The 576,716-nt window shown below is 42.0% G+C and overlaps 4 protein-coding genes and 2 long non-coding RNA genes across 18 annotated transcripts; 5 read left to right on the forward strand and 1 right to left on the reverse strand.

The window, feature by feature from the left end:
• Positions 1–27,351: 27,351 nt before the first annotated feature.
• UPP2 (uridine phosphorylase 2) lies at positions 27,352–49,794 on the forward strand. The gene is given in 9 exon segments (XM_073306887.1): positions 27,352–27,377; positions 29,223–29,340; positions 39,186–39,344; positions 44,054–44,171; positions 45,512–45,691; positions 45,694–45,711; positions 48,754–48,879; positions 49,300–49,309; positions 49,608–49,794. Coding segments are annotated over 9 exon segments (942 nt in total).
• A 14,962-nt stretch (positions 49,795–64,756) lies between these two features.
• LOC140895559 (uncharacterized) lies at positions 64,757–94,956 on the forward strand. Its single transcript, XR_012154261.1, has 3 exons — positions 64,757–64,836; positions 85,780–85,841; positions 94,862–94,956. It is a non-coding gene; the product is annotated as an uncharacterized LOC140895559 (long non-coding RNA).
• CCDC148 (coiled-coil domain containing 148) lies at positions 68,035–239,550 on the reverse strand. 7 transcript variants are annotated; one of them, XM_078847931.1, is made up of 15 exons: positions 239,500–239,550; positions 191,238–191,303; positions 187,148–187,269; positions 168,979–169,082; positions 167,160–167,242; positions 166,851–167,014; positions 166,395–166,490; positions 166,122–166,303; positions 141,063–141,201; positions 138,241–138,447; positions 94,776–94,916; positions 88,124–88,242; positions 80,279–80,384; positions 73,154–73,294; positions 68,035–69,013 (listed from the first exon to the last, which is right to left on the reverse strand). In XM_078847931.1, exons 2-15 carry the CDS (start codon positions 191,290–191,292, stop codon positions 68,867–68,869), a joined length of 1,806 nt encoding a protein of 601 aa, XP_078704057.1. In that variant the 5' UTR covers positions 191,293–191,303; positions 239,500–239,550; the 3' UTR covers positions 68,035–68,866. The 7 variants fall into 7 exon arrangements, with proteins under 7 accessions (XP_078704057.1, XP_073161634.1, XP_078704055.1 ...); XM_073305533.1 differs by having other exon boundaries at positions 80,279–80,396; XM_078847929.1 differs by lacking the exon at positions 239,500–239,550 and adding an exon at positions 239,235–239,340 and having other exon boundaries at positions 80,279–80,396.
• Positions 239,551–239,709: 159 nt separating this feature from the next.
• PKP4 (plakophilin 4) lies at positions 239,710–482,407 on the forward strand. Its single transcript, XM_073305536.1, has 22 exons — positions 239,710–239,857; positions 301,735–301,868; positions 347,784–347,896; positions 372,602–372,636; positions 390,448–390,573; positions 390,679–390,869; positions 391,809–392,367; positions 399,304–399,495; positions 402,875–403,095; positions 407,940–408,068; positions 424,095–424,308; positions 454,141–454,324; positions 456,376–456,493; positions 457,070–457,261; positions 457,454–457,627; positions 459,516–459,666; positions 463,405–463,600; positions 471,327–471,411; positions 471,536–471,653; positions 475,782–475,913; positions 478,513–478,586; positions 480,328–482,407. Exons 2-22 carry the CDS (start codon positions 301,740–301,742, stop codon positions 480,574–480,576), a joined length of 3,582 nt encoding a protein of 1,193 aa, XP_073161637.1. The 5' UTR covers positions 239,710–239,857; positions 301,735–301,739; the 3' UTR covers positions 480,577–482,407.
• On the forward strand, positions 253,545–260,159 carry LOC144930949 (uncharacterized). Its single transcript, XR_013636464.1, has 3 exons — positions 253,545–253,929; positions 255,434–255,476; positions 258,815–260,159. It is a non-coding gene; the product is annotated as an uncharacterized LOC144930949 (long non-coding RNA).
• Positions 482,408–561,267: 78,860 nt separating the features above from the next.
• DAPL1 (death associated protein like 1) lies at positions 561,268–571,459 on the forward strand. 7 transcript variants are annotated; one of them, XM_078847935.1, is made up of 5 exons: positions 561,268–561,445; positions 565,526–565,613; positions 565,857–565,935; positions 569,280–569,343; positions 570,678–571,165. In XM_078847935.1, the coding sequence occupies exons 2-5, from the start codon at positions 565,532–565,534 to the stop codon at positions 570,747–570,749; spliced, it is 297 nt and encodes a 98-aa protein (XP_078704061.1). In that variant the 5' UTR covers positions 561,268–561,445; positions 565,526–565,531; the 3' UTR covers positions 570,750–571,165. The 7 variants fall into 7 exon arrangements, with proteins under 7 accessions (XP_078704061.1, XP_078704062.1, XP_073161639.1 ...); XM_073305537.1 differs by lacking the exon at positions 570,678–571,165 and adding an exon at positions 571,172–571,459 and having other exon boundaries at positions 561,336–561,445; XM_078847934.1 differs by lacking the exons at positions 561,268–561,445; positions 570,678–571,165 and adding exons at positions 561,553–561,716; positions 571,172–571,459.
• Positions 571,460–576,716: the final 5,257 nt, after the last annotated feature.

A 576,716-nucleotide genomic window follows, 5' to 3' on the forward strand; every position in this document is an offset into this window, starting at 1 on the left:
ACTCAGTCCCTTCACCAGATGCTTCCAACCAATCTTCCATTTGTCACTGAACACATCCCCTGTCCCAGATGCCTCAATCTGATTCCCTACTACTAGATTTCTTGCTGAATTAAATTATGCATCAATATCACAAACCCATGAAAACATGCCTGCCCAGGAGGGGACATACAGTTTTCTGGCCCGAGCCGAATTAATCTCGAAGAATAATGAAAACCTTAACAAATAATTTTTAGACCACCACAGAAATCCTCTTCCATTTGGGATCAGACTAACTATAATGTTACCCTTTTTGATTCAAGCGGTTAGCCAATGTTCAGGGGTTTGCAGGCTGTTTCTGTTGGGAGAAAAATTGATGAGGGAGCCATGTATCTTTGATGCAATCCTTTGTTATTTACAAAAAAAGAATGTACAAAGTACCATTTCCCTAAACACAGAAGGATTCAAACAGCAGGAGACAGTTTCCTTGCTCAAAATTCTAAGCCATTTTTCCCAGGCAGCACTCTACCCAAGAGCGAGCAAGCGAGCTAGCTAACTAGCTGTCTCTCATATATATGCTACAAGTGCTTCTCTTGGCTTTCTGCTGACTTCCCTGTCTGTTTCTGTGGGATTTCTGACTGAACCTGTTCACATAGCTCCACCAAAACAATACCCAGCTCCCTGATTTTCCAATCAGCCCCCAGTGAACCACCTCCTCCAACATAGCTAGCTCCTGACTGGCTTTGCACATGGCCTGTGTTTTGGGTGGTGGCTCCAATTGTTTCAACTAACTTACTCCAAAAAAGAGTTTAACTGCTCCTTACATTTATCCTGAATGAAGGGTGGCTATTACCTTCTTTAACAAGGGTTCACCCAAATCTCAGCATAACTACAATCTCTGCGGGAAGTTTGTACAAGGACTTTTTTAGACAGGAAACAAAAAGCCAACTGGAGCTTACATCACTACATGGTAACTCATGTATGTTCTCTGAAACCATTTCTTCCTACCGTTTTCCTTACAGTCCAGCCTTTTATCATCTACAAACTCTGATGTTTCTGTAAAGAAAGGAAATCATATGCCTGACCTCCACAGTGAACTCTCTGCTTGCTTGGATTAAGGAAGGCAGAGTCTGGGCCTATTTTTCTACTGTATAAAAGAATCAGTTATGTCTTTTACTATTTTTTCCTCTCTGTCTTTTAAAACATTATTGAGCCAATTTGTAATTTCTAGTAGTAATGTACTTGGATCCAAGGTCACTTACTTTCTTGTATTCTTAGGTTTTTAAGAGTATGCACAATATCTACAGAAGGAAATGAAGTGACACAATTAGATCTCTGTTTGTTCAAATGCAATTTAAAGTAGGCCCTTTTGTTTGATGAAGGCTGTGCAAGTCTTTTCCATGGGTTCCTGACATACTCAGCGGTAAGGCCAGACAGCCTGCAAGAGCCTAGTCTGTTTTCACTCCAATTTCTGGGCTGCAGTAATACCAAGGAGGAGAGAACATCTGTTAATGAGGCCTCATGTCTCTTCCCTGTAGAGTTTTCTCTAATTTCTTAGGCTTGTGGAGTTATAAATCTATGATAATGTTAGATGCCCACATCCCACGTGCCTGCATGGATGTGGAGAAAAGAAAAGTCCAGTTGCAGCAGCTGCCCAAGTGTTTTTTGTTGTTTTTAAACACCCACCTATTCCCCCACCCCACCCCCAGCTCCACTCCGTCCCCCTGGTGCAAACTATCGGGTTTGAAATCCATTGCATTTTTGGAGAGTGCACCGTAGATCCTAAAATATCAAAATATTTTGAACTTCCTGGGATGAAAGAATCTATATACATGTTCTACAAATGGCTTCACAACTATAGTTTTATTTTGAATGAATTATATTAAACAAAGCTTATTTGCTGTATTAATAAAAAGAGTAGAATTTGTAATAAAGATGTCTGGATGTACAAGCCTGAACTTTATTCAGCCATCCAACATGGGTCAGGGTCACAAAGGTTGCTATCTCTGTTATGTGACACAGGTTCTCGTGGCTACTGTTATAGTATTAGAACAAAAGAACATTATTTATAAAGCACTTAAGAAAATTGCCTTTTTCTAACAATAGCACTTAACTGGTTAAAACAACCTTATTTTTTGAGCTACTGGCTGGAATGAAGAGAGGTTGATAAATGACGCTCAGGGTGATGGCAGAGTGTTGGCATGCACAGGAAGCTCTCATTGGTAGCAAAACAGAGGCTCCTCCATTCTGAAGTGCTGGCTAAGCTGAAGAATGTCATTATAAATAGCCCAAGCCCATGTATGGCAATTGGGCCACTTGCTGGTTCCATGGCTGATGCTGAAGACAATTCAATTGTGGTAACTATGGGTGTTGTGTGGCAAGAGAAAGGTGAGAGGAACAATGACACTATATCTTAATTGCCTAATTCTGTCCACTAGATCAAGAAGTTGTCAAAACAGTTTGAGACCCATATGCAGCACTCATCACAGCACTGCAGTGGAAATCTATGTGGCTACTAACCCCAGGAATTACATATAGTCCTTGACTCACAATGATACATAAACTCAATACAGTAAGAATGGAGCAATGCCTAAACACCTTTAAAAATCTGGCCCTTTGAACTCTGTTTTCAAATATGGAAGTGTGTAACCATAACCATACTTATTTAGGCCACTAATCGTGGTGTCTTTTCTCTTGCTGCCACTATCTGTGAAACATTTGCATTATTTTATATGTTTTGGCTAACTGGGCACTTCTCAATTCCTACCAAGTGTTTAATAAAATACTTTTTTAAAATCCATGTCTGATTCTCTAATGATGGCAGTTAATCTATCAGAAGCAAAGAAGAGAGGAATTATCTTGCAAGTCTCATGTAGTCTTTTCATCTAAATCCTTTTTGTATTCAATAAGAGGCGAAGCTCAAAATCTTCTATTTGGTGTGGTGGACAACATCAGAGCATTACAAGTTAATAAGGTTTCAGGGTAGCAGCCGCGTTAGTCTGTATCCATAAAAAGAAAAAGAGTACTTGTGGCACCTTAGAGACTAACGAATTAGGATTAATCTCAGACACTGATACAGGGTGATAACTGGTGCTGGTTAGATGACTGATAGACTGGTGCTGCCTTGTAATAAACATTTTCTTTTTGCAGCACTGTGTTGTGATTGGTTGAATGAGCAGTGACTGGGATGTGGTAAACCTTAAGAATATTAAAGGTTTTCCATTAGCAGATCCTCATGCTATAGATTTTCCTTTTGGAAGGAGGAATGTTTATGCCACTGGATCCACAAACTGTTTGCTTTAAAAAAAAAAAGGACTTTTAAGTGGTGTCCACTGACAGTTTTCTAATGCAAGTAAAGAATACTCCAACTAAATAAGAGAGCCTGGTCTCACTGTTAAAAAATAATTATTCTATAAGCATAATACTTATACTACTGGTCCCTCTTTCTAGCTACTCTTACATGAACTATTTTACCATTATGAGGTGACAGGAAATGCAATAGTTATTACAGAAACAGAGCACCGAATGGGGTGGAGGTGCAGAGGGTTTAGTTTTTATTTTAAATATTTTGACTAGGAAAACCTAACCATGTTTAGGAGTCCAAGTGGTGAGAAAGATCCTGCAGTTAGCAAGTATTACTGTAATTGGTATAAGATTAGCATTGCTTCATTCAAAGAATTTGAGGAGAAAACGGATCATTTCCTCCCACTTGGATGTGAACATCAGACATGAACTAAAAGCTGAACTAAGTGGCTGAACAATTTAGCTCATTTCCAGAAAGAACCTGCGGGGAACTTCAGCCTGGATGGATTAAGGGGGAAGATATATGGAAGGTAAGTGTAACTAAATAATTCTGTGATTAAGATGAATAGGCATCTCTCAATGAGGAACGCAGTAGCAGATCAATTTCCAGGCCTGTAAGGAATTCCTCGCTGATGAAGGATCTAAGAGGCTACAGAAAAAAGTGGCTCCATCTGTTAACATTTGGAAAGTGGAAATCCAGGTGTGCAAAGAAGACGGAATGGACACTCAAATTTCATTGCCTGGAGTAAGGCAGACACAGGAGTGGAACAATGTGTGGGCAGGATGCAGATTATGTTCCATTGAGGCCAAGAAGGTGCCATCCTAATCCAGAGGAACAGCTGCAGAGCTGGTAGATACACTGGAATGAAAAGAGAATTCTCAAGAGAGATTGTGGGGCAGATGGGAGGAAGAATAAGTTCTGCAGCACTGAGCAGCACTGAAGAGTCTCCATGAGGGAGCTGTCTTGCTTTAAACGTGTTAATCCAGAGCACTGGGCTCTGGATTCCATCCCGAGTAATGCTAGGTAGGAATAAGGACTGTTCACTTGTGTGCCAGCCAAGTGCAATGGTACAGCCAAGCCTTTAGCCACTCATGACTCTAATCCATAGCAGATTTTTCATGCCCACTCAAGACATATTTCCCTTCCACTCCTGCCCCTTCCCTCTTTTCTGCTCAAGCTCAATTTCGTTAAAGCAAAATTGTCAGGGTTCAGCAGGAGCTCTCCACCAACTTCTCCTTCCTTCCCCCATCCTGCCCCTTGATTTGTCCTTTATTCATATATCTGCCACTGAGCTCTTTGATCTTTGTCTGCTTCAGACCCCTTACTTTGACAACTTTACCCCATCTCATCCACCCCCTACCATCCCTTGCTCCCTCCTTGCCTCATCACATATTTTTCTGACCATCCAATATGTCCTCAAGAATGTCCTGCCCCTTCCTTGAACTAAGGGTAGCAAAATGGAACTTCTCATCTTTCCTTGTTCTGCCTCAGAGAAATGTAGGGCTGAAATGGACCTTGGTCATCTAGTCCATCCCCCCTGTGCTGAGACAAGACCAAGTAAACCGAGACCATCCCTGGCAGGTGTGTGTCTAACCTTTCTTAAAAACCTCCAATGATGGGGATTCCACAACCTCCCTTGGAAGCCTATTCCTGTGCTTACCTGTTCTTATAGTTAGAAAGGTATTTCTAATAGATGAGCTAAATCCCCAGCAAGGGAGATATAGATTATTACTTCTTGTCCTCCCTTCAATGGACATGGAGAACAATTGATCACTGTCCTCTTTATAACATTCCTTAACATATTTGAAGGTCCCCCCTCTGTCTCCTTTTCTCAAGGCTAAACCTGCTCTGTTTTCTTAACCTTTCCTCACAGGCTTCATAAACATTTTATCATGTATCATATCCTCCCAGTCATACAATCTCACAAGTTAGGATTATTCTGGACAACTCCCTTTCTTTCTCTCTTCACCTCCAAGCCCTTAATAATACATTTTATTACTACTTCTTCTATAAATCATCTAAAATTCACACCTTCCTCCCCATCTCCACAGCAAAAACCTGACACAGGCCAGGGAACACTCCCTCTGGACTACTGTGTCCTTTTATCAGTTCTTCCCAGCAAAAGCAATCATTCTGTCTCACTTCTTACCAGAGCACCCTTCCCTCTCCCCGTCTCTCTACAACCTCTCCCCAGACTCCATCTCTTTCCATATACAAATCAGATTGCCCTAATTTAAGGCTCTGTACAATTCTGCCCAGCCTACAGCTTCTTTTCCTCTCCTGTCACTCTCTACCTCACACCCTGTGCTCTTCCCACTCTCTTCACCTTGTTCCTTTAATCTCTTCCTTCTAGTCTTGTCAACTGCCCTCTATGGGTCTGGTCTAACTTCTATCGAAGTTCCATGGCAGACTTTGCCCTGATTTCACTCTTTCAGTGGGCCAAGTGTCTTTCCATCATTCTATAAATCCTGCCTCAAAACAGAGTTCTGTAGCATTGCTTGCCACTGCAAGGCACCACTCCTGTGCTGACTCCTCCACTTTGCTCATATGTAGCTCTCATTTGAAAAGGTCAGAATATAAATGCACTCAATACACAGTACATTTATTCTTAAGTCTCACCCTGGCCTTTCTCTGTTTCTGCTCTTTAATTTTCCTTATTCATTCTCCTCTTCTACATTTGGCTGATACAATTTGACCCTAGCTTAAAGTTTACAGACTTTACATGTAGAGTCCCATACAAAATCGTTATCAATATTTAATAATGGGAACTGACCACACTGGAGGGTAAAATGTTATTGCCTGTTTGATACAGGGTTCTAGGTTGCATTACATGGTTACATTATGGCATTTCCCAGCAGACTTTAGCCAGAGGTGATGGAACACCTTTCCAGTAGAATCTGCTTAAAGCTGATGCTTGAAAATAGCCTTGCTATCCCGCATCCTAAGGCCTTGTTGTGCTAGGCATTGTACAGACAAATAAACATACTAAAAGGCCCTGTGCCAGCAGGCTTACAGCCTCAGGGGTTGATCTGTAAGGTCACTTTGCACTGCCAGAACAAGCCTTAAAGGTATTTAAAGCGGGGGGCACTAAAGATTCCCCCAGCTCTCAACCAGCCACTTCTTGATGCAGGTGTGTTGAGGCTTCTTGAGTTGTGACAGGGGCTGGAGCGGGTAGAGCTGCCATGCAATGTGTTCTCCTGATCCCCAGCCAGCAGAACTATTCTTTTGGGCCCCTTCCTACTGATGTCCCTTCGAACTTGGTCTGGGGGCCAATTTGGCATCTGTTTGGCTCAGGAATGAGGGATTGGTATCAAGAAGTTGCTTAGAGTTGCTTTTACTCCTCCCTCTAGCACAAGCTGCAATGACTGCAGCACATGTGGGCATTCCCAGACTAGCTTTCACAAAACCAGCTTGTGATGGGGCACCTGCCCCATACTGGGATCTAAGGGGCAGCCAATCACAGAAGGGCTGAAGAGTTGAAGAGAGCTGCCAATCAGGACCGAGCAGGCCCATATAAAAAGGGAGCTGCAGGGCTAAGAGAACTGCCAGCACCCAGGACAGAGCAGGGACTGGGGGAGCCAGAGAGCTCCTGGCTAGACCCTGAAGCAAGGGCAAAGAGGATGCTGGGGCTACGAGGAAGTGGCCAGACAATTTGCTGGAGATGCCATTAAGGGAAGTGGCTGAACAGTGGACTGCAGGTCCCCCAGAATGGGGGAGCACAGCAGGGGCATAGCCAGGGGTGGGCATGGTTGGGCTGTGGCCCACCCATTTAGCACCCAGGCCCCCAGCCCGGACTCTGTTCTGACCCCAGCTTGCCCTGCTCTACCTGGCGCTCCAGCCATGAGCTGGATCAGGGTGTGGAGGCTTGCCCAGCTTCATCCACCCGCCCAGTGCTCCAGCCGGGGAGTGTGGTCAGGGGCTTGCCCAGCTCTGTCCACCAGCCTGGTGCTCCAGCCAGGGAGTGCGGTCAGGGGCTTGCCCAGCTCCATCAGCCAGCCCGGCGCTCCAGCCAGGGAGTGGGGTCAGGGTGCCCATTTTGCCAGGGTCCCCCAATTGGCTGGAGCCCCTGGGCACACCTTTGGCTCAGTGGCTAATCTGCTACTGGGAGGAGGGCAAGCTTCAGGTGACCCAGTGGCGGCAGAGGAATCTTCAAAAAAGGTAGGCCTGCCACTTGGGGAGCCAGGCCCAGCGTGGGGCAGTGGAATTGGAGCTGTTGCTGCTGGAGAGCAGTGTCTCCTCCTGGAGCTGGGTGCACACTTGGGGCCCTGGGGGGCCCCGACCCCTCCTCCCCTCTCCCCTCTCCCCATCGTTGCCTGCCCATCCAAAGTCGGGGCCCACCCAAATGTCCCATCCTGGCTACGCCACTGGAGCACAGTGTGCGGCGCGGCCGGAGGGCTGTGTCACTGAAAAGGACTGTGCCACGGTCCTCAGAGAGATGTGGATCCTAGAGCAGAAGTGACAATGTCGAAGCATGACCCAAAGAGGGCGCACTAACATGCAGAGCTAATTCCCAATGCAGCCGGCAGGAGGCCCCAGAGGGATGAGTGAACCCCATTACGTACCTCACAAAAAATAGCAGTGAAGTCACAGCAGCATGGCCTAGCCCCTTGAGTACAAGTTTGCCCAATATCCTGGATATGTACTCCACGGGGCTAGCCCATGCCACTTCCAATGCTGCCACAGCTTCGCTACTATTGTTATTCAATCTAGCTTGATCAAAGTTAGCTCGGATATGTCTATATGTGCTGCAATCAGACCTCCTGGTTGCTGTGTCGACATATGCACAGAGGCAACATCCCTGGCGTGAACAGGTACAACTCATTCATTTCAATGGAGTTATGCCCACTGTTCCGACCCCAGCTTGCCCTGCTCTGCCCGGCGCTCCAGCCATGAGCTGGATCAGGGCGTGGAGGCTTGCCCAGCTTCATCCACCCGCCCAGTGCTCCAGCCGGGGAGTGTGGTCAGGGAGTGTGGTCAGAAATGAACTGGACCACAGGGACTGTTCCAGTTATGAAGTGATAAGTGATAACTGACAATCCAGAAACCACTACAACTGGTGTTCTTTCATTTCAAGTTTGGGGTTTTTCCATGCATTCTCACTGCTACCGGAAACTAGAGGTTATAAGATCATACTAGAAGAATGTTTCCCAAAGTATAAGGGTGGGGTGATGGTGAGAGGGAACTGAAGGGTATAGCGGGTATGAAGGACTAGCTGGAGGAGGGCAGACCGGCCTTTAAATTCTTCTCCTGAGTCTCAGCTTTTGAAAAAAAAAAAAAAGATGATAGCTTTAATGGTTGGGAAGATAAATTTCCAAAAATGAAGTGAGTGTGACCTGTGCAGAGAGCCCTACCTGGGTCTGCATGGAGCCTAAAATAATAGCTCTTTGAGGTATGAACTGCCTCTTTCATAAAAAGAAAAGGAGTACTTGTGGCACCTTAGAGACTAACCAATTTATTTGAGCATAAGCTTTCGTGAGCTACAGCTGACTTCATCAGATGCATACTGTGGAAACTGCAGAAGACATTATATACACAGAGACCATGAAACAATACCTCCTCCCATCCTACTCTCCTGCTGGTAATAGCTTATCTAAAGAGATCACTCTCCTTACTATGTGTATGATAATCAAGGTGGGCCATTTCCAGCACAAATCCAGGTTTTCTCACCCCCCACCCCCCCTCCAATAACCACACACACAAACTCACTCTCCTGCTGGTAATAGCTTATCCAAAGTGACCACTCTCCTTACAATGTGTATGAAAATCAAGGTGGGCCATTTCCAGCACAAATCCAGGTTTTCTCACCCTCCGCCCGCTCCACACAAACTCACTCTCCTGCTGGTAATAGCTCATCCAAAGTGACCATTCTCCCTTCAATGTGCATGATAATCAAGGTGGGCCATTTCCAGCACAAATCCAGGTTTTCTCACCCCCCCCCCGCACAAACTCACTCTCCTGCGGGTGATAGCTCATCCAAACTGACCACTCTCCTTACAATGTGCGTGATTATCAAGGTGGGCCATTTCCAGCACAAATCCAGGGTTTAACAAGAACGTCTGGGGGTGGGGGTAGGAAAAAACAAGGGGAAATAGGCTACCTTGCATATTGTTTTTTTCCTTGTTTTTTCCTACCCCCCCCCCCCCCCCCCGACGTTCTTGTTAAACCCTGGATTTGTGCTGGAAATGGCCCACCTTGATAATCATGCACATTGTATGGAGAGTGGTCAGTTTGGATGAGCTATTACCAGCAGGAGAGTGAGTTTGTGGGGGGGGGGGGGGAGAAAACCTGGATTTGTGCTGGAAATGGCCCACCTTGATTATCATGCACATTGTAGGGAGAGTGGTCACTTTAGATGAGCTATTACCAGCAGGAGAGTGAGTTTGTGTGTGTGTGTTTTGGGTGGGGGGGTGAGAAAACCTGGATTTGTGCTGGAAATGGCCCACCTTGATTTTCATACACATTGTAAGGAGAGTGGTCACTTTGGATGAGCTATTACCAGCAGGAGAGTGAGTTTGTGTGTGTGGTTTTTGGAGGGGAGGGGTGGGGGGTGAGAAAACCTGGATTTGTGCTGGAAATGGCCCACCTTGATTATCATACACATTGTAAAGAGTGGTCACTTTGGATGGGCTATTACCAGCAGGAGAGTGAGTTGGGGGGGGGGCGGAGGGTGAGAAAACCTGGATTTGTGCTGGAAATGGCCCACCTTGATTATCAAACACATTGTAAGGATAGGTTAGTGATCACTTTAGATAAGCTATTACCAGCAGGAGAGTGGGATGGGAGGAGGTATTGTTTCATGGTCTCTGTGTATATAATGTCTTCTGCAGTTTCCACAGTATGCATCCGATGAAGTCAGCTGTAGCTCACGAAAGCTTATGCTGAAATAAATTGGTTAGTCTCTAAGGTGCCACAAGTACTCCTTTTCTTTTTGCGAATACAGACTAACACGGCTGTTACTCTGAAACCTGCCTCTTTCATGTAAATGCCATCAATGATAGTTAATGATGTTGATGTGTAACATATTTTAAAGCATATAAGAAAGGAGAAGTATATTACTAAGATCTACCGCTACCCCAACATTTCCCAAAGGGTTGTGGGCTAAGGAGGAAGCACCACAGGCTAGCTGAGGGGTGCAGAAAATGAAGCAATCAAGATGTTTAGGCCTTTAACAATACATAGTGGGGAAGGGGCTGGGGAGGGAAGGGCTTTAATAATACATAGTGAGGATGCCAGGGGCAGGGTAGATAGCAGGGATGTGGAGGGGGATTAGTCCTTCAACAGTACAAGTTGGGGATGGGGGGATGCAGAAGGGTAAAGCGGTAGGGGATGAGGGGGTTGATTCTATTTTTGAAGATTTGAAACATTATTGAGTAGGTTTAAGTGACAGTTTCACCTCAGGGAAAGACATGTCTTGACAAGCTCCTAATTCTTTGCATGTCTCTAAAGATTAGTGGCAGTTCATTCCTTCCTACAGCATTTTACTTTCTTCTCACACAGCCTGGATCAAATTTATGCCAACAATAAAACAAGGCAATACAGACACAAATGAAACAGTTGATAAAAATCTACATTCTCCCCATCCTGTTTGCTATTCTGTGTCTGTATTTTAAACATAAATATTTTTTAAAAGCAGCCAACCATTAGCAAACAGCCTTATTTCCACGATGTCAAAAGTTTTCCAAGTGCTTTTACTCTGGTTTTGTGACTAATGCTAGAAATCATTACTAGAAGAATATAGCAGGTATCACCTACAAGGTGTATTAACATCAGCCTTGCACTAATGAAGCACAACTGTTAATTTAAAATCTGACAATAACTCACTCATGTGAGCATGGGCTTGGATATGCCATTGTAAATACAATGAAACAGTGTGCTCCTCCTATGAATACAAGCTCTCTGTTTCTTCACAGCAACAGGGACCTTCAGTCTCAAAGGATTCACAGTAGGCTGTCTGTCCTCATTCACTGTACCGGGACCAGGGCCGGCTCTAGGCACCAGCAAAGCAAGCACGTGCGTGGGGCGGCACAATTCCAGAGGTGGCACAATCCGGCCACCCTTTTTTTTTTTTTGGCTCGGGCAGTTGAGCTCTCGGAACTTGGGGCGGCAAATTTTTTGCTTGGGGTGGCAAAAACCCTAGAGCCGGCCCTGACCGGGACCTGCTCTGCAAGTGTAATATCTTGCTTAGCGGTTTCAAACAGTGCAGCAGTTTCATAATATTGCAGCAGAAGTATCAGAAGATAAAAATCAGTAATGGTCCGGAGTTCAGACTTGTCCAAAACAGATCGCTGCTGACTGGACAGACTACAGTGGGTGGAATCTCTTTCTTCTGGACAAAGGTTGAGCTGCAGCTAACAGCATTTTAAAATGGCATTTAATATGAATTAAGGTGTTAGATGAACCCAAGGATACTAGCACTCCAGAGCCCTATATTGCTGAGCTTTTCTCGATTACACCTATACTAGAAATAGAATTACATGTGCATTTCTGCTTTATATTTCATCTTTCAACACAGATGGTTAAAACTCTACTAACTGGAACGCAGCAGATCTGAGCTTTATTCCAGGCTCTGCTACAAACCCCATGTTTGGGCAAGGATTCTCTGTACCTCATTTTCCTATTCCCTCCACCCCTCACCCCCATGTGTAAAACAAGGATAAAATACTGCCCTATTAGAGTCTACAAAGCACCACAGCAAAGTCTATCTATAGCTGATTTGGACAGCTGTACAATAAGCTAATTCAGAAAATAGTGACTGGGTTTAACTTGAGGCTGCCGTTAAAGGAGGTCTAAAGAAGAATGGCCCTGACTAAGAGAATCATGATTTGTCTGTCTCTGGAACAGAACAGACACAAAGAGTCCTTATCACAGCTCAGAGTCAGTCCCAGATAGTGAAAGCAGATTCCATTATTTTCCATCTAGATGCTAAAAAAAATGTGTGTGACTCTCTCTGTGGGTATTGTTGCTCCTTGGCTTGAACAGCTGGCCAATATTCAGGGCCCTGCTGGACTGTTTCAGTTAGAAGGCGAAATCGATAACAGTCAGGGGGTTTTTTTAAGTGCAATCCTGTTTATTTACAAAGAATGTACTCAAAGTCTTGTTTCCCTGAATGCAATAGGAACAAACAACAGCAGCGAGCTTCCTTGCTTACAGTTTCCAAACTGCCTTTCCAGCCACTCCTGTGCCCTAGCGCTCCCTCTCAGGGCCATACGCACAGCTGCTTCTCGGGCTTTCTGCTTAATCTGTTCCAGGGGTTCTCATACTGTGGGCTGGGACACCAAAGTGGGTTGCTGCCTCATTTTAGTGGGGTCACCAGGGCTGGTGTCTAGACTAGCTGGTGTCCAGGGCCGAAGCTCGAGCCCTACCACCTGGAACCGAAGCCAAAGTCTGAGAGCTTCAGCCCTGGGTGGTGGGGCTCAGGCTTCAGCTTCAGCCCTGGGTGGTGCGGCTCAGGGTACAGGCCCCCTGCCTGTGGTTGAAGCACTTGGGCTTCAGCTTTGCCCCATACACACCTAGGGTGGTGGGGCTCGAGTTTTGGCTTTGCCCCCGCCCCCATTCAGAGTGGCAGGGCTCAGGCAGGCTCACGCTTTGGTCCCCCATCCTGGGGTCATGTAGTAATTTTTGTTGTGAGAAGGGGTCACAGTGCAATGAAGTTTGAGAACCACTGATCTATTCTATTCTATTCTATTCAAGTTCTTATACTGCACTCATCACTGTTGTATCAGACACACACACTATTCCTGGGGGAATTCTGTGCCATTGCGCAATGCAGAAATTTGTAGAAATTAATGTTTTGCGTGCAGAATTCTCCCCCCACCCTCAAAATGGGCTGCAGTGCTGCTGGCCACCATGATCCAGCAGAGCCCCGCTCGCACATAGAAGACACTGCTGGGGGGAGTGGGAGGGAGTTAGAGGGTTTCCAGCAGCTGCAGTTCCCCAAGCACCCTGAGGGAAGGAGACAGCAGACATGCAGGAAACTCCATGCAAGCCTGGGACCAAGCATCAGGCTATTTCTCCCTCTGGATCCCTGGGCTCTGAGGGGTACAGGGGTGGATGTCTGGGCTAGGGCGGGCGATGTCTGGGCTCTGGTAGGGGAGGGGGCATGTGTTTGGGCAAGGGGGAACCCTGCGGCTGGGCTCTGAGGGGGGGAGAGGGCAGAGAAACAGGAAATGGGTTGTCATAGGGGTTTCTTTAACTTTCTACTCCGGGGGAAATTTTGTGTGTGTCTGTATTGTTACACACATACTTGCTGACAGGTATTTTGAAATAAATTACCAAAATAATTGAAACTGGTGTGATTATGTAGTGTTATTTTGACAAAAAAAATTTGCAGAATTTTAAAATATTGTACGCAGGATTTTTTTTTTAGCAGAATTTTTAATTTTTTGGCACAGAATTTCCCCAGGAGTAACACAGCTCCAACCCATCAGTGACCCATCCACTGCGCTTGCTACTAGTCCCCAGGGAAACACCTCCTATTCTCCAGAGTTAGTTCTTGCTCAGGCTATCCTGTGACCCAGCACCTTTTGTAGCGGTTTCTATTGTTTCAGCTATCTTACTCCATAAAGGAGTTTAATAGAGTCTTCCATTTACCCTGAATTAAGGGTGGCTAGGATGTTCATCAGCTTTAACGATGTCTGTGATTCCCCACAGGTCAAACACATGGTGCTGGCAGCCATTAACAACTTCCAGCATGACAATATCTGTAAACTAACCTGCCCTTCCTAACTCATGAAGTAAAAGATGCCTCAATTAACGTACATCTGATCTGCTCATGCAGCTCTCCATAGGATCTGAGTTGCAGATCTTCTGAGATAAGCATTTGGGGTGGCTTCTTTAACCCCAGTCCCAGAGAAACTTTAGGAACTACTCTCTGACCAAATGCAGAAGCAGTCAAAACCCTGTTCCTCAGCATGACCTGCTTAAAGGCAGATACCTTCGAAAGGTTGCTTTGAATTTTTGGTACACGCAAGCATATATGTTATGTAACTGCAATAATGGTCACATTAACTCTTTGTCTGTCTGAGCTAGGAAAGCATCCCCCTTTATAGAAGGGTTTAATTGATTTCCATTATTGCTACACAGAGTCAATGACAGAGCTAGGAACAGAACTCAGGTTCCTGATCCCAGTTTTGAGTATTAAACCATGCTTATCCTGCTAAAGCAAATATATCTTGCTTACCCCAACCACAGAGCTACCATGCACTGTAAGAGCTGCTTCTGCTGGATCTGTCTTTTTGGTAGCCCACTGCAGAGGGTATAGCAGTCAGCCTTAACTCTAATAAAAAAATGATCAGCAAAAAGTTTCAATACTTGCAAGTGGGCTTAAAAAAAAAGTGTGAGACTGTAATCATTGCAACTGCTTACAAAGGAGTATTGACGTAGCATCAATGAAAACAACATTTACTGTGAAGAAGGAAAGTGCCATTGTGACAGCCTGAGGCTCAAGAAGCACAAACAGTTTATCAGCATACAAACCATGAAATTGTCCAATAATCCATGTTTTATAGACAGTTCAACTGTTTCAATTTTTAGATAAGGCAACAATGGTTTGAAGAAAAGAGCTCCTCCCGCCCCAACTTCCCCTCTTCCTTTCCTAAGCCCCGGTCTACACTAGGACTTTAGGTCGAATTTAGCAGCGTTAAATCGAAGTAAACCTGCACCCGTCCACACAATGAAGCCCTTTATTTCGACTTAAAGGGCTCTTAAAATCGATTTCCTTACTCCACCCCTGACAAGTGGATTAGCGCTTAAATCAACCTTGCCGGCTCGAATTTGGGGTACTGTGGACACAATTCGATGGTATTGGCCTCCGGGAGCTATCCCAGAGTGCTCCATTGTGACCGCTCTGGACAGCACTCTCAACTCAGATGCACTGGCCAGGTAGACAGGAAAAGAACCACGAACTTTTGAATCTCATTTCCTGTTTGGCCAGTGTGGCAAGCTGCAGGTGACCATGCAGAGCTCATCAGCACAGGTGACCATGATGGAGTCCCAGAATCGCAAAAGAGCTCCAGCATGGACCAAATGGGAGGTATGGGATCTGATCGCTGTTTGGGGAGAGGAATCCGTGCTATCAGAACTCCGTTCCAGTTTTCGAAATGCCAAAACCTTTGTCAAAATCTCCCAGGGCATGAAGGACAGAGGCCATAACAGGGACCCGAAGCAGTGCCGCGTGAAACTGAAGGAGCTGAAGCAAGCCTACCAGAAAACCAGAGAGGCGAACGGCCGCTCTGGGTCAGAGCCCCAAACACGCCGCTTCTATGATGAGCTGCATGCCATTTTAGGGGGTTCAGCCACCACTACCCCAGCCGTGTTGTTTGACTCCTTCAATGGAGATGGAGGCAATACGGAAGCAGGTTTTGGGGACGAAGAAGATGATGATGATGATGAGGTTGTAGATAGCTCACAGCAAGCAAGCGGAGAAACCGGTTTTCCAGACAGCCAGGAACTGTTTCTCACCCTGGACCTGGAGCCAGTACCCCCCGAACCCACCCAAGGCTGCCTCCTGGACCCAGCATGCGGAGAAGGGACCTCTGGTGAGTGTACCTTTTAAAATACTATACATGGTTTAAAAGCAAGCATGTGAAAGGATTACTTTGCCCTGGCATTCGCGGTTCTCCTAGATGTAGTCCTAAAGCCTTTGCAAAAGGTTTCTGGGGAGGGCAGCCTTATTGTGTCCTTCATGGTAGGACACTTTACCACTCCAGGCCAGTAACATGTACTCGGGAATCATTGTAGAACAAAGCATTGCAGTGTATGTTTGCTGGCATTCAAACAACATCCGTTCTTTATCTCTCTGTGTTATCCTCAGGAGAGTGAGATATAATTCATGGTCACCTGGTTGAAATAGAGTGCTTTTCTTCAGGGGACACTCAGAGGAACCCATTCCTGCTGGGCTGTTTGCCTGTGGCTAAAAAGAAATGTTCCCCGCTGTTAGTCACAGGGAGGGGGGAAGGTTGAGGGGGTAGTCACGCGGTGGGGGGAGGAAAATGCGACCTTGTAACGAAAGCACATGTGCTATATATGTAATGTTAACAGCAAGGTTTACCCTGAAAGAGTGTAGCCACTGTTTTATAAAATGTGTCTTTTTAAATACCACTGTCCCTTTTTTTTTCTCCACCAACTGCATGTGTTTCAATGATCACAGGATCTTCTCCTTCCCAGAGGCTAGTGAAGCTTAGAAAGAAAAAAAAACGCACTCACGATTAAATGTTCTCCGAGCTCATACTGTCCTCCCACACTGACAGAGTACAGACGAATGCGTGGAGGCAAATAATGTCAGAGTGCAGGAAAGCACAAAATGACCGGGAGGAGAGGTGGCGGGCTGAAGAGAGTAAGTGGCGGGCTGAAGACAGGGCTGAAGCTCAAATGTGGTGGCAGCGTGATGAGAGAAGGCAGGATTCAATGCTGAGGCTGCTGGGGACCAAACCAGTGTGCTCCAGTGTATGGTTGAGCTGCAGCAAAGGCAGCTGGAGCACAGACTGCCACTGCAGCCCCTCTGTAACCAACCGCCCTCCTCCCCAAGTTCCATAGCCTCCACACCCAGACGCCCAAGAACGCGGTGGGGGGGCCTCTGGCCAACCAGCCACTCCACCATAGAGAATTGCCCAAAAAAAAGAAGGCTGTCATTGAATAAATTTTAAAGTTGTAAACTTTTAAAGTGCTGTGCTTAAAGTGCTGTGTGGCATTTTCCTTCCCTCCTCCACCACCCCTCCTGGGCTACTTTGGTAGTCATCCCCCTATTTCTGTGATGAATGAATAAAGAATGCATGAATGTGAAGCAACAATGACTTTATTGCCTCTGCAAGCGGTGATTGAAGGGAGGAGGAGAGGGTGGTTAGCTTACAGGGAAGTAGAGTGAACCAAGGGGCGGGGGGTTTCATCAAGGAGAAACAAACAGAACTTTCACACCGTAGCCTGGCCAGTCATGAAACTGGTTTTCAAAGCTTCTCTGATGCGTACCGCACCCTCCTGTGCTCTTCTAACTGCCCTGGTGTCTGGCTGCTCGTAACCAGCAGCCAGGCGATTTGTCTCAACCTCCCACCCCGCCATAAACGTCTCCCCCTTACTCTCACAGATATTGTGGAGCACATAGCAAGCAGTAATAACAGTGGGAATATTAGTTTCGCTGAGGTCTAAGCGAGTCAGTAAACTGCGCCAGTGCGCCTTTAAACGTCCAAATGCACATTCTACCACCATTCTGCACTTGCTCAGCCTGTAGTTGAACAGCTCCTGACTACTGTCCAGGCTGCCTGTGTACGGCTTCATGAGCCATGGCATTAAGGGGTAGGCTGGGTCCCCAAGGATACATATAGGCATTTCAACATCCCCAACAGTTATTTTCTGGTCTGGGAATAAAGTCCCTTCCTGCAGCTTTTGAAACAGACCAGAGTTCCTGAAGATGTGAGTGTCATGCACCTTTCCCGGCCATCCCACGTTGATGTTGGTGAAACGTCCCTTGTGATCCACCAGAGCTTGCAGCACTATCGAAAAGTACCCCTTGCGGTTTATGTACTCGGCGGCTTGGTGCTCCGGTGCCAAGATAGGGATATGGGTTCCGTCTATGGCCCCACCACAGTTAGGGAATCCCATTGCAGCAAAGCCATCCACTATGACCTGCACATTTCCCAGGGTCACTACCCTTGATATCAGCAGATCTTTGATTGCGTGGGCTACTTGCATCACAGCAGCCCCCACAGTAGATTTGCCCACTCCAAATTGATTCCCAACTGACCGGTAGCTGTCTGGCGTTGTAAGCTTCCACAGGGCTATCGTCACTCGCTTGTGAACTGCGAGGGCTGCTCTCATCTTGGTATTCATGCGCCTCAGGGCAGGGGAAAGCAAGTCACAAAGTTCCATGAAAGTGCCCTTACGCATGCGAAAGTTTCGCAGCCACTGGGAATCGTCCCAGACCTGCAACACTATGCGGTCCCACCAGTCTGTGCTTGTTTCCCGAGCCCAGAATCGGCGTTCCACAGCATGAACCTGCCCCATTAGCACCATGATACATGCATTGGCAGGGCCCATGCTTTCAGAGAAATCTGTGTCCATGTCCTGATCACTCACGTGACCGCGCTGACGTCGCCTCCTCGCCCGGTATCGCTTTGCCAGGTTCCGGTGCTGCATATACTGCTGGATAATGCGTGTGGTGTTTAATGTGCTCCTAATTGCCAAAGTGAGCTGAGCGGCCTCCATGCTTGCCTTGGTATGGCGTCCGCACAGAAAAAAGGCGCGGAACGATTGTCTGCCGTTGCTCTGACGGAGGGAGGGGCGACTGACAACACGGCTTACAGGGTTGGCTTCAGGGAGCTAAAATCAACAAAGGGGGTGTCTTTACATCAAGGTGTATTTCAGACAGGACTTCACGGAGGGTTCCAATAAGAAATGGTGCACCTAAGTTATCGTTCTTATTGGAACAAGGAGGTTAGCCTGGCCTCTGATTGATACATGGCTAGATTTACCTCGCTGCACCTTCTCTGTGAGTGACTGCAGTGTGACCTGGAGGAATGAGTCCCCTAGACAGGGGAGGAGGCAAATGAGTACAAAACAAATCTGGTCTATTTCTTGTTTTGATCCACTCCATCTATCTTTTACATCTTTGGCTGGCAGCAGACGGTGCAGAAGGACTGCATGCCATCCACATCTCATGGCTGCTCGGCAGAAGATGGTACAGTACAACTGCTAGCAATCCGTATCGCCTGCCTGCTCATCATAAGACGGTTCAATAGGACTGACTGCAGGACTAAAGAGAATGACCTGGTCAAGTCACTCCAAATTTAGTCCCTGCGCCCATGTCTGTCCAGGCGCTCCCAGCCGACGTGGCCAGGAGCACCTCGGACATGACGATGACGGCTACCAGTCGTACTGTACCGTCTGCTGCCAGAAGGCAAGGGGTTGCTGCTACTGTGTAGCAATGCCATACTGCGTCCTGCCAGCACCCAGGAGTCATAGGGTGACGGTTACCTGAGCGGGCTCCATGCTTGCCATGGTATGGCGTCTGCACAGGTAACTCAGGAAAAAAGGCGCGAAACGATTGTCTGCCCTTGCTTTCACGGAGGGAGGGAGGGAACGGGGGCCTGACGATATGTACCCAGAACCATCCGCGACAATGTTTTAGCCCCATCAGGCATTGGGATCTCAACCCAGAATTCCAATGGGCAGCGGAGACTGCGGGAACTGTGGGATAGCTACCCATAGTGCAATGCTCCGGAAGTCGATTCTAGCCTCGGTACTGTGGAAGCGCTCCGCCGAGTTAATGCACTTAATGCACTTAGAGCATTTTCTGTGGGGACACACACACTCGAATATATAAAACCGATTTCTAAAAAACTGACTTCTATAAATTCGACCTTATTCCGTAGTGTAGACATACCCTAAGAGGTGCTATAGTGCAGTGGCTCTCAACCTTTTTAGACTCCTGTACCTCTTTCAGGAGTCTGATTTGTCTTGCATACCCCCAAGTTTCACCTCACTTAAAAACTACTTGCTTACAAAATCAGACATAAAAATACAAAAGTGTCACAGAACACTCTTACTGAAAAAATTGCTGACTTTCTCATTTTTACCATATAATTATAAAATAAATCAGTTGGAATATAAATACTGTACTTACTTTTCCGAGTAGGGTATATGGAGCAGCGTAAACAATTCAGCGTAAACAATTTCATTGTCTGTATGAAATATGACTTTGTACTGACTTCACTAATGCTTTTTATGTAGCCTGTTGTAAAACTAGGCAACTATCTAGATGAGTTGATGTACCCCCTGGAAGACCTCTGAGTACCCCCAGGGGTATGTGTCCCCCTGGTTGAGAACCACTGCTATAGAACTGCCCTTAGACTGGGTTTGCTGTTGAAAACAGTCAGTAAAATGACAATGCTCACTAGCAGCCACAGCAAGTTCATGCTAAGTATTTTAAAACTGTTGTGAAAATGGAAATGCAATGCCTCCCTCAAAGAGATCCCATCCACTTGCCTTTGGCACAAGGGGACCCTCTTCAGGATAGTAGTCTCCAGGCTTTAAGCAGAACGATGGGGCTGCTGGAGCCATGTGGGGGCTCTCCAAGAGGATAAGTCTGGATACAGAGGATAAAGAATGCACAGTGCTTCCCCCCCGGGGAAATAGTGAGTGCAGGCCACTGTCCCCCCGGAAGCTGTACAGAGAAAAGCCAGGGTAACTCACTTACATTAGTGGCGGCTGTTTGTACAGTGGGAGGCCAACAAAACACAACAACAACAATCTGACACAGCTGTTATACAGATGGCACTTTTCATCCCTAGATCCCAAAATGCTTTACAAAGGAGATCAGTATCATTATCCCAGTTTTACAGATGGGGAAACCAAGGTTCAGAGAGGGAAAGTGACTTGTCCAAGGTCACCCAGCAAACCAGTGGCAGAGCTAGGAATTGAACCTCACTCTTATGAGTCCCAGGCCAGTGCACTAACTAGAACACACTGCCTCCTGTCAAGCAGATTATAAGGCTGTGCAGCCCAAGGGAGTTAGGCACCCAACATCCACTAAATGTCAATGGGAGCTGGGCATCTAATTTTCTTAGTCTCCCAGGAAAATCCAAGCATAAAACCACAGGCGGCAAGTGATCCACCCTAACTAGCTTTATCTAAGCTAACTCTTAAAACAAACAACAACACGAGAAAGCAGAATAATCTAAAAACCCACCCACATCCCACCTCTTCCCTTCAAATCCCCACTGACTGGATCACCCTGCTATGAAGGCAAGATCCCATCACATTGTCTTCACTGAAACGGCGGTGGTCACCTACAAATAGCTCAGGTTTAAGTGCATAGGTGTTGGCTGACTTTGCAACTTGGCAGCGCATTGGCAGCTTCCCTGATGGGGTAGGGGAGAGGGTGCACAAAGCAGCAAAAGTGGACATCTCTCAGGAACCACTGTATCTTCAGGTAAAAGGGAGACCATACATACAGCCGTCTCTAAACTGTCAGGCACCACAAAGGAAGACTGCAAACTTTTTCACTGGTACCAGGTTGCAATCTTTTGAATTGTCGTACTAGTTGGAAGAGGTTAAAAAAAAAAAAAAAGTGACGGTGGGGTTTCCTCTCTTCTGTCTCCCAATGATTTCTGTACCGCATATGTTCCATCTGCAAGCAGAGATTGCTTTTTCTACTTGTTAGTCCTGCTAGCTCACCTGGGTTCTGGCACCCAAGCTGCATTCTTTCCAATCGATCCATCATCACTAGTAATAAGGTTTCTGCCGACCAAATTATTCCCCTAGCAATAGCTGTGTAATCCCACTGACTTCACTTGCACACATGTAACCAACTGGAACACAATAAGCAATTCTGTTTGACACACAAGAAGGCGTAGAATCCAGCTCACTCCCCCACAGCTATGTTTCCTCGGCAGGGCTAAAAAGCTGGGGAGGGGGGAAACATTAGTCACTGAACAGAAGACTCTGAATAACACACCAGGAACAGGTCTGTGGAGTAAGATGAACCCCACTTCAGTCTGACAAACAAAAACACTCCAAAGGAATAGCGCAAACCCATTTGGCAAGCTTAGACTGTGATCTCATCTCAATTAAAATCTGTACAACTGCTATTTGCAAGTAACATTACTATTGAATTCCCTCTATCAAGTAATGTTAATTAGGCAAAACTGTAAAAATTTTAATGGCAATCACTGTGTTAAGTGGAAAGTGCCTGAAACATTTATAGCTTTGTTCTGAGAAGTGTACTGATTATGTTGATTGACTTCTGCAATTTAAGATTGGGGAGAAGAAAGATGCACATAGACTCCTCAGGGAATGTTTTTTAAATACCTGGCAGTGAAAACTGCTGCATTCCAAAGGCAAAAATCTTGCTCTTTATGAGTATTTTAGAGGCTCAGAAGTAAATCATCTGAGGCAGGAATATTTTAGTAGTATCCAGAGAGGGAAGAGCTCCATCGCATGAGAAATCTCCCCAATCCCACCATGCTATAACTATCTTGATCATTTGGGGACTGGAATTTTAACAAGGAGTTAGGACAAGCTCCCTCCAGTGCATCACTGGTCCCATTCCCCGTGCTTCTAGCTTACCAAGGGTAAGTCACATAACCTATGTGTTTCTGTAATATTGGCTCATAATGCTTACTCACCTTTGCAAAATGCTTTGAGATCATTGGATGAAAAGTGCTGAAAAGAACAAGGTATCCTTATAATATGAAGATGATGTATCCAAAATGTATCCAAGATCTTGGTGGGGTAAAACAATGCGTATTTCAGCTTAGTTCTAACTGAGCTCCAAACCTGCAACATATGGCAGTCGGGAACAGCTCTGTATCCTATTATCTCTACTCCAAGCTGTCCTGTCCCCTAGCACACGTTTCCAGTAAAGTAAAGGACTGAATAATGATGGTGACATTAGCTGCTAAAACTAAGGTGATCTTTTAGGGACCATTCCTATAAAATAAGATTCCATGTGTGATGGGGTAGATGAGGCCCACATGGATGAGGAAGGGATGTGAGAGGCCCTGGCAGCAGGGCTCAACCCATCCAGCCCTGTCAATCATGCATGATCAGGAGGAGATCTGTAAATGGGAGGAAAGAGTGGTCAGTGAGGGAGAGGGAAAGGGAAAGGACTAGGACTGGGATTGGGATTGTGGGATTGACCTAAAAAGCAGACTGCAAGAGCAGCTCCTCAAACTGGGCAGGGAGCTCCTAGACAGGGAACCTTCACCTCACCCTGAGGAGAGTACAGCGGACTCCCAGAGTGAGACAGACAGGCTGAGCCTGCCTCAGGAACCCAGCCAGAGTGATTTCCCCAAACCCATTGAGCTGGGGCTGGATTGTTGGCAGCACTAAGACTCACCACCACCACCCTTTGCTGGGACTGCAGGGAGGGAGTATCCCTGAACATGTGGGGGTTTGTGACTTTCATTTTGATCCCCCAGCCAGAGAGACTTAAGGAGGCCCACAGAGGGTAGAACCCCACTGCAAATAGTGAGGAAATGGGGCGCCACTGTGACCACCCAATGTAGCTAACTGGGCATGGTCAGGTTCCCCCACCCCTAACAGATGAACCACCAAGGACTCTGTTACACCAGGATTTAAAAAACCAAAGATCTGAACCCAAACTCTTTCTGTTTTAGCTGCCGCACTACAGATGTGCTTTGCTTATCATCTGGAAAAGGGACAGTCAAGTCAAAGGTCACCAAACACACATCCAAGAGCAGAATTCTGCTCTAGGATTTTTTCCCCTTGTCTTTTCAATCTTCTTTCTTACAGCCCAATTCAGTCCAAACTATGCCTTGTCTCAACATCCTGGAAGTGCACCTCAGGCTAGAGCAGCCTCAGTAGCATACGTTCTCCACTCCAAGGCAAGACTTTATATGAAGCATATACCCTGGAGATCAATATTCTCAAGCTTCCATTGGATTCTTAATAGATGACCTGAACTCAGCCTACAAGGTTAATATGTTATTAGGTTACTTCTCTTCATACACATTGCTCCATAATTACTCCAGCTCTTTAGTGTTTTTTTTACTTCTTATAAGCTAGGAAAATAAAACATGTGAGTCATGTATGAGAACTAGCCTTAGAGGAATGAGTGAGTGATATATGAGATTGTAGCTTAGATTTTATTACTTACAAAAATGATGCCATCTGTAATGTGTTTTTAACAGGGGATGATGGTTCATCTGAATGGCCAGATACTCACATAATACTTTGATTATTTTTTTTAAAGTACAAGTTAACTGACCGCTATACAAGAATAAAACCACCACATACGTGAAAAAGCCTTTAAACCCATTTTAAAAGAGACCAGTATCTTGGTTAATTATAGGTCAAAAGAAAGGCAGGGGCATTTCACAGCACGGGGAGGAGAGGGAGGTAGGCATATAGTAGCCCTGCTGTCTGTACCCATCCCAGGGTCAAAAGGTCTAGTCTTTGTGGCCACAGCCAGAGTGATAACACAGAATGAAGCAGAAGATCAGAAAGAATGGTGCGTCCCAGCCCAGCTAAATGAGCGCCTTAATAGTTAGGCAAAATATTCAACTCATACTGAAGTTGTGGCCATGCAGTCAAAGCGCAGAAGTAAACCCAGTGGCAGGAAGACAAAATCACCACTGCCTACAACAGCAGTACAGCTACTATGTGCTGTAAGAGTGGCTGGCGATGGATCTGCTTTTTCGGTGATCCACCCTAGAGTATATTGCAGTTAGTCTTGCCATAGTGTAACAGAGGAATTATCATGATTGCCAGATCTGCCTGTGAAAGAGATGGCTGCTGCTTGCACGTATTTTTATAGTAGTTAAAAAGCAGCCCTGACAACACCTACTGCTTTACCAGTCATCTCTGATCAACAGCTATGATCAGTCTCTGGGAAAAGCTGCTATGCTCTGATTTTCTACCCAGCCTTGTGGGGATCTCTCAATAAGATAACCAGCACTTGCCATAATAACCAGGAGAGCTGCTACTTAGGGCACATAAATCTCACACCCAGTTGTCTGTGACTGCTGCAGATCAAAAGTGTTGGCTAACAAAATCTGCACCAGAAGCAGACATGTTAATTAGCTATTCCAGTTTAATTCACTGGAGTAATTACCTAATACTTACCTAATTAGCCAATACTTTCATCTGCCACAGCTAGATGTAAATGCCAAATGGGAGCTTTGGGCCCCTCCAATCAATACTTTAAGCCACTTTAAAAATTATTGCATGTAACAACAGACTCAGAGGAGCTCATTCTAGGCAGCAGCCCTAGCACCCTCCGTTTATTTTTTTCATGTACCTAAAAGACAGTACACACGTCGGAAAAGTCAGTGCACATGCAGAGCCATCTCAAATAGATTCAAGTGCAGCCAACATTCCTTGCTTTGATAGATGTTTCTCCTATAAATATCTATAGTGTCAGTGTCAGAGTGGTTTTCAATTTAACCTGTTACAAGCAATTTTTGAATAGATAGCAAGACAGTCATTCCTGATTATGCTTTTATTTTTTTTATTTTTGTCAGAAAAATCTTTTAAACCATCAATAGCTAAAATCATCCGTAGATTGGTACGGAAAGTGTTTCTGTGGTAACCTCAATGCACCAATGGATTAATCTCTGCTAAACCAGCGTAGTTTGGGAATAATTTCTCCTTTCTGAATGATTTGAGATGTTCAGTTCACTTCCTCCTCTCTTGGGAGAATTATATCCTTATGGAAACAGGGGGTAGTAGACACTTTGTAACAGAGCTTGGTTTTGTGAGACTCACTCAGGTGTCTGTAATGTAGATGAGATGAGGATCTGCAATTTTAGACATTTATTGGAATGAAGCCTCAAACTGCCTTTGGGACTCTGTCTTTGCAATACTCACTCCCATGAGACATCTCACTGAAGGAACAGAGCTTGAGTACGGGTGGCAGACTCAGGCCTATACTGTAAGCTCTTTGAAGCAGGGAGTACCTTTTTGTTGTGTTTGTGCCGCACCGAGCACAGTGGGGACGTGGTCCATGACTGGGGCTGTTAAGTGCTAGCACAATACAAATAAATAATAATAAAGATGGTTTCTAGTCACTAAATTCAACCAGGTGAGTCTGGCCAGTTCCACAGCCAGAGGGCCTAATAACAGAAAATTCGTGTTCCTATTGCCCCAGAAATGTTCATTTCATACCAGACTTCTATTTTACATCTGCATGAACAAAATTCAGAACACAGCCCAGATATTAAAATATTCACTTGAACACTGTTGCGTCCCAAGCAACAAAGCTCCTTAAATCAAAGCAGTGAGACCCATAACTAGGCTTTATCAAACTCGTCCGCACTGCAGGAGTATTCACACACCACTCCCACTGTCCTTCCCCAGCATGCATTGGCTCAGAGTAAAACCTAGGGTAGATTCTCTGTGAGCAAGCTCTTCTTTCGTTGTGCCAGAGCCCTGGTCAAGAATCCAAAGGGGAAGTGACCAGATAATACAAAATAGGTTTCTAGCTCTACGAATGATTTGGATGACCAAAAAAATAAGGGGGGGGGACGAGTTTCGGAGGAGTATAAAAAGAGTTGTGTCATGGGAGCTGTTCGAAATGTTCAGAGTCCAGTCTGAAATCTCTGTTGTGCTTCAGGCTTCTGTTATAAATTTGAAACCCTAGAGCAGATTTGTCAAAAGGTTGGGTTGCTCAAAACCTTTTGTTCTGTTTCCAACTTTTATTTTGTGTTATATTATAGAAAATTAGCAATTGAAACAAAAAGTAATTTTGAAACAGAAAATCAAAATGTCCCATTACAGAAGAATTGAAACATTCCATTTCAACTTTACCAAAATGCTGTTTTTCAATATTTTTTCCACACAATCTTTCTTCAGATAGATGCATTCCTTATAAATGTTTTGCCACACAAACATTTCTGACCAGCTCCAGTTTACACAAATCCTTGTGATCCAAAAACATCAAGGTTCTTCTGGCTCTGGCTGTCACATGTACCTTACATGCATTTTCAACAGAACCCGATGGAATTATGAAGCTAGGCAGACAATTTGCATTCTCCACCCCTTTTGTTTGCAGAATGTACATGTGCTACATGAGCCTCACGCTTGGATGACTGCCAGGTGTGAGAACCAGGGACCCTGATCAAAGAGTAAGTGTATCAACAGCAGGAGGTTAGCTAGCCCTGGCCCTTATGTTACCTCAGCATAACGATGGGAGGTAAGTTAAAGTTCGAAATGACACTTCCAAAATAGTCAGTCTGAAGCTTTACCGTAAGAATGGGAGGTGAGTTAAGGTGAGAAGTGACACTCCTTCAGAAATAGCCAATCTGAATCCTGTAATACTGATCTGATGATGATCTACTGAAACAAATAGCAATGCATCTACAGGAAGAGGAATATTTTGCATCTGACTGGTTGAATAGAAAACATAAGAGAAAAAGTTCCATTGTTCTTTGAAATAACACTAAGTGAAAAGAGGGTATTTAACTCACTGCCAAGCTTCTTCAAATATTCATATTAGATCCTATAAATTAGCAGCTGTTGCAACAGAAGAGTGTTGTCCTTACCTGGTGTCAACCAAGGAGTGTTTTTCAGAAAGGGGGGAAGTCATAATATCCCTTTTAGCGGACTCCACTAAACCCGTTATGACTGAAAGGAAGGGTTATGCTGGGTAAGCAATTGAGTTTTGAATTTGTTTTGATAAGATAGCTGTTTTCTTTGTTTTAGCTTTTATTTTGAACATTGAACTACACTGCTGTTTAATCCTCTGGCATTTATTATACAATCGGAAAAGGAATGCAAACTGAAACCCCATTGTCTTATGAATCTCACTGTACTTTAAATGCAGATTATTGCTCAGTGATTTATCAAGATGTTGGGACAATATGGAAATCACAACTTTTGTTAAAATTTCAGTGAACTCCTGTATGTAAGATAATATAGAGTCAGTGTTTAAGTGCATTATTTATCCATCATTTCTGGGATAACTGTATTAAAGAAAGAATTACGGTTCTTCCCATTGCTAAGGTTAGTGGAAAATACTGACTTTTTTGCTAAACTTTATGGAGATAACAGTTACAAAGTATTTAAGGTTTCTAACGATTGTGTAATAGCTGCAAAAAATGGTTAATATTACATTAAACATGTCCAGAGACATGCCTTTGGCAAGACATAGAACGGTAAGACTTTCCCTAAACAGTAACAGCCAGTGACTGCAGTGGTAATACTGGAAGTGTGGGAATGCTGGGTCCACCTGCTGAAATAGTTTTTAACAGGAGCCTGAGCTGGCCAGCTGCTTAGAACCCATGAAGGGATCCAGCCACAAAGCCTTGGCAGAAAACTATAGGCAGATGCTGGCACTGCAGCCAATTCAGAATTAAATAAAAGGGCTAGTGGAGTTAGTGGGGAAGAAGTTGGATATGAATCCCAAATCCAGCTGGCTGTCTGGAAGGACCAACTCAGGAAACAAATTATTTGGAACAGATGCAGTATGCAAGCACTTTAATGCTGAATGCAACGGGGCAGCCTTGCCTCCCATCCTCCCTTTGTTTTCCTACCTAAATTGAGCCATTAGCTCTTTCCTTGTTGCTCTCTGTATTTCCTGATGTTTGCACTGGTTCTTCCTGAGGAGCTTTTCTCAGTTCTGACAGAATGGATTTTTCCAGCTCTTCTAGCTCTGCCTCTCTCCTCTTGTTTCTCTCCCTCCCTCTGTCCCTCCCTCTTGTGTCCTCACAGGTTTTCTTTCTTGTTCTTTCTCCTCTGTAGTCTGCCTGTCCTACACTCACACCTCTCCACTCACTGTATGATCTGTCCCCTTTTCCTTTAATTCCACCACCAGTGATACCTTCTTTCCTTATTTACTTCTTCACTCCAATCCCCCACAAAACTTCCCCACACTCTCTCCTCCTATCCCATCTGTCCTTTCCCCTACACTTTTACACTTTTTCTTCTCCTGCCGATCCTATCCTCTTCCTTCTCCTCTCGCTTTGCATTATTTTGGGAAGGAGCCTACACAGCTCACTCCCTTCCTACGGGGGTAGTGGTTTGCTCGTGAGACATAAGAATCTCTGTGATGGATTCCTCTTCAGTCACCCCAGTCTATACCTCACAGGTGGTGGTACCAGATCCCACTCTCCATGTTTTATATCAGTGGCAGAAATCAGAGGCTCTCTAGTACAACCCTCCTTCTCACTTGCCAGTTTCAGTCACATGACCAATAACAGAGATCCAATTACATAAAAAATGTTGAGGAAAGTAGTGAGTGTGAAGGTGCTTGAGTCCCACAGCTGCATCAGAGGGGCATCTACAGAACAGTAAAAACTGAATGGGAAGAGGACAAGCTGTTGCCATCCCCAGTGGTTGGGTCTATGACACATAGCCCTGATGTCATGAGCATAACATTCTAATAATGAATCTAAGTTACCAACCGAGCACTCAGATACTGTCTCTTGTGTCATGAATTCCCTTCTTTGTTTGATCTGACTTGTCCATAAAACCTCTCAAAACTTTTTTTCAGAAATGGGCTTGTTCATGTTAAAAACCCTCACTTGGATTCAATGGACGAAGATGTTCTTTATCACTTAAATTTAGGAACTAAAACACACAACCTAACAGTGATGTTTGGTGACATAAAGGTAAACAAAAAATGCAAAGGTTACAATAGCTCTAAATACAAATAATTTCCTTCATACTCGCCTTTCTTCAAACATCTCTTATTGTTACCTTTATCTAGCTCTGACTAGGAAGATGAGTTAAACGTCCCATAGGCCAATGCCATTCTCTGAAGCAACTTACAAAACCTGTACTGCAGATAGAGCAGTGGAGATTACCCTTCTTTTCTCAATAAAATATGTAGACTCAAAACCTAAACCTTTCACATACATAATTAGGTAAAATCCTCCCTGGTGGAGTTCCACTGACTTCAGAACTGAGAGAATATATTGACTTCTAAGGATGAATTTGGCTCATCGTGACGGTGATAGCTGTCGGTTCCAAGTCTACGTATTTTATTATTGAGGAAAGAAGGATGTGCTTATTGCTGCACGAGCAGCATGGATTCTAAATTACTTCAGAGAACGGCTTTCACCTCAATTTCTCAAGGAATTTCTACTCATCCTCTAGCCAAAGGTAAGATGATGTATATATGCAAAGATTCTTTCTGCCCCAAATCTACAAAGATCTGTAGTTCATCATATGGCCAGAAACCCAAACAAAAAGTTTTCTTTAATAAAACCCACCTTGGTAAAATCTAGTTTCCAATCTGCCATGACATCAGTGTAGTTACACAGGGGAGGAATATTTGGCCTGAAGTATCTGGCCATCATCTACTTGAGGCAAGTGACATAAGACTTCATCTTTCTGATTGAGATCTGAGGTCAAAATGCATCTTATCATGATTACAAATCTTTTCTGTTTACTGACTAAGGGATTGTCTACATGTGGGGGAAGGAGGTTAATGCACAACCTTTTGCTGAGCATCAGGTAACACACCATACACATGCCACATAATAGCGTACATATGGGATGATGTATCCTCTGTTGATGCACATCAGTATGTACACACGGCAACAGTTTGCTGTAAACTGAGGGTGTGGCATTCCCATGCTTCACTGCTGAGTGGTGTTTATTCTAGGACTTTTCTTGCTGTCTTGTGGGATGCAGAGCAGAAGCCAAGCTAGTTCAACAATTTTAAAAAGTCATGATTCATCTGCCTTTGCCCCATGCTTCTTTTCTGGGCAGGCTTGTGCCACTTTTGAACTGCTGCCAGTCAACCTGGACCCAACAATGCCCTGCTCTGCTATGCTGGCAACCTCAAATGTTAAGGTTGCCAGAGGCTGCTTGGGCAGTATTTCAGGATTCAAAGCTGGATGAATTCGACTTGGGACTTTGCCTCCCACGCCTCTGAGCAGATGACATGGCGGCGGTGGCTCCTCCAGCAACAGGAGCGTCCTCAGCGGTGGTGGAACTGGGACGTAGATGAGGATGAAGAGGAAGATACTGACCAACTGGCGGTGGAGGACTTGTTCCTTGAGCAGCTTCACAGCATGCAGTGTGGCTTCTGGGCTCAGGGAACCAGCATAGATTGGAGGGAATGGCTTGATCTGCAAACCTGGGACAGCCAGCAGTGATGAGAGAATTTCAGGATTGGGAAGGCAACCTTTGGTGAGAGACATGCTGAACTAATTCCAGCGCTGCAGAGGTAGCATGCCAATCTGCTGTGCCTCATACCTGTGAACAGGCAGATTGCAGGCTGCCATTGCTATCTGGAAGCTGGCCACCCCTGTATGCTACTGCTCTGTTGTGAATCAATTCAGCATGGGGAGATCGGTTGTTGGGGCCATTGTGTGTGATGCCATGGAAGAGGTACTGTTGCACCAGGTTATAAAGCTTGGTAATGCTTAGGAGGTTATTGATGGTTTTACATGTAAGGGATTCCTTAATTGTATTGGGCAACTTATGGGACTCATGTACCTGTCATTTTCCCCCGATCAGGGCTCAGGGGTATTTCTCCATGGTGCTCTCCAGGGCTTGTCAACCATTTTGGCAAGGTTACACACATAAATGCAGGGTGGTTTAGAAGGGTCCACAATTCAAGGATCTTTTGCCCCTGAGAACACTACGGACATTAATGGTGTGGATATTGCTCCTGGGAGACCTGTTTACCCTCTGCTCCCCGGGATAATGAAGCCATTCCCAGGCCACTTGGACAGAAGGAAGGAAGGAACTGTTTACTCAATACCTTAGAAGCATCAGAATGACAGCGGAGTGTGCATTTGTTTGTTTGAAAGGGAAATGGTGCTGTTTGCAGAATAGGTTGGAAGCAGCAGAAAGAAAACATTGCTTGCTGCCCTAAGAGTAATATGCGCTGCAACAGGACATTTTGGCTTTATATTGCCTCCAGGAGTTGCCTCTACATCTCCCTGTCTCTTTCTATACTGTCTTTGACTAATGCACTGCTTTCCCTGTCAATTGCCATACTGTCCTTTGCTACTGCAACCATCTCCCAGAAAGCTCCTTGTCAGTTTCATTTTCAATTCTCAGATACTGCCTCCCCCCTCTGCATTTTTTGAGGGTTTTGGAGGACTCTGTATTGATGTCCATGAACATTTCCACAGGACTTTTCCCTTTTCTCCCTCTCAGGTTTATTCTGCTGTTGATAAAGGCCCTGTCCTTGAGGGTCTGACCAGTGCAGGCACACAGCAGTTGCGGGTATTAAAAAATGACAGTTATTGTTCACATTCTAGGAAAGCTGTGATAGCTATTTTTTTAACATGTGTTTCTGCCTTTACCTCTCTGCAATTCTTCCCAGTCTTGGGGACCTTGAAGATGGTATGTGGTGTTTGTGTTGGGATTTTTGTCTGTGCGGTATATCCGTGTGGCTTTACCATTGTTCCTTGGAGGGTGGGGTTGAGTGAGGCGGACTTGGGAATTAAAGTCCCCTGCCTAGTTTTGCTGTGCCTTTTAAGTGCTTATATGGTATCAAAGGAGTTAGCAGGGTGAATCTGGGGGTGAGCCGTATAGTAATCCCTTCTCCATCTCTTTTAGGCTGTCCTGACTCTGGCTGAGGTTATGCTGAGGTGGGTGACTAGGAGGCAGAGAATGCCTCTCCTTATTCAAAAAGGCAAAAGGCAGACCAGTGAGATATGCTGTGAAGTTAATCACCAAGACAGTCCCTCCAAAAGTGCTGCAGGAGTGGAGGGGAGTCACTAGCTATACCAGTGAGGATGGCCGTGCAGCTGTTCCTCATAATCTTAGAACAAAAATTGAGCCATTTCTCTTAGATTGTGATTAGATATCTCCCCTGCAGGCATGTAGAAAGTGAAAAGAAAAAACAGACAGGGTTCTGCAATGATTGCCTGAAGCATTCACTGTTACCAACTGAGGGAAGGAAAGGGAGATCGGAGCACGGGCATGTGTCTTCCATGGCATAGGCCTGAAATTGGTCAGTAGTTGGGGCTTTAGCATGAGACAAAGGCCTGGCCAGGGTAGGCACCATTTTGGAAAGGTTTACAGGGCTAGGAGGTTCAATGGACAATGTTTGTCTAGGGAGGATGGCAGGCAGGGACGATCGGGTTATCAATGGCCGTGGCCATGGGATGCCCAAAACAGAAGTCAGTGTTACAGTACAGCATCATCATCAATTAAAAGTTAAATAGTAAATCATTAAAATAATTAAAAAAAAACTTACATGCTGAGTTTCCCTCCGTAGGATCAGTCTCAGTCCTGGTCTTGGTGGCTGCCTGATGATTGAGGTTGGTTGCTACAGCGCAGGAATTGGGCTCATGTTCTACCTGGCCAGCATCAGGGTCCTGGATCCTGAATCGATCCTGGCTTTATGGGGAGATCTCTTTACCGGCCTCTTCATGTTATACCCCAATGTATCTTACATGTCATCCCTATGGGGGGCAGGCTAGAAGGGAAGAGAGAAGGTGGCCAGCAGACTCCACAAGCTGCCTGGGTTGGGTGGTCACGCAGCTATGCAAAATCCTGTCCGGTTCCACAAAAAAATTGACAGGTTACATGTCCGAAGGATTTTTCCTATTGTCTCTCCATGTAATGTAGGTGCCCCTGAGCTGTTTGCTCTTTATCTGGCACTGTTCAGTATGCTGGCTTCTTGGAGAAATCTGCTGAACAATGTCCACAAAAAGGTCTTTATTCTGATGGCTTGCCACAAGAGCTTCCTGCCTTGATGTTTCTCTCCAGATAGTGGTTAGATTGGGGGTCTCAATGCAGCCAAGTGGCTGTCTGAGACATGTAATGGGGCTTCTGGAGTATTATCACAGGTATTGTGATAAACTGGAATCTAGGAGCAAATGGACAAAATCTGGCACTGTGCCAGCTTACAAATGGGGTAGGGGACACCTGGTCAATTTGACCCCAGAGCAGGGGAGGGCACACAGGTAAACAGACAGGTCAGTAATGGTCACAAAGCAGAGTGAGACAGCTGTTGAAGGACAGCCAAAGTAATTTGCAGCATTATTGCTTATACACGAACGCTTTCCCCACAGCTCTGCCAAACACCTCATTTCTGACCTGCAACTGTCCCAGACCCCTCTTTTTCCTGAGCACGGTGTGCGAAACTGGGCGATAGTTTTACAATGTAAACAAGTATCCACTAGAGACTGTGTTGGTGGTCTGAAACCTCATGTTACTTCTGACCTCAGCAGCCAGATTTGAAATCAGGTTGGCAGAGGGGAACATTTAGTTGCATTTTAAATGTAGAGTTAGATTTTTGAAAATGTCATTTGTGAAACATTGTCTCCCCCCCCTCATTGTTTTTATGTCTCCAGCAGTGGTCAGTAATTCTTGTTGACACTACTGATAGAAGAAATTAGACCATTAGCTACTCTAACATCTGTTTCTGCTTTGCTGTCTGTAGGAATAGTAACAACTTAAATTCAGTGCATATATTACACTGATGTTATTTTGCATTTACTTGGCCAGGAATTAATATCCAAGTATTTGCAGCTGTACAGTAGTGAAATCCTATAGTAACACCATATGTAATTTTTAATGTTATTTCCTATGTTTTTAGAACCTAGAACTAATCTGATCCTCTATAGTCCTGGCTAAAAGAAAGAGAGAGCCTAGTTTGTTCATTCCCATGAGCAACAGTTAGAAACCTAACAAATAACAATAATATTTTCTATTTATGTACTCTCACTGCACCTTCCATCTGAGGATTTCAATGCACTTTTACAAACATAAGCTTCACAATCATTCTGCAAGGGAAGTAAGAGTTCTTATTCCCATTTTAGAGGGATAATGTGAGGCACAAAAAGATTAAGTAACTTGCCTAGGAAGTTAGGAAGGAAGCCTGTGGCAACACCAGGACATTTGGACAATATATCTTAGAAAAGCCTGAAATAAATAGGAATCGAATCTGAGTTCCATCCGCTAATCATAAAGCCATCCAAATAAACACTTGATATCAGGCCTGGTCTGCACTACAAGTTTATGTCGGATTTAGCAGCGTTAAATCGAATTAATCCTGCACCTGTCCACACAACGAAGCCATTTTTTTGGAGATAAAGGGCTCTTAAAACTGATTTCTGTACTCCTCCCCAATGAAGGGATTAGCGCTGAAATCGACATCGCTGTTTCGAATTAGGGTTAGTGTGGACGCAATTCAAAGGTATTCGCCTCCGGGAGCTAACCCACAGTGCACCGTTGTGACCGCTCTGGACAGCACTCTGAACTCAGATGCACTGGCCAGGTGTACAGGAAAAACCCTGGGAACTTTTGAATCTCATTTCCTGTTTGGCCAGGCGAGCTCAACACCACAGATGACCATGTAGAGCTCATCAGCACAGGTGACCATGCACTCCCAGAATCGCAAAAGAGCTCCAGCATGGACCGAACGGGAGGTATTGGATCTGCTCGTTTAATGGGGAGAGGAATCTGTGCTATCAGAACTACGTTCCAAAAGATAAAATGCCAAAACATTTCAAAAAATCTCCGAGGCCATGAGGGACAGAGGCTACAGCAGGGACACAACACAGTGCCGCCTGAAACTTAAGGAGCTCAGACAAGTGTACCAGAAAACCAAAGAATCAAACGGATGCTCCGGGACAGACCCCCAGACATGCAGTTTCTAAGCTGAGCTGCATGCAATTCTAGGGGGGGGCCGTCACCACTAGCCCACCCCTGTCCGTGGACTCCGATGATGGGGTACTCTCCGCCATGCCTAAGGATTTTGTGGATGGGGAAGATGAGGAGGAGGAGGACAAGCTTGAGGAGAGCACACAGCACACCATTCTTCCTGATAGCTAGGATCTTTTTATCACCCTGACTGAAATACCCTCCCAACCCAACCAAGCCAGAGAGGGGACCTCTAGTGAGTGTACCTTTTTAAATATAATACATGTTATAAAAGCAAGCGTTTTTTAATGATTATGTAACCCTGAGGACTTGGGATGCGTTCATGGCCAGTACAGCTACTGGAAAAGTCTGTTAACGTGTCTGGGGATGGAGCAGAAATCCTCCAGGGACATCTCTATGAAGCTCTCCTGGAGGTACACTAAAAGCCTTTGCAGAAGGTTTCTAGGGAGAGCAGCCTTATTCCATCCTCCATGGTGGGACACTTTACCACACCATGCTAGTAGCAAGTAATCTGGTATCATTGCATGACAAGCCTGGCAGCGTATGGTCCTAGAGTTTGCAAGCAACATCCATTCTATATCTCTCTGTGTTATCCTCAGGAGAGTGATATTGTTCATGGTAACCTGGTTGAAATAGGGGAATTTAATTAAGGGGACATTCAGAGGTGGCTGCTCCTACTGGGCCGTTTGCCTGTGGCTGAAAAGAAATCCTCCCCACAGTTAGCCATGCGGGGGGGGGAGGTGGTATTGGTGCTGAGCTGCTTAAGTTTGGCTAGCAGGGATCTTCCCTGATACCCCCCAGCCAAGCGGTGGGGTGAGGGGTAAAGCAATCATCCCCGAGAATTGGATGGGGGGTTAGTTTGGTTTCTGCTGCTGCACGTTAACAGCACTAAATGGCCAACTCAACGGGCTTTGCTTGGTATGGGAGAGGAGGGCACTGCTGTTATGAAGGTTGTAGAAGCTGAAAGACTATGGCTTACCATGGCCACCTGCAAGCTGAATTCTGTTGCCCAGCACTACATGTGTGATCTTTAATACCAAAGCCGCAGGCACTCAATATAAGATGCAAAATGCGACCTTGTACCAAAATCACATGTGCTATGTAATGGGAATAGTGTTGTTCACCATGAAAGAGTACAGTCATTGTTCTGTAAAATGTATCTTTTAAAATACTTCACTCCCTTTTTTTCCTCCAGCAGCTGCAAATGTTTCAAGCCTCCCCCCTCCGTCCCAAAGGCTATCTCAGATAAGGCGGTGAAAAAAACGCACGTGTGATGAAATATTCTCTGAGCTCATGCAGTCATCTGGCACTGGCAGAGCTCAGCAGAATGTGTGGAAGGACACAATAGCAAAGTACAGGAAAGTGGCAAATGAACGTGAGGAGAGGTGGTGGCAGGAAGATCAGAGGAGGCATGAGGCAACGCTGATGCTACTGTGGGATCAAACAGACATGCTCCGGCGTCTGGTGGAGGTTCATGAATGGCAGCAGGATCACAGACAGCTGCTGTAGCTCCTGTTTAACCACCCTCCCTCCTCCCCAAGTTCCATAGCCTCCTCACCCAGACACCCAAGAAGGCAGCGGGGGGGGAGGCTCCGGGCACCCAACCACTCCACCCCAGTGGACAGCCCAAGCAACAGAAGGCTGTCATTCAACAAGTTTTGAAGTGGCCTTTTCCTTCCCTCCTCCCCTCCTCCCACACCCCACCCGGGCTAACTTGTGAGTTATCTCCCTATTTTTATAATCAATTAATAAAGAAGACATGTTTTTTAAACGATAGTGACTTTATTTCCTTTGCAAGCAAACTGTGATCAAAGGGGAGAGGGCGGGTGGCTTACAGGGAATTTATAGGCAACGAACGGGGAGGGTTTTCATCAAGGAGAAACAAACAGAAGTGTCACACAGTACCCTGGCCATTCATGAAACTGGTTTTCAAAGCTTCTCTGATGCGCACGCTTCCTGCTGTGCTCTTCTAACCACCCTGGTGTCCGGCTGTGTGTATTCAGCAGCCAGATGATTTGCCTCAGCCTCCCACCCCACCATAAACATCTCGCCCTTACTCTCACAGAGATTGTGGAGCACACAGCAAGCAGCAATAACAATGGGAATATTGGTTTCGCTGAGGTCTGAGCAACTCAGTAAACTGCGCCAGCGACCCTTTAAACGTCTAAATGCCACACTCTACCACCATTCGGCACTTGCTCAGCCTATAGTTGAACTACTCCTTACTACTGTCCAGGGTGCCTGTGTACGGCTTCATGAGCCAGGGCATTGAGGGGTAGGCTGGGTCCCCAAGGATAACTATAGGCATTTCAACATCCCCAACAGTTATTTTGTGGTCTGGGAAATAAATCCCTTCCTGCAGCCATTTAAACAGACCAGAGTTCCTGAAGACGCGAGCGTCATGAACCTTTCCCGGCCATCCCAAGTTGAAGTTGGTGAAATGTCCCTTGTGGTCCACCAGTGCTTGCAGCACCATTGAAAAGGACCCCTTGCAGTTTATGTACTGGCTGCCCTGGTGGTCCGGTCCCAAGATAGGGATATGCGTTCCGTCTATAGTCCCACCGCAGTTAGGGAATCCCATTGCAGCAAAGCCATCTAGTATGACCTGCACATTTCCCAGAGTCACTACCTTTGATAGCAGCTCAGTGATTGCGTCAGCTACTTGCATCACAGCAGCCTGCACAGTAGATTTGCCCACTCCAAATTAATTACTGACTGACCAGTAGCTGTCTGGCGTTGCAAGCTTCCACAGGGCTGCTATCATCTTGGTATTCTTGCACTTCAGGGCAGGGGAAAGCAAGTCACAAAATTTCATGTAAGTGCCCTTACACAAGCAAAAGTTTCGGAGCCACTGGGAATCATCCCAAACCTGCAACACTATGTGGTCACAACACTCTGTGCTTGTTTTCTGGGCCCAGAATCAGCGTTCCACGGCATGAGCCTGCCCCAGTAACACCATGATCTCCAAATTGCTGGTGACCGCAGTTTTAGAGAAATCTGTGTTCATGTCCCCAACACCGTGCTGCTGTCGCCTCCTCGCCTGGTTTTTCAGGTGGTGGTTCTGCATAAACTGCACGATAATGCGCGAGGTGTTTACAATGGTCATAACTGCTGGGGTGAGCTGAACGGGCTCCATGCTTGCCATGCTATGATGTCTGCTCAGGCAATCAAGGAAAAAGGGTGCAAAATGATTTTCTGCTGTTGTTTTCAAGGAGGGAGGAAGGGTTGACTGACGACATTTACCCATAACCATCCGCGACAAATTTTTGGCCCCATCAGGCATTGGGAGCTCAGCCCAGAATTCCAATGGGCAGTGGGGACTGTGGAAACTGTGGGATAGCTACCCACAGTGCACCGCTAAGAATGTCGACGTTTGCCATGCTACTGTGGATGCACACCGCCGAATTAATGTGCTTAGTGTGGACTCATGCACTCGACTTTATACAATCTGTTCCCAAAAATCGACTTCTGTAAAATCGGAGTACTTTCGTAGTGTAGACATGGCCTCAGTATCAGCACAAGTCCAGATCCTTTAACAAGGTTACAACATGAACAATGGTTATTCTAGCTAGAATATGGGTTTTATAAATCAGACTTAGTCCTCCTAAAACACGGTGTTGGCATATTTTTTTAAAAAATATACAGTAGATTTGTGATGGGGTTGGAATTATAAAATGCCACGTGTTTCTAAAAAGAATTTCCATATAAGAATTGCAAGACTAGATAATTGTGTTTTGTGGTTGCTTTACTTTCACATCTGCTCCCTTTGGGTATAAGATTCCACTAGAGGAACTGAGTGTAATATTAGAAGTGCAGACTGAGTATTGATCCCTGCTTTAGCTAGAATGGTACAGATAATCTTACATTCTATTTCTAGTTTGTCTGTGTTGGTGGCAGCCCTAACAGAATGAAAGCTTTTGCTCAGCTCATGCACAAAGAACTTGGACTTGAAGGAGATGGGAAAGACTTGAAAGATATTTGTGCTGGGACAGATCGGTACTCTATGTACAAGGTTGGACCAGTGCTCTCCATCAGTGTACATACTTTACCGTGTACTTAAAATACTTCCATTTTCAGCCCAACAATAGCTGAAGAATTTAGCACATTGTTTGTATTTCTTTTTTTAATGGTTCATATGGACTTAGCGCTTCTGAAAGCTGCTGGATTGAGAGCCCTGGACACTGAATAGGGAACATACTATGAAGAACAGCATTGCAAGAACAGCCTCAGTATCCTGACCTAGAGGAACTGCCTCGTGGAGTGAGAGGCTAGTTAAGTCTTTTTGCCCTTCAGTTCTTGGTCTCTGTGTTGAGACTGCCAAGATGGGTGTCAGTTATGGTGGTAATTTTTTGTTTGGACACCTATCCACTAATTATTGGATAATCTATCACGTTAATTTTATGTTGGCTGTCAATAAGCCATCAGATCACAACTTCCATGCACTACTGACCTGAGCTGGATTCAAATCTGTGACCTAGAGATAAAAGGCTCCTATCTCCCAAGCCATAAAGACCCCGCTTTTAACTGATGGGAAAAGTATTGGATTCTTCCAAAAATTCTACAGCCAGCACTGTTACATTGTTCACTATTTGCTATTTCCTAGAGGTAGTGCATATAGAAATAACCGCATAGTTCAACAAGCCAGCAGGTTGGCCAATGGTTTAAACATTGTGATTACCACAGCAGGTAATTTTCTTCCATCACATCTCTTAGGCCTGATCTATGCTTAAAACTTAGGTTGGCATAGACTTAGGTTGAAAAATCCATGCCTGAGCACTGTGGCTACGCCGATCTAAACCCTGGTGTAGACACAGCTTCTATTGACTAAGCTATCTTCGCTTGGGGAGGTGGAGTTCCTACGGCAATGGGAAAACCCCTTCTGTCATGAGAGTGTGTTTATGGGGTTATAGAGGCATAGCTACAGCACTGTAGCTATGCTGCTGTAGTGGATGTAGACATGGCCTCATTGCCTCAGGGGTTGGCAAGCTGGAAATATCAACAATTCCACTCCCAGTCGCTTTGCATTTCTGTTGTGTCTGCCATCAGAGCATCCAAAAGTGCTAATTGATTAAACTTCTCAATATTCTATGAGGTAGGAAAAGGTAATTATCCTCATTTTACGGCGAGACCAAGGCACAGAGGTTAAGTGACTTACACAAGATCACATCTCCTACTCTCTAGAGATGCCCTGATTCCCATGCATGTGCTTTTAATTCATAATGGACTAATCCAGTGGCAAATTTTCCCTTTACCCTAAAAAAATTTTCAGCGGTTATCACCAGTAAAATCTTTGTCACTCATAAAGCTACATTTAAAATTTTAATAAGCCTAGTGAAAATCTGCTGTTGCTTGATCGTTTGGTTTCTATAAATTATTTCCCCTTACTTTCAATACTTGGACTAGAGCACATGCTCATGCCTGCTCATGAATTTCCCTTTTCCACACTTCTAGTACACATGTGGACAAAAGATTAATAGGCACGGAACCCTCTCCTGTTCCCAAGGATGCCAATGGGAGTTTTGCCATGGATTTCAATAGGAGCCAGATCAGGACTGAGAATTATGATTTATAAAAAAAAAGATTCTTATGTTTGAGTCATGTCATATTTCTTGGCATCCTGTGTATTCAATTTGCAAGGTCCCTGTGTTACAACAGAAAGCGGGAATATTTTGCTCAGCTCAGCAACCTGAAAGTTCAAGAGGTAAGATCACTTCATACCATGCCCAAACTATGAAATATAGTTGAAAATATTACAACCATTCCCTAAAAGCCTTACGGTGGCAATCTTATTTTGTTATTATTCTTTAAATATCAACAACACTTTTGGCATGGTATAAAATCTTAATCCTGCAATAACCTACATATGTCATTTTACTCATCTGAGTAGTCCTAACTTTACTCACATGAGAAGTTAAGGAGACCACTCACCTGAGTGAAGTTACACACTTGTGTTTGCAGGACTGGAGCCTAAAAAGCAGACACAGAAAAGACAGGTCTCTGGGAAAAACAAGAGGAAATAATGACATTTTTATTTTTGCTCGATCAGTCTAAAATTCAGTGACAACTGTGACACTATCAGGATACAATCCTAATATAAAGCCTTGTCTACACACAAACTTATACTATTTTAGCTAAATTAGTTTTAAAACACACTGTTCGTTAAACCAATGGAAGTCTGTGTGTGGACAAGGCCTAAGACAAGATGTATCATGTGACTGAGCCAAACAATAGGAAATAAAGAGAAGAGAAGATAAAAGAACAGTAATAACTTCACAGTTTCATAGGCTACCTGTGTGTACAACTTGTCAATTCTAAATTATTTGTTCTTGTTTTAAATCTCCTGACCTAGACATCATTAGTTGACTGATATCTTTCAGGCATCAAGAAACCAGCCAATTAATGATGGCTAGGTCAGGAGCAACTTTCCAATGTGCATTGAACACGGCATGATTCTGATGGTAAGTAGGATAAAATTTCTGGCCAATGCCCCATTAGATGATTTGTTATGAGTTGCTGCTGATGTCATGTTTTAGCAAGATGCAAACAGGCTCAGAAATACTAGGTGTATTTATAAAAAAATGAGGAGTCCTTGTGGCATTTTAGAGACTAACAAAATGGGTTTTAGCCCACAAAAGCTTATGCCCAAATAAATTTGTTAGTCTCTAAAGTGCCACAAGGACTCCTCGTTGTTTTTGCTGATACAGACTAACACGGCTACCACTCTGAAACCTGTCACCATGCTAGGGGTATTTATGAGATTTCTGCCTTGGCTATTTTTAATAAGAATAAAATGTTTAAAGCACTGACAAGGAACTCAGGCAGCTGTACAAGAATAATAAGAACACAAAAATATGTTAACACATAAAATGCAATAAAACATAATAAGACCATCTTCCTACAACAAAAAGAGAGAAGGATGGGACAAACTGCAAATGGAAAAAAGAAATGATGGAACTAATGATGTTCCCATTGGACCAGAATAAATCCTACCCCTTTGGAAACACCTGCCTCTGGGTTTTTGAAAGCAGAACTGATTTACTGACAAGACAGATTTAGGGAAAGGACATTCTCTCTGTACTGACTTTAGGCAAAGGGGATGAAAGTAGTAGGAAACTGCAAAAAAGACCTATGGCAGCACATCTCAGAGCCCAGGTCAATTGGGCTTGCACTACAGGACTAAAAATAGCAATGTAGACATTCAGGCTCAGGCTGAAGCCCAGGCTCTGAAATCCAGGTATGGGGGAGGTTTTTGGAGCTGCTATTTTTAGCCCTCCCAACTCAGAGAACCCAGGCTCTGACAGTTGCTGCTGCAGGGTTTGGAGTTGTGGGGGTTTTGTTTTTGTTATTGTTGTTTGGAACTGTGTGATGGGTAGTGCAAACATCACACTGGACCCGAAGGGTTTAAAAGGCAATACTGGACCCAGCTAGCCCCACCCCTCCAGACCTGCTGAGCATGCACTGACTGAAGGAATGGGTTAAAAAGAGCTCAGAAACCGAGGCAGAGGGTGGTGGACAGGCTGCAGGAGAAATAAACCCTTTTCCAGGAAGTCAGACAGAAGAGTGAGCCAGAGAAGAGACTACAGAGCAGGTAAGCCCCTCAGGCAGTGCCTTCTCCAGCCACCATCCCATTTGAGAACTTGCAGGACCTTGCTCCTTTGGACTCTTGTGTTGTAAAGTGATTGACTGTTTGGATGTGGCATAGGGCCTGCAACACTGCGCCTACACATAAGGTGATCTGCAGCCATTGTCATGTCGGCTGCAGGGATACTTTGTATTGCAGCTACAGGGTATGGAAGAAACTGGACCTGTGATGTATTTAGGGCTCCATGGGGTGAGAGCAATTCTGGGTTGGTTGTAGCCTCTCCATTATTACAATAATCATTCTTATTATTTGCATTACAATAGCACCTAGGGACCCCAACTGATATTGGGGCCCTGTTGTGCCTGGCACTTCACAAACATATTATTATATTTACTATTGATTTTTTTCTCTTGCTATAGCACCTAGGAGCTCTAGCCATGGACCAGGACTCCACTGTGCTAGATACAAACACAGAACAGGAAGACAGTCCCTGCCCAAACCAGTTTTCAGTCTCAGAATAAGACAAGAGACAACAGATGGACACAGACCGAGGAGTGAAAGGAAACAATGAGTCAATGTTGGTCACCATACTAAGCAGTGGTCTCAGCACACCGGCAGCCTAACCATTGTTATGTTTTTGTAGGAGAGTTTTGAGGAGAGATGCAAAGGTGGATAATGAGGTAGATTTGCAGATGTTTATCGGGAGCTCCTCCCAAGCGTGACAGAACAAGAGACAGTCCCTGCTCCAAAGAGCTTTCTATATGGCATCATTCCCTAATTTACCTGGAGAAAAACACCTGTGGGAACTAATGCTTAACCTGACACCATTCATTCCTGTGGGCTCCAACTCTGTGCTGCCAACTCCATAAGAGGATAGGGAGCACAGTAGGTGCACATAGAGTACCACCAGCGTACAACTTCACCTGGCGCCATGCTGTCAGGTGGGATCAGAGGGAGCAGTTCAGAGAAGCTGGCCCCGCACATGGCCATACCATGAAGGTATGATTCAGAGTCTGATGCTTCTCCCACAGAAATATCCCATTGACATCAATGGGAACAGGATACCTCTGGCTATATACTAATATTCTGAAGTAATTTTATAAATATGTATCAGCTTGAACAAAAATGATGATTAATGATGCCTTCATTTTCTTTCCTCTCAGCAACACGGGATGGGTATTCCTTGCATTTCTATTATGCTTCATGAACTAATCAAATTACTACACCATGCAAAATGCCGTGATGTTACTATTATACGCATCAGTACTTCTGGGGGCTTAGGTGAGCTACCAGCTTTACTACTGCCAGATGGAACAGATGTTTAATAAAACACAGCTAAGCAATAGGTCAAGTTATTAGGAGCTTTTCATATTTTTTATTTTTTTCAGGTCTGCAAACATCTAACAAAACATGAGATTTTATTTCAGGTCAACAAATATCAAACTTCTAATGGCTGGTTTAGCAGAAACATACATTTTCATAATACATGATATCTTGAAATCTAATACATCTGAATAATACTCTTTTCAGACACAAACCAGCTGACAGAAATTTACTCTTATTTCCTAAAATACACACCCATAAACTGATGCCATGCATGGAAAGTTTCAGCCCTAATAGAACATCTTTCACTCAGTTAATAATAATAAGTATAATCAATTGTTTCTGTACGGCAAGCCCATAGGTCCTAATCAGGATTGGGGCTCCATTGTGCGGGGTGCTATACAAATATGAATGGAGAGACAGTTCCTATCCCAGAGAACTTACAGTCTAAGGATGAATGGAAAAGATAGGCAAGGAATGGGGACTAAGAAATCTCTCTCTTATAATGGAAGAGTTCAGTCAATATGAATGACCCCATTAACTTGAAGTTCGGAAAATATAAATTCAGATTAACTCTCAGAGAGGAATTGGAATAACTATGTAATGGAAATAAAGCAGGCCTGATCATTCAGTCTGGATGCAGGCAAAACTCCCATTTCCTCCAATGCGAGCTCTGACTGCATAAACCCTTCAGGATTAAACCCAAATTGAGGAGCACAAAAAGGTATTTTAACCAATCCATGGACACCTTAGGACTTCACATTTGTTACTCTGCTGCACCTCCATAGAAGGTCATTTGGAATGTCATGACAGTAATGGGACAGAAAGCTAATCTTCTGCTCAAAACACACACAGCCCCTAGTGAATTAGCTAACCAAGAATCTCCTTTACCTTTTAGGAGTACAGGGCCTAAGATGCATCGTTTTTTGCGGGGGAGGGTTAGGGAGGGTTAGAAATCAAAATAGATATGCCTGTCTTTTCACCCTAAGCAAATATTCATTAAAACATAGACAAAATCATACATACAAACCAATAGCTACATGTGAACTTTCCTTGCACCACCTATGTGTCAGAAGAAATAAATACCCTTTAGCCAGCATATTCCCTTTGCAACCCTTCATATCCACACATGTGCACTTACTGAGTTTTACTTTGTATGTATTTGAATGGTTCTCTCATATATATATTTTGCTGATAAATATTCATATTAATTAAGATTTTACTGTAATAAATTAGGTTATAATTTAAATTATAAAAATTACGTAGCACTAACCTATCCCCAATCCCCACTTCTGCAGGCATTGACCCTGGAACTGTTGTAATAACAGACATTGCAGTGGATTCATTTCTTAAGGCTCGGTTTGAGCAGGTGATACTGGATAATATAGTTGTACGAAGCCCTGAACTTGATAAGGACCTTGTTGAGGAGCTACTGAACTGCAGCAAAGAGATTCATGACTTTCCAACACTTACTAGGCATACTATGATTTTTATGAGGGTGAGGAATATCTCTAATTTTCTATTCATTTTTTTTTCAAACATAAGACCAGATCCTGAAACCCTTGCTCAGGCAGAATGACCAGTGTAGTCAGCAGCAGAGTTGCCTGAGTAAGTACTGAGTAAAAAGCAAGGAAGGACTTTAGGTTTTGACCCACCATATATTTTAGAGACTTGTTTACAGGTCAGAAACAGAACTACTTTCATAATATGTCATGCCAATTTGCAGAACCATTAACTATAGTGTAATTGGCCTCTATTGCATCTGTCACTTAGTCAAATTTTGTAACAACATCACATCTGCAAAGAAAATATTATAACAATAGCAGTGAATCAAGCATGACAATTCATTCTGGAAAACATTCACTCCCTTAGGAAAGTATAGAATTCCCTGGATAGCACTTCCTGCTGTCCCTCAGCCCTACGGAGTCACAGAAATCAGCATATACTCAGTGAATCTCTGAAAGCAATAGGCACATAACATTAAGCAGTTAAAGTAAATATCCCCTAGTCTATAATCTTAACATAATTTTAACAGATAGGTTACACTAAATTACTTGCTATGACAGGATTATAGCTTCAGAATTACCAAACAGAAGAAAAATGTCTGTAAGTGTATGGCATTTGTGTAAATAAACCTTAGATCCTTGGCAATATCCTGGAACTGTTTCCTTTACAAAATTAAATGCTGATTGCAAAGTGGATTAAACGGAATAAATGAAGAATTAATAATTGGAGGAATATTTATAAACCTTTGGATCTGCTTGCAAATGCAGCCATCTGTGTTTCTCAAGGCCATGTTTTACTTAAATAAAAAGCCATTTGAGAGGATTAACAGTAGGAACGACAATGATATTAAAAGGTTTGTCCGGGGTAGTAAAGTTACAGGTGTACATTTGCCTGTGCCGAGGACATAACATCTAAGTGAGAAACATAAGCACAAGTGAGAAGGGGTTCATTGAAGATCAAAATTCAATTCCAAAATACTAGTAAAAACAAATCAGTGATGTTAGCAAGACAGGTCACTTACCAGGAACTGTAATTCTATGAGTCAATTGCCTGAATACATCCCTACTTGTAGAAATGTGCATATGCCCTCAGTATACAGCCAGAACCCTCTAGAGGAATTGTGTCCACCGTTGTACACATGCTTCTGCACAGATCCAGACTTTCAGACCCAAAGGCATATAAAGTGCTTCAACCCTCTGTATCCCAACTCAATTATTTTCCTACTTAGTCAAAAAATCATCTAAAGACTCAGAAGCAGGGAAGGTGGCTGGGCAATATGGATCCAGTAGCTACTAAGCAGCCTTTTTTTGTCCTTTGAGAATTGCCCCATTTGAAGATTAGCTAACGATAACAAACCCAACCCCGTTCCACAAAAGGAGTATTAACTGACTTAATGATTGCAAGACTACTCTTCCTCATTGGACATCAGCCCTACAAGCTAACTCAAGAGAAAGATGCCGCAAAGATGTGTGAATTGAGCTCCATATAGCAACCTTACACATCTCTGTTGCAGAGACTTTTCTAAGCAATTGTGTAGAGGCTGTTTCGGGTCTACTAGAAAGTTTCCGAGACCTGGTCTGCAATAGAAAATTAGCTCGTCATAACTATGTTGCTCAGGGATGTGAAAAATCTACAACCCTGAACGGTGGAGTTAGGCCAACCTAAGTCCCCATGTAGAAAGTGCTAGGTTGATGGAAGAATTCTTCATCGACCTAGCTACTGCCTCTTGGGGAGGTGGATTACCAACACTGACAGGAGAATCCATCTCATCGGTGCAGGGGGTGTCTACACTAAAGCACTAGAGCTGCAGCAGCACAGCTGTACAGGTTTAAGTATGGATAAGCCAAAGACCTCAATTAAAGACATGTAAAGTCACAGCAGGCTTGAACGTAATGAATGATTCACTTATTTTCGAAGCAAAGTTTATCAACCCTCTTGACTGGTCTCCATCTGCTACAAATAATCTCTGGGATTTGCAAAAAAGCTTTGTCCTTTCTCAACAGCAACTAAAAACATTTTGACGATAACTATCTAGCCTCACCTGCTAAATTAGGAAGATTAGGGACCAACAGTGATAGAGTGATAGATTGAGTCAAGTAAACTGAATCATCCCATAGGTCACCTAACCTTACAGCACACTGTTGAAGGAAGGCCTGGTTTTTCAGCATGGATCTCACCCGCTTTCTTTGCAAATGTTACAGCCACCAGGAATGCAGCCTTTATAGATCATTTTGAAGGCCATTTCCTAACCTAAGTGCTGCATTATGTGGGAGGACGCGACTGCCCTCAGCTGCCCTAGGGACAGAGCAGTGCAAGAGTATCTTTGCCCACTTGCCCTCAGGTTCTGCATCCTGTGAAGTGGGCAGCTTGGCCAGATCCAAGAATCGGGCCCTTAGAATATTTGAGAGTATGAGTGAGAGTTAATTGTTTTTCTAAATTGATCCTGAGTCTAAGAGGTTTGGAGAAGTGAGACCAAAGGTGTGACCCCTGGTAGAAAACAAAGTTGCCAAGGAAAAATTCTCGTAAACCATTTTGATTTCCTATAATTAACCATCTCCCTTTAAAAAAATAAGTTAAAACTAAGATTAAAAGGTCTTTTCCATCTCCATTTTCTCCACATAATGGAAGGGGCATATGTACCTAATTTGTTAATCCTTTTCTAAAGCAACTTAGTATGTTGTAGATTTCATCTGCCAGAGCCTCACAGAGCTATGCCAATTTACACAGCTGAGAATCTGCCACCATATCTCTATGTACTTGTGTTATTTTGGTCTTGGTTTTGTTAAAACTTCTATAGTGAACTCAGCTGTATTTTGTCATAGTAGATTGGCTTTAAAAATACATGACAAATGGAATATGAAATAAATAATTTAATGAGCCCTATTAAAATAACAATTTAATGCGGTTTTAAGTAGAATTTAGACAAATTCTGCCCTTTGAGAGAAACTGCCTGAGACTGCAGCCAGTTTTACTATGACTGTAAACTCCATATTGTATAGAAGGATGAGCAGTCACAGGTTTTTTTTCTTTCCAGGTCAAGGACAATTAGATGGAGCATTGTGTTCTTTTTCCAATGAAAAGAAGTTGGCGTACTTAAAGAGAGCTTACAATGCTGGTGTTAGAAATATTGAAATGGAGTCAACTGTATTTGCTGCTATATGTGGACTTTTTGTGGTCTAAAAGTTAAGATTTCTTGTCACAATCCATTTCCTTTTCATGTTTGTTTTCGTACACCTTTGCACTTCCTAATTTAATCTACATATGGATTTGGTAAGCTCTGGGATTTATACAATGTGAAAACTAAAAATGTATTCCAAGCTTCTTTCACTAAAAAGTATATTAACACAAATCCAGTGGCTTCATAAAATGTTTACTTGAAACTGCTTGTTTAGAAGTGCAGTGTATCGAAAAAACAATTAACTGTCTTGGCAAAACCAAAATTTCACTCAGCCCAGCTCTGAAAAGTTTCCTGGCTATGTCCCTGTCTCTGGTTTTCTTTTACTGGCTGCAAAGATCACTTGTCTCTTGCTAACATATTATGGGGCATACTTTCAGTGCATGTGGTGCATGAATTTTCCAGGCAACCTCTGGCAATTGAGCTCCTAAGGAGCTCTCGATAAAGCTTAAAGATTGCAGCTGCAGAACTGCACAGGGCGGGCAGTTATGATGACACTGTCTCTGCTTCTCCAGTATAGCTGCCCCTGTAAGTTCCAGGAAGTGCAGGTTACACCTTCCCAGGGAGGTATATTAAGCCCTTCATTTAACCCCTCCCACAATAAACCTGCATTATCTATGTGTGCTAGGAATATAGTCCTTTACTGCGGCAAATACCGTGCATATTTGGTGTATCATAAGTTACTTAAAAGGGTGTTTTTGTTTTTCTTATAGCTGCTGTTGTCTGTGTGTTGTCTGTGTCCTTAACCGATTTGAAGGTGACCAGATGAAGGCACCCCATGAAGTTCTAGTAGAATATCAGCGACGGCCTCAGCATCTGATCTCACTTTTTATCAAAAAGCGTCTTGGGTTATATAACCAAATGGAATTACTAGACAATGCATTTTTCCTTAATAACTAAGGAAAAATATACCCTGCTAATACACAAAATGAATGTTTTATGTATTTATCTCTGTATATTGATGCAGAGGTAGACATAAATACAATGTGTAGTGAATTCATATATAAATGAAACCATTTATAAGGAAAACAGAATGAAAGTTCCAAATTGTTTCAATGCATAGTTAGTGAAAACATTAAAGCCAGTTATAATGTAGTTATTTTGTCCTATAAGGGGATTTTACGGCATACACATTCATATAAAATTAACGCCTTATCTATAAAACATATACTTTCCACATCAGATCCCTCGACAGGCATAAAGATGCGTGGAGTGTAATCACACGTAGCTTTAGTGGGACTCAGTGAACCTGATTTATAAGGTGCTGAGCATCCAAAATTCCAGCAGGGCCTGTGGGTGTTCAGCATCTCTGAACATCTGGCCCTGTAGTGTTCCAGGATCCAGACCTAGCTAGGACTTGGTTTTGTTTAAATTTTACATATTTATATATCTGAGAAAAGGTCTGAAATGGAAAGTATGTAAGTATTGTTATAACACAAAAGGGTAGGCCACAGAAATCCTTCTTATAGCAAAAATAAAATTATCATCATGGTGGAACTGTTCACCAAGTGGGTGCAGGTTTGGGCCCCAAGGTGATTATTTAGAAAGCCAAAATTAGGCAAACTCAAACCAATCAGCATTTGTGGCATTATTGTTCTTCATTAAGTTTCAGCAAACATAGGTGATAGGCAGCTTATAAAGAGAGAATAAATATTATTGATACAAATTTCATTTTACTGTAAATTACTAACAAGTCCTGTATCCTTCCTATGTGTTTGCTAATCAGCACATAGAAATACAAATCATGATCTCTAACTTTGTAAATGGCTAAAAGGTTCTTTGTCGTTTGGATTTTTTACTTAACTTATGGCCTGATCCAGAGTCCACTTTTTTCACTTTCCCAGGACTTCAATGGGCTCTGACTCAGGCCCTATTTTTACGATCCATTCAAAGTCTTGTTTGCAATGAGAATCTTACAGTTTTGTAACAGTAATTTATAGAAGTTTAACTGTTATTTTAAATATTATAAACTTAATATATCACATTAAATAGAGAACAGGTCAGCAAAATGAACATGTTCTTATAATTTTAAACAGAAAATAGAATCAGAAGAAACTGTTACAAAAAGGTTTTTTTCATGGGCTATCCTAGACCCACAATTGTATGACCAATATTCATGAAATCTTCATCAAATATAGGAGAATCTCCATTTTATCAGCTATTTGGGGATCAAGGAGTTCATTAAATAAACAAATTCATAAAATTGAACATCTCAAAATTACAGCAGGTATAGTGCATAAATTGCAGCATGGTGCACTGCATTTTTTTCTTCTTGCCCTTCAAACCCCTGCAAAGCAATTCCCAATGCACTGAAGAGATCAGAATGTGAAAAGATGTCGACCTATTCTTCACTGACATCACGTTAGTTATATGACTTCCTCTGCACTCCCATCAAGAAAAGTGTCCTAACATTGATGTTCATAAATTGAAGTCATACTGTATCTTTTTTTTTTTTTTTTACTACAACAACTTTAAGTCCAGAAAATAATACTTTTAAAAATCTGTTTAATGAATTTAAGGTCTGATGCTCCTCTCACCTATGCTATTTTACATTGGGTTCACTGTAATTATTCCTGTTTCTCACTAGTGTGAGAGGGGAATCAGGCCTGTAGTGCTCACTACTCAGGCATTTGAACTGAAGTCTTTTATTTAATTATAGAACAGGTCCGGGACAGGCTTCCCCGCCATTGTCCCATTAGTATGCCTCAGCCTGAGCTGGAGGTCTCACCTCTAGGAGTTATGGGTAGTTCACGTTTCATGTCAAATCCATCCCTAAATCTTTAAACCCCTAAACAACAGTGTCCCTAAGGGATCTGTTTTGGGTGCAGTGCTGTTCAACATTCATAAATGATCTGGAAAAAGGGATAAACAGTGACGTGGGAAAATTTGCAGATGATACAAAATTACTCAAGATAGTAAAGTCCAAAGTAGACTGCGACGAGTTACAAACGGATCTCACAAAACTGGGCAACTCAGCAACAAAATAGCAGATGCAATTCAATGTTGATAAATGCAAGGTAATGCACATTGGAAAACAGAATCCCAACTATGCATACAAAATGATGCGGTCTAAATTTGCCATTATCACTCACAAAAGAGATCTTGGAAACATTGGGGATAGTTCTCTGAAAACATCCACTCAATGTGAAGCAGCAGTCAAAAAGGCTAACAATGTAGGAACCATTAGGAAAGAGATAAATAATAAGACAGAAAATGTAATGCCAATATATAAATCCATAGTACGCCTACACCTTGAATACTTTGTGCGGCTCTAGTCGCCCCCATCTCAGAAAAGATGTATTAGAATGGGAAAAGGTGCAGAGAAGGGCAACAAAAGTGATTAGGCATATAGAACAACTTCCATATGAGGAAAGATTAAAAAGACAGACTATTCAGCTTGCAGAAGAGATGACTAAGCGGGGATATGATAGAAGTCTATAAAATAATGAATGGTGTGGAGAAAGTGAATAAGGCAGTGTTATTTATCCCTTCACATAACACAAGAACAAGGAGTCACCCAATGAAATTAATAGGCAGCAGCTTTAAAAAAACAAAAGGAAGTACTACTTCACACCACACACAGTCAACCTGTGGAACTCATTGCCAGGGGATGTTATAAAGGCCAGAACTACAACTGGATTCAAAAAAGAATTAGATAAGTTCATGGAGGATAGGTCCATCAATGGATATTAGTCAAGATGGTCAGAGGTGCAACCCCAAGCTGTGGGTGTCTTAAGCCTTAGTCAAGAACCCTAACCCTAACTGCCAGAAGGTGGGAGTAAACAACAGAAGCTAGGATTATCACTCAATAATTGCTGTTCTGTTCTGTTAATTCCCTCTGAAGCATCTATCATTGGCCACTGTTGGAAGACAGGATACTGGACTGGATGGACCATTGGTCTGATCCAGTATGTCTGTTCTTATGTTCTCTGCTGAGATTGTCACCATAAATCCTATAGATGACATCATAGTTAACAGACAGCAAGTCTGAATTTCTTAACTTTTAATTAAAACTGTATTGAATTATGTAACTTGTGGGGATGTCTTTGTGGACAGTGACTACCAACTGATTCTATGTAGGCAACAGAAAAAAACATTATTGGCTTCAAATGGTAGCAACAGACTGAAATGGGCCAAATCGTTTAATATTCCATTACCAATCCTCTAAACGCACCAGTCCCCACACAAATAACAGTACCAGTATAGCACCATTGGAGCTTTTAGCGAATAATTCATTACAGGTCTTTTTTACAATGTTTTTAAACATTAGTTTGAATTTGCTGTTAATGCAAGTGAATTTAATAGCACTTGCTAGAGCAAGGCTTAGCATGGACCAGTGCTGTTCAGGCTTCCGTGCATCACTCTTCCAATTAATTAACTTCTTGATCCATGATACCTTTTGGCTTGATCCTGCTGCCAGAAAGTAATATGGAAAAACACAATTTTCAGTAAGTTCATGGAATGTACTGGGGACAATTTTTGTTCCAGAAAGTGGAGGAAATAACTAGGGTGACAGACATTTTACCCTTGATTCTGACCAACAGGGAGTAATTGGTAGCAAATCTGATGATGGAAAGCAATTTGGGGGAAGTGATCATGAAATGATAGATTTTATGATTCTAATGAGTGAGTAACAGAATAAGGACAATGGACTTCAAAAAAGCAGACCTTAAACTTTAAGAACTGGTAGGCAAGGTCCTTTTGGAAGAAACTCTACGGGAAAAAGATGTTCAGGAGAGCTGGCAGCTTCTCTGGGAGACAATGTTAAAGGCACAACTGCAAACCATCCTGCTGTGACAGAAAGACGGGAAGAATTGTAAGAGGCCAATATGGCTCCCTTAGGAGCTCTTTAAAGGAATCCTACAAAAAATGGAAACATGGACAAATTGCTAAGGAGAAGTACACAAGAATAGCACAAGCATGTAGGAGCAAAATCAGAAAGATTATGGCACAAAATGAGTTAGAGCTAGCAAGGGACATAAAAGGCAACAAGAAAAGGTTCTGAACACACATTAGGAGCAAGAGAAAGATGAAAGAGAGTGTAGGTCCCCTACTTAGTGGGGAAGGAGAGGTAATGACAAATGACATCAAGAAAGCTGAAGTGTTTAATGCCTATTTTGCTTCAGTCTTCACTAAAAAAGTTAATGGTAACCAGATACTTGACAGAATTAATATTAACAACACAGGAGAAGGAACGCAAGCCAAAATAGGGAAAGAACAGGTTAAAGAATATTTAGATAAATTAGATTGGGTTGATAAAATTCATCCTAGGGTAACTTAAGGAACCAGCTGAAGCAATCTTAGCAATTATTATGACCATTAGCAATTAACTTTGAGAACTCCTGGAGGACAGGATGAGATGTTATATGATTAAAACATGACCAGGTAGATCATTGTTGCTACCACTGTTATATAATTACAACAGATCTTGTACAAAGTATGTCAAGTAAGGTGTCTATAAAAAAGTTATGATTTGCTCAATATGATTATCCTGTTTGTATGCATGTATCATTTTTGTGTCTGAAGTTATGAATAGTAACTATGTACCTGTATTTCAAATGTTTGCTCCTGTGGTAAACCAACAAGGTATTTAATCAGCACAATGTGAAGGAACTATTCAAGTTGAATGGCCCATTAAAGAACACTTAACTTACAATGGACCCTAGAAGACACCTATTGACATTTAATGGACTTTCCTGGGGACATTCTAACTACAGTATGGTTAATGGCCTCTGCTATAACTAAGCGAAGCATGCATGGACATGTGACTTGCCCATGTGACTCCAAACTCCATCTTGTTATCTGTACTTTTTCACAAACTAGAACAATGGGTTTCCCTTCACTTGGCAGAAGCTATAAAAGACCCTGGAAACATCTCAATTTTGCCTCTCTCCTGCTTATACCTCTGTACTATGGACTTATACTAATGGGAGCATTCTGACCAAGGGACTGAGGTCTTCCAATGATTTGGAAGCAACCAGAGACTTAACAAGCCAGCAGTTTATTCCATCACGGCTACAAGTCTGATCTAAGAACTTTGCAATTATTGTATGTATTTGATTCCTTTAACCAATTTTAACTCTCACCTTTCTTTCCTTTTATAAATAAATCTTTAGATATTAAAGGCTTGGCAACAGCGTGATTATTGGGTAAGAACTAAGTTATATATTGACCTGGGTATGTGTCTGGTCCTTGGGGATCAGAAGAACCCTTTGATTGATGAAATTGGTTTTAAATAACCACTCATCATTAAGTCTAGTGTTTTTGGTGGTGATACAAGGACTGGAATACCTAAGGAGACTGCTTTTCTGACTTCTTGTTAGCCAGTGTGGTAAAACAGAAGTTTACTCTGGTCTGGTTGCTGGTCTGGTATATCTTACGGGAGAATAACCACCACTTTTGGGGTGTGTCTGCCCTATTGCTCAGCAGTTTGTCCTGAATTTGGTATTCTCAGTTGTGACTCACTATGGCATGGTGACACAGGGATGGTCCAAGAAGACTGGAGAAGGGCAAACATAATATATGTCTTTAAAAAGGGGAACAAAGAGGACCCAGGGAATTACAGACCAGTCAGCCGAACTTTGGTACCTAGAAAGATACTGGAACAAATTATTAAATAGTCAATTTGTAAGCACTTGGAGGAGAATAGGGTGATAAAGAATAGCGAGCATGGATTTGTGAAGAACAAATCATGCCAAACCAAACTAATTTTGTTCTTTGATAGGGTTACTGGCTGAGTGGATGGGGGAGAGGGGAAGATGATGATGTGATATATCTTGATTTTAGTAAAGCATTTGACACACTCCCACATGACATTCTCATAAGCAAATTCGGGAAATGTGATCTAGATGAAATTACTATAAGGTGGGAGCACAACTGGCTGAAAGACAGTAATCAAAGAGCAATTATCAATGGTTCACTGTCAAACTAGGAGGGCATATCTAGTGGGCTCCCAAAGGGTCAATCCTGGGCCAATACTATTCCATATTTTAGTTAAGGACTTGGATAAGGGAGTGGAAAGCTAAGTTCTCTATAAGCTGCGTGGCTGTATGGCCGCACAGCTGCCTATTAAGCCCTGTGCAGGGGCTCAGGGCTGCGGCGGAGAGAGTGCCCCTCCCCCAGCATGGACTTGCCATGGCGCAAAAAGGTGTTCCTCCCAGCCAGTGCCAGTGTGGACCTGCCGTGGCAGGGAGAGGCGCCTTTCCCTGCCGGCCCTACCATAGACCTGCCGCAGTGGGGAGAGGTGCCCCTCCCCAGGCCCCAGCACAGACCTGCCCCTGACTTGCCGGGCCTGGGGGAGAGGAGCCCCTTCCCCGGTTCCGTCCAGCCCCGCCAGAGCTGCCGCAGCCAGGGAGAAGCGCCTCTCCCCCAGTGCCAAGCTGCTGCACCCAACCCTCTGCCCCAGCCCTGAGCCCCCTGCCACACTCCAGGCCCCTCGGCCCCACCCCCACCACATGAATTTTGTTATGTGCACCAATATGAAGGTGATGTGCCACACATCACATCCGTATTGTTGCACATAACAAAATTCGTTCCGTACATGGACGTAAAAAATTAGAGGGAACACTGGTGGAAAGTATATTTATAAAATCTGCAGATGACACTAAGTTTCAAAAATTTAGGAGGTTAGGATTAGAATTCAAAATGACCTTGACAAATTGGAGAATTGGTCTGAAAACAACAAGATGAAATTCAATAAAGACAAGTGGAATGTACTTCACTTAGGAAGGAAAAAATCAAATGCACACCTACAAAATGGGGAGTAACTGGCGAGGTGGTAGGATTGCTGAAAAGGATCTGCAGGTTATAGTGGATGAAAAATTGAACATGAGCCAACAATGTGATAAAGTTGAAAAATAAAGCTAATATCATTCTGAGGTATATTAATAAGAGACTTCTATATAAGGTATGGTTTCAGAGTAGCAGCCGTCTTAGTCTGTATCTGCAAAAAGAACAGGAGTACTTGTGGCACCTTAGAAACTAACAAATTTATTTGAGCATAAGTTTTCATGAGCTACAGCCCACTTCATCAGATGCATAGAATGGAACATATAGTAAGAAGATATATATATACACACATACAGAGAACATGAAAAGGTGGAGTAAGAGGCTAATTAATTAAGATGAGCTATTATCAGCAGGAGAAAAAAAACTTTTGTAGTGACAATCAAGATGGCCCATTTAGACAGTTGACAAGAAGGTGTGAGGATACTTAACATGGGGAAATAGATTCAATATGTGTAATGACCCAGCCACTCCAAGTCTCTATTCCAAGGCAAGTTAATGGTATCTAGTTTGCATATTAATTCAAGATCCGCGGTTTCTCATTGGAGTCTGTTTTTAAGCTTTTCTATTGCAAAATTGCCATCTTAAAGTCTGTTACTGAGTGGCCAGAGAGGTTTAAGTGTTCTCCTACTGGTTTTTGAATGTTATGATTCCTGATGTCAGATTTGTGTCCATTTATTCTTTTGCGTAGAGACTATCTGGTTTGGCCAATGTACATGGCAGAGGGGCATTGCTGGCACATGATGGCATATATCACATTGGTAGATGTGCAGGTGAACGAGCCCCTGATAGCGTGGTTATGTGCTAATGTGATTATGTGCTATGATGGTGTCACTTGAATAAATATGTGGACAGAGTTGGCATCGGGCTTTGTTGCAAGGCTAGGTTCCTGGGTTAGTGTTTTTGTTGTGCAGTGTGTGGTTGCTGGTGAGTATTTGCTTCAGGTTGGGGGGCTGTCTGTAAGCGAGGACTGGTCTATCTCCCAAGATCTGTGAGAATGAGGGATCATTTTTCAGGATAGGCTATAGATCTTTGATGATGCGCTGGAGAGGTTTTAGTTGGGGGCTGAAGGTGTTCTGTTATCCTCTTTGTTGAGCCTGTAGTAGGTAACTTCTGGGTATTCTTCTGGCTCTGTCAATCTGTTTGTTCACTTCAGCAGGTGGGTACTGTAGTTGTAAGAACGCTTGATAGAGATCTTGTTGGTGTTTGTCTTCTGTCTGAGGGGTTGGAGCAAATGCGGTTGTATCGTAGAGCTTGGCTGTAGACAATGGATGTGGTGTGGTCTGGATGAAAGCTGGAGGCATGTAGGTAGTATAGCAGTCAGTAGGTTTCCGGTATAGGGTGGTGTTTATGTGACCATCGCTTATTAGCACAGTGGTGTCCAGGAAATGGACTGCTTGTGTGGATTGGTCTAGGCTGAGGTTGATGGTGGGATGGAAATTGTTGAAATCATGGTGGAATTCCTCAAGGGCTTCTTTTCCATGGGTCCAGATGATGAAGATGTCATCGATGTAGTGCAAGTAGAATAGGGGCATTAGGGGTCTAGAGCTAAGGAAGTGTTGTTCTAAGTCTGTCATAAAAATGTTGGCATACTGTGGGGCCATGAGGGTACCCCATAGCAGTGCTGCTGACTTGAAGGTATATATTGTCCCCAAATGTGAAATAGTTGTGGGTGAGGACAAAGTCACAAAGCTCAGCCACCAGGTTTGCCGTGACATTATCAGGGATACTGTTCCTGATAGCTGGTTATCCTGATAGCTGGTTATCAGGGATACTGTTCCTGATGTTGGTATAGAGGGCTTCTACATCCATAGTGGCCTGGATGGTGTTTTCTGGAAGATCACAGATGGATTATATTTTCCTCAAAAAGTCAGTGGTGTCTCAAAGATAGCTGGGAGTGCTGGTAGCATAGGGCCTGAGGAGAGAGTCCAAATAGCCAGACAATCCTGCTGTTAGGGTGCCAACGCCTGAGATGATGGGCATCCAGGATTTCCAGGTGTATGGATCTTGGGTAGCAAATAGAATACCCCTGGTCGGGGTTCTAAGCATGTGTCTGAACAGATCTGTTCCTGTGCTTTTTTAGGGAGTTTCCTGAGCAGATGGTGTCGTTTCTTTTGGGTCATTACACATATTGAATCTATTTCCCCATGTTAAGTATCCTCACACCTTCTTGTCAACTGTCTAAATGGGCCATCTTGATTATCACTACAAAAGTTTTTTTCTCCTGCTGATCATAGCTCATCTTAATTAATTAGCCTCTTAGTCCATCTTTTCATGTTCTCTGTATGTATATATATATATATATATATATATATATATATATATATATCTTCTTACTATATGTTCCATTCTATGCACCCAATGAAGTGGGCTGTAGCCCACGAAACCTTATGCTCAAATAAATTTGTTAGTCTCTAAGGTGCCACAAGTACTCCTGTTCTTTTTGCAGATACAGACTAACACGGCTGCTACTCTGAAACCATACCTTATATAGGAAACCTATGAGGAAAGGTTAAAAAAACTTGGCATGTTTAGTCTTGAGAAAAGAAGACTGAGAGAGACCTGATAACAGTCTTCAGATATGTTAAGGGCTGCTATAAAGAGGATGGGGATCAATTGTTCTCCATGCCCACTGAAGGTAGGACAAGAAGTAGTGGGCTTAATCTGCAGCAAGGGAGATTTAGACTAAATATTAGGAAAAACATTCTAACTATAAGGGTAGTTAAGCACTATAAGGTTTCCAAAGGAGGTTGTGGAATCCCTAGCATTGGAGGTTTTTAAAAACAGGCTGGACAAATAACTGTCAGTGATGGTCTTGGTTTACTTGGTCCTGCCACAGCATAGAAGGCTAGACTTGATGACTCTGAGTTCCCTTCCAGCCCTACATTTCTATGGTTCCCCAAATCCCATCAACTTCAGTGGGGGCAGACTGGTCCTTAGTTTTCAGTCTTTGTCATCATACCTTGGATTTAAGCAAATGGATAATGGGACGTGGACCAATGTCCTCTAGGAATAGAAATTAGACCATTAGTAACAGTTTCCCACGAGAATTTGAATTCAGTTCTGAAAAGGTTAAAGACTATTGCAGTGACCCCTGTACCACCTAGCAACCACTACTGTAATTTCCTTACAGGATTCATCTAAAACCACACTACCAAAATGCATGCAATAATTTAATTTATCCCCAAAATTGTTAAGGGGAGTATGTTATAGCTTAGAAAACCATATACTTAATTATTAAGCTAAACAATTATAGTGAATTCTTCATTTTTCCAGAGTGCTTTGTAGTTAGCAAGAACATTGTTTTGTCTATTTTGCTTTCAGCTTAATGATTAGAGTAAAATGATTTTTCTGTTGCAAATGCAAAGTTTGATGCTCTATAATGCTTTCAGTTAACAGTTTACAGAGTTCAGAAAGGAAGTTCATTTTCAAAATGTCAACAATTACTGTAAAGGCCTTTCTGTTTTTGGAAGGGATAATTACAACTGGCATCACAATCACTCACACTTTCCTTTTTGCCTGCAAATGGTAATAGACTGACAAAGTGTACATGGGCATATGTAGAATTCTCTGCCAAAAGATTCTGTGCCAGTTGGATACTTGACCTTTAATCACTGATTAACATTTAAGCTATTTACTGACTGGCTAATTTTTTTATTCATAGAAATATAGTATATTACAAAAAGAAAAGGAGTACTTGTGGCATCTTAGAGACTAACCAATTTATTTGAGCATGAGCTTTCGTGAGCTACAGCTCACTTCATCGGATGCATACTGTGGAAACTGCAGAAGACATTATATACACAGAGACCATGAAACAATACCTCCTCCCACCCCACTTTCCTGCTGGTAATAGCTTATCTAAAGTGATCATCAAGTTGGGCCATTTCCAGCACAAATCCAGGTTTTCTCACTCTCCGCGCCCCCTCACCCCCCCACACACACACAAACTCACTCTCCTGCTGGTAATAGCCCATCCAAAGTGACCACTCTCCTCACAGTGTGTATGAAAATCAAGGTGGGCCATTTCCAGCACAAATCCAGGTTTTCTCACCCCCCCCACCCCCATACACACACAAACTCACTCTCCTGCTGGTAATAGCTCATCCAAAGTGACCACTCTCCTTACAATGTGCATGATAATCAAGGTGGGCCATTTCCAGCATAAATCCAAGTTTAACCAGAAAGTTGGGGGGAGGGGTAGAAAAAAACAAGGGGAAATAGGCTACCTTGCATAACGACTTAGCCACTCCCAGTCTCTATTTAAGCCTAAATTAAAGTGAGCTGTAGCTCAGGAAAGCTCATGCTCAAATAAATTGGTTAGTCTCTAAGGTGCCACAAGTACTCCTTTTCTTTTTGCGAATACAGACTAACACGGCTGTTACTCTGAAACCAGTATATTACAAGACTTCACTGTAACAAATAAGTTGTTCTCAGGCTGAGAAAACAAATTCTGTCAGCCAAATTTCAGCAAGTCAATAATGGTACAACAAACTATCACAAACTCAAATCTACCATTAACAAACTAAGGGCCTATCTGGGCAGTATTTACTCAGACACCTTATGCTCATAAACAGGGATCAGCTAGAATCCCACACCTTGTTCTACTCAAGTGTAAGAGGAGAGAAAGTTAGCACTGTTGGCGGGAACTTCAGCACTAGAGCTGGTTGGGAAATATTTTATTTCCTGTGAAAATTTGTGAAAGATGTTTTTCTTCATCAAAATTTCACAGAATTAAAAAAATTTCGAAAAACTGAAAACTGGAAATTCTTTCATTTTGGGGGTGTGGTTTGTTTCTACAAAAGTGAAAACAATTGATGATATTTATGTGAAAATTTCCATTTCATCAAAACAATTCAATTTTCTCTATTTGTACCTCTTGGGAGCTTGCCTGAATGAGGTGATACTGTCCTGCTCCCTCCCCCACAGGCAGTGTTGGGGTGAAGAGCAAGTTGCACAATGTTATAGGGTGTAGCAGTTATTGCTCCTGTGTATACACCCCACAGCATGCCTGCAAACATTTTCTGTCCGTCTGTGTTCACTGCAGGCAAAATGTCTGCAGTCATTGTCCCTGATGTGGATCACCTTCAGGCTTCACCCTCACACAGAAATAGTTTTAAACGATTACATAAAACATCAACCAGTGGGCCCAATACTCTGCTGGTGTAACCTGTTACAGCCCTGTTGATTTCAAGGGTGTTGCATTCATTTATTCCAGAAAAAAACAAATTCTCTGTGGTATAACAGAAACAGAAACCATAACAGACTGTTGTCACAGGATCAATCTCCTGTGCCTCAAAAGTCAATCTCTGCTTCACTTAACATTTATTTTCCTCAGCATTTATGCAGGAGTAAGAGATGATAATGCTGTGACAACATTTTACTCCACTGAAATTACCTTTTGGGCCTACCTTGAGCACAAAGAAAACAAATGACTGCTTGAGGTCCTAGGCTTTTTGAAACCCCACGTGGACTCAGCAACTCACAGACACACCAACCCAATCTCTCTGGGACTACAGTGATGAAACACAAGGCCAGATTCCTCCTTGAGGAGCTTTAGGGCCTACCAATGTGTGAGGGTTGGCCCTTTACAGTTTAAACAGAAAAAACAAGAACAATAATGGGCAAATATAGTACCAATCTATAAAAAGGGGAATAAGGACAACCCAGGGAATTATAGACCAGTCAACTTAACATCAGGACCCAGAAAGATAATGGAGCAAATAAGAAAGCAATACATTTGTAAGCACCTAGAAGAAAATAAGGTGGTAAGTAACAGTCAACATGGATTTGTCACAAACCAACCTAATTTTCTTTGGCTGGGTAACAAGTCTTGTGGATGGGGGGAAGCAATAGATGTGATACAGATCAACTTTAGTAAGACTTTTAATTAGGGCTGTCAAGCGACTAAAAAAATTAATCACAATTAATCTCAGTTTTAAATTGCACTGTTAAAAAATAATAGAATATCATTATTTAAATATTTTTGGAAGTGTTCTATATTTTCAAATATATTGATTTCAATTACAACAAAGAATACAACGTGTACAGTGCTCACCTTATATTATTTTTGATTACAGACATTTGCATTGTAAAAAAGATAAACAAAAGAAATAGTATTTCAAATCACCGCATACAAGTACTTAGTGCAATCTCTTTATTATGAAAGTTGAACTTACAAATGTAGAATTATTATTATTTTTACATAACTCCTTTCAGCTGAGTGAGCCCTTGTTTGCAAGGGAGGATGGGCTTTACCTCAGGGACTCGGCCTGTAGCAGGGGAGGAGAGGCTGGTGCAGGGAGGCTGAGCTTGCCAGGCCCCTGTTCCCTATGGCAGTGTTTCTCAAACTTTTTCTGCTGGGGACCCCATTTAGACTTAAAAAAAAGTTGTGATCCCCTACCTTCAGCCCTGCTTGGGGTGGGAGGCTTGGGGCACGGGGCTCCGGGTTTCAGCCCCTCTCAGGGTGTGGGGCTTAGGGTTTCAGTCCCCTTGGGGCTCCTCAGGCCACTGCTCCCCGCAGAGCTGTGGGCTGGGGCTTCAGCCCTGTTGCTGTTGCTGTCCGCAGAGCTCCAGGCTGGGGCTTCAGCCCTGCTGCCACCGCTGCCAGCAGAGCTCTGAGCTGGGGTTTCAGCCTCTCCCTCGCCACCTCTGGAGCTGTGGGCTGCGCCTTTAGCCCTCCCCCACTCCCCACAGAGAGGTATCTGATTAACATGTTTATTTTGTTTTCAATTAATCACAGGTGTTAACTGATCAATTGACCGCCCTACTTTTGGTACTATCTTGCATGACCTTCTCATAAACAAACTAGAGAAATATAACCTAGATGAACCTACTATAAGGTGAGTGCACAACTGATTGGAAAAGCATACTCAGAGAGTAGTTATCAGTGATTCACAATCAAGCTGAAAGGGCATGTCTACTGGGGTCTCACTGGGATCTGTTATAGGTCCACTTCTATTCAATATCTTCATAAATGATTAGAATAATGGCATAGAGTGTACACTTTTAAAGTTTGCAGATGATACCAAGCTGGGAGAGGTTGCAAGTGCTTTGGAGGATGGGATTAGAATTCAAAGTGATCTTGACAAGCTGGAGAAATGGTCTGAAATAAATGGGATGAAATTCAATAAGGACAAATGCAAACTACTACAGTTAGGAAGGAATAATCAGTTGCACAAAAACAAAATGGGAAATGATTGCCTAGGAAGGAGTACTGCAGAAAAGGATCTGGGGGTTACAATGGATCACAAACTAAATACAAGACGACAATATAAAACTGTTGCAAAAAACACAAACATTATGCTGTGATGTATTAGTAGGAGTGCTATAAGCAAGACAAGAGAAGTAATTCTATCATTGTACTTGCACTGATAAGGCCTCAGCTGAAGTATTATGTCCAGTTCTGGGCACCACATTTTGGGAAAAATATGGACAAGTTGGAGAAAGCCCAGATGAGAGCAACAAAAATGATTACAGGTCTAGAAAACATGGCTTTCAACAAAAGACTGAAAAAATTGGGTTTGTTTAGTCTGGAGAAGAGAAATCTTAAGGGGGACATGATAACAGTCTTCAACTACATAAAAAATTGTTATAAAGAGGAGGGTGATAAATTGTTTTCATTAATCACTGAGGACAGGACGAGAAGTAATGGGTTATATTGCAGAAAGGAAGATTTAGGTAACCTCCTAACTGTAAGCACGGCTGGTGCAAGGATATTTTGTGCCCTAAGCGAAACTTCTACCTTGCGCCCCCTCCCCCGCCCCCACCAACCGCCAAAAACTAGTAAATTTAGCATTATAAACAGCCTGTCAGAAAGGGTAACGGCTGTTGTAATGTTTCTTTTTTACCTTTAAGGCTTTTCAATTGTTTGCCATTGCCTCTGATGGTGTCCCATTCAAAGTCTTACTATTGTGCAAAGCTAAACAATTGAGCCTGGCATTGCATCACCAGCCAAATTAGGCAGTGTGACAAATCCCCCTTGCCCCAAAGGGACTTTATCCCCTGATGACTAATTTCTACTCCAAGTCTATAAAGCAGACTTTTAAGGTAAATACATTATTCCTTCAATATTACCCATGCACACATCTCACAAAGATTCTCACCCTTGACAAGCTACCAGCCTTGTGTAGATCCCTTCCACGTTCCTCTTTGTGGGTAAGTGCCCTGTAAGACTTGTGTGGGTGCAGTGAGTTTGTCAGGCCTGCGGTAACAGCTGTTTGTGAAGATCAGGGGGCCCTGGTGTCACAGTGAGCTTGGGGTGGACAGCATGGGGCAGGGCACTGAGGCTGGTGGGGCAGGTAACACTTACGAGGCTGGGGGGCAGGCGGTGCTGGGATGGGGCAGGTACCTGTCAGTCTCCAGGGCTCGGGCCGCACCAGGGCCAGCAGCCTCTTCACCTCGGAATCTCCCCCGCTCGCCCGGGGGCCACTTCTCCTCTCAGGCTCCCCGGCTGCTGCCACCCCGGCCGCCCAGGAGGATGCGGGGGTGGGGGGGTGTTGCTGCGGAGGAGACGCAAGGGGCCGGGCTCAGCTGGGGCCCCGCATCTACTGGCCGAGAGCAGCAAGAACCGGGAGTCGCCTGGGGGAGCCAGGCGGCCCGAGACCAGGGCAGTGGCAGCCTCCGCAGCAGCAGGGGCAGGCAGGGAGTGTAGCCCGCCATGGGGCAGGACAGGCCGTGCTGCTGTTGCTGTTTCAAAGGCTCCTGTGCCACGTGGCAGGGCCAAGGAGCCTGAGAGGAGGAGTGGCTCCTGGGCAAGCGGGGGAGACTCCGAGGTGAAGAGGCTGCTAGCCCTGGTGCGGCCCGAGCGCTGGAGACTGACAGGTACCTGTCCCTAAGCAATAGTATAAAAAAAAATTGGGGGGCAACGCTTTTTGGCGCCCCCAAATCTTGGCGCCCTAGGCAGCCACCTAGTTCACCTAGTGGTTACACCAGCCCTGACTGTAAGGGTAGTTAAGCTCTGGAACAAATTACATAGGGAAGTTGTGGAATCACCGTCATTGACGGTGTTTAAGAACACTTGTCAGGGATGGCCTAGATCAGCCTTTTCTCAACCTTTTTGTGGAGGCAACACCCTTTGGACTTAAAAAAATAATATTGTGAGTCCCTATATTAAGACTTGAAAAAATTGAAGCCCACTACCTTAAATATCTTTAAGTAAAATATTAATAATACTGGCCCACCAGCATTGATAAATGAATCTTTTAAATCTACGCAAATATATTGAGTAATTTCAGTTCCTATGTTAGCAGAGAAATTTCTTACCCAAAAAATATGCTATATGATGACTGTAACACTTGTAATTCATAAAAAGTGAATTTATAGTTTGTTTCTATGTAAAAATAAACTTTGATCTGGCACACAAATGTTTTTTCTTACCTTTACTTGCAACCTCTCTATACATATTCCCAACCCCAGGTTGAGAAGAACTGGTCTAGATAATACTTAGTCCTGCCTGAGGGCAGGGGACTGGACTAGATGACCTATCAAGGTCCTTCCAGTCCTACATTTCTATGATTCTAGGAGTCATCCGTTGCACAAATAAACACAGAATTGTAATTTGGGCACAAACACTCAGCAGTCAAATCCAAATATTACATGTACAACATGCTAACAATAGGAGAGCATAGATACTGGAGTAGGAAGAAATGACTAAGGCACTGGACTGGGTCCCAAAGGACCCAGGTACAGCTCCTGGCTCAGAGGCAGACTTCCAGTATGCATTTGTGCAAGTCACTTAATCTGCACTGTGCCTTAGTTCCTCATCTGTATAATGGGGAAGTACTTCCCACCTCATTGGGGCATTGTGAGTGTACAATCCATTAATGACTGAGGCATTCAGAGACTATGGTGATTAGGGACATACGTAACCAGATCAATAGGAAATTGCATACATCCTAATTTTATTCTAATATTTATTGCCCTTTAAAACAGCATGATCCATACAGTATGTGTATTTTATGTAAGGCTGAATAAGAAATTTCAATGTGTATATATTATTTGACAAGTAATGTAAAATGAAATAAAAAGACCATATTCTCAGTCATATGCAAACGGTTTCTTGAATGGTGATTAAGTTGCTAGCTGCATATTTGATACTTCTTGATTTCATACATTACATGCTGTGACAAAGTTCCTCCTCTACCTTGGTGGGTCTTGCGCTTATTGGCAGATTTGCTCGCCTTGGAGCTTCACGGCAGCCCTCAGTTTGGCCATTTTCATGAACTGGCAGTCCAGGTCAACTCCTCCTGTGTCTGACGAGGAGTTGGGAGGTTTGGGGGGAACCCGGGCCCGCCCTCTACTCTGGGTTCCAGCCCAGGACCCTGTGGAATGCAGCTGTCTAGAGTGCCTCCTGGAACAGCTGTGCGACAGCTACAACTCCCTGGGCTACTTCCCCATGGCCTCCTCCCAACACCTTCTTTATCCTCACCATAGGACCTTCCTCCTGGTGTCTGATAATGCTTGTACTTCTCAGTCCTCCAACAGTATGCATTCTCACTCTCAGTTCCTAGTGCCTCTTGCTCCCAGCTCCTTACATGCGCACCACAAACTGAAGTGAGCTCCTTTTTAAACCCAGGTCCCCCAATTAGCCTGCCTTAATTGATTCTAGCAGCTTCTTGATTGATTGATTGATTGATCTAGCAGGTGTTCTAATAGCCTGTCATCTTAATTGTCTCCAGAATATTCCTGATTGTTCTGGAACCTTCCCTGTTACCTTAACCAGGGAAAAGGGTCCTACTTAACTTGGGGCTAATATATCTGACTTCTATTACTCTCCTGTAGCCATCTGGCCTAACCCTGTCACAGTGCATGTTATATACGGTTAGAAAAAGTGAAGAGTTATAAAAAATTACCTTTCAATTTCCCTGTCACGTAAATGAAACATATTCAGTTTTTTTAATACCAAAATACAGATCCTAGAGCTAAAATGACAGGTTTCAGAGTAACAGCCATGTTAGTCTGTATTCGCAAAAAGAAAAGGAGTACTTGTGGCACCTTAGAGACGAACCAATTTATGCATCCGATGAAGTGAGCTGTAGCTCACGAAAGCTTATGCTCAAATAAATTGGTTCATCTCTAAGGTGCCACAAGTACTCCTTTTCTTAGAGCTAAAATGTTATTTCTAATTTTATAATGTATTCTGAAGGACTAAGTTGCAAAATGAAATTGTTTAGATGATTAGTTTGCAGTAAACATGATGCACCCAATTGGTTTCTAATTTTAGAGAAAGGTTAAGTTTCCTCTTATAATAATGAAGAAATAACAGAAGCATTTATGATAATGAGGTTTTTATAATTAAAAAAATCAAATTCTCAGGTAATATAACCTGATATGAAAGTTATGTGGGATGCATCTATGTACTATATTACCATCTAAAATGACTGTTTTGTAAAGTTACTTTAGGTTTGTGCTGCCAATTAACACAAAAAATATTTCTTCAAAATATTGTTTACCAAGTGCCAAATTGTATTCTGTGTGATCTGTGTGTGGAGAGCCCTCCACATACAGATCACACATCTTCTGCAGGGAAGAGACTCAACACTATCACACACCCAGTGGAGCCCTCTCTAGGGGACTGAAAAAAGAGTAAATCTGGGGGCAGGATCCCATATTATATAACCTTTCCCACAGAGTTTCATGGGGAATGCTCAGACGCTACTGTGGGCCAGGGGGAGAGTGCCTACAACTGGAGCCCCAAAGGAACCACACTGCCATGGTGGGAATGGGGAGCAGGCTTCCAAGGATCAGAACCAGAGAGGGGATATGCCTCCCATGGATCCCCAGAGATCCACCAGGTTTGGGGTTGGGCCCCACAGTGTTTATCATGTGGGAAAACTGCATCCCAGACATGATGCTGTGTGGGAATCTTAACAGAGGGTTCCATGCACAGAAACTCTTCCTTAAGCTTTTACATAGGAGGTTGATTTGGCTCCAGATAATTAGATTACAATCTCTTAAAGAACATGATGTTCCAAAACTTTATTCAAGATTGTGGGGGAGTATTAAATGGCCTACTGCGCATTACATAGGAAATACATTTATTTTTAAATGACCATACTGACTGAGAACTAAATAATTCTATGTAGTATCCTAAATTCACAAAGTTATCTAAATTAAAGAAGTTTATTAAAAATTTTCCTATTATAGTCCAGAGGATAGTAAAGAGTTCTGAAATCCATGCTGGATCCTACATTTTAAAGACTGTAGATTCCATGTCCCTTCTTGGAAGTTTCAGTGGAGGAATTTTTGGTAAAATCTCTTTAGCATAAAGACTTTTATGAAGTCCAGCTTCTCGAAGAGCTAGCTCAACACGAACTCTAGGGTCAGAAATGATCTGTTAAAATAAAATATCATAATGATGAACAGAAACAAAATATTAGTATTAATACTTTCTCAAAAATGTAACATATATATTTGTGTGTCTCTATAAATTACATAAAAACCTGTGCTAAAAGAACATTAAAGTTGGAAAATCAAGGACTCAAAAGATAGAAAATGTCAAAATTAACATTGCCTATGCAATCTTATTTCAGTCTCCTTGTACATATGCATAACCTTTAACTTCATGATCATATATTTTTCCCACAGGATCCCTGCTTCATGAGTTACTTAATATTGCTTTTTATTTTCTACATTTGATGTGTGGCTGCAAGACTTATTTAATGCATGCCATCCTAGCCCTGCACTGAAGATAGATTTACTAATTTCTTTCTGGGATTTCTATGGTGTTCACACCATAGTTATCTGAGTGTTTGACAAATATTAATTAATCTTCACAACCCCTTTGTGAGAAAAGGTGGTCGTGTTATCCCCAACTTCTATGACAAATGAGGCAGGGGTCCAACAGAAGACAGCCTCATTCACTTCACAATCCTGATTTATTCCCAGAGTACCAGTGATTCTGAGCACTGAATGAGACAGGGGTCCTGTGGAAAAATTGTATGTGATCATGTAGTTAAAAATTATCATAATGCGTATGCAAAAGGAAATTTTAATTCTGGTATTTCCTAACTTGTCAGTGCTTGACTTTGTAACCTTAATTTTTTTAAAAACATATTTTAATGTAATTTCCTAATTAAAAAAACAAAACAGAAATTCCATCATATGGAACCATTTTGACTCCCAGCTTGGTCCATCAGCAAGGTTCAGATCTTAAAATTCACAGCACAGACCTCTTCCACTTGAATTAATGAAGTAAAAGGTAGCAGTAGGAGCCTGTTAACCTATATACGGACAGGTCACTGGGGTGGGGGTGGGGGGAAGATGAGATACACACTTTGCCAGTGGGTTTCACAGCTGTTTGCTGACAGCAGAGGAATGTGGAGACTGAGAGTACCCGGGCTCAATTCCAGGTGCTGTATTGGAGATTATATGCCCTCTGTTCCAATCCACACTCTTCAGCTCCTACTCCCTCTCTGCTCCTTATCCATGCTCATCCCCTGCCTCCTGCAACCCTCCCTTCACTCCTCAGACAATTACATTCCAGTGTGCCTTCTTCCTCTCCATTGCCTGGGGACTAGCAGTGGAGTATTGAGGGCACAGGAGAGAGAGCCACACTGTTCTCAGTTCTGAGCCCAGTACCACAGTGGTCTACAGTGTCAGAGAGGAGCAATTGCAGGAAAAATCCTGCTCTGCCCCTGCAGCCTGGGATAGAAAATGCTCAGTCACTCTGTGGGGACAAGCATAGTCTGGCTGGCATGTAGGAGCGGTGACAAGATGGAGCACACTCACTGCAGACACAATATTTGGATAATTTAGCTGCCACACTCTAACAAGTCTCTAGTGGCCATGTACAAACTGAGATATTACAGAAGCTTCTAACTTGGCCAAATTTGGGTGAATTTCCACATGGACAGCAAAGAGAACATCCCTGACATCAAGGTTACTGCCTGACAAATTTTGAGCCCTTTTTTCAAAATACGGAGGTACTAGAGCTTTTCAATGAGACAGTTCCAATTTTTTTTAAAAAGGGCCAAAACAATTTATTTTTCTTTTGTTTTCTTCTTGGAAGGAGCTGAACCATTGCTGCTTAAAAAAAAAACTTAAAAAAAAAAAAAAAGGGCACAGCTTATGGCACACTCAACATTGAAAAGTCCAGTCTGAATGCTTAAAGTTTGGCAAAGTTGTAAGAAACTGAAAACAAGGTCTCATAATGGAAAGTATCTAGCAGCCTTAACTAACAACATCATTTAATTTTCAGCAGATGCAGGGCTAAAAGTTATACTTCACAATTATATCAATAGTGTAACTTATGTTTTTAAACAGACTTTCCACATCATTATTCTAAAGCATGGATAGTGTTTTTAAACATATGGTTATTGCTTTTGGGGAAAAATAAATCAACCGATAATACTGTTGTACTACTGTTTAATTTCTATTTCAAGCAGAACTGGGAATGTCCTCAGCAATCTGATTCAAACTGAGAGAGTATCATTATTTTAATTTGGTGTTTTCCCTTTACACCTGACTAGGCTTGTAGAGGACCCATCCCAGACAATGGAATAATTTGCCGTTTCATTGAAAGATATCTACTACTTAGGGTTTTATAGCTACCCACCCAACAGGGACTCTTACTTGATGTAGTTTTCTATAAGGGCAGGAGTTTAGCCTAAAGATTTATCATAATACTAAACAGAGAAGGGGGAAGCAGAACAACAATCCTTCAGAGAAATGCAACATACATGTCAGAGAGTTTACTTTTTAATTTTAAAAATATTAACTAGATATTAGGGCTGTCAAGCAATTAAAAAAATTGAATAATAGAATACCATTAATATAAATATTTTTGGATGTTTAACACATTTTCAAATATATTGATTTCAATTACAACACAGAATACAAAGTGTACAGTCATCACTTTATATTTATTTTTGTATTATAAATTTGCACTGTAAAAATAAAAGAAATAGTATTTTTCAATTCACTTAATACAAGTACTGTATTGCAATCTCTTTATCATGCAAGTTGAACTTACAAATGTAGAATTATGTACAAAAAATAACTGCATTCAAAAACAAAACAATTTTTATTTAAAACTTTAGAGCCTACAAGTCCACTCAGTCCTCCTTCTTGTTCAGCCAATCACTCAGACAAACAGGTCTGTTTACATTTGCAGGAGATAATGCTGCCCGCTTATTGTTTACAATGTCACCTGAAAGTAATGGCACTGTTGTAGCTGGCGTTGCAAGATATTTACGTCCCAGATGCGCTAAAGATTCATATGTCTCTTCATGCTTCAATCATCATTCCAGAGAACATGCATCCATGCTGATGACGTGTTCTACTTGATAACGACCCAAAGCAGTGCAGACCGATGCATGTTCATTTTCATTATCTGAGTCAGATGCCACCAGCAGAAGGTTGATTTTCTTTTTTTGGTGGTTCGGGTTCTGTAGTTTCCGCATCGGAGTGTTGCTCTTTTAAAACTTCTGAAAACATGCTCCACACCCCATCCCTCTCAGATTTTGGAAGGCTTTTCAGATTCTTAAACCTTGGGTCGAGTGCTGTAGCTGTCTTTAGAAATCTCACATTGGTACCTTCTTTGCATTTTGTCAAATCTGCAGTGAAAATGTTCTTAAAATGAACAACATGCTGGGTCATCATCCGAGACTGCTATAGTATGAAATACATGGTAGAATGTATGTAAAACACAGAGCAGGAGACATACAATTCTCCCCCAAGGAGTTCAGTCACAAGTTAATTAACACATTATTTTTTTAACAAATGTCACTAGCACGTCCTCTGGAATGGTGGCCAAAGCATGAAGGGGTATACAAATGTTTAGCATATCTGGCATGTACATATCTAGCAATGCTGGCTACAAAAGTGCCATGTGAATATCTGTTCTCACTTTCAGGTGACATTGTAAATAAGAAGCGGGTAGCATTAACTCCCATAAATGTAAACAAACTTGTTTCTCTTAACAATTGGCTGAACAAGAAGTAGGACTGAGTGGACTTGTAGGTTCTAAAGTTTTACATGGTTTTGTTTTTCAGTGCAGTTATGTAACAAAAATAATTTACATTCAAAAATTGCGCTTTCCACAATAAAGAGACTTGCACTATGGTACTTATATGAGGTGAACTGAAAAATATATTTATTTTGTTTATCATTTTTACAATGCAAATACTTGTAATAAAAATAATATAAAGTGAGCACTGTATACTTTGTATTCTGTGTTGTAATTTAAATCAAAATATTTGAAAATGTAGGAAAAGCATCCAAAATATTTAATAAATTTCAATTGGTATTCTATTTTTTAACAGTGTAATTAAACTGCGATTAATCATTATTAATTTTTTTAATCGCGATTAATTTTTTAGAGTTAATCGCATGAGTTAACTGCAATTAATCAACAGCCCTAGTGTTTCTCTCCAGTATTTCTGGTTTCATATGTGACAATAACTTTCTATTATTAATCTTTCTGTTAATGGAATATTCATTTGTACACAGACTATACAAGATAGGCAATTACCTGTTCTTCACTGTATGTACGTAATGTAAACAGTGGTCTTTGAAGAACACATTCTTCTTCAGTTCCAATGCCCATTTTAGCTTTAGATGCCACTGTATCAGCCATCATTCTTGCTGGATCAATTTCAGCAACAATAGCAACCTAAATAACATTACATGAAAATACTTATTAGTCAAATAGTTGATACTATCTAACTGGAATGAAGTTGGAATGAAGTGGACTGGTGTGGAGAAAAGTTCCTTACCAACAACAGGTTTCAGAGTAACAGCCGTGTTAGTCTGTCTTCGCAAAAAGAAAAGGAGTACTTGTGGCACCTTAGAGACTAACCAATTTATTTGAGCATGAGCTTTCGTGAGCTACAGCTCACTTCATCGGATGCATCCGATGAAGTGAGCTGTAGCTCACGAAAGCTTATGCTCAAATAAATTGGTTAGTCTCTAAGGTGCCACAAGTACTCCTTTTCTTTTTACCAATAACAGTTGTCCTTTAAACATAGTCCTTGTGCAGCTCCACATTTGTGAGATGTAAGTGTGCCCATGACAAACTTTGAACCACTCTGAAAAGCAATGCAACCTCTGTGGGTCTAAATGATTGGTCTCCAGGCTATAAAGAGGATGTGTGACCTCAGCTGCCCTCAGTTCCTTCCACTGAATCCAACAATCTCAGAAAACTCTCAAGAAGCAGAGAAATGGGGCGGCCACAGGAAGTGAGAAATGTGGAAATGCAGAAGCAAAACAAGAGTTATTGACAAATAACTCCTCTTTCTCCAATAATTTCCTTTCATTATGACTAGTAAACTAGCTATTTAAGAGAGCGAAACTAGCAGTTCAATCCCCCAGGAGGGGGACTGAGAAGGGTTAATTAAACAATGATTGCAGAGCTGATCTCCTAGAACAGGCAGCAGGGTGAGATTCCAAATCAAAAGAGTGGTCCTGCTGAAAGATATGTCTAGATACCCACAAATGATAGCTTTGCTTAATCTCCGCAATGGGAACAGTACTGGCTGGAGCTTTTGGTAGAGGGTAAGAGGATTCATGAAAATTTCGCAGAAAGTCAAATGTGATATATAAGGCAGGCAGCAGTCTGACAGGAGTCCTGAACACGGTGGCAGTCAATCTTGTTCAAGTTCTAGTCAAAAGATGGAACAGCTTATTGGACTGACAGAAATACATACATATGTCCCTTCAAGATCCATCATAAGATGACATCAGGCAGAACACAATAGAAGAATCTTATTGAGCAGAAATAGTTGCTAAGGGATAATAGCATAGATCCCCTGACTCCTCTGAACTGAATTGACTAGTCCAAAATTTCAACATAGGCATTCACAAAAGAAATAACCTATTGATTACAGCTTATGCAGAGATCATTGTCCACTTCAACGAACAGCAGGCTCCCATAGACTCCTTCCTGCACTGTAGTAGTTTGTTCTGCAGTCCTTCACAGCACTGAGCACCTGTTCTCAGCAATCTATCACTATCTAGGCCACTAAGTGATGTAACTACAGATCTGGGCAGCAAATCAATCTCGTTTTTAGGACAGTCTCCTCAGATCAAATCTACTCAACCAGAGAGGCCTCTCCTTGGATCCATGATGCTTCTTATAGCATTTGGATGACAGCACCACCACCTGGTGCTGAGACAACTCATCTAAGCCAGATCTTGTTCTTGGGCAGCCAAGAGAAGACCTATCACCTCAGTATTTTATTATTTATTTTACTTTTATTTTATGTATTTCATATATACAATTCCCTCAACTGAGTGAGTGCATTGTATATATGAGGGGAAATGATGGTGTCCTTGAAGCTCTAAGGAAGATGTAGGGACTCTTTCCAATCAAAACCAACAACCAAAAAGTGATGAAGGAGATGAAAGAAGTGGACTAATAATTTAGTAGTTATATTAAGTAACAGTCCCTACTTACCTACATGTCTCCAGCTTTAATCCAGACAACATCACATGATCCACTGTCTACAGCCAAGCTCTAAGATACAACCACATTTGCTCTGATCCCTCAGACAGAGACAAACACCTACAGAATCTCTATCAAGCATTCTTAAAACTGCAATACCCACCTGGGGAAGTGAAGAAACAGATTGACAGAGCCAGAAGGGTACTCAGAAGTCACCTGGTAGGATAAAGATATTCAGGCCTGTCTGCAAAGGCCTGTACTTTAAGAATTTAGGTGTATTCTTATCACTTGGCTAGTTCTAGAGGTATAAAAGAAAGAATCAAAATCACTGTCTGCTGGTGTAAGGGCCTTCTCTTACTGTGACAGTCTCAGGCCCTGTTCTTAGGCTAAGGCCTTTGGCTAAGCAGCAGAGGCAGCCATAAGCTAGGAAGCGAACAGTCACATCCTCACATTCCAAACTAGTCACATTGAAATAAGGTGCTATTGGGCTGTTAGGCACTATCAGGACAGGATTGTATTCCTATCACCTCCAGAGAAAGGGAAGTGCCTAGAAAATGTAAAAGGAAACTTAGTTTGATAGCATCCTGTCTGGCAAGAACTCACTTATCAATAGCTGGGATGTGAAATCCTCACTTCTGTATTGTTTTGTCATTATAGTTCCCACTTTGCTATTGTTTGTCTGTATAATCTCTCTGGTTCTGTGATTGTTCCTGTCTGCTGTATAATTAATTTTGCTGGGTGTAAACTAATTAAGGTGGTGGGATATAATTGGTTACATAATCATGTTACAATATGTTAGGATTGGTTAGTTAAATTTCAGGAAAAATGATTGGTTAAGGTATAGCTAAGCAGAACTCAAGTTTTACTATATAATCTGTAGTCAATGAGGAAGTGAGTGGGTGTGGGTGAGAGGGTGGGTGGGGGAGGGAAATGGGAACAGGGAATGGGGGTAAGAAAATTGAAATCATGTTTTGCTAAAGGGGGAAATGGGAACAGGGAATGGGAGTAAGGAAGTTGGAATCATGTTTGGCTAAGGGTAGGAATGGGAACAGGGACACAGGTGTAAGGCTTTGTGGTGTCAGAGCTGGGAAGGAGAATACTAAGGAAGGAAACTGGAATCATGCTTGCTGGAAGTTCACCCGAACAAACATCGAATTGTTTGCACCTTTGGACTTCGGGTATTGTTGCTCTCTGTTCATGCGAGAAGGACCAGGGAAGTAAGTGGGTGAAGGAATAAGGCCCCTAACATCACATACTACAAGACAAGCCCAATAAAGAAAGTAACAGAACGTCACTGGCCGTCACCTACAGCCCCCAACTAAAACCTCTCCAGTGCATCATCAAGGATCTACAACCTATCCTGAAAGACGATCCCTTACTCTCACAGACCTTGGGAGACAGGCCAGTCCTCGCTTACAGACAGCCCCCCAACCTGAAGCAAATACTCACCAGCAACTACACACCACACAACAAAAACACCAATCCAGGAACCAAACCCTGCTACAAACCCCAGTGCCAACTCTGTCCACATATCTATTCCAGGGACACCATCATAGGACCTAACCACATCAGCCACACCATCAAGGACTCGTTCACCTGCACATCTACCAATGTGATATATGCCATCATGTGCCAGCAATGCCCCTCTGCCATGTACACTGGCCAAACCGGACAGTCTCTATGCAAAAGAATAAATGGACACAAAACTGACATCAGAAATCATAACATGCAAAAACCAGCAGGAGAACACTTCAATCTCTCTGGTCACTCAATAACAGACCTAAAAGTGGCAATTCTTCAACAAAAAAACTTCAAAAACAGACTCCAACGTGAAGCTACAGAACTGGAATTAATTTGCAAACTGGATCCCATCAGATTAGGCCTGAATAAAGACTGGGAGTGGTTGGTCATTACAAAACCTAAACTTAATTTCCCCAATACTAATTTCTCCATACTGTTACTCACACCTTTTTGTCAACTGTCTGTAATAGGCCATTCTCTTACCACTTCAAAAGTTATTTTTCCTCCCTTGGTATCCTGCTGTTAATTGATTTATCTCGTTAGACTGACCTCAGACTTGGTAAAGCAACCCCCATCCTTTCATGTATTTATACCTGCTCCTGTATTTTCACTCCATACATCTGATGAAGTGGGTTCTAACCCATGAAAGCTTATGCCCAAATAAATTTGTTAGTCTCTAAAGTGCCACAAGGACTCCTCGTTATGTTAGTCCCTACTTTATTAAAGAGTCAAATCTAATTCTTCTTGCAAGGCAGTATAAATCACAGTTTCTAGACAATTTTTATGTAGTTTCTTTGTGCTGTAGTACATACAAGTGGCCTAATACTGTTTTGTAAAAATACAGCAAACTGCATGAAGAAAAGTCAATCTGAAGTATCATATAATTGCTGACACCTAATCAGATAACTAATGCAAGCAAAAATATTAAAACTGTACATCTCTCTTTAACCAAAAGGTGATATCCAGTTTCACCATGTCAAAAAGATAAACTACTGAATGGACTTTCTAAATATATTTATCTGCTCCAGATAAAAACTAAGGGATCTATTTCATGGAGTAAGACCCTACCAATATTGGGTGAAGATGGAGAAAAATGATTGATTAGAGGAATAGTTAAGGTGGAACTGTGTCATCGTCATCAAAAGCCTTTTTGGAGACATTTTAACCTTGATGTACCAGTCACAAGCATGGTGGTAGCTCAGAGAGTTACTGCCACCAAGAAAATATACTTTCTTGTATGTAACCAATGCCAATATGATTCAACTGATTTAACCAAGTATGTTTGGAACATACAGTAGAACGCCAGAGTAATGATCCCCTCGGGAACAGAGGTTGTTCCTAACTCTGAAATGTTCGTAACTCTAAACAAAATGTTATGGTGGTTCTTTCAAAAGTTTACAACTGAACATTGACTTAATACAGTTTTGAAACTTTACTATGCAGAAGAAAAATGCTGCTTTTAACCATCTTAATTTAAATGAAACAAGCACAGAAATAGTTTCCTTACCTTGTCAAATCTTTTTTTTAAAAAAAACTTTCCCTTTATTTTTTTAGTAGTATATGTTTAACACAATAGTGTACTGAATTTGCGCTTTTTTTGCGGCTCTCTGCTGCTGCATGATTGTGTACTTCCGATTCCAAAGGAGGTGTGTGGTTGACCAGTCAGTTCAGAACTCTGGTGTTCGTAACTCTGAGGTTCTACTGTATTGATATCCCAAAATAATGTGGTTATTCTAGCAGAATATTTTAACTCAATCTTAAAAAAACTTCAACAGGTTTAAAAAAAAAAAGACTGAAATAGCAGCCAATTGAACTTTGAGGCTCATTTATCTGTAAACCAGCTCTGAAAAATGTAAAAGGAATGTAATGAGGACATTTTGGCCAGAAGAGAACAATCTAGCCTAGGCCTGCCCTTTTAAACTCAAGAAAGTAAATTCAATCTGTATCTCTGTAACTAGCTGGCAGGTTCCAGAAACCTGTACAGAAAGGCAGTGCTCGTCTGAGTTACCCTAAACTCTAGTGCTAGAACCATGCATAAAGTGTACTCATGCTGGCAAAAGGATCTTGCTAACTTAGATCAAGACATAAGAGGATTTTGGGCTGTTGCTCTGAGTAGAGACAACTAAGGACTAGGACAGAGGAGGTCCGACAGTCTAAGTTGATAATATCCCTATATTACTAAAGTTCTGCAGGAGGTCCAAAAGGAGCGGAAAACATTCCATTTGAAATCAGTTAAACCACTAATGTCAGTCAAGTTACTTTTGTACATAACTGTTTGCAAGATTAGTATCACAGCTTGTATCTGTGCAGACAGACAGATTTAATTTTTCAGTAAATAACCTTACCTGAGGCAGAGAAATGCATAGGAATGTCTACACTGCAACTAAAAACCCTTGGCTGGCCTGTGCCAGCTGACTCGGGCTTGCAGGGCTTGGGCTAAGGGGCTGTTTTATTGTAGTGTAGAATTCGGGGCTCAGGCTGGAGCCCAGGCTTTAAGACCTGCGAGGTGGGAGGGTCCCAGAGCTTGGGCTGCAGCCCGATCCCAGAAGTCTACACTGCTATGAAACAGCCCCTTATCCAGAGCCCTGCGAGCTTGCGTCAGCTCGCACAGGCCAGCTGTGGGTTTTTAGTTGCAGTGTAGACATACCCTCAGAGCCTCATTTACAGACCTTCAGCTCTGCAGGATCTTCCTTCCTTGTAGACTTTGTAAAACCTGCAATTCCAAAGTCTTAATTCAAAAAATTTATACGGCCATAAACAGGCCACTCAGGCCTGGCTCACACACTGCATTGGGCTGCCTATGCCCCAGTGCAGAGCATGTGCTGGGGGTGGGGTCATAGGAAATTCTGCTATGATCATTCTGGTTTGCATTGCAAATCGCAGGCTACCCTGGGGAGGCTGCTCTAACACTATGGCTATCTGAGTTACACTGGGTGCTGTTTTGGCCCCCAGAGTAGCCCACAACTGGAAAGACACAAAAAGTGGTTTAAATAAACTTTTTCCTGCTCCCCGCCCACACTCTGGGTTGCACATTCTAAGCTGCACTTCCAGGAGTACAGCATAGAATCTCAAATACTGGATTTCCCTTTTATTCCTTGAAGACAAAAAACAACGGAAGGAAATTAAATTAAAAATAAAATTAAATGTAACATAAATGTTTCAAAGACATATGTTCAAAGGTTAGGAAAAGAAAAAAATAAAGTTATCGCAGTAAATTTTACTTGGTAACCTTGGATAAGTGCTGTCTGGAATAGAGTTTTTTCATGAACTGCACCAACTTCATAGAGAGTTAAACTCAATCCTGTGCAGAGAGCCAACCCAGGGCCTATGAACCACTTACGCTCATTTTGGGGGCTTAAGTGGTTCATAAGCCTCGTGCTGGTCCTCTACACAGGATTGAAACTAAAAGGAACAGCAACAGAAGGAAAAAAGGGTCCCAACTCAGAGAAATTAATGACTATCCACTTCCAAATGTCAACAGATTCTACTGTGTCATTTAATATGTTAATGATCATATTGTCAGAAGTACAAAACACAAAGGGTGTGTAATGTGGCAGAGATCATGTTACTGTGAAAACCTTAACTTTTTCATTCCTTGATTGCGGAAGGATTGCTTTTGTAATGTGTTATATTAATGTAATTTTATGTAGCTTAATTGTATATCTAAATACTATGCACAGGAAACAAAATCACCTGTTGCCTGAGGGCTTCAAGACGTCTCTCTCTTTCTTCTTTCTCATGGGCTTCTTGAAGGGACAGTTCTTTTCTCTCCATCAGGCGTTTTTCCAACAGTTCTTGTCTAAACTTAACCCTGTACAACAGAGCATATATATATATATATATATATATATATATATATATATGATGAAAACATTGGGCAAGTTGTATCAAACTGTGGTTTCAACGTTTCTGCTTGAAAACCAGGGTGAAATTCTTTATCTCTGTTTCATGAATAATATGAGGTTTCCTCAAAACATCTGAAACTAACTCATTTAACTATTTTACCAGAGTTTAAAGAATGGATAATTATCCATGAATATTCTCACAATTATCAGAACACATTTATGGATGCTAATTTTTGTCCAATATTCTCTATAATGTATTATTTTTCTTCCATTTTCTTCACTAACAACCTTAAAAGAAATGCACTCTGACATCCAGACATGACAGCAAAAACATGACTCTCCCTATCCTTCCTCTTTCCATTCAATAAATAGGCAAGACCTCTAATCTTGCTTCTTGTAGAAGTAAGTAAAGCTACTGATTGTATTGCCCTAAAACAGCAGAAACCTGCTTTGTCTTTTTGCATGAGGTAGCCTTTTCCCTCCCCTTTATTCATTGGACAGACAGACACCCCCCCCTCTTCCTCAAAACTTTTAACTTCCTTTTGGGATATGCAGTAGGAAGCACTGCAAAAAAAAGTGGGGATTTTTAATACTTTTACTCTTAGAAAAAGAAAGAGTTTATTAAACTCAAAGGAGAGCGTAACTTGTAGTGTAAATTGCAAGGATTTGGAACAAGCAGCCAGTTAACCAGGCAGTTACAAAAGACCATGGCTGCAATGATCCCAGAGCAATTAACAGGACAAACTGGTATGACCCAAGAAGATGGTACAATATTACTCAAGGATGCACAAGACACTCTCTAAATTTGTTTCAGAGTGGTAGCCGTGTTAGTCTGTATCAGCAAAAATAACGAGGAGTCCTTGTGGCACCTTAGAGTCTAACACATTTATTTGGGCATTATTTGTTTATTTGGACAAATTTGTTCTTGTTGTTCCTGTATTTTAAATAGGTTCAGACTCACAACACAGGCCTTGGCAATATTTTTGTTTCAAGGTGAAAGCCTAATCTACTTAGTGAGATGACATGAAAATCTCTTAATAAAAATTCAGAATTTTCATTTTTTTATGAAAAATGGCAAATGATAAAATTAGCATTTTATTGAAAGCCTTTCATGCAGCTTTAAATGCTTGCACTACCATACGGTTTCTAAAATTATCCAGTGCTATTAAAAATGAGGCTCAATGACCTGGAAGTTGCCAGGAACTACCAAATTAAAAACTTAAGAGACATGTATCAAGGCCTGATTTTTAAGTGACTTGTCCCTACTGTAGTCATTTACACATGTATAAAGTGAGTGTGAAACACTATCACAGCAGAATGCAAAATTCATGTAAGACTCTACCATTCACTTTGCACAGGTGTAAATTATTACATAATGTGCAAAGCAGTGGAGAATCAGGCCCAAAGTTTCTGTTTCTTGTTTTCTGACCAAGCAAGGGCTGAAAGTGTTGAAGAAGTGGCACTCCTAGCTCATGAGAAGAAGAAAGAAGAAATATTTTCATGATCATATTATCTTGAGAAGATCATCATGTTGTTCATGCTGTCCAGTCAGGAGCAGCATTAACAAAGATCTTTAGCTTCCTGGTCAGAGGATAACAGTAGAGATATGAAAGCTACATACACAACAGGGAGGAGTTTTAATATGTAAATATATTCTCAGTTGCAAATAGTATACCAAGTTTAGAACAGCTTAATAAATATTTTATAGTTGGCTTTAAGTGTTTCACTTCTGCTGTAACTTCACAGTATCCACATGATACTGTAGTATTTTTGTTATACTTAACATTTTAACTACTGTTATTTCAAAGTAAACTTTAATTTTACAGCAAAACATTTTAATGTTTTAATACTCAATTTTGACTTCAATAAAATAGTAAATAACAATTTAGTAAATAACAATTTTAATAAGCAACAAGCTGACAAATGAGATTAGCTAATTAGTTTCAGCGGAGCTACCTCTTGAAGTATTGTGGGTACACACTTATGTAATTTCTGATAAGCATAATTTCATTAAAATTCTGTTTTCAGACACTGTCATAACTATTCAAGAGGAAAAAACTAACATGCTTATTATAAAAGTTTTAACAGCACTTTTGAAAATGTTTGTAACACATGTTTTAACACAGACTATAATCAGTTATTGTTTGTTACTGTGATTAGTATAAATATGTCATGTATACTGTGGGTACATGTAGTGTTTATACAAAAGGATGTAGCTCAGAAGATGTTTCCATATCTGACACTCACTTTTATGACCTTGCCAAGTCCTTGGATATCTGGCCCTAAAATACATCACATGTCGGGCCAGGTATTCCATAAGTAGCCCCTTGCTAGCATCCATAAAATTTATGGGCCAAATCTTCAACTGGTGTAAATTGTCAACTGAAGTCAATGGAGGTATGACAATTTACATGAGCTGAGGATTCGGCCCGATGTGTGTACAGGGAAATCGGTACAGTATTTGCACATACAAGTACCCATTTGCACTTTCAATGGACCAAATGCTGATACCCTTGTTGATACTGAGTAACCCATTGCTCCACAAGTGGTTCCTATTGGTTTCAATGGGACTACTTGTGGAGAACGATACTATTCAATGTCTACAAGCATAACCTACCCCATTTATCTCACATGTATATGCAAATGCAGGTTTTGTCTGGGCAAATGTGGGTATGCAACTCAGTCTCCACTTGAACATTTTTCTTATTAGGTTTCTGTATTTATGGTGGGAGTCTCTCTCATTGTGGGATAGTTACCCTTCAACAGACTATTATTTACAAAAAGAAGCTACAATCTTCCTTAAAAAATTAAATAAGACTATTAAAGTTTAGTAGTCAGTAGCTGTGCACTATTGTTCTATAATCTCTTTCACATTCCTTTACTTTCCGGTCTTTTTAGAGCATTTGTGTAGAATGAACATCAAAAGTTTAAAGAAAAGGAGTACTTGTGGCACCTTAGAGACTAACCAATTTATTTGAGCATGAGCTTTCGTGAGCTACAGCTCACTTCATCGGATGCATACTGTGGAAACTGCAGCAGACTTTATATACACACAGAGAATATGAAACAATACTTCCTCCCACCCCACTGTCCTGCTGGTAATAGCTTATCTAAAGTGATCATCAAGTTGGGCCATTTCCAGCACAAATCCAGGTTTTCTCACCCTCCACCCCCCCACACAAATTCACTCTCCTGCTGGTGATAGCCCATCCAAAGTGACAACTCTCTACACAATGTGCATGATAATCAAGTTGGGCCATTTCCTGCACAAATCCAGGTTCTCTCACCCCCTCACAAAAACCACACACACAAACTCACTATCCTGCTGGTAATAGCTCATCCAAAGTGACCACTCTCCCTACAATGTGCATGATAATCAAGGTGGGCCATTTCCAGCACAAATCCAGGTTTTCTCACCCCCCCGCCCCACAAACTCACTCTCCTGCTGGTAATAGCTCATCCAAACTGACCACTCTCCAAGTTTAAATCCAAGTTAAACCAGAACATCTGGCGGGGGGGGGGGGGGTAGGAAAAAACAAGGGGAAATAGGCTACCTTGCAAAATGACTTAGCCACTCCCAGTCTCTATTTAAGCCTAAATTAATAGTATCCAATTTGCAAATGAATTCCAATTCAGCAGTTTCTCGCTGGAGTCTGGATTTGAAGTTTTTTTGTTTTAAGATAGCGACCTTCATGTCTGTGATTGCGTGACCAGAGAGATTGAAGTGTTCTCCGACTGGTTTATGAATGTTATAATTCTTGACATCTGATTTGTGTCCATTTATTCTTTTACGTAGAGACTGTCCAGTTAGACCAATGTAAATGGCAATGGGGCATTGCTGGCACATGATGGCATATATCACATTGGTGGATGTGCAGGTGAACGAGCCTCTGATAGTGTGGCTGATGTTATTAGGCCCTGTGATGGTGTCCCCTGAATAGATATGTGGGCACAGTTGGCAACGGGCTTTGTTGCAAGGATAAGTTCCTGGGTTAGTGGTTTTGTTGTGTGGTATGTGGTTGTTGGTGAGTATTTGCTTCAGGTTGCGGGGCTGTCTGTAGGCAAGGACTGGCCTGTCTCCGAAGATTTGTGAGAGTGTTGGGTCATCCTTTGGGATAGGTTGTAGATCCTTAATAATGCGTTGGAGGGGTTATTATAACATTCATTCATCAAGCCCAACTTGATGATCACTTTAGATAAGCTATTACCAGCAGGACAGTGGGGTGGGAGGAGGTATTGTTTCATATTCTCTGTGTGTATATAAAGTCTGCTGCAGTTTCCACGGTATGCATCCGATGAAGTGAGCTGCAGCTCACGAAAGCTCATGCTCAAATAAATTGGTTAGTCTCTAAGGTGCCACAAGTACTCCTTTTCTTTTTGCGAATACAGACTAACACGGCTGTTACTCTGAAACCTATCAAAAGTTTAGAGCTTCAAACAATGAATGATTCAGCAGTCTGCTGCAGTGAATTACACTTTGATTTTCTATCAGAACAGAAAACTATCAAACGAGGTACGAATAATTGACACTACCCCACAACATGGATTTTTTAAAAGTTTTAAATAGTACAGCAATAATTTTACATTTCTTCATAAAGTCAGAAATTGTAACCTCAATAAGCGTCAAAAGTGAAGTACTTAGTCTTTAAGAGGAAAAATATCTTATTTACAGTCAGATTCACTGGCACTCTCTGGTAATGCAAAGCAGCTATAAATCTGGTTTACCTCATGCTTTGCAATACAAGCAGCTACAGCACACAAGTAAACCCCTGGAATATAGTCGTAACATGGTACAGGATCATCCACGTTTGAGATGAAAAAGACTGATCTAGCCCTTCTCCCTCTCAATGATAATTTCATAGGCCCTGTTATCCAATTTTAACTTTAATTCAGAAAACTTTAGTTTTAAATACTTTTCCCATCCCATTTGCCTGCTCCTATTTTCATGTCTTCTTCTTTGCCACCTCTTGTATTTAGAATAGCCAGACAATTCGTGTATGCCAAACACCTTTCCTGTCCTCCTTAAAAATCTACTGAAAATCCATTAGATCAGCAAAACATGTCACCTATAATGACCACTATGTCTGTCTAGTACTGTATTGCTCTGTATTGTCCCCATTCTTAGTTTTTTAAAGCCCAATCCTACAAAGACTCTAGGACTACTCCTGCTTATAATTAAGCACATACCTAAGTCTTCACAGCATTGTGACCCTTAACTGTAAACTCACTGGGACATGTATTTCATTTTAGCTTGGCGTACTTACACTGTAGAGTGCCAGGCAGCACACATGCGGCACTACAGGACCTAACAACAGTAACACCTCTCTTTCCTTCTTTGATTAATGTTAGTGAAGAAGTCTGAAGAGGAAAAGAACTACACAATTCCAAAGAATGAGTATCCTCAACAAAGAGTAAGTAATTTTTCCTTTCCTTACACTGTTTTATCATGTATAGTATGACAAGTCTGGTAAACATAAAGTTGAGCATTTACTTACTTTTGATTCATAATCTCACCTCTATTATTTCTTTACTGAATTGTGCCATTTGTTTATTTGGTATGTTATTAGCATAATCCTTTCCTACTGTATGATGCTATATAACCTAATAGCTATAGCTTTTAAAAACACATTAGAAAATAACTCATGCACTGCTTATGTATCTTTTGTAATGGATAGTAAATTGCTCATAAATACAAGGATTAGATTCTGGTATGTTGTGTGGCTGTTTTATACTGCACTATCACTGGAATCAGGCTGCATCACTGACATAGTTGGCCTTAGCAGGATCACCTCATTGTACAGCAGTCCTCGTATAGCACAGAGTCAACACAACAGCTTCTACACATCCACCTTCTTGCTGTTTTGTTTTTTAACTACTGCTGGAAAACAGAATACAGCCTCTCTGCCCTTGACCCTTAAATAGCCTCAGGCAATAATTTCAACTGGATCTCAATCTCAAACATTCATGGCCTTAGGTAAAGCACAAGATTAATGGCTTCAGTGCAGTCAATTAAATGAAAAGCCATTGCAGGTGTGTTAAAGAGGCGGCAAATAAATATACATAAGTAAAGAACACTGAGGATGTGGAACAGAGGACAGAATGGTTCTCATACTGTGACAGACTGACAATATCCTGCATGAAATTTATTGAAATAAAACTAATTCAGTACGGTTTAACTTAACATCTTTGGAGTTCATTGTATTGAAAATGCAATTGAATGTTATTGTGGAATTGTATGAATTTCCATGGAAAGGGTAAATAGGAGAACAGCAGGGGGGTAATTTGGCAAATTCACTCAGGTTTTAGCATCTCCAGAGAAGCCACCGCTGTGGAAGGTGAACATATACTAATTCAAATTGGATTCCCCAGGAACCAACAGACAAAGAAAGGGGGTTTTAGATAAATAGCCTTGTTTTAAACTGGCTCCTGGCTTTCTTCCTGTTCCAGAAAACGGACAGGACCCTGGTCCACAGAGGGCCCCAATCCTCAGGGCAAAGTTGTCTATACTATCAAACTAATAAATTGCAATGCATGTCAGACATATTTTCTTTTCTCATTTTGAACTATACTGGTTCCAAATTGTGGAGAAACTATAAACAAGATGCTCTTTTTTCTATATGTTGAAAATGCTAAAATAATTCTTTTTGGATGGGGAAATCCACCCAGATCTACTGAAAACCTCTCTTTGGAGTGGTATAGTATCATATATGAACACAATAAATATCAAGATTCATATTGTTAATAGTCTTTACATACGTAACATTGTAAGTCTAGCATAATGACAGGTTTCAGAGTAACAGCCGTGTTAGTCTGTATTCGCAAAAAGAAAAGGAGTACTTGTGGCACCTTAGAGACTAACCAATTTATTTGAGCATAAGCTTTTGTGAGCTCCAGCTCATGCATCTGATGAAGTGAGTTGTAGCTCACGAAAGCTTATGGTCAAATAAATTGGTTAGTCTCTAAGGTGCCACAAGTAGTCCTTTTCTTATTGTAAGTCTAAATTTTCAAAAGTAGCTGGTAATTTTGAGTGTCTTAATTCTTGGGCATCCAACTTGAAACACCTTAAAAGGCTATCACCTTGACTTTCAGAGTGTTGGGGCTCAACATTTTCTGAAAATCAGACACTTCCCCCTTTTTGAGTGCCTAAAAAAAAATGCCCCAAAAATCAAAGTATACAAAATCACTAGTCATTACATTTTGAAAATGTAAGCCACAAGTATGTATACGTTAAATAATGTATCTTTAAGGCAGGAAATCAATTCTATATAAATGTCTCCCATTACCTGTCTCTCAAATAGATTAGAAATAGTTCTATGAGATGGAGGAATGAAAGGTGTCATCTACATGAAACTACAATGGAGTCAAAGGACTCAGTTATAAATTGTTGAATCCTGTTCTAGTTGCAACAATTTGCAGTTCGCACCAGTATAAAGCCTTGTATAATATGGTTTAGTTCATATGTAGACACAAATTGGGCCAGGGAACTGTGTTGCTATTGTGTTCCATAATCCGGTTGTAACTATATGGCAGGACAGGGTTCCATTGCATAATGGGAAAGAAAAAAAAGAACAATCAATTTATCCCAAATTTGAGGCAATTGAGCAAATCGGATCAGGAATAGTTACTCATTCTTGCCTGTTGATCATCTATTCACTTTTCAAGGTTTTTTGTTTTGTTTTGTTTGTTTTAATACCTTTCTTTATCTTTAGTTGCTTGTTCAATCATTAATTTCTTCAGTTCTGCCAGACGATGTAGATCTTTCTCTTCCATTTCTTGCCACTTGCGTTGTTTTTCAGCCCAGTATATTCTCACCTGGAGTTTGTATGAATGAAATATACAGATTAAAACAACAGAACACTTATAAACCAAGATACAGGCCAGCAAAGCAAGAGTAATGCCAGGGAAAACCTGACATCTTGGGTTTTGTAATAATATGTATATTTTAGAAAAGCATATTTGCCTACTTAGGAAATATTAACAAACTACACTCTAAACATGAAGCTGCAAAAACTGCTTTTGCGATGTAGTAGGAGCAGAAGAGAGTTTGTGGGAACCCCCCATTCATGAAGAGAAAAATTTCCAACTGGTATGTTTCCTTTCTTTTTCCATCCTATCCAACAACAGCAACTACAGACAGCATTATTGCTCCCCCTACCAGGGAGCAAGGAAATAAAATACATGGCAATCAGAGCACCTCATTCCAGTTTGTATCAAGTATAGCTCCAAGTGGCAGTCCTCCAGGGAAGGAGCAAGGAACATAGGATGAGAACTACGACAAACAGAATTACCAGTGAGTAATTTTTTCTTGTTACTATGGCCCTCTTCATCTGTTCTACCCAGCAATAGCAATTACAGAAAACAGACATCCCATGAAATAACTAAAGAAGATGGATGGGCTTTCTTCAGATGCTTGGAGCGTCAGACATGTCCTCACTGACATTGATTTTGGTCTGACTGGTAATGCCAGATAAAGATGAAAGGAATAGACAACAGTCTTTCAAATTTAGGTACAGAACTGGAATTTCAATGATGCAGAAAATTCGCATGCTACTTACTGAATGAAAATCAGCTCTGTGTAAGCTTGAAAGCTGATCTCTTTCACCAACAGAAGTTGGTACAATAAAAGATATTACCTCATCCACCTTGCCTCGCTGAACAGCATTTAGTAACTTCGGATATATTATTTTGTCCTAGTCAAAGGCTAATAGGATAATGTCTGATCCACAGAGGTTTTTGTGTTCTACAGTCCATTGTTGCATTAACCATCAAGACCAGTGGTTTTCAAACTTTTTTCATTTGCGGACTCCTATAAAATTTCAAATGGAGATGCGGACCCCTTTGGAAATCTTAGACATAGTCTGCGGATCCCTGAAACCACTGTTCTATGGTAACACCAATCTTGAAAACCACTGTTCAATAGTAATAACAACCTTTCACAGACCCCTTAGACATTAAACTGAAATTAAAATTGTAAATATGTATCAATAATTTAATGAAGGAAAATTAATAAATCATAGAATCTTTATATAAACACACAACTGTCTGAAAACAAGGAAATTCAAAGTTAAGGGTACATTTTAAATAAAATTATTTTAAAATTATGGAAATACAGAGCTAAGGTATCCCAAATAACTTTAGCTTTGCTCTCTTGTGCACTTCACTGTGAGAACTCTCCATGTAAAGTTCATATGTATCTTATACTCTGAGGCTCCATGGGAGTGAACCTCAAAAGGGCTCCGATCTGCAGATATTCTGTGCATCAGCTGTGTACCAGAGTCCTGCTTCTGCACCACCTCAAGTGAATGGGAGTTTTGCTATGGACTTCAGTGCAAGCAAGAGCCAAGTTCTGTGTAGCTTGGGAACTCCACAAAACAGATTACACAAAAGAGCTCCAGTCATGGATCTTAGGAGCTCCACAGAATATCCATACAGCTTGGGACACAGACTTTTAGTTATTATATACATTTTTAAAGTCCTCATAACTAAAACATCTAAAATAAATGTTATTCATTTCAAAGTACATCAAGTCCCTGGATAAAGAGGAAGAAAATCTCTAAATTCACCCCTTCCCCTGCCCAATCCCCAGTGTGGAAGGCGCTAACTTAAAAAGGAAATAGTTTAGATGACCATTCCTTGCAACAGAACCTCTATGAAATGGCAATAAAAGTAATACATTATATGTCAAAGAAATACTCTAGTTTTAAGCTTTTGTAGAAGGCTCCAGTTTGCAATGGTTTTCAGGGCATCAGCCCCTTTAAAATGAGCAAAAAGAAAAGGAATACTTGTGGCACCTTAGAGACTAACCAATTTATTTGAGCATGAGCTTTCGTGAGCTACAGCTCACTTCATCGGATGCTGAAGTGAGCTGTAGCTCACGAAAGCTCATGCTCAAATAAATTGGTTAGTCTCTAAGGTGCCACAAGTACTCCTTTTCTTTTTGCGAATACAGACTAACACGGCTGTTACTCTGAAACCTTTAAAATGAGCTGTTCCATTTTTGCAAACAATCATTTAGGTGCTGTGGTTCAGGAAAAAGTAGATTTTCAGAAAATGTTGCTATTTCTGCTAGTTTCCTGCTCCGCAGGGTTAAAATTTAATAGCAAATCATAACTTTATTTAGGCCATTTTTATATGCACAATCTGAAACCAAGGACAACTGTACAACTCTGGTTATTAGAATATTTTTATTAATTATTAGCAAAAGATGTGATCCAATCTACCCAGTAACCCAACCACTCCTCCTGTGATATAGGAGAAAATAAAACTAGATGGCCAAAGCCACCAATAGAGACAACTTGTCAGACAATTCTGAAACGTCAATCAAAATTTCTTCATGTTGCATCCTGAACTAGCGGTAAACCACTGATACTAAAGACAGGTTTCAGAGTAGCAGCCGTGTTAGTCTGTATTCGCAAAAAGAAAAGGAGTACTTGTGACACCTTAGAGACTAATCAATTTATTTGAGCATAAGCTTTTGTGAGCTACAGCTCACTTCATCACTTCATCATGCAAAATGAGCATCCGATGAAGTGAGCTGTAGCTCACGAAAGCTTATGCTCAAATAAATTGGTTAGTCTCTAAGGTGTCACAAGTACTCCTGTTCTTTTTTTGATACTAAAGAGGCATTCAGGTGGCAGGGGATCAGAAAGCAAATACAATTTTTGTAATGGCTGGAAATTATACACATTTACCCCCTGAAAGGCTGTCTCGAAACTAGGAGCACTTTTCCTGACAAAGTTCTCCTAGTTTAAACACAACTGTATCATATTGGTATAGTAAAATCACTCCCCATGAATGAAACAAATTGGTATAAACACAGCTTTGTGTCTATACTAGGAGCTTCAGTTGGCACGTTATATGTCAGTCAGGGATCACACCTCTTCATACCTGTGACCAACAGTTATGCCAGCAGAAGTCTGTAGTTTAAAAAGACTAAACCAATACCTAAAAGCAATAATAACCTAGCCTCTGGGAAGAAATATCAGAAAACATCTGCCAGAGCCAATGTGAAAGAATGCAGGAATCGCACAGTATAGAGAATCTTGAAAAGTTCATCTTGTACATTTTTGAAATATGCTTAAAATATCTACAGATAATGACTAGAACATGCCTACACAGTGTATATATAATCCTGTCTCATCGAAGTCAAAGGCAAAACTTGTCTGGACTTAAACAGCACCAGGCTTTGGCTCAAAGTGCATATTTTACATGCTTATAAATATGACCTCATAACCATAATTGAAAATGACAAGTTCCCAGAATAAAAGAAAAAAGTTAAAGGATATGAGACAAGAGGGAAAACATTTTTTCAAGTGCTTTTGTCCCACTGTTACACTAACTGCATGCCAGTCTCTGTAGTCATTTCATTCATTCTATTTTTTTAGTGGCAGTGTGACTGAGGGAACAGGGTCTGGCAATAATTTAAATTTAATAGCAATGGAAAATCGATGAGAGAATTAAAGAGACAAATCCATGCTACCTCTATAACCAGCGAAGAAGGAAACTAGATACAGACTGTACATGGGCACAGCCTAACATCCACAGCAAAGAATGATGGCCATGCAAATCAAGTCCATCACCTCAACTAGTGAGGCGTGTCTAAGGAAGGGGAGATCAAAGTGGGCTTGGAGATAGGAAAGTGTGGAAACATCCCAGAGGTAAAGTCCTCATATGGGATACAAAGACTGGCACTTTCTCTAGGCAGCACTCTTGTTCAAATACTCCTGTGTGGAATGGTTGATATAGCCACACAGATATGATAATGAACTGTAGGTAAGAGATAAGGGGAAATTTCTTTGGACACAATAGGGAAAGGCTACGTCAGGCCTAAAGAGGAGTTGATAAGAGGACTTTCTAAAGATCTAGGATTTTCTTTTCTTTTCTTTTCTTTTCTTTGTAACTAAGCTAAAGGACCCCTACATCACTCAATTTTGTAAACCATTTCTTTTGCTTTACTACCATATTCTGTTTAGTTTTAATAAATCTTGTTTTCAAGAACATTACTGCAATATGGATAATGTCATGCAGATGGTCGGAAAGAGACAAGACTTCAAACATCTAAGTAGAGGTAGAGAAGGATAAGGCATTTCTGGAGCCGAACTCCCCCATTCATGCTCTCAGTCAGATGGGGCATGAACAGAGTTTATGTACATTCCCATTAAGGTATGTTACAAAGGACTATGACAGGTATTTACCTGGGGAGAAGCCTAAGGACAGAGGAGACATCAGTTGGCAAGGTACTATTTTTTCATTTTCCAGCCTTCACCACTGGCTGATCAACTGTTAACTTAAATCCTCCTTGGGGGCTGGGGTCCCTGGACTTCACTAAACCCTTCAAATACGCATCATGAAAATATTCTATTTTGAAACAATTCTGCCTATCTGATTTTGTGCCCCCCCACACTCATTGCTTTCAACAGATGTATACATAAAAACCTACTAGTCAGTGGCCCAATCCTGCAAGCATGTGAGCACCAACAGTCTCATAGAAGTTAATGGGACAGCTTATGTGAGTAAAGTTACTCATGTGCTGAAGGATCTGCAGGACCACCCTATAAACATTCATTTGCTCTTGCTGCTTATTGCTGACTTGAAATAATAATTATACATTTTTAATATAAAAATTCCACATAAATGTGATGTTAATCCTCTGAGTGTAAGATTTCAGAATGAGAAATAAGTAAAAAAATAGGTAAATTCTCAAAATCAAAAGGTTCCTGTTTTTGTATAAATTACATTAATAATAAAAACTAGTGTAGAAAAATATAGCTAGTATGTGACACATAAGCAGATTTTTCTATAAGCAGTAAAAAAAACTTATTCTCCAAAGTTTTTCCACAAAGTACTGTTTAGACTTTAGTTAGAACAATGTTATTTCCCCACAGAGAGACAAGGTAGGTGAGATAATATCTTTTATTGGACTAATTTCTGTTGGAGAGAGAGAGAAAAGCTTTCCAGCTTACACAAAGCTCTTCTTTACATCTGGGAAATTTATTCAGAGGATATGTTTACACTGCAGTTAGACACCGGTGGCTGGCCCGTGCCAGCTGACTCTGGCTCTGGGGTCTTTTAAGAGGCTGTTTCATTGCAATGTAGATGTTGAGGCTCAGGCTGCAGCCCGGGCTCTACGACCTTGAAAGTAGGAGGGTCCCAGAGCTTGGGCTGCAGCCCCAGCAGGAACATCTACACTGCAATGAAACAGCCCCTTAGCCAAAGTCCTGTGAGTTTGAGTCAGCTGGCATGAGCCAGCCACCAGTGTCTAATTGCAGTGTAAACATACCCAGAGTGTCACAGATAAATACAAGGTGGAACAGATTATTTAGCACTAGTAGTTAACACATATTTCAAGGGACTATTCAAGGTGAAGTGGCACGTTAACACCTCTCCAGTTAATGGGAAGGGGGAAAGCCGGGGAGTGATGGGGTGTTAACGGGGTTACAGATTGTAATAAACCATAATTCCAGTGTGCTATTCAGTCTATGATTTTTAGTGTCTAGTGACGTTATGAATTTAAGCTCCTAGGCTCATCTCTTGAAGGGGCTGTGCAGGTTTCCTTTGAGAAAATCCTTGACTGAGAGGTGTTAATGGGCCACTTCACGTTGAAATATGTGTTAACAACATATGCTAAACAATTATCTGTTCCATCTTGTATTTAGCTGTGACACTCCGAGTACATTTCCCAGATCTAAAGAAGAGCTCTGTGTAATCTCAAAAGCTTCTCTCTCTGTTGCCAACAGAAGCTGGTCCAAGCTCACCCACCTTGTCTCTCTAATATCCTGGGACCAATAAGGCTACAACACTGCATACATTTCCCAGTCAGTCAAACGATGTAGCACAATGTAAACATAGAGGTCTGCTGTCTTGAAAGAGGTAATGTGCACCTGTTCTTGGAAGCCTATTTGAAAGTTCCCTGTGTTGGTCTAAGTGCAGTGTGCTTAAACACTGTAGCCAATATATTGTGAGGCTCATTTGCTGCAATGCAGCATATCTTGCTGCAGCTTTGGTAGCTTCAGTGGTCTTTGCCATATTACTTGATAGCATAAATCTGTAAGACAGCTAGAAATGCAGTAGTTTCTCTGCACTGATTTTCCTTGCGTCTGTGTGTCAGCCACAGCGTATATGCCTATATTGTTGTCTTTTTAGAAAAATAAGAAAGTAGAATAATTGCTGCACAAGTACATGCAGCTTTAAAGCTGAAATGGGTATTAGCAACATTCCACTAACCACTTGCTAATCTCTGAACTAATAACAAAAAGACTATTTACAATAATATAAAGTATTGAGATTACTTAAAGCTTTTAAAAGCAATTAGACAATAAATCATTCAAATAGCACATTTTCCATACTTTTTCTTTTTCCTCTGCTTTCTGAATCATTTCCTTTTCTTTCTGTATCTTTTCTCTTTCATCTTCCTTTTCTTTACTTCTGACAGCTACAGCAGCTTCCAGTCTGGCTGTCTCCTCCTGGTGTGCTCTCCACTGTAGAACCTGAAATAAAAGATTGAGAAAGTCTTCCTGTTTAGTCAATCCCCTAACACGGTAAGTGTAACATTGTGGGCCTGAAAAACTGAATATAGTGAAGAAACACAAGTAGTCTGTTTATCAATCAGCAATGTACTGTTGTCATAAATATAAAGGGAAGGGTAACCACCTTTCTGTATACAGAACTATAAAATCCCTCCTGGCCAGAGGCAACATCCTGTTACCTGTAAAGGGTTAAGAAGCTCAGCTAACCTGGCTGGCACCTAACCCAAAGGACCAATAAGGGAACAAGATACTTTCAAATCTTGAGGGGGGAAGGCTTTTGTTTGTGCTCTTTGTTTACGTGGTTGTTCTTGGGACTGAGATAGGCCAGACAGAAATCCATCTTCTCCAACCCATCCTAATCCAAGTCTCCAATATCGCAACCAGTATAGGCAAACTAGGCAAGGCGGATTAGTTTATCTTTTGTTTTATGTGAATTTTCTCTGTGTTATTCCTGTTTTCTGTAACTTTAAGGTTTTGCCCAGACAGGGATCCTCTGTGTTTTGAAACTGAATACCCTGTAAAGTATTTCCCATCCTGATTTTACAGAGATGATTTTTATCTTTTTTTTAAAATAAAATCCTTCTTTTAAGAACCTGACTGATTTTTCCATTGTTCCAAGATCCAGGGGTTTGGGTCTTTGATGATTTTGTAACACATTGGTTAGGATATTATTCTCAAGCCTCCCCAGGAAACGGTGTGTGTAGGGCTTGGGGGGAATATTTTGGGGGAAAACGTCTCCAAGTGGCCTCTTTCCCTGTTCTTTGTTTAAAACGCTTGGTGGTAGCAGCATACTGTTCAAGGACAAGGCAAAGTTTGTACCTTGGGGAAGTTTTTAACCTAAGCTGGTAAGAATAAGCTTAGGGGGTCTTTCATGAGGGTCCCCACATCTGTACCCTAAAGTTCAGAATGGGGAAGAAACCCTGACAACTATTGTTTAATAAACATTACTTTCACTTATTACTAAGTCAGTCATTCTCTATTAATTGGTGTATAATTTAACAACAAAGTCCCACATGAAAAGTTAAAGACTTTCAATAATACTTGAGCTCCTAAATGCCTAAGCCCTGATCTACACTAGGACTTTAGGTTGAATTTAGCAGCGTTAAATCGATGTAAACCTGCACCTGTCCACACGATGAAGCCTTTATTTCGACTTAAAGGGCTCTTAAAATCGATTTCCTTACTCCACCCCTGACAAGTGGATTAGCGCTTAAATTGGCCTTGCCGGCTCGAATTTGGGGTACTGTGGACACAATTTGACGGTATTGGCCTCCGGGAGCTATCCCAGAGTGCTCCATTGTGACCGCTCTGGACAGCACTCTCAACTCAGATGCACTGGCCAGGTAGACAGGAAAAGAACCACGAACTTTTGAATCTCATTTCCTGTTTGGCCAGTGTGGCAAGCTGCAGGTGACCATGCAGAGCTCATCAGCAGAGGTGACCATGATGGAGTCCCAGAATCGCAAAAGAGCTCCAGCATGGACCGAACGGGAGGTATGGGATCTGATCGCTGTTTGGGGAGAGGAATCCGTGCTCTCAGAACTCCGTTCCAGTTTTCGAAATGCCAAAACCTTTGTCAAAATCTCCCAGGGCATGAAGGACAGAGGCCATAACAGGGACCCGAAGCAGTGCCGCGTGAAACTTAAGGAGCTGAGGCAAGCCTACCAGAAAACCAGAGAGGCGAACGGCCGCTCTGGGTCAGAGCCCCAAACATGCCGCTTCTATGATGAGCTGCATGCCATTTTAGGGGGTTCAGCCACCACTACCCCAGCCATGTTGTTTGACTCCTTCAATGGAGATGGAGGCAACACGGAAGCAGGTTTTGGGGACGAAGAAGATGATGATGATGATGATGAGGTTGTAGATAGCTCACAGCAAGCAAGCAGAGAAACCGGTTTTCCTGACAGCCAGGAACTGTTTCTCACCCTGGACCTAGAGCCAGTACCCCCTGAACCCCCACAAGGCTGCTTCCTGGACCCGGCAGGCGGAGAAGGGACCTCCGGTGAGTGTACCTTTTAAAATACTATACATGGTTTAAAAGCAAGCATGTGAAAGGATTAATTTGCCCTGGCATTCGCGGCTCTCCTGGATGTACTCCCAAAGCCTTTGCAAAAGGTTTCTGGGGAGGGCAGCCTTATTGCGTCCTTCATGGTAGGACACTTTACCACTCCAGGCCAGTAACACGTACTCGGGAATCATTGTACAACAAAGCATTGCAGCGTATGTTTGCTGGCTTCAAACAACATCCGTTCTTTATCTCTCTGTGTTATCCTCAGGAGAGTGAGATATCATTCATGGTCTCCTGGTTGAAATAGAGTGCTTTTCTTCAGGGGACACTCAGAGGAGCCCGTTCCTGCTGGGCTGTTTGCCTGTGGCTAAACAGAAATGTTTCCCGCTGTTAGCCACAGGGAGGGGGGAAGGTTGAGGGGGTAGCCACGCGGTGGGGGGAGGCAAAATGCAACCTTGTAACGAAAGCACATGTGCTATGTATGTAATGTTAACAGCAAGGTTTACCCTGAAAGAGTGTAGCCACTGTTTTATAAAATATGTCTTTTTAAATACCGCTGTCCCTTTTTTTTCTCCACCTGCTGCATGTGTTTCAATGATCACAGGATCTTCTCCTTCCCAGAGGCTAGTGAAGATTAGGAAGAAAAAAAAACGCACTCAAGATGAAATGTTCTCCGAGCTCATGCTGTCCTCCCGCACTGACTGAGCACAGACGAATGTGTGGAGGCAAATAATGTCAGAGTGCAGGAAAGCACAAAATGACCAGGAGAGGTGGCGGGCTGAAGAGAGTAAGTGGCGGGCTGAAGACAGGGCTGAAGCTCAAATGTGGCGGCAGCGTGATGAGAGGAGGCAGGATTCAATGGTGAGGCTGCTGGAGGACCAAACCAGTATGCTCCAGTGTATGGCTGAGCTGCAGCAAAGGCAGCTGGAGCACAGACTGCCACTACAGCCCCTGTGTAACCAACCGCCCTCCTCCCCAAGTTCCATAGCCTCCACACCCAGATGCCCAAGAACACGGTGGGGGGGCCACCGGCCAACCAGTCACTCCGCCACAGAGGATTGCCCAAAAAAAAGAAGGCTGGCATTCAATAAATTTTAAAGTTGTAAACTTTTAAAGTGCTGTGTGGCATTTTCCTTCCCTCCTCCACCACCCCTCCTGGGCTACCTTGGTAGTCATCCCCCTATTTGTGTGATGAATGAATAAAGAATGCATGAATGTGAAGCAACAATGACATTATTGCCTCTGCAAGCGGTGATCGAAGGGAGGAGGAGAGGGTGGTTAGCTTACAGGGAAGTAGAGTGAACCAGAGTGAACCAAGGGGCAGGGGGTTTCATCAAGGAGAAACAAACAGAACTTTCACACCGTAGCCTGGCCAGTTATGAAACTGGTTTTCAAAGCTTCTCTGATGCGTACCGCGCCCTCCTGTGCTCTTCTAACCGCCCTGGTGTCTGGCTGCGCGTAACCAGCAGCCAGGTGATTTGCCTCAACCTCCCACCCCGCCATAAACGTCTCCCCCTTACTCTCACAGATATTGTGGAGCACACAGCAAGCAGTAATAACAGTGGGAATACTGGTTTCGCGGAGGTCTAAGCAAGTCAGTAAACTGCGCCAGCGCGCCTTTAAACGTCCAAATATACATTCTACCACCATTCTGCACTTGCTCAGCCTGTAGTTGAACAGCTCCTGACTACTGTCCAGGCTGCCTGTGTATGGCTTCATGAGCCATGGCATTAAGGGGTAGGCTGGGTCCCAAAGGATACATATAGGCATTTCAAATCCCCAACAGTTATTTTCTGGTCTGGGAATAAAGTCCCTTCCTGCAGCTTTTGAAACAGACCAGAGTTCCTGAAGATGCGAGCGTCATGTACCTTTCGCAGCCATCCCACATTGATGTTGGTGAAACGTCCCTTGTGATCCACCAGAGCTTGCTGCACTATTGAAAAGTACCCCTTGCGGTTTATGTACTCGGCGGCTTGGTGCTCTGGTGCCAAACTAGGGATATGGGTTCTGTCTATGGCCCCACCACAGTTAGGGAATCCCATTGCAGCAAAGCCATCCACTATGACCTGCACATTTTCCAGGGTCACACCCTTGATATCAGCAGATCTTTGATTGCATGGGCTACTTGCATCACAGCAGCCCCCACAGTAGATTTGCCCACTCCAAATTGATTCCCAACTGACCGGTAGCTGTCTGGCGTTGCAAGCTTCCACAGGGCTATCGCCACTCACTTCTCAACTGTGAGGGCTGCTCTCATCTTGGTATTCATGCGCTTCAAGGCAGGGGAAAGCAAGTCACAAAGTTCCATGAAAGTGCCCTTACACATGCGAAAGTTTCGCAGCCACTGGGAATCGTCCCAGACCTGCAACACTATGCGGTCCCACCAGTCTGTGCTTGTTTCCCGAGCCCAGAATCGGCGTTCCACAGCATGAACCTGCCCCATTAGCACCATGATGCATGCATTGGCAGGGCCCATGCTTTCAGAGAAATCTGTGTCCATGTCCTGATCACTCACGTGATCGCGCGGACGTCGCCTCCTCGCCCGGTATCGCTTTGCCAGGTTCTGCATATACTGCTGGATAATGCGTCTTTAATGTGCTCCTAATTGCCAAAGTGAGCTGAGCGGCCTCCATGCTTGCCTTGGTATGGCGTCCGCACAGAAAAAAGGCGCGGAACAATTGTCTGCCGTTGCTCTGACGGAGGGAGGGGCGACTGACGACATGGCTTACAGGGTTGGCTTCAGGGAGCTAAAATCAATGAAGGGGGTGGCTTTACATCAAGGAGTATTTCAGACAGGACTTCACAGAGGGTTCCAATAAGAAATGGTGCACCTAAGTTATTGTTCTTATTGGAACAAGGAGGTTAGTTTGGCCTCTGATTGATACATGGCTAGATTTACCTCGCTGCACCTTCCCTGTGAGTGACTGCAGTGTGACCTAGAGGAATGAGTCCCCTAGATGGGGGAGGAGGCAAATGAGTACAAAACAAATCTGGTCTATTTCTTGTTTTGATCCACTCCATCTATCTTTTACATCTTTGGCTGGCAGCAGATGGTGCAGAAGGACTGCATGCCATCCACATCTCATGGCTGCTCGGCAGAAGATGGTACAGTGCGACTGCTAGCCATCCTCATCTCTTGCCTGCCTGGCAGAAGATGGTACAATACAACTGCTAGCCAGCCTCATCTCTTGCCTGCCCGGCAGAAGATGGTACAGTACGACTGCTAGCAATCCGTATCGCCTGCCTGCTCACCATAAGACGGTTCAATAGGACTGACTGCAGGACTAAAGAGAATGACCTGGTCAAGTCACTCCAAATTTAGTCCTTGCGCCCATGTCTGCCCAGGCGCTCCCAGCCGACGTGGCCAGGAGCACCTCGGACACGACGATGACAGCTAACAGTCGTATTGCACCGTCTGCTGCCAGAAGGCAAGGGGTTGCTGCTACTGTGTAGCAATGCCGTACCGCGTCTGCCAGCACCCAGGAGTCATAGGGTGACGGTTACCTGAGCGGGCTCCATGCTTGCCGTGGTATGGCGTCTGCACAGGTAACTCAGGAAAAAAGGCGCGAAACGATTTTCTGCCCTTGCTTTCACGGAGGGAGGGAGGGAACGGGGGCCTGACGATATGTACCCAGAACCATCCGCGACAATGTTTTAGCCCCATCAGGCATTGGGATCTCAACCCAGAATTCCAATGGGCAGCAGAGACTGCGGGAACTGTAGGATAGCTACCCACAGTGCAATGCTCCAGAAGTCGACTCTAGCCTCGGTACTGTGGAAGCACTCCGCCGAGTTAATGCACTTAGAGCATTTTCTGTGGGGACACACACACTCGAATATATAAAACCGATTTCTAAAAAACCGACTTCTACAAATTCGACCTTATTCCGTAGTGTAGACATACCCTTAGTCACTTCTGAAAATGGGCTTGAGGCTCTTATTTCACTAAGGTGCTTTAAAAAATGTTACTCTTTATCTTACATGGTATGCATATTTTTATTTCATTATTTACCATATATTGCTTTAAATCATTATATTATATTATTAGTAATAATAATAATTATTATTATTGGCCAAGCAAAGTGGGGCCCTACATTCAACTTGATGGCATTTCTGTTTGTATGTCTGTAATGTGATAACTTTGAAACAGCACATCACATGAATTCCAAATTTTCAGGGAAAGTTCTAGACATCAATGACATCCTATTGATTCTGTGGAAAAGTCAGAAACCCGGAAGGGGAAATTGGGGACAACACACAGAGCCCCGACACATTTGCTTAGCAGGTTTAACCAGCTTTGTAATTATCTATAGATCAAAGAACTTGTCCACAAAGCTAATCTCAGCTCTGTCCATCTCTCAATCGAGTTTTAAATGCTGACACACTGAATGGGCTATCTCCCAGAGAGAACATCAGGAGGAGCCAGAGGGAGAGAAAAGTGAATGAGGCCTAATTCCTTCTTCCCTCCTCGTGCGCTGCCTCCCCAAAACTTGGTCCAAGGTGGGGGAGATATAGAGAGGGGGCACCAGCCCCTGCAAATATTGACTCTGGAAGGAAAAGGAGCACACAAAGCAAGTGTGCGCACGTATGCAGTTCCCAGCCAGGGCTTGGGTAAAGGAGGGTTCTGGTGTGGAAGGTATGTGAATTTCTGAGCTCAGGTAGAAGGGATTGGTGGAGCAGGTTAACACATATCTAGAAGGTAAAGGACAAAGCAGCTCTGAGTGTGGGGTTGGGAGTATCTAATGCCCTCATCATCTCATTCTTTGACCCCCCCCTTGCTGATCCCTCTTATTCCTCCCTATATACCCCCTTTCCCCCCACTATATTGCTACAGGCAGATAAATCTCTCTGATGCCTCATGCTGCTTCCTGCACATATCACAAGCAGCAGCTTTATATGCTACTCTCTCATTGTTTGTGCAGCATGTGTATGACCCTCCAGTTATAACAACAAAGCATATGACCCTCCATTTTAAAATAATATTACTAAAAAGCACATACAAGCCATAATTGAAACCATTTATCCAAACCCACGTCCCCCTTAAAGTCAGGGATCTAAAACACCCCAGTTTTTGGTTTGTAAAGCAAAAACCCAACCAATGAGATTTTGCAAATGCCTAAACCATTCCTATTTTTTCCATCTCTCAGAAAGTAAGATTAAGTGTTAAATGACTCCAGAGAAATTATACTAGGCATAACAACGTGGAACATAAAAAGCCACAATATGGGACATTATGAAATGTAATAGTCAAAGTCATTTTGGTAGATAGAGATTTATTTTGCTGCAGAAGTGTGGCCTGTGTATTTGTTTCATGTGCCATGTGCTGAGTAATAACATGAAAGGACTCCAGGCTTGTAAAACTCAACTGAGCTCTTTTTACTATGAGCTATTTAGAGATGCTGCAACTGCAGCTAGCATTCTAGCCATGTGCACAATGTCTGATTTTCTGATGACTCCTTCAAATTCTTTCCTGCTGCAATCTGTGCTCCTCCTTTCAAGTTCCAAGCAGGTTGTTACAGCTTTCCTTTTAACAGCTTTTGTTGTTGTGTCTTTTGTGCAAGTGTTTGCTGTCCTGCTGGGGCTAGAGGTTACTAGTATACAGCCCACCATAGAGACATAGCCTTTAGCACCAGCCCATTGTAGCCTGTTAGCCTTCAAGGGTGTTAGCCTTTAAACCAGTCTCTGACTTCTTGTTTGTGTTACCACTCTTGGTGCAGGGCTTGCTTTCACCCTGTTGCTGCCTTCATTCTATTGGGTGGTGTCCTGTTGGTCCTCTGTTAGTCTCATATACCTCCTTTCTACATCAGGCCAGCTGATGGCTGAGTCTCTATGTCCTCCTGGTCCTGGCCTTGGACAGCTATCTGCCACTACTGTGTGGTTGTCTTTGGTTTCGTCTCCACTGCACGGCGAAAGTGAAGCCACGTAGCTTATGTTTGATGCAACAGAGTAGTGAAGGGATGCAAAAGGAACAATGACATGATCAAAGTGATGGGCAATGAAAAGGATTTTTGCAGCATCATTATGAACAGATATAATTGGGGAATGATGGCATTTGTCAAGGCTTGTGAAGGATGTTGCACTGAGATGCAACATGATGAGAACCTCAACAAGAGTATTAGCTGGATGGATAGATAGGAAAGGCTATATCTTAGAGATCTGATACAGAAAGATTTGGCAAGACTTAGAAATAGCCTGGATGGTGTACTGTCTTCCTGGAGCAAAGCTGCAAGGTTGAATAAGACAAGAAAAAGGAGTTTTGTTAAATACTTTAGGAACAAAAAGAATCCTAACAGTGTGTGATGGAGTCAGACCAGAAGGATGTGAGAGAGTGGTCCTTTTGAGCACCAGCACATGTGCGAGCGTTAGCTCGCCCACTGCTACAGGCCCCTCCCTCAGCCTAGGGAGGGGCTACTAAACCTAGAACTCAATCGAATTCAAGGGACAACAACTGCAATAACGGGAACAGGTGTGGGGGTCAAAGGGCCAAAACTAGGGAACCAGAAGGGGACACCAAGCAGAGAACCCCAGACAGCGCCCACTGCTCCTTGAAGGCGTCGAGAGAGCTGGCGGACGCTGCCCAGAGGAACTCTGCCCGGATGCATGAATGAATAAAGGAACGAAAAACAGCCCCACAGTCGCAGGGCCCCCCTCTCTGCCAACCTCCTCTCCCTGGTGTTACGAATGGCCCCCTTGGCCATGGCTAGGAAGAGGTTGACGAGGTGGTCCCACGACTTTGTGGGGCTTCGAATTGGGTGTGCATAAATAAACAAGTGCGGGAAAAAGTGCAGCCAGAACCGCAATAAGAGGTTCTGGAGGAGCTGGAAAAGGGGCTGCAGTCTGGTGCACTGAAGGTGTATGTGTGCCAGGGTCTCTCTCATGCCACAAAAGGGACAGGCTTCAGGGACAGAGGTGAACTGCACCAAGTACATGCCCGTGCTCACGGCTCCATGAAGGAGCCGCCAGCTCATATCCCCGGAGGGCCGCAGGACTAAGATGGAATACAAACCGGCCCACTGGTTCCCCACCCTCCACTGCTGGTAAAAGGTCCCGCCACTTGGTATCAGTGCACGACACGAGGATGTGGTAGTGAAGCGTGTGCAACACAAGCATGTATAGGTGGTCCCTTGGTGTGGTTTGGAAACGAATTGGCTGCATTGTACGCAGCCAACTCGAGGTACGAGGAGGGGGGAGGCCGGGAAGCCTCACGGGGCAGGGGGCCGATGGAAAGATCTGGAGGGCCTGGAGGGGTGGGCGAGGCGCACCCTCTCGCAGGACCTGCTCAAGTAAAAAACGAGCCGCGGGAGGCAGGGCTGCCTCCACCTACTGGACTACGCACTGGGGGGTTGTAAGGGTGGAGAGCCCCATGCACCAACCGAGTGCCTGGGGATCCACCCAAGCCCCCAGGTCGTAGTCCAGGAGGTCTCCAATCTTCATGACTCCTGCCAGGACCAACCTCTGGCACACCAAGGGGGACTGTGCCACCTGCACATGAAGATGGGGATTGTGTAGCAGGGGCTCCACGAGGAGATCTACCCTCTCTGTGGCTACAAAGGACCTGGTTGCTGAAACCAGTCTCCAGGACTGGAGGAGGTCCTGGTAGAAGACCGGCAGCTCGGAGAGGTCTCGCGGAAGACCTCTCGGATGGAGAAAAGAGAGCTGCCAGTCATATCGGAGCCCTCGCGGGCGGCGGAGGAGGAAGGCGTGTGCCAATATGCTCCACGCCGAGCCACCCGCACTATGAAGGAGCCTCTGCAGGCCCTGGAGGTGGAAGACATGGACCTGCATGCGCATACACGTCAGGCCCTGTCCTCCCTCCTCCAGGGGGAGATGGAGAACCCCTGCAGAGACCCAGTGCAGTCCCGGCCAAAAAAAACTCCAGGACCAGTCTCTGGAGATTGGCCAGGAACACCGGGGGTGGGCACAGGGTATTGAGTCGGTGTCAGAGCATGGACAGGACCAGTTGGTTAAGCATCAGCACTCTCCCCCAGAGGGAGAGGTACCAGGGCAGTCCCGTCCGGCCCTGAAACCGCCCAGTCACCCTGCCCTTTAAACCGTGCCAGTTCTCTGGCGGAGACAGATGTGTGGCAGAAAGGTAAACGCCAAGATAAAGCAGCAGACCCGTGCTCCACAGGATGGCCTGAAGAGCGGGTGGGAGGGAGCTCGCCCGCCATCCGGCCCCGACCACCAGGCAAGAGCTCTTGACCCAGTTGACCCGGGCAGAGGAGGCCGCTGAATAAACAGCTTTACAGGCCTCCACCTGCACCAGATCATACGGGTCCTGGACCACAAGAAGCACGTCATCAGCGTACGCTGCCAGGACCAGCCGCACCTCCGGCTCATGCAGCACCAACCCCGTCAACTTGCGAAGGAGCCTAAGGAATGGCTCAATGGCCACATTGTACAGCTGACCTAACAGCGGGCAGCCTTCATGCACCCCTCGCCCAAAGCTGACAGGTGTGGTCAGTTGAGCCTGACCAGACACTCTGCAGAAGCGTACAGCACTTGGAGAAACCCCACAAACTGGGGCCTGAAGCCGAATGCCCGCACAGTGCCCAGGAGATACCCATGGTCCATTTGGTCAAACATCTTCTCCTGATCCAAGGACAAGAGGGCGAACAACAGACCATCCCTACACCCAAGCTCCAAGAGATCCCAGACCAAATAAAGATGGTCGAAGATGGTACGGCCTGGGACAGTGTAGGTCTGGTCTGGATGGACCACATCTGCCAGCATGGACCGCAGCGAGATGGCCTTCACCATGACCTTATAGTCCATGCTGAGGAGCGAGACAGGACGCCAATTCCAGAGATCGCGGAGGTTCCCCTTCTTCGGGAGCAAGGCGGGCAGCGCTCGCCTGCACGACAGAGGGAGGACCTCCCTCTCCAGAGACTCGGCCCAGACGATGGCAAGGTCCAGCCTGAGGACGTCCCAGAACACGCGGTAGAACTCCACAGTCAGCCTGTCCATGCCCGGAGATTTATTGGTGGGCATGTGGCAGAGGGCTTCCAAGAACTCGGCCAGAGTGAGAGGCAGCTCCAGACGGTCCCGGTCGCCTGTGCTGACTGTCGGGAGTCTGTCCCAAAGTACTCCTCAGGCATCAGCATCGGTTGGATCTGGGGAGAAAAGGCCAGCGTAGAAGGCCCTGGCCCTCTCATGCATCTCCACTGGATCCATGAGGGGGTGCCATCCTCGGCCAGGAGGCAGAGGACTTGTTTTTTCACCCCCCCTCTTCTTCCCCAGGGAGTAGAGGAAGTGGGAGCCGCGATCCATCTCCTGCAGGAGGTGGATGCAGGATCGATCGAAGACGCCCCGGGCCCGAAGATCATCAAGGGCCTGGAGCTCCTCTACTTCACTCCACAGAGGGGTGGATCACCGGGGCTGGTGGCCAGATGCCTCTCTAGGTCCAATACCTCCCGCTTCAGCTGCTCTATCATCACATCCCTCCACCGGCTGGCACCCTGGGTGTGGCTATGGCAGAAGAGCCACATCCCACCATCACCGCACCGAGGGAAGGGCACACCTCTGGTCCTGCCAGGCCAGCCAAAACTCCCAGAAGGATGCCACAAATCCCACATCCTCCAGCAGGCTGTTATTGAAGTGCCAATAGGCCGAAGAAAGAGAGGCCATCATGGCCACCAAATGGTGGTCCAAGAACAGGGCCGGCTGGACGCTGGAGGAGTGGGCCTGTGAAAGATAACATTGAGAAAAATAGATGTGATCTAACCAGGAGTGGTTTGACCATTGTTCCTCCTCCCGGACAAAAGTGAACATGGAGTCATCATTCAGGTGGTGGTCACGCCAGACATCCACCAGGGAGTGATGTGCTATGATCTCCCTGAGGATGTCTGCGGCGACCGGGCTCGGCTCAGTCCCTGTTCGGTCCCACTCCTCAAGAGTGCAGTTGAAATCTCCGCCCAGGACCAGGCACTTGCGAGGATCCAGAGAACCAAGGAAGGCAGACGCCTGCCAAAAGAAACACGCTTGCTCCGGGCCGGAAGCCGGGACACAGATGTTGACAAGATGCAACGTCAGCCCCTCAACCCGAGCCCGGAGATGCAGTAGGTGACCCGACACGACCTCAGTAATCCCCAGCACCTCGGGCTGTAGGTGCAGGGAGAACAGGGTCGCCATCCCGGCCTGATGGGCCAAAAGGTGGCTAAAGTAGACCCTGTCCCCCCACTCCAGCCACCAGCTAGCTTTGGCAGCTAGGTATGTGTGGATCTCCTGCAGGAAAATAACCAAGTACCCCCTTCCCAAAGGAAGGAGAGCACCTGGTACCTGCGGAGACCCAACCTACAGCCCCGGGTGTTTAAAGTGGCAAAGATGGACGGCGACATGTAGAGGGCTGGGGATGATCCTCATGGTCAGGGGTGCTAGCGGTTCCCACTGGAACCCCAACCCCAAAAGCCATCAGGGCGTCACTGGTAACCCGCAGCGTCCCGCTTCCTGGTCCATTTGCCCTCCCCCATAATGGCCCTCTCGCTCTGGAGAACAAGATGGAAATTGCCCCAGTGCTGAAGAGTGAGAGGCACTCTGTTCATGGAGCCACGAGTGTCTTCCAAGAAACAGTACATCTCGTTCCTCTGCGTGGCAGGTCACGGACCCCAGGGCGTCCCCCAATTGGATCCCCCTGCCAGCCCTGTTGCCTATCAAGATGGGCAAGCAGGGATCAGATTCCGGCCGCGGTGCCCGTCCCTCTGGCCACCCGACTCAGCACTTGGCCCTAGGGACATTGGCAGAGGGAGAACTGCAGCCCCGGATGGGCCAGGAGAGGGAAAAACAAAAATCGCCTCCCGGGGGAACCTCTTAAAAAGAAGAAGAGGCAACCCCAGGGATGGCAGCAACAGGAGGAGGAAAGGAATAGAAGTTAAGGACAGGAACAGGGGCTGGAACAGGGTAAGGGACAGGGACGGGGGCAGGACACAAATCTAGGACGGGAACAGGGACAAAATCAGGGGCCCAAGTGGCAGAGCCACCGGGGCACAATGTCCCTCCACCCGGCATGGTGGGCAAAGGGGCAGCAAGGGATTGGGGCACCCCCACAACAGCAGGCTCAGGTGCCCCACTTAACGAGGCACCCACGATTACAGCACTGGGGGGGAGGGGGAAAGCTGCGGCCCCGCTTCATAGGGCAGGGCACCCATAGGCTCAGAGCCCGGCCACTTGGCGTCAGCCGTCACCTCACTGGGCACAGCGGCACCAGCCCAATTACTGTTTGCTGCCGGGCAGATGGTCAGGTCCCGGGGCGGTGTAATGGCCAAAACAGGGAGAACCGCCTGAGGCGGGGGAAAAAAGGGAGGGGAGGGCAACAGATCACAGGCGCCCTGACTGAGGCCCCCTAGCGGAGGCGCATCCATCCGCTCGGTGGTTGGGGTCAAGCCTAGGGCCTCGATCTCACCAAAAATAGAGGTAAACTCCCCACCCGCCTCTACGGGGCCCCCCTCGACAGCAGCCGGGGCAGTCGCCATTGCGGCGCCTACAGGGGGCACAGATGGCAAAGCAGCAGGGGGGATACTTCCGCAACGCCCTCAGGGAGGAACTCTATAGCAGAGACGGTGCTACCTGCAGCTGCAGCAGCCTCGGCCAACTCCAAACGATGAACGGCAGCAGGGGAGTCAACGGAAAGCCCAGTGCCAGCAACCCCCGTCATAGTTTTATGTGGGGGATCCCTCCCCCTTGCCAACGAGGGGGGGGTGCTGGGCCCGCACTCCCCGCTTTCGGTGCCTCCCTCGCACAAGCTCCCAGCTCTCTGAAGGGCGGGGCTGGCCAGCCGGGTCAGATCCAGGGAGTGAGGGCATTGACGGGAGGGTAAGGGAAGAGGAGGGCAGGACAATGGGGAAACGGACAGACTCCCCCCAAAGGCAAGCCCTGCTCAAGTCCTGCCAAGTCCAGCCCTGTCACCCTCTCCTCCGTGGGCCCTGGTCTAACACCCACCACAGCAATGGGGCCCATACGCTCATCTGGGCACGTTGGGGGGGCCACCCCTGAGATCAGAGCGGAGTTGACATCGGTCACAGATGGAGGAGGGGTGACCCCAGGGTCCAGGTGATCAGGGCCCTCAGCAATGGTAAAGCCGACGCCCTTCCAGGTATTGGGGGTCCCAGATGCCCCTCCGAGCCGGGCCAGGGGGCAGTCCCTCTGGACATGCCCTGCCATCCGGCGGAGAAAGCACCGGGCCTCCCCCGAAGAATAGTAAACCCAATACTGTGCCCCTCGATGGGGCACCAGAAAAGACCCCTCCACAGTCCCCCCATCACGTGCCGCCGGCAGCACTTGAATCTGCACCTGCCGGCGGAACGATAAAACGTGGCAGAGGGATGGGTCCTTACAGCCCAACGGAAGGGGGTTGAGGACAGACAGGGGTTTCCCCAAGGTGAAGAGGAATGGCAAAAGGGCGGCCTTGGGGAGGAAGGGAGGAACAGAGGAAAACACCACCCGTACACCCAGGTCCTCCAAAGGCTTGAGGGGGACGTGAACACCCCCCACCACCAAGCCCTTCTCCACCGCCTCCTAGGCGGCGGCCTCCGATGCCAGGAAGAACACCACCTTTCCAAACATCTTAGAGGCCGCCACCATGGCAGTGGGCCCCACCACCCATGCCAATGCCCGCATGTAGGTTTCTACGTGGGGTGAGGCGGGCAACGGACGCCATGCTTCCTGGTCACGGTGGGGAAGGGGCCCTGGCCACTATAGATGGTAGCAGAGGCGGTGGGCGGGACAGATGATGTAGCAGCAGGCGAGGGGGCTGCCACCACCAGTGCGTACGCCCTGGGGGCTTGGGGAGGGGCACCCGCAGAGCTGGTGGAGGGAACAGGGAGGACGGATGCCGCGGCTGGTGGCGGGGATGCGACAGTGGGGGCAGCCCCCGCCATGGAGAGCTTGGTCTTTTTTGCAGGGCCCTTCCCCTTCTTTTTACCCTGACCCTTCCCACCAGCTGGGGGGACTTCCCTAGAGTCGGAGGGGGCGAGGAATGTGGCAGCAGCGGAGGTCACCCCGGTGTCCGCTGCTGCCGGTGCCCCAGCAGGGGGATTAGCAGGTGGTTCGGCAGCAGCGGTTGAGGTAGAGGCTTGGGGGGATGACGGAGGGGCAGGTGCGGGAGGGGCAGCTGGGTCTGCTGGAGGGGCCCCACCTGCCTTGTCCCCCGCCATAATGAGCAGGGATGGAGAGAGGAGGGAAAGCGGAAGCAGGTCAACCACTCCTCCCCACTAGGCTGCAGGCAGGAGAGGAGGGTGACAAAAGAGGTGGGCTGGACGGGACGGGCAATCAAGGGCTGGGGGGTCAGTCACCAACACAGGGGTGGGATTCCAGCTACTCTAGCTGCACTAGGGGAGGGGGGAATACAACAGCATTGGGGGTGCAGTGAAAGGGGTTCAAACTAAAATGGGGAGAGGTACAAGCGCATGGGAGGGGGCATGGGTGCACGGAGCTAGGGGCTAAGCAGGCTGGAGGTAGGACAGGGAAACCGAGGGTCTAGCTTCAGAGGCTGGGGAGGGGCAAAAAAACAGCTGTAGAAGGAAAAGGGCGGGGCAGGCAAACAAACTGAAGCTAGTAAGGGGGGGCTGGGGCAAAAGGGAGGGGCAAAAGGCTGCAAGGGGCAAATGGGGCAGGTAGCAAGGGGCAAAGCTGTGGGGGGTCAGTCCAAGGTGGGGGGCACATGCACCCACGTGCGCTTGCACAAAAAGTCAGTGTGGGCTGGCTGCTGCTTCAGGCCCAGACAGTGGAAACAGGGCATGGCAAGCCAAGCAAGCAGCTGAGTCCAGAGGCAGGAGCAGAAGCAGATGATAAACAGCCAGTGGGGGTGGTGGAGGGGGCAGCGGTGGTGGTGGTGGTTGGGGGACACACAGATGGATCGGGGGGCAGGCTCCATGCCTTGTCCCTTGTGTCCCCACAAACACAGTCAAAAATCCCCACCACAAGAGCACAGTTCGGAAGTTACTCAGTCTTTCAGAGCCCCCTCCACAGTGGTCTACAGAGTCTCTAGGTGCTCCCCCACTGGTAGATGGTCCTCTTCTTCTCCTCCTCCTCCTCAGGGCTCCAGCAGCTCCAAGCAGCAAACTACACGGGAGCAGCTCCAGGAACTCCAGGTGGTGGTTCAGGCAGGCAGAAAGGACCCTTCTCAGGTGGTGATGGTGGCCACAGCAGCAACGGCTGAGGCTGGGGTCCCTCACTCCCCGCCTCTGGGGAGCAGGCCAGCAGGCCCCCCCCCCCCAAGGAAATGTAGTTGGAGCAGTAGCAGTACCCAAGGGGGGGGGGGGGTCAGCAGCTGGCCAGCAACCAGGTAGCAGAGAAGGGGGAGGGGTGTCTGGCCCTGCTAGGGAAGCACCTGGAGCAGCAGCAGGGAGAACCCAGGGCCTAGCAGTAGGAGCAGCAACCCTTTCCCTCCAGGCCAGAGGACTACAGGTGAAGGCAGGTCTATCAGCCTCACGATGAGCAAGTCCCTGTTCCCTGGATAGCCAAACAAAAGCTACTCCAGGCCAATCAAGACATCTAATGCCAATTAACCAATTAAGGTTATTAGGCTAATGGAGACAGGTGGAACCAATCAAGGTCTCACTCAGACTGCTTAAAAGCTCTCCTTTCCAGTTCCCTGGAGAGAGCCCAAGCGAAAGGAGGAAGAAGGGGTATTAATATTGCTGTATCCTGAGATAAGAGTAAAGCTAGGAAGAGGGGACCATGGAGGAAATGGCCCAGGGAATTAAAGCAGCATTTAGAGGTGGAGGGAAAGCTACCAACAGCTGCTGCTCTTAGGGTCCCTGGGCTGGAACCTGGAGTAGAGGGTGGGCCTGGGTTCTGCCCCCCCCCCCCCATCACACACTCTCCACAGAGATCCCCTTCAGATGGGAAGCAAGACTTGGTCCATTTAGGAGGGTGAACTGTGCCTACTAAGCTCTATGGAGCAACAAAGATTGTGGGGTATTTCCCCTTTCCATCTCCCATACTGGCCTGTGATGAAAGTAACTCAATAGGCTGTGACTCTGGCCACTACACTGTGAAAGAAAGGTCACAGTGGGGCCCCTGGATCCGCCAGAAATCACGGGACCCACAATTACAAGCTCGGAACTTTGTCACAAATGATACTGGTCCATTACAAGATGGAAATGGTAGAATTATCAATAATAATGCAGAAAAAGAAGAAGTGTTAAATAAATATTTCTGTTCTGCATTTGAGGGAAAAACAGATGTAGTCATACCATATGATAACACTCTTTCCACCTGAAGAGGATGTTAGACAGCTACTAAAGTTAGATATGTTTAAATATTAGGTCCATATAACTTGCATCCAAGAATTTTAAAAGAGTTGGCTGAGGAGCTTGCTGGACCATTAATGTTGATTTTTCAATAAATCTTGGAACACTGGGGAAGTTCCAGAAGACTGGAAAAAAGATAATGTTGAGCCAATTTTTAAAAAGGGTAAAATGGATGACCCAGGTAGTTAAAGGCCAGTCAGTCTGGGAAGATAATGGAGCGGCTGATATGGGACTCAATTAGTAAAGAACTAAAAGGAGGATAACATAATTAATGCCAATCAACGTGGATTTATGGAAAACAGATCCTGTCAAACTTACTTTATTCTTATTTATTTATTTATTTTTCTGAGATTACAACTTTGGTTGATAAAGGTAATTGATGTAATAGATTTCTGGTACTGCATGATATTTTGATTAAAAATACTAGAACAATATAAAATTAACATGACACACATTAAATGGCTTAAAAGCTGGCTGATATGTCTCCAAATGTAATTGTAAACAGCAATCACCATTGAGTGATTCCTAATGGGTTCCTATAAGGATCAGTTCTTGGTCCTACGCTATTTAACATTTTTTATCAATGACTTGGAAAAAAACATAAAATAATCACTGATAAAGTTTACAGATGACAGAAAAATTGGGGTAATGGTAAATAATGAAGAGGATAAGTCACTAATACAGAGTGATCTAGATCATTTGGTAAGTTAGGTGCAAGCAAACAATGTGTGTTTTAATACATGTAAATGTATACATCTAGGAACAAAGAATATAGACGACAAGTACATGATGGGCGATTCTAGTGTGGAAACCAGTTACTCTGAACAAGATCTGAGGGTTGTGGTAGAAAATCAGCTGAACATGAGCTCCCACTGTGATGCTGTGGCTAAAGGGCTAATGAGATTCTTGGATGCATAAAGAGGGCAATCCTCTGAATCTGGAACTAGTGCAGTTGCTGCTGGAATACTTGTCCACAATTCCAGGAGGAAGTTGACCAACTAGGGACTTTTCAGAGAAGAGCCACGAGAATGATTAAAGGATTAGAAAACGTGTATATTAGTGACTCTAGGAGCTCAATCTATTTAGTTTAACAAGAGAAAATTAAGGGGTGATTTGATTATCATCTGTAAGTACCTACATGGGGAACAAATATTTGATAATGGGCTCATCAGTCTAGCAGAGAGAATCCAATGGCTGGAAGTTGAAGCTACACAAATTTAGACTGAAAATAAAGTGTTAATTATTCTCACCATTACAAATTTACAACTGGAACAATTTACCAAGGGTCATGGTAGATTCTCCATCATTGACAATTTGTAAATCAAGATTGGATGTTTTTCTAAAAGACATGCTCTAGAAATTATTTTGGGGAAGTTCTATGGCCTGTGTTATAGAGGTCAGACTAGATAATCACAGTGGTTCCTTCTAGCCTTGAAATCTGCAAATGTATGTGAAGACCTAGGGAGAATTTACAGGCCTGAGTGGCAGGCAGGATGGTGGTTTTGACCACAGTGATCAAGAAACAAGGCAGCGGGAAGGCTTGGAGGTCAGAGATTAAGAGCTCTTTTTTTAGCCATGTTGAGCTTGAGCTGGCAGTTATACAACCATAAGGAGACATCAGAGAGACAGACTGAGATTTTAGTTTGGACAGAAGGAGATAGGTCTGGAGTACAGAAGTAGCTCTGTGAATTATCTACATAAAGATAGAGTTCAATTTGTGTTTACTGATACTACCCAGAGATAAGGTTTGGAGGAAGAAGAGAAGGGGACCAAGTTCAGAACCCCGTGGAACCTCCCCAAAAAGCTGAAGAGCAAAAGAAGAGGATCCTCTGAAGGACACATTGAAGGAGCAATTAGAGAGGCAGGATAAAAACCAGGAGATGACAGAGTCATGGAAAACAAGAGAGGACAAGATTTCAAAAAGAGGACTATGGTTGATTGTGTCAAAGGTGGTTAACAGGTTGTGGTGGATGAGGACGGAGTACTAGTTCTGAGATCTGGCTAAGAAGAGGTCATTAGAGACTTGAGGAAGAGGGGTTTCAGTGAGTGCAAGAGCTGAAAGCCAGATTGGAGAAGGTCTAGGATGAGCTGGTGGAGAGGAACTCCAGACAGCAATTGTAGACAGTGTGTTCAATGAGCTTAGAGATGAGAAAGGAGATTGGGCAAACGTTGGAGAAGCAGGGCAATAGGTAGAGAGGCAAGTGGGGTCAAGGATGGGTATTTTTAAGATGGGAAATTACAACAAGTTTTTATTGTGAAGGGAAAACCAGAGAAGACTGAGAGGTTAGGGAAAAGTATAAGGCAGATGATGTGGACAGGCTTGAAGAAAAATCAGGAGATAGGATGAGTTGGGGTCACTGGGACAAGTGGAGGGTAAGAGGAAGAGATCAAATAAGAAACTTCAACATCTGTGACCAGGGAGAAGGAGAAGAGAGTTGGGGGGAGGAGGGGAGAAAGTGATCTGAGGGGAATGGGAAAGTCATATAGAATTTTTTCAATAATAAGACGAAAGGGAGCGGGAACTAGTGAGGCTTGAGCCACTAGTTCTTTTTGTGGAGAGAGAGGAGGAAGTGGACAGCAATAGGGAAGCTAGGTCCAAGGAACAGGGAGCTGTTGAGGAGATGGGGCTCTTCTCTTCCTCCTTCCCCCTCCTGTGAAACAGTTAGCTCTTCCCTGCTGGGCAAGAACTACCAGCTGTTTTACCAGGAAGCAGGATGGGAGCAAAGAATGAACATATATGTGCCTCTGAGTAAGAGTGTGGTTAACTGTGAATGAGAATGTGGAAAGTGGGTTGTTTGTGAGGAGAGAGCATGGACAGATATGTATGTGTGGGGTCTGATGGGTGTGTGTATTTGTGGAAGAGGGGAGTTGTAAATGAGGGCATGTGATCAGACACGCAGGTAGCAAATAGGGTGTAGGAGGATGACTGCACTGCAGCAGCAAGCAGGTAAGAAGCTATTTTCTTTGAAATTATTCTTACACTGAGACATTAGCCTGGAATTCACAACTGTAACCTTTGAGAAGAAAAATATTACTGCAATATTCTCAGTGTATACTTGTTACTTTTCATGGTCTTTCTTCCCAAAACTTTGAGAATGTTCTCTTAACAGACTCTCAATTGCCATACCATCTGTTTCGTGGCTGCATAATTCAAGAAGTAACCTCAATTGAAAAAGTAAACTAAATACAGTCAGTCATTCTCAAGAAAAGAAACCCAAAGCAAACCCCTAAACTGTCTGATCTGTAAGTGTGCTAAGCACCTACAGTATCAGAGGGCCAGTCTTAGTACTTATGCAACTCATTAGACACGTGTTTTTGTGATTTACTGTTAATGAGAATGACACATTAACATAACTCTTATGTTAAGTACTGTACTATAAAAAACTGTAAGCATCAGTGATGAATCATTTTATTTTTTTTTTATAAAAGAGAACTAAATATGATTTATTCCACTAGAATATATATTGCATAAAAATCATTCACCTGAAGTTCCTAAGAAAAGGTTATAGGAGTAGCTTACACCAATCTTCCTAACAATTGCTTGTAAACAATCTGAACTAAAAGTAGAACAAAGATGTTTAACACTGAAGTACAGGATTGCCTTGGTAGGGTTGATTCCCCCTCCCCACAACCCCTTTATAATATGTGCTGTATGCATGCTGAGGGGACAATGTGAATGACAGCGAGAAGCTGTGAAATTGGTGCTGAATGATCTAGGATGTTTACTGACAAAATTATCCTTTTCTCTGGTACAATGAGAAATAATAGGTGTAATCACAGACAAACTTCATGATAGGCCAGTGAATTACCAGTGACTTGTTTTTGTTCCCCACATCCATCCTTCTATCTCTCCTTTAAATTAAACACACTGCTTTCCCCTCCATGCACCCTTCCTCCATATTTCAGCCCACACATCTTTCCCCCACACCAATTCGCAGCTTCAATTCCAATATCCTTGTCCTTTTCCTTCCCATTTGACTTCATCCCTCCATATAAAGCAGGTTATTCACAAGATAAATAAATGAAGTAGATGACTTATGATCTGACCCTGTTTCTATTGAAGTCAGTGGCAAAACTCCCATTGCCACCAATGTCAGAAGGAGCAGGCCCCTAAGCCATCTAGTTTTCTTGTAGGCATCTCAGAAATGCATATTCAGGAGGGCTATAGAAGGCAGTGACTTTGTGAACCAGCCCAGGAAGGCTGTTCAACATTCAGGGGCATTGTCAAAGCAAGATAACCAAACAAGATCCATTACAGAAAGTGTCAAAAGTGAATATTGTCTTAGAATTGTGGAGGTTCTGGAAAGAGCCATGGAAGGGAAGTAACACTCAACTGCAAATTCATTCATAAAGAAAGAGAGGTATTCAAAATGTCAAAAGCTAAAACAGCTAAGTTTCACCAAGACACATTCATTTCATAGCTCACTCTAGTTGTGACTTCCTGATAGTAAATTTAACACTAGAGGGAGTCTAAGTAATGTGATGCTGCTTACAAGAGCCTGTTCAGCTTGAAAAGAATTTAACATCTGAAGGCTTGAGTAGAAAATGCTATTTAACAGATGTTTATCTGATGATCCCACAGAGGAAGCCAAGGGGTTTGGGCATGTCTCATGCAGATAGAATGAGAATCTAATTACAGTATTTCTGAGCTGTACAAGAATAAGATAACCAGTAGGTGGGCAAAGAAAGCAGTAGCAGAGCAATATTCTACAGCAGATAGGCTTCCAAGTAAAATGTCAACAGAAGAAAGAATGGCCTATAAGAACTGTATAGTATCCTTCTTAATTTAAAATAGCTAACGTCAGTACTGGACAAATTAGTTGAAACAATAGTAAAGAATAAAATTGTCAGACACATAGAAGAACATAAATTGTTGGGCAAAAGTCAACATGGTTTCTGTAAAGGGAAATTATGTCTTACCAGTCTATTAGAGTTCTTTGAAGGGGACAAAAAACATGTAGACAAGGGGGATCCAGTGGATATAGTGTATTTAGATTTCCAGAAAGCCTCTAACAAGATCCCTCACCAAAGACTCTTATGTAAATTAAGTTGTCATGGGATAAGAGGGAAGATCCTTTCATGGCTTGAGAACTGGTTAAAAGACAGGGAACAAAGGATAGGAATAAATGGTAAATTTTCAGAATGGAGAGGGGTAACTAGTGGTGTTCCCCAAGGGTCAGTCCTAGGACCAATCCTATTCAACTTATGCATAAATGATCTGGAGAAACGGGTAAACAGTGAGGTGGCAAAGTTTGCAGATGATACTAAACTGCTCAAGATAGTTAAGACCAAAGCAGACTGTGAAGAACTTCAAAAAGATCTCACAAAATTAAGTGAGTGGGCAACAAAACGGCAAATGAAATTTAATGTGGATACATGTAAAGTAATGCATATTGGAAAAAATAACTATACATACAATATGATAGGGGCTAATTTAGCTACAACTAATCAGGAAAGAAATCTTGGAGTCATCGTGGAGAGTTCTCTGAAGATGTCCACGCAGTGCACAGCAGCAGTCAAAAAAGCGAACAGGATGTGAGGAATTATTTAAAAAGGGATAGAGAATAAGACAGAGAATATCTTATTGCCCTTATATAAATCCATGGTACGCCCACATCTTGAATACTGCGTACAGATGAAATTAATGGGCAGCAGGTTTAAAACAAATAAAAGGAAGTTCTTCTTCACACAGTGCACAGTCAACCTGTGGAACTCCTTGCCTGAGGAGGTTGTGAAGGCTAGGACCATAACAGGGTTTAAAAGAGAACTAGATAAATTCATGGAGGTTAAATCCATTAATGGCTATTAGCCAGGATGGGTAAGGAATGGTGTCCCTAGTCTCTGTTTCTCAGAGGGTGGAGATGGATGGCAGGAGAGAGATCAATTGATCATTACCTGTTAGGTTCACTCCCTCTGGGGCACCTGGCATTGGCCACTGTTGGCACACAGGATACTGGGCTGGATGGACCTTTAGCCTGACCTAGTATGGGCATTCTTATGTTCCTCATTATAGTCTTAAACCAGTGTATCTGAATAGATATGTGAAACAATAATAATGATGGACAAGGATTAGGTAAAATCATTATAGTGACACTTGGTAGAACCTTATAGTAAAGATGTCCAAATTTCCATTCTAAGACTCTATTTTCTGGAGCTTAGTTATATATAATACCTTGATGGAAATTCCCTCCCAGTGTGAAACTTGTAATACAGGGTCTTTGACTAAACGGGTATTTTTTTAAAAGAAATTTTGGAAGTAATCTGTTCAACTGTTTCAGCAGGATAGGACTATAAAATAAAAAGGTTTAGTTTCAGTTGCTTTTTGTGCTCTTTTAATAAGCTGAAACAGGATTGTTTTTAAAATGAGACAGTGAAGGACATGGTCATATTTAAGTCACCCTGAGAAGACTGAAGGAAACAAAGAAGTACAAGGAGACCTTAAAACCTTCTAACAATAGACAGTGAATGAATGAAGCCTGTTAATGCTGACATTATCAGCTTAACAATATTACTTTTATATTAGGGCTAAGGTAAACTACTGAAACAGTCTAAGTAAATCTAAATTCTCAGAAAAATAGCAGGACTGGGATTTTCTGAACTGGAATGAAAAAGTTCAGGTTTAGATCTGTGAGATTCAAACATGTAATTTAATTTTGAGGCTACTGTTGAAAAATTGCTTTGTGCTGCAATGATTCCAGAATGCTTTCAGAGTACCTCCAGGAGAGCTACTGTTGAAAAATTCAGAACATTTCCTTTTTAAGCAAACATTTTGCTACGTCTCATTTAATTTAACCCTGTCACAACTGCTTGCATCTCCGGGGCAAAGAGACACCATGCCACAAAATACTCTTTGGCCCAGGGGAATATGGGCTTTGGTCTCACCTCTTCTACTGATGTGTTAGTAGAGTTCACAGCCTTATTACTGACCAAAGCCTCATTCTTCTACCCAAGGAGACAGGCAGATATCATTCATCCCAGTTTACAAATAAGATAATTGAAGGGTTACACGAGGTCACTTCAGGTAGATCAGAAAATAGAACCCAGGTCTTTAACATGACATATCCAGGTCTCTAATATGACAGAGCCAAGCCTCATCCACTTGCCAAAGCTCTGCGTGGGGCTCTGCTGTCTGTAACTATTGCTCTAACCCCTAGACAACATTCCATTCACAAATCCAGGACTAGGACCCAGGAATCCTTATAAACAGTGGAAAACTGGCGTCTCACAAATAGTTGTATAAACCACTGGTTAAGTAGGGGTGAGTTTACAAAGAAGGTAACAGCCTACTACTTCTATACCAATCTGAATCCTGGCCCCCAGTGTAGGAGTATTGCTGGGGCACTAATGTGCCCGGCTTATCCCTAGCTGCTGTAATGGCCCTTTGAGGCTGTAAGCAGCTAGTTCTAAGTTAGTGTAGTTTTTAGGATAATCTAATGTACTTCAGGGACCAATCAAGTTTGCAGTGGCCCCAGGATCAGGGAAGCAGAAAGGTGCTTCCCCTGCTGGTTCTGCACCAATCACATTTCAGCCAGAGCGGAGGATATAGCAAATTATTTTTACCCATTTGCCTTAGTTATTTCTACTTCATGGGTGTAGGCTCATGCGATAGAGGAAGGACCTATGGAGTAAGTAGAGAAGAGAAGGGAGGTTTAAGGGGAAATCCCAGCCAGGAGAAGTCCAGAAAGCAGCATTAGGAATGAACTACACTAGGTCCTGCTAGCCAACATTGTCCAATCTCTCTCCACTTACTGACTGCTCCTCCCCTCTCTCACATTCCTCTGTTTCCCTGGCCTAGGGTTCTACCTGAGCCCTATTCCATTGTCTGCTCCTTCTCAGCCCCTGACCCACACTCTATTCTGTCTCTCACCACTTGAGAAGCAGGCGCTCAGTAGGAGTCTGGAATCTGCTTAATGGTAAATCTGAGGCTCCCTTTACATTTTAACAGAAACAAATCACACAGGTTAGGGGAAGGAAGTTGCCTCTTAGTTTCCAGTTTAGATCCAAAACCACTCAGTAAGTTTCTCCTTCATGTTTTTAAGATCAGGACTACAGGAATTCTATTTACCGAGATGAGGCCATTTTGGAGCCATCAAACTCTGGGGATTTCTGAAGACAAGAATCAAGCAAAATGTATGTAAAAGGTGATAAAGTTAATAAAGTTTATGAACTAAGTGATTTATAGGATTCCAAAAGGAGGTCTTCAGTGAGACTATTCTTCTCAACTCAGTTCCAATCAGACACATCACATAACACAGCTGATTTAGTGAATTTGGCAGAAGTTTTAATCTCTTTATAGAAAAGATCATTATGTCTTACCTACAATACCATAGGCCAAAGTGTGAAGTCAAACTGAGAGCGCTAGAAGATTAACATGGAAAACTCATAAAAAGGTGACTTTCATTACCAGCAGCGCAGCCTCTTCACTTGCAATACAATTCAGTAATGAATATTTCAAATAGAAGTAGTGTGTGCTGATCTATGTCTCTTGCCTGAATGACTCCCTCCAGTCCAAAGAGCGGAAAAAGAAAAAATTGAAAGAAAAAGAGGAAGGAAATGGAGAGGAAAATACAAAATTAAAGATCTAGTCTCTTATCAACATGCAGGGATTTACACAGATAATTTCCATTAAGGCTAATGGAAGTTAAGCACATAAATTGCTATTGTATTAATGGGAGAATAAATCCCTTAGTTTCAAATATTTTATAAGTACAATAGTCTAACAGCACTTTGTGAGACAAAGTTTTGCAAAATTGGTTACAAGCAGACCTACTTTAAAAATAAATATAATATACACAAATGATATTAGGGATTTGGTATTTTTCATTCCTTTTTAAAATAAGGATTTTCAAATACATGCATTTTTCTCTCCCACCCCACTCTTTTCATAAGCTTCTTTTTTTCTCCTCTTTAACTCTACATGTGTTACTTTGAAGAGCAGCTAAAAGGTTTTAACAGAAGACTGTTTATGATGAACACGAAGGAATGAAATGGATGCAAGTTATGAAAAAAGGTCTCCCAAGCGCCCAAAATAGTAGTTCTGTTTCAAAAAATAAGAAAAATACTGAAACCTAGAGTATAATTTTGTTCACTTAATTACTGTACATTAAAATCTAAAATTAAACATTGTTATTCTTGGAAAGAAACCAAGAAAGTGAAATCTAAACTTGCATCTCCTGTTTGAAAGATATTCAGTTAACTATCTTTGGGTATGAGATACTAGAGGTTACAACAGGGACCTACTTAATATGACAAATGAATGACACCCCCTTACATTTCATCAAAGTGTTAATGAGGATGAATTTTTAAAAGAATCAATCAGTTCTGTTAATTTATCAGTATGGTCTCCAAACAATGCTGTTTTGCCTTTCCTGTTTGTATCTATAACCCTGCCCTATAGAGTGGCAGTAATGCTTGAAAGCTCTGTGTATGTCTATTACCTACCACAGTGATACCGAGGGATAAGGTGCCCCCCTTTTTAAGTCAGGTCTTCAGTAGGGAAAATTTGTATTCAATTCCCAAAACTCATGAGGTTGGCTTAAAAGTCATGGATTTTTTTTAGAAAATAAACTGTTGGATTTCTAGTGTGTTTCATTTTTGAGACTTTAGATGGAAACCACTTGTCCCTAATTTATGGTCATTTCATGTTCAAAATTCAATTTTAAACAGAGCCTCCCTGTTAACTGTTCAGAGGGAATGTGGAGTGATGTGATTTGCAAATCCCAAGCCTCACACAAGGCAGAACAGTTTAAATTAGGTTAATTAACCTGATAGACTACACCTGTGGAAGAGCCAGGATTTAAACAATTGATTGATAGAGCCCAGCTGAGAATAGGTGGGGTTGAAATAAAGCCAAGAAGTTGACAGCAGAAAGGGGCTACAAAGGAAGTAGTCTGCAGCTATCCCTTGGGAAAAGGTGTGTGCGTGTGCGCTCGTTCGGGGGCCATGGAGTTGAGTAGTCTAAAGTTACTCCCTGAGAGGAAGGAGTTTTTGCTGGTAAATGGAGAGAGGGAGGAGCCACAAGACATAGGATGGAAGCCAAGGAAAGAGCAGCATCTGGGAGGAAACAGACCACAGTTGCTAGACAGAGGGTCCCTGGACTAGAACCCAGAGTAGAGGGCAGGTCCAGGTTCCCCTACCAGTTACTTGGGGTAAGTGGTGCAGGCTGGACAGTGAAATTGGACACTGCCTGGGACAATTTCTCAATAGTCCTTTGACACCCTGGAAGGAGAAGACTATAGTGACCGGACTGGAAGGCCAAGCTATGAAGCAAGAGCAACCTGAGTCGAAGAGCAAGAAATAAAGCTGGCAGGGTATGTGAACAAGTAGCAGAAGGGGATGTAAGACCTGGATGGAACTAATCCCCAGAACAGCCAGGAGAAGGTAGCAGTGAGTGCATGCTGTTACAGGGGGACTTATTTACCGTCTCAACTGCTGAGGTGTGGAAGGTTCTATTGTCTTTCTCCATTGTCAGTTAATTCCTGCTCCACTTACATATGGTTTTCTGTTCCTCACATTCACCTGCCCCTATATTTTCCCTCCTTTCTTCCTCAGTCTCCTTTCCCAAACCCTGGCCTGGTCTACACTATGGGGTTAGGTCAAATTTAGCTGCGTTAGGTTGATTTTTCAAATGAATGCTTCCACACAACCAACCCTGTTCCACCAACTTAAAGGGCTCTTAAAATCTACTTCTGTACTCCTCCCCGGCGAGGGGAGTAGCACTAAAATTGACCTTGCTGAGTTGAATTTGGGGTAGTGTGGACACAAATCGATGGTATTGGCCTCTGGGAACTATCTCAGAGTGCTCCATTGTAACCGCTCTGGACAGCATTTTGAACTCCGATGCACTAGCCAGGTACACAGGTAAAGCCCCAGGAACTTTTAAATTTCATTTCCTGTTTGGTCAGTGTGGTGAACTCAGTAGCACAGCTGACCATGCAGTCCCCCCAGAATCACAAATGAGCTCCAGCATGGACTGAAAGGGAGACACTAGATCTGATTGCTGTATGGGGAGAAGCATCTGTGCAGGCAGAACTCCGATCAAAAAGAAGGAATGCAAATATATTTGCCAAAATCTCACAGGGCATGTTGGAGAGAGGCTACAACAGGGACACACAGCAGTACCGCGTGAAAGTTAAGGAGCTGAGGCAAGCCCACCAAAAGACAAAGGAGGCAAACGGTCGCTCTGGGTCAGAGCCCCATATATGCCACTTCTATGATCAGCTGCATGCCATTCTAGGAGGGGACCTTACCACTATCCCACCACTGTCTGTGGACACCTGCAAGGAGGGAGTCTCATGCAACAGGGAGGCAGATTTTATGGATGAGGAAGAGGAGGAGGAGAATGCGCAGCAGGCAAGCGGTGAATCCATTCTCCCCGGCAGCCAGGACCTTTTCATCACCCTGGAGCCAATACCCTCCGAAGGTGGGATCCCTGAAGCTGGAGAAGGCACCCCTGGTGAGTGCACATTTGTAACTACAGTACAGGGTTTAAAAGCAATAGTGTTTAATGTTTGATTTGCCCTGAAGAATTGGGATGCATTCGTGGCCAGTACAGCTACTGGAAAAGTCTGTTCTCATGTCTGGTGATGGAGGGGGAATCCTTCAGGGCCATCTCCATGAAGCTCTCCTGGAGGTACTCTGAAAGCATTCTGGAATCATTGCAGCACAAAGCATGGCAACAAATGGTCCTGGGTTTTGGTCACATTCAAGCAACATTCGGTTTATATCTTTCTGTGTTAGCCTTAGGAGAGTGATATCATTCATGGTCACCTGGTTGAAATAGGGGAATTTTTGTAAGGGAACAGTAGAAGGACCTTGTTCATGCTGGGCCGTTTGTGCTTGGCTAAACGGGATCATCCCAGAGAATAGCCATGCGGTGGGGTGGGGGAGGGTATGTGCTGCACATCCACCCGAAAACCACAGCCCGTCCTTTCAAATGTGAAACCCAACCCATTGCTTGCTATGGGAAAGGATGGTGCTGAAGTTTGAAACCATTCCCATATATTATGCGTAAGAAGCCAACCCCACATACCCTTTGCCTTACCATGGCTGCATGGAAACTGAATTCTGCCCATCCGAACATACCCTTTGCCTGGGATGATCCCGTTTAGCCAAGCACAAATGGCACAGCAGAAGAGAATTCTGCCCATCCACCCAACTCCCGTGCATCCAGACCTCCCATACCCAGACAGCCCGGCCAAGCCTCACACCGTACATCCAGAACCTCCCTAAGCCCCTCCATACCCAAACCCCACCCCATTGAACCTCAACCCCTACATCTAGAGTCCCCTCACACCCAGATTCCCTGTCTCCAGACCCCCAGCCCTGCACCCAGACCACCCCCCACTGAGCTCCCTGCACTCAAACCCCACTCTGATGAGCCCCACCACCCTGAGCCCCCACATCCAGACCCCCGCTTAGCTGCACACAGACCTCCACCCCACCAAGCCCCACTCCCCCAGCACCCAGACCCTTCTGCTCAAACCCCCACACCAAGACCCTTCTGCTGAGCCCCAACCACTTTCACCTGGAAGCCCCTTCCCCTGCACCTGGAACCTCCCCAACAATCCTCTGTGCATCTGGATCCCCCCACACCCAGATACCCCACTGAGCTGCCTGTACCCAGATTGTCCCATACAGAATCCTTTCATCCCACACCTGGATCCCCCAACACTTAGCCCCTCCACATTTGGATCCTGCCTGCCCCACACCTGGTGTACCTGGCATAGAGGGGCAGGGCCCCAAGGTGTTTCTGGGGCAGACCCAGGTCCAGGCCTTGTGCTGTGTCAGGGTTGGGTGAAGTCTGTGTCCCCCGGATGGGGAGGCTGCAGGGTGATCTCCCACCTTCATGCAGCCAGTGGCCTGTGCTCCCCACTGCCATGCTGGAGCCTCTGCATTTATTTATTGACAAATAACACTTGCAGAATTTTAAAATATTGTGTGCAGAATTTTTAATTTTTTGATGCAGAATGCCCTCAGGAGTAATGATAGGAAGGACTCCTTTATAAATAAACTGCACAAGATGTTGGACCAGAACAAGGGTCTCTGCGTAGTTTGTTGATCAAGACAGAAGTGGGACCAAGGAGGCCCTGTTACACATCCCCTAGCCTTTTTCATGTCTTCAGTCTCCCTTCTGTTTCCTCTGGTTCTTTTAAGTTTTCTCATGGCTCGCCACATTCACTTATACATGTAGTTTCCCTCCTATATCCTCTCATCTTTCCTAAGAGTAGCCTGGGTACAGTCTCATTGAAAACAATGGGAGTCAGCAGCCATTTTTACTAGAGGCAACCACTTTCATATGCAAAGGCTGTAGAGAAATCATGTCCATCTTGAAGAAGGGCAAAGTTTCACAAGTTTGATGCCAGAAATTGGGAGATCATGAGAAACTTAAACTACTGATATTTGAAGACTTATGATAAAAATGACAAGAGTTGGAAACTCTGCATTTACACCAGGGATCTTAACATTGCTATAATTGGGGGATTGACCAAATTTAGCAATGATGGGTTTTTTGTTTTTTAAACAAATTTCTCTAGTGTAAACAGTTTTTAAATATTTATTTTTAAAATAGTGTGTTGCAGGATATCTTTTCCTTTAAAACTTCTCAGTTCTGTTTTCATAGCTTAAGAAAATTGCTCATTTCAGAGTAATGCATCAATAGTTTGTTTTTAGATACTTTTTTAGATCAGAGTATTTTTATTCTGAGCAAAGCTTCAGTATGTTTACAGTGACATTAGCATAATATTTGATTCAATTTTCTACACAGCAAGCTATATTATAGTAGTATACGTACACGTTTTGGGTCTTTAATATGACAACCTGGGATCTTCTTACTGTTTTAATTGCTACAAACTGAAGTTTGCATGTTAAAATAGTCAGAAGATGAAGTGTGGTTATGTTCAGAAAAGTAGCTATGTGAAAGTCACATCTTTTTACTCCAAAGATCTGACTGCTGTTCAGCATAATATCTGTTTACTTTAGTGACAATTTAAGGGTTTGTTTTTTTTATGTCTTAGCACTGAGAGCCAATACACCATAGATCTGGATTCTATTCTAGCTCATGCAACATCGATAGAATGGTTAAACTAACTCCCGTTTCAGGGCCAAATTCTGTCCTTAGTTTCACCTGTACAGTACAAACATCCTTTACAGACAATGGGAGTTAGAGAGAAAAGAGAGTTCAATTGTTAGGGTGACAGCCTAGGAGACCCAGATTCAATGCCCTGCTCTGAAACAGATTTCCTTCATGTGACCTTGGGCAAGCCATTTAAGTCTGTGCCTCCCTGGAGGGTAGTGATTATTTCATCCTGTGGGACTTTCAGATAGCACCTGTAGTCAAATTCAGTTTACCTAAAAGTTGCCATAACAAATCAGACAAGTGATCCAGTTAGTCCAGTATCCTGTCTCTGACTGTGATCAGTACTGGAAACTTCAAAGACATTATAACCTTTGGAAACAGACAATTATGGAATAATCTGTTCATAGGGGAAGCTTCATTCTAACTCCCAACGGTTTGCAGTGAAATTATGCCCTGAAGCATGAAGGTTTACATCACTTGTAGTTTTATTCTATTCATATAACTGGATGTTTTCACTATCCATATAAACATCTAATCCTTCCTTGAATTCTGCTAAACTCTTGGCTATGATATTTGGTGGCCAGGAGTTCCATTGATTAATCATGTGTTGTACACAAAATATTTCCTTACATCAGTTTTGAATGTGCTGCCTTTCAATTTCAGGTTATGTTGATATTATAGTTGCATTTAAACACAGGACTGTAACAATAGAGGAGAATTTTGTCTTTACAAAAAGATTTAATCTTGTCTAGACCCAGAATGTAAAGAGTCAGTGTGGGAATATTCACAGTCAGTCAGGAAACTCAGTCATAGTCTGGTAGCTATAAAACTCTCAATCGAATATGAGACCCATCTCAGTTCCTTGGAGCTGAAAGCTTGTCACCGCATCTTAGCTCAAGACAATGTATCAATGTATGTCAGCTTTCATGGCCTGTCCTTGTACGTCCTCCCTTTTCAGTCAGTGTTCTGTTTTTATACAGAAGAACTTTTTTGTTCTTGGTACACGGAATGTCAAAGTTTTTATTAGCATGCTTAAACATTATATATGCTGTCTGTCTCAGATATTTGCACCTACCTATACCTAAACTGTATCTCCATTTATCAATTATTTGATTGTTTGCTACTGCTTGAAACAGTACAATCTTGTATATGTCCTTCTATAATTGTATGAAGAGTTCTTTTGATTCTTTATTACTTCTGTAAACTGCATCCCCTCCCTGTTCTGCTCTAGGTAAATATGCTTTTTTTGGGAAGAAACTTCGAATATAAAATCTACTTTCTCTCCCTGAAGTGCCAAACTCTCTATCTGCACAAGCATTCTGATTCACCATGTCTACAGTTTTTAAGGAAAAAGTACATTAAAAGCTGTCACAAAACCCCATAAAAATTTACAGTCAATTTTCAGAATAAAACCACACTTCAGCATATATAAACTTGGCAAATAATGTGAGGAAATTATGTAGCTGAATCTGTAATATTGCCCATTTTCCTTTTACCTAAGTTTTCTGAGCCACAATAGATGGTGGTTCAGCTCAATCAAAGGAGGAAGGGAACAGATACAGTTTAAGGGCCTACTCAGATTTTAGCAAAATGCTTAAAAAAATTAACTTACTAATATTTTCTCACCCATCCTTTTTGTCTCATTTTGGCTCAGATTAAAAGGTATTTAGGTTCTTCATTTCCATTTAAATCAATAGGAGTTAGGGCCCTAAATACCTTTGAGGAACTATGCCTTTGTTAATTAATCTCAATGTACTTTCGCTCAGACTCTTTTAAAAACACTTTCCAGACCTACCCATCACCCACAACCAAGATAGCACTGAGCTTCTCCTGTATGTAGCACCTGAAGTTCTAGCACAGGCTCACTGACACTGCCAAGGAGTGTCAGGGCAGGGGAAGCACATTACATCAAGATCCCCCACCAGCTACAGAGGCCTATTTCCTGCTGCTTCCATAAGTGGGTTAGGTGTGCGATGGTGATAGCTCCAACAGTGAAGTAACATTCATCGTGCTTACAGTCATGTGTGGCGTTAACGACATAACTAAGTCATCAGTAGCAGGACAACTGATTGATTGGAAAGAATTTCTGTCTATATGTGGTACAAACAATTTCTGAAACCTGCAATGTGAGAATCGGGTTAACAAAATGAGCATTTGGTAACTTAGCTTGTATTTTGCTAATAACTATCTTAATTACAAAAAACCAACAACAATCTGACTTCCAGATTAAACCCTGGGAAAAGTTTGTATTTTTTATATTTGTAAAAGGAGAAACTAAAATAGTGATTGGCATGTAAACATTTAAGTAACTTGTACAGTGATGTCTATTAGAGGGCTTTGGCTTTCTCAGTCATGGGATGCTCTTCCAGGAAGGCAGACTGCTTAGAAGAAATAGGGTCCACCTGACCAAGAAAGGTAAGAGCATCTTCGGACACTGATCCTCCAACCTAGTGAGGAGGGTTTTAAACTAGTCAAAGGGGCAGATGACAAAAGACCTCAGGTAAGTATTAAAGATCTAACAGAGGGCTAGATCTTGCAGGGGAAACAAATTACAAGTAGGGTAACAGGAGAACAAGAAGGAAAGTAGATGAATCTGCTCAATATCTTGGATGCCTATACACAAATGGAAGTAGTTCATACATAAGCTAAATTACTTAATTGGCATCGCTAAGACTTGGTGGGTATAGCTTATTCAGGAAGGACAGGCAGGAAAAAGAGGAAAGAGATCTTGCATGATACATAAGAAAATAAACACTTGTTCTGAGAGCCAAACGGAGGTGAGAGGTAGACCAGCTGAAAGTCCGAGTGGGATAGGAAGAAGACAAGAATGCCATTGTGATAAATGAAGTGGGGGAGGGGGTAACTCCCTTTTTATGAACACCCAACCAGCCAGTTAGCTGTAAAATCCCTCTTGGTAGCTGTTCTCTGCTTGCTTTACCTGTAAAGGGTTAAAAGTTCCCCCAGGTAAAGAAACGGAAGTGGGCACCTGACCAAAAGAGCCAATGGGAAGGTAGAACTTTTTAAAATTGGGAAAGAAACTTTCCCTTTGTCTGTTTTCTCTGGGCTGCAGGAACACGGAGCAGCAATGCTATAAGCAGGAATGCTGTGTAAGGTTTGAACCATGTATGCAAAATTATCTTCCATACCTAGAAGGAATCATTGGGACATGGAATGTTTAGATAGACTCAATCAGGTTTATTTCTTTATTTTGGCTTGTGGATCTCCTCTGTGCTAACTCCAGATGCTTTTGTTTGCTTGTAACCTTTAAGCTGAACCCCCAAGAAAGCTATTTTGGATGCTTAATTTTTGGAATTACTCTTTTAAAATCTAGCAAAAGCCTAAGTTCCAGATGTATTTTCTTCCATTTTGTTTTTAATAAAATGTACCTTTTTTAAGGACAGGATTGGATTTTTGGTGTCCTAAGAAGTTTGTGCATGTTTGATTAACTGGTGGCAACAGCTAATTTCCTTTGTTTCCTTTCTCAGTTCTTCCCCAAAGGGGGGGTGAAAGGGCTTGAGGGTACCTCACAGGGAGGAATTCCCAAGTGCTCCTTCCTGGGTTCAAGGGCGTTTTTTGCATTTGGGTGGTGGCAGCGTTTACCAAGCCTAAAGTCAGAGAAAAGCTGTAACCTTGGGAGTGTAATACAAGCCTGGAGTGGCAAGTATTAATTTTTAAAATCCTTGCGGGCCCCCACCTTCTGCACTCAAAGTGCCAGAGTGGGGATTCAGCTTTGACAGCGATCATGATGGGGGTCTACTGCAGACTACCAAATTAGTAGAGGTGGTGGATGAGGCATTTCTTGGGGAAAAAAAATGACAAATATCCAAAACTCAAGACTGGTGGTAATGGGGGACTTGAACTACCCAGATATCTGTTGGGAAAAGTAATATGGCAAAATGAAATGTCCAATAAGTTATTTGAATGTCTGGGACAGTTTGTTTCACAGGGTGGAGGAAGTAAGCAGGAGGTCAACCATTTTAGATTTGATTCTGACTGACAGGGAAGAATTGCTTGAGGATCTGAAGGTTGAAAGCAATTTGGGTAAAAGTGATCATGAAATGATGATTTCATGATTCTAAGGAAAACAGAGTGAGCCCATGGAGCTTTCTGTTCATTTGGTCTGAGAATAGAGAAGGACCCTCAAACAGCATGTCCTGGATAGTATTCTGGACTTCAGAGGGAAGACCAGAAGACTGCAACCAGGATGAGCTGTTCATGGCAACTGCAGAAGCCATAATTCTAGCTGCTGAGTCTGCTGCGTCCAGCCATGCCTGCAGTGATGGTCTCACGACTAGTCTGCCTTCATTATCCGGGGAAGAGAAGTCCTGCCTAGTTTTCTCCAGAAGCAGTTCTCTGAACTTCTCCATGGAGCCCTATAAATCATACAACCCCAGCTGAGCCTGTTAGTTAGCAATATGCAGCTGCACCCACCTGTCAAATCTTCCTGCCAAATAAGACCAGCCTCTTTGTGTTTTGATTTGGGGGTGACAATCTAGTGCCCCTGTCACATGCACGCTCTCATTAGGTGCTATCATAACTAATCAGCCCACTGGTGGGTAACTATAAAGGTCCTCAACCTCAGGAGGGTTCATAGTATTTTCTTTCTGCCCTTTTAAAGGTGGGAGGCAATGAATCTGCCATAGAGCCTTTACAGGCTCTAGTATTGCCCCAATAATTGGCAGAGCCACTCTGGAGGTACCCACAGATAAGATGTCAACCAGGCTAGGTGAGGACTCCCTGACCTCCTCAACCTCTATGCTGAAGTCTGCAGCCTCTCTCTAACAACTCCTGATACACTTTAAAATCATCAGGTGAGATTCTGGATAAAGCAACTTCATCTGGCGAGGAAGCCAAGAGGGGAAGGGGTAGAATTTCTTCTACTGGCTGCTGTTCTGCCTCTGGGACCTCTTCTTGATGCCTGGTACCAGACTTTGGAGATGGTGCCACCTGGTGTGCAGACATTGCCCTTCTAGATCAGGGCACTGAGTAAGCACAATGAGGGAAATACTTGGAAACTGGGGGGAAAGCTCAAGGGTTCCAAAACAGCCACTGATATAAGGCCGGACACCACTAGTCAGCCCACATTCTCATAGCAGTTTCCATTGAGGGGTTGAGAGGTAGACTGAAAGACAGGATCTGTGAGAATACTGGCATGTCCTGCTTCAGACTTACGAGATGTAAGATCCCGCCTCACAATGTAACAATGAAGACTTCCCTTCCTCTGATCATAGAGGGGCTAATCCAGTCAGGACCAGGAACCGGTGCCAAGAATGTGCTGATGGGTGGGGCATTGCAGGCTTCCCTTAGGATGGTACTGAGTGGCCACTTGAGTGGGAAGCAGGCAACTGCTGGTAGTGGATGGGGAAATGGTGCAGAGGGAGCCAACTCTTGTAATGATGGAGACACGGGCACCAAGAGGCAAAGCAGATTTCTTGCTGCCACAAACAGCTCCAGGGTAGTTGGCACTGAGATGGCATCCTGTTGTGGTGCCAAAGAAGATGACTGTGCTGCTTCTGGCACTAGGCTCAATGGTGGACTTGGCTGCGCTAAAGCCTTAGGCATGGATTTGGTGGAGGAGCACTTTGGTTTCAGGTGCACCCTATTCTTCTCCTTTTTGCACTTCTTATCAGATTTAGGGGGTAGAGACCCAAAGAGGCCTCTACCAGGAGAAGATGTCTTATTCCTTCCTCAGTATGGGCAATGGAGAGTGGTGCTGGGATTCCGCTAAAGCTGGAGGTGTGCTTCTCAGTGAAGCTGCAGCACTTGGCAGCAGTCAGCCTGGGGTGGCTCTTATGGTGGCTTGAGCAGGCCCTCCACCAGCAGAAATTTCAGCCTAGCCTTCAACTAGTACTAGCAACTCTAGTACCAGTCTCTTACATGGGCTTCACCCAAGCACTTCAGGGAGATATTGTGAGGTTCAATGGCAGAGGTCTTGAGCAAGAAGCACACAGCTTGAAACATGGTGAGCAGGGTTTATCTTGGTACCATAAGCAGAAAGGCCTCAAAATGGGGAAAAAAAGTCCAAAAACTTACAAACTATACTAAAATCACTAGACTAACTACAATACATACTGTTATACCCAATCAGAGACAACTCTTCTGGTATTAACAGAGTTCCAATGACCATTGTGAGTGGTAAGGAAGAGTGAAAGGGGGCTAGAAGTGTCTCTGCCCTTCAGCTGCATGCAGTGGTGTGCAGCAGCAGGAGGAGGGTGAGTTGCCCAATGGGTACAGCTGAGAGAAAAAGTTTCCACGTGCATGTGCATTCCACTCCAGCTACGTCTGGGGTGCACAGACACTGAGCGGAATGCACATGTGCAATCACTTGAAGAACAACTGACCAAGGATCATGATGGATTCTCTATCACTGGCTGTTAAAGATTGGATGTTCTAGAAGACATGCTCTAGTTCAAAATAAATTATTGCGGGGAAGTGCTATGGCCTGTATTATTCAGAAGGTCAGACTAGATTAACACAATAGTCCCTTCTGGCCTATCTCTGATATAGATTGGAATCAGACTTAGGGTATTATCATTTTGTAAAATATGTCCTTACCCTAGCCTTGTATACATGATTCAAATCCTTAACTTTGCCCATTGGCTTGCTGGACCTGCACTACAAATATGGACAAACATAAAACTTCTCACCTAGAGGAAGGGAAAAAAAATCTTTTAAACAAGCACCAGAAAGAGTAAGTGAAATGGATTAACTGGCTTGCTTAAGTTCACAGAGTATATACATACAACTCCTAGGTCTTACATTTAAGCCTTCAGATTCCCAGGCCCAGGCTTAACCCACAAACCTACAGCTAATAACTCCTAGACAAGTCATTTGGCTTTTCTATGCTCCAGATTTCCTGTCTGCAAATGGGGGTGATAAGTCTTTGCATTTCTTCACCTGTAGATTGTTATATGTGTTACTGACGCACACAGCCAATCCTTCAGCTGCAACAAAGGACCAGCCAGACATGTGCTGATGGCCCATTAAAGGGAATCTATTCTCCCAATGCCATCCCAGAGACTTCTCAGAGAGAGCACGTATGCAGTAGAGACAGCTTGATCAACGGGGACTGCAGGATCCCCATGTTACAGGAAAGATCTCTCCAGCTTGCTGGAAGAAAATATAAGAGGGGAAATGACATCATCACTTGGCCTCTCTCCCCCTCCAATTCAACACCTGGAAGAACATCTGGAGGACAAAGACTTTAAACTGGGAAAAGATGGTCCCAGGCTGGAAAATAGTCCCAGCCTGTGTATTAAAGAACTGTAACCTGCTTGTACCATCTGTCAGGATGAGAAAAGCTGTATGATTCAACTCTTGCTTAGATTAGACATTTAGAATTTAGAAAGCATGTTTACTTTTTTTTTTCTTAAGGGAACTATCTCTGACCTTTATGCCTACCACTTATAATCACTTAAAGTCTGTCTTTCTGTAGTTAATAAATCTGTTTTATATTTTACTTAAAACAGTGTGTTTTGGTTGAAGTGCTTGGGAAATCTCAGCTTAGTTTACAAAGGTGAGTATGTGTCCACTTGACACTCTGGCAGGGGTGAACTACTTTAATGAATGTGCACTGTCCAAGGCAGCCTTGAACAGTGTAACAGGGGACAGCCTGGGGTGTAAGGTTGGAGCTGGGGGGGAACTGGTTGGAGCCTTGCTATTGATGGTTCATGAGTGGCTGGAAAATCATTCATGTAACTCAGTTGGGTGTGTCCCTGCCGGTGGATGTCTGTGTAAGTGCAGTGCCTGTCAGAGGTTTGTAGGTTGACATCATCATTATAGTGTGAGCGGCAACCCAGGCTGGTGCATTTGGAGGGCTCAGAAGTCCCACAGTCCAGGTTGCACCCTGGGGACCTCATCACAGTTGGAAAGGTGCCAGATCTGACTAGCTGAGAATTCCTGCAACATAGGGGAGCTCTCAGCTAGTGCAGAGACAGAGCACTTGGCTTGTGCATCACTTCCTCCATTTGGCCACTGCTTGGGAAGGGTGTGAGGTACAGAAAGGAGTGTGGCCAGAGTTCTGTACTTTAGCAATACTCAGCTGGCAAATGGTCCCCCTATGGACAGTTGCTGTCTGGAATATGTTAGGACAGGCCCAGGCTGTGTTACCCAAAGCCAGGGCACTAAGCTGATCCACTAGTCTTGGAGACATAACTAATAACCCTAATTCCCTAATAACCACGCATCCAGACCCACTGCTGTGCCAAACAAAAGTTCAGCAAAACAGAGGATCTGGGCCATAAGGTGCACCAAGCTAACATAGAAAAATAGGTTCATTTAAAGAACCAAATTCTGCTCTCAGTTATACTCCTGTAAATCCAGAGTAACTGAAAAATTTGATCCAATTTAAGGTTTCTTGTTTTATAATACCTTTTGGATAGAACCAAAAGCAACTGACAAGTACTTGCTAACCAGTAAGAGTTCAAGAGAGATAACATTAGAAGAGTGAGAATAATGCAGCATGCTTTCAAATGTTAATTTCTGAGTAACTGGAAAAATCAGAGCCCAGTTCAAACAACTTTTAACATGCCTTTTATCGATCTTTCATTCTCAGAAATGTGAGACTTTCCCCATTATACATCAACATGGTATCACTTTCCTTTTCTTTGTTTTCAGATCCTTCCTTCCCATCCTACTCTCTACAGAAAAAGAAGTGTTACCATCTCTAGTATTCTGTTAACACATTTACGCCTTCCAGAATATTTGTGAACCATTACTAGAAGCCCTCTGATAGGGACAAGCAAGCCATGGCATCAACTTTTCCACATTCTAGAAGATGTGAATTCTCATAAGAAAACAAAAGAGGAAACTGAAATTCATTATATTGCTCTTCAGAAACAGACTAGCACTAATTTTAAGAATTGGTGGTAGTTATGTTTACCATCAATAATACACTGTTTTACATAACATTTCTAAAAGTCATCTGAAGTCTCAAAACTATCTGCAAGAACTTATGAGTAGAGCTGGGTGAAAGTTTTTGGACAAATAGTTTGACAAAAAACTGCAGTTTAGGTCGACCAACTGTTTGCGAATTTGGTACAAATTTGCCCAAAAGCTTTGATCCAAAACATTTTCTGGGCTAGATTCACAAGGGAATTTAATCACCACTCGCAAATCAGTGGAGTTGACACTTCCCCTTCACAATCTTTAGCACAGTGGTAAGAATAGGCTGTGGGAGACATAGGTTTGAATCTCCACTCTGGAGCCATTAAAACCTTGTCTCCTCCTTTCCAGCTAAGTGCCCTAACTACTGTGCTGTTGGCTATTCTGGGGTGCGTCTCTCCTGTTGAAGCTATTTCACTTTGAATAAAATACACTGGGCCTTGTGGTTAGGGTACTCACTTGGAAGGGATAGATCGGGCTTCAAATCCCTGTCCAAGAGCAGAGATTCAACTTTAGGTCTCCCACGTCCAAGGTGAGTGTCCCCTAAGCACTGGGCTAAAGGTTCTAGAGGAGACGCGCAGATATCATTTTCCTCTTCCTTTGTGAATCTAGCTCTGTAGAGATGCTTGGAAACAAAATGTTCATTTGATTCACCAACATACTTTTTCAATTTGCCAAAAATTCTGAAAAATGTTATATTATTCACCCAGCTCTGCTTATGAGTTAAGTCTCATAACCCCCATGTGAGGTAGGGAAGCATCATCCCCACTTTACAGAAGAGGCAATTAATGCACAGAGATGTTGTGTGGCTTGCCCCGGTGACAAATGAAGCCTGTGGCAGACCCAGAACAGAATCCTAGTGTCTTGGCTCACAATCTCACAGTTTAACCTTTTGAGACCATTCTTCTTCCCTTAGAATGGAGCCCCATTTTTCCCCCACCCACAGAATGTGTGAAGCCCATCAAAATCGGTATGATCACATTTATACTTTACCATTTTAACCTAAAATGATAAAAATACAACAAACGTGACATGCTAAAGGCTGCATCTACACTCGCAAACTGATAAGTATGAATCACAGAGTAGTGAATACTCAATTTATTTCTTTTATTTATGACTAGTATTACAATACTGCCCAAAAATGTGCTAGGCACTGTACTGTCATGATGGAAAACTTGATCCCTTCCCCCAAGAGTATACAGTCCTAAAAACCAAAAATTCAATGAAGAATTGTAAGAGGGATACAAAATACAAGCAAGGAGATCAGGACGATGCTTGGCACAGATCTTATTTTCCATGTTTGTTGCTTTTCTTTGTCCATCTGTTCATCCTAACTCTCCTTTATTTGGCCCTTTTGGGCCCCTTTTTTCTAGAGTTACTTGATTTTTTTTCATGAAAATATCAATTTTCATCAGCCTTTTTCAAAACTGGAATTCTTCTTTTTGACAAATAGAAAAACAAACACTTTGATCTTTTCCTTTCCTGCCCCCCTCCTTTCCAAGCTTCCCCACCTTCAGCCATCGAGTGGCAAAATGGGGTGGGGGGAGGAAGGGGAAGATAAAAGGGCAGAAAAGGAAAACAAACTTTCAAAACCAAACATTTTTGAACTAATAGTTTCTAATCAACAAAAAAAGTTCATAAACTGCTGATGAAATTTTTCACAAAAATGTTTTCTATTTTTTGTCCAGTTCTACTTTCTTCCATTATTTATTATTCACACTAAGTAGAAAAGAAAAAGCAGGGGAAGGCAGGTGATCATACAAGCAAAGCGATGCTTAGCACATGTGTTAAATTTTTATTTTGTTTCCTTTTCTACTTTTGGCCTTCCCCAATTCTCTATTTTCTTCTCTGTGTCCATCCATCCGAGTAGAGCTGCCCTTAACATGTAAAAGCAGTGTGGTGGGTCCAAGGGCAAGAGCTTCCTGAATGGCCTCACCTGTCTGTGGGGTGCTTAGTCCAATGAGTGTTGTTTCTCACTGCACTGATGTTATTCCAGATTTTCCCTCTAACCCTAACCCATTTGTTCTCAACCTGGTTCCAGTTGTCCCCACTTTTAGCCTCTTATGTCAAATCACTTTATCTCGCCTTCTCTCGATCTTATTAAACCACTCACATTGCGAGTGTAGATACAGCTTTAGAGAGTTATAATAATGAAGTCCAGCACCAGTGGAAAAAGGGCACTTAGGAAAGGAAGGTGAAGTTCTGGAATGAAAACTTTCACCTTTTCTCATGTCGAGGTTATTATTCATATATGCCTATTCTTGATAGGCCAGATCCATAGCTGGTATAAATTAGCATAGCACCATTTACTTCAATGAGCTGCACTGATTTATACTAGCTAAGGTGCTCAGCATGTATTTTTAAATAATCTCTATTAGCATAAGAAAATATCTTTGTAAAGCTATTCAAGCATGCATGAGCTCCAAAGAAGCCAAACAGGAGCTCTGGTATAAAACAGTGTAACCTCAAAAAAAGAAAAGGAGTACTTGTGGCACCTTAGAGACTAACAAATTGCCACAAGTACTCTTTTTCTTTTTGCGAATACAGACTAACACAGCTGCTACTCTTAAACCTGAAACCTCAAAGTCATTTGCTGTTCAAGTTGCACAAGAGAATAGAGGGATAAAAACGTACAGATCTCTGCCAAAAGATCACAGTCTTCTTCACCCACGTACAGGTATTTTTATTGTAATAAAGGGCTGCCCAGAAGGATTAAATCAGACTAGTAAAAACAAGAATACGACAGGTTTCAGAGTAACAGCCGTGTTAGTCTGTATTCGCAAAAAGAAAAGGAGTACTTGTGGCACCTTAGCGACTAACCAATTTATTTGAGCATTAGCTTTCCAATGAAGTGAGCTGTAGCTCACGAAAGCTTATGCTCAAATAAATTGGTTAGTCTCTAAGGTGCCACAAGTACTCCTTTTCTTTTTAAGAATATGACAACCAGTCTCCATTAGGATTTTTTATCTTAATACTATTGGTTATGCAAGATTTTTGCTTGAGTTAATTTTGAATCCACCAGGATACAACTACCAATATATTTATGTGTGGTCTTTTAATTGAGCTTACCTTTCCTTTCAGATCAGCACAGATTTCCTGTTGCTTTCTTCTATTATTAGCCAACATCACTTCTGTCTCATGAGCAGCACAGGCTTCAGCAATAGTCATTACTGCTTTCAGTAAAAAGGCTTTTCTAGCCTGAGCCCAGTTTAGAATCAAAGCTCTACGTTGATTCCTAGCAAAATGATGCTGGTCCCAAGCCTTTTCATGAGCAACCTAAAAAGTAAAATTTCAAAAAGATTTAAAACCATAGATAAAAGAATAAATAATTCTGAACATTAATTTTAATGACTTGTAAATTTAAAGTAAATTAACAATATTTCCATGGAAATGAAAATGTAGGTGCTGAGAGTCTTCTCTGAGGTGCTCAGCACCCTCAAATTTTCCTAACTTCAGCAGGATTTGAGTTGACTTCACAGGAAATACTAAACACCTTACAAAATCAGACCCTTAGTGACAAATTTCTGTGCTCCTTTATGGTACCATAGCTCCACTGACGTCAATAGAGTTGCAATAATGTAGCATAAAAGAGAATTTAATTTGCCTCACTATTTCTCCTAATGTGAAATCTACTGTTACCCCTTTTTGACCCCGGCAGTTGTTCAAAATTAAGGGTCCTGTCGATTGTTTTGGTTAGGAGGAGAAATTGATGATGGAGCCAGGTCACTTTGATGCAATCCCATTTATTTACAAAAATGTACAAAGTCCTGTTTCTCTGGACACAGAAGGAATCAGACAAATAGGAGATAGTTTCTTTGCTGCTGAAAAAGGCTTGGAACTGTGAGCATTCAGCCAAAAGGTCTCTCTTTAGGCTTTCCTCAGGGCTATGCTCCCAGCACTTGTTCAGGCTGTATCCTTGGCTTTCCCCTCCTTCTCTGGCTCTGCTTCTCTGGTCTTTATGCCCATCTTTCACAGACACACACATCTTCACAAACAATAGTAGCAAAACCCCTTTGCCCATATGTGCCTTTGTTTTGGGCGGAAGCTGCTGTTTCAGCTGTCTGTTTTTTAAAGGAGCTTAACTCATTCTTACATTTATCCCAAAGGAAGGGCAACTGTTACAACCATTAGCTTCAACGTGTTTTAACCCAATCCATAAAATACTAGGAATAAATTTTGGTTCTTCCAACAATGTATGTCAAAAAAAGGGGAGATGAATCTTTAATCTCCTCAAAGAGTCCAGGAGCTGTACTATTACTTCCCCTCACCCACTCTTCATTTGCCTCATCTATTCAAGGCTTGAGGCTTCCGTGAGAACAGGATCAGGGCCTTACTCCACAAAAATCCATTGAAATCAACAGGACTACTATCATAATAAGGCATGACGGTGTGAGGAAGATGAACAGAGTCAGATGCTCAGATTTTATCATTTTCGGGACAGGGACTGTCTCTTACACCGTTTATGTTTCATTACTAGCACAACAGGGCCCCAGATCTCGGTCAGGATTTCTAGACACTATCATGTAAACAATAATGCTACAATTGCCCCTTGCATTTATCCACAAAATGACACAATATTTGACAAGCATGCCCATCTTAAAGCCGATGAAGTACCAAAACAGGCAACAACTCTTAGGAGGAAAAAGGAAAACATTCAACAAACTTTTTAAAAATATATATGTATCTGAAATATCCCATATGTTAAAACCCATCAGATTTTAGTTCATTATTCAAAGACTTTCCCACTATGAAGCACTTTAATTTTTAAAACACTTTTGTCTAATATCCAACTGTTAGCATTTTACCTGTGTTTCATAAAGCCTAATATATGCTAATTTCACACCTGCCAAACATTCAAAAAAGAAACAAATATACAAGCTTCTAAAATATGCTGCCAATCACTAATGCAGAATTAAACAAACCCAGTTTAGTTATGCTAATATTATGTAACTATTTTAAGAATTAGTTTTAGCACTGTTGTAACATTTCTATATTTAGAATGCTGAAATACAGTTGGTTAAGAGAATAATAGTTTTGGATTTTTAAAAATGGACCCTTTCAAGGCCTAAAATTAGACCTGCACATTTTATTTTCATGTATGTGACACGAGGCCCATGCTCTCTCATTGTATCTTCCAGCTCAGTTCCTGGGAGCAGGAGAAGTATTGAAATTCACAATAAATTATCCTAGAGGGATTGATCATCATCCCTTTTTGTTGCAAAAGAGCATGCAGAGAAAAAAAGATGCTCCCTTTTGCACATTTTTTCATTCTGCCCTGAAAAGATTTATGGATTCCATAAACTACTATAGAGCGCAACCCCCCGCCAGCAATCCATTTTGTAAGGCATTACGCTTACTGAAGGCATTTTTGGTACATCTCTTTTGCTAAAATATACTCTTTTTAACAGTTCGCGAAAACCTTCCCCCCTTTTCCCCTCAACTGTATGCTTTGGAATAGTTAAATGATTGGTCCCAGAGTGTAACAATACTATGTCTGCTCATGAGAAGAGAATAGGGAGGCAGAGTGCAAGGATAGTATGGTGTGCACATCAACACTTATAAGTACAAACTATCCTAGCAAGCTGAATTGTTGTTGTTGGGTTGTCCAGAAGAGCAGATGCAATTAGAAAAGTGCCACAGGCCTTGTTTTGGAGAGGTGATAAATTTTCAGAATTCTCTTACAGGTAACTGAGCAAACTCAGCATGAACTGGGATACTCAGTCTTGACTGTATTTATAAACACAAAACCTTTCTTTTAACCACTATAAGTGGATTAATTTCAAAATATAATTTTTTTCTCCTAAGCTTTGGTAATAAAGTGTATTAGTCTAGTACTATTTTTAATCAATTTTTTGAAAAGGGAACTTTCTAGCATATGAAGTGGCACTGACCAGATCATGCCTAGATTTGTGAGGCAGATGTCTCTGTAGCATATCCAAGTACAGAGTTCTTCTGCTCTGAAGGTCACTTGGATACTGATTTATAACAGTCTGATAAACCCAGTGATCTTCTTCACTCCAGCCAAAGTTCCTGTAAGCAATCAAATCCAACATAAATTTTAAACGAATTAGATATGAAAATCATAAAATTTGCATTTGATTTCTTTCTCTAAGGCCTGTCCCCGCAATGGGCTCTGAGTGAGCATACTCCTGCACCTGAGTGGAGTCCTGTTAACATCAAAGGAGTTCTGCATTGATACTAGGGTCTTCCTTCATGAAACTCATTGCAGGGTCAGGGAACAGATATATAAATTGTCTTAATTACAGTAAATGGCATTTCTAAACATGGCTGTTTATCATGTCTTTATAAAAGTGAACTGTTTTTTTCCTAACTTGGCTTTATAGTAAAAGAGAATAGAACTATATTGTTTTTCCTAAAGTAATTACAATAATATAATATTTTACAAGAGATGGAAAATATGGGGTAAAGAAGGAAGGAGCTCATATCTATCTAGGTTCTTTCATAGCATTCTTTAACATCGTATCTGTGCACCAATGAGATGATCTTATAGTATCCGAGTATGGCTTAAGGCCACACTTAAATTGATTTTATAAACTTCATTGGCCAAAATGGCATGACCAAGGTACAGAGACTCAGAGAGACACAGAAATGTACAACCTTTTAAAATAGGATGACATAGTAATTAAGTCTGCATTCAAGGTCAGATTATGCTTAGCCCCTGTACAGGTGCACAGAGGATACAAAAATGTTGCCCATACACAGGTCAGGTATGACTAGACTTATAGAAAAAATGGAAAAGGTGTGTGCTAGGACAAACACGACAAAATAAATCAATGCTTGTGAATTGTTCTTGGGGAAAAGAGAAAATAACAAAACCACATTTTTTTTTTTGTCCTGGACTTCGTCCTAGTCCTTCTTTAATGAGTTCAGTCCCTCCCCAACCTTAAGGCTATAAAGAAGAAACAGTTACATAAAGTAAAATAAAGACAGCAGAGGGTAGTTTGCCAAAACTTTGAGGAGAGCAGTCAGCACTCCTATTTTCTCCCATGTCTCTCCCTATCTGCTGGGAAGGTGGTTCCTGTGTATCTGGAGCCATTCCTCAACAGGCTTCACCAGAACCCTGAACTACATTTCTGGCTGCCCTGAAGACCATAATTTCCAGCCGGCTGTGTTCACTTGGCCGCATGAAAGAGCAAGACGCTGGCTAGAACCATAAAAGGACCAGCTTACCACTACGAAGAGATGGGAATTCCAGCCCTCCTTGCTTTAGGGTTGCCACCTCTGAGGTGCAAAAACCCCACAAGACATCTAGGATGATCCTGAGCCCATAAATCTGGACAGATTTCTCAGGACAGCTCTCTCAGAAAAGGGCTGATCTTGGGAAAACCTAGCCAGGAGGAAACCCTATCTTGTTCCTGGAACTCTGGCCTCATCCCCAGAAACAGTGATAGTTGTATTGATTTTCCCAAACCCTAAACTGCTTCCCTGAAGCCTCTCAGTAAGGATGTTTTTCTATTCCACAGGTATCGTTCCTGGAATAGGATAGTGCTGACCCAAAGGGGTCCCTTCAGGCCCTAAAAAGCCATTACAGAGAGAAAGAAAATAAGATTGAGAGAGAGACAAGATACAGTGCTAACATATGTGAAAGTACTCAAGAAATGACATTGTGTAAAAGATCCGAAGTGAAATATAATTGGTTCAAAAACGTCACTTCTGGCTGTTATTTCCTCTACAATGAGTGTTGTAAAAATATTTTATTTTCATTCACTAAGTCGAGGTGGCTCAGGAAATTTCCACTGGTGAAGAAGAATACAGTTTTTTTTAAAGGGCCATACATGTTTATTACTTGATTTCCGAGGCAGTTAAGAATGCCTGAGTTCATATCTAGTCCCAGTAGGCAAAATTTAACTGAGTATGAAATGAACATATGGTGTGAAACTAGCAGACAGATTCTAATTTAAATAAAAAAAGAAAGAAGGGGAGAAAAAGAGAGGTGACACATGAAAGTAATTATGCAGATACAAAGGTGTGAATTGCCAAAAAGGTGTGTGGCTTATCCAAACTCTGGATTAATATGTGCAAAATACAGCATAAGCCTATTATGACTCAAACTCTCATCATCACTCATATAAAGTTTTCCCCCTTTTGTTGAGTAGGGGCACCAATGTGACTCAGTAGAAAACATGTGGAACATGAATGCCTTGTAGGGACTGGTTTTTTGTTCTGTGTTTGTACAGTGCCTGGCACATTGGTGTTCCGGTCCATGACTAGGGCCTCTGGATACTACAGTAATACAAATGATAAAAAAAATAAGTATTGATAGAAGTCTCAGCACACCAACTGTTTAGTCACCATTAATCTCTTTATGCCTGTATGCAATTTGTGGCTTGAGTCATACTGGAACACAATTCAAACTCTTTTGGGAGCCAGAATGGTGTTCCAGTACTAACTGGAAGTACATTCTGGCACTTTTTTTTTTTAAAAGGACTTGAACACTGATTACAGCTGAACCCAGGCAGCTGAAGGGGCCTTGATCTTAACAAGATGCTAAGCAATTTGCCTCCCACTACCCAGTCTCACAGAAATTAGACTTATAGGGATGATTGGTTACTGTTTATGGAAGTTTTGCAGATCACATGGCTGAATGTGCAGCCAGATCAGATGTCTTGCATGTTAACAGTGACTATGCACACTATTGTACTGAATGGTTTAGGAGTAAGTCTGTGATTTTTAAAGATGATATGTACTCACTGTCACTCCAACACAAAGAACTATGACTTGATTTAAGTGCAAGGGGAACAGTTACCTCACAAATCATCTCTTTCTTCTCCTTAACAAAATTGCTATGCTCATCCAGAACATTTCAGCCCAACTTTCATCTGAGAATAAATATTAGAATGGCAGAGGAAGTATGTGCAGTCAGAGGTCCAAAATTATGAAACAAACCTGTGCAAGACATTAGGCTGAATGAGTGCTGATCTCTTTTCAGCATAGGCTGTAAGACCCACCTATTTAAACAACCAAACTGTAACACCACTCATTACAGAAGAAATCATCCATTAGCCATATTGCTATAAGAAAAAGGATTAAAGGAGACAGATGGACAGCTTGGCTTTCTCGAGATTATGTGGCATATTTTTAATATTGTGAGGTAGTCAAATATTACAGTGGTGAGAGACCTAAAAAAACCCCAAACTAGTTTAACATGGGCCTGGTACTAATTTCATTGAATCATAGAATTGTAGGACTGGAAGGAACCTCAAGAGGTCATCTAGTCCAGTCCCTTGCACTCATAGCAGAACAAGTATTATCTAGATGATCAAATCTCCAACGATGGAGATTCCATAACCTCCATAGGCAATTTATTCCAGTGCTTAAGCACCCTTAGCACACATCATGTGCTAAATCTTCTTTCTATGAGGTGGTTCTTACTCTGTGCAATTACTTCAAAAAGAGTACAATTTTTTTTGCCATGTAAGCCTTCACCACATTTCCTGGTCAATGAAGCCATGACCAACTGCCTCATTCTTAGCCTGCACACAGCTTTCCCTTTGTGCATAGGTAGTGTTTGCTAGTTAGCAATCCACTGCTGTCACACAGAGATTGCTGCTGTCTGCACAGTTGTCAGCTATGTTTGGCACTGATGGGTAATGCAGAGATGTCACTGTGTACTATTTATGGTGTTTTATGTGCTACTGATGGAATGTGATGCTTTAAAAAAATAACAACACACAATCCCCTCTCCCCCCCTCTCCCGCACCCCCCGATTTTAAGCTCTGGTCCATGAACCACCAATGGGCCAGGGCCCTTGTTGACATCTGTAGAATGAAATATTTTGAGAATCAAGAAGTAGGAGTGATGAGCCTGGAAGGGAGTGGTAGATTGAGATGATTTTCTCTTACAAAGTGATCTGCAGCATTAAAACATTTGAGAAGCACTAATCTACTGTACCTTCATTTTATTACATTCACTGACTGACTATCCATGTATACTCACTCATACTTGGGTTATTTATTGTTGCTCATCACTGCTGGATATGTAGTTGTGAGAAGGTATGACAGCTGCCCTCTTGGCCAACATACTGGGGACCAAACCAGGGATCTCCAGAGCTAAAATATAAGCTACTACAGCTTGAGCTAAAGAGCCAGGGTTCTGTAGCAAGGGGCTGTAACAATTCATATCATCTGTGGATCAGCAAAGAGGGAACTCATACCATACATTCACCACTGGGTTACAAAGACATCTTTCCTAGCCTCCTTTACAAGTATATTCCATATACACTATGTGAAGTCCAAAATAACCTCTTCCAGTGATTTGGCTTTAACAATAAAGGAAGCAATAATGTAACCAAGGTCACCTCACACCTTTCCCAAAGCTTGGCTCCTTATAGGGTTCCTCACTCAAGATTACTCAGCTTCTCCCTAGATTGACTCTCTTGAAAGAACTATGACATGACATAAGTGCAAGGAAACCAGTCGCCTCACAAATCATCTTTCTGCTCCTTAACATAATTTCTATGCTATCTAAAACATTTCAGACCAGTTTTCATCTGAGAATAAAGATTAGTCAGTCCCACCCTCCTTATTTTTGGGCAAGATAAATGAGTATCCTGCTTCACTTAGGCAGTAGAACTGACTTAATCCTTTCCCAGGAAGATCAATACCAACAGACAGAATGGAGCATTTCAAGCAAAATCTTAGAGTCTTTTACAATAATGTTATTGTGTTATTTTTGTTCTTTTCAAAGCACTAATGATTACCACTGAATGAGAATCAATCTCTCTTTAACTAAAGTACCAATGCAAAACAAGACTAAAATCGATTATTTAAATCAAGGTATCCTGTCTGCTGATTTAAATAATGAAAATCAGTGATTGAAATGGCTTTGATTTAAAATCAGTCCACACTGAATCAGACCACACTGCTGTGGTTAGTGGAGCTATAACAAGCATTCATTGCTAGTGCCTGAGTTGCCTTGCCACTTTTGGTACATGCTTTCTGGTTTGCACCGTGCTTGTAGCTGTTGTTGCACAGTAGCTGCTCAATAGGCAATGACCCATATTATCCAATCTAGCTCTATCCATATCAATCTATGCATAGGTCTTACTCCATTGGGTCTCTGATTATCTCTCAGCACACGGACCTTTGACCTATCACTCCTCTCTGAATCAGCGGTATGGAACATGAAAGATATTTCTGGTGCCTCTGTTGGTTTTGCTTTTTCATGCATTTTACGTTCCACTTTTTTTCCTTGCACCCAGCCTTCCTCCTGTGGCAGTGAGCGAGAAGCTAGTCATTTGTGGCTTATTTTTACATTTCTCTTTATGAGGTCATCAAAACTATTCATGCATTCAGGCAACAATTGACTCAGTACAGTGACCACCATGCACGGATGTCAGAAAACTGAAATACTAAGATTTAACAAAAGTCCAAAACACAGTATCATAGTTTAAGAGATAAAATGTCAGCCTTAACTTTAAGTTCTTTTGTCTCTATTGGGGTTGTTACCCTTTGTCATTGTCAAAATTATATTTTAAATATTTACATATTTTAAAAGTGATCAGAATGTATTTAACAGGCAAACATTTTTCATTTATTTCCTTTCTCAAAATCGTTGTAGTGTTATGTGCTGTTAAAAGCATCTGCATGGCATTCCAGAGATATTTGGAGCCATATGCATTTGTGATTATATAAAAAAAAACCCACTAAGTTAAAACTTCAAAATTAAAGTGAAAAAAAGCAATCGGGTTTGCCCTGATTTTCATTTACACTAAGATCACTTTACATAGATCTAGCAATGTAAAGGGACCTTAAGGTAAGAGAGTACCTTATGGTAAGTATCAGAGTAGCAGCAGTGTTAGTCTGTATCCGCAAAAATAAAAGGAGTACTTGTGGCACCTTAGAGACGAACAAATTTATTTGAGCATAAGCTTTTGTGAGCTACAGCTCACTTCATCAGATGCATTCAGTGGAAAATACAGTGCGGAGATTTATATACACAGAGCACATAAAACAATGGGTGTTACCATACACACTGTAACGAGAGTGATCAGGTAAGGTGAGCTATTACCAGCAGGAGAGCAGGGGATGGGGGAACAACCTTTTGCAGCAATAATCAAGGTGGGCCATTTCCAGCAGTTGACAAGAATGTCTGAGGAACAGCTGAGGAGGGAATAAACATGGGGAAATAGTTTTACTTTGGGTAATGACCCATCCACTCCTAGCCTTTATTCAAGCCTAGTTTAATGGTGTCCAGTTTGCAAATTAATTCCAATTCAGTAGTCTCTCCTTGGAGTCTGTTTTTGAAGTTTTTTTGGTGAAGAATTGCCACTGTTAGGTCTGTAATCGAGTGACCAAAGAGATTGAAGTGTTCTCCGACTGGTTTTTGAATGTTGTAATTCTTGACGTCTGATTTGTGTCCATTTATTTTCTTTTACGTAGAGACGGTCCAGTTTGGCCAATGTACATGGCAGATGGGCATTGCTGGCACATGGTCACATAACCACCACCCTATACCGGAAACCTACTGACCGCTATGCCTACCTACATGCCTTCAGCTTTCATCCAGATCACACCACACGATCTGTTATCTACAGCCAAGCTCTACGATACAACCGCATTTGCTCCAACCCCTCAGACAGAGACAAACACCAACAAGATCTCTATCAAGCATTCTTACAACTACAATACCCACCTGCTGAAGTGAAGAAACAGATTGACAGAGCCAGAAGAGTACCCAGAAGTCACCTACTACAGGACAGGCCCAACAAAGAAAATAACAGAACTCCACTAGCCATCACCTTCAGCACCCAACTAAAACCTCTCCAACGCATCATGAAGGATCTACAACATATCCTGAAGGACGACCCATCACTCTCACAGATCTTGGGAGACAGGCCAGTCCTTGCTTACAGACAGCCCCCCAATCTGAAGCAAATACTCACCAGCAACCACACACCACACAAAAGAACCACTAACCCAGGAACCTATCCTTGCAACAAAGCCCATTGCCAACCGTATCCACATATCTATTCAGGGGACACCATCATAGGGCTTAATCACATCAGCCACACTATCAGAGGCTCGTTCACCTGCGCATCTACCAATGTGATGTGTGCTAGCAATGCCCCTCTGCCATGTACATTGGCCAAACTGGACAGTCTCTACGTAAAAGAATAAATGGACACAGTTCAGACGTCAAGAATTATAACATTCAAAAACCAGTCGGAGAACATTTCAATCTCTTTGGTCACTCGATTACAGACCTAGAAGTGTCAATTCTTCAACAAAAAAACTTCAAAACCAGACTCCAACAAGAGACTGCTGAATTGGAATTAATTTGCAAACTGGATACAATTAACTTAGCCTTGGTCTACACTAGGAGTTGAGGTCGAATTTAACAGCATTAAATCGATTTAACCCTGCACCCGTCCACACAACGAAACGCTTTTTTTTTTACTTAAAGGGCTCTTAAAATTGATTTCCTTACTCCACCCCCGACAAGTGGATTAGCACTGAAATCAGCCTTGCCGGGTCGAATATGGGGTAGTGTGGACGCAATTAGACGGTATTGGCCTCCGGGAGCTATGCCAGAGTGCTCCATTGTGACTGCTCTGGACAGCACTCTCAACTCAGATGCACTGGCCAGGTAGACAGGAAAAGGCCCGCAAACTTTTGAATTTCAATTTCCTGTTTGGCCAGCGTGGCAAGCTGCAGTGCAGAGCTCATCAGCAGAATTGAACATGCAGAGCTCATCAGCAGCGGTGACCATGATGGAGTCCCAGAATCGCAAAAGAGCTCCAGCATGGACCGAACGGGAGGTACAGGATCTGATCGCTGTATGGGGAGAGGAATCCGTGCTCTCAGAACTCAGTTCAGTTTTTGAAATGCCAAAACATTTGTCAAAATCTCCCAGGGCATGAAGGACAGAGGCCATAACAGGGACCCAAAGCAGTGCCATGTGAAACTTAAGGAGCAAGCCTACCAGAAAACCAGAGAGACAAACGGCCGCTCTGGGTCAAAACCCCTGACATGCCGCTTTTATGATGAGCTGCATGCCATTTTAGGGGGTTCAGCCACCACTACCCCAGCTGTGTTGTTTAACTCCTTAAATGGAGATGGAGGCAACAGGGAAACAGGTTTTGGGGACGAGGAAGATGATGATGATGAAGTTGTAGATAGCTCACAGCAAGGAAGCGGAGAAACCGGTTTTCCTGAAAGCCAGGAACTGTTTCTCACCCTGGACCTGGAGCCAGTACCCCCCGAACCCACCCAAGGCTGCCTCCTGGACTCGCCAGGCGGAGAAGGGACCTCTGGGGAGCGTACCTTTTAAAATAGTATATATGGTTTAAAAGCAAGCATGTTTAATGATTAATTTGCCCTGGCATTTGCGGCTCTCCTGGATGTACTCCCAAAGCCTTTGCAAAAGGTTTCTGGGGAGGGCAGCCTTATTCTGTCCACCATGGTAGGACACTGTCAAGGCTCCTTCCCCACTCTGAACTCTAGGGTACAGATGTGGGGACCTGCATGAAAAAACCCCTAAGCTTATTTTTACCAGCTTAGGTTAAAACTTCCCCAAAGTACAAAGTATTTTACCTTTTGTCCCTGGACCTTATTGCTGCCACCACCAAGCGTCTAACAATATAACAGGGAAAGAGCTCACTTGGAAATGTCTTCCCCCACCCAGAATGCCCCCAAGCCCTACACCCTGTTTCCTGGGGAAGACTTCATAAAAATCCTCACCAATTTGCATAGGTGAACACAGACCCAAACCCTTGGATCTTGGATATTAATCTTTACAGGTTAATAAGGAAAAGACAACACAGACAGAGAGAAACCTTTGTTTCCCCCCACCCCAGCTTTGAAAGTATCTTGTCTCCTCATTGGTCATTTTGGTAAGGTGCCAGCAAGGTTGTCTTAGCTTCTTAACCCTTTACAGGTGAAAGGGTTTTTCCTTTGGCCAGGAGGGATTTAAAGGTGTTTACCCTTCCCTTTAGATTTATGACAGACACTTTACCACTCCAAGCTGGTAGCACGTACTTGGGAATCATTGTAGAAAAAAGTATTGCAGTGTATGTTTCCTGGCGTTCAAACAACATCCGTTCTTTATCTCTCTGTGTTATCCTCAGGAGAGTGATATCATTCCTGGTCACCTGGTTGAAATAGGGTGCTTTTCTTAAGGGGACATTCAGAGGTGCCCGTTCCTGCTGCATTGTTTGCCTGTGGCTCAACAGAAATGTTCACCACTGTTAGCCATGGGGAGGGGTGAGGGGCTAGCCATGTGGTGGGGGGAGGCAAAATGTGACCTTGGAACGAAAGCACATGTGCTTTGTATGTAATGTTAACAGCAAGGTTTACCGTGAGAGTGTACCCATTGTTCTATAAAATGTATCTTTTTAAATACCACTGTTCCTTTTTTTTTCTCCACCAGCTGCATGTGTTTCAAGGATCACAGTATCTTCTTCTTCCCAGAGGCTAGCAAAGATTAGAAGGCAAAAAAAACGTAGTCTCAATGAAATGTTCTCTGATGTCATGCTGTCCTCCCACACTGACAGAGCACAGACGAATGCGTGGAGGTAGACAATATCAGAATGCAGGAAAGCACAACATGAATGCAAGGAGAGGTGGGGGGCTGAAGAGAGGGCTGAAGCTGAAAGGTGGCGGCAGCGTGATGAGAGGAGGCAGGATTCAATGCTGATGCTGCTGGAGGATCAAACTAATGTGCTCCAGCATATGGTTGAGCTGCAGGAAAGGCAACTGGAGCACAGACCGCCGCTACAGCCCCTGTGTAACCAACTACCCTCCTCCCCAAGTTCCATAGCCTTCTCAGCCAGATGCCCAAGTACGCGGTGAGGGGGCCTTTGGCCACCCAGCCACTCCACCCCAGAGGATTGCCCAAGCAACAGAAGGCTGGCATTCAATAAGTTTTAAACTTTTAAAGTGCTGTGTGGCCTTGTCCTTCCCTCCTCCTTCCCGGTGCTTCCCTCCTCCACCACCCCTCCCTTGGCAGTTATCCCCCTATTTGTGTGATGAATTAATAAAGAATGCATGAATGTGAAGCAACAATGACTTTATTGCCTCTGCAAGCCGTGATCGAAGGGAGGAGGAGAGGGTGGTTAGCTTACAGGGAAGCAGAGTGAACCAAGGGGCGGGGGGTTTCATCAAGGAGAAACAAACAGAACTTTCACACCGTAGCCTGGCCAGTCAAGAAACTGGTTTTCAAAGCTTCTCTGATGTGCACCGCGCCCGCCTGTGCTCTTCTAACTGCCCTGGTGTCTGGCTGCGCGTAACCAGCGGCCAGGAGATTTGCCTCAACCTCCCACCCCGCCATAAACGTCTCCCCCTTACTCTCACAGATATTGTGGAACACACAGCAAGCAGTAATAATAGTGGGAATATTGGTTTTGCTGAGGTCTAACAGAGTCAGTAAACTGCACCAGCGCACTTTTAAACGTCCAAATGCATATTCTACCATCATTCTGCACTTGCTCAGCCTGTAGTTGAACAGCTCCTGACTACTGTCCAGGCTGCCTGTGTATGGCTTCATGAGCCATGGCATTAAGCGGTAGGCTGGGTCCCCAAAGATAACTATTATCATCTCAACATCCCCAATGGTTATTTTCTGGTCTGGGAAGAAAGTCCCTTTCTGCAGCTTTTCAAACAGACCAGAGTTCCTGAAGATGTGAGCGTCATGTACCTTTCCCAGCCATCCCACACTGATGTTGGTGAAACGTCCCTTGTGATCCACCAGTGCTTGCAGCACCATTGAAAAGTACCCCTTGCAGTTTATGTACTCGCTGGCTTGGTGCTCCGGTGCCAAGATAGGGATATGGATTCTGTCTATGGCCCCACCACAGTTAGGGAATCCTATTGCAGCAAAGCCATCCACTATGACCTACATGTTTCCCAGGGTCACTACCCTTGATATCAGCAGATCTTTGATTGTGTTGGCTACTTGCATCACAGCAGCACCCACAGTAGATTTACCCACTCCAAATTGATTCCCGATCGCCCGGTAGCTGTCTGGCATTGCAAGCTTCCACAGGGCTATTGCCACTCGCTTGTGAACTGCGACGGCTGCTCTCATCTTGGTATTCATGTGTTTCAGGGCAGGGGAAAGCAAATCACAAAAGTTCTATGAAAGTGCCCTTACACTTGCGAAAGTTTTGCAGTCACGGGGAATCGTCCCAGACCTGCCACACTATGCAGTCCCACCCTCTGTGCTTGTTTCCCGGGCCCAGAATTGGCGTTCCACCACATGAACCTGCCCCATTAGTACCATGATGCCCGCGTTGCCAGGGTCCGTGCTTTGAGAGAAGTCTATATCCATGTCCTCATCACTCTCGTCACCGTGATGACGTCGCCTACTCGCCCGGTTTCACTTTGCCAGGTTCTGGTCCTTCATATATTGCTGGATAATGCACGTGGTGTTTAATGTGCTCCTAATTGCCAAAGTGATCTGAGCGGGCTCCATGCTTGCTGTGGTATGGCGTCTGCACAGAAAAAAGGCGCGGAACGATTGTCTGCCATTGCTCTGACGGAGGGAGTGGCGACTGACGAGATGGCTTACAGAGTTGGTTTACAGGGAATTAAAGTCAACAAAGGGGGTGGCTTTACATCAAGGAGAAACAAAAACAACTATCACACAGAATGGCCCCCTCAAGGTTTGAACTGAAAACCCTGGGTTTAGCAGGCCAATGCTCAACCCTCTAAGCTATCCCTCCCTCTGGTATTTCAGGCAGGACTGAATCTCTATTAAAGTTTGCAAGGTGCCCCTGACAACCTCACCAAAATGATTGTTGGCTGTTGATTTCAAGGAGGGGGGAGCAAATGAATACAAAACAAATCTGGTCTATTTCTTGTTTTGATCCACTCCATGTATCTTTTACATCTTTGGCTGGCAGCAGATGGTGCAGTAGGACTGCAAGCCATCCACATCTCCTGGCTACTCGGCAAAAGATGGTGCAATAGGACTGCTAGCCATCCTCATCTCCGGCCTGCTCACCATAAGATGATACAATAGGACTGCCTGCAGGACTAAAGAGAATGACCTGGTCAAGTCACTCCTAATTTAGTCCCTGCACCCATGTCTGCCCAGGCGCTCCTGACCGACCTTACCGAGGCGCCATGAGCACCTCGGACATGATGAGGATGGTTTTCAGGCCTATTGCACCCTCTGCTGCCACAAGGCAATGGGTTGCTGCTGCTGTGTAGCAATGCAGTACCGCATCTGCCAGCAGCCAGGAGACATACGGTGACAGTGAGCTGAGCAGGTTCCATGCTTGCCGTGGTATGGCATCTGCACAAGTAACTCAGGAAAAAAGGCGCAAAACGATTGTCTGCCGTTGCTTTCATGAAGGGAGGAAGGGGGCCTGACAACATGTACCCAGAACCTCCTGTGACAATGTTTTTTGCCCCATCAGGCATTGGGATCTCAACCCAGAATCCCAATGGGCAGCGGAGACTGCGGGAAATGTGGGATAGCTACCCACAGTGCAACACGCCGGAAGTCGATGCTAGCCTCGGTACTGTGGAAGCACTCCGCCGAGTTAATGCACTTAATGCACTTAGAGCATTTTCTGTGGGGACACACACACTCGAATATATAAAACCGATTTCTAAAAAACCGACTTCTATAAATTCGACCTAATTTCGTAGTGTAGACATACTCTTAGGCTTGAATAAAGACTGGGAGTGGATGGGTCATTACACAAAGTAAAACTATTTCCCCATGTTTACTCCCTCCCCCGCTGTTCCTCAGACATTCTTGTCAACCGCTGGAAATGGCCCACCTTGATTATCGCTGCAAAAGGTTGTTTCCCCCCCCAACCCCCGCTCTCCTGCTCGTAATAGCTCACCTTACCTGATCACTCTCTTTACAGTATGTATGGTAACACCCATTGTTTCATGTTCTCTGTGTATATAAATCTCCGCACTGTATTTTCCACTGAATGTATCCGATGAAGTGAGCTGTAGCTCACGAAAGCTTATGCTCAAATAAATTTGTTAGTCTCTAAGGTGCCACAAGTCCTCCTTTTCTTTTTATGGTAAGTACCGTACTCTCATTTTAACAAGGGAAGCTTAATTTACTATTCATTGGAATGAGGAAAGGACAACATATATGCAGATCTGTTGTCCCCTTGCTTATCAGAACTGTAAAGTGACTCTTGAAGGCAGAATGGAGCACCCCTTGAAAATACAAATACAAATGAAAGGATGGTTCTTTTTTGCCTTGCACCTTGTGTAGCAATTAACACTTCTGACAAGTAAATACAAAACTGGTATAAAACCACCACCATTAAGGTAAGTGAGATTTCTGCTTGGTAGCATTTTATATCCACTGTTTTGAAGATATATTGACTACATAAGGTGCAAGACAACCAGGAATTAAGAGGAAAATATTTTGTACATAGTGTTACTTATTACTTAAGTGTCATATGGAGATGCATTAATAAGAATAAAGATAATATTCCAAATAGAATTTTTAAAAATAGCATGTAATGTGACAGATGGCTGTTTAGTTTTCTTACACTCCATTAGAGATTAAAAACAACATTTTCATAACAGAAAAAAAGAAAAAAATAATCTGTTATGACAACTTTGATATATTTGCATTCAAAGATCACCCACACTAAATTAAGACTAATGCTTCCCTAACTGAGGAAGTGCCAAGAGTTATAAGGAGTTTTTGAATCAAAATACTAGAAAGTAATACATCTTGCTTCACATAAAGTGCATTTAATGCCATAAAATTCTAACACATATATTGTGTGACAGTATTAATTAGGTGCAAATTTAGTGTCAACATTAAAATGTAATTCAGATACACATGAAATGACAGTATAATGTATAAATGTCCATGTCAAAACAAGTGTTACATGAATAGATATCACTGACCTCAAGTCCATTTTAGCCCCCTCATTGAATTTAATGGATTTATATTTCAATACATCTTTCAAACAACCCATGATCATGCAGATTGCTCCCTTCCCACCAGTACTTGAAAGATAAAACTAAAAGCTAAACAGTATGTTTACTACTAATTATGTATATACAATATTAGTATGATGCCCTCAACTGTGGCCAGTCGAGCTGGTGCAACAGTCCTCAGTAGACTAAGCATGTTTGATAAGGATGATTCATATTATATTTAATGTTATGCAAGGACCTAAAACAAACACCAGAAATTCTAATGCACTGAAAACCATTGATTTGATTACTCCTCTGTTTTCTAGAAGAAATCCCGAAAAGCAGAAACTCAGTTAGTCTGCAACACAGAGAAGTTTGTGTGTTCAGGATATACTCATCTGAATGATAAAAACAAAATTAAGCAATTTTTAGCCAGTCAGGAATGTCAGTGTAGTTTCGGCAAAACAGACAAATGGGCTTCTATGACCCAATATGCTAAAATATATCCATATTAGATTAGGCTTCCTGATAAATTCCATTTTTTATCGTCTCTACCAATGAACACCCAAATGTGCTACCTATAACCATTAAAATAAACCCAACAAAAAGCATGGTACTGTTTAATACAATAGCTTTCCTTACCATGGAAACAACTTCATTGTACAAGCAGCCCTTGAGGAGCCAATCACTGAAGTAAGGGAAGATCATTATTTCTGACTAATGTAACTGAGTGGCCACTATCTTCAGAATCTTCATAAAGACCCTGATGATGGCAGAGATTCTGAAAGGGAGCACTCAATATTGAAAGTGTTAACTACAATATAAAGAAATCTCATGAGATCGATGCTTTGTGATGTTAATGTATACATTTTGTAGGTAGAGGGCCACAGAGTAGTCTCTTGGATCTAGAGATGGAATTATAGCTGCGATAATTACCATTCTGAACATGAGTTTTGAAGAAAACATTCAGCATTTTGAGATCCAAGGTGGGCCTCCATCCACCCTTTTTGCGGGGAACCAGAAAGTACCTGGAATAGAACCCCTTCCCTCTGCGTTGGGCAGGAACTGTGTCTATGGTTCTTATGTGGAGAAAGGAGAGGACTTCTTGTCTCAATAGATGTTCACAACATGGGTCCCTGAAAAGGAATAGGGAAGAGGGGTTGGGTGGAGGAATAAAAGTGTAATGGGTGGAATAGCCTGATGATATAACCTCCAATACTCATCTGTTGGAAGTAAACTGCACCCATGAGGTTTAGAAATGAGAGCGAAAATCCATAAAGGTTCAGCTTTAGATCCTGAAGGTGAACAGTTTTTGACCATGAACCAATACATCAAAATTGTCTAAGCATCAATTAGGAAAGATGACTAGTAGTAGTAGAAGTAGTGGATGGTTCGCTCTTCTGGAGCCTAGGTCTCTTCTTAGACGCTTCTGAAGACCTACGCTAGACAAGGAATTGGACTGGGATCTCTCAGCCATCTCTGACCATCTGAATCTTTTTATTTGCAGGTGTGTAGATACTAACGGACAAGAGCGTTGTTCTTGAATTCTCGACAGTGTTCAAAATTCATCCAAGGACTCACTGAAAAGCTTGAGCCTCTCAGAAGGAAGGCTTTCAGTGTGTTCTGGAGCTCCCTCAGGAATCCCAAGGATTGGAGCCAAGAGGCACTATGCATGACAATCACTGTAGAAACAGAGCAAGCTACTCTGTTCGCTGCATCAAAGTCCTCACTAGTAAATGGCCCTCCATGATAATTGCCTGAAATTGCTTCCAAAAAGTCTGAGAAGGATACAGTCAACAAAAGACTTATATTTGTTGTAGTTTGTGCAATTATACTTGGCCATAAAAACTTGGTAGTTGCTGATCCTAAATTGCAATGTCATAGAAGAGTACCACTTGCAACCAAAGAGATCCATGTGGTTTTCATCCTTATCATATAGGATTGCTTTTATTGTGTTGCCTGCCATGCTCATTCACAGCATCAATGAACAAAAATTGTTGGGTGAACAAAAATTCAGAGCCCTTAGTTGGAACATAATACTTTTTGTCTGCTCTTCTATATGTTGAAGGTGGTCGGGGTCTGCCAGATTGTTTTGGCAGGTTCAAATAGATTCTCATTCAGACAAGGTTACCTGACCACACGTTGCAGTGTGAAGAATGTCCAAAAGTTTATGTTAAGTCTTGAAACCCTCCTGTAGGAGAATTTGGAGCTAGTCATCCTCTTCATCAGCTCCTGGAACTGTTTAAAAGAATACACATAAGCGGGCTGAGGGAGTATCACTGCTTCATCAGATGATGAGGAGGAAGATATGCTAGTTTGTGGTGTCATGTTCTCATCAGTCCTTGCTCTCATTCCTCAAAAGACTCCTTGTGAAATGGAAGTAGGTTGGCAGGAACAGGGGATTGCTGACTGCTGTCTGTGGCACTCCCCCTGGGCATAACTGGGTGCTCTAGAAAATTGTTGCTGATAGGCAGCCCATGCCTTGAAGCATTTCTTTCCGAAAAAAATGTCAAGAGAGGCAGCTTTGGGTTGGTAATCGAGCAAGCCTCATACTGAAATCTGAGAGTCAGAAGAAGGTGTCACAGATATAGAATTTTCCTGCAATATCGTTGGGAGATCCTAATATAGTAAGTTTATGTATCACTGTGGGACAGGGATTGTATGTAATTCCATGCGGGAGGGTGATCACAGCCCTCCAGGAACTAAGAACGTTAGGGGGTGATTAGGCAGATTCACTCAGGTTATAACACCTCTCGAGTGGTTTCGCCATCTGGAGAGGCTCACATATACTGGTTCAAACTGGATTCTCTGGAGACCACAAAAAGAAAGCCCTCTTGGATAAATAGCCAGTCTTTAAATTGACTCAGGGCTTTCTTTTTGATACAGCAAATGGATAGAACCTTATGTCCCAAGGGAGGGCCCCCACCCATAGTCCTTTCAACCTTACCCTGACACCTGACAGATCCAGAGACTGGAGTTGGGGTGACCTTTGATAAGCTTTTTAGCATGAGTGTAGGTCTTTAATTCTTTTGAATATGTTTTCTCTGTAATGCTTTCACCTTAAGAATAAACATGCTTACTTATAAAGGACTGTGTGGTAACTTATTACAGTGGACATTTATGCTCTTTATAGCCCCTGAAGAGAGAGCAAAGCACAGACGCTGGTCTGTTTAGGTGGTCTGGCTTGCTGGAAATGATAGTATAGGCAGGGAATGGAGCAGCCTGGAAAAACCCATCAGGAAGAAGAGAGAGGTGACAGTTGGCAGCTGGAAGCCTAAAAGTAGGTGCCTTTTCTGGACCACAGAAGAGAAAAAATACTTGTGCAGTAGCCCTGAACTGTGTAAGTAAGAAGATAAAAATGGCCATATTGGGTCAGACCAATGGTCCATTTAGCCCAGTATTCTGTCTTCCGACAGTGGCCCTTGCCAGATGCTTCAGAGAGAATCAACACAACTGGGCAATTATTGCATCCCAGTAGCTGGCAGTCAGAGGCTTGTATCCTCTTCATGGACAGGGGTTGTGATGAGGGAAGTTGTCTGTCTCTTTTCATGAGTACCAGACAGCTAGATGGTACCAAAGAAAGATGTGGTATTGGTTATGTACAAGGTTCTCATACAGAATGATTCAGTGCCCATTAGTTGAAGGTACTCAGGTTCATCTGAGATAAACAAGTCTCCGGAGAATCTAAACTCCTGTGGTGCTCAGTGGATCTGAGCTGAAACCTAGCGAGGCTCTGTGGTGGTAGGCAGTGGCACTGAGGATGACCTTTGCTTCTATGGTACGGATCTATCACCTTGTAATGCAGATTGAATACCTGTGGTAACATGGGAGGAGGACCCACAGTCAGTGCCACTTTGAAGCAGAGTTCTTGGGATCACTAATATCTTGATAGTTTCAGGGAGGTAATGAAGCTGACTTTGGTACTAAGGAATACTGGGTACCATGTGCTTCAGAAGATCCGGGCCTTAGCTGAAGAATCATCAGTTCAAGAGAACCTGGTGGGATGTGAGGTCTCCAGAACAGTAGGTCTTTGTGGTGACCTAGGCTTCTTGACACCAACATTTCTTTGAGGAGACCTGGAACTCTTCTCCAAAGTCTTGGTGTTGTACACTGTGGTTATGTCCTGCAAAAATATAGCAGGTGAGCAGACTGAGGAGGTTGATAGCATACTGTGCTCACTGGAGGAGAGCTGTACAGGGGTGGTTGTGGGGTATCTGGACCCATATTGGAGGCAGGTTGAAGGGAGAGCTCCATCATGAGAAGCCTAATCTTAATCTCCCTATTTTTTCTAGGCCCAGTCTTAAACCCCAAACAGATTTTATGCTCATGGGACATGAGTGTCCCCTAAGCAGTGGATACAGTGAGAGTGATAGTCACTAACTGGAATAGAATCCCAACAAGTGAGGCCATGTTTAAGTCTCAGGCATTTAGGCATATTCTGAGGATAAAAACTCCCAAAGGGGAAAGCTCCCTTGGGGAAGGAGGGAAAGATCTGACAAAGAAATCTCCACAAACAAAACTAAAAGTTACTGAAAACTAAAGATAACAAAGCCTAACAATAAATGAAGACTAAAGCTATCCTTAAAAGGGTAATCGAGCTAGAAGAAGGTAATACAATACCCTCCTTTCAGGCAGAGGCGATTGAGAAGGAACTGAGGGCATTTTGTCCAACGTTCATAGGGCATGAGGATAGCTAGGGCACATGTATGGACCAACAGGCACCGCTACCAAAAGTCTCTCTGATCAAAGACCATGCACACCTGAAGTGGAAGACCCAAAGGTACATTACTTGACGAAGATTGTTCTCATTCACCCGGTGGATGAAGACCAGTGACTAAAAGTTGCTTTTCTTCCTCCCTAGCTTTCATATAAAAAGAGAATTTTCTAGTGTACCATTAAATTAAAAATGGCTGTGTGGAAACAGTGGCAAAGGTCCCTAGTTATGACTATAGCATGGTTGCAATAGTATATTAAAGAAGAACACTAGAGCGAGACAAAACCGTTGTTTATAAACCTTCAAAATAACTCTTTGTTCTTGATCTTTTTGTTTCACTTTTTCTCAGACACTGTTTTTCATCACATGAATGTTTGAGGCTACTTTGGGTGTGAATATCCATATTCATACACAAATTTGAGTGTCTGCATAAGAATACCACAGGAAGTGACCTCCCCTGCTTATAATACTCTAGCCATTATGTCTGGGAGTAGAAACAGTACCATCTGAAGTTAGTGACCAATAGTTCATGTTGTAGTTGAGGTAAATACTTTGCAAAACTAGAGGCTATAAGAATTTCTATTACAGTGTTTGCAAATTATCTGCAATTCTGCAAATACATTTGTAATTATTCAAAGAGTAAAAAGGGCTACATTAATCAGAAAGTTGTTTGCTACAATTAGTTTGCCCAGCTCTAATAGACACAAAGTGTTCCCACCATGATAGCTGGTAATTGTGTTTGGTAGCTTATTGCTAGGGTTCAAATTGTTGTCATATGATGGAGATAAAGGAAGCTTTTTGTACCTTCCCAGAGGTACCTGTTCACATTTTCCTGCATTTGTAGGCTACTATAATTGACTAATTTGACGATTTATAGTGCTAAAGCTGACAATTTTGCATGGGATGCAAGAGGAGAAAAAAACCCCAAGGATTCATCTTCATTCTTGGTAAAGAAAGATTTTAAGACCTGCCAATTTTATTTATTTTAAATAAAATCACTCTCAGATTCTATCGTTAGAAGGGAACATTATGATCATCTAGTCTGACCATCTACATAGCTGGCCATAGAACCACACCCAATAATATCTCCATCAATCTCATAACTCTAAATATATCTTTCAGAAAAATATCCAGTCTTGATTTCAATATTTCAAGTGACAAGAATCCACCATGTCTCTAGGCAAATTGTTCCAATGACAAGTTACTCTCACCGATGAATCTCCACCTTCATGAGGAGAGAGATGGAGAAGTTCTTTAGGTCTCCAAAAAGGGATCTGGAGGACCTTCCTGATCCACTTATGATTTTCAAATGCTAGTTCTACAGCTCCATGCCAAGGTTCACCAGTTTCTCATAGGCAAACATTCAGAGAAAGTGTGATTCAGCCTCTGGGGATTCATACTTTTCCCTTCATATACACTAGGGGTGTTGCACATATCCAGGCAGAATATCCTGGAACATATAGTTTTAGTTTAGCTTCTGTAAATATCCAACATATCATCTAAAATGTGAGAGTTTGAGTACACTACAAATAATATTTAAACAGATACCACACCTCTCCAGATGCCAAGAGATGTCAGACTTTCACCACGGTGAAAACATGGCCCAAATTATAAATGTGGCACTTGCTTTCATACATATCTTTCCTCCACAGAAATGTCTATAACCATTATTTGGTTTCAGAACTGAAACATGGCAATTGTCCTATACATAATAACTCCTCTCAGGCAGCTGCTTCCACTGAAGCAGATTTACCAAGAGTTAATCCCTAGCTTTGTATCTTCTAAAGAATATAAACAACTCATAAGGGAAGTTACCCTTTTCAACTCATAATCCCCAGATATCCTGTACAATAGCCACAACAATGTAAACTGCATGCGCTGTTGAATCTGCACAGACAGACAGACAGACTGCAATACCACTGAATGAGATGTCAACTTCCCCAGCATGTCAACCATATGATTGCTGATTGTTGTACCAGACACATGTAACTAATGTGCTCATACAGAGGGGCTAGATTTCCTTGATATACTGTGATATTTTATTCATCTGAAAGGACACTGCACGGTATGCACATTTTGAATATACAAATAAGTAGTTTAATACTCAATTCCTCTTTCAATTATTTAGATAATTTAGACATTTGCCTGTATCCTTAGAAGTTGAGGTTTAAAAGGTGTTTACAGATTCAGCAGTCTGATTGTGGCATATTTCAGGATTTTCTATAACAAAATAGATGTCCCAGCAGCAGTAAAGAGGGGGATTTAATTGAATAAAACTCCATAATCCATCATCTCAAATTAAAAATGCTACCTACCAATAGTAGCCTCAATTTCACAATTCGCTGTTTCCTCAACTATGCCGTTTGGTAGTTTTCATTATCTGTAATATTTACTTATTTTTTCATTTCTTAAATAAGAAACAAAACACTCATTTATTCAAACTCTATCAAGATAAGGAATAATAGCCACCTCACCATCTGAGCCTGACTTTTACCTTTTATAAATCTCTTTCATCCATCCACTGACAGGGAGATTTTACTCTTTCCTTGGAGTTATAAGATCTAAATATAAGATGGTTTCAGAGTAACAGCCGTGTTAGTCTGTATTCGCAAAAAGAAAAGGAGTAATTGTGGCACCTTAGAGACTAACCAATTTATTTGAGCATAAGCTTTCATGAGCTACAGCTCACTTCATCGGATGCATACTGTGGAAAGTGTAGAAGATCTTTTTATACACACAAAGCATGAAAAAATACCTCCCCTGACCCCACTCTCCTGCTGGTAACAGCTTATCTAAAGTGATCACTCTCTTTACAATGTGTATGATAATCAAGTTGGGCCATTTCCAGCACAAATCCAGGTTTTCTCATCCCCCACCCCACACACAAACCCACTCTCCTGCTGGTAATAGCTTATCTAAAGTGACCACTCTCCTTACAATGTGTATGATAATCAAGGTGGGCCATTTCCAGCACAAATCCAGGGTTTAACAAGAACGTCTAAGGGGAGGGGGCGGGGTAAGAAAAAACAAAGGGAAATAGGTTACCTTGCATAATGACTTAGCCACTTCCAGTCTCTATTCAAGCCTAAGTTAATTGTATCCAATTTGCAAATGAATTCCAATTCAACAGTTTCTCGCTGGAGTCTGGATTTGAAGTTTTTTTGTTGTAATATCACAACTTTCATGTCTGTAATCGCGTGACCAGAGAGATTGAAGTGTTCTCCGACTGGTTTATGAATGTTATAATTCTTGACATCTGATTTGTGTCCATTTATTCTTTTACGTAGAGACTGTCCAGTTTGACCAATGTACATGGCAGAGGGGCATTGCTGGCACATGATGACATATATCACATTGGTGGATGTGCAGGTGAACGAGCCTCTGATAGTGTGGCTGATGTTATTAGGCCCTGTGATGGTGTCCCCTGAATAGATATGTAGGCACAGTTGGCAACGGGCTTTGTTGCAAGGATAGGTTCCTGGGTTAGTGGTTCTGTTGTGTGGTATGTGGTTGCTGGTGAATATTTGCTTCAAGTTGGGAGGCTGTCTGTAGGCAAGGATTTGTGAGAGTGTTGGGTCATCCTTCAGGATAGGTTGTAGATCCTTAATAATGCGTTGGAGGGGTTTTAGTTGGGGGCTGAAGGTGATGGCTAGTGGCGTTCCGTTATTTTCTTTGTTAGGCCTGTCCTGTAGTAGGTGACTTCTGGGAACTCTTCTGGCTCTATCAGTCTGTTTCTTCACTTCCGCAGGTGGGTACTGTAGTTGTAAGAATGCTTGATAGAGATCTTGTAGGTGTTTGTCTCTGTCTGAGGGGTTGGAGCAAATGCAGTTGTATCGCAGAGCTTGGCTATAGACGATGGATCATGTGGTGTGGTCAGGGTGAAAGCTGGAGGCATGTAGGTAGGAATAGCAGTCAGTAGGTACCCACATCAGTAGGTATAGGGTGGTGTTTATGTGACCATCGTTTATTAGCACTGTAGTGTCCAGGAAGTGGATCTCTTGTTTGGACTGGACCAGGCTGAGGTTGATGGTGGGATGGAAATTGTTGAAATCATGGTGGAATTCCTCAAGGGCTTCTTTTCCATGGGTCCAGATGATGATGATGTCATCAATATAGCGCAAGTAGAGTAGGGGCATTAGGGGACGAGAGCTGAGGAAGCGTTGTTCTAAGTCAGCTATAAAAATGTTGGCATACTGTGGGGCCATGCGGATACCCATAGCAGTGCCGCTGATCTGAAGGTATACATTGACCTCAAATGTAAAATAGTTATGGGTAAGGACAAAGTCACAAAGTTCAGCCACCAGGTTAGCCATGACATTATCCGGGATAGTGTTCTTGACGGCTTGTAATCCATCTTTGTGTGGAATGTTGGTGTAGAGGGCTTCTACATCCATAGTGGCCAGGATGGTGTTATCAGGAAGATCACCGATGGATTGTAGTTTCCTCAGGAAGTCAATGGTGTCTCGAAGGTAGCTGGGAGTGCTGGTAGCGTAGGGCCTGAGGAGGGAGTCTACATAGCCAGACAATCCTGCTGTCAGGGTGCCAATGCCTGAGATGATGGGGTTCACCTGCACATCCACCAATGTGATATATGCCATCATGTGCCAGCAATGCCCCTCTGCCATGTACATTGGTCAAACTGGACAGTCCCTACGTAAAAGAATAAATGGACACAAATCAGATGTCAAGAATTATAACATTCATAAACCAGTCGGAGAACATTTCAATCTCTCTGGTCACGCGATTACAGACATGAAAGTTGTGATATTACAACAAAAAAACTTCAAATCCAGACTCCAGCGAGAAACTGTTGAATTGGAATTCATTTGCAAATTGGATACAATTAACTTAGGCTTGAATAGAGACTGGGAGTGGCTAAGTCATTATGCAAGGTAACCTATTTCCCCTAGTTTTTTCCTACCCTGCCCCCCCACCCCCGACGTTCTTGTTAAACCCTGGATTTGTGCTGGAAATGGCCCAACTTGATTATCATACACATTGTAAGGAGAGTGGTCACTTTAGATAAGCTATTTCCAGCAGGAGAGTGGGGTGGGGGGAGGTATTTTTTCATGCTTTGTGTGTATAAAAAGATCTTCTACACTTTCCACAGTATGCATCCGATGAAGTGAGCTGTAGCTCATGAAAGCTCATGCTCAAATAAATTGGTTAGTCTCTAAGGTGCCACAAGTCCTCCTTTTCTTTTTGTAAATATAAGATGCACACACACACTTATACGAAAAAAAGGGGGAACACACATAATTCTGAACTATGTTTGGAACAGCTATCTACATTTTAAGACTCCATAATGCTATTTCAGGGTTCTCAAAGTCAGATGAGAGTAAACTGAGGGCTTCTCTACACATCAGACCATGGCAAGCTGGGGTGTGGGTGAACACTCGCCTGCCAAGCTCTAACTGTTTACGTGCACCCTGCTGAAACAGGACTAGCTCAAAGCACTCTAATGAACTGTTAATGTGCATCAGCAGGGTGCACGTGAGCAGTTAGAGTATGGCACGCTAGTGTAGGGTAGATTCACACACCAGCTTGCCACAGTCTAATTGTTCATGTAGACAAACCCTTTACAAAGTACTCTATAGTTATCAGAATTTTGAAACAAAATTATAGCCTTGTAATTAAACATTTGGTCTCTACTATCCCTAAAATAAAATAATATTTCTAAAAAAAGTTATACAGTACTAATGTTGCCAATTCTCGCCATATTTGTTGTTACTATTTTTACCACTGTAACCTGTACAAGTTTTAGACATGGACCAGGACTCCACTGTGCTAGGTGCTCTACCAGAACAAAACAAAAAACAGTCTTAAAGCCCTATCTCTTGGGGGCAGCTGATTCTCATTTTTTAATGGTCCCTTTAAAATAGCTCCAAACTAGTTTTTATAATATGTCTTCATGGTAATCTATTGCTGCAATGATCTGCACTTCATGAAAAGATTAGGACTCTGCTGTGCACGTGTGTTTATATTTTAGATTTCCCTAAGGAAGGAAGTGCAAATGTTTTTTCCTAATGTGAAGTAATTACCATACAAAAATAATGTTCAAAGAAATTTCTATCCATATAATGACGAAGTCAGTGAAGATAACATTTGCTATACGTCATACTGTTGGTTCATTAATCCATAAAGAATTTTGCTTATTATTTCAGTAAGTTCTTTTGCAATTCTCTCTGCTGTGCAAATAATTATTGACTATTTAATCCCATAGAACTGGATAATGAGTCAACTATGTATTGTACTCAACAAAAGAAATAATTCTCCTGCTAAAAGGAACTACAGTCTCTGGAGATAACAGAACACAGAACAGTTTGTTATCCTGCCCTCAAAAAATGAATCAAAACAGATTTTATTACCTGGATATTATGTTTAACTGTTGATCAATCTCTTGAAGTTTAGACCAATATTCATCTGCAAATTTATGGAATTCATTAAGGACTGAAGACTTCAGATCGGGGTATGGGCATTCCAAGGCCAGTAACTGTGAAGGAACTTCATGAAAAAGGCCAGTTTTCTCTTCAAAAGAGTATATTAGTACCTGAAAGAAAAAAATCAGTTATCAGTGGTCTAATACATTTTTTATGTTGTGGAGTAACTCAATTAATTTGGAAATGTGACCATTCTCTTACTTTATTCTTACAGTCTTCAAGTTCTTGTTCCAAAGCCAATTTTTCTTGATTAAGTAATTCCAAAATTGTTTTCTGTTGTTCCTTCACAAAGTCTACCTAGTTTTATGAAACATTAACAGTTAAGACTGATATTTTTCATATCAAAACTGTCATTTAGAAGCAAAGCCTAATTTTCTTCTACCATACACCAGTTTTACACAAGTGTAACTTCCACAGAATTAATTCAGATTTATACTGATGTAAGTGTGAGGATAATCAGATGCACGGAGGTTGATCATGGCCTTAAAAATTAATAGCTACAATATTTTCAGATAGTATATGCATCTTAAGGTTACATTTCACACTTCTTTTAAAAGGCTTTGAAACTTTTGCTTCCCTCCCTCAAAAAAATAATAAGCAAAAGAAAATATTATAAAATTCAAAACAGCAACAAACTGTAGAAGTGAAGTTACCAACCTGCTCTAACACCTTGACTGGAATGAACTCATATTCCATGCAGGATTTCTGTGAAGGGTAGCACTGCATTTCAGACAGCCTGCATTTCAAATCCTCTCTCAGTTGCCAGACGGGATCTACCGTATTTGTTTGATATGTAACCAGTTCCTTTGATAATTTATGTGCTATAGACAGTTAAACATAAAGCTTTCTCAAAAAAAAAAAAGACAAATATTTGCTAAATTGTTCTGTAATTTATCTGTAATGGTCAATACATTTGTTTTTAAAAACCCACTTAAATTAATCAAGAAATCAAGTGAAAATTCTTACCAAAGTCTGACATATCCAAAAGAAGTTCACATTCAAGGCTCCCTTCATCAAGGAAAGTTTGTATTTCTGTTTCCACATTATGTCTGAAATGTATAATTGGAACATATGCATAAACCTTAATTTCTTACTCATATAAACAAAGATAGAAAACAACCACTGCCCTACACACAATTCATGTGATAACTGAATAGGGGGAAGACTCTGTATAGAAGGCAACTAGGTGAGCTGGGGCAGAGACGAGGCAAGTCAGCAGAATACAAGATACATATCAGGCTCTCTGGCACCATGCCTATTCCAAAGAAAAGACCGCCTTCCTTTGGATTCCCCTCTGTCATGGCAATCCCTGGAGGCAGCCCCATCCAGAGGGGTCCCTGATACTGCAACTCCGCTGGGGCTGCACTGTTTCTGAGTGACAGAAGCAAGGCTTGGGGACACAGAATTGGAGAGTAGGCATGATATCTCCATACAGATGGCATGGGACCTCCCACTGATTCTCTATGATCCACAGTAAGACCCTCTACTAGTCATTCAGCGACCTTGCTAGGCAAAAATGAAAGTATTCTACAACAGCAGTAGGATACTTTAACTTTAGGCTGCTCTACAAGAGAAGAATAGAATAAGTCTCCTTTGCATTCAACATGTGCAGGGAAGGGGTTGGGAAGACAACTTGAACTACACTCTCCTACAAGAGATTTCCAGGATTAAAAACTGATCTGAGGTTGGTTATGGAAGCTACCATCCCTTGGAGAAGAGTGATGGTACTGATCAGTGGAGTGTGGTGATGAATGCAGACCCTGAAAGCATTAAGGGTTCGTTTCTACTTGAGTTTTGTATCCAAAGTGCTTGCAGGATCAGGCATAATGTCATCTAAACACTTTGGGGGGAAATAAAACCTAGCAGGCAGTCAAATATATATTTTCAAGGAAAAACCAGATGGTATTTCCATATTTTACCTCAACAAAACGAAGAAATAGCTTCTGAAGTACATTAGCAGTGCAGTGGCAGCAAGAAACTTATTTACCATTATTAATTAGGGCCAAATCATGCCTTCAGACATAAGTAACGACCATACCACTCTTTTTGAAATAAGTGAGAGTTGCATATCATATCTGAGAACAGAATGTGACCATTTATAAAGAATTAAACATTAGAGACTCTGGGGTGGGCCAATAGTCCAGTAGGTTCTAGGCTGCTCACATATTGATTGATAGCCAAGTATTTGGCTGTGAGCAGTGGTGAGCTGGAGCCAGTTCGCACCGGTTCGCGCAAACCGGTTGTTAAATTTTGAAGCCGGTTTTGAACCGGTTGTTAAAGGGGTTCGACAAACTCCGGCCCACGGGCCACATGCAACCCGCGGGACTGTCCTGTCCATCCCGCCTGAGCTCTCGGCTGGGGAGGCTCCCCTGAGAATTTCTACTCACCCGGCAGCCTGCAGTCCTTCGGCGGCAGGTCCTTCAGTCACTCCAGGTCTTCGGCGGCACGTCATTCACTCGCTCCGGGTCTTCGGTGGCAGGCCCTTCAGTGCCGCCGAAGACCCGGAGCGATTGAAGGAACCAGTTCTTCAGCTTCTGGCAGCTCATCACTGGCTGTGAGTATGAGACTGAGACAGAACACCCCACCCTCCCCCTCTTTACCTATCTTCTTCTTATCTGTAAACTCAGTTTAGATGTGGGTAGTTACAATCTCCCACTCTTTTCAAATACTCTGCATCTACTGCTGTTCGATTACTTTATCTTTTTCTTTCAAACAAGCAGTCTATACCAACATTTTTGCTATCAAAGCATTTCTTTTATAATCTCTAAGATTCCCCAGTTCTTACCTGTTCTCACTCAATCGTTTATGCTCTTGCCACCAGATCTGGTGGTGCTGTTTCAGCAGCATTTGTTCTTTGTTAGTTTTTGAAGCTTGTTCTACTTTTTTAACCTATGTAAAAAAGGAAAAAGAAAAAATTCTTACTAGTATTCAAATTAGTTTGATATATTTACAAAATGGTTTCCCCAAATAAACTTTTAATACTAGGTTGTATGAACCTATGTGCCTCTGCAAGCACATCTTTGTGAGGAATGGAGCTGACTGAAAATTTCAAACAAATTTTTCTTATAAAAAATGACCTTGGAAATTTTCATGAAGACTTTACTTTAGTTTTCCCATTTTTGGATGAAAATTAAATAAAGGAAAAGCAAAAAAAAAGGTCAGTTCTTTTTAAAAAATATCCCCCCCCACCTTTAAATCTTTCGGCTCCCCCTCCCCTTATTCAGTGGCAAAATGGAAAAAGGGAAGGGGCAGCAAAAGAGAGAGAGAGAGAGAGGAAGAAGGGAAGTTGACACCCCCACCCTATGTAAAATAATTTTTTTAGCTGAAAATGTTCAAAGAATTTTGATGAATGAAAAATCATTTCTATTGGAAATATATAGAACAAAAAAGTGAAAATTTCCAAATTTTTCACAAAAAATTATTTCTACTTTTCAACCAACTCTAGTGAGAAACAACATTTTGATCTAAATTGAGAAATTGCTCCTATCTCCTAGGCGCTTGTTTTCTTCCTCCTCCTCAGTGCACACAACTGGACCAGTGATACAAGCAATCCATATAAGGGAGGAAGGAGGAGATGTATAACTCTTCCGTCCCTGCGAGGGTGGATAAGGCAAGTGATAATTTAGCCCTTTGCTAACTAGCATAACTTTTTATCCATCCAGTGATAAAGTAAAAACCCTATTTTAAAACTAATATTTTTCACTTTAAAAACTAGCAAATATTTAAGTCCTTCAAACATAGCTGAGTTCAAAATATCTTTGAGCAGAGTCACTTTTAGTTTTCTGCAAGTTACCTTCACCTCATATAATGCCAGATTGTTGAGCTTTTTCTTACATTATGAGCACTTATGTAATCTTATTGAAGTGAATGGGGCTGTGACGTTGCACTCCATATGTTTATGGAAATATGCTTATGAGGGTGAATATGATGTAGCTGAACTATGCTTTATGCAAAAGGTCTCTTGTAAGGTATCATTACAAAGCTTATAATCTACTGAGGATGTTCATCCTATTTGTATGAATGTATCATTCTTGTATCTGAAGCTAGAAATATGAAATATTACTCTGAAGTCATATTGTAATTATGCAAAGTGTAGGCCATTAATGGTGGTTTAGAATCTTGATGGCTCCCATTGACCAGGACAATTGTTTGTTAATGGCTCTGTTTACTTGTAAGCCTTCCTGTATATGCGGGTGCCAGCCAGTGAGTAATGAAGTCTCACAGGACATGTGAACATGTCACATGATACTGGAATCCATCTTAAACCTGGTGCTTTTCCATTTAGAAGGAAGGGTGGGAACCCAGAAAAAGACAAAGGATTCCCGCCTTGTGCCAAAGATAAAAAAGGGGGTGGAAGAGAACAAAGGGAGCTGCAGTCATGGAAAAAAACCTAGTTACCACCTGAGCTGGAACTAACAAGAATTGTACCGGGGAAAGGAATGGGCCCAGACTAGGAAGGAGTCTAGTCTGTGAAAGAAGCTTATTGGAACCTCTCTGAGGGTGAGATTTACCTGTATTCAGTTTCTTAATGTATTAGGCTTAGACTTGCATGTTTTGTTTTATTTTGCTTGGTAACTTACTTTGTTCTGTCTGTTACTACTTGAAACCACTTACATTCTACTTTTATATTTAATAAAATCACTTTTGCTTATTAACAAACCCAGAGTAAGTGATTAATGCCTGGGGGAGCAAACAGCTGTGCATATATCTCTATATAGAGAGCGGACAATTTATGAGTTTACCCTGTATAAGCTTTATACAGAGTAAAACGGATGTATTTGGGGTTTGGATCCCATTGGGAGCTGGATGTCTGGATGCTGAAGATAGGTAACCTGCTGAGTGGTTTTCAGTTAAAGCCTGCAGCTTTGGGGGTGTGGTTCAGACCTGGGTCTGTGTTGCAGACTGGGGTGTCTGGCTCAACAAGGCAAGGTTCTGAAGATCCAAGCCATCAGGGAAAATGGGCTCAGAGGTAATTCCAGCACAACAGGTGACAGTCTCAAGGGGGTCTCTGTGACCGAACCCGTCAGAGGGGCTACTTATGTGTGATTAATAACATCACCAAGGGCTTCACAATCTGTCCCAAAAGAAGGCTTACAATGAAAACTGCCCTAATTTAATACACATAAGGCTTGTCTAAACAGTGCTTTTGTCTGCACCTGAGGGGTGTACATTTTAGTCCATACTAGCATGCTAGTATTGCACGCTAACTGACCTGTGTCGACCCTACTGGCAGGCACCAAAAGTTCCCTAGTGCACATTAATGGACTCACATTTCAAACAGTTAACATGTACTAGGGAACTTTTAGTATGTGCCAGCAGAATCTGCATAGACCAGTTAGTGTGCAATGTGCTAGTATGGACTAAAATGTACATCCTTCTAATGCAAACTAAAGCAACACACAGACCAGGGGTCTCAAAATCTTGGCCCGTGGGCCATCTGGAGCCCAGAAGCTCCCCACTGCGGCCTGTGGAGGAGAGACGCATGCAGACACACTGCCAGCAATGTTGGCTGCAGGCAACGCCCCCTGCAGCTCCCATTGGCTGGAGGAGATGGACAGAGATACCATCACTAGTCGCAGGGCAGAGTCAGCGATGGAGGCAGTGTCACTTTTTTCCACAATGAATATAAACAAATCAAAATACCGAACACAACTATCTGATGCACACCTTGCTGCAATCCTGAAGGTTTCAACTGCTCAGTCACAGAGGCCAAACATCAACAAACTGACAGAACTGAAGCATTGCCAGATGTCTGGCAAACAATAAACACTCTCTGACAGGAGAAGAATTGTATAAAGTTGTATAACGGTTTTATTATTTCTAAGAAATTTGAAATAAAAAAATACAATTTAAACATTTTCTTTTCTGAACACCATCTTCAGTGACATTATTGGCCCACTGGGAGGATTTGAGGACTGGCACTGGCCCTAAGATAAACTGAGTTTGAGACCCCTGACATAGACAAACCCTAATATGAACAATGATATAAAGGAGTGATATCTTCATCATCCTCAGGATAATATAAAAGATGAAGTACAATACAACATACTTTAAGTACATAAAAATCATGGAAATGTAGGGTGAGAAGGGACCACATGAGGTCATCTAGTCCAGCCCCCTGCACTGAGGCAGGACCAAGTATACATAGCTGAGGGGCTCTAAACTGGGGGTCATGACCTCTCAGGGGTCACGAGGTTATTATGTGGGGGTTGCAAGCTGTCAGCCTCCACCACCAAGACCCGCTTTGCCTACAGCATTTAGAATAGCGTTAAATTTGAAAAATGTGTTTTAATATATGGGGGGGGGGTGTCGCACTCAGAGGCTTGCTGTGTGAAAGGGGTCACCAATAAAAAAGTTTGAGAGCCACTGATACAGATCATCCCTAACAGATGTTTGTCTAATCTGTTCTTATAAACCATTAATAACAGTGATTCTAAAACCTCCCTAGATAACCTGTTCCAGTGCTGAACTATTCTAATAATTAGGAAGTTTTTCTTAATGTCTAACCTAAGCCTCCCTTGCTGCAAACTAAGCAGAATACTTCTTGTCCTATCCTTTATTACCATGATCCTTTTTATAACAGTGCTTAACGTATTTGAAGACTTATCAGGTTCCCCCCTAAGCCTTCTCTTCTCTAGACTAAACATGTCCAATTCTTTCAACCTTTTCTCTTAGGTCAGGTTTTCTAAACCTTTCGTCATTTTTGTTCCTCTCCTCTGGACTCTCCAATTTTTCCAAATCTTTGTTGATGTGTGGCACCCAAAACTGGACACAGTATTCCAGATGAGGCCTTCCCATTGCCAAACAGAATGGAACAGTTACCTTCCATGTCTTACATATGATTCCTATTAATACATCCCAGAATGATGTCTTTTTTTGTAACTACATCTCATTGTTGGTTCATATTCAGTTTGTGATCCACTATAATTAAGCCTACAACTCTGTCATAGAGGTTATGGATTCCATGATTTTATAAAGACCTCTGTGACTTGTACAAAATTCCAATAAATTCAGCCCTGGACAGTGGGGCTCCAGGCTTCATTCTGTGATTTATTGTTTATTACGCATGTCCTGTCTGTGACTTTTAATAAAAATGCCTGTGCCAAAATTGTAGCCTTAACTATAATCTCTAGATCCTTTTCTGCAGTGCTACCACCTAGCCAGTTATTCCCCATTTTGTATTTAAGTAGTAGTTTGCACTTGTCTATTGCATTTCATGTTGTTGATTTTAGACCAATTCTCCAATTTATCAAGGTCTTTTTGAATTCTGATCCTGTTCTCCAAAGTGCACCATATTCCTCCCAGGTTGGTATCATCCGCAGACTTTATAAACACATCTTCCACTCCATTATCCAAGACATTAATGAAAATATTGTCTCGTACCAAACCAAGAACAGACCCCCGTGAGACCCTACTTCATATGTCCTCCAATTTGACAGTGAGCATCCCATGGACTTTGGACGACCATAGGATTACTCATATTTCTAAAGTGCTTTGCTGGGTTGGGCCACAATTAGTTTATTTAATATGCTATTTAGTACAATCTGAACAACATAAGCAAATATTCAGTGTCGAGATATGTGCTCAGACTAAGTATGTGGTGTGTTCTCTGTTGGTCAGGAAAGTGTAAGGCTGTAATTAGAGTTTTGTATTATAGTGTTGGCATGAATTGGGGGTTCTGTGTGTACCACTTCTGAATTGTGGATTATTTTATGAAATTACTGTGTTATGGAAAGCCTATATGTATGTGGATCCACCATGAGTTAGTAGGATTGTGCCGTGTCTCCTCCAGGTCAGAAACAATGGTGTGTGATCACCACTCAATGAGAATTTATTCAAAGTAAAACACCTTGGGACAATGGGTTTGCTTTAGCTGGAAGACGACACTTCTTCTTCTTGTCTGAAGGGAGCAGGGTTTGAGAGTAAAGGAAAACTACCAGGAGGAGAAAAAAGAAGCAGGTGACTCAGCAGGAATCTATAAAGTAACTCAGGGGGCTGGGGGAAATGGGGAGAGAACCATTTTGCACCAGATTAAGATATGAGAGGCTCCTGCAGGAGCAGGGTAGCCAACTCATAAGAACGGCCATATTGAGTCAGACCAAAGTTCCATCTAGTCCAATACCCTGGCTTCTGACAGTGGCCAATGTCAAGTGCCCCACAGGGAATAAACAGAACAGGTAATCATCCAGTGATCCATTCCCTGTCACCCATTTTCAGCTCCTGGCAAACAGAGGCTAGGGATACTCAATGGAGGATCCTGCCTGATGGAACACAGATGATCTCTCAAGGACTCCCAAGGTAAGGGTAAGCTAGTGATGGACAATATGTTAAGGATGTTTTTTTGTTTTCTATGATCTGTACTCTCCTGTGCTTTACATGATTAAATATAAAAAAGAGTATAAAGGTGTTAGACTGGGCAACGTGTGTTAATGTCTTCACAACTACTGTGCACCCTTGAGAGGTAAACTGTAAATGAAAGCTTCACACTTCTGGGGTGGAGCTCCGGGAGATAGGGGTGTTTAAGTACTGAGGAGTCTGAAGCAGGACTGACCTTACCGTGAGGCGAACTGAGGCGGCTGCCTCAAGTGCCAGACTGTGGGGGGGCGCCACTAGGACCCAGAGTGTAGAAAATTGTGTCTGCTGGTGGTGCATATGTATTCTCTCTGCTCTAGATGCACAGAAATGATGGAGTGCTGTGCTGGAGGAAGGAGGGCACAAGACACAACAGGCAGGCAGGAGAAAAGGTGAGAGAGAATAACAGAAAGCAGCAGGAGCTGCAGGGACAGAGAGGAGGAGGAGCCTCTTATGTACCTCTCTAGCACCCCCAGGAGCCTGGACTGATTAACACCAGCTTCTCAGGGAGCTTCCTGTTTCCTGCTGCTTCCCTGAACCCACTTGAGGAGAACAGGCAGTCAACTGAAGTAGTAGGAGTCAGTTAGGTCCTTAAGACGCTGATATCTTCCCTCACTCAGGTCCTGCTACCAGCCTGCTTATTTGTCCCCTTCAATTGAGTGTTAAGAGCCACTATAGCTGGCACAGAACAGTAGTCGTGAGTGAAAGAAGAAAACACCCCTCTGGGGAAGCATTCAGAAAAAGAAAGAAAGCAAAGGAAGCTTTTCTATCTAAGTTGGAAGGAGCTCTCCTGAGATACATAGACACAAATGTTCACGATGAGCCTTTTGGCCCCAGTGAGGATGTGAGTGGTGAGGAGATGCCTGATCTTCCAGTTAGTCAGAGTTCAGGCAGCTACAGCAGCATCCAGATCTCCATCTCAAATGGATGTATCCATGCAGATTCCTGAACAAAAGTGTAGATCAGAAAAAAAAGTGTGGTGGAGGCGCAAGAAACAGCTGCTGCTGAGTTTAGTTCCTTAAGTCTAGATGATCCAGGACTGTGGACCCACTTGAGCAGTAGCCTGAGGGACCTCCTTGTACTACAGGGGCCACAGTAAGTGAAAAACTTCATGTTCCCCAAAGACAATGAAAATAGAAGTTTCCATCCAACACATTACTGGAGTGAAATCCCCAACGGTGACAAAGTGGAGAGGCCATGGCTTATGTACTCAAAAACCAGAATGCTGCATACTGTTTTTGTTGCAAACTCTTCCAGTCTAATGTTCCAGACACATTGGGTTCTACAGGAACAAAGGACTGGAAAAATCTGGCTAGAAATCTGCAATGCCGTGAGAAGACAGCAAACCACCAGAGAGCATTCCACAGGTGGAAAGACCTTGAGATGAGACTAAGGTTAAAGGCCCCCATAGATGATCAGCATCAAGAGAAGATTGCATCAGTCTCTCTTTACTGGCAAAATGTTCTGAAAAGGCTCATTGCCATTGTGAGAATGCTTGCTATTCAAAACCTAGCACTGCGTGGCACTTCAGATCAGCTGTATGTGCCAAACAATGGAAACTTCCTTAAAATTGTGGAGCTGATGGCTGAGTTTGATGCTATACTCCAGGAGCATCTAAGAAGAGTCACCACCCAAGAAATGTACACACACCACTACCTTGGAAAAACAATTCAAAATGAGATCATACAGTTACTGGCAACAAAAGTCAAACAGAAGATTGTGGCAGATCTGAAGTCAGCAAGATATTACTCTGTTATTCTGGACTGCACACCTGACATCAGCCAAACGGAACAAATTACTTTAATGGTGTGTTTTGTAACAACAGAAACTAGTGAAAATGTCCCTGCAATGGTGACTGTCAGAGAGCATTTTCTAGAATTTATTGACATTGATGATATTACAGGAGCTGGTATGACAAATGTGCTTCTTAAAAAGCTGGAAGATACGGGAATTGCGATAGCTGACATGAGAGGTCAGGGCTACGATAATGGTGCCAACATGAGAAGAAAGAACAGAGGAGTGCAGACATGGATCCGAGAGTTAAACCCTCAAGCTTTTTTTGTCCCATGAAGTTCTCATTGAATTTGGTGGTCAGTGATGCAGCATCAGCTTCTAGTAAGGCTGCTGAATTTTTTCATGTAATTCAAAGCATCTATGTATTTTTCTCTGCATCAACTCATCAATGGCAAATTTAGAAGTAACATCTGCGAACATCCTCTCTGACACTGAGACCACTGAGTGCCACAAGATGGGAAAGTCGAGTGGAGGCGATAAAGCCTATCAAACGCCAAATTGGGAAGATAGATGATGCCATAGTTGCCATTATGGAGGATAATGCTAAGACAGGAACTGTTCATGGGAGAACAGTGGCAAAGGGAAATGGAATCACCAGAAACATACATAACTTCAAATTTCTGTGTGGCTTAGTGTTGTGGCATGACATACTGTTTGAAATAAATGTAAGCAAGAGACTCCAGAGTGTTGACCTTGATATATCTGGAGCAATGGAACAAATGGACAAAGCAAAGTCATACCTACAGTCTTACTGGTCAGATGAGGGATTTCAAAACGTTCTGAAGAGTGCACAGAAGTTGGCAGAGGAACTTCACACTGAACCTATTTTCCCACCCATTCAAGAACACAAGAGTCACTGAAGAAGACGACATTTTGATTACGAGATAAGAGATAATCCCATAAGAGACCCCAAACAACAGTTCAAAGTTGAATTCTTTAACCAGGTGCTAGATTGTGCAATACAGTCAGTTGAAGAACGTTTCATGCAGCTCAAGGAACACAGCAGTATATTTGGGATGTTGTATGATATTCCGAAACTCCTCACTATACCGGAAGAAGACCTACACCAGCAATGCAGGGCACTAGAGACAGTGTTGACACATGATGACATGCGCAATATAGATGCAAGTGATTTAGGTGATGATCTGAAAGCCCTTTCAAAATACATTTCAGCAGGATCAACTCCAAAGGCTGTTCTGGTATATATGTGCACAAATAAAATGACCTCCCTCTTTCCAAATGCTTTTGTAGCTCTGCACATACTTCTAACACTTCCTGTAACAGTTGCCCGTGGAGAACGCAGCTTCTCCAACCTGAAGTTAATAAAAACACATCTACGCTCCACAATGACACAGGAGAGGCTGGTCAGCCTTGCAACCATCACAATGCCAGTGTTTACTATGCAGACAAGAAAAGTTACATTTGCTGTTCAGGCGTTTGAAAGTTAAGTGTTACTTAAAATTTTTGAAAGCATTTTAAGTTGTTAGTTCTCTTTTATTGGGGTAGGTAGCAGAGCAGTACCATGAGAGGAGTAGAACAGGAAGAAGGCAGAATTGAGACTTTTCAAAGTTTTGGCCAAAGCAAGGGGGCATGGGGGCGTCATTTGAGTTCCCTGCCTCAGGTGCCAAAATGTTGTGGGCAGGCCCTGGTCTGAAGGGTCAGTGCTACACCCAGAGGGTCAGGCAGCTAAACAGTAAGACACGCGGGGGGAAGGAGGGGGGCCAAATAGAAGGTCTGTACCTTGAGAGTGTGCCTATGGACCTTGAGATTGGGGCTTGAAACACCCTAGAGCTTGGATTCCCCTCACAGCAGTCCTAATGGGTGGCCAGGAAGGAGAACTCACTAGGATCTCTGACAAAGGTGAAGTAAATAAACATGTTGTGTTTTCCATCATCTGTTGGAGGAAGAAGGAAGCTCATTGTGAAGGTGCAGAGCCTGTCGCTGTCAAAAGAAATGTGCTCAGTGGGGATTAGGATATAGTAAGAAGTGTCCCAGAATTTGGTGTTTCCTTGCTTTTAATGATTTGTCCTGGGGAGTGGATGTCAAATTTAACCAACATTCATCCCTTTTAAATAATTTTTTTGTGTATGGAGTTTTCTTGAGGGGTCGGGGGGAGGACTGAATACAGCAAGAGTAGGGAGGTTTGGGATGGAATGGGAGACAAAATTTCCCTCAGCTTCTCTGTGTTGTGGGATATGGAGGAAAGGGAGACAGCAGAGTACAGAGGACCAGGAGAAGCATATTATAGTGGAAAGGGGGCCTCAGTGTGTCTGTTATTACCCTCTTTAACTCCAGCACAACAGTGCCCACATTCTTGGGACAGGGTCAGCTTGTCAAACAACATATCTGTTCCACTGTTCCAGCCATGGCTGCTCAAAGCAAAGGGCCCTTTGTCAAAATCAGACAACTTTGACAGTCTGATGAGCTACCATCACTGGAGCTTCTATCTCCTTTCCTCTGGGAGCCTCAACCACTTCTCCTCTGACAGACCTAAAGAGGGGAAAAAAGAGACCCCCCCTATCAAGTAAGGAGAAGGTACAATGAGCTGAGAGCCAGGAGACCACGAGTTAAACATTCATAGCCCTTAACAAAAAAAGCAACATATGGGAACACCTTTTTGAAATTGTGCAGGTTTCAATGTACAGTTTTACTGCCTACTTGGCTGGAAGAGACTTGTGAAAAATGAAATACCAAAAAACATAAGACTAAAATTTAGTTTTAAAGCTTGAATGAGCTCAGCAGAATTCTATCCTACCAGCTTATGAAGAAATAATATCTGACAACTCTTTTGATAAATTATACCTGTACCATTAAAGGAAACTATACTATAAAGGAGACAAGTATTCCTGCTCTCGTTCAATGTCACCTCGTTGGCTCACAACTTCTTTTTGCAAGATTCGTTTCTTTGTCCTGAGGTCCAACACACAGTATCATGAATATCGAAAAACCTGTCAATACTGCATATATTCTGATTAAGGTTTAATAAATAACATCAACAAAAGAGAACTAAAATGCATAAAGCAAAAATAGAACATACCACATAAAAACCTAAGGTTACTTTCCTAAGGGTATGTCTACACTACGCAATTAGGTCGAATTTATAGAAGTTGGTTTTTTAGAAATCGTTTTTATATATTCGAGTGTGTGTGTCCCCACAGAAAATGCTCTAAGTGCATTAACTCGGTGGAGTGCTTCCACAGTACCGAGGCTAGCATCAACTTCCGGAGCGTTGCACTGTGGGTAGCTATCCCACAGTTCCCGCAGACTCCGCCGCCCATTGGAATTCTGGGTTGAGATCCCAATGCCTAATGGGGCAAAAACATTGTCGCAGATGGTTCTGGGTACATGTCATCAGGCCCTCTCTCCCTCCCTCCGTGAAAGAAACGCAGACAATCATTTCGCACCCATTTTCCTGGGTTACCTGTGCAGATGCCATACCACGGAAAGCCTGGAGCCCACTCAGTTCACTGTCACCGTACATCTCCTGGGTGCTGGCACATGCGGTATTGCATTGCTACACAGCAGCGACTCATTTGCCTTGTGGAATAAGACAGTACAATAGGCCTGATAACCATCATCATCATGTCCTAGGTGCTCTTGGCTGCCTCGGTGAGGTCAGTCAGGAGCACCTGGGCAGACATGGGCGCAGGGACATAAATAGGAGTGACTCAAGCAGGTAATTCTCTTTAGTCCTGCCGGCAGTCATATTGTACCATCTTCTGGCAAGCAGTCAAGAGATGAGGATGGCTAGCAGTCCTACTGCACCGTCTGCTGGCAGCCTAAGATGTAAAAGATAGATGGAGGGGATCAAAACAAAAATTAGACCAGATTTGTTTTGTATTTATTTGCTCCCCCCTCTCTCCCTCCTTCCCTCCCTCCGTGAAATCAACGGCTGAAAATCGTTTCGGTGAGGTCTGTCAGGGGCATCTTGAAAACTTTAATGGAGATTCAGTCCTGCCTGGAATACCAGAGGGAGGGATAGCTCAGTGGGTTGAGCATTGGCCTGCTAAACCCAGGGCTTTCAGTTCAAACCTTGAGGGGGACATTCTGTGTGACAGTTGTTTTTGTTTCTCCTTGATGTAAAGCCACCCCCTTTGTTGATTTTAATTCCCTGTAAGCCAATCCTGTAAGCCATCTTGTCAGTCGCCCCTCCCTCCGTCAGAGCAATGGCAGACAATCGTTCCACGTCTTTTTTCTGTGCAGATGCCATACCACAGCAAGCATGGAGCCCGCTCAGATCACTTTGGCAATTAGGAGCACATCAAACACCAAGCGTATTATCCAGCAGTATATGCAGCACCAGAACCTGGCAAAGCGAAACCGGGCGAGTAAGCGACGTCAGCGTGGTGACGAGAGTGGTGAGGACATGGACACAGACTTCACTCAAAGCACGGGCCCTGGCAATGTGGGCATCATGGTGCTAATGGGGCAGGTTCATGTGGTGGAACACCAATTCTTGGCCCAGGAAACAAGCACAGAGTGGTGGGACCACATAGTGTTGCAGATCTGGGACGATTCCCCGTGGCTGCAAAACTTTCGCATGTGTAAGGAACTTTGTGATTTGCTTTCCCTTGCCCTGAAGCACATGAATACCAAGATGAGAGCAGCCCTCGCAGTTCACAAGCGAGTGGCAATAGCCCTGTGGAAGCCTGCAATGCCAGACAGCTACCAGTCAATCGGGAATCAATTTGGAGTGGGCAAATCTACTGTTGGGGCTGCTGTGATGCAAGTAGCCAACACAATCAAAGATCTGCTGATATCAAGGATAGTGACCCTGGGAAACGTGTAGGTCATAGTGGATGGCTTTGCTGCAATGGGATTCCCTAACTGTGGTGGGGCCATAGACAGAAGCCATATCCCTATCTTGGCACCGGAGCACCAAGTTGTCAAGTACATAAACTGCAAGGGGTACTTTTCAATGTTGCTGCAAGCACTGGTGGATCACAAGGGAGGTTTCACGAACATCAACGTGGGATGGGCGGGAAAGGTACATGACACTCACATCTTCAGGAACTCTGGTCGGTTTCAAAAGCTGCAGGAAGGGACTTTATTCCCAGACCAGAAAATAACCGTTGGGGATGTTGAAATCGCTACAGTTACTCTGGGGATCCAGCCTACCCCTGAATGCCATGGCTCATGAAGCCGTACACAGGCAGCCTGGACAGTAGTCGGGAGCTGTTCAACAACTGGCTGAGCAAGTGCAGAATGGTGGTAGAATGTGCATTTGGACATTTAAAAGCACGCTGGCGCAGTTTACTGACTCGCTTAGACGTCAGCAAAACCAATATTCCCATTGTTATTTTGCTTGCTGTGCGCTCCACAATATCTGTGCGAGTAAGGGGGAGACATTTATGGCGGGGTGGGAGGTTGAGGCAAATCGCCTGGCTGCAGGTTACATGCAGCCAGACACCAGGGCAGTTAGAAGAGCACAGGAAGACGCGGTGCACATCAGAGAAGCTTTGAAAACCAGTTTCATGACTGGCCAGGCTACGGTGTGAAAGTTCTGTTTGTTTCTCCTTGATGAAACCCCCCGCCCTTTGGTTCACTCTACTTCCCTATAAGCTAACCACCCTCCTCTCCCCCCTTTGATCACGGCTTTCAGAGGCAATAAAGTCATTGCTGCTTCACATTCATGCATTCTTTATTAATTCATCACACAAATAGGGGGATAACTGCCAAGGTAGCCCGGGTGGGGTGGTGGAGGAGGGAAGGACAAGGCTACACTGCACTTTAAAACTTAAAAACTTATTGAATGCCAGCCTTCTGTTGCTTGGGCAATCCTCTGGGGTAGAGTGGCTGAGAGGCCAGAGGCCCCCCACCGCGTTCCTGGGCGTCTGGCTGAGGAGGCTATGGAACTTGGGGAGGAGGGCAGTTGGTTACACAGAAGCTGTAGCGGCAGTCTGTGCTCCAGCTGCCTTTCCTGCAGCTCAACCATATGCTGGAGCATATTAGTTTGATCCTCCAGGAGCCTCAGCATTGAATCCTGCCTCCTGTCATCACGCTGCCGCCAACTATCATCTTCAGCTCGCCACCTCTCCTCGTGTTCATGTTGTGCTTTCCTGCACTCTGACATTGTCTGCCTCCACGCATTTGTCTGTTCTCTGTCAGTGTGGGAGGACAGCATGACATCAGAGAACATTTCATTGAGACTGCGCTTTTTTCGCCTTCTAATCTTTGCTAGCCTTTGGGAAGGAGAAGATCCTGTGATCCTTGAAACACATGCAGCTGGTGGAGAAAAAAAAAGGGACAGTGGTATTTAAAAAAGACACATTTTATAGAACCATGGGTATACTCTTTCACAGTAAACCTTGCGGTTAACATTACATACATAGTACATGTGCTTTCATTACAAGGTGGCATTTTGCCTCCTCCCACCACGTGGCTAATCCCTCCCGCCTCCCACTACTGCGTGGCTAACAGCGGGGAACATTTCTGTTGAGCCACAGGCAAACAGCCCAGCAGGAACGGGCACCTCTGAATGTCCCCTTAAGAAAAGCACCCTATTTCAACCAGGTGACCAGGAATGATATCACTCTCCTGAGGATAACACAGAGAGATAAAGAACGGATGTTGTTTGAACGCCAGCAAACATACGCTGCAATGCTTTGTTCTGCAATGATTCCCGACTACGTGCTACTGGCCTGGCATGGTAAAGTGTCCTACCATGGTGGACGGAATAAGGCTGTCCTCCCCAGAAACCTTTTGCAAAGGCTTTTGGAGTACATCCAGGAGAGCTTTATGGAGATGTCCCTGGAGGATTTCCGCTCCATCCCCAGACACGGTAACAGACTTTTCCAGTAGCTGTACTGGCCGCGAATGCCAGGGCAAATTAATCATTAAACATGCTTGCTTTGAAACCCTGTATACTATTTAAAAAAGTACACTCACCAGAGGTCCCTTCTCTGCCTGGTGGGTCCAGGAGGCAAACTTGGGTGGGTTTGGGGGGTATTGGCTCCAGGTCCAGGGTGAAAAACAGTTCCTGGCTGTCGGGAAAACCGCTTTCTCCGCTGGCTTGCTGTGAGCTATCTTCCTTGTCCCCAAAACCTGCTTCCGTATCTTCCATTGAAGGAGCCAAAGCACAGGGTTGGTCTAGTGGTGGCTGAACCCCCTAAAATGGCATGCAGCTCATCATAGAAGCGGCATGTTAGGGTTTTGACCCAGAGCGGCCGTTTGCCTCTCAGGTTTTCTGGTAGGCTTGCCTCAGCTCCTTAAGTTTCACGCGCCACTGCTTCGGGTCCCTGTTATGGCCTCTGTCCTTCATGCCCTGGGAGTTTTTGACAAATGTTTTGGCATTTTGAAAACTGGAACTGAGTTCTGATAGCACGGATTCCTCTCCCCATACAGCGATCAGATCCTGTACCTCCCGTTCGGTCCATGCTGGAGCTCTTTTGCGATTCCGGGACTCCATCATGGTCACCTCTCGTGATGAGCTCTGCATGGTCACCTGCAGCTTGCCACACTGGCCAAACATTCAAATTCAAAAGTTTGCGGTTCTTTTCCTGTCTACCTGGCCAGTGCATCTGAGTTGAGAGCGCTGTCCAGAGCGGTCACAATGGAGCACTCTGGGATAGCTCCCGGAGGCCAATACCATCGAATTGTGTCCACAGTACCCGAAATTCGAGCCGGCAAGGCCGATTTAAGCGCTAATCCACTTGTCAGGGGTGGAGTAAGGAAATCGATTTTAAGAGCCCTTTAAGTCGAAATAAAGGGCTTCATCGTGTGGACGGGTGCAGGTTTACATCGATTTAACGCTGTTAAATTCAACCTCAACTCCTAGTGTAGACCAGGCCTAAGTAATGCATTACATTTATTAAGTGCTGTTCACTGAAATTCTGAACTGCAATCTACAAGAACTCCTTAATCTTCCAAACAGGACTTTGGGTCTGATCCTGAAATCCTTAGACAAAATTTCCCATTGACTTCTCTGGGAGTTTTCCCCAAAAAAGACCCAAAATCAGGCCTTGCATTTGCCAAACAAGATCCACTCAGGTAGGCACGTCCCTCCCACATAGAAGTTGGGAATCAGCTGCTTCTGCACCATGGCATCTCCCCTGCCCTTCCCAAGAACTCAATGGAAGGTCCTCCATGAGACTGGGATTTATGCAGAGTAATGGGTGAGGTTTGGGCAGACAATGAGCAGGCCACATTAGGAGGGATGAAACCCAGGGACGTACTGTCCTTCCACTGCACTTGCTGTTATCTGGGAAAAAATAATATAGCCATATTGGATGTTACTGTGGGAGGAGAGGGTGATCATAGTTCATAATGATTTAGTTTTCTTTTGTGCTCTATGTAACGATAGTCCTTGCCCAAACGAAACAATTACAGTGAATGATTGATGTCAGTTTCTTTTGAAATTTGTTAATTTTATTACCTTTATTACCTACCAATAATCAGTGAAAACTGCCATAAACCAAGAACAGCCCTACTTTTACAAGGAACTATAACTTCTTTGTTTTTCTGTACCTGACCTTTATATTTGTGCTGAAGAATCTATTAGCAACTGCAAAGGAAAGAAGGAAGCCATATAGTACGAGCAGCAAATTCTCCTGAATGGCAGCCAGGAGTCTTCCATAGTATCCACATCTCTCCAGGATTAAAAGTCATTTTCTTAAAAGGTTATTTTTTAAAAACATTATGGAGTCTGGTATATTTTCTTTTCCTCAGAGAAAGCAGTTTTTCCTTTTATGCCAAGTTCTTTACAAGCTAAAAATCAAACCAGGTATGTCTGGACACCCTTGATATCTCATGAATCCAAGAATCTCCCTAAATTACTTGAGTACAAAAAAACCATGCACAATTAACCACAATACAGTGCAAGACAATTTCCATGTCTCAGCAACCTTATGAAACCAAATATAACAATGTTTAAGATTTATTGTGGCTTTCTAGTGATATAATATGGTTTACTTGAACCTTTGTAGAAAAGACCAAGCCACATTTCAAGTAGGTTTGTAAGAAGTGCTTTAGTCGAAGTAGAGGTCTACAGACTCAGCTACATTTTTATCCTCTTTATAAGACGATTCGGACCCATCAACACAAGCCAGAACAAATCATACTGTAGCTACACAGTGGGATTAGAACTTAATTTAGCCACTATTTTTAAACTCAGCTGTCCTTGTAGTCTTTTGGGGCTAATTCACCAAAATGTCCTGAGTTTCCTCTGTAAGATTTTAGGGAATGTTGGGAGAAAGCCAAAATATAGTCTTAATATGCACCTCCAAAATGGGAGAAATGTAGAAATATATAGTGCAGGGCTGAGTGTGGTTCTACTCTGAAAAGTGACTGAAAAAATTGATATCTTGATCAGCAGATCTGCATCCTATGTATTCAGAGCAATAACTTATTTTTGTGAAAAATACATTCCCACTCTAATACAGCTTTGGGAGAATAAAGTACCATTTTTACTAAGTCATTCTTCAGAGTAGAGCTGTACATTAAATTATTGATGTTACTATTACATTAAGGTACAGATGAGGAAAGTTTTAAAGAAAAGAAAAGAAAAGAAAAGAGAAAAGAAAAGAAAAGAGAAAAGAAAAGAGAAAAGAAAAGAGAAAAGAAAAGAGAAAAGAAAAGAGAAGACACAAATGCAGGATACCAACACCTTCTTTATGTTTTTTGGGGGAAAAAACTGCTCTGATATTGATGTCTAGTATTTTTAACTCTTTTTCTCTCTTTAATGGTTTTTATACTAGCCAGCTTTCCCTGTCTGTCTAGAGGCATCTTAAAGCAAGCTATTGCTACTTATTTATACATGAACTTTGTTTAACTGCAGCTAATGCTGTTTTCAAATTGTTAGAAACCACTTAACCACTTACTTGTTAAGTAAAGCATAAATTAACATATAATGAATGTTCAGTTTACAATATTTCTAGTCAGGAAGTCCTTAAAATGTTACACTAGGTCTCTGCCCCCACCCTACATTTTACCTGTATTATATATCCCTCCTCACCATAACATGTGAGTGCCTATTCTGGAATTAGACGCATGCAGGTCATGTCTAACCCTTGCCACTTCTTCTTACACAATGGCATCTCTCATTCCAAAGCTAAAACTCAGGCCCACGTCCTCATTACAGTAGTTAAGATATGAAGTCACTGCCTCTTTTCTGGCCTTCCAACAAATGCCATCTTGCTCTTAAAACCATTTACAACACTTTTGTAATTCTCATCTACCTGGTTCATCACATTGACTATGTTGTCTCCTTCCCTCTCTTTGCATCTCTTCATGAGCTCCTCCTGTTCCACCACAAATACAGGTACTTCTCCATGAGTTTCTCCTTTTTCACGACAAACACAGGTAATTGTTTTCACTTTTAAGACCTTTCATGATTTGAGTCTACTGAACATTTCTCATTAGATATCAAGCTGTCAACCCTCACCTCTGCTCTGCCAAGGATACCAGCCTTTACTACCCATCAGTCCAACTTTCCTTAATACCCCTTCTTTGCATTTTCTTCCATGCAGACCTTTATGCATGGGGAAACTCCACATAAAAAGAAAATCAGCATATTGTCCTTCTTCTGATTCAGAGTGCTGTGACCACTGTTTATTGCACTAATCATAACAACACACTGTTACCTTTCTCCTCCTCCTTTGCATTTGTTGTCCCTTGTCATATATTAGACTGTAAACTTGTTGGGGCAGGGACCTTCTTTTCATTATACACAAGCAAGGTGCTTAACAATGGGGCCCAGTCCCTGATACAAACCTCTAAGCAGACCACAATACAAATAATAAACTGAAGCAACTAAATGAAGATTATTATACATAAAAAATTAATTCTTCTAGGAATAAAAAACAGCTTACCTTTAATTGTATATTAGCAGACGCTTTTTTCTTTTCTTCAGTAAGTGCATGTAGTTGTTTGTAGTCAACAGGTTTATACTTCTGGCTGAAAAGACCATTTTTCATACGAACAACCAGATTATCTATATTTAACATAAAAAAGTCATTTCAAACTGTATAGAAACATTTTTTAAATGTTGGACACAAAATTAAAGCTTAATTCACAGGATGACAGAGTATTGTACTTAAAAACATATGATTTTGCTACGAAAATATTAGGAAAATAGTTACACATTAAAAGTAATTTGTGTTCAGTCGATCTGATTTTCATTCCACTTTAGTGTCAAATCAGGAGTAACTACTGAAATAAACTGAGCTCTAAACTGGTAAAAATGATATCATAAACAGTTTCACAATTTGTTTATTTTGCAACTATCTTAGTCAATCAATGATATTAGCAATCAACACCAAAAATTAACATAAGGAGCACAGTAGAGTCATGGTTCATGACTACAGTTCCTAAGCTCTACAGGAATGCAGATAAATAAATAATATTCAGTTTAAATAAATAATATTAAATTTAAATTGGATTTGCTGGAATTTTAGTAAATTCTGATAAAATAATAGAAAAACACAGGCTAAAATGTACTTTTAGTTATTCCTGGTTCCAAAGAGGATGGATCTAGACTGTTCTCAGTGGTAGCAGATGACAGAACAAGGAGAAATGGTCTCAAGTGGTGAAGCACTGGAATGGGTTACACCTAGGGAGGTGGTCCTTCCCTTTGAGGTTTTTAAGATCAGGCTTGACAAAGCCCTTGCTGGGATGATTTAGTTGGGGTTTGATCCTACTTTGAGCAGGGGGTTGGACTAGATCATCTCCTGAGGTCCCTTCCAACCCCAAGATTCTATGATAACTACTCAGTCATATTTATCATGAACTCTGACTTAAGGAACCAGTATAACTTCTAAGATGTCAGATGAATAGTTCTATTTACATATGAATGGAACGAACTGTAAAAACTCAGTTATTTCAGCTATATATCAGACTGATTTTCCAATACAAGAACAGAAAACATTTTCCACTATATTTAATTAATCATTCTGAATTATGTAGGCTAGGAGAAGAGGGGAATAAACTTACTTTCTTTAAATATACGGGAAGCCATCATAGAATATCAGGGTTAGAAGGGACCTCAGGAGGTCATCTAGTCCAACCCCCTGCTCAAAGCAGGACCAATCCCCAACTAAATCATCCCAGCCAAGGCTTTGTCAAGCCTGACCTTAAAAATGTCTAAGGAAGGAGATTCCACCACCTCCCTAGGTAACCCATTCCAGTGTTTCACCACCCTCCTAGTGAAAAAGTTTTTCCTAATATCCAACTTAAACCTCCCCCACTGCAACTTGAGACCATTACTCCTTGTTCTGTCATCAACTACCACTGAGAACAGTCTAGATCCATCCTCTTTGGAACCCCCCTTCAGGTAGTTGAAACCAGCTTTCAAATCCCCCCTCATTCTTCTCTTCCGCAGACTAAACAATCCCAGTTCCCTCAGCCTCTCCTCATAAGTCATGTGTTCCAGTCCCCTAATCATTTTTGTTGCCCTCTGCTGGACGTTTTCCAATTTTTCCACATCCTTCTTGTAGTGTGGGGCGCCAAACTGGACACAGTACTCCAGATGTGGCCTCACCAATGTCGAAAAGAGGGGAATGATCACGTCCCTCGATCTGCTGGCAATGCCCCTACTTATACATCCCAAAATCCCATTGCTCTTCTTGGCAACAAAGGCACACTGTTGACTCATATCCAGCTTCTCGTCCACTGTCACCCCTAGGTCCTTTTCTGCAGAACTGCTACCGAGCCATTCGGTCCCTAGTCTGTAGCGGTGCATGGGATTCTTCCATCCTAAGTGCAGGACTCTGCACTTGTCCTTGTTGAACCTCATCAGATTTCTTTTGTCCCAATCCTCTAATTTGTCTAGGTCCCTCTGTATCCTATTCCTACCCTCCAGCCTATCTACGTCTCCTCCCAGTTTAGTGTCATCTGCAAACTTGCTGAGGGTGCAATCCACACCATCCTCCAGATCATTTATGAAGGTATTGAACAAAACCGGCCGCAGGACCGACCCTTGGGACACTCCACTTGATACCGGCTGCCAACTAGACATGGAGCCATTGATCACTAACCATTGAGCCCGACAATCTAGCCAGCTTTTTATCCACCTTATAGTCCATTCATCCAGCCCATACTTCTTTAACTTGCTGGCAAGAATACTGTGGGACACTGTGTCAAAAGCTTTGCTAAGGACAACAGACTTCAAGGACAACATAATCAGTTCCTACTGCATGCAACATAGGTTATAACATCTTACTTCTGGATTCCTACGGTCACTGTTTAAAACATCTGGACAAGCAGGTAGATACAAGACAGATTGACTGGGATTTTCAAATGGGAGTGCAAGTTTAAGGGAATTAGGCAACTTCCTTAGGCTCCTTTGAAAAATGTCAGCCACTGCCTGGTGTCTTGTGGTACCGCAAATCAGTTTTAGACACTGATGGCAAAAACACATCCCTGGAACAACTCAACTTCAATGAAATAATACCCTCTCTTCAGTCTCTCATCTCTCTCACACCTACACAATCTAAGTAAGGGAGAGGGTATCTGGGATGAGGACAGTGTGAGTGGGCAAGTAAAAAGAGAGAATAGCAGAGGAGGCAACAATGAATGTGGAGAATCAGATGAATAAGAACAGAAAGTGAGTCAACGGAGAAACTTAACAGGCAGAAAAGCGAGAGGATAAAGAAAGGGGACAGGGGAAAATGGGAGAGACTACACTCATTTTTTGGAATTTTAACAGACATCCATTTCACACAGAAAGATACATTAAAAGAGATCACTAAGTAAACATATAAAGGTCCATATGCTTCTGTCAACCATGAAATAATTACTTAGCAGTTTCTACATTAAAACACCTGAAAAATATTTGTTCCGTTACCAATGTTTGGTAAAAGAAGTAATACTGTATGTCCTCCCCAGGTAATAAGTCTCCATCATCCTGGAAATTTTCTTTCTAAATATATTTTTTCATGTGGTCGAGACAGGGACCAGAATGACAGTGGAGGAGAATGAAGTAATCATTTCCTAGTTCTTCACAACTTACTCCCTTTTTATATCTCTACCCGCATTTCCTTTCTACACAAATCTACACGTTCTCGCTGCTCATCCTAAGAAGGTTGTGTTATTCATGTCCTTCTTCTACACTTTTCTTTGTGCCTTCTGTCATGTAGCTTATGCCTGGAACTCTCTTCTGAACCTAGTTTCACCTTCTTCTTTTAATCACGCTTCAAAAAAATCACTCCTTCAAGGAGGCTCGTAAAGTCAATGCGATCTGCCTACACAAGATTTGAATGCAGGAGGGATTGGAAAGAAAAGGCCTATCCCACTAGGTTACCTTATTTAGCAAAACTTGCTCTTATGTTTTGGTGTCAACATACCTTCTGATTGATTATTGAAAATAAAATGACATGGGATGATGCTTCCAATATTGAGTATGTGTTGTAAACATCCGCAAAGCTACCTCATTTTCCTCCTTATCGCTCTCCTTTGCTGTGACGCCTACAGAAAACCTGACAATGGTTAGGCCAGTAGTATGCTGAGACCATTGCCTACTATACTATACTGACAAATATTTTCCTATTGTTTTCTAGTACTCCCCTATCAGTATCCATCTGTTGTCCCTTATACTTAGCTTTTGGGGGGCAGAGACCTTCTTTTTGTTCTGTTTGTATCTTAGTACCTATCTTCCAGGTGCTAAGGTAATACAAATAATGTTATGAACAACATTTACCTAGTAACAAACCAGATGTTATGACATTTACATATTACAGCGGGCAAAGGAGCACAATAAATAAAATGTGAAAGAAAAAAAACAGTGGCTTCCAAAATGATGCCAGATGATACCTTCTATCATGAAGGAGGGTTTTTTTAATACCAAAGATCAGAATGTTATAGTGCCATTCATATGTATGTAATTGTACACAGTAGCTTATAAATATTGCTCTATTGTAGACTGTGATAGAACAGTTAAACTAATAAAAATTCAAATATATATACCTATGTCACTAGTCCTGTGAGTTGTAATGAACGTTCGAAGGTCCCTTCCACTCATGTTTCTTACATCTGTTGAGAAATAAAAGTTTTGATATTCTAAAAACCAATTTAGCTAAGAAATTGTAATGCTCTTATTTTGTTTGTACACTGGGACAGGAAAGTTAGTGTCATATTGTTGAAACTACCTTCTAACCAGATAATAAATTATAAGGGTTCATCTTTTGTTTTAAGACAGACTTCATGAATCGCTTTGTGAAACACTGGCAAAATCCCTTTTATATTATATTGATGACATTAGAAGAAACAGAAAAAGTAGCCACTCTGTGGTAGATCTATGTTACTCAGAAAAATACAGTCGAACATGAAGTCATCCACTCATTATACACATACTAATAGCTGAAAGCCAGTGCTGTTGCATGGGTACAGCCATAGGCACCGACTCCATGAGTGCTCCAGGGCTGGAGCACCCATGGGGAAAAATCGGTGGGTGCTGAGTACCCACCGGCAGCCAGCTCCCCTCCACTCCCTGTCCTGCCTGCCACAATCAGCTGTTCTGCGGCGTGCAAGAGGTGCTGGGGGGGAGGGAAGGAGCGAGGGCCAGGCATGCTCAGGGGAGGGGGCAGGAAGAGGCAGGGTGGGGGTGGAGTGGGGGGTGAGTGGGAAGGGGTGGAGTGGGGGCCTGGCCTAAGGCAGAGCTGGGGGTTGAGCACCCGCCAGCAGATTATAAAGTCAGCGCCGCTGGGTGCAGCATTTGGGCCAAGTAATCTGCCATCTGTTCAGCCTTCCTCATACGACCAATGAAACTGTTGCATGCAAGTTAGCTGTAGAGTAGGAGTAGTAATAGGTCAGAGATAACTCAACCAATCATGGCATAGATACATGATTTGCTGTTGCTTGGATATATTTTGTAAAATCAAAATGCCTGATAAGTTAAGAACTTGATGTTAATGGACTGTGAATCCCAGCGATGATTGAATTTGCTGATATTCTGAACAAAAAAAAGCTCTCAACCATGCTCGTAGCTGTTTCCATTGCTTCACACTCAGAGACATTCTAGGCTTCAGAGTGTCACAAAGATAAGATTCCAGGATTGTCACCTATTATGTAGATAATGCTTTTCAAAGCTTATTAGCATTATTAAAATTATCTCAAGAATAGAATAGGAGTAGAAGGCTTTGTAGGAAACTTATATGCAGTGCTGTTGTGCCAGGATATTAAGGAGACTAGGGGATGAGGTAGTATCTTTTATTGGACCAACTTTGTTAGTGAGAGAGACAAGCTTTCAAGCTTACACGGGGCTCTTCTTCAGATCTCAGAAACTAACTCAGAGTGTCCCTACTAAACACAAGGTGGAACAGATTGTTTAGCATAGTAGTTAACACACTTGAAGAAAACATTCAAGGTGAAGAGGCCCATTAACACCCCTCCAGTCATAGGGAGGAAAGGAAGGATGGGAACCTGGGAGGCAGTAACCATGAGATGGTCGAGTTCAGGATCCTGACACAGGGAAGAAAGGAGAGCAGCAGAATACGGACGCTGGACTTCAGAAAAGCAGACTTTGACTCCCTCAGGGACCTGATGGGCAAGATCCCCTGGGAGAATAACACGAGGGGGAAAGGAGTCCAGGAGAGCTGGCTGAATTTTAAAGAATCCTTATTGAGGTTACAGGGACAAACCATCCCGATGTGCAGAAAGAATAGTAAATATGGCAGGCGACCAAATTGGCTTAACAGTGAAATCCTTGCTGATCTTGAACACAAAAAAGAAGCTTACAAGAAGTGGAAGATTGGACAAATGACCAGGGAAGAGTATAAAAATATTGCTCAGGCATGCAGGAGTGAAATCAGAAAGGCCAAATCACACGTGGCGTTGCAGCTAGCAAGAGATGTTAAGAGTAACAAGAAGGGTTTCTTCAGGTATGTTAGCAACAAGAAGAAAGTCAAGGAAAGTGTAGGCCTCTTACTGAATGAGGGAGGCAACCTAGTGACAGAGGATGTGGAAAAAGCTAATGTACTCGATGCTTTTTTTGCCTCTGTCTTCACGAACAAGGTCAGCTCCCAGACTACTGCACTGGGCAGCACAGCATGGGGAGGAGGTGACCAGCCCTCTGTGGAGAAAAGTGGTTCGGGACTATTTAGAAAAGCTGGACGAGCACAAGTCCATGGGGCCGGATGCGCTGAATCCGAGATTGCTAAAGGAGTTGGCGGATATGATTGCAGAGCCATTGGCCATTATCTTTGAAAACTCATGGCGATCCGGGGAAGCCCCAGATGACTGGAAAAAGGCTAATGTATTGCCCGTCTTTAAAAAAGGGAAGGAGGAGGATCCTGGGAACTACAGGCCAGTCAGCCTCACCTCAGTCCCTGGAAAAATCATGGAGCAGGTCCTCAAGGAATCAATTCTGAAGCACTTAGAGGAGAGGAAAGTGATCAGGAACAGTCAGCATGGATTCACCAAGAGCAAGTCATGCCTGACTAATCTAATGGCCACGAGATAACTGGCTCTGTGGATGAGGGGAAAGCAGTGGACGTGTTGTTCCTTGACTTTTGACACGGTCTCCCACAGTATTCTTGCCAGTAAGTTAAAGAAGTATGGGCTGGATGAATGGACTATAAGGTGGATAGAAAGTTGGCTAGATCGTCAGGCTCAACAGGTAGTGATCAATGGCTCCATGTCTAGTTGGCAGCCGGTATCAAGTGGAGTGCCCCAAGGGTCGGTCCTCGGGCCTGTATTGTTCAATATCTTCATAAATGATCTGGAGGATGGTGTGGATTGCACCCTCAGCAAGTTTGCAGATGACACTAAACTGGGAGGAGAGGTAGATACGCTGGAGGGTAAGGATACAGAGGGACCTAGACAAATTAGAGGATTGGGACAAAAGAAATCTGATGAGGTTCAACAAGGACAAGTGCAGAGTCCTGCACTTAGGATGGAAGAATCCCATGCACCGCTACAGACTAGGGACCGAATGGCTCGGTAGCAGTTCTGCAGAAAAGGACCTAGGGGTGACAGTGGATGAGAAGCTGGATATGAGTCAACAGTGTGCCTTTGTTGCCAAGAAGGCCAATGGCATTTTGGGATGGCCAATGGCATTTTGGGATGTATAAGTAGGGGCATTGCCAGCAGATCGAGGGATGTGATCGTTCCCCTCTATTCAACATTGGTGAGGCCACATCTGGAGTACTGTTTCCAGTTTGGGGCTCCACACTACAAGAAGGATGTGGAAAAATTGGAAAATGTCCAGCGGAGGGCAACAAAAATTATTAGGGGACTGGAACACATGACTTATGAGGAGAGGCTGAGGGAACTGGGATTGTTTAGTCTGTGGAAGAGAAGAATGAGGGGGGATTTGAAAGCTGGTTTCAACTACCTGAAAGGGGGTTCCAAAGAGGATGGATCTAGACTGTTCTCAGTGGTAGTTGATGACAGAACAAGGGATAATGGTCTCAAGTTGCAGTGGGGGAGGTTTAGGTTGGATATTAGGAAAAACTTTTTCACTAGGAGGGTGGTGAAACACTGGAATGGGTTACCTAGGGAGGTGGTGGAATCTCCTTCCTTAGACGTTTTTAAGGTCAGTTGGGGATTGGTCCTGCTTTGAGCAAGGGGTTGGACTAGATGACCTCCTGAGGTCCCTTCTAACCCTGATATTCTATGATTCTAAGGGGGAGGAGAGAGTGGGGAAAGCAGCTGAGGCGAGGTGGTTAGTGGGTTACAGATTGTTGTAATGAGCCACAAATCCAGTGTCTCTATTCAGTCCATGATTTTTAGTATCTAGCAAAGTTATGAATTTAACCTCCCAGGCTCATCTTTTGAAAACATGCTGCAGGTATCCTTAAAGGATGAGTACTGTGAGATCAGATATAGAGTGATCACTTTGTGAAAAGTGTTCACACACAGATGAAGTGGGGTTTTTGTCTTTTATCATTTTCCTGTGTGAGTTCACTTGAGAGTATATTGATTGCATGGTTTCACCCACAGTTGCTATTGGGGTATTTAGTGCACTGGATGAGGTACACCAAATGTTGTGATAGGCATGTGTAGGACCCAGAGATCTTGAAATGTGTGTTGCGGGAACCATTGATCATTGTAGCAGTGAAGATATGTCTGCAGGTTTTGCATCTGTTCTGGCAGGGTCTGATACCACTTTGTATGAGTGTATCCTAGTCTGATAGAGGAGGTTGGAAGGTTGTTTGAAGGGGGTTCAGAAAAGATTTTACAGGATGGAGTCCCCATTGATTATGGGTTGTAGTTGTTTGATGATGCCCTGTATGGGTTCCAGTGTGGATTGGTAGATGACAACTAGGGATGTGTGGTCAGAGGAGATTTTATTTCTGTGTTGAAGCAAGTTCTCTCGGAGTATTTGGGTGGCTGGTTCTACTTCTTTGGTGGAGAGTCTTTGTTTGGTGAATGGGGTTTTGAGTCTGTTAAGGTGTGTATTCTAGACATTTTCCTCACAGCATATTCTGTGGTATCCGAGTGCCTGGCTGGAGATAACATATTTCTTGATGTGTTTGGGGTGGCTACAGGATTTCTAAAGGTAGGTGTGGTGATACATGAGTTTCTTGTATATAGTTGTCTGTAGGGTTTGTGACAGGGCAAGGCCAGATGGCTATAGAAAAGTAGTGGAAGAGAGATATATTAGTCCCAGGCTAAACAAATCCCTGGTACCAGGATAAGTAAATGGCAGCTGCTCCAGGTCAAGTAAGACACCTGGGACCAATTAAGATCTTTCCAGAAAGCAGGGAAGATAGCTAGGTTGATTGGGATACCTGAAGCCAATTAGGGGCTGGCTGAAACTAGTTAAAAGCCTCCCAGTTAGTCAGTTGGGCACGCGTGTCAGGAGCTGTGGGAGGAAGCCATGCTGTTGGAGGAACTAAGCAGTACAAACCATATCAGGCGCAAGGAAGGAGGCCCTGAGGTAACGGTGAAGGAGATATTGAGAGGGGACTGCTGTGGGGAAGTGGCCCAGGGAATTTCACATGTCCTGTTTCCAAAAAGTCAGCTACCATAGCTGCTACTATTAGGGTCCCTGGGCTGGAGCCTGGAGTAGAGGGTGGGACCAGGATCCCCCCTCCCCTCCCCTGATTAATCACTGAGACTGAGAGACAACAGAGACTGTGCAAGGAAGGGTGGCTTCTCCTCACCTCTCTTGCTGGCTTATGATGAAAACGGCTCAGTAGGCTATGACCCTTGCCTCTAGAGAGAGAAGGGCTATGTGGAGGGTCACAGTGAGCCTCTGAGGCTAGCAAAATCTGCCAGGAAGCGCAGGACCCACTGAGACAAGGACAGAACTTTGTCACAACTGGTGTTAAGAGTGAGATCATCGTTCACAGTGTGGTGGAAGAAAGAGGTTTAAAAAAAAGTGCACTGGGGTTTTGGGTTTTTTGTTTGTTTTCTACCACACTGGAGGAGGTGGTAAGAGCTCTGGTACAAGCCACAGCAGCCCAGCAGAAGGCCACCCGGGTTCAGACAATGGCACAATAGGAGTCTATGTGGCTACAGCATAAAACCAATCAATTATTAATGGGCCAGGCGACCCAAGATCGTGCCCTCTTATGAAAAGTAGTGGATCAGCTGAAGATCCTCACCACCCAGGCCTGGGGGTCTGATGGGACGCGAATCCTGAGTTCCACTGGTTGTCTGCCAAAGATGATGTTGGGAGATGACGTAGAGGCATATCTCCTCTCATTCGAAAGGACTGCTCAGCATGAGGCATGGCCCCAGGAGCAGTGGGCCAGCATTCTTCCCCCTTTTTTGTGCGGAAAGGCCCAGAAGGCCTACTTTGACTTGCCTGCCATGGATGCCATTGATTATACCCGGCTGAAGGCAGAGATCCTAGCACGATCGGGGTGATGGCAGAGCCCTGAGGTTCCATAAATGGAAATACCAGGAGAACAAACCCCCGAGGTCCCAGCTATTCGACCTCATACACCTTGGACGAAAGTGGTTACAGCCCAAGGCATGCAGCCCGGAGATTTTGGAGACCATTACATGTGGGGACTGCCACCAGATCTCCATAAATGGGTAGGCCAGAACGATCCATCCACCTACGATGAGATGATCACGCTGGTAGAAAGACTGATGACAGCCAGGGAATTGACCCGACTACCCAAGGAAGGCCCCTTTTGAAGCAAGCACCCAACCCCAACCCTGGAAGGTTGGACAGTCAAACCCCCGGGGAGTCCAAGGTGGAAGAAGGGGGGGGCAAAAACCAGCAAGGACCCCAGAAGGAAGGGATTAGCCTGTGTGGGGGGAACCCTGGGAGAGTGATTAGAAGCAATTATAGATGTTATGCATATGGGGAGTGGGGACACATAGCAGCACAGTGTCCCAGCACCGAGGAGCCTATGCAATGAAACTTGGGGGAGTGGGAGGTCCTGTGCTCCCTTATCCACCTCGTGGGGGCCGCTTTAGCCCCGCATAATTATACCAGGCCAGTGAGGATAAACGGAGCAGAGACTACAGCACTGGTGGACTCTGGGAGTGCTATCACCCTTATATCAGGTAAGCTGGTAAAAAGTAGTCAGCTGCTGCAAGCCAAACGTGTAGCAATGACATGTGTGCATGGGGCTGTGAGCCATTACCCCACCATCCCGGTGAAGACAGAGCTTCAAGGGAACCCCATTGAGGTGACCGTGGGCGTAGTTCCTCAACTCCCATATCCTGTAGTTATTGGAAGTGACTATCCAGGGTTTGATAATTTACTCCCCCCGGAGCGGCTGGAAGGAGGTGGGGATCCTGAGGACAGTGACTCATCACCGGGGGAATGTCAACCGCCGATGTTCTCTGAGATCTCTCAGGATCTGTTCTGAGCCCCCCGAAAGACCTGGAAGACAAAAAAAGAGAAGGCCACGAAGGCCTTGGGATCCCAGATCCTGACCCAGGGTCAGAAGACTGCCCTAGTAGGCAAATGGACTCGAGCAGCCAACAGAGAAACTTCCACCCCAGAAGGTGAGCCGAAGGCTGCCCCCAGCCGTGACGGCAGTGAGCCGTTGGAAGAAGCAGAAGCCGGCTCCTGGGAGCTCGGGCAGGTTAGTCCCGGGAGAGAGACTTTTGGGTGGGACCAGATGGAGGACCCGAGATATGATAACGCCAGGAAAGAGGTGGCAGAGATCAATGGGATCCTGGGGATGGGAAGGTCAGGGGACCTGGACCTTACTTTATAGTGAAGAAAGATCTCCTGAACCACATGGTACAAATGCAGGAGCAAGAGATACAAAAACTTCTGGTGCCACGAAAACATCAAAAAGCTATATTGAGTCTCGCCCACAGCCACCTGTTTGGAGGACACCTAGAGGTAGAGAAAACCCAGGCACGGATCCTGCGGAGGTTCTTCTGGCCGAGAGTACACGAAGATGTCAGATGATACTGTACCTATGTGTAAGTTACATAGCCCTCGCCTGCACTTGCGGGCTCCTTTGATACCTCTTCCAATAATAGAGGTTCCTTTTGAACGGATAGCCATGGATCTGGTAGGGCTCGTAGAGAAGACAGCTCGGGGCCACCAACATGTGCTTGTTGTACAGGACTATGCAACCTGGTACCCGGAAGCTGTTCCCCTACGCAACACGGCTTCCAAGACTATAGCTAAGGAGCTAGTACAGATCTTTGCCTGGGTTGGGCTACCCAAGGAGATAATTGACTGATCAAGGGACACCTTTTGTGTCCAAGTTGATGAAAGATCTCTGTCCGTTGCTCCTGTGTATGCCACCTGCAAACTGATGGCCTTGTGGAAAGGTTCAATAGGACCCTCAAGGCCATGATCAGGAAAGTGGTGAGCTGGAATGGGAAAAATTGGGATACTCTATTGCCTTACCTCACGTTCGCCATCCCCAAGGTTCCGCAAGCCTCCACGTTTCTCTCCATTCAAACTTCTATACAGGCGCCACACCCGGGGTATATTCAATATAGCCAGAGAAGCCTGGGAAAAGGAGCCAAATCCCAGAAAGAACATAGTCGAGCATGCATAGTCTGCAGATGAGAGATTGGATAGCCCGAGTTATGCCCATTGTACAGGAACACTTGGAGAGAGCACAGGAGACCCAATGAACCCATTATAACCACCAAGCAAAGCTTCGACGATTCCAACCAGGGGATTGGGTGATGGTACTGGTGCCCACAGCAGAAAGTAAACTGTTGACCCAGTGGCAGGGACCCTACGAAGTGATCGAAGCCATGGGAGAGGTGAACTATAAGATGCGACAGCCAGGCTGCTGGAAACCGGAGCAAATTTACCACATCAATCTTCTAAAACCTTGGCACAGTTGAGAGGCATGCTTAGTCACCCAGGAGACCTTTCCCCAGGAGGATAACTTACACGAGCAAGTAAGGATATCACCTGACTTGACGCCGATCCAAAAGATCCAGGCAGCCGACATGATTAATAGCAACCAAGATGTGTTCTTTACAAAACCGGGGAGGACGACTGACACCTATCACCATATCCATAAGATCTCTGGAGCCAAGGTAACATTGAGACCCTACTGAATCCCGGCAGCCAAAAGAGAAGAAATCAAGGCTGAAGTAAAGAAAATGTTAGAATTAGGGGTTATTGAAGAATCTTACAGTCAGTGGTCCCATCCAATCGTCCTAGTGCCTAAACCTGACAGTACTATAAGATTCTGTAATGACTTTCGCTGACTGAATGAAGTATCCCAATTCGATCCATACCCCATACCATGCATCGACAAACTGGTTGACTGACTGGGTACTGCCCGATTCTTGACTACGCTGAATCTGACAAAAGGGTATTGGCAGATTCGCCTGACCAAAGCAGCTCAAAAAAAGACAGCGTTCTCCACCCCGGACGGGCTATTCCAGTACACCGTCCTGCCTTTTGGGCTACATGGGGTCCCGGCCACATTCCAGTGCCTCATGGATAAGTTGCTGTGCCCCCATACTAGTTATGCAGCCGCATACCTAGATGATGTCATCATCCATACGCCAGACTGGGGAACCCACTTGGAGAAAGTTGAGGCAGTACTGTGCACCTTAAGATGGGCTGGCCTCACTGCTAATCCCGCTAAATGCGCCATAGGGCTAGCAGAGGCTAGGTACCTGGGATATATTGTAGGCAGGGGCATAGGGAAGCCCCAAACGAATAAGCTAGAGACAATTCAAAACTGGCCCTGGCCGACTTGAAAGAAGCAGGTCTGCATGTTCCTAGGCGTGATAGGCTACTACCGACGTTTTATTCCCCACTTCGCCACTAGGGCAAGTCCCCTAACAGACCTGGTGAAGGCCCAAGGCCCAGACATGGTGAAGTAGACTGACGCAGCAGAGGGGGCGTTCACAGACCTTCAGACTGTCCTCTATAATGACCCTGTACTCATAGCCCCGGACTTTAACAAGGAATTTATTTTACAAACAGACGCTTCCAAGGTGGGGTTGGGGGTGGTTCTGTTGCACATGGTGTGAGAAGAGAAACACCCAATCCTCTACCTAAGCAGAAAGCTTCTCCCAAGAGAACAGAAATATGCAGTAGTCGAGAGAGAATGCCTGGCTGTCAAATGGGCCATGGAGACACCCCTTCAGCCAGCGATTTACTCTTGTGACGGACCATGCACCCCTCCAGTGGATGCAGCGGAATAAGGAAAAGAATGCAAGGGTCACCAGATGGTTCTTATCCCTCCAACCAATCCAGTTCCGCATATGGCACAGGGCTGCATGCCACCACAACAACGCAGATGGTCTATCATGAGCACACTGCCCGGAGTCCCAACTCTTTGGTGTTGAGCGGGGGGGTGGAGGGGAGAATGTGACAAGGCAAGGCCAGATGGTTATAGAAAAGTAGTGGGAGACAAATATATTAGCCCCAGGCTAAACAAATCCCTGGTACCAGGATAAGTAAACGGCAGCTGCTCTAGGTCAAGTAAGACACCTGGGGCCAATTAAGATCTTTCCAGAAAGCAGGGAAGATAGCTAGGTTGATTGGGATACCTGAAGCCAATTAGGGGCTGGCTGAAACTAGTTAAAAGCCTCCCAGTTAGTCAGTTGGGCACGTGTGTCAGGAGCTGTGGGAGGAAGCCATGCTGTTGGAGGAACTAAGCAGTACAAACCATATCAGGCGCAAGGAAGGAGGCCCTGAGGTAACGGTGAAGGAGATATTGAGAGGGGACTGCTGTGGGGAAGTGGCCCAGGGAATTTCACATGTCCTGTTTCCAAAAAGTCAGCTACCATAGCTGCTACTATTAGGGTCTCTGGGCTGGAGCCCAGAGTAGAGGGCGGGCCAGGGATCCCCCCTCCCCTCCCCGATTAATCACTGAGACTGGGAGACAACAGAGACTGTGCAAGGGTGGCTTCTCCTCACCTCTCTTGCTGGCTTATGATGAAAATGGCTCAGTAGGCTATGACCCTTGCCTCTAGAGAGAGAAGGACTATGTGGAGGGTCACAGTGAGCCTCTGAGGCTAGCAAAATCCTCCAGGAAGAGCAGGACCCACTGAGACAAGGACAGAGCTTTGTCACAGGTTCCATTAGGAAACTTGACATTTAACATATAATTCAAACTAGAATAAACTATTTGTAATTCACTTTGACCTCAGTTAAGAATTTATGGACACTATGATAGATCCTGCACATGATGTTCTGTAGCAGAATAAATGAGGGAACCAAGATGCCTAGTTCAGTACATTCTTAAAGTATGTACTGAAATATATCTGATGGTTATAGCTATTATGTTCCTTAATGACAATACTCTGCACAGCAAAACCATCAAAGGCCATTGGGAAGTCACATCTTTGTTCGAGAAGATTAAAATTCTGCAAATAAGTTCCATTTTCACTGCAAACAAACAGTCAATACTATTCAAATTTGAATCACGACTGTAGCATAGCACACAGACTACTAACCATATGACTGAGAGTTAGTTTTATACCCATTTTGCACAGGTATGACGACAAGTTAAAAGACAGTGTAGATTCAGGCCGAACAGGTTTTGTACATTTGATGTTACATAGTCACATCAAACAGAAAACAGCTAAGGCCTGTTGATCAAGTATGACCTTCCTCAGTACTCCTTGATTTATGTTCTTCAGTCTTCTTTGCTGTTATCATGAAATAGACCCTTGAACTGAACAAAAAGAATGGAAGTACTCAAAGTCAGAAAAATATTTGTTTAGATTTCTAAAAGCGTCAATAGGTTTCTATCACATGTCTGTTCCAGAAGCAATACATCCATTTCACAGGGTTGTTTTGAAGACAAATACATTATGTTAGTCAGTCAAACTACAGTGATGGGTGTCATAAGAGCGTAAACAGACAAATTAAAAATACAATGTAAACGAAATTACTCATCCCACCTTGACAGCTAAATATAAAATAAACTCTCATTCCAAACTAGATCCCAGCTCCCCCACAGAAGTCTGAGCAAAAAGATGAGCTCTGCATTTTGCCCAAAAGCATAGCAAATCTAGGCTCCAAAGGACCAAGAGGAGTACAAACGAAAGGGAAGACCTTAATGGAGAATACTAGATCAGCAGCTCTATTTTGTCTAGTGAGGGAACTCCAGCTTGAATACTTCTGTTGATTGAAACTGTGGCAGGGATAGACAGTCTCTCAAATAGCCCTAGATCATCTGAGATCTAGTTTTGTAGGTTAACACCTACACACTGAATTTTATACAGAAGCCTATTTGCTGCCGGTGCTCATCTGAGAAAACTGGTTTAGTGTACTCCCGACCTAAAATGTGCTTAAGCAGCCATGGCATTCTGTACAAGCTTCAGTTTGAGTGGCCTTAAGGTGTACTCTTATGTAGAAAACACTACAGAAATATAATCTTGAGTTGACAAAAACATAGATAATTGTGGCATAATCTGCATCAATGACAAAAGGTCCCTTTTTACCAGATGCAGTGGGTCTGTGGGTTGTTGGCCACAGATGCTGTCTGGGCATTCAGGCAGAGCCCAGTCTAAGTTGTCCACCTATGCTACAAATGGCAGTCTCTCAATCAAAGGTGCCAATTTTATTTCACAAACTCTTCTAATTGCTTCCCGCAACTTACGAACATTATCTTGGTTTTAAGATGCAGCAATCTAGCAGTCATCCATTCCCATGCCCACTGAGTAAACTCTCTACCTCTCCATTATGCAGCAGCTTTGTTCAACCTTCTAGACACACTAAGGCTTCATCTACACACCATTTTTGTATTAGTAAAAAAAAAAAAAAAATCACACTCCTAACCAAAATATTTAAAGATTATAGTTATACCAGTACAATCCTCAGTGTGGACAGAATTATTCCAGTATAAAGATATAATACACTGATACAGCTTATTTGCCTTCCTGTACAGTAAAATTATACTCGAAAAAGCACTTTTATACAAATGTAGTTAAAGCAGAACATCTTAGATGTCCAGACGAGCCCTACGGTGGTTATAAAGGGATGCTGGTATTGCAGCAGGATATCCAAATTAGAATTCCAGGACAGGATGCAAAGTCCATACGAACCAGCTACTCCCAGCCTATCACCAAATTTCTCTGCTCGAACCTTTCCCACACCATAGAGACAAACTCATCACAGATCCCTCTCCAGAAATAACGAATCAATCCTATGGGTATCTCACTGCCATGTTGCCCGCTCATCAGCCATGTATTTTCTTCCTCCCATAATTTAACACAGAACTGTAAATCCCATCTGAAAAATGAGATCTCTGACAAGCATCTAGGCTCCTGGCAAAACAAAACAATCCTAAAGGAGAGAGATTATTCAAAAGGTTGACAAGGTAGTGCAGTGCTTAACTAACAAAAGGGTCTAGGCCAAGACATGATAGCTGGCTGATTGTAGTCTGAGCAGGACAGACTAAACACCATTATTAGTCCCTCAGGACTCTTCTCTACAAGTCACCTGCCCAACCACTTATATCTATCCCTCCATTAACCCAGAAGAAATCCATTCTTCTCCCAAACTACCTATCCCCTAAACAACTCCCTCTCCATCACCCACTCAACCCAATCCCCACATCCAGTACACAAGTTTCATTCAATTTGCCATACTGGATCAGACAATTGCTGGTCATACATATTCTCTCTCCCTCTATTCCTCTCCTGAGATTTCCACTACTATTCCTGTCTCCTACACGAAATTTAGACGAAAGTACATAAGACTGTTCCAAACATTTATCAGTGCTGATGATGGGTGAGAAGTTAAAGGTGACCTGCAAAGGGACAAAAATTGGATTTGTCTGTGTCTTTTTATTTTTGACGCATAAAGAAGCCCTGCATTTTTCAAAATCCACATACATTTTCTGCCTGTTTTTAAATTTTTCGTAATATCAAGAATGCCTAGTCTTATCTTCCATGTTTTCTTGGAGGAGTCATTGGATGTTTTAAGTAAGATGTCTTTAATAGCATATATATTGTTGAGGAAGGTCTTTCTGAATAAAAATAATTTTGCTTCTTGGACCTTCACCTCGTATTTTTGATACTATATCCTACCGCATTTTCAATCACCAAGAGTCTTCTCTCTCCTCCCACCTGCCTACTCCCCCAGAAAGCAGTATAGACAAGACAAGACATGACATGAATTCCTAAGACAAACAACAAGCAGAAGGAAAAAGAATAGTCTAAAAAGACAAAATCTAAGGTTGCCAACTTTCATAATTTTATTACAAATCTTACAATATTTATTTTTCCTAAAAGCCCCAGTTCCTTAAGTAGTGTGGTTACATGGGAATTAAGCTTTCATTAAGTTGACAGCCATCACTGTAGTATAGGAAAGCATGAAAACATGAATCCTATTGGCCTATAAAACAGAAGGCAAAAATACTGACAATATTTTTTTTATAATTTTTATTTTTAAACCCAACTCATTTTTTAGTGATATTGAAAATCTTTTTTGAAAATCTTTTAGAACTTCATAAAGAAGCAGAACAGAGAACAAACCCATTTTTCCTTTGCTTAGTCCTCCAAAAGAAAAAGGGGAAGTTATTAACCAGGGATCACAATTAAGAACAAAAGACAGGTGTGACATGAACTTGGAGAATAATCCTATCTATCAGAATTTAAAAGAAGGATTTGCACTTGTACCAAATATGGGGTAGTGTTTAGCTTATACATGTATCATATTCAATTATATTCTCCCCTGTGTAGGTACCTAGAATTCCTATCAAACATGCAGGCTTCAAGAGAATAAACCCCTCAAATGTGTTACTATGTGCTTTGCTCTGATTGGCCAGTCTATAACAGGCTTTCTACTAATTTCTCAGTCAGAAATATCTTTGGTTATCACAGTTAGTTACTAGCATTATGGGAATGAAAAACAATATTCAGCTGAAGTGACATATTAGCATAGTAATGGTATTCTACGTAACACATATGCACTAGGAAGAACAGACCGAATTCTCTATTTGAAAGACAAGATGCTTCCCAGGTAGGGTTACGAGGTGTCCAGTTTTTGACTGGAACGCCTGGTTGAAAAGGGACCCTGTCGGTTCCAGTCAGCACTGCTAACCAGGTGGTTAAAAGTCCACTTGGCATTGGGCTGGCAGGCTCCCTCCGCGGCACCCCGGAAGCTGCCAGCATGTCCCTCTGGCTCTTAGGTATAGGGATGGCCACAGGGGCTCCGTGCACTCCACTCCCCACCCCTCCCGCCCAAGTGCTGGCTCCACAGTTCGCATTGGCCAGGGTGGGGGCTTGGAGGAACGGAGTGGATGGGGGCAGGGCAGGAGTGGGGGTTGAACCCCTGGAGGAAGCTGGCACCAGTATCTGTTCTGATCACCGATCGGCAAGCACACTATCACAGAGCCTCCTGGATTTGCAAGGGAGAATGAATTGATCATACCCTTTGCAAGCCAAGCTGCTTCAAACTTCCTGTAACATGCAGGGCAGGCAGTACAGTTTTCCTACAGTGCACCCAGTTCTAGGGCTAAAGCAGCCACATTTTGGGGGGGAGGGGCGCTAGGGACTCTGGGATATGGCTTCTTTGATGTGGGTCTGCACACTGCAGTGTGGAAGCCAGAGCCTCAGGTTTGAGCACAGGTTAGATAAATCTTAACATCAGGTTAAAATACAATGAAGATGCTCAAGCCCAGGGTTCCCTAACTTGGGTCAGCTGTCTCAAGTCCAACTAACCCTGGGGTTACGTTGCAGTGTAGATGTACCCTTATAGTTTCCTACTCATGCTCCCCACTCCTGCACCTGAGGACACTCCCTTTGACTTCAGTGTGGGAGAATCTGGCATGAGGGAGCTGTTCATTAGCATGCACAGAAGGCAAAACCACAGGCTAAAAATTGTAGCTTGAAACATTTCACCATGGTTTCTTAAGGTGCTCTGATGCCATAGCATTCTCCCAGAGCTCTGTACTGCTCCCCCAGCCAAAGAGAAATTAGTGCTGCTCTTCTAAGAAAAGATCTGTGTAAGCTTGAAACCTTGCCCCTCTCATCAACGGAAGCTGGTCCAATAAAGATATTACCTCACCCACCTTGTCTCTAAATCCTGAGACCAAGCACAGCCACAACAACACTGCATATAAAAGTATGTATTGGTCAGTTACATTACAGTGCAATTATTTTGTATTAGTATGGGCATTCTGCTATCTGAAAGTACTTTGATAGCATAGGGTTTTTTAATCACTAGTATTAAAGAAATCCCCACTGTGCTGAACAGTCTGCACAATTGAGTCAGTAGAGGAACAGTGATTCAGCAATTTCAGAAAGCAAAAAATCTACTTTCCTTTTCATTTCCATTTCCATTCTGAGAAACATAACTCAAGGAAATTATAAGTGGCAGAAATATTGCTTACTTTATCTTGTACCTCTGTCTTAGTTCACAGACACTGAAGTAATTTCTTATTGTTTTTTATTCTGAAGGATAGCCACTGAATTTTCTATTTCAACATGTCTCATTGACAAGGTGGGTGTCAGAGGGCTTGCTTGCCTTTACTATATTCAGCAGTAATGCAAGGAACCTACAGGCCTGTATCCTGTAAGACGTTGGCTTGAGCAGTTTGCATAAGACTTGAGGCCTATTAACTTTGGCACAGATAAATGACCTAGTGGTCACCCCTAAGTTCTGGGGAACTGGAAATAGAGTCTGAGGGTGAATTTTATCTATAATGACATCAGCCAACCACAGGAACATGAGCTCACATCTGCAGATATCTGACCACAAGAGTGCGATAGCAACAAGTTGACATACATAAGAAGTTGAGATCATTAATATACCAACATATAGGTCAGAGAATGACACCCCAACATTAGTAGGGTGAAGAAATACAAGTAAGGAAGAGGAGGGAAACCCCTACTGGATATGCATTAGATATAGAGGCATCTGCATAACGTATTATAAAAGTTATCAAATTGTGTGTGAAGACAGAGAGATATAGCCCCTTGGGAGGTGCCAGGATGATGACCATCGATGATGATGAGGAGGAAGGTGAAGGCGATGGTGATGAAGAAGATAATGGCTAATATTTCAGGTTGTTCTGCAAGGACTGGTGTGAGTATATGGATGGTCAGATGTACAATTTATATTATCTCTATCTACCTTACTGAGTGTTTGTGACTTTGCTAAATGTATTAATGAATGATTGTAAATATAGAACAGTTCATATAGTGTGAGTGTTGCAACTGTACACATAGGGGTTCCCAACTATATAGTAATTTTAATAATAGTGGGCCTGATCTTGGGACAAGAACCTGTTAACCCTCAAAGTGATAACTGGGACTTCTTAAGTAATCAATTCAATTAAAACATAATTTATAGATTAGGCTACAGTGAAGTAATATATTTTATTGGATCAACTTCTGTTGGTGAAAGAGACAAGCTCTCTTCCTCAGTTCTGGGAAAGGTACTCAGATTTCCATCCCTGTATCTATCTGTGACGAAGATAAAGACACTGCTATGGGTACCCGCATGGCCCCACAGTATGCCAATATTTTTATGGCTGACTTAGAACAATGCTTCCTTAGCTCTTGTCCCCGAACGCCTCTACTCTACTTGCACTACATTGATGACATCTTCATCATCTGGACCCATGGGAAAGAAGCCCTTGAGGAATTCCACCATGACTTCAACAATTTCCATCCCACCATCAAACTCAGCTTGGACCTATCCAGACAAGCGGTCCATTTCCTGGACACTACGGTGCTAATAAGCGATGATCACATAACCACCACCCAATACCAGAAACCTACTGACTGCTGTACTTACCCACATGCCTCCAGCTTCCATCCAGGACATACCACACAATCCATTGTCTACAGCCAAGCTCTAAGATACAACCGCATTTGCTCCAATCCCTCAGACAGAGACAAACACCTACAAGATCTCTATCAAGCATTCTTAAAACTATAATACCCTGCTGAAGTGAAAAAACAAATTGATAGAGCCAAAAGAGTAGCCAGAAGTCAGGACAGGCCCACCAAAGAGAATAACAGAACGCCACTAGCCGTCACCTTCAGCCCCCAACTAAAACCTCTCCAGTGCATCAAAGATCTGCAACCTATCCTGAAAGACGATCCCTTACTCTCACAGATCTTAGGAGACAGACCAGTCCTCGCTTACAGACAGCCCCCTAACCTGAAGCAAATACTCTCTAGCAACCACACACCAAAAACACTAACCCAGGAACCTCGCCTTGCAACAAAGCCTGATGCCAACTCTGTCCACATATCTATTCAAGTGACACCATCATAGGACCTAATTACATCAGCCACGCCATCAGGGGCTCGTTCATCTGCGCATCTACCAATGTGATATATATGCCATCATGTGCCAGCAATGCCCCTCTGCCATGTACATTGGCCAAACCGGACAGTCTCTACGCAAAAGACTAAATGGACACAAATCTGACATCAGGAAACATAACATTCAAAAACCAGTCGGAGAACACTTCAACCTCTCTGGCCACTCAGTAACAGACTAAAGGTGGCAATTTTGAAACAGAAAAACTTCAAAAACAGACTCCAGTGAGAAACTGCTGAACTTGAATTGATTTGCAAACTAGATACCATTAACTCAGGCTTGAATAGAGACTGGGAGTGGCTGGGTCATTACACTAATTGAATCTATTTCCCCATGTTAAGCATCCTCACACCTCTTGTCAACTGTCTGAAACGGGTCATCTTGATTATCACTACAAAAGTTTTTTTTTCTCCTGCTGATAATAGCTCATCTTAATTAATTAGCCTCTTAGAGTTGGTCTGGCAACTTCCACCTTTTCATATTTTCTGTATGTATATATATCTTCTTACTATATGTTCCATTCTATGCAAATCTGATGAAGTGTGCTGTAGCCCACGAAAGTTTATGCTCAAATAAATGTGTTAGTCTCTTAGGTGCCACAAGTTCTTTTTAAAGATAAAGGACTTAATACATTGCAACTTGCAAGAGATCATTCAAAGTGAAGTGGGCAGTTAACACCTCTACAGTTGTAGGACAAAGGAGGATTAGTGGGATACAGATTGTTGTAATCTATAAATCCAGTGTCTCTATTAAATTCATGATGTTTGGTGTCTAGCAGAGTTATGAATTTAAGTTTCCAGGCTCATCTTTTGAAGTAAACTTGCATAACACTTAACAGCTTGTCTCTCTAATATCCTGGGACCAATACGGTTACAACAACCACGGCAAACAATATATCCTGAAAGCAGTTTTCAGCAACATTCCACCCTTTCTTCTTTAACAGGTATATATTTGCATTTGTATTATGCTGTGTAGGAATAGGTATTTTGTAATCTTATAAAAAGTAATTTCCATTCAATTATGCACTCTTACATAATACTTTAAAACTTGCCAATATTTGTTGGTTGCAGAACCAGTCTTCAATTAAAGTGGGATGGTTTACAGTTTGACGTAAGGCTTCATGCAGTTTTTAAATCACAAAATGTCACTTATGAAAACCAAAAATATTTACCATCAATAGTAGTTTTAGAGATAACAATTCTAATGATTAACTGTGGGTCAAATCCTGCTTACTCAAGAACTACCCAGGCAAAACTCCCATTAATTTCAGTGGGTACTTTGTGTGAATAAGGCCATGTCTACACTACAGAGTTATGTCAACCTCAGTTAAATTGATGATCATAGACCACTGTAATTACATCGTTTGTGCACATTCACCCAATGTTCCTTATCAGCGGAGCATGCCAAAGCTAGTACTCTCACACTGACAGAGAGCAGCGCACTGTGGGTAGCTATCCCACTGTGCAGAATCACCACCTTCTGCTGCTAGGAGTTCTGGGAATGGATTGCAGTGCATCATGAGGCTGGGCTCACCACCCCATGAGGCAGTTTTCTCCATCCCATCTTTCCATGGGCTTCAGACTATCACAGAATCATAGACTTTAAGGTCAGAAGGGACCATTATGATCATTTAGTCTGACCTTCTGCACAATGCAAGCCACAGAATCTCACCCACCCACTCCTGTAACAAACCTCTAACCTATGTCTGAGCTATTGAAATCCTCAAATTATGGTTTAAAGACTTCAAGGTGCAGAGAATCCTCCAACTAGTGACCTGTGCCCCACGCTGCAGAGGAAGGCGAAAACCCCCCAGGGCCTCTGCCAATTTGCCCTGGAGGAAAATTCCTTCCCAACCCCAAATATGATGGGCAAGACTCACGAGCCAGACACCCAGGAAAGAATTCTCTGTAGTAACTCAGATCCCACCCCATCTTACATCCCATCACGGGCCATTGGGCATATCTACTGCTAATAGTTGAAGATCAATTAATTGCAAAAATTAGGCTATCCCATCATATCATCCCTTCCATAAACTTATCAAGCTTAGTCTTGAAGCCAGATATGTCTTTTGCCCCCACTGCTTCCCTTGGAAGGCTGTTCCAGAACTTCACTCCTCTGATGGTTGGAAATCTTCATCTAATTTCAAGCCTAAGCTTCCTGATGGCCAGTTTATATCCCTTTGTTCTTGTGTCCACATTGGTACTGAGCTTAAAATAATTCTTCTCCCTCCGTGGTATATATCCCTCTGATATATTTATAGAGAGCAGTCATATCTCCCCATAGCCTTCTTTTGGTTAGGCTAAACAAGCCAAGCTCTTTGAGTCTCCTTTCATAAGGCAGGTTTTCCATTTCTTGAATCATCCTAGTAGCCCTTCTCTGTATCTGTTCCAGTTTGAATTAATCTTTTTTTAAACCTGGGAGACCAGAACTGCACACAATATTCCAGATGAGGTATAACAGTACTAACACCTCCTTATAACTGTATAACAGTACTAACACCTCCTTATCTCTACTGGAAATACCTCGCCTGACGCATCCCAAGACTGCATTAGCTTTTTCATGGCCGTATCATAGTCATCCTGTGATCAACCAATACTACAAGGTCCTTCTCCTCCTCTGTTACTTCCAAGTGATGCGTCCCCAGTTTATAACAAAAATTCTTGTCATTAATCCCTAAAAGCATGACCTTGCACTTTTCACTATTAATTTCATCCTATTATTATTACTCCAGTTTACAAGGTCATCCAGATCTTCCTGTATGATATCCCGGTCCTCCTCTGTACTGCCAGTACCTCCCAGCTTCATGTCATCTGCAAACTTTACTAGCACATTCCTGCTTTTTGTGCCAAAGTCAGTAAGAAAAAGATTAAATAAGATTGGTCCCAAAACTGATCCCTGAGGATCTTTCTGTAATGCACTCCACTAGTAACCTCCTTCCAGCCTGACAGTTCACCTTTCAGTTTGACCCGTTGTAGTCTCCCCTTTAACCAGTTCCTTATCCACCTTTCAATTTTCATATTGATCCCCATCTTTTCTAATTTGGCTAATAATTCCCCATGTGGAACTATCAAATTCCTTCCTGAAATCAAGGTAAATTAGATCCACTGCATTTCCTTTGTCTAAAAAAAATCTGTTACCTTCTCAAAGAAGGAGATCAGGTTGGTTTGACACGAACTACATTTTGTAAAATCATATTGTATTTTGTCCCAATTACCATTGACCTCAATGTCCTTAACTACTTTCTCCTTCAAATTTTTTTCCAAGACCGTGCATACTACAGATGTCAAACTAACAGGCCTGTAGTTACCCAGATCAATTCCCCCCCCCCCCCGTTTCTTAAAAATAGGAACTATGTTAACAATTCTCCAGTCATATGGTACAACCCCTGAATTTACAGATTCATTAACATTTTTTGCTAATGGGGTTGCAATTTCATGTGCCAGTTCCTTTAATATTCTTGGATGAAGATTATCTGGGTCCCCCGATTTAGTCCCATTAAGCGGTTTCACTCCATTTTTCAACTGCCCCTGTAAACTTTGCCCCCACCATCTCTGCCTGAAAGCATGGATCCCACACTGCTCTCCAGTCTTGTGATGAGTGTTATCAAACACAATATGGCCGATCCTGCAGTATTTCATGAGCTGTGAATCTGAACAGGCATCTGTGGTGCCAGCCCTGATGTGTGCCATGGAAAGAAACACTTCAAGATTGATGTTGGCATGTATGGAGCAGCTATCCATGGTGGATCACTAGTGGGCGTGGGAAACAAGTACTGAGTGGTGGGAATGGCTTGTGATGCAGATATGGGATGAGGAACAGTGGCTGCAGAACTTTTGGATGCTCAAAGCCACCTTCCTGGAACAGTGTGTGGAGCTTGCTCCTGCCCTGCAGCCCAAGAACACCAAAATGAGAGCTGCCCTCATGGTGGAAAAACCATGTGGCAATTGCTACATGGCAGCTGGTAACTCCAGACTGCTACCAGCAAGTCACAAATCAGTTTGAAGTTGGGAAGTCCACCATGAGGGCTGCATTAATGCAAGCGTGCAGGGCCATTAATTGCCTCCTGCTGTGAAAGACTGACCCTGAGCAACGTCCAAGAAAAATAGTGGATGGCATTTCTGCATTGGATTCCCTCAATGCAGCAGGGCAATAGGTGGAAGGCACATCCCAACTTTGGCCCCGGACTACCTTACAATGGAGTAAATTGACAGAAAGGACTACCTCTTTATGGTTTTGCAGGTGCTGGTGGATCAGTGGGGTTGTTTCACGGTCATCAATGCAGCGTGGTAAGGGAAAGTACATGGTGCACAGATCTTCAAGAACATGGGCCTGTATAGAAAGCTGCATGCAGGGATTCTTTCCATACCAGAAGATACCAATAGGGTATGTTGAAATGCCCATAGTGATCCAGGGAGACCCTGCCTACCCCTTGCTCCAGTGGCTCATGAAGCCTTACACCAGAAACCTGTGTCTTTCTGTAATGCATTCAGCCAGACATTGTTTACTTGCTGCCTTGAATGACTCTTGTAATGATTGCTGCCTGAGTATAAATTGTAGTCTGCAAAAGTGCCAGTTGCCATTGTGTATGAATTTCTGCTGCAACCACTGTATGTAGGACACAAATAAAAGAATCATTGTATTTGTAAGACTAAACTTTTATTAAACAATATATAGATTTACATTTCTTACAAAGGGACATGACACTGAGTGGCACTCTCTCAAAGCTGAGAGCACCTCATTTGTGTAAGTTCAGCTGTCACTATGGAATATATTTTTAGGGGTGGAGAGCAAGGGATACTGCAAAGTGCCAGTAATATAAAAAGAACATGTGTGAGGGAGGAGTTTGGGGAAGTCATGGAATGCACTTCTATATGGGCTGCAGGGGGAGTCCAGCATCAATGTGTTCTGGCTGCAGAGCAATCTCTGTTTGGTCCTCCTTGAGCTTTATCATCCACTCCTGCCATCGTCTCCTCTCCTGGCTATCCATTTTTAGTTTGTTTATTGTCTCTCTCCACGTTCTGTGCTCGCTATTTGCGAGACCAGATGATTGCAGCACTTCTCAAAACAGGTCCTCCTTACTCCTCATTTGCTTCCTTAGCTAATGGAGGCACTCCACTAGTGTGTGGGGACTGGCCCTTAAGGGTACATCTGCAGAGGCAAAAGAAAATTCACAGAGTCAGTATAGTGAGTGCACTCAGTCTTGAATCATAAAAGCTACATACACTTTTCTCACTTCCCCTTGGCAAGCATGCAGCACAGTGAGAGCACTAAAAATGATGAGTTAGACCTGAGGCAGAAGGGTGTGAGGTGCAAGATGGGAAAAGGGTCTGGGTGGTTTCATAAGGGGATCACTATGAACACGTAGGGACACTATTCTGAATACTGGCACTGTTTTCCTCAGGCGGGGGGTGATAGAAGCTGGGACCTAACCAAGGATGCGTCTCCTGCATACATGCAGCTTCAGACTAGGTTCTTCTGCTGCTCACGTATGTGCTGCCTTGGTTCCTGCAGAAGTAACTGCTGATTGGCACAGCAAAGATTCCTACAGTGGGGGAAGAAACAAAGCAGGCCTGCCACGGAACTGTTGGCAGAGGATTGCAAAGTACCTTCAGCAAAGTTTCCCAGAGATATCTATGGAGGACTCCCAGGAGATCATAGTGTGCATTAAACTTTTCTGCAGGGCCCGCACTGCATAGTTGCACTGGGGAATAAGAAGCAGACAGAAACTAACATGAGGTACTGTTCGCATCTCTTCTCCTACATGCACCATATAACAAAATAAAGGACACCTCTACCTCGTGTAACTGTGCAGTATCAAAGCAAAATGAGTACTTACCAGAGCTCCTTTCTCCTGCTTCAGGCACACCAGAGCCAGACTGCTGGGATTGGCTAGACCCCTCCAGAGTCAAAGAGAGGTCCTGGCTCATCATGGCCCTGGACACCCTGTTGCCTGCCTGTCCCACATCCTCCTCCAACTTGACCTCCTTGAGGACCACTTTGTCCTCGGGGTGGACTCTCCTGGCTGCTGCCTCCAGTCTCCTTGAAGTATCCATGGGGCTCTTGGTGGTGGGGCCGCTGCAGAGGATGGTGTGCAGCTCCTTGCAGGAGAGGCATGTTTTCCATGCTGCAGCAGAGCAATGGTTGGCCTCCCTCAGCTCCTTGATCTTAGCATGGCACTGCTGTGTGTCCCTTTTGTTCCTTCCATGCCATGAGCAATCTGCTAGTAAGTGTCAAAGTGCCTGCAGCTGGATTGGAGCTCCGACTGCACAGCCTCCTCTCCCCACAAAGTAACAACTGTTGTGTACGCTAGGTAGGGGATGCATTTTCTGCAGAAAGCTGGCATGATCAGCTGAGAAGATGCTGTGTGAACTCTCTACACAGAGTGAGCAGGAAGTAGAACTTCAAGAATTCCTAAAGCTGTAAAAGGGGAGAAGCATATGCCTGTGTACCTGGCTCAGGGCAGCAGAGTCGAAATCACTGACCAGAGCAGCCATGATGGGCACTGTGGGACACCTCCTGAAGGCCACTTAGGGTGACATAAGCAAGTGCATCATCTACACTGACACTCCATTGTTCTAACTTAGGCGCAAAAAGCTCTATGCTGCTCGTCAAGGTGGTTTTGTTGTGTCAATGTAGCAAGAGTTACATTGGTGGGAGAAGCATTGCACAGTGTACACCTCCACTGTTTTGTCAACAAAACTATATAGTGTAGACAAGGCCTCAGTATTGCCTAAGGACTGCATGGTATGATCCAGAGTTTTCAGTTCCATGCTGAAAGTTATTCATCTTTCAATTTTGAGGCTGCTTGGTCTGCTAGGCTGAGTTAGTAGTAGAACAGTACAGATTTTTAATATATAAAAAAGAAAAATATATTTAAGCATTATAGTAATTTCTTTGGATGGGATTTTCCAATGCATCTCAGTACTTTAAGAGCATAAGTCCCATCAACTTCCAATGGGACTCAGGTGCTTAAGTCACTTGGATGATTTGGAAAATCTTACGCTTTATTGGCTTAAGTTTTTAAGGAAGCCCCCTGCGTACACACAATTCCTAACTACATTTGTATTATAGATTTAACTGAGACATATTTAGAACTTAATGCAACCAGAAACTTTTGTACTAACTTTATTATTATTATTATTTCAGTTGATCAAATTCAGAAGACAGTTAAGTACCTCAGCCATTTTTAAAGTAATGTTGATTAAATCTCTCTTGATTTATTGATGGGCCTAATTTCTCTTTATTTTGCCCCAACATGGTTGTAAATACCTTTTCTTATTCTCTTTTGACTAGCATTACTTTTTTTTGTTTTTTTAATTAAACACTACCCAAATTTTTTGCTAGTCAGGCTTTACTTGAATCTCCATATTTGGTTCCTTCCACACTTCCATTTTCAGCAGTGGGTTTACTTTGTCCTCAGTTCTGTAAGCAGTCCCTTGTGAAGCTATGCTGGCCACTTCTTTCTTGCATTCTTTTTCAGAGAAATTGTGATCTGAATCTTACGTTTTTTCCAAAATGCTGCAGACTTAATATTTCCTCCCATTGTACCATCTGACCTAGATTTGAGCATATTGACATGTCATAAATATAAAGGGAAGGGTAAACAACTTTAAATCCCTCCTGGCCAGAGGAAAAACCCTTTCACCTGTAAAGGGTTAAGAAGCTAAGACAACCTTGCTGGCACCTTACCAAAATGACCAATGAGGAGACAAAATACTTTCAAAGCTGGGGCAGGGGGGAAAACAAAGGGTTCTCTCTGTCTGTGTTGTCTTTTGCCACGACCTGAGCAGGAATGCAGGTTAGAATTTATGTAAAGGGTGAATACGCAATCTAGTTAGATATGTGTTAGATTCGGTTTTGTTTAAATGGCTGATAAAATAAGTTGTGCTGAATGGAATGTATATTCCTGTTTGTGTCTTTTGTAACTTAAGGTTTAGCCTAGAGGGATTCTCTATGTTTTGCATCGGATTACCCTGTAAGGTATTTACCATCCTGATTTTACAGAGGTGATTCTTTTACTTTTTTTTTTCCATTAAAATTCTTCTTTTAAGACCCTGATTGCTTTTTCATTATTCTTAAGATCCAAGGGTTTGGGTCTGTGTTCACCTATGCAAATTGGTGAGGATTTTTATCAAGCCTTCCCCAGGAAAGGGGGTGTAGGGCTTGGGAGCATTTGGGGGGGGGAGGCATTTCCAAGTGGGCTCTTTCCCTGTTATATTTGTTAGATGCTTGGTGGTGGCAGCAATAAGGTCCAGGGACAAAAAGGTAATAGTACCTTGGGGAAGTTTTAACCTAAGCTGGTAAAAAACAATTAGGGGGTTTTTCCATGCAGGTCCCCACATCTTTACCCTAGAGTTCAGAGTGGGGAAGGAACCTTGACAACATTAAAAAAAGTTTGATCTAAGAGTGTGGAAAGCCTGGCACTGATTTAATTAAAATCAGAGGTCTGGCTCTAGATTTAGAAAATTTGGTCCTAAATCTTTATGTTCAATATTTTCTATAATGAAAAAAATTCCAGAGACATAGGCAACATGAAATTAGCTTTTTTCTTTTAATTTTTTATGTTTCAAAAGGAACATATACACATGTTTAGTTAGGCACAAGGGGAGTTTCAACTTAATCATATCATTCCACTCATCCTTGTAAAGGCAGGGGCAAGACTCAAACATACATATGGGTGTCCTAAGATGCACAACATATCACTCTGCATTATGGTGCAGTCCTGTAGAGATCCTAATGCCCAGCTCTTCATTACTCCCTTGCTACTCCTCCTCTGGCAACATGACTTTCGTTATGGTGGAAAGAAGAATGAAGAGAACTTGAGGTCAACAGCATAGAAAATTGTTACTGACAAGGTAAGCATGATCCATAGGGAAATTTCTGAAGGTTTCAGGGGGACGTTATGGAGAGTTGCCAACCTGCTTCACCCTTTCTATCTTCCTGGCCACACAGATCCATGTATCTGGATACCCATGGATTGGAGTATAGGGGTTTCCAGTAGGTCAGAGGGAAGCATGGAGCTGGTTTCTGTACAGAGATCCACCAAGTTTGCTAACATAAGGGGAGCCAAGGAAGAGATCATAGGCCTCATTGGGTAATGGACTTTTAATTCCTAAGTAGTATTTAATAAAGGAGGGCAGATATCACTCTTCCATTTTACAGAGGAGAAAATGGAGGTCCAGCAGAAATGGTCAGATTTTTTTTTTAAAATATAAAGAAGCCACTGCCCAACGTGATACATGGTGGCCCCAATCTGCTGAAGTAAAGGGCTACCAAAACTCCTCAGTATCACCACATTTGAATATCAGCCCAAGAGTGTCTCAAGTTGGGCAATCAGAACCAAAGAGTACAAAATTAGCACCCATTTTGAAAATAGTAACCAAAGGGTTATTTTCCTATCAAGATGTACCTTGAAATCTATGGATGAAAAGTGCAGTGAAAATTTAAAAAAAAAAAAAAATGTACCAAAAACCAAACACCATTGCACAATAAAGCTCTCAAGTCAGGAAATGAAAAAGTTTTACTTAAATGCTCAGTGTTAACATTTGAAAATAGTATGTAATTAGGGACCATTGGGGGGGGCGGGATGTAGTTATTTTTTCCTACAACCATAAACATACTTCCTCTGAGAGTCAAATAAATAGTCTTGTCCTCTGACAGTATCAAGTCAACAGATCAACAATAAGCTAGTTATCAATCTCAGATGTCAAAATTAGTGCATAAATGGGGCAACCTCTTGCTTCAGGGAGAACATCCTAGTTTGAGAGGGAAAAGTGATTGGTTGGTTCAGAGGAAAAAAGTTTCTCTGGGGGCTTATGAGACTCTTCCCTCTCTCTTCCAGTTGCTCCTAACTGCTATGCAAAGTGTCCTTTCTGACTGTATATAGAGCACAAGGACCAAGCTGCCTACTCTCTCACCAAGCCTAGATAAAAAAAATCTGTTACTCTAGTCTGGGCAGCTCAGCTTCATCCTCTTATTTTCTGTCCAACCTTATTATCCACTATTTATACAATAGTCTTCCTAAGCTCATCTGCAAGCCTACTCTCCATATTCAAGATCTACAGGAAATTAGCTGATGGAGGAAAAGTTTGAGGAATAATTGTTTTATTATAACCTTATATACAACCTTATCCAGTTGAGGTCAACACCACCTTTGCTGTTTTATTCTATATATCTGTACCCCTTTCCTCTAAATGTCTGCCTGACTTTATACCTTGAGCTTCTAATGACAGGAACCATGCCTTTGCGGAGCCAGTGTGCTGGAGCTTAGGGGTGGGAACTGGACCTTGGAGAGAGTTACTGCAGAGACACAGGTGCCTTCCCACTCAATCATGGCCTCAGCAGGGCTCCAGAACTTGGACATGGCGCTCTCGGTGATGGGCTGGCTGGACTCCATCCTCTGCACCCTGTCCATGTGGAAGGTGATGGCCTTCATCGGAAACACCATTGTGGTGGTGCTTCTTTGTTTGGAAAGCATAATGAGGCCACTAATAAGACCATCTTAACCCAAGATGGTCTCCATCCTCAGATTTTTTTTTTTTAATGCCACTGTCTCATACTTCTGACGCACTGTCAGTGTTTTAATAAGGTTTCAGTAGCCTTCATTCCTTTGAGAAAGGAATATCAGAGCAAACTTGAGGGAGAAGAATTTATATAAAAGCAATTTAATTGGCCTGTTTTCAGTATTTTTGTTGCTATTGTTTCAGATATGATTAGGTAAGAGCTTATTCCCTCCCAGCCTAGCTGTTCCTCTATCCTATAATGAGGTTATAAGCTTCTGTTTGATCTCAATCTCTTTCAATGGAAATTATTCTAATGTCATAATGTTGACTTTGTGATTTCTCTAAAGAAAATATGATGGGGTTGAGAAAGAGCAAGCCCTTGTTTAAGCCTCTGTTTTGTGTTCAATAACTAGAAAATGTAGCAAGACAAATGATTAAAGAAATGAAAATTAAAATGGATTTCTGTTTTAAATTTGATACATCTGAAACTTTTCTCCACTATGAGAGTCCCTATGCAAATTCAGACTCAGTTTCAAGGATTTGTTGAAACTTCAATAAAGCCTCAAAGCTGGAAGCCTTGATGCATCTTAGAAAGAAAAATTACACAAGACGAATAAAGGAAATAGACACTGAACAGAAGTCTTTCATACACAGAAAATTATATGTTTTGAAGTACTGCCAAGTCAGCCACTTCTACAGTCAGCCGTAACTAAACTTTTTAGTTAACAGTAAAAATTACTAATCCTGAATTCCTGTTCATGTTGATAATTTTAATGTTTTATTACTACTACATATATGACTTTTCATTCAGATTACTTACTACAGGTATTTGTTTAATTACGATACTATTCCGAGTCTTCATGTGGAAAAGGTTTCATTGTATACAAAGTTCAGGCCTGACCCCAAATTCCTTCTTTAGATAAGCTCCCAATGACTAAATGGCCTGTCTGAAAAGAGTGCAGGATTATGTCCCCTATTCAACAAAGCAATTAAAGCACATGCTTAATACACATCTATATCCCACTGAAGTAAACAGAACTTAAGCACACCTAAATATTTTCTGAACTGGGATGGATATACTCTGAAGGATCCATCCTGCTCCAACTGAGATCAATGGAAGTTTTACAAATGACTTTGATGGGAGCAAGATCGGGCCCTTAATTTGGGTAAATTGTTATAAGCACTTCTTGGGTGGCTGAAGGCTCAATGACCCACATGGGTTATGTAATGCATGAGAGTTTTGCCATTGACTTTAATGGGACAAGGATTTCACCTATTTAATTCAATGGAACAAATATTTGCAGAATCAGCCTTTAGTTTGTCAGTTTCTATCTTGGTTCAAATCCATCAGGAGATCAAAAAATTCCTTTTTTCAAGAAAAGGAATATTAAATAGTTTTCAGGACATACTATTCAAAAAGGTAATCTCAGAAACTGACTAAAAAAGGTAAAATGGATAGTTTCCTTTTAATACAAAGCCAGGAATGTCCTGTTATATAGCAATATGAAAATGTTGATACAAAATATAAGAGTAAAATTTTTACTACAAAAATTAATAGCATATCAAGCAGTGGCACTGTAGTATGTATCTGTACTATCTGGGTGGTTGAAGGCTGTGTAATTCACACTGGCATGTGTCACTGAAGATACTATATTATAGACTTGTCTACTCTCCACCAGTGCTACCACTATTGCAAATAGCTTACCATACAGAACTAAAAATACCAGATGCCACTAGAGGTTTGTCTACCCTTAAGGTTCCCAATGGAGCACCAGTGGGAACTTAGCTGATGATTTTTTGAATGTAGACACAGCTTATATGCATGTGGTGTTCAAATAAAAAAAAAATTTCTTCCTGATGTTCAGGAACCCTCTTTCTTCAGTACCATTTCTTTCAGGGGCTTTGAATATGTTTATATGGTTTACTGAACTTTTGGTCTGATAGTTCAGGTTTAAAGGACCTATCAATTACTTGCCATTGCATGTTGCGATTCAGAAGAGGATATGAATGTATAATTGTGGTGGTTCTCTGTTAATTATATTGAGTAAAACAAACAATGGATTAAGAAGGGAAATCAGAATAAATGAGGAAAAATGGGGAAGAACCACTTCTTGATGCAAGGCTGGGAGTAAAAAGAACGAAATACCTATTATCCTTAATCACAGTCATTCCCTTCTGTCAATTCAACCAGCTACCTGAGAACATCTATTCACAGTATTTCTCTTCACAAGTGCTACCAACAGTCTCAGACACACATCCTCCTCTTCACACAGAGGAACACACTATTACAAATAGATAGTTTTATGCTCTAGTAGTAAAACATCTATGGAAAATTCCCCTCAATATCATGCAAATGTGCAGTCTTTAAACAAAAAAGGATGAAGTATTTGTAGAAATAAAGTCAGATATCAGAAATCACATCTCATTAAGTCTTTGTTAAATGAAATTTAACCTAAAGATCAAGATCAGTAACATTTAAATATGAAGCTGGTTGGATTTATGGGATACTTTGTCCACAAAACAAACAAAAATGAGCTCATATCCTTCATATCAGCATATTGTAATGTCACATCTGAACTATCACACCTGAAATAAATGAATCTAAAGGCAACATCATACACTGAGAATTAACAAATAAGGCAAAAAACAAACACGACAATTGGTTTAAAAAGAGCTGAAAGGGGACATGAAAGAGCAGGAACTGAAGTCACCTATGTCTGCCAAGCTACTTTGAATCTCACAATTCAGCTGGTGCTTTGTTTTTCTAAAAAAACAACCCCCCTATACAGCCAATTTCTGCTGACCAAATGCATCCATTTAGAAGTTAGCCAGCAGCAGACAGTATGCCTGTCAGTCTCAAAGGCTCAGCAGAGAGAAAGTACTGTTCTAACAAAAGCTGCTGGTTTCAGTGCAGATATTTCCTGTAAGTTCCTCATACACATTTGGGTGAAATCCTGGTCCTTTAATGTATATCTACCCTACAATGAAAGACCGCTGCTCGCCCACGTCAGCTGACTTAGGCTTGTGAGGTTCAGGGCTAAAAATTACAGTGTAGGCTTAGACTTGAGCCCAGGCTCTCAAGACCCACTGCCATCGCAGGGTTTCAGAGCCAGGGCTCCTGCCCAAGCCTGAACACCTACACTGCAATCTTAGCCCCACAATTCCAAGTCAATTGGCCCAGGCTTTGAGACTCAGTGCAGTGGGTTTTTTTTAATTGCAGTGTAGATGAACCCTTAGAACTCTCACTGACTTTAACAGGGTCAGGATTTCACCCCTAGATTTTAGGATTCAGTACATTAAAAAAGTAGTATTTTAACAATAACTTTTTAAATTAAAAAAAGAAATTTGCCTTTACTCCTCGCCCTAAATATTTCTCTGTAAAATGTGAAAGATAAATAAGTTACAAGTAGAACATACTTCAAGATGTGCAGTTAAGGAACAGCCACACTTCAAGTGGTAAGGTGCCTTCAGCCTAGAGCCTCAGTTATACATCAGACACTTGCAACTGCTTGATTTAAAAAAAAAAAAAAACACACACACAACACACAACCAAAAAACCCCACAACACTAAAAGAAAAGGAGTACTTGTGGCACCTTAGAGACTAACCAATTTATTTGAGCATGAGCTTTCAAGAGGAAAATTGTTTTTTCCTACCCCCCCTCCCCCAGATGTTCTGGTTTAACTTGGATTTAAACTTGGAGAGTGGTCAGTTTTGAAGGGGTTTTACCAGCAGGAGAGTGAGTTTGTGTGTGTATGGGGGTGGGGGGGATGTGAGAAAACCTGGATTTGTGCTGGAAATGGCCCACCTTAATTATGCACATTGTAGGGAGAATGGTCACTTTGGATGAGCTATTACCAGCAGGATAGTGAGTTTGTGTGTGTGGTTTTTGGGAGGGGGGTGAGAGAACCTGGATTTGTGCAGGAAATGGCCCAACTTTATTATCATGCACATTGTGTAAAGAGTTGTCACTTTGGATGGGCTATCACCAGCAGGAGAGTGAATTTGTGTGGGGGGGTGGAGGGTGAGAAAACCTGGATTTGTGCTGGAAATGGCCCACCTGATGATCACTTTAGATAAGCTATTACCAGCAGGACAGTGGGGTGGAAGGAGGTATTTTTTCATATTCTCTGTGTATATATAAAGTCTGCTACAGTTTCCACGGCATGCATCTGATGAAGTGAGCTGTAGCTCACAAAAGCTCATGCTCAAATAAATTGGTTAGTCTCTGAGGTGCCACAAGTACTCCTTTTCTTTTTGCGAATACAGACTAACACGGCTGTTACTCTGAAACCTGTCACAACACTAAAGTTGTTGATAAACAGACCTTTAGATTTACTCAGATAATAGATCTTGCTTGTTCTCCAACCCACATAAAAACCCGCTTTACCATACCAGAACATTGAACAGCTATCACTCTATTGCACCAGCATCCATCCGATTAAATCTGCATCACTCATTTAGTACAACAGAAATAGTGTCCTATTACAATGACTCTACCATAGAACCAATGCTTGATGCATTAAAAACAGACATCTTGGCTTTGCCTGGATATTTATTTTTGATAAATGTAAAACAAAACCAAGGCATTTATCTACCAGCTGGAAACCACTATCCTATGCAAGTGTTCTCTTGTGTTGTTTTCAGTGTTGTTGTAGCAGTGTTGGTTCCAGGCTGTGGGAGACAAGGTGAACCAGGACCTGAACAAGAGCTCTGTGTAGCTCGAAAGCTTGTATTACACCAACAGAAATTGGTCCAATAAGAGCTTGTCCAATATTTTATTTTAATATTGGCTTTTAAATCCAGGATTGCTAGAACAATTTTTATAGTGGGGGTGCTGATGATGGAAACCACGTATCTGGTGTTTGTCATTACTACTTCAAGTCGGAGGGTGCAGGAGCACCTCCAGCACTCCTAGTTCCAGCAGCACTGCTTAAATCTCATCTGTTGCAGCCCCACATTTTGAGTCTAAATGTCTCTGCCGTCCCTTAAGAGGGGACTAGATCATCAGTTTTGAATTATAAAGCATTCAATCCATAAAAGCAAAGAACCGAAATTACAGTGCAAATAAGCATAGAGCAAGTAATTGAAATTTGCTTGGGGTTTCCTACTTTAAGAACATTAATGAAACATCAAAGTCCAAAACTTGACCTGCCTTGTATCTGTTAAAATCAAAAGAGGAAATCTTCCAGTTTCCAAATATTTAGATTAATATATCTACCTTTCTGTTAAGAAGAAATAAAACCATCATTTTGTCTGACCAACAAAAAGTTTTTTGTCCTCTTTGTAGTAGTACGCATCTTCCCAGAGCTCTGACACATAGCACAGTAAGTTTAATGTGTATGAAAAACATACCAAGCTAGTAAAACGACAGGTTTCAGAGTAGCAGCCATGTTAGTCTGTATTCGCAAAAAGAAAAAAAGGAGTACTAGTGGCACCTTAGGAGACTAACCAATTTATTTGAGCATAAGCTTTCGTGAGCTCCAGCTCACTTCATCGGATGCATTCAGTGGAAAACACAGTGAGGAGATTTATATACATACAGAACATAAAAAAAATGGGTGTTATGATACACACTGTAAGGAGAGTGATCACTTAAGATGAGATTTTACCAGCAGGAGTGGGGGGGTGGGGGGTGATTTCAATAATTTCCATCCTACCATCAGCCTCAGCCTGGACCAGTTCACACAAGAGATCCACTTCCTGGACACTACGGTGCTAATAAGCGATGCTCACATAAACACCACCCTATACCAGAAACCTACTGACCACTATTCCTACCTACATGCCTCCAGCTTTCACCCAGACCACACCACACGCTCCATTGTCTACAGCCAAGCTCTACGATACAACTGCATTTGCTCCAATCCCTCAGACAGAGGCAAACACCTACAAGATCTCTATCAAGCCTTCTTACAACTACAATACCCACCTGCTGAAGTGAAGAAACAGACTGACAGAGCCAGAAGAGTACCCAGAAGTCACCTACTACAGGACAGGCCTAACGAAGAAAATAACAGAACGTCACTAGCCGTCACCTTCAGCCCCCAACTAAAACCTCGCCAACGCATCAAGGATCCACAACCTATCCTGAAGGACGACCCATCACTCACAGATCTTGGGAGACAGACCAGTCCTTGCTTACAGACAGCCCCCCAACCTGAAGCAAATACTTACCAGCAACCACACACCACACAACAGAACCACTAACCCAGGAACCTATCCTTGCAACAAAGCCCGTTGCCCACTGTGTCCACATATCTATTCAGGGGACACCATCATAGGGCTGAGTCACAGCCACACTATCAGAGGCTCGTTCACCTGTACATCTACCAATGTGATATATGCGGTCATGTGCCAGCAATGCCCCTCTGCCATGTACATTGGTCAAACTGGACAGTCTCTACATAAAAGAATAAATGTCAAGAATTATAACATTCATAAGCCAGTCAGAGAACACATCAATTTCTCTGGCCACTCGATTTCAGACCTAAAGGTCGCAATATTACAACAAAAAAAACTTCAAAAACAGACTCCAATGAGAGACTGCTGAATTGGAATTCTAATTAACTTAGAACTTGAATAGAGACTGGGAGTGGATGTGTGATTACTCAAGGTAAAACTATTTCCCCATGTTTATTTCCTTCCCCCCTACCCCCGTTCCTCAGACGTTCCTGTTAACTGCTGGAAATGGCCCACCTTGATTATCACTACAAAAGGTTTTCTTCCCCACTCCTCCCATCAGCTCTCCTACTGGTAATAGCTCATCTTAAGTGATCACTCTCCTTACAGTGTGTATGGTAACACCCATTTTTTCATTTTCTGTGTGTATATAAATCTACTTACTGTATTTTCTAGTGAATGCATCCGTGGAAGTGAGCTGTCGCCCACGAAAGCTTATGCTCAAATAAATTGGTTAGTCTCTAAGATGCCACAAGTACTCCTTTTCTTTTTGCAAGCTAGTAAAGTAACTCAGAACAAAATATTAGTCAAATAGAAAAGGCCAAAACTGGGAAGGAAAAAACAGACTCAGAAAAGTAGGGCTGGAAGGGACCTGAAGATGTCCTAGTTATTTTAGTGCATCCTTCCCATGCTGAGGCAAGACCAAGCATACCTAGTCCACATCCCTGATAGGTATTGGTCTTTCTAGGCTGTACTTAAACCTCACTGCTACCTAATTCCAGAGCTGAACATCCTTGTAGTTAGAAAGTTTTTCCTAATAGCTAACCTAAATCTCCCTTGCTGCATATTAAGAGGACTGCTAATCCTATCTTCAATGGACATGGAGAACAACTGATCACACTCCTCTTTATAGCAGTTCTTAACATATTTGAAGACTCTTCTCAGATCCCCCAAGTTTTCTTTTCTCAAGATTAAACATGCTCAAAGTCTTCACTCATAGATCATGTTTTTTAAGCCTTTTATCATTCTTCTGCTCTCCTCTGGTCTTTCTCCAATTTATCCACATCTTACCTAAAGTGTGGCACATATAATGAAAAAATACTACAGCTAAGGCTGCAGCAGTACCAAGTGTGACACCAATATTTAATCACGGTCATATAATTAAGATATGTTTTGTACAAAGTATGCCTTGTGAGGTATCAATCTTCTAGACAGTAATATCTTGTTGGATTGTATGTGCTATCGTCGTATGTGAAGTTAGGCTACGTATGTGTTACTGAAACACGATGCGAGGTTGAATATACTTGAAAGGCTGCTTGTGAGTGTAACAGTAAAAAGGCCAAATATGTAAATAGCTTACTGAGGAAATGCACACAAGCACAAGGATTACCCCAGGAACTGTGTACAACAGAAACCTCTCAGATACAGCACTACACAATGCGAACTGTTTGACTCAGGTCACAACAAAAGAGCTTTCCAGCAAGTGGGAAGCAGATATAAAAAGGGGACTATGACATCATGATGGGACCTCACTCTTCCTACAACACACCTGGCAACACCCGACAGGCAAGGACTGAACTACTGGAAGTTATGGTCCCAGGCTAGAGGGCTTTTTAGCTTGGGAAAGCCAAGGCAACTTGCGCCTTAAGAATCTGCAAGCCTGTTTACCACTCAGGGTGAGAATTGGCTTATTTCATATCCTACCTACCTAGTAGGTTAAGCTCAGTTTGCAGTTTTATTTATTTACTAAGGTAATCTGCTTTGATCTGTTTGCAATCACTTAAAATCTTTTTTAGTTAATAAACTTGTTTGGTCTAAAACTAGTATGGAAATTATAATTTGCAGCAGAACACTGTTGCATCTCTCTCTCCACACTGAGGGAGGGGATGAATTTTATGAGCTTATGCTGTAGAGTTCCCTGTGCAGCACAAGATGGTATAATTGTGTTTATATTCTAGAGGGGAGCGTGAGTCTTATCAACTGGGAGGTGCCTTAGCTGAGCCTTCCCGTGCAGAGCTGATCTCAGCATCTGTGTATGAAGCTGCAACTGGGTGTGTCCCTATCTGTGTGTGAGCAGGAGAAACAGCAAGCTTGGAGAGCCTGGCAACTTACCCCAGCATGGAGCCCAGGCTGATGGGTCAGAGGGCTGAGTGGTATCCCAGTTTCAAGTGGCACCCTGGGGGGAACCTGTCACACCAAGTACAGCAGAATATTTACCTCCCATGTCTTATAGGAGTCCCCTGTTAATAAATACACCACAGAATAATATTAGCCTTTTTCTCTCAACTGTACCACATAGCTGGCTCACATTCAGCTTGTGATCCATAATAACCCCCCAGATCCTTTTCAGTAGTACTACTGCCTCATCAGTGAATTTCCCATTTTGTACAGTATTTGTGCATTCAGTGGTGGATTACTGAATGTGGTGACAGGGCCCATGCCCAGGGGCCCCAGCCAATTTGGGGGCCACACAGGAGCAGATGGAACTCTAGCCCCACCCTCTGCTCCCCATCTCTCCCCCCACACCCCCTGAGGCCCTGCCTCCACCCCAACTGGAACCCTGTGGAAGGGTGGTGAGCAATATCCCCCCTCCCCAGGCAGAGCTGGCTGAGCGCTGCTTGCCCAAGCCCCACACTGAGCTGGGTCAAGGTCCTCCCCCCCTGCCCACCCCATGCTGGACCAAGGGCCCCCCCACCTGCATGGCACTCAACTGAGGGTCCCCCACCTGGCATTGGAGCAAGCCCCCCTCTCCCCTATCCCTTACCCCCTGCAGCATGGAGCTCATCCAAGCCCCTTCTCCCTTTCCGCCTTGCCAGCATGGGGCTGGCATGAGCCACTTGCCAAAGCCCCCCTTCCCAGGGCTGGCCTGAGCCCCACCACTCACCCCGATAGCTCCTTTTTGGCAAAACTGGGCATTTGTCCTGTTTGCTCTTGCCAACTGGTGATCAGTTGGAAAGAGCAAATGGGACAAATGCCCAGTTTTGCCAGAAAAGGTCAGGACAGTTGGGGCCAAAACAGGATGTATGGTTACCCTAGGCCAGGGGTCCCCAAACTTTTCCAGTCATGCCCTCCCCCCTACTCAGTCCATGCCCCCTCTGTCCCCGGAACTAGGGCCTGCAGTCAAGAACTGAGTGGGGGTGTGGCCAAGAGCAGAGCCACAGCTCGGGCTGGGGGCAGAGCAGAGCTGGGAGTAGGGCTAGGCCCTACTGCGCACCACTGAATGTTCCTCCATGCCCCTCCAGGGCAGTGCACCCAGTTTGGGGACCAGTGCCCTAGGCCCAGGGAGCCCAGGCAGCTGTGGGGAGCCCCAGACCCTGCTCCTGCCTTGGGCAGGCAGCTGGGGTGCCTGAGAGCTGCCCCTGGCCTGCATCACTGCCTCTGAGGGTATCCAGGGCTCCCCACAGTGGTCCATGACTGGGAGGGATGTGGGTCCCCCCCAGTGTTCTGTGCCCCAGGCCCCAATATATCTTAATCCACCACTGTGTACATTTGATTATTCCTTCTTAAATATAATACTTCAACAAGATGAAATTCAGTGAAGACTAGTGTGAATTCAGATCAATTCTCCAGTTTGGAGGACAGGACTAGAATTCAAAAGGACCTTGACAAAGTGCTAGCAACCCCTCTCAGCTTGGTGTAATCCCCACATTTTATAAACTACTCTCCACCTCCATTATCCAAGTCATTAATGAAAATATTGACTAATAGCAGACCCAGGAACCAACTAGATATGCAAAAAGAAAAGGAGTACTTGTGGCACCTTAGAGACTAACCAATTTATTTGAGCATGAGCTTTCGTGAGCTACAGCTCACTTCATCGGATGCATACCGTGGAAACTGCAGCAGACTTTATACACACACAGATCATGAAACAATACCTCCTCCCACCCCACTGTCCTGCTGGTAATAGCTTATCTAAAGTGATCATCAAGGTGGGCCATTTCCAGCACAAATCCAGGTTCTCACCCTCCACCCCCCCCCACACAAACTCACTCTCCTGCTGGTAATAGCTCATCCAGAGTGACCACTCTCCCTACAATGTGCATGATAATCAAGGTGGGCCATTTCCAGCACAAATCCAGGCTCTCTCACCCCCCCACCTTTTTCCTGGGGACACACACACAAACTCACTCTCCTGCTGGCAATAGCTCATCCAAACTGACCACTCTCCAAGTTTAAATCCAAGTTTAACCAGAACGTCGGGGGGGGGGGGGGAGGGGTAGGAAAAAACAAGGGGAAATAGCCACTCCCAGTCTCTATTTAAGCCTAAATTAATAGTATCTAATTTGCAAATGAATTCTAATTCAGCAGTTTCTCGCTGGAGTCTGGATTTGAAGTTTTTTTTGTTTTAAGATTGTTCTAAATCTTAAAACAAAAAAACTTCAAATCCAGACTCCAGCGAGAAACTGCTGAATTGGAATTCATTTGCAAATTAGATACTATTAATTTAGGCTTAAATAGAGACTGGGAGTGGCTAAGTCATTATGCAAGGTAGCCTATTTCCCCTTGTTTTTTCCTACCCCTCTCCCCCCCCCCCCCACCCCGACGTTCTGGTTAAACTTGGATTTAAACTTGGAGAGTGGTCAGTTTGGATGAGCTATTGCCAGCAGGAGAGTGAGTGTGTGTGTGTGTGTGTGTGTGTGTCTGTCCGTCCCCGGGAAAAAGGGGTGTGTGAGAAAGCCTGGATTTGTGCAGGAAATGGCCCACCTTGATTATCATGCACATTGTAGGGAGAGTGGTCACTTTGGATGAGCTATTACCAGCAGGAGAGTGAGTTTGTGTGTGGGGGGGGGTGGAGGGTGAGAAAACCTGGATTTGTGCTGGAAATGGCTCAACTTGATGATCACTTTAGATAAGCTATTACCAGCAGGACAGTGGGGTGGGAGGAGGTATTGTTTCATATTCTCTGTGTGTATATAAAGTCTGCTGCAGTTTCCACGGTATGCATCCGATGAAGTGAGCTGTAGCTCATGAAAGCTCATGCTCAAATAAATTGGTTAGTCTCTGAGGTGCCACAAGTACTCCTTTTCTTTTTGCGAATACAGACTAACACAGCTGTTACTCTGAAACCTGTCAACTAGATATGCCCTCCCAGTTTACAGCAACCACTGACAACTAATCTTTGAGTACTGTCTTTCAACATCTAGGCCACATTTCCCTAATTTGCTTTTGAGAAGGTCATGTGGAACCTTGTCAAAAGCCTTACAAAAAAAAATAAAAAATAAAAAAAATAAAATAAAATAAATCCCCCAGCTCTTTCATATCTACTGCTTTCTCCCTATCCACTAGGCCAGTAACCCTGACAAAAACCCTGAAATCAGACTGGTGTAACTATAAGTGGCAACTCCAGGGGTGCTGTTAGAAAAGTGGAGTGGGATGGGACCTAGGGGTCGAGCACCCCCCAGTACTTTGGAAAGTCAGTGCTGTGGGTGTGACATGCTTTTTTCTTGAGAAATCCACATTGGCTATTCCTTATAGCCCTATTATCCTTCAGATGATTACAAACTGAGTTTAATAATTATTCTGGTATCTTTCTAGGTATCAAAGAAAAGCTGAATTACTCGGGTCCTCTTCACTCCCCTTTTTAAATATGGTTACTATACTTGCCCTGTCTGTATATTTAAGGATTGTCTAAGTTGAGGGATCCACCCTCCAAAGTCCTGATCGCTTCAGCTCCAATCTAGCAAAGCACTAACCCCCATGCTTAACTTTAAGTGCATGTAGACACAAGTTAGTGTTTTGCTGTGTAGGCATCAGAGTGCTCAGCACTCTCCAAGATAAAGTACAGATGAAGTATATTCTTGGAGTTATTCTGAACATAATGGAAGAGACAGTTCCCTCCCCAAATACTCTAATCTAGATAGACCAAACAATACTTTAGATACATGTAATGAAATAGATTACCAGGAATTGGATTTCTACAGTAATAGTGCTGTTATTAAAAAAAGTGTTATATGGTGGATTAGCATTAAAGAGCTTCACAGAAGTGGGTTTTCATTAGGGATTTGCATGAAAGGGTGATTGCTTGGTACACCAGGAGAAGGAGAGAGTTCCAGGTGTAAAAGCAGCATGGAAGAAAGCATCAAGATGAGAGAGAGAAGGATGACAAGGAAGCTAATATGCAGAAGCTTTGAGTAAGGAGGAAAGAAGATCACAGAAGTAACCTAGAATGAGGTTACATACAGTTTGAAAGAGAGGACCAGTGGCATTATATTGCAGGGGTGCTTAAGTAGCTTGATCTTTTCAAGAAGGCGAAGGAACATTAAGCACGATGTTGAGCACAATTTTACCACATTTCATAGGATCAGGATTTAGTTAAGTCACCTTGCTCAACAGCTTTGCAGAACTGCATTGTCTATGGTAACAAAACTGGTCCTGTAATTCACCACTGACAATAGGAATAGTGGAAGCATTAGTATAGCCAGGGCTCAGGTGTTTTTACCACCACACCAACTAACCCTGCTCACAGGGCCAGAATATAAAACTCCCATTGACTTCAAAGGACTTTGGATCAGACATAGGATTTGCTATCAAAACTGTTTCTCAGTATTAAAAACCTAGGAGAATGCCAAAAAGAGATTAGTATATTTATTCATATTTACCTCCATGAAGCAATTGATTTACATGATAAAATCAGTTAACCTGCAGTAATTTAACTGCAATATTTTTAAAATAGCTATCAAAATATCCATTAGTTTATATAATGATGTACATTTTACAAATAAGCTTTTATCAACAAATAAAAATAATAAGCAATTTTCATAAACATTTTAGGTAAGACCATGTTAACACTGCCATTGAGAAACACTTAAACAATCCTAAAGTCACATGGCTTTTTTTTTTAATTAAAGCCATTTGCCACATCAGAATACTTGGTGTAGTTTATGTAACATTGATAAAACATCTGAGATGGGTGCATTGGCACCACCTGTAAAGCCAGTGGAGTCTAAAAACACATTCAATAGTACATTTTGATATAGAACAATTAAAGCAGCCCAGAATGAGTTATTCAGCAGTTCCATCTGAAAATTGCCACTTCTGTGCACGTTATTTAAATCACTGTTGTGAAGCAAAGCGTCACTGGATCCTACCTAAAGGGTACTGCACCGAGAATGAAAGTATATAGGATGAAATTCAATAAGGAAAAGTGCATAGTACTCCACTTGGGAAGTTGGTTACTATACTTGAGGGATCCATCCTCCAAAGTTGCACACATACAAATGAGAAATATGAGCTGTAGCTCATGAAAGCTTATGCTCAAATAAATTTGTTAGTCTCTAAGGTGCCACAAGTACTCCTTTTCTTTTAACCTAGGAAGGAGTACTGCAGAAAGATCTGGCAGTTATAGTGGATCACAAGCTAACTATGAGTCAGTGTAAGACTGTTGCTAAATAAATATAAAAAAACCCACACACCCCACAAACATCGTTCTGGGATGAATTATCAGTGTTGTAAGCAAACACAAGTAGTAATTCTTCCACTCTACTCCACACTGATTAGGCCTCAGCTGGAGTATTCCAGTTTAGTCTGGAGAAGAGAAGACTGCAAAAGGGGACATAACAGTTATCAAGTACATTGTTACAAGGAGGAAGGAGAAAAAAAATGTTCTCCTTAACCTCAGAGGATAGAACAAGAAGCAGTGGGTTTAAATTGCAGTGAAGGCAGTTTAGGTTGAACATTAGGAAAAACTTCCTGTCAGGGTAGTTAAGCACTGGAACAAATTGCCTCGGGAGGTTGTGGAATCGCCATCATTGGAGATTAAGAAGAGCAGGTTAGACAAACACATGTCAGGGATGGTCTAGATAATAATCAGTCCTGCCTTGAGTGCAGGGGACTGGACTAGAAGACCTCTTGAGGTCTCTTCCAGTCAACCCCTTGAGGTCCCTTCTAGTCCTATGATTGTTTTATGCTGTAATAAGTTTTGTTATTCCTGATGAACACATTTTTGTTGATTTGTGTACATAGCAGCATTTGGTGACAACAAAATGGAACACCTAACTGAATGAATGCATAGTCCTCTCTGCTACCACACTGTTAGTTACATAATTTTTATGGCTGAGGTTAGGTTTCCAAGAGTGGTAAATAAGAAAACTTATAGCTAGAATCCAATTTTCTTTTTGCAGCTTCCATGTTAAGGCTCATAGCTTGGACTTCTGTATCCCTGGCCTAATGGGAAGAATTTTGGCATTTGGTAATTTACTCACTATAGCTTAAATTTATACACCACAATATAAAACTAGATCTTAACAAGCAGATAAGTAGGTTTGTGGACATATTGGGAGCCACTGCAGTTTGTAGGGGCTGCAATGGACCCTAGCACAACTTTGCCTATGAAGAGTTACTGCTGCCTGTGCTCTCCAAAATTGATTATATCCTGCTGCTGAGTGTATTTTCTTAACGTTATTATAAGGCTGGAACTGGGAATAACTTTAGGCCAAGATAGTTGCTAATTACCCTCTTTCCTCATTTAGAATCATACTTGGCTCTTAATTCTGCCTCAGATCTTCTCACTGGAATACCCACTTTGGGTACTGAACAACCCTGCTTAGTTGGCTGCAGTAATAAACAGCATCCTACCGTGTGTTGGGTAACTATGCTCAGCACCTTGTAGGATCAAGAGCCAAATGCTCAAAACTGATGCTTTAACAAAGAAATGGAGAAGAAAAAACTAATTAAAAAGGTGAACGTAATTATTTGACAGTATCCAGACCATTCCTTCCCCCCTCCAACTATCATAGTTAAAGAGTAATATGGTAAACAAAGTTATACCTATATTAAAGCATACTATTAAGTCATGCTGCTTTTTTGAATGAAAGCTGTGTTCTTTATAGTAAAAAATGATCTGACTGACAAGTAACAAAATGTCACATTACTGCTAGGACATTAGAACTGAGAAAAAGGCCTTTTATTAAGTGTATGAGAAATTTACTACATTTTAACCAATGGGATTGCAGAAAACAAATGAACTCAAGTCGATTGTATCACTATTGGGATCGTGACACTGAGCAATTCAAACAAACATCAACTAATGACTTCTAATAACCATTTTGAAATCAAAACATTTCTACTTAAACATACACATCTAAATGTTTTATCTTGCAGATGCTCATTTGGTCAGCTTTCTTTCCATGAGGTTCACACTCTCTCCAACTAATCAAAGTCCTGTAACCTCAGCATCTGAATGAGATTTCTGGATTTTTTTAATCTTTACCTATTTTATCAGTAAAGTACAGTACAGTTTGAGGGTCACTGATGTTTATCTTCATAATCCAACATTTCACAGATTAGGCCCTCTGCTTCTGCAGTTCCCACTACTCTACCAACAGCCAAAGGTGCTCCTCTGCACTCATCCAGGTAAGAGGATCCCAAATGTAAGAGTATTAGCTCAAAATTAAAGCTAGGCATGGTAGAATTTTGAAAGTATTGAGAACCTCTGTGAAAAAGCTAGACTAATTTGGACAGGATAAATTAAGCAGGAGAAATTAAGCAGAAACTCATTAATGACTGGAAAGGTAGGAGGATAACAGCACCAATAAAGCAGTCACCAGATATCACTGAACTAAACTGCTCATCCAAAAGACTGGAAGACCCAGAGAATACTTTTAAGAGACCAGATTTAAGAGCCATAGGAATCCCAGACTTCAGAAGGAACAAATGACATCAAATTCTTCTAGGACTTACTAGTGAATGCACTGGAGACAGAGTCCTCTGTTAAGGATATTGAGATTAAGCAAGTATATCATGCTTTTACATATGGGCGGTAGGTACAATAGGCCAGAAGAGGCTCAGCCTGGTTGTAGGATTTTGGGGGGAAGTTTTTGATTGATTATGCCCCATACAGGTTCCAGGGTGAATGAGGAGGCAGTATGTGCTACACAGTGGTTCTCACACTTTACCGGTGACCCCTTTCACATAGCAAGCCTCTGAGTTCAACCCACCCCCCCTTATAAATTAAAAACACTTTTTACTGTATTTAACACCATTATAAATGCTGGAGGCAAAGCAGGGTTGGGGTGGAGGTTGACACCTCGCAACCCCCCCATGTAAGAACCTCATGAGCCCCTGAGGGCTCCCGACCCCCAGTTTGAGAACCCCTGTGCTACTGCCTCATCAGCTGCCCCAGAACCTGCATGGGGCATAGCAAAAGTGTCTTCTGGAGAAGAGAAACGCACGCATTTCTCTGGGTGGCTTGGCATCTGGGGAGAGGAGGCGCGGCTGCAGCTGGCCCTGGATGCCTCGGGGGAGGGGAGGGAGAGGGTTTGGGGCTCCTGCAGGGCTCCATACTTTTACACTCAAGTCAAATCCTGGGAAAGGCATAACAAAAACTAAAGGAAGATGAAGCCAGACAAATTCAAATTAGAAATTATGAACCAATTTTTGACAGCAAATGTGATTAACCACTGGAAGAGACTACCAAGGGAAATGTAGATTCTCTTCCTCTTGATGTTTTCAGATCAACACTAGATACCTTTTGGGAAGATATGCTTTAGCAAACACAAGTTATTGGGGTCAATACAGAGGTAACTAGTGAAATTTAATGGCTTGTGATGTACAGAAGGCCAAAGTCGATGATCTAATGGTCCCTTCTACCCTTACTTTGTATGAATCTGTGGCTAAGAACAGGTCTGAAATTATTGTGCTTCACTGATAAAGAAAATGATCTTTAACAGGCTTTCAAATCTGGCAGGATCTCACCAAATAATTTGCCATTCTCCATCTTCCCATTACTACCAAAACCAGCTTGGACAGACTCAATCCCCTGTTCTTGAAGTAGGCTGGGTGGAAACTAGCTCACTGCAGGTACAGTGTAGAGTCACTGTAAGCAAGACCGTGCTTCCCCCCCTTGGAAGCCCCAGCACAAGTGATATGCTGGGATGGCCCATAAAGCATGCGACTTCAAGGATTTTCAGCTGCCCCACAACCAGTTTATATTAGGTGTTGCAGCTGTCCTTTGAGTCACTCAGAATTGAAAGGAGGCAAAGATAGCTCATGGGCAAAGTGGCATAAAAGCCATTCTCTGTGTTGTGCCGCTCAAGAGGCACAGCGCAGAACTAACCCCCCAATCATTGTGAATTCACTGCATATAGAGAAGAGATTGAGAATTATAGTAATTACTATTACACTAAAATTTGCATATTGAACTTGCATTTGGACCCCATTTTTCCCTACTGTAAGTGATGGGAGGGATTTTCCTTTAATAAATATTGAGAAACCACCTATTTAGAGCACTGGCTGACTTACATGAGCAGTAAATGAGATTGACTTGTTCTGATCTCACTTACACTGGTGAAAATCAGAAACAGTTCCAAATGAAGTTATACCAGTATAAAACCAGTGTCCTTGAGTTCAGAATCAAGCCCAAGGAGCATTCACCTGCAGGTCACAGGTTTTAATTTGGCCCATGTTACTAGTGTGACAGAACCGATTACCTGAGGATTGCTTAGTAATTCATGTAAAATGAGTTGTTGGTTTCATTTCACAACTAGTCACTGCAAAGTATCCAACACAAAGTCACAGTTGAAAGCCTTACCAACTGTATAAGCAAAGTGGTCAAAGACTAAGTAGAACTGGAGGAGACTGAATACCCCTCCTACACCTAGAAGTGATCCCCTCAGGTCAGAGTTGTGGTACATTGTAGGGAAGCTTGTACTGTCATTTCCCATATTGTAGCTCAGGCATGGGCAAACTACAGCCCAGGGGCCACATCTGGCCCTTCAGATGTTTTAATCCAGCCCTCGAGCTCCCGTTGGGGAGCAGGGTCTCAGGCTTTCCCTACTCCATGTGTGCCCTGGCTCCGCACGGCTCTTGGAAGCAGAGGCATGTCCCTACTCCAGCTCCTAAGCGTAGGGGCAGCCAAGGGGCTCCACATGTTGCCCCCACCTCAAGTGCCACCTCCGCAGCTCCCATTGGCCAGGAAACATGGCCAATAGGAGCTGCAGGGGCAGCGCCTGTGGATGGTGCAGTATGCAGAGCTGCCTGGCCATGCCTCTGCGTAGGAGCCAGAGGGGCAACATGCCACTGCTTCCACAAGCTGCTTGAGGTAAGTGCCACCCAGAGCCTGCACCCCTAAACCCCTCCCATGCCCCAAACCTGATCCCCCTCTCTGCCAGCACAGAGCACCCTGCTGCACCCCAACACCTTATCCCCAGCCCCACCCCAGAGCCCGCACTCCCAGTTGGAGTCCCCAATCTCCACAACCTGCCTTTCCAGCCCAGAGCCCCCTCCTGCACCCTGAATGCCTAGTTTCTGGCCCCACTCCACAGCCTGCACCCCCCAGCTGGAGCCCTCACCCCAACCCCAAATTTCATGAGCATTCATGGCCCACCATACAGTTTCCATAGCCAGATGTAGCCCATGGGCCACAAAGGTTGCCCACCCCTGCTGTAGCTGGTCTGGGGGAAGAGAGAACTTCAGTCTCCAGCGGGGTCTTGTTAATACTTTCCAAGAGTGCCAGATTCACCCCTAATATTTTTAAAGTCACCTATTTTATATAAGATCAGAAGACAGCAAGTAGGCAACATGCTTAAAGATCTATGATAAATGCATTTTATGATTTAGCTTCCCACATTATCAGCACCACAATTAATAGACCAAGATTAAAGTTATCAGAGCAAAACATAGGTTGAAAGATGGTTTACATATATATTATATAAATAACACAGAAACTGAAGTCTAGCTGATTTCATAGACAGGCAATAACTCATCACAAAAGTTTGAGCCCACAGAAGAATCTTTACATTCACCTCACATAGGCAGGACAGTACCACAACAAAAAACTTAGTAGTCAGATAATGCTATGTATGATCTGTTTAGGACCTATAAGGCTGCAGTGATGCATGCTGCAGATATTATTTCTTTAGCAGGCACCATTTCCTTAGTAACTTGCTGGCCTTTGCTGACTCTACTAAAGGGTTGCCCTTTAATAGGAGCATTTTGCCCAGCATACTTTTCTCAGGCTGCCCCTTTAAATTTGGAAGAGTCAAGCAGCTGCAGTTCTAAAGTAGCCATTTTGTGACTAATTGCTGCATCTCCCCATCTTCCAGGTAGGAAGTATTCTTAAGTCCTATTATATTTGCTCTTGCTCATGGCTAAATATATGAGCCATTCCAATATATCTATAGCTATGGACAGCCATTCTCTCACCAGGCCCACTTATACAACATACAGGAACAGCAGCTGCTCACCCAGAGCCAAGCCTCATGGGGGAGGGAGGGGAAGGGGGAGTTAGAGCTGAAATCAAGGCTGAGATTCACAGTTACCAGAAGGAGGAGGATGGATTCTTAGATGGTGTCTTAGGAGACCCCCACCCACCCTTACTTACTAGCAGAAATGGTCTGGGGCAAACTTCACTACTAGGGTGGGAGCTTTGGGGATTTTGCACCACGTTGTCAACGCGTTTCCTTTCCTCGCGCCTCACCTTTCCAGCGAGGCAGACGAGTTTGACAATCACCAAGCCAGGGCAGGACTGCAGCGTGCTGGCTCCCGTGTAAATCCCTAGCAGTGCAGGTGCTTCTGCTTGAAAAGCCTCCAGAGCGTGGAAAAGGACCTTATCCTACCCAGTTACCCTCCCCCTCCCACCGGCTCCCCTCCTCCCGCCCAGTGACCTTTCTCCGCCCGGGGCCTTCCCTCTCCCCCAGTGACCTAGTGATTCCCGCTTCCCGCCCCCCTTCCGTCGCACACACCCGAGCCTCAAGGAACTGCAGCTCCGAGTCCAAGTCCTTCCACTCAGCCCCATCACAGCATCGGTAACCATAGAAACCTCAAGTAGCCGGCTCATTGGGTGGTTTAATATAAGGCAGTGACCAATAGGGTGCGGCCCTGAGCAGGGCTCTTCCAATAACATTGCAGCACAAGGCAGGCCCGTGTGCTGACGTCCGTGGTGGGAGGAGGGACTAGGGAGACTAGGCTGAAAGGGGGTCGGGACTCGGCGGTGGCGGCGGCACCACCATGGAGACCCCGGGGTAGGGCCCGGCCCAGCGGGGAGGCTACAGCTGGGGCCCCTCCGCGCCTCCAGCCCTTGCCAGCGGTGTCATCTGCGCGGTGAGTGAGGCTCCGGGGACATGGGAGGCCTCGGGGGGCCACTCGGGGGGGGTACCCTGGGGCGGGGACCTGGCTCCGGATCAGAGGGGAGGCTGAGCCAGCAGGGAGCATAACCAGCTGTAGGGAGCCGAGGAGACAGGTTGAGTCTCCCTGAGGGGGTCGTGGCTCCCTGTCTCTCCCTTCACCCCCAGATCCCTTCCCCTCGAGATCTCTGTCTTTTCACCCCTAACAACCCTGTGCCCCCACTTGGCCACCCCCAGCCTCCCCCTTTTTGGTCTGTCTCTTTCCCATACCCCCCCCCATCCTTCCCCCCTTAGCCTGTCTTTTCCCGCACTAGTCTCGCTTCCCTCCCCCAGCCTTACCCATAGCCCCCCAAATCTTCTCCTCCCCCCAGGCCTGGCTCTTCATCTGATCGCCCCCAAAACGCCCCGCCTTTGGCCTGACTCCTTTCCCAAAACTCTCCCCCTAACGCCGTCTCTATTCTTAACCTCTGTCGTCCAGACCTTTTCTCCCCCCGGCCCTCCCAAGCTCCTGTTTCCTTTCAGCCTTCCGTTTCCCTGTAAAATTGGCTTTGCTTGGGCTAAGGCTGTATGAACGCAGCCACCGTCTCCTCTAACCCCTTCCCCGCGCTAAGAGTCTAGGTGGCAGGCGCACGGAACTGCCCCTCTGCGCTCACGGAGCCCCGTGGGGAGGGGGCAGAAGGCTGCCTGCTTTTGCCGGCATGTTCCAGGAGTGCGACAAACGGCGCTTGCGGAGCGGAGCGCAGGGCGGATGAGAAGGCAGGTGTGCGGCTCGTACCGTGTGTGGGGCCGGGGGAGGCGAGGGGGACACACGCTGTTTGTTCCTGGGGCTTTAGATTGTGCTGGAATGCGAGGAATGCGCCAGGGGAAGCGCGCACACAACGCGCTGCAACAGATCGCTCCTTGCCCAGCTCTCCTCCAATAGTCAAAGGTCACTAGAGCATCTACCCGGGAGCTAGCGAACCTCTCTGTGTTTCCATGCTGCAGAGCGGGCAGGAGCGGTGGCTGCTTGCCTTAATGCCTTCGGCATGGCATTGCATAGGTTCAGATTAGATTCTCGCTGCATTTCTCCGCGATGAGATCAGTTTGAAGGTTACTTGTCCCTCACCGCACCCGAGTTGAGCAAGGCTGGATATTCACTTCCTCCCCGTTATCAAGGGCCTTTGATTTCTGCGCCAAGTTTTTGCTGAAACATTTGTGCAATTGGTATTTAAATTGTTTGGTGTATGTTCCTTAACCGAGCTGCAGAAGCTTGGTGGTGGTAGCGGCGGGGGCGGGCGGGAGGAGAAGAAAAATGTTCATCGTGTGTGGTGTTGCCGCAACACACATTTCGCTATATGTTTTTGTTAATACTTGTGAACGGCGATCTAATCTGGAAAATATTTCTGTGCATGGATCCTTCTTGTTTAACATGAACTACCGCTCTTTATCATACTCAGCTTGTATTTATACTCTCACGTAATACGTAATGAAAAGGAACAGAGAGGCAGTGTTTTGCCAGAGATGGGACAGATAGAACGGTCTGGTACTATTAAATTACAGGGCGTGTCAATTACCATCTGAAACAGCACAGAAACCCAGCAGGAGGCAACAATCGCCACCACGTCTTTCCCCGGATTTACATTTGTTAGCACCAGGGCAATTTTCATTCTGCTATTCAAACTGTCATAGCCATTTAAGTTGATATTTGTGAGGAAGTGATTTGGGAGTGATGGGGAGAGAAAAAGAGATTTAGAAAACTTTTAGAAAACAATAGTCGAGCTGTAGATAAAATAACAGAATACTAGTAATGGGTGTCTGTGCATAGTCTTGTGGTGATTATTTTCTGTCTGTGGCTTATTTTTCTCTGTCAGATCAAAGAAAATAATTACACAGTGCTTAGCTAAAGAAACTGTAGTAGTTACTGATCAAGTCCAAGAACTATTGTGTAAACTGCTGCTTTGACAAACATTGTTTGAGACAGGTTTGTTAATAGGGCCCCATGATCAGGATATCAAGCTGAACTGTTAAATCTGTTTGAGGGTATTTTTTAAGCTAAGGAAACAGCATTGTATTCCTCCGCTGTGATTATTATACTGAACTGCCTTATGTCCACAAGCCATGAGGTGATCTGCAGTCACTGATTATGTATGTTGAATACAATTTAAAGTTTAGGTATGCTTTTGATATAACTACATTTCAGATTGCACACCAGTACCCAAACCTTCAATGAAGAAAACTATCTAAGCCCTAAAATCCTCTACTGCTGGTGGTAGGAAGCACAGCTATGGGAATCTGGTAACTTGGCAGCCTTTTTGCTTGATCAATAAGCAACACAAATAGGAGAAAAGTGACAAATCTTCAAAATAAGAGCATTTCTGGGTGACTGTAATGATACATGCAGCTGTTTTACAGCCAACACATTTGCCTCTGAGGATAGACTGAGTTTAGTAACTTGTCTGTGCATGGACATTTTGCTACAGTCACACAAAAAGAATAAGGAAATTGGGAAACATGATTTACCAGTCAACACACCCATCCTGTCTGGAGGGAAGGTATTGAGAAGTGCAGAATAGGAAGAGTGAAAATGGATTTTAAAATTCTTGGATTCTGGGGTGTTTCTGCACAAACCAGTATTTCTATGGTCAATGAAAGTTGGAAATCCTAAATTGTGTACAGGAACATTGTATATATTTGTTCTCATAGGAACACTAATTTTCAGAAGCCAACTCTACTTTGATATAAAAATATGTACAATATCTTACTACAGTTGAAATAAATATGTATGTAGCCCAGGGTAGATTAAGCCTTGTGTTGTCCTTCTAATTTTCCACTGCATATTCATTTTAAATAACAGTCCAAATGCACATGTGATATATAATTAAAAATGAAACTCTCTGTTTGCAGGGACAGGTGTGGCCTCAGAATAATAATACTTTATAGCTAGCTTTTGATTCCGCTGAAGGCTGTCACTCCTTTTATTAATCATTGTACAAGACTTGGGAAGGGCAGGGAGAATAAAGCTTTCTTGACTTATTGAATAGGTAGACTGTACACTTTTTGTCTTGGAAAGACATTGACATTTGGTGAATTTCTGATACCTCTGAAAATTAAAATATTGGAACGTAACTCTCAATTTTAACTGTATTTTTAAATTAGGAAACAAATGAAACTAAAATATCTATCTTTAAAAGTTCAACTAATACTGGTTCACTTTGATAAAATTGTAAGTGCTGTCTGACCATTGGAATATGCTACTAAAACTATTTTTGTTTGCATGTAGGTAGCATGAACAATATGCTGTGTATCTTCCAATCAAAGGTGAAGGGGGCAGAGGTTGTAGAGCATGGCCTCTGGCTTAAACAACTTTCAAACTCAACAGAAAATGAAAAAATAAGAGGTTTTTTGTTTGTTTGTTCCTCCTGACAGTAGAAGTTATATGCTTTAATCAAACTGGTACACTTTAAGGAAGTTTTCTGTTTGTTTGTTTTTGTTGAGAAAATACATTTTATACAGGGAGAGAATTCACCTCAGTTTTCTGATTGGAAATGTTACATACCTTGTGTGGCATTCTTTTGAAGCATAGCATTCTCATTTACTGCTCTGTGTGCTGCAGATGTGTTTAAAAGGTAAAAGAAAAAAAGTAATGTGATATAGTATTTTATTAATGTTCTAGCAGCTTCATATGTTGGCAAAATATTGACTTTTGTTGAAGTTAATTTTTAAAACTTGAAAATGGTATCTAATGTAACAAGTAGTTCTCTATTTTTACTTTGCCTATATTAGACAGTTATGAAAATTATGAGAATAAGCACCTCTACAGAACTTGTAAAAGAGCTGTGTTGTATGTTTTTAATGTGTGCTATATCAAATGATAGGCGTAAAAAAACCCTGCATGTATTCTGTGAACTTTTGGGGAAAAAACTATGCATATTCACAACTTGAGTCATTCATAAGTGCTCTTTTGTTTCATTTTACTTGGATACAATTGAATGTTTCACCTCTCTTTTGATTAGGTATTATGCAGCAGATAGTACAGTTAACGGTGACACAATGTTATTGAGACTTGCATGTGGATTATTTAAACACGTTAGTACTTCACCAGTAATGAAGAGATCACAGAATATGGGACTTTTTCCAACAGCATCTCAGTAAAAGAAATCTGTTGTATTACTAAGTACAGAAGAATCAACTTCTGAGGCATGCCTCTGACATTCTGTTGTGACATTCTGTAATTATAAGAAGCACTGTGACTAGTCCAAGGAGCTTAGTGATCATAGTAGAGTGTATTGCTGTAGGCAGAATAAACATGTCCATGATCACTAGCTTTATTGCCAGGATATGCTTGTTATATGTGCTGAGAGAACAAAACGACCAACAACTGAATGGAATAGTAAGAGGGTCTGAGATTCTTGTTGGAAAAGCATAGGCATTTAGATACCTACTACTCAACATTTTTTATTGTCCAAACAGCTCCCTCATTCTTCTTCCTCAGCTCCTTCCTATTGTACTTTATACCTACTGTTGCATTCAACTTCAACCTTGTCTATAGGAGAAAAGTTGAACTTTCTTAACTAAATAGATTTTAAAACTAGATAAATTGGTGCAAACCGCTCATGTAGAAACAATTGAACTGGTTTAACCCTTGCTTATTTTCATTTGTATTATCATAGCACCTAGGAACCCCTATCAATGTTCAGGACCTATTTTGCTAGGCAAATGGGTAAGTAACAAAGAACACAGGCCCTTTCCCACAGAGTTCAGAACCGATGTGTCATGATACAACAGGTGGATGAAATAGAAAATGGAGTGGGAGGCTGAGGTAACAAAGAGTTTAGAACAGAAATCTCAGTTTGCCACTTACCTAACCACTGCAGGACAGGGAGTGCACTTATAAACATTGTTGCAGAGGCAAGTTTTCCCCCTGCAGTGTTTCTTCCAAAATTACCTGTACTTCCAGGGCTCATAACACGATTTTGCAGACTGTTTCTTAATTTAATAATTTACTGACTGATGCTAAACCAGTTTAAGCCCATTCAAAGCACACCTAATAGAGGGTCTGCAGTTGTTTAACTACATCAATTTTTAAATGATCTAGATAAGGCAGTGCAACTGTGCATAAAGACGTAGCCTGAGACTGCAAGATCTCTAGGACCAGCCCTGATCTTCTATTGCGTACAGTGCCTACCACAGTTGACTCTCTGATTTTTGTTTGTGACCTGTAGTGACTAATATAATGCAAATTATAATAGTGAGGGCACACAGGAAACGTATGTGATGATGAACAGTTAATCATAGAGCATTACAGATTGAATAAACTGATTACTTTACTTAAACTGCAAACCATTCCTTTAAACTTGTATCCAAACTTTATAGTGGAACTTCACATAACAAACTTGTTAAAATGTGTTCAGTAGGCTGGCAACACTTACAGGATAAATGTCTAGTAGGAAACTTGGTTAACTGCTTCAATGCCACATTAAGTAGTATTTTCTGGGCAACATGTTGCAGTTTTGCTTCTAATCTTTTTTTAAAAATCTTGTGATGTGGAGTCCTTTGGTGACTTTTGACATGCTTTCCTACTTGAGATTTCTGAAAATAGAAGGTTATATTTCAGTTTTTGAATATTTGAAGAAAGTCCCTCACCCTTTAAATTCCAATCTGTTAGAGCAGGGGTGAGCAACTATGGCCTGAGGGCCGCATCCGGCCCTTCAGATGTTTTAATCCGGCTGTAGAGCTCCCACTGGGGAGTGGGGTCCGGGGCTTGCCCCACTCCGGTGCTTGAGCCGGGGAGTGAGGTCCGGGGCTTGCCCCGCTCCAGTGCTCGAACGGGGTCGGGGGCTTTCTCCACTCTGCACATGCCGTAACTCTGCATGGCTCCCAGTAGCTGCGACGTCTCCCCTCTGGCTCGTATGCGTAGGAGTAGCCAGGAGGTTCCACATGCTGTCCCTGCCCCAAGTGCTGCCCCTGCAATTCCCATAGGCCGGGAACCACGGCCAATGGGAGCTGCAGGGGAGGTGCCTGCGGATGGGGCAGCATGCAGAGCCGCCTGGCCTCACCTCCATGTAGGAGCCAGAGGAGGGACATGCTGCTGCTTCCGGGAGCTGTTTGAGGTAAGCGCCGCCCGGAGCATGAACCCCTGATCCCCTCCTGCACCCCAGCCCTGATTTCCCCCCCCCTTCCTGCCCTCCAAAATTCTCATCCCCAGCCCGACCCCAGAGCCCACACTCCCAGTTGAAGCCCTCACCCCCTTCCCGTACCCCTCCCCAATCCTAGAGGCCCCCTCCCACACTCTAAACACCTCATAACTGGCCCCACACCAGAGCCTGCACCCACACCAGAGCCCTCACTCCCTCCTGCACCCCAACCCCCAATTTCATAAGCATTCATGGCCCACCATACAACTTCAATACCCAGATGTGGCCCTCGGGCCAAATGTTTTCCCAGCCCTGTGTTAGTGGTACAACATTGAATTGCTTATTTACCAAGAAGTTTCTATACTTAGATTTGCCCTTGTACAAGATTTTAACTGTTAAATCTAAGAGTAAACTCTAAGGATAACTGTGGCATGTTCAAATATAAACAAGATGATCAGTCACACATCACCAAATGAACTTAGCTCATAATTCTTATAGCCCTGGCTGTAACAGGAACAGATATTTCTTTAAAAATACAAATGAGTATTTAGCTGAAAAAGAAACTCTCCTTTCTAACTTTCAATTAGTTGTTTTACAGGACTTTTGTAAACACTGTATTGAAACACTTTGTTGGTAGTTTTTCTGTTCTTGAGGGCACTCCTCCTGGGGGAAAGGTGAGGGTGTTAAGCTGATATTAGTGTCATTTTTAGTTTTAAAAGTATGTCAATTATAATATTGACATAATATAGACTGAAAAGCCCTATTAACTCATCTTTCAATTTTATAAGTTTAATATAAAAATGCTAAAAGTGGAGTATTTGTGTTCCTTCATCTTTAAAACCCAAGTTGTGCTATTGTACACTGTATCTTTAAATACTACACATGCCCAGGATCAGATAATTGTCATTTTCTCTATTTTACTCGTGTTTTCTTGTGATGGATCCACTGCTCTGGACAGAAAACATAACCCATGGGTATTTTGATCTAGTCAAATTGGAAGGAGACAGTTCCTCTATCTTTGTGGAGGTGTGGGAAGTAGGGACCAGGACAGCTGAAATCTGAATCTGGCAGCCCTCTTCAGAGTGTCTATTCTGCTCTGTGCAAGCGGAGATTTCTTTGTGTGTGAGATATGAAAGCCTTTTGCAAAGAATTATTTCATCTGAAAAAGTATTTCTCTGTTTTTGTTTTTTCTTAGTAGTTTTCTCCTTTCCCCTCTAGTTTGGTCTCTGTCTGGAAGAGAGAGGAGGTCTTTATACATTCATTTTGGGGACAGTTGAGGACTCCCCTAAATTAGCAGTAGATGACGAGCATTTATCAGTAATTGAACACCTCAGCAGCAATTGTTTAGAAAGCAGTATGGTGCATAGGAGGCCAATTTGTTTGCCTAAAAAATCTTGGTTAGTGCTTACCTCCCTATTGCAGAGCACTCCTCCCTGGAACCAAACACAGCTTCTTCTTGCTTTGCTGTACAGTGAATTGGGTAAATGGCAAGGGGTCCAGCTTTAGCAGAGATCAGCTTTTCTTTCATGATCACTTCATGCCTCCATTGTGTTGTGAGTCCATCCTCCACTTTCTGACAAACAGTACTACCATAAGAACAGCAGGAGAGCAGTTTTTGAACCAACACTGTCAGTTTACTTGCTGGCATTTCCCTTATTCTCTCCATAACTAGTATCAAACTACAAATCTTGTAAGGAAAGTTTAGTTGCCTCTCTAGGCTCTGTGTAGACAACCAACACCCAGGTTCCTCCCCCGCACGCACACACTCACTCCAAATGCTTTCATTTCTGAATTGACTGCTCCTTCTCTGGCTACAATCCCAGCCAGGGTGGAGTGGGGGAGGAACTTCCTGTTCAGTGTGCCTGTGCAGGGGCCAAGACTCTCTTTGGTTACCTTAAAGCCACAAGACCCTCTCATTACATCCATGTCCTTAGGCTCAAAGCAGGTTTAAAGAAGGCAGTACGGCTTAGCAAATTTTCTTTAACCCTTCACTGCAGTTTTATATTTACTTCTAACTAATCTCAGTATTCCTAGGTAAGATGATTTTAGGACAGAAATGTTAGAGTATTTGAGCAGGGAACATCTTTCCCCTTGCTTAGCTCAAGAGGAATCTGAGATCTTCTCCAGTGGAGACAGCTGAACTAGGGGATTGAAACCAAGTTAAGTCCTCTAAAAAGGAGAATCCTAGGTGAATGAAATCCACTAGCTAAGTGGTGTAGAAATAGTTTAAGAATGTTTTGCTTCTGCTATCTTCTTTCAAAAGTCCATGTGTTGGGGCTGTAAAGTCTTTAAAGATGCTAATTCTAATCCAGGGTGCATGGGTTTCTGAGATCCTTGGAAAAACCTATTTTTGTTCTATAATACTTCAGTATACCAGAGTTAGCTAAGTGTTTTTGGTTTTATATAAGTCAAGAAGCACTCACTCACTTTTTCTAATGGGATTAAGCTGTCTGGGAGGTGAAGTCTCATTGAAGAAGGTCCGTAAGCTTTACATCTGACTTCCTCATGATTTTGGTCCACTCCTCTTTCTAGGACAAAAAAATCTTGTACAGTATTTACAGACGACTGTCCCCACCACCTTTTCCACCTCCCCATATTGTGTCAGGACAGTTCTGTCTAGCAGTCCTTGAAGACACTTAACTCCTGTGGAACAAAGGTTTTACTCTAACAAGACATGTACCAGTTCAGATCTGCCTTCAGTGTCTGACAATCACAATGCAAATTTGTTGATTTTAATATGTATGACAGAAAAAGCTTCCACTTCCTAAATGTAACTTCTAAATTTCCTTGTATTGCGGGAGAGGTTTCTGGAGATTTTTCCTTCTTTGCCTATCCCAGCTGAGTTTAAATTAAAAGTTTAAAGGGTATCCAGCATATCAAACTCTCCGTTAAGTTTTGTCTAATATATTGTGATCTTAATATCCTGGTTGAATAAGTAGGCCATTTATACATTGATGTCCTGAATGAGGTACAGATGTTCTCCTTTGGAAACTTATAGGCGACCTTGTTCTGTAACAAACTTCCAACAGACACTCCCTCTTTATGACTTCCTAGAGAGGTTAGTTTCTTGAGCCTTCTCTACACTTCAATAAGTACTCATTGCTGGCAGTGGATGCAGCAGAACTGGTGCTGACCAAGACTTAACTACAGGTAGGCTTGGAAGCACTGGGTTTTTTTATAAGTAAATGTTTGTAAATGTCTATTTCACCATATACAGAGAAACTAATGAAGAATATTTCCATCAATAATTGAAATTTACAGATAGGCAAAATAAGAAAAATGCTGCTTGAAAACTTAAGAGTTTTGGTATAAGGATATTTACTTTGTAAGTTTTGACATGTAATGTTGACAGTTTGTGTGTTAAATCTTTAATCTTTTGAATCTCACTGTCCTTAAAGAATTACTATCTGACCCAGCCATTATTTTCCTCAACTGTGAAAATTTAAATAGATAAAAATAAAAAAGCTTAAAAATAAACATAGATATTATCTGTCAAAATTATATACATATATAAGAAAAATCTAATTATGCCAAGCCTACTTTTAACTACAAACAATGTTCAGCATCTTTTCGGAGACCGTAGGTTTTTATTACTATTTCTGAAATGAACAATTTGTCCTTGGTTACACTTGTAGTTAAACCGTGGTTAGTATCACTTTTGCTGCACCTATTGCAGATACTCATTGTCAGTAATGGTAGCTCATGTAGTGTAGAGAAGATCTTGAGGTGGGGATAGGTTGACCAGATAGCAAATATGAAAAATCGGGATGGGGTGTGCAGCGTAATAGGTGCCTACATAAGCGCTGAATATCAGGACTATCCCTATAAACACGGGACATCTGGTCACCCTGAGTGGGGAGCCCACACCTGGCTCAGGGAAGAGGTTCACTATAATCGCTGTTAGAAACACTATAACATCAGGTGTTTGAGAGAGATGAAAATATTCTGTAATGTACAGAAACCTTCAAGGAAGGTCGCTTGGGAAAAAAAAATAAAAAAAACCTTACATCAAGTCCCTTAGCAAGAGGCCAGCTAGTTTATATCTCACCAAGTTAAAGTTATTTCCCCTTTCCTAACCTCACCCTGGACACTTTCTAACAAGCAAGTAGGGCTCTAACCCCGGAGAGCCTCTAACAGATAATAACAAAATTACTGTTTCCTTCAAGGAGACTAGATCATCACTGTCTTGCAAAGTTCACAAATCTTATTAACAACATAGATGTCCGGAAGCTTGAGCAAGGGTTTCTTGGTAATTAACTGAGGTCCACATCAAGTGTTACTACTTTTTTCCACCTTCCCTCTGATAGAAAATAGTCAAAGTCCAGATGTTAGTCATACTTTTAATCTTTGCTGATCACAACTTCCTTATACTGTTAATTGGATGTGGGTATCCAAAATCAAACAGAACCTTCAGAACATAGTGAACCTAATGCAAGGCATCTTCAAACTCCTATTGTCTGCAGCTTCATTAGTAAACTTGGACTTACTGAGTTATTCAGGGATTCTGGGCAAAATGGGGTTTTGGCTAAAACATTAATTTTATGGTGGTTTTTTTTCCCCCACTTCTCCCTCCCACACCCCCCATGAAAGCTAGCTTGGAATTTTCCCCCCACAGCTTCTGGAAGGGAATTTATTTAGGATTACATTGCAACACCATGCCTCATTCTTCAGCCTTTGCTTGCATCCAAATATTTCTCACTTAGTAGTTTTGACTCATGATTTGTTACTAATGAGGCAACCTGGGGACCAAGGGTCTTCTAATGAAGTACTAAAAGCCTTCAAAGGTACTTAAAAAAAATAAATTGCAAGGTCTTACTGTTTTGGACTCTAGATCATTCTTCTTATGACTTCATTTTAGTGAGAAGATTAAGCAAGCAGTGACTATTATACTTCATTCAGTGTCCCTTATTTTCAGCTCTGCAGAAAAAGTGGTCTGCAGTTTATCCTTCATCCCCTTCTGTCCCTGTGAGCTCTGACTTCAATGGGAGAGCTTCTCCCATCGACATAGCTACCACCTCTCAGGAAGGTGGATGAACTACGCCGATGGGATAGCTCTCTCCTGTTGGCATAGTGCATCTTCATTAAAATGCTACACCGGTGCAGTGGCATTGGTACAGCTGCGCCGATGCAGCCTTTTAAGTGTAGACATGTCCTAAGTTTTTGTTTTAGTCTCCTGAATCCACTGCTCCTGCACAGACCCTCTAGTAGCCTCAATAGGTTTGGTATTTTGTCTTGTATTAAAGTCAGAAAAAGAGGGAAAGTTAAATGTAACAATCACGTCAACACAGTAATTGATTATTTCCAGTTTAACTTGTGGTTAGTTTTGTCTCTCCTTGATTCTGGAGATAGTTGTATTGAAAAGCCTTTGGGGTTCAGAAAATGTACCATAAGCTCTCAGTTTTGTCATTTTAAAAAAACAAAGCCAAACCCCTATTTTTAATTCTGCCTTCATTTTGCTGGATAGGCTAGAAATACTGATGATTTTATTACTTCAGTCCAGAACAATGCATCCATACTAATAGAAAGCAACCTTAATTTTGGCATTTCCTAACATTTGAATGCTTAACTTCATAATCTTAATGGTTTTTTTTAGCAGTTTTTGTATGTAACATAATTCCAAGTGATTGAGAATAATATTGATTTAATTTAATATCTTCATCTGGAATTTAACTATTCTGTGAATCAAAAATTGTGCTTATCTTTAAGTTGCAAAGTACAGAAAGCAGTTTTTTCTTTGTGACTTTAGAAAAAAGCACTGTAAATCATATGAAGTTGTGCAAGCTAAAACTTGTCTACTGCAGCACAGCATGCTGAAAAAAATGTTCCATGCTTAATTTAACAAGCATTATGGGTGAAATTCACTCCTGCTGAACAAATTCTGATTACTTGCTCTTTGTGTGGGGCACTAAGTGTAGTTGGGATGGTGAATGAAGTTTATCCTTCAGCTGTTGTGCCTGCATTGCCTGCCCCCCTGCGGATGATAGTACACGGGAATAGTTTGCAACCAAGGTCACTATGTATCTCCCACAGGGGGTATGAGGCCTGTGTTCCTTTTCCCCTCAAGGCACACAGAATACAGAAGCCTGCTTACACAGTTCTTCCGTTCATGTCCTCTGATGCAGTCCCACTATATGGGGCTTAAGTGGCATGGAAAGCTTTAGGCTTGCTGTACATATGTAGGTGAGTTTTACCTATTATGAACAAATTTTTGAAAAATATTCATTTGAAGACTTATATTCTTACGTGTTTAAATTTAACTGAAAACTAACTAAAGGCAAATTAAATTGGGATGGGATGAGATATTTTGCTTATGCCATCTGTGCCAGAAATATAAAATATGTAGTGGGTGAGAGAATGTTTCCAGTTTATTGTGCCTCTCTGTTCGCTACTCCCCCCTTACCTGCAAAAAAAGCATCTAAGCAGAGAACTCCCAGTTGAATTTTCCTTGAATTCCAGTAATTGCTCAGTTGTTGCAAATATCGGGGTGGATAAAAATCAATGATTTAAAAATAAAATAAAAATTGTATTTTTTTTATTTAAATCAGATTTTTTTGATAAAATGCTTCTTGAGGAAAAACACATCTAAAGATGGTTTGAATTAAGATATCTTCCAGCTATAATGTATCTCATCGTGGAATAGGGATTATAAATTCTAATTCTATAGTATGAGACAATATATTCTTGTAACATTTAAAAAAAGTTGTGTAAATGAGTTCCAGTAGTTCATGGATTAGGGACCCAATCTTATAGGGTTCCAGGGGTTTCTGTGTAGATTATTTAGGTTAATCTTTCTATCTACCCAATGGGACTCACTGCTCAGTCGAGAAGATACCATTAGGGATGCTTAGTTTTGCAGTTTGTGTATCCAGAGATAACATGCTTCTTAACAGCAAAACTGTTTTAAATAAATAATATATAGAGGTGAGAAATAACAGACCTCAACCCTGTTGTCCTTCTGCAAGTTTGTGTACACACAGTCAATCCCTTACCTCTCTCTAAAAGTGCAAAGTTTCAAAAAGTTCAATGAATAGAAGATTGTTGGGGGCAGAATAGATCTGGACAAGGACAAGAAGTCTGGAGATAAATGTGAGAAGCGAGGGACGTATGCTTGTTTTGTTAAAATAGTATATGTTTGCTTTTGAAGAAAAAAATCCAGAATACATAATGTTGTTGTTTTAGTTAACTAAAACAATGTAAATGTCTGTCTGGTGATGTTCTCCTCCTAATATAGCATGGCAAGAAAATCCTCCAAATATTAATGATTAACCTGTTGAATTGGAGATAGATCACCTCTCAGTGACTTCATAAATATCTGCTTCAATTACCTTTGGTAAATGAAATAACCAATCATTCATTTTCTGATATAGCTGTAAAACTAATCTGAAAAGTTTTCAAAATAAATCACTTTAAAAATGTATAGTGTGTACCTTCTAAAAATGAAACCTACATCTATCTCTGAGTTGTGAAGAATATGTATTAAGATAACAGCCAACAAGAATGCTTTTATGTAGAAAACCATTATTAAATCTAGTCTTCCTGATTAGTGATTTAAATCATGATTTAAATTAAATCCACCCTGACAAATATGTATTTATTTATTTGGATTGGCAAGCTTTTCCCTGATTGTATGACTGATTAATTGAAGATCCATTCATACAAAGTAGATTTTAAATTGTTAACTTAAGCAATCCTTTTATTGAACATCCATTAACCTGTACTATTGGAATGTAGTGTGCCCTAATGGAAGTTTCATTTTAGTGTTGCAATAGGGATGCTGGGACATAGGTAGGCTTGGCAGAATTCAATATTTTTCTTATAATTTCAACAAGTTTATTTTTAAGTATCTTTTTCAATTTTTATTTATTTAAATTTTCAATTGTAGGAAATTTGGGGGGTCAGACAACTATAATTACAGTAGACGTGGAGATTCAAAAAGGTAAAACTATAACCATTAAAACACAAATTATCAGCATCCTGTTTTAAAATATACTAAGTAAATAGCTTTAAATAAACTCTCAAGCAGCATTTTTCTAACTTTGCCTATCTGTAAATTTTGATTATTATTGATGCAAGTATTTTACATCAGTTTTTTTTTTATATACAGTGAAATAAACATTTACCGACATACCAATAGAAATCTACTCTTTCTAAGGCTGTGTATATGGTATAAGTTACTCTTTTTGATGGGTAGGAGTGATGCTCTCTTGAGCATCAAGTAAATGCTGTCTGTGTAAATGCAAGAAAAATTATACTTGGGAAGCTGCTTCTAGAGCCAGTTGCACTTATGAGATTGATACTGATTATGTAATGTACTGAAATGCAGTAGGACATACTAGTATCATTCCTTCAGTTTGTTAACACTTCACTTGTAAAAAGCTACTTTTTGTAGCATCACAATTTAAAAAACTGCACTAGACAAACTGTCATAGTTTTAAAAAAAAAGTCATAAGTGAAGGGAAAAGCACTTGACCTCTGTGCTGCTTTTAGTCAAAAATACCTTTTAAAAAAATTACAACAAAATATATTTCACAAGGTGTTTCCTCCAAAGAACAAAATATAACAGGTTTGTATATAATATACTTTTATCATTCCTAATAGAAAGAAACATTTTAAAAGGTGTTTTTAAATTTTCATGTGTTATTGAATGTTCTGTCTTCGGTTAAAGGACTATGCAAAAAGAAATCTTCATAGTCTACTAGCATAGAGTTGCTGCATCTACACTACATCGTTGTTGACTTGATGGTGTGCTGCACACTTGCTTCAACTATTATAGTTTTATCTAAAAACTATTTTCAAAAGTCAGGTTACATAGTTATCTTGTGCTTTATTTTTCTTTGAAACAAATCAGCAAAGAAACTTAACAATTAATACAAGAAAATAAGATACAAAACATTCAAATAATAGTTCGAGATAACATTGGTAAAAGCAAGTTTATCGTTGTATTATAGTAGTGCTCAGACACCTCAACCAGACTGAGGCCCCGTCATTCTTGGGTTGGAACTGATACTTAGTAAATGATAGTCCCTCCTCCAAAGCGCTTACTCTCTAAGTACAAGAGGTAACAGGTTGGCAACATTAGCAAGTGGAGAGAGGATGGGATAACAATAATAGAATGTTTCAGCTAGTTTTCTGTAAAATTCAGGGGTGCAATTAGCCACTTCAGAGCTGTCTTAAAACAAAAAAGTACAATAGTTACAACTGGAGTTTCATTATGCATTTTATACAACAGTGTTAGCTATCAGGCCAGAGTTGTAGATAGAAAAAAAAATTAGAAAAAGCCCATCCACTTGCAAATCCAGGGTATAATGTCTCAGATTGAGTCTGTATTAGATAACAAAATACTATTCTACTTTGTTTTAGCCAAAAGATCAAATATCAGCCTACACTGAATGATTTTGTAGGTTTGAGTTACTCTGAATTTTCTTTTTATTGTTTTGAAGGTGAATAAAAATATGTTGCCAAAAATTAAGTGACTGTTACCTGGTAAGTTTCCCTCCTGCCATCTGGATCATACAGTAAATAAACATACACCTCTACCCCGATATAACGCAGTCCTCAGGAGCCAAAACATCTTACCGTGTTATAGGTGAAACCGCGTTGTATCGAACTTGCTATGGAGGGCCGGGTAGGGAAGGCTGTGCCTCCCCAAACAGCCTGGCCCCGACCTACTTCCCACCCCCTGACTAACCCCTCAGAATCCCTGACCCATCCAACCCTCCCTGTTCCCTGACTGCCCCCCAGCCTGGCCCCCTTAACACGCTGCTCAGAGCTGCTACTATAGGCGCCGTCTCCGGGACTGGAGCACCCACAGAGAAAAATTGTTAATCTATGTGAATCAGCTGTTTTGGCAGGGCAAGCCTGGGAGGGAGGGGGGAGAAGTGGAGTGGCGGCGCACTTGGGGGAGGAGGTGGAGGAGGAGCAGAGGTGAGCTGGGGCAGGGAGTGGTTCCTCTGCCGCCCCGCCCCCCCGTTACTTGCTGTGGCTCCCCCCCAACCCCCACCCCAGCTCACCTCCGCTCCATTTCCTCCCCTGAGTGCACCACCGCTCCGCTTCTCCCCACTCCCTCCCAGGCTTGCGCAAGCTGGGGAGGGGGGGAAATGCTTTTCCACGTTATATCTGAATTCGTGTTATATTGGATCACGTTATATCGGGGTAGAGGTGTAATTATACAAGAAAGAAAAATATAGCATTTGCCATTCATTGAAGCAGAAAATATAGCTGCCATTTTATGTTGATTTGTCAATTTACAATATCATCTGAATTATATATAGGAAATTAATGCCAAATGACAATGATTTTTTTAATTGGGCTTTTCAGTCTTTATATTTTAGAATTTGAGTACTATAAGTTCTCATGTTTGAAACTTCAGAATCTACACATTCAGTTCCTGCTACTCTATTAGATAAACTTACATTTAAATTATCTTAGTGTTACTCTAGAGCATTTGAAGAACTGTGAACAATGTTTTTATTACCATATATACTCAATCATAAGCCGGTTCATTTATAAGTCGACCCCCACCCCCCGCCACCAAAGATGGATAAGTAAAAATGGAAAATTTTTATGACCCATTCATAAGCCGACCCTATAATTCAGGGGTTGGCAAACTTTGTCTCCCAGGCCATCAGGATAAGCTGCTGGCGGGCCGAGATGGTTTGTTTACCTTGAGTGTCCGCAGGCACAGAGATAAACCTAAGTAAACAAAGTGTCCCGGTACACCAGCTGCTTGCTTTGACGGGCCAGGACAGCAACTGGTGGGGAAATTTTTTTGGGGGGAGAAGTTGTGACCACCCCCCCACATGACCCCTAGCCCGGGACCCCCACACTCTCCCCATCCCATGCCTTCCCTTCCCACCTTATCTGGGGAAGGCTAGGGGAGGATGTCTCTGGCCTGTCTGGAGCTGCTCCGGCAGGCTGGGCAGCGCTGCTGCAGCTTGCTCCGGCAGGCCAGACCGGATGGCGCGGCCGCAGCATGTTCCAGCGGGCGGGGCTGGGCGGCGCATCTGCAGCCTGCCAGCCCCGGAGCTGCAGCTGCTTCAGAGGCTGGGGGAGAGCAGCATGGCCAGAAGTGGAGAGTCTTTGGTCCTGCCTCTTCCCTTCTGGTTCTGCTGGCTCTGCTGCCTCTCCTTGCTCCCTCTGTTGCGGGAGAGTGGCTTTGTCCCACCTCTCCCCCATCTCTATACCCGTTCATAAACCGACCCCCTTCTCTGATGCTTCCCTTTTTTACTAAAAAAATTTGGCTTATGAAGAAGTATATACAATACATTTTTGTTTGAAGCCATTAGCATGGCATTAACAGAGTCTTGTTCTCATGCATGGTTGCCATGATACATTTGTAATAGTCCTCAAAGGTAATTTGCAAAGCTGGATATTGATTTTTTTTTTTTAAAAAAAAGAAACCAACAACTTTAGATGTGGTAAATTTTCTAAATAAATAGGCTAAAGGGGATATAGGATTTGCCAAATTGTTGGTTCATTGAATCTTGTACTTGTCAGTAGCCAATACTTAATGCTCATAGAAAGGAGGGAAGAACGAAATATTCAGTTTTGTGCCCCGCAACTTAGGATTTGATTATTTTTCTGTTTTCTCCCCTTCTGACTCTGGGGGGGGTATGTAAATAATTAAAAAGTCCAAAAGTAGCTAACCGGTGCATTAACATAGACAGAATTATTCAGCCATTGTATTTAACTCAGTTGCTACTGTGCTAGTGAATTCCACAAATTAACTATGCACTGTCTACAGGTAGCACTTACTTTTATTTGATCTGAACATACTTTCCTTAATTTCAGAATGACCCATGTTACAATAAGACTAATCTTGTTGTTGTCTGTTTAATTAGGGTGAAGGGATTTAAAATAAGGTGATTTAAGTCAAATTCCTCCCCCCGCACCATCACTCAAGTCAGATTTACAAAGTCTCAACCTAACTTGAAAAGCAGTGCTATTGCAAAGTAAGAACTTTAATTGATATTCTATTATATATGTATAATATACACAGCATAAACATAAATAACTGTCAGATATTTTAAACTGACATTTCAGTTTTATTCATGGTAAGGTATCCTATTATACTGTTGCAAAGCTGTTGTAGGCAACCAAGTATCGAAAATCAAGTGCCATTGCTACTGGCTTCAGTATTTGAAGTAATTCTTCAGTGCACCTCTTCAGGACAATATTTGATCTCTTAGGCAAATACTTAGTTCTGCCAATGGCCTTCATAGGGTTTCATTAATTTGGGCCACTCTGAACAAACTTCTAGGCACTTTGCAAAAGTATTTCATGAGGCATGAGAAATGTCTGGCCACCTTCCTGTTTGTATTCATCAACTGCAAAGTGAGGGGGGGCGGGTGGAAATGTAATCATGTAGATTATTTGATCTATCCTTCCAAGACTTTGGATAATAAATTTGGAATATATGTGGAAAAGCCCTGTGCTATTATAGTAATACCAACTGTTAATTGCACAAGTCTCGTCTTGGCTATACTGCCTGCATTGTCTGTCAAAAAAATCAGTGACATGGCACTTACCACTTTTTGATTGTACTACTAGTGATTGTAGACAAATATTCAGATGAACATTGATGATTCTAAGTATTATCCTTGTCACACAAGGAAACACCTCCTAGCAATTTCTAACCCATTGTCTACATTATGGTGGGTGGAGCAATTTAAATAATTGGTTTAAATAATTTAAATCACTTTTGAAGTTATTGACGTTGAATTAGGTTGAGGTTTTGTAAGTCTTATTTGAAACTAAAAGCTCATTAGATTGAACTAAAATATAAATGCTGTGGGATTTTTTTTTAACACTATTCCTATTAGGGTATTTGAGTTTTACAAAAGTGCTGTAAGCAAAAAACAAAATATTGGAAAACTAAGCCCTGATTCTGCAAACAGTTAAACAGGTATGTAACTTTACTCCCTGTGATTTCAGTGGGGATTACTCATGATCTTAAAGTTGAGCATGTCCATAAATCCTGGAGATGAATGCATGACTATGTGGATGGTGTCACCAGGAGGGCTTTGGCTTCCTCAACCATGGAATGTTGTTCCAAGGACTGCTGAGCAGAGATGGAGTCTATCTAGCAAGGAAGGGGAAGAGTATCTTTGGATACAACCTGGCTAATCTAGTGAGACAGGTTTTGAACTAGGTTTGACAAGGGCAGGAGACAAAAGCCCCTCCAAGTCCAGGACATGGAGGCTTGGTTGAAGGGTCGCAATTTGGGAGGAACATGGGCAATCACAGCAGGGACAAAAGAGAGACAAAAGGTAATATAGAGGGGAAATCTAATGAACATCTTAAATGTTTGTATACTAATGCCAGAAGTATGGAGAATACACAGAAAGATTTAAAAATATTAGTGAATAATCACAATTACAACATAATTGGCGGGATATTTCACATGACTGAAATATTGCTATAGAAGGGTACAGTTTGTTCAGGAAGAACAGGCTGAGAAAAAAGGGAGGAGGAGGTGTTACTTTGTATATCAAAGATACTTGCACTGTGGTTGAGATAGAAGTGGGAAGCAGACCTGTTGAAAGTCTCTGGATAAGGATAAAAAGTAAAAAAACCAAAGCTGATGTCACGGTAGTCATCTACTATAGACCACCTAACCAGGAAGCAGAGGTGGATGAGGCTCTTTTTAAATTAACAAAATCATCCAAAGCACAGATCTTCGAGATGATGGGGGATTTCAACTAGCCAGAGATCTGCTGGGAAAATAATATAGCAGGGCACAGATAATCCAACAAGGTCTTGGAATGCATTGGAGACAACTTTTTTTTATTCAGAAAGCAACTGGGGAAAGGCTGTTCCAGATTTTATTCTGAAAAATAGGGAGGAACTGGTTGAGAATTGGAAGGTAGAAGGCACCTTGTGTGAAAGTGATTAGGAAATGACAGAGTTCATGATTCTAAGGAATAGTAGGAGGGGAAACAGAATAAAGACAGCGGCCTTCAAAAAGGCAGACTCTAGCAAACTCAGAGAATTGGTAGGTAAGATCCATGGGAAGAAACTCTAAGGGAAAAAAAGAGTTCAGGAGAGTTGGCAGTTTTTTTTAAAGAGACATTATTGATGGTAAAGAGCAAACTATCCCAATGTATAGCAAAGATAGGAAGTATGAGAGACCATCCTGGCTGCAGGAAAAGAGTCCTAAAAAGAGTGGAAACTAGATCATATTATGAAGGATGAATATAAAAATGATCATTTTGCATTCCAATCCCAGCCTCCAAACGGTTTGGGTATAGTCCACAACGTTTATAAGTGTATTCCCCATGCCATTATCCAAATCGTTTATGAAGATATTGAATAGAATCAGACCCAGGACAGATCCCTGTGGGATCCCACTTGATATGCCCTTCCAGCTTGATTGTGAAATATTGATAACTACTCTCTGAGTATGGGTTTCCAGTCAGTTGTGCATCCACTTTATAGTAGGTTTGTCTTGGCTATATTTCTCTAGTTTGCTTATAAGAAGGTCATGTCAGACAGTATCAAAAGCTTTACTAAAGTCAAGATATACCATGTCTACTGCTTCCCCTGCATCCACAAGGCTTTTTACCCAGTCAGGAAGACTCGTTTTAATCATGGATTTCTATATAAAAGTACATTCTTATTGGTTATTATAACCTTAATACATATTCTTCACAACTCAGAAATAGATGCAGGTTTCATTTTTAGAAGATACACACTATACATTTTTAAAGTGATTTATTTTGAAAACTTTTCAGATTAGTTTTACAGCTATATCAGAAAATGAATGATTGGTTATTTCATTTACCAAAGGTAATTGAAGCAGATATTTATGAAGTCATTGGGAGGTGAACTATCTCCATTTCAACAGGTTAATCATTAATATTTGGATTTTCTTGCCATGCTGTATTAGGAGGAGAACATCACCAGACACACACTTAAATTGTTTTATTTAACTAAAACAATATCATGTATCCTGGATTTTTTTTCTTCAGTGGCAAATATATAATATTTTAACAAAACAAGCATATGAATTTTTGAATTTAGTTAAACATTCCAGTTTTTTTAAAATCAGGTTTGTTTTTGTTAAAACTGTTTTAAACTAAAATAGTTAAATGAAATAATTTTTTTTAAAAACAAAAATTAAATTGACTATGTCAGCCAGGTCAACATGAGAAACTTAAAATATTGGCTTCTGCAGCTAGCTCAGTCATCCTCACCTTCATTTTCCTATTTGTTCATAATCTGGAAAAGAAAAACAAGCTTTCCTTCTTTTTCAGGTCCGAAACAATTTCTCGATTTGGAATGAATTAGTCCAAAGGAAGAAAATATCCTTTCTACACCAGCAGAAGAAGCTACTACTGTTAAAAGTGAGATTATCACTTCAAAGGTCTCTGAATCCAAGTGCTTAAGTGACTTCCACCCGTTCACTGGTGTGACTTGCTTTAAAAATATCATTAGCAAACATATTTCTTGAATGGTTCACCCTTAACCCTGAAGTTTATTATAGCTGGCATTATGGAGGGATGATTGCTGGATGTCCATGTCCTAACCAACTCCTCTTCTTCAGCAGTTAAGGTTTGACCCAGGTACTGAGTATTGAAAATATGTGCAAGAAAATGAGCTGAAGATAGTGCTTGTCCCATTCGTTTTTTTTTTAATGCTTTTAATTTAACTCTGTCATTGCTTATTTCCCTTTTTAAGATCTCACTCAGTTCCTTCTAAATTTCAACAGTGTCAGCAATAAAGCAGGTATTTCCCTGCATTTTGTTCAAGGCTACAGAAATAGGCTTCCGGGTACTCAGCATGTGTTCAACATTTCTCTTAGCCCAATGTTGAGAACTTTGGCTGTGACAGTGCCATCTATTTTTTTCACGATTTTATTCACAAACACTCATCAAATTAGGCCAGTTCTTGATACAGTGCTCAAAACAGTCCACTACTGAGTTCCAGTGCACATCTTGTGGGAGAGTTAGCTTGGTTCCTCCCACCTTTTTCAGAGCAACTGCTGCAAAGTGGTTGTTACGAAAGTATTTTGCAATTTCAACATTAGCCTTTATTTCTGGAACACAGGTCTTTGGCTAGGAGGTGCATCAAATGAGCACTACAACAGTATGTTATTAGCTTGAGACTCTCTTTACTCTCTTCTACATTTCTTCTCATCTTGGATACATTTCCAGCATTGTCTGTGACCAAGCTGCGTACTACACATTTGAATTTTTTTTTCACAGTTTGTTATAGCTTTTACTGCTACTTCTTGTAAATATTCTGCTGCATGTGCATTTCCTGATGTATCAATTGTTTCTGTAGGAAGACATTCCCTTTTTCTGTTGTCACACAAGCACATACAACAGGATCATTGTGGACATTGCTCCACCCATCAAGAGTCAGGTTACCATCAAGACTCAGGTTAACAATTTCACCCTCTAGACCCTTTGCACACTGCTCAATTTCTCTTTCGTACACTTTATCCAGCAATTTGTCTGCGACAAATGCTCTGTTGGGTGGACTGTATCCTGGTCTTAATGAATGAACCATGTTAATGAATTGTTGGTTCTCAATCATATGGAAAGGAGAGTTTGTTGCATAAACAAACCAGGCAGTTTTGTTTACCTCGATTACCTCTTCTTGTAATCTGCTGGTTCTTATCACAAACTTATCTGTGGTTGTTTCTGGATGATGGAGTGTGTGTGTTTGGTTTTTTATTTTTTTCTCTTTTTGCTACAGATGATATACTGTGGCTATGTGACATACACTATGTGACTGAAACACTATCATTGGCAGATAACTCTGAAACTATAGAAAATGATGGTGATCTTGAAGATGAATAGTCTTCAGAATCCTGTATGTTGAGGATGGATTCTCCTAAACAAAATAAGTCAATGCAGTTATTTAAATATTATTACCATGCTCCATATTTAGTATTACTCATTGCATTCACTGACACTCAGTACTACTTTAAAGGTGAAATTGTAAAAGGAAGATCTGCCTATTTCAGCTATCTATTTTATATCACAACTGCATCTAAAATGATAGTACCATAGAGTAACAACTATACTTTTTGCTCAAACATCAGAATTCAAGAATAGTCCAGAAGGAAGACAGGCAGTCCTTAAGAAGTATGAAATAAAAAAGTTTACCAACCTGAAGATCCTGCACGTTCAGACATGTTCCTTTCATCATCTTCAGTGCAGCTTCTTCCTGAGAAGGAACACTTCTCATGATGTAGTTTCCATCAGGCAACCAGGCTTTGCATTTCTTTGTTGCACTGTTTGCATTTTGCACGCGTGCCTGTCTCACCCACGGGTAGAGGAACGTCATTAAAATATTCCCAAATTGGGTCTCTCTTACAGCCTGCTGCCATTATAGGTTTTCCCTTCTAGTGAGAGAATGGTATGGTAGATCTCAAATCAATGAAGGCTATGCTCAGAAAGACCTCAAGACTTCTGGAATATGCTGCTCAAACAGTCTCACTTTTGTTTCTACTGCCTGTCCCTCCCTTCTCACATATATCTCCAGACTTCTTGTCCTTGTCCAGATCTATTCGCCCCCAACAATCTTCTATTCATTGAACTTTTTGAAACTTTGCACTTTTAGAGAGAGGTAAGGGATTGACTGTGTGTACACAAACTTGCAGAGGGACAATAGGGTTGAGGTCTGTTATTTCTCACCTCTGTTTGTTTGTTTGTTTATTTATTTATTTATTTAAAACATTTTTTGCTGTTAAGACGACATGTTATCTCTGGATACACAGATCCACAGTTTGAGAACTGCAAAACTAAGCATCCATAATGGTATCTTCTCGACTGAGCAGTGAGTCCCATTGGGTAGATAGAAAGATTAACCTAAATAATCTATACAGAAGCCCCTAGAATCCTATAAGATTGGGTCCCTAATCCATGAACTATTGGAACTCATTTACACAACTTTTTTTAAATGTTACAAGAATATATTGTCTCATACTATAGAATTAGAATTTATAATCCCTATTCCACGATGATACATTATAGCTCAACGATATCTTAATTAAAATGATAGGTTTTTTCCTCAAAAAGCACTGTATCAAAAAAACTGATTATCATTATTTTTTAAATAATTGATTTTTATTCACCCTGCCCTTAACAACTTAGGTACTTTGGTTACAAACATGTTATGTAACCAGGCCTAAGTGATAGCAGCTGTAAAGGTATGAATTCTACCTCTTCTCCTGCGCCATTAAATAAAGTGTTGACTGCATATTCTAATGTAGATAAAAATGCTATGAATAAACTGGAGAAAATTTACTTTAAAAATATTATTTTTTCTGGTCACTCATGCTTTTTGAAAAATGACTAAGCAAAGAGCCCATCCTAATACAAAGAAAAACATTTTGTTTACGCTTGGCTGGAAAAAGGTTGGGATTATCTCTGTTCCCTCAACCTTGCAGTTGCCTCAGAGGAGAAATTAAGAAATAAAAGGAAAACATTCAATGGAGATTGGACACACAGCTCACTTGGTGAACTTCTGTTTAAATTGTCTGTGCAGCATGGTGTTGTAAAGCCTGCAATTTAATATTAGAAATGTATCCGGTATCTTCTGTAATACTAAGTCTCTTCCATGGATACTCAGTGACTAGGAGAGGGTATCCACATTTTAATTAAATCTGCATTCTCTGCTTTCAGAGCAGCCGTGTTAGTCTGTATTCATAGAATCATAGAATCATAGAATATCAGGGTTGGAAGGGACCCCAGAAGGTCATCTAGTCCAACCTCCTGCTCGAAGCAGGACCAATTCCCAGTTAAATCATCCCAGCCAGGGCTTTGTCAAGCCTGACCTTAAAAACCTCTAAGGAAGGAGATTCTACCACCTCCCTAAGTAACGCATTCCAGTGTTTCACCACCCTCATAGTGAAAAAGTTTTTCCTAATATCCAATCTAAACCTCCCCCACTGCAACTTGAGACCATTACTCCTCGTTCTGTCATCTGCTACCATTGAGAACAGTCTAGAGCCATCCTCTTTGGAACCCCCTTTCAGGTAATTGAAAGCAGCTATCAAATCCCCCCGCATTCTTCTCTTCTGCAGACTAAACAATCCCAGCTCCCTCAGCCTCTCCTCATAAGTCATGTGTTCTAGACCCCTAATCATTTTTGTTGCCCTTCGCTGGACTCTCTCCAATTTATCCACATCCTTCTTGTAGTATGGGGCCCAAAACTGGACACAGTACTCCAGATGGGGCCTCACCAATGTCGAATAGAGGGGAACGATCACGTCCCTCGATCTGCTCGCTATGCCCCTACTTATACATCCCAAAATGCCATTGGCCTTCTTGGCAACAAGGGCACACTGCTGACTCATATCCAGCTTCTCATCCACTGTCACCCCTAGGTCCTTTTCCGCAGAACTGCTGCCTAGCCATTCAGTCCCTAGTCTGTAGCGGTGCATTGGATTCTTCCGTCCTAAGGTTGGGATTATCTCTGTTCCCTCAACCTTGCAGTTGCCTCAGAGGAGAGATTAAGAAATAAAAGGAAAACATTCAATGGAGGTTGGACACACAGCTCACTTGGTGAACTTCTGTTTAAATTGTCTGTGCAGCATGGTGTTGTAAAGCCTGCAATTTAATATTAGAAATGTATCCGGTATCTTCTGTAATACCCAGTCTCGTCCTAATAGTCTGTATTCGCAAAAAGAAAAGGAGTACTTGTGGCACCTTAGAGACTAAACAATTTATTTGAGCATAAGCTTTCGTGAGCTACAGCTCACTTCATCAGATGCATACTGTGGAAAATACAGTGAGGAGATTTATATACACACATTTATATACACACATAATGACTCAACCACTCCCAGTCTCTACATAAAAGAATAAATGGACACAAATCAGATGTCAAGATTATAAGATTCATAAACCAGTCGGAGAACACTTCAATCTCTCTGGTCACTCGATTTCTGACCTAAAAGTGACTATTCTTCAACAAAAAAAGCTTCAGAAACAGACTCCAACGAGAGACTGCTGAATTGGAATTAATTCGCAAACTGGGTACAATTAATTTAGGCTTGAATAGAGACTGGGAGTGGTTGAGTCATTAGTTAGTACATATTCTACGTGGTCATTCAAGGTAGAGTGGCCTGTTAACACTTCTATAGTCATAGGACAAAAAGAGGTGGTTAGTGGGTTACAGATTGTAATAAATCATAAATCCAATGTCTCGCTTCAGTCCATGGTTTTTAGCATCTAGCAGAGTGATGAATTTAAACTCCCAGACTTGTCTTTTGAAAGTGTTGTACAGGTTTGAGACTTGGTGAACATGGTGGATAATGGGCTGAATATGTGCTCCCGGTACAGCACTGTGTCCAGAAAGGCTAATGCAGTCCTTGGATTGCAGTGAGATTATAAACAGTGAGATTATAAACAGTGAGATTATATTACCTCTGTATTTGGGATTAGTGTGACTGTTGCTGGAATACTGTGTCCAGTTTTGGGGTCTTCAGTTTAAGAGGGAAGTTGATAAAGTGGACTGGTTTCAGAGAAGAGCCACATGAATGATTAAAGGATTTGAAAACATGACTTTTATAGTAAAATACTCAAGGAGCTCAATCTGTTTAGTTTAGCAAAGAGAAGTGACTTGATTACAGTCCTAAGTACCTACATGGGGCACAGAAAATTTTGATCAGAGGGCTTTTTAATTTAGCAGACAAAGTTATAACAACATCCAATTGTTAGAAGTTGAAGCTAGATAAATTCAGGTAAGAAATAAGGTGCACATTTTAAACAGTGAGGGTAATTAATCATTGGAACAACTTTCCCAGGCTTGTGGTGGATTCTCTGTCACTGGCTTTAAATCAAGATTGGATATTTTTCTAAAAGATGTGCTTTAATTCAACGAAGAACTATTTCACTGAAGTACCATGGTTTGTGTTATGCAGGAAGTCAAACTAGATGATCACAGTGGTCCTGTCTGGCCTTATAATTTATTAAGTGCATCTACCTCTGAGTTGAAAAACATTCTTTGACAACGATAACACTACCCAACAGTTTTTGTCAGGAAGTGGATAACATATCCAATAAAAACTTCAGGGACATTATACAAAGACTTATCTTAACAAATGTCTGTAATAAAACTATATAATTTGTTTGTTTCTGTTGTATCCAGGGTGACTTGAGCAGTGACCCAAAAAAAAAAAAAGATATTTAAACATTTCTACTAGCAATGTGGAAAAAAATGTGGCACAGTGTGTACTCTATCACTCTGAGCAGCAAAAAGACATCTTGCTGGGAGGAAGGAGGAAAGAGTAACGTTCTGTCAATTTAAAGACTCATCTTTAACCTTGCTCTCATCCATAGTGCAGATTCAAAATCTGGTTGTCCCTGTATTTGGTGAGGGGGGAGCAAGAACAAGAAGAGCTGATTCTTTGTCTTCTCCTGGCCCCACCCCTACTCAAGGTTTCTCAAGGTTCAAAATGAATTTGAAAGACACACTTTCCCAAAAATGCAAGCAAGAACAAATGATCTAACTTATTTTGCTTGGTTTTTAAAAATTTATAAATAAAATGTATATGTACTCATCCTTTCGGCTGTATCCCACTGCCACAAATTAAACTCAAAATACAAAAACGACTCCTCGTAAATGTATTCTTCCCCAACTTGCAGCCCATCCCTCCTGAGAAACAAAAGCAGAATTAGCAGCATGCCTGAATAAAGAACAAATCGAAGCTCTGGTGAAGTATGGAAGTAAATTCTATAGTTAAGGACCCTTCATTCAATACCCTGGCATCAGTTTTCTCTCATCTGTACTAAGGGGGTTCCACCTTGCATGCCTCTGCAGATCTTAATTCTGACAGTATGTCATAAGGGGAAAAGCAGCTTATTGAGTAGCTAGGTCCCAAACCACTTTAGGCTTGATAAACTAAAGCAGGGGTCGGCAACCTTCAGCATGCGGCCCATCAGGGTAATCTGCTGGCTGGCCGCAAGACATTTTATTTACGTTGACCGTCCACAGGGATGGTGCCCTGCAGCTCCCAGTGGCCGCAGTTCGACGTTCCCAGCTAATGAGAGCTGTGGGAAGTGGCGGCCAGCACATCCCTGCAGCCCGCCATTTCCCGCAGCTCCCACTGGCTGGGAACTGTGAACCGTGGACACTGGGAGCTGCGGGGGGGCCAGGCCCACAGATGATAAATGTAAACAAAATGTCTCGCGGCCCGCCAGCAGATTACCCTGATGGGCCATGTGCTGAAGGTTGCTGACCCCTGGACTAAAGTCAAAAGTTTGAATCCATCAAGAAGCTTATAGGAAGCTATTAGATCAAGAGCACATTTAATATGCTGTCAATATGCAGCTCCACTTACTGAGTAGGCTGCAACATCCTGCACTAGGTTCAACTTCTGAATGGTCTCAATATGAAGCCTCATGTAGAGTTCATTAAAGTAATCTAATCTTGAGGTGACAAAAGCATTGATAATTTTGGCAAGGTCCATATCAGAGAGAATAGGTGGCCACTCTTCTCACTAAGTGCAGATGGAAACAAAATGCTCTTGGCCATAGTCACCATTTGGATCCCTAGCCTGGTCTCTAGCACCTTCATATTGTGCACCTGTTTTGTACAATTGGTGGTCTCACTCAGGGAAGAGTGCTGATATATAGTTTCTGGCTGCTTCCTGAAGCCCATCAATATTATCACTCAGCCAGCTAGCCTTTGTCCAAGCCTCAAATGTTTATAAATGGAGTTTTGTTCTGTTTCTCAGGCCTAATATCTATGATGGAGATACAGAGCTGGGAGTCATCTATATACTCAGTACTTCACAATCCTTGTCTCCTTGTTAACCTGCCTACTCAGTAGCTGTCATTTACTTTGAAAATGAGATGGCAATATAGTCTCCGATAGCATCCTTTAAGGAAGACATCTCAGGACAGAAGAACAATTCCACACAACTGCCTATTGGGTTTTCTCAGAAAAATTCAAGCACCTCCACTGTTGTTTGCAAAGGAGGCAACAAAAATTCACTGTCAACCATGTCAAAAGACTTTTTTTGTCTTCATGTATCCCTAGGATTTTAAGATTTTAAGTCCAGAAAGATTTTAAGATTTTAAGTCCAGAAGTCACTATTGTCATCATCTAGCTCGACTTCTTGCATTTCACCATTTGATTCCTGTATCAAGCCGTAGCTTGTGTTTGAGTCAGATCTTTTAGGCAACTAATCAATTAATACAAACAGAATGTAGTTGCTACCCATTATCTAGGGCTATAACCAGATTGCCCAGAATGAAGAAAATGCCAAAATTGCCTGGCCACAACCATCCCAATGAATTTCCCCAAAATGCGTGATTGGTAACTAGTTGGTAATTAAATTATCACTAGGAAGTGTTTTGTTCCTTGAGCATTTAGATTCTCTGAGAGCCACTGGAATCCTTGCCTCCATTTTCTCTCTCCATCCTGTAAGAAAAATATTGACCATCTCAGCCAACAATAGTGGACCAAGTACTTCCATGCTGGCCTTTACCAGCAAAGGAAGAATGAGTCCAATCTGCAGTCTGAAGCTGTTGCAACACTTCTATAGTAGTGAGTGGCACTGGCTGAAATGCAGAGGAGATGCAGTGTTTGTCTCCTCAAAACAGTGTTTTGTTTTCCATACCACTAGAAAGCTCAGTCCAAATCAGAGTAATTTAGTCTGCAAAAATATCAGGAAAATTCTTTAAGTCAAAAAAAGATTGACTCTATAAGTAGGTGAAGGTATGTCAGATTCACTAAACTGACAACTACTCAAAATAGTTCAGCTGTGCAGAAGCTAGAGCAAAAGCAAAGAAATCTTTTTGCTTCCTGCATGACCACAGCACACAATTTCTTAAAAAAAAAAAATAAAAATTATCTGCCAAGTCTGACCAATTCCAATACAGATAGAAGACTTCAGCCAGTGGTGTTCTGTTTGTTCTCCCCTCTTGCTTCATCTGTCACATGTCTTCTATAAACCATGGTGAACTATGCGTAAGAAGTTGGTAAAGAGGAAGTTTAGGGGTCACTGTAGCAAATAGTGGAGGGTAATGGCCTTTGTGAGTGCATGGGGAAATCTACTCTGTCCACATACGCGAAACCTATCTTATCCATATCCTAAGACTGTCGCACCAGATGGACTCATTAAATTGGACCTAGCATTGGGGCAAGAGATACCTGAAGTCAGTTTCAAAAATTATAGCAGCACTCCCAGTCCTCATTTTGTGTATAGAACTGTATTTCTTACTAGAGACAGCTGTGCCAACAATGGTCCTCCCAGGTCTCTTCATGCAAAGTGTGAAACCTTATCCTTCGTTAAAGGGAAGAGCTGGATCCTGTTTATAAACATCCTATGTTCCTGAAAACTATTACTGGAAAAAACCCAGGGGAACTGAAATTAGGCAACTTGGCCTGATTTACACTTATGCATCAATAAATGTATGATGTTTTCTTCTTGCCCTTCCTTCCCTTGTCCACCAACAGAGGAAATAAGGTACCAAAGGTCTTGCTGCTGATATCCTTCCTGAGTCACCCATATTCCCAACATACAGTAGCATTGTTCAACTTCCTTGGCCGCCATAAGGTGGTGATAGAAGGGACACAGCTCATGGCAGCTTGGTGACCAAATAAAGAACAGTTTAGTGTAGGCTGCAAAGTTCATCAGAAACAGTTGACATCCAATCACTCCCCCAGAGATCATAGACTGGCATCTAGTCGACCTCCTGCACATCATGGGCCATAAAACCTTAACCACCCAGTCCTGTAATAGCTCCATAACCTCTATCTGAGTTACTGAAGTCCTCAACTCTTGATTTGAAGATTTTAACACATTTTGTGAGTCAGTATGGTGGGTAACACTAAAGGTGATCTGCAAAAGAAAAATAGTTGTGCTTTTTGCTCCATTATTTGTATACAGAGGGGAACCTGAAAAGATTTAAAGATTAGGACTATCAGATGTAGTTGTCTTTTTTTTCTTTGCTTGCTATTGCTTTGGAAAACCAGAGAAAAGGAGTTGAGAGCATTCTCAGATCTCCATTAAAAGACTGAGGCTTCCGGATTTCTAACAAAGATTTTTACCCCCAACTGTTTTTGTCAACTGTCTGAGTAAAATAGGCTTTAATAAAATGCAAAGTTTAAATAGCTGAATAAAATGCCATGTAATAAAAGTGCCCATAAAAAATCCACAAAATCACTACCTTATCTTTCAGTTTCCGCCTTAAAGCACCCCTATAGTATGATGCCTATGAAGTATCACTAGCTGAAATGGCTAGACAGGTGATGAGCCACAGACCTCTGTTTAATATACAATAACCTGCTTTACCCCTACTTTCTCTCCTTTTTGGATTCTTATATATCTGTTACGCCTTGTTGTAAGATAGAGCGTTTTGGGGAAGAGTCTGTCTGTCCCTAATATATGTCTGTACAGCACTTGGCTGCGCTGATGCTTGATTGGTGCCCTCTAAGCATTATAGTAATATAAATAAAAATCTATTCTCTCCTAGTTGCTTGAGTTTTCCTTCTTTGATAATTGTAATGTCCTAAGCTATTAGTTTTCCAGTCAGCCAGAGTAACTGAGTAACAAGGTACTGAAGGGACGCTATGAACTTGAAATCATGCTTCCATCTTTTGAAAATTCGAAGTTATGGGTATCTCCTAACAGGATGCTAACTGAAAAAAAAATAGAGAATTTTTCTCTTAGTTTAGTTCATGTATTTGGCAGAGCTGGGTTTCTTCCCTGAGCTCTTCAAGAGGGTGTTCACCAGTAACAATAGCACCATCACTGAACTGGGGACGAATAGGCAACAAGATGCAGTAAGGTTTGTGCAGTTAGAGGGAAGAGGGTACCTGAGCTTATTTGGTTGATTGATCTCTGCCTAGATAGAAGGCAAGAGGGCTGAAAATTATTTTTAAAGGAATTTAAAAATATTTGAAGAGATCTATATCTGAATGTTTTTTACTCAATCTCAAATTGAATTGACAGTCACTCTAATGTTTTTAATATAAAAAAGCAGCAAAAAAACCTTGGAAGTGTTGCTATAGAGAAATAAAGGGCACAACTCAGTTTTTTTTTCCTTTGCAGGTCACATTTTTAAACAAAAGTGTGAAATAAAGAAGTAATTAGAGACGATATCTACACAGAGGCTATGTAGTTACTAGGATTCCACTGTATTTCTGACAGTCAGAAAAACTAAGGTGGAGTTATATTACTTTCTGGGCAAGATATGTTTGAGGCAGGCCTTTGAGGCACAGCTTCTCCTTCGCCCTGCCCATATTAGGCATGTTGAAACAATATTTGCTCTGTCATTTGTATCCTTACCTGACTAGTTGTACAAGAACTTAACTGGCAGAGAACTGCATTAATCAGGTATTATCACATTAAATTCTCTATGGTACCCTTTGTTCTATGCCTTTACAGCAATGGGTCTTTCAAATAATTTCTTTTCTGTGTGCTTGACATTTACATTTCTAATACAATTATAGCTATGTTAAAAACTATACATAAATACATTTATGTCAACAGAAGGTGCATCTGTTTCAAGTCCAGTGATAAAATGTCCTATTCATGGCTTTTATTGAAATGTCAAAAATACTATGAGACTACGTTTATAATAGGTTACTGAGAAGCCTTGTGTATAATCATTCCCCATCTTATCTACCTCTCAAATTGTGAATTGAAAACATAATATGGCAAGCCTTAAATAAACGGCTTTATAATGTATTGTTTCCATCATTTACTTTTTTTATTATTTTAAACCCTGTAAACTGTATTTTAAATAACTTGTGATTAGGCTTTCAGTGGCTAATTTTTGAATGTGTGCCAAAAAATTCAATGTGCTTACTGTTTACTATTCTTCTTAATGCCATAGATGTGCAAGGCAATTTTCAGACATTGAAGAAAATATAGTTAAACCCTGGTGAGATGGCAATCTAAATTTGACAGTAAAAGGGTGAAGGAAGGAGAGTCAGGTGTTGCAACATGAAAGTCAAGATATTTGAGGGTTTTTTGGTTGGCACAAGTTCTGGATATTTGTATTAAACTTCTCTGTTGCACTCTCCCTTCACTAAATTATTGTTTGCCTCAGGCTATATCCAGGCTTTGAATGTATGCTTGTAGTAATTAATGACTTGGTATATATCTGAAGTTCGAACATTACTTTTTTAATAGATATCAATTGATGAAACAAATTAAAATTATATGTAACAGTCCAAATATTGCCCAAAGTTGTGGCACCTTTGTGCTACTCTGGCAGCAAAAAGCTGCTTTAGCCATTTTAACCTGCTACTGTAGGAATACTCCTGTGTGTGTGGGGGGGGGGGGGGGGGAGAATGTGCAGGTAGTGCAGAGCTTATGCCGCAGCTCCTATGCCCTTGCCTGCCTATCAGTTCTGACACAGTGAATGTGTGTGTCCCAGCAGTCCCTGGTATCCAGAACCCTAAGCCTTAAAGATGCTCTAAATACTATATATTCAAAAAGAAGAGGAGTACATGTGGCACCTTAGAGACTAACAAATTTATCTGAGTATAAGCTTTCATGAGATACAGCTCATTTTATCGGATGCATGCAGTGGAAAATCCAGTAGGGAGATTTTATATACACAGAGAACATGAAACAATGGGTGTTACCATACACACTGTAACAAGAGTGATCAGGTAAGATGAGCTATCACCAGGGCGGGAGGGGAGAACCTTTTGTAGTGATAATCAAGGTGGGGCATTTCCAGCAGCTGACAGGAATGTGTGAGGAACAGTAGGGGGGAAATAGTTGTACTTTGTGTAATGACACATCCACTCCCAGTCCTTATTCAAGCCTAATTTAATGGTGTCCAGTTTGCAAATTAATTCCAATTCAGCAGTCTCTCGTTGGAGTCTGTTTTTGAAGTTTTTTTGTTGAAGAATTGCCACTTTTAGGTCTGTAATCGAGTGACCAGAGAGATTGAAGTGTTCTCCGACTGGTTTTTGAATGTTCTAATTCTTGACGTCTGATTTGTGTCCATTTATTCTTTTACGTAGAGACTGTCCAGTTTGGCCAATGTACACAATAAATGGACACACATTTTTTCTCTCCTGCTGGTAATAGCTCACCTTACCTGATCACTCTCATTACAGTGTGTATTGTAACACCCATTGTTTCATGTTCTCTGTGTATATAAATCTCCTCACTGTATTTTCCACTGAATGTATCCGATGAAGTGAGCTGTAGCTCACAAAAGCTTATCTCAAATAAATTTGTTAGTCTCTAAGGTGCCACACATACTCCTTTTCTTTTTGCTGATACAGACTAACACGGCTGCTACTCTGAAACCTCTCTTTATACTGACCATATGAAGGAAACTTCCAGAGAATTATGTTTCTTCGTGTAAAATGGTAATATTAGTAAAATTCTATAATATGACCGACATCTCAATTCAAACAGTTCAGAATTTTAAAATATGTTGAATATATTTGGTCTTGGATTACAGTGGCAGCCGTTTCAATTACGAAGAGTTAAAGCTAACAGTGGTATAGATTTCAGAGTAACAGCCGTGTTAGTCTGTATTCGCAAAAAGAAAAGGAGGACTTGTGGCACCTTAGAGACTAACCAATTTATTAGAGCATAAGCTTTCGTGAGCTACAGCTCACTTCCTCAGATGCATATCGTGGAAACTGCAGCAGGCTTTATATATACACAGAGAATATGAAACAATACCTATTCCCACCCCACTGTCCTGCTGGTAATAGCTTATCTAAAGTATAGATGTTTTCTTACTTGATACTTTTCTGTTGGGAATATTTTTATCCCAATGTTGCTGCAGTAGATATGCTAGAAAGAGTACATGAAAAGCTGAAACACAGATTGAAAGATCAATCCATTCCAATACTGGCAACTAATGAGAATACTTCCAGAAAATGAGCACATTACCAAGTAGTGTAGCCCTTCCCAAGTTTCTTCAAATTGACCATTTTTTGGAGTGAGTGGGGGAAATGGTGATGGGATGGGATTGTAAAAATATCTAAAACTCTAGTAATGTTACCACTACTTCAAACAACCCCCTGGAACAATCTACTTATAAAAGCTGTCAAGTTTTCAGAAAACTCTATTAAACCTAGTTAACTCTATTAAGCCTGGAAACTCTATTAAGCCTAGTTCTTAATGTGTGACTTGTTGTTTTGTCAAATTGAAACAAAATTTTCCTTTCCTTTAAACTCCTGTTGTAACTTTACTTGTACTGTAGTAGTTGTGTGATAGCTGGTAGATAACATCAAAATTGCAGATAAAAATGCCAGTTACCCAGGGCATTCTTGTAAAAGATGAATTTAGCAGAAGCATAGATTTACTGAGATAAGCAAAGTATTTTTTAATAAAGACAAATATATCAAGACAAAATTAACATAAAAGCAGCAAGCAAGCAGAAATATTAAGATAAAACAGTGAAAGGAGAGCTAGGGAGCCACAATCAAAATTATTTTCTGCTACGGAAAGCAAAATAGTGGGGTTTGGTGTTTGGTTTTTTAACATTATTGTGCATTACTGTTGAAAAATAATCAAAAATTCAACACTGCAGATCTCAAATGACTATAGTTTAAACTGTTCTAAAATTAAATACAGTTGTGCTTTCTTCCAGAGGTAGAAAACAGAACAAAAGGGATCCTAATAGCCATTTAATTTCTAGGGCTGTTTAGGACTACAGACTGTACTAATCAACTTGATTTAACATTGTAGAGGAGCAAATGCTGAAATACACCTCTACCCCGATATAACACAAATTCGGATATAATGTGGTAAAGCAGTGCTCTGGGGGGCGGGGCTGCGCACTCCAGCAGATCAGCGTATCTGGCTCCGACACACTGCTCTGAGCGGCGTGTTAAGGGTGCCGGGCTGAGGCTGAGGAGTTGGATGAGGGGCAGAGGGTCTCGCGGGGTGGTCAGGGAGCAGTGGGGGTTGAATGGTTCGGAGGTTCTGGGGGTGTGGCGGTCAGGGGACAGGGAACGGGGGCGTTGGATATGGTGTGGGAGTCCTGGGGGGTCTGTTGGGGTGAGGGTGTGGATAGGGGGCAGGGTAGTCAGGGGACAGGGAGCCGGGGGATTGGGTAGGGGGTGGGGTCCTGGGGGTGATTAGGGACGGAGGGGTCTCTGGAGGGGGCGGTCAGGGGACAAGGAGAAGGGGGGCTTAGATAGAGGGTGGGGTCTTGAGGGGGTGGTTGGGGCGTGGTCTCTGGAGGGGGTAGTCAGGGGACAAGGAGCTGGGGCGGTTGGATGGGTCGGGAGTTCTGAGGGGTCAGTCGGGGCGGGAAGTGACTATTAATAACGGAAATGCTTGAGGCCAAAACAAGTTCGATATAACACAGTTTCACCTATAACGGAATAAGATTTTTTTTGGCTCCTGAGGACCGCATTATATCGGGGTAGAGGTATATAACTAGTAACCATAACATTTCATTTCTTTTTAGATAGTGACTAAATATGCTGAACTAATTTTTAGAAAATTTATCAGAGAAAGATTTCAACAATTTTTTAAAAACTATCTGTACTAGATAGTTTTGTATTCATAGTAATGGAATATTTTAGTACAAACATATGAAATCTACAAACCAAGGTTAAATCTAGTAACTGAGGCTATAAATGGATATGTTTGTTACTGTGTAATGTTTTTTGATATGTGACACAGTAACTTCAATGTTGCATCTGCACAAGTTTTTACTCTGTCTTCTATGTAGGTGAATTTCAGGAACACTTGAGACCTGTTTTCTTCTGAACGGGAAGTAAGCTCCTTTTGTGTGTGTGTGTGTGTGCTTATCCTGTTTCCTGTTGCTTACTTTATACTGTACTCTAACATCCAGTCAGATACCAGAAATTATAAATTGTTTCCTTCTATAAAACAAGTTTCTTTTAACAATTAACGAAGTCTTGTATAATGTTTATTTGGTGAACATAGCTGAATTATCATTCAAGTGAGCTTTAGAAAATGCATTCTTTTCAACAGTTGTCATGTATGACTGTATTTCCTGTGTTATTACATAAGTGTTTTCCTGGATTTGTATAATGAAGCAAGAGTAGGCTTATATATTATGAAAATGGAAACCTAAACCAGCAATTAATCTTTTATTTTTTAATAAAAGGTTAGTTCTTGTAAGTCTTAAAATTTTGCAGTTTCTTAATAAAATGGAATATTTGAAAGGATTTAGTTAATTTGATTAGTGAACATTGTTTTAAAACCATCATTTTAGCTTTGTGAAAATCTGTATCAAAATACAGAGTAAAACATTTAGTTGATGGAAGTCTTAACCTTTTTGTGTCGTTTGGTAGAACACGTCTGATTATTAAAATTCATGTGTAATATGCTATAACTAGTTTCTAGGCATGTTTAAATAATTTAATATGCCCATTTAATTACACTTTTTTATATCTGTAATTATCGTGTCATTATGTCCACTACTTAAAAAGTGAATTTTATTTTAATTTCTAAGGTTTTCTTTCCCCACTTTGGAAAAACTCAGAAAATAGTATTGTTAGATATTGTTGATGTTGCCCAGGAAGATGGGAGAAACCATCTTTTTAATTTTGTCCTTTGTTTTTCTAAAAAGTTCTCTTAAATATATGCATTTAACAAAACCAGTAGCTCTGCAAAAATGGTGTAACCAGCTTTTCTAGGGAAGAGAATTGTATTAGATTAACATTATTAAGTATAAATTTGATACTTGAGTGTTTGGCAAATAGGATGTTCCCTATGTGCCTTTGTACAACTCTTACCCTGTAATGATCCTTCTGGACTTAAAATTTATGAATGAAAATAACTTCCATAACTGGATTGGAAAAGAACTAAGAATTATATTTGACTACCATCTATATAAGGATCGCAATATATAAAAGAATACTGTATGCAGCAAATGGGTTTCATTCCCATGATAGTCTCTTTAGAGACTCTCATCCAGATTCTGGTGAAGTTACTCTTAGATGAGATGGGGTACATAGTGTGGAAATAAGTTAAACGGTCAGATTTTCAACTTGTATAAATAGCAGGGCTGTCAATCGAAAAAAAAAATTAATCACCATTTAAAAAATCAATCCTGATTAATCTCACTGTTAAACAATAGAATACCAACTTGTAGTTATGAAATATTTTGGATGTTTTTCTACATTTTAATATATATATTGTGTTCTGTGTTGTAATTGAAATCAAAGTGTATATTATTTTTATGACAAATATTTGCACTGCAAAAATGGTAAAAGAAATAGTATTTTTCAATTCACCTCATACAAGTACTGTAGTGTAATCTCTTTGTCATGAAAGTGCAATTTACAAATGTTGATTTTGTTTGTTTGTTACATATCTGCACTCAAAAACAAAACAATGTAAAACTTCAGAGTCTACAAGTCCACTCAGTCCTATTTCTTGTTCAGCCAATCACTCAGAAAAACAACTTTGTTTACATTTATAGGAGATAATGCTGCCCTCTTCTTATTTACAGTGTCACCAGAAAGTGGCAACAGGTATTTGCATTACACTTTTGTAGCCAGCATTGCAAAGTATTTATGTGCCACATGTGCAAAACATTCGTATGCCCCTTCATGCTTCGGCCATCATTCCAGAGACATGCCTCCGTGCTTATGGTGCTCATTTAAAAAAAAATGTTAATTAAATTTGTGACTGAACTCCTTGGGGAGAATTGTATGTCCCCTGCTCTGTTTAACCCACATTCTGCCATATATTTCATGCTATAACAGTCTCGGATGATGATCCACCACATGTTTTTCCTTTTAGGAACACTCACTGCAGATTTCACAAAACGCAAAGAAGGTACCAATGTGAGATTTCTAAAGATAGTTACAGCACTTGACCCAAGGTTAAAGAATCTGACGTGCCTTCCAAAATATGAGAGGGATGAGGTGTAGATTGTGCTTTCAGAAGTCTTAAAAGAGCAACACTCCAATGCGGAAACTATAGAGCCCAAACCACCAAAAAAGAAAATCTACCTTCTGCTGGTGGCATCTGACTCAGATGATGAAAATGAACATGTGTCTGTCTGCACTGCTTTGGATTGTTATCGAGCAGAACGCATCATCTGCATGGATGCATGTCCTATGGAAAGGTGGTTGAAGTATGAAGGGGCATATGAATCTTTTGCGCATCTGGCACGTAAATATCTTGCAACGCCAGCTACAACAGTGCCATGAGAACGCCTGTTCTCACTTTCAGGTGACATTGTAAACAGAAAGTAGGCAACATTATCTCCTGCAAAAGTAAACAAACCTGTTTGGCTGAACAAGGAGGACTGAGTGGACTTGCAGGCTCTTAAAATTTTACATTGTTTTATTTTTGAATGCAGTTTTGTTTTGTTTTTTTAAATCATTCTACATTTCTAAGATCAACTTTCATGATAAAGAGATTGCACTACAGTACTTGTATTAGGTGAATTGAAAAATACTATTTCTTTTGTTTTTTTACAGTGCAAATACTTGTAATTAAAAATATGAAGTGAGCACTGTACACCTTGTATTCTGTGTTGTAATTAAAATCAATATATTTGAAAATGTAGAAAACATCCAAAAATATTTAAACGGTATTCTATTATTGTTTAATAGTGCGATTAATTGCAATTAATTTTTAATTTCTTGACAGCTCTAATAAATAGTCATTGCTCAGCTGAAATCAATAGACATTTTAAATCATGTGAGGATTTCACCCATAGAGATCTTGGTCCTCAAGTTACCAGACTGAACTAGGGTATGTTTTAGAAGCAACTTATTAAAGTGAAGGATTTACATGTAGACGGTTATTTTCTAGATCTCTAGAAAATACTTGGAGTCTGGGGTCTCTCAGCATATTACATATAGCAGTACACTTCCTCTAAAGATCTTATCTGTCGGTAGTGTGAGCATCTGTCAGATGGGAATCCTTTGTGTTGGTTCCCTTGCAAATTTATATGGATGAAAGTAAGTAAGCCTTTCTCATAGCAGGCAAAAGTAAACTAGATGTTTCTAATACTGGAGGCAATAACTATTAATTAGAGGTCTGGATTACAAATTGGACCTCCAGGATTCTCTTCCTGTGTGATATTGGATAAATCTGTTAACCTCCCTTTACTCATGTTTTAAAATAGGCATAATGCATTGCCTCACAGGGATGTTTAAAGGTTTAATTGGTTGATTATTTGTTAGTTTTCTCAGATCCTTGGATGCAAGAAGCTCTAGAAGTACAAAACATTTATCATTAAAATAAGATCTTTTAACTAATGTTTATCTGCTGTATGATTTAACCTTTGGGCTTGACCCAGAATGTCTTGTACTGTGCTCTATAACTATTTTAAAACTACTGAAATGTGTCCTTGCTAGTTCTTTTATGTCTCTTAATTATTTCTGTGCTGCTGAACCCAATCAAGCTTAAATTAATTGAACTGCCGCTATAATAATCCTGATGCATAAACCAAAATTATATTGGCTAGTGCTTCATATAAATTCAAACAATTAAAATTGTGTTCCAGTATGTGAAAAGTGGGAGAAAATATTGATTGTTACAGTACTGCCAACCACAAGCATGTACAAATCATAAGTCACCAGCCAAAAATTACAAGATTGGCTTAAAAGCCATGAGATCTTTAAAATGTTGCATTCTTTTTACTTGTCTTCTGGCTCGTGAGTCTTTAAGGTACACTTGGGTCATGTTTTCACACTTTTCCTCTACCATCATGAGGGCTAAGAAATGACTTTCTTTAAAAAATCAGAGTTGAGATTCTCACATGCCTGCATCCGGTTGCGATGTCATTAAAAACATATATATAGTATATGTATATATACTATAATATATATATATTGTAAGACTTGTCATAAAATTGTGAGAGTTGGAAATGCTGATGTTTAAAAATTTTATTTAGAAGATTTTAAGCATGCTTTACACGCGCTGGAAAATGAGCTTTTTCGAGTGCTTGCTCATGTCGGTTCCATTCTAGATGTGCACACACCTGCATGCACAGCCATCAGATATTTTTGCCTTCGCGGTATCTGTACGGGCGGCTGTGGCACCCTCTTGAGTGTCGCACTCAAGGCTCTGCCTGCCCTACACCCTCTCAGTTCCTTCTTACTGCCCGTGGTGCTTAGCAAGGACTAGTGGTTTTCGTCTCTTCTGACTTGGAGCCTTAGGGCCTTGTAAATAGTTTGTTTATAGTAGTTAGTGTTAAGTATTTATTAAGTGTTATTAGAAGTTAGAGTCCCCAGGCAAGGCATGCCCCAGTCTCTGGGGTTTAAGCCCCGCTGGGACTGCAACAGGCCTGTGCCTGTTAGTGATCCCCATAGCAGCTGCCTGAAGTGCTTGGGGGAATCAGATATGAAGGACAAGTGTCACATTTGCAAAAATTTTAGACCCAGGACCCAGAAAGAGTGTGACATCCGTCTGAAGGCCCTCCTCTTGGAGGCTGCTCTCTGCCCAATTTCCGAGACTTCCCGGCCAGACTCTACCCCTAGTACCTTGGCCTCAGGGCGTAGTGCACTCCCGCCATTGTGTTCTGCCTGGCACTGCTCTCCATCGCTGGCACCCAAAAAGGCGGCCAAGAAGCACAGCTTCCCTTCACCAGGCAAGAAAGGCCATGGGGTACAGGGCAAAGGACGCAGTTTGGGCCGCCCATGCATACCAGAGCCACATGAATTTGCCTCTCCAGTCAGGGCCCCTAGTGCCCAAGAGATCCGCCCCTGACTCCTGGGAACGGTAGGAGACCCAGACTTGGCAGGACCAACGCCTTCTCAGATTCTCCCAGTGCCTAGGGAGAAGAGGCCTCTACCAGCGCCGCCAGCACTGTGTGTGCCACAGGAAGTGGCAAGGGCTCCCTACAAGGGCAAGCCAGCTGTTAGGGCTCCCCAGAGAGCAGTTGAGCACTGCCAATCCCCAGAGCCGAGGGAGTGCTCCCTGACTCCACACCACAGATCTCCGGCTTCTCAGCCCCGGTCCTCTGCAGCTTGCCCAAGATCATTGGCACCGTGATCGCAGTCTCCGTCCTCACGACACAGGTCGCCTAGGGGGAAGCACCAGTCACCGTATCGCCAGCACTGTTCACCCACCCACCAGTCATCTTCTCGGCACGGATCCCTGTCCTCCACACCATGGGAATGATCTGTGTCACGGTACTGGTCCCCCCCAGCTCTGGCTTTGGTCCTCCTATTCGAAGCACTGGTCTCCAGCACCGATGATTAGCCTACAGATGCGGGCATCAACAGCCCCACATTGGTCACTGGAAGGGGATTCCTCTGGCACAAAGAGAAAGCCCAGCCCCTCACTGAGGCATCACCAGTGTGATTGGGCACCTGAGGCTGCATCAACCTTTGTGATGCTTCCTTGGCAACATGGCCAGTGGCCAGTGCAGTGGCCCTATTGGAGTGCATGGGCATGCCTGTGATGCTGATGCCCCCTTTGCACCATTCGTTAGCTGCTGCCTCGGAGCAACAATTCACAGTACCAGAAGCACTGGGCTTGGTGTGCAAAACACACTCAGAGGTCAGGGTAGAGGAGTGAGTACCCACCCTGAAACCCCCTTTTCCCATAGGGAATGATGGCCCGGGGCCTCCCCGGTGGTAGAGTCGTCGTCCTCATCCCTAGACGAGGCAGTGGCAGAACTTTGAGGGCCAGCCTACTGGATGATTTTATGGAGCACCAGTCCCTGCTTTGACAGGTGGCCTAGAACTTGGTCTTAGACGTAGAGAAGATGGCTGAGCAGGCAGACACCCTATTCAGTATGCTCTTGGCATCTACCCCTGCCCATGTTGCACTACCAGTGCATGATGGAGTTTTGAAAATTGCTAAGGCCCTCTGTCTAACCCCGTCCTCCATCCCTCCCACCTCCAAGAGAGCTGAGAAAAAGTACTTCATCCCAGCCAAGGGGTTCAAGTACTTGTATACCCACCCCCCTCTAGGCTCGCTGGTCATCTCAGTGGCCAACAAAAAGGAAAAGCTGGGGCTCACGAGTTTGACCCCCAAAAATAAAGAGGCCAAGAGGCTGGGAGGCAAATTTATTCAACTGTCAGCCTTCAGTTCCGGGTGGTGAACCACCAGGCTCTCTTGGTAAGATACAAATTTAATTTATGGGACTCCTTCTGTAAGTTCAAGGGGTCCTTGCACCAGGACTTGGCCCAGGAGTTTGGCACCCTGGTGGAGGAGGGTACTGCAGCAGGTGCTCCCTTCAAATGGCGTGGGACACAGCTGACTCAGTGGCTAGAAAGGTCTCATTGGTGGTGATCAAGAGTTGAAGCTCTTGGCTTCAGACCGCTGGGCTGTCTCAAGAAATTCAGGCCTTAATTCAAGATCACTCATTTAATGGAAATGGTCTCTTCTCAGAGTAGACTGATGCATGGCTGCATGGCCTAAAGGACAGTCAAGCCATCTTTGCTCCCTGGGTCTGCATACGCTGCAATTGGCAAGGAAGCAGTTCTGGCTGCCCGCCTCGTCAAGGGTCTGAGAGGAGAAGGGACAGAGACACTATCTTTAGTCGTCGTCGCCCTTCCTTCTCCCCTTCTTCCATGCAGCCCAGCCCAACGAAGCATCCCGGAGGCCAGAAGCGCTCATTTTGAAGGTATGCTAAGAACGATACCCCAGTCATCTCCCCAGATCCACCTTGTTCTTTCCTCGGCCATCTTCATCCCCCTGTTTGGCCTGGTTGCAGGTCACCTCGGACCACGGGGGGCTAGAGATAGTATCTCGTGGCTATACCCTGCAATTCTCGGCTGCCCCTCCCTCCTACTCCTCTCTTCCCCCTCCCTCTTCAGGGACACTTCTCACAAGCAACTCCTCGTCCAAGAGGTTAAGAACCTCCTGCACATGGAGATGGTAGAGGAGGTCCCTCAGGACATGAAAGGAAAAGGGTTCTACTCCTGCTACTTCCTAATCCCAAAAGCAAAAGGGGGCCTTTTTCCCATTATGGTCCTGTGATGCCTCAACAAGTCTCTCAAGCTGTTGAAGTTTCACATGGTCTCCCGGGCCTTCATTATCCCCTCCCTGGATGTGGGAGACTGGTACGCCGCACTCGACTTGAAAAACACTCATTTCCATATTCCAAAGTCAGACATTTCCTCTGTTTCATAGTGGGTAGACCCCATTTTAAAATCATGGCGCTGCCCTTTGGCCTCTCATCGGCCCCAAAGGTGTTCACAAAATGTATAAAGAAAAGGAGTACTTGTGGCACCTTAGAGACTAACCAATTTATTAGAGCATAAGCTTTCGTGAGCTACAGCTCACTTCATCAGATGCATATCGTGGAAACTGCAGCAGACTTTATATATACACAGAGAATATGAAACAATACCTCCTCCCACCCCACTGTCCCGCTGGTAATAGCTTATCTAAAGTGATTATCAGGTGGGCCATTTCCAGCACAAATCCAGGTTTTCTCACCCTCCACCCCCCCACACAAATTCACTCTCCTGCTGGTGATAGCCCATCCTTGTGGATTAGTATGCTGTGGCCACTTACCTGAGGCGTCAAGGTAAAAGACTGCCTGGGACAGTGGGTCTCAAGAGACTTTATGAACGCAAACCCACCCCCAGAAGGTGACCTGCCCGAAGCAGGAGCAGCTGAGTCCCGAGAAAGCGAGATGCAGAGAAAGTGACAGAGTGCAGCTGCAGGAACGGGTGTCGGCCTGGCAGAGCTAAACCCCAGATGCGGCCAGGGGGTGGCACTCCAGCAGTGAGTAAAGCACCCCGTGGCAAAAGGGGATACACTGTTTCTGTACAAATTTATTTAAGCAATTTTATATCTTAACTTTTTACTAAATGAAGATTCATTTTTTGCTTGTGATTTGTGTCAACCTCTATTTGGATGGAAATTCAATTAAAATGTTCAGAAATTACAATTTATTTTTTTATTCAATAAAACTACCTTCAATATGCTAGATACATAAGAAGATTACAACAGAAAAACTTCAAAACCAGACTCCAGCGAGAGACTGTTGAATTGGAATTCATTTGCAAATTGGATACAATTAACTTAGGCTTGAATAGAGACTAGGAGTGGCTAAGTCATTATGCAAGGTAACCTATTTCCCCTTGTTCTCCCCTCCCCCCTCCCCCCGCGTTCCTCAGATGTTCTTGTTAAACCCTGGATTTGTGCTGGAAATGGCCCACCTTGATTATCATACACACTGTAAGGAGAGTGATCACTTTAGATAAGCTATTACCAGCAGGAGAGTGGGTTGGAGGGAGAGAAAACCTTTTGTAGTGGTAAACACCCATTTTTTCACGGTTTGTATGTATAAAAGCATCTTCTGTATTTTCCACAGTATGCATCCGATGAAGTGAGCTGTAGCTCACGAAAGCTTATGCTCAAATAAATTGGTTAGTCTCTAAGGTGCCCAAGTACTCTTTTTCTTTTTAAGAAGATAAAAGTTTATCAAAACATATTTTGCATTTTAAATTAATAAATCCTTTAAAGAAAGGAAGTATTATCTGAAGTTAGTGAATTGAACTGATTATTTCTGATCAACATGTCCTTCAAGATATTAGAACTAATAAACCTTGTTTTTATTCATAGATTAGTAGAGGAAAACAAGCTGTCCTGCTTTTTCAGTTTCTAATTGATTTTTTTTAGCTTTTGAATGAACTAATCATTGAATTGAGCTCTGCAAATAAGCTGTAATGAAGAAAATAATTTGTCTGCATCTGCAGAAGAGGTTATTGCTGTCAAAAGCTGGTTTAACACTTCAGGTTCCAGATGCTTAGCCTGTGACTTTCTTTAAAACTTGGCAGCAAACATGTACCATGTAACATTATTTTTTGCACTTAATTTAAATGACTTTAATTGATTATAATAAATTTAAGCCTCAACATAGGTTGTCCGTTTCAAACATAATTTTAAATAGATTTTTTTTAAATAAATGTGTATTTAATTCAAATAAAATATCTGACTTAAATTTTAAAAAAATCAATTATTAAAAAAAATCACAGGGATTGTTTTGTGTGGTTTTTCTTTAATCCACCATGAGCTGTTTTAGGGAGAGAAGATTTTATCTTTATAGAATTATAAACAGACCTGTACCAGTGTAGAAGAACCAACAGAGTAGGTACACTCATTGGTTATTGTGTGTGGGTTGGTGGGGTGGGGGAGGAGGAGGAGGGGAACAAAACCTTTCCTTTATGTCTAGACCCAAAATAATTAAACAAATATATGTAAATGGAAAACTTTCCACCACCTAGGAGGGGAGAAATATTTGGGGATATGGCAGATGCTAAATATTTTCTACAAGGGTTCTAGCAGGTGCCCTTAGAAAAACAGTGCTCATTTGTGCAGATTCAGCACCCCCGTTTGGGTGTTTGTGCAGACTGCCATTTGGATTGTTTTGGTACCTGAGACGTTTCACTGGAAAATGTAATCATTTTTTGATGGTATAACAGGTGCTAAGGTCAACATAGATAACGTTTTGATCTGGGGAAAAACAGTAGAAGAGCATGATCAGAGGCATCGGGAAGCTTTGGAAAGAGCCAGAGCTGCTGGGCTAAAGGTAAACAAATGAAAAATGTAAATACTGTGTAATGGAAATAACATATCTGTTATAGAAATAAACACAGTAAGGTGTACAGGTAGACCACAGCAAGGTTGAGATGCTTACCAGCATGACTGCCCTAACAGACAAAGAAGGGTGGAAGGGTACAAAGATTCCTTGGAATGGTGAACTTTGTGCCAAATCTAGCTGTCCAAGCCAGCAACCTGAGAGTGCTACCGTGCCAACATGTCCAATGGACATGAGATGCTAATCTTAATAAGGAGTTTGAGAAACTGAAATAGTTAGAGGCTCCAGTCCTAAGGTACTGTGACAAAGCTAAGTTTTCCACGGATGCTTCCAAGGAGGGTGTTAGTGCAGTTTTCTTACAATATTATGGTGAAATCTAGAGACCAGTGGCTTATGCATCAGTTTCTAACAAAAACTGAATGTCAGTATGCTCAAAAAGAGAAGGAATCTTTAGCCTTAGTTTATGGCTGTAAAAAGTTTCATGTCTTTATTTATGGGAGGCCAATGTTAAACTGAAACTAACTACAAATGACTTAATGCCATTACCAAATGGGGCCTGGTAATTCCCCTGCCCCTAGAATAGCATTTTGGTTTTTTTTCAGTTACAAATGTATAATTTGCAATTTGAATACAAACCTGAGGGAGATGATGATGATTACAGATACTCTGTAGAGTGTTTGACAAAAATGCAGTGGAGTAAAGTCCACAGCTAGAATTGTACATATCAGCTTGATTTAAAACTAAACTGTTGTTCCCGGTTCTCATAGGTTATATTCTCATTTCATTTATCTATTTATTCACTTTAATAATTGATGCCCTGCATGACCTCCACAGGTTCAAGGTTTTTTAAACCCCCTAGGTTTGCAACTAATGAACATTTGAATTGTTATGTATATGTTATTTCCATTTTGTTCATGTATTTGTGTGTATTTAAAATAAAAACAATAAAATACAATTTAAAATAAAATACTCTGTCCTATCTCAAATGAAATGTGGACAGTGTTTGTCAGAGCTATGGCTCAAAATGGGACCCTACAGAATGTAATCAAGACTGTTAGCAGGTGCCCAGCCCCATACTCCCTTTCAAGGGGGAAGTCTCAGTCCTAGATGTGATTCTGTTTGAAGGCACCAAAATGGTGATCCCTAAGGTGCTACAGAAAAATATGTTAAGGATACATTTAGGTCATTTAGGAATTGAAAAATCTTAGAAGAGCTAGATACATTTTATACTGATCTCAAATGTAAAGTCACATTGAAGAGGCTGTCAAGATTTGTTGTATATTCCAAAAATATAGCCAAGTCAAGCATAACCATGTTAGTTGCACAGGAAAAAATGTCCCCCTTGAGCAAAGTACACTCAGATTTGCTTATTTTGATGAGAAAAAATGATGTACTTGTTCTAGACTATTACTCTCACTTTCTAGTTTTTACTAGAAGATACTACTGCTAAATAGATGATTGTACACATTGATTGTATTTTTGTTTGCTATGTCAGCTTTACCATGCCTATGTCTAACAAGGGGCCATAGTTTTAGTGGCCGAGAGTTCATGCCATTTGCAGTGACGTTTGGGTTTGGACATGTAACCCTTAGTCCCCATTATCATCAGTCCAATGGGTTGGTGGGAAACAGAATCAAAATAATAAAGTGCCTCCTGAAAAAGGCAGCAGAGTTTGACAAAACTGTTTTGCTGTAAATTCCCAACCACCTCTACTTACCGCCTCCTGACAACAGTTGTATTGATATCCTCAAGGGGTCCTCAAGTCCAAGCAATGGTGCATGATTAGCTGAACATTGTTAGTAAGTTGGTTATAAGTATTTATGTAAATATTGATTGATTGTTGATGTTAAGTTGGGCTGGGAAAGGAAGATGTGGGGAACTGTACTTTCAGGGGCTTGGATATGCTGTTGACAGGCAGTTGGAACTGAGATAAGGAGCTTGATAGAGATCTGCTTCAGTCAATGTCTGAGTGATTACTGAATACTATAACACAGGGGTGGCCAACCTGTGGCTCCGGAGTCACATGCGTCTCTTCAGAAGTAAATATGCAGTTCCTGGTATAGGCACCGACTTCGGGGCTGGAGCTACAGGTGCCAACTTTCCAATGTGCCGGCAGGTGCTCACTGCTCAACCCCTGGCTCTGCCACAGGCCCTGCCCCACCCCGACTCCACCCCTTCCTGTCCCCTCTCTGGAGCCTGCTGTGCCCTCACTCCTCCCCCTCCTAGCCTTCTGTATGCCATGAAACAGCTGATCGGGAGGTGCGGGGAGGGAGGGGAAGGTGCTGTTCGGGGCTGCCGGTGCATGGGAGGCACTGGGAGCGGCGGGCGGAGGAGCTGATGTGGGGCTGCTGACTTATTACTGTGGCTTTTTGGCAATGTACATTGGTAGATTTAGGCTCCTTCTGAGGCTCTGGTTGGCCACCCCTGCTATAACAAGCGCACGTGAACTGTGGAATTACCTGAAATTTATCAAGAGAAGCCATTTTGTGGATTGTGAAGTAAAAGTTCTAAAGAGCAGATTATCTGTATCGTAATAGGGAAAACTACAGTATTACATACTAGTTCTTCTGAAACAAGTCTTCAGAACCTGCAAGGTATGTTTGTGTACAATCTGCAAGTTGTACAAATGTAACATAAACCTCTTATTAGCAAGCAAAAAAAAAAAAAGAAGTAAAATATCTTTTATGAGGCCACCTGTGGCGTGAAAATAGTCTTTGTGTAAATAGAATAAAAGGATTCTTCATTAGGGTGTTTAATGTTCAAGGGACAAATCAAAGTATCTTTCATAAAATGTGTATAGTGAAAGAGAAATTCAAGAAAAAGTCGAGGGTGTGCATTTTTGTTGTTGGAGGTGTCAGTCCTTTCTACCAGAAAGAATTGCCTCCTAAGATTTTTAACATTTTGCCAGACCTGAGATTCAATGTTAACAAGTACAGTACAAAGTTATTCTAGTCCCAGCTCCTTGTCCAAGATCAGCAGTCTGCAGATATCACTTCTGTTTTGGTGGATATTCAGGCTGTCTTGCAACCAGTTGGGTTAGTCTACAAATGAGTTATTTGAAGATGACAAGCCTTTCAGTTTTTCAGAAAACCTTTCCTTTAAATAGGAGCTGTGTCTTTTTCTGGAATAAGAAAAGCAAGACCAGCACACCTTTCATCAAAGGTTGAATCTTTAAAAGAAAAACTAAATAAATAACTATGTAATTATTTAATAGGTAAGAATTACTATGAGTATACTATCAAAACAGTTTGTCAAGATCTCTGTAGAAATTGAGAGGAAAGAAATTCAAACCACAGGGATCTAAGGTTTGCTTGATTCCAGCTGTTTGGATGAGTTACTAGTACTGGCAGGCTGGAGCTCCCAGATAGACTGCTCTGGTCTGTTGCTGAGGGAAACCAGAGTTAGATGTGGTAAGGTGGCAGACTTAACTAAGCCACTTTTGCACATGCAGTCAAGCAAGACAAAAATATACAAATTTAGAATCTTCCTGCTACTCTGACAATACAGTTAAGAAATTTCAGTTACTTGGAAATCCAGTTACCTGGATTTGAGGGGTTTGTGAGAGGACTTCTACACGTCCAAATTCTTTCTAGTGGTGAACAGTCATTAATAAGCTATTTTCTTAGATTGGTAAGATTTTTTTGGAGCTGCCATTTTACTATACATCTTGCCAAGCCTAATGGGACCTCAGCTTGTTTGAGATCTCATCTAGGCATTTCTTCAGTAGCAATGTTTTAGTAATAATTGGTGAACTGGATCTGCAGCAAAGGAGTCTGAAATGTCTCTGTATGGGTGTAATACAGCCTTTAGAACAGTGGTGGGCAACCTGCAGCCCATCAGGTTAATCCTCTGGCAGGCTGCGAGACAGTGTTTATATTGACCGTCCTCAGGCACAGCTGCCCGCAGCTCCCCATGGCCGCAGTTCAACGTTCCTGGCCAATGGAAGCTGCAGGAAGCTGCGATGGCTGCAGGGACGTGCTGGCCACCCTTCCCGCAGTTCCCATTGGCCAGGAACGGCAAACTGTGGCCACTGGGAGCTGCGGGCGGCCATGCCTGCGGATGGTCAATGTAAACACTGTCTCATGGCCCGCCAGCGGATTACCATGACAGGCTGCAGGTTGCCCACCACTGCTTTAGAATGTCTCCATTTGCTGTAAAAAGGACAGGTCTAATCTGTCAATGATATTCAGGCCACTGAACACCTGTGCTTGAGAAAGATTTTCTTTTAGGATTCTAGGATAAATTTCAACTAGATCTGGATGTAATTCATATCTCATTCTCATAACTTCCTGTTTAGCTTCATTATTTCATTTTCCTCTGGAATGTCTTGGCCACTTCGTGAAAGATAATGCAAATAGAGTACTGGAATGCCATTTGTTTAGTAATGTATAATTTTCTTATCAATACATTGTTACGTGACATCTTGTTTCTCATCTGTTTGAAACTTATTATCGTCTATTCTGAACTTGATTTTTTTTTAAATTATTTTAATATTTAGTCTTTGGGATTTTTTTTTATTTTGACACTTCATACTTTGCCTAATCCTGCTGTCTCATTACTGTGACGGTATGATTTTTTATTTTTTTATTTTTTTTATTTCATGGATCCATATATAAAATATATTCATATATTATGGATCCATATATAAAATATATTTTTTATTGTTGTCTCTCATTTTGTCCAGAAATTCCATCCTGGGCCTGCAATACCGTCCCAACAAAAGCTTTGTTCTATAAAAGATTTGTCTTGATGAAATGGCATTTTCCAGTAAAAATAATTGTCAAAAAATTCCTGACCAGCTCTACTTTACAAGTGCTTGACTTTGTACATATAACGTTATTTAGGTTGCAGATTTCCCTAACCCTTTTAAAGGAAAAAGGCAAAAACAAATGCTATTTGTTACAACCCCCTCTGTCATGCATCACCAGGGTTTAAACCTTGAATCTTCAGCATTGCAGCACAGACTGCCATCACTTGAGCTACAGGAGCTAAATTAGGTGACAGCAGAAAAAAGCTGTTATCTAAAAGTGGGAGAGGTGGGCCTTTGGAACCATGTGTCAGGTTTTGTCGTGACTGGATAGAAATTCCAGTCTGGCTTTTCTCTCCTTAATCCGAGAACTGGAGGATTCCTACCCAGTGTGGTGTCTTGAGGTGGGGAGGAGGTAGGCTACTGGGGATGTGTGTGTTTCCAGAGGTGTATTTGTGGGGTGTTTGGCCTGGCTCTTTCACCTTTTTAGAAAGTTCATTTTCAGTTATTTTGGCAGATTGCCAACATTTTCATAAGGCATGCAAGAAACAGAAAGGATTTCTTTTTTCAAGAATTTATCTCAGCCAGACTTTAATGTAATTTCATGGGGCACATGAAAGATACATCTCAAGCCCTAGGACCTTGTTCCTGTTGAATGTCAAAGGCCTCCTACAGACTTAGGTGTTAAAGATTCTCAAAAAAGTTGAGATTCTGTAATGGAAAATGTTGGGCAACCTAAATAGAGGCGTCACTATCAGCTCCGCCTACAGTAAGTACAACATCAGAGTTTGAAAATGACGAAGAGTTAATCTTTAACTTTGGTTGCAAAAAAAAAACAAAAAACAAGTTGATCAACTTAAAGATGCCCTTTAAAGGAGAAGAGGATATAGTGATGCAGAAAAGAAGGTGTGGTGAAGAGCAGAGTGAGAAAAGGAAATGCATAGCTAAGTGAAACAATTGGCCAGATCAGTTGGGTAGGGCATGTCTGCACATAAAACTTCCTGCGGGTTTTGTGTACCCATGTTAAGTGACCTACAACAAATTTTGCATGAATAGAGTATATGCACCATGCTTTTATCCTGCAACTAAGGTAGTTATGCCTCATATCATTGCTACCACACAACACAACGATGTTTTGAAAAAAAGCACTCAGCATTCTGGTCAGACCTTATGGTGCATTTCTCCACTTGTGTGCTGTATGCATTCTGAGATCTACTCTATTCTATTCTGCTGCCACATTGTGGGATACCTACAGGAAAGCAGCTTCCTTGAAGATCTGTGCCAAGCTCGCGTCAGAGTTGCAACAGCAGACCACCTACATGAGAACTCCCCTTAGTGTGCAGACATGCATGACTGTTGCTGTCTAGAAGCTTGCCACACCTGATGCTACTGGTTAGTAGCTAAACATTTTGGGGTTGGTAAAACAAGTGTCAGAGCTGTTGTGGAGGTGTGTGGTGCTAGCAATAAGGTGATTTTCCCCTCTACTCCGGTGATTCTTCCCTTCCCCGTGACCCCAAATCTTAAGGCTGGGAAATGCATAGAAGGTTATTAACGGATTTGCAGGCTTGGGGTTCACCAATTATATTGGGTCATTGATTGGACACTTGCCTATTCTTTAACCACGCACCCCACCAGGCCTCAGAATTCATCAGTAGAAAAGGGTATTTTTCTAATATTAATGTGAAGTGGTCTGGAAAGGTCCGTAACACCAGGATCTTCAAAAACTCTGGACTGTCTTTTGCAATGCAAAAAGGAATTTTGCTCCTGTGGTCTTTATGAATAGTGTTTAAATTATATGCTGAGTAGTTGCAGAATTACTGTGATGGTGTATCTGGAAGACTGAAAAGTAGATGCAGGATCCTGATGTGGAGACTTAGAAACGTTGTTGTCGTCTTATGATAGCTGCTTGCTGTGTTTTGCTCAGCCTTTGAGAGCCAGGGAAAGAGCCTTGCAAATGGATGACAGCAGGAGATGAGTCAATTTGGTGAAAACTTTCAACAGCCATATTAGAAGAGGCTTCTGCAAAATGATACAAAGACAGGGACACAGTGAGGAATGCATTGTACCCATACTTCAAGTCTAGGTGCCACTTTCAAAAGTACATACGCTCTTTGCGTAAGAAATTTATCAGCATTACTGAATGTGTCTTGTGTACATGTATTAAATACAATGACTGAATCATGATGTGTGTGCTGTAACATTTATTTTTGAGGTTTTAGTGCACTTTGTGGGAATTTTGATAGCGCTTGTAATCTTGTGTGTGTGTTATTTGTTTTTGGTACATGTGGTTGTTGTGATCATGATGCTGTACTTTTCAATGAATTGTGCAAGATTTGGAACAATGAGTGTAAGCACATTTTCACTACTTCATTAACCAAGAATACACCAAGATGAACACTGTGAGCTTTAAAAAAAATTATAAAATATTCATAAAGTTGTGCAAAAGTAGGTTTCAAGGCCACGTATTCCAAGATGGTTGTTTGCCTCCCATCATCCCTAGCAGCTGTCTGCGAGGTGCTAACCATTTCCTTTATCAGTCTCTCTCTCTCTTCTTCTCTCCCCTCACCCCCCCCCCCCCCAATCTGGTGGTATGGAGAAAAAGAACAAGTTATTGTTTGAATTGTAGTCTCCATGCCAAAACTCCATTTCTTTTGGTTCTTCCCAGTCTTGAGTGAGCTTGAAGATGGTAAGACATTTACAATATTTTCTTCCTTTTTAGGAGCCCCCAGCCCTGTGGTGTGAGGTGGATAGCAGGGAAGAGTTTGGTCTGCAAACTTGAGGAATGGAGTACTAAATTCTAGATGGGCTGTGAGTTACTGGGGAGAAGGTGGTAGCTAACTAAAGAGGGGGCGGCAGCAGCAGGCTAGTAATTGCATGTGAACTTCTGTACTCTGTCCGTACTTTGGAGGATGTTAACCTGAGCCGTGTCCCCAAAAGACAGAGTACTCTGTTCAAAAATTCGTTGAGCGAACTGGGAAGATATGCTGTGATGCTGTTTGCTTGGATGGTTCCTCCCAGAGCTGGTGCAGGAGTGGACAGGAACCACAAGGTACTTGGGTAGTGCCGAGAGAGCTGCTTTGCTGTGCAGTCTCGTTGCCAAGTTAGAGCACTATTTGTGCCTTTTCTCATATTTAACCCCATGGATAAGCATAAAGTACACAGCAAAATAAACAACATTCTTCAGTAACTCAAAGCGTGGCCAAATTCTTTAAAATATCGTTCTTTTAGGAAATATCTGTGCAGCATGATTTGGCGATTCAACTTATAATGACTCATGTTTGTTCAAAACTAAGTGCATTAATGACACTGAGAGCCAGAAACATGAATTTTTTTGCTTTTTCTTTTCTGAATTTACTGCTAGAGTAAAAGTCCATTTCTTCAAATAGTTTCCCATCTGGTGTTGCCATTATGTTAGAGGGAAGAGGGTGTTAACCATGCAGATGAGAGACCAATAAGCACCATGCTGGGGAATGTGGTGGGGAGAGCAGTACACAGCAAACTGAAGTGGTCTTTCTGTGTTTGCATATTTATAGAAATAAAGGTGTGGAGAGTTTGTACAGTCTCTGCCGCAGCCATCATTTTGAGTAGTGGGTGGGTGTCGGAGTGGTGTTAAAAGCCTACGAGAGAGAGAGAGAGAGAAGGAAGTTAGCCCAATATGGGCTATGAATTCTACAGCAGCTGGAATTGCAAAAGACAGAACCTGGCTGGGTGCCACCATTTAGACAGAGATGTGATACTGATCAGGATGACACCCGGGACAGTGGAGGGCACACAGGTAAACAGACATGATCACTCAGCTAGCCAGTTAAAGCAGTATGGGATGCTAATAGGAGGACTTGGCCAAGGGGCAACTATTCATTTTGGGATGGGTATGCATCCACATCTACTTTGCTGAAGGTAATCTCATCCCACATCTCAGCAACCCACTTTCAAAGTGGGTTTAATAATGCATATTAAAAAACCAGATGATTCATAACAAAAAAATTGTCTGTGGTCACAAGGCACTTTAATATGAAATAGCTCAAGTTGACCTGCAACAAATTTCAAGTGTAAGCAAGCCCAAAAAAGAGCAGTTGATCAAACTGGTAACACGGTATTCAAATAGGTTGAATCTAACAAACAATCAGTTGCTCAAGAATAAATGGGAAGGAGGAAGAAATACGAACAACTTGTTGGACCCTGTCTTGTATTAATTCTCTTTTCGTGAGGTTGTCTGGTGCTACAGAAATTGGCACCAGTTAAGAAAGTACTTTTTCTCCAAGTGGGAGAGCTTTGTCTAGTGAATTGCCATAAGAAATCACAAATGACAAAGGGAGACTGACAAAAATTAACCTTTTTTTCCTCTCTATTTTATGGGTTGTTGAAAGTTACTCCTGCTGGTGATTTTACAAATTTTGCAAGCTTCCCTTCACTAGAGATGCAGATTTGGAACAGCAGAAAGCTGAGTTACATTAATATTAATTATACAATACATGGTCTGAGATATAGTCAGCATGCTGCTAATACCCAAGTCTGTATTATCTTTGTGCTGGTGAGTCAGTCTGCATGATCTCATTTTTTGGTCAAAGCTTGCAGATGGTGAGATGGTTAGTCTTTGTTCGATCGGACTGCAGAATTAAATATCTTGTGGGGAAGAGGAATCACTAAACAATGTTTCTGTTCTGTGGTGGCTTTATTTAATTGAAGACTGCCATAGCCACAAGTATAAAAAGTAGGCAACTAGGGCTCAGTTTTAATGGAAGTAGTACCTGGAAGTACAAGTTTTTGCAGCAATCAGGATTGGTATTTTTAATCTTTTTAATATGTGCAAGGATAAATACATAGAAATGATTTCAGAAATGCCTGCCCTTGTGACCTCCTGAAAGCTTTCTATGAAATGTGCTTCTTGCAGAAGCTCAATAAAACTAGCACAGCCCACCTACTGCACGGAAATGATAGTAAGTTCACTGAGCATTAGTAATTCTAATTACCAAATTGGTTATAGGCTGTAGTATATAGCTAATATCAATCAAGGTGGGAATGAAGACTTTTTTGTATATGTGTAGGGAGAGGAGCATCTCTTTCTGTTTGGTCTCGATTTCATTTGCTTTGTTTTGGTAAATTGACTTAGCTGCTAATTTGGTACTTGCTTTTATTTATGTTTTAAACTGCCTAGATGACTGTGGACATATGGCACCAATATTAGAATCATAGAATCATAGAATATCAGGGTTGGAAGGGACCCCAGAAGGTCATCTAGTCCAACCCCCTGCTCAAAGCAGGACCAATTCCCAGTTAATTCATCCCAGCCAGGGCTTTGTCAAGCCTGACCTTAAAAACCTCTAAGGAAGGAGATTCTACCACCTCCCTAGGTAACACATTCCAGTGTTTCACCACCCTCTTAGTGAAAAAGTTTTTCCTAATATCCAATCTAAACCTCCCCCACTGCAACTTGAGACCATTACTCCTCGTTCTGTCATCTGCTACCATTGAGAACAGTCTAGAGCCATCCTCTTTGGAACCCCCTTTCAGGAAGTTGAAAGCAGCTATCAAATCCCCCCTCATTCTTCTCTTCTGCAGGCTAAACAATCCCAGCTCCCTCAGCCTCTCCTCATAACTCGTGTTCCAGTCCCCTAATCATTTTTGTTGCCCTTCGCTGGACTCTCTCCAATTTATCCACATCCTTCTTGAAGTGTGGGGCCCAAAACTGGACACAGTACTCCAGATGAGGCCTCACCAATGTCGAATAGAGGGGAACGATCACGTCCCTCGATCTGCTCGCTATGCCCCTACTTATACATCCCAAAATGCCATTGGCCTTCTTGGCAACAAGGGTACACTGCTGACTCATATCCAGCTTCTCGTCCACTGTCACCCCTAGGTCCTTTTCTGCAGAACTGCTGCCTAGCCATTCGGTCCCTAGTCTGTAGCTGTGCATTGGGTTCTTCCGTCCTAAGTGCAGGACCCTGCACTTATCCTTATTGAACCTCATCAGATTCCTTTTGGCCCAATCTTCCAATTGGTCTAGGTCCTTCTGTATCCTATCCCTCCCCTCCAGCGTATCTACCACTCCTCCCAGTTTAGTATCATCCGCAAATTTGCTGAGAGTGCAATCCACACCATCCTCCAGATCATTTATGAAGATATTGAATAAAACCGGCCCCAGGACCGACCCTTGGGGCACTCCACTTGATACCGGCTGCCAACTAGACATGGAGCCATTGATCACTACCCGTTGAGCCCGACAATCTAGCCAGCTTTCTACCCACCTTATAGTGCATTCATCCAGCCCATACTTCCTTAACTTGCTGACAAGAATACTATGGGAGACCGTGTCAAAAGCTTTGCTAAAGTCAAGAAACAATACATCCACTGCTTTCCCTTCATCCACAGAACCAGTAATCTCATCATAAAAGGCGATTAGATTAGTCAGGCATGACCTTCCCTTGGTGAATCCATGCTGGCTGTTCCTGATCACTTTCCTCTCATGCAAGTGCTTCAGGATTGATTCTTTGAGGACCTGCTCCATGATTTTTCCAGGGACTGAGGTGAGGCTGACTGGCCTGTAGTTCCCAGGATCCTCCTTCTTCCCTTTTTTAAAGATTGGCACTACATTAGCCTTTTTCCAGTCATCCGGGACTTCCCCGGTTCGCCACGAATTTTCAAAGATAATGGCCAATGGCTCTGCAATCACAGCCGCCAATTCCTTCAGCACTCTCGGATGCAACTCGTCCGGCCCCATGGACTTGTGCACGTCCAGCTTTTCTAAATAGTCCCTAACCACCTCTATCTCCACAGAGGGCTGGCCATCTCTTCCCCATTTTGTGATGCCCAGCGCAGCAGTCTGGGAGCTGACCTTGTTAGTGAAAACAGAGGCAAAAAAAGCATTGAGTACATTAGCTTTTTCCACATCCTCTGTCACTAGGTTGCCTCCCTCATTCAGTAAGGGGCCCACACATTGGCTTTCTTCTTGTTGCCAACATACCTGAAGAAACCCTTCTTGTTACTCTTGACATCTCTGGCTAGCTGCAGCTCCAGGTGCGATTTGGCCCTCCTGATAACATTCCTACATGCCCGAGCAATATTTTTATACTCTTCCCTGGTCATATGTCCAACATTCCACTTCTTGTAAGCTTCTTTTTTATGTTTAAGATCCGCTAGGATTTCACCATTAAGCCAAGCTGGTCGCCTGCCATATTTACTATTCTTTCGACTCATTGAAATTATTATTATTAAATATTATATTATAATATAATATATAAATATTATATTATTATTAAAACTACACAATCTGCATATATTATATAATCTTCTTCAGTTATTCATTTAACCCACTGATATAGACAACCTAACTAAGTACTTTGATTTGAAAGGTTGCTGGAGGAGGGCAATGGCTCTAGGATTCACAATCTCTTAGTTGGGTCAATCATATCCCACTTAATGTGCAAATAGCCTTTGAATGAATAATTACTTCTGGCTAATGCACTTTTACTAACTCTTCACTTCTACTGTGGATCTCATAATATCTGATGTTTTAAAAGACCCAGCTCCTGGAAACAAATGATTAAATGGGAATCATAGATTGCCATTTTTTAAAAAAAATATGTTTCTAGTCCTCATTGTCACAGAGAAAAGGTTACATATATGACCAAATTGTACTCTGTGATGGGGTGTACAAACCCCACACTGAGCAGCAAGGGCTTAAGGGCTCATTTGGGGCTCAGCCAGCCCTGCCCCGCCAAACCAGCAGCAAATTCTCCATCTGCTGGAGGAATTAAAAGGCAGCAAATTAGCTCAGTTGGTGAGCAATGCTGAAGGTAAACAGACCTGCAGCCCACAGCTCCAGGAGAGCAGAGTGAAACCTAAAGGCTCTGATGCAGCTGCCTAAAGGAGCCCTCGGTGAGGAAAGGGGGGAACCTTCGTCGAGACAAGAAGAGAGGGAAGTATTCTGTGGCCCTGGACAGTTGCGACTCCCTCTTGCTTTCTTGGGATTTGGATTTTCCCATCAGGTGAAAGCCTTGGACTGAGGTGACCCCGGGGGGGAGACAAGAGGAAGAGGCCCAGGGAAGACAGCCTTAAATAGTCTTGGTTGCCAGGTTACTGGTAGCTAAAAGGGCCCTGGGTCAGAGCCCAGTAGAGTGGGAGGGCCCTGGTTCCCCTCCCCATAACCCACCTGGTAGTCTGGCGTTGTGGCTATGACCACCAGGCCACGCGTCCCAACCAGACTCTGAGCGGAGACCATTAAATACCACAAAAATATCAAAATCCAGAAGGCAAATAGTAAGAACCTAAAATTTGATTTAAAAAAAAACCCCTCGTGATTATTTGGGTTTTACTCATGACTTTTTAACATTTGATGTTGGCAACTCACACAGTATCAATGGGAACTGAAACACTATAGTAGTATTCCCTTTTTTCTGTACTGACACTTTCAGCATAGAAAAACAATGAATACAATAAAAATAGTGCAACAACAATTGTTCTTTAATCTGATTACAAAACACTTCGGTCTATACTAATTCGCTTCAAGCAGCAATCCCTTCTTTGTTTCTTATTGCCAAAGAATATAATACTATAATAAAATATAGTGCATATATGTAACATGTTTTTCCCCACTCATCCCATCTTCATTTCAACTTCTGATGTTACTTCAGTTTAGATGCGTTACGTTACCATTGCTGTAAATACCGTTAATATCTGTTTTTACTTTTAAACAATCCAGATTATTTTAGTTAGTTTCTACATGGTTTTAGTTAAAGCACTTCTAGAACTTTAACTTCTGTGGAAGTTGCTACATACAATATTAAAGACCATCATGTACTAATGTTTCTGGCTTTTTTCTAAACTTGAAAAGGTAAGCAAAAGTATTCTGTTTCACCAGAAGCAGATTAGTATCATATAAAAAGTTTAAAAGTCTTCGGTTTTACATTTCTACTTTCCACATCTTTCTCTTCTAATTTTTCTTAATTATTTTAATTTCTTTAAGGTTTTTTTAAAATCACAGAATCTAGTTCATACATTTGTGAAAGTTTATCTTGGACAAGATACTCTTCTGTCCTACAGTTGGTAGTCAAGTATAGGGAATGCATACAATTTAAGAGGATGCATTTAGGAATAGTTATTTAAAAGTGAAAAATGGTTCTTTCAAAAGTGCAAATTCTACAAGGATTACAAAGCGAAGGAAAAAACCACATTCAGAATCTATATCTGGCCAGTTAAAACTAACATTTCACAAGAGTTAACTTGCACATTAACTAAAACGCGCCTCTTAAAGGAAAAAAAAACTTTTGAGGGTTATACACTAAAAGTATGCTGCTTGTACACATTTGCCATTTCTTATACCTTACTTACACAGTCTTGCATAGATAATCCTTTTTCCTTTAAGCAAGAGTTAAAGGTTGAATCAGCAGGCAAGAGAGAGATGATGTGATTAAAAACTGACCAGGAATTCAGGAGTATTGTGATCAGTGCCTGGCACTGCCGCAAGTTTTTTTATGAAGCCCAAGGTTTGTCCTCTGTAAAAAATGAAGATATTTATCTACCTTTATATAGGGTGGTGGTTGAGGTTTAATTCATTAAATGTTTGTAAAGCATTCTGAGAGCCTAGACTAGAAGGAGCTATAAGAATGCAGGGTATTAATACAACTATGCATAAAACCTTGTTTGCTCTGGAAAAGAATTCAGCAAGTTAATTCTCACTTCTTTTTGTTGTTGTTGTTCTTGCTTGTGAAGGAAGATGGGAGCACCATATGCAGATGGCACAGCAATATATATTGATTATTTAGAACATTTACTTATAAAAGTTGATTTCTTGAATGATATGTCTCCTGTACATTTAACGTTTTATTTATGGTGTGTTACTGGATGCTTACTTTGGTACTGTTCATACTGATTAACTTTTTTAACTAAAAAAATATAATTCTCATTCCTTAATAGTATCTTTTTTGTCTTCAGCCTTTTAGACCATACCGTTCCATTGATCATGAGGCTTAGAATTTTTGAGTTCTAATCCCAGCTATGCTACACGGTCTCACTGTGTATAGGCCTTGGGCAATTCACCTAATTTGCAAAGAGAAATTTGCAGTTTTTCTTTTTGCAAAATGTGTGCATTAATTATTCATTAATAATTAAAGAGCCCTGTGAGTAGTACTTTGTAGTTGTAAAATACTCTTGGAACATGCTGCTTTTTATTATTATTCAGTGTTGAAAAGTGCAAGTGTGATTAAATTTCCAATGGTCCTATACTTGTTTGATGTTAACTTTAGCTGTTCAGCATTTATTTGATAATAAAAATTGCTTGCATTGGCTCTCTCTACTTGGTACCATAAAGCAGTATTTTTCTAAGCATTTTAAAGCACTTTTTAAAGCTTTGTCTGAAATGTTTTCTTTGTGACCTAACATCACAACATTCCAGTTTAAAATTGGTAGAGAAGCACAGTGTTGATAGCAATACATGCAGATAGTCAGAATGTGAAAAATTCTCTAGGTTTTTCATGTTAAACCTTTGACAAAAAGCCTGAAAGAAACCTACAGAAGTAAAGTCTATGCCAGAAGACTTGCATTTACTTAAACACCGCCAGCTGAAAATATTAACTAGTTAAATGTTGTTTGGTTGTAGGCAATATGCCAGCTCCTGAACAGACCCCATTAGTGGAGGAGGGGCTGCAGCAGACCACCCAGGAAACCTCCACAGGCCCAGGCATGGAGCCAGAGACTACTGCCACTACCATTCTAGCTTCTGTAAAAGAGCAGGTATTTTTATTTTCTTCTGTATCAGTTCAGAAGTATACTGTGCTTTTCAGAATTAAGCATGTTCTACTCTTCGTTTATGTTTTGTTTCCTTGATCCATTCCAACTCAAGAATTTCTAAAAGATGTTTCTTTTCCTACTCGTGGGGGACTTCTGCTCCACCGGGCACACACAATTTATGTGCCCCACAAAAATTTTTTTTTCTATCCAGAATAATACATTCTGCTGGAGAGGCGCTTCAGTTACCCCATTTGCCCTGCAGGGCTGCTGTGGTGCTAGAAGAGAGGGCAGCTGGCTCACGAGCCAAAGCAGCCAGCCACAGAGAGGGGGAGAGAGCAGAGACTGCTTTTCTCACAGCAACATGCCTTCAGGGCCGGGTGAGGGGGGATGGACAGAGCTGGCCACATGGGGTTGCTGGGGGGGGGGGGGGGAGTCACATAGACTTGGGTTCAAAAGGGCTAGGGCGGGGTACAGACTGGGGCAGGGGCACAGGAGCTAGTGGAGTGACCGCATTGAGCCAGGGGCTGAATGGAAGGGGGGTGCAAGGGCACATGGGAAGGGGGGGTTGCTTTACCAAGTCTGAGGTCAGTCTAACGAGATAAATCAATTAAAAGCAGGATACCAAGGGAGAAAAAATAACTTTTGAAGTTGTAAGAGAGTGGCCCATTACAGACTGTTGACAAAAAGTTGTGAGTAACAGGAGGGAGAAATTAGTATGTGGGAAATTAAGTTTAGCTTTTGTAATGACCCAACCACTCCCAGTCTCTATTCAGGCCTAATCTGATGGTATCCAGTTTGCACATTAATTCCAGTTCTGCAGCTTCACGTTTGAGTCCGTTTTTGAAGTTTTTTTGTTGAAGAATTGCCACTTTTAAGTCTGTTATTGAGTGACCAGGGAGATTGAAGTGTTCTCCTACTGGTTTTTTAATGTTATGTTTCCTGGTGTCAGATTTGTGACCATTTATTCTTTTGTGTAGAGACTGTCCGGTTTGGCCAGTGTACATGGCAGAGGGGCATTGCTGGCACATGATGGCATATATCACATAGGTGAATGAGCCCCTGATGGTGTGGCTGATGTGGTTAGGTCCTATGATGGTGTCCCTTGAATAGATATGTGGACAGAGTTTGCGCCGGGGTTGGTTGCAGGGTTTGGTTCCTGGATTGGTGTTTTTGTTGTGTGGTGTGTAGTTGCTGGTGAGTGTTTGCCTCAGGTTGGGGGGCTGTCTGTAAGCGAGGACTGGCCTGTCTCCCAAGGTCTGTGAGAGTGAGGGATCGTCCTTCAGGATAGGTTGCAGATCCTTGATGATGCGTTGGAGAGGTTTTAGTTGGGGGCTTTAGGTGACGGCTAGTGACGTTTTGTTACTTTATTGGGCCTGTTTTGTAGTAGGTGACTTCTGGGTACCCTTCTGGCTCTGTCAGTCTGTTTCCAGGTTCACTTCTAGGTTCCTTCCCAGCAATTATTTCCTTCTCCCTCAGCTCCTCTGTTACCCCTAACTTCCCCAAACCTTAGCACTGATTCTGCAGGATGTGTATTGTAGTTTAAATGAATTATTACTCAAAATTCTGTATTAGTATGCCTAGTAAGGATCTATTTGCCAAAAAACATTTTTTGAATCTTTTTTGTCTGTATTGTTGCAGACATACTTGCTGACCGGTATTTTGAAATAAATTACCAAAATAATTGAAACTGGCATGATTATTTTGTGTTATTTTGACAAATAAAATATTCAGAATTTTAAAATATTATGTGCAGAATTTTTAGCACAGAATTCCCCCAGAAAATGTAAACCTCAACAGTGTACATGTCAGAATCTGAACAAGCAGGATACGTGTTCATTTATCCGCAATCAAGGGAAATAGTATAGTAATCTGTACCCATTTTATTTGTACCCTGAAATCTTTTTTGTAAATCAGATTTGAAATTTGGCAAAAAAGCTAATGGAAAACTTTGACTATAAAAACCATACGTGTTCCTAATGTAGTTGTGCAGGAATGTTTCAGTAATTTGCAGACAACAGATTTGTTCAGACTTCTTGTGAGTGTCTTGTTTTGTCATATTAACTTCATTTTTTGAGAGGATGGTTTTAACTGTTTGAGCTAGTGATTTGCTTTGAAATTCATAGTTTAGATAAATATTAAAAATGTGAATGCTGTTTTTCCTTTAAACATCTCATATTTATCATCATGCATTGTTCTTGTTAAGGTTTTGTCTACTCTTCTATAAAAGTCAAGGTTTCCAGAATATAATATTTTGCTTGTTTGAAATCAAGTTCAGCATAAGTTTGAATTAGCATTTTGAAAAAAACAAGGGTGTGTTTTGTTTTATTTTTTTAAGAAAACCTTTTAACTTGAATACAGAACTGAAACAATGCTAACATTAATAAACGCAGTAATTGGTTACAGGAACTGATACCTGCAAGGCAGACAGCCCTCTAGTGTGGATTTATACTTACAAAATGCAACCTAGAAATCTTTCTTCTCCGAAAGAAGTAGATTTTTGATAGCTTTATTAAAATATTTTTGTATAAAAAAAAAAAACCCCTCAGTATGCAATTCAATTTAAGAACTTTGAATCCAAATAATTATCATAACAGTTGTCATAGTTTGTCCCATGTTAATATTAATCCTTTGCTCTTAGAGTGCTAGGGAGAAGATGTAAAATGAAGAATATCACTCATTGTTCCAAAAATCCATGTTTTGCAAATTGCAATACCTATGCAAACAATTTTGAGATTATGATGCCAGAGCTGTTTTAACTCAGAATTTCTTTTGGTTTGGTTGACATATGTCTCTACAAGGTTTCCTGCCATTTCTCCTCCCCCCCCCCCCCCCACAGTTGTCATCCTACTCAGTTGGTTTGGAAAAGAGGGAGAAGCAAAAGGACAAAAAAAAAAAAAAGAGAATGTATGGCAGTGATGATGTAAACTGAATATAAACGCACCTCAAGTTCTGTAGCTGCTTTCAAGAAATTGGCTGCGTTAAAGCAATCTTCATTGTTTAATTCTGAAGTTTTTCCTGTACTGTGCCACAGGGAGAAGTCATCCCACCGCATACTTCCAGTACATATTCCTAGTCTGAGCAGAATAAACTTTGACTTACAAATTTATTTAAATGAAATCAGAAAAATGTCCATTCAATTTGCATTGAAGTTGTTTGTGTTATGGCGTTTTCTACCTCTAGGCTGATGGTTCTAATCCAACCCAGAATAGTAGGAACCCGATGTTAATTGTGCCATTTAGTGGTTATCTAGTGATCTATGTGTAATGCCAAGGTGATCTCAGTCCAGTTCTTAGAGGACAGGTACCACCTTACAAATCCTCAACCAGCAAAATTAAAATTAATACTATTGTTTTCAGCTCACCTGTTTGTTTGTCTTAACCCAAGTGCAAGTTTAATAAATATTTTGCTAGAAAAAAGGCAGAAGGCTGTGTGGGCCTGGAAAATAAACTACATTCTCAGCCTTAGAGGTGATCCTAGTCCAGCGGTTCTCAAATTTCATTCCCCGCAAACTCCTTCTGACAACAAAAATTACTAAATGACTCCAAGAAGGGGAACCAAAGCCTGAGCCCAAGCCCAAGACCTGCTACCTGTGGGGGGTTGAAGCCAAAGCCAAAGCCTGAGGGCTTCAGCCCTGGATGAGGGGATCTGAAACCTGAGCTCCACCACCCAGGGCTGAAGCCTTTGGGCTTCAGCTTCAGTCCCTGGCAGTGGGGCTTGGGCTTCAGCGCTGGGTGGTGGGGCTCGGCTGGGTCTAATGCCAGCCCTGGTTACCCCCATTAAAATGGGTCATGTTGCACTTTGGGGTCCCGACCCATGGTTTGAGAACCATTGTCTTTGTTACATTTGATGCCCATTAGCAGAACCCTGTGGAGAAGTTTGCACTGCTGCTGTCTGTGCCTGCTCTGTGAATAAACCAACTTCAGTTTTTAGAGCTGCCAGACCTATACCTTTCGGGAGGACATAATGCACTTAAAAAAACATTAAAGCAGGGAAAGTGATATGAGGCTGCCACAACATTATCTAACTTGCCCAATAATTATATTTGGATACTGGTGCACACAAGTATAAATCCTTCCCCAAACAGTGCTATCATTGAAGACATTCTAAAAACTGGAAATTCTGGAACCATGAGGAAGACACATGACTCAAAACTAGAGATCAGTGAATGAAAATAACTTATTTGGAGATGAGGTAGCTGAGTTGTTGAGGATGTAGATTAAAATGCTGCAGGTTGTGGGTTCAAGTCTCAGTTGCTGTCACACTGAAATGCGACCTTCAGTTCACCTAACTATAAAATGGTACCCTATCCATTAGGTTAGGGAAGTCAAAGGCAGTTAGATATGATGCTGGTCACATTGCTTCCTTGTGTACTATTGGCTATGAAATGGATGTGCCTTAAATATGTCAACCCGAGGAGCCCTTGGCTCTGGAGAACTTTGGCTTTGGCATGCTAAATTATCCAACCCATTTAGACTAATTTAATTTAAATTGTATTATTTCCTGAAAAATACTTTGTATGAATAGATGTGGGGGATTTGGGTTTTTTTAATTGCTTTAAGCCTCATGTTGTCAACCTCTTGGGTCACAAGATATTGGATGGTCAACTTGTCACTGTTAGAGGACTCAGTATTACCATTCAGGATCTCACATCACTAACTTGGGGAAAGCATTTTGCATTTGAAGAGGGGGAAAAAGAAGCCCATTTCTGTGACCAGTTCTTTTTGTTCATTTTTAATGGCAGCTTTTGAAGATGCTCTGAGGTTTGAAAAATTAGTAATTCTTACAAAGATGGATTAGTAGGAATACTGATGTGGTCTAAGATGCATGTTAAGTTCAGTTTGTTACATGGTTCTGTAGTTTAACAAATTCATATCACCGTAGCATATGGTGGGTGGAGATATGTGTATGATGAAGTGGCAGACTTATTTAAATTTTCTTGAAGTTTTGGGTGTTTCAGTTTTGTTTTGTTTAGTATTGTGTCCTGAATACATGTTTGTTTGCTCTGGGACCACTTCTGTAAAGCATTGAGAACCCACTCTGTGACTGATTCTAAATTAACTGAAACTACTCAGGTACAAGTTCTGGTTTCCTTGTGGACAGTTCAGTGAAAACATGCTCAATGGTGATAAAGCATATGTTAAAATATATAAGAATAGGATATAAAATAACTGACAATGTTATGAGATGATATAAATCAGTGGTAATCCTTGTTTGGATACTGTGCTCAGTTCTGGATTCCTCATCTGAAGGCAAAAAAGAACAAGAAATACTCAAGAATTGAGAGTGATTAGAGATATGGAAACACTTCCGTTTGAAAGAATGTCTATTGAATATGGAAGAATGTAGCCAAAGTGAACACTAAATTTCATTTAATGTAAATCAGTTCTAAAGAACAGGGAAGAATTTTAAAAAAGAAGGCAAACTCAATTATCAGCCATCATATAGCTTTTGATATGGCATTGAAAGATTGCTTTGTATGTTCTAGGTTTATAAGGCTAGGTCTTGACAGAGATTATGGTCTCCTTGCATTCCCATTCATTGGGTTAATCATGTATTTCACTGGGGGTTTTTTGTTCTATTTATATGGAAGAGTGCAGATTGAACAGTAGTTTTCTCATTGTAAAAAATGTGTACTATACTAATTCTATACAGTTTTGTATGATCCTCTTCTGTATTTGGATACCCCAAAATAAAATACTATTGTGTATTTGTTCATTTTTACTTTTTAGTGAAACTTATATATGTGGGTTTCCCATGCACAGCTAAACTTGACTACTATTTCATAGGATATTTATCACCACACTTATTAAGGTTTTGTCAGTGCTTACTTCTAAACCCACATATTTTGGACCCTGATACAAATTCAGTCTGCCATAAATTGGTGTACAGATTATTTATCTGGAATAACTGATTTGTTACCTCCTCAAAATTTCAATAATTGCTTCTGCTTTGTAATCATTAGATATAAGAAAAACAAATGGGAACTAAATCCATTTTGTGGCTTCAGATGTTTTTGTTCTGCTATAAGTAAAAAATGTGTTATCTTTCTCTCTTATTAAATTAAGATATTTGGGGTTGAATTCTGTCGTCCATTATGTAGGTGCAGCGCCCACTAATTTAAATGAAAATTGCACCAACTTAATTGGGAATAGAACTGGAGCCATGCTGTATTCCCAAACAAACTTCATTAATGTAAAACTAAAGTTTGTGAAGTAATTAGTATACTCTTATGAAAATACAATGCAACAACAAAATTAGGAAAAAAATGATTTGGGGATGATCAGTTAATTTACCTAAACATTCATTTCATGTTACAGTTAGTATATGGGATTAACAATATCATATGAAAAAACATTAGGAGGTGCACAGTTGTGAAGATGCCATGCCAATGATCTTAGAAAGTAGCTTGTAAGTGTTTGCTTTGCAGAGACCATAAACTCTGGTGCAACAAAGACCTTGCTTCTGCAGAGTTTTGAAGCTCCATTGGCCAGTCATTCTGCAGCTTGCCACCTTACCAGTCTTCCTGATAGACCATATGTCTTTCATAGAAAACTTTATATCCCATATACACATATACCCCTGTCAATTCAGCTCCTTGCTGGGCTCATTCCCTATTTTCTGTGAACTTCCCAAGATCCACAGATGGGCTCACCTCCTACATACATCTGAGATGAGCAGGAGAGGAGCGCTACTTCGGTGAGTATTAGGAAGAGCACTGTTTGGGAACGTGTCTACCTTATGGAGTTCCTAAGCTCAGCAGTGAAGAACTTGAAGCTCTGCAAAACAGCATATCCTGTTTTACAAATATCCTACTTCCTTTCCTCAGTAATCTGGGCTCTGTATATTGTATGAATTCCCTCCAAAACCTCTTTCCACTCAGCTTTCCAAGAACTGAGTTTGACTCCAGGCTTGTCACTCGTATCTTTATGTGGCATATGGCAGCTCTATGCTGAGTTGATCAGACTCCAATGTAGGGGGTGGATGCAGGATACGTCACAGATCCAAAGTTACAAGAAACTCTCTTCATTTATATATACATCTACACAGCTTATTGCATTTTGTGGTGGTACATAGTTGCCTCGAGAGCATCTCCTGTCAGCTGGGTGCAATAGTGCACTATTTCCTTTCTCTGCTCTCAGTGCCCCCTGTTTCCCTCCTCGGGGGGACTTCAGTGGCTCAGCCCTCCAGCTAAGTCACTCAGTTAATAAGTGAATGGATGGATGAACTGCTTCTGGGGTAAAAGGTTCAACAGGGCATGGAGACAAAGCCTGTCCCTATGCCCATATTAATGTCTTTACCCCTATCCCTGGGCTCAGTTCTCAGCCCCTTCTGGGTTAGCTTTAAGTCCATGCCTCCCCTGATATAGTACAGTGCCTCCAGGTCCCTTTGCAGTGTCTTCAGCCCCATTCCTGAGCCTTTAAATTCCAGCCCTGTGCTTGGGCTTCTAAACTAAACTTGTCCCCTTCTCAGGGCTTTGGCAACTTTGCCAATGGGGGGACTCAGGCCTCCCCACTGCTCTGGGTCCCAGCCCAGGAACCCTACACACAGCAGCCACGTACTGCTTCCTTTTACATGGTTGCTGCTGCTATTCCCTGGGCCTTTTCCCCTCTTGCCCCTTCTCTTCACCCTGACCTCAGGACTGAAGTTCTCAAATCCTCTCCTTCCTTGCTACATGCAAGTATCTCCAGAATCTTCCTTCTGATTAAGCTTGTTCTTGAGCTCCTGTGACCAGCAACAAGCACCCATTCTTGCTCCTCTGGTCCCAGCCAGGAACTGACTAGCTCAAGCCCTGCAGCTTCTTTTAACTGAGCCTGCTGTGCTTTGTCTGTTTCCCTGCAGCCATTCTTGCATTGCCTGGAGGACCCACCTTCACTGCTCCTTTCCTGGGGCAGGGTGTGGTAGGACCACAAGGCCTCCAGCAGGGGTATTATACATGCACTGCCCATGTTCGATCTACTCTTTACCTCATCTTTACATTCGTCATTTATCTGTCCGTTATTTTGTTCTTTGTAATGTTTCCCTGGGTATTCCCTCCTCTTATCTTAGGGCATGGCTACACTTGCAGATGTAGAGTGCCGGGAGCTAAACCAGCCCTCAGAGACAGCAGCAGGGAAAGCGCTGCCGTGTGTTTACACTGTCAGCTGCAAGCGCAGTGGTGTGGCCACATTAGCAGCTCTTGCAACGCCACAGAGAGTAGTGCATTTGGTAGCTATCCCAGTGTGCGAGTGATTACAGCATGCTTTTCAAATGGGGGGCTAGGGGTGAAATGTGACAGGGAGTGTGTTGTGTGTATGTGGGGGGAGAGACTGTTTTGGGGGGCCAGAGAGTGTCAGCTGTTCAAAACAGTGACAAGAGTAGCCACTTGACTTCAACGGATTATGGGACATTTCCAGAGGCCAGTCACAGCGCAGTAATGCAACACGTCGTCCACACTGACACCCGGGCATTTCAGCTGGGGTGCAGCAAGCTCTATGCTTCTCACGGAGGTGGATTACCAGAGAGCTCCAGCTGCATAGTCCAGGCGCTTTAAGTGCCTTGCGAGTGTGGACACCTCAGGAGTTAGGGCTTCCGGAGCTGATTTAATGTACTCTAACTTGCAAGTGTAGCCAAGGCCTTAGCTAGTTCAGACATTCTGTCTCTTAGCTCACTGACCCATTTACCTGTCTTAGTTAGCACAAACATTGTTTTCAGTTTGCTGATCTATTTATCTGCCTAATCCTGTCTTCCAAGAAATGAGGCCTCCCCCATGTTTAATTATTCTCCGAGCATCTTTGAGCTACTTTGGGGTCGGGGCTGACTGACCCTGCTGTTCCCTGTGGTTGACCGACTCGATCACCAGGGAGTTGGGCGCTGGGTGAGTATACAAGTACTCGCCCGTTGTCTGGTCTGCTCTGGGAACCGCCTTGCTCCCCGCTCGGCAGTGTCCACTTCAGGACGCTGCCCTCTGGCAGTGCCCACTACTCCATTCTCACCCCCTTCTGGGGCGGGGGAAAGCAGTCCTTCAGTTTGCAGCTGCCTCAGTGGCCAACCACAACCCCAAAGACTAGCCCATCACCTCAGGGGCAAGTTGCAGTCTGTCTCGGCCACACTCCTCTGGGGCCAGGTGCAGTGCAGGGGGGGAAGTGGGGGACTCAGGCCCACCCGCTACTCTGGGTCCCAATACAGGGACCCTCTAGTGGTAGCCTCTCTCTGCCCTCCTTCTCTCCCCTCTTGTCCACCTATCTTCCCTGGGCCACTTCCCCTTTGGCCCCATGCACCTTCTCGACCCTTTTCTAGCAGGGGCTGAAGCCTGGCAGATAACCAGGGCAGAGCTCTCCTCTGCTCCCCTGAGCCTGCCCAGCACTGATCTATCCAAGGTGCTACCTCCTTGACTCAGAAGTCAGTCCTCCTCCCTTGCTAGTCAGGGAGAGACTGCTCTCTCCTTTGCTAGGCAGCCTTTATATAGGGCCCATCCCGGCCCTGATTGGCTGCCTCTCCCTTTGCCCTGATTGGCTCTCCACAGGCCCTTGCTGATTGTCTGATTGGTTTGCTCAGCCTCTCTGGCCTGTTCTAGCCCTTTTTCTCATGGAGTGGGGCAGGGAGCCTGTAGTGGGGCAGTTGCCCAAGTTGGGGGACTCCCTCCAGGAGCGCGACAGGAAGGAGTTCAAGGTGCTAGTGGAGGAAGGGGCAGCAGCTGCTAGGGCATCCCTGCAGGCAGCCTTGGATGCTGCGGACATGGCCACACCATCAATGGCCTCCGCGGTGTCCATGAGACAGGCATTGATGGTGTGGCCATGTCCGCAGCATCCAAGGCTGCCTGCAGGGATGCCCTAGCAGCTGCATGAGAAAAAGGGCTAGAACAGGCCAGAGAGGCTGAGCAAACCAATCAGACAATCAGCAAGGGCCTGTGGAGAGCCAATCAGGGCAAAGGCTCCTGCTCTCTGGGCTGTCCAGCGAGGCACAGTCTTCCATGCAGGATCTCCCATTTGACAGGAAAGCTCTGTTCGCAGAGGAAACAGATACAAGGCTGCATGCATGAAAGACTCCCGCACGACCCTCCAAACTCTGGGCCTCTATGTTCCATCTCCAGCAAAACCTAAGTTCAAGCCACAGCAGACTCCTGCCCAGGCCGCCCTCCCGAAGTATGAGGCCACGCATAAGAAGAAGAGGGACTATAAGAGGTGCCCTCAGAGGCAGTCTCGGCCTGCCCCCCGAGCCTGGATCCTCCAAGGGTAAGCAGGTGGGGAAAAGGTGTTTTTGATGGGATGCTCGGGGGCACCCTGCCAGTCCTCACCAGGGATCCACCCCCAATAAAGCTACCCTTCTCCAACCGGTTGTGTGCTTTCCTCCTGGAATGGTCGTGGCTAACCTTCGACCGATGGGTCTGCCACACCATCTCCCAGGCTTACACCCTCCAGTTTACTTCCTCCCCACCCAACCATGCCCCACCCCTGTCCCTCTTGGGGGACCCCTCGCACAAAGCTCTGCTCGAGCAGGGGGTGGGGTGGCTCCTAGGACTAGGAATGATAGAGGCGGTGCCCGAGGAGTTCATGGGCAATGGGCATTACTCCCGTTATTTCCTTATCCCGAAGGCCAAAGGGGGGCTCAGGCTCATCCTGGCCCTGCGAGGTCTGAACCAGAACATGGTGAAACTCAAGTTCTGCCTGGTTTCCCTGGCCTCCATCATCCCCTCCCTGGATGCTGGGGACTGGTACACTGCCCTCGATCAACAGGATGAGTACTTCCACATCCACATATTCAAGGGGCATAGGCGCCTCCTCCATTTCGTGGTGGGACAGAATCATTACCAATTCACGGTTTACAAAATGCATGTCGGTGGTAGCTGCCTACCTCAGACAGCGGGGGGTCCAGATATTTCCCTATCTGGACAATTGGCTTGTCAAGGGCACCTCCTGGTCACAGGTAAAGGATCACGTGGCACTCCTCCTGTCCACATGCACTGTTTTGGGCCTGTTGGTAAACAACACCAAGTCCACGTGAGTCCCAGTCCAATGCATAGAGTTTATTGGGGTGCTCCTGAATGAAGTGTCGGCCAGGGTCTTTCTCCCACCAGACAGATTCGACACCCTGAAAGGTCCCGTTGACTCAATCACAAGGTTCCTGGTGACAATAGCCAGGGTTTGCCTGCAACTCTTGGGTCACATGTCAGCGTGTATGTACGTGGTCCATCATGCCAGACTCAGGATGAGGCCCCTCCAGCTCTGGTTGGACAGGGTCCTCACTGTGCCGGACTCTGTGATCACCTCACTATGGTGATGGTCCGCCCCAAACAACATGCTTCAAGGGTTCCCATTCAGGGACAGGGCCCCGTCATTGGGGCTGGCGTTGGATCTCGGTTGGGGAGCCCATGTGGGGAACTTTCAGACGCAAAGCCTACAGTCGGCTCAAGACCTGACTCTACATATAAACATCAAGGAGCTCAGGGTGGTGTGGCTGGAGTGCATAGCCTTCCTCTCGCACATGGAGGGCAAGGTAGTCAGGGTCCTCACGGACAACACGGCCTCAGTGTTCTATATCAACAGACAAGGCGGGGCCCAATCCTCGGCCCTCTTCCATGACGTCGTCAGACTGTGGGACTTCTGTATAGCCCACAACAACCACCTGAAGGCCTTCCACTTACCAGGCTCCTGGAACGAGAGGGCAGATAGCTTGAGCAGGGACTTTTCCTTGCAACACGAGTGGTCCCTCCACCTGGAAATGGCCCACTGGCCCTTCCAAAGGTAGGGAACACCCCAGGTGGGCCTATTCACGACTCGGCAGAACCGGCGATGCCCCCAGTTCTGCTCCAGGACGGGTCTGGGGAGGGGCGCTATCTCCGATGCCTTTTTCCTGTCATGGTCAGGCTGGCTTCTCTATGCCTTTCCCCCTTTCCCTCTAATCAGCAGGGTCCTGGAGAAGATAAAGATGGACAAGGCCTGGGTCCTCCTGATTGCCCTGGCGTGGCCCAGGCAGCATTGGTATGGGACCCTCACGGGCCTGGCGGTAGCTCCGCCATAGCCATTGCCGCTCTGCCTGGACCTGCTCTCTCAGGACCAGGACCACTTCCTCCATCCCAACCTAGTGGCACTTCACCTCACAGCGTGGCTGCTCAGTGGTTAGGTGGAGAGGAAAGGACGTGCTCAGAACAGGTTCAGCGCGTCTTCTTGAAAGTAGGCGATCCTCCACTCGCCATGCTTATTTGGCAAAGTGGTCTCAGTTCTCTAGCTGGGCGGCGGACTAGGGTGTCTCCCCGGTGGCCGCCCCGATCCAGCTTATCCTTGATTACCTCTTCCATCTGAGGGCCCAGGGCCTGTCGCCCTCGTCAGTCAAGGTGCACCTGGCAGCCATATCGGCCTTCCATCCGCTGGTGCCAGGGCACACAGTATTTTCCCATGCTATGACTGGACAGTTCCTTAAGGGTTTGGACCGTCTTTTTCCATATTCTAGATCCCCGGTCCCACAGTGGGACCTAAACCTGGTGTTGGCTTGTCTCACGGGGCCCCCGTTTGAACCACTGGCCACGTGCTCCTGGTCTCGCCTCTCGTGGAAGGTGGCCTTCCTGGTTGCAATCACGTCAGCCAGGCGTGTCAGAGCTCAGGGCCCTGACCTCCAAGCCACCGTGCAGTCTTTCATAAGGACACGGTCCAGCTCCGCCCACACCCTGCGTTCTTCCTGAAGGTGGTCTCCGCCTACCACACAGGTCAGGACATTTTTTCTCCCGGTCCTCCACCCCAAGTCTTATGCGTCCAGTGAGGAGCGCCGCCTCCACACGCTCGATGTGCATCGGGCTCTGGCTTTCTAGCTCAAGTGGACCAAGCCGTTCAGAAAGTTCTCACAACTATTCGTCGCCTCGGCTGAGCGCACAAGGGGCCAGCCAATTTCCACTCAGCAGCTTTCCAATCAGATCACTTTGTGCATCCACTCCTGTTATGAGCTAGTGGGTGTCCCCCTGCCACCCATTGTGAGGGCACACTTGACTCAAGCACAGGCCTCGTGCTTCCTTCGTGGCCCACGTGCCCATCCAGGACACTTGTAGGGCCACCATGTGGTCTTCAGTTCATACGTTCACCTTGCACTATGCGATCGTTCACCAAACCAGGGATGACACCAGGTTCGGCAGGGCTGTCCTCCGTCCTGGGAATTTGTGAACTCCTACCCACCTCCAACAGATATAGCTTGGAATCACCTATTGTGGAATACATATGAGCAATCACTCAAAGAAGAAAAGAGAGTTACCTTTTCCGTAACTGGTGTTCTTTGAGATATGTTTCTCATGTCTATTCCACATCCCACCCTCTGTCAGAGTTGTCTGGCAAGAAGGAACTGAGGATGGGGGGAGTGGACAGTGCCCCTTATACCGTGCCATGGAGCCGCCACTCCAGGGGTCACTAGGAGCACTCCCCTACGGGTACTGCTAGGGGAAAAATTTGCAGCACCAGTGCACATGGCGAGCACGCACACCTATTGTGGAATAGACATGAGCAACACCTCTCGAAGAACACCAGTTACGGAAACGGTAACTGTCTTTTAGCATTATTTAACTGTTTAAACTAGTCTGTGCAAGAGATTTTGTTTAGTATTTCATATTCCTAAGTTTTGAGCATATAAACAAAGCCTTTTCTAAAAATCAGTTAAATCCTTTGAACTCCAAAATGACTTAGCTACTGAACAATTAGCTTTTTAACTGTACGGAAACTTAAATCGTTGAGAGAGGGTTGTAGATTATGATGAACACTTGTTTTCATACTTCAGGGGATTTAAACCTTGCTTTATCTGAAAAACCAAACTCAACCTTAACTATAGAATAATTAGGGAAGCCTCTATAATCAAAGATACTGGGGGGAAGGGAAATTAAAGAGTTAGGCACTGTGGAGTATGGGGTACTGGAGCTAGGGGGAGAGCAAGCTTTCCTGTGGAGCTCCTAAACTTTGCAGTGTACTATTGCCAGAGGAAGGAAAGGCAGGTTCATAAGTTTAGAAGGTGCCCTGAGAGCCAAGGGCTGAGAGGCCTTATTTCTCTTATTTCTCTAAGTTTTTTCTTCAAGTGGTCAGTCAGGGCCTGTAAATACTCTCTCTGTAAAAGTGAGTTTAATGGTAATGCTGCAACTCCTTTCATTTAGATGGCACTGGATTTGAGTCCTGAGACTGTGACTTTGCTAACGTGTTGAGGTTTTTTTTTAAATATAAAATTCAGATGGGCCCCCTTTTGAGCTTCCAAAGAATGTGATACTTTCCAGAGGTTCCAAAGATTGTTAAGCTCCTCCCTACAACCTGTCTTTTAGCATGAGGAAGCCTTGTCTTTGCCTACTGGGAGGGTCAGCTCCCAACTCCTCCAGCCACAGACAATACAAGGACTCCCCTCTAGGTCTACACATGCCCTGCTGTTTCTCTACAAGGTAGCAACAGGCACACTCCAACCCCTGAGCCCTCCGAGCATCTCATTGAAGTGTCCAGCCTGTGTTCCACTGGAAACTAGCAATATTCAGATTTGCTGCTCCTAAAGAAACCCATTTTACCAGTTTCATCTCAGATTACCACTCTGCTTAACATGCAGCACTTAGATATGTTTATAGTGAAAACAATATAATTTAACACAATACAGAGATTCTTCAACATATTCAAGATTGGACTATTTCTTAGTGTCACAAGCAGTGTTCCTTCTAATTTTTCCCACGCATGTGCATAATGAATTTTAGGTGCACCAATATGGAGTTGATGTTTGACACATCACCTCCATATTGGTGCCCATAACAAAATTCATCTGGTGGGGGTGGGGCTGAGGGGTTTGGAGTGTGGGAGGGGGCTCAGGGCTGGGGCAGAGGGTTGGGGTGTGCGGGGAGATGAGGGCTCTGCCTGGGAGTGTGGGCTCTGGGGTGGGGCAGGGAATGAGGGGTTTGGGGTGCAGGCTGCCCCAGTTCTAAGGCATGGCGAGAAGACTCCCCGAGTCTCTGATGACAGGGCCAGGCCAGGGCCGGCACGGAGAGGTGGCAGGACAAGGTTGGGGGAGAGGCATCTCTCCCCGCCACAGCCCTGAGCGCCTGTGCAGTGCTTAATAGGCTGCTGCGCAGCCATACAGCTTAGAGAGAACTTAGGTCACAAGACTTGATAAATTCTGTCACTGATTGGTGACATTGATACTATTGTTATATCTGACCATGCTTCTGTTCAAAAAAGAACTTGATAAATTCATGGAGGATAGGTCCATCAATGGCTATTAGCCAGGATTGGGCAAGGATGGTGTCCCTAGCCTCTGGTTGCCAGAAGCTGGAATGAGCGACAGGGAATGGATCACTTGATGATCATTCTCTCTAGGGCACCTGGCACTGGCTACTGTGGGAAGACAGGATACTGGGCTAGATGGGCCTTTGGTCTGACCCAGTATGGCCGTATGTACATATGTCTTTTAGGCCCTCAAGGGTATGCAATACCAACAAAGATGTGGAGATTAAATACTTCTCTGCTGTTTGATATATCATTTGTTAACTCTATCCAGCAGTAGTTAAAAAAATTTTTTTGTAAAACAAATGCTCCACTGTTTCATCAGCTGCCATCCTTCGGGAAGCCTTTACAGCCTTCCTCAGAGGCCGTATAATCTTTTATGCCACCTTTAAAAAGAAATGGAGAGAGCACAGAATTGATACCCTTGCAGAAGAAACTAAGAACTTGGATGTAGGCTATGCTTCTGCCCCCTCCCAGAGAAACTCAGAACCCTCACCAATCTAAGATATGAAATCAATGAACTTTTGTTCCAAAAGGCTGAGTTTGTTTTATTCTGTTTGAAGCACAAGTAGTGGGAATCTGGTGAGAGCTGGCAAACTGTTGGTATATAGACTTAAGCAAAAGGCTAAGAGAAGTAATATTGCTGCTATTCATGATAGTAGCAATAAATTATATACAACACAGTTTGATATTAAAAGAACAATTTCAGCAGTTTTATTCAAATTTATGTTTAGCAGAAGAGGAATCAGTTAAAGATGCCCGAGATAATTTTTTAGTGGATTGTCTGTGCTACAGATCTCTGACTCTCAGAAGGAATTTTTATTTGCCTCATAGAAAAAGCAGAACTTACTCAGGCTATAAAAGAAAACAAGGTTGGAAAGACTCCTGGCACAAATGGGTTCCCAACTGAAATTTACAAAAAGTTCTCTGAAACTTTACACCTGGATTATTGAATATGATCTTGTATTTATATCCAAGCCCAAGACTACCATTCCTAACCATCTAACCACTATTAATAAGTTTGGACACCTCTCAGGATATAAAATTAATTGGGGTAAATCAAAAATCTTAGTCATTAATAAGTATGACCACAAAGGCCTTTTCTCAAATTGGGCCTTTTACTGGCAATCCTCTTGCATAAAATATTTAGGAATATTCCCAATAATATTCAGGACATTCCTAAGATAAGTGTAGAACCAATGGTAGCCAGCCCTAGTGGCTAACAATTTGGGGAGGTGAAGTTTAACTCCATTTGTGGAGTAAAATTAGTGTACTGAAAATTAATATCCTTCCCACAATTTTCTGTGTTCTTCAAATTTATTTTAAGAAAGTCCACAATAATTTCAGAGCATTCCTTTCATGCACAGGTAAGAAACCTAAACTGGATCTGAACAAATTACAGCTCCCACCATCTCTGGGAGGATTGTGTTTTCTCAACCTGGAAAATTATCATTTCTCCTTTTTATTAAGCCAGGCATCATTTTGGCTGTTAGATATGACCACACAAACACCATTTTGGGTTCAGATTGAATGAGAATTGAATGAGAATCCCTTTCAGGCATTATAGGATTTAATTATTTTAGATCTGATGGCTCCTGAGCTCCCACAATAACAGCTGTGAGACAAGCTTGGTCAAACTTGGCAAGAAAGTTCTGCTTCCATCCATTCTTCTATGTAGAGGCGGTCCTATGGAACAATCCTGTCCATAAAATCAGTGGCAAAACCTTGATGTGGAGGGATTGGCAGGAGAGAGGTATTATGACTGTCAGTTAATTGACAATGATCATTTTAAACCATTTGTAGATCTTCAGCAACAAATTGGCTTGCCCTGCTCCAGAGCATGGAAATACCTCCAATTTGACCATTTACTTACAAATGTATTTAAACCAGATGCACCAGGAACACCAGAACCTCCAGAACTTTTATTATTTTGGAGGAAATTTGGATTTACTCAGTTAGCAGAATCCTTTTATGACTTTCTGGTCAAAAAATCTCTGCCAAAGATTGATAATTTGAATGTTGCTTGGAATAGTCATGTAGCCAAATCTTTATGTCCAATGGAATCTCCAATCTCCCAATGGAATACAATTGTATCTAATGTTAAACCAGCTATAGACCAGAGATGTAGGCTAATGGGCTTCAAATGCTGGCCACTGTTCAAAATGTAACTCCCTTGGTGCTATATTGGCTGATATGTTTGGGGAGTGCCGCTCTATGAAGAATTTCTGATATGAGGTGGGTGAAAGGACCAATTTTATATTGGATGCTATGTTGGGGCCCTCCCGCCTTAAGTTTTATTCTTGGCTGTATTCCTGATACCTGGAAGTTACCTGATAACAAGGTAGTGTGGTTCCAACTTGCAGCTTTAATTACTAAAAAATAAATCCTGCAAAAATGGAAAAGTCGATCCCCACCTAACAGTGATGCCTGGCTTAGTGATATGGCTGACCTTGCAGCTAATGAATACTGGCATTCTGCAGAAGGAGAACATTCAAAAAATTCAAAACAATTCTGGTTAACTTTTTAGAGGTCTGTGATTAATGTAGATCCTGAAGATAGATATGTTGCTTTCCATTCCCTCACTTTGTCCTAGCCCTCTTTACTTATTTTGTGTACTGTGATGAATCTGGTATTTTGGAAAATATGTATATAAATATAAAAAAAAAATCCCAAAGTACAAATATTCAAGTGATAGCAAGTAGAAGTATTGGAAACAAATTTTACATATGCCATAAAATCATAACCCACATTCTAGAACCTAAACTTACTTTACTTTCTTGTCTTATAGTGCAATGCTCACCCGAAGTCCAGGCTTGGCTGTGATCTTCCACTCATGAGACAAGTCACGCTGTCTGCTTGTTTCCTTGGTGAAAGATCCCAGGTGCCTGTTCTCATCCACAGGTATATCAGAACAATTCATTGTCCTTATTCATAAAGAGGATATCCCCCCGCTGGTGGTTTTTTCCTGTCTACTCCTTTCTTGTAGATTTCAGTTTCTTTAATCAACATCTGGCTCAGTATAGGATGAGGCATACACTGGGATACACAATGACTAGACAGGGAAATAAGTCTGTGTTACCCCCTACTTGATAGGACCTGGCCAAGACAGGTCACCTCCTTGTTATCTGTCATAAAATATAACTTTAAATATAGATGCATAATTCCTTAGATAGTATCCATACATACATTTCACAGTGACTGTGATCACTGGCTCTCGGTAGAAACCTCACATGCCACACTTTAGTGAATTATTATGCATATATCTGACCCAGGGGATTCCTGTAAAACTTTGTGCACCTCCTGTGCCCTCTGACAGTTGGTGCCAAGAGGTCACAAATGCTGCCTTCCTGCTGCAGTACTCACTCATACTCATAATTTACTGCTCCTTTCTAGGAGTAGTAAAATCTCTGTGCCATTCCTGAAGAGCATCAAGCAGCAGTCTTCTGAAAATGGGGAACATTTTGAGATTGTGTCTCTAGTCTCTCCTGCTGCTCCCACCTCAGCAGTTCAGATGGGACATACAAAAACTTAATTTTTTTAAAGAAGAATTCATAACAGCCAAATCATGGGGCTTGAACTAAGGTTACTAACCCTTCATTTTGATAGCTTAAGGATGTCATAGCACTAAGATGCTCCTGGATTATGAAGAGGATTAAGGGTCCTTACTCAGTATTAGAGAAAAGAAGTGTAAAATTCTCCAAAAGCAAAAGCCTCCCATCATCGCAACTGTTCTGTGAAATTTAGGAGGTTCTGCAGGGTTTGTTCATTTTTAAACCATCTTCTGTCCTTAACACTGTGGAATTTAGGAACTAGCAGAATGATTTCTTTCCTTGCAGTGTTTAGGAGCTTCAAGATTTGTCCTTCTCTAACTTCTTTCTGTAGATGGCAAAAAGTGTGTAAGAGCCCCTGAGGACCTTTGGAACTACAAGAACTTCTGCAAGGACAGGAGCTTTCTTACTATGCAACTGGTAGGGTGTGTAATAGAGGAGATCTATGGTCCGGTAGGCTTTCGTGGGTCCATGGCAGAAGGATTTCTATCCTGCACCTTAAAGGGTCCATCTAGCCCAGTATCCTGTCTTCTGACAGCGGCCAATGCCAGGTGCCCCAGAGGGAATGAACAGAACAGGTATCATCAAGTGATCCATCCTGTTGCCCATTCCCAGCTTCTGGCAAACACAACCTAGTGACACCATCCCTGCCCATCCTGGCTAATAGCCATTGATGGGCCAATCCATGAATTTATCTAGTTCTTTTTTGAACCCTGTTATAGTCTTGGCCTTCACAACATCCTCTGGCAAAGAGTTCCACAAGCTGACTGTGCATTGTATGAAGAAATACTTTCTTTTCTTTTTTTTAAACCTATTGCCTATTAATTTCATTTGGTGGCCCCTAGTTCTTGTGTTATGAGAAGTAAATAACACTTCCTTATTTACTTTCTCCACATGAATAATGATTTTATAGACCTCTCAGGTCCCCTCCCCCCCATTGTCATCTCTTTTCCAAGATAATAAATCCCAGTCTTATTAATCTCTCCTCAGATGGCAGCCGTTCCAAACCCCTAATAATTTTTGTTGCCCTTTTCTGAACCTTTTCCCAATTCCAGTATAGCTTTTTTGTGATGGGGTGACCACATCTGTACGCAGTATTCAAGATGTGGGCGTGCCATGGATTTATATAGAGGCAATATGATATTTTCTGTCTTATTATCTATCCCTTTCTTAATGATTCCCAACATTGTGTTCGCTTTTTTGACTGCCGCTGCACATTGAGTGGATGTTTTCAGAGAATTGTCCACAATGGCTCCAAGAACTCTTTCTTGAGTGGTAACAGCTAATTTAGACCCCCATCATTTTATATGTATAGTTGGGATTATATTTTCCAATTTGCATTTATCAACATTGCCCAAAAACTTCACTGAAGCGAAATTACAATTGCCCAGCAGTCTGACTTACCTTTCTAGAATGTTGAGTCCAGCTACACTCAAACCTCTGAAAACCTCTGATATGAGTGAAGGTACACACCAAACCCACAATACAATCTTAGCTCTACCTCCAGCACTAGCAAAAGGTACTAGGAATGGTTCAGTAGGGGTGGGGAAATAATAAGTAGAGAAGAAGGATTCTGAAAAGGTGTGAGCATGTTAAATTCCACGGATTTGAAGTCCATCATTTATCTGCATACACTCCAGCTGTTAGGGGTAACTGTGTTAAGTGGTGGAGGAATTTAGTTTTCATTGTGATATGAGAAGAGGTGCATGTGTACCTTCAGGGGAATCAAGTAGGTCTCATTTCAGTACTGAATTCTGTAGGTTGTATTAGCAGCTGTGCACACTGGGATCCGGTTGCCACGGTAATTGTCAGCAGTTTGTTGGCATATTTGACTGTGGCTTCCAGGGCTTAGAAAGGGGGGTGCCATAAATAACTCTCTGGGAAAGAGTGAAAAGGTGGTAACTTTTAGGAAGTCTGGGTGGGTTATGTGGAGTAGGCTCAGTGTTTGGATAGGCCAGGTGTAACGTCTCTTTGCTACACCTGACCTAAATCAGAGCATTGCCTTAACAAAGAGAAGATGTTAGATTTTTCCTACAGTGCTCATGTGCTCTGTTCCCCAAACTCTACTGTAACATTAGTTAGGATAAAGTGCTGTTATGTGTGTTACTGGCATATGGAGGCTTTGCTTAAAAAAGGCCATTGAGGTTTCATTGTGAGGTTTACTACCTTTAATGCTTCAAAAGGAGCCCCTTTATAATGTATGCATAGAACACCTAATGCACAGCACAGATTCTCTGAAAGCTGCCAGGGACTCAAATACACAGTACATGGGTCTTCCTGAAGTTCAGTGGCTGCAGCAGAGGGATCGTATCTCAGGAACTCTTTGCTCAAATGACTCCAAATTTGGACCACTAACCCTATCCTGCACCCCTACGAGGCACAGCAAACTTTGAGACAAACTGAATAAGATGTGGATTTTAGAGTACTTAAAATAGTCATCTTTTAACTGTAAGAAATGCTCAACTTCTCAAACTGGGATGGAGATGGTTAGGCCTAGTGGTTGGTGTTGGCGCAGTCAGGCCTAGTGGTCAGAGCTGGAATCAGAAGTCCAGAGTGGGGCTGGAGCAGGACTAGGTACAGAGTAGCATCAAGAGCAGGCTGGAGTAGGACTAGAAGCAGAGTAGCGGCAAGAGCAGGACTGGGAACAAGGCTGGAGCAGGCTAAGACCTGGGAAGTTGCCACCTTCAGGCTGGAGAGCATTCCAAGCCCTGGAGTGATGATGAGCAGACCGAGCTGCTGTTCCTCCTGTGGTTTGGGAGTCCCAGGACCAGTTCTTCATTTGTGGGTTGGCTGGAGCCGCTCACAGGAGAGACTCATCCCTTACATAACATTAACTATAGCAGAGCTACCAATCTGCAATAATCTATATCTACCTAAACTTTTGGAAGTAAAAGCAAAGTCATTTGTAAGATAGGTGAGTTTCCAGAGAAGCATTTACACACAAGTACTGAAAACTTCACAACGTAATTTTTAATAATTTTGGAATCCTAAACAATGAATAAATTTTCTTGTAACTTTCACAAAATTAAATCTCTTTGAATAAAGTGGTTTAATTTTGATTATTTGTTTTCATGCCTAATAAAAGGATTTACATCTCACTTAAGCTAAAAACTATGAATGCAGTCTTAATTATGCTTGAATAGTTATAATGTGGATTTGTGCACATTGAGGAAGTTAACATTTTGAAAACTTCCAGATCCAATTATAAAAACATTTTCATATTTTTAAAGCAATAATGCTTGATTTATCTATATTAAGTTTAGGACTATGTTATTGTCTACAGTGGATTGATACCAGGTACTTGTGTGAAATGCATATATTATAATCTCCATACCTTGGTTTGTTTTATGGGGAGCAAATAAAGAGAGGTTTTAGCCTCTTTTAAATAAATGTAGAAATATACCATTCTCCTACTTTTATTAAAGGAAAGCATGTTAAATGTTAAACTATATGAATAATAGTCTTCTGATCAAAGCAAGAAATCTGACATCTTATGGTTTGTGTAGCTATTAAAGCACACAAGCTTCAGTATAACAGCCAATTTTCCTGAATACACTGTAGTACTTGAGCACAACAGAGTGAATTGGAAAGAAATGAGAGAGAGAAAACGGTCTTTCCTCTTTCTTAGAACTGTTAAAAGTAGGGATCTTACAAATCTAAATGTAGGAATTTTTGGAATTCAGTTTTCTGTTGTTATAGGTATGCCAGTGTCAGTAATTAAACACCCTTCCTATAGGGCAAAAAGCCAAGAACTGAACATTTTCCAGTGCAATTATTTACTTTATTCCACTTAAACCGAGACTGCTACACACTATTTGCTACTGCTTAACTCCCTTTTACTAAGTAAACATTCTCATTTACAATGGGTTTCTATCTTTAAAATAGTTAAAGCTGTCACACCTTGACTATTTTTATTTAACCATTGAAGAAGAAATAGTGAAAGTAGTTAATTTGTTTAACGTGATTCAGGAGCGAATCTACCATGAAACAAACTATGCCACCTTACAACTCCACCTTTGCAAGAGGCATAGTGCTTTGGTCAATGTAGTTAGGGCAACACTGTGTCCATGTAGACAATGCATTACTTACATCACCTGTTGGCAGTCAGTACTGCATGGGGCTGACAACTAGAGTCCTCCCACCCTGCCCCGGAGCTTACCTCCAAAGTCCTGAGCCCAGTGATAGGTTCAATTTCACAGCAGGGAGCCTACCAGCTGTGAAATTGATGTTCTTGGCTGCTACGATTTCACATTTCAGCTCTAGCAGTCAGTCCCAGGGCAGGGAGCTCCAGTGGTGTGCGTCGCACATCAACTGGTTTCCCACACTATCAGTGACCACACAATATCCTGCTTCAGTCAGTGCAAGCATTCCAGGAAGGACACATACCACCGGCTGAAGGAGGGCCATGTGGACTGATTTAGTTGCTGCGGTGACTGTAGGTTGACTTAATTTAAGTTACTACTACTACTAATTTTGTAGTGTAGACAAGCCCTTAGTCCCTATGGAGGGAATGTTTACAGACGTCAGGGGAAATTATAGTGGTGTCTAATTTCTGATATTACAATAATAATGCTTAGTGTGGAACATTCAAAATGTCTGCAGCGTAATTAAGATCTTTAAAAGTGCATAGTTCTGGAGAAACTGGAACAAACAAATCATAGCTTTCGAATATTTATTTTACTCTTGTGAAATTGGAGATATTAAAAGAAAACCACAAATATGCTTTCAAAAGAGTTTTAAAGTTTACATACTTTGATGGGGAGGGGTATCATCAGGAAAGTACCGAAGCTGGATTTACATAAAACTATGTACTAGAATGTTTGTTGGTTTATCTTTTTTCCTCTGGGATACAATTTCAAGAGACTTGGATAGAGGTTTCTCAATTGTGGTTCTATGTTAACTGTTCCTTTCATTCACATTTGAAGATATTGCATTTCTCTTTTTATTGTCAATATCAAGTCATTACTTAAATCCCCTGTTATGATGATGCCTTTCAAAATTGTAATTTCTTTTGAAATTGAAAGGCAGCTAGTTGCCAACTGCTGCTCTGAATGAAATTATAGATCTGTGGAATCACTTCTTTGCACATGCAAATGTTATGCTATAGGATTTTAAATGAATTGTTGCTGACTCAGCAAGATTAAACAGATGACTGGATCACTCAGCATTGAATTTCTTGCTTTTCAGTGATCGTTTTTGGAGAGGAAAAATTTTCAGAAAAAAGCTTTCCCCTGGCAGTAGTTTAAGATTTTTAATAATACTGAGAACAGTACAAGCATGATTGACTCTAGAAGAAAAGCAGTTCCAGCAGTTTCAGATTTTGATTCTATCAGTTTCTTTGCTGTTGCCTTCAGTTATAATTGCTCATCTGTATAGATAAGAAAATAATTTTTCACCATCTTTTGTATAGTAAATGTGCTGTGAGGGACCTAGAAATACTAAATATGTCTCTATATGGACAAAATTATTCATAAATGTTCATAGCATTTTCCTTAAGGTATTTAATCTTATTTGAATAATTTTCATAGCAAATAATTTCCCTGTTACACTGATTATAGTGGAAACTCCATGCTTTATCCTACCTTCCTCTTTTGTATATACATGTACAAAAGTCTTCAGTAAGGAAATAATTCTTAAATTGCTTTTCATCCAAGTTTAGCTTCACAAAACACTAAGGATCAGAGTAGGGAAAATGCAGCCCCAATGTAACTGTTTCGTCTGTTAATTTATTGCAGACTTGTATTCCATTCAGCTATGCGTGTGCCCAGCATACCGAAGTCAGAGAACTTTGCCTAGTAATACTTGTAGGGGCAGCACTTGCACCCCAGGGCTGTAGCCCCTCCCCTAGCTATTTAAGGGCAGCACCACCCCAAACCCTCCACTCAGTTCCTTCCTACTGCCAATGGCTAGAGTCAGAGCATTCTTGTGGTGATTTACCTCACACTGTTTATGTCCATTTTCTCTGGGATTTTATTACATACAATTCATTGTTAGTGTAATTTATTAGTACCCTTATGTTTAGTTATAGTAGTGAGGATAGATAGTTGCCCTCGCTGGGGTTTAAACATTGTCCATCATGTGGATTATAGTAACCCCAATACATGGTGTTTGTTATACCTGGGAGAAGAGAACATTAAGGAGAGGAGCTACTAGGGCTGCTGAAACAGCATCTCTCAGAACAGATTGAGTCCCACTTTGGCACTTGAACATATTCAGATCATCTGGCCCCATGCTCTCCTTTAGAGCCTAGACAAGATGTGGCTCCTGGCTCAAGATTCAGCACTTCCCTTAACAGGAGGAGGGTTCATTCTCCTCCTTCGGGTCCTCCAAAGAAGAGGTCTCACAAGATGAATCAGAACCATTCCAGGACTCAGAGACTCCTCTTCATCTTCTAAGAGAAATGCTGATCAGCACCATGAGTCCTCCACTATGCACAATGGAGCTGGCATGTTCAACCACTCTCCAGTTCTGCACCAAGATCAACTGGACTCTTTACAGTCTACTATGGTACTGGCCATGGAGCATCCAGTGAGTTTGCTATCATCATCAGCACAGAGCATATCATTCCATTGGCATCCTGCACAGTGTCAGATCTGCTTTGCCTTTCCATTCCTGATTCCCCTATATTTCAGGGCATAGCTTCTACATCATCATCTTCTGCTGTGCTATCTGATCTGGTCACATAGCTGTCTCGCTCATCAGCATCACATTAGCACGCTCATCAGCATGAACCGTTAGGGGCTCAGACTTCAGAGTCACAGCCAACGTCCTTTGTGGTACCCTGTAGTACATTGGCACAGATGTTATCTTCAGTACCAACGATGTCCTTTTTACAGAACCCATCACTAAGTTTGGTGCTAACCTCTGTCTCAGACATCATTTGCTACAGTACCGAAGTACAATGCCTATTCTGGTTCTGACAGCGTCAACTATTCATTCATCTTCAGCACTGATGCTTTCTCCATATTAGGCTCTGGATGAGGCTGATCATTTGTTTGCTCCCTCAGATGTGGCTCCTCTGCTCCCACTGGATGACTTTCAAGGCTCCTTAAGATCTGGTTCCCCAACACCTTCAAAACACTGTTCTCAGAAGCGTTCAAGACCATCCTGAGGTAACCATCAGCAACGTTCCTAGTGGAGGGGTAGGGACCCCGGTCTAGTACCTACTGGCCACCCCCAATGCCATACCTCTATTCCCAATTGCCTCCTTGGGATGTGCATTGGTCTGAGAGATCCTGTTCTTCGACAGAGTCCAGGGTAAAATCATTGATTCCACCTGCAGTTTCTCTTCCTGTGCCACCCCTATTACAAGTACAGTCTGAGGTCATTCTTCCTCAGCTGGACCTGCTCGTACATGAACCTACCCTTTCCCCCCCACTCCACGCCCACAGCAGCCCCCATTGGTTCCACACTCTTATTCTTACTCTCTGAATGATTGTGCAGTACAGGTCTCATCCTTACCAGTGCCCAGTGACTTTCAGTAACACCAGGGGCTTCTCAGGCATATGGGTTCCACCTTGGGAATTCAGGCCGCATTTGTGCAGGAGAATATGCATAAGTTGCTGGATATCCTCCAGTCATCAACTCCAACTCCAGGGAGAATGGTTTTCCCAATAAATGGAGCTCTTTGGAGCTCCAAGTCCCCATGGAATATTGCAGCTTCATTACCACCTACAGCTAAACATTCTGAAAAAAGTATTATGTCCACATGCAGGGCTCTGAGTGTTTTTACTCCCATCCAGCTCCTAACTCTCTCATGGTAACAGCAGTAAAGACGTTCACAATGAGGGAGATATAGGCCCATCCCCAAGGACAAAGAGCCCAAGAGATTGGACTTGATGGGGAGGAAAATTTATATGACTTTATTGCAGATGCTCATTGCAAATCAGCAGGTGCTATTATCCAAATATGGCTTTAATTGGGATGCTATATCCAAATTCACAGATAAGTTACCAGATGTTTCCAGGGAGGGGTCTAAGGTGTTCATTGTAGAGGGCCTTATGATGGCCAATACTTTGTTGCCATAATTCTGGGTGAAGCATCAGCTGTGACTATGAGGATGGGCTTGTGGTTGCAAAATTCCGGCATAGCTCCTAATGTTCAGCAGAACATAGAAGACTTACCTTTTTGACAATCACTTTTTGTTTTCAGAGAAGACTGAAGAGACTTTAAATTCATTTAAAGACTTCCAGGCTTCTTTGCATTCCTTGGATGTTTATACCCCACCCACAAATAGGAGTCAATATGGAGGTCAGTAGAAGCAGCAGCAATACAGCTTTCAGCGTTTTTTCCATCAGTTATCCTTTCCTGTGAGACAGTAAGATTTTTCCAGGATGAGTCGCAGATCACAGAGGAGGAGGTCTTCTAGGTCTAATTTCAGCCAGCCAACTTGTTGTCCTCCAGTGTCAAAGCAGCCATTTTGACTTGCATATCTGGGGCAGTGTTCCAGTTTGACCTCTCTGTCTCCATCTCCTCAGTTTGGTATAAATTTTACTCCCCATCAAATTCTAAAGCACTGTGAGAAATAAGTTATGCCACATATTTCCTGTGCATCCCCCGACCCATCTATCCCACCCCTCTTCAGGGAGCCCACTCACGAGACACTGCTCCTTCAGTAGGTCCAGACTCTGCTTGCGTGGAGAATTGTAAAGGAGTATCAGGAAAAGAGGTTGGATTTGGGGACCAGGAAATACCAAGAATACAAAGGAGGGATGAGACCCATCCTCAATCTCCACAGCCTCAACGAATACAGCAGATACTTGAGATTCCATATGGTCGCCCTACCAACTATCCTTTCCACACTGAAGCACAGTGATTGATTTGCTGCCCTAGACCGACACATTGCTTATTTCCACATAGTGATTCTCCTGAGCCACAGGAAGTTTGAGATTTGTTGTGGCAGGCCAACACGGTCAGCACACTGTTTTCCTTCAGCCTGTTCTCAGCACCTCGTGTTTTTACAGAATGCATGATTGCAGTGTCAGCATATATCAGAAAAAGAGAAATTACTGTTTTCTTGTACCTGGATGATTGGTTAGTGAGAAGCAAGTCCAGAGAACAAGTCTAATTCAAACTGTCTCTCTTTGATTATCTGGGTCTCATATTGAACGAAGAGAAGTCGATGCTAATACCAAAATATAAAGTTCATTGAAGCCATCAGTTTTGCTGTCAGATGGGTCTGAGTCCAGGCTCCTTAACCGATATCTTCCATCTCAGTTGGGCATTGGCTCTGATGTATGCCTTCTCTCCAACCGCAGTCATCCTATAGGTCATTCTTAAGCTGAAGTTGAATCATGCCAAACAGATTCTCATTGTTCCAGCTCATCCAAGGCAATGTTGGGTCTCCAAGCTACTCAGACTATCTGTTCAGCCTCTCATATCTCTTCTTCTTTATCCCAATGTACTGACTCAGCACTTGGATAATTTTGCATCTAGCACTCTGTATCTCACAGCATGGATGCTGCATAGCTAGGAGAACAGGAGAAATAATGTTCAGAACCTGTTCAACAGGTGTTGCTTAAAAACAGAAAGCCCTCTACTAGGGCAATTTGTTTGTCCAAGTGAAAGTGATTTTCAGTTTGGTCACTTGCTTGGGAAATGCAGCTGATGGTGGCCTGTATTCAGGACATTTTGGATGACCTATTATACCTTCAGTTTTCAGTTCTCTCACTCAGTTCATTGTGGGTTCATTTGGCAATGATCTCTGCATTTCATCCACCTATCCAAGGGAAGTCAGTTTTCTCAAACCTTTATGGTGGTTCATTCTTCTCCACCTGCCTGTGAAAGAGCCCGTTACTGTGGGACCTTAATACTGTCCTGGCTATGGGTCATCTTTTTGAGCCCCTGGCAACCTGTTCTCTGTCTGTCCAGCGTTTTCAGAGACAGTCTGAACTTTTATAAGCAACAGTGGCTCAGTAACAAAAGAGACCAGGTGGTGGTTGAACAGGGAGCAAGAGAGTAATCAAATCCAAAGTCAAGTGAATGGCCTTTTGGTGAGTAGGAGAGCTGAGCAAGGGCTGCAGGTTAAATGAAGACATGAGGGCAAAGAAAGATGCAGCCAGGGGTTGGATGGGTCGTCAAGATTGAAGCTGAAGTCACTGAGGATGAGAACTTGGTAGGAGAGGAAGCTGATGGGGAGGGTTGAGCGGACAATAAATGACAGCAACATGGATGGGAGAGGAGAGTAAAGATGGATGCAGTGTTTTTCAAAAAAGAAAGAATGGAAGCGGGAGGAAGGAAAGATTGGAAGCAGAAAGAACTGGAGAGGAGAAGCTCAGCGCCCCCAACATGGTCAGATTCAAGGTGTGGAGTGAAACGGGAGAGAGGAAGCTGCAGAGGCAAAGTCACGGACAGGTCACGGGCAATAAAGAAAAATCCATGGAAGACAGTGACCGACTTTTACTAAAAATATGTATGACAAAATGGGGAGCTGTGAGGGGGCCCCAGCTTGGAGCTCTGCTTGCAGCAGCTCTTAGCTCTCAGGGCATCCCACCCCCCACCTGCAGTGGCTGGGAGCTCGGGGCCCCCGCAGTTTCCAGCTACCACATGTCCCAGCTCTCAGGCGTCATCGGCTAAAGTCATGCAGGTCTTTGGAAGTCAGTCAGTTTTTTAATACTTTCTTGGGGATAACTAACTTTACATCAATACATACACATTAGTTATACTATATGGCAATTTGTTTTTGTTAATGTTCAGTATTAATGTAATTCTGAATTTCATAGATCAGTCACTACTACCATAAATATGATATACATTACTTTGCTTACCTCATTGCAGAATTGGGATTTGCATCAGCATCCAATTTTTTAAAAAACATGTAATGCATTGTGATTATTGTTATAGAGTTACATGCTGAAAACAGACAAAAGCAATGTTTGTTTAGTTTAGAAAATAGATATGGGGTTGTTGTGACTTTTATAGCCGTTTTTATCTTCCTTGCTTGCATGTGCAAAAATTTCTGTGTATCATAGTGCGTTGAAATTGGCAAATTGGTCATTTTCCTTTCATGACTTTAATGTTTAGCACCTATTGATTTGCATACTATTGTCTCTTGCCATCAATCAGCCCCAAAATATAAAAGTTACCAAGAATGCTAAAAATACTGTGAACGGGGCAAGGCCAGATGGCTATAGTAAAGTAATGGGAGACAGATACATTACCCACAGGCTAAACAAATCCCTGTTACCAGCAAATGGCAGCTGTTCCAGGTCAATTAAGACAGCTGGGGCCAATTAAGGTCTTTCCAGAAGGCAGGGAGGACAGCTAGGTTGATTGGGACCTGGAGCCAATCAGGGGCTGGCTGAAACTAGTTAAAAGCCTCCCGGTTAGTCAGGTGGGCATGGATGTCAGGAGCTGTAGGAGGAAGTTGCACTGTTGGAGAGTCTGAGCAGTATATACCATATCAGGCACAAGGAAGGAGGCCCTGAGGTCAGGGTGAAGTGGAACTTGAGGAAGTGGGGGCTGCTGTGGGGAAATAGCCCAGGGAATTGTACGTGTCCTATTTCTAAAAAGTCAGCTGATACTATTAGGGTCCCTGGGCTGGAGCCCGGAGTACATGGTGGACAACAGAGACTGTTCATGGGAGGATAGCTTCTCCTCACCTCCCTCGCTGGCTTATGATGAAAGTGGCTCAGTAGGCTCTGACCCTTGCCTCTATAGAGAGAAGGTGTCAGGGGTGGGATAATCGTTCACAGCATGGTGGAAGAAAGAGGTTAAAAAAAAGTGCACTGGGGTTTTGGGTTTTTTTGTTTTGTTTTGTTTGTTTACTTTGTACCACAATGGAGGAGGTGGTAAGAGCTCTGGTACAAGCCATGGTAGCACAGCAGGAGGCCACCCAGGTTCAGGCAATGGACAGAGCTTTGCCACAATACACAACTAACAACATTTGGCATAAAATCAGCAGTGTAGCTTCCGCAAAAGAAATTAGGTGAATATCTTGTTACAATTCATGACTAGTTGTGCCGGTTTTTTTAACTAATCAAAAACATTAGGAGGTAATATATTTGTAGCATGACATAACATCAGTGAACAATGACCCAAAATTTTGGCACCAGGTATACCAATTCTCAGTGTGTGCATGTACATGCACTCACTCGTGCTTTCTTTCTCTCACCAAAAAAATATTAATTTAAAAAAAAAAAACTAGGTGAGAGTATGATTCTTCTAGAATTGGATTTTGCAGTACAGAAAATATTTAGTCTTTTCCACTAAAATTTACTAATTATTATTTGTGAGTAGTTGAGTACTTTGCTATGCCTTCTTTTAAACCTCAGTTTGTGGGGTTTGGTTTGGTGGTTTATTTTGGGGTCCCCCCCTTTTTGGTAATACAGATACTATTGCTGAGTTTTCCTTGTATGGATCTACTTTGTGTATTAGGGTAAATGATTGTAATGTATTTACCCTTTATGACCAGATTAGTGCCTTGCCAAAATGAGCATTACCAAAGTACTGTGTGATTTACTCACATAGATTGTACAGTATGCATCTCTGGGCACTGATGGATTCAGGCTTGCTAGTTTTTCTTTTAGCAATGTTTGAAGTTAGCAAAGCCAAGCCAGTAAAGTTCAATTAATCTCACATTTTCATAAACCACAGCTGCATCATGGAATTCACTTTCTTCTTCATTCTACATAATCTATCATTTTAATCTTTATAGAAATGAAAACCAGTCACCAAAAATGATATTTTAAAATATGCTTTTTAACCAGTGTGGTTTTGGAGATTAACAGTGGTCAGATACATTTTAATAAGCAAATAGCCTCATAACATCTCAGAAAATAGGCCACTGGTTTATAGCACTGATAGTGTATGACTACTGAAACTACTTCCAGTTTGGTACCTGCTTTATATGCTTTATATAGAATTATAAACAGAAAATAAAATTTTGTGACTAAAAATATTTTTCTTTATAAATGTACTTTAATGGTTTCCAAAATACAAAATGTGTGGGGTTTTAAAAAAACCCAAAAACCTGCGATTCTAAATCATTAACAGTATATGTGTGTAGAACAAAATATTATAGATAGACCGCAATGGGATACATTTTGCCTGATCTCAGACGGTCAAGATTATATATTGTTCTGCAGCAGATGCAGCTATCTTATAGTCTTCAAATGTTTCTGATGTTGTCATCGGCATTTGAAGAGGAAACACAGAATTCTGAACTTGTTTTTGGCAAATAAGTTAAAACAAGGTGAAGGTGATTTTTCAAATATTTTATTTTAAGATGTATTTGGCAATTCTCTTTCATGACATAATTGCTGCATAGCCACTCTAGGAGTTGCACACCTTCTCACAAAGTCACAGAACTTTTTTGAGCCGAAGCTGACAGCTAGGAGGCTCGCAATTATTTGAAGCAAAACATTCCATGGACGTGAATGTGTAAATACCTTAAATCCCACAGATTCCCTTCCCCCCCATCCTCCAGATGGAGCTATAATGGAACAAGCCTCTCCCTTTCTCCATCATATTTGTTTTATGAAATAGTTCATAAGTTGTCAGATATAGTATAGATGTTTTTCTTAATTTATGTGTTGTAGTTTTTGGGCTGTCATCAAATATTTTGCTAAACTTGTTTCCTAGTGTGGGAAAATTAGGTTCAAGAGGTGTAGCTCTGATCCTATGGCTATGATGCTTGCAAGGACTTCTGCAAAAGGGCCAAGGGCTAAAAGACTTGGCTCTGGAATTTCCTTTTACAAGAGGGCTCTGGTATTGTATAAGTCTGGTATTGTATACAATTGTATAAAAGGAGATAATCTCTTAAAATGGTGTTCCAGGCACAAGCATTGGAGCCAATAAGCCTCCCTCAGTGCCGAAGCTTGACAATAAATACCAAACTGCTGAAAAAGGTCATTCTCTTAGGCCTGGTCTACACCTGGGGGGAGGGGGGGGCGGAATCTACCTAAGATATGCAACTTCAGCTACGAGAATAGCGTAGCTGAAGTCGACATATCTTAGGTCAACTTACCTCACATCCTCACAGCGTGGGGTTGACTGCCGCCGCTCCCCCATCGACTCCGTTTCCGCCTCTTGCCATGGTGGAGTACAGGCGTTGACGGCAGAGCGATCAGGGATCGATCACTACGGGTAGTGTAGACGTACCCTTATAAAGGCTACCATGTAAGTAAACATTAAAACCGGTTCCAACAGCTAAGTATCCAAGTTGTCAGGATGGAGCTGAGGGACAGCATCCCTAGGACTTGTCTACATGGCAAACCAGGGCATGAATCTATAGCTTGCTGTGCAGTAACGTGCCATGTGGACACTGCTTTAGTGCCCTGAAAGTCCCAGAGCACAGCTTTTGGCTTACTGTGTTTTCAAAGTAGTAAGCCAAACCACCCTCAGGGACATTTCAGTGCACGTAGCAATGTCCACAAGGGATGTTACTGAACAATCTGTAGATTCACGCCTGGCTTACCATGCAGTAGCTTACCATGCATGTAGGCAAGTTCCTTAGTGGCAATAGTTCCGAGCAGTCTCTCAGTAGGAAAAAGAGGCACTTCAACAAGGATCATGCTGTCAGAGAGATCACGGTATGGTCTGTTTCGCTAAGTCATAGAACTCCTTTGGTATGAACAAATCTTAATCTTAATCTTTTATTAATAAATTACTTCAGCATTCTTTGTTCCTAGATGTATAATTTCACATTTGGCTGTGTTCAAATACACATTCATTGTTGGTGCACAGCTTACCAAGTGATCCAGATCACTCTGTATATATAATCTATCCTCTTCATTATTTACCAGTCTCCCAGATTTCGTGTCTGTTTAATGTGTGCCTTGTTGATTTTGTATCATTCTAGGTTCTTAATCAAAATGGCATATGATACCAAGTCACATGTCTTACAGAAGTATAAATATATTACATCATCATTATTACCTTAATCAACCTTAATCAAACCAATGTTGTGTTTAAAAAAAAAATTAGTTTGACATCATCTACTTTCCTTAAACCATGTTGGTTGGCATTTATTATATTATCTTCCTTTAATTCTTTCTTAATCAAGTCTCATATCAGCCATTCCATTACTTTGCCCTGGATAGATGTCAGGCTTATAGGTCTATAATTACCTGGGTTGTCCCATTTACCCTTTTAAAATATTGGCATAATATTAGCTTTCTTCCAGTCCTTTATAACTTCTCTAGTGTTCTAAGGCTTCATCACTGTTGGCTTTTTTAAACTCCTGGATACAAGTTATTTTGGCCTGTTGATTTAAAAATCTCATCATTGTTTTCAGTGTTGTGAAAATGGCCCTTTTAAAGCACTGGACTTATATATTTGCACATGATCAAGTCACGATCACTTGTTTCTAAGCTAGCACTAATTTTTAGTTCTGTTATAATTTCTTTATCTGTCAATATGAAATCTAATATAGAATTCCCCCTATTGGACACAACACTCTATAAGCTAGTAAAATACAGTAGTTTTTAGACATTCCCTGGATGTTTTAACACTAGTAGCAGGTATCTCCAGCATATGTTATTCTGATTGAAGTTCCCCTTGATAAGGTAGCTCCTGCCCCCCTGCCCACTCCCCCACCTCACACACACACACATAGGTATGTGCTTATGGTTCCAGTCATCCTGTTCTCTAGTGTGATTTGGTGCTCTGTAGCAGACACCAATTAGTATTCCATCTTCTGCTTTATCTGTTAGAACATTGATCCACAAGCATTCGAGATCATTTACTTGATTTGTCAGCGCTTCGGAAACAGGAAATACCATTTTTGACATACTGCTATTTCCTCTCTCTGTTTGCCTACTTGATTTTTCCTTAAATAGGTTCTAACTGGTGTTTTTAACATTCCAAACATGCAACTTTTCCCACCAAGTTTTAGTAATATCAAATAGGTCAAATTTATACTCCTGAATAAGCAATTCCAATTCCTCTTGTTTGTTACTCAGGCTCCTAGCATTGTATATAGCAATTAAATAATTGCTTCTCTTCACCTCCTTGGTTGTCTTGATTAATGTTTTTCTTAAGATCTTGATTTCATGCTAAATGAGTGCTTATTTGCTTCTTCTTGTCACCCTTCCCATTTTTGAAGTTCAGTTAGTTTAGATTAAAGAGTTTAGTTTAATGCCCACCTAACTATTTTAGCCAGCCTATCCCTGAGGAGATTGTCTCTATTTCATTAGAAGGGAAACCAATCTGTACAACCCCCTGTCGTCAGAGAAGGTGGACCAATCTTCTACAGAATTAATACTCTACCTTAAACCATTTACCTAGCCAGCAGTTCACGTCAAGAATCTTCTGCCCTCTGTTTTCCTTTGTTGGGTAGGTCAGGAATGATATCCAACAGTGCTTGGCCAGTCTTCTCTTTCAGTAGTCTATAATCTGTGAGGTATCTCATGAAGAGGTGCCAATTATACACCAGCACTTCAGAACATTATTCTATCATAGTCACGTCTCATGTCTTGGCTTGGGAAAACAGCACACCATATTGTCCTCTTGTTCCTTGCAGAATGTCCATCCACCATTGTATATCTCTTTGTGGGCACACTTGATTTGCTTACGAGTTGGGTGAAGCAGCCATTCACAGGTGAATTCTCTATTCTGTGCAATCAGTTGGATCTTCAGAGATCCCCAAGTCTCTCTCTTTCTTACTTCACTTATCTGGAGATGATAAATGGTATTCAGCTAATCTGAAGGTAACATCCACTGGATGATTTCATACTATCCTTTTAATAGAATTTGCACAGCTATTACTTGAAGCTCTGTAATTGCTTGAAACAAAAATTTGTCCTTCATTGAGGTCTGATCTGGGAGAGTGAACTTAAGTAATTTCTAATACTTTCTTGGCCTGTGATCTAGAACGGATGTTCATTTTGATAGTTTTGCCACCCTTTTTCACCTGCAGCTCCTTGCCCTACCGTCTGACTACTTGCCAATCTCTCACAAGTGGGAGTATACAGAAGTCAATCAAACTAAAAAAAGTTACTTATCAGTAACTACAACGAGGAGTCCTTGTGGCACTTTGAGACTAACAAATTTAATTGGGCTTAAGCTTTCATGGGCTAAAGCCCACTTCATCAGATGCTTATACCGAAATAAATTTGTTAGTCTCTAAGGTGCAACAAGGACTCCTCGTTGTTTTTGCTGATACAGACTAACACGGCTACCACTCTGAAACTTATTTGTAACTGTTCTTCCCTGAGAGCGTGTTGTCTATGATGCATATTCAGACTCCTTGCCTATCTTCTCCACTTCTTCAGAGTCTCAGATCAAGAGTTCCAAAATTAGGAAAGAAAATGAAGGACAGTTGGGGTCACTCCCAATTTTATACCAACTGAATTTTCCTTGAAGAAAAGGGGAAAGGCAGGGCAAGTGGTTCAGATGATACAGTCTCCAAAAGGTTCCACAGCTTAATGCTAGAAGCTGCTGATTCCATAAGTGTGAATATGCAGAAGCTACACTCCGAAGAAAAACAGTTACTGGTAACCAACCTCTCTCCCTGAGCTTCTAACCCCATCCAAAGATCATCTAGCCACTATTCCCCTGAGTCAAAATCTCCTGTCCCAGCAAAATTGCAGGATGACCTCGGGACTCTGCACCTGATAGAATGACTACTGGATTCCTTGGTCAAGATGTCTTACGTCTGACCTGTGCCTGAAGCAGTCAAGGTGGTCATCTTAGGGAAAATCTACCACTAGAGAGTGTCACACTGGCAAATGGAAGGCATTAAAAGTTCGGTCAAGATAGAGGCCTTATATCCTATCTCATCCAGTTCTGATTAATATAGACTTTCTCATGTTTCTGCTGTCAAGGTACTGTTTCTGCAAACTGTTACAGTTTACATCCTGTGATTTCTGCCTACCCTGTGTCTCAGTGAAAATGACCATAATTTTGGCCATTCTCTGGAGAAATAATTTTTAAAAGGTCTTACAAACATATACCATCCTGTTTGTGAGTCTTCTGATACTTTGGATTTGAATTTGGTATTATATAAACTCTTCATATGAGCCCAAAGGATCTTTTAGTCTTGTTAGTTGCCATTACCTCAGTCATGCAGGTCTGAGTTAGAATCCCACCTGTTCTTTACCATTTTCTGCAAAGTCAGGATGGTAATAGACCTCACCGCAAATTTCTGACCAAAACTGCATTGGATTTTCATCTTAATCAGTCCAGTTTCCTGTTGTTATTTGATAGCCATAGTGGGTAAGTGAAGTTTCACATCCTGAATATAAAAATGATATTTGCTAGTATTTAGAGAAGACAAAGATATTTAGTAAGCCAGCCATACTCTTCTTAGACATTGAGGGGGGGAAAAAATCTAAATGTCTCGCTACCTCAGCCTACAGAAAATTAAATGAATAATAGTGCATTCAGTTATGTTATGAAGTAGATAATGGGTCTCACTCTACTAGGGGGATGATAGTTTCTGTGTCATTTGTCTGTAATGTGCAGTTGTTGGAAATCTGTAAGGTTGCTGCATGGAATTTGGTTCACACCTTCACAACTTGATTTGCTCTTGACACTGCATCAATCTGGTTGCACTGCATGCTTTTCAATGCTTTTCAACTGAGTGGGCCCCTTAGCCCACTTCATCAAAGAGGCTATTGTTAGCTTGTTTCCTACAATGGAACTTCATGGAAGCAATCTCATGAAAGAAGAAAAAGGGATAATTCTTCTTAGAATCCTTACATATAATTTCCATTATGCTGTAGGTGTCTTGTGCACTGGTGCTGGAGAGTTTGTCCTAGTGGCACCTGTAGGGGTGGCCACACCCCAGCTCTTCATGCTCTGTGTGGAGGATTGTGACAGAATACACACACTATACATTATTGTAATAATCTTTGTACAATGTATGCTTTGTAAGATATCATTTGAAAACTCATAATTTGCTTGTCAGTAGTGTCCTGATAAAATGCGTGGCAACATGGTTGTAAAGTTAGAAGATTTCCCTGTATGATGATAAAAGTGCATGTTCAAAAACTCATGAGGCACCAAAGTGGTCAAACAGGCCTGTGTTAAACAAAGGAGTGTGTTTGCATTGGTTTGCATTTTAGCAGTAAACAGAGTCATCAAGCAGCAAGGGAAAACAAAGGAAGCTCAAACAGGTGAAAAAGAAACAGCAGGGAACATCCTTACACACACTCTCTTTGTCTCTGAGTTCCCAACTAGAAATGTTTTTCAAAAAGGGGACTGAAACTATAAAAAGGAAGGGGCAAACACCCCCAGACACCCCTCTCTTTCTTTCTGCCCATCGTATTCTCTGCATCTGAGAAGACAAAAGAAAACAGCTGTTGGACTTTGCGGGAGGGGTCCTGACCTGAAGAGTTTGGTCAGTAACCTTGCTGGAAGCATGTAGTGAGAAAGTATGCTTGAATCTGATATAGTTTAACTTAGGCACAAGTAAGCATTTTACCTTTATTTTTCTTGTAACTATTTCTGACTCTTATGCCTTCTTACTTGTATTCATTCACTTAGTAACTTCTTTTGGGATAATGGACTTAATATGTTTGTACTATCCAGGAGAGGTCTGGGCAGTACACGACATGCATTTTGAGGGGGGAAATTTGGGACTGAGGGTCTGTTGGGGTCACCTTCCAAGGCTGGTGAGAGCCAGAGTGTAACTGGCGGGCTGGAATTACACTCCGGGTGGAGCCTGTATGCTGGAAAGCTGTTTGTGAGTGGCCCGGTTGGAGCTGCTTCAGCAAGGCATTGTAAGGCACCCAAGGTTGCAGGGCATGGGTGACACAGCCCCCCACTGGTCTGAATTGTACACAATGTGACATTGTACCTGGAATGTCACAAGGATATAAAGGATGGAGCTGCCTTTCCCCTCTTTCAGTTCCTTCTTACTGTCCGAGCTTGGTAGTTGGAATGTTCTGTGTTCCCTGCGAACGAACAAACTTGCTGCTTATTTTCTTACTAGTAATACTTTTTTCTTTTTTCATTCATTCTTCATCAGAATCTTTGGCTCTCAATTTCTCACTACTGAGAGTCCAAGCTTCTTCAGGTCCTTTTCTTACATTCAGTGAAGCAGATTTGAGGAGAGTAGGGCCAAACACAACTGGGGCCTGGTACCATACCAGCCTCCTCACTGGCCAAATTAGATCCACTGTACATACTCATAGGAGCATACTCATGGTATAGCCACCCTTACTTCTGCACTGGTGACGGCAGCACTGCCTTCAGAGTTCAGAGGCTAGAGAGCAGCGGCCACGGGCCAGGCCCCCAGCTCTGAAGGCTGTGCCACCACCAGCAACAGCGCAGAAGTAAGGGTGGCATGGTGGTCTATTGCCACCTCTGCTTCTGTGCTGGTGGTGGCAGTGTTGCCTTCAGAGCCAGGCGGCCAAGAGCAGCAGCTGCTGTACCCGCACCCTCCAGCTCATCCTCTCCCTGGTAATATTTTTCATGATCTTATGATCCCCCTACAATAGCATTGCGACTCCCTTTTGGGTTGGGACCCCTAGTTTGAGAAATGCTGCCCTGGGGAATGCCCCCAGCATCCAGATCAATATTGCTATTACTTCGTGGGAGCAGATGCATAGGAGGGAACCTTCTTCTGCTGGTACCGAGAGGCTTGTGATGGTTGGTACCAATCAACCTGCAGACTCACAATTACAGGACTTACCTCAAGCGGAGCTAGTGGAGGAGAATACCCACAAAGTGATTAATATTTTGCATCTGGCTATATCAGGAAAGTAACCCTGCCTATAAATCATGCCATTATGCAGCCTATTTAGGATACTGCTGCAAACCCCTTCCTCCATGCAGCTGTGACCAAATAGAAGGTAAATATCAGGTTCTGTCTCCGGAGTCTGAGCAGTTTAATTTGCATGCTATGATGGGCTCACTAGTAGTGGCCAATGTGAACAAAAGGAGTCATCAAGGCTGGGATAAGTCTGCCTCTAAAGAAAAAGATACCAAAAGTATGATCTTTTTGGAAGCAAGATTCATTCTACAGAAAATTTACATGGCCGGAATTGCCACTCACAAGGCCTTAATGTCCCGGTACAATGATTCTAACTTGGAAGCAGTCACTGAGTTGATAAATAAATTACCAGAAAGCTCCAGAGAGCAGTTCCAGTCCCTTGCTGCAGAGAGCAGTCTGGACTCTCGATTAGCTCTGCAGGCTTACTTGCACACTGCAAATTCTGCACCAGGACTATAGCCATGGCAGTGACTATGCACTGTTCCTGCTGGTTGCAGTCCTCAGGAATTCCTACAGAGGTACAACAGACAACTGAGGACCTTCCCTTCGAGGGCTGTGGTTGGTTCTCATCCAAAACAGGTGAGGCTTTACATGCTGTAAAGAACTCTAGAGCAGTTTTAAAATCCTTGGGCCTTTACACTCCAGCTATGAAGAGGACAAAATATCATCCTCACTTCCAGCTTCTTCTTCTTTATTGCTTAGCCAGACAGTCAGCCATAGTGATTGTTCGCCATTTGGTCCATTCCTGCACAACTGCAAAGGCTTGACAGCCTGAGGATCCAACATCAGAAATGACTTGATGAATCCGTGTAATAGGGAGTCTGCCTCTGGGCTGCCTCTAAATCTCGGTTGGTGGAATTTTATCCTGGATGTTACAAGCCACCTGGAGAACAGCATTCGCTGGAACATCTTGTTGTAAGGCACCGCCTGCAGACAATGGCCCCAGTAGTTTGTATACCCAAGTGACCATAAACATCTGCATGCATTACACATGAAATCATTCCACTTTATGAAGAGTTGCAACATTCCAAGTTGCAATTTTGGTGGACTGTTGGAGATCCCAGATACAATTGGATGCACTGTCACAATGTACTGCAGATGTGTCTGCCGACATCAGAGGACACGCGTCCCAAGGGGGCTTTGGCACGAACGCGTCATGTTTGCACCGAGGGTAGACGGCATCAACAAGGCATCTGCAGCTGAAAGTAAGTCAGGGTTTTTAACCCCGGTGCTGAGTACTAGGTCAAAAAAAAAAAAAAAGAAGGCAAACGACTATCCCAGGAAATACCTCGTCTCATCCCAGCGGTCGAGATGAGGTGCAATTACATGACCCTTTTCCTGGTCTACCAGTACTGGCTTCACGCTGTGCGACCCAAGCCGTTGAGTCTTTCTCAGTGACTTTCTTTACCTCAGGTAGCTAGGTGCAACTGCTGCCTTGCATCTTTGCCACCTGTGTTAGCCATCATTTTCAGGATTCACTTTGGATCTGTCTACCTTGCATAACGCCCATGGCGATATTTCTGACAAGCCTTGTTGGGATTACTCATTGGAGCTATGCCTTACTTCAGATGTTACACCCCTTCCACCATGATGAGGTACAGGTTGGACTTGGGGGGATACTTCCAGTTTGGACAGCAATATTAACCCTTCCATCCTGCTGACCAGGCCAAAAGAAAAGATCTCAGAGAAGGAGATTTTTGCCTTCTGCTTCCTCAGTCTCCTCATCCAGACATCCATAGATCTCGAAGCAGTTGATTTGACACTTAAGATGAAGGCAGCATACTTTCCACCCTGGATCTTACTGGACCTTTCTGGGACAGGTTTTCCCATTTCCTATGTGCATGGCAGGCCATGACCTCAGACAAATGGGTGCCAAACACGGTGAAATCTGGATATACCCTGCAATTTCTTTAAAATCTCCCTCTGCCCTCAGGACCCTCTCAGGCATCCCTCTCGTGAGTTTGTACTATGACAAATGCAGACTCTATATTCTTTGGGAACTACAGAAGAAGTGCCTCCTCTTTATTGGGATTATTCCCAATACCCAAAGCCAGAGAAGGCATCAGACCCATTCTTGACCTTCAAAACCTGAACCAAGAAAGTACACCGAGAAAATCAAGTTCCATAAGGTGTTCCTTGCTGTGATTATCCCTTCCCTACATCCAGGACACTGGTTTTCTGCCCTCAATTTACAAGATGCCTACTTCCATGTGGCGATCTATCTTGGTCACAGGAAGTTCCTGAGGTTTGTCTTAGGAGATCATTGCCAATTCACTGTTCTGCCCTTTTGGCCTTTTATCCGTGCTGACAGTTTTTTATCAGATGCATAGCAGTGGTAATAGTCTGCCTCCACCAGAGAGACATCCATGTGTATTCTTACCTAGATGACTGGTTAGTTCAGGGTCGCTCCAACACCAGGTAGAGACTGCTATCCATCAGACTCCATGTTCAGCATCCTGGGCCTGAAAATAAGCAAATAAAAGTCAATGTTATCACCTCTACGAAGAATAGAGTTCACTGAGGTGGTCCTGGACTCAAATGTTGCCTGAGCCTTTCTGTCTCTTTCCAGATTTCAGATGATATGGGATCTTTGTGCGTCCCTCAAGGACCAGCCACAAACCACTGCGAAGAATTGCCTCTGACTTCTGGGTTACATGACTGCATGTACATATGAGACCCCTTGTGACAGGCTGCACCTCACAGTGGTGTGGGCACAGTTCAAGTCAGTCTATCGCTCTCACATTCACCATCTGAACAAGCTAGTGTGCATCCCAGATGTGGTGTTACCATCTCTGGGCTGGTGGATGAGCCAAGACAACCTGTGCAGGGGATTTCCCTTCTCTCCAACTTCCCTTTCTGTGACTTTGGTAATGGACTCTTCAGCCTTAGGGTGAGAAGCACATCAGGGTGATCATCAGGCTTAAAGTTCGTGAATTGTCCATGAGACCAGGTTACACATATTCTTGAGTTGTGTGCAATATTTTGTGTGTGTCAGCAGTTCCAACCTCCCTCCTAGTGTTCAGGGCAACACTGTCCATTCTGTCACCAACAACACCACAGCGGTGCTTGTTTGTTCATGTAAAAGAAGTGCCAGGTCAAACATCCTCTGCCAGAAGGCAGTCAAACTGCAGAATATAAGTATAGAGCTCGGTCAGTCTCAGGGCATCTTACTTGCTGGGTGTTTAAAATGGCCAAGCGGATTGCCTGTGCAAGTCCTTCAACTTACACCACAAGTGGTCTCGCAACACAGTAATTCTTGATTTGATATTCTTCATAGGGAATTTCCAGTGGTAGATCTGTTTGCAGCTCAGCAGAACAGGAAGTGTCCCTGGTTCGATTCCAGGCAAGGTCACAGCCCTGGGTCAATATCAGACATTTTCCAGCTTCTATGGGAAAAGAACTTGTTGTATGTATATCTACCAGTGCCCCTGATTCCTAGGGTCATTCTCAAGCTGAAATGAGATGGAGGCAGATGGATCCTTATAGCTCCATCCTGGCCCAGATAGCCATAGTACTCCAACTATGCAAGCTGTCTACTCGAGAACCCTTGCTGTTGCCACTAACTATAGACTTCATCATTCAGAAAGATGGGCGGGTGTTGCACCTGAATCCTCAAGTACTGCACCTCACAGCAAAGTTCCTCAGGGGCTAAATGCAGAGGAGGCACACTGCTCAGTGGCAGTCCAGAATGTTCTCCTTAGTAGCAGAAATTCTTTCACAAAAACTTCTTACCTGAGCAAATGGAAGCACTTATCCATTTGGGCAGCCTCCCATAATGTGTTCCCAACTCAACTAAAATTGAAACAATTCTGCTATCTCTTGCATTTTAAGGAGTCAGGTCAAGCCCTCAGCTCATTTAGGGTGCATCTCGCTGCTATTTTAGCATTTCTACCCTTGAATCCAGGTTAGAGCTGTTTTTACTAACACTATCCTGACCGGGTTTTTGAAAGGTCTCAATGGGTTGTTCCCACCTATCTGGGATCTAGCACCAACTTGGGATTTGAATTTAGTGTTGTCTGCTCTTATTGATGATCCTTTTGAACCTTTAGCTTCCTGCTCGCTTCTATACCTCTCAGTGAAGGTATAGTGGCTGTCACCTCAGTGTTTGGGAGAGCTAAATGCATTTGTCACTTACCTGCTTTACCCCATTTCTACAAAGATATGGTTTGGTTTAGGTCACACCCAAAGTTCCTCTCAAAGGTGATATCTGATTTCTATCTGAATCAGTCTATATACTTACTGGTTTTCTTTCCAAAGCTGCATGCTCACAAGGATGAATGAAGACTGCACGCTCTAGATGTGCGTTGAACTTTGCCTGTTTACTTGGATAGGACAAAGTCCTTTGGGGTGTCTTCCCAGTGCTTGTTTCATATGCAGAACATATATGATAGATCAACCAGTTACAGCATAGCGACTCTCAAAATGAATCACCAGCTGCATCACTTTGTGTTATGCTTCCTGAGGTGTAGGACCTCCTGAAAAGATGACAGCACCCTCAACCAGGGCACATTCGACCTCAGCAACATCTGTGACACAAGTTCCTACTGTGGACATCTGCAGAGCAGCAACATGGTCTTCTGTACTACGTTCACCAGACATGCACTGTTTGCTGCTTCAAGAGAAGACACAAATGAAGGAGGATCCTACAGACCCTCTTCTGATGACACTCAGAGCCCTAACACCTAGGATAATTGCTTGGGAGTCACCTACTGTCTAATGGACATATGCATGCACTCAAAGAATCAAAATGGCTACTCACTTTCTTGTAACTGTTGTTCTTTGAGATGTTGCATTTGTCCATTCACAAAGCACCCTCCTTCCCCAATGCCTTGGAGGCTATCATCAGCTTTCCAGTCTGAAGGAACTGAAGGGGGTTAGAGTGATCCTCCCTTTTGCACCCTCCACTCAACATACAAGTTCCTGGGGTGTGTGGGGCCTCCCATATGGGTACTGCTAGGGAAAACTTTCCAGCACCTGGGCATGAGATGCCAATTTGCCTGCAATATAATGGACATATGCAACACACCTCAAAGAACAACTGTTATGAGAAAGTGAGTAGCTATTTTTTTGTTTTTGTTTTCCCAGTAATAATGCTTTTTATTGAAATATATTACCTCCACAGAACCAGACTGACCTTTCCTTCTGCCTAAGAGTCCAGCTAAAAATAGGCCTTCGAATAGTGGAGAGGTACTTTGGGACTGTTAGTGGAGCAGTGTATATATACCCATCCTGCATGGAACTTGAGATAGTTGTATGCATCCCCTAACTACCAACTACTATTCAAATGATTCTGTGGTCACACAGCAAGGTATGGAACTATATATAGTCTGGCACTATAAAATACATTCAAAGAGCTACAGTTATTTGATAAAAGAAAAGGAGGACTTGTGGCACCTTAGAGACTAACCAATTTATTTGAGCATAAGCTTTCGTGAGCTACAGCTCACTTAAGTGAGCTGTAGATCATGAAAGCTTATGCTCAAATAAATTGGTTAGTCTCTAAGGTGCCACAAGTCCTCCTTTTCTTTTTGCGAATACAGACTAACACGGCTGTTACTCTGAAACCAGTTATTTGATAAATTACCTTTTAAAAAACACCTCTATATAGTCTGACTTGCATGCTTAAACACTTTTTAAACAGTGTTTCCGTATTTAAAGAATGCACAATGGATATGGAATTTGACTAGCAAATACTGTACAATTGCTCAGATACAGCCTCTTTGCTTGATTACAAAGCTGTCTAAATACAAGTAAAATGTCTCTTCCTATAATATGGTTTGTTTCCCTTGATGAAGTACAGATTGCAGAGTATAATTTCTATAGAAAATCTCTTTAGCTTGTAATAACAATCTAAAATGCTGTGGTTTAACCTTCTGCATTTTCAGCTATCTCTTGTTAGCACTACATTACACATGACTGCCTTTTTGATAGTGGGGGAGGAGTGATGCTTATACGGTAGAGAACTATAACAAGACTTTGTCTAGAATTAGAATGCTTTTTTTATAGCTTTCAAAGGTGAAAGACTGTCTCTGCAACATATTTCTGTCAGCCTGGAAACTGTACAATAATTTAATCTATTTGGGATTTTTAGTGCAAAAATCCCAATGTACTGTAGTTGATGTTTTAACGCTCTACAGTTGAGAATAAGTTGTGCTATTGTGCGATAAGCCTCAGTTACAGACACCACTGAGGAAGGTGTATTGTAAACCACAGTTTGTTAAAGTGCAGCAGCAGGGGAAGATATTGAAAGGGTTGAAATCACAGATTAGATAGAAGCAGACCTGAGCATCTTTTCTTTCTCCTTTTAATAGAAAAGGTTAAACCAAAAGTTACTACAAATATTAAAGAGCTATGAAATCACACTGTGTGTATTACTGTGCTTATCGATTATTTCAGCTAGTTAAGAGTCAGACCAAGGCAATATTTTCATGTATAATGATTAATGTTCCAGTATTGATGTACACCAAGTACTTTTAACTCTAGAATGCCTTATTTTTTTATTTTGGAATCACAGGAGCTCCAGTTTCAAAGACTCACCAGAGAGCTGGAGGTGGAAAGGCAAATCGTTGCCAGTCAGCTAGAAAGATGTAGGCTTGGCGCAGAATCACCAAGTATTGCCAGCACAAGGTACAGGCCTTCATGGCTTTATTTTCCACATACCACCAAGTTAAATGTTTTATTCAGTTGTCTTGGGTGCTACGGATAATTATCTTCTATAAAACTTGTTCAGCTTTCATTGCTGTATTCAGCATTCAAAAATGCTATCTCACTAGAGCTGGTATTAAAAAGGCCTCTTGCTTCATTGATTATCTTTCTCAGCAGTAAATAAAGCTTTAATTTTGCTTGGGTTATCCTAAGTCATAACACAGTAGAGGGGAGAAGTTATCACATTGATTTTATGGACTTGAAAATTAATTATGCTAATTTATTTATTTGCAGCAAATCAGTAAACTAATGTTTCCAATAACTAACTATTGATATAATTTATGAGGGCATAATATTTGTACTGAGTTTGTTTTTTCAAATACTTCTCAGAAATTGTCCAACAGGGAGTTCTTCATTTATAAATATTTGCAACCAAGTTAGGATGCTATTTCAACACAAATCTAGACAGCATGCTCACATATAGTACAGTAATAGTGTTGCAACATTTTTTCTGAATAAGGTTATCTAATTTTATTCACCTTTTTAAAAAAGTATTTTCTTTGCATTTTGTTTCTGAAAATTCCTTGTATATGCGCACTTTTGAATATTTTAGTGTAAAACACAATGTATCAATCATTGTCAGTCATCTTTAAAAAACATTTAATTCTGTGTATAGAAGAATTGCAGTCATTACAGTACACTTTTTTGTGTAATTAGAAATGTTTTTGGTTATAAATATGTGTGGGTAATTACACATCCTCCAGAAAATTAGGGGATGGGCAGCCCTTGAAACTGAAGCCTGTTACATTCAGCACTCACTATTAAGGCTCTTAACATGCTCTTTCATTAAATGACTGTACCTGGACTTCCAGTTACAATGAACTTAATAATGAACCTAAGGCCATTTTGAATGTGGGACCCTGAGAACTCATGTCCTCATGTGGCAGTAGAGCTCTAGTTGTTTAGCTTATAAGGCAGTGGAAAGACCCAGCTTTTTTTTTTTTTTTTCCCCTTCAGGTGTGCACATGTAAGAGAGAGAAACTGAAAACAGATGGGGACAGTTGAAAAAGATATATATTTCCACATGCAAGGTGTTTTTGTATATATCAAAGCCTTACAGAGTAGAAAAACTAATGTTATGTTAGTAACAATATTGTCAAATGACAGGTGAAATACTTCAAATATGAAATAAGAGATGATCTAAAATGAGTTGTGTAATTGGCCTTACACTGGGAGAGGTGTTTTTGGCAGGCACAAGAACAACTTGGAAAGACCATAGATATGGGACCATATTTCCCCATACTGAAAAAGGGACACCGGGTAAGTGGCGACACCAGCTTGCCTGAGCTCCACCATGTGTTGCCGTTCACCTCAAGTTGATATCACAGCTGTCATGACTTTTTTGGCAAAAATGGACATTTGTCCCATTTGCTGTTGTCTGAATGTTCCTCTTAGGGCAAGAACAAATGGGGCAAATGCCCAGTTTTGTGAAAAAAGTCATGATGTGAGAGACAGCTTAAAAAGGAGACTGTCCCGGCCAAATCTGGACGTATGATCACCCTAGCCATAGAATAAATTAGCATTTCCACACATTAAATACACTATCTCCATATAAGGAGATTACGCCAAATCATAGCTGAAGTCACTGTTTGAAGAGTAGAGGAACACAAAGGTGAATTCAAAACAAACAGTAATAGGTGTTAAGATGCTCTCTTGGTGAGTGTTAATTATTAGGTTCATTGTAACTGGAAGTTCAAAAAAAAAAAAAAAAGAGCTGGGTCTTTGCACTGCCTTATAAGCTAAACAACTAGAGCTCTATTGCCACATGAGGGAATGAGTTCTAAGGGTCCCACATTCAAAATGGCCTGCCTCCAGGTACCTCTCATTAAAGTCCAAGTTCACCTCAGCTGCCAGTCCATTTTAAAGGCAAAGATATTATCTCTTAGACAGGTAAGGCCTCTTAAATGTTGAAGGCTCAAGCCTTTAGGAGTCTTGCAGAAAAACAGTCCATACCTTCATTACATCCAAAATAATCAGGATGTCAGTGCAGGTGTTGAACTGATGTGGTATTATTTATGCAGTGACAAAAGGGTAATATACTTCTATCTCCTACTACCACTTACAAGACAGGAAATCACATTCTGCATTAGACATAAATGCAATTTTATTTATCTTTTGGTTCTTTCCATTGTGGTTTAATAAATGACCATTTACATAATTAAGCTAATGAGGCTGGGGGAGGGAAATTAGCACTTAAATTAAGCCAGTTTGTCTTGGTTTTGGTATATGTAAATAATGAGTCTAGTTAAAATCTCCAAGCACATACATTTTCTGGGGGTATTTGTGCTATAGGTTTTTCATAGCTAACCGTAAAGGTACTGTACGCATTTTATGAGTCTTGTGATGTCTGATTTGAAATATTTGATTGATACTTCACAAAAAAAACTTAATTGAATAGTAATCTAAAGATTTTTGGTATTGATGCTTCATATTTTCAGAGTATGGAATCCAAGATCACCTGTCCAAGGGTATACCCCAAGGAGCTTTCATGGGCAGTTATGGATATCAAATCAGAGGAGTGTTGGTCTTAAATTTTACATTTACACAAACACCAAGCTTCATTCTGACCCCTTTTCTTCTTGCTTTTACAATTGCACTGGACACTGATTGAGGGGGTAATCAGCTGCTACTCAGAGTGTAGTGCTATGTTATAGCTCACAGAGGACACTTGCATAAAAATTGTGGATTGGCTATTACATCCTAGAGCCTATGAGATCCACTTCTTTGGTTCATTTATTCTCTGCTATCACCCATTCAATGAAACTGAGATTATGCCGCTTCTAAGAGATGCAAGTGTAACGCCGACAGACCCTGGTCGTTGGCGGGCAGGATCAAACTGGGAACCTCTGGAGCTTAGTGCATGAGCCTCTACCACATAAGCTAAAAGTCAACTGCCTGTTAATTAAGGCTGTAGAGCAGATATCTCTCTCTCTCTCTCTCTCTCTCTCTCTTAATGGTCTTGGTGCCACTAGATGGGACAGAACATCACACCCAGGAGGTGTGTGGTTTACACAAGCAGCAATTTTTTGGTTAGACAAGATTAGCTTAGTCTTTATTGGCCTGGACAGGGGAAAGCTCCAATTGGAGTTCACCTTCGAGAGCTGCTGCCTTTGTATCTTGAGTTTGTGATTTAAATGTAGTTACTCACATAGTCCAGCCACCAACTAAGAGCATCACTGGTTAGTGAATTCTATACTAATTCAGAACACAAAATTCCCTAACCTAGGTCTTCATGTGTCAGTAAAATGCAATTTTACTAAGCTTAAGAAAATTATTAGCAGTGTCCTAAAGTGTCCTGTATGACTGCCCAAAACAAATCTTTCACATTTTTGCTACATAAAATACCATCTTCCAATTAAACTTTTTCTAATTAACTCCTTATAAACCTATGTATATTACTGTGTCATTTCTTTTAAATTGGTCACTAACAATAAAGTATTCTTAAAACAGATACATAACTAATCAATTTATCTGCTAATAAATATTTCCACATGACCCAATATTATTGTACATCGAGGCTGTAAAATCCTGGTCATGCAGAAAAGCAAGATGTGATTAAAATCGGTGGGGCAGAAACAAGTCACATAGGCATGACTGGGAGCAAGGGTCAACTTCCTAGCAGGCAACTGTCTCCATCCCACAATGTCATCTATATCCCATAATTGTTGTGCCTTTTTTAAAAAACCCAAGGACTTGTGCGGCATTCCTTGCTATTCGCCATCTCTGACAGATGCATGGAGCCTACACAGCTTTGCATTATTGTCATAAGAATTGCAAGCACGGGGTGCACAATCCTCTTCTTTTTGCAGAGCCATAAGAAGAACAAAATCAGTTGGGAGCATGACTGTTTCTTGGCGGGGAGATTCCTGTGAGACCTAGCGAGACCCAATTCAAGGTAGTTGGCATTCACAGAACAGCTGTAGATGCAAAAGCCAGCTGTTTTGGGGGCCAAGAAACAAGCACTGACTAGTGAGATCATGTAATGTAGGCTTGGGATGACTTGCAATAGTTGCAGAACTTTCAGATGCTCAAGGCCACATTCCTGGGTCTGCGTGCTGAGCTGGCCCCAATCCTCCAGCACAGGGACACCCAAATGAGAGTTACACTGACAGTGGAGAAGCAAGTGGCCATTGCACTGTGGAAATTTGCAACTCTGGATTGCTAGCAGTCAGTGGGATATCATTTTAAAGTTGGAAAATCCACAGTGAATTTTCCAAGTGGATCTGTTTTCATGCAAATGTGCAGGCCCATTAATCATAGAATCATAGAATCATAGAATATCAGGGTTGGAAGGGACCCCAGAAGGTCATCCAGTCCAACCCCCTGCTCAAAGCAGGACCAATTCCCAGTTAAATCATCCCAGCCAGGGCTTTGTCAAGCCTGACCTTAAAAACCTCTAAGGAAGGAGATTCTACCACCTCCCTAGGTAACGCATTCCAGTGTTTCACCACCCTCTTAGTGAAAAAGTTTTTCCTAATATCCAATCTAAACCTCCCCCACTGCAACTTGAGACCATTACTCCTCGTTCCGTCATCTGCTACCATTGAGAACAGTCTAGAGCCATCCTCTTTGGAACCCCCTTTCAGGTAGTTGAAAGCAGCTATCAAATCCCCCCTCATTCTTCTCTTCTGCAGGCTAAACAATCCCAGCTCCCTCAGCCTCTCCTCATAACTCATCTCCTGGTAGACAATGGTCTTGACAATGTGGAGGACATAGTGGATGGATTTGCAGCAATGGGTTTCCCCAACTGTGGAAAAGCAATAGACAATACGCATATCCCTATTATGGCACCAGACCACCTTGCCACAGAGTGCATCAACACAGGGCTACTTTTCTATTGTTATGCTAGCGTTGGTAGATCTCTAGTGACACTTGGAAAGTGCATGACACTTACATCTTTAAGAATGCAGGACTCTTCAGAAAGAATGCAGGACTCTTCAGAAAGCTACATGCAGGGATGTTCTTCACTGACCAGAGGATTACCATTGGCAATGTTGAAATGCCTTTAGTAATCCTGGGGGACCCAGCCCACCCCTTGTTCCCTTGACTTGTGATGCTGTACACTAGCCACCTCATAAGCACCAAGTGCCAGGTGCTTCCTCCTGGAAGTAACGCTTAGTGGTTGGAGCTGAGATTAAAGCTGTATGTAGGGTCGGGATTGAGCTGAGGGTAGTGCAGTAACCAAACTCTGGGGACTGGCCAGGGTCAGAACCCAGATCAGAGGCCATGGACAAGCCATGTCAGTACTATAGTCAGTCCTGATACAAGTCAAAAGTCCAAGCTAGCGGGTCAGGAGGTAGAAGCAAGGCTAGAACAAGTCCATAATAGGTCTGGAGGTCAGAGTAGGGCCAGGACAAGGCTGGAACGGGGCTTAGGACAGGCTGGAACAGGGCTTAGGCAAGGCTGGGAGTCGAGAGAGAGTGTTACACTGCAAAGCAGTAGGACGGTTCCTGGCTGTGTAGTGCTGTTGAACAGACTGATTTGCAGTTTTAGTGGGGTTGGGGAAATACCTGAGCTTGTCGGTCATCTGACACAGGCTCTGCTCAGGGATAGGATGCTGCCACATGACTGGAGACTCTGTGTGGAAGGGTAAGTCAGTGCAGTTGAGTTACTGCTGCATGCCTGAGTGATGACTCACTGCGGCTCTGTTGGAGGGGCAACTATTGAGGTTGTGTCCACCTCCATCTACATCTGCTTCTCCTCCAGTCTAAGGGGAGGAACTATTGAACCCAGGACTCAAGTAAATTCAGGGGGCAACAAATGAGAAAGCAGGGACAGAAGTGAGGGTCACAGGGTCAAAAGCAGGGAGCCAGAGGGGGGACTCCTAGCAGAGGACCCCACTGCTCCTCAAAGGCATTCAGGGAGCCAGTAGATGCGGCCCAGAGGAACTCTGCCCTAATACATAACCCTGATACATGACTTCAGGGAGGAGCAGAAATAGGCCCCACAGTCTCAGAGCACCTCCCTATCCAACAGTCCTCCTTCTCGTATGATGGACAGCCACCTTGGCCAGTGCCAGGAGGAAGTTGACAAGGAGATCTCGCGACTTCGTGGGCCAATGGATGGGGTGTGCAAATATCAGGAGATGTGGGGAGAAGTGCAGCCAGAACCTGAGAAGAAGGTTCTGGAGGAGCCAGAAAAGGGGCTGCAACCTTACGCACTCAGTGTAAATGTGTGCCAGGGTCTCCCTCACGTTGCAAAAAGGGCAAGTGTGGGCAGGAGGGTGAATTGCACCAAATACATGCCTATGCTCATGGATCCATGAAGGAGTTGCCAACTAATATTCCCAGCGGGCCTAGGGTAGATTACTGACTGGCCCACCAGGGCTCCTCACTGTCCACAGTTGGTAGGAGGTCCTACCACTTGGTATTGAGACAGGACACAAGGATGAGAAAATGAAGAGTATGGAGCATGAATGCATACAGTTGTTTCCTAGGCACGGTTCAGAGACAGACCGGCTGCAGGTCGTGCAGCCGGCTCAGGTGTTATAGAGTGGGTGGCAAGGCGGGGGAGCTCGCGAGGTAGGGACCCGATGGCGAGGTCCGGAAGGTGGCCAGGGAGTACCCTCCCACGGGAACTGATCAAGTACAGCCCAAGAGGTAAGCAGTAAGGCTACCCTCACCTTCTGGAGTATACCTGGTGGACACAAGGGGTGGAGAGCCCCATGGGCTGACCGAGCACCAGAGGGTCTACCCAGTCCCTCCAGTCATTGTCCAGGAGGCCTCCGATCCTGGTGGCACCAACCTCTGGTGCGCCGAGGGGGACACTACCACCTGCACACCGAAATGGGGGTTGTGTAGCAGAGGCTCTGTGAGGAGATCCTCCCTCTCGGCAGTTACCACTGGCCTTGTTGCCAAGACTAGCTTCCAGGTTCTGAGGAGGTCCTGGTAGAAGACCAGCAGCTCAGAGAGGTCACATGAGAGACCCCTCGGATGGAGGTAGAAGAGCTGGTGGTCATATCGGTGCCCTTGGAGGCAGCTGAAGAAGGTATGCACCAACACACTCCATGCCAGACTACCCACCCCACAAAGGAATCTCTGAAAGGCCTGGAAGCGGGAGATGTGGACCTGATTGTGGAGGCAGAGCAGGCCCTGTCCACCTACTGCAGGGGCACTGGAGGAGGGGCAGCTGAGACAGCATCCCTAGTTTGGCTGTGGGTTTGCCTCACACCAAGGAGAGATTCAACTACCGGCTCAGCAGGTGCAGAATGTGCTTTCAGTAGATTGAAGGGCTGCTGGTGTTGTTTAGTCACAAGATTGGATCTGAGTGGAGGAAAAAGAAATCCCAATGATTATAGCTGCCTGCTGTGTACTTCATAATATCTGTGAAGCAAAGGGGGAAAAGTTACTGCTTGCGTGGAGGTGGTGCGGCTGTCTGCAGAGTTTAAAGAGCCAGACACAAGCTCTGTCAGAAGAACTCAATACAGAGCTATATGGATTAGAGAAGCTTTGAAAGAGCACTTTTAATAGTGAGCCATAGTAATGCATTGTGGTATATTGGGCTCTACCTGGCCTTTCTGTTTTGTGCAAAGAAAATTCTGTGCAAGTTAAAAGCAAATACGTGTACATTAATAAATTTATGGAACAGAACTTAACAAGTGGAAAGAAAACTGATGTGCATTTTACCTACACAAACAGCAACCCTGGCTCTCCCAGATCACTGTATGTGACTCTCTGGTTCTCCTTTACATCCCCACGGGGTGGAGTGGTCGGGGTAGAGATGCAGCCACTGATACTATATGGAATATTGAAGTGAGGGCTTAAGGAGGTGCTGTAATGGAGTTTTCATGAACTGCAAAGGGGGGCCGGCTTGTTGTTGTTGAACTTGTAGGTCCCCAAGAGTTGGTTGTATTTGTGCTTCCTGCTGGAGAGGACCCATTATGTCCTGGTGCATCTCTCTCCCTTTAACTGCTGCGATACCTGGGCTTTTCTCCAATCCGCTCTTTCCTTCTCCAGGTTGTCTTCAATGTTCAACCTCCAGGCCCTTTGCTCATGGTCTGATGCAGCACTGGCTTGCAAAATTTAATTGAACATGTCATCCCGAGTCCTCTCCTTTCTCCTCCTCCTCTGTTTCAGGGGTTCCACAAGTACAGAGGGGGAATCCCTCAAGGCTGCAACAGCTGTAGATAAAATACACAGAGGTACCATTGTCAGTATAGTCATAATGGAAAGTAAAAGTTAAGATTCAGAACTCCCTTCCTTTGCTCCCCTAAACTTTTAAACAAGACATATTTATTGATGCTTCTGCTTCACAGTGCGTGTGGACGGCACCACCAGGGATGAGGAAATGAGGAGGGAATTGCTCGGTTGCATGAAACTATGAATTTAGGGCAATGGTACTGAATACGAGCACCATTTGCCGCAGGCAGTGATGATTTTAGCTAATATCTCACTCCTGAGGGTGACAAAGGTACAGAGAGCACAGGTGCTGCTGGCCTCCCAAAGTTGCCCAGGCCCATATGCTGCTAGCCTGAAAAGTACAATGGTGCCTGCCAAAGTTATCTGGTGGAGAAAGTGGAGGTGGAGAAAGTGTCTTATGAAGAAAGAAGTAAGACTGCCCTCCCTAGAAAGAAATCATCTGAAGAGGATTGCTGAGTACCTCCGTGACCATTTTATCGAGATGTCTTGGGTGGATTCAAGGGACATCCTTGTGTACATAAACAAACTGCTCTGTTCCTCCCTTCACAACCCCCCCCAGGAATGAAAAACATAACAATGATACTTCTCTCTGTACCACTACCTTTCCTAGCACAAGTAAATTAATTAAAAGTAACTAGATATATTCTGTTAAAGTTGGCACCATCAGTGCATCATGTAATGGGAAATAGAATTACACAATTATCCGAGGATTCTTCCCCTTTATTTCACCCATGCTTGACTGCCTGGTCTCCCGGTCACATCCCCCCCATCCTCTTCTTCTTTCACTTCCATCTTCTCACTGTTCATGGCAGTGGCCTGTGACTCAGGCTCCTCGGAGGTATCCTTGGTAGTCTGCAGGGTGGTAGTGGGTCTCTGCCACCTATGGCATGGAATTCTTTGTAAAAGTGGCAGGTCTGCAGCTTGGCACTGGATTGCATGTTGGCCTCTCTGGCCTTTTGATATGCCTGATGCAGTTCTTTCACTTTTATGCAGACTTGTTGCTGATCCCATTCGTACCCCGTCACCTGCATCCCCCACACAATCTACTCATAGATGTCCATGTTTCTACTGGTCCATAGCTGTGCCTGCACAGTCTCTTCTCCCCACAGGCCCAGGAGATCTAATATCTCCTATGTACTCCAGGCCAGAGAGAATCTGGAGCTGGGCAGCTGCACACAACAGTGGAGAGCTGCTAGATGTGCTCGCCACACTGGACAATCAGGAAAAGGCATTTTAAAAATTCTAAGGGCTTTAAAGGAGAGGGGGGCATTGTGACCCCTGGGCAGTTGATTTCACAAGGGTGACCAGAGTATTCAGTGTCTGGTATTGTGTGACAACTGTTGGAGGATGTCAGAGTAAACATAAGAAACCTAGTGTCTGCTCTTGTACTGTGTCAACCTCAGTATGTTGACCATGGCTCACTTGGAGAGATGATGGTGCATTGTCTTAACAGGGCGCTTACATCGTGGGAGACAAATTTAAGTGTAGATACATGCACAACTAGGTCAATGCAACCTAACTTTGTGGTGTAGACCAGGCCTAAGTCACAGTGGTGTGCCAGTGACCGAGAGGAGCAGCCCTATTTCAACTGCATCTCAGAGCCACAAATTTATTAGTATTATGGCACTTGCATGTCAAAAAGTTTCCTCTGCCATAGTTTTATTTATACATAGATAATCTGTTAGTGTCTTCAGGTTTTCATTGACACCCTCTGAAATTACAAGAATATTTATTCCTTCCCCACACTACAAAGTTTTGCTGACATTGCTGTGTTGGCTAGGAATGTAGGGAAAAAGTGCTGTGCCTGAAACTACACCATCTCCCACCTTCCCTAAGTTCTCTATAAGCTGCACAGCCATGCAGCAGCCTATTTAGCACTGCGCAGGCACTCAGGGAACCCGTCCGGGGACCTGCCATGGCTGGGGGAGGCGCGCCCCTCTCCCCAGCCCCAACCTGCTGCGGCCGGACCCGCCACAGCCTGGGCAGCCCTCCCCTGGCCCTAACTCTGCTGCGGCCCAAGCCTGCCACAGCTGGGGCACCAGAACCCAGTCACTTCTCGGGTGGCGCAGCCTGGACCAGACTCAACTACAGCCAGAGCAGCGTGGCCCAGTCCGGACCCAGGCATGGCCAGGGCACCCGGACCGGTCCCAGGCACGGCCAGGGTGCCCAGGCACGGCGCGGACCGGCTGGGGGAAGGGCGCCTATACTGCAGCCCCAGCCGTGGAGCTGCCCCGGCGGGGAGAGGCACCTTTCTCCCCCAGCCCAGGTGCTGCTGCAGGGAGAGAGAGAGCTGGGGGGAGTCCTCCCTGCCATAGCCCTGGAGCACCCTCCTGCACCCCAAACTCCCAGCCCGCACCCCAGAGCCCACACCCCAAGCCGGAGCCCTCACACGGCTGCACCCCAACCTTCTGCCCAAGCCCTGAGCCCCTCCTCCCCGGCCCCACCCCAGAGCCTGCATCCCCAGCTGGAGCCCTCACACCCCTGCACCCCAACCCACTGCCCCAACCCTGAACCCCTCCCACACTCCAAACCCTTCAGCCCCACCCACACCACATGAATTTTGTTATGTGCGCCAATATGAAGGTGATGTGCCACACATCACCTCCATATTGGTGCACATAACAAAATTCATTCCGCACATGGGTGGGAAAAATTAGAGGGAACATGGCACCTTCTCACACACACCCCTGTACAGATCCATCTATGCCAGCAGAAGAGTGCTTCTGTCTGCTTAGCTAATGTTGGTTGGGGAAGTGGTATTACTGTACTGTACTGTACTGTACTGACAGAGGAACTCCTGTCAGCTTACATTGTGTCTGTACTAGGCTGTGCCTACAGAGTTTTGCTGGCTTAGGCTATGGTGTGGAGAGACAGCCTTAGAGACAGAAATGGTACAGCAAAATTGTTTTTGATGATGTAAATGAGTAATACAAAATATTGAAATATATTGTAAATAATAGATTGGGAAGAATAGTAATAAGCTTTTCAGTGTACCTGTTCGTTCTTTAAAGACTGTTTCCGTGCAGCAGCAGGTAGGATATTCAGCTTTCCATAATCATACATCTATCAATGCACCTCATTTCTAACCTGCATTACTACTGCAAATTCAGCCCTGGGCTTCTCCTGACCAGAGTCTGTCAGCTTTATCAGATTGTGTGATAATTCTGTGATGCAGACCGAAGTCTATACATACTAGGAAGAGATAATTAAACTTTTATTAAACAGGCTGCCTATGCTGCCAGGTGGAAGGCTAGTTGCATTAACCTGTTGCATCATGTAGCCAGCTCACCATCAAATTAGGCCTGAATAAAGACTTGGAGTGGTTGGGTCATTACAAAACCTAAACCTAATTTCCCCCTACTGTTACTCACATCTTCTTGTCAACTGTCTGAAATGGACCACTCTCATTACCACTACAAAATTTATTTTTCTCCCTTGGTATCCTACTATTAATTGAATTGTTTTGTTAGACTGACCTCACACTTGGTAAGGCAACTCCCATCTTTTCATGTATTTAAACCTGCTCCTGTATTTTCCACTCCATGCATCTGATGAAGTGGTTATGTCCAAATAAATTTGTTCGTCTCTAAGGTGCCACAAGGACTCCTCGTTGTTTTTGCTGATACAGGCTAACACAGCTACCACTCTGAAACCTCCCCTCACTAGTTACTGTTTCCATGTAGCTGATGAAAATTGAGTACTGTTGGAAAGTAGAACTCTTAAATTTATTACACCATGTACATATTTTTGTATTTAACTGTAAAGTACTGAATGCACATTTGTTACTGGTAACAACACGAGGTGTAATTTAACCTTTTAACAAAAAGAAAATAAAACTTTGGCTGCACTGTGACAGTACAGTAAATTGTCGTCAAATCAACTTTGCAGGCAGTGAATGGTAGAGATACAGACCTCCAGAAGTAGTTTTATTTGGAGCAGTTCACTGAAGCACAGCTCTTCAAGCAACCATTTTTAATTACTTCTCATTGCCATTCTGATTGCAAACAATTTCTGCCACAAGTCAATTTCCTCTGGGATGCAAAAATCCCAATGGTAATGGTCCCCACCAGCTGGAATTAAAAATGTGTATCTAAAAGTCCTGTAGGGCATTTATGCTGACAGAAATTCAGCCAGCATTCCTATTAAACTGAAGCATTCAAGCTAACTCTAACAATCTAATACAGTGGCTATATGAAAACTTTTGATTTTAAACAGAATGGTTTTCATAACTACTAGAATGGTTTGTTTTCTCTGCTGTGTGTAATAGATCATTTCCTTTTCCACAATATAAATAAAATATAATGTGCAGATTTATTGTAAAAACAAAAAAAACCTCCAGATGAATTCAGTAAAATATTACACACCATCAATTGGGTATTAAACATTTTCCTATCAAAGAAACATAAGATACTCTTCATTTATAAAATATCTGTGTGTGTTAATGGTATCATTGCTCTAAGAGTGTCAATGTGTTGAGCAATATAGGTAAGAGCAAGTATACTATAAGGCAAAGTCAAGGGAATCTTGGTCCATCTGAGAAGCAGTAGCATACAAGGCATTCCTGACTTCACCTGATTGTGCCATCCTAGCTGGTATAGGACATTCCACTGCATGCAGCAAGATGTCTCTGCCTGAAAAGCATTCATGCATATCAGGTGGTCTGATTTCCTCAAAGATTCTAGCTATCTAAAAGTATAATTAATGTTTAATTTCTGTATGAATTCAGGATAAAGTTTACTGCTGAGGGCATTCTGTGCCAAAAAAATTAAAATTCTGCACAAAATAATTTAAAATTCTGCAAATTTTATTTCTCAAATAAATGTGGAGGCTCCAACGTGGCATTGGGGAGAACAGGCCACTGGCTGCACAGAGGTGGGAGATCACTGTGCAGCTCCCCCCTGGGACACAGACTCAGTGCTGCACCCAACCCTGACACAGAGCAAGGACCGGGGGTGCCCCAGAAACACCCCAGGGCCCTGCCCCTCTGTGCCAGGTGCACCAGGTGTGGGCAGACAGGTTCAGCAAGGCAGGATCCAAGTGTGGAGGGGCTTAGTATGGGGGGATCCAGGTGTGGGTTGAGAGGGTTCTGTGGAGCAGCCTGGGTGTGGGGTGGATCTGGATGCACAAGGGCTTGTTGGAGGGTTCTGGGTGCAACAGTAATGGGACTCTGCAGGGAGGTCTAGGTGAAGGTGGTTGGGGCTCAGCGGGGCGGTCTTGGTGTGCAAGTGATAGAGCGCAGCAGGGGGAGTCCAGATGCTGGGGGAGTGTGGCTCAGTGGGATGGGGATCCAGGTGCAGCTGGTTGGGGCTCGGTAGAGTGTCTCATCCGGGTGGTCCAGGTGCAGGGGGAGTGGGGCCTGTCAGGGGGGTTCTAGGTGTGTGGGGGGTGAGGCTCAGCAGGAAGGTCTGGTTATAAGGGATCTAGATACAAGGGGGTTAGGCAGATGAGGGAGCAGCTCCCTGTGCAGTGATCCCTCCCCCTGCAGCTGAGGAGCAATGGGTGCAGGAAGTGGGTTGAGGGGTAGTTTGCAGAGCTTTCTACAGTCAGGGGAGAAATCTGGGGGTGGGTCTGACCTGGCCCCAGATGCCATGCAGGGGAAGAGGAAGTCCCGTCCTCCCCAGCCCAGATGGGACTAACAGCTGAACCCAGCATTTTTGTACATGGTGGAAGAATTTTATTAGAGTAGTAAGATCACAATTATCCAAAAAGTTTAGGAGGAATCAGATTTCTTCAGGTTATCGGAAGTTGCAATATAGGACTTCCCATATTGGATCCAACAGGTGTTCATCTAGTCCAGTATTCTCTCACATTGACCAGAACAAGATATTTCAGAGGAACATGCCAGAAACCTTGTAGTGGACAATTATGGAATGACTTGCCTGAATCTCCATTATTTAGAGGTTGATACATTTGAGGATTTATAATCCCTTATTTAAACTTGTTAATGTATCTAATGTAACTGTGAATGTTCCAATTTTCCAAATAATTATTGAAATCCTACTAAGCTATAGGATTCAGTAATATCTTGTGACAGTGAGTTTCACAAATTAACTATGTATGGTGTACAGTTTCTTTTGATTTTCAAATTAATTGAATATCCTCTGTCATAAATATAAAGGGAAGGGTAAACCCCTTTAAAATCCCTCCTGGCCAGAGGAAAACTCCTCTCACCTGTAAAGGGTTAAGAAGTTAAAGATAACCTTGCTGGCACCTGACCAAAATGACCAATGAGGAGACAAGATACTTTCAAAAGCTGGGAGGAGGGAGAGAAACAAGGGGTCTGTGTCTGTCGGTATGCTGCTTTTGCTGGGGATAGAACAGGAATGGAGTCTTAGAACTTTTAGTAAGTAATCTAGCTAGGTATGTGTTAGATTATGATTTCTTTAAATGGCTGAGAAAAGAACTGTGCTGAATAGAATGACTATTTCTGTCTGTGTGTCTTTTTTGTAACTTAAGGTTTTGCCTAGAGGGATTCTCTATGTTTTGAATCTAATTACCCTGTAAGGTATCTAATACCCTGATTTTACAGAGGTGATTCCTTTACCTCTATTTACTTCTATTTCTATTAAAAGTCTTCTTGTAAGAAAACTGAATGCTTTTTCATTGTTCTCAGATCCAAGGGTTTGGGTCTGTGGTAACCTATGCAAATTGGTGAGGATTTTTACCAAACCTTTCCCGGGAAGTGGGATGCAAGGGTTGGGAGGATTTTGGGGGGAAAGACGTGTCCAAACTACGTTTCCCAGTAAACCCAGTTAGAGTTTGGTGGTGGCAGTGGATATTCCAAGGACCAAGGATAAAATTAATTTGTACCTTGGGGAAGTTTTAACCTAAGCTAGTAAAAGTAAGCTTAGGAGGTTTTCATGCAGGTCCCCACATCTGTACCCTAGAGTTCAGAGTGGGGGAGGAACCTTGACATCCTCTTTGTGTATTAAGAATAGATAGCATCCAATTTACCTTTTCCTATACCATTAATTGCTTTGTGTGCGTGCCTTTGTCACTTTTCTATATTGCATCGCTAAGACAAACAGTTCTCACTCTTCAATGTCTTTTCATGTGGAAGTCTCTTATTTTTGTCTCCCATCTCTGGACCCCTTCCACCTCAGATAAATTTTTAATAAATAGGGTGACCAATATTGAACCCATATTCTATGGGAGAGTGTCATAAACATACAGCTACGGGTAGCATAAAATCCCTCCTGAGCAGCTATATTGAATCTTTACCTGTAAGGGGTTAAGAAGCTCAAATAACCTGGTTGGCATCTGACCAAAAGGACCAATAAGGAAAGAAGATACTTTCAAATTGGAGGAGGGGGGTGGGGGGGAAGTTTTGTTGCTGCTCTCTTTGTTTGTTCCCTCTCTGGATGGAGAGAGAGACCAGGCGGGTAAAACATCTCCTGAAAACATACCTGAAATGACTCATCTAAAATTACAGAAATTGTAAGTAAGGGCAATGAAATACATTAGATTATCTTTTTTTAGCTTGTGAATTTTCACTATGCTAAGAGGTAATTTCATTCCTGTTTTGTAACTGGGAAGCAGAGTCAGAGGGGAATCCTCTGTGTTTCAAATCTTTTTATTTACCCTGTAAAGTTACCTTCCATTCTGATTTTACAGGTGTGATTCTTTTACTGTTTTCTTTATAATAAAATTCTTCTTTTAAGAAACTGATTGATTTTCAGTGTTCTAAAAACCATGGGGTTTGGTCTGTGCTCACATTGTAACCAATTGGTTGGTGTATTATTCCCAAGGCTCCCCAGGTGAGGGGGGTTAGGGGAATATTTTGGGGAAACAGGGACTCCAGGTGACCCTTTTCTTGAATTTTTGTCTAAATCACTTGGTGGTGGCAGCAATACCGTCCAAGGACAAGGAAAGGATTTGGGGAAGTTTTTAACCTAAACTGGTAGAAATAAGCTTAGGGGGTCTTTCATGTGGGTCCCCACATCTGTACCCCAGAGTTCAGAGTGGGGAGGGAACCCTGACAGAGAGTGTGTACCATTGGTTTATGTAATGGCATTGTAAAGTCTTCAGTGTTCTTTTCTTGTTCCATTCTTTCTACAACCTAATATATAATCTACAAATTGAGCAGAATTTTTCTTTGGCCTGTCTCTTCTTATATGTTTGTACAGTGCTTAACACAGCAGAACCTGGATTTTGATTGAGGTCTTCAAACACTGTTAGGAATACAAATAGTGAATCATAATAACCACTGCAGAATGATGCCCATGTCTGTTTTCTGAGTGGTTACTGTAAATTTAGGATCTAGTCTGTTGTATGAGTAGTTCATATTATTCCTTCCATTGTGCATCACCCTGTGATTGTTGACACTGAATTTCATCTGCCATTATGCTGCCCACTCATCTAGCTTTCTTAGGTCCCTCTGAAGTTCTTAATCTAAATAATCTCATCAGCATATTTTTTCACCTCACCTTTTGTTCGCCTCTTTTTCAGATCATTAATAAAAATATTTAAAACACTGGTCCTAATGCAGATTCTGGGAGCACCTCACTGTTAACCTGTTGCCATGAAGTTCAGGGCTGCCAAAAATAAAATTTGGCACCTCTTGATCTAATTTAGACTCTTACATTTTGAATATATTGGAACTGTATAATTTGTCATTTTGTTTAACATGTATTGGTAGAGGATATTATCTTGATTTTTAAAAAAACAAAACAATCTATTCTACATATTTACTGGACATTTTCATGTAGATGTAGGTGATTTTTTGAATACAGCATTCAAAAGATGAGCTCTGAACGCTAGTTATAAGTAAGCCTAACTTTCTCTAATGGTGCTTGTTTAAAATTATATATTTATGGAATATGTTACAAATAATAGGATTTCCATGAAAAACTAAAATAAAAAACATATTAAAATGTATGTGCTAAATCTGCATGGAAAATATGTCTAGGTTGCGAAACACAGGGTGCTCAGTGTTGTTACAGCATATAATGTAGGTCTTCACAAATTCGTTCGTATTTAAAACAAATAAACTACTTGATCTGTTTGGTATTACATTTACACATACTTTAGACCCCTCTACACTGCTAGAGCTGTGTAAAGGGGGCCTTACTATAGACAAGAACCAGGTCCATATTTTCTAATCTCAGGCCATGGTGATGTGTGGGCTGCAAATTTTAAATCAGGAATCAGATGCTGCAAATTCAGGGACATAGTCACATAGTTTATGGTAGCTTCCAAATCTGTATTTTAGCTCTGTTTACAGGGGAATATGTCTTTTGGATTCCAAATATGTTTGAAATATAATTCTTCTTTTCTTAAATATTAAAAGCAAACCCAAATAGCAACTGTTTATATAGACACAAAAATAAATTGTGCTTTACTGCAAAGTAGTATTACTCAATAAACTATCACTCCTTTCCAGTTGTGCTGACTTCATCAATGTTGCTGCATAAACAAATTATTATTTTTTTGTACCTAAAAGGAGACTAAGGACTTTACAGAAACAAGTGGAAATGCACAAAAATTTCTGCCCCACAGTGCCTTACAATGCTAAATTACAAAAAGTGAGGGTAACAGAGTGGAGGGGAGTCAGATGGAGGACAGGGCCTACAGCAGTAACTAAGTAAGTAAACTAAACAAAGACAAGCAAGTTTCCAAACACTAAATATGTTAATGCCAAATGGAAAATGACAAGACTAATGGAGAGAAACAGCAATTTTCTGTTTTCTAAATTATGGCACTTATGAAAAACACTACTGAAATAATTTGCTTTTTTTTTTTTTTTTTTTTTTAAGTGTTCAGAAAGAATTTCAGGATGCAAATGAATTTCTCGTATGGGAAAATTTTATGTCTTTCTCCAGCCAATGATCTGTAGGCATATTTGTAATGTACATTTAATTGCTTCACAGTTTTCCCCATGGCTATTATTTTGCAAATTTTAGCTAAATGAAGATGCAACATCACTGGTAAAACTGTTGTATCCAGGTTCAATGGATCTGGTCCTTTGGTTCCACCAATAAGTGCTCATACTTTCAGATCCTGAGATCCTAAATTCAATCCCCACAGCAAACACACCAAGAGTATATTGTAGGATTCTGTTTTTCTCTTTATATGCATCAGATTTACATATGTAACATACTCCCCTGTAAAAAGGACAATGCATTCCATGATAATTGTGGTGAGATAAGGCTTTACTAAAGTGCCATTTAAGGATTCTTAATTCATCTTTGGAAATATTTAAAATGCTGATTTCAGAAATAGTTCATTTATTTATTTATTTGCTTATTTAACATTTATCCTGCAGTAGCACCTAGAGGACTTGGTCAGTTCCCAGCCCCGTAATCCTAGGCACTCTACTAACACCATAACCATGAAGACACTCCCTGCATCAGACTTTCCTGTCCAAAATACTAAAGAATAAAAAGGGCACTGTGAAACTCAAACAGCTTAATGGGACTAAATCGGGGGGCCCAGATAATCTTCATCAAAGAATATTAAAGGAATTGGCACAAGAAATTACAACCCCATTAGCAAGAATTTTTAATGAGTCTGTAAACTCAGGGGTTGTACCGTATGATTGGAGAATTGCTAACATAGTTCCTATTTTTAAGAAAGGGAAAAAACGTGATCTGGGTAATTATAGGCCTGTTAGTTTGACATCTGTAATATGCAAGGTCTTGGAAAAAATTTTGAAGGAGAAGGTAGTTAAGGACATTGAAGTCAATGGTAAATGGGACAAAATACAACATGGTTTTACAAAAGGTAGATTGTGCCAAACCAACCTGATCTCCTTCTTTGAGAAAGTAACAGATTTTTTAGACAAAGGAAACGCAGTGGATCTAATTTACCTAGATTTTAGTAAGGCATTTGATACCATGCCACATGGGGAATTATTAGTTAAATTGGATAAGATAGGTATCAATAGGAAAATTGAAAGGTGGATAAGGAATTGGTTAAAGGGGAGACTACAACGGGTCCATCTTGAAAAGTGAGCTGTCAGGCTGGAGGGAGGTTACCGGTGGAGTTCCTCAAGGATCGGTTTTGGGACCAATCTTATTTAATCTTTTTATTACTGACCTTGGCACAAAAAGTGGGAGTGTGCTAATAAAGTTTGCAGATGATACAAAGCTGGGAGGTATTGCCAATTTAGAGAAGGACAGGGATATCCTACAGGAGGATCTGGATGACCTTGTAAACTGGAGTAATAGTAATAGGATGAAATTTAATAGTGAGAAGTGTAAGGTCATGCATTTAGGGATTAATAACAAGAATTTTAGTTATAAGCTAGGGACGCATCAATTAGCAGTAACGGAGGAGGAAAAGGACCTTGGAGTATTGGTTGATCATAGGATGACTATGCGTTGCCAATGTGATATGGCTGTGAAAAAAGCTAATGCGGTCTTGGGATGCATCAGGAGAGGTATTTCCAGTAGGGATAAGGAGGTTTTAGTACCGTTACACAAGGCAGTGGTGAGACCTCACCTGGAATACTGTGTGCAGTTCTGATCTCCCATGTTTAAGAAGGATGAATTCAAACTGGAACAGGTACAGAGAAGGGCTACTAGGATGATCCGAGGAATGGAAAACTTGTCTTATGAAAGGAGACTCAGGGCTTGTTTAGCCTAACTAAAAGAAGGTTGAGGGGAGATATGATTGCTCTCTATAAATATATCAGAGGGATAAATACCGGAGAGGGAGAGGAATTATTTAAGCTCAGTAGCAATGTGGACACAAGAACAAATGGATATAAACTGGCCACTAGGAAATTTAGACTAGAAATTAGACTAAGGTTTTTAACCATCAGAGGAGTGAAGTTTTGGAATAGCCGTCCAAGGGAATCAGTGGGGGCAAAAGATCTATCTGGCTTTAAGATTAAACTTGATAAGTTTATGGAGGAGATGGTATGATGGCATAACATGGTTTTGGTAATTAAATATTCATGGTAAATAGGCCCAATGGCCTGTGATGGGCTATTAGATGGGGTAAGATCCGAGTTACCCAGGAAAGAATTTTCTGTAGTATCTGGCTGATGAATCTTATGCTCATAATCTTAATGAATAATCTTTAAGAATCTTAAACCCATATGCTCAGGGTTTAGCTGATCGCCATATTTGGGGTCGGGAAGGAATTTTCCTCCAGGGCAGATTGGAAGAGGCCCTGGAGGTTTTTCACCTTCCTCTGTAGCATGGGGCACGGGTCACTTGCTGGAGGATTCTCTGCTCCTTGAAGTCTTTAAACTACGATTTGAGGACTTCAATAGCACAGATATAGGTGTCAGGTTTTTTTGTAGGAGTGGTGGGTGAAATTCTGTGGCCTGCGTTGTGCAGGAGGTCAGACTAGATGATCATAATGGTCCCTTCTGACCTAAATATCTATGAATCAGTTGAAAAATATTGAAGTGAAAAACATGGGTAACGTTTTAATAAAAAACTGAAGAAATGTAAGACCCCATTATATTGTACTTTTCATGTTTTGGCACTTAGCCAAAACTTTTCATGTTTTGCAAACATTTTGATGTATATTACAGGTTCTAGAGCTGAATATATGACATTCTATTGGGAGATGCTCTACAGCAAGAATTTGAAAGCATAAAAAGCACTATATTATTTAAAATGTATTCTTGTAGATGTGATGTTTAACATGAAAATTAAAGGATAGATGAAGTGATATATTCATTCTTAATAGTCACATAACAAATTCTGACTGACAGTAACCCTCTATAAGCAACAAACCCAAGTCCATGTGAATATTGAGTATCTGACATAGCAAAGCCATGTCCTAATGATAAAAGCCTAACCAAGGAATAAAAAAGTCTCTTGCCCTATATTTCCAAGTGCATCAAAAGCCATCTCCATACCTGCCCTCCCTCAAGGTGATAAGTCACCCCTGTGCTAGGCTCCAGTCAATCCACAGGCCAAGAACTGGTCTTGAAATTCCCAGACCAGGTATATAAGCCTCACAGAAGGAAAGCAGGTCAGTGTCTCTCTGGGGCTTGGAACTCATTCCTGCCTGATGGTGGCAATGGACTCCTCAAGCCTTAGACTGCTCCAGTCTTGCTCTTCCTCCAGCCCTGATCCTAGTCCTGCTCCAGCTCTTCTCTTGCTGCTGTTTGCCATATAGTGGAATCTACACTGACACATAATTGAAGAATGAATGGTTACTTACTCTACAATAATTGTGGTTCTTCAAGATGTTTAGTCAGTGTAGATCCCATGACCTGCCCTCTGTCTCCACTTTTCTGAGTCCTCAGCAACACAGGGTTTGAACTGTAAGGTAATTGAGGGAGGGTCATGGTTTCCCTGACCTTTATTTCCTCCTATGGAAGCACAGTGGACACTGCTAGCCAAAAAAGAAAGTGACTCGGACTCATGAGGTGTATGTATATCTCTAGTGGGATCCACAATGACTACAACATCTCGAAGAACCAGTTACTGTAGAGTAAGTAATATGTTTCTTCCTGTCTCATGTATCAACATGAGCAAACATACCTCTCTACCTTAAAGCTTGGCAATATGAGACAAGCCATCAAAACGTGTGACAAATGACCAGTGTGTGATACCTGTTTTTTCATATTGCTCCATAAGCAACAGATTATGTTTAAGTATAAAATCTCTTTTTAAGGATTCTTTTTAAGACTTCTCCCGTTGACACAGCTACTGCCTCTCGGGCAGGTAGAGAACCTATGCCAATGTGCAAACGCCCCCCGTCAGCAGAGGTAGCGTCTTCACTGTAGTGCTGTAGTGGTTCAGCAGTGCCACTGCAGTCTTTTATGTGCAGACAAGCCCTTAAATTCTCCCAAATCCTGCAAATGCAGAGAACCCAGCTATCCAGGGACTCATCGAGGGGAGCGGGGGGAATCACTTTCATGAACTTGTGTATACAAGGGTCCAGCTTTCCGTATTAAGCTTTTTTCACCCTCACCCATCACCACAATATGATCAGTGCAATCCCAATAAATAGGGCTGAAGCTGCCTTAATCTCCAGTAGGAAAATTAGAGATCCTGATAGGTGGGATGTATTCTGATGTTTAGGGAGATATTAGGATTATGACACTGATAGCTACAATGTCTGTCATTCTGAATAACTTCTTTATATTTCTTAGAGTTTTGATGAAGGCAAGTGTTGGAGTGTAGGCTGAGGACAATGAATGATACAGAACTCAATAAATCCACGTGAGTGTGTACAGTAAAGAGCAAATGCATGAAGAAAGGTTAGATTTCAGCATTCAGTCCTGGATAATACAGATCTGTTCACCCTGCACATGTGTATTAGACTAAACTCAATCACAATTTTAATGTGGATTTTCATGTTTGTTCTTATGAAAATCATTTTTAATGTTTGCACTCAAATACAGCTGTAAAGTTTAGTTTGCAGGCTAAAAGCCAGCAGGGCTGACGACAGTTTACTTTGCTGACTTGTACATTTTTGTGTCTAGGCACAAAGTCTACATGAAGAAACACTCTGAACTTGTGCATAAACCCATAGGTCATATTCAGAATTGAAATACCCTTAATTTTTATTTAAAGTTAAAGGACTCAGTTCCTTGGCTGTGGAAAAACTATTCAGGGTAATTATTTTTGAAGCGAGATAGCAGTGTACTTTACATGTTGTTAGAGTAAGGGGGCTTTAAACAAATGAGTTGGAACTGGGGTAGAGATGGGAATTGCAAGCAGGGGAAGGAGTGTTTGTGAAAAGAGCAGTACATTCACCCTTTCTGACAGTTAAGCTCATGTAGCAGTGGTGGTGTAAGATGACTGATTGTCATATCTAAATTCAGGTATACCCAACCTTTTTATCCCAATTTAATTCTGGCATAATGCTGCCTTTCAGGCAACATGAAATGTCTACAAGATCTCAGATACCCAGACCTTCAACAGGCTATGTTAGACTACTTCTTTCTTCACAGCCTTTATAGAAAATATGGTACAGTGTAAATAAAGATGTAAGGCAAGTGAGCAGCTTGAGTAAACATTTTAACCTAAACTTCTATTATTGTACCATCAAATGACTGAAAAGAATACCTGGCAGTCTTCCTTCCCAGATCACTCCTTAGCTGTAATCTTACATGCTAAATTTCAGTCTAATAAATTTTTTTGGCATTTTGTAAAATAATAAAAGTAAGGGTTAACACAACATTGGCTTCTATACCTCCAAGAAGTACAAGAAATTACTTGCTGTGGATTGATGGACTAGTAGTTAAAAAAAAGCAGATACTAGCTATAGATAGAGTAGCTTTTCATCTTCTTGAGTTCCAGATTTGAATCCTGGTTTTGGTTAAACTTGGTTCTAATTATAGTTCCCATTTGTGTCACAAAACACAAGTTGGCACAGTTGAGCATGAATGGCAGTATTTCTTCACAGAAGAACCCAGAAAGGTCCTGTATACACGCTTACTTTGAAATATGATAATCAGCTAGCTTTCTCAATTCAAACTGAGTTGCTGAGATTTTTGTTATGTAATGTGGCAGAGATGATGAGATGTAAAGGAAAAAAGAGGGCCAATTTAGAAAGTAACATGATGTAACAGAAATATTCTGAGCAGCTTTCCATTTTCCTGGTTTTCTAGAATATTATGGAAAACTGATGTTAGGGAGAGTCCTTTTTGTCTTCAAGCATAAGGGTATTTTGGAATATTTTGCAATACTCTACTAAATCTATCATTTGCATTGACTGTTTTTAAAAGATTGTCAATTGTATCTAGTGTGTGGAAATACTTTTATTTTGCATAAATTCTTCTAATGAAATACACATATATGCCAGTCTGAATTTCTCATCCACCTGCAAATGCGGTAGTATTCAAATATATATTAACATCTGAAAATGTTAATGTGGCAGGGAGAAGAGTTTAAATGATCATAAATAAATTCACAATGTGAAAGAATGTACAATACTGATAACATACTTATCTGGTGAGACTTTATTGCACAGGTCGTGTAGATCCTTTAGCATCTAAAATTGTTTTGTCTGTCTTAACCTTCAAAAATATGCATATTCAGTTATATAACTAGTGTTTTACTTTTCATGATCATGTGCTAGACATCAAAAAAACTGCTTTGGAAAATGTTACATAGAATATATCCACTAAAATTGTCATCAGCCTTTGTTAGTTGTAATTTATTTCAATATAGTGTCCTTCATACAGAATCTTGCAAAATGTTTTACAGCATTATATTGAAGATGTCACACCTCAGGTATGCAGTGTATATCACAAGTCATGCACTTATGAATCCTGTTGCAGATAGGTTTAATGCCACTTCGTGTTGTGAAATACCTAGAGGAATTTCCTTTGATTAATACAATAGAGTATAGCTAAAAATTATTCTGAATGTTAAATTGTGCAGAATAAAAAGCACTACATTAGTAACATTTACTTGAGAAGCATCTGAGGTTTTTTTTTTTTTAGTCTTTGCTGGTTTTTGGATAGTTTCATATTAAGAAAAAATGTTTAGTTTATAAATCCAAAATAGCTCCCTTTTTAACTTTAGTGATAAAGGAAATAAATATAACTTTCTTTTTCCTTTTTCTGTAGCTCTACTGAGAAGTCATTTCCTTGGAGATCAGCAGGTACAATCTTTTTCTATGTAAACTTTTCATCTCATGTTTTAAAAAAGCAATTTATTTTCCTAGCATTCTCTCATAATTTACTACCTGTTCTAAAGTAAACTGAATATTAACCTTGATAGCACAAATACTATGTATCTGTTGAAAGTATCTTGTGCAAAGTAGTGTTTTTATTCTATACTTTTGTTTACAGTGTGTTACCTTTTGTTTTTGTAAAGTGTATTCCAATTAGAATATTTATAATTTTGTCCGTATGGTAGTTTCTTGTGCCTTTGAATTTTCTTGAGAGAAAAGTGAAACTATAAGAGAAGCTTTTTTTGTATATTGGGTCTCGTCTGCAATTATTCCATTATGTACTGTAGAGATTTACTCTTCATAGCTGATAATGTCTGTGACAATTATACCATGATGTCTAAGTTTGAAGAGTGTTTGTTTTTCTTTTTGCAGCTCCTCCCTGTTTAGGCAAAGGGAAAATTGTCAAAATAATCTTTTTTTTTTTCTATTCACTTTCTTCAGTGCATATGGGAGCTTCCCTTCCTAAAACAAAGAAAGTTAGTCCTGTGGTGTGTTGTATTCTGCTTCTTATCAATCTTAGACAGTGAAAGTGGGTGGAAATATACATAGATTTTAAAATCAGAAGATTATAGATTATAGTGATCGAATCTGACTTCCTGCATAAAACAGCCTTTTAGGGTTCCCCCCCCATTCTGAACTCTGGGGTACAGCTGTGAGGACCCGCATGAAAGACCCCCTATTTTACCAGCTTAGGTTAAAACTTCCCTAAGGCACAAATTCCTTTCCTTGTCCTTGGACAGTATTGCTGCCACCACCAAGTGTTTTTACACAAAATTTCAGGGAAGGGTCACTTGGAATCCCTATACCCCCAAAATATCCCCCCAAACCCCTTCACCCCCTTTCCTGGGGAGGCTTGAGAATAATATACCAACCAGTTGGTTTGCAATGTGAGCACAGAACATACCTTTTGTCTTTAGGACACTGAAAATCAATCAGGCTCTTAAAAGAAGAACTTTACAAAGAAAAAGTAAAAGAATCACACCTGCAAAATCAGGATGGAAGGTAACTTTACAGGGTAAATAAAAAGATTTAAAACAGAGGATTCCCCTCTGGCTCATCTTCACAGTTACAAAAATAGGAATAAAGCTACCTCTGTAGCATAGGAAAATTCACAAGCCAAAACAAAAGATAACTTAACGCATTTTCTTGCCTGCTTACAATTTCTGTGGTTTTAGATCTATTATTCCAGGTATATTTGCAGGAGATGTTGTACCTGTTTGATCTCCCGCTCTGTCTGGAGAGGGAACGACAAAGAGAGCCACGAACAAATTTTCTCCCTTCCCTCCTCCCAGGTTTGAAAGTATCTTCTTTCCTCATTGGTCCTTCTGGTCAGGTGCCAACTAGGTTATCTGAGCTTCTTAACCCCTTACAGGTAAAGCAATTTAGTACAGCTGCCAAGGAGAGATTTTATGCTACCCTTCTCTTTATATTTATGACACAGCCAATACAATTTCAATAAGTAATTCCTCCATCAAACTCAATAATTTATCACTGAAGAGGCAGTCCCTACCCTGAAGAGTTCACAATCTAAACAGACAAGACAGAATGAGAAAAGAAATGTGCACAAGAGATTTATTTGCCTGAGGACAGTGTCAAAGCCAGGGTCAGAACCCAAATCTCCTGACTCACAGTCCAGTGCCCTTTGCACTAGTTCATGCTGCCTCTAATTACAGGTTTATATCTTAAGCACAGTTGTTGGTGAAATAAAATTCCAATTATAGTTTCAGTTAGACATTGGTGCCAGTTTAATAACTGCCTTGCTGCATTTTTTTTTTTTTTTTAAGAACCACTTCTGTAGATCAGGGATTCCTTTACTTCCTATAGAATGTGAAAGTAGACCCACCCTTTTCCAGTTTCTGCTGTAGAAAGAATCCAGTTTTAGGATTCAGAAATTTAGATTTAGAAATTTGATTATTTATTCAGGCTACATCATGGTTAGGGGATAAACTGCACTTCAGAGTTTTTAGTCTCTCTCAAGTGCACCCTGTTGGGTAACTGGCCTGGCTTCCTGCACATCAGTCTGGGTGGAACTCCAGGTCCAATCACTCAAACTGAATCTCTAGGCTGCAGTCCGTCTGTTTTTCAGCCATGTTAACACAACAGGCCCAGTGGAGTTTGGTACCTATATGAGTTTCCCCTCAGGAGCCTGTGACAATATAAATGTGTAGTGAGACAAAGAGCTCTTCAAAACAGGGCATTATTTATTCCTTTACCCAAAGGTATGTAGCACACAAAGAGGTAAAACCAATAAAGGATCTGAACACCTATTCCTGTCACCTAACCCTTAAACTTTCCTTGTAAACTTTGGTATGTTCCATCAAGTGCAGTTACCTCCATCTCTGGGGTGGAATAAACAGTTTGTCCTGCTTGTCTCTGTTTCTCCTTCTTCTTAAGACCAGTATGTTAAGACCAGTTTTAGTATACCGTTTGTTCCTGGGGTTTTGGTGTGGGAAAAATACAACACACCAAACTACCTGGAGCTAGGCACAGGGTATTCCCCCCCACAATTATTGGTTTCCTCATTGTTTCCCAGAGGACTCTTGGTACACCTTATCATAGCCCCTTATCTTTGTTATTGTTTCATTTCCAGTTGGTTTCTCCCTTACAGGCTCCTTCATTTTAATACTGCATTCAGGCATGATAATAGCGCACAGGTACGCTGAGGGGCATATGATATTTATTAAAAAAAAATACAATGCGTAACTGCCTCATTCTCCTCGGGCTGATTTGTCATTATGGCCACCATAGATCCTTTGAACTCAGCCTACCTTTCCTCCCAACATCTTGACATTTGGTGTGGTTGTATTTCACATTTGATGATACGTAATTGGTGAGATAGTAATTCATTTGGCTAAAAGTAACTTACAGTGCCCATCTTGAACCATAAAATTATTTCAACATATTTACAGTAAAAGTGCCTAGACTTTGATTAAATATGCCTAATTCTTCTTTGAGTGATTGCTTATGTCAATTCCATGTAGGTGTGCGCGCACTGCGTGCACAATCATCAGAAGGATTTTCCCCTAGCAGTACCTGGCGGGTCGGCTGTGGAGCCCCCTGGAGTGGTGCCTTCATGGCCATCTATATAGGTCCTTGCTGACCCGCCGCCTCTTCAGTTCCTTCTTACCACCTGTGATGGTCATTGGAGCAGTTCTCTCTTCCGTTAGCAAGTGATTCCCTAGTGGTCAGTGCCACACAAGAAAAAGAGGGCTGACAGGGTGCGCTCCCCTACTAGAGCAGCAGAGCATACGGGCACCAGTGGGGTGCGTCCTGCGTTGGGACGCCTAGACAGGTGCCATCGACTCTGGCCTTTCGGGCAGGTCCGTTGAGTCCGGCTCCAGTGGACTCCCTGGTGCAGCAAGATTTGGAGGAGGACTTGGATGCTCCCTCAACAGTGGACATGTTCGAGGCAGCCAGGAACTGATTGCCATGACAGTCCCCCGCTCCACTGGCCTGTGCGCCGGCATCAGTTCGGCATGGGGCAAGCCTACTATGATGCAGTGCCGATTACCTTCGCCACGGTACTGCTCCCTGGTTTAACTTTCTTTAGTAAACCCAGGAGGCAAGCCTAGCAGTCTCGTCAATCAAGATGCACCTGGCTGCTATTTCTCTTTCCACCCGGGTGCAGCGGGGCAGTCACTATTTACTAACCCCATGGTTGGACACTTCCTTAAAGGGCTAGACAGGCTGTACCCCTAGGTGCAGCTACCGGTCCCTCCATGGGACCTTAACCTGGTCCTCTCAAGGCTGATGGGGGGCCCTCCTTTTGAACCCTCTAGCAACTTGGTCTCTGCTTTACCTCTCTTGGAAAGTGGCATTTCTCGTGGCTATAACTTCAGCCAGAAGTGTGTGAGCTCAAAGCTTTAATGTCTGAGCCCCCTTATACAGTGTTTTTATAAGGATACGTTGCAGTTGCAGCCACACCCAGCCTTTCTCCCTAAAAGTAGTCTCACAATTTCATGTAAATCAGCACATCTTCCTACCAGTGTTGTTCCCAAAGCCTCATACTAATGACAGGGAACACGTGCTCCATTCCCTAGATGTTAGACAGGCCCTGGCTTTTTACATTGAGCGGACAAAGCTGTTTAGGAAGTTGACACAACTCTTCATCACCATTGCTGAAAGAATGAAGGGCCTGCCAATCTCATATCCACAAATCTCATCTTAGATCACACCCTGTATCAGGACGTGCTGTGACCTAGCAAAGATACCAGCCCCAGCATTGACGGTGCACTCCACAAGAGCGCAAGGTTCATCTGTAGCAGTCCTAGTGCAGGTCCCTGTTCAGGATACCTAGTGCAGGGTGTCGACGTGATCATCTGTTCACACCTTTACATCGTGGTACGCCATCACACAGCAGGCTAGAGGTGATAGAATCATAGAATATCAGGGTTGGAAGGGACCCCAGAAGGTCATCTAGTCCAACCCCCTGCTCAAAGCAGGACCAATTCCCAGTTAAATCATCCCAGCCAGGGCTTTGTCAAGCCTGACCTTAAAAACCTCTAAGGAAGGAGATTCTACCACCTCCCTAGGTAACGCATTCCAGTGTTTCACCACCCTCTTAGTGAAAAAGTTTTTCCTAATATCCAATCTAAACCTCCCCCACTGCAACTTGAGACCATTACTCCTCGTTCTGTCATCTGCTACCATTGAGAACAGTCTAGAGCCATCCTCTTTGGAACCCCCTTTCAGGTAGTTGAAAGCAGCTATCAAATCCCCCCTCATTCTTCTCTTCTGCAGGCTAAACAATCCCAGCTCCCTCAGCCTCTCCTCATAACTCATGTGTTCCAGTCCCCTAATCATTTTTGTTGCCCTTCGCTGGACTCTCTCCAATTTATCCACATCCTTCTTGAAGTGTGGGGCCCAAAACTGGACACAGTACTCCAGATGAGGCCTCACCAATGTCGAATAGAGGGGAACGATCACGTCCCTCGATCTGCTCGCTATGCCCCTACTTATACATCCCAAAATGCCATTGGCCTTCTTGGCAACAAGGGCACACTGCTGACTCATATCCAGCTTCTCGTCCACTGTCACCCCTAGGTCCTTTTCCACAGAACTGCTGCCTAGCCATTCGGTCCCTAGTCTGTCGCTGTGCATTGGGTTCTTCCGTTCTAAGTGCAGGACCCTGCACTTATCCTTATTGAACCTCATCAGATTCCTTTTGGCCCAATCTTCCAATTGGTCTAGGTCCTTCTGTATCCTATCCCTCCCCTCCAGCGTATCTACCACTCCTCCCAGTTTAGTATCATCCGCAAATTTGCTGAGAGTGCAATCCACACCATCCTCCAGATCATTTATGAAGATATTGAATAAAACCGGCCCCAGGACCGACCCTTGGGGCACTCCACTTGATACCGGCTGCCAACTAGACATGGAGCCATTGATCACTACCTGTTGAGCCCGACAATCTAGCCAGCTTTCTACCCACCTTATAGTGCATTCATCCAGCCCATACTTCCTTAACTTGCTGACAAGAATACTATGGGAGACCGTGTCAAAAGCTTTGCTAAAGTCAAGAAACAATACATCCACTGCTTTCCCTTCATCCACAGAACCAGTAATCTCATCATAAAAGGCGATTAGATTAGTCAGGCATGACCTTCCCTTGGTGAATCCATGCTGGCTGTTCCTGATCACTTTCCTCTCATGCAAGTGCTTCAGGATTGATTGATGCCTCATTTGGTAGAGCAGAGCTGCAATCTGGAACTTGGTGAACTTCGACCCCTCCTCTGGGGACTGCTTGGGAGTCACCTACTTGGAATTGACATGAGTCATCACTTGAAGAAGAAAAAATGGTTACCTACCTTCCATAACTGTTGTTCTTCGAGATGTGTTGCTCATTTCCGTTCCAAGACCCACCCGTCTCCCCTCTGTCAGAGTATCCAGCAAGAAGGAACTGAAGAGGCGGTAGGTCGGCAGGGACCTTTATACACAGCCATGAAGGCGTCACTCCAGGGGGCTCCACAGCCGACCTGATGGGTACCAGTAGGGGAAAAACCTTCTGACGATAGTGCACTTGGTGCGCACACACCTACTTCAAATGGACAAGCAACACACCTTGAAGAACAACAGTTACGGTAGATAGGTAACCAACCAGTTTTTGTCTATAAAATAGTAATAATTGAATATGCTTCCATGTTTTTCTAATCTTCCTTGCAATAAATTCAGTCTTGTGTGTGTGAGACATTAAAATCACCATGGTGACAGTTGTAATGCCAGAAGTGTGAAATCAAGATTTTATTACGTAATTTAAAGGTAAATTGACTTTGGTTTGTTTTTCCTTACTGTGATAGGTTTTCAGGAAGCAATTTACCAATGGGACAAAGTTAGACAATGATTTCAAAAACAGTTACCTGCCACAAGATCATTTCAGAAAATATACCTAAAGAACATATGTTGTTTGTTCTGTTTTTTCCCTATGCTGAAGATAGGAAAAAATATTGTGTGAAATTATTGCAAGACCTTTGCCTCCTGGGTTTACTAAAGAAAGTTAAACCAGGCATTGAGACATCACAGAATATAATTTCTTATGAAGTGAACAAAGTAACCTTTTCCCTTCCTTTGGTTTATACTTAATTATAAGACCCTCGGACTTCCCTTTTTTTTTTATGCCCTTTCTCAGGTTGGGTGCTAATAAGCAGGGCATAAAATGAGGAAAATGGGCTTGACTTTTTCTCACAGTACTTCTCACAAGATGTGTCCCTCTCAACTCTGAATTAAGATTGTGGTCCTTTCCCTCTTTTTTCCTTTTCTAGATTAGATTTAAGATTTTAGTATTTACACCACTGTAATTAGTTTAAACTGTAGTCCTGGTAATCAGTTTGTCTGCCTAGGTGACTTGTGGAAGGCATATTATATTAAAAACAAACCAAAAAACAAAGCTGATACTCGCTACAGCCTATTTTGTTTTTTCAATTATTTTTATGGAACATGGAAGTGCTTATAGGCATTCTTAGAACACTTTTTAAGGGATAGCAAATATGTTTCTAACCTTGTTCCACTCAGTACATCAGAATCCAACTTTTAGTGACTTCTGTGGTCTGGCAAGAAGTTGGATATGGTTTTATATGAACATTCATATATATCTCCCCCAGTTTAAGGTGAGGATGAAGAAGATGAGATAAGTGAAAAGCTGAATTTCCCAGAAGTTTTACTTGGAGGAAGGTTTAAGTTTTGTCCTGTGGAATATCTGAAAGATTTTAAAGTAATCAGAAATTTAACTTTTTCTTCTATTATTCCCTTTCATATTTTCTGTTGTTAATATTTTATCCCATTTTGTTTGTTTATCTAATGTTCCAGTATCTCTTCATAGCTGAAAAAGGAGATGTCACTTAATAGGTTTCATTCTTTGTCCTGTCCTCATCTCCTCCTCTGTGTTCCACACACACACGCACATCTTAGTCATCTCTTTGCCTCCTCAGTTTTCTCATGTAGCAAATTTCTTCTCAGTCATTGTTTGTCTCCATGACTTCTCTTTAAGCAGTTCTGCCCTAGTTTTTCTTCTGTCTTTTTCTATTTTTCTCATCCCTCAAATCTCCTTCCATTTGTATATTTCTTTCCCTTTTTCTGACTTTTTCTCTTCCTCCGTGTCCCCGGAGTGAGGGTTGCACTTATCAAAATGGTTTATCCACAGCTGTAATAGCTGGACCATCAGAGAGACTCTAAGTGATCCTTACTTCCATGCCTTGTGCAGGATCCTAGGAATACAGTGCTTCTGCTGCATGGGATTCCCCTAATATTATGCCCAATTTAAAATCTCACTGAAGCTGAGGACTCAGGAGGATGCTGCCCGCATCCTTCTATACTGTGCGGCTGATAGTGTTTGTTAAATAGGGATCATGGAGAGCAGTGGTCCCCAAACTGTGGGGTACACCCCTTGAGGGAGGGGGGGAGAAATATTCTGGGGGAGGGGCGGCAGGGCGCAGGCCAGCCCCAGCCCCCACGGGGGGCTGGAGGGAGCTCCACCCAACCCCACTCTGTCCCCAGTTCTGCTCTTGCCCTGGCCCCACCTTCACCGCAGGCACAGCTCCAGCATCGACCAGCAGTTCCCGGCCCTGCTCCCAGCTGCAGTTCTGCTCCTGGCCACAGCCAGCCGCGTAGCCAGGTGGAGGGAACAAGGGGAGCGATCCAAAAAAAAGACGCCACCCACTGCAGCTCTTTTACTCACCCGGCGCTCCAGCGGTGGGCCCTCACTCACTCTGGGTGTCTTCGGCGGCACTGGAAGCTCCCGCCACCAAGGTGCCGCTGAAGACCCGGAGCGAGTGAAGGTCCCGCCGCTGGCGCCTTTTTTTTTTTTTTCGTTGCTCCCCCTGTTCCCTCAATAGGGGAAAATTTAAAAGGTGCCAAGACATTGACAAGGTGCCACTTGTGCTCAGTGGGGGAACGGCCACTGCCCCGCTCCCCCCTTAGCTATGCTACTGGCCACAGCCCCAACCACGACTGCACTCCTTGCAGTGGCCCCAGCCCCGTTCCTGGCTCCTGGACACAGCAATGGCCCCACTCCCAGCCGCAGCCCTGGCTCCTGGACACAGCGCTCAAGAGGGGCATGACTGAAAAAGTTTGGGGACCACTGATCTAGAGCAATTGCTGAGCCTGAGTAATAATGGAAAAAATATATATTACAACAAATTGTATCATTTACTTATAATGTAAATTGATGTAAAAATCTTATTTAATATTGTTTACTTTTAAATTGAAGCAATAATAGCACTATGGTAGATTTTGCTTTCTTATATTTTTACTATTAAGCTTTATTTTGAAGATTTGTCAGCACAGGATGCTTTACAAACAGAGACCTGAAAAAAAAACCGAAGTTAAAGATAAATGAGAACGCCACCTTAAATCATTTTTTCTTTTTTCCTCTGAAGTTAGTAATTTACAACAGAGAAAGACATCAGCACATGATAAGATGTGAACTAAAATAAAAACTCTTTATGCACCAGTACAACTGTACAGAATTTATAACAGAGATATAACATGAAGTATGTTGCTTTGCAGATACTCATAAATAGAATATTAGATCAGCAATCATGTATAAAAAGCTGTTGTGGACTTTGGTTCTCATGATTTATGGTAACACAAAAAGCTAGAGAGGGAACAATGCATTTTATTGTGCATTCCTATCAACACCCAGAACTCCTTTCAAAGCCTTATGGATCTTCCAGTTTTTATCACAACTGTCAGTGTTTTCTAGGTGAGGAATGTGGGACTGATGCCAAGTGTTGATTCTGAACCCCATCATAGTAATGCCTGTGTATCACTGCACAAGCTCTTCATTCTTCCTCTGTGTCTCCTCAGATAGTGAAGATTATTGTTGTCAATTGAAATTGATTTAGTTCAGTCCATTGATATTATATAGATGGCACCCCTTGTATTGTTCTGTGACAAAAAGAAATTAAAATTAAAGATTAAAGTGGGTAAGTTAGAGGCTAATGTACAATCATTTAAATGTAGCGTTCTATCCATGCAAACTTATTACTCAAGGCTGTTAATAATATTGATCTCTCATAATCAGTCATCCAGACAATGTTGAAAGAGCTGTAGGAGGGAGACATTTCAACATCCATATATTATCCTATATTCTGTGCAACATTCATGTTGAAATGGTTAGATGTAATAGTACTTCATGTCAATTCTACTTATAACATGGTCATAATAGTTGCTATAGTGAATTGATTGCAATGTCATAATAACCCAGTTGTTTCTGACCTAAAAATGTTCTTCTGTCAAGTAATTGTGTTGATTGGCTAACCAATCCTGTGAATTTGTCAGCAGTTAGTGGGAAATTTTAATTGTTTTTAATCTATAATTTGAAAGATATTAAACACTTCCTGCTCATAGAGGAAAATTAGGGAGTACAGTTTGTAATGTGAATTTTCTTTTATGTTTGCTTGCACAATTATTGAGGCATTTGATATTTTATTTAGATCTACATGCCAGTAAAACTCAATGTGTTTCTTTTTTGCTTCATAGGTTTAGGCACAAATAAACTGTGCCTGTGTTTTAGAGTTGTCATTTGAAGCACATTGTAATAGCAGTTGCTTTCATAACTAATCTGTTTTTCATCCTGAGTACCACCACTTTAACATACCTGATTAGTCCTTTACCAGGGTTTGGGAGAAGTTTCATTACCTTTAGCTGGCACATAGAATTTTGATTTTTTTTTTAAAGGAAATTAAAATATTCTAGCACTCCCTCCTCGTCTCTGCCACCTCAGTCTCCAGGCCCAAACTTTGGCTCACTTTAAAGATTTAGTTCTTATCAATGCTCCTGTGCCAGTGAATGCCTCTGAAAGAAAATCTTTTGACCATGTGGACTTTCTCAACTACGAACTTGATCTCTCTTGTAGTTCTGCTATATTCCTTGCTAAACAGCATTTATCCAGACTTAGAGTACCCGTCCACAATCGTAGACTCTTACTAGATACCTCATTCTTAAAACTCTTTCCTGACTTCTGCTTCTCAGGGCTCTATCTCTGGTTCCCCTGTCTCGGTGATCTCACACGGTTATGATTCACCTATCATTTCTACACTGATTACTGACATTTCTGTTTCTCTCCATCCTAATGCACCTCTATTTGCCATCAATGTTAACATGACGCTTAATCTTTCCTCCAGAACCCCACTCATCCCTCCATTTTCTGTTGCAGTTGAACACACATCAACTTTGTCCCTGTATCCTAAAACCGTAAACTAGGGGTCACCTTCAATTTGTCCTGCACATCTACGCTATGTCCAGAACTTGCCTTTTTTCCTCTGTAGTATTTCTAAAATCTTTCTTTCTGTGCTGCCAGCCAAAACTCTCATCGGAGCTCTTATCTCTTGTCATGATTACTGTACCTGCTTCCTCTCCAACCTCCTTGAGACTCATATTGGCCCCTCCAAATTATTCAGAACACAGCTACTGAGACCATCCTCTTCATCCATTGCTCTGACATCACCTGTTCCATTGAATTCCTCCACTGGCCTATCCTGATTCACCACATTAAGTTCTAGTTCCTTCAAGATCCTTCAGATTGTGCTCTACCACTTGTCTTGCATTGCTTTTTATATCGTATTTCCCCACTTCCTTGTCTTTTCCACCAATGATTCCAGCCTTGTCTGCCCTTCTGTCAGCTACGTGTGCATTTGCACACACACTCCTCTTCGTGCTGTCTTCTGCAGTTCTTTTTAGTTCTTTTCCTCTACTTATCTCTAAGATCACTAAATTATCTTCCCTTCCAGCTCTCATCTCAAGATCCACCTCTGATGTGACACTTATAAGAAATCAATAAATTAATGATACCTCAATTGAAGAGCAAATGGGCATATTTTCTCTGTTTATAATGTGTGTGTGTGTGTGTATAGAACTGTATCCTTCGCTTTCCCATCTTTATGCCCCTTATCTTAGAATCATAAGCTCTTCATGGCAGTGAACAGCAACTTTGTTTGTCCAGCACTCAAACAAGGCCCCAATCCTTGAGGTGCTATTGCAATATAAATATTTAATAATAAAATAACAAATTATGACCTCATGCTAGGTGTGAGGAGGGGAGATATACACTGCTGCATTTGGCAAAATTAACATGAATTTTCCCCACAGTAGTTAATCCTGTATTTTCATTGGCTTTCTTAGCAATCCTCATGGAAATGCCTTTCACAAAACCAATCTTCAATAAAGTAGACAGTTGGATAATAGCACAGAAAAAAAGTGTTGCTTCAGACATGGCACCAAGATGGTGAGGTCCTTCCAAACCAAGAATCTAGCTACTGCAGTAAAATAGGAAGGAGGGGTCCTTGTTTCATATTGTATGCAGCTTCTGTACTAATACCACTATCCAGATGGAAATTATTCTTTGAATAGTGGCTTTCTGTTTTGTGTTTTTATTTGAAGTTTATACATTTTTAACAAACTACAGTATGAGACAAAATAAAGTGATAAAATAGCATGTCAAAATACCTTAAAGATTTTATCAGGCTACCTTTTTAAAAAAAAAAAAAAAAGAACAAAGATCAAATATCATCTACTGTATTTCCAAATAACCTGTAGCCTTACAAGACATAGGTCCAAACCTATATATATCTATATCTATAGATATATATATCCAGAATATTCATAGGATCCTAAGATGGCCTTTTCAGAGATAGTCTTCAGAGTTACGGCTTGGGATACCAGAAGTAAGAGAAACAAGATTACTGAAGTACTGAACAAACAAAGGTTTCAGAGGAACAGCCGTGTTAGTCTGTATTCGCAAAAAGAAAAGGAGGACTTGTGGCACCTTAGAGACTAACCAATTTATTTGAGCATGAGCTTTCGTGAGCTACAGCTCACTTCATCAGATGTTTACCGTGGAAACTGCAGCAGACTTTTCCACGGTAAACATCTGATGAAGTGAGCTGTAGCTCACGAAAGCTCATGCTCAAATAAATTGGTTAGTCTCTAAGGTGCCACAAGTCCTCCTTTTCTTTGAACAAACAAACTAATTTTAAAATGTAATGGTACTGATAATATAGTAGGCATTATGCACTTAGCCACAGTCAGGGTCTTTGATTTTGAGATTATTTTCTTGGGGAGGATCTTGTATAGGGTACTAGGGATAACCCACAGTATTTGAAAAATGCCAAGAGATTTTCTTTTGCTTTGTTTTATTTTTAATTTCTTACTAGAGAGCTAACGTTGATGGTTTAATATTCCTTTTTCAGGCTTGTACCTCTAATAAATCAGCACCCCTTTAATGCTATGTATTTAATGTAGTTCTGGGAAAGAGGCTAAGTCATGCTGCATTTAAACAAACGAACCATCTTCAAAATAGTAGAGCAGTCTTTGCTGAGAAAAGTTAATACTTCTATTTCACTACCTAACCCTTTAACATTTTATGACCATCCTGTTATTTTGTGATGTATGCCATTACAGTAAACGTTTGAAATATCCTTCTCTCTTAAAGATTTGATGATGAATTGGAAGGGTAGGTTTAAAAATAGCAGATATTAGACTTTTATCTTCAAGATTCATATTGGAACTCTTTGAAGACATAAACAATTACATAAACAATCATTTCTTTTGAAATGAGTGAAAATCACACTGTCCCCACCTTTGTTCTGTTACATTGAATAGAAACCTACTGTATGTGAATCCACATTTCTGCAAAGTGTCAACATTATCATAGTGACTTTCATTGCCTTTATTTTCAATTTATCTGAAAAATTCTTGAAAGACAAACCAGTTTCGATTCCACAAGATCACATTCTGGAATCCTTTATCACATAATCATATGAAACAAAATTTCCTTTGATATTTGTTGAGAGAGATGACTCTTTATGGTTCCTTTTATTAGAGCTGAAGAATTTTTAAGCAATGAGAACCTTTATTTTAAAATACCTTTCCTAAATCATAGAAATTGCCATGTCAAACCTGATCCTTTGTCAATTTAGTCAGATATCTGGTCTCTGACAGTATCTGTAATAGATACTTCAGAGGAAAATGTTTAAAAACCCCAATTCTCTCAATTACAGAATAACATGCCAATATGGGAAATTTTGTCTTAATCCCCACAGAGGCTGGTTCATGCCCTGAAGGATGAAGGTTTTTATCGCTCCGTCACTGTGCTTTTTAAAATATCCAACATTTCTTTGACTGAATCCTGCTATGTTCCTGGCCTCAATGACAGCTTGTGACTGAGTTCCAAAGGTTAATGATTCATTACGTTTAAAACCAATAAAAGGTTTTTAAAAAAAATATGTTGCCATTCATTGAAATTGAAAGTACCCTTGTTCTTGTGTTATGAGACAGTGTGAATAGGAGAGCCCAATTTACTTTAATCGTTAAGTCTAATATTGTCACTTTAATCTACTTTTTAAACCAAGGGTTCTCAAACTTCATTGCACCGCAACCCCCTTCTGACAACAAGAATTATTACACAACCTGAGCCCAGGGCTTGGGCTTTGGTCCCAGACAGTAGGGTTCGGGCTTTGGCTTTAGCCCCAGGGCCCAGCAAGCCTAAGCCAGCCATGGCAACCCCATTAAAATGGGTTCGGGACTTTAGAACCCCTGTTCTAAACTGGTTTCAGAGTAGCAGCCATGTTAGTCTGTATTCACAAAAAGAAAAGGAGTACTTGTGGCACCTTAGAGACTAACAAATTTATTTGAGCATAAGCTTTCGCGAGCTACAGTTCACTTCATCGGATGCATTCACTGGAAAATACAGTGGGGAGATTTATATACACAGAGAACATGAAACAATGGGTGTTACCATACACACTGTAACGAAAGTGATCAGGTAAGGTGAGCTATTACCAGCAGGAGAGCGGGGTGGGGAGGAACCTTTTGTAGTGATAATCAAGGTGGGCCATTTCCAGCAGTTGACAAGAACATCTGAGGAACAGTGGGGAGTGGGGGTGGGATAAACATGGGGAAATAGTTTTACTTTGTGTAATGACCCATCCACTCCCAGTCTCTATTCAAGCCTAAGTTAATTGTATCCAGTTTGCAAATGAATTCCAATTCAGCAGTCTCTCGTTGGAATCTGTTTTTGAAGTTTTTTTGTTGAAGTATTGCCACTTTTAAGTCTGTAATCGAGTGACTAGAGAGATTGAAGTGTTCTCTAACTGGCTTTTGAATGTTATAATTCTTGACATCTGATTTGTGTCCATTTATTCTTTTATGTAGAGACTGTCCAGTTTGACCAATGTACATGTCAAGGTTCCTTCCCCACACTGAACTCTAGGGTACAGATGTGGGGACCTGCTTGAAAACCTCCTAAGCTTACTTTTACCAGCTTAGGTTAAAACTTCCCCAAGGTGCAAACTATTTTACCCTTTGCCCTTGGACTTTTGCTGCCACCACCAAACGTTTAACCGGGTTACTGGGAAAGAGTTGTTTGGAAACGTCTTTCCCCCCCAAAATCCTCCCAACCCTTGCACCCCACTTCCTGGGAAAGGTTTGGTAAAAATCCTCACCAATTTGCATAGATGACCACAGACCCAAACCCTTGGATCTTAAGAACAATGAAAAAGCATTGCCATGTACATTTGTGTTCATGTAGCAAAGGCCTAGCAAAGGAATTTCTTAACTACAGTCACTTTACTCTTAAGCACTAGAGAGTTACAGATCTTTGCAAAGTAATAAAAGTCCTGAGCTCCACCCACCGCCTGACCCTGGCTCCTAACACTGATCTCCCCCTTCTTTGAATCTGCATTCTTGTTAGCATTTAGTGGCTAGGCATAGTTCTTCCTGCCTGCCTTCTGTCTCTCCAGCCCAGTCATCTTGCATGTGGCAATGGATTTGTCCTCTGCCCCGAGAAACACTTTTCCTTAAATATAGTCTCCAGGTCAAGGAAACTCCAGCCCCTTCTCCCAGTCAGGCTTGTGTGTAGAGTGTAGATTGTTTCATGGTTATGGGCTGGTAATTGAGTCAATGCCCTCAATTATTGTCTTGATGATGACTTCTGAGATCATCCTTCAAGGAGATGTCAAGCACCTTTCCTGGGCAGGGTGCCTTTTTGGAATACCTCATACAAACCTTGCCTTCTGCAAGGTTCAACATGGGTTTAGCCCATAATACCAAATGGAGGTTACAATACAACATGGAGATCACAGTGGTTTGACCTAGACATATCCCACTCTGTCACAGAAGTTGTCTGCATCTTGGTTGCCAGCCTCATGAATGGCTGGATGCCCAATGTTTCAGAAACCATATTCAAAGGTAAAAAATGTCCCTCTTATTTGACACCCCATTACACATTTAAACTTCATTGACATTTGTTTCTGGTCTTAAAAAACTTTTAGATAATGAAAGAAAAGCATCCAATATTTTGGGAGAAATCATGTTTATTGAATGTAAAATATTCATTGACATCTTGAAGCCATTCAGCAACCATCTTAAATTAAATTAATCTAAAGGGGTTGCTGGCATCTTGTAAAATCCATTTATTGGAAGCAAAATCACTTCTGAAGGAATGAAAACATACTACTTGAAACTTGTTATTCGAAATATATCTGCAGAGATTATTTTGTCTTTAAAATACAAAACAGTAAAACTGATCCCAGAAGAGGAACTAGTGATTGTCTCAGCATCTAATAGCTGCTCTATAAAACAGAATAAATTTGGGTTTTGGTGTAACTATAGACGTTTATTTATGTCGGAATGGATACCCCCTTGTAGATGTGAACACCCTCTCCACTTTGCCTGTCACTTAATGGAGCCATGTTAATACCAAGTTTAGAGGAGGGTGCATTCTTTACTTTTTTGGCAGGCGAGAATATTGTTATAATGATAACTGATCACATGAGTGAAAAGTCGGGGCAAAAATAGTAGATCTACAGAACAAAAGTCTTATGCTGCTCAAAACTGGAAGTATAATCTTGTCATGCAAATAGAATTAAAAAAAAACAAGGTGATGTAATGAAGGAATTATTTGCAGGGATAGTGTAAGGATGAAATTACACACACCTTTTCTTTATGTATTAAAGTCAGTGTAATTCTTACATAACATAGATTTCCAAAACTAAAAGTTTTACTGCTCTATTTTCTTGTTAAAATACTAAAATCAATACTAGTAACACATCTTTTGTGAAGCATCATTCAATGACAAAACAGCTTGTGTGCTCAGAGGAAAATAGACACAATAAGGAAAGTTGTTCAAGGATTGTTTCAGATTTCTCATTGATTTCTGATAGGCAGTGTGGTTCTGATCTGAAATGTAACTAAAAATATAGTCATGGGTTTCCATGTTTGTGGTGTCTCAATGATTCTTATCAAATGTGAAAGTTTACATGTAAACATAGTTTTTTGAACTCTGTTCTGCAATCTCAAGTTGGGATCTGAAAGTAAAGCTGGATTTTTTCCTTTACATGTTATCATTCATACTAATAAAGGTTATTCAGGCCAAATTAGGTTCTTAGAGGCACTTGTGTAGGCTCATTGTACTCAACTGATTTTTATGTGCGTAAATGACTTCATAAACATTTATGTTGGTGATGGAAAAGTAAGAATAGAATTCAGCCAGCCTTTTAATTGTGCTGGTCTTGTAGTGATAAAGGACTTAACAAATCAGAACTTATTTTGCACTACAGTCTGCAGATTGAAATACACAGAGAATAAGGCTATGTCTACTCTAGAGACCTTACAGCTGTACTGCTGCAGCTGCTCTGCTGTAAAGCCTCCCATATAACTGCTCTTTGCCAACAGGAAAGAGCTCTCCTGTCAACATGATTAAATCACCCTCAACATAGAGCAGTAGCTATGTCAGCGGGAGAGCATCTCCCAGCAACATGACGCTGTCCACGCCAGCACTTCTGTCGATGAAACTTATGCTGGTTGCGGAGGGTGTATTTTTTTCACACCCTAACTAACAAAAGTTTTACCAACAAAAGTGCCAGTGTAGATATCCATTAAGTTAGAAGGTGCCATTTTTGCAGTCACTTCAGAGTAGAATCACATCTTAAATAATGCGCTTCATAGTTGTGAGATGTGAATCTGCATTCTGCATCAAAATAGGCAGGAGAAGTATAACAAAACTCAAAATTTTATACCACCTTCAGAAGTATAAGAAACTAGCTTGAAGAGCTTCTCACATATAAGGTTCAGATAAATTGTGTATGATTAGTTGGTACTGACATACCAATGGAACTGTGCTTCTCCTATTATATAGCATCTAAGTTCTTTGTAACAGGTGGTGTATAAGACCATAACAAAGTACTAGAAAAGTACTGGCAGTTATATAAGCAACATTAGCTTTAACTAATTGAACTCTGCTTTCAGATGTGCCAACCTCAGATGTAAGCAAACCCAGAGTGTCCGACAGTGTCCATATCAATACTTATCAGGTTAGAACAGAGCCAGAACAAGGGAACCTCTACTCACCAGAACAGACATCTCTCCATGAAAGTGAGGGTCTGTTGTACTCATTTTAAATACTGGAAGTTTATTTCTTTATTGATTGTGTCAGAATTGTGTAATAGCTTTTTTCTCATACTGGTTTCATATCTGCAGGGTCAGTAGGTAACTCAAGAAGTTCAACACAAATGAATTCTTATTCTGACAGTGGTTACCAGGAAGTAAGCAGTTTCCATAACAGCCAGAACTTGGGCAAGTCAGAAAATAGACAGCAGCATTCACTTACTGGAACCACTAGTAATCATTTGGTGAGAAACTCACGGGCTGAAGGACAAACGTTAGTTCAGGTATGCAATATAGCAAATGCTTTTTTCAGCTTAGTTGTTGCTCCGAAATACATTTTGAACAGAAATATATGGCTAGTTCTAGATTTTTTATTATAGGCAAGAATAAATAAAGTTCCTTTGAAACATTTCAAATTAATGAAATAGTAAAATTTTTCTGGGTAAATAGTAGTCTAGGTGGTAGACAGCCAGAAGAGTATTTATTTACTAAAATTATTATGCATCTAGTGTTGGTAATTCATTATAACTGAAACCCAATAAACTCTTAAGCACAGCAGGTAAAAGAGTACATTATTTGTATCCTATCTCGATAAAACCACAATTGAAGCAATTTAACTTTAGAGAGACAAAAAATCTTAATCATAGTTTTATGCCTATGTGTAAGTCTTATGTTAAAGATAGGCAATGTTTGTTTCATCTCCTTCTGCTACCCTTTGTTTTTTCAGCTCTTTCCTGAATCACAGACTGGTACCAGTCCTACTTTCTTTCAGTTTTATCTCTTTTATAATAGAACCATGGATATAACTACAGATAGGATTCAACACTAATTAGTTATTATAACTGGGTGTGAAAAAGTGTTAGTATGTTAACATAAAAAAAGAGGCAGAGAAGCACTCAGAAGTACAGAATGGAGGAATATTAGTCTTCAGATTTTGATCTGATATTATGGAACATTTCTAGATGGAGAAGAGGTGGAGAATAAGTGAAGAACTCAACTAATGTGTTTTCCCAGGGAGAAAGACATAATATAAAAGAAATTTAAGAAGTAGAGAGACTGAAAATTTACTGTAAATTTAATCTTTACTTGTGTGGTCATTTTTATACTGTATTGAATGATGTGCTTTTTCCACTGGCTTTTCTGTTTCAATAAAAAATGAAAATAATCACAGGGCCAAAATATTTGAAATTAATAAAACTCATTTTCTTTTTCTTCTTAAATAGCCCTCCGTAAGTACTGCTGCCAACCGAGTGATGAGACGTGTTAGTTCAGTTCCATCCAGAACACAGTCTCCTTCTTACGTTATCAGCACAGGTGTTTCTCCCTCAAGGGGGTCACTGAGAACTTCTGTAGGAAGTGGTTATGGTTCTCCATCAGTTACTGAATCACGACCTCTTACTTCTAGCGCATATTCATCCACTACATTACCTGTACAGCGAGCAACATCTCCCTATACAACACAGAGACCTGCTTCACCAGCAGCTGTACGGAGGATCAGTTCAGTCACTTCTAGGCAGGCAGCTAACCCCAGTGGAGGAACTTCTCAGTACCAAGCATCTGTCAGAGTGGGCTCACCTCTTGCTCTAACTGATGCACAGACAGGAGTAGCTTCTCCATCCCAAGCCCAGATGGGATCTTCTTCCCCAAAACGCGCTGGCATGACTGCAGTTCCACAGCATTTGGGAACAACATTACAAAGAACAATTCATGACATTGACCAGTATGGACAGCAATATGATGTCTATGAGAGAATGGTACCACCACGTCCAGATAGCCTTACAGGTTAGTAAAAAGGTAAAGACACTGCTTAAAACTTGGTGCACACTTTCATGTGTAGAAAATCGGTAATGCAATTATAAATATACAAATTAAGCACTGTGTAAAAAACCAATTATTCTAGGTTCTTCTATCAAGTTATAATTGCTTTCTGTATCAAAAGCTGTATCAAATGGTGTATTGCATTCATATTTGTGACCATGGAATTTTGTAGCAAATACCATATTTTCTCTCAGTTTAACAGATTATGATAGTGACATACAACATAGCATGCTTTCTGAACTTTTATTTTCAAAACTTGGATGAAGTTGTAAGATTCTTCCAAAAAATATGGACTGGATTAGAAGTTAAATTGTATCTAAATACATATACAGCTTATATACAAAGTTACAAGTGGTGCGGGTGAACTTATATTAAACCTAACTTTGTTTTAAATAAGTCATTAATATTATTTTATTTTTATGTAGTACTTTTCATACTCTAGCTCATGAATCTCAAAGCACTTCACAACAAATTAAATATTAGCATTATGGTGACTGTGCAGGCAAATGGAGCAGCTATTATATGTTTAGACATAGCTCATATACAACCTTGAAAAGTAGAATCTGTTTATTTGAGACGATTACTCTTGAGGGCATTCAGCACCAAAAAATTAAAAATTCTGCACACGATATTTTAAAATTCTGCAAGTTTTATTTGTCAGTAAATAAATGCAGAGGCTCCAGCATAGCAATGGGGAACACAGGCCACTGGCTGTATGAAGATGAGAGATCACCCTTCAGCCTCCCCACCCATGGGACATGGGCTGAATGGTGAGGCTGCAACCAACCCTGACACAGCACAAGTCCTGGGCCTGCCCAAGGACCCTGGGGTCCTGCCCAAGTGTGGGGCAGGCAGGCTCAACCAGGCAGGATCCAAGTGTGGAGGGGCTCAGTGGGGGGGCGGGGAGGATCCAGGTGTGAGGTGAGAGTACTCTGTGTGGGACAATCTGGATGCAGGTACCTCAGTGGGGAGTCTAGGTGTGGGAGGATCTGGATGCCCAGAGGCTCGTTTTCCGTGTGCAGGGGCAATGGGACTCTGCAGGGGCTTCCAGGTGAAAGTGGTTGGGGCTCAGCGGAGGAGTCTGGGTGTGGGGGTTTCAGCGGGGGGGCCTGAGAGCTGGGGGAGTGGGGCTTGGTGGGGTGGGGGTATGGATGCAGCTAGTTGGGGGTCTGGCATGGGGGTCTGGATGTGGGGGCTTGGGTATGGGAGCTCAGGCTCATCAGGGTGGGGATTTGAGTGCAGAGAGCTCAGTGGGGGGTCTGGATGCAGGGGTGGGGGTCCAGAGGCAGGGGGTCTGGGTGCAGGGGGACTCCAGATGGAGGGGTTGAGGTTCAATGGGATGGGGTTTGAGTATGGAGGGCTAGGGGAGTTCTGGGTGAGGGTCAGGCTTGGCAGGGAGTCTGGGTATGGGAGATCTAGATGCATGGAGGTTGGGCAGATGGGGGAGCAGCTCCCCGTACAGTGACCCCTCCCTTGCAGCTGAGCAGCAATGGGGGCAGGAAGCAGGGGAGCATGCTGAGCTTCTTGCAGCTGGGGGAGGTTTCTGGGAGTGGGTCTGACACAGCCCCAGCCACTCCTTGCAGGGGAATAGGAAGTCTCGTCCTTTCCTGCCTCCAGCCCAGCTGGGACTAACAGCTGATCCCAGCTCAAGGTAGGAGCCACTGGCTGGGATGTCCTCAGCCCTGGGGTGAGTTACCTCTCTGCCATCTGCTCCAAGTGCCTGAAATGATGTACCTGCACAGCAAGTGTGGTGTGTGACTGCTCTTGCAGCTTCCCTTTGCTTCCCTGTCAGAAAGTCGTTTTTCTGCGGGGAAGCAAAGAAATCTGCAGGAGACATGAATGCTGTGCATGCACAATGGTGTAGAATTCTCCCAAGGGAAGAAGGTAAATGTTTGTTAGGTTAGTTACTTTAGACCTTGAAGTTGTACTTGTGTATTACCCTTTCTTGTCTCTTAATTTTCATCTAAAAGAGCCACATGTGTGATCCTGCAGTGACACCTGAAACCTTAGACTCAAATTTATATGTGATCAGTTTTCTGACCACTGACACTATTTGCACCTACTAGACCCACTCTAGGGGAAGAAATTTGGACAGGGGAGAAAAAGGTTAGTACTGCAGCAGCCTCTAGCACAATTCAAAAAATGCACACTGCTGTCAAAGCTGAGAGAGGAGCTAGTAGAATGGCTGATCAGCTCCTCTCTTTCCTCTGGGTTTGTGGTCTCAGAAGAGGATCAGTGTGGTACATGCCATTGTCCTGAGGAAACTGATATGCAGAATGGTTTAATGACTTGCCTGGGAGGTGACATGGTGATCTAGTGGGCCTAACTGTAGGTTTAGAAGACCTGAATTTTAATCCTAGTTCTGAGACTAGCTTCCTGATTTACTTTGGATGAGTCACTTAAGCTTTCTGTCCCCACCATCTAGATAATTTTTTCTGGACAAGTTTTAATGTCCCTAGAAGCCCTGATGCTGACCAGAGAGTTTCCTCTCAGACATCATAGTAGGGCAGGTTTGAGATTTTTTGAGAAGGGTATTAAAATACAAGTTAAGGTATAATATCACTTCTTTCTCTAAGAATCATGATTTGGAGTTGTGTAATAATGTCCCTCATTTTATCTTATCTGAGTCCAAATATTAACATTTTGTGTAACTATAATTAATAGTTATTAAAAATGCAATGCCTAGAATTATGACCTATATACAGGAAGCATGATTGCCATTCCATGTGAATTTTATAAAATGGATTGGAAAAAATGTGTGAATAAAGTCTTGAATTGAAGTGTGAATTGAAATGTGAATAAAACACTGTTTTCTCTGGGCTATGAACTTTCTGTGGACTGGAACCTTTCACTGTTCCTCCTGAACCCCACCTGATTTTGTGAACAAATTTGATCATATTTCTGTATGACTAGTTGCAGTACCTGTATTTTCACTTTTATTTACTATTATTGTATGTCTTGATTAATTCTGTAGTTTGTGTTTGTGTAATTATTTGTATTTAGGGAGGGATTTTGGATCAATTGTGTTTATAATCCTGTGGTGGGGGGGGAATCTAGCATTAGTGCAACTCTAAGGTTGTGGGGGAGAACCAAAATTAACAAATCAGGGAAAGAAGAGTAAAGGGTGCAAAGCTCGTCTGAGAAACTGATGCATGTGATTGAACCACGGGAGATAGGTATGCAAAGAAAAAGTATATTTGAGGGTAATCCTCTTAAAGAATATAGTTAAGCCCATGGAACTAATGAAGTGACCCGAAGTCTGGGGACGAAAAGAAAAGAGGAGAGAGCCAAGAATGGAAGGAAACTTGAGAGAGCTCCAATAGAGAGAAAGAGAGAATGGAAACAAGATAATGTCATTGAAAGATGCTGAAAGAGTGGCCAGAATGAAAGGAAGAGAACCAAAGGAGGGAGGGCAAGTCACAGAAGCTAAAGGAGGGGTGTGTGTCTGGTATCAACGGCAGCAGAAACTTTGAGCATGGAATATAAGCCTCAAGAATTAGCCATAAAGAGGTCTTTTCAAATTTTGAGAGCACTTTCAAGAGATTGGAGTGAGCAGAACCAAATTGGAATGGATAAAATACTGAGTCTGAGATGAGTGAGGTAATACATAAGTTGTAAACAGTCTACTCAATGCCTTTGAAGCTAAAGGAGAATAAGCAAAAACAGGATAGTTGTTGGAAGGACAGGCAGAGTCAAGGTTAGGATTTTTATATTTAAAAAATGGAGATACCAAGGTATATTTGAATACACTTTTACCAGAAGAAAAGGAAGGAAGGTTAGCAGTCCAGAAAGAAAATAGGGCCTAGGAGACAGAGAGAGGGGTTGGGTATTAGGTTAGGTAGAATTATAGATACCGCATTGCTGAGCTTTAACAGAATCTCTGGTGTGGAGGACAGGAAACTGCCACACAGGATTTACAAGGGATAAGGGGGAAGCTTGCATAGTGGTACCTGGGCAAAATCTTGTTCTTAGAAAATGTGCAGATCTGGCCATATATATCTTACCAGCCAGTCAAACTACCGAATGACTGAATTTATTGTTAAAAACAAAGTAAATAATTTATCTTCCCAATAAAGTTACAGTAGACTTTTAAACATACCCTTATTAACTGGCCTTTTCTAGTTAGCTGAAGGATTGAATAAATCTGAGGAATGCATGTTTACAGTTATGGCAATATGAACTGCCATGGGATTAGTCATTTTCAAAAATAACTTATAATTAATTAGCTGGATGGATCTTCTATTTTATTTAATTCCATTGTATTTGTGGTGTAATCCTTTGGTATATTATAGCTAAGGACATGAGAAGATGTTTGTATTCTGAAAAAATACTTGCCTTTGAAATGCACTTGTCTTCTTTGCTGTAATGATCAGCTTCTGTTTCTAATTGTCTGCATTTACTGTAGCAGACTATTAATATATCACTACCATCTATTTTATTAACAGTAATTATTCCTTATTAACACATTGTGACAAAGTTCCTCCTCTACCTTGGTGGGTCTTGCGCTTATTGGCGGATTTGCTCGTCTTGGAGCTTCACAATAGCCCTCAGTTTGGCCGTTTTCGTGAACCCACAGTCCAGGTTGACTCCTCCCGTGTCTGACCAGGAGTTGGGAGGTTTGTGGGGAACCCGGGCCCGCCCTCTACTCTGGGTTCTAGCCAAAGGCCCTGTGTAATGCAGCTGTCTAGAGTGCCTCCTGGAACAGCTGTGCGACAGTTACAACTCCCTGGGCTACTTCCCATGGCCTCCTCCCAAAACCTTCTTTATCCTCACCATAGGACCTTCCTCCTGGTGTCTGATGATGCTTGTACTCCTCAGTCCTCCAACAGTATGCGTTCTCACTCTCAGCTCCTAGCGCCTCTTGCTCCCAGCTCCTTACACGCGCACCACAAACTGAAGTGAGCTCCTTTTTTAAACCCAGGTGCCCTGATTAGCCTGCCTTAATTGATTCTAGGAGCTTCTTGTTTGGCTGCAGGTGTTCTAATCAGCCTGTCTGTCTTAATTGTCTCCAGAAGGTTCCTGATTCTTCTGGAACCTTACCCAGGGAAAAGGGACCTACTTAACCTGGGGCTAATATATCTGCCTTCTATTACTCTCCTGTAGCCATCTGGCCCGACCCTGTCACAACGTATTTAAATATACTGAGATAGGCAAACAATATACATTTTTAATACAAATAAATGTGAACATGTACATCTAGAAACAAAGAACGTAGGCCATACTTGCTGCTTTCCGGGATAGAATCACCTGTTCTGTGATTTTGAGAAAGATTGGGGTTCATGGTGGGTAATCAGATGAATGAACAAAGATAATGTTAAGGGAGGGTGACTTGATCAGTCTGTACCACATGGGGAACAAGTATTTGACAATGGGCTCTTCAGTTTAGCAGAAAGAAAGTTATACCACAATCCAATGGCTGAAATTTGAAGCAAGATAAATTCAGACTGGACATGGGCATAACATTTTAGCAATCAGGATAGTTAACCATTGAAACAATTTAAGAAGGGCCGTGGAGGATTTTCCCTCACTGGCAATTTTTAAATCCAAGATTGGATTTTTTTTAAAGAGATATGCTCTTGGAATTATTTTGGGGAAGCTCGATGGTCTGTATTATATAGAAGGTCAGACTAGATTATCACAATGGTCCCTTCTGGTCTTGGAATCTGTGAATTAAGAACATTTGAGAGGACCTCATTAACTGAATAGTCTATGAATTTGTCATGATTTAAATAAATACCAAGAAAATACTTTCTTATAATTGGTTATTTCTCCAGTTAGCCCTTCAAATATTGGAAGGAGAACACAAAATGAGGCTAGGACCTTTACATTTATAAAATGCATCTTCCTGTAAATGTTTTTTTTTTTGGTAATGAAATAGCCATTAAACAGCTTGGCTGTAAAGTGTAATATTTTTGCAGGTGGCATGATCCTGCACTCATTGAAGCCAATGAGAATATTGCCACCCATTGACTTCAGCAGCAGCAGGAGGTGAACTTAATATTTCATTTGTGCATAGTTTTTGCAGAATCTTCTAATCCGCTTGACAGCACAGTATAGATTGGGGAATGGAACTGCTACATTTGTCATCAAAGAGAGAGACGTTATGTAATGGTGTTTAACAGTCTGTTGCTTTCTGCTGAGCAGTCATCAAATCCAGAAATAATGATCTTGAACTGTTTTGAAGTTTTCGATACAAAACATTTAAGAACCTTAGTACATTACAACTAAACCATTTGTTAAGCAACAAGTGAAAATCAAATAGGAGTATGAAACAAATTTCTGTTCTTTCTTGTTTTGAACTGTTTTCAGGATGTGAATAGGCAAAGTTACAAATAACATTTGAAACTTTCAGAATAAATGTTAAAGTTTCAGGAACAATTTGATTTATCTGCTTGCCTAAATTACATAAAAACCCAGGTTAAAAAAATGTTAAAAATAGAAGTTACTGCTAAAATGATGTCGTCGTCATCATGTTCCTAAAAAGTACTGTGCAAAATCTGGGCACTTCATATTTTCTTAGTTATTTTTTTTAAAAAAACCTTAAAAACAAGCAATAATTTTTCCATTTTACTTCCTTTTTTACTGTGGAGCACATAAAATCAATTTGGCTAATTAAAAGACTAACAGTAAAATTGCTAAGGGACCATCACAATTCACTTGCTTAATGGGGGCTATTTTCTGATGAAGGTGGAGCAGAAACATGTCCATTATGTTTGGGGAGACCCAGGCTGTTGCTTATTAAAAGTAGTCCATACTGATTTCACTGCTGTGCTTTAATTCTAACAACTCTACGAAGTTTAGGCAGAACTGCCACAAAGCCTCTGAATTCCAGTTGACTTAAATTGACTTAAATTGCCACAAATTGCATATCATACATATTTACCTTTTTCTTGCTTCTAGGCTTGAGGAGTTCGTATGCTAGTCAGAACAGTCAGCTTGGGCAAGAATTACGTTCAGCTATATCTCCTGACCTACATATCACCCCCATATATGAAGGGAGAACCTATTACAGTCCCGTGTACCGCAGTCCAAATCATGGAGCAGTTGAGCTACACCAAGGGTCCCAGACAGCACTATATCGAACTGGGTCAGGTAGGTATAGAATTGAGGTTTTTCAGAGTTCCACACATTTAGATGATTTGCTCCAAAAATCTTCCTTGATTTTCATATTTGTTTTCAACTTGAGAGAATGTAAATTGTTGCCACGCTGTCAATATGCATGATAGATATGTGTTGCTAATTTAAAATAATAGAATAGAAGCCATAAATCAGTGAAGAAGAGGAAGAGACCTAAATCTGAAAGACTTGCACAATAATGGCAGATAGGAGTAAGAAACAGAATAGTTTAAAATGCTCTTTATTCTTTTGTGATGCCTATAGCAAGTACTCAAGATTATATGCTGATAAGTCAGTTTTGAGCTAGACCAGGGGTTCCCAAACTTGGTTTGCGGCTTGTTCAGGGTAAGCCCCTGGCGATCCCGGAGATGCTTTGTTTACCTGAGCATCTGCAGGTACCACTGCTTGTAGCTCTCAGTGGCCACCGTTTGCCGTTCTCGTCCAATTGGGGCTACGGGAAGCAGTGGCCCAGCCCGTGCTGCTTCTCACAGCTCCCATAGGCTGGGAACGGCGAACTGCGGCCCCTGTGAGCTGCAAGCGGCCATACCTGCAGACGCTCGGGTAAACAAAGTGTCTCGGGGCCCACCAGGGGCTTACCCTGAACAAGCCGCAAACCAAGTTTGGGAACCCCTGAGCTAGACTCAAAATCTTTTCAGTGTAATATAGGTCATAAACTCAAAATAAAGATCAGTCCTTTGCATACAGATAAGACTTGGTATGTATTATAAAATTTGTATGTGGTGGCAAACATTAGCAGTAGTATTAAAAAGTATCTACATATGTCGGACCTTGTGCATGCACATACATGTGTCTCACTGTTTTCCGAGATAGAGCTAGACAAAAACTTTTGTTTTTCAAATTTTATAGACTAAAACTGCTGTTCATATCTCCTGCCAAATTTCTGAAAACAAATTGTTTGAAATATTTGTTCTAATCAAATGAAATGTCACCATTACAAGGTTCATTACTGAAGTCATTTTATGAGTCTTACTTTATTTTTGTTTCTCTTAAGGCTGGTGACACTTCAGGATACAATAGTATTCTTGTATATGTTCACAGGATTAAACTGAATGCTAAATTTGGGGTGGATTTTCTCCTGGACATAATGGTAGAGAACTTGGAGGTTTTTTAAAAAAATTATTATCTATTTACTTATCTATTAAGCACTGAGTGTTGTTCTGGTAGGAATATGCCACATGATTGTGCGTTGGGTGTTTTGTTTTGTTTTTTCCAGTGCTTAGAAGATCGTTGTCTTTTCCAGTCTCCTATTTATATGTTATGGCATACTGAAGCATTACAGTTTTTCTGCATTCTTCCCCCTTGAGTGGGTTTTGTAGTTCTTTGAAGACATATTGGCCAATAATTTACAACCTGTGTAGTTCTGCTAGTATTTCTTGGTTTAAACCCTCACTAGCTAATCATGGAAGTGTAGTTCTGGAAGGGGCCTCAATAGGTCATCTAGTCCTGTTCCCTGCACTACTTAATAACTAGACCATTCTGGCCAGGTGTTTGTCTGACCTGTTCTTTAAAACCTCCAATGACCGAGATTCCACAACCTCCTTGAGCAATTTTTTCCAGTGCTTAACTACCCTGACAGTTAAGAAGTTTTTCCTAATGTCCAACCTAAACCTCCCTTGCTGCAATTTAAACCCATTGTTTCTTGTCCTATCCTCAGAGGTTAATTAGAACAATTATTCACCCTCTTCTTTGTCACAGTGTTTTATGTACTTGAAAGCTGTTAGCATATCCCCACTCAGTCTTCTCTTCTCCAGAGTAAACAAACCCAATTTTTTTCAATCTCTCCTCATAGGTCATGTTTTCTAGCCCTTAAATCGTTTTTGTTGCTCTCCTCTGAATTTCTCCAGTTTGTCCACATCTCTCCTGAAATGTGGTGCCCAGAACTGGACACAATACTCTGGCTGAGGCCTTATCAACATGGAGTAGAGAGGAAGAATTACTTCCCATGTCTTGCTTACAATACTCCTGCTACTATATCTCAGAATCACGGTCGCTTTTTTTGCAACAGTGTTACGCTGTTGACCCATATTTATCATATCCTTCCTCTCACTTTCCTGTTTTACCAATACAGTAGAATCCTGCTAAATTGCACTGCACTAATTCACATCTTGCACCATAAAACACGTGGTCTCACCCAACTTCGCAAAGATTTAATACTGGAATGCTATATTGTAAGATCCAATATTAAAATCGAATTACTTTTATATGCTATATGACAGAATATACAATGACATACTTTGAAGTACTGTCATAAATAATTGTAGCAAAACTGAAATTCTCAAATAAAAGGAAAAGGTATGGTACATTTGTGATGCATTATTCTGGTTTTAGATCTCTTGTTCACTTACTAATTTGCACAATTTAGTAGTTTGCAATAGGTCTCCCAATCATTAGACTGAATTAGGAAGGTTTTACTGTGTAAGTCTTCACAGTGACAGTTCACAATACCTATAATAATGTTTTTAAACCTTTTAAATTGCTAGTTAATAATTTTGCACCAGCTGAGGCATTCAGAGTACTATGAATCAGGCACAAGTTTTGCAGTTTCCCTGTCCCACCTGCCACAACTAAACTCATGTAAGCAAAATTGAACCAGGTAAATTTTGTCAAAGTTTTAGCTCAATTGGGAAACTGAAAAATAAAGTTCTAGTTCAGTTAATATCCTTATGTTTTTTTAGAAGAGCAGAAAATACCATAAGAACACACTCTAATCAAAAAGGTTCATATTCATACCTCATTTCACACAAGTGACCCGTTTTTGTTTTTCTGAACTATTTGAGATTAGTGCCTTGAAAGAACCTTTAAATCTAATTCAATCCCCAATTAATATTTTGCCCAAGCAAGCAGGAAAGACTTGCATCTAATTTATGAAAAGGAGAGGCATTAATATCAGGAGAGCTTCTTGTTTTGTTTCCCATTTTTCTTTCTTCAGTACTATAGATGCATACAATCGAATGTTATTAAATACCTCTGAAGCTGTTCTATTTGTAACCAGGTTCCTCTTCAGTTCCTGGTTTACTGCTAATATATTTGACACATGTAGTACTTACTACATTAAATACTGAAACTCTTAATCTTATTTAGAAATAACTTGGGCCTGATCCCACAATAACTTTACTTGTGTAATCAGCCCATTATCGTCCTTGGAGCTTTTTCTGTAAGGATTCATCATATGAGAGGTGCTGGGGCCCTATCCAATGATAGCTTTTTAGAGCTCTGGGTATTTCAGTCTCACTTCAACTTTAATTTTGCTTGCTTTTTATTTAAACCAAGAATTGTCTCATAACAAATGTCTATAAAAGGTATCTAGCATATTTTAATATTGATTTTACACTAGGTGTTGGAAATCTGCAAAGGTCATCCAGTCAGCGTAGCACACTTGCATACCAAAGAAATAATTATCCCCTGAACACAACAGCTGCCTATGCGGAACCCTACAGGTCAATGCAGTACCGACTGTCAGAGTCCAGTTATAACAGGCTACAACATGCAACGCCAGCTGATGATGGTACAACAAGATCTCCATCTATAGACAGCATACAGAAAGATCCTAGGCAAGTCCAACTGAGCTTTCAAGAATCATGTACCATTGCAAGAATTATCTGATTCTAAAATTGTTCCTTGATTAAATAGAAACACTTAGTAGTGCATTTTTCACTTCTGTCTTATACAGATCATTGTGATTAATTTAGGTTTAATGAGTAACAGTTTATAAAATTATTCAGAAATTAAACCAGTAAGTGCTTTGCTTTTACTTTGCTACAGTAGTTGACTGTTGCATACATTTGTGTTAACAATTATTGTAATTCTCTTCCAAGTATACTTTGAGGAACATTTGTGAACTTGGAAGGTTTCATTTGGTTTTATTGAGTATTTTTAATTAAATTGTCACACATGTTTGCCAGGTTTTGAAAATGAATAAGTACATATCTAAATATACTAGATCATTCTGTTTATGAACAGCTTTCGTTACACGGGACACTCCGTGGAAATCTTCAGAAGAAGTGTCCCATTTTGCAAAGATAGAAAAAAGTTGCTTCCTATTAACAGAGCACAAATGCATTTACAGTGGAAATGGAGACCGCTTTTCTGGCGTTACTTATTCAAGTAGTCCTGTAGACAGTAATGGGCCTACTTGCATGATAGAACAAACAGAATTTGGTCCCTATTAGTAAACTTTCAGACCACTTCTTTGGGTCAACTTAATAGTGCTACAGACTTTAACAAGCCATGTTTGTGATATCTAGCCACTGGTGCATTTTTAACATGTAGCCCATTAGCTTGATCCACATACTAAATATTGATTTACAACAGTTGTACTCAGAAAAGTGACTCTTTATGAGGGCAAGTGGCTCTTTGATGTGTCTGCTGCAGCTCTTTGCAGCACATGATATTAAAACTCTGTGTGATTTAATTATTAACCAATCAGGATGCTTTTGCTATGTTATTAACCAATTGTAGAATACTTGGTCAGTCATTTTGCTGTGAGAATAATATATAGTTATAGCTATAAAATAGTAAATGAAGAGGTATAGCTATAAGATAGTAAATGAAACAATGAATTCACACTGCTGTGGCTCTTTTGGGTAATGGTGATTGCTAATTTGGCTTCTGAACCACTGAGGTCTGAGTATCACTGATTTAAAAGATCTATTTGAGGAGTAAGGTACTGTTTCTTCAGAGTAAAGGTGACTGAACCAGGTCTTCAGAAGTATCAGAAAGACAAAGGGCTTGTCTACACTTGGAAGTTTACTGAAATAGCTATTCCAGAATAATTATATTGGTAAATTTCAAAGAGTAGACAAGCCCATAGTCTCATTTTGGTGAAAATAAAGAAATGGTATGCATTATTCTCTAATCTGTATATTAGAACAAAAGAGGGAGACTGTGAGAAATCTTTTTCTTTGTCTCATTAGTATATTTGTTGTACAAGTTGTAGACACAGTATTCATAGGAAGCTAATTACCATCTTTCTCCATGGCCTTGTAACACTGTATTATTCAAAATATAAAATGGAGTCTGAGCTACAGTACACTGAGCAATAAATGCTTTGGGAAACATAAGAAGAATTCTTATGCTGTATAAAATTCCCATCTCTTATCCATTATCCAGATCTTGTCTTTCCCTGTGACAGCCAGACCCCTCTTAAGGTAAAAAGTATTGCACAAGTTAGGTTTTATGTCTTAAAATTTGCTATGCTGTAGTATCTTGACTGTTAGCAATTTAACAGCATTATAAATATTCCATAAAATATAAAGTAATGAGAGCATTCAATTGAAGATCTAGTTAGAAAGAACTAATATTAACCTCTTGATTCTCTAAATCAAGAATTTCATGTTTTTGTAATATGTTATGTATAATATGATAATTTCATAGTCTGATGGTTTTTAAACTATTATGACTAGTTTGATTATCTGAAATGTGCCCTGTAAAACATTTTATAGTAATGTATATATAATATATATTGTAGAAGCAACCACACTTATTGAAAGTGCAGCCCACAGACTGAGTTTCAGAACCATATTAAAGAAACTCTTTAAAAATTATGCTAAACTCTCTTTATTTTTAAGAAATATACTATTTTCAGAATTACTCCTCTGGTTCTTCATGATTCTGTTCTTGCAGTTTAGTCAACAATAGTTGCTTATTATGACTCTGGACTGAAGAAAATTTATTCTGTTATGTCCAATATTTGACATTATTCACAGACTATCACCCACTGTTAACGATGCTTCTGAAAAAAATTGTAGCCTACCCTACTTTATATTTGTGAACAATTAGGTGTGTAGGTACAGATAAAGCTGCCTTGAGTGTAGTCAGTCCCATCTTCATTGTTTCATCATTAAAACAAGAAATGCACCTGATTTGTTTGTTATCTCCAATGCCTGATCTCGATTTTTTTTAATAAAAATTGTAATATTCACTAACTGACTTTAAAATGTTTTAAAGAGACATTAACAGCACGTGCATGTTACTCCAACAGCTAGGGATGACATCTTTATCATCATACAGCCACTTGTTTCATTTTAAAGGTTATCAGACGTGGCTAGATAAAGCCAAGAGAGCTTTACAGTACAGTTTGTGTCTATTGTGACCTCTGGAAATTATTATCTGGCCCTTGGATTGTGAGGTAATTGAGGCAGCTACCAGATTCCCTCTCTGTCTTTAAAACACCTTTCACACTTTTGGTTCTTCTATAAAATCCATTTAAAATGGAGCATTTTAAATTGAATCCTGTAGAATCCATGGGCCTGTCTCCATTTAAACATGAGGACAACCAAAAATCTGCTCTGTTATAGTCAGTCTACAATGGCAAGGTTGACAAGTTTTAGACACCTCTGTTTTTAAAAGAGACTAACAAACATGGTTTATGTTACACTCCATTGTTTGGAAGGCTCCTGTGTGACCGCTGGTTCTTGGGGAACAAACTACAGGGCAAACTCAAGTATGATCAAAAGTCCACAGAGTTGATTGACGTAGTTCCTGACATCCCGACTGGACAGGGTTTCCCTGCAACAGTCGCATTAGGCCCCTCAGGGCTATCCGAGGCAGCACAGACAGCCCAATAGTCTTTTTGTAGTAAAGAAAATGAATAGTCACAAAACCAAAAGCAATAGGCCTGTGTCAGGCTTATCTTCTTCCAGAGGGCTCTGACAGTCAGGAGTCTCTGTGGAGGTTCCGGTCTGGTCCTGTTCTCCCTGGTCAGTGCACCTACTGGGCTGTCCTCTTCCCTTTTTAACTGGCCCATCATTATCTGACAGTAAGTGCAGGTATAGCAGGGCAGGGCTGAGTGGGCCCACTGTAGCTCATTAACCCTTGTTGACTCAGTGTGGGGTTAGTATACTCAATCACATCCCTAAATCTTGAAAATGAAATATCTTTTTCCATCAGTTTTGTCATTTTTTCCATTTGGGGAATCTTGATATAGTTCTTGTGTTTCTAATGGAGACAGTTCATTTAATTTAACTGGCTCACTTGTAGTCTTGTCTTAATGATGTCAGCAAGAATAAGTGTAGCTCTAGGAATAGTGTTTGTTTGCTAAGTACTACTGGTGAGCCAATAGAAGTGCAGTATTACTGTTTTGTGTAGAACCTACAAAAAAAAGCACTCCTAAAATTCCATACCATTGTTAATAATAAATCCTTTTATTATTAAAACAGACCTTTAAAAAATCTAATTTACTTTTCACCGCTAGAACTATTTCTTTGCTTTCTGCATTATAATTTGCTTTCACAATGAAACAGTTTTACCTTGTGTTTAGTCCGTTTTAACTGCTGGTTCATATGTACTACCATACTGCTGCAACCTCTACTGCCGGAAAATGTTTGAATCCAAACAACTGTTTCCATTGAAATTTGAAATATAAAATAGCAATTAAAATATAAATTATTATTAGCTTTTGTTCACATCTTTCTTAATATAGGCAATATTTAAAATTTGAGCCCAAACTTACATAATTTGTGTCTTTTAAAAGAGGATATTTAGAAGGTCAACAACCAAATTGATAGAATTATATGTCACATTCTGAGTCTTAACTGCTTGAAAGGATTACTTTGGAACAACATGATCATTCTGTTCTTGGAACTTTAGTTGCTTCACTTGTTTGGATTTTCAGCAAGAGTAAGCTCTCTGTACTATTTTGTTTAAAATTCTTTAGAAAGAGAAAATAGCCCAACAAATATCACTGAATCAGTTCCTAAAGCTATAAATGTCATGGTTGTGTCTAATGACTTGCCAGATTTTTGGCTACCTAAAATAACTGTGTCCTTGGTGAAACAGTTACAATAAAACAAGTTATAAGTCCACAGTCACTGGACATTTCAACCTGCTACAGCCTTGTGGTACTTTATTTTGATATGGTTGACAATGCCACTTGTATCAGTCCTGTTTTTATCCAAGTATGATTGACTATAAAACAGTAAAAATGTGTTAAATGTTCAGAAAAAGAATGTTCTCAGTTACACCTGTCCTCTGCTGAAATAAATTAATAAGAACTAGGTATCTTCATATGGGTCATCCTCTCCTTTCCTCCCCCACTCTCTTTTTAAAGCTAAGGAGGTTTACATAGATTTCAGTGATTCAGTAAGTAGAGTTAAAGTACATATATTTCACTCTAACTATACAATCTGTAGTAGCAATCTAACTGAGGAAGGCAGTATGGACATTTATAATGGTTTTGCTGTGATGAATAAAGAATATAAAGGCTTCTCCACTGATAGGAAAACTGAAAGGTGGAATGGAATAATGAACCATTTCCACACATTTAGTTTGCTCTTTTACTTTTGATACTTCAGGGCAGCAAATATTTTAGAAAACTGCTAAGACTCTCCAGTAACTATAGGAAGTAAAACATATGTATAAACTAACACCTTCCCTTGAATTTGTTTATCTAATGAAGGGAGTTTGCATGGCGGGATCCAGAATTGCCTGAAGTCATTCACATGCTTCAGCACCAGTTCCCATCAGTTCAAGCAAATGCAGCAGCCTACCTTCAGCACCTGTGCTTTGGAGATAACAAAGTAAAAATTGAGGTACAGTGTTGATTTCTTTTTTCTGTTTCGTAAAGAACTGCAAACAAAGAGCAAGTACACTTTTCCCTTTTATTTTGATCACAAAAGGTGACTGTAACATTTGGATCTAGATCAGTGGTTCTCAAACTTCAGTACTGGTGACCCCTTTCACATAGCAAGCCTCTGAGTGCCACCCACCTCTTATAAACTAAAAACACTTCTTTATATATATATATATATATATATATATATATATATACATAATACCGTTATAAATGCTGGAGGCAAAGCAGGGTTTAGGGTGGAGGCTGACAGCTTGTGACCCCCCCGTGTAATAATCTTACAACCCCCTGAGGGGTCCCAACCGCCAGTGTGAGAACCCCTGGTCTAGATGCTTTTAAGCATGTGTTTGTACTAGAGGCATGTTAATTCTGAGAATTCTAGATATATTATCACTTCTCTCTTAATATCAAGTGCAAATCATTGAAAGAGGGTAATCCAGCAAAATTGTATTATTAGTATTTAACCTGATGTCAAATCTTATATTATTTCTTAAACGTAGGCTTAATGAAATCAGCATTTAAAGAACTACTACTGATGATTAAGGGGTTCCAAAAAAAATCTACATAGGCCTTCCACTCTTTTTGATGCAAGCATTTTAAGCAAAAGTTGTGGTGTACAGTGAAGCACTAATCAAAACAACCTTGAATATTTATGGAGCTATGGACAGAGTTTATCAAGTGTGATATGGTGGGAAGATATAGGTAAATGGAAGAACATAGTTAATGTCTAGAATTTATATCAACTTTGTACATATAAGGGCTATTGGCCATCGTTTTATTCCTTTCATACAGCAGTAATAAATATCAATTGTTGAAGGAATCTGTTATGTCATACGCATCTCACATGTGCATCTTATTCACCATTCCTTTTATGCAGTGTTATTTATTTTAAAATATTTAGGTGAAAAAATGGAGATGGAGCTAATAACCCAACCAGCAAATTATATGGGAGCACATCTGGTATTTCCTTTTTTTTTGTCCTATTCTCTCTTTTAGTAGAGATCCTTGATCTCCCTTCACTCAACAATTTTTAGTGTTTTATTATCAATAATAATACTTCATGTTATGGTGGAGCACTTGCACTCTCATAGTTAAATTTGCTCCTAGATTTTCATTTTAAGAGATGAAAACGTTCTATACAATCTCTTGTTTGGAGTTAGAAAACCAATTTTAAGTGCTCATTGTTGTTCATTAAATGCTTGACATTATTTTAAAAAAAACAGGTTAGATATTGCTATTTTGAAATGCACTGTGTGACAAAAAAGAATGTCCAGTGTCTAATGGTTTCTTCTGACCCCTTTTGAAAACATACTATGGTAGTCCAAGATATGAAATTAAGCGTGTGTGATTCTTCGCAATGACCAGTTGGGAAGAATGTTTGATAAAAGTTGCAATATTTTTTAATGGAGTTAATTAGTTAATATGGAAAAAGTTACTGTTTTAAATGTTAATATAAGTTATGTTGATACGGTGTTACTAAGGATATAAGGTATGGTAGCATAGGAGCTATGTCCACACAATGATAAAAAGTTTAAAATAGTGTGGTGTATCAGATATACTGCTTAACAAATCACCAAAGGACTTCAGAAGATGCAGTTGTAACTCATCCTAACACTGTATGGATTTGTCCTGAGGGCTACACCATAAGTAGTAGCTTATGAGTTTGCTCCTCCCTTTATTCTCCTGGATCTAGTACTTCAGTTAAAGCATCAGTAGTTTGTTCTTTCAGATCCAGAGATTCCAGATTCACTCTTCAGGGAGCTACATATGTGGAATGAACAGCTATGGACACCTGAAGCATGGGACAAGCTTCCCCAGATAGGAGCAGAGTGTAACCCACGCTTACACAAAATGTCTGCACCATATATACAAGTTTGAGTCTGCTACTGCCTCCAAGTTAACAGACCTTACTTAATCCCTCAGCCAAAGCACAAGAGGTTCAAAATTTTAGCTTCATGAATCCTAGGTTTAATTCTGGCAGACTCACATGAAGATTTGAATTTCTGCAAACTACCTGAGGCTCAGAACAAGCATCACTGGCATGAGGAGTTTATAACCCAGGCTGACACAGTGTGGCTTCTTGTCCCCCTCTCATGGCTAGATGATATGTAATGCATCCCTAATCAGATCATCTACAGGGGACTGAACCATGGACCTGAGGATTTAAAAACATGATCCTCTACTTTCTGAGCTAAAGGATGATGGTCATTAACTCAGACAGTAGCAGATTCATAAGCTTGTTTGAAGTGGAACCACACTGCGTTAGTGTGGGTTTATGCAATATTTTCAGTAGAGGTGGTGGTTCAAGGCATTTTGGAATAAGTTATAATTTACAATGGCAGAGTATAAGTTGGGCCAGTGTATTAAATATTGACACTACTTCAATCATGCGTTAGCAAAAATCATAATTTTTGTCATTTAATGCTGGCCCTGACTGTCAGGGAAGAGTCAACATAATAGTCAGGCCTGCTGGTGGATTGAGGTATTCATCCTGTTACTGCAGTTGCTCCTGCCTTTCTTAAATTTCCAGAAGTTCGGGAGATCTTGTAGCATCTTTCAGGAAGATACAAGATGACTCACAGAAGATTGCATGGGAGAACAAAAGATGAGGACTTACAGTTAGAAAGAACAAGAGGTAGGTCAAAGAATCACACAAACACCAGGAAGAGGCAGGTCTACATGATTGGTGACTCCCTACTAAAAAGAACAGAGGCCTGTCACCAGAGCTGATCCAGAAGAGTGTGTGGTCTGCCAGTAGGACTTGAAGCTGAAGAGAATCCTAATGGGAGCAGGAAAGAATCCACTGATGGTCCTTCATGTGGAAACAAGTGATACTGCTAGATTCTTGCTGGAATGCATCAGGGGAGACTATGCCAGGCTGGGGAAGATGCTTAAAGAAATGGAGGCTCAGGTGATCTTCAATGGGATTCTGTCTGTCCCTATAGGAGGAGAACTAAGGTGAGACAAGATTATGATGATCAACAGATGGCTCAGGCATCCATGCTATAAGGAGGGCTTTGGGGTGTTCTATCACTGGGAGGCATTCATGAACAGAGGACTGTTCTCATGTGATGGACTCCACCTGAATAGGGAGGGAAATAGGTTTCTGGGATGGAGGTTGGCTCAACTGATTAAAAGAACTTTAAACTAGGAACTCAAGGGAGATGGCTGGAAGATGCTCATGTAATCTCCACGCCTAATTCTAACGTGACCAGGAGGAAAATCCAGAAAGAGAGAATACAGCAATGGAGAAAGGAACAGCAATGGGTAGGAGAATGGACATCCAGAGGAAAGATAATGACAATACCAATGAAGCTAACAGTCTGGTATGTGACCGTGGCAGTGGAATGAATGTACCAGAATCTGGGTGAAGCCAAGCAGAAACAACTATGATGTTTTTATACCAGTACAAGCAGCCTGGGTAACAAAATCAAGGAACTAAAACTATTGGTACAGGAAGTGAAACAAGCTGTTATAGGGATAACAAAACATAGTAGAATAGTAGTAGACTGGAGTACAGGTATTGAAGAATATATGCTGTTCAGAAAAGACAGAAATAAAGGTAAAGTGATCGAGTAGCATTGTATATTAATAATGATGTAGACTGTAAAGAAATTAGAAGTGAGGGAATAGATAAAATAGTCTGTTTGGGTCAAAATCACTTAGGGGAAGAAAGCTACTAGAGGTTCCCCTGGAATAATGCTTGGGGTATGGTGCAGACCCCCAGGATCTGATTTGGGTATAGATAGAGACTTCTTGAATGTTTTTAATTAAATAAATGGTACCGGAAATTGTGTGATTATGGGAGACTTTAGCTTCCCAGATATTGATTGGAGGACAAGTGCTGCTATTAATAGTAGAACCCAGATTTTCCTGGATGTGATAGCAAACAGATTTCTTCACCAAATAGTCACTGAACCAACAAGAAGCAATACCATTTTAGATTTGGTATTGGTGAGTAATGAAGACCTCATAGAAGAGCTGGTTGTAGGAGAGTAATCATGAGCTAATTCAGTTTAAACTAAATGAAAGGATAAACAAAAATAGATCTGCAATTAGGGACCTTGATTTCAAAAGGGCAAACTTTTAAAAAAATTAAGGGAATTAGTTAGGGAAGGGAGTGGACTGGACTGAAGAATTCAAGGATCTAAATGTGGAGGATGCATGGAATTACTTTCAATCAAAGTTGCAGAAGCTATCAGAAGCCTGCAACCCAAACAAAGGGGAAAAATTCATAGGGAAAGGTTGCACACCAAGCTGGATGAGCAAGCATCTTAAACATGTTATTAAGAGAAAGCAGAAAGCCTACAAGGAATGGAAGATGGGAGGGATCAGCAAAGAAAGCTACCTCTTGGAGGTCAGAAAGTGTAGGGATAAAGTGAGAACTGCCAAAAGCCAAGCAGAGTTGGACCTTGCAAAGGAGATTTAAAACCAATAGTAAAAGGTTCTTTAGTCATATACATAAAAAAGAAAACAAGGAAAGAAGAAGTGGGACTACTAAACACTGAGGATGGGGTGGAGATTAAAGATAATCTAGGAATGGCCCAACACCTAAACAATTTTTTTTCCTCAGTTTCTAATGAAGGTAATGAGGAATGTTGGGATAGTGGTAGAGTGGCTAATGGAAATGGCGATATGGAAGTAAGAATTAGCACATCCAAGGTGGAAGTCATCTTAACGGGACTAACTCGGGGGCCCCAGATAATCTCCATCCAAGAATATTGAAGGAACTGGCAAATAAAATTGCAAGCCCAATAGCAAGGATATTTATTGAATCTGTAAAATTAGGGGTCATACCCTGTGACTGGAGAATTGCTACTCTAATACCTTTTTTTGAGAGAGGGGAGAAAAGTGATCCAGGAAACTACAGGACTGTTAGTTTGACCTCAGTTGTATACTAGGTCTTGGAACAAATTTTGAAAGAGAAAGTAGTTAAGGACATAGAGGTAAATGGTATTTGGGATAAAATAAATATGGTTTTACAAAAGGTAGACAGTGACCAACCTGATCTTCTTTGAGAAGATAACTGACTTTTTTGACAAAGGAAATGCAGTAGAGCTAATCTGCCTGGATTTCAGTAAGGAATTTGATACAGTTCCACATGGGAAATTAGTTAAATTGAAGAAGATTGGGGATTAATATGAGAATTGAATGGTGGATAAGGAACCAGTTAAAGGGGAGACTACAACAGGTCATACTGAAAGGTGAACTGTCAGGCTGGAGGGAGGTTACAAGTCAAGTTCCTCAGGGATTAGTCATGGGACCTATCTTATTTAACATTTAATGACCTTGGTATAAAAAGTGGGAGAGGGTTGATAAAATTTGCAGATGACACAAAGTTGGGAGGTATTACAAATACGGAGAAGGACCGGAATATCATTCAAGAAGATCTGGATGACCTTGAAAACTGGAGTGATAGAAATAGGATGAAATTTAATAGTGAAAAGTGCAAGGTCATACACTTAGGGACTAACAAGAATTTTTGCTATAAGCCTGGGACGTATCAGTTGGAAGTGACAGAGGAGAAGAAAGACTTTAGGTATATTGGTTGATCACAGGATGACTCTGAGCCGCCAGTGTGATGCAGCTGTGAAAAAGACTAATGCAGTCCAAGGATGCATCAGGTGAGGTATTTCCAGTAGAGACAAGGAAGTATTAGTACCATTATATAAGGCACTGGTGAGACCTCATCTGGAATACCATGTGCAGTTCTGGTCTCCCATGTTTAAGAAATATGAATTCAAACTGGAATGGGCACAGAGGAGGGCTACAAGGACGATCAGAGGAATAAAAAACTTATCTTATGAGAGGAGACTTAGAAAAGCTTGGTTTGTTTAGCCAAAAGAAGGTTGAGGGAAGATAGGACTGCTTTCTACCAATACATCAGAGGGATAAGTACCAGGGAGGGGTGGGAGTTAAATTATTTAAGTTAAGCACCAATGTTGACACAGAACAAATGGATATAAACTTCATCAATAAGTTTGGGCTTGAAATTAGACAAAGGTTTGTAATAGGGCTGTGCGATTAATTGTGCGATTAATCACACTGTTAAACAATAATAAAATACCATTTATTTAAATATTTGTGGGTGTTTTCTACATTTTCAAATATATTGATTTCAATTACAACACAGAATACAAAGTATAGAGTGCTCACTTTTATATTTATTTTTATTAAAAATATTTGCACTGTAAAAATGATAAAAGAATACTATTTTTCAGTTCCCCTAGTGCAAGTACTGTAGTGCAATCTCTTTATCATGAAAGTTGAACTTACAAATGTATAATCATGTACAAAAAATAACTGCATTCAAAAATAAAACTATGGAAAACTTTAGAGCCTATAAATACACTCAGTCCTACTTGTTGTTTAGCCAGTCGCTCAGACAAACAAGTTTGTTTACATTTGCAGGAGATAATTCTACCCGCTTCTTGTTTACAGTGTCACCTGAATGTGAGAATGGACATTCACTGGCACCGTTGTAGCCAGCATCACAAGATATTTACGTGCCCAATGTGCTAAAGATTCATATGTCCCTTCATGCTTCAGCCACCATTCCAGAAGACATGCATCCATGCTGATGATGGGTTTTGCTTGATAACAGTCCAAAGTAGTGGGGACTGACTCATGTTTATTTTCATCATCTGAGTCAGATGCCACCAGCAGAAAGTTGATTTTCTTTTTTGGTTGTTTGGGTTCTGTAGTTTCCATGTTGGAGTGTTGCTCTTTTAACTTCTAACCCTCTCAGACCCCGTGTGCTGTAGCTATCTTTAGAAATCTCACATTGGTACCTTTGAGTTTTGTCAAATCTGTGATGTAGGTGTTTTTAAAATGAACAGCATGTGCTGGGTCAACATCTGAGACTGCTATAACATGAAATATATGGCAGAATGTGGGTAGAACAGAGCAGGAGACATACAATTCTCCTCCACGGAGTTCAGTCACAAATTTATTTAATGCATTTTTTTAACGAGCGTCATCAGCATGGAAGCATGTTCTCTGGAATGGTGGCCGAAGCATGAGGGGGCACACAAATGTTTAGCATATCTGGCACGTAAATACCTTGCAATGCCAGCTACAAAAGTGTCATGCAAAAGCCTGTTCTAACTTTCAGGTGACATTGTAAATAGGAAGCGGGCAGCATTATCTCCTGTAAATGTAAACACACTTGTTTGTTTTAGTGATTGGCTGAATAAGAAGTAGGACTAAGTGGACTTGTAGGTTCTAAAGTTTTACATTATTCTGTTTTGGAGTGCAGTTATGTAACAAAACAAATCTATATTTGTAAATTGCACTTTCACAATAGAGATTGCACTTGAGTGCATTAGGTGAATTGAAGAATACTATTTCTTTTGTTTATTATTTTTACAGTACAAATATTTGTAATCAAAAATATATAAAGTGAGCACTTTGTATTCTGTGTTGTAACTAAAATAAATATATTCAAAAATGTACAAAATCATCCAAAATATTTAATAAATTTCAATTGGTATTCTGTTGTTTAACAGTGCGATTAAAACTCTGATTAAACACTATTAATTTTTTTTAGTTAATCGTGTGAGTCAACTTTAATGAATCAACAGGCCCTAGTTTCTAACCATCCGAGGAGTGAAGTTCTGGAACAACCTTCCAAGGGGAATAGTGGAGGCAAAAAACCTACCTGGCTTCAAGGCTGAGTTTGATAAGTTTATGGAGGGCATGTCATGATTTCCTACAATGGCATGTAGCCAATATTCGACTGCTAATAGCAAGTATCTCCAAAAGCCAGTGAGGAACACTAGATGGAGAGGGCTCTGAGTTACTACAGAGAATTCTTTCCCGGGTGTCTGGCTAGTGGGTCTTGCCCACATGCTCAGAGTCTAACTGATTATCCTTTTTTGGGGTCGAGAAGGAATTTTTCCTGGGTCAGATTAGCAGAGACCAAGGTGTTTTTTTGCCTTCTTTTGCAGAATGGGCCACAAGTCACATGCAGTTTTAAACTAGTGTAAATGGTAGATTCTCTGTAACTTGAAGTCTTTAAATCACGATTTGAGGACTCCAATAACTCAGCCAAAGGTTATGGGTTTATTACAAGGGTGGGTGAGTGAGGTTCTGTGGCCTGCAATGTGCAGGAGGTCAGACTAGATCATCATGATGGTCCCTTCTAGCCTTAAAGTCTGAGTCTGAGTCTATCTTTCAGGAAGTGAATGGTGACACAAATTTACTCATAGAAGTTCTCTGCAGCTGACAGGTTGTTATTGCTAAAAATAAGGTTGTGATCTTGACAACAGTTGGTTAGGAATTTTACATGAGAATTATTTATTGACAGAAAATGTAGTTTCTGCAAAATGTCAATTTTCCACAGGATAATTTTGATTTTGCACAAAAAAGGAGGGTGAGGGGTCAGTTCAACTAGAAAAAGTTTAGCCTTGAGTACTTTCAACATTAAACTGCATTTCCATGTCATGGTGCAGTGCCTCTTGGGGAGTTTTAGTTTACAGTGCTTGATGGAATAGGGAAATTGACTAAACATGTTTTTCTGTTTGTTAAAGGCAGGATTGCACTAGGGACCCAGCCCACCTATCCAAATCCTTGAAAGTGCTGAAATAAACTAAATGTCTCCTGGGTTCCTTGTCATGTCCATGTTGCCTCCAACACAATTGCTAATACACTCCATGAAGCATTCACCTCCATCTCCAACACATACTGGAATGCAATAGATATCTCACTTCATCCAACTCACTCTGTCATGAAAAAGCTTACTGACAACCACAGCAATGTTAAAGCAGAATAACTTTCCAAATGAATGGGCTATGTAAACATAAGAACAGCTATACTGGGTCAGACCAAAGGTCCATCTAGCCCAGTACCCTGTCTTCCGACAATGGCCAGTGACAATAGAGATGTGACATCTGTGACAGTCAGATGTGTTGATCTGTTGATATGAGAGAACATGTGGTCATCATCAAGGTTTAATGCAGCAGAGCAAACTGGAGTCTGTTATCAACAGTGTCATAGGTGATGTGAAGGTGGTAAGGAGTATTGGAGATATTTGCCTTGACTTCTTATTTTCATGCTTTCAACCATTTAGGTGGGTGGATGAGTCCTGATGAAATCTTAGCTGTCACTAAATTTGGTTTGTGTTTGTTAATTTATATAGCACTTTTCTTTCAATAATCTCATTGTGTCTTTACATTCATTAAAAGTATTAGTGAAACAGATAAATTAAGTGACTTACCCTGGGCTCATCTAAGCAAGGCTGTGGCAAAGCCTGGAAACAGAACCCAGAAGTACCAAAAATGTACACTTAAATATCAGCAAGCAACTGACTTATGTGGATAAAATACTCTGTTTGATGACGGCACTTTATTTTTCTTGTATCTGTCAGTAGAGATAAAGATCCAAATCATGCAAGTTGCTAAGCACCTCCTGTGATGTGCTAACTTGTGTGATTTGAGAGCCCTGAACTTCTTGTAAATTTCAATACTCCTCAAAGAGTATTGAAAATAACAAGAAGCAGCAGTATTTATTGTACTGTATGAGGTCACAAAATGCTCTTCTTCGTGGACAGCAATTGATTTCACTTAGAACCTTGTAAATTCCTCTCCTTGTAAATTGGAGTGAAAGATAGCCTCTGACATCCCCATCTGAGATTAATTTTCTGTGTTCTGTACCATTTCCTCCAGGTATTTTACTGTTCTGTGTTTGAGCTCAGGATGATCTTTTTCATTTAATTTCTCGTGTGTAAAATGGAATTGTGCCTATGGTGCTGAGAGAAGGGAGTGGGGGGTATAGGAACAAACACTTTTGATCTATTAAGCTACTGAGAGGTTGAGCTGACAGCTGTGTCCCCCAAACAGGGAAACCATACAATTTCTGAGATTTCTAGAGGTCCTGGGGGCCTTACAGGGAGAAACAAGTTCTGTCTCTTTCCTACTTGGGAGGGAACAGAGCTAGTGGCTTCCTAGTAAGGGAAGAGAACAGAGACACAGAAGAGCTGTGGAACTTGCCTCCTTGCTTACCCAGAGAAGCTGTTCTCATCCATATGAATCTGAAGAGACTTTCTTACTGTGTTCCTATTTGGACTGCATTGAAGGAAGTGGAGACTGGTCTTTTGGTCCCTGATTTACAGGAGGATTGCCCCCAAACCTAGGTTGGAGACAACAGTCCTATTACAGTTCCTTTTTAATTTTCTTCATTTATTTAAACTTTTCCATAATTGTTGTTCCAGTGCAATTTTTCTAATATCAAAAGACTTCATTATATTAGGGAGAAAAATACTTCAAATCTTACTAAGAAATAGACACACTGACCTCTTTACAAGACATTTATAATGCTGGAAAAGAGGCATACATTTTTTAACAGTGAGGATAATTAACCATTGGAACAATTTACCAAGGGTTGTGATGGATTCTCCATCACTGACAATTTTTAAATCGAGATTGGCTGTTTTTCTAAAAGACATGCTCTACGAATTATTTGGGGGAAGTTCTATGGCCTATGTTATATAGGTGGTCGGACTAGATGATCACAGTGGTTCCTTCTGGCCTTGGAATCTATTAATCTATTTGCCCCACACATGTAAAGAAACTGGCACAGACCCCTGCACCTGTGTTTCATCATATTTGCATTGGACTCCTATTTCACTAGGATTAAGTATAAATACTGATTTACATGAGAGACAGCTCAAAATTCACTATAGCATATATGTCTGAAAACAGCAAATAAACTTTTAAAAAACTTACACCGCAGTTCAAAGGCTCAGTCCTGTTCTCCATGCAGTTAATGGAAGTTTTACCATTTACTGAAAAATGGGTGTGGGATCAAGCCGAATTAATCTTTTGTTACGGTTTTGGAGCCACTTCCTCTGACTGTGTCCAATTATTAGAAATTTGTGGGCATAAAGTAATAATATTCTTTGACTAGATTTATAATTATAAAGACTTAGATTGTGGATTTACCACTAGCTCCGAGGAAATGAGAGCGCATAGGTGCGCTGCCCCAGGAGCAGACCAGGGACTAAATTGTGACTGAGTTGCAATTCAATCCCTAATTTCATACACCTTGCTCTGGAGGTCGAGGTGAAATAATCTGCAGCAATTTATTTTCTGTCACAGATTATACTGGATGGTGCATCGTGGGGAGTACAGAGTCAAGGTCTCAACCACCTGAGGGTCAGTAGGAGGCCCAGAGAAGTTGTGCTCCAGTCCTGTGATGTAGTCATGGCAGGGAAATGTGAAATATCTTGCTCCCCAGCACAATCCTATTACACTAGTAATAGTAACAATGTTGACCTTAGGTAGTAGGCGAAGGTAATGCCTTCCTTAATAGGTTTCAGAAGTGTAGTTTGTAGTTGAATTCTGTATTTTGGCTTATGGCTCTTGGATACCCTCAGCTAAAATATATTTTTATTTTTACTTTTACTTTTTAAAATCTTGGGACTGTTTCTGTGCTAGGGTTTGTGCTGGCAGTGTGAAATAGAGAAGTTTATAGACGATCTGACTCCTTTTGGTGAGACTGCTTCATATGAGGTGCAGCACTACATATTTAAGGATTTCTGGGATAGTGTTTATCTGCATTCACTGATCTGTATGAAGTCTTTGCTTTTGTGACACAGTGCTTCAATTTTGTCTTTATTGGGTTTATGTTTAAATGATAAAAAGTAGCCTTTTTAATGTTTGTTTTTTGTTTCTCCTGTCTTAAATGCATACATAATTAAGATAATTTTTTAATGGAAAGGAAAAAAGTTATTGAATGTGACTGTAGTATCAATTCACATATACATATTAAGATGAGGTCTTGCTTGTTTATTTAATTCCAGTTAGCATTGAATATTTGTGATATGTATATTTTTAACTTTATATAGTAACCAAGTCAATATTATTATATATGTATTAAAGCCATTCACATAAGGCCTGCTCCATGATTTTTTGTGCCAAAGACTGAATTTATTAGGTCAGCCTATCCAAGAGAAAAGGACAAATATTTGTCCCCTTTATGAAAAGGCAAAAATACCCCAGTCCTTCCAGCTCCATGCTGTGGGTTTGTAGAACTACTCTGAGAAAGGAAAAATCTCACAAATGAGATCCACATACTGGATCCATCATTCCTTTCCCTTCAGACTCCACTGGGACAAAGCAGCCCTTAGGAATTTCTGTAGCACTAGAGCTGAAATAACTTGTTTGTGCCAGCCTCTAGTAGGAGAGAGAAGTGTGTTCAAATCTTTCAAAAGAGACTGCTTCAATGAGGCCTTTATCAGTTCTTCCCTGACTGGCTAACATTGAATCAGCCAAGGAGAAATTGTCCCTTAAATTAGGATGCTGGGTGGAGATTTACTCAACTTGAGGAGGCTTAATGGAGTCTGTGACTCCTGGGAAGGAGCTATGAATGAGGAGAATGCCCCCTTCAAATCAGAGATAAGCAGCCAAGAGGCTATTTTGGATCGGAGAGGGCCCATAATTACTTTTACCACCCAATCAGTAAAGCCTTATCTAAAGCTCCCTTAACTTTGTATTTTTCATTATTTAGACTCATTGTTTTATCACTATTATAAGGATCAGATTAATTTACTAGACTATCAAGGGTATTAAAAGCCTTGCAAAATGAACTAAAATGCTTGCATTGCTGCAACATATGAAGGTATGCAAATTACTTATCTACAATGAACCAATCTTTACTATTTAAATTGCCTATGAAACTAAACAGAACGATTAAGCAGTGAACATGTTTAAAGAACATCTATCAACAACTTGCATTTTTCTTTGAATACTTTAAATTACTGATACTTCATTTCATGAACTGTCGTTTGGGGTTTTTTTCTTTTTTTCATTTAGAAAAGAAAGTGCCCGTTGGTATTAATGACAATTGTTATAGTTTTGTTTAGAATAGTTCTTTGAATAGATGGATGGTTGTTCAGTGAAAAGGTCTTGTGAATGGATTTCTGATTCAGATTTCATTTTACATTAAATACCCAAAACAGCATTCAATCAAGTTATGACTAAGGCATGGAAATGGACGTAAAACCATCATCACTCTTTTCTTAACTCACCCTGATGTGTCTAGATGTCATTGAAATCTCATGTATTCACATTTTGTTACCACATGCACTGTATTGTTGGAAGCACAATAGGGAGATTTAAGAATGGGGGGGAAAAAAAATCTTTGCTCTGAATGTTCTTGCCTTATTTGGATGGAGCTAAAACTATAATGTTTTGTAAAGTTGCTCTTTGCATCAAAAGGAGCAGAAGTAAAAAAGGCTTGTAATGGATACCAAATTAATAGATAATTTGGGTATTGACAGTGTGCTTGGTGCAGTACAGCATTTAGAAGAGACAAGGTTCTAGCAACAGGAATCTTACTATATAAATCACTGTAAGCACTGATTCAATCTCTTGTATACTGCAGGTTTCAGAGTAGCAGCCGTGTTAGTCTGTATTTGCAAAAAGAAAAGGAGTACTAGTGGCACCTTAGAGACTAATAAATTGGTTAGTCTCTAAGGTGCCACTAGTACTCCTTTTCTTTTTGTATACTGCAGATACAGTATTAGAGATTGCTGACATAGTAATGACTTCTTATAATAGATTAATACCTCATCACTGTTATTTCAGTTTCATAATAGTGTCACTATATGTAAGTGTGATACATATATATAGTGTCAATTTGCAGGGTAGCTCTATACTGTGTTGTGGAAGTACAAACAAGTATATACCAGACTGTCAATTGCACAGTAACCCCAACAATAGTAAACTAGATTACAGTAAGGATTGATTGACTTTAGGGCTTTATTTTAAAAACAGACTTTTTTGTTAAACAGGTGAATAAAAAAAAAATCCAAATTCACCAGCCGTTCATTTATTTCTTTTTTCTACATAAGAAGAGTTGAGCTGATCAGTTACAAAATTTGAATTATATTACTGATGGTTTTACATTTCAGAATTCATTCTGAACCTTTTCGGCTATTTTAGGGGTGTATATATATATATATTATATATATTATATATATATATATAAAGGCTCCTATCATCTTGCAATCTAAGCACCACCCTTAGATAATTTGACATATAAGTTTCCATCTTAAAAATTTCCATTTGATAGATTTGGCTAGACCCTAATACTGTGTATTTTTTGGAACTGTATTATTCTCTTGGGATAAATCGATATACTAAAACTTTTCATTAAATTTTCAATCTTTTTGAGTGTTTGTCCCTATGTGGAGTGCAATTTATATGTAGTGCATTTTAGGTAGCTCATGTTCTCCATGCACTCAGTTCCAGAGAATTCTTCCAAGCAGTATCTGTTTCGTCCACACATGCACCCCTGCTCTCCTAGTGCTATTCACTGAGGTTATAAAGGGGCTGCCGCACTGCCGCAATCTCAGTTCTCTGTCACCACTTGTGGTCTGGGATGGAGCCTCAGTGCTCACTGGAACTCTTTGGCCTTTTTCCTGTAAATAGTTAGGAATGGTTAGTTTATAGTTTAGATTAGTGTATTTTGGGGTGTGGTGCTGTCACTGAGACTCCCCCTGGTGTATGCTAGTGATCCCTGCTCACACCCCACACGCTCCCTGTGTTCCGCCTGGGGGAAGCCCATATTCCTTCCAGGTTCAGTATTTGTAAGTCATTTCTGTGGACGACAAAGCAGTTGAGGGAGGTCTGCCTGGGATGCCAGCTGGTACGAGTCTTGGTGCAAAACCCATTGCCAAATCCCTTACCAAGATAGGATAGGGGTCGAGCCAGAGCCATGCTCTCTGCGTGAAGCTTCCCCACCATGCCCAGATGACTCAATGCCTTCCAGCATCTGGTTAAATCTGTGGTGGAGACCCTTTATATTCCTCTGGAAGATATCCAAGAGGCTCCATATAGACTGCTGGACATTCTGCACAGCACAGGCCCAAGCAGGGTGGCTCTACCAATTAACGAGGCCATCCTTGAATCAGCCAACACACTCTAGCAGATGCTGGCCACCATAGCTCTGGGGTTCAAGTGAACAGAGAAGAGTTAATTTGAGCTCATTAAGTGATCAGGATACATTTCCTTTGACCTGGCCCTTGACTCACTGGTGATGACAGTGACAGGCCAGGTCTACATCTAATGAGAAGGAGGCTAAAAGAATAGACCTCTTTGGGAGGAAAGAGCACTCACTGGCCTCCCTCTGGTTCTGGGTTTCAATCTGCCAGGCACTGATGGTCATGTACGACTTTACTATCTATAATAGACTGACCAAATTCATAAAGGACAGTTGGAGCAGTTTCAGGTCCTAATTGATGAGGGGAAACTTGAATAGAGACAAGAGGCTAGTCAATTTCATTTTTGCTCCTTGTAAATTTTGTTTTCTGGTTCTCACATGCTAATACAATGCTGCAATATTTGCCTTGCAAACAGTGCTGAGGGATTTTTAAAGATTGCTTTAATTAGAATTTATTATTTATTATGTAAACAATGCTATTAATCTTGTTTTGAGCCAGATTTAACCCTAAGTTTTCTCTTCTGTTTTTCTTTAAGTAACAGGTATGCAGGTTTTCCTACTATAGTTATTATTTTATGTAGTTAGTTATTTAATACATTTTTGTCAACTAAATCTTGCTTGTAAGAAGGAACCTTTTCTATGCCAAAACTCTTATTGAAATGAAGTTATATAGCTGGTATTAAAACTCTATAATTTTGCTTCTCTAGCATTACTGTGGTACTCTTGGAATTCCTTATAGAGGTATTCTTAGATGTGGGAAGTACTGTGGTACGGATTGTAACTTGCAAACAGTATGTAAAGATTTCAATAATAATTGCTTTATAAATGTCTAAAAATAGTTGTGTATAATGGAAGTACCAGTAAACACTTAGCTGTGCAATAAAATGTGAGTGTTATACTGATAAGTCCCCATGTACAACAGCATTTCTTCTTGGAATAGAAAGATACTTTTTATTTTCTTTATATATATTTTTTCATTTTATGCACAGAATGAAACTTATTTAACCATTAATTTGAACTAATATTGAGTATTATTTTCTAGGTATGTAGGTTAGGAGGAATCAAGCATCTGGTTGACCTTTTGGATCACAGAGTCCTTGAAGTTCAGAAAAACGCTTGTGGCGCACTGAGAAACCTCGTTTATGGAAAGTCGACTGATGAAAATAAAATAGCAATGAAGAATGTTGGTGGGATACCTGCCCTTTTGAGATTGTTAAGAAAATCTATTGATGCAGAAATAAGAGAGCTCGTAACAGGTATGTTTTGGAAAGGAAATAGCATGTGGTGAAGTAAATTATATTTCTCTGTGGCAGTTGAAGCTAAGTTATTTGGCTGGAAAATGCATGCTAACATTGCAGGATATCTATTAGAATTTTCTTTGTGCATTACTAATTTGGCCAATATATCAATCTAGATTTCATTATGATTATTGTCACTTAAATATGAGTTGTATATACCCACAGATGCATTGTGAAAAATGTAGAATAACTAAACATCCAATTTGTGGATGCATTTGATCCACAGATGCAGTCCTCAATTCCTGCATGTGACTGTTGCTGTATTAAGCTCTATTGTTGATCTTGTTACATTTTTAGGATTCTACTGACAACTATTTTAAACTTGATCTTGTAGAATTCCAAAAATGGACCCAGAAGTGAGCATGTATTTTGATATTCCAGTTCCTTGTTTGACGTAGTGCTTAGGTATTCTGAATTATTTAGCTTTTTTAGTTATATAGCACTTCCTTGCTGATGTTTATTGTTGTCAGTACCACAGTAGTTATATTTTATACTTAAAGATAATCTTATAGAAATATTATAATTGTATTGGTAGATACTTGAATATATGTAGAGGCATACTATTATAGACATTTGTTTCTGTGATTAAATGCAATTTGAAATACACTAAACAGCTGTAAGTGTTAAAATGTGTTCAACACATATAACACTTACACAGCATTAGCGTTCAGTGTGTGAAACAAACATAAAGCATTCAGCAAAATGATGTGAAAGGTTGTTGAAATGTTACCTTAACCAACAGCTATGGTAAATTATTTAACTGTTTGACTATGGTGTATATACTGTAGCTCTAGAGTCTCAGCTACAGATGTTCCAACTTTTGCCAACTACATCTGGAAATGTATTATGCTTATCAATATGCCAGTGCACTTCTAAATATATCATGAGAGATAATAAGCATCAGTTGTTTTGGAGCAATTAAACAATGAAAATTTAAACTCTCTTGCATCTAGTTTTTAAAAAATCAACTTCCATTGTCTAAAATAGAACGCAGTTGTCTAAATCATCACTCTATTCATAAATCCAGAGGTATTTAATTGCCTTAAATCTAGTTGCTTAGATGTGTATTTCTATGACAGCTTAAAAATTTAGTTGTCCAGTGTGCATCAGAGGGCTCTTGGCCTTTTGAGTAACCAATCCAATTGTTCAAATCAGAATGTGAAGCTAAATTTTGGACTGCATATCTCCTTTGTAATATGTAGTACTGTCATGGAAAAAGGTGTTCTGAGAAATTGCTTGATATATGACAAAATGTTCCATTTGCAATCTAGTGAAATGATTTTAAAAATGGTATGTTCCTACAAATATTCACTTCATTATATGCACTAAATGGAAAGTAAGTACACCTGGTTGTACATTTAATAAATCACAGCATCTTGTGGTCACATCATACAAAGGAGCTCCATTTGTATCAGCACAAATTGCCAAGTAAAAAATAAACACACATGATTTATTATTTATGTAAAGATGATTTACATACTTAATTTATGGAGTTAAAGACATTAGAAAAGCATAAGAAAGCCACAGAGGTTTCACTTTCCTTTAACTGTTTTTATTTCTGCTATTTGACAGCCCTTCTGTTTCTATGTAATTTTTTTCTTCCATTTAAAATTTTAATGTTCAATTTAAAATACCTGCAAAATACAGTAATAACTTGATAGGGCTTCATGTTAACTGGTAATAATATCCTAAGCTATATAAACTCCTTATCCTTCAGACTTAGGAGCTTTTTCTACCAGTGATATGGTTATTTCCTTATAAAGAGGAGACAGGTTATTTAATTATTCTTAAACTAAAATGAGTTTAGCTTGTGTGTCATGTTGTATTAGATATGTGCTGGATACATCTGAACTGCAAAGTTTTCAGTCAGATTTTCAGTCATAGAAGGAATTCAATCTTATTTTGTATGAAGAATACACTATAATCTTTCACAAAATTACAGCATGTAATTTGTGAATAAAAATAGAATTTTCAAATAAGTCTATTCATTTCAGTTTTAATTAATTTCAAGTGGATGCTTTAAGAAAGGTGACCTTGAGTCTCATAGATTCTTCAGGCTCCTTTTTTTAAAAAACTACAATGGGATTTTCAAAAGTGCTGAGTGTGGGCTAATTCTGCCCCTGTGGAAGTTAATGGCATTGACTTCAGTTAGAGCAGAGTTATATCAGTGCTAAGCACTTTTGAAAAACCCACCGTATAGACTGTAGAAGGTCAGAGATTTTTTATGACATTTTGAAAAGTATCAGTATATTAAAAAAATAATGTAAAGTACTCAAGCAAAAATATCCAATCATTTCAATTATTCAGTTAACAATTGCAAAACCTAGAAATACAGAGCTATAGATGGCAAACCACACCCTAGCAGTCCCTCATCAATATATTCTTTCCTGCACATAGCATGATACATGTTGAAAAATGTCTGTAGTACAGGTCTACTGGGTAATGCTATGGTCTCTCTTAAATTTCAGATAAATCCCAGCGTTGTTAATTAGTGCTTCAAAGTGTTCATCACATTTCTTATTATACTGTGCCTCTCAGTTTAACACTTTCCTTCATTCTGTAATGAAGTACACGTGTACATTTTTTCATATGCGTAAAAGGGTTTTCATGGGTTTTTTCCATCAAATAAATTCAGTCTCATTAGCAATGTCTCAGCACTAATTATGTTTGTTCCCTTTTTTTAAAAGGATTCCTATCGCCAGTGGTTTACTGTCTTTAACTACAGCACATATGTTCTAGCATAATTGGTTATGAAATCCTACCCTCCAGTGTCATTTCTTATGGGATGGGATGGATGCGAATTTTCTTATTATTCCAGATAAACTTAAGAATTATGTAGAGTGAATGTTTTTTATCTGTTTGGATTTCTTTTTTCTTCACTAGGAGGTATTGGCTTATGATTTTTGGCACACTGATAAAGGCAAGCCTTTGACTGTGCAAATAGTTTCTAGAACATATCCAAAATTTTTAAAATCTGAATTCTGGAAACTTGAAATTTCAGGAAAAGAAAATTTCTCTCAGGAAAACAACCTGATCTGGGGAGAAATTGCTGAATGTTGAATAACTGGAACCTTCCATTATTTAAAAACAATAGTAAGTGATGTAATAGTAAGGTGATTGAAAAGGCAGAAAAACTTGGAAATAGAAACCATATCCAGAACTAAATACAGAATCTGCATTTGTGTTGATGTGTAAGGATCCTTCCTATGAGTTCCAAAGTAGCCCATCATTCATATTAGTGCAAAGAGTTCTTTATGAAAATTGTGTGAGTTATGTTTGAAGCACACATTGCACAGTAATATTCCTAAAATAGTGGTAACAAAGTTGATAAAGATATCAATTAATCAAAACAATTATTTTACTGAAACAAATATCCGAGGAGAGATTTTTCTGCAGCATGCTTAAAATTGAGGGACATTGCAGGAGATCATTCAGACATTATGATCTTTCAGATCATTCAGACATTATCATCTGTTCTTAAGATGCAAACATTCTTTCAAAATTAATTTTAAAAGTCTCCTTTTTTGTTAAACTAGGTAAACGTACAGAAGGTTTGGCATCAAACTGGGTATAGAAACTTAACCTAATTGCATGTTCATACAAAGGAATTTTACTGTGTTAGAGATAGTTAAGACACTTAGGTTTTTGGCATCAACCTAAAAGCAAAGTGGTCTAAGGCCTGGGAAGGACAAAGCTCTGTTGGAAAACCCAAGTGAAAGGCAGGACTTAAAGGGGCCCAGAGATGGGGTGAAGGCCCTGGAGATGGCAGACAGTGTGTTGAACTCTTTGCTACTCCAGAAGGAGTTCATTCATTTTAGACTGCATGACTTGGCTGGAGGGCTGAGCCACTGAAGACCCATCTAGTAAGGTCAACAACCTACGGGGAGCACTTGGCACAGGAGAACCTGCAGCATCGCACCCAGCTAACAGGAGACACTCACGAGAGGCAAGTGTCCCTGTCACAGTCTCCCCATAAAGAATTCAACAATTCAAGGATATCAGACCTTTCTTGAGCCTTCAAAATGGGACAAAACCATAACCACTGCATGTGATTTAAATACCTTGTGGTGGAAAAATTAGTAACATCATTTACCTAAACTACAACACTAATTCAAAACTAGTTATGAGCACTATGATTTTCAAGGTGTATTTCTTTTATAATGCATACTTTTAATGCTGTTACAAAAGCTAGAGCAATAAGAATTAGTATGCGCTTAGGAGCGGTTATTGATTCTAAATCAATCTATAGTCTCTGGGTTTCATTTTTAAGCATCAACAGTTAATAAAAAACAAAATAAAGTGAAGTTTGCAAACAATGAAATGAATATCAGCAAACTTTCCAGGAGCAAGAAAGTGAAAGAAAAAGGTGATTTTGCAAGTGATATCTAAGGATCTTTTCACCATGATATTTCTGCTACTATTGTATTCCTCGCCATTTTTGCTAATGTAAACAAAAAAGGTGGTGTGGGTTTCTGATAAACTGCTTTGTGGAGGTTCTAGATTTCATCAGTACACAAGGAATTGGAAATTACTTTGATACGTATTTACCGTGAAAGACTAATTAGATAACAAATAACAATTATAGAAATGGAGAGACGGGGTGGGGAGTGAAATAATGTCTGTCTTAGGACCAACTTCTGTTGGTAAATGAAACAATCTTTTGAGCTTGCACAGAGCTCTTCTTCAGGCTCTGTCTGACCTCAAAAGGCCCTAGATACTTTATGTATAATGTTGTAGGCTAAAGTTATACTGACTATTTAAGCTCAATACATCATGTTGTTTTAAGAGTAGTAAGCATTATAAACGGGGTCAGTGATGGGTTTGATGCTGAGGAGGAACGTTCTTCATGGGGAATTGGGAACTGGGATGCCCTGAATGTTACCTGCAAGGTATTTTTAAGACCGGCAGAGTCTCAAGGAGTGTGCTGAGGAGGTGGACAGACTGGTGTGTCAGGGAGCTGGCACACAGTTTAAACTCCAGCAAAACTCTTTCTGGCTGAGACAGAGGAGTAACACTGGCTCCTGGTTCTGGGCACCCTGAGAAAGCATCACACAGGAATGGATAGATAGGGCTGAATCAGCAGGTTCAGGACGGTGTTGCATGTTTGAATTTAATAACAATTCAAGACTGTCAAATAACAGGCTCAAATGGAATTATTTAATCAAAGATTATCAATCAGAGATTAGTATAGTACTATACAGAATACTGAAAGAAGAGAGACATCACTCTTGGTGTCAGGTGAAGACTTGGCCTCTTTCTGTCTCCCCTCTATAACTGGTAAGTTTTCACAGATGGCAGTTTTCACTCCCCAACCTAGTTTTCAAGCCCTTTGTTCTTTTTATAGGGTATGAGACACAAACTCCTCTTTGGAGAGAAATTTTTTTCCCATAATTAATTTCACTATGTATTCTTTGTTTTTGACATTACTGATTAAATTTCTTTTATGGTGCTCAGTTTACCTAATTGATGAGTAAAAAGGAATCTCTAATCTGGTCATTATTTCTAAGAGCTGTAAAAACGGACAGTTTTTAATGAGTTAAAAACATCTTTCAATGGGCCATTATTTCATCTATTACAGAAAACATCTGCCATAAAAATTATCCCTTATCAATCACCCAGTTTTGTTTATTACATACTTCTGTAGACATTTTTGTAGTTTGAGGGTGTCTTTTCTCTGGACACCTGGATTCCCACATCTGAAGATGCTGAGGATAATTAGATACAGCTCAACACTCAATCACACAAAGTTCCTGAATACAGGTCACTCGTAGGTTATAAACCAACACTCTGGCCTTACTATTCAAACACACTCTTTGCTAATACCATAAAGATTTTTTTGAGAATAATTAATGTGTGAATGAATTTAACATACAAAAAGGAAAAGAGGACTAAAAGGGTTAGTATTTACTAACGATGGTGTTTCAGAGGGCATGGTGGAAGGGACAGGGCTGTCCACTAAGATTCTTGGGTCTCAGCTTTATCTTCCTGTAATCACTCTGTTTACTGTTAGCCAAGTCATTAGGAGTTTAGTTGGAGGAGCGTTCAGAGAGTAGCAGGCATATACTGGTACCTGGTGGCCTGGGAAGACGGAGTCCCAATTTCTTGGACTCTTTTAATTGATAACCTGCTCCCTTCTCAGCCTGTGGCACAAAGAAATGGGAAGGAAATTGCTGTGAACACAAGGGGTGTGAGGTCTCTGTATTTAACCCTCACAAGAAGGAACAGGTGTCTATGGTGAGTTACTCAGTAACAGGTTCTGCATGAGGCTGGAGCCAATGGTGAGTGGGCCACTAGGTCTGAGGGTCCTGGGGCAGGGCTCATTCTGAGCAGGCTCCAGCTCTGCTAGAAGGGCTGGAAGGAAAATGGGGGAGAGAGGGGAATGGGAAGACGAGGGTGAGGATTAAAGCAGATGGCCAGGCTGAAGAGGCAGTAGGGAAGGTCAGCATGAGGGCAGGGGACAGGCTGTGGAGGCTCTGGGTTGATGTCATGAGGACAGGGCTTGGTTTGAATTTAGTGGACTCTTATGAGTTAGGCTGACAGTACAGAATGTGGCATTCTCTGGGTTTATCTACATTTGAATGGAATTTTGAATTAACGAGGTTTTTCAGGATAAACAGCACTGATAAACTTTGGGAAGAACACGTTTTCTTAATTATTTGGTGTCTCTTTCCACATTAATGCTTCCACTTTGGAAGCTCATTCACTCAAATTCAGAATGAGTCATTGCTCAGTGGGGTATACGAGAATGCAATCTCTTCATATCGTGGCATTGGGCCAGCCTGCAGGAGAATGCGAAGAGCTTGGCTCAGGAGATCAGGCTCTCTATTCCTGACTTTCCCATCTGTATGACCTGGGCCAGTCCCTTTCCCACGCTGTTCTCTGCAAGGGGATAACGGCCTCAGTCAGGGAGCAGACAAATCAGAGCTCTTTCTGAGCTGCACCTTGTCTGCTCTGCAAAACCCCCGGACATTTCCTGTTGTTATTTAAAATCTCCCCCAGACACAGAACAGAGACTGAAGAAAGGCTTTGTCCAGGAAAACTCGGACGTATGGTAGGTAACCCTATCCATGTTCCCCCCCCCACCTCCTGTGAGCCATGGGTCAGTCATAAGCAGTACAAATACAGAGGTGTGGGGGTTTGGGTTTTTTTTATTTTATTTTATTTATTTTTTACTTGTTTGGGATTGTACATGAGTACGAGGGCTTGCCTGCATGCAGGAATTTGCAGGATCAAGGCCTTAATTTGTATTTGACAATGGGTAAAAACTAGTTTTTTTAAAATATTAGTTAAATGGCTATTGTTCGTAAAACAGTTTGATGTATTCATCTTAAATAGTTAAGTGGCACTTCAAAATAACTTTAGCCCTAAGCATTTTATCTTTAAAGTAGTACATATAATTTTATTCAAATGTATATAGCAGCCTTAGTTGTTTTTCTGTTTTTTCGAAAGTAAATTTAATATTGAGTGATGTGACCATCCTTCTATCAGTTGTATTCAGTATTGCATTTGCCTGCTGTTGATCACTTCCTTATCAATTTTAGGTTAATCAAATAGTAACATGTATTAAATAAAATAAGTAATGTACAAAATCACTTATAATAATCAAAATATGAAAATAAATTATTTTTAAAATAATCTCAAAATATTCAGAAACATTTAGTGCAGGAGTGACAAAGGTCTTGATCTAGCTGAATGCAGCCTCCATTGCTGCTGAACCATTGCTTTGGTGCCCTTTTAAGCTCTGCAGTCAAAGAGGCTAATCAATTGGATGGGGAGGAGGGTTATGCTTCTTTGGTAAGTGCAGCACATTTTATTAGGCATTCTGCAACAACTATTCCTAAGTGTAGTCTTTGACTCATTCCAGCTTAACTTCCATAATAGACATTAACTATATCAGGTGGGGCTCTGCTGATCATACTCAGAAATTCCTCTTTCTGTCCTCAAGTTCCCCACACATAGACAGTATGTGTGTAGATACTTTCTTAGACACCTGGAAATGGCAGGCTAATCTATTCTATTTTAATTTACTTACCTCTCACTAGGTTGGGTTATCCTGTGAATTTCAGGAGCTTTTGGGTCTTATATAGTAGAAAAATATCCATAAGAGTACAAAATCCAGATTATATATTTTAGAATCCAGATGCAGTTTTTAATTACTGACTCATCCACCAAGAGAGCTCTGCCATGAATTGACAATTCAAATCTGAGAACTAGTGTAAAATTTCTCAAGAGGGGAGCCAGCCAGTAGCAACATCAACAAATTGAGTCCCTTCTACTTCTCCCATATTATTACTGTGATAGGAAGCCCTGCTTCTGCCTGGGAGAGATGGTTGTCAGTGAATGAAGAGGGTGACAGAAATCATAAATTGAGACTTCTACTTTATGTAGTCTGATTCATTTGGGTGATGGATTGTTGGGGACAGGAGGTGTAGGATGTTTGCTTGTTTGTAAAGGGGCAGTAGTACTGGTATTTTATGAGGCTGTGAATGGTTGGTGGATTTTGAAGGTGTGTTAATTGTAGTGTTTTGTCCCGGCCTCTGTGTGTGCTGGGGGAAAGACAGAGAGAGCAGTACCAGAGAGGGTGAGGTGCTCTGGCCAGAAGCCAGGAGGGGAAGTGCAGTGTGAGAGGCCAGAGGGGAGCTTCCTAAAGACACAACAACATGTGTGTGAGAGCCAGCAAGCTCAGAACAGTACAATAGAGACAGTCAGTACAGAAAGCGGAAAACCCACTGTGAAGCAGTGACAGACCAAGCCAAGCAGGACCCCATAAAGGGGCATGAACAACAGTACTAGAAACAGGATGGGCCTATAGGGAGTGTCTGAGACATGCTGTAAAGGGAATGAGAGACAGTCACAGAGACCCTAGCTAGGGAGAGTAAATGGAGTAGCTGGGAGGAGGCCAAGCTGTGGGATTCCAGTAACCCTTCTCCCCATACTGCTCTGAGACCAACCAAGCAGGGAGTTGTAAATAGAATCTGCCTGGGGAGTTCCTAGCAGCCACTGAGCCAGGGAGAGTCTGGAGAGTCCTGTGGGGTAACTGCAGCCAGATCTGTGGAGGCTTTCCCAGTCCAGTCCCAAGGCAAAGATATGCATGAGCTGTGCACCAGAGGCAACCCCACCTTGCAGCAGGCCGGGCAGTCCTAAGCTCAGAAGAGGACATATTTTTTTCTTTTCTCTTTTTCTCCCCATTTTTGACACTGGACTGCCAGGTCGGTGAGCAGACCACTCCCCCAATGAGTATTCAGCAAGTGCATTCACCCACTTAGGAGGTGGGTCTTCACTCACTCACACCTACTGGGGAGAAAGAGACTTACGGTTTAAAGGGTGGAGGGGGTTGTATGTATACCTACAGAGTATAAGGATTGCTTTAGTATATTTAAAACCTTTGACCTGCTTAGTATATTTTGAAGCTGGCTAACACATTTTCTCCTGTTTTTAGGCTGTTCCTGGGAAAGATAAAACTCTTTGATTTTGATCTGCTATTTTGTGTGTGCCCCATTTTAAACAGTTCAGTTCAAGATATAGCTACTACCCCAGTTAAGAGTATGTTAACTCTTATCTAGTAACTGGTTGGAAGCACCCCACCTCATAGACACATCTGACGTGGGTAAGAGGAGCAACTGGGGAGGAGGTACTGTGACGAAAGGGCGAGGCAATTTGGAAGCTCCTTCGCCATAGTCTCCAGTTTTGAAGCTCAGTCCCAGGATCTCACAAGCAGCTGTGATGTCCCTCAAAAGGGAGGGTAATTGGTAATTTGGTTGCAGCCTTAAACCCAATTCCAGAGTGTTCTAAGGACCCAGTAGGCAAGGCCCTGCTGGTGTAACCTCACTAGGTAGATCCCGGGGAAGAAAGTCCCCTAAAATTACTAGTGTCTTACCTTCTCACAGGTGGAAAACTACACCCAGACTCTTCCTCTTGATAACATTGGGGGTCATGAAATACCGGTTGTTTCCCATCCCACAGGAATAACTTAGGGTGTGGGTAGGGTCCCATTTTACAATACCCCTGTGCCTAACGTCGTTAAACAGATATGATGTGGCTTTTGATGATACTGTTCTATGGTCTGTACTGAATCTGCCTACTCGACACCGTCCTCCGTAATTGAGATACTGCTCAGGAATCTCTTAATGTGGAGCACCCATAGGGGCACTGCTCAAAGAAGGAGAGATTACTTACCTTGTACAGTAACTGGAGTTCTTTAAGCTGTGTCCTCCTTTGGGTGCTCTACTACCTACCCTCCTTCTTATCTGCCTCGGAATCGTTTTACCACATTTTTATGGTTGAAAAGAGATGGGAGTGGTGGCAAGTCTGCCCTCCCATTCCACTGCCCATATACCCTCATACCAGAGTATGAGGATGTCTAGGGCGCAGGCATGGCCCTGAAGACACTGCTAATTAAAAGCTTCAGTCAAGAGCACACAGGTGTGCACACTTCCTGACATCAAGTACCCGTGGGGGACACATCTCTAAGAACTCCAGTTACTGTATAAGGTAAGTAACCTCCTTCTTCACCAGTTGTAGTTTTCAAATGGTCTTCAAGTGTAGCCCACTGGAGCACATTTTAGTAGTGTTTTCTAGAAGTCACAAAAATCTGTATTATAGTAACAAAGTCCAAAACCAAAGAGAAAATCTAAAGTACATAACTGGATACATGTTCAACAAGGTGGTGTTTGCGACTGACACCACCTAGGGCACTACAAAAGGTTGGGATCCCAGAACACTCCCAAACTGCAAACTTCTTGGGCAAAAAGTGGACACATCCTCAGCATCTTCTCCAGAATGAACTCCAGCCATCTCACCCTTATCCACAGCTTAAGTTTGAGTTTAAACAGGTAAAGGACAAACTTAGTACCATCTGGGCCCGATGATGCACATTTAATTTGCAAACTGGTGGCTCACAAGGGTATCATCTCACTATCTTACCACAGGAACTTCAAATACACTTTGATTCAATCTGGTGGCAAAACAGAGCTTTGCAGAGCCCCCACACAAGAGATTCTTAGGTCAGAGGAGCGACTATTTAAAAACCCTTTGCCACCTCTCAGACAGGAATAAAACTACTTGCGTAATACCATCCATCCCAGACACCGAATCTGCTGGCAAGTTTTTTTAAAAAAGGCCCTCACAGTTAACAGTATAAGAAGTTACTGAAAGATTTAAAAGAATCATCATGAATGCCTATTCATGGTCCATTGCCAGAAGTTTGTCACCTCACAATATTAGTGCAGGTCTTAAACCAGAATGAATAGTATGAATGAAAATTTAAGGATTCTAGATGACAGAGTTGCCCTTTTTGCAATCTTCTCAATACTCTTGTCTCCAAAAGGATAGTTAAAGACAAGGCAATAGTTGGAAAGAATTTCCAATATCAAGAAATGGCTTGTTGAGTACAGGCCTGGTATTCACTCATTTGAGAAATGTTGGCATCCCATCTTCCACAGGGAGGTATTAACCTTAACTGTCAGAAAAACCAATATGTCCCCACTTGCTTTTTACGAGCAATGAGGAAAATGAGTCCAACTCTCAGCTTATAGATTAAAGCTCCCCTAGTACTTTCATAATCTGTCAGCAAAACTGTCTGAATCCCAGATAGAAGATTGCATTTAACTTGTTCCCTCTAGAAGCAGAAATTCTCCCATGACAGCAACCAAGCCTGCCCATATCAAGTCAAACCTGTTCTTGAAGTAAATGGAAAATTACTTACTATGCAGAAAAGTTGATTGTTTCCAAGTGGCTTCAGCCACCAGGATTCAACAGACTGTCAACCACTCAAAATTATTGCATCTTGTTGTACTTCAAAAAAAGTTTACTATTTTTAATGCAATAGTGCACAGACAGTCCAAGCAGGATCAGGATCCCACTGCAGTAGGCATTGACAAATCACACAAAGAGATTGTCATAGTCTTGAAAAACTTAAAAGCTGTAACTAGGAAACAACTTTTAAAAAGTGACAAGCTATTTACTTCAATATGAATGAGTGGAAATATTCATCTACTGTGGAATGTAGTCACGTTATTTTCTGAATTTCTATGCCTGACAGACCAAAAAAAGTAGGAATGAATATTCTTGTACAGTTGTTTCATTCTACTGTGGTTCACTGAAATAACTTTTTTAAACTATGTCTCCTCATCTAATTTATTACTAGGTTTCACTGAATGCTTTATTTTCTAACTAATTTAGTAAACCATAGGTTAAAAAGCTCCCACACTCCTCCGTACAATTCAGTTAAATTCCTGCATTTTATGTTGCATCTTTACCTTTGAAAGAAGCTGGGACTGATTATGTTTCCAAAGGTTTTGTAAAAACTCTCAAGTATGAATCACAACCATTTCTTGTAACATTCTTGTGTATTCTTTGTTATATTTGAAGAGTTACGTCTAGGTAGAAATCTATGACCGTAATGAATTTTTCTGTTAACAATTCACAATTATCAATTGCTATGGTAATATTTTTTTAAATCAAAAGATACGTTTGGTTTCAATTTTATTTTTACTTGATGTCTGAAGTCTCAGTAACATTGTAAAATGCATGTCTGAGATGTCTTAAATGCATGGATGAAAAGCAGGAGAGTATTGAACCCAGAAGAAATGTCATTGATTTGTTACCAGACAGTTGAGTAACCTTCATTTCCAGTACTGATGATTGCAAGTGAGAAAACATCAAACTGTCTGAAATCATTATGCTTTTAAAACAGTGTTTGTTGGAGATGTTGCTCTTTGAAAAGGAGTGATCCAGAGAAATCCTGGAGAATGTTATGAGAAGTAAATATCTGGCCCTTTCTTTATAAACTATGATAGGATCTAGACACCTTTTAAACACTGATGTAGTATTGTCTAGCATTTGTCCACAGAGCTGTAATTTACCTTTATTTATGCAAATATGATGTATAGAACACTACAATATGTTATTATTTACATCTGAGATATAAATTAATAAATTACAAAGAAGTTTTGCAGGGAGCAGTTGATGGTGGATACATCCATTTCACACTCATACCATACTCGAGAAATATGGTGATATATTACCTGGATCTGTTCCCTTTCTCCTTTTATCATTAAAAATCCTAAGCCAAATTCTGACCCCTGCAAGAAGCCCAAATAGTCCTTCTCTCCCTCCCAAGGCACATTACAACATGAGTGGAGACACTCCACAACCAATATTTAATCCTCAAGAATTCAGCAGAATTAGAGTCATAGAAATGTAGCATTGGAAGGGACCTTGATAGAGCATCTAGTCCAGTCTCCTGCACTGAGGCAGGACTAAGTATTATTTAAACCATCCCTGACAGGTATTTGTCTAACCTGTTCTTAAATATCTCCAATGACAGAGATTCCATAATCTCCCGAGGTAATTTGTTTTTCCTAAGGTCTAACCTAAACATCCCTTGCTGCAATTTAAACCCATTACATCTTGTCCTGTCATCCATGGTTAAGGATAAAAAATTTATCACCCTCCTCTTTATAACAACCTTTTATGTACTTGAAGACTGTTATCATATCCCCCTTCAGTTTTCTCCAGAATAAACAAACCCAATATTTTAATCTTTCCTCATAGGTCACGTTTTCTAGACCTTCAGTCATTTTTACTGCTTAACTCTGGATTTTCTGCAGTTTGTCCACATCTTTCCTGAAATGTGGTGCCCAGAACTGGACATAGTATTCCAGCTGAGGCCTTATCAGTGCTGAGTACAGTGGAAGAATTACTTCTCATGTCTTGCTTATAGCACTCCTGCTAATAGATCCCAGAATGATGTTTGCTTTTTTTGCAGCAGTATTACATTCATAGATTCATAGATATTTAGGTCAGAAGGGACCGTTATGATCATCTAGTCTGACCTCCTCACCTTGTTGGCTCATATTTAGTATGAGAACCACTATAACCCCCAGATCCTTATCCCCCAGTAGTCCTTCCCAGTCAGTCATTTCCCATTTTGTATTTGTGCAATTGATTATTCCTTCGTAAGTATAGTACTTTGCCTTTGTCCTTATTGAATTTCAGACCAGTTATTTCAGACCATTTTCCCAGTTTGTCAAGATCATTCTAATCCTGTCCTCTAAAGTGCTTGCAACCACTCCCAGCTTGGTATCCTCTACAAATTTATAAGTGTACTCCCTATACCATTGTCCAAATCATTTATGAAGATACTGAATAGAACCAGACCCAGGACAGATCCTTGTGGGACCCCACTAGACATGACCTTCCAGCTTGATTATGAACCATTGATAACTACTCACTGAATATGCTTTTCCAAACACTTGTGCACACAGCTGATACTAGGTTCATCTAGGCCAGGGTGGGCAAACTTTTTGGCCCGGGGGTCACATCGGGGTTGTGAAACTGTATGGAGGGCCAGGTAGGGAAGGCTGTGCCTCCCCAAACAGCCTGGCCCCTGCTCCCTATCTGTTCCTTCCCACCCCCTGACTGCCCCCCTCAGAACCGCCGTCCCAGCCAACCCCCTGGCTCCTTGTCCCCTGACTACCCCCTCCTGGAACCCCCCCACCACTAACCACCCACCGGGGACCCCATCCCCTGACTGCCTCCCCCCGAACCTCTGCCCCATCCAACCGCCCCCTGTTCTCTGTCTCCTGACTGCCTTCAGGGACCCCCTGCCCCTTATCCAACCCCCCCGCTCCCTTACCATGCTGCTCAGAGCAGCAGGAGCTCACAGCCATGCCGCCCGCGCTGCCCAGCAGGAGTGGCGGGCCAGAGCGCTGGCAGTGTGGTGCGGCGGTGCTGCTGTGGGGGAGGGGCCGGGGGCTAGCCTCCACGGGAGCTCAGGGGCCGGGCAGGATGGTCCCATGGGCTGGATGTGGCCCGCGGGCCGTAGTTTGCTCACCTCTGATCTAGGCTATATTTCTCTAGTTTGTTTATGAGAAGGTCATGTCAGACAGTATCAAAAGCATTATTAAAGTCAAAAAAGATCACATCTACTGCTTTCCCCCCATCAGAAAAGGATATTAGTAGGGCCCTACCAAATTCACGGCCATGAAAAACACGTCACTGACACTCTTTTGTGTGATTTTTCCCTATATTATATAGATTTAACGGGGGAGACCAGCATTTCTCAAATTGGGGGTCCTGCCCAAAAGGGAGTTGCAAGGGGTGTCACAAAGTTATATTAGGGTTGGTTGCGGTATTGCCTCCCTTATTTCTGCACTGCCTTCAGAGCTCGGTAGCTGGAGAGTGGCGACTGTTGACTGGGCGCCCAGCTCTGAAGGCAGCGCCCCGCTAGTGCGGCACAGAAGGGTGACAGTACCATACCTTGACGTCCTTACTTCTGCGCTGCTGCTGGCAGCGGCTCTGCCTTTAGAGCTGGGCCCTCAGCAGCCACCACTCTCCAGCTGCTCAGCTCTGAAGGCGGTGTCACCACCAGCAGCAGTGCAGAAGTAAGGGTAGCAGTACTGCACCCCCTCTACAATAACCTTCTGCCACCCCCAGCTCCTTTTTTGGCCAGAACCCCTACAATTACAACACTGTGAAATTTCAGATTTAAATAGCTGAAATAAGGAAATTTACTATTTTTTTAAATCCTATGACCATGAAATTGACCAAACTGGACCGTGAATTTGGTAGGGCTCTAGATATTAGGTTGGTTTGACTTGTGCTTGACAAATCCATGTTGACTTACTTATCACCTTATTTTCTTCTAGGTGCTTACAAATAGATTGCTTGATTTACTCCATTATTTTACTGGGTACCGAAATTAAGCCGATTGGTCTATAATTCCTTGGGATGTTTTTATTCCCTTTTTTATAGATCGGGACCTCAACCCCTTTTCCAGTCCTCTGGGATCTGTCCTATCCTCCACAAGTCTCAAAAATAATTGTTAATGGCTTAGAGATCTTTTTAGCCTGTTCCTTAAGTATTCTGGGATGTATTTCATCAGGACCTGTCAACTTGAAGACACCTAACTTGTCTAAGTAATTCTTTTTCCTATTTGAGCTTCAGATCCAACCTTTTTACAGAGATGTTCACTAGGTTAGCCATCCAATCACTACTAACATTTTTGGTGAAAACTGAAATCAAAAAGTCATTTAATACTTTGGCCATTGCTGCGTATTCTGTTACTGTCTTTCCCTTCTCATCGAGTAATGGGCCTGCCCTGTCCTTGGTATTCCTCTTGCTTCTCATGTATTTGTAAAAGGCTTTCTTGTTGCCCTTTATGTCTCAACCTAGTTCAATCTCATGGTGTGCTTTAATTTTGTCTGTACATGCTTGCGTTGTTTTTTATATTCAGCCTTCATAATTTGGTGTAGTTTCCACTTTTTTCCTGGTGTAGCAAGGGAGTTCTCTTACCAGACTTCCTCTCTTTCCTACACATTGGGATAATTTGCTCTTATGCTCCAATTAAAATCTCAAAAAACTGCCCACTCTCCTGAACTTTTTTCCCTTAGATTTACTTAACATGGGCTCTCACCTACCAATTCTTTGATTTTGCTAAAGTCTGCCGTCTTGAAGTCCATTGTCTATATTTTGCTGTTTTCCCTCCTACCCTTCCTTAGAATCATTAACTCTATCATTTCATGATCACTTTCGCCCAAACTGCCTTCCACTTTGAAATTCTCAACCAGTTCCTCCCTATTTGTCATAATCAATTCTAGAACAGTCTCTCCCCTAGTCGCTTTTTCCACCTTCTGTAATAAAAAGTTGTCTCCAGTGTATTCCAAGAATTTGTTGGATAATCTGCACCCTGCTGTATTATTTTTCCAGTAGATGTCTAGCTAGTTTGAAGTCCCCCTTCATCACTAAGTCCTGTGTTTTGGATGATTTTTAGTTGTTTAATAAAAGCCTCATCCATCTCTTCTTCCTTGTTAGGTGGTCTGTAGTAACCCCTTGTTTTTACCCCTTTTATCTTTACCCAGAGACTTTCAACACATCTGCCTCCCACTTCTATCTCAACCTCAGTGCAAGTGTATACATCTTTGATATGCAAGACAATGCCATCTCCCTCTTTTCCCTGCCTGTCCTTCCTGAACAATCTGTGTTCTTCTGTACCAATATTCCAGTCAAGTGAGTTCTACCACCAATTTTCTGTGATGCCAACTATATTGTAATTGTGATTATTCACTAGTATTTCTAGTTCTTCCTGTTTATTCCCCATACGTCTTGCAATAGTATACAGACATCTAAGATGTTCATTAGATTTCCCCTCTGTGTTCCCTCTTGTCTCTTCTTTGTCCCTGTTATGATTGCTGCCCAGATTTGGATCCTTTACCCAGATTTCCATGTTTTGGACTTATCTGTGGGCTTTTGTCTCCTGCCCCCACCAAACTAGTTTAAAGTCCATCTCACTAAGTTACCCAGGCTGTATCTGAAGATACTCTTCCCCTTCCTTTATCAGCGGACCTCCATCTTTGCTCAGCAGTCTTCTTAGAACAGCATCCCATGGCTGAGGATGCTGAAGTCTTGGTGACACCATCTGTGCAACCATGCATTCACCTCCAGAATGTGTCTGTCTCTGGCTGGGACCTTGCCCTTGACTGGAAGGATAGATGAGAACACCACCTGCATCCCCAACTCCTTCACCCTCATTCACAGAGACCTGGAGTCACTTCTGATCTGCTCAGGGTCATACCTCGCAGTATCGTTAGTTCCCACATGGATGAGCAGCATAGGGTAGTAGTCACTGGGTCGGATGATCCTCACCAATCCTTCCATAATGTGTCAGATAAAGACTCTTGGCAGGCAGCAAACTTCCTAGGATACCAGGTCAGGCCAGCACTGGATCCCTATGTTATCCTTGCAAGGGAGTCATCGATCACCACCACCACCCATTGTTTCCTTTTGAGAGTGGTGGCCATAATGTTCCCAGCACTGATGGTACATGGCTTCTCCTCTTCCTCCTTTGGGAAAGATTCCTCATCTCACATTGCCAGGGCAGCATACCATTTTTTTCTCTCTATGGATGGTGGGTTGAGAGCAGAAGTGGAGCACGGCCTGCTGCAAGAAGTAACCAGCAGCCAGCCTCCTCCCTCTAAAGAAGCCATTTCCTCCCCGGTAATGCTACTACAGTCCCCTCCAGCTGGATTACTTCCTCACCCTTGGAGTTCTCTGTATGGATGTTTTCAGTGAATTTCTCATGTGCTCAGTCTAGCCAGCTCTTCCTGTAGTTCTCCCACCTGTTTTCGGAGAGATTCTACCAGTAGACACCTCTCTCACTTGATGGTACTCCCACCAAGGCTTTCTATGATGAGGAAATGCAGGCCACAAGTATCTGCAAATCCACACCAAGACCTGGGTAGTGGTATCCATGGTCAGTTTTTCTGTCTGAACACAGATGCAGGAGCAGTGTTGGCATTGGCAATACGACCTTTCCTGAGCCATGCTGATTTTATTCTTTCTCCCTCCTACAAACTCCCTGGAGTGGCTTCAGTGCTGCACTCTGTCATCCAGGATGTGGCTTCTGAGAAATGGGAACAAGTGTACATAGCCCATTAGCCACTGTTCCATGGCATGGAAATGCCCATTTTTCCATTCCTCGTGGTTGATGCCAAGGCCTTATCTTCCCGTATTATCATAGCTGTAGTGACATTTCCAACAGAAAGTGGGTCTCATTGCACAAGGCTTGAGGTCCCAGTAATTGACATTGGGTTTTCATCCTTTTGCCACATTCTTTTGAGCTGAATCATCCTCAGAGTCTCTTCTTGTTGTATCACTACACATGGGAAGATCCATGTATGTTTCCACTGTCAGTTTGTGCCACAAGCGGCACCATAATTGGGATCTCAAAGTTTGTCTTTGTACTTAACTGACAGACCTTCCCTTACAAAGGTCTCTAAACCTCCAGAAAGGTAATGTGATATTAGAACACTGAATCCCTTAAGTATCCTTCTTCCCCAGTTTCCTTGCTCCTCTGTGTAGTCATCATCATCCTCTCACTTTAGTTTTACTTCCCAGAATGAGGAATTTCATTAGTTCTCATCTTCTTCTTGTAGGAAGTCCCTTTGATCTAGAGGATCCTTTTCATCCTGTTAGAGAGAGAATCCCAATAAGCAGAATATCAGAATAAACTCTTTCTGCTGGCCCAGGATTGATACTTTCTGCTTCGTTTCTGTGGGCGAAAATCTCATATCGTGTGTTGGAGTCGGGGGGCCTCGTCTTCACATACCAGGAAAGGAACATGATCAGCTCCAAGTGTACAAACAGATTCCTTCCAGACTCGGCTCCATTGTAGTTTTGCTTAACTGTTTGGCTAGTATCCTAGAAGAGCTATCTGCCTATTTCTTTCCGGTTGGAGAGAAAGGGAGTTTTTCTGCAGGTTCTCCCTGAGAAATTCTATGTGGGTTTTTTCTGTCCTGTTCTAAACTTCTGCCTACACAATCTCAAGATTTGTCAGTCTTCATTTCAGATAGAAATGCCCAAATCCAGTATCTAAGTCAGTGTTTTTCAACCTATTTACCATTCTGGGCTCCATCCAATACTACCTGTATGGCCCTGTGGATGTCATGTGGGCCACAGCCATGTGCTGATTGGACCACGGATTGAGAACCACTGCTCTAAGCCATCCTGACTTCACTGTTCAGTGGCCCTAATAATATACACCCTCTGAGGCTACAGTAGCAAAATTTTGGCAAAAAATTCCCCTTGTTGCTAACACCACTGCAGCTCTTCCAAAGACCATAACAATGGAAGTTCTAGTGCAGAAAAGGCTCCTGTAGCTCATATCATTAGCTTGCTGTTGAATTCTGCTCTGGGCAGGATTAGACCACATGGTGTTTGCATCCATTATCCATTCATGCCATTATCACTGTGAAAGCTTCAATGGTTGTAAGCTTCTGCCAAAAATATGGCAGACAAGACTCCATGCATTTTGTAGTCCTCAAGCAGAACAGAGGAAGACAGGAGTGGACATTCTGTATATTTCCAAAAATAAAAAGGGGAAAAATTAAAACACCCTCTGATATTCTTATTACACTATAAAGAAGGCAAAAGTGCAACACGCCCATATTTAATCAATCCTTTGCCAGTTGCCTTTAAAATAAATCAACTCTCCAACATATCTTTAGTTTTAAAAATATATATTGTGACAAAGTTCCTCCTCTAGCTTGGTGGGTCTTGCGCTTATTGGCGGATTTGCTCACCTTGGAGCTTCACGGCAGCCCTCAGTTTGGCCATTTTTCTGAACCCACAGTCCAGGTCAACTCCTCCTGTGTCTGACCAGGAGTTGGGAGGTTTGGGGGCCCGCCCTCTACTCTGGGTTCCAGCCCAGGGCCCTGTGGAATGCAGCTGTCTAGAGTGCCTCCTGGAACAGCTGTGCAACAGCTACAACTCTCTGGGCTACTTCCCCATGGCCTCCTCCCAACACCTTCTTTATCCTCACCATAGGACCTTCCTTCTGGCGTCTGATAATGCTTTTACTCCTCAGTCCTCCAACAATACACGTTCTCACTCTCAGCTCCTAGCACCTCTTGCTCCCAGCTCCTCATACGCACCACAAACTGAAGTGAGCTCCTTTTTAAACCCAGGTGCCCTGATTAGCCTGCCTTAATTGATTCTAGCAGCTTCTTGATTGGCTGCAGGTGTTCTAATCAGCCTGTCTTAATTGTCTCCAGAAGGTTCCTGATTCTTCTGGAACCTTCCCTGTTACCTTACCCTGGGAAAAGGGACCTACTTCACCTGGGGCTAATATATCTGCCTTCTATTACTCTCCTGTAGCCATCTGGTCTGACCCTGTCGCAATATATATTTTAAAAGGAACAGAAAAACCTCGAAGATTTTTTCTACATTTGTCATAAACCTTCACTCCACTACGAAACTTCGGTTTTAGGTTTCAGTGATGGTTTCTGAAACTGTGCTGGTATCAGCTTCTTTTCGTCTGTGTTTGTATTTAAATCACTAAAAACCAACTCAGCTTGCAACTACTGCAGGCACCTTTTGTCAGCAATAGGTAATTGTCCTAGTATAAACAAAGCTAAAAATGTGTAAATTATAAATAATACAGTTAAATCTTACCTCCTGTACAAAAAGCATCTGTTGCTGACAACAGATTGCTGAACACATTTTGTCCTTGCAAGTATAGTGAGGGACAAAGTGTGTTCACACCATTTTAGAAACTATGGTTAAAACCTGTTGCCTAAGTTGACAGGGGATGAGAAGGACACACACCATTGATATCTGAATAGAAAAATGCTATTTTTTGTTGCTTTTCATATTGCATTTTATATATTTTTGGTATTTCGCAGAGGGCTGCTGTTCATGTAACTAAGGGAAATATTCTGAGATTCTATTTTTCTGTTCCACTTTACTGGCCTCCCCATTCTCCTGAATTTTTTCTTCATTTCTTCACACTAATGAATTTCTTCCCCCATCACAGCTCCATTACTTGTCTTAAATCCCCCACTGCTGCCAATGGTGAGACATGACCCATCCTTTATTCTCTGTATTTCACTGTTTTGCTGAGTTCTCTAAATCTGATTTTTTTTTCTTTTCTGTCTCTATTCTTTGCCCCCTACTCCTCTTCTGACTTCAAGAACAGTTCAGACTCCACAAACTGAAGGCATACGTCCCACAGTACTTCAGTAGCTCAAATATGGACAAGGCAGGAGGAGGCTGACTCTTTACACCAACAGCCCAGGGCCAGATTGAGGTAATCCAAGACCTAGCCACACTGTGAGATGGGGAGTCCTCTGGCTTCATTTCTATGGCCTCATCCCCACACCATGAGCTGTCCCTGCCTCTCCACTTGGACTCTCCCACTCTCATGGCACCTTTTTCCTTCCTCCCGATAGTGCCCCTCTCTTCAGAATCCCAGAGAGACAGGGAAAGACTGGGAGTAGCAGGGCAGTATTTACACCCTAGTAGCTGGGGTTTATCTACTTAAATAGATAAGTGGGTTTATCTACTTAAATAGATAAGATAGGTAGATGGACAGGATCAGCTGCACTTTTCGACAGGATCAGCTGCACTTTTCAACAGAATCAGCTGCACAGTGCAAAGTGCAGTGCACCATAGGTAGGTATCCCAGTGTGGCATGCACCACTGTCCATTGCAGTGCCTTTTGGGAAATTTTTGCAATGTGTTGTGGGATAGAATGACTTGCCCTGGGATCTCTTGAGGCTAGGGGTCAAGTTCCCAGCATGCAACCTTCTCCATCCCATAATGCCATCCATATGCCATAATTTTTGTGCCTCTTTAAAAAGTCCCACAAATCTGCCTGGCACTTTTTGATGTCCACCATCTAACAGAAGCATGGAGCCTGCAGACCTCTGCATTAGTCTCATGAAAGTTGCAAATACAGGATGCACAATTCTATATTTGCAGAGCTACAGGGAAAACCACACAATGGGGGAGATGATTTCTTCCAACACAGGCTGCTAAGGGGCACAGTGAAAAACAATTCAAGGTTATTGGTGGCATTCATGGAGCAGTTTGAGATGCCAGAGAGCCACTTCTGGGCCCATGACTGGTGGGATCACATTGTAATGCAGGTTTGGGACACTGAACGGTGGCTGCAGAACTTTTGGATGTGAAAGTCCACATTCCTGGGTCTGTTTGCCAAGGTTGCTCTTGCCCTCCAGCATGGGCACACCAGAATGACAGCTGCAATGACAATTGAGAAGTGAGCTGAGAGACTCAAAGGCAGAGCAAGAAAGCCAAACAGCAACCTATAGGCCCAATGTGGTCCCGAGAGACACCTAGAGAAAGGGTCTGGGTGGGGATTGCTGGCTGAAAGAAGTTTGGGCTTGTAAGCTAAGAAACTACTGCTTTTGTTTTTAGTTCCTCCTGCATTTGGAGCAGCAGAACTTTGTACGTTCCTTGTAAATAAAAAAAACCACATAAAAGAAAATACCAGGCTCAATCATCAATTTCTTCTTCCAACTGGAACATCGTTTTACTGCAAGGTAATCTTCGTGAGGTCAACCCTGGGAGGGGGCATATGTATGTTTACCTTGCAGTAAAACTCAAGTGTCTGGTCAGTGTGTTTTTTACCTCAGCTGAGATCATGCATGTTAGTTACCCAGAGATTAAAAAAACACATCGTAGTTAGCAGTGAATACAAGGCCTTAGAAAATCATATCAAACATATAGTGTTCTTAGATTAATACAGAGCAGCCCCCATACCCTTCAGAATCTTGTAACTCTAAAGAGCTAGAGATGAAAGCTTTATAACTGGAAAAGGGATGACTAAGGCCTGATCTACACTAGGAATTTACTTTGGTATAGCGATGTCTCTCAGAGTTGTGAAAAATCCACACACAAGAGATGTAGCTATACCGACCTAACTCATGGTGTAAACCTATGTTAGTTCAACAGAAGAATTCTTCTGCCTCTTGGGGAAGTGGATTACCTACACCAATGGGGGAAAGCCTCCCATCAGTGTAGATAGTGTCTATACCAAAGAGCTACAGCAGCGCATCTACAGCCCTTTAAGTGTAGACAAGTCCTAAGCTTTCAAAAGGAGCACAGATCCAGCTAACCCAATAACCATGATAGAGATATTGGACTTTAATCTTGTCACTACTGCAGAAGTGAATGTTGCCCAGCCAGCATTTCAGAGCAGTGAAATTTTGAAATTCCATGTTTAGAGGAACGCATGCTTTTTAATATTAAGCTATGTCTACACTTGTGGTAGCATGTAGAGTACAAGCATTACACAGGAAGCTACATGCTGCAGTAAAAGGCTCTAGTGGGGGAGGCAGCGGAAAAAGGCACCAGCAGCTCCCCACTCCCAGAGCTTTTTCCTGCTGCCTACCCCCTCTCAGAGCCTTTCACTGTGGTGAAGAAAGGCTCCAGCAGCAGGGAGGCAGTGGGATTCTGCACTTCTAAAAATTAGCAGTGTAGACATAGAAGGCACTGCTTGGTCGTGTAGAGAGCCGTGTATAGTACATGCACTAGGATTCAGGCATATAGGATACTCTACTCACTTAAAAAGAAAAGGAGTACTTGTGACACCTTAGAGACTAACAAATTTATTTGAGCATAAGCTTTCGTGAGCTACAGCTCACTTCATCGGATGCATTCAGTGGAAAATACAGTGGGGAGATTTATATACACAGAGAACATGAAACAATGGGTGTTACCATACACACTGTAACAAGAGTGATCAGGTAAGGTGAGCTATTACCAGCAGGAGAGGGCGGGGGGTGGAGGGACCTTTTGTACTGATAATCAAGGTGGGCCATTTCCAGCAGTTGACAAGAACGTTTGAGGAACAGTGGGGGGTGGAGGGGGTGAATAAACATGGGGAAATAGTTTACTTTGTGTAATGACCCATCCACTCCCAGTCTAGAAAAATAGTTTACTTTGTATAATGAGCCATCCACTCCCAGTCTAGAGACTTTGTGTAATGACCCATCCACTCCCAGTCTAGAGACTGGGAGTGGATGGGTCATTACACAAACTATTTTTCTAGACTGGGAGTGGATGGGTCATTACACAAAGTAAACTATTTCCTCTTGTTTATTCCCCCCCTCCATCCCCCACTGTTCCTCAGACGTTCTTGTCAACTGCTGGAAATGGCCCATCTTGATTATCAGTACAAAAGGTCCCTCCCACCCCCTGCCCTCTCCTGCTGGTAATAGCTCACCTTACCTGATCACTCTTGTTACAGTGTGTATGGTAACACCCATTGTTTCATGTTCTCTGTGTATATAAATCTCCCCACTGTATTTTCCACTGAATGCATCCGATGAAGTGAGCTGTAGCTCACGAAAGCTTATGCTCAATAAATTTGTTAGTCTCCAAGGTGCCACAAGTCCTCCTTTTCTTTTTGCGAATACAGACTAACAGGCTGCTACCCTGGAATCTACTCACTTAAGACATGCCTCACCATCTACAGTGGTATTTATACCCGTGCAGTCTCTGTACTCTACATGCCACCCTAAATGTAGATGTAACTTTAGACTAAGAGTGATAGAGAGGGATTCATGCAGAGTTCAGGTCAGGCAGTCCAAGGTACATGATAAGTGCAACTTGTTGTCTTACTCTGCAGTTTCACATGGATATTAACTTCAAGTGTGTATCATAGATGAGACTGGTAGAAACGTCTATTATTGAGATTACCCAGTACATCCAATTATAAGACCCTATTTTCAGTTGCTTATAACTTAGTCAAACTTTAACCATTTTGGCTGAAATTTCCCATGCTGGAGTGTCTGTCTCAGGCTTAATTTCAGCCAAAACTGTTTGGCCATTTCCAAGAACAAGGGTAGAGAAACATAAGTTGTTTTTCCAGTGTTAAAAAATGCTGGCAACCATTTTATGGGTTTGGGGTTTGGTTTTTTGTTGTTTTGTTGTTGTTTTTTTGAGACATTTGAGACGTGCTTTGGAACAGGAACCTTAAATTTGGCAGAGGGTGTGGCCTTTGATTCAGGGATCTGCCTTTTGCCCTTCCTGTGAAAATCCACTCAAATTTGCTGAATTAGAAGCTTTTGAAAAATCTCAGTTGTTCAATGGGAAGCCAGTGTAGGAATGCATCCAGTGCCCCAACTGAGTATCTCATAATTGAAAATCACAACATAAAACAGAGGACTGCCCATAAATATATCTGCCTTAACCAACCCCTACTCAACAGCCTTGAAAAAGATGGGCTTTGCTGCATGCCCAGAGGTTTTGTTCTGTCTCGTTTCTCTGTGGCCAGAAATGTTTGTATAATGAAGGGAGAATTAACAATGTTTTAAGGGTTTGGTCAAATTGAAAAATTAATCATGTCATTTATAATAGTTGTAATGGACTATTGAGGAAATGCTGTTTAATAACTTTCTCTGGAGGTTTGTACGCTTCTATTCTGCTCTATAAGTAGTGAAATATGATACATGAAGAGTACATTACAAAAACATCAGGTGAAGGATGAATACTAACAGAGAAGTTGGATGAATACTAACTGAGAAGTTAGATGAATTTTCAATCTGTGTTCCCTGGTGGGGGAAAAATATGGTAAAAATGCAGTGGACTAGATACTGCTTAAATTATCTACTAAACTATATCAATCCAACTGATCTCAAATATGTGTGTATACATCTGTCTTTCCTTAGATTTGGTTTCAGATTTGGTTTCGTTTTTTATAAACTATATGTCTGTAGCAGGGTGGCAAGCTATCGGTCCCTGGATAAGTATAAAAACTAAAATAATTTCTGTTGACGCACATAATAGGTGGATCTTGTTAGCTCCAACAAAAGCTGTGACAGCAAAGGTCCTCAAGGGCAAACCCTGGGAACTGCCAAGTTTGGGGAGAAAGTTTAGGCTGAAGTTGTTTGTTTCGAAGCTTTTTTGTTCTCTACTTTGGCATGCCTGTCACCCTAATTTACTTTACTCATGAGGAGAAGGAATATAATCTTATGCAGGGAGGGGCAAATTTTTTGGCCTGAGGGCCACATCTGGGTATGGAAATTGTATGGTGGGCCATTAATGCTCATGAAATTGGGGTTAGAGGGTGAGGGCTCTGGGGTAGGGCCAGAAATGAGGTTCCTGGCCAATGGGAGCTGCAGAGGTGGAGCTTGGGGCGGGGGCAGCGTGTAGAGCCCTCTGGCTGCCCCTATGCATAGGAGCTGGAGGAGGGACATGCCACTGCTTCCGGGAGCTGCTCGGAGGCACAACACACATGGAGCAGGGCAAGCCCCGGACCCCACTTCCTGGCAGGAGCTTGAGGGCCAGATTAAAACATCTGAAGGGCCGGTTGTGGTCCCAGGGCCACAGTTTGCCCACCCCGATCTAATTATTTCAAAACAGGGCTACCTCTCTCTGCTCCTGCCGCACTGAATTGCTCTGCAGCCTTGGGAAAGAGACTTAATTTAAAAGCTTCAAAATTTTTCTAAAACAACAAGGAGTCCGGTGGTACCTTAAAGACTAACTCCTTGTTGTTTTTGTGGATACAGACTCACACAGCTACTCCCTGATACTTGACAAAAATTTTCTGGCTCTCAATTTTTGGGTGGCCAGCAGCATTCAGCTGGAGTTATGGATCTCCGCATTCCTGAAAATCAGTTGCTTGGGGTCTCAAATTGGTCACCCAAAATCAGAAACCACTTTTGAAAAATTTAACCTGAACTGCCCTGTATGAGTCCCTCACCACCTTAACTCCTTGAAAACTGGAGTTGGTAATTCTTGTCTTTTTCAAGAGGGTACTGTAAGGATTATAATAGCTGTAGAACTTTGACAGTGAACGGAATTAGAAAAGTGCAAAATAGTATTGGTAACAAGAATAAACTTTACTCTGCTTCTTTCTTAAAACTTTTGTCTTGAAATGATTGAAAGTAATTGCTGTTGCTATTAAAAGGGTCTGTTCCATATTAGAATCTAGGAGCATGTACTTTATCTTGTTTGTTGTATAGCTGTTATGAAAGGATATAACTCTTGTATTCTCTGCCTTCTCATCTGTCTTGTTGTCCCTTAGGGTGGATGTCTTTTCTGTTTACTACTTTCTTAATAGCATTTTTTATGACCCATCAAGTGTCATCCCTTCAGTGAAGATGAAGGGGATGTGCTTTATTACTTTTTAAATGAGGTAGTGAGTGCACAGATATTATTAATTTCAATAGCTGGTCCCAGAAATCTTTTCACTGCAAAGGGATAAGTAGAATTGACCAGCCTCTTCCTAATGCTTTTTCTTATGATTATTTTTCATACAGTGATGGTCGAGTGTAACCACTACAGCAGCACCAACAAAGTGCTTAGAACAGCAGAATATTATTTCATATTATTATAATTATTATTCATAATATTATTTCATTATTATAACCTTGCTAAAGAGGGGAAGGAATAAATTACTGGTTTCTTTCCAATTCCCTTTGATGCCAAGAAATTGTTTGTTAAATTATATCTAGTATGTTTTGATTCTTTGTTTTCTATGGTGAAGTTTGGTACTAGATACGCAACTTTTGGAACACCCTTCCTGACAATAAAGTTGCTGTCTGCATGTTTTTTGTATAGAGTCTAATACAAAAAAAAAGTCTTTCATTTGTTTGAGTACAGAATGACCATTTCTTTTCAAATAGCAGAAATGAAAGCAACCTAAGACTTCTGTCCCAATCCATAAATCATCTTAGATGAAGTGGAGTTGACCAGAACATTGCATCTTAAATAATGTTGGGTGTAAATTGTGTTCTAAAACAAATACCCATGACCTAAGCTTAAATACAGTTTTAAAACTTTTACTGTAAATTATTTGTACACTGAATGGAATTTGGCAAATCTGATTCCAAGTGTTTGTCTTTTTGAACAGGAATAAGTGGATTTACTCCTGTGTCTAGGATTATTTCAATTTAACCCTGAGTAGCGAAGGTCAGCTTTTGTAATAGTAAAGGTTGTATTGGCATGTTGCTAAAAGCAGAGGAGCACCTAACTTGCATACATATTTACCTACTATCCAAATGCAAGTATTAACCAGAAGTCAAATATGGGACATCAGAGCATGTGGAGAAGTGATATTCTTCAAAGGTCCACACACTTGAGACATAAAATGAGACACCACTCACAGTGTATTGTGGAGATGATCAAAATATCATCATGTATGCTCTGCTGGACTCCAAGGGCTTGGCTTCTCCTGTTGGATTCATATACACCCTTGGAGTCTGCTGGGCTCTTTGGGCTTAGTTCTTTCATGACTGTAGCAAAAAAGAAAAGTGGTAGAATTCTCCTAAGCAATATTCATTCTTGACTCCAAAATTATTTGTCATTCACAGTAAATTGTACAGACCTTTGTAGTCTCTTTTCTTACATGTTCTGGTCAATAGTGAAATAGTTAATGTTGACATTTAAGTTATCATCACTGAGTTTCAGAGTTAACATCTTAAGGTGAGCTCAGATCAGTTTACTTCACAGATTCAATTTTTTAAAATTGAAAACTTAGATTCTGCACTCAAGATGGCATCTCCAGGGTGGCAAATATATGCAGCATGCCACTTTGCTTAGAACCCTAGTACTAAGTTAATTTTCCACACAGTTGGCCACCACTGTTCTTTCTCATCCTCTGCCAACTTTACAGAATTTTCTCTGCCCTCCCCCACCCCCAAAGAACTATAAGTTGGTGCTTGTAATTTTGTGGGGAGTGCGGGGAAGATTTTTGTCTGAGAGGAGTTGCTAGTTTGGTAGGTTGTTGAGATGTTTAAGGGTTTAGCAGTTGGAGGTACAAGTGTCAGGATTGTGGTGTATATATCTCTGGGGAACATGTAGGAATATTTGGCAACTACACTGGGACTCTGGGTGTCTCTGTATTGTTACTAAAGAAGCACAGGAGTATCTTCCTCCTGGCTTCTAGAATGTGATGGGGACTTTTCCCTCGCCTGTCAGGTAACAGAAACAGGGCTCTGTCCTGCTCAGTGAATCTTTCTTTTGTACCACATCAAATCAATAGAGGGAGTTTCTCTAAGGTTCTTTTTTCCTTGATGTGAAAAGTATATTGCATTCACTTGTGCACATGCTCTCTCACGCTCATCCCCCGCACCCACCCCAGGGACCCACCAGCTTACCCAACATTAGGTCCATTGTGATAATAACTGCATGTTCTATCTGTTCCATCAGAAAGTTTAATTGGTACTCTGCTGATGGATCAGCCAGACTGAAGAATGTTGGGGAAAACATATCCCACAGTTTGGGATTTGTCTCCCCAGCCTGTAAAATAAATCTTTTAAGGGCAACTTTGCAGGCCATCTGTTGGTCATATGTGGAGTATATAGGTTGCATTGCAGAATTAATCCACTATATTTCTTTTTGTTGTATATAGGTAAATTAGTTTTCCCCTATGTTTAAGAAGATAGATATTTTGTGGTTACTATTGGTTTATATTTGTTCACTGTAATCAAAGTTACAAGTTATCTTCTGACATTAAATAGTACAATGGAATTCCCTTTTTAGGAGTTCTCTGGAACTTGTCCTCATGTGATGCAGTAAAGATGACAATCATTCGAGATGCTCTATCAACACTAACTAACACTGTGATAGTTCCACATTCTGGATGGAATAATTCTTCCTTTGATGATGATCATAAAATTAAATTCCAGACTTCTCTAGTTCTGCGCAATACTACAGGATGCCTGAGGTAAATCACCGTGTTCAAGATCTCTGTTAAAATAGTAATCAAGTTATACAACAATGTATTCAAATTCCTTTTAAATTGCAATTTCTTAAATAATATAGTTGTTACATCCTTTTTAACCCTCTTAGTTCTTCCTCGCATGCCAATTAGTAGGAAAAGAGCATAAATACAAACTTAGGAGCTCAGAGGTACTATTTTATGAATGTATGAATGCTGCTACTTGGTAAGGATTAAGCTTCTATTGTTTTTGTGCTCATAGCTAATCTTTTCATTATTAATCAGTCACCACTGTCTTGATACTGAGGGTACTGTCCATTAAACTTATTCTTTCGAACCTTGAATTAACTTGAGTAAAGTCATCTCTACAGAAATCACGTGATAATATTCACATCACTAATAAGATTATATAAAATATAAAACTTAATTTTGATGAAAAATACATTTGAATTCTGAAGCAAATGCAACTATTTAGAGACATTTATTTTTAATGAAAAACCTAAGTAAGAAAACTAGGAGTACTTTGTTAGATCGAATATTTTAAACATTACTGACAGCAAACAATGTACAAAAATTAAATAGACACTATCAAGTTAAAAATTGTTCTGTTGAGTGAACTTTTTTTACCTGCTATTGTTACAAGTAATATATGAGATTACTATAAACGAAAGCAATTAGAGACACATTTTTTTTCTTTTTTCTATTTTTTTTATCCATTTACCTTCTGCATTTGACACTTTATGTATAGTCAATTCACTGTTTCATCTCTTGTTTAAGCAGGTGTTTCAAACAGCAGTAAGAAAAAAAAAAGAGCCCTTTTAAAAATAGGAAAACATAAAACCACAAAAAATGGCAGGGAATTTAGGGGCCACATGCAGTACATAAACTACTTTTTTTTTTTTAATTATTTTTAATTGGTGAGATTTCAAGTTGACTTTGTTCCTTTAACCCAGTGGTTTTCAAACTTTTTTTCAGCCACCCAGTTGAAGAAAATTGATGATGCCCATGACCCGATGGAGCTGGGGATGAGGGGTTTGGGTGTGGGGGCGGCTCAGGGCTGGGGCAGAGGTGAGGGGGGTGGGGTGGGGTCTGGAATGAGGAGTTCAGGGTGTGGGAGGGGGTCAGAGCTCTGGGCTGGGGGTGCAGGCTCTGGGGTGGGGCTGGGGATGAGGGGTTTGGGGTGCAGGAATGGGGTTGGGTGTGGGAGGGGGTCTGATCTTGGGGATGCAGGCTCTGGGGTAGGGCTGGGGATGAGGGTTTTGGGGTGCAGGAAGGAGCTCTGGGTTTGTGGGGGGCTCAGGGCTGGGAATTGGGTGTGTGGTTGGGGCACAGGCTTAGCTTGGGTGGCTCCCTGTCAGCAGTGCAGCAAGGGTGCTAAGGCAGGCTTCCTGCCTGTCCTGGCACCATGGAAGTGGCCAGCAACAGGTCCAGCTCCTAGGCAGAGGTGCGCAAGTGGCTCCGCACGGCTCTCGCCTGCAAGCACTGCCCCCCCCGGCCACGCCTCAGCTTCCACTGGCCAGGAACTAGCCAATGGGAGTGCAGAGCCCGTGCTCAGGGCGGGGGCAGCACATGGAGCCCTGTCTTCCCACCCCCACCCCCAGGAGCCAGACTTGCTGCTGGCCGCCATGACCTAGTGCCTTACATTGCACGACCCAATACTGGGTTGCGACTCACAGTTTGAAAACCACTGCTTTAACCTACACAGTTGGTATACAGTGCTGCAATAGAAGCAGGGGGATTTCCCTGGATTTGGTGGTGTCCATTTCACATACTGGAATACTGCTAACCTATCCCTGCCAACTACTGCTTTACTCTTGAGTCATAAAGAGACTTTCTGAAGAACAATTTCTTGTGTGTGTTTGAAACACACCGGATTGAGCCAAATGGCATATTTGCTTGTAATTTCCCAAAGTAGATTATCAACCAACTATATAAAAAGACTTTCCTTCTGCAAATGATTTGATTAGACCATTACTTGTATATATGTATGACAGTGAATACCATACATAAATACAGAGTATTTTGATTGACATTCTTACTGCATTTTAACACTTTAGGAATCTAAGCTCTGCAGGAGAAGAGGCAAGGAAGCAGATGAGGTCTTGTGAAGGGCTGGTTGATTCTTTGCTATATGTGATCCATACATGTGTGAACACATCAGATTATGACAGCAAGGTGTGTGCTTATTTTAACTAAGTAATTTCTAGGTATCAGACTAGTTGTCTGATGTGCCGTTTTTGTTTTGGATAGTGCAAGTCAGCCACAAAACTCTTGAGCTCTACTTATTTTTACAAAACCTTTTCCACCCCTACATTTATTTATTCACAAAATCAAATTCTGTTGTGGAACACAAATTTATTTATTCTATGTGTTTAATTCTCACAATGATGAAGCACCCATTGGGGGGAAATAATAATTAGCAGTTACCATGCTTTTTCTCTTAAAAACACTTTTTAATAAATGCCTAATTAATCCTTTTTAATAAATGCCTAATTAATCCTCATACCACCTCTGTGAGGTAGGCCCCTATTATCACTAATTTTATAGTTGAGAAAACAAGCAGAGACACTATAATTTACCCAGAGCCATAGAGAGAGCCATTGTGAGACTGACGATTAGAATTTGGGAGTTCTTGTTCCCCGGTCCTGTGCTCCAAAAATATTTTCACCTGTACTTGATTTGTTTTATACACTGTTTCACCATTTGTGAAAGTAAATTAATTACAGGATATCTCCATACTTTGGTTTCCAGACAGTGGAGAACTGTGTGTGCACACTGAGAAACTTGTCCTATCGCCTAGAATTGGAGGTACCTCAGGCACGTCTGCTGGGTATAAATGAATTGGGTGACTTGTTAGGGAAAGAATCACCCAGCAAAGATTCAGAGCCAAGCTGCTGGGGGAAAAAAAAGAAGAAGAAAAAACGAACTTCACAAGAAGATCAGGTTTGTATTTTTCTTCTATTATAAAAACATCAAGTATTGTTTTTCCAATAGTAAAACACTGTGTCCGGGAGAAAACTGACCATATCCAATAATATGGTGACTATATCCAATATTTTAAATTATGATATAAAGAGTTGATTTCAATTTTGCTTAAACCAATATACTTACAGTTAATGTGTGTTTCTTTCTCAGTGGGATGGAGTTGGCCCTATACCAGGATTTTCAAAGTCTCCTAAGGGTGTGGAAATGCTGTGGCACCCATCTGTAGTAAAACCATATCTAACACTTCTAGCAGAAAGCTCCAACCCAGCTACTTTAGAGGGCTCTGCAGGATCTCTCCAGAATCTTTCTGCAGGCAACTGGAAGGTATTCTATTAAACCCATCCCATAATCCTGTGGCAAATGAATTTCTACCTCTCCTGCTACACTTGTATTTCAACTAACTGTTCTCCTTTAACAACATCATGACACCTGAGCAGGGGTTGCCATTTCCTAAAGTGCATATGGTGTTTCTCCATTAATCCATGGTTTCTCCATGGTGTTGTTAGTGGTCCTACAGTGCACCCCTCCTGTGTTACTCCATGAAACCCAAAGTCCTGAGAGATGCTCAGTGGCTCCTCTGATGTGGGCATTTTCCTAAACTCACACTGAAGTCAATGGAAATGGAGGATCCTCCGCATCCTGCTCGAAATGCATCACTTCCTTAATACTTGCCTGACCCCAGTTTAGAAAAGCAAAGGAAATGTCAAAGCATAAACTAGAGTCAAGCACAGTGCATTCAGGCACCCTGGCAGTGCCTCTGGCAGTTCCATAATTCCTGTCCCATGCCTGTCTGAACACAGAGCCAAACGTGCCAAATTTCAAGATGTCTTTGTGATGTGGACACACATACTTGGAATTATGATTAATTTAGGGAGATTCCATTTTGTTCAGTTTTTTTAATCTAATTATTTTCATATTCTGTTTGTCCTTGATATTCTCTTGTCTAGAGAAACAACAACATGTAGTTCGATTTTTTGTAGCCCTTTGTTAAACTCTTACAAAAGTTGTCTAATAATCACAACTGTCTTATGAAATAGATAAGCAAATCTGTTGTCATTTTACAGAAGTATAATCTGAGGGAAAGAAGTTAAACTATTTGTCCACAACCACTTATGATGTTAATGACAGTCCTGGGTTTGGCATTCAGGAGCTCAAGATTGCTGGGCATTGGCTTAAATCTCCAACTGTACCACATCCATTATTTCATTAATAGTATTCGTAGTTGTCATACAAAATATAAAAATATAAAGTTCTTCTGGTTTTCATTTTTAAATAAATTTACCAATAAAATATGTGAGGGGGAAAACATTGGTAAAGATGAGAAAGAGAAAACTTTATACACTTCTCTTGGTCTCAATTCCCTTACACTCCTCTCCATTCTGCTCCTTTTCACTTTCACAGTGAAAGGCAATGAAGAGCAAGCAGCAGAAAATGGGTGACTTATTGGGAATGGCATTAAATTCAGTTACCACTATTTAGAAAAAAAATGAAAATGTGTAGGTTTTTCCCATTGAATACATGTGCCAAAAAAAACTTTGAACACTGAATTGTGCTGGAAAATGACTGCCAAAAATTGAAGATCAAAGTCAACTAAAAATGTACAAAATAATAGATGCAAGTCCCACCTCTTCCCAAGTATCAGAACATGGGTATTACAGTAAATGATGGTAGTTCATGCCTAATTGGTTATTAACAAGAGCAAGGCAGTATTTTTATTATTTGCTGCTATATGCCAACTGTGCACTCCTGCTTGTGGCCCTCATATATGCTGCATTACAAAGGCAGCACATGACATCTCTTTTTAATCACTTTTATGTATTTGTCATAAAGATAAAAATATTAGTTGCTTTCTTTGCTATACAAAAATAGCTGACCAATATCATTTGGGATTTTCACTCTTTTGCAACTGACTTTTTTAATCAATCTTTTTCCTGAAACACTGTTCCCTCTCTAATAGATTTAATCTCCTTTGTCAGTACATTTCTTTTATTAATTCATATATTTAAACATTGTTCTACAATGAGAACATTTGCAGTGGCCCAGAGGGCAGGCCTAACTCCCAGCGCCAAGTAATGGGAACTGGGCACCCACATCTTGTGTCTGCCTTTGGAACTGACCCACTAAAATATGTATGAATTGTAATACAGTAAAAGATAATATTGGTGCTGTTTTAAAATGGTAGGTGTGTAAGTAATTGAGTTTTATGTAATAGTTTGCAGCATATATTCGAGCTGCTGTCAGAAAAGAAAAAGGGCTTCCAATCCTCGTGGAACTTCTGAGAATGGATAATGATAGAGTTGTTTCTTCTGTGGCAACTGCCTTAAGGAATATGGCTTTAGATGTTCGCAATAAAGAGCTAATTGGTAAGTATACGTAACTATACTTAAGTATGCAGGGATAGCAGCACAAGGCAATCTTTTCTTGAGTGCTTGTAGGGAGAAAACTTATTTTAGGATGAGAATACACCATGTGATCTAGTTGTGTAGTCCCTTTTATCATATTACATCATTAGAGTCACATACATTTTAATCTTCTTGGGAAAAATAGCTTTTTGGAGCAACATTGTCTTATTTGTTTGTCTTTAGTCAACCTGTGCAGCCAGTCCCCTTACAGCAGAAAGAAGTTGCTTAAATTCAAACTAAATCAGACAGGAAGTTTCATTGTAGAACATGATGAGAAATACCACTCCCCTTTCTTGAAGCTAACTAGTAACTTTGTCAGAGGGCTACAAGGTGCTGTATCATAAAGGGATTTAACAGTTCATATCTCAACACACAAATAAGTGCTTTATTCTGACAATATCAGATTTGTTTTGTTTTGTTTCTCCTGCCATAAAAATCCCAACTCCAGCATAAACTAGCTCCAGGTATAAGTATACATATATATGTAATTGACAGGTCTGCTCTTCTAGAGATAAAATCCGCCCAAGCCCTACACCCCCTTTCCTGGGGAAGGCTTGTTAAAAATCCTCACCGATGCAAGGGGGTGTAGAGCTTGGGGGAATTTTGGGGGGAAAGACGTTTCCAAGTGGGCTCTTTCCCTGTTATATTTGTTAGACGCTTGGTGGTAGCAGCAATAAGGTCCAGGGACAAAAGGTAAAATAGTTTGTACCTTGGGGAAGTTTTAACCTAAGCTGGTAAAAATAAGCTTAGGAGGTTTTTCATGCAGGTCCCCACATCTGTACCCTAGAGTTCAGAGTGAGGAAGGAACCTTGACAGTGAACAAATAGAGTTTGTGTTGATTTTATTAGACCTATACGTTGTCTTCAGTCACATATAGTTGATCATACTGTACAGCTGATCATAAGGCATCAAAAGGCTCTAAGTTTTGGCAGGAGTAGATGGGAGCCCCTTTTTAAGTGTTTTTACTCCTTTTTACTTGGAGCACCCAGCAGGTGATTGTGGGCTATCATTTATGCACCCTGAGACTTTATTGTGTGGAGGTACTGCAGGGTTCTATTCTTTCCCCTCTCTTGCTCAATGTCTATGAGGCGAACAAGAAGGCAATAAGAAGATGTGTGCTCCAATGTCTGTAGCATCCAGATGATACTCAGCTGGATCTTTCTAAGTGTAGGAAAGAGAGATACTGGCATAGTATTCTTCCTGAGGCTGTTCAACTCTGGAATGGGCCCCCTCTTCTGTCCACCAGAGCCTGGATTTGTTAAGCCTCTGGACATGCTGCAAAACTGATCTAGTTTTCTACAGAATTTTGAGAAGGGGATGGGGTTATTGATTGGTATGGGATAATGTTTTTGTGTGGTTTGACTATGATAGTGGGTACATCTATACTGCAAAATGGCAATGGAGGGTACATCTATACTGCAAAAAAAGACCTGTGGCCCCAAGTCTCAGAGCTCAGGTCAGCTGACTGAGGCTTATGGGGCTCACACAATGGCCTAAAAACAGCAATGTAGATGCACAGACTTGGACTGGAGCCGGGGCTCTGAGACCCGCCTTTCTTGCCAGGTCTTAGAGTTCAGACTCAAGCCTGAACATCTACTCTGCTATTTTTGACTCCATAGCACAAGTCTGAATCAGCTGACCTGAGCTCTGAGACTCGATGTCACAGGTCTTTTTTTGCAGAATAGACATACCTAGATTTAACTGGACTAATATAATTATTCTACTGGGAATTTTAAGTCTTGTACGTGGACCCCAGAGTTAGATTTTTTTTCCAATCTAAATAAATAAAATCAAAATAACAGTAGAAGTACTGAGAGGGTTACAATTTTCATTTCTTGGAATTTTGTAATATACTTCTGCCACCTTGTTTTACATAACTCTGCGTTTCCTAAATTTGTATGTGAAGAAATATTTGTTTAACAACAATGAGGTTTGGCATGTTTTTGCTCTGAAAACCATATTTGCAAAAATTAAGTTTCACTTTAAAATAGACCTGTTATAGTTGGAAAATGTGTGTACATAATGTTTTGCACATAGCTACAAACAATATAATAATCACAATCTTCCAAAAAGTAGATAGAAAGATCCAACCAAGGAAAGAGGAGAAAGTGTCTAATTATGGAAATAATAGGATTATATATAGGAGTCTTTTTTTAAATAAAAACCTTAAGGAAAAATCTGTTTGTTTTTAAATGTGGGGATATAAACACTCTCTAGCAAATGTCAAGGTAGATTGAGTTCCACACCCTAGCAGGTACTACACCAAAGGTGCCACCACTTTCACCTTTGGGTTAGCTCCCTCAAAGGCTGGTGGGAGTACCAATATATCCCAGTACCAATATATCCCAGTACCAATATATCCCAAGTTGTCTGGATTTTAAAAATATTGCAGTTTTCTAGTATGCTTAAAAGAAGTTACTTTCAGAAGCATTTCTTCTGTAGTTAAGGATCAGAATTTCTCCGCTGACACATTATATAAATACAAAGTTAATACCTTTATGTAAAATTTATCCCATCTATCCATTATTCACCATTATATATAAAATATGTCTTCAATAAAAATCCATTAATAGCCATTCAGTTATCAAAGCAGGCTAAACAAAAAAAATATTTACTTTAGCTTTAGTTAATTTCCTTTGTTTGCAAAGTGATTATTCCTGTTTGTCAGTTGGTAATTGAAATCTGAAAGAGCTGAGATCTAATCTTTTACGGGTGATAAATGAGGTGAACAGAATGTCTGGTAATTCCTCCAAAACTACTGAAAGACTTTTGCACACCTCTCTAAAAGGAAGCCTTAGTATGAGCACCGCTCCCCCAGTGATGAGAAATAATGTCATTTTTCCTGTAGCAATTCTACTTCCCATCAATAATTCCTATTTCTAAGCTATCCAGTGTTAAGGCAAAGTTGTGCCTTGTATCCCACTTTATTTAACCAAATTCGTTATTGCGTCTCTTCCTATATGGATGTGTCAGCAGATATCCTACAGTGTACATTAACATTGTTAAAGTTTTATTTGTGCCATTTTCTGGTAAGGTGGTGGTTTGTGTCCACCTAAAGGCATAAAGAGTTTCAAATAATCATAATATATGTCAGCAACTAAGGCATGGCTTGAATTAGGGGAAAGAGTAAGTGATAGCAAGTTCCAACATTTTCTCAACCTTTTTATTCCTTTATTCAATTGTTTATAAACTATCAAAATCAGAAGCAATGAACTGTGATCATGCAATAACCGCCTATAAATTCAAGTCCTGCCTAAAGAAGATTGGAATATGCACAAGTGTAACGTCTTACACATTTCTATAAAATTTAAGTTGTTTGAAAGATGCTTAAGTAATCTTTTTGTAACATTGCTTATCTCTTGCTATAAAACAGCTCTGCTAAACATCCTTAACTAAAATAAATAAGCTCACAGATCAGTGTATGTCTGTGTACATTGGCATATGGCCATAATATTTTTTTATCAGGCTTTTGCTAATACAGAAGACAAATGCAATGTATTTTTCATTTAGGAAATTACACTATAGTGTCTCTTGCCTCTGTGTGCAATCTGAATTATTTCAGTTTTCCACTTAGTGTTGATTTTTTATTCTACTTTCCTCATTGTTGCTTTTAGACTTATATATTTCTTGTCAGAGTGCTTATGTTTCAAATGTAAATTGCAAAGTACATTTCCTAACTTGGTTTATGTTTTTTGGTAGGTAAATACGCTATGCGAGATCTGGTGAATCGCCTTCCAGGAGGCAATGGTCCAAGCATATTGTCTGATGAGACTGTAGCAGCAATCTGCTGTGCTTTGCATGAGGTCACCAGTAAAAACATGGAAAATGCCAAAGCTTTGGCTGACACAGGAGGAATAGAAAAACTGGTGAACATAACAAAAGGAAGGGGTGACAGGCAAGTAGGCAGCTAGATTTGATAGTAAAATGTTTCTTTAATCCATTTCAGATAAAAACAAGAAAACAAAACTTTTAAAGTGAATTTCCTGCAGAAAAGGGATTTGTTCCTTCGGTTCAGATTTGCTCATAAGACAACTAGTCTCCCACAGCTGCAAACTGTATTATTTCCATATAGTACTTGCCAGTCATTTAGTTTGTACAGTATTCTCCATATAAAGCTTCTAGGGGATGTACAGTAATATACTATAGTCAGATTAATTGGACCTATAAGATAAAAGTATCTGAAAATGCTGTTATGAATATTAAACACACACACACAAGTTAATAAAACATTATTAAGATTGAAAAGTCAGGCACTTAGAAGTTAGGAAATGCCAGAATTAAGATTGCCTGTGGAACCCAAATCTGGCCCCCTTGTGCATAACATTATGATAAAGTATTTAATTATATATGATCACATATCATTTTTTCCACAGGACCTCTGTCTCAATCCATGCACAGCATGGAGGTTGCTCACTTAATGAGCAGCTCTTCAATATTTTGTTTTCTCCTTATCGTTCAGTGTTTGGTTCTAGGTCTTACTGCACACTACCCAAATCCTGCTCTGAAATAAGAATTCTTAATTTCTTCATGGGCTTTTCTATGGTGCTCATCACTGTAATATCTGAGTGCTTCCCAATAATTAATTAATTTTATTTTCATAATAATCCTGTGAGATGAAGGGGTATTATCCTCTTTTTACAACTGAGGACCTAAAGCACAGAGAGATTAAGGTCAACAGTATCCACTAATTTTGGGTGCCCAATATGAGATGCTTACAGCCTAATTATTCAGAATATTTACGATTACATAGCACTTTGTATGCTCAAAGCCCAGCTCCCATTACCTTTAGTTGCAATTGTGAGCACACAGTACATCTGGAAAACAGACTCCAAGGGTATCAAGTTGGGCAGCCAGAAAATGAGGGGTGCCGAAGTAATGACCAACTGTGAAAAATTTGAATTAAACGACCTTACTAGTATCACATGGAAACTCTGTGGCAGAGGGAGTGATAACATCCAATTCTTCAGGGCAGCATTCAGCTGCTATTACCATGAGGCCCTCCTATCTGTTGTAGCAGTCTCCTGCCTCATTCATGACACACCTTCCAATTTGTGGAACAAATGATGCAGGGATCCTAAAGACAAGAGCCTCTTTTACCACACCAACCTGATTTATTTCCAGAGATGTTCCATCCTGCACGCCGAATTACAAGCACTAGAGGGGTATGGGACATTTTGCCTATGGGTTTCATATACATTTGCTGAAAGTAGAGGAATTGAGACTCACAGATCTTGGTTTCCAGTCCAGGTTGTGGAGGAGACAATGATCTAGTGGGCATAGACACTACCATTTCCTCTATGCTTGACCCCTTCTGTCCCATCCTCTCCAACCTGTCCCAATCTTGACTCTACCTAACCATTATCTCCTTGCCCTGTCCCAGTCCCCTTGCCTACCCATTCTCATGGCTTCTTATCCCAGTCCCAGTCTCCTTGACCAGTCAGTCCCTGTTCCCTACTCCGGGCTTCTTGTCCACTCTACAGCTCATATTCCTCCTCCCTCCCCACTGACACCCAGTCCCAATCTATCTGCCCAGGTTTCTCATCCAATCTCAGTCTCCTGGCTCCTTATCCCAATCTTTTTGACCAGTTAGTCACAGTTCTCCCCCCTAAACCTCAGCTCCTTCTTCTTCAAGTAGGTGCAGCTCTGTATTCCACTTAGGTGTGTGCGCACCAGGGCTGGAAATTTTACCTTTCAGAACCCATAGAGGGGAGGCCTTTATGCCGTAGCACCTCCTTTAGCTATATGAGGTGTGACAGGGTCAGGCCAGATGGCTTCAGGAGAGTAATAGAAGGCAGATATATTAGCCCCAGATTAAGTAGGTCCCTTTTCCCTGGGTAAGATAACAGGGAAGGTTCCAGAACAGTCAGGAACCTTCTGGAGACAATTAAGACAGACAGGCTGATTAGAACACCTGCAGCCAATCAAGAAGCTGCTAGAATCAATTAAGGTAGGCTAATCAGGGCACCTGGGTTTTAAAAAGGAGCTCACTTCAGTTTGTGGTGTGCGTGTGAGGAGCTGGGAGCAAGAGGCATTAGGAGCTGAGAGTGAGAATGTGGACTGTTGGAGGACTGAGGTGTACAAGCATTATCAGACACCAGGAGGAAGGTCCTATGGTGAGGATAAAGAAGGTGTTGGAAGGAGGCCATAGGGAAGTAGCCCACGGAGTTGTTGCTGTCGCACAGCTGTTCCAGGAGGCACTCTAGACAGTTGCATTCCACGGGGCCCTGGGCTGGAACCCAGAGTAGAGGGCAGGCCCGGGTTCCCCCCAAAACCTCCCAACTCCTGGTCAGACACAGGAGGAGTCGACCTGGACTGTGGGTTCAGAAAAACGGCCAAGCTGAGGGCTGCCATGAAGCTCCAAGGCAAGTAAATCCGCCAGTAAGCCCAGACCCACCAAGGTAGAGGAGGAACTTTGTCACAGAGGCAATGCCACCCTGACCTCCCTCTGTTCCTTCTTCTGCCCCTGCTGGAGTCACAGCTCTGTGTGATTTTCACCTTGCAAGCCCTCTATTTTTAGTGACTTTTCTAGTTGTGTATAGTTAATTAGTACCGTTAGTATAGCTTGCATCCAGATGGTCTAGTTTGCAAAGTTGAACCTTCACCCCTCTCCAAATGTGGATCAGGATGGTTTACCATCCGACTCTTCACCCCCTAGACAGATTGGTTCATCTTTCTCAACTGGTCCTGGACTCCTTGCTGTGGTGGATGTGTCCAGAGAACATTTGCCAGGGCATTCCCTCTTGCACTTGTGAACCAGGTCTGCTGTCACTGATGCCTCCCTGATAGGTTGGGCAGCACACCTGGGCTTATGAAAGTTCAAGCTCTGTGGTTGGAGCAGGAGTCCTTATCAATTTGCTGGAGCTTCAGGCCTTCTACAATGCATGTCATGTTTTCCTGGACCATATTGGGCTCAATGGTTACAATGATACCACCACAGTGCATTATGTGAACAAGCAAGGGGGAATGTGTTCCAGGATTCTGTCCCAAGAGGCAATCAGGTTGTGGCAGTTCTACATCAAGGAGAATGGTGATGGGGCAGCTGCCCCTCACTGGCAGGGATTAAAAGCAGCCCTAGGGAGGCTGCACTGGAGGCAGCCAATTAGAGAAGGACTGAAGAGAGCAGCCAATCAGGGCCAAGCAAGCCCATATAAAAAAGGAGCTGCAGGGCAGAGGCTGGCAGTTCTCTGTTGGGAGCCCAGGGAGAAAGGATTGTGTCTCTGGAGGGCTGAGAGGACTGCCAGCACCCTGGACAGAGCAGTGCTGCTAGCAGGGAGTGAGAGAGCTCCTGGGCTGACTGCTGAGGTTTGCAGGCAAAGAGGCATGCTGAGGGCCATGAGGAAGTGACCAGACAATTCGCTGCAGTAGCCACTAAGGGAAATGGCTGAACAGCAGACTACAGGTCCCCGGAAGGGGGGAGCACAGTGTGTGTCGCTGAAGAGGATGCTGCAGTCCTTGGAGAGATGTGGGTCCTAGAGCAGGAGTGATAGCAGCAAGGCACCACCCAAAGAGGGCGCATTAACATCAGAGCTAATTCCCAAGACAGCCATCAGGAGGTGCCGCAGTGGTGAGTGAAGCCCATTACAGAGATCACTAACCAATAGCTGACCAGTTGCCCAGGGTCCTAAATCATCTCATGGACCATCTCAGTAGAAATTTTTCCCTGAATCACTAATGAAAACAGGCATTCTCTGGGTCATCTTTGCAGCTTGGGGCATTCTGACAATCGACCTGTTTGCTACAAGGGACAACAGGAAACCTGTTCTTCTCTCAAGGGAGCCTCAGTCTGCACTCCTTGTCCAATGCTTTTCATCTCAGCTGGCATTTGGCTTGCCTGTATGCTTTTCCCCCAAACCCAATCATCCCACATATCATCCTCAAGCTGAAAGCAGATCAGGCCAAGCTCATTCTCATTGTCCTGGCGTGGATGAGGTAGCGCTGGTTCTCTGACTTTTCCACACTGTCAGTTCAGTCTCCCATACCCCATCCTCTCCATCCTGACCTGCTCACAAAGAATCATAGTCACACATTGCATTCAGTTCCCTACATCTCTTGGGGTAGTTGCTATGTGGCTAAATGAGGAGGAAGAGCAGTTTTTGATGATAGTTGAATAGGCCCTACTCAACAACAGAAAATCTTCTATCAGAATGGCCTGTTCAGCTAAATGGAAGCGGTTTTCGGTGTGGTCATTGGCTCATAGAATTCAACCAACACTAGCTTCTATCCATGACATCTTGGGGTGCCTGCTGCACCTTCAGTCATTGGGACTTGCACTTAGCTCACTGAAAGTGCATCTGAGAGGGGTTGGGGCAGCACTGACTTATATAGCCAGGGGAGGCTACAGCCACAAGGTGCGTACGATCGCCTTCTACAGATACTGCTAGGCAAAATTGTTACTCTGTTGCACTGGACCGTGCACACACCTAAGTGGAATTCATGTCTGCATCACACTTCAAAGAACCGCAGTTAAGTAACTGGTTTCACAGTGGTAGCCGTGTTTGTCTGTATCAGCAAAAAGAACAAGGAGTACTTGTGGCACCTTTAGAGATTAACAAATTTATTTGAGCATAAGCTTTTGTGGGCTAAAACCCACTTTATTGGATGCATGCAGTGGAAAATACAGTAGGAAGATATATGTATACACACAGAGAACATGGAAAAAATGGGTGTTGCTATACACACTATAATGAAAGTGATCAATGAAGGTGAGCTATTATCAACAGGAGAAAAAAACCTTTTGTAGTCATAATCAGGATGGCCAATTTCCACTGCTATGGGTACCTGCATGGTCCCACAGTATGCCAACATTTTTATGGCTGACTTAGAACAACGCTTCCTCAGCTTTCGTCCCCTAATGTCCCGACTCTGCTTGCGCTACGTTGATGACATCTTTATCATCTGGACCCATGGAAAAGAAGCCCTTGAGGAATTCCACCATGAGTTCAACAATTTCCATCCCACTATCAACCTCAGCCTGGACCAGTCCACACAAGAGATCCACTTCCTAGACACTACAGTGCTAATAAGCGATGGTCACATAAACACCACCCTATACCGGAAACCTACTGACCACTATGCCTATCTACACGCCTCCAGCTTTCATCCAGACCACACTCCATTGTCTACAGCCAAGCTCTAAGATACAACCGCATTTGCTCCAACCCCTCAGACAGAGACAAACACCTACAAGATCTCTATCAAGCATTCTTACAACTACAGTACCTACCCGCTGAAGTGAAGAAAGAGATTGACAGAACCAGAAGAGTACCCAGAAGTCACCTACTACAGGACAGGCCCAACAAAGAAAGTAACAGAACGCCACTAGCCATCACCTTCAGCCCCCAACTAAAACCTCTCCAGCACATCATCCAGGGTCTACAACCTATCCTGAAGGACGATCCCTCACTCTCACAGATCTTGGGAGACAGGCCAGTCCTTGCTTACAGACAGCCCCCCAACCTGAAGCAAATACTCACCAGCAACCACACACCACACAACAAAAACACTAACCCAGGAACCTATCCTTGCAACAAAGCCCGTTGCCAACTATGTCCACATATCTATTCAGGGGACACCATCATAGGGCCTAATCACATCAGCCACACTATCAGAGGCTCGTTCACCTGCACATCTACCAATGTGATATATGCCGTCATGTGCCAGCAGTGCCCCTCTGCCATGTACATTGGCCAAACCGGACAGTCTCTACATAAAAGAATAAATGGACACAAATCAGATGTCAAGAATTATAACATTCAAAAACCAGTCGGAGAACGCTTCAATCTCCCTGGTTACTCGATTACCGACCTAAGAGTTGCAATATTACAACAAAAAAACGTCAAAAACAGACTCCAACGAGAGACTGCTGAATTGGAATTAATTTGCAAACTGGACACCATTAAACTAGGCTTGAATAAAGACTGGGAGTGGATGGGTCAGTACACAAAGTAAAACTATTTCCCCAGGCTTATTTCTCCCCCCTCCTGTTACCCTCACCTTCTTGTCAACTGTTAGAAATGGCCATCCTGATTATCACTACAAAAGGGTTTTTTCTCCTGCTGATAATAGCTCACCTTAATTGATCACTCTCATTATAGTGTGTATAGCAACACCCATTTTTTCATCTTCTCTGTGTGTGTATCTATATCTCCCTACTGTATTTTCCACTGCATGCATCTGATGAAGTGGGTTTTAGCCCACGAAAGCTTATGCTCAAATAAATTTGTTAGTCTCTAAGGTGCCACAAGTACTCCTCGTTCTTTTAGTTAAGTAGCTGTTTCTTGTCAGATCTGTCTTCTCTGTTTCCTGCCCCGGTTCCTCACCCCTACTGGTCCCTAGTCTCAGCCTCCTTGTCCAGCTAATCTGTGTTATTTCCCTCCACCATCCCAGCAACTAGTCATGTTTTCTCTCTCGCATCCCCCTCTAGTCACTCTGTGCGGATGATGCATACACAATCCTGTCAGCACTAGAAGCTATGAGGGGATGGAGTATGCTCAGTGAAGATGAAATCTTTGGAGAATTTAGCTGCTAAAATCTAAGTCTCTACTGAGCATGTGGGAACTGTGATTTGTTTTTTTTCAAGGTTTATAACTTGGTTAAACTGGGGTAGACTTTTACAGGGACAGCAAAAGGCATATCCCTGATACAAAGGCTACCCCTTGCCATATTTCAAGTTCCTGCTCCAATGCATGGGGGAGCTATTGTTTGTCAAAGAAAAAGTCCCCAAAATTTTTTAACATGGCAAAAGTGTATTTTTTCCTTGACTTGTTCCTGGAAACTGCTGAAAATTATAAATAAATAAATAAATAAATAGCCTGAGGCAGACACAGAACATTTCAGTCCAAGTGGTAGAGTGTGCCAAAGTTATAAGAAACCGAAAACAGGATCTTATAATGGGAAGCGACAGGCTACCAGCCGTTCCTACAATAATCTTTATATTTGTATTGGATGATTGCTTTAAAGGCAGGAGTGTAAATGATTTATTATGATATATTTTAATTCTATTTTCTATAGCATATGCTTTCATGAAGCGTGCTGGATTGACAGCCCTGGAGAAAGAGGTTGTTCACAAACATGTACACCACAGATACTAGCAGTCCTGACTATCCCATAGGGTATATCTACACAGCAAAGAAAAACCCACGGCCAACTGATTCGGGCTCGGGCTGTGGGCTGTTTCATTGCTGTGTAGACTTCTGGGCTCGGGCTGGAACCTGAACTCTGGGACTTTGAGGCCTGGCTCCAGGGGAAGGCCAGAAGTCTACACAGGAATGAAACGGCCCCACTGTCCAAGCCTCACAAGCCCAAGCCAGCCACTGCTTTTTCTTTGTGGTGTAGACATACACATGCTGCCTTTTCATGTGTTTCAAGGCTCACCTGAAGGGAAGGGATCACTTCTAGTGTAAAGCTGTGTCTTACCATCCTATACAGTCTCTTTGCTGAGACTGCCAATATGACTGTTAATTGCAATAGTGGAATTTTTGTGACATGGGAATCTGTTCACTGGGCCTTAGGCTGAGACTACCCAGCCCATTTCCCATAGTGTTTCAAGCTGTAATATGTAAGTGCACTTTCTTTACAAGAGTCAATCCTGTATAATAATCGAATATTCTTTACCTTCGTAGATCATCACTGAAAGTGGTCAAGGCAGCAGCTCAGGTATTGAATACATTATGGCAATACCGAGACCTCCGTAGCATTTATAAAAAGGTAAATTACAAGTATGGTTCTGACAAAATTAGCATTCATCTGGAAACAACTTCACAATGATTCTGAGCCATTTATTTTAATGAAATGTAATTCATTTTGACATACTCGGTTTCCCACTCCACAGGATGGATGGAATCAGAATCATTTTATTACACCAGTATCAACATTAGAACGAGACAGATTCAAATCACATCCCTCCTTGTCTACAACAAATCAGCAAATGTCACCTATCATTCAGTCAGGTCAGTTAATAAACCTTTCCCTTTTGTGGACAGGTTGGCTGAAGGGCTTTTCCACTTGAGGTGGATCTAGTATGTCTCTTTTAGAACTTCAGGGTACTTTTGAATGTGCCTACCTTACCTTACTTTCAGTGATATTACAGTTTTTAGCCCTTGGGTTACTTATCAGTCTTGCTTTTCAGACCAGTGCATTGGAATTAAGGTTTTTCTTTTATATTTTGTTACAAAACAAAACACAGTATGATTTATGCATATAATACTTATATACTATAATAATACTTCCTTCAAAGTGCTTTACACATACCAATGAATTAAAACAGACTCTCCAAAACTTTTGTTGTTAGGAGACATGAATCCCAGTTATTAGGAAGAGACTGGTAATAGTAATGGGAGATTTGATCATTAGAAATATAGTTAGCTGGATGTCTGATGACCAGGAGAACTGCTTAGTGAATTACCTGCCAAATGTGAAGTTTGTGACTCTCTCAAGACATCTAGACAGGCATATGTGCAGTGCTGGCGAGGAGAGTTCCTGGAGGCCAAATTTAGGCTGCTAGGTAAGACATTGAAGTCCAGGACCCACACGGTAGCATTCTCTGAAATGCTTCCAGTTCCACACACAGGGCCAGTTAGACAGGCAGAACAGCAAGGTCGCAATGCATGGATGAGACAATGGTATAGAGAGAAGGGGGTTAGGTTTATTAGTATCTGGGAAACCTTTTAGTAAAGGAGGAGCCTATACTGGAAAGTTGGGCTCTACCTAAACCAAAGCAGAACCAGATTGCTGGCATGTAAAATTAAAAAGGGTCATAGAGGAGTTTTTAAACTAAGGGGCTGGTGGAAAGCCGACAGATGCAGAGGAGCACACAATTTGGACAGAAACATCTCATGTGGGAGGTTCTATTAATGGGGATACTCTATATCCTAGTAAAGAAGAGAAGATAGAAGTAGATAAAGTACATATAGGAACTAAAGAGAAACAGTCAAATGAAAGAGTCCCTATTCAATTGCGTCACATAATGGTAGACAACTAAAAAGTGAAAAATTTTATAAGTGCTTGTATACAAATGCAAGAAGTCTAAATATTAAGATGCGTAAATTTGAATGCCTGGTATTAAATGAGGATATTGATGTAATAGACATCACAGAGACTTGGTAGAACAACAATAATCAATGGGACACAGTAATACCAGTGTGCAAAATATATAGGAATGACAGAGTAGATCATGCTGATTGGGGAGTAGCACTATATGTAAAAGAAAGTATAGAGTCAAATATAGTAAAAAATCTTAAATGAATCAAATTGTACAATAGAATCCCTATGGATAGAAATTTCATGCTTGAATAATAGAGTATAGCAGTAGGAATATAGTATTGACCACCTGACTAGGATGGTGATGATGATTATGAATTCTCTAGGAGATCAGAGAGGCTACAAAAATAGAAAACTCAATAATAATGGGGGATTTCAACTATCCCTGTATTGACTGGGTACATGTCACCTCAGGACAGGATACTGAGATAAAGTTTCAAGACAGCATTAATGATTGCTTCTTGGAGCAGTTAGTCCTGGAACCCGCAAGGGGAGAGGCAATCCTTGATTTAGTCCTGAATGGAGCACAGGATCTGGTCCAAGAGGTGCATATAGCTGTACCACTCAGTAGTAGCAACCGTAAAGTAATTAAATTTGACATCCTTGTGGGAGGGAAAATCCCAAAGAACCCCTCCACAGTAGCATTTAACTTCAGACAGGGGAACTACACAAAAATGAGGAAGCTAGTTAAATGGAAATTAAACGGTACAGTCACAAGAGTGAAATGCCTGCAAGCTGCATGGAAACTTTTTTAGAACAGCCTAACAGAGGCTTATATTAAATGTATACCCCAAATTAAAAAATATAGTAAGAGGACCAAAAAAGTGCCACCTTGGCTAAACAACCCAGTAAAAGAAGCAGTTAAAGGCAAACAGGGAGCATTTAAAAATCGGAAGATAAATCCTGCTAAGGAAAATAGAAAGGAGCACAAATTCTTGCAAGTCAAGCATAAAAGTATAATTAGGTAAGTCAAAAAAGAATTTGAAGAGCAACTAGCAAAAGACACAAAAACTTAACAGCAAAAACATTTTTAAGTACCTCGGAAGCAGGAAACCTGCTAAACAATCATTGAGGCCATTGGACAATCAAGGTGCTAAAGGAGCACTCAAAGAAGACAAGGCCATTGCAGAGAAGCTAAATGCAGAGGATGTGAGGGAGATTCCTACACCTGAGCTATTCTTTTTGTGTAACAAATCTATGGAACTGGCCCAGATAGATGCGTCTTTAGAAGAGGTTTTTGACCAAATTGATAAACAGTAATAAGTCACCCAGACCAGGTGGTTTTCACCCAAGAGTTCTGAAAGCACTCAGATATGAAGTTGCAGAACTACTAACTGTGATATGTAACCTATTACTTAAATCAGCTTCTGTACCAGATGACTGGAAGATAATTAATTTGATGCAAATTTTTAAAAAGGTTCCAGAAGCAATCCTAGCAATTACAGGCCAGTAAGCCTAACTTCAGTAGCAGGCAAATTGACCAGGTTGACACTATAGTAGAGAACAAAATTACCAGATACATAAATGAACACAATTTGTTGGGGAAGACTCCACACAGCTTTTGTAAAGGGAAATTAAGCCTCATCAATCTGTTAGAATTTTTTGAAGGAGTGAACAAACAGGGGTGATCCAGTGGATATAATGTACTTTGACTTTCAGAAAGCCTTTGACAAGGTCCCTCACCAAAGGCTCTTAAGCAAAGAAAGCAGTTGTGAGATAAGAAGGAAGTCCTCTCATGACAGGAAAAGACAGGAAACGGTAGGAATAATTGGTCAGTTTTTAGAATGTAGAGAGGTAAATAGCGGTGTTCCCCAATGATCTGTATGGAACCAGTGCTGTTCAACATATTCATCAGTGATCTGGAAAAAGGGGTAAATAGTGAGATGGCAAAATTTGCAGACGACATAAAATTACTCTGGATAGTTAAGTCAAAAGCAGACTGCAAGGAGTAAAAGGATCTCTCAGAACTAGATGACTGGGCAACAAAATGGCAGATGAAATTCACTGTTGATAAATGCAAAGTGATGCACCTTTGAAAACGTACTCCAACTATACATATAAAATGATGGGGTCTAAATTAGCTGTTACCACTCAAGAAAGGTCTTGGAGTCATTGTGGATAGTTCTCTGAAAACATCCACTCAATGTGCAGCAGCAGTCAAAAAATCTAAAAATGTTAGGAACCCCATTAGGCAAGGGAGAGATAAGAGAAAATATCATAGGGTCACTATATAAATTCTTGGTACACCTACGCCTTGAATACTCATGCAGATGTGGTCACCCCATCTCAAAAAAGATATATTGAAATTGGAAAAGGTTCAGAAAAGGGCAACAAAAATTATTAGGGGTATGGAATAGCTTCCATGTGAGGATCGATTAATAAGACTGGGACTTTTCAGCTTGAAAAAAAGGGTGCATATGATAGAGGTCTACAAAATCATGAATGGTGTGGAGAAAGTTAATAAGTATTTTCTACCCCTTCACATAACACGAGAGCCAGAGGTCACCCAGTGATATTAATAGGTAGCAGGTTTAAAACAAACAAAAGGAAGTACTTCTTCACACAATGCACAATCTACCTGTGGAACTCATTGCCAGGGGATATTGTGAAGGCCAAAAGTATAACTGGTTTTAAAAAAGAATTAGATAAGTTCCTGGAGGATTGGTCCATCAATGGCTATCAGCCAAGATGATATGGTTTGCAACCCCATGCTCTGGGTGTCCTAAGCATCTAACTGCCGGAAGCTGATGATTGCCCTGTTCTGTCGATTCCCTCTGAAGCATCTGGCATTGGCCACAGACAGAAGATAGGGTACTGGGCTAGATGCACCATTGGTCTGATGCAGTATGGTCGTTCATATGTTCTTATGATTCTTAGGATGTTGAAGAAATTTGGCCTCACTCGTACAGACAATATTTTTGAGAGTGGTGATAATTCTATAACCAAACTCACTGTCATATTTCCAACTATCGCTCTCATTTCCCTAAGGTTTTTTCAAACACTGATGCTCTTTCTTTCTCTTACCTCCTTTTCAACAGTTGGCAGCACATCTTCATCGCCAGCACTGTTAGGAATCAGAGAACCTCGTTCTGAATACAATAGGACACAACCTTCTATGCAGTATTACAATAGCCAAGGTGATGTCATTACGCATAAAGACATATATACTGGTAAGAGACCAGTTAGATTTATTCTAAACAAAATGCTTCTAAAATACTCTTTTATGTAGTCCATATTCGGCCTGGGACAATGTAGTGTGTGCAGTTAAAAACTAGTGATTGGACTATTTTTGTTGCATTCCTCAGCAGCAACAAAATTGTCTTGAACAATAATGCTATGTCAGTTGTTCACCACTGATTCCTTGAGCAAATCACTTTCCTCCCAGATATGACATTTTATACTGTTTTGTTTTGCATTTGTCGTTTTAAAAACAATGCATCAATGTAATAAAATTTGAAGCCAACTTAAATATTGTGCTGCAAAGGAATTTTTATAAGTAAAAACTGGCATGTATCTTGACATCTCAGCTGCCCCGAGCTTCAGTTACTTAAGCTTCTTCACTTTTTACATTGTTTTTGTGTTCATTTTTAATTATTAACTTTACTGTGTGTGTCAGAAATGGGGTTTTTGTTTTGGTTATTTTTTGCTGTTTCTCTGAGAAATGCCCAATTTACTCGAAAAAGAAGAGATGAGGTTACATGTTTGTCTTTAAAAATGTGGAAAGGTTGTGGTTCAGTGAGTAATAAAATGTGTGGTGCTTCCCATTTAAAAGTGATCTTTGATTACACCAAAGTGAACATTTATTATCAAACCATGTTGTTGAATATTAATTTTTATTTTATGGCTTTATTCATAAATATTAGGGGGGGAAATATGCAAGACTTCATATTCTTCCTGATCTCAGCTGTCTTACACGTTATTATGTTCCCCAAGTAAGGCAGAGTGAACAGGGAAAAACACAAATTCCCTGTTTAAAAAGCTGGTTTATTAAACAAAACAAAAATCCTGGGGCAATTTAACTGCTGCTGTGGGACAGATCTCATTTGTGCTGTTTTCTTTTAAGCTGTGATTTCACACTACTGTTTACGAATGATGTACAGTTACTATGGTAGTAAATGGGTGTTTTACATCAGGAATGCTACATTGCAAATGCAATTTTCTTTTCTAAAGAAATGCCTGTTAAAACATATATTGTGAGATTTATTTGTCCTGCTCTCATTGTTGTAAAGTAACATTTTTTCAATAGACACATCACATAACTATTTTTGTTTTTTGTTTTGTTTTGGTTTTGTTTGTTTGTTTTTTTCCAGCATCAATAAACTAATTTGTTATAGGTATGGGGTTTGTTCCTTTTGAAATACTATATTCGTTTTTTAAAAGAAGGTTAGCAGAGTGAAGGAAAAGGTGACTGCAAAAATAATCTGTATAGGCCCCCTTCTGAAAATTACCTTATTTATTTCACATTCTTATTTTTGTAGCTTCTTAAACTTCATAGATAAAATATCACACACTGTAGATGGTGACCACGGTTTGTATCTTTATGTGGGTAAAACACCCTTTTGTGAGTGCTCAAAAATGTACATTAATCATAATAATTAAAACTTAAATGGCACTTAGATGATAGTAAATTGATTTGTAAACTTTAACTAATTTATCTCCACAACACCCCTGTGAGGTAGATGATAGATGGTATATCACCATTTTACATAAGGGGAATCTAAGGTGTAAGCTAATCATCAGGTAATTTGATCAAAGCAACAGGTGGAGTTGATGGCAGAGCAAAGATTAGAATTGAGGAATTCGTGGCTTCCAGTCTATCTTGAGCTCAAAACATTCTGCTCTCACTTAACTTGTTGTAGCCCACACTAACACCATGATGTTTTGTTCCCTCTAGTGGCTAAAACACATAAAGGATTATGTGAGTCTGTTCCTGCGTTTAGATAATAACCTGATCTTTTAGTTCAGGCAGTAAAGGCTCATGTTTTACAATCAGAAGTCCTGAGTACAAGCCCTGAGAGTACATGTCCAGGGGAGTCATTTTACTGCCACTGTTCAATTATTGCTCCTCTTTATGATGATTCATTTTTCATTTTCACACAGGGTAATTATTTTGCCCTCTAGTGGCAACACCCTAGGAAGAAGATTAAGGTTCTGCTACTGCTGACAGATTCTCCTTTACCCCAACTAGTAAACCTTCTCCTTTTGGACCCATAAATCTTGGTTCAGTTCCTAGCTGGGATAGATTCCTCACTCTAAGTTGTTTATAGATATAAATGGAGGGCAGAAAATACTCATGCTTCTCCTATCTCTCTGGTCAGGCGCCTAATCTCTCTCCACCTCAGACTTACGGAGGGAAATCTATTAAAATAGCCGCAGAAAACAAAAAAATTTCCCAACTGTAACCTTAAATATGTTCCAATGGACTCTGCCTTCATGTTCAGCGTAAGGAAAGCTTTAATCCCAGTGCCATGGAAATAAATTAGAAGGAAATCTTGTAGATTTTATTTAAAAAATAATAATAATTTGCAAGGTGCACGGTTTAGCCAATGTCATTAATACTTCAGATGTCATGAGAGTAATGACAATATCTTGATATAGTAGACCATGTCAGGCCCTTGTAAAACAATTCCACTGATTTCAACACAGTGAGGGACTAGCAGGATGTGAAAGTTTCTAAATATACAAGTGCCACTTTCATTTGTTATAGGTACTGTAAAAACTAAAGACATTGACGGACATTAAATGATAAAATACTATATTTTTTTACAGGGTCCAGCAAACCTTCACCAATTTACATCAGTTCCTATTCCTCACCAGCAAGAGAACAAAATAGACGGCTACAGGTAACTTTTGAAATCTCATTTTAAAAGAATACTGATAGCAAGGCTCAACGTGTAATGATAATATTGTTTATTTTAATAGAACTAAAAGGAGAGTATACCGTTGCATGTTATACATATGCTTTGCAGAAAGCACTTCTAATAAATGGGTTTTTAGAGAGTGTTATTGTATCTGGATATAACTTAACAGTTTATTGCTTCTGCATTTCCTTTTTTAATCCCTTGACTTTAATTATTCATCTATTCTTGTTGTGGCTGGCTGTGAGACCCATCTCCTGATTTGCATTTTTTGTAGTTTCTGAAGGGACAGTTATAATCCATGCAGTCTAAAGATACTTTTGTTATCTGGATGTTTGATAGTAAATATAGCTGTGTCTACTTCTTTTCCCCCCCCAGACCTGTGATTCCCAGTGGGTGTAGTTGCACTTGTGGAGGGTGTAGAGCAGATGCGGGGGTAAAGAATTTTTTCCAATTTCTCATCTAACCTTTGGTTAGACTTCACGCTCGTTTTTAAAAAAAAAAAAAAAAAAAAAGTGTCTTCTGTGGGATACTGACCCAATTGGTGGAGCTGCATCCACTGAGAATTATGGGTCTGAAAAATCATAGTGGCTTAAAAGAGTAACGTTTTAGAGATCAGTATGCAAAGACGTAGCCACACCACTCCATTGCGTGAATGGATAATACAGGGGTCGGCAACCTTTCAGAAGTGGTGTGACGAGTCTTCATGTATTCACTCTAATTTAAGGTTTCGCATGCCAGTAATACATTCTAACGTTTTTAGCAGGTCTCTCTCTATAAGTCTATATATTATATAACTAAACTATTGTTGTATGTAAAGTAAACAAGGTTTTTAAAATGTTTAAGAAGCGTCATTTAAAATTAAATTAAAATGCAGATCTTATCAGTTTAGTGCAGTGGTTCTTAACCTGGGGTGCATGCACCCCCTGGGGGGTGCGAGACATGCGAGATTTTTTTAGAAGGTAAATCATCGAAAGCACAAATTAAGCACAGGCGCATAAGTACAACTACTTTGTTTAATCAAACCTATGTATTGATTAACATACTACATTTTTTAATGATTACTGTAATATACAAACAAAGTTTTTAAGTTTTCAAGTTTTTAAGCTAATTGTAGTGTAATTTTTGACAAGGGCTGCAGAGCGCTGGGTCCAGGCCAGGAGCAGAGCCCTGGGCTGGCTGCCGGTACCCCAGGCTGGCAGGAGGGGTGAGCAGGGCTGGAGGCCTCGACCCCGGCTGGCAGGGGGCCAGCGGCTGGAACCCCAGACCATCAGTGGGGTGGCGGACAGAACCCCAGACTGGCAGCAGCTCACCCGCTACCAGTCTGGAGTTCCACCGGCTCCTGCCAGCCGGGGTCCCAGCCGCCAGCCCCGCACAGCCGAGGGTTCTGTTCACCCAGGCTGGCAGTGGGCTGAGCGGGGCCGGTGGACAGAACCCCAGACCGGCAGTGGGCTGAGCAGCTCAGCCCGCTGCCAGTCTGGAATTCTGTCCGCCGGCTCCTGCCAGCCAGGGTCCTGGCTGCTGGCCCTGCTCAGCCCGCTGCTGACCTGTAAAAATCAGCTCGCTGCCAACCCCTGGGATAATATATAGCTACATCTATGCAATAAAGCCGATTATACAAACAACTCTGAAATCTTACCCAAAGGTAGAAAAAGAAACTCAAATATTTTTCCCTTAAAATCCCATTTTTAAAAAATAATTTTTTATTTGTCTATTTTGTCAACAGCATCAGCAGTTGTACTACAGTCAAGATGATGCCAACAGAAAGAACTATGATGCATACAGATTATATTTGCAGTCCCCACATAGCTATGAAGACCCCTATTTTGATGATCGAGTTCATTTTCCAGCTACTACAGATTACATGACACAATATGGACTGAAATCAACCACAAATTACGTAGACTTCTATTCCACTAGGCGGCCCTCTTACAGAGCAGAACAATACCCTGGGTCACCTGATTCTTGGGTGTAACATCAGAAAGTCACACAGAGGGATGCTATAGCTTCTAATCTTGCTTGGGAAGAAATGGAATGGCCTGTTTGCTGTTTGGATGGTGAAATGTAAAAGTGAAGTGAACGGAGGAACAAGGAGGAGCATTTTTCAAGGACTTATCAGGAAGGTGAGAGAGAAATTGGAAGGGAGAACTTCTTGCTCTGTTTAGACATTAGATCTAATTACTTGTAGTTCCTGTAGTCTGGTGAAGGTGTGGGCGATGTGATGAAAGGTTTGAGAATTGAGTAAAATGAATTTGGAAAAAGTGTAGGTCAGATAAAATTAAAGCCGATTTTTAAAATGTGAATAAAAGTCTTGTTATGATAGTTTGTACAGAAAAATAAAATGGATGCCCTTCTTGTTTTATTGCTATTACTAAATGTTGAGATTGTATGCTATTACGTCTTGTAAATTTCTTTCATTGGTGTAAATATGGAAACGCCACATTGGTTAAAAATGCCATCATTTGTTATGCAGTGTGTCATTTGAAAACAGATTTGGAAAGCTGACATCTTTAAACAGAAAAAGAAAATAACAAGGAACTCTTATAAATTTAAAAATATATCATTTTTGGTTTTGAAATGAATAGTGTAATTTTGAAGCACAAAGTACAGTCCGTATATCTACACTTTTCTCATTCCCTGCCTCTTTCATAGGATACTTCACTGCCATTTTCTATGCACATGGAAGAAAAATAAATGTGGAAGTCTCATCCATGGAAAGTTGTTCCCTGCTCATTTTTTATTTTCTGTGTGTAATATACAAAAATAAGTACAACAAATATGAATTCTAACTGCATGTTGTAAGAAGTTTAAATATTTCACACCATTTTGGCCATTTTCCCAGTTTTCTATCGTTCATACATTTATTATTTGTCAAGCTGGTATACCAAAGCATGAAATTATGCACTTGGCTCCCTTGTTTTTTCCTCTAGCCTAGTGTTTTTACTTTCTCTGTTCAGTGAATCCAGGATATTTCACAGTTTTATTGTGTTTCTGCCAGAAAAAAAGTTGGAATAGATTTAAGCCCCTTCTTTTACTTCACAGAAATTTCATCCAGCAAGCTGACCATCTGGCCCATATTCCACTTGCTCCGTTTACAATTCTTGTGTAAAAAACAGTAATAAATTTTACGCATTTGTCCCATGCCATTGATGCTATTAACCTTCTTCTATGCGTTTATTATAATATTCATTTGCCATTGTTTCACTTTATAGAGCTCAAAGTGCTTTACAAGTATCCCCATTTCACTGTTGGGGTAATTGCAGCACAGAAAGGTGAACTGAATCACACAGCAAGCGAACAGATAGAATCCAGTTCTCCTGACTCTGTCTCCTAGAACACCGCTGCCTCTGTGTTAGTGAATGAAAAATTCCCAACAAAATTAATAACAAGTTATAGGCCAAACTCTGACAGCTCTGGAGCACATCCCCCTCACAGATTACCGTATGGTTGCATACGTATAATCATGGGCACAATTTGTCTCCCATGTCTGCAGACGGTGCCTTCTGTTTCCAAAAAGATCTATTTTTAATGCAGAATGTCTTAATTTATTCCATTTTTAGTCTATTGTTATTAGGAGCCACCTCCAAACAGATCATTTAGCAGGCTGTTAATTAACTGTCATCATAGCGATTTACAACTCTTGGGTGCAGAGAATATAGCCCAAAAGGTGGTAATTCCACTAAACCACGCCTACGGGTTACTCATATGTTTGTATGTATTGTCTGTTTAAAAAATTGACTGTAAACATCTAAATGTGTGGTGATGGGCTCTGTACAAATATCTAATAAAATAATAATATCTCAGTGCTACACTGTGTTGAGAGCCTAAACCTACATAATAAAAGAACTTAAAAGGTGGCACTTACTTTTATTAGGAAGTATTTCACAAGATATTTCAAGATCTCCCACCCCCTACAGTCTGTATCTTTTTAGCTTGGATTTTATCATTTGCTTGTTGAGGGGAGGATTTATGATTTAGTTTACAATTTTGCTTTCTGAAGCTAGATGTTTCCTCTGCAGATGGCTACAGTCCATGGTGTTCTTTTCTTAGAATCCAGTTGTGGTGGTGCTCCAAGAAAGACTATGGAGGAAGCCACTTGAGTACTGAGCGGTAGTGTGCTGAAGTGACTCTGCCCCTCTGCTGAGACTGAGTTCAGTTGAGTTCAGAAGCAAGAGACCGAGGAAATCCCTCCAGGCCTGGTTCTTCTGTGCCATAGCACAGATATCATTATGTTCATTTACTTTTGTTTTTTATTGATCTTGTGTACTTTACACATTGTTGTCTTGTCTTGGTGTAATACCAATTAAAATGAACTCTTAGTTGGCTAATTCCCTTCATACGCTGTTTGAGACTTGGTGGGGAGAGTTGAAAAGAAATTATGATTGGGCTAGATTGTTCTGTTTTGGCACACTGATTTTTGTGATCCAGTTAGACTTTCAGTCTGGTTTCAGAATGTCAGGTGCACAATTATGAGCTGCATTCCTTTAAAGAGAATCAAGCTCACAATTGTGCATTCAGGTTGACATCTCCAGGGAGGACAATAAAAATGGAAAAAGCATACTTAACTAGAACAAAGAGCAGATGGCCTTGGGAAGTGGAATGCAAATTTGGAAATTAAATGCCACCAAGAAGCTGGGAAATTATCATTTTTGTATACACCTTCCACAGCATTACATTGTAAACATGGTACAAGAGAAACAGGAGCCAAAACTTTATTCAAAGCAGCAAATATAATCCTGAATGGATTTAGAAGATATGCAGTGGAGATTGAGTAAGAGACATACACATCTCTCTCAAAGGATTCATATGTGGAAATAACTTTTGTGGAATAAGTAAGAAGCGGGCAATTCAAAGGATAGTTCGAGGTATTATTGATGGCCCTTAGGGGGACAAAGTGGGGGAGAATGAAGAGACAACTGATACCAGTAGGTTGGGTCTGATGCTGTCCTGCCAAAGGGTCTAGAGAGGTAATCAAGGAAGGGTTCCCATTTTGAGATTCTTACTAAAAAGGCTACAAAAGATACCACCTTCAGGTCTGTGGTCCTGTCTGCATGGGAAATGCTTATTATGGACAAGAGCCAAATTTAAGGGACAGTTGTGCGTACGGTTTCATGTCCATGCCTGCCCTAAGGAGTTAGTGTGATTGGAATAGTTACGTATAAACAAGTGTCCGTGGAAGGCTAGACAAAACATGAGTTTTAAGGATAGATTTTGGAAAGGAGAGGAAGAATGCTTTTGTTCCACTTAGATGGGAGCTGTTCCAAACCTAGGATTTGTCTTCACCACAGAGTTACCTTGGGCCTTTCTTGGGTGTTGCCCCAACCATGTCAGAGATTATGCAGTGAACTGTGTAAAATCTAGTCAGGTTTGAAAATTTAGGACCATGATTTTAGCAATTGTAAAAGAGCCTAATGGGTTCTAGAACTCTTATGGGGATGGAACAAAAACAGCTGGGAATGAGTTTGGATGTGAGCAATGAATGAAAGAGAAATAAAAAATTAAATTAAGTTGTAGTCCTGGATAAATTAGTGCAGTTATCAACAAGTGGTGAGGAAAAGACATGTTTTTGGTGTGGGGAATTTGAAATAACTATGGGACATCTGGAAATGTCTGAAATGTGAGTCTGGATAGAAAAGAAGAGTTCAAAGTAGAGTGGAATCTTTGTGCAGTGTGGGCATAAAGGTGGTGTCTGATGTTGAGAGCAAATGAGGCTGCCCACGGTAAAAGTAGAAATATTCCCTCCTCCCAAATGTTCTTTCTAAAACGAAGTGGGAGTAGGAATGTTCTCAGCTTGTAAATATTACATATCAATGAATGTCAGGCTTATAATGTTTTCATCCAGAATCAATCATTTATAGTGCTATGTATTAGACTTTCTTCTTTCAGATGAGGGGTTCAATGTCTTCTACTTCTCCACTGACCTACTTCTCGTTCCTCTCTTAGTCTTTGGAACTGGATAGAAATTACTGCATTTAAGAATTCAAAATTATGAACATTGTCAAATACTTTCCACTCACAGTGTCACCTTCCTTACAACTATGAGAATCTGGTGAGGAACTTGAGTTCTACCTACTTAAAATAATCCACCACCATTGGTAAGAAAATAATCACCGCTTATATAGAACAGGACTGTAGTAAATGTGGCCCATCTGTAGGTTACCTAAGAAGGTTGTAGAATTCCTGTCTTGGAAGGATTTTAAGGAAAGGTTAGACAACCATCTGTCAGGGATGGTCTAGGTATATTTAATCATGCCTCAGCAAGGGAGGGTGGACTAGATGACATCCGATCCATTCCATCCCTATATTTCTATGTGTAACACTGCTGCAAAAAAAGCGAACATCATTCTGGGATGTATTAGCAGGAGTGTTGTAAGCAAGACATGAGAAGTAATTCTTCCACTTGGTATTGACAAGGCCTCAGCAGGAGAACTGTGTCCAGTTCTGGGAGCCATATATCGGGAAAGATGTGTACAAGCTGGAGAAAGTCCGGAGAAGAGCAACAAAAATGATTAAAAGTCTAGAAAATATGATCTATAAGGAAAGATTTTTAAAAAATGGGTTTGTTTAGTCTGGAGAAGAGACAACTGAGGGGGGACCTGATAACAGTTTTCAAGTACATAAAAGGTTGTTTCAAGGATGAGAGTGAAAAATTGTTCTCATTAAACTCTGAGGATAGAACAAGAAGCAGTGGGCTTAAATTGAAGCAAGGGAGATTTAGGTTGGACATTAGGAAAAACTTCGTAACTGTCAGAGTAGTTAAATAGTGGAACAAATTGTCTAGGGAGGTTGTGGATCTCCGTCATTGGAGAGTTTTAAAGAACAGGTCAGACAAACACCTGTCAAGAATGGTATAGTTATTAAGTAGTCCTGCCTTGAGTGCAGGGGACTGGACTAGATGACCAATTTAGGTCCCTTCCAGTCCAACACTTCTATGATTCAATGGTCAACACACTGGCATTAGGAGCCATCAACAGAACCGATAACTGCGGGGACCGAGCAGCATGAAGTTCATATTTCTTTATGGTACTATTATTCTACAGAGAGAGAAAACAGGATTTCAGTCATTAGTCTGAAGCATGTTAATCTGAAAGAGTGGGATCTGGAAGAATTTAACGAGTGTGCTTGATATTCAATCTGCTAACTGAATTAGAGGGAAACCACAACAAAATCTTTTTATTTATTTACAAGCCTCATGTTATAAGTCATTTTGTCACACACTATTTAAAAAATAAGAACTAAACAGATTAGGACTCAAAACATGTTTAACTACATTACAGCTACATGGGAGAAGCACCTGTGAACAGCCATTCAGAAGAACAATAGAAAGATATTACAGGAGAACTGACTGCTTGGTGCAAAGGCAAAAACTTGAGTGAATTTTAAGATGCTATCAGATGTTACAGGACACTACAACTTTTTTGCAAAGTCTTGTAAGCTGCTGGTAGAGCTGGAAAAGTACTCCAATACTTAATTAGCTTCCAACTGTTGGACAGTGCTGCAATTTTAGAAATAACTCCTCTCCCCCCAGTGATATATAAAATTTCATGATGTCTATTTCCACCTACACCACAAAGTTGTTGCTGTTTGCAGAACATTGAAAAGATTTTTTTTCTTTTGTGGCGTTCGTGTGCACCAATCAAGCAGCTGCCTGGAGAGAATTAAGTCTTATACAAAAGTTAAATTATTGGGAGTTCTCAGTTCTTTTGATGAGTGTACAATACCTCTGCTTCACTGAGGTTTCTGCTGTATGGATAATTATACATTTTCATATCTAAAAGTCTGATTTTTGTTTGCTTGCTGTGCTTCCTGGTGAAATGTTCATAATCCTGTTAAAAAGCTGCTGACATCTCTTTCTAAACAGTACAAGAATCATCTATTTAGAAACTTCTGCTTCTGTACTTATATTTCTCTTGTCCCCTATTTGTTACCAAGGCCATTTAAAATAGGATTAAAAATTTATTTGTACCTTTGCAAAATCACTGGTAAACCTCAGTTTGTGACGACATAATTGTTTCCCAGACATGTGGTCTGGGAGTGTGGTCACACACACACACACACACAGGCTGGAAGACCTTCCCTCCTTGGGGTTATGTGAAACCACCAGACAACTTAGTTGACCTTCAGTGGAGTTCTAGGTGTATATTCTTCCCAGCTCCTATATGAACATGCTTGGGAAGAATCTTTCTGCAAGTTCCCTAGCACTGCCAGTGCAAAACAGTGCAGGATTTTCCACTTTATATTAAATCATTTCTAATTCATTAGTGGTGGCTCAAATGTTTGTGGTACTGAGCATCTCATCTGTATTTGCTCTGTGTCAACACCCACCACGTTATGAACACCACATTATGGCACTCGGAATGTAATATGATGTAATCATCATCATAGCAATGTTTGGATTCATTCATTCAGGATGAATTTAACCAGTCAGCTAAGCGCTATGTTTTCTAAACCAGATTGCCCAGTGTGTGTTTAAAACAAACAATGAAGCGTCCATTTGAGGGATTTTGTTTGAGACAAATGAGGTTGTATTATTATTATTATTATTAAGCATAATTGCACAAAGCTAAGCTTTGGGGTTAGAGTTCACAAAAAAGAATTGCGTTTCTGTGATATTAACTGTTCTTAATTTGAACTTTGCCATTCTCAGCTAGTGATCATGGAAATGTTTTATTCTAAATTATTTCCATCTCCCACCAGTCCCTGAAATGATTTGTTAATGGGTTTTACATGAATTGTATATCTAAAACAATGGTCTGCTTTTCACTAAAACCTTTATTTTAGAAGTTTATTACGGAACAAATTCACTTCCAGTCTAAGTACAGTTCTTGGTTACTTTTTTTTTCTTACATTAAGGTTGTTATTTAAAGCTTTTACTCCACACTGGGTAATCATTTATGCGTCAAGAAAACAGTGGGACTTAAAGGTGGTGCAGGGAAAACAGTAGCTGTGTGTCATTCTGTTGTGTCGGGCAGTCAGGTTTAAAAGCAACCACAAGATTCCTACTCCCCAAGCTCCTGAACGACATTCCAAAAGTGAAATGCATATCTAGACTGCTGATTCTGACTGCATCGCTGCAGGAGCACCTGAGCTGCTGGATATACATTAGTGATATCTTCATTAATTCATCCCAAAGGATCTCAAAGCACTTTGCAAAGAATGGAACAAGTTCTGAATAACATTAATTTCCAGCAAACCTCATTGATTCCAGTAGTAGTTGCTGGTAGGCAGAAGCTCTATGGATTTGGTCATATGTCTATCGATACACAGAACTATATCTCCATGAATCACTTAATGACTTTATGCTCTGGGATGATGGGAAGCAGCCATTTCACAACATTCTGCACACATGTGTGTTGAGGAATTCTACTTAAAAAAGGGCACTGAGTGCCCTTTTTAAGAACAGTGTCGTGAAACTGTTCATGTGTAGGCTGAGCAGAGAGGCCCTCCATTTTTAAGATTTTGTGCTGGCACCACCCTCCAAAAGACAGACTCCAAACCTAATCGGGACTATAAACCATCCCATGCGGCACACAGCAGCCTTAGAGAAGCTGCTGCCTCCACCTAACAGGTTGGAGGGCAGTGCCCTAAGCCTATCAGCGCTCAGGTGACCAGAGCAAGGAGGAATACGAGTAGTTTCCAGAATGAGAAGAGGAGACCTGCTGCTGAAAAGGGGAGAATTAAAGGAAAGCAGCAGAAAGTCTGGCCAATCTGGGAGACTTAGCCTATTTTCGACGAGGAGATTCGTGTCTTAGGTTACTTGTTGCAAACTAGACCAGAATTAAATTCCAACCATTAAAAAGCTGCATTCTCAAAAGTATAATAATAAAGTGGAAATATGTGAACCGGGGAATAAATCAAGTTGACTCGTCCCAGCAACCAAAAAAGGCAGATGAGAGGAGATTTATTGAGGACATTCAGGCTCTTGACTATGTGCTATAATTATGGATTCTATAGCTATTAATCAGGTATTTGCGGAGTACTTTGGATATATCTACACTTCTAACAATCCTCATTCACTAATGGATATAAACAACTATTTAACTCAAACATATCTGAGCAGGTTGTTAGAAGCAAGGTCTAGATAAAGGTGTCTCCACCAAATACGTTAAAAAAGGATTTTGATTAATTTTTCTATGTAATTTCTTTTGATGGTGTCATTTTTCAGTAATTTCAAGGCCTTCATTAAGTCCCAGGCAGAGTTTCTAGGCCACGGACAACTTGTCAGCTCTCACAATGACCACAATGTTCATAAAAGGACTTTTTTTAATGTTCCTTTTCCCACATGCAGGAATGGTTTGACTTGACCAGTGAGCAATTCTGTAAGCATTTGCAATTCTCTGGCATTCAAGTAGTTAATTATATGCTACCAAGCAGGTACTGTAGTATATCTTGTTATAAAGTCACAGTCCAGTAAAAAAAAAAAAAAAAAATGTTGATGCAGGTCGGTGCAGTGACAGCTACATACCACAGGGCTATTGAACAGGTGCATTCTGATTGGGTTTAATGAGACTTGTTTGCTGCTTCAGCCAGCGAGAGGCAGAATGGCCTACTGGACTAAATAGGAGGTGATGGGGAAGCTATCGAGCGTCGATCCTGATTCTGCTATTGATTTTCTCTTTCTTTCTCCATCAGTAAAATGGTCATTGTAATACTGACTTTTTTACCTCATTGGAGTGCTCTGAGGACTAATCAGTTTATGCCTGTGCAGGGCCTTTAAGATGTAAAGTGTTTTGTTATCAGACACTGGTTTATACTTATGAGTGTATGTTTTGATTGCACATATGAACAATTTGATTTCTTTTTTGTTTAAACTTTTATCAACCAGTAGTGCTGAAGCATTAGGCAATTTTAATTAGCTCTCACCAAATAAACATCCCCTGTTAGCCCTTTAAAACTTTCAGGGAAAGATTCTGCCACTCTTGACACAGTGAGTTTTATCATTGATTTCAATGGCAGTATTCAACATAAGTAAAGGCAGCAGACCTCAGCCCTAACTGATTAATCCTCACATTTTCACTGATGTAGATAAGTGTGTAGCAATTACTATTAACCTCATTTTGCAGTTAGGTAAACTGAGAGCAGAAAGGCTACATGACATGCCAGGGTCAGGGAAGAAGTTGTTGTCAGAGCCAAGACCAGAAATGAGTTGTTTCTGGTTCTTAGTCTTGTTTTCAGAACATTAGACTGCACTACTCTCTGGCAAAAGCATTATCTTTGAACTGGAATGTAGGTGTCCCAGTCTAAAAGCAGAAAATATGGTCCCTTATTAATTTTCTTTCATCTGCTGGTATTTCACTGGATTTATATGAATATGAGCTATCTCTGAGATAGTAACATATAGAACCATCACTGTGACAGGATCACTGATGGGAACTCTAAAGCCTATGAAACCAGAAGACAAAAAGAACCCAAAAGTGACATTACTTTTAAACTTTGATTTTTAAGCCAAACTCACAATTTTCGAAAGCCTGAGGTTGGCAATACTGTGACTCCCTAGCATCCTCTGTTCTAGTCAATGATATACTCTATGAGGAAGGTATAATCTCCTCTCAATGGATGAGAGTATATTATACCAGTGTGCTTCAGCTTGCTCTGGCCATTTCTAAGATCCATTTCTAAAGACCTGTTTCTGATTTACAGAGCTCTGAATGGGATAGGCCCATGTTATCACAGAGGTATCCTCTGGAACCCACTAGAGCAGCTGTGCTTGTCTGCAAGAAAAGAACTAAAAAAGCCAAGATATAAATTTGAGTGTCCAGGAAGTAAGATATTTTCTACAGCCATACTCAGTATATGGACCATCCTCCCAAGAGAAATCATGAATAATCTCACCATTGTACCTTCAGTACTTATTATACAACCTATCTTTTCACCACAGCATTTCACAGAGAACTAAATTAGAAGAAAATATGGTGGGGTACTCAGGCAGGATGACTAAATCCAAAGCAGATATAATAGCCGTTTTCTCTTCTTTATATGCAAAAGTCCAAGACACAATGTCAAATTCTGCCCTTTAATAATACTTAGCATTTATATAGCACTTTGCAGCCATAGATCTTTATATTTTACAGATGGGAAAAGTGGGACACAGAAGTTAAGTGACTTTGAAGTGGCTCCCCAATTGATTTTTCTTTTCTATTCAGTGACTGTCAGACCAATAAACCACCTTAAAAAAAGGTATCATGTCCTTATGTGATTGATGCAGAAATTCTATCACTAACTCTACCATTGGCTTATTGTATGTGACCTTGGGATTTAGAAGACAGTCTGCTGCTATTTCCAATAGACTCTGCTGCCTCCAGCATGCATCTACTGAAATCAGTGGGATCCCAGCCATGCCTGCAAGGACAGAATTGCGCGCAAAGTTTCTAAAGTGACTGACAGCAGGTCATGTTGAACCAGATACTGTACAGCAAATAGAAAAGCAGACTGAGGTTCCTGGTGATCTGTTTTAATGGTTAGCATGAAACAACTACCAATAATGGGATGGGTTGTTTTTTTCTGAATGATTTATTAGTCTGTATGAAATAATCCATTGTTTATCTAGAATCACTAGATGTATTCTTTCTTGGACTACTCCTAGTCAGTCACACTAAGAACAACAAAGGGAAACCAGAATCAAAATCCTTGTTGGACCAGACTATAACACCAAAGCATGGGACCAGCTTATCTATCTTTATAAAACAAAACGCTAGAGATACCCATTTAATTAAAAAAAAATACAAAAAGTGGCTTCCCACTGGATTTCCAACATAAGCTTGTAAAAATTGAAAAAATGAACAACCCTGTTTCTGAGGTCAGCCAATAGGAAACCACAAACATTTTAATTTCCTGATATTTGATGGGGTTTGGAGGTTGTTTTTCAGCTCAGGGCTAGCTTATCAAGGTCACCCTAAGCAGCAGAGTTTGACGTGAGATCTGACTGTTTGAAAAGGGTTGTGCTGGGTCTGGTCTGGTTAAGGCTCAGATCGAGATTTTCTGTGCCTGACTCACCAGCACCGCATGGTTTGTGTAGCCATTTACACATAGGCTAAGTGACCATAAAATGCCACAGTTCTAATCTTGGGAGTGTTTTACACCCACTGAGCAGGGATGTAAATGACTGCACAAGACAATGGTGAATGAGGCATTCTTTGGTTGGCTATAAAGGGTAACATGGAACACACAGGACTGTTTACTTTTGAAGGACAAAGCTATTAGACGATCTCATACTATTGGTCTAAGGATGGCATAGTTGAAAATAGTGTGAGAGTAGTGTAATACACTGTCTTAGTGCGTGCGAGCCAGTTTAGGTTTTAGTGACTAAGACAGCCTGCTACTTACATATCAAAGACTTTCTTTTTAGCTCAAGTGCTAGAGGCCTGAGAGCTAGGCGATGAAGAGCCCAGGTTCTGTGTCCTCTGAGACTATGGCAAGGTGCCTATTAATGTGCGTAGCCATGGCTCATTTTTAAAAAAAAAAAGGCACCCCAGATGGGATTTGGACTCCTTTGGACCACAGATGCTTGGGATGGGCTTGTCTAACACTGGCTTAGTATATATGATCACATGTCCCTCTAACACGTATTTTGCCTGGGTTGTTTCCCTAAGATTTCAGCTACACTGCTTTGATCATGTAATTTGTCTGTCCATATCACTGCATGTGCTAATGTGCTGTATAGGAAAGTAAATCATTAAACTAGGTCTACGTTGTTTTAAAGCTAGTAACTGAAATCCTCTTCTTGTCGTTCTCTCACTCAATAGCTTTGCACATCTTTTCACTAACCTTCAGAAGTGAAGAAGATAATAAAGACAAACACTCTGTTTGTCGGTGTTTGTATTAATGATATAAAGTGGAAATGCTGGGTGACTAGAGAGCAGGGAAATTTGAAAATCAAGAAAAGGATAAAACAAATCTTTGAGATTCTTACTGAGATTTAATATTTTTAGATAAAACACTTTGAGTTTAGAGAATTATTAAGCAGAGTGAAGATAATTATTGAAATTCCCACTGTGGGAAGGACATTATGATTAAGTGTGTGGAACTTTAATGTAAATCTCTTTCTCATATTCTTATATTATTTTGATCATTATTGTTCACAAGACCATTTGCTTGAAAAAGCATCCAGCACAACAGTCAGCTTTATTATCATTACGAAAGACCTGGCACATAAATACTTCCAATATATCTCTTTGGAGAGAGATTTGCTTATCCTTTGAGCTGGGTATGTGTTCCAGGTTTTGGGGGTGTGGGTATGGTGTGTTCTGAGGAGTTTTTCATTTGCTTTAGCCATAGGGACAAATAATAGGTTTGTGAATGGTTTCAGAGTAACAGCCGTGTTAGTCTGTATTCGCAAAAAGAAAAGGAGTACTTGTGGCACCTTAGACACTAACCAATTTATTTGAGCATGAGCTTTCGTGAGCTACAGCTCACTTCATCGGATGCATACCGTGGAAACTGCAGCAGACTTTATATACACACAGAGAATATGAAACAATACCTCCTCCCACCCCACTGTCCTGCTGGTAATAGCTTATCTAAAGTGATCATCAAGTTGGGCCATTTCCAGCACAAATCCAGGTTTTCTCACCCTCCCCCCCCACACACACACAAATTCACTCTCCTGCTGATGATAGCCCATCCAAAGTGACAACTCTCTACACAATGTGCATGATAATCAAGTTGGGCCATTTCCTGCACAAATCCAGGTTCTCTCACCCCCTCACCCCCCTCCCAAAAACCACACACACAAACTCAGTATCCTGCTGGTAATAGCTCATCCAAAGTGACCACTCTCCCTACAATGTGCATGATAATCAAGGTGGGCCATTTCCAGCACAAATCCAGGTTTTCTCACCCCCCACCGCCCCCACACACAAACTCACTCTCCTGCTGGTAATAGCTCATCCAAACTGACCACTCTCCAAGTTTAAATCCAAGTTAAACCAGAACATCTGGCGGGGGGGGGGGGGGGGGGGTAGGAAAAAACAAGGGGAAATAGGCTACCTTGCATAATGACTTAGCCACTCCCAGTCTCTATTTAAGCCTAAATTAATAGTATCCAATTTGCAAATGAATTCCAATTCAGCAGTTTCTCGCTGGAGTCTGGATTTGAAGTTTTTTTGTTTTAAGATAGCGACCTTCATGTCTGTGATTGCGTGACCAGAGAGATTGAAGTGTTCTCCGACTGGTTTATGAATGTTATAATTCTTGACATCTGATTTGTGTCCATTTATTCTTTTACGTAGAGACTGTCCAGTTTGACCAATGTAAATGGCAGAGGGGCATTGCTGGCACATGATGGCATATATCACATTGGTGGATGTGCAGGTGAACGAGCCCCTGATAGTGTGGCTGATGTTATTAGGCCCTGTGATGGTGTCCCCTGAATAGATATGTGGGCACAGTTTCCCCCCTACTTTCTAAAAGCCTGAGGATTAGTATTTCTGCAGTGTTCAGATGCCTTTTAACTCAAAGGAACAGTTTACAATACAGGTATATTAAATGTGCTATGAATTTCCTGATATAAATATGCAGAAATAGTCTCCTGTAGGACAAAATAATAATAATGGGGAACTAACTGAGTTGGAAGTATCTATTGTTTTTGTCGTGATGAATTCTCTATTGTGGATAGAGAGAAGACCACTAAACTTGTATTTCATTAAAGATTTCAGAGCTGGTTTTTAAACCAAAGTAGACTGCTTATTTTGAATGTCTATACAAACAAACTCTCTTATTTAACAAATACCTGTTCTTAAGCAGACACAAGAATATCCAACAGTGATTATTTGTTTTAAGGTAAGCTAAAACTTGGCCATGTCTTTCCTTGTGGGAATTGAAATATTATGTAAAGGAATATGGTTAGCACAGCATGATTAGATAAATACATATGTTCACTGGCTCAATGTGCCAGTTTAAATCTGAGGAGGAGGGAGGGGAGATGCCGACTCCACAGCTTGAGCTGTGGGAGCAGAATAGAATGTGTATTCTATAGAGCTGTGTGAAGAACATGCCTGTTTTCATCTTTCTGCAGATGGAAAAAGCATTAAGTACTTGCTGGTCTTAATAGCATCCGTGAGCAGAGTTGCATGGGGAGATGCCTGCTTTGTATGGAGTGACTATTTCTTGAAAGGGGTGAGTTCTTAACAGTACATGGGATATGACAAATGTCTTATTTTGAACCCTTAGAGTGTTGACAATAGTCCAGACTGCCAGCAAATTAGCGTTTGAGGTTATCCTATGTGTTTGAGAGATACTTGCTTCTAGAAAGCCCTTTTTCCGATGAAAATATTCTGTTCAGATGATCAACTTAGATTTATTGTCTGAGACTGACTACTGTAGCCTTCAAATAACAGAGCTGATCATCTGAAGCAAGTATGTCCATTAAAAAGGCCTTTCCCTAGAGCCAGATAAAGAACAGAAGGATATGCAAATACACTACAGATCATTTCTGTCCGCATTTTTTGCTCTTCACAAGAGATAGATTCACCTCCTGCCAGTGCAGAACTCACCTTTTTTTTGGCATCAGTGCCTTGGCCTGAGAGAATGGGAGCTGGGGCCATATGTTCCTTAAAGTCTCTTTTATGTTCTCTCTCTTTCCTTATGAATCCAGGATATGTCCCAACTTCTGTATTTTTCTTTTAAATATTTTATTAAATATTCACTGCATAAAATGCTACCAATCCTGTATGTTCAGTCATATGCTATATCCAGGATTTCAATTTGTTAACATACACAGGAACTGGGAGGGGGGAGTGAAGGGGTTGGGAGGAAACAAGCACCTAACCATTGTCATTTTCCTGTTGCATATACCTGCTGTTAATGATGTCTAGCTGATACTCTGACTATTGCTAGTTTACTGCTTTCGGTGCACACACATTTTCTTGCTAACACTCATCCCTTTTATCTGTTACACCATTCCAAAAACCAGGCACAGTATACAGTACCTTTAATGTCCACAAATACACCGTGACCCAGGAGAGTGAGGGCAATAGAGTATCATTTTAGCATGCTCCTCAAAATTTCTCTGCACGTCCCAAACCAGTGAGCCAGGTTATCTGGCCTGAAATACTTCTCAGCTTACAGGGAAGTAAAGATTGGCAGATATTCAATGTGTCTTATTTAGAGTATAAAATAATAATCCATGAACTAAATAGGATTATAGGCCACAGGTTCTGCATAGTATGTTTCAGCAGATCCCCTGAACTGGCATCCGAAAACTTACATCCCAGGTCTAGCTTCATTTCACTTTAGCTGAGCTAGCCAATGTATTTATTTCTAGGGTACAAATTTCAGCTATGGTTTATCTTTCTTCTTCCCATCTTTCCTAGGAAGGAAGCCCTTTCCATTCACTAGAGTAGAGAACTAAGAGTGCGAAGACCTGGGTTCTCTTCCTGCTCTGCTAGTTGACTTATTGTGGAAAACCTGGGCAAATGGCTTAAACTCTGTACCCCAACTTCCTCATTTTAAAAAAAGGTAATAACAATAGTCACCTGCCTTTGTAAAAGGACATGAGATCCTCCAGTGAAAAAATATAAGTTCATTATTATAACTTAGGGGTAATTGTATCATAGTGTTGGGAGGGTGTGAAATAAAGTAGCAAAATTTCAGACCCATTCCATTCAGTATCCAACCACTTACCACAGCACAACAACATTCTAAGAGGAGGCCCCTAAAACCATGGTCCCTGCACATGTCCTAATACAACAGGCAAGTTAGGATGGCTCCCATGAGAGGAGTGAACAATTTTGGAGACATCTGCCTTATGTGATTCAAACTGCATCTCACAGGGGAGCTTCCTTAATTAGTATCATTATTATTCATTCTGTATGGTAAGTCTTCCTGGCTCTGTACTGACATATCAGTATGTGTTTCTTCCCTACCCAGAAAAGCTTATAATCATCTTAAACCTTGCACCACATGATATTTTTATCCGAGAAATCTTCAAACTAACCTGATAGGGAGCAAATTCCAGTTCTTCATCATGTGACCTAACCCAAAAAGGCTACCCTCAGCAAAGTCATGGGTTTTGCCATCCTGTGGCAAAGACAAATTAAGAACATCCATAATTACACAGTCTTTGCTGGCTGTTCCTGTTCGTCCTATTGCAAAGTTTATTCACCTACGCTTGTCATTGGCATAGTGGTAATTTTTAGAATTGACCGCAAATTGAGGTATCAAACAACTTGCAACCAAAGCCCAATACCTGCAAAAATAAGAATTCATTTCTCCATGACAACTGGCTCCTGCACGCCCACTTTGCACACTATGGCTCTTAGTATGGCACTACAAACTTCCTGCTCTCTGATTGGTTGTCAGTAGGTGAGCCTGCCAAGAGACAATCAGTATGTGATAATTACTATAGCTGGAGACCGATGCACTCTCCCATGTGCAAGGGAATGTGTGAGCATGGCAGCTGCCTGCCTGTTGTTTGCAGAAAGAAGGACTCACTAGAAATGGCAGCTTTTCATCAATCTAGAGCAAGAATGAAAGGTTTGATGCTTTTTAAAATACTTTTTCATAGGGATCTGATGCAGAGTCTTACTTAGGCAGATGCCTCAGAGTCTGCTGTGGAAAATGGGGGCTTGGCATCTGTCATATGAACATCTTCTCTAACAGGTGGCACCACAGCATTTGCCAAAGCCAAAACACAGGCATACTCTTGCCTTCAAAACAAACTGAGTACAGTGTGTATACAGAATGCTGATGCTCGTACTGTTGAACTTACATTAAAATTATCCCAAATTCGTTGGAGTTCCATGTCTGCACAAAAACATGTCAGTTTTTTATTAGATGGTCAGCTACAGACATGGGCTGGAAGCAAGGCACCTACAAATTTCAGGGAAATTCTAATCTGAATTCCATGGATGGCCACACTGTGGACCAAACCATAAACTGGGATCTGAACACTGGGGGAGTCTGAATCCAGATCTAAAGTTTGCAGCCCAGTCCCATTTCTAATCAGTAAGATTTATTTGAAATAGTGGCCAGTCACTGAGAATAGCAAATACAAATGTGACGAAAACACCACAAATAATATGAAGCTGCATCTTTCCCCCTTCCCCCCCCCCCCCATCTTCCAGTATCCAGGAGTCCAGTTTCTGTCCTACGCACTAAGTCCTGGAGTGAGCAGGCTGAAAAAAATCTTCATCAGTTCCTCTGTTCATGAAAGGCCCTGGATTGGCAGCTTTATTATTATTAATTATTGGCAGCTCTCTCCCACTCACATAGAGCAGCTACACGGGAAACCTTACAGCAGTGCAGCTGCAGCAGTACATCTATGCCACTGTAAGGTCCGTAGTGTAGACATAGCCTAAGTAAACATTGTTGTAACTTCTGTTTAATGTATTTCTTCAGTGTGTTCTTAACTGTGCCAAGGAGCTTCTGCTTCAATTTAAGGCAACCAGAACTGGAAGGGGATGCTGCTAAATTGGGTCACTTGTTCTTGGGAAGAAGGAGCTTGAACTGTGACCTCAGAGTAGCCTAAATCAGGAGTGAGGTAATTTTCTAAGCACAGAGTTGAAGATGAAGAAGTTGCATTTCCCCTTGCACTTGACAATACAAGAAAAGGATGGCAAAAGAATCCAGTGTAGGCTCAGGGGGAGACAAATGAGCAGCAGGGTGGTTGGCATGGTCATAATACCACAATGACACTTTATCAGTCATCTTATCCTGCAGGTGATACAATATTATGTGAGATTCTGTAACCCCATATTTAAAAGTTAGGCATACTAAAGGACTTTGGGATAAACCTTGGTAAAACAGATCTGACTGGGTTTGGTGAGTGAAGTGTAGGAGAGCCAAAAACAATACTATTTGATGTGCTGTTATAACCAACTCCAAAGCAGTGCAAAAAGTAAATAAACAGCATTTAGAAAGAGTAAAAAGTAAATTTGACTTTTGACATTCCTTGGAGTTTTGATTGTGTAAGGTGTTACTGATTAACATAGATAAGGATGGTTGTTTTTATAAAGTATGTGAATTTTATATGGATGAGTATCCCTGCTAGCATTTTGTGGAAAGCATCTGACTCTTAACACTACTTTTAATTTTTGTGTTTAATATTGCACACTCCGTTTTATACTAGCACAGTGACTAATGGACTTGCTCAGTTAGGAAACATGACGTTCCCTTCCCCCCAACTCCACCATAGCATCTAAAACTATGTTGACATACAGTGTGTAAGTAAAACTGAATTAACCTATGGGGTTATAGATGGTACTTCTTGCTCAATTAGCTGCCATGGCAATTTGCTTTGTTACAGTTCATTCTTTGCCTCACTGTAGGGTTTCATTTGTATCAATATTAACTGTTTGCCTTGGTAAAGGTTCCACAACAACATCCGCAACTTATTATTCCCCTGGCCCTACCACAGTAATAAAATCCTAAATACCGTCTTCTTCTCACTTCAGGGACATGGTGAGAAGGACAACAGAGATGCTTATCGGAGATTAATTCACTGGAATTTCAATTACTGCAGTGTTTTACAAAAAATACACAAAACTCACAAAAAATACAAAACAACACCCCCCCCATCTTAGTTCTGCCTCTTAGATTATTACCATTTGTAAATAAATACTCAAACACTTTTGCTATCAGCCAGTTTTGCAGCTGAAGTGTACATGTTACAGTGAAGCAAAGGCCAATGTAATTTGCAGTTGAAAGTGGCTCAATGCATGTGTCTTCCATCCGTCTTTATTATGGCCTGTATGCCACCTAGAGGCAAATCACTGAAAAACAAAAATCAGGTTGCAGTTATACTTCTTAAAAGGAGAACTTGCTCATTTCTAAGAAGTCAGACAAATGGCTGCAAAAAAATGAGCATCAATTCTGATGTCCTGGTGTTTAGAGCAGGAAGTATACTGGCAATCATAGCAAGTCATTTCACTTAAGCATCAGCATGTGAACTACTCAGGCACGGATATTAAGTCTGTATAAATTACAGTTAGGCACAAAAGGTGTTGGCTGTTAGGAGTGGCAGATGGACACACAGTGCAGTGGAAGAGCAAGTTAAGTGACAGCACTATGGCAGGGCTTTCCATCACACTAAGAGAAAATAGTGACATAGTTCTTGCTAGTCTAGGGAGGATTCGCATGTCTCTGTTGTCACTGGGATTTATTTTGAGACAAAACCTGAGATGGTTGGAGTAAAAACCCTGAGTAATATATTATGGGATGCTGTGGTTATGCAGAATATTCTACAGGCGTGGATGCTAGGATAGACCTGATCTTACTTGGGCCATGTCTACACTACCAATTTGTGTTGACAAAAATGATGTCGACACCCAAAAGTCGAATTAATAAAAATTGCAATTTCGTGTTCACACTTGCTCCCTCGGTTGGCAGATCGCATCCACAGTGGGGGCACCATCATCAACAGTATGAGTAATGCACTGTGGGTACCTATCCCACAGTCCTTCTGTCGCTAAGTGTTGTGGGATGATGGAGCAGACCATGGCACATCTTGGGACAGTGCTAAATGTTCCATAATGCATTGCTTTCTGTCCCAGCATTCCATGGGCTTCCAACTTTCTTTCGTGGGATTTTTTCAATGGCCCTTCTTTGCTGTGCACCCTGGCATCTTTGTGAGAAGGGATGGATCCCACACTGCTCTCCTATGCTCTGTTAACTGTCATCGCGGATGGCAGTAGATAGATCTTTTGGGCTCGTGAAACAAGCATCGAATGGTTGGATCATCATGCAGGTGTGGGATGACAAGCAGTGGCTACAGAACTTTCAGATGCAGAAAGCCACCTTCCTGGAACTGCGCGCAGAGCTCGCCCCAGACCTGCGGTGTAAGGACACCAGAATGAGAGCTGCCCTCTCAGTAGAGAAGTGTGTGGCAATTGCTTTGTAGAAGCTGGCAACTCCAGACTGCTACCAGTCAGTCAAAAATCAATTTGGAGTGGGGAAGTCGACCTTCGGGGCTGTGTTAATGCAAGTGTGCAGGGCAATAAATTGCATCCTGCTATGAAGGACTGTGACTCTGGGAAATGTGCGTGAAATAGTGGACGGGTTTGCAGAAATGGGTTTCCCTAACTGTGGAGGGGTGATAGATGGCACACATATTCCAATTTTGGCACCAGACCACTTCACTACGGAATACATTAATAGGAATGGGTACCTCTTCATGGTGTTGCAGGCGCTTGTGGATCACCGTCGGCATTTCACTGACATCAATGCAGGGTGGTCTGGGAAGGTGTATTGTGCATGCATCTTCAGGAACACCGGCCTGTACAGAAAGCTGCAAGCTGGGACTTTCTTTCCTAACCAGAAGATTACAGTGTGGGGTGTTGAAATGCCCATAGTGATCCTGGGGGACCCTGCATATCCCTTATAGCAACAGCTCATGAACCCTTACACGGGACACCTGGGTAGCAGTAAGGAGCAGTTCAGCAACAGGCTCAGTAGGTGCTGGATGACCGTTGAATGTGCCTTTGGCAGATTAAAGGCACACTGGTGATGCATTTACAGCAGGTTGGACCTCACTGAGGATAATATTCCTATGGTCATAGCCGCGTGCTGTACGTTGCATAATCGCTGTAAAACTAAGGGTGAAAGGTTTGCTCAGGGGTGGAGTGCTGAGGCAGACCGCTTGGCTGCTGATTTTGAGCAGTCAGGTACCAGGGCTGTCAGAGGAGCCCGGAGGGGAGCTATTCGAATCAGGGAGACTTTGAGGCAGCACTTTGACAATGACCACCAGTAACGTATATCTCTGTCTGAGTTGCTTCAACGTTACATGACATGTAGTTTTCCTAGGGGGCAATGCTGACACTGGGGCTTTATATTCCTGTAATAAAGTGATTAAAATGCCTGTGCACGTATTGGCGGTGCCTGCAATCTCACCTTGTAGGGAAAAGAAAAAGATGATTTACCATTAGAAAAGTTTGCTTTTATTGCACAAGAAACAGCACGCACACAAACACAGAGATGATTGGCAGGAAAGGAGGAACCAGGGAAGGGCAGACTTTCACAGCTGTGTGAGGTCCAGCTGTCCCTGTGAAAGTTGTCTGCGGGAGTGGAGTGAAGGGGAAACCGAGAAGTCCCGGAAGGTGGAAAGGCCTGAGTGGGTGGACTTTGGGGGGGGGCAGGGAAAAGAGTTCAGAATGTGCTGCAGTGGAGGTCAAGCACTGATCTGCTCAGTCTGCAGCTTTATTAAGGACTTCAGCGTCTGCATTTGCTCCTCCATTACTTTAATCATCCGCTCAATAGCATCCTTAACAAATGCATGTCCTGCCGTTCGGCTTCCCAGCACTCCTTTCGTTCCCTTTTTTCTGCACTGGAGCACTGCAGAACCTCCCAGAACGTGTCTTCTTTGCTGCATCTTGGGCACTTTCTTATCTGGCAGAGATGCCCGGCTGGGGTACGTGGGGTGTTCCTGAAGGCCACATCTAGTGAAGCACAGGGGACAATGCACAGAAGTGAGATTGTTCAATTCACGCACAGCATTGAAACATTTCCATTTCCAGCACAAATCCAGGGTTTAACAAGAACGTCTGAGGAACAGGGGGGGTGAGGGGGTAGAAAAAACAAGGGGAAATAGGTTACCTTGCATAATGACTTAATCATTCCCAGTCTCTATTCAAGCCTAAGTTAATTGTATCCAATTTGCAAATGAATTCCAATTCAGCAGTCTCTCGCTGGAGTCTGGTTTTGAAGTTTTTCTGTTGTAATATCGCAACTTTCATGTCTGTAATTGCGTGACCAGAGAGATTGAAGTGTTCTCTGACTGGTTTATGAATGTTATAATTCTTGACATCTGATTTGTGTCCATTTATTCTTTTACGTAGAGACTGTCCAGTTTGACCAATGTACTTGGCAGAGGGGCATTGCTTGCACACGATGGCGTATATCACATTGGTGGATGTGCAGGTGAACGAGCCTCTGATAGTGTGGTTGATGTTATTAGGCCCTGTGATGGTGTCTCCTGAATAGATATGTGGACACAGTTGGCAACGGGCTTTGTTGCAAGGAAAGGTTCCTGGGTTAGTGGTTCTGTTGTGTGGTATGTAGTTGCTGGAGAGTATTTGCTTCAGGTTGGGGGGCTGTCTGTAGGCAAGGACTGGCCTGTCTCCCAAGATTTGTGAGAGTGATGGGTCGTCCTTCAGGATAGGTTGTAGATCCTTGATGATGCGTTGCAGAGGTTTTAGTTGGGGGCTGAAGGTGACGGCTAGTGACGTTCTGTTATTTTCTTTGTTAGGCCTGTCCTGTAGTAGATGACTTCTGGGTACTCTTCTGGCTCTGTCAATCTGTCTCTTCACTTCAGCAGGTGAGTATTGTAGTTGTAAGAAGGTTTGATAGAGATCTTGTAGGCGTTTGTCTCTGTCTGAGGGGTTGGAGCAAATGTGGTTGTATTGTAGAGCTTGGCTGTAGACAATGGACCGTGTGGTGTGGTCTGGGTGAAAGCTGGAGGCATGTAGGTAGGAATAGCGGTTAGTAGGTTTCCGGTATAGGGTGGTGTTTATGTGACCATCGCTTATTAGCACCGTAGTGTCCAGGAAGTGGATCTCTTGTGTGGACTGGTCCAGGCGGAGGTTGATTGTGGGATGGAAATTGTTGAAATCATGGTGGAATTCCTCAAGGGCTTCTTTTCCATGGGTCCAGATGATGAAGATGTCATCAATATAGCGCAAGTAGAGTAGGGGCATTAGAGGACGAGAGCTGAGGAAGTGTTTTTCTAAATCAGCCATAAAAATGTTGGCATACTGTGGGGCCATGCAGGTACCCATAGCAGTGCCGCTGATTTGAAGGTATACATTGTCCCCAAAAGTGAAATAGTTCTGTGTGAGGACAAAGTCACAAAGTTCAGCCACCAGGTTTGCCGTGACATTATCAGGGATAATTTTTTCATGGTCTGTGTGTATAAAACATCCTTACTGCATTTTTCACTTTATGCATCCGATGAAGTGAGCTGTACCTCACGAAAGCTTATGCTCAAATAAATTGGTTAGTCTCTAAGGTGCCACGAGTACTCCTTTTCTTTTTGCAAATACAGACTAACACGGCTGCTACTCTGAAACCTATAAGAATTATTGCCCAGTGTTTTTCAGTTGATGTACTTTTTGTTCCATGGACAAGAAAACAAATTCCGAGGAAAGGGTTTTGTAAGACTAATAGCTCAAACTTTATTTCCCTTTCCTGGCTGGTGAAACACCCACCAGCTTACACTGCCCAAACAGTAGTTCCTGCAACTCTCAGTCCAGGTTAGTCCAGCCAGTTCTCTCCAGTCCTGAGTAATGTCACAGTGTGGGAGAGGCTTCAAGAGGCTTTAACAAAATCTTTGCAGATGCCTAGTAAGCAGTATATGTTAATGTGCTATGGGGATTGTCATGTACTTCTGTACTAGATATGGACTGGCTACAGAGCTTGTTTATATATGCTAGATGTGTTCAGTATAAGATCCTTTAATGCCTGCTAGATATGGCTCAGTTTAGCTTAAATAAAGTATTTTACACATAGTGCTACTTAATGGCTGAACAGTAGAATACAGCTTAACATTACATTACACCACCCTTCTTTAACTTCTACATTCCTACTATTTACAATCTTTACACTATCACTGTCTTTGAATTTCAGTAGGAATCAGTCTAAGTGTCTCTGAATTGTACTGGTTTTCTAATTACATGACCCGAATGCATAAGAACTTAGTTGACTGACCGTGGTCGGTTTGGAATCCTTGAGTCATCTTCTTGTTCTGCATTTGCCATCTGTAGCATTTGCTCTGTTGATTGTCGTTTCTGAGGTCAGGAACAAACTGTAGATGTCAATGGTTTCTGTTGAACTCTCAACTGTTGGTCTCAATCATATATGATCTGGGCACTGAATTATTTTTCTTTATGACAGCTGGAGTTGTCCATCCCTTTTCTCCATCCAATTTGATGCAAACACAGTCACTGAGTGCTAGACCTGGCAGTTTTTTAACTGAGTGACATCCGTTGTAAGTGTTCATAAGCTCTTCTAGTCTGTTTATCCGATTTGGCTACTGTATTCATGTCTGACCACTTTTGCGATAGATTCTTTTCCAAAGTTGGAACACTAGTTCTGAGTTTTCTTCCCATCAGAGGTTGTGCTGGACTATATCCAGTAGCTGTTATTCATGTTGATATGTAACTCAGAAGAGCAAGGAATGGATGTTCCTGCTGTAGGATTTCCTTGGCTGTCTGTACAGCATGCTCTCAGCCTCTCCATTCACTTGTGGGTAATGTGGGCTGGTAGTAATATGATCAAAAATCATATTTTCTTCAGAATGACTTAAATCCTGCTGCAGTGAATTGTGGTCTGTTGTCTGTCATTAGTTGTTCTGGAATACAGAAGTGAGCAAAAGTGAACTTTAGTTTCTCGATAACACTGTGACATGTTATGTCTTTCATTATTTCTATATACCTGGAAAAATAGTCACTACAACCAGGTAATAACGCCCTCTGAACTTCCATAAAACTGCAGCTAGTCTCTTCCAAGGTTTGTGTGGTCAGGGTATTTGTACACTGTAGGGTTCAGCATTGTCTCAAGTTGATTTGTACTGGATCTCCTTTCAAAAGTCCAATATCAAATCTTCCATTGAGTTCTTCAACCTTTCTCACAAGGCCTATCATGGCGGCCACTCTGTGGCTGAGAAGATTGCTAGTCTTTGATCCTTTGAATACATGCACTCTGAATGCATAGCTTTTATCTTAGTAAATTGTTTCTGTGGTGAACTGACCTATTTCGGTCTGACTGGTTTCTTTCATGGGGACAGAGTGGGTGGCATGTTTAGGTATTTGTTGTTGTTTTGTGTATGTTAAAGTGCATGAGGAAGGCAAATCTGCAGAAGTGTGCCTGGAGCATAGTGAGGTTTGAGGGAGGTTTCAGACCTTAGGAGAGAGAGCTTTAGCCACTAAGAAAGCCCTTTCTCTTGCCAGACAACCTTCACCTTTGTGGTTGGTGACCAGTTCCATTTTCCCTGAGCAGTGCAGGTGTTAAGGATAGTTGAGATCCCTGAGGATGAGCCAGTGTCTTAGGCCTCTGGCCATTAGCACTTTGAAAATAAGAACCAAGACCTTAAAATGACTGAGGTGCTGTACAGGGAACCAGAGCAGAGAGAAGAGCACTGGAAGGACATACCGGTACTCTTGGTAACTTGAACAGCTGGCTGCAGCATTCATCTCCAGTTGTAGTTTTCTCAGTTTATACTCACAAACCCAAATAAATTGCTTTGCCATAATCCAAGTAATAGGAAGCAAACGCAAGTATTATCGTGGCCAGGTCTATGGCAGAAAGGATGGGGCAGTTGTGCCCTCTGTCTCCTTACACACATGACCCCATTCTTTTTTTTATGCTACCCCCTACTCCTTACACACATGACCCCATTCTTTTTTTTATGCTACTCTCTCTTTCTCCCTTCACAGCCCTTTTCGGATCTTGTTTCTTTTGGCTTGGTTCCCTCCGATTACTGATCTCAGCTCCACTCTGTCTCCTCTCTCATGCCTGATAAGATTGAACAGCACAAAATAGAAATAAAAACAATAACCTGAATTCTCTGTAAATACTATCCAGGAAAGAAAGCAAGAATCAGAGGACCTCAATGTGTGGGAGTTGGGGACTGAAGGTAGAAATAAAACACTGTTCCTGTGAGTGTGACTCGAGCAATTGTTTCTGTGATGTAGATGTCAGAAGCCTGTATGGCATTTGCATTCTGCTTTGTTTCACTGTCACCCACCCTGCCCACTGCATTAGTGTGTGTGTGGAGAAGCAAACTGGCTTGTTTCTAGAAGATAAACACCTATGTCAATGGAGAACTGCAAAAATGAGGAATTATGGAATCATATTGAAATGAATGTATCACAAAGCCAAGAATATGTACAACCAGCGAGAGTACAGAGAGAATATTAGACAAGGTTCAGAGTGGTTCTGTTCCAATCTGTTCTTATCCCTTTTGATTTCATTTACATAGTATTATTTAGTGTGTGGTACTTTCCACTCACGTAAGAAAATAACTCCTCTGTCCAGAAAAGCATATAGTCTAAAATAGACAGGTATCATAACAAACTATGACAACAGACTACAGTGGACATACCTCTTATAGTGAAGGAATGAGGACAAATAATAGAAACAGTGGAAAGGGAGACCAGCTCCTTAGGGTGCATGTTGGCGAGTATCCTGTCTGAGAATATTCTCAACTTTTCCATTAACAATACAGTCACAGGGTAAGATTTTCAAAAATGCCTACAGCTGTTAGGAGCACAAATCCTGTTAAAAGACAATGGAACTTGTGCTCCTAACTGCTTAGGCACTTTTGAAAATCCCCCCTGCAGCTCTTTCAGGAAGGACTTTAATTCTTTCAGTCTAACCTGCATCTCAAATGTACTGTGTAGTCATGCAAAACCATGTAAGGATGTTATAAATCAGAATGTTCCTGGTGTGGACTATAAAATGCAAAAGTTTATCCCAATTTACACTAAAATGAAACCTGCACTTGTTTGTGAAGCACTTTGAGACAGAGTGATCATTTTGCAGTTGTTTCTGAAGATAAGCAGGGATCTAGCTAGTAAGCACTGATCCACAGGGTATCATAAATTCCTGCAGTAAACCTTTACTATTACACCCAATATGATTGCTAACATTGTGGGTGTGGTCAGACATAGAGATCTAACAGTGTGTTAATAAAAGGCCTTATGAAGAACAATGAAAACCTGCCAGTCACCCGTGTTGCCTCAGGAAATTAAACAGCAGACACTCATAGTTCTATCAATGAACAGAGGAGAAAACAAAACATTTGTTCTTCCACTGGGAAGTTCTGTAACTGTAAATATGTTTAAATTGGTTCTTTACCCAACACAAAGAGATTTAATCATTGTAAGAATGATGATCATCATAATCCATCCTCAAAAACATTCCCAAAGAGAATACTAAGAATATGGGCAACACTTTACCTTGAAAGACTTGTTGGCTTATGCAACCCAAACCAATATGAAAACAACTCTTGCTGTGCTGTCTGTGGGATCCAATGAGCTTAACAAAAAGGTGTAGAATTGAGCTAAGGGAGTGGGCAGAGGAATTGTTCACTTCTATAGGGAAGCTCCAGCAATAACCAGTAGGGGATGTGATGATGTGAAAAATTATCAAAAGGGGGTAGCACTTCATAGAGGTGCCACAAGAGAAGAAATAAATAGCTCATTTAAAGATATTGCTGTGCTGAAATACCAATAGTCTTCTATACGTTATTTATAGCTGTGGGGAGTGACACCACAGAATAGAAGGGGAGCCCAATTAGTGTGGATGGATTCAAAATTTCAGCTGCTGACTGCACCCTTTCTGAACACAGGCCAGTCAAAGGACATAATAATACAGTGCTCGCTAGCAAGGTATGTTGTTATATATAAAAATAGAAAGGAGTCCTTGCTTAAGTGGTTAGACTAGGCAGTTATAAAAATCAGTTATAAAAAATGTTATGGGTATGGCAGAAACACATAAGTGAGAACATTAGAGCTGTCTGGTCCAAACAGCCTAGAGGCAGCTGGGCAATGCAGCACTATCCTGTCACATGTGGGAGCCAGTCTCAGTCCTTTGCTCTTAGGTCAGTAGAAAGTGTTAGTACTGTTAAGGTGCAGCATGCTTGGCTCTTTAGAAAGGGAAGGATGTGCTTGACACCACTCCAGTGGCACTTAAGTAGCTTGCCATGAGACAGCATTGATTTATCACAGATTAACCATAGATTCAACAGGCCCACTGATCCAGGCCAGGCCTCTGAGGTACAGGGGAATTGGACCAATCTGGGATCCGCTTTACAGGAACATAACAGGCCGAGTTCCCCCTGCCCAGCAATCTCCAGCATAGTCTCTATTTATGTCTCTCTGTCTTATATGGTACTGTGATGCTGTATGATTGTAGATGACAATTTATATCACTGTTGTTATCGCTGTTATATAATTGCAGCAAATCTCATATAAAGTATGTCATGTAAGGTATCAGTAGAAAAGTTATGAATGTCTAACTATGATTATCCTGTTTACATGCATGTATCATCTTTGTATCTGAAGTTATTAATACGCATTTGTATTTCAAACATGTGTTGTGTTCCTGGGTGACATCCCCCAGATAGATTTAGATCAGGGCTAGACAGCTATGTGTTCATGGCCCACTAAGGACACTCCACTCTCACAATGGGCCATTGAAGAAACCCAGTAGGACTTTCCTATGGATGTCTCAGACAGCCAGGAGCCAATGGCTGCCCCGTGATTCAGCAAATCATGCAAGGACATGTGATGAGAACATGTAACCTGGACTCCATCTTTGTCAGTAACTTTCCATACACAGGGGCTGTGGGCTTTGTTTGGGACAGTGACTTTCCATGCACGTGGCAGAGGATATAAAAGATACCTGACACATCTCCATTTTGCCTCTTTCCTTCTTCAATTCTCTGGACTATGGATTTACAACTAAAAGTAGTATTTTGAACTATAGACTGAGGACTTTCTAACCTTTTGGAAGTTACCAGAGAGACTTTTGCAAGTCAGCAGTCTATTCCATCACTGCTACAAACCTGATCTAAGAACTTTGCAATCATTTGTATGTATATGATCTTTTAACCCTTTAGAATTCTATTTTTTTCTTCTATTAATTATTCTTTAGTTAGTTTACTAAGGATTGGCTGATAGCATGATATTTGGGTAAGATCTGAGATACCTATTGACCTGGGGGTAAGTGTATGATCCTTTGGGATTAATAGAACCTCACATATGGTTAATTGGGTTTTCAGTAACCTCTCACTATAGTAAACCTGTTTATCTGGATGACAGCCAAGGGCTGGAATGCCTAAAGCAGACTGTGTTTGGCTTCTGGTTAACCACATGGTACTGCAAATGCTCTTTTGTACTGACTTGGTGAATCTAATTATAGAATAAACCACCAGTTTTGGGGGATTGTCTGCTCTGTTTTTTGCAGTCTGCCCTGAGTGTGGCATTCTCAGTGTGGTCCATTCCAGGCACTCAGGCACTGTGCCCATCACTCAAGTAAGTGAATGCATCCCAGCTTTACACCTTGGGCCCAACTTTTTGTTCCAGGCCAATGCAAAGGGGCTAGAAACCCAATGGATCCAGCCTGCTGGGAATACCCCTATGTAATAGAAATGCTCAGTTAGCTTTGACTAGTACAGCAGCTCTATGCCATCCCCTTTCAAACTCCTCCACTCAGGGGGCTGCCAGTGAGAAGGGGATATGGCTGGAACACCTTTGTGCTTTGGATATTGCTGGCTGCCAGAACTGCTTCTTTGGGATACTGGCAGCAGGGCATAAAATAGATCAGCTCTTGGACTGTTCTACCTTATACTGGGGGGCATACTGTTTCCCAGCCAGCCCCAGAGTTGAGAAGCCACAGAAGGGGTATAAAGTCACACTTATCCCACTCTCTGTCACCCCTCTGCAGTGATTATAGCTCATCTGGACCTGAGAATCAGGCCACATTTCTGCAAAGAGCCTCCCATAACGGTCACATGACAAACCCTCAACTCTACTCCCCAGTACCCAGAACAATACCATACCCTCCCCATGAGCACCACAACTCTGACCCCAGGATGCCAAAATCTGAAGCCTGATCAAGCTAAGATTAAAGAATGGTCAGCCAACAGGCAGTCATTTATGATATGACCCTCTCTTGCATTTGTTTGAGATCTGAGCCCATTTAAGACTTACCTTGAGCCTGAACTGCATACTGCAGGCAGCTGCATCTAGCCCTTCCCTGCTCAAGACGTGGTAGAAAAGCTGCAGGATTTCTGAGGGTGTCAGAGTGCAGATTAGAGTTCCCAGTGAGAGCAGTCCCCAGTGTAGGCCAATCCTTAGGCATCACAGCATCCTGTCTGCTATAACTATTCCTTTGTACATCCCTAGTATTGGGAATCATCCTTAAGTGTAAGCTTCCCTGTTGGTAATAAGCTGATTTTTTTTATTTTATTTTATTTTGATGCTTATTCTTCTCTGTATTGCTTTACAGAGTGAATTATAACACAGGTTTTTTTATATTTTAATTGGTTAATTTCTTTTTCCAAGTTATTTGCTCAAGGTAGGCATAGGCTCATTTTTCTCAAGTTTGAAGAGTGTGAAATGAACTGTTCCCTTACATATCCCCATACAGCAATCCCACACCACCATAGGGCTTTGATCTCCATTAGAGTTAAGTGAAAAAGACATCTGGCTCATTATAAAAAGCTTATAATCAGGTTGCTGGAGTGGAGCACAATTCATTGACCATCTACTAAAATGATTCAGACTGTCAAGTAATACTAGAATCAGCCAGCTCATCCCCTGTGTGGTCAGAGAGATGGATAGAACTGAGATCACTATCTAGCATGAAAGGATAAATTACTCTTGATACCAGGAAGAAAAAAAAAGAACCATGAGTGGTTGACATGGGAACAAAATGTATAATCCTTTTTATTTGGCTGTAAATCCCCCCCACATTCCTATTGATCCAGATCCTATTTAAAGCTGTCAGTCACTCTCAGAGATGTTCCTGTGTTGACTTAGCAGAAGAGGATTTATCTAATTCAAAATTTTGCACACACTTACAATTCACTATAATGAAATAAGGATCAGGCCATTCAGCAACTGTCAAAAATGCATTTAGAGTGATTTGAGGGCTTCAGTAACTCAGCCAGAGGTTAGGGGTCTATGTCAGGAGTGAGTGGATGAGTTTCTGTGGCCTGCAATGTACAGGAGGTCAGACTAAATGATCACGATGGTCCCTTCTAACCTTACAGCCTTGTCTATTTTGTCGATATCATTAGGCCCATAGACACTGGAAGTACTGAATAAGCATTTATTAACAGTTACAGACATGTTAATTGTAGTGGGCTCTGGTCATGTCTGCAATACTAAAGGTTGCAAAACAAGTTCCATTATAACCCCCACACCCATTTTTCATACCCCCATAACACTCTGCAACACTCCCCCTTTGGGATGAAGTATTCTATTCTGATTCTTTGTCTGAAGGTGAATTTTCTATAAAAGACTGAGCAAAACCATTTGAGCTATTTTTGAGTTATGGGACAATGAAGGGAAAGTTTTCCCACTGTGAAAAAAAAAGGGGTAAATAAATTCTAACCACACTTGGTTGAACTGAGCTAAAAATGGCTGAAGTTTGTAACTTAAAATTGAATACATGGATAATAGCCCTCACTGAGCCCTAATGACTTGACTAGATTTGATAGAGAAAAAGTTATTCACAATTGAAACATCACATTTGAGCATGCCCATGGGCATCTGCTAATATTTTAGTGGGGCTCATTGGTGCCTTGGAATTCACTGCACCTTTTCCTAACTCCTGGAACAACCTGCATGAGGGAGATTTTAACTGTCCCCCGATACACACATGGGGCTAGATTATGCAGTTTGCATTCATCCCTGTGTGTAAGAGCTGATGTAAAAAGTTGCACAAAGAAAGCCATTTAGAGTGCACTACAAATTTTATGATTCTAGAAAACCATGAGCAATGCTATGTATTCTTGAGCACCATCCGACTGGCCCCTTATCTATTAACTATTTATGTATAGAGAGAGAGAGAGACAGAGCACTCTCAGAACACTACGTGGAGGCAGTTTTGGGGCACCATCTGGAAAAACCAGTCCTCAGGAGCCATAATATCTCCCAAGGCTGCTGGCTGTACACTCTGTATCACATATTAGGATAGTGAAGATTGCTTCCCCCAGTGTTCTGACCCTGCTCTGTGCACAGTGTGGAAGGTGGTAGTGGGGTTCCTATGTCCCTGTCTCCTTTCCACCTTTTTCCAGGTGATAAGTTCCTCAGAAGATGAAAGGACTGAGCAATCTCCGTTCATGAGGACTGCTTTCATGCTTTGCCTTTGTACAAGCTGCATAAAGGGGAGGTTTCTTGCTTACTTCCCCCCATCCCGACCAACACACCTGAAAAAGAAAAGGAGTACTTGTGGCACCTTAGAGACTAACCAATTTATTTGAGCATGAGCTTTCGTGAGCTACAGCTCACTTCATCAGATGCATGCCGTGGAAACTGCAGCAGACTTTATATATACACAGAGAATATGAAAAAATACCTCCTCCCACCCCATTGTCCAGCTGGTAATAGCTTATCTAAAGTGATCATCAGGTGGGCCATTTCCAGCACAAATCCAGGTTTTCTCACCCTCCACCCCCCCACACAAATTCACTCTCCTGCTGGTGATAGCCCATCCAAAGTGACAACTCTCTACACAATGTGCATGATAATAAAGTTGGGCCATTTCCTGCACAAATCCAGGTTCTCTCACCCCCTCACCCCCCTCCCAAAAACCAAAAAAAAAAAAAGTTGGGAGGGGGGTGAGGGGGTGAGAGAACCTGGATTTGTGCAGGAAATGGCCCAACTTGATTATCATGCACATTGTGTAGAGAGTTGTCACTTTGGATGGGCTATCACCAGCAGGAGAGTGAATTTGGGGGGGGGGGGGTGGAGGGTGAGAAAACCTGGATTTGTGCTGGAAATGGCCCACCTGATGATCACTTTAGATAAGCTATTACCAGCTGGACAATGGGGTGGGAGGAGGTATTTTTTCATATTCTCTGTGTGTATATAAAGTCTGCTGCAGTTTCCATGGTATGCATCCGATGAAGTGAGCTGTAGTTCACAAAAGCTCATGCTCAAATAAATTGGTTAGTCTCTAAGGTGCCACAAGTACTCCTTTTCTTTTTGCGAATACAGACTAACACGGCTGTTACTCTGACACCTGAAAAAGGACAGATTATGAACTAGCCCACAGAAAAAAATCCTCCCAAAATCTGCCATAATGTCAGGAATAGGAGTATGGGCATGACAACATGCCTGATTAATCAATTTTAGGATCTTTCACAGTTTTGATAGAATTCTGAACACTGCCAATTCTAACCTTTACTTTTATAAAGATTATTTTTCTCTCTTCTTTCATTATGTAGTTACATCAGTCACAATGTAACTCCATGCCACTGCACTGCTAGCCAAGCCTCGTTCGAAACTGTGTCCAGCCAAACATGAGCAACATCAATTCAACGTTTTCCCTCTCAATTCACATCAATGAGGTAGAATTTCAAAGTCTAGCTTAGACAATGTAAGTAGTAACATTATTAAACACATGAGAAATTTTTGTTTCGTTAAACGTGGGAAATGAAATGCAAACATCTGTGTTAACACAACATTAAGTTTGCACAATTACAATAAAAATGTCTAGAAACACACAATATGTTCTGGAAGCTGTACTAATTCCTCTGTGTTGTGGGTGTGGGTATGTATATATATATATATATATATATATATAAATATAAATTTCTGTTCTTTTTGTTACATGTGTTGTTAAAATATAATAGTTTATGTCATAAAATTCACAAAATGTCCAGTGTGGCCAAGTTAATGTTGTAAGAACCTTAATATATATTTTTTTTATTTATAACTGTGTAGCTCTAATGCTGCATAACTGTTTGTAGCATTTTGGAGAGGGGAATGGAAGTGGGACTATCTGTGCCAGGGGAGAAGACATCCGATGAGTCACAGCCCTGGTCTACACTAGGACTTTAGGTCGAATTTAGCAGCGTTAAATCGATGTAAACCTGCACCCGTCCACACGATGAAGCCCTTTATTTTGACTCAAAGGGCTCTTAAAATCGATTTCCTTACTCCACCCCTGACAAGTGGATTAGCGCTTAAATCGGCCTTGCCGGCTCGAATTTGGAGTGCTGTGAACACAATTTGATGGTATTGGCCTCCGGGAGCTATCCCAGAGTGCTCCATTGTGACTGCTCTGGACAGCACTCTCAACTCAGATGCACTGGCCAGGTTGACAGGAAAAGAACTGCGAACTTTTGAATCTCATTTCCTGTTTGGCCAGCATGGCAAGCTGCAGGTGACCATGCAGAGCTTATCAGCAGAGGTGACCATGATGGAGTCCCAGAATCACAAAAGAGCTCCAGCATGGACTGAGCGGGAGGTACGGGATCTGATTGCTGTACGGGGAGAGGAATCCATGCTATCAGAACTCCGTTCCAGTTTTCGAAATGCCAAAACCTTTGTCAAAATCTCCCAGGGCATGAAGGACAGAGGCCATAACAGGGATCCGAAGCAGTGCTGCGTGAAACTTAAGGAGCTGAGGCAAGTCTACCAGAAAACCAGAGGGGCAAACGGCCACTCCGGGTCAGAGCCCCAAACATGCCGCTTCTATGATGAGCTGCATGCCATTTTAGGGGGTTCAGCCACCTCTACCCCAACCGTGTTGTTTGACTCCTTCAATGGAGATGGAGACAACATGGAAGCAGGTTTTGTGGACGAAGAAAATGATGATGATGATGATGAGGTTGTAGATAGCTCACAGCAAGCAAGCGGAGAAACCGGTTTTCCCGACAGCCAGGAACTGTTTCTCACCCTGGACCTGGAGCCAGTACCCCCCGAACCCACCCAAGGCTGCCTCCTGGACTGACAGGCGGAGAAGGGACCTCCGGTGAGTGTACCTTTTAAAATACTATACATGGTTTAAAAGCAAGCATGTGAAAGGATTAATTTGCCCTGGCATTCACGGCTCTCCTGGATGTACTCCCAAAGCCTTTGCAAAAGGTTTCTGGGGAGGGCAGCCTTATTGCGTCCTTCATTGTAGGACACTTTACCACTCCAGGACAGTAACACGTACTCGGGAATCATTGTACAACAAAGCATTGCAGTGTATGTTTGCTGGCGTTCAAACAACATCCGTTCTTTATCTCTCTGTGTTATCCTCAGGAGAGTGAGATATCATTCATGGTCTCCTGGTTGAAATAGGGTGCTTTTCTTCAGGGGACATTCAGAGGAGCCCGTTCCTGCTGAGCTGTTTGCCTGCGGCTGAACAGAAATGTTTCCCACTGTTAGCTACGGCCAGGGGGAAGGGTTGAGGGGGTAGCCACGCGGTGGGGGGAGGCAAAATGCGACCTTGTAAGGAAAGCACATGTGCTATGTATGTAATGTTAACAGCAAGGTTTACCCTGAAAGAGTGTAGCAACTGTTTTATAAAATGTGTCTTTTTAAATACCACTGTCCCTTTTTTTTTCTCCACCAGCTGCATGTGTTTCAATGATCACAGGATCTTCTCCTTCCCAGAGGCTAGTGAAGATTAGAAAGAAAAAAAAAACACACTCGTGATGAAATGTTCTCTGAGCTCATGCAGTCCTCCCACACTGACAGAGCACAGACGAATGTGTGGAGGCAAATAATGTCAGAGTGCAGGAAAGCACAAAATGACCAGGAGGAGAAGTAGCGAGCTAAAGAGAGTAAGTGGCGGGCTGAAGACAGGGCTGAAGCTCAAATGTGGCGGCAGCGTGATGAGAGGAGGCAGGATTCAATGGTGAGGCTGCTGGAGGACCAAACCAGTATGCTCCAGTGTATGGCTGAGCTGCAGCAAAGGCAGCTGGAGCACAGACTGCCACTACAGCCCCTGTGTAACCAACCGCCCTCCTCCCCAAGTTCCATAGCCTCCACACCCAGACGCCCAAGAACGCAGTGGGGGGGCCACCGGCCAACCAGCCACTCCGCCACAGAGGATTGCCCCAAAAAAAGAAGGCTGGCATTCAATAAATTTTAAAGTTGTAAACTTTTAAAGTGCTGTGTGGCATTTTCCTTCCCTCCTCCACCACCCCTCCTGGGCTACCTTGGTAGTCGTCCCCCTATTTGTGTGATGAATGAATAAAGAATGCATGAATGTGAAGCAACAATGACTTTATTGCCTCTGCAAGCAATGATTAATGGGAGGAGGGGAGGGTGGTTAGCTTGCAGGGAAGTAGAGTGAACCAAGGGGCGGGGGTTTCATCAAGGAGAAACAAAGAGAACTTTCACACCATAGCCTGGCCAGACATGAAATTGGTTTTCAAAGCTTCTCTGATGCGTACTGCGCTCTCCTGTGCTCTTCTAACCGCCCTGGTGTCCGGCTGCACGTAACCAGCAGCCAGGCAATTTGCCTCAACCTCCCACCCCGCCATAAACGTCTCCCCCTTACTCTCACAGATATTGTGGAGCACACAGCAAGCAGTAATAACAGTGGGAATATTGGTTTCGCTGAGGTCTAAGCAAGTCAGTAAACTGCGTCAGCGTGCCTTTAAACATCCAAATGCACATTCTACTACCATTCTGCACTTGCTCAGCCTGTAGTTGAACAGCTCCTGACTACTGCCTGGGCTGCCTGTGTACGGCTTCATGAACCATGGCATTAAGGGGTAGGCTGGGTCCCCAAGGATACATATAGGCATTTCAACGTCCCCAACAGTTATTTTCTGGTCTGGGAATAAAGTCCCTTCCTGCAGCTTTTGAAACAGACCAGAGTTCCTGAAGATGCGAGTGTCATGTACCTTTCCCGGCCATCCCACGTTGATGTTGGTGAAACATCCCTTGTGACCCACCAGGGCTTGCAGCACTATTGAAAAGTACCCCTTGCGGTTTATGTACTCACCGGCTTGGTGCTCTGGTGCCAAGATAGGGATATGGGTTCCGTCTATGGCCCCACCACAGTTAGGGAATCCCATTGCAGCAAAGCCATCCACTATGACCTGTACATTTCCCAGGGTCACTACCCTTGATATCAACAGATCTTTGATTGCATGGGCTACTTGCATCACAGCAGCCCCAACAGTAGACTTGCCCACTCCAAATTGATTCCCAACTGACCGGTAGCTGTCTGGAGTTGCAAGCTTCCACAGGGCTATTGCCACTCGCTTGTGAACTGCGAGGGCTGTTCTCATCTTGGTATTCATGCGCTTCAGGGCAGGAGATAGCAAGTCACAAAGTTCCATAAAAGTGCCCTTATGCATGCGAAAGTTTTGCAGCCACTGGGAATCATCCCAGACCTGCAACACTATGCGGTCCCACCAGTCTGTGCTTGTTTCCCGAGCCCAGAATTGGCATTCCACAGCATGAACCTGCCCCATTAGCACCATGATGCATGCATTGGCAGGGCCCATGCTTTCAGAGAAATCTGTGTCCATGTCCTGATCACTCACGTGACCGCGCTGACATCACCTCCTCGCCCGGTATCGCTCTGCCAGGTTCTGGTGCTGCATATACTGCTGGATAATGCGTGTGGTGTTTAATGTGCTCCTAATTGCCAAAGTGAGCTGAGCGGCCTCCATACTTGCCTTGGTATGGCGTCCACACAGAAAAAAGGCACGGAACGATTGTCTGCCGTTGCTCTGACAGAGGGAGGGGCGTCTGATGACATGGCTTACAGGGTTGGCTTCAGGGAGCTAAAATCAACAAAGGGGGTGGCTTTACATCAAGGAGTATTTCAGGCAGGACTTCACGGAGGGTTCCAATAAGAAATGGTGCACCTAAGTTATTGTTCTTATTGGAACAAGGAGGTTAGTTTGGATTATTATTTGCCTGCCTGCTTTTGAAAAAAATGGAACCCTTTCTATTCCTAAACACCTATAGCTCCATCTATATTATATTATGGGTGGGGCTGGTATGAGATTGCCAGTTATTAAGGCTGCCCAACAGGTCTCCTTAAAAGACCCGGATTTCAGTTGCTGATAGCTTTGCCAAATGTTAAACTATGTGGGGTGCATGTTCCAGGCCTCTGATTGATACATGGCTAGATTTACCTTGCTGCACCTTCTCTGTGAGTGACTGCAGTGTGACCTAGAGGAATGAGTGCCCTAGACAGGTGCGGGGGGAAGCAAATGAGTACAAAACAAATCTGGTCTATTTCTTGTTTTGATCCACTCCATCTATCTTTTACATCTTTGGCTGGCAGCAGACGGTGCACAAGGACTGCATGCCATCCACATCTCATGGCTGCTCGGCAGAAGATGGTGCAATACGACTGCTAGCCATCCTCCTCTCTTGCCTGCCCGGCAGAAGATGGTGCAATATGACTGCTATCCATCCTCCTCTCTTGCCTGCCCGGCAGAAGATGGTGCAATATGACTGCTATCCCTCCTCATCTCTTGCCTGCCCGGCAGAAGATGGTGCAATACGACTGCTAGCCAGCCTCATCTCTTGCCTGCCCGGCAGAAGATGGTACAGTACGACTGCTAGCAATCCGTATCGCCTGCCTGCTCACCATAAGACGGTTCAATAGGACTGACTGCAGGACTAAAGAGAATGACCTGGTCAAGTCACTCCAAATTTAGTCCCTGCGCCCATGTCTGCCCAGGTGCTCCTGGCCAATGCGGCCAGGAGCACCTTGGACATGACGATGACGGCTACCAGTCATATTGTACCGTCTGCTGCCAGAAGGCAATGGGTTGCTGCTACTGTGTAGCAATGCAGTACCGCGTCTGCCAGCACCCAGGAGACATAGGGTGACGGTTACCTGAGTGGGCTCCATGCTTGCCGTGGTATGGCATCTGCACAGGTAACTCAGGAAAAAAGGCGCGAAACAATTGTCTGCCCTTGCTTTCACGGAGGGAGGGAGGGAACGGGGGCCTGACAATATGTACCCAGAACCACCCGCGACAATGTTTTAGCCCCACCCGCGACAATGTTTTAGCCCCATCAGGCATTGGGATCTCAACCCAGAATTCCAATGGGCAGCGGAGACTGCGGGAACTGTGGGATAGCTACCCACAGTGCAACACTCCGGAAGTCGACGCTTGCCTCGGTACTGTGGAAGCACTCCGCCGAGTTAATGCACTTAATGCACTTAGAGCATTTTCTGTGGGGACACACACACTCGAATATATAAAACCGATTTCTAAAAAACCGACTTCTATAAATTCGACCTAGTTCCGTAGTGTAGACATACCCACAGAGAATGGAAGCAAAGTGGAAGTAATGTCTTATCTTCCTCCATTGCATACAATTCAATAGTTATCGTGAAAAGAGCCAATAACTTTTTAGTATTTGGTTTATTTACAAATTCTACCATTAGCCCTTCCATGTCATTGTTATGTGTAGGGAGAACACTGGGTTGAATATAAAGTTTTTCAAGTTTTAATGTTATATTACATAGTCACAAAAAAGTTATACATCTCCTACAAATATCACCAAAAAAATGATTTTCAGTCTTTTAGATTCCTGCAAAGGATGTTCCACAGGCAGTTACAAGTTAATAGAAAATTCAGGTTCATCATCCAAGTTGAAATAGTTTGTATTTGACAGTCATTCTGTGAATTTTCTTCTTTTATTAAGGACTCCACATATCACTATAAGTGTAAAACAAAATACAACTTTAACTATGAAACCCCTACATCAACTCCATAATGTCTTATGTAATGGTACATACAGAACACCAACTTACAGATGTATAACTTACACCACCTCTTAATTGGATCTTGTGCATGCATATATGGAAAACAAAGTGCTACTGGCTCATAAAATTAATAGTTTTTAATAGTCTATTCACTGCTTACAGTATCTATGACCTAATAATATTGACACCCCAGATAGACCAAGTTCAAATGTATTTCTGACCATCACTGAATGGTGTAATCCTTATAATATACATAAACATGTACTTGCTATTAAAGCATTAATTTATCTGAGAGTTTGGGCAATGCCAGTAATATAAGGGTCCAATCCTGCTAACAGACACTTGACTAATTCTAGGAATAAAGTTACTGAAGTGTGTAAATGTTTGCAGGATCAGCTCTTTAGCATTAATGGTCCAGGAAATACCTGTATCATGTGCAGTTGCCAGAGAATTTGAGTCTACTTATATATTCCCCACCATGAAGGACATTAATCACGTGTGAGTTCTTTTTATACAAGACTCATTAGAAAATCATGGTAAGCAATGCTAGAACATTATCATTGAACTATTGAATGTCGCATGCCCTCTAGTGGCAAACAATACTTATGAACTCTTCTGTGATATTTCTGTGATATACTCTTCTGTGATATTTCTTCAGAGAAAATAGAAGATAGATTAAGGGGAAAGATATCCAGCATTGCCAACCCCAAACATTCAAAAATCATAAGATGGGCATAAAAATCACAAGATTTAAAAAACACATGGTGGGTGCTTTTTATTTGCCTTTTGGTAGTACAGGCGTTAGGGTTTCTCAAGGTTTTTTTTCCACATTCATTTGAAGGCTGGAAACTCTGAGATTCTCACATAATCAAAAAGAAAAGGAGTACTTGTGGCATCTTAGAGAAGGTGTCGCTAGTACTCCTTTTCTTTTTGCGGATACAGACTAACACGGCTGCTACTCTGAAACCTCACATAATCAAATGAATCCAAAAGTTGGGACTTTCAGAAATACACCAAATATTGGGAGAACTGACAGTTGTGGTTATGATGATCCACCAGCAACTACGGAACCTATGCAACAGTTTGCATAGAGCTAAGAGGGTCTGTCACAGATGGGCCATTTAGAATTGGTTCTCTTACTCCCCCCAATATATTGATGTTACATGCTTTTCACAGGCCACTCAGGTTAGATTAAACAAGTCTAGCCCAGCATGACATAAAGAGGTATCTGTCTGATTCTGTCTCTATTCTGTGAGAGCAGCCAGAATCCATGGTCAAAACCAACTAATAAAAGTAGATCCTCTATTTAAACAAAGAACAGAGTTTGCTCTGGCCAAGGCAACAGCATAGTGCCTAGGCTTGTCACAAAATTTTGATGCAGATCTGAATCTGGATCTGAACTTCCTCAGAGTTCAGGAGGGCTATTTGAGCCCCTTGTAGAGATATGGGTTACCTAAAAAAGTATAGATATGCAGCCAACACACATAGATATTTGTGGAATGTGAAATGTTATATATACATGAGTTGTTTGCAGTGTTGTTGTCAGGGCCGTCCCTAGCCATTTTGGTGCCCTACACAGACCCCCCGCAGGGCGACTGTGTGAGGCCCCAGGCCTCTGCGGGGGGGCAGGAGCACGCTTGGGGGACAAGGGGGAAACCACCACCTCCACCCCCCACTCCCCCAGCACTCACCGCCAGAGCAGAGTGGAGCAGGTTGGGGCCGGGTCGCTCCACTTCCTGCCGCCTGGTGAGTGCCCTAAATTTCCTAGTGCCATACGCAGCTGCGTACTTTGCGTATGGGTAGGGAGGGCCCTGGTTGTTGTAGCTGTATTGGTCCCAGAGTATTACAGAGACAAGGGGGGTGAGGTAATGACTTTTATTGGACCAATTTCTGTTGGTAACAAAAACAAGCTTTTGAACTACACAGAGTTCTTCAAGTCTGGGAAAGGTATTTGGAGCGTCATGGCTAAATACAAGGTGGAACAGATATTGTAAGAGACCACTGAAGGTGAAGTGGCCAGATAAAACCTCTACAATCATAGGACAAAAAGTAGAGGTTAGTGGATTACAGATTGTTGTAATGAGCCATAAATTCAGTGTCTTTATTAAGACCATGATTTTTAGTCTCTAGCAAAGTTATGAATTTAAGCTCCCAAACTAATCTTTAGAAGGCGTTGTGCAGGTTTCCTGTGAGGACAAGGACGGAGAGGTCAGATATGGGGTGACTGTTTTCTGAAAAGTGTTCACCTACAGGTGATATGGTGTTTTTGTCTTTTATCATTTTTCTGTGTGAATTCATTGGAGAGCACAGTGATTGTCTGGTTTTACCCCCAGAGTTGTTATTAGAGCATTTAGTGCACTGGATGAGGTACACCACATGTTGTGATAGGCATGCGTAGGACCCATGGATCTTGAAAGGTATGTCATAATAGTGGAGATATGCCTGCAGGTTTTCCATCTGTTGTTCTGGCAGGGGCTGGTGCTGCTTTGAGTTGGTTGGTCCTGGTCTGTGGAGAGCTTGCTTCTGACGATGAACTTGGCAAGTTTGGGGATTGTTTGAAGGCCAGAAGAAGGGGACTTAGGGAAGATTTTTTTCAGGATGTGGTCCCCATTGAATATTTTTTAATGATACCCTGTAGGTGTGGGTGTGGTAGGTGAAAACTAAGGGTGTGTGGTCAGAGGTTTTTTTTCCATATTGAAGTATTTTATCTGGGTATTTGGGTAGCTCATTCCATGATAAGATCTACTTTTCTGGTTGAATATCCTTGTTTGGTGAAAGCAGTTTAAAGTGTAGTAAGTTATATATCCCGAGCTTTCTTCTCAGAGCATGTTCTGTGGTATCTGAGTACCTGGCTGTAGATAACAGATTTCTTGGTGTGTTTGGGGTAGTTACTGGATCTGTGAAATAAGTGTGGTGATCCATGAGTTTCTTGTATATAGTTGTCTGTAGGGTTCCATTGCTGAAGCTGATCATGGTGTCCAGGAGTTGATGCTGGTGTAGGAGTGCTCTAGAGAGAGTTTGATGGATGTGTGGTGGTTGTTGAAGTTGTGTTGGAAATCTATGAGGAAGTTTAGATCATCTGTCCAGAGGATGGAAATATCATCAACGTATCTCAGATATATCATTGGTTTCACAGTGCATTTGTCCAGAAATTATTCTTCAAGGCAATCAGTGAAGAGGTTACCATATTGGGGAGCCATCCTAGTACTCCTGGCTGTTCCCATGGTTTGGACAAAATGTTTGTTGTTAAATGTAAAATAGTTATGGGTGAGAATGAAATGGATGAGTTTGGCAATGTGTCAGCGATGCCATCATTATAAGGGATGTTGGCATACAGGAAAGTGACATAAACTGTGGCAAGGATTTTCTTCTGTGGGAGATTGCTAATGTTGTGGAGTTTCTGGAGGAAGTTAGATGTGTCCTGGAAGAAGCTGGCCCTTTGTGGTGAGTGGTTTGAGGATGGTTTCTATGAGTCCTGATATTCCTTTATTACCAGTGCCATGGCCAGATATGATGGGTCAGCATCATAGAAGATCACTGGGGTGGATTTGTGGGATATGAGATTGTAGAGTTTCTCTTGGAATAGTTTGGGGAAATATTTGATGAGGTCCTTAAATTCCTGGTTGAATTGTGGTGGAGGTCCTCTTTGAGTTCTTTATAGTAGGTAGTGTCAGAAAGTTGTTGGTTGGCCTAATTAACTTAGTCCTCATGGTTGAGAATTACTATGGCACCCCCTATGTTTGTTGGTTTGATCACTATCTGGTAATTAGATTTCAGGGACTGTGCAACTGTCCTCTTGGCAGTGGAGAGATTGTGGTGGATGTGATGTTTGTTAAGGATTTCAGAGTCAATTTTTTTTCTGAAGCAAACAATGTTATGATCAAGTGGGATATCCACTGTGGGGTGTCCAGTCAAATGATTCTTTTTTCTTATGACTGTCTGTAGGGACATGATAGTTGTGGGTGGTGTCATCATTGTTGTGAAACAATTCTTCCAGGCAGAGTCGGTGAAAAAATTCTTCTAGTTCTCCACATTAGTATGGTATCAGGTTCTGTGATGGGGCAGAAGTTAGGTCCCTTGGAGAGTACAGGTACTTCAGCTCTGGTTAGGGATAGTCTTGATAAATTGATGATGTTGGGGTGTCAAGTAATGTCCATACGGTGGGTCCTGGTGCCGTGATTTCTCCCAGAGATGGTGTTCTGTGGGTTGTGGAGTTGTTGTAGTGGATCCACCATTTGATTTTCTGTTGGATGACTGTCATGAGGGTTTTTTTAAAGTTGGTTTGGGTTTTTTGCACGATCTCCAGGTAGGTTTACTGATTTTTCCTTTCAGTGTGTGGCAGTAGCTGATGATGAGTTCTCAAATGAACTCACATGGAAAAATTATAAAAGACCATATCACCCATGGGCGAACATTTTTCACAGAATGATCACTCCATATATAACCTCCCAGTTCTTGTACTCAAAGGAAACCTGCACAACACCTTCTAAAAATTACCCTGGGAGCTTAAATTCATAGCTTTGTTAGACACTAAAAATCATGGTCTTAATAAAAACACTGGATTTATGGTTTATTAGACCATCTGTAACCCACTTTTTTGTCCTATGACTGCAGAGATGTTAACTGGCCACTTCATCTTGAATGATCTCTTACAGTGTTAACTATTTATGCTAAACAATCTGTTCCACCTTGTATCTTTCCCAAACCTGAAGAAGAGCTCTGTGTAGCTCAGAAATTTGCCCAATAAAAGATATTAGCTCTCTAGCTTGTCTCTCTAATATATATATATGTGAACAGTTATCTAAGTACTTCTATGAGCTATGAGTCTCTCTGAAAATATATCCACCCTCCTTTACTTGTTTTTTTCCATGCTTTTAGGTTTCTTATCTGTAATGTTGCTTAGAATGCATATAGTTCACATTTATTATGAGCTACCATGATGACAGGCACCTAAAAACCTAAGACATAGAGCAACTTTAACTTAAAGGTAACAAACTTTGTTTATCTATTAATCAAAAATGAGTCACGTTACTGCACCATAATGCTTTTTAGTCTCCATTGTGCTCCTGCCACATAGATAAATGGCTGCATTGACTCCATTAAGAGATAGATTGCCTGTCACTGGCGGAGCTTAAGAAAAAACTAATAAGATTTCACATTTCCGATGTCACACACAGGCGTGAGCAGGCTCAATTTACCAGAGAGAGGCCAAAGATCAGTAATTCTGGAGTCTGAAAAGCCATGATTCCAAAGAAAATGTAGATGAGAAAAACTGCTGTAATGTCATGAGGGAAGGATGTGAACAAATGGTGTTTTTTAAATGAGAGCACTGAATTCTGAAATTAATCACAGTGGTAGGAAGATCTGACATAGGTTTAAAAAGACAACCAGGTCTGTAGCTAAAGTACATGTTTGAAACCCTGGAATCTACTTGGTATGATTCTTCTGGATAGCTTTTAGCCAAGTTAGATTACATTTCCAACAGACTGAATGACAGGCTGACTCTTGATTTTGCCAAGTGATTTTTTTTAATCTTTTGCAGTCAGGAAAGAATGTCCTTGTAACATTCTGTGCTATATTATGCTTTGCTATACTATACTAACTAAACATGGTTCTTATACCATGCTTATCACTGTAGTGTCTAAGAACCTTCCAGTAATATATTAAGCAACATGTCTATACAGCTGTCATGTGTTGTTTCTTCTCTCAACCTTTCCCCAAGGCGAGAATTGTGTGCAATGGAGTATTTTGGTTTGGGTATGGTGTGTTTTGGGTTTTTTAAAAAATATATATATATTGCTGTGTATGTATATTAAAGAAGGCAAGGACCTTGCACTAGGAGTGGAAGGCGGTGTATTTTGTGATGGTCTGTAGTTCTGGTGGGAGTTCATTTCACAGTCTCAAACCAGGTCCCAACAAAGTTCTGTCTTCCACACATGAGCTTTACTCTTATTGTAGGATGTATCATTGTGTCAGAGGAACTTAGTTATCAACCACAGTATTCATCCCAGAACTTTAGGCAATCTTTTAAATATCCCAGACCCAGGTTATGAAGCACTTTGAAGATAAGGATGGAGACAGTGAATTTGATTTGAAATTCTATGGGAAGACAAAAAGAAAAGGAGGACTCATGGCACCTTAGAAACTAACCAATTTATTTGAGCATAAGCTTTCGTGAGCTACAGCTCACTTCATCGGATGCAATAATCCGATGAAGTGAGCTGTAGCTCACGAAAGCTCATGCTCAAATAAATTGGTTAGTCTCTAAGGTGCCACGAGTCCTCCTGTTCTTTCTGCGGATACAGACGAACACGGCTGCCACTCTGAAAGCTGCCATTATGGGAGGACCGTGTGGATTTGCATGCGGTAGCCTCAGTTGTTGAGGAGATAGGTAGCAGTGTTCTGAAGTAGTTGGAGTTTCATAAGCACTGAAAGCTTCATGCCTGGTTACATCACATTGCATTAGTGAGTCAAGAAGTGATCACCAGATCATCACCTGCCAGGACAGCATAGAGTCTTCTAGCCAACTGGAGATGATGGAAAACATTATGGAAGCTGCTATGTGAAGCTTAGTGTCAGCAAGGAATCCAAGAGTATTCCTTGACTACAGACTAAACTGACCAATTATATGTGTGTATTTTCAACCACAGGAGACTATACTGTGGCTGCAAACTGTTCAAAATGCTTTCTTCTGTCCACCAGCATCACCTCTGTCTTGCTTGTGTTTGGTTTCAACTAGCTGTTTTTCCTCTATGAGCTGATCTCATCCAAGCACTGAGACAGCTTTGTGTGGTGAAGGATAGGTAAAGTTGTGTATCACCTCCATACTGCTGGCACTTGGGTCCATGTTGTCTGACCAGTTCACCTAGAGGTTGCATGTAGAAGCTATAAAGGATTGGAGAGAGAATTGATCCTTCTGGGAATCCAGAATTGAGGGGTCTACTAGTGAGGTGAATTTACCCATCATTATTTGTTGGGAGTGTCCCTCCAGGAAGGACTCAGACTATTTTAGCACATTACCCTGGACTCCTACCACCTTTCTCAGACAAGGCTGTAGTATCTTCTGGTCAACAGCATCGAATGCTGTAGAAAGGTGAATGAGGATGAGAATGGAGGTACATCCTCTGTCCATTGAAAGAAGAAGATCATCCACCAGTGCCATTAAAGTTATTTCAATTCCACATTCTGGCCCGAATCCAGATTTACTGGGTCTTCTACTCCTCATCCTGTGGGTGGAGTGTAGTCATTCAAAAGGCTTTGGAATTTGTTGGAGTCCATTAGTCTTCAATTATCCTGATTTTGCCATGGTCTTTCTTGCTGCCTGAGAGCTGGAGGGTCTCTTATCACAGCCTTAATGACATGATGGTCTGTCCAAGACAGCAGTTGGGTTGTGATGTCCTTGATCTTGACAGCTAGGCTGAAGATCAGGTCCACAGTGTGACCAGCTGTGTATGGATTGCACCAGAGATGATCTGTAGAAGTCCTAGGGAGGCAAGTGGGAAGATGAATTTTGGGGCTTTTGCATCTGTGGCCTTGTCAGTATGTTGGATCATATTAAAGAATTCTGTTTTAAAATCACAAATGAGTTTGATTCCTGTCAAGGTTCCTTCCCCACTCTGAACGCTAGGGTACAGATGTGGGGACCTGCATGAAAAACCTCCTAAGCTTATCTTTACCAGCTTAGGTCAAAACTTCCCCAAGGTACAAAATATTCCACCCTTTGTCCTTGGATTGGCCGCTACCACCACCAAACAAATACTGGTTACTGGGGAAGAGCTGTTTGGAAACATCTTCCCCCCAAAATACTTCCCAAAACCTTGCACCCCACTTCCTGGACAAGGTTTGGTAAAAAGCCTCACCAATTTGCCTAGGTGACTACAGACCCAGACCCTTGGATCTTAAGAACAATGAACAATCCTCCCAACACTTGCACCCCGCCTTTCCTGGGAAATGTTGGATAAAAAGCCTCACCAATTTGCATAGGTGACCACAGACCCAAACCCTTGGATCTGAGAACAATGAAAAAGCATTCAGTTTTCTTACAAGAAGACTTTTAATAGAAATAGAAGTAAATAGAAGTAAAGAAATCCCCTCTGTAAAATCAGGATGGTAGATACCTTACAGGGTAATTAGATTCAAAACATAGAGAACCCCTCTAGGCAAAACCTTAAGTTACAAAAAAGATACACAGTCAGAAATAGTTATTCTATTCAGCACAATTCTTTTCTCAGCCATTTAAAGAAATCATAATCTAACACATACCTAGCTAGATTACTTACTAAAAGTTCTAAGACTCCATTACTGGTCTATCCCCAGCAGAAACAGCATATAGACAGACGGGAGACCCTTTGTTTCTCTCCCTCCTCCCAGCTTTTGAAAGTATCTTGTCTCCTCATTGGTCATTTTGGTCAGGTGCCAGCGAGGTGACCTTTAGCTTCTTAACCCTTTACAGGTGAGAGGAGCTTTCCCCTGGCCAGGAGGGATTTCAAAGGGGTTTACCCTTCCCTTTATATTTATGACAATTCCCCATAGTTTAAATTCCAGGGTATTACTAATTAAGAGGTCTCTTGGTTTTTGGTACTGTTTCTCTCCCTCTATGTGTGAAACTTGCAAGCTGCTAATTGTGTTAGTACATTCTAAGACAGAGTCTGTTCTCAAAGCAATTCTTTGTAACAACAACTACTCACACAGAGAGAGACTCAAAGCAATACTCTGTAACAATAGAAACAGCACCCAGAGACTCCCAGCCCTTTTGTTGTATTCATCTCGCTTTGTTAACAATTTGTGATTAAAATAGAGATAGAGGATGTATGTGGATGGATGCTTGGTGTGCATAATAACTGAATGATCAGGGAGGTGTCAGCCTAAGAATCCAGTGTCCATCGGCTGAAGAAGGCATCAAGTGGAAATAACCAGAGGACCCCCGGAGGGCAGACTGGAATCCACCCAACAGCCTCAAGAATGGGAGAACCAAAGAACAAGATAACATCTAGCAGCACAGAGCCATCAGGAATGTGCTATCTTCTGATTGATTCAGCAACAGCATGATGAAGCAATTCCCATAGACTGGCATAGGAAGAAATGCCTATAAAAATGAACTCTAGAAAGTGAGAACTTTGGGGTCTGATTCTGCAAACCAACTTCCAGGAGCATCAGATGAACATCTGACAAAGCCCTGCTCGCTCCTCATGTCCAGGCCACCTGGCCAGTGGCTTGACATGAGCAACTCTAAGGCAGGGAATTATGATAACAACCTTGCAGAACCTGTGTGTGTGTGTGTTTTTATGAATGAATGTGTGAATAAATATGAGATTGAATGGAATGTTATAGCTATAACTAAATGCTTACTTTGATTCTTTCTATATTCACAATAAATGTGGTATTTTGCCTTTTTCCCTTTAATAAGATCCTGCTGGTTTTTATTTTATTGGTGTAACCCTTCTGCCCGTCAGAGTTGGCAGCAACAAGGGCCGGGTTCAATATCTAGGGGTTCCATTCCAATAACACAATGCAAACCGGCTCGAGCCCCCACCCAGTGACCTGGGACAAATATATACCACCCCCGCTGGGCGCCTCCAAGAGGCAATACTTCCCCTCTCGCAAGCACATAGTCTGAGTGTAGCAAAAGGCTTTTAATAACAGAGAGAAACAATGTGGCATTATGTTGGGGAAACACCACCAACAGGATTCATAACACAACCCATGAGCAAAAAAAAACCCACCCCAGGCAAATTGGGGCATGCCCTTTTCCCTTTGGTTCTTGAGTCCAGCAACCCCAAATCACCCAAAGTCCCAAAAGTCCAATGCCCCAAAAGTCTCTGTCCCTGGTCAGGGCAGCCCCAGAGTTTGAAAGTTTATCTGCGGAGCTTTACCTCCCAACCTGGGTGGAAATGGGACAGGGGTAAGAGGCACCTTACGTGATCTGAAGCTGACCGTCCCATAGCTCCATAGTGGCACTCCACTCCACCAGCCGCCCCACAAACTCCTTCGCTCAGCTGCGCTCCGCTCCGCCAGCCACCCCACACACTCCTTCGCTCAGCTGCGCTCCGCTCCGCTCCACCAGCCGCCCCACGAACTCCTTCACTCAGCTCCACGGCCCACAAGCAGCTCCTGCCATCCACACACTGCGCCGCATCGAACTGCTCCACAATATAGCTTCAGGCTCCCCCACTACTTAACACAACACTCAGTGATTTCAGCTCTTAGGTGAATTCAGCTTATAATAGGGGAGCCCCAGTGCTGGTGCACTGTCAGCCCAAAGTGAGCTCAGCAGCCTATAACTAGACTTCTAATGAAATCAAAATTAGCTCTGATATTCCACAGTGGAGAGAGGAGGAAGTGCAATTAGCATATAAGGCCCGCACCAAGGGGCCCATGCCACCAAGTATTAATACTTGTCCCCAGCCTCTCTCCATTCACACAGTTTTGGAACCCATGACCCTTGCCTAGCGAGTGCTACTTAGTTGATGGTGAATCCCTCCATCATAACAAAAGGCCACGTGCAGTTCCAAGCACAGTTCCCATAATCAGGGTAATAACAATTTATTCTTCCCGCCCCAATAACAGAGACACTGGGGATCCCACAACAGCCAAAGTGACCATTTGGGCAGCTATGGTCTCATTCTAGGCGTGGTGGGTGTGCCTATGCAAATGAGATCAGCCCCTGAAGTTCTTTTCCACAACTTGCCACACCTCACCACCAGATGTCAGGGTGGAGCTCATCCTGACTCTGCTTACATCGGTATAACAAGTATGTGTGCTGAAATCTCCCAGAACAAGAGGTTTGGGGTATTTTGCCCCCATTGTCAACAAGGTATCAGTGAGGTCCTTTATGAATCTTTTAGTCTGTGGTGATCTATAAATGAGCACAAAATCTATATTAATCTTGAAAAGACAGTTGTCACCAACACTAAAATAATCCCAGAGTAGCCAGCTTCAGAGAACACTTACAAGTGAATTCTTTACCAGTTTCATGTGGTATTTTGCATCTTTTCTCTAAACTAACTGTCATGGGGTGTATAGATCCCATGCTGTCCTGGCAACCACTGTTCCCTCTAAGCTGTGCACGTGTGCGTGTGCACACAGATCCTAAACCCCGCGCACACGGCAAAACACCGCACACACAAAAATTTGCACAGAAGCACAAAAATTTGCACAGAAGACATTTTTTGTGCACACGGCCTGTCAAAAATTAGAAGGAACATTGCTGGCAACCAAGGAGTTAATGCAACAACCATCTGCCATTACTTATTGGCAGCCTCACAGGAGCTAGGAGAATAAACCAGCTGAGAAGCAGAGGGGTGGGGTGGTGCTAGAGGAACAAGCAGGCTGGAGAAGGATAATCCTATCAGCAAGCTTATGAGAAGCCTCCCAGAAACAACACCCCAGAGCAAGGATGACTGGATCAACAGGCTGGAAAAACCTACAGAACCAAGGGAGGTAGGAAGGAGCTCAGGGCACAGAAGGAGGAGTTGTTGAGGCTTGATTCTGACTGCCTGGTTAAAGGGCCCTGAGCTGGGACCCAGTGGAGTAGGCAGGCTTGAGTTCCCCTACCGATCCCTCCACGAAGACTTAAGAATCGAAGAGATTTCCAGATCTCCTGAGGACCAGGACCAGCTAATCTTGCCAAGTATAAGGGGAAACCCATATACACCAGCAGGATTGAATGGGACCACCATAGAGATTCACACAAGAGGGGCTGACTAACAACCCCACCAGACCAAGTGTACTCTGTGCCATGCTCCATCTGACCAAAGCACACTAGCTCACACTAACCATCCCATGGTCCTGCTTCTGTTCTAAGCAATCCCCAATTTTTTAGAAAAAAATTTATTACAAAACAAATCCCATTTCAAATTTGGTCAATCACAAAATTACTAACAACCAGAATCTAACACTGGCACATGCATCTCTTTGAATGCAAATGCCAAGTTAACTACTCTCTGAAATCTGATACTTATGGGCTTGATCCTGCTCCTGCTGAAGTCAACCACTGACTATAGTGGGAGTAAGAGCAGACCCCAAGTCCACAATCCCAAGGTTGTGGCAGTGCCCCTTCCAACTCAATGAGATCAATATGTATGACTTTCAATTAAATTTACAAAGTCTAATAAGAGAGCATCAAAAGATATGAGGAAATTCCTAATAGCCAACCTAATGAACACTGTCAGGAAATATCTAAACCAAAAAGTCTAGAGGAGCTAGAAGAGATCAAATAAAACCAGAAATAACTTACTCAATAATACTTCTCTCGGGACAGCAAAGCTGGGATCAAGGAGTTCCTCTTTAATGGCCACTTATTTGAACTCTGGTATCACTTTGGGCATCAAACTGATGTTATCTATCTGTGCTCTGAGATGTATTTCTCTCTGAACATTCCGAAGACACTCTCCAGGAATATGATAAAGTCTGATTCAGACTTCATAGGCAGTAGAATCACAATAGAAAAGGGTAGATTCTATTCATGCTATTGTTTTCATTCATTTGTTGAACTATGGAAAATTGAGATCCTACAATTTAGTTTTTCATGTGAGGAAAAAGGTGACTCATTACTCCAAATAGCCTCCCACCAATAGCACTGACTTTTGTATTTCCCAGTGAGTGCTTTTGAAGCATTAGGTGTGTTTGGTGGGGGCGGCACTGCCAGTTTTGGGGGTGGCTATTTTCAGCATATTTATACACTTCTTTCATATTCTAGTTATTGAATGTATGTCTATCATTGGTATCTTTACTATTTTAATAATGATTAAATTGTTATGAACTACATAAGTACATTATCCTGAATTATAATATATTACATTCATTGCAATCACCTGTAAGCTGTCTTCACTAACATCCCAGTTTAAAGACATTATGTCTTACTGTAGCTTTCTGGATGAAACTGTCAGCAATCTTATTTACATCTAGTTCCCTGGTACAGTATTGATGCACGTTAAGGACAGCTAAATTGTTCAGTTGTGTCTGTCCCACTGATGACTGGAGATAATTTTTAAGTCTTCTGAAGCTGGAGAATGAGCATTTTGCAGTTCAGGATGATACAGGCACAGTAAGAAGGATCCTTATAAATTTGCATAGTGCTTCCAGAATACTGCAAATGACTCCAAGATCTCTTTCTTGATGGGTAACAGCTAATTTAGATTATTAGATTGTACAGTTAGGATTATATTTTGCCATGTGCATTACTTTGCATTTAACATTGAATTTTATCTGCCATTTTGTTGCCCAGTTTTGCGAGATCCCTTTGTAACTCTTTGAAGTCAGCTTTGGATTTAGCTATCTTGAGTAATTTTGTATCATCTGCAAATTTTGCCACCTCACTGTTTACCCTTTTTTCCAGATCATTTATGAGTATGTTGAACAGCACTGGTCACAGTACAGGCCCCTGGGGGACACCACTGTTTACCTCTCTCCATTCTGAAAATGCATCATTTATTCCTATCTATCTTTTAACTGGAGTCCCTGGCAATGCTTTTGAGATCATCCAACAATCCTTAATTTAATTTAATGACAAGCGTTTTGTTATCTTAATCATCCTGCCTCTGTTTATAAACGAACTCCCTGCCCCAAGGGCAGTAGCTGGGAGCAGCCCAGAACTTATCACATTCCACACTCAAGCTCTGTCTGGGCTAAGGCATGTGCTGTTAACAGACCTCAAGTATGAAACTCAGGGAGGCCAGGAACCACTATAGCTCATAGGTGCTGAGCTACCCCTATTTATTTTCCGTGGGTGTGTGAGCTCCGGAGCACCAACAAAGTTAGCGCCTATGCTCCCACCTGTTAGTGAAGCCTTCTAAACTAACGTACAATTTGACAATGAGGGATCAGAGCCCCATTATGCCAGACACTGTCCACACACAATCCCCATTCCAACAAGCTTACAATCTAAATGTATGATAAATGACAATAGGTGGAGATAAACAAAAGGGGAATGGGAAAACAGCAAGGTAATGGTGAAACTATTGTATTTGGTAGAATAAGCAGAAGTTATGGCATCTTGTTAAATTTCATGTACAATTATGAGGATATCTTTAAGTTCCCCAAGAAGTTACACAGCGATTGATGCACAATGGTGCTTCACCTACTGAGAAGACTTTTATGGCAGCCAGAAGGTTTGTGGATTTTGGTGCTGGGAAAACAGGATGCATTTAGGAAGGGGTGGAAGTTCATTTAGGGGAAGGTTTTTGAAGATTTCATTCCCCACCCGATAGAGCAGCAGACTCAGGCAGGCATCACTGTTGGATCATATTAAAGAAGTTCTGTATTAAAATCACAAATGAGTTTGATTCCCCATAGTTTAAATTCCAGGGTATTACTACTTAAGAGGTCTCTTGGTTTTTGGTCTCTTGTTTTTACTGTTTCTCTCCCTTTCTGTGTGAAACTTGCAAGCTGCTAATTGTGTTAGTACATCCTAAGACAGAATCTGTTCTCAAAGCAATACTTTGTAACAACTACTCACAAAGAGACTCCCCGCCCTTTTGTTGTATTTATCTCGCTTTGTTAACAATTGTGATTAAAATAGAGATAGAGGATGTATGTGGATGGATGCTTGGTGTGGATAATAAATGAATGATCAGGGAGGTGTCAGCCTAAGAATCCAGTGTCCATCGGCCAAAGAAGGTATCAAGTGGAAACACCCGGAGGCCCCCTGGAGGGCAGACTGGAATCCACCCAACAGCCTCAAGGATGGGAGAACCGAAGAACAACACAGAGCCATCAGGAATGTGCCATCTGCTGATTGATTCAGCAACAGCATGATGAAGCAATTCCCACAGACTGGCATAGAAATAAATTCCTATAAAAATGGACTCTATAAACTGAGAACTTTGGGGTCTGATTCTGCAAACCAACTTCCAGGAGCATCAGATGTGCATCTGACAAGGCCCTGCTCCCTCCTCGTGTCCAGGCTTGGCACAAGCAACTCTAAGGCTGGTAACTATGATAACAACCTTGCAGAACCTGTGTGTGTGTGTGTGTGTGTATGAATGAATGTGTGAATAAATATGAAACTGAATGGAATGTTATAGCTATAACTAACTGCTTACTATGATTCTTTCTGTATTCACAATAAATGTGGCATTTTGCCTTATTCCCTTTAATAAGATCCTACTGATTTTTATTTTATTGGCATAACATCACAGCATTGATTTATTTTCAGTTCATATTTTGAAAGTTATCTTCGAAAACATAAGATCTAACAACTTTTTTATGAGACTTGAGATTCTCGAGGACATTTATGCACCAGTTTCAAAAAGGACAGTTATGTTGCAATTTTCCCAATAGCATAGTTGCATTATGCACAGGGCTCTAGCTATAATATCATTCCCTAACTTGATTCTATATGCATGTTGTCCTGACGATATTAACCAAAACAGTGTGTTAGCAAACTGATGCCCCTATCCATATCAGATAATCATGAGCCATCACAATCAGAACATATTTGTTCCTTAACACTTCCCCTCCCACAATGTAATACATATACCTTTGAGATCTGGTTTTATCACTGTTGTTCATTCTCTGTCCTCCACACTGTTATTTCCTGTTTCTCCAGCACCTCCCACGCCAACTTGAGCCTGGCTATGAGAGCACAGGAACTTCTCCCATTGTAGCCCCATATCCCTGGTGACAGAGTCCAGGGGTTGTCATAAATATAAAGGAAAGGGTAAACACCTTTAAATCCCTCCTGGCCAGAGGAAAAACCCTTTCACCTGTAAAGGGTTAAGAAGCTAAGACAACCTTGCTTCACTGACCAAAATGACCAAAGACAACCTGCTGGCACTGACCAAAATGACCAATGAGGAGACAAGATACTTTCAAAGCTGGGGGGGGAAACAAAGGGTTCTCTCTGTCTGTGTGTTGCTTTTCCCGGGACCAGAGCAGGAATGCAGGTCAGAACTCCTGTAAAAAGTCAGTAAGCAATCTAGTTTGATATGCGTTAGATTCTGTTTTTTTTAAATGGCTGATAAAATAAGTTGTACTGAATGGAATGTATATTCCTGTTTGTGTGTCTTTTTGTAACTTAAGGTTTTGCATAGAGCGATTCTCTATGTTTTGAATCGGATTACCCTGTAAGGTATTTACCATCCTGATTTTACAGAGGTGATTCTTTTACTTTCTCTTTCATTAAAATTCTTCTTTTAAGAACCTGATTGCTTTTTCATTGTTCTTAAGATCCAAGGGTTTGGGTCTGTGTTCACCTATGCAAATTGGTGAGGTTTTTTATCAAGCCTTCCCCAGGAAAGGGGGTGTAGGGCTTGGAGGGATTTGGGGGGGAAAGACGTTTCCAAGCGGGCTCTTTCCCTGTTACATTTGTTAGATGCTTGGTGGTGGCAGCAATAAAGTCCAGGGACAAAAGGTAAAATAGTTTGTACCTTGGGGAAGTTTTAACCTAAGCTGGTAAAAATAAGCTTAGGGGGTTTTTCATGCAGGTCCCCACATCTGTACCCTAGAGTTCAGAGTGGGGAAGGAACCTTGATATAGTGGCAAAGTGGTGGGATTAACTTGAAATCATTTTGAGATTTTTTGAACCAAAAGCACAGATTTTAAAAGGAAATCTTTTTTTCCTTTGGGCTGCCGGAAAGCAGGTTTTAAGCTGAAAGCAGTTAGAGTTTTTTTTGTCTCTGCTTGGGGCCCAGAGCAGAGACAAAAGGGAATTGTCTTTTGTGAGCTGGAGTTTTCTCAACCTAAAGGCAGGGTAGTTAACCTCCTGCAGGGAAATTCACAAGTCTTCACAGACCTGAAGAGGTGGGTTGTTTTTTTTTAGCTAAGAGCAACAAGAGGCTTTTTCTGTCTATTTGCCTGGAGACAAAGGTGTTAGTATGTTTGTTTTTTAAGGATTTTTCTGTAGGCTGACTATCCCTATCAGAGAACATGGGTATCCAGTTACAGCACAACCTATTTTTTTTTTTTACAAGCCAAGGTTTTTTTTTTTGTTTGCTTGTTTGTTTTATTTCTAACTCTCGGGTGTGAAGTTAGTTAAAAACAGAGACGCAAACATGACAGAGCCCAAGGCAGAAACAGCCAAAGAGGCTGCCCACAGGAGAGAACTGGAGGCAGCGAGAGAGACAGAAAAAAACCAAGAGGCTGCCCACAGGAGAGCTATATCAGCAGAAAAACACCAAGAGGCTGTTCACAGGAGAGCTATGGAGGCAAAGGAAAAATAAATGGAGGAGAGGGAAAAAGAGAGGAAGCGTGAACTGGAGTTGGAGAAGGTGAGGGCTGAGCGGAATCTACTGGATAACCCTAACCATCCTTCCCCAACAATCCACAAATGGGAGCGACTGTGTCCACAGTATGATGAATCCAGTGATATTGCTGAATATTTTCTCACCTTTGAGAGACTGTGCACTCTCCATAAAATTCCTGAAGCTCACAAGATGACCACATTGGTCGCAAAATTAACTGGAAGAGCTCTGGACATATTCAATAAAATGCCTATTGATGAGGCTTCTGACTATAATAAGTTCAAGGATTTGGTTTTAAAGCAATTTCAAATTACATCTGAAATGTACAGAGTAAAAATTTGAACCCTTAAGAGAGAGCTTGGACTAAGTAATGTGGCTTATTTAAACCAGATGAAGAATCTGTTAGATAAATGGGTCCAAGGAAGGGGTGTCAGTAGCTTTGACGGAATGTGTGATTTGATAGCTTAGGAGAAATTCCTGAATATGTCCAAGGAGGAAATAAAACAGTTTTAGGAGATAAGGAAATGGACTCAGCAGAAAGTCTTGCTTCTTATGCTGATCGATACGAGCAGTCCCGTACTACCAGAGAGGTGGGGCAAGCCGGAACAAAACGGGTGGAGGGAGAAGAGAGGAACAACCCTGGTCGCAGTTGGAGCGGATACCAGAAGGGACACCCTCAGACCACACCCTACTACCGGGGGCAGCCCAAATACACACCAAGGAATACTCCAGACACCTTAGCGTCCTGCCACACCGTTCTCCAGCAACCCACCTCGCCCCAGTGACCCGTCAACTGGATGATGTTTTAAATGTAACGAGCCGGGGCATGTGAAGGCCAACTGCCCCATGAACCCCAATCAATTACAGTTCATTGCACCAGAATCACACCAGAGGTCCTCAGGCCCAGATACCTCCCAGATACCCTCGGAGCGGAGGGAAACTGTGAGTGTGGGCGGGAAGAGGGTCACAGCGTGGAGGGACACCGGAGCACAAGTGTCGGCTATCCATGCTTCCTTAGTGGACCCCAATTTAATCGACCCAGAGATCCAAGTGACAATTCAACCCTTCAAGTCCAACTCTTTCAATTTGCCTGCAGCCAAGTTGCCTGTCCAGTACCAGGGCTGGTCAGGAACATGGACTTTTGCAGTCTATGATGATTATGCTATCCCCATGCTGTTGGGGGAAGACTTGGCCAATCATGTGAAGCTAGCCAGGAGGGTGGGGATGATCACCCGCAGCCAGGCTAAGCAAGCCATCATGCCTAGCTCTGTTCTGGAAACTTCTACCAGGACCCAGTCAGAGGTGATGGACCCGGACCCCATGCCAATGTCTGCAACAGCAGTAGTGGAGCCAGTCCCAGAGACCCAGACAGAGCCAGCCCCAGAACTAGAACCAGCGGAACAACCAGCACTAGACCCATTGCCAGGACTGAATCCAGTACCTGCAACCCCAATACCAGAGGGCCCCACCGAACCTGAACCAGCAGCAGTCGATAACCCTACACAAGAGACTCAGCTGGAGCCTGAAACCCAACATAATGCACCAGCAGAGAGCGGTTCACAGTCAGCGGAAACAGCCCCATCTTCTACATCGCTTCCAGAGGGACCAAGCATAGGTCCACAATCCAATGAAGAACTGATGTCTCCAGCATCAAGGGAACAGTTCCAGATGGAACAGAAAGCAGATGAAAGCCTCCAGAGAGCTTGGACAGTGGCACAGAGCAATCCACCATCTCTCAGCTCTTCTAATCGATCCAGGTTTGTTGTAGAAAGAGGACTTTTATACAAGGAAACTCTTTCTGGTGGACACCAGGAAGACTGGCATCCTCAAAGACCATTGGTAGTTCCAACTAAGTACTGGGTAAAGCTCTTGAGCTTAGCCCATGATCATCCTAGTGGCCATGCTGAGGTGAACAGGACCAAAGACCGTTTGGGGAGGTCATTCCACTGGGAGGGAATGGGCAAGGATGTTTCTACCTATGTCCGGTCTTGTGAGGTATGCCAAAGAGTGGGAAAACCCCAAGATCAGGTCAAAGCCCCTCTCCAGCCACTCCCCATCATTGACGTTCCATTTCAGCGAGTAGTGTGTATATTCTGGGTCCTTTTCCAAAAAAGACACCTAGAGGAAAGCAGTACATACTGACTTTCATGGATTTTGCCACCTGATGGCTGGAAGCAGTAGCTTTAAGCAACACGAGGGCTAAAAGTGCGTGCCAGGCACTAGCAGACATTTCTGCCAGGGTAGGTTGGCCCTCCGACATCCTCACAGATGCAGGAACTAATTTCCTGGCAGGAACTATGGAAAGCCTTTGGGAAGCTTATGGGGTGAATCACTTGGTTGCCACCTCTTACCGTCATCAAACAAATGGCCTGGTGGAGAAATTTAATGGGACTTTGGGGGCCATGATATGTAAATTCGTAAAGGAGCACTCCAATGATTGGGACCTAGTGTTGCAGCTGTTGCTGTTTGCCTACAGAGCTGTACCACATTCCAGTTTAGGGTTTTCACCATTTGAACTTGTATATGGCTACGAGGTTAAGGGGCCATTACAGTGGGTGAAGCAGCAATGGGAGGGGTTTACACCTTCTCCAGGAACTGACATTCTGGACTTAGTAACCAACCTACAAAACACCCTCCGAACCTCTTTAGCCCTTGCTAAAGAAAACCTAAAGGATGCTCAAAAACAGCAAGAAGCCTAGTATGATAAACATGCCAGAGAGCGTTCTTTCAAAGTAGGGGACCGGGTCATGGTTTTAAAGGCACTCCAGGCCCATAAAATGGAAGCGTTGTGGGAAGGACCATTCACAGTCCAGGAGCTCCTGGAAGCTGTTAATTATCTCATAGCATTCCCCACCTCCAACCAAAAGCCTAAGGTGTACCATATTAATTCTCTAAAGCCTTTTTATTCCAGAGAATTAAAGGTTTGTCAGTTTACAGCCCAGGGAGGAGATGACGCTGAGTAGCCTGAAGGTGTCTCCTACAAAGGGAAAAGTGCTGGTGGCGTGGAAGAGGTGAACCTCTCCATGTCCCTTGGGTGTATGCACCGACAGCAGATCAAGGAGCTGTGCACTAGCTATGCACCGACGTTCTCAGCCACCCCAGGACTGACTGAACGGGCATACCACTCCATTGACACAGGTAATGCTCACCCAATTAAAGTCCAACCTTACCGGGTGTCTCCTCATGCTAAAACTGCTATAGAATGGGAGATCCAGGATATGCTACAGATAGGTGTAATCCGCCCCTCTGACAGTGCATGGGCATCTCCAGTGGTTCTAGTTCCCAAATCAGATGGGGAGATATGTTTTTGTGTGGACTACCCTAAGCTAAATGCTGTAACTCGCCCAGACAACTATCCAGTGCCATGCACAGATGAACTATTAGAGAAACTGGGACAGGCCCAGTTCATCTCTACCTTGGACTTAACGAAGGCATACTGGCAGGTACCGCTAGATGAATCTGCCAAGGAAAGGTCAGCCTTCACCACACATGTCGGGCTGTATGAATTTAATGCACCTGCCACCTTCCAAAGACTTGTAGATGGTCTCCTAGCGGGATTGGGAGAATATGCAGTCACCTACCTTGACGATATAGCCATATTTTCGGATTCCTGGGCAGAACACCTGGAACATCTACAAGAAGTCTTCCAGCACATAAGGGAGGCAGGACTAACTGTTAAGGCTAAGTGGTGTCAAATAGGCCTAAACAGAGTGACTTACCTTGGACACCAGGTGGGTCAAGGAGCTATCAACCCCCTGCAGGACAAAGTGGATGCTATCCAAAAGTGGCCTGTCCCAAAGTCAATTTTGCACACTACCTAATTGACCTCAGGTACCATTATTTCAGTGTCTTTTAGCCTTTAATTCTGCAGCATGGCCCTGGGTAGGGAGGGCCATTCTTCAACTCTGTTAATATTCACATAAACATCAATCTGTTGGCAGAGAAATGAAGCAAAATCAACAACTGCACAGCATGCGCAGACTGCTTGCTAAGTGCATACATTATATTTATCTGCAGATGATAAGCTAGTCTGTTTTCCAGGACTGGCACATCTATTCCCACTGTGCAACTGAAACTATTTGTTTGTAAGGCTAACATATTAAGAGGCCAGAACAAAAATTTCAGTGTTTAATAAATTTAATGGACAGTAATTATATCTGAGGTACAATTCAAATGTGCATAGCTTTCACTCGCACACTTGGAAGTGGAGACTCCTATTGTGATGACTAGGACTCACTGTTTAATTTATGACAGGTTTCAGAGTAGCAGCCGTGTTAGTCTGTATCCGCAAAAAGAAAAGGCATGCTTGTGGCACCGTAGAGACTAACAAATTTATTTGAGCATGAGCTTTTGTGAACTACAGCTCACTTCATGAAAGCTTATGCTCAAATAAATTTGTTAGTCTCTACGGTGCCACAAGTACTCCTTTTCTTTTTGCGGATACAGACTAACACGGCTGCTACTCTGAAACCTGTCGTAAATTAAACAGTGAGTCCTAGTCATCACAATAGGAGTCTCCACTTCCAAGTGTGCGAGTGAAAGCTATGCACATTTGAATTGTACCTCAGATATAATTACTGTCCATTAAATTTATTAAACACTGAAATTTTTGTTCTGGCCTCTTAATATGTTAGCCTTACAAACAAATAGTTTCAGTTTGTTTAATTTACGAGCCACCAGTCAAACATATTTGAAAGGATCCAAATAAAAGAGCAGAGATTACAGTGTCCATGTCAGCTGCATTTGGATAATAATAAAAAAAAGTGGATTTTTCAAACTCTCTCTCCTTGGTCACATGTATCATGAAGGAAAACAAGAATAAGTGGAATTATTTAATGAGCAGGGCAGCAGACCTTACTCTGCAGAAAAACCTTTGTGTGATATTCAAAATGATGAAAGACCTTTCTTGGTTGTTCAGTATTATGCACTAAGCTGATTAAAGCAGAATGGAAGGAGAAGACTATATGATTCATATAATAATAGTGAAGCTAACGTTAGGGCGATTGAGGTGAAATGTTAGCATCTTGTTTCCTGCAAGTGTGGGAAAACCAGCAGGATTTCTTTGACTTAGAATGGACAGTCTCAGTTTTAGTCTAAGGGGGCATCACATTTTCAAATCATACCAGCACTACTTACTTGTTCTTATTTACAAGTAAAATATCCAGTCATTAGTAGGCTGCACGACATGCCAGAAATATTAATGTAATGTTCAGTTTGTTCGAAAATATAAAGCCTAAGAAATTAATAGGGAAGCTAACATAGTATATTTGGTTAAATTAGCAAAACTACTAGATCTAAACAGCCTGACACTGAAATAGAAATAAAATCTTCAGAGCAGTAGTGGAGCAGCAAATAATGCCTGGGTGGGACATTTCTATGATAGCTGAGTGTATATTGTTATTCTAAATTAGTGGCATGTCTAATCTGTGTATAATGTACTTTCTAAAAAATAAACTGTCCCAGATATTGCAAGAAAAATGGATACTTTTTAATATACAATTCCAATTAATCCCTAACTCTACACATTTAAAGTGGAAAAAGCCTTTCATCTTACTGGGTTGATAAGGCACACTGAAGTTGCTACAGTGGATTTAACTTAAAGGAAACTGTTTGTTTTGATTATTAACAGTGTAAAAATGATTCTTTAGTAAACTCCCCCGTAATCTCTTCTGTTCTATTTATACTCTTATACCACACTCATCCATCAGTAGTATCTGAGTGCCTTTCAGGTTTGCATGAAGCAACAGTAGATGGTGCTGTTGCTTCTGAGACTGAAATATTTGCATAAGCCAATATGCAAATCAGTTCCAGAAAAGGGAAGGGTCCAATAATGAAAACTTTTTACCTGATTTTCAGAGGTGCTGATATCTGGAGCTGCAAATACTCAGCTCCTCAGAAAATCAAGGCAACTGGGGCAAAAGTCAGACCTACCTGGGATTCAGCCAGATGGGAAGAAGGGTGGGGTGCACTGTGGGGGGGGAGGGAAGAAAAACGAAAAGGCAAGTCTAACCCTATCAGTGTTTCACGATAGAAACTGGGGGTTAGGGGTTTGTAAACCTTGTAACATCAACCTTATAGGCTAGGAACACTTTGGCACTCTAGATTCAAGTGCTGAATAAATCAAATTTTCCATAAAATAATTAGCGACAAGGTGGATGAGGTATAACTTTTATTGATCCAACTTCTGTTGGTGGAAGAGACAACCTTTTGAGCTTCACAGAGTTCTTCTTCAGCTCTGGAAAATGTAACCCAAGAGTGTCAGCTAAATACAAGGTGGGATAGATTGTTAAGCATATGGGGTTAACACATGTTGCAAGAAGCCACTTAAAATGAAGTGGCTAGCACCTCTGCAGTCATAGGTGAAAGGAGGGTTAGTAGGTTACAAATTATTGTAATGAGCTATAAAACCAATGTCTCTGTTGAGACCATGATTTTTAGCACCTAACAGAGTTATGAATTTAAGTTTCCATGCTCACCTTTTGAAGGTGTAGTGCAGGTTTCTTTTGAGGACGAGGACTGATGGGACAGATACGGAGTAATCAGTTTGTGAAAAGTGTTCACACCTGGGTAATAGGAAGTTTGTCTTTTATCATTTTCATTTGAGACTGCAAGGATTGGTATCACCGACATAGTTGTTATTGGGGCATTTGATGCACTGGATGACGTACACCACGTGATAGGTGTGTGTAGGATCCATGGATCTTGAAAGTTGTGTTGTGGAGAGCATTGATCATCGTGCCAGTGGAGGTACGTCTGCACATTTTGCATTAGTTGTTCTGGCAGGGTCTGGTGCAATCTTGAATTGGTGGGTCCTGATCTGTGGGGAACTTGCTTCTGATGATGAAGAGCCTAATGAGGGTGCGGGCAGGGGCTGTTTGAAGACCAGAAGAGTGGTTGGGGGAAGATTTCTTTATATACTAATCCCAATACCTGTACCACTTTGGATATAGGCTTCAGATTTCTGTTTCAACAAAAACTGAGAGGACCAGTGAGCTGTTAACCCAAGGATTAGAATGCAGCTAGCTGGGGAGATCCCCAGACAGTTTGTGTGCTGACAGATATGAAGTGTTTAAAAGGACTGAGATACTGCCATTTCTCAAGCTCTGAAGAGTCCAATTACCACCCACTACATACTATGATCAAAATATAAAGACTGCAAAATTCCCTTTGAGAGAAGATCAGAGGGTAATGTGTCTTGATGTGTGCTAAAATACAGAAAACATTAAGTTGACACTTTATATTTGAATGTTTGTAACAAACACAAGGGGGAAAGTATGTCAAAGGAACACCAGTAGATTTATGTTATGATAGCTTTTGTTTAAAAGTTACTCATAGTATTCCAAATAGTATTTATAATATTTTATAGTATACTAGTTACATTGTGTTCTGTGTGCATTAATGTTTGTTTTATTAAGAAAGTGTATGTTATTCTTTGAAACTGATTGGAAACTATTTTCATCTACTTATCAGGGTTTTACACACAATAGCCCTGACATTTAACTCTGTAGTCCTTTCTGAAAAATCCTGAAAAGAGAGAACTCTGGCCTGTGCTTCAGCAAAAGGTTAAGCTGAGGTGCAGGAAGAAGGGATGTGTATAGTTACGTAGAATACTGCTTGAACATCTCCTGCCCCCAATACATGTGACATTACCTAGGGTACAATCTGGACAATTGAACAGTTGTGTCCTGTTAAATCTCTAGCCTGGGGGTGCCTTTAACACTGATTTGTTGTCAGAACAGCCACTCTTAGCCTGCTCACACAACTACATGAGCACTCTCACTAATCACTCATTAATTACATAAAATGATAATACTCACAAATTCTTAGTCCCAGCCTTGTTCCCCCAGAAATTTGCATCTTGTACTGTCCAGCACACTATTGAACAATGCAAGCTCACAAAAAGTCTGTCACTTCATGAAAGGAAAAGGATAATGAACCAACCTGGTTATCCCAAATGGAGTTTCCCCATACACCTTAATCCAAACACACTGGTTAAGATAAACAATAAGTTTATTAACTACAGAAGATAGATTTTAAGTGATTAAAAGTATTGATGCATAAGAGTCAGGATTGTTTACAAAAGAAAAGAGTAATATACAAGCTAATACCTAACTTAACAAGGTAAGTGAATTTAAAAGCAAAGGTTTTCCTCACCATACACAGTAGTAAATTTCACAGGCTACATCTCCTTTCAGCTTAGGACCACTCCCACCTTTGTTCAGTTCTTTAAGAGTTGTTGAGGTCATGAGCAGAAAGATGGAAGGAGGAGAGAAGTTGTGTTTTCCTCACCCTTTATAATTCAATTTCTTGTACTAGAAACATACTTGCTGACTTATGGTGACTTGCAGTCCATTGTGAATGTGATGAAATTTAAGTTTCTTGTTTACACCTCCCCCCAACTCCGCTGGAGGATGGCCACTTAAGTGACCCTTTAACACCTATCAGGGATGCTAATGTGTCTTGGTCTCTGAAAAACTGGTTTGAGGGTGTTAACCAGAATTACAACATACTTCAGTAACAATCATAGTAGAATCTTATAACTCCCCATATAGTGTTGATACACATATTTTAACAGGATAATGCTATTCAGCAATTATGACTTTTCAAATGATACCTCACAAGGTATACTTTGTATAAAATTTATCATAGGCTTGTAAAAGTGATGACCATAATCGTATGATTGTCACACACACTTCGGGCAAAGTGTATTGAAATCACTAGGAGTTTTGCCTTTGTCTTTAATGGAGCCAGGATGTTACCCCTGGTGTTCTCTTCCCCACAATTTCCCTCTCACTGATCCTGTCACCCCACATGCATTACTGTCTTTTACTTTGAGTCCTCCAATGTCTCTCACATCCATTCCCTTTCCTTATAGATAAGATATCCTTCCTTGCCCATTGCTAGTGTTGAACTTTTGTTTGTTAAATGCTATTTTCAAATATTAGAAAGCTAGATAGTAGTCTGAGTTACATTTTGGGAAAGTGATTTGTGCTGCACAACGATGTGATATGATCCCCATCAGCACTCACAAGTTAAGCAATGCTCTCCCCAAAGCATTCCTTGGCAGCATAGCTCTACCATAGATGCCTCCTGGCTACTGATTCCCCTGAGACACCCTGGGGAGTGGGGCAGAACTCAGCAAAAAAATACAGACAATAATATTTTAGTGAATTTTCGTGGAGCCAGAGAGGGGATAACACTGTCCCCCTGAATCCTGCCCACTCCTCCCTCGCCTAGCATCTGTCTCCCCGCCCAAGTGAAACCTTGGCCCTCAGAGAGCCTTCCATGGAGTTTGAAGGCGATGGTGCCACAGAGGCACCTGACTCAAGGCTGGCCTTACCATGAGGTGGCCACCTCAGACTGGGGGGGTTTGCCACTAGGACCCAGAGTGTAGAAAATTGTGTCTCCTGCTGGTGCATATGTATTCTCTCTGCTCCAGATGCACAGAGATGGTGGAGTGCTGTGCTGGAGGAAGGAAGGCACAAGAGACATAACAGGCAGGCAGGAGAAAAATTGAAAGGGAATAACAGAAAGCAGCAGGAGCTGCAGGGACAGAGAGGAGGAGGAGCCTCTTATGTACCTCTCTAGCACCCCCAGCAGCCTGGACTGATTAACACCAGCTTCTCAGGGAGCTTCCTGTTGCCTGCTGCTTCCCTGAACCCACTTGAGGAGAACAGGCAGTCAACTGAAGTAGTAGGAGCCAGTTAGGCCCTTAAGATGCTGATATCTTCCCTCACTCAGGCCCTCCTACCAGCCTGCTTATTTGTCCCCTTCAACTGAGTGTTGAGAGCCACTATAGCTGGCACAGAACAGTAGTCATGAGTGAAAGAAAACCCCCCTCTGGGGCAGAATTCAGAAAAAGAAAAAAAGGCAAATGAAGCTTTTCTGTCGAAGCAGGAAGGAGCTCTCCTGAGAGACAAATGTTCACGGTGAGCCTTCTGGCCCCAGTGAGGCTGTGAGTGGTGAGGAGATGCCTGATCTTCCAGTTAGAGTGCAGGTGACCTGGCAGCTACTGCAGCATCCATACCTCCATCTCAAATGGATGTAACCATGCACATTCCTGAAGAAAAGTGTAGATCAGAAAAGAGTATGCTAGAGGTGCAAGAAACAGCTGCTGCTGAGTTTAGTTCCTTAAGTCTAGATGATCCAGGACTGTGGACCCACTTGAGCAGTAGCCTGAGGGACTTCCTTGTACTGCCTGGGGAACAGCAAGTGAAAAACTTCACGTTCCCCAAAGACAATGAAAATAGAAGTTTCCATCCAACACATTACTGGCGTGAAATCCCCAACGGTGACAAAATGGAGAGGCCATGGCTTATGTACTCAAAAACCAGAATGCTGTATACTGTTTTTGTTGCAAACTCTTCCAGTCTAATATTCCAGCTACACTGGGTTCTACAGGAACAAAGGACTGGAAAAATCTGGCTAGAAATCTGGCATCCCATGAGAAGGCAGCAAACCACCAGAGAGCATTCCACAGGTGGAAAGAGCTTGAGATGAGACTAAGGTTAAAGGCCCCCATAGATGATCAGCATCAAGAGAAGATTGCATCAGTCTCTCTTTACTGGCAAAATGTTCTGAAAAGGCTCATTGCCATTGTGAGAATGCTTGCTACCCAAAACCTAGCACTGTGTGGCACTTCAGATCAGCCCTGTGCGTCAAACAATGGAAACTTCCTTAAAATTGTAGAGCTGATGGTGGAGTTTGATGCTGTACTCCAGGAGCATCCAAGAAGAGTTACCATCCACGAAATGTACATACACCACTACCTTGGAAAAACAATTCAAAATGAGATCATACAGTTACTGGCAACAAAAGTCAAACAGAAGATTGTGGCAGATCTGAAGTCAGCAAGATATTACTCTGTTATTCTGGACTGCACACCTGACATCAGCCATACGGAACAAATGACTTTAATGGTGCATTTTGTAACAACAGAACCGAGTGAAAATGTCCCTGCAATGGTGACTGTCAGAGAGCATTTTCTAGAATTTATTGACATTGATGATATTACAGGAAGTGGTATGACAAATGTGCTTCTTAAAAAGCTGGAAGATACGGGAACTGTGATCGCTGACATGAAAGGTCAGGGCTACGATAATGGTGCCAACATGAGAGGAAAGAACAGAGGAGTGCAGACACAGATCCAAGAGTTTAAACCCTTGAGCTTTTTTTGTCCCATGCAGTTCATTCATTGAAGTTGGTGGTCAGTGATGCAGCATCAGCTTCTAGTGAGGCTGCTGAATTTTTTTTTAATGTAATTCAAAGCATCCATGTATTTCTCTCTCCATCAACTCATCAATGACAAATTTTGAAGCAACATCTGGGAACATCCTCTCTGACACTAAAATTACTGAGTGCCACACGATGGGAAAGTTGAATGGAGGCGATAAAGCTTATCAAACACCATATTGGGAAGATGGATGATGCCATAGTTGCCATTATGTAGGATAATGCTATGACAGGAGCTGTTCGTGGGAGAACAGTGGCAGAGGGAAATGGAATCACCAGAAACATATAACTTCACATTTCTGTGTGGTTTAGTGTTGTGGCATTACTGTTTGAAATAAATGTTGTAAGCAAGAGACTCCAGGGTGTTAAACTTGATATATCTGGAGCAATAGAACAACTGGACAAAGCAAAGTCATACCTACAGTCTTACCGGTCAGATGAGGGATTTCAAAACATTCTGAAGAGTGCACAGAAGTTGGCAGAGGAACTTCACACTGAAGCTATTTTCCCACCCATTGAAGAATACAAGAGTCACCAAAGAAGAAGACGACATTTTGATTACGAGGCACGGGATAATCCCATAAGAGACCCCAAACAGCAATTCAAAGTTGAATTCTTTAACCAGGTGCTAGATTGTGCAATACAGTCAGTTGAAGAACGTTTCATGCAGCTAAAGGAACACAGCAGTATATTTTGAATGTTGTATGATATTCCGAAACTCCTCACTATACCTGAAGAAGACCTACACCAGCAATGCAGGGCACTAGAGACAGTGTTGACACATGATGACATGCGCGATATTGATGCGGGTGATTTAGGTGATGAACTGAAAGCACTTTCAAAATACTTTCCAGCAGAATCAACTCCAAAGGCTGTTCTGGAATATATGTGCACAAATAAAATGACCACCCTCTTTCCAAATGCTTTTGTTGCTCTGCGCATACTTGTAACAGTTGCCAGTGGAGAACGCAGCTTCTCCAAGCTGAAGTTAATAAAACACATCTACACTCCACAATGACACAGGAGAGGCTCGTCAGCCTTGCAACCATCTCAGTAGAACATGAGCTGGCCCAGACTGGACCTTCAGGAAGCAGTTCAAATCTTTGCAACCAAGAAGGCATGGAAATCACCACTTTGATTATTCAAACAGATAAAAATGCCAGTGTTTACTATGCAGACAAGAAAAGTTACATTTGCTGTTCAGGCGTTTGAAAGTTAAGTGTTATTTAAAATTTTTGAACAAGGCATTTTAAGTTGTTAGTTCTCCTTTATTGAGGAAGGTAGCAGAGCAGTACCATAAGAGGAGTAGAACAGGAAGAAGGCAGAATTGAGACCTTTCAAAGTTTTGGCCCAAGCGAGGAGGCATGGGGGCATTATTTGAGCTCCCCGCCTCAGGTGCCAAAATTTTGTGGGCCGGCCCTGACCTGACTTCCCACTCCCCGCCACAGACAGTGGGATATCTGGAGCAGAGGATCCCCTCCATGTGATGATCTTGGGGCATGGAAGGCACAGGAACTAGGTAGGAATAATCAAGGCCCAAGTTTGAGAAGCCACCATCCACTTTTTCATTCAAATCCTATCTAAAACCCACTCTTCTTCTGTAATACCCACATGCAGAACAAGGTATGCTGATGACACTTAAAAATAATAATATCCCCAAATAGTATCTCTCATGTTTTAACAGGGCTCAGGTGGGTCCCTCGATCCTCTGCTGCTTCTGCACCCACAAACCAGCCAGAGACCTCTGCTTTGGTGCAATCACCCATGCTCTTTATTTACAGTAAAAGTTCCCACCACCGTGTATCTACAGACAGTGTCAGGCTTGCAGCCAGCAGGGGAGAGTGGCCTCTAACTCCCTGGCTCCTCCCTTTCCTCTCCCTCAGCTTCCTTCCTGCCAGCCTTTATGTAGCCCCTGGCTAGCAAGGCCGGCAGCTGTTCCCAGTTTGCCACGTAGGGCTGGGCTTACTCAGCCAGCTCCAATTCCTTTTTCCTGATTGGAGCTGGTGTGACACAGGGCTGGCTCAGGGTTTCCTATTGAGCCAGCACCCTGTCACACACCTCCCCATTTATGAACCGCCAGGTTCATCCTGCTTGAGCCTCTCCACCCCCCTCTGCTGGGGTTTGTCCAGGGAAGCCTCTCTCCCTCTTTCGGGCAATCACTGGGGCTATCTTCTGGAGGTTCCTTCATCCCCCACCTACAAAAAGTACACTGGTTAGGGGGTGGATGTCCCCATAGCTCTGCTGCCACCCACAGGTCCACACACCAATTGCACCCCTGCAGGTGTCCCTTCTCCTCTATCGCCTTTTCTTCTGGTAGTGGGTCGAAGCCAATCCCAACCTTCTGCTGGACATCCCAGACCTTGGGTTCTCCCAAGCCACCAGCAGGGTCCCCATTTCTTCTCCTGGGATTTGCATTGTGGTGAGCTCCAGTTACCCCTTTTCTCCTTCTAAGGGGCTTGGGCTGGCCATCTCTCCTGCACTTCCTTCCTCTCTGTCTACCCTCTCCTAGCTCTGTTGTCTATGGTTCTCATGTTCCTTACCCCGGAGGTCTTTGCTCCTCTTCCTCCCCGGGGCTTCTCAGTGTAGGGGTCCCCACCCTCTTCTTCAAGGAACCTTTCCTTTTCCCTCTGGGGGAGGGCTCTAGTCCATACCTAGCACAATTGGGTACAGTAACCCCTTTACTACCCTGACTCACTTCCATTTAAATCTGCCCCGCATTTCTGGAGGCACCTGTGCCACAGTGCAGTATCTCCTGCCCCGTTGGATACACTCCAGGGCTATCCATGCACCTGGAATTATCCAGTGCAGTTTTATCAGCCCCCTCTGGATGAGTGAGCAAGCTGAACCCATGTTCACCAGATCCCTATAGTGTTTCATGCTCATATTTGTTTACTTTTTGCATGTCTCTTCACATGCACAATGAATATAGTCAGGCCAGTTTCACTTTGTAGCCAGTTTCTAAGGTTTTGGGTGTTCTTTTAAATTCTATTGAATTTATATTTAATTCCTGAAGTATGTAATTTTTGTAAGGGTTTATTTTACAAAATCTAAATTTTGGGGCAACTTTGACTTTATAGTCTCTTTCAAAGTACCCATAGTGTCCCTTTAATGTAGTTCAGACCAGTCCAGTAATTAGCCCAGAAAGTGTGCACCATAGGGTGATAGCTTTTAGAAGACAATATTTTACTAGCATTTTTATTTGAAACTTAGTGTAACTTAAACTGTAAAAAAAAATTATATCCAATAAATAAAGCTTTAAGATTAGATTTATCTGCTTGGTGTCTTTACATTTCATTGTAAAGACATATAATTATTATGATAATCAGACATCTACTTTCTGCATAGGATGAAATAGGATTAACTACTGGGACTATAGGATTATAAGAATTAAAAATGGGGTTCAGAGAGCGTTACTGCATATACTTATTTTCAGTTAATTGAAGTTATTTTAGTGTTAGGTTAGGACCCAATCCTGCAAAAAGTTTCCGTATGAGTTATGCTCGTGACCATCACTTTTACAAAACTAGACTTTGTTATTTCCAGCAACCTACTTCATTTGAACTGTTGATGAGATATTTCAATAGCCATGGTACATTGACGTTGAACTAAGACCATAAGTAAAACAGCCTTATTTTTCAAAAATAGGGTAGAATTTAGACATCTTCATTGACACCGACTGTGTTTCAGTTGTATGTAATGTTCAATTGTGTGATATTCTCATTAATATGCTGTACCTAGCTTGCTGGATTTATATTTAAACAGGAAAAAAACCCTGATGAAATAAAACCAGGAGAATATTGTTTCTAAATGTTACAAATGTAGAAATTGCTTGTGCCACTCATTGCTGGAAAATGTTGACTGAACTCTATTAACTATTCATATGTTAAATTATAGTGAGGAAAGCTAGTTGTTCTTGGCCAACTGTTGCCTTGATTTACATTTTGAGAGAAGAGATTGGAACAGAAAACTGTGTTCAAGTTGATAGTAGATATGTGGCATGGTTTCCTATTTCTACAGTAGTTCAGCTAGGCTGCGTTCTGTCGTCATCATTGTTCAATATCGGTATTGATTGGTGAGGGGATAAGCTTAAGAAGGCAGCTGTTGGTAGCATGGAGCTGAACACCATTTTGCTTTGAGACCTCTAATACGCAGAGAATGTTGCCCTGCTAGTTCAGTTTGGTGAATCACTGCTGCTGGTGGCCAGTCCGGGCAGGCAAGAAGCAGCATGCATTATTTTGATAATTAATCCGGATAAAGTTCCTTGCCATTACCATCCGGCAGCCTCCAATACTAGATTACAGCTAGCTCAGTATTCACCTGTCTCAATGGGATATTGAGCAGGTGGCACTGTCAGATGCTTGGGAAGTGTCATACAGTGATACAGTCAGCAAGGTCAGAGGGAAGGCACAGAACAGGGCAATTTAATGAGAATTTATCCCCAGTCAACCTGTCCCATCTTCTGGCCGTCAGAGGTTTAGGGACATCCAAAGCATGGGATTGTGTGCCCGACCACCTTGGCTAATCACTATTGATGGACCTATCCTCCATGAATTTATCTAATTCTCTTTTGAACCAGTTATAGTTTTGGCCTTCACAACATCCCCTGGCAATGAATTCCACATTTTGACTGTGTGTTGTGTGAAGAAGTACTTCCTTATATTTGTTTTAAACCTGCTGCCTATTAATTTCATTGGGTGACCCCTAGTTCTTGAGGTTTTTAAAGGGGTAAATAACACATTCCTATTCACTTTCTCCATACCATTCATGATTTTATAGGCCTGTCATATTGCCTCATAGTCGTCTCTTTTTTAAACTGAACAGTTTTGGTCTTTTTAATCTCTCCTTATATGGAAGCTATTCCTTACCCCAGGCCAACAATGAAGCAGGTCAAAGGTATAGGTTTGAAGTTCACATCTGATAAGTCGCTTTTAAGATTCATTTTTATCACAAAAGCAATTGTGTGTGCTTGTGTAGATTGGTCCTTGCCAGCCTACTGAAAGTGATATTCCAAATGGACAGTTTCATCTTTTTCCTATAAACCATTTTTCGTCTTCAGTTTACAAAATGAAAAATGCACTCTTTGAAGATTTGCATGTCATGTGCCTAGATACCATATTGTTCAGATTGTGTATACTGTCACATTTCCTTGTTGTTCGGGGATACAGAAACTCAAAAATCAATGTGTTTAACAGATTTCAATGATTGGAAGAATATGCTAAAGTCAGTGTCTGTTCATGGGAAGAGGAAACAACATCTACAGTCACATGAGGCAGCTCTACAGTTTGTGACGGGTCATAGTATCAATGCATGTTTTGATAAACAAGCAGCTGAAAATATTAGGAAATGGCAAGAAGTACTAAAAATATTGCTTTACACACTTTAGCTAGTCCCCTTCCATGGCCACCGCAAAGTGTTGGAGGGCACCAGTTGTAGTATTTATTTAAGCCTCATTAAGCTACTTACCATAATACAACTTTTGCCCAGCATAAGAGTGACACCAAGAGAATCAGATACTTGACCAAAACAATTACTGATGAACTTATAAGTCTTTTAGCATCAGTTACCAGGAGGCTCATACTTAATAGCTGAAAAGAAGCTAAGTTTGTTCCTGTCATTGCAGGTGCAATCATGGATATTAGTCATGTTGATCAAATGACCATTTTGCTTTGCTAATATTGATCATACTGAAGGAAAAGTACATATAAAAGAGAATTTTGTAAGCATTGTGGCAGTAAGGAAGGCAGATGCTGCATCATTATGTGAGCAGTTAACTAATGTTTTATTCTGCAAGTATGGATTAGATTCCAAACACATTTTCTGGACAGGCACATGGGGCCAGTGTTATGGCAGAGGTCATGCAAGATTTCAAGCAAAAGTGAAAGAATACCTTTCAGGCAAGGGAGACAAAATATATGCACTATACATCCTTTGCCCAGCACATCAAATTAACCTAGTTTTGGTGCATGGTTCTGAAAATAAAGGCAGTCCAGACCTGAAGGTTTTCTTCGCAATTTTGCAGGAAATATATAAATATTTCACAGACTCTTATTATCAATGGGAAAAACTAATGATTGAGTCTAAAAATATTCTTTATCTTCAAACTCTTGCTGAAGAGAGTACAATTTTGCAGTGAGAAGGGGAACCTGATGATGCACTTCAGCCCCTGAAGAAATTGACAGGATTGATGCAGCAGGTGACACTGAATAGGCTTTGGAAGAATAAAGGAGACCTTTACATCTAAAGGCACTCTGCAAGACTAGATAGGCAGCTTGAATGAAATCCACTGAGACAATGACAGTAAATTTTCAGATTATAATTGAATGTCTAGGAGATGAAACTAGCTGAACAAAAGGGTAGTGAGGACATACTCTGAGCAAAAAGCAACGTGTCTTTGATGGATTGGATGTTCTACCTTAATCTGTCATGGTGGCATAGGAGCTTAGTTGTCATGACTCCAGCTTTTGGAATCCTTGAGCCAAAGAAAATTGATCTGTTCCAAGTCCTCCGGACATTTGAGAGCATAGTGAATGAGCTTAGCAAACTCAGATCTGAAGAAAAGTATGAGGAAATTGTAAAAGAGTCACAGAACAGGTGATTTGAATGGGCTTTGAAAATGTAAACTATCCAAGCCATAGGAAGACACGTGTATGCCGCATGGATGATGAATTTGCACATGATTCTGTCTTAGAAGCAAAGGATAACCATTGAAGGAATATTTTGATGTTTTAGACAATGTCATCACAGAACTAAGATCTCCATGTGATTGTTTTCAAGAGGTAGCTACTCTATCTGGTTTCTTCCATCCCACGTGACTTCAGAAAATAATTTCAGAAGAATCAAAGGAAAACGTTCTGAAATTCATGGCAAAATACTTATATTTTTCTTTAGACTTGATTCATGAGATTGTCTTTCAAGATGTATTATTTTACAAAAGACACAATGTTAAGTTTGTCACTTAGAGTGCAGAGTGATCTGAATTTCATAGTGTCAAGTTCTCTTGATGATGTTTTACCAGAAATGAAAATGTTGTGTCCACTCTTTCTCACCATACCAGTTAAAGTGGCTAATGCTGAATGTGCAATGAGCATCGAAAGATGTGCCCAAAACTACATGCGTTCAACACTATAACAGACACAGCTGAGTGACCTTGAGCTCCTTCCTATTGAGACAGACCATAACAAATTTGGAGCTGGATAGCATTCCAGAACAATTTGCCAAGGAAAAGTGTCACCATGGTACTAGTTTCCAATAATTGGAAATATGCAAGTCAACACAATTTGGGTGAGATTCCCTTTTGTTTAGGCTTGTGATTTGTTTTATTTATTTATTTTTTACCTTTTATGTTTAAAAAAAGCTTGAAGTGACATGACCATTGGGCCCAATGCTGCTTGTTTGGTGACTATGTTCTGACCCTTAAATGTACCCCTGGTTATAGATTGTGTTGGAAGATGTTTTAAAGATATGGCTGCTTGTACAGCAGCAGCTGCCATTCTGTTCTAGGCCCTTCAGTAGCCTTGGTGGAAATGTTGTGATATCAAGCATACCACAAATCTGCAGCTCAATAGATCTATGGTTATACCAACTTAATTGTATGGTAGTGAAGTCTGGTTGCAGAGGAAGGCTGAAGAGTGGTGGATTGATTTTGATTCTCATTGTCTTTATCAGCTGCTTCATATTAAGGGTCAGGACAAGATCACCAGTGAGGATATTCATAGCTGAACCCACTAACTTCCTCCATCAGCATTGGTTCGCTTTCAGAGCTTTTCTTGGTATGGAAATAATTTGGCTGAAATTACAAAGCATTTTTATCAAGGAATGCCACTACATGATCAGCGATCACATGGTTGCCATAAGCTTCAGTGACACAATAAGATCACCAGTGATGGACACAGACTGAACATCCAGACAACGCATCATAAGAACCTAGCCAGAGACTAATTCCAGGTGACACTCAATCTGTAAGGTGGCTATATACCTTGATGATAATAATGAAATATATAATTTTGTATTTGGATTTTTATTAATTTTATCTCTCTTTTTTAAAATACTCTTTTGTTTACTTTTTTGTCAGTAAAATACTCTTTTGTTTACTTTTTTGTAAGTACAATACTCACAATAATTTCCAAGATACTGGAAAATAGATATTGATGAAATTCTGGCCCCATTTAGCATAAGCAGAAGAGTGAATGAATTTCAACCTGCATGACAGAATAAAATTACATGGCTACATAGTCAACTTTCAGCTGAAAATTTCTTGAATAATTGAAACTTTGACTGATACCACAAAGAATCAGTTGGGTTTTTAGAAATGTACAGTATTTATTAAAATGCTAATACCATTGGAATACCTAGTGTCTGGTATTTTTCACCATACTGTCACACTGTCTGGAGTGGCTCACGGCCGTGAGTACCTACCTCAGGGCAGACTGACAAAAAACAGAGCAGACACCCCAAACTCGTAGTATGTTCTATAATTAGATTTCACCAAGTCAGTAACAAATGTGAACTCCTGATCACTGTACCAGTCTTACCATGGAGTCACAGACAGACTGGAGAGTCTAAGGGGACTATCTTGCCACGTGGACAAACTAGACTTTATGATAAAGGGTCATTTAAACCAAAAATCACATCACATCAGGTTGCTCCCAATCCCAAGAGCCCAGTCACTTACCCCAGATCATTTGGTACTCTAGATGTCACACCAAAGACAATGCAGGTAGCCAATTCTATAGTAAACTAACTAATGATTTATTAGCTAAGAAAAGAAAGTGAGAGTTATTGAGAGGTTAAAGCAGGTAAAATATAGGTACAGGTGAGTCACAGTCTATAATTCCAAACGCTGGCAGTGATGTAATAAACTGCCAATTTCCCAAAAGTCTCTCAGGGCTACCCAGAATAACTCTGTGGATCTCGGTCTTCTTGTTCATTATTCCACCCTGTTAGAATCGAAATAATCCAGAGATGAAGGGTGTTTCCTTTAATCTATTCTTATAGCTTCTTCTCACAGAAAACAAGCTGACAGCGTCACTACCCACGTAGGCTTTTCCTTTGGTGATGGAGAGTGAGAAATGCATTTTGAGTCTTTGACCTCCAAACATCATACACAATGACCACTTGCTTTGAAATTAGCACTTTTCTGTTAAAAGTTCTTCATCTGCTTTTCACAAGACTTCTTTCTCCTTTGATGGGTTTTTATAGTTACAGGGGTAAACACAATGTAAATGTTTGCTACTCTATTATACCAGGATACAAATAAGTAAAAACAACGCACATAAAATTCCATTAGTTTTCATGGAGTTTAACCACCAAATACACTCTTATACATTTAACAATTACTTTGATTTATACTAATACACAAGTGAATTGACCTGGGGCTTTAGCATGCGCTAGCATCTGGTCTGCCAGCATCATACATACATTACTGTTTCCCAAATGGGAGCTACAAATTTTAGAGTATTATTATCATTCAGAAAATAAAAGAAATAAATACATTTTGTTCTCTTTTATGCCCCCGCAACCCCTCAAAGCACAAGGTTTTTTTGCTACAGATATGGTATAGAGCCCAGTTCATCCTTCTCTATGGAAGTCACTGCCTCCCCTTACACCTATGTTGAATTTGGCTCAATGTCTGAAATTTACATTAGGTCATGGAATGAAAATTTTGAAGCTTTACACTGTAACTCATGACAAGTAGCATGTACGGCCAGGAATGTAACATCTGCCCAGATGGATTCAAAAGTATAAGAAGCAACCCTCTGGTGTGCTACAGATGTCTAATAAGTTACAATATTTTGAAAATATTTGAGTTTCTAGTGGACTCCATCTTGCACTTTAAGAATTTTATGTGAGTACCACCATTCCCTTTTGTACTGTTGCTTTCATACCTGAACACAGGTTTACGAATTTTTTTCTTTAAGCACATAAACTAATTGTAAATACTTAAGGATGTTTAGTACCTTGAAATGCAAGTGCTTCTTGCTGAGTTAGCTAATAATCTTTAAAAAGAAAAGGAGTACTTGTGGCACCTTAGAGACTAACAAATTTATTTGAGCATAAGCTTTCTTGAGCTACAGCTCACTTCATCGGATACATTCAGTGGAAAATACAGTGGGGAGATTTATGTACAGAGAAGGTGAAACAACGGGTGTTACCATACACACTGTAATGAGAGTGATCAGGTAAGGTGAGCTATTACCAGCAGGAGAGCGGGGGTGGAGGGAGCAAAGAAACCTTTTGTAGTGATAATCATGGTAGGCCATTTCCAGCAGTTGACAAGAATGTCTGAGGAACAGCAGGGGTGATAAATATGGGGAAATAGTTTTACTGTGTGTAATGACCCATCCACTCCCAGTCTTTATTCAAGCCTAAATTAATTGTATCCAGTTTGCAAATTAATTCCAATTCAGCAGTCTCTCGTTGGAGTCAGTTTTTGAAGTTTTTTTGTTGAAGAATTGCCACTTTTAGGTCTGTAATTGAGTGACCAAAGAGACTGAAGTGTTCTCCGACTGGTTTTTGAATGTTATAATTCTTGATGTCTGATGTGTGTCCGTTTATTCTTTTACGTAGTAACTGTCCAATTTTGCCAATGTACATGGCAGAGGGGCATTGCTGGTACATGGTCACATAAACACCACCCTTTACTGGAAACCTACTGACCGCTATGCGTACCTACATGCCTCCAGCTTTCATCCAGACCACACCACATGATCTATTGTCTACAGCCAAGCTCTACGATACAACCGCATTTGGTCCAACCCCTCAGACAGAGACAAACACCTACATGATCTCTATCAAGCGTTCTTACAACTACAATACCCACCTGCTGAAGTGAAGAAACAGACTGACAGAGCCAGAAGAGTACCCAGAAGTTACCTACTACAGGACAGGCCCAAAAAAGAAAATAACAGAACACCACTAACCATCACCTTCAGCCCCCAACTAAAACCTCCCAAAGCATCCTCAACTTATCAACTGAAGGATGACCCATCACTCTCACAGATCGTGGGAGACTGATCAGTCCTTGCTTCCAGACAGCCCCACAACCTGAAGCAAATACTCACCAGCAACCAGAAACCACACAAGAGAACCACTAACCCAGGAACCTATCCTTGCAACAAAGCTCGTTGCCAACTGTGTCCACATATCTATTCAGGAGACACCATCATAGGGCCTAATCACATCAGCCACACTATCAGAGACTTGTTCACCAGCACATCTTCCAATGTGATATATGCCATCATGTGCCAGCAATGCCCCTCTACCATGTATATGTACCCACCCCTCCCTCCTATACCACACCCCCTTCCTCTCCTACCCCCACTGTACCCACCCCACTCCTATACCGCACCCCCTTCCTCTCCTACCCCCACTGTACCCACCCCTCACTCCTATACCGCACCCCTATCCTCTCCTACCCCCACTGTACCCACCCCTCATGCGTACACCGCACACCCTTCCTCTCCTACCCCCACTGTCCCCACCCCTCACTCCTATACCGCACCCCCTTCCTCTTCTACCCCCACTGTCCCCACCCCACTCCTATACCGCACCCCCTTCCTCTCCTACCCCCACTGTACCCACCCCTCAGCCCTATACAGCACCCCCTTCCTCTCCTACCCCCACTGTACCCACCCCTGAGCCCTATACCGCACCCCCTTTCCTCTCCTACCCCCACTGTACCCACCCCTCACTCCTATACCGCACCCCCTTCCTCTCCTACCCCCACTGTACCCACCCCTCAGCCCTATACACACCCCCTTTCCTCTCCTACCCCCACTGTACCCACCCCTCAGCCCTATACAGCACCCCCTTCCTCTCCTACCCCCACTGTACCCACCCCTGAGCCCTATACCTCACCCCCTTTCCTCTCCTACCCCCACTGTACCCACCCCTCACTCCTATACCGCACCCCCTTCCTCTCCTACTCCCGCTGTACCCACCCCTCACTCCTATACCGCACCCCCTTCTTCAGCTACCCGCACTGTACACACCCCACTCCTATACCGCACCCCCTTCCTCTTCTACCCCCACTGTACCCACCCCTCACTCCTATACTGCACCCCCTTCCTCTCCTACCCCCGCTGTACCCACCCCATAGCCCTATACTGCACCCCCTTCCTCTCCTACCCCCACTGTCCCCACCCCACTCCTATACCGCACCCCCTTCCTCTCCTACCCCCACTGTACCCACCCCTCACTCCTATACCGCACCCCCTTCCTCTCCTACCCCTGCTGTACCCACCACTCAGCCCTATACCGCACCCCCTTCTCTCCTACCCCCACTGTACCCACCTCTAAGCCTTATACCGCACCCCCTTCCTCTCCTACCCCCACTGTCCCCACCCCACTCTTATACCGCACCCCCTTCCTCTCCTATCCCCACTGTACCCACCCCTCACTCCTATACCGCACCCCCTTCCTCTTCTACCCCCACTGTCCCCACCCCACTCCTATACCGCACCCCCTTCCTCTCCTATCCCCGCTGTACCCACCCCTCACTCCTATACCGCACCCCCTTCCTCTTCTACCCCCACTGTACCCACCTCTAAGCCTTATACCGCACCCCCTTCCTCTCCTACCCCCACTGTCCCCACCCCACTCTTATACCGCACCCCCTTCCTCTCCTACCCGCACTGTACCCACCCCACTCCTATACCGCACCCCCTTCCTCTCCTACCCCCGCTGTACCCACCCCTCACTCCTATACCGCACCCCTATCCTCTCCTACCCCCACTGTCCCCACCCCACTCTTATACCGCACCCCCTTCCTCTCCTACCCCCACTGTACCCACCCCACTCTTATACCGCACCCCCTTCCTCTCCTACCCCCACTGTCCCCACCCCACTCTTATACCGCACCCCCTTCCTCTCCTACCCCCACTGTCCCCACCCCACTCCTATACCGCACCCCCTTCCTCTCCTACCCCCGCTGTACCCACCCCTCACTCCTATACCGCACCCCCTTCCTCTCCTACCCGCACTGTACCCATTCTTACACCGCCCAGCCCGTTCCTCTGCTGCCCCCCAGCACAGCACAGCACAAGCTCCCACACCCGCTTCTCTCCGCCAGCGCCGCCCACACGCGTTCTCCCCGCTGTCCCGACCACGCCGCTGCTCTGCGCTGCCCTGGCAGGCCCCCTGCCCTGCCTCCATAAAAGGGAGCGCCGTGCGCCTGCTCGCAGCTAGGGCTCGCCTCTGCAGCGTCGTGACTGGCTGCCGCCCGTCCACACTTACCCACCCCTGCCATGGCGAAGGAAGCGTCAGCTCCGCCGTCCCCCCTGAAAGGCGGGCGCCCTCCAGCAGGTAGGCGCCCCCGCTTTGCAAGGAAGCTGCTTGGTTTCCTCTGGCGGCTGCTCCCCGCGGTTGTGGTTGGGAAGAGGGGACGGGGACACACACGCACACACACACGCACACACACGCTTGCGCGCGCCTCATCGTGTAATGTGCTCCGGGGGGCGTGGGGTCTCTCTCTCTCTCTCACACACACACACACACCTCCCTACCTACCTCATTGTGTTCCCGTGAGTGGGACCCCCGTCCCGTCGTGCAGGGTCCGGGATGCGGCGAGCGAGGGGTGAGACTCTCGCACCCCGTCCCCCCTCTTGGCCTTTGCGCACACCTGACGTTCAAACTCTGCCTGGCCGCGCAATTCTCCCTGCCTTTAGCAGCCCTTCGGCAGCATCTGGCCCCATGACCAGCTCTGCACGGCTGGTTCCTTTGGGGCTGTTGCTGCAGCTCCCCAGAGGGAGAGGGGTGTAACACAGCCAATGTGAGCGCCTGACAGGGTATCAGTGAAACTCTGTCGTGATCACCACTCACTTCTGGAAAGACCCACCCTCACACCTTCCTCCACCTCCTGTGTTCACCCCGGTTTGCTGCTATCCTGGGGTTTCTCCTGATGATGTTAACAACCAGATTCGACTTCTACAGATCTTTCTATTTGAGAATCCCAAAGTGCATTACAAGTCCTATTTCAGAGTGGTAGCCGTGTTAGTCTGTATCAGCAAAAACAACAAGGAGTCCATTGTTTTTACAAGTCAGAGTGGACTTGCTCCTGTGAGGATGGAAGGAAATATTATGCCAGGGAGTTCAGCAGGTACTTTTTGAAGTGATTGGGTTATTTTGGGTCCCTGTTTTGAAAAGCAGGCTGTGGTGCAGGCATCCAAAACTAGCAGCTGTTTTAAAAATGTGGGTGTCAAGATTGCATACTAGCTCTTAAGCAGAGCTGGGAATAGACTCAGTCCTGAGTCCCTGACTCTGGTGTGTTAACAAGAGCTTTCATCCCTTTTGAGTCCCTGTCTGCTGGTTTGCATTTTCCTTTATTAATCTTTTAAAAATAAAAAAGGTGAATAACAATTCACACGGATGAAGAGAGTGTGTGGAGAGGCTGAAAGGTATACCATGACTTAGAATCTCCAAATTTGACAATGTCCATTTAAGGAATTACAGCCACTTTCTGGATTATTTTACCAAATTATAACCTAGGTTTTACAAAGCCAAAGCTTGCACTAAAGTCTATGGGCATGTGCCTGAGCTACATCTACAGAATTGGGCCCTTAACATTTTATCAACGCCCCTCTGTAGTTGCAGTATCCTTTAAAATGCAATAATGGTAGTAGAAGGCCTGGATCCTGCAATCTACTCTGCACAAGTGGATACTTGTATCTATGTAGCACCTCAGTGATTTCAGTGGAACCCATTGTGGGGATAAGAATACATCTGTGAACTTCTGATTTCAGGACTGAGGTCTTGGATTGCAAACTCTGTGACAGGCAGTTTGAAGTATATACTTAATAATACTTTTATAGCTGCTGTATAAATTCTGAGTAACACTTGTGTGTAAATGAAAGTTGTTTCTTTCCTCATGGATCGCCTCCTGTTTATCAGGTGAAATCACATGTGAGTGTTTGGGACTTCATAATCCGTTCCATAGTCCTGAATTGAAACTCAAACACTGGATTGTGGCAACTCTGAGAGGAGGAGCAGAGTGATGATAAACTTACTCAGGAATGTGATATAAAGGAATAACAAAAAATGTGATTGATGCATTTAAATAACTATTAATTTGTCGTCTTTTTCAGCATATAACAGGAAACATATAAGTACTCTGAGATGTCATGTTAGATGGTGCCTTTGTTCACATAACCTGAAGATCATTAATGTAGTACTATATATAACTTCTCCTTTCAAGCAGTTATGATTTGTCATAATAATTGGCATTTATTTGGTGCTTTAAATATTCAAAGTTGTACAAACATTAACTAATCCCTATGTACATTAGCTAATTGTGTGAAGACCTACTGGACTTTGGAAAAAATTGTTCTGATTAGTACTCTATAGCTGCCCCACATGTTATTTCACACTAAATCCACATAATAAAAGTTCTGCAGTTTATGTTCAAAAGCTTCTTTTCTAAATCTACTAAGATTTCCCCCTCCTAATTAGTCAGTTAATGCACATTAGACTCCAATAATTTACTAAACTTCATTTTTAAAATGCAAAATAATTTGTCTTTAAAAGCATATTCATTCTGAATGGTATATCTATTTTTAGACTTGCAATTTACAAAATAATTGTACACAAGCAGATTTCTTCTTCTTTTTTTTTTTTTTTAAATGCCCTGGTATCTTGGGGTCCCTCCCTGTATTCCTTTAGCCTCTTCTTTCATGCAGTGGGCAGCTTTGTACGATATGTACATGCTTCTGCATATATATATTTGGAGCCTCACATCTCACTATTAAAACTTCAATGAAAATTATCAAAAAAAAAACAAAAAAAAAAAACAAGGAGTCCTTATGACACCTTAGAGACTAACAAATTTATTTGGGCCTAGGCTTTCGTGGGCTAAAACCCACTTCAGCAGATGCATGTAGTGGAAAATACAGTAGGAAGATATATATACACAGAGAACATGAAAAAATGGGTATTGCCATACCAACTGTAACAAGACCAATCACTACAAAAGGTTTTTTTTTTTTTCTCCTGCTGATAATAGCCCACCTTAATTGATTGGTCTCATTACAGTTGGTATGGCAACACCCATTTTTTCATGTTCTCTGTGTATATATATCTTCCTACTGTATTTTCCACTGTATGCATCTGATGAAGTGGGTTTTAGCTCATGAAAGCTTATGCCCAAATAAATTTGTGAGTCTCTAAGGTGCCACAAGGACTCCTTGGTTTTTGGGTTTTTTTGGGGGGGGGGTTGTTTTTTTGTTTTGTTTTTTTGCTGATACAGAATAACACTGCTACCACTCTGAAATGAAAATTATGTATCCTACTGTCAAAATATGTGATTTACAAATGCTTATTGTATATTTCTAGAGATGCAAACCACATATTTGGATCTAGATTCAGATCTAATTTTTGGGCACCTCCAGTATTTTCCTTTCCTGCTTGTGCCATCCCCCAAAAACTATAGATCTGAAAGAAACTCTTGTCTTGGTGGTTTTTTTTTTTTTAAATGCAGAATAGGAACCTTGCCATAAGATGAAACAACTAGATTAAATGAACCAAAAATCTATATTCAGCTTGTTCTTATTTACTTTGACAGTTATAAAATTTACAAATAGTCTTGTGCACAGGAAGAAGGTATTTGCTTTGACAAGTTATCTGAAATATCTTTACATGCTCCTTCAAAAAGCTGAATTTGTCTGACATTGCTCAACACTTAAATTGTCATTGTTAGGTCATCTGTAGCTTAATTAGTACTAATTGGTTTTGTGATTGGCAGGCATTTTAATAAATTATAATTAAGCTTGAAGGAACACTAGTGCATGATAAATATGCAGTTGATTCCTAGCTGCATTATAACTTGTACTATACACACAGTTTTATTCTGGTGTATCTTGAGTAAATCATGTAAACAATCTTCCTGTTGTTAGTCATATGCTGTGTTGAAAACTGATGTAGAAGGACTCGACTTTTTAAAAAATAATAATAATCTATAAACAATTGCATCTAAGATTTCTCGGAAGGAATGCATGAGGGCAGCCAAATTTTAGAACCAGTATAGTTTCTATTCTGAAGAATAAGATTTCTTTTTTTTAATTATTTTTTTTTTTTTTTTTTTTAAAGATTGCAATAGCTTGAACTTACTCTGGTCATGCTGTAGTCTATAGATAATCTTGGGTGGTTCTCTGGGTCTCATTTTTGTTTTCAACTTCCACCCACACTGCAGAAGAACCATAACAGAGAGTTCAAACTCTCTCTCTTGAGAGTTAATCTTTTATCTTATTACTATGTTTTCCTGAGTATATGTTGTGCAGTTTTGGGGTGGGTTTTTTTTTTTTTGGGTAAAACAAAACAAAATAAATCAACCTTGTGATGAACAGTTCTGTAGCTGTTTAAGCTATTCACACAGTGTAAATTGTTTTCTAACAGTCAAATATGGAAGTAGGAGAGCTTCCAAAAAGCAAGAAAATGGAGCTGTTGAGAAAAATCCCAAGAACCCTGGAAAAGAGAAAACAAGGTATTTCATCTGCAGTTATGCCTTAATTTTACCCTGAAACATCAACAGCAAGTTGGATCAGGTTTCCAAAAAGAATAAAGCTTTACAGTTTTGAACGGTGCAATTAGCAAGCACTAAACTCTGCAGTATACAAATGAAAGGCAGATTTGAAGGTAATCTGAAAAGAAAAATAATTGGATTGTACCCATTTTTGCTTCTTTATAGTCTCCTTTTAAAAAGCTTTGTTTTATTTTAAATGATTAGGGGGCTTGAGAAAATGCCTGCCTTCAAATGAGAGACATAAAGACCTCAATCTGGTTAGTTTAACAAAAAGAAGAAAGAGGTGAGTTGATTATGATGCATAAGAACCTTCACAGGGAGAAAATTTCAGGTACTAAATACCTTTTTAATCTAGAGAAGAAAAACCTAACAAGAACCAGTTTCTGGAAGCTGAACCCAGACAAATTCAAATTAGAATAGGGCACAATTGTTTTTAACAGGGAGAACCATTAAGAGAAATGGTGGATTCTCCATCTCTTGATGTCTTCAGATTAACTAGACGCCTTTCTGGAAATTATGGTTTACCCAAAACACAAATTAAGCTTTAGCCAAACACAAGTTATTGGACTCCAATACAAGCATAACTTTAATAAATTTAGTGGCTTGTGACATAGAAGATGTCAGACTAGACAATCTAATGGTCCCTTCTGGCTGTAGCATGTATAACTCTGTAAATCTATTTCTTTTTTCAGTGTTTTTAATATTAGAAAATCTGATCTTGTCTTTCTTTCCCTGAAACAATGGGTGCATTTGGAGGCAAATGGGGCTAAGGTAGCTTTAAGCACCCTCCTGACCCTGGGCTGTTCCAGGGGCTGGAGCAGCCCCCACTGTACCTTAGACAGCTCTGGGGGCCTATCTATGTTACAACAGCTTCCTGAAGCTGCCATATGGGCCACAGAGCTGTATGTTGTAGCCCTGTCCCCAGAATGTCTCTTCCATCCCAGTCCTGTTCCTAGCATACCTTGTAAGTCCTAACTTAGTGCGGAGTTCTTGGAAGGCAGCCTTACAAATGTACTCCACTGTGACAGCACAGGAAGAATCTACCACAGCTGGAACTGGTGGTGGTAGCCACCCAGGTCCAAGCCCACACAACCCCCTGGCTCTGACCACTAGCCTAGACTGCTGCCCATGCGGCAACATACACACTACTATATTTAGCTTGCTAGCTCAAACTGAGTTGTGTGTCTGCCTACCCACACTGGGAATCACACCTTCCAGCTGCAGTGTAGACATACCCTAAGAGACATCATACTCTAAGCCCAGAGAGACTTGTCCAAGGTGACATAGGAAGTCTATGTGACTGACCTGCCAAAACTTGGGTTTAATTGACACTAAATCTGATCTCTTTTAAAATCCTCTAATCTATAGTTTTTTGTTTTATCATAACCCCTCCCCTCCCCCCCCCGCTGCTCTCAAAGCTGAGGAACAAATTGCTCCTAATTGTTTTGGCAGACCCACAGAAATCAGCACTGCACTTCCCTTGCTGGCTCTGAAGACCTTGAACTAAAACACTATTCCTGGAACTGGGCTGAGGTGACAGCATTGATTCTGGCACGCAGAACTAGTAAACAAAGAACTAATTATAAAATCCATTAGAAACTGGAAAGAAATAAGTGATTACTGGAGTATATTTTACGCAGGGGATACTGAACTTTATTTTCAAGATGTAATTATGTAAAAGCTACAAATAAGAGGTCTCATTTTTTATCAATAAAAATTATAAAACATTTTAAAGTAGCTGTTTCATAATGCATACATGTTAACTTGTTCAGGAAACTTAAGTGTCATAATAAATGGAGCAAAGACTGCCCCTCATTCACAGAGAATAATCCAGTGATTTAGGGAAAGAGGAGGACAGTGTGGCTTGGAGGGCTGATAATGTCTTAGGCAGTCTTTACCCTCTAGATCACTGGTTCAAATGTGGCTCAGGTTGGTGGTGGTATAATCACTACCATCTGACACCTGTAAAGTGGCCTACATGAATTGAGTTTGTCCTGAGTCTAGCTCCTACTGGACTCATAACAGGGGTCTCATCACAGTGGGCACTCAGGTTGGCAGTCTTAGCCAGGAGACTGAGGAGGCTTGGAGATGGGACTATTCATTCTAAAGGTGGCCTCTCCGGGTCAGGGTTTGGCCCAGTTGTAGGGCAACAGCATCTGTGATATATATGTCCTGTTAAAAGAGGACTTCAACTGTCAGACATCTTTCATGAGAAATAAATTCATGCAATTTCCCTAAATCTCGCCATTTAAAATCTATCTAGAGAATGACTACTTTAAATATCTTTAGTAGGTGAAAGTTAAAAAAATTTAATGGCAGATAACTTAGGGGCCTAATTGTGTAACTTTGTACTGTGATTAGTCTCCTTGGAATTTGCAGTCTCAGAGGGTAGTAGGATCTGGTTCTTGGTTGGTATGTCTATTTGTTGAAGTATTTTAAATTCACCATTGGTAAGTTCACTTGTTACTGCTGCATCTACAGAATAAACAAACCTAGCTGTAGTTACATCTTCCCGTTCAGGTGAGAATTGTCTTTTAATGTGGCTAGTTCAATGTAGGTAGCAACAGACAAATAATCAGTCCTAGTCTTCCCCTGATGGATGTCTGTGCAAATGGGAACACTGTAGACTCAACTGAAAATGCTTCAGATACGTGCACTTTCTGATAGATAAACTTTAGTATCATCAAATCTGTGTGAAATCCACAATTTTTTTTTTTGAGAATTTCACACAAATATTGTTGCCATTTAAATTCATAGGACTTCATAGCCTCTAAATCTTGGTTTAATCTGAATTTTGATAAAATGTCTATGCATTGGAAAAATGCAAACAATAAGGTTTTTGATGTAAAAGTCATCTGAGCTTGACAATAGACCTATTTTCAAATTAAAGTGGACCTTTTTATTTTTTAGTTCTAAAAATATTAGTAATGTTTTCCATAATAATGGACCCAGTTTTGAGATGGGGCGGGGGGGGAGAGTAAAATTTTAAACTGAGGGTACATCTACATTGTAATAAAAATACCCATGACATCAAGTCTCAGGGGCCAGGTCAATGGACTCGGGCTGTGGGGCTAAAATTGCAGTTTATACACGGGGGCTCTATGTGGAGCCCAGGCTCTGAGACATCATGAGGGTGAGTGGTTACAGAGCCTGGTCTCCATGCTAAGCCCCAACATGTACACTCCAGTTTTTAGCCCTGCAGCTCAAGCCCTGCAAGCTTGAGTCAGCTGACCTGGGCCAGCCCTGGCCGTGCCATATGTCTTTTATTGCAGTGTAGACCTTGTGACTTCCTGAAACATTTCTAGGTATCAGTGAAACTGCCCAGCAACATACAAAGAAATGTATTCCTCATCAAAGAGGCCTTCTGGGGGATCAGGCACCATGGAAAAGTATTATCTTGTTTCTAGTTTCCTGTTACCAAGTACAAATTGAGAGGGAAAACTATGTACCTGGCAATTATAGGGAGATGATCGTAAACTCTTATTTTTTCCCCCTATATCATAGAGCAAAGTTACAGCTGAATCACAAAGGCTATGTTGTTTATATCCTTACTTTTATTCTCAAAGTTTCCTTTAAGTCATTTGGGGAGACAAAAATCCTGAAAAAAATCTGTCTTTTGCTTTGCAGCTCAATTGTTAGTGTTACAAAAATGCAAAATATGGGTGTCTTACTAGCCGATGCACTGGAGAAAGTAAGTATATGTAGTGGAATAGGGCACACATGCCTGTTTAGTCTTATAAAGAAATGCTGACAAGGTGTTATAACATAAAATTGATTTACCATAACTGCTGTAATTTAATGGATGTGGGACTATGTCCTGGATTCAACTAGGTATTTAAAAAAATTATTCTACAAATTAATTGCTGAGAGGTTTTGTTTTTCTGTGGAGGCTATGGTATTTCTAAAATGTTAATTTACCAAGATGTAACTTTGAACTCTCTTCTGTACTCCACTGTGACTGTTAATAGAACACAAATATTTTGGGTATAACAAGACATGGTATAGTTTGAAGTTTTTAAAAGGGCCACATTAATTTCAGATTTATTAAAAACTTGGGGAAAATAACTGAGGGTGGTTCTGAAAGTCAATGGCAGAGCTGGGAATAAACCCAGATCTTCTGGATTCTAGTCCTGTGCGTTAACCACAAGATTAATTTAACTGAGCTAAGTGTTTAATTTAATTCAACTCAGATGAGCACAAGCAAGGAGATCACCTATATGAAACAGCTGAGGGAAGTTCACAATGTTATAAGGACAGGTGCCCATCAGCCCTGATAAGTTTCAAACAAAGCTACAGCAAAATAGACACAAGGAAGTCAAGACAGTGTCAGCAAAACAGCCACAGGTGATCCTCTTGGGCATCACACACAACATACATTAGAAGAAGCCCCAGCACTGTCCAATAGCCCATGCCACCATCGTGGCTGAGGACTAATGTGAGACTTTGGAGATTCCAGTGCTGTTTCCTGACCTCTGCCTTTGCAGATACTCCCATGGTACTGCAGTTCTCTCTCAGACTGTTATGAATGGGACATCTTTCCTGTCAGTTTTGGTTGCAATCCACAGCAACATCCAGTGCATTTCATAGTGATCCACTGTAGGACTCCACTTGCAGTTTACACATTTTGAGTGAACCCGTTTTACAAGCTGCTTCTTAACTTGCACTCCCATTACATACGATTTTAAAGATTCTGCCTATATTCCACAAACACATGATGTCATTAAAGTCCTAAGCCTGAGACAATTCCATTCTTAGTTTTGCCTAGCGCTTACTGAAGCCTCAGTTAAATACATTTTCAGCATATAAATATTGTATGTAACATTAACTCATTGGATCAAATTCCTGGTGTGGGACATGCTCAGCAAAGTCACATCAGAGATTAAATTAGCGCAGAATTTATTTTTTCCTTTTTTTAAAACTAGCAGTACACATGGCTCTCCATTCTCCTCCCCTCTCTTTTTCCTCCCAATCTCCTAACTCCTCTATTCTAACTTAGCATTTCTTCCACTCTCTCTGACCTCCCAGATTCTTCAGACATGCAGTTTTCTCCAGGATCGGGAAGAGGTTCTCAGATATCACAATGGGCTAGTGTTGTAACGACTGGAACTTGGAAAGATTCAGAGTGACTTTAACAGCAGCTGGAATGCTGATTGGTTCTGCTTGGCACCCCTTATAGTTTTGTGTGTGTGTGTGTGTGTGTGTGTGTCTCTCTCTCTCTTTTCCCCCCCCCCCCCCCCAGTCATTTATTTACATGTTAACCAGGCTGAAGTAACTTTGACACTGGTATGTATGCAGTGTAGTTGGTGACAACTAGGTGGGAGTCTTTCACTGCTAGTCAAATACATGGAGCTGCTATGTCTCCAGTGTATACTGTTCGTTTCAATGGCAGACACTTAAGATTGGTCTGCTAAAATATAAAAGCTTTTAAAAAAAAAATCTTTGTGTCAAGATGAAATTCAGCAGAAAAATAGCAAGAAAAAGTGTTTTTCTGTTGTGACTTTTTTCTTTTAATCTTTCAGATCAGCCATAAATTTCCTGCAGCAGCAGCACAAGTGGCTCATCAAAAGCCACGACCAGCCCTAGAGAAGAGTATATGGCCCAAAAGAATTTACATCATCCAACAACCCCGGAAATGTTAAGATATAAAGCAAAATAGTCATGTCTGCTTGACAGTGAGCTCGTCTAACCACAATCCGCTATTAAATGCTATTTGCAAAAGGACCAAAACATAGGGAAATAGTTGCTGGCTGAACTGTATTGTATTTTTCTTCCATTTCTGGCAATAAAACACTTCATAAGTATACTAATTTCTTGTTACATGGCTTCATTCACCTGACTTCGTAGAATCTTCTATCTTTTCATGAAATTTTCAGAGAATCATATCACACAAATCTGAGTTGGAAAAGAAAACCATTTCTTTTCCATCTAGTCCATCCCCCGCACTGGCAAAGGATTGTTCCCTGCACTGTAGGGCAACTCATGTCTTGATAACAAGTCCTGTGTAAAGGATAATGGGTGGTGCTGCTCCAGAAGCACAGTTCTCAGCCCCTATCTGGTGCCAGGGTGGGTAGTGAAGCAGTAATTTGCCCAAGATGTAGGGTTGGTACAAATTATTTCTCCAGCACAGCTCTTCCCACTCCCAACCCAACTGGAAGAGAGGAGAAGTAGTAGTCCTATAGAGGCTGTTTTTCTTGTACCAGCAGCATTGCACCCCATAATATGGGTAGCCAGCTCAGGAGAGTGAGCACGTTGTACCTCCTTACTTGCATGCATGGGAGTGTTGGGCCACAGCATGTCCCAGTGTTCCTAGATGTCTGCTTCATGTTTCTAAAAAAGTCTCCTCATAGTAGTTGTATGAGGAGAGGAACGGCAGGAACATGGCTCTATGTTGTTGGTAATTGATGTATTAAGAAGTTGTCTTTGAAAATAGTTTGTCAGTGTAGTTGTGCCACCAGTCTCCTAGTTTACTACTTCTGTGGGTGAGGGAGACAAGCTTTCAGGCTTAGACAGGTGACTTGGGAAAGATCTCTGTGTAAGCTCAAAAGCTTCTCTCTCTCACCAACTGAAGTTGGTCCAATAAAAGACATTACCTCACCCACCTTATCTATTTAATATCCTGGGACAAAAACGGCTACAATAACACTAGTTAGCAACAAGATGTTTTCCTTAAGATTCCCCATCATTGCAACCCTGCGGTATTTTTCTGTTTCCGGTAGCAATGATGGTAGTGTAGATTGGCCAGTGGTGTCTTTACTACAATGTCATCTTGACTTGCTCTGAGCAGATAACCAGGTGGCTTAAAAAAATGGAAGGCTGCCAACTCTTTTTCTATACTACAGTTCTCATGGTTGCTAACATCAGTAGAACCAATGGTGGGAAGTTTTAGAGGAAAATGGTTCCGTGTAAACACTGACAGGACATAACTTTGTATTAAATAATCTGAGACATTTAAAAATGTGACTACCTGACCTCCAGAATATATATTATAGGTGGCACAGGCAGTTAGTGACTCTACTTAGGATTGTCCTATACTTTCCATTATAAGATCCTGTTTTCAGTTGCTTAAACTTTACTGGACTTCAACCATTTAGGCAGAAATCTTCCATCCTGGGTGTCTCCCTTTGCCTAAATTATATATATTTTAATTTCAGCAAAAATTATTCAATCATTTTTTCAGAACAAGGTTAGGAGGAAATTTTTTGTTTTGCTCATGTGATAAAGTTTTTACAACTGTTTCATTGAGAAAGCTCTAGCACCTCTGTGCTTTGGAGCAAGGACTTTGAAATTTGGCTAGGGATAGAGAAGTTGTCCTGGTGTCCCTGTAGAAAATCTGCCCACATTTCACGAAGCTTGGAGCACCTGAAAAATCTCTGTTCCTTCAGTTCCTTACCTACCTTTTCATTCTTGTATTAATCCCCAAGCTGCCAACCAGCAACAGCAAGAACCAGCTTGCACTCCGCTTCCCATGACCATCTGTGGAAACAGACCATAGGAAGTTCAAGCTCAAGGGTTTGACAGCAGCCTCCTGGCTCCTGATTGGCACCCTGCCCTCTGTAAAGTGTCCAGACAACAGGGATGGGCAATGTGGGCCACCACCCAGGTTGCTATGATCATGGGGAGTCTCAGTGTCCATGGGACCTGTATGTGTTTGTATCTGCATTGAAGGCTCCTGTAGCAAACTATGTACAGAGAGCGGGGCAGGGGGTGGGGCAATGCTCAATTTGTTCCGGGGCTTGCCAAGGCTGAGTCCCAGCACCTCTAGGCTTGGTGGTTCATAGCCCCAATACCTCTGGGCTTCTGATGAGCAGCTGCCGCTCAGCTCTGAAGGCAGCACTGCCGCCAGTAACAGCGCAGAAGTAAGGATGGCAATACCATAGCATGCCACTCTTGCATCTGTGCTGCTGCCGGTGGCAGTGTTGCCTTAACAGCTGGGTGCCGCCCGGCCAGCAGCTGCCACTCTCCAGCCACCCAACAAGTGCTTAATTTGTGACAGGGCTTCTTTCATTACAAAGGAAGCGTGGGGGGGTCTATGGGCAATGAAGCTATCTCAGGGCAGGGTCTGGGTCTCCCATGTGTGGGACACTTACAGGGAGCAGAGTCGGGGCTGCTGTGGCTTGTGCAGGCAGCTCAAGTATGCTCATTTCAGCCAATCCCCGGCTGAAGTGGGAATAGGGCCCGCTGAGCCCCTTCCCTGCCCTCCTCAGCCCAGAGCTCACAGACTGCAGAGGGAGCTACAGTAGAAGCCAACCTGACCAAGATGCCACCTGCTCTCCCAGAGCCGCTGTTGCCCTAGCCCACAGCTTGTCAGGTAACAGAGGCCCCGTGCCCTGAGGGGGGCTGGAGCCCAGAGCCCCCAGCCCAGACTCTATATTTGAAAATATAGAAAACCCTCAAAATAATTAAATAAATGGTATTCTAATCTTGTTTAACTGCAATTAAAACTGCAATTTTAAAAAAAATTTCTTGACAGCCCTAATATATATATTCACATTGAAAGAATTTTTAGGCTGCAAAGTTAAGCACTCATATGTCAGGAAATGCCAGAATTAAGGTTGCTTATGCAACCTTAAATTGGTTCCTTTGTGCGTATGTATTATGATTAGGTTTGGCAGAAATCAATTTTTATTTTTTAAACCTTACTGTGATAGATATTCTTGAGTATTTTTTTCAATTGTATTGCTTTAAATTTTCACAGTTGTAGGACACTGCGGGTGTGGGGCCAGACAATTATTTGGTGACAGTAGACGTTGAGATTTATAACCATTAAAACAGAAACTGTGAACATCACATGTCAAGAAATACAAAGTGAATATCCTTAAATCAAACTCTAAGAAGTTCTAAAGCAATATTTTTCTTAAGAACATAAGCACAGCCATACTGGGTCAGTCCAATGGTCCATCTAGCCCAGTATCCTGTCTTCTGACAGTGGCCGATGCCAGATCCTTCAGAGGGAATGAACAGGAAATTGCCTATCTGCAAATTTCAGTTTTTATTGATGGAAATATTTTTTCCTCAATTTGTGGCTGTACAGTGAAATTGACACTTACCCATAAAAAATCTAATCCCTACAAGCCTAATTATGATACAGTCTTTAATTACATTATCACAACTTTTTTTTCCCCCACAGGAGTCCTGTCTCATTCAGTACTCAGGATGGATGTATTCAGAAAATTTAAACTGCAGAACCCTGATAATGGAGCTATTTTCTGCAAGATCCTGGCCTCACAAATAGAATAGATGTCAAGGAGCGCTCAGCTGTGACTATATAAAATGCTAATTCTCTGAAAAATTGGATCCTAGATTTTTCAAATGGGGCACTTAAAATTAGTGTACTCTATAGACATAAATATCTGAGCCTCATTTCCTCAGCTGTAAAATGGGGATAACAAACTACCTTATTATACAGGGATGTTGTGAAGATAAATTAATTTAACAGTTGTTAAGCACTCAGATACGATTACTGGAGGAAATCCTTAATTCTGAATTCAATGCAAGGTTTGAATAGCATGCAGTAAATGAGGCATAGGGCCACACCTTAAATAATGAGGGTAAAATAAAATATTGAATAGCTGCTCAGTGAGCAGCAACCATCCTGTGCACTGAATGAGGCTGGATCGGAGGGAGGAGGGAGAAATAGTGTGAGATCATATGTACAGGCAACCTTAATTCTGATACTTCCTAAGTTTTGAGTGCTAGACCTTGAAACCTTAATATTATTTTAATGTAGTCTTTATACATACTATATAGAATTTATAAGCATTTTAACAAAGTTACATTCTGTTCACACTAGTTCAGCTCACATTCTGAAGGGCCATTTTTTCCAACCTCCACGTAAGTTTTAAAGGTAACGTAGATCTGTCATTTTGGGAAGAGTTCTTGGCTTCTGTCTTGTCCCTCTTTTGTTTCCTTAATATGCGTCAGGTATTACTGATTATAAATAACTGAAATGTGTTGTGTGACCTCACTGTCTCTTTTTTGGTGGATGAGCATAAGCAGGCAGAGTTCATGGAATGATGATGACAGAGGCAGGAGCTCAGTAATGGCAGAGCATTTATTACTGGAAGAGGGTGCAGACAGGCAGCTCTCCAACTGCTGCTGCTGACTCCAAAAAATACATTCATTTCACTTTACACAGGCAGGAACCACCCCCTTACCTGACCTTTCACTCAGGTTACTTCCTCAGTCAAAGTCCTCCTTCCCCTCCCCTGCCCCTGAGAAGCCACACCCTTTAGAGGCTGTCTGTGGATGTGCCCCACACACAGACCCAGCCAGCACAGTATCTTGGTTAGTTACACACACACACACACAACTCTGTAAGGTGAAGCAGAAGCTTTTAATTTACTTTATATGTACTGTGACAAAGTTCCTTCTCTACGTTGGTGGGTCTTGCGCTTATAGGCTGATTTGCTCACCTTGGAGCTTCACAGCAGCCCTCAATTTGGCTGTTTTCGTGAACCCACAGTCTAGGTCAACTCCTCCTGTGTCTGACCAGGAGTTGGGAGGTTTGGGGGGAATCCAGGCCCGCCCTCTACTCCGGGTCCCAGCCCAGGGACCCGTGGAATGCAGCTGTGTAGAGTGCCTCCTGGAACAGTTGTGCGACAGCTACAACTCCCTGGGCTACTTCCCCCATGGCCTCCTCCCAACACCTTCTTTATCCTCACCATAGGACCTTCCTCCTGGTGTCTGATAATGCTTGTACTTCTCAGGCCTCCAACAGTATGCGTTCTCACTTTCAGCTCCTAGCACCTCTTGCTCCCAGCTCGTTACATGCACACCACAAACTGAAGTGAGCTCCTTTTTAAACCCAGGTGCCCTGATTAGCCTGCCTTAATTGACTGTAGCAGCTTCTTGATTGGCTGCAGGTGTTCTAATCAGCCTGTCTGTCTTAATTGTCTCCAGAAGGTTCCTGATTGTTCTGGAACCTTCCCTGTTACCTTACCCAGGGAAAGGGACCTACTTAACCTGGGGCTAATATATCTGCTTTCTATTACTCTTTGGCCCGATCCTGTCACAGTACGTTAATTATTGAGCTTATGAAGTAGCTACTTTGATTATACGGGGTAC

Source organism: Lepidochelys kempii, chromosome 11 (assembly GCF_965140285.1).
Source record: "Lepidochelys kempii isolate rLepKem1 chromosome 11, rLepKem1.hap1, whole genome shotgun sequence".
Lineage (NCBI taxonomy): Eukaryota > Metazoa > Chordata > Testudines > Cheloniidae > Lepidochelys > Lepidochelys kempii.

Excerpts from the sequence above, each read along its gene's own strand:
- CCDC148 (XM_073305533.1), bottom strand. The coding sequence starts at position 191,292 with ATGAGTGGAAGGGACCTTCGAACGTTCATTACAACTCACAGGACTAGT. Across the intron at positions 167,243-168,978 it reads AAACGATTGAGTGAGAACAG|ACATAATGTGGAAACAGAAA; the intron begins GTAAGAACTGGG and ends TATACATTTCAG. Across the intron at positions 166,304-166,394 it reads TTGAAGACTGTAAGAATAAA|GTACTAATATACTCTTTTGA; the intron begins GTAAGAGAATGG and ends TTTTTCTTTCAG.
- PKP4 (XM_073305536.1), top strand. The coding sequence starts at position 301,740 with ATGCCAGCTCCTGAACAGACCCCATTAGTGGAGGAGGGGCTGCAGCAG. Across the intron at positions 372,637-390,447 it reads ATTTCCTTGGAGATCAGCAG|ATGTGCCAACCTCAGATGTA; the intron begins GTACAATCTTTT and ends CTCTGCTTTCAG. Across the intron at positions 390,870-391,808 it reads AAGGACAAACGTTAGTTCAG|CCCTCCGTAAGTACTGCTGC; the intron begins GTATGCAATATA and ends CTTCTTAAATAG.
- DAPL1 (XM_073305537.1), top strand. The coding sequence starts at position 565,532 with ATGGAAGTAGGAGAGCTTCCAAAAAGCAAGAAAATGGAGCTGTTGAGA. Across the intron at positions 565,614-565,856 it reads CCTGGAAAAGAGAAAACAAG|GGGGCTTGAGAAAATGCCTG; the intron begins GTATTTCATCTG and ends TTAAATGATTAG. Across the intron at positions 569,344-571,171 it reads TAGCCGATGCACTGGAGAAA|ATCAGCCATAAATTTCCTGC; the intron begins GTAAGTATATGT and ends TTAATCTTTCAG.